This window comes from Mauremys reevesii, linkage group 6, assembly GCF_016161935.1.
Source record: "Mauremys reevesii isolate NIE-2019 linkage group 6, ASM1616193v1, whole genome shotgun sequence".
Classification (NCBI taxonomy): domain Eukaryota; kingdom Metazoa; phylum Chordata; order Testudines; family Geoemydidae; genus Mauremys; species Mauremys reevesii.
Genome location: NC_052628.1, coordinates 57072644 through 57579084, shown reverse-complemented (window position 1 = coordinate 57579084; position 506441 = coordinate 57072644). Strand labels below are relative to the sequence as shown.

Genomic DNA, 506441 nt, shown 5'->3' with positions numbered 1-506441 from the left:
GCTCTCGAGGACAGCGTTATATCGGGGTAGAGGTGTATATAATTTTTTTGTCTCTTCCTGTAGAAAAGAAAGAAAACTGTTCACATGGAATTCCATTTAGTTCATGTGTATAGAATGAACTAGCCCCTTAGGGGCAGGGGTAATTAGCTGTGGCAAGCATCTATGCTAAAATGTAACCTGTGTTGGGGAAAGCTAGTGCAAGACCTTCCACAACACTTAAATCCCAGGTTGGGACTATCTGTGGAGAAACTGATGGAGCATCCACTCCAGTGTGCCTCCAAGTTCTGTGTATGCTGCAGGAATGGTTTCTGTGATAGCTTCACCAAGGGCTGTGTTGAGCGTTGCATTAGGAGAAGGCCAAAGGCAATCTAGGGCAGAGGCCATGGGATCTCTCTGTGGCTCCACCATCATACTATGCAGACAACACAGAGAGACTGTAGCCAGTGCTCTACCCCTAGTTCCAAGACAGCAAGGGGAATGGGTTTTACCTCCCCAGCCCGACTGCCCTACACTTCACCTCCTTGGAGCCTGATGCTTTGGCTTCTCTGGCCTTAAAATCCATGGGACCACTGTGGTCATCTAGTGTGACTTTCTGCATAACAAGCCACTCACTAATTGTGGCAGTGGAGGGAATTATTCTTTTCTGCTATAGTAGCAAACACAACAATTTGTTATCTATATTTTAGAAAGACATTCAATTTCAAATGCAGGTGAATTGAACTTCACCTTTATGTAACTTTATCCTCTCCATATATAGTACGCTTCTGTCCCGAGTATCTCCATTGATGGCACTCAGCTGAAAGTAGTGGAGAACTTTAAATACCTGGGTAGTGTCATATCTAGTGATGGATCACTGGATAATGAGATCAACACACGAATATCCAAAGCAAGCCAGGCACTTGGCTGTCTGCGTGTCAAAGTTTTAAATCACCACAACATCACCACAAAGTTTTAAATCAACAAAAGTGCTTGTGTACAGAGCTGTTGTTCTTTCATCTCTTTTGTACGGGTGTGAAACATGGACACTATATAGGCGTCACATCAAGCAGCTCAAAGCTTTCCACATGCGCTGCCTCCGCAACATCATGAAGATCTGCTGGCAAGACAAAGTGCCCAATCTCGAGGTCCTTGAGAGAGCCCAGATGACAAGCATCAAAATGATGATCATGAAGTCACAGCTACGTTGGACCGGTCATGTCAGCCGCATGGATGCCAACAGAATCCCCCATCAGCTTCTGTATGGTGAGCTCTCCCAGGGCACCCGGCATATAGGTCGTCCACGGAAACGTTATAAGGACACCATCAAAGCCAATCTGCAGTACAGCAGTATCAAACCTAGAGACCTTGAGGACGCTGCCAGCGACAGAACACAGTGGCGTGTAACAGTCAGAAATACCTGCATAGCCTTTGAGGAAGACCGCTGCCGGCGTCTACGAGAGGCACGCGAACGATGTTACAGAGCATCAGCATCTGCAGTAAAATGTGCACCTCTAGAATTAGCTTGTATAGTCATCAGAGGGCACACCATGAGACCAACAATAGATGATCTGCACGGATTTGTCATCATCAGATAGATGGACTACCAAGGAAGGAAGGATATAGTATACACACACTGTAAGGCAGCAAAGAGACAAAGGAAAGAGCTCTCATGAGCAGATTTCAGACACATTGGAGTTGTGCTGAAAAACATGTACTTCTTGGTTTCCAGTCTTCAGGTTCTCAGTTTCTATGGCTGTCAATCCAGTATCTTTCACAAGCACTAGTACAGTAGAACCTCAGTTATGAACACCAGAGTTATGAACTGACTGGTCAACCACACAACTAATTTGGAACTGGAAGTATGCAATCAGGCAGCAGCAGAGACACACACAAAAAGCAAATACAGTACAGTACTGTGTTAAACATAAACTACAAAAAAGGGAAAGTTTTTTTTCTTTTTTAAAAAGGAAACCATTTCTGTGCTTGTTTCATTTAAATTAAGATGGTTAAAAGGAGCATGTTTCTTTTGCATAGTACAGTTTCAAAGTTGTATTAAGTCAATGTTCAGTTGTAAACTTTTGAAAGAACCATAACGTTTTGTTCAGAGTTACGAACAACCTCCATTTCTGAAGTGTTCACAACTCTGAGGTTCTGCTGTAGTCATTTTTAAAGAATACAAATGAAAAGGGTTGATTAAATATGGCAAAAGCAGAAAACCATTGGCTGACATGAACCAACACAGGTCATAGGGAAAAGAAAAGAGTAACCCAACTGGTGAAGATGCCTAGTAATAATTAAAATACGTGCACGCGTGTGCACACACACACACGGGGCAAATTCTGCTCTCAGTAAATCCAGATGCAATTTTATCACAGTCAATGAGATTGCACACACTGCAGCCCTGTCATCAGAGTCCCAGAACAGATGGATTCCCAAGAGTTATTTTGAATGCAAAACCCTTTTTCTAATGTTACTAGATATTAAATCATATTGTAGCAGATAGCTATATACCACATCTGCTTGTTTGCAGTTAATTGTTTGCACTGTCACCTTATTCACTGTGCTTATGACTTAATAGAAATGCTATGACTGTATGATGAGAAACAAGTTTTCACTAACGATTTCTGTAAGAAATAACTGAAATAGTACTGCATACATATAACCATAACACAGATAAGATAAATTCTCTTATAAGGAAGGAAAAATAATGTGAAAAAATATTAGCAGGATATTAGAATTGCATACTTTGACTTTGTTATAGACATTACACCAAGATAACCAAACAACTTTCTACCAGATGGACACTGAAAAACACTGTAATTGTCCTATTTGATGTTAGCTACTGTAAGCCTTTGGAGGGCCAGTGAGTCCAGCATTGAGAATACATTCTGTGTATATATCATACTTTACCTTGACGCTGACATTTTCTTTGTTCTTCTTTTAACTCTTTAAGTCGGTCCCATTAATTGTCTCAGTCCAGCTGTGCATGGGAGCCCCAAATGCCGTTGTCAAGGAAACAGCTAACCTTTCCCAAACACACATTCCCCATACCATCATCAGTCCATTTGCAAGTTGGCTGGGCAGCTCAGAAAAATGGCAAACTACTCAGGAATACCTGCTGGTAAACTCTCTACAATTCTGCACATTTCTTGGAGCAGACACAATATTTTGAAATGAAAATAAAATCAGAAAAGGCAGTTGGACTTGCAGAAGACACAGGAGTCACAAGTTCCCTGAGTCTCTTGGATCACTGTTGCTGAAACACTTGTGTTTACTCTTGTTTCTAGGTAACCAACATGCCTATTCAGATAAGGAAGTGTACAGGAAAATGATCTGTTGTATTTGTCTTATGCTGAAAGTCATTGATGAGGATTCTGCAGAATAATGTTAAAGGATCTCGCATGCCTTTTGTGGGAGGATGCCCTGGATTTGGGGAGAGAGCACAGGGAGCCTCCGTTCTCTTGCAGCGGTACAGGCGTCAGGCCAAGTAGTAACACAAGTGTTCAATGAGGATTGCAGCGGGGGCAGAGGGTGTCACATTGCTGTGGTGAAACAGGAGAGAAGTTGAACTGAGGTGCAGATCATGGAAGATTAGGGTTGGAAGAGACCTCAGGAGGTCATCTAGTCCAACCCCCTGCTCAAAGCAGGACCAACCCCAACTAAATTATCCCAGACAGGGCTTCGTCAAGGCTGACCTTAAAAACCTCTAAGGAAGGAGATTCCACCACTTCCCTAGGTAACCCATTCCAGTGCTTCACCACCCTCCCTGTGAAAGAAGTTTTTCCTAATATCCAACATAAACCTCCCCCACTGCAATTTGAGACCATTACTCCTTGTTCTGTAAAAGCAGCAAAGAATCCTGTGGCACCTTACAGACTAACAGACGTTTTGCAGCATGAGCTTTCGTGGGTGAATGCCCACTTCGTCGGATCCTTGTTCTGTCATCTGGTACCACTAAGAACAGTCTAGATCCATCCTCTATGGAAGTTGAAGGCTGCTATCAAATCCCCCCTCACTCTTCTCTTCTGCAAACTAAATAAGCCCTGTTCCCTTAGCCTCTCCTCATAAGCAGGGGTGACTGTAGCACGGCAGGCAGGTCGCCTTTGGATCCGGACCAGCGGACCTCCTGCAGGCAAGCTGCCGAAGGCTGCTTGACTGCTGCCTTCGCAGGGACCGGCAGGGTGCCCCCCATGGCTTGCCGCCCCAGGCGCTTGGAGCGCTGGTGCCTGGAGCCGCCGCTGCTCATAAGTCATGTGCCCCAGCCCTGTAATAATTTTTATTGCCCTCCGCTGGACTCTCTCCAATTTGTCCACATCCTTTCTGTAGTGGGGGATTCAAAACTGGACGCAGTACTCCAGATTTGGCCTCACTAGTGCTGAACAGAGGGGAATAATCACGTCCCTCGATCTGCTGGCAATGCTCCTATAATGGAGCCCAATATGCCATTAGCCTTCTTGGCAACAAGGGCACACTGACTCATATCCAGCTTCTCATCCACTGTAATCTCCGGGTCCTTTTCTGCAGAACTGCTGCTTAGCCAGTCGGTCTACAGCCTGTAGCAAAGCGTGGGATTCTTCCGTTGTAAGTGCAGGACTCTGCACTTGTTCTTGTTGAATCTCATCAGATTTCTTTTGGCCCAATCCTCCAATTTGTCTAGGTCACTCTACCCTCCAGCGTATCTACTTCTTGTCTCAGCTTAGTGTCATCTGTGAACTTGCTGAGGGTTCAATCCATCCCATCCTCCAGATCATTAATGAAGATGTTGAACAAAACCGGCCCCAGGACAGACCCTTTGGGCACTCTGCTTGATACTGGCTGCAAACTAGATATCAAGCCATTTGATCACTACCCGTTGAGTCTGACGCTCTAGCCAGCTTTCTATCTACCCTATAGTCCATTCATCCAATCCATACTTTTTAAACTTGCTGTCAAGAATACTGTGGGAGACGGTATCAAAAGCTTTCCTAAAGTTAAGGTATATCATGTTCACTGCTTTCCCCATATCCACAGAGCCAGTTATCTCATCATAGAAGGCAATCAGGTTGACCAGGCATGACTTGCCCTTGGTGAATCCACATTGACTGTTTCTGATCACCTTCCTCTCCTCCAAGTGCTTCAGAATGGATTCTTTGAGGACCTTCTCCATGATTTTTCCAGGGACTGAGCTGAGGCTGACCGGTCTGTAGTTCCACGGATTCTCCTTCTTCTCTTTTTAAAGATGGGCACTATATTTTCATTTTTTCCAGTCATTCAGGACCTCCCCTGATTGCCACAAGTTTTCAAAGATAATGGCCAATGGCTCTGCAATCACATCAGCCAACTCCCTCAGCAGCCTGGGATGCATTAGATCCAGACCCATGGACTTGTGCATGCTCAGCTTTTCTAAATAGTCCTTAACCTGTTCTTTCACCAGTGAGGGCTGCTCGCCTCCTCACCATACTGTGTTGCCCAGTGCAGCAGTCCAGGCGCTGACCTTGTCTGTGAAGACAGAGGCAAAAAGGCATTGAGTACTTCAGCTTTTTCCACATCATCTGTCACTAGGTTGCCTCCCCCATTCAGTAAGGGTCCCACACTTTCCCATACCACCTTCTTGTTGCTAACCTTCTTGTTACTGCACAAAACCCTTTTTGTTACCCTTCACATCCCTTGCTAGCTGCAACTCCAGTTGTGCTTTGGCCTTCCTGATTACACCCATGCATGCTAGAGCAATATTTTTATACTCCTCCATAGTCATCTGTCCAAGTTTCCACTTTTTGTAAGCTTCCTTTTTGTGTTTAAGCTCACCAAAGATTTTTCTGTTAAGCCAAGCCAGTCACCTGCCATATTTGTTATTCTTTCTGCACATCGGGATGGTTTGTTCCTGTGCCCTCAATAAGGCTTCTTTAAAATACAGCCAGCTCTCCTGGACTCCTTTCCCCATCATATTAGCCTCCCAGGGGATCCTGCCCATCATTTCCCTGAGGGAGTCAGTCTGCTTTTCTGAAGTCCAGAGTCCCTATTCTGTGGCTCTCTTTTCTTCCTGTTGTCAGGATCCTGAACTCGACCAACTCATAATCACTGCTGCCAAGGTTGCCACCCACTTCTGCTTCCCCTACTAATTCTTCCCTGTTTGTGAGCAGCAGGTCAAGAGGCGCACGGCCCTAGTTGGTTCCTCCAGCACTTGCACAGGAAGTTGTCCCCAACACTCTCCAAAAACTTCCTGGATTGTCTGTGCACTCCTGTATTGCTCTCCCAGCAGATGTCAGGGTGATTGAAGCCCCCTATGCAAACCAGGGCCTGTGATCTGGAAACTTGTTAGTTGTCCAAAAAAGCCTCATCTATCTCATCCTCCTGGTCTGGCGGTCTATAGCAGACGTCCACCATGACATCACCCTTGTTGCTCTCACCTCTAAACTTAACTCGAAGACTCTCAACAGGCTTTTCTCCAGTTTCATACTGGAACTCTGAGCAATCATACCACTCTCTTACATACAACGCAACTCCTCCACCTTTTCTCCCTCACTTGTCCTTCCTGAACAGTTTATACCCATCCATGACAGTGTTCCAGTCATGTGAGTTACCCCACCAAGTCTCTGTTATTCCAATCACATCAGAGTTCCTTGTCTGTGCCAGGACTTGCAGTTCTTAGTGCTTGTTTCCTAGGCTTCTTGCATTTGTGTACAGGCACCTAAAATAACTAGCCAATTGCCCCACTTCCTCAGTATGAATCAGGAGGCCTCCCCTGTTGCACCCTCCTCCTTGAGCTGAACGCACAAATCACCCTCTCCCAGTTGGGATTTATTGAAGGGGTTCTAGGTTAATCCAATTGAAATCAATTTGGAAAAAGTCTCCAGTTTTATTCTTTCCATTCAGCTTTATAAGCAGGTATCAGAGGGGTAGCCGTGTTAGTCTGGATCTGTAAAAGCAGCAAAGAGTCCTGTGGCACCTTATAGACTAACAGACGTTTTGGAGCATGAGCTTTCGTGGGTGAATACCCACTTCGTCGGATGCATGCATTCACCCACGAAAGCTCATGCTCCAAAACGTCTTAGTCTATAAGGTGCCACAGGACTCTTTGCTGCTTTATAAGCAGTGAATTCAAAAATACAAAAGAAGTAGTACAGAGCATTGAGGGTAGCTTTTCTTTCCTCACGGCTCTCTGCCCAGCTTTCTAGTCCACACCTCTCTCTCCTATGAGAGTTCCACTTTCAGACCTAGCAAGTGTAACACATCTTCTAGGGCACCCATGCATGCAGGCTGCTGCCCCTTATGGATACTCATGCAAACCCTGGGCCTGTAGGACTGGCCTGCAATTGCACCTTGTGATTGACAGACCGCTGCAATGCCTGCTCTGCAGGCTGTGAAGCTATGTCTGTCTCACTGCTTCCCCTTGCTGGATGGGAGAGGCGAAGTAGAGCTGGGAGGAGCAGGCAAGAGGTCCAAGGGACAGATAATGTAGAGGACCCAGTCCTGGCCCCAGACTCCCTGCTCACAACCAGCTGCCCCCTCATCAGACACTCCTCTCCACTTCCCAGAAAGCCCATCTTCTGTGCAGACACTCCCACAAATCTAGCTGCTCATGCTCAGGCACCCCAGTATAGCATGCTGCCAAGTTTCATGAAGCTCTGTGTTCTCCCTCCACTGATGCTTGGGGCAGGGTGGATTGACCTGAAAATGAAGTTTATGGCTGAATAATTAGCAAATGATGTAATATAATTAACATATTAGTACATAATTTGCATTAAATGTCACACATGTAGCTGCACAAAATTTAGCTGCTATACCTCCTCCTGGGCTTGAAGTCTCAGTTGCACATAATTATCTCCCAGCTGGCAGTAAAACCCTCAGATGTCTTTGAACACTCAATAACACCCCCCCCAATCCCTTTACTGGCTCAACGAGGTGTTCCTGAACAGACCCCACATCCCTTCCAGAGGGTTTCCAAAAGATGTACTCACCCATTCACAGAGGGCCTGGCTAAAATATACATGACTCTCCTCATCCCTAAGGAGGGAGCTCCATGTGGGTGTGAGAGTTGTCTAGCCATTTGCCCCACCCCTGGCATAGCTGCTGTGTCCTGAGGCAGGCACAAGGGGAGTGCATGCTGTTTCTTTCTGAAGGACCATCTGTAAGGAGCTCTGCTAAATGAATTATCTGTGGCCCACTGAGTCTCTTTGCGTGCATCTGCATTGCCCAGGGAGAATGGCTTGGGTCAGCTCTGCCTGAATACTACAGCTCTGTCCACCCGGCTTCCAATGTGTGTCTGGCAAACAAACAAACAAAAAAAGCCAGAATGTTGCCCTCTCTCTGTAGTCTCCATGGACAAGTTGAGTTATTCATTAATCACAGATGCCCATGTGGGATAGCTGTGGTATCTCACTTAATGTACTTCATTTCACTGAGTTTGTTTATAGCTAGAACAGACTGAAGTCAATAATTTAGCAGTGCTGCTGACAGCATGACAGTACTTAGAAAACAACACTAAGTGATCATGTGTTGAAGGGAGATGACAATGTGACCAGTCAGCTATTAAGATATGAGTAATATACATGTAAATATGGTAAAGGGATTCAACCCTGTATGCAGATATATGATTTAGGGTGGGTTCAGGGTAAATGCAGTCTCTTTTTGTTGGAGAGGAGGTAGCCCCTCCCTCTGAGAAAGTGAGAGGAGGTGACCCCTTCCCTCAAAGGGAGGGGAAGTGACACTTGGAAAAGAGGGAGATGATGGAGGAACAGAGGCAGGATGTGCAGCGCCGAAGGGAGAGGGAAAAAAGGCAGAGAGAAGGATGGAGGGAAACCAGTAAGTGGAGAGACTGAGGTTGAGCAGGACAGACAGATACGCAGAAGAGGGTCCCATTTACTTTAAAGCTGGCTGGTCAGGTCAGTCTGGGTTTGATGATTTGTTCCTGAACATCTGTTCCTGTTTGTTCCTGATCATCAGTTCCTGTTGTCTTCTATCATTGATCCACGTGGTCCTAGAGATCTGTCAGATCCCATTGGTCTGTTTTAATGTGTACCCCGACAAGCAAGAATCACTGGAATCAAGTCAATCTTCTCAGGAAGTCATGAGAGTCACTTGAGGTTCAAAGACTGACTTGAGCATTAGACAGAACCCAGTGAGCAGGGGTGGCTCTAGCCATTTTGCTGCCCCAAGCATGGCGGCATGCTGCGGGGGGTGCTCTGCCGGTCGCCAGTCCCGCGGCTCCGGTGGACCTCCCGCAGACGTGCCTGCGGATGCTCCACCGAAGCCGCGGGACCAGCTGACCCTCCGCAGGCACACCTGCGGGAGGTCCACTAGAGCCACCTACCGCCCTCCCGGCGACCGGCAGAGTGCCCCCCCCCCGGCATGCCACCCCAAGCATGCGCTTGGCGTGCTGGGGCCTGGAGCCACCCCTGCCAGTGAGATATTTGGGGAAAGGAGAACCTTGGACTAAAAAAATAAAAATAAAAGAATAACTTAAGATAATACCCTGTACATACAGAGATGGATATAGATAAGTTTCTTTATTTAGAGGGTTATATTTAGTTAAGTACACTTAGTAATAAGTTTAGAGTGTGTGTGTTTGAATCATTATACATTTTTATTATAGATATTCTTTGTCCATTTAATGTCCTTATAGGTAGGTGGAATCCAGTTCTGTTTGTTCTGGTTTAAATAAATCCCCATCATGTTATTTATTTTGACAACCCGTTATATTAGCTTGGCTAGCGTTAAATAACCTTTTATCATGGTGCAACATCCCTTGCCCCTCAGCCAGTGCCCCCTCCCCACAGGTCTCTCCTGCTGGGTTAACTATACTACCACTGTGTCAGACCATTACTAAATCTTGGTTGGTGGTTTTGGCATGGGGTGACCCTTGGATGTATTTCAAATTATAACACAATAGCCCTACTGTGAGAGGTCTGTTTACAGATAGCTATAAAATAAGAGAACCAAACTGACTATACCTCTCCACAGCAGTAAATTCATCTGGAGGATGTAGGTGTTTTGCTTGTGTTATGTAATATTCATAGACTTGACAATATCTGTTAAAGCAGAAGAAATGCAAAATGACAATTATGACTTTCTGGCTTTTTATTGTTGCTGCTGTAAATGGAGAATGACTATGGAATCTTTACAAACATATACAAAAAAGCAATAGCTGAATGTATAATAAAAATGAAATGCCCTTGTGGGGGGAGGGATATCTCAGTGGTTTGAGCATTGGCCTGCTAAACCTAGGGTTGAGAGTTCAATCCTTGAGGGGGCCGTTTAGGGATTAGAGCAAAAATCTACCTGGGGATTGGGCCTGCTTTGAGCTGGGGGTTGGACTAGATGACCTCATGAGGTCCCTTCTAACCCTGATATTCTATGATTCTGTAGCAGATGAGAAAAAACATCCCTGGGTGATAATAAACAATATTGTATCTTGATAAAAATTGAATAGATTAAAAAAGCTGTAAGTCATTCTGTGGCATTGTAAAAATAATATGAGTGGTAATTGGACAAAGCTGCCACAACAACAAAAATTGCACCAAAAATGAACACATGGGACCTGATTTTTCAGGTCTACTCTAGAACCTTTGCTTCAGTTGCACAAAAGGGGCCATAAAACAAGCTTAGCCAACTACCTAGAGGCTCCCCTAGCATAAGGGAGAATCTGAGAATGGCATAGAGGCCACATAGCACCATCTTTCTTGAAGCCTTCCAGCATATTGCCTGGAAAAGGATGTTGTGGCTGAGGCACATCTGCAGAACCCTGCACGGATACAAAATTTGTATCACTAAGGGTCAGGAGCATGTTGTGCAATGGTAGTAGAACCACTCTCTCACCAGCCCAACACTTTCTCCAGCCATTCCCCAAAAGACTTCTCCATAACTCAGGCTATGGAGCTGTACTTCACTAGCATGTGGTATAGCTCTTCTGTGAACCTTCCTGGTATCCTGATTGCCTTGTGCAGTAAAACCTAAACAGTTTTGCTATGTCCCTCTTTGCAGCATTCCATTCAGGGTCCTCCACACCCATAATTTTTTTTCCTTAGTGAAAAGCCTGCATAGTACTAGCAGTTTATGTCAAATGGCCTTATCATAACATACATGGAAGTGTTCAATCAATAATGAAAAACAGTAATTACAAGGGACATTCATTAATTTCCTGCTAATTCCACCATCTCCCCCCCCCAATTTTGAACCTCCCTTATCTCTGTACCTAGAAATTGTTTTGCTATATGTGGATAACTGTTCTAAGGTTATCATCCTTTCCATTATGGCGTAGAGATTCTAGTTATCATCTGTTAGTTCAGATGGTTCAATCAGAGCAGTAGTCCTTAGTTGATCTCTACGGTCTTGTCTGCACTGGAAAAAAATGAAACCTGTAACTCACTACCAGAGTCTGCTAGTGCAGTTCTAAAACAGTGAAAGCTGAAGTGTAAGTAAGGTGTTTTCTATCACCATATCATCTGACATCTGTGTCTGTTTATGCTAGATTTTCCATCATTGCTACTCTTAGTGGTGCTAAGGTCCCATTTTTTTCTCCATGTCGATGCAGCCCAGTAAACAGGAGAACTAGCTCTCCAGGAGATGTGAAAGGTCCTCCATACAGACTACACCACAATCGTTGAGGGCTTGATTTCTCTTTATACCCTGTCTCATTTCCAGATATCTCATGTCCATAATTTGAAATATGATGACTCTCAAGGACCAACTGAAGAGATATCCCAGATACTTCTCTCTCCAATACTCAGTATCAACTGCTGGTAGCAAGGGGACATTTTGGCGGTTAAGACACTAATCAGTTCTTCCTGATTGTCTGTCAATAAGGCACTGTTTAATCTATAAACTAAATTGAGGGTTCGATATGATCAGTAACTCATCCCCACATTCAGTCCCAAATCTTACAGGGGACATTTATAAAGAGAAAGATGATAGAACACTACATTCATCAACCTGTAAGGCAAAACAAAGGACAATCTTTTTTTTCTTAAATGTACATAATATATTTTTAGAGTTAAGCAATATTTTAAACAAAGTAGATACAACATTTTCTTCTTTTCCTAACTTCTCGAAACTTGAATTCAAGACTCTGTTTGCACTTCTACAGCTGGTGAAAGTCCCAATCATGCAATCCTTAGTCAGGAAAAACTTCCATTGAATTCCTTTAGCTGCAGCTGCATCCTATACAGACAACAATTGGGGGGCATGATCAGAGACAGGGGAGGAGTCAACTTTGGAGGCAATGATGATTGCCTTTCATTAGAGCAACTCTCTTAAAAATAAAGCATCAAAGCATAACTTTTTATTTATCACTATGAGAGCAAATACAGATTGAACTTCTTTCTTTGCCTGTCTGTAGGGAATGCATATGCTGCCTGTCCATGAGTCTGTCCCTCTCTGCCCATGTGGCACTTTCACTGTTGTAAGTTATACAAAGCTGCTTGTAAAACAGATTTTTTTAAAAAAGGAAAAAGAATCTGAATGTATTCCAAGCACTGAAGAATATAATTGCCCAGTTCTATGGTAAGTAAAACCCAGTGAGTAACAGTGAAGGCAATTTAAGAGCCAGTGGAAGGCTAACCTTTTGACCAATTGAGAGAACTCCATATTGAAGAATGACTACATTAGAAGATACTGTCATACTGTATTCTGGTCTGGCAGCAAGAAAGAACACTATGAACTGCAAGGGTACAGGCCTTCTGTGCAGATGGTCCTGGCTTCATACAGATCCTTATGTCCATCCAGCAGGTTTGGAAATATCTGTAACAACCTAACGAGAGAAATGCTGATTGGGCATTCCAAATTGGTCTGAACACAAGGAAAGACCAAAGAGAATTTTAGCAATAAAAATAATCTTATTTAAGGAACTGGATTTCCTTCAAGATCAAAAATCTTTATCATTCAAAGCAAGTGGCAGAAATTCCTTTCCCAGACAGAAGACGTAAGAGAAAAGGACTGAAGCTGCCTACATATTGCACCATAAAGTTTCAGATTGTGGTATGACTGCTCTTATGATTTTTATCATAAGTCTTATGATTTTTAATGTTTTATTCTGCAAGCCCCAGCTGCTGGACTCATGATGTTGGATTACAATTGATATCTTTTTTGATGAGATTACAAGCTTGGTTGATAGAGGTAATAGTGTTGATGTAATATATGTAGACTTCTAAAAGTTGTTTGACCAATGTACTTGCATGATATTTTGATGAAAAAACTAGAAATGATATAAAATTAACATGGCACACATTAAATGGATTAAAAACTGGATAACAATAAGTCTCAGTGTAACTGTAAATGAGAAATCATCACCAAGTGTGTGTGTGTTTGTAGTGGGGTCCTGCAGAGATTGGTTCTTGATCCTATGCTTTACATTTTTATCAGTGACATGGTATATAAAATCATCACTGGTTAGTTTGCAAATGACGCAAAAATTGAGGGAGTGGTAAATAATGAAGAGGAGAGGACACTGATTCAGAGATATCTGGATCACTGGTAAACTGGGCGCAAGCAAACAATATGCATTTTAGTATGGGCTAAAAGTAAATGGCTACATTTAGGAACAAAAATTATAGGTCACATTTACAGGATGGGGGACTCTAGCCTGGGAAGCAGTGACTCTGAAAAAGATTTGGGGATCATGGTGGATAATCAGTGTGATGCTGTGGCCAAAGCAGCTAATGCAATCCTTGGATTCATAAACAGGGGGAATGTTGAGTAGGAATGTTATTTTACCTGTATATTTGGCACTGGTCTGATTGCTGCTGGAATATTGTGTCCAGTTCTGTGGCCCACAATTCAAGAAGGATGTTGATAAATTGGAGAGGCTTCAGAGAAGAGCACGAGAATGATTAAAGGATTAATAAACATGCCTTATAGTGATAGACTCAAAGAGCTCAATTTATTTAGTTTAGCAAAGAGAAGGTTAAGGGGTGATTTGATTACAGTCTATGAATAACTACATAGTGGTCAGATATTTAACAATGGGCTCTTAATCTAGCAGAGAGGTTTAACACAATCTAATGGCTGGAAGGAGAAGCTAGACAATTCAGACTGGAGATAAAGCATAAATTTTTGACAGTGAGGGTAATTAATCATTGGAAAAATTTACAAAGAATCATAGTGGATTCAACATCACGGGAAATTTTAAGATCAAGATTAGATGCTTTTCTAAAAGATCTGCTCTAGGAATTATTTTGAGGAAGTTCTATGGTCAGTGTTATACAGGAGATCAGACTAGATCAGCAGTTATCAACCTGTTTACCATTGTGGGCTGCATATGCAGCTCTATTTGTTATGTGGGTTGTAGCCACACAATATATATACTACCTGTATGGCGCTGAGGATGTCACATGAGCTGCAGCTGTGTGCTGATTGGGCCATAAGCGGGACACGGGTCCCTTCTGGCCTCGGAATTAATGGGTACATCTACACTGCAATTAAAAACTTGCAGCTGGCCTGTTCCAGCTGACTTAGGCTAAGAGGCTGTTTAATTGTGGTGTAGACATTTGGACTTGGGCTGCAGCCTGGGTTCTTGGACCCTATGAGGTGGGAGGGTCCCAGAGCTCAGGCTGCAGCCTGAGCCCAAACATCTACACTGCAATTAAACAGTCCTGCAAGCATGAGTCAGTTGGCATGGGCCAGACACAGGTGTCTATTTGCAGTGTAGAGATACCCTATGAATCTCAACTTTCATTTTGAAAAGAGTACATTTCTAGGCCTCTTGGTTGCAGAGAAAAGCTAAAAGTGTGAAGCGAGTTCACCAAAAGGCTCAAACCAGAAAAGCAAATAAAAAGAAATCAATATTTTTTTTTAAACAAACACACACACACTCATGGTTTTGGAAGGCTAGACTTACTATTTTTGAACGTTTGGGACTGGCAATACTGCCTCCCTGTTACTGATAAAGTCTCTGTGGGTATTGTACTTTATAAACATAGATCCAAAATACTGTACTGGATTTGTAACTAGATAATCAGAACAATTTAGAACATCCTCCTCCTTTAAAAATAAACACACAGAAATACCTACCTTAAGCAAAACTTTCTATAACCTAAAAAGGTAAAAAGCCATAGACTCTAAGAAGTCTGGTAGGGACTTTGCTTTTGCTAATAATTTTAATTGAAAGATGCTACAACAATGGGTTATATTATAAAGGTTGCTAAGGTAGATAAATAACTAGAATATTTTGGTTTCTGTGATGCTTATATGCATCATTATTTGATAAAGATTTTCAGCTGCAAATAAAAACTATTGCAGAAATTAGATCTTCAGTGGTTTTGGAGAAAAAAAGCAACAGGTATATTAACATTCTAAAAGATATACTAACCTTGAGAGAACATATATTTGCCAGTTGCCCTTAAAGTTGGGATTGAACTAGAGACTGCATCCTTTCTCTGTATCTCAGAGAAGCAGCACTTCTTCCCACCACTCATATGTTATAAAAGCAAGGAGAAAGGGAAGAGGCCATATACACGCTGGGCTATACGTGTAAATTTGGAGTAAATCTATTGGGTTCAACAGTGTTACCTCAGCGCAAAACCAATGGAGTTAGTTCCCCAATGTAATTGAGAACAATTGGCTCACTGTTTCTGACACAGGTGTGCATTTAGGGATGCCATGTGCTTTTCAAAGGTTGTGAGTTCCCATGAAATGAGTCCCATTCTGGCTTTTACAAAACTATATGCTCAGGAAGGCTGAAGTGATTCTGAGGAGCAGTCCCGAGGGATGCATTGGAAACTCATGGATTTCCTATGTTTCTATTTGCAAAGTGATATAAAGTCTCAAGTGCCAGTGGATCACCACTTTCTCTACTGATGGTTTGTTTGATTTAATATTTTTGCCCATAACAATGATACTGGGTGACTGGATGGTTAACAGGACTGGCTCGAGGTTGTTAGTTCAAATTTGATCCAGGTTGAAAGGGATCAACAGTTTTTACTATCTGATGGCTATTCAGTGGCCTGTGTGAATGAGGATGGCGGTGTCTGTTAATTTCCTAGAGTACAATCCATTTCCTCAGTCCATTTCATATCATAAATACCACTATCACCGTTAGAATTCTTGTTGGGTATCATAACAGAGAAGATAGCTTAAATAGGTACAGACTGCTAACCTTTTACAGTGGTCTTTTTAGGTCAGGGTTAGGTATATTCTTAGGGCAGAGTGGGGAAGCCTGGCTTGTCACTGACCATGCCTATCTATTTTGTGGCCTGAGACTTTCATCTCTCAGGCTGCCAGCCAAGACCTTTCACAACTCTACAGTCACTTTTTTTAAATGACAATAAAATAAAGCATGGTACATTTGACAAGAGATATTTTTAGACAGATGGACTCTACATCTCTTGTACCTCAGAAAACTCTCTAGGGCTTGGCATAGCTTTGAAATAACCATGTGTTTCTTGAGCAAGTTCCTCTTGAGCACTGTACTTTAGATTCCTGTGTGATATATTTAGTCTGGGGATGAACAGATGGACCGTTCAGATTGGGCTTCTGTACACTAGATTCCCGCAATATTAAAATGATGTATGCATCTCAGAATGGTTTAAATGGTGATTGGGTATACTCTTGGGGAAAAGTAGTTTGTTTTTTATCATTCTGGGTTTCATTAATATAGTTTCACCAGAATGCCCTTACATCATTCATATCATGAATCATACAACAACCATATCATGATTCTGTGATATTCCCTTTTTGTCACAGGACATTATCACTGTGCCTCATTTCATCAGGGTAAGTAGCATCTAGTAGTGTGTGTATGTGTGCAGTCCTGTATTTATATTTGTGTTTCTAGTATCTCTATTTATGTGTATTTAAACTTTTTATGAGTTTTTTAATGCCTCCAGGAGCCATTCATTTTAACTTCTTCAGGTAATTCAAACCATGATTAGTGGAAATGTTACAAGTAGTTCAGATTTCATGCTATTTTAGCCCTGTAAATGACTCCATGGACCCTCAGTCACTGAAAAAGCCAGTGAAAACTAAAAGTACAAGTACATTTTTTTTATATTTATTTGGGTAGTAACTGATGTGAGCTTCCTAATCAGTTAATCACATAATCAAGAAGACAACGTGGATGAGGCTTTTTTTTAAACTACTAACAAAATCATCCAAAGCACAGGACATCTGTTGGGAAAATAACACAGCAAGGCACAGATTATCCAATAAGTTCTTGGAATGTATTGGAAACAATTTTTAATTTCAGAAAGTAGAGACAGCTACCAGGGGAGAGGTGGTTCTAGATTTGATTTTGACAAATAGGGAGGAACTGGTTGAGAATTTGAAAGTGGAAGGCAGCTTGGGTGAAAGTGAGCATGAAATGATAGAGTTCATAATTCTAAGGAATGGTAGGAGGGAGAACAGCAAAATAAAGACAATGGATTTCAAGAAGGCAGACTTTAGCAAACTCAGGGAGTTGGTAGGTAAGATTCCATGGGAAGCAAGTCTAAGGGGAAAAACAATTGAAGACAGTTGGCAGTTTTTCAAAGAGACATTAAGAGCAAACTATCCCACTGTGTAGGAAAGATAGGTAGTATGACAAGAGACCACACTGGCTTAACCAGGAGATCTTCAATGATCTAAAAATCAAGAGTCCTACAAAAAGAAAAATTAGGTCTGTGATAAATGAGATTGGGGGGATAGCTCCCTTTTGTTGATACCCAGCCAGACAGTTGGCTGTGGAATCCCTCTTGGTGGTTGTTCTCTACTTGCCTTACCTGTAAAGGGTTAACAAGCCCACAGGTAAAAGGAAAGGAGTAGGCACCTGACCAAAATAGCCAATGGAAGGCCTAGAACTTTTTAAAATTGGGGGAAAAAACTTCCCTTTGTCTGTGTGTTGTGGTTCTCCAGGAAAGAGGGAGCAGTTATGCTGTGAGAAGCTTAAACCAGATATGAAAAACCATCAAATCATACCTAGAGATTGCTTATCTGAAACCCCAGATATGTAAGTAAATTAGGGATTTCATCCAAGCTGCCTTCCACTTCCAAATTCTCAACCAGTTCCTCCCTATTTGTCAAAAGAGGATAGAAAAAAAGGGGATAGAGAATAAGAAGGAGAATATATTATTGTCCTTATATAAATCGATGGTATGCCCACATCTTGAATACTGTGTATAGATGTAAAAAAAAACAAAACAGGAGTACTTGTGGCACCTTAAAGACTAACACATTTATTTAAGCATGAGCTTTCGTGAGCTACAGCTCACTTCTTCGGATGCATAGAATGGAACACACAGACAGGGGATATTTATACATACAGAGAACATGAAAAGGTGGAAGTATGCATACCAACAGGCAGAGTCTAATCAATTGAGATGAGCTATCGTTAGCAGGAGGAAAAAAACTTTTTGAAGTGATAATTAAGATGGCCCATAGAAGGTGTGAGGAGAACATAACATAGGGGAATAGACACCTTCTATGGGCCATCTTAATTATCACTTCAAAAAGTTTTTTTCCTCCTGCTAACGATAGCTCATCTCAATTGATTAGACTCTGCCTGTTGGTATGCATACTTCCACCTTTTCATGTTCTCTGTATGTATAAATATCTCCTGTCTGTGTGTTCCATTCTATGCATCCGAAGAAGTGAGCTGTAGCTCACGAAAGCTCATGCTTAAATAAATGTGTTAGTCTTTAAGGTGCCACAAGTACTCCTGTTTTTTTTGCGGATACAGACTAACACGGCTGCTACTCTGAAACCTGTGTATAGATGTGGTCTCCTCATCTCAAAAAAGATATACTGGCACTAGAAAAGGTTCAGAGAAGGGCAACTAAAATGATTAGGGGTTTGGAACAGGTCCCATATGAGGAGAGATTAAAGAGGCTAGGACTTTTCAGCTTGGAAAAGAGGAGACTAAGGGGGATATGATAGAGGTATATAAAATCATGAGTGATGTGGAGAAAGTAGATAAGGAAAAGTCACTTGATGTTAACTCCTCCTTGTGGCAAAGATTGCACCATAACACTGATACTTCTATACACAGGAGTACTCGGTCAAGTACAAAGGTGTGCAATGCTGCTTACATTTTTGAGTAATTCATTATATGATTAGAGTTGTTCCAGTTCATTTTCATGGTCACCTCGATGTAGGGTATTAGTTCCCTACAAATGAGAATTTTTTTTTGCCATAATCTTAGCCATGCACATGGCACTAATATTTTTCAATGATGGTGTAGATCAGGGATCTCAAACTCAAATGACCCCGAGGGCCGCATGAGGACTAGTGCATTGGCCCGAGGGCCGCATCACTGACACGCCCCCTTGCTGCCCCTGGCCCCACTCCCAATCCACCCCTTCCATGAGGCCCCGCCCCTGCCCTGTCTCTTCTCCACCTCCTCCCCTAAGCGCGCGGCTCCCCGCTCCTCCCCCCTCCCTCCTGGAAAGTGCTAAGCGCCCTTCCCCCCCCGCCCACGGCCCGGCCCCGGCCCCGGCGGGTCCCGCTTCCCACCCATGCCCCGGCCCGGCCCCGGCGGCTCCCGCTTTCCCCCCCCCCACCCGAGCGCGTCTCCGGTGAGCCCTGAGCTTCGTCCCACTCAGAGCCGCGTGGTAAGGGGGCGGGGCTGTGAGCTCCACGCCGAGCGCAGCGCTCAGCCCAGAGCTCCCAGCCCCGCCCCCTCCCCATGTGGCTCGGATCGGGGCGGGGCTCAGGCGCTCGGACGGAGACTCGGAGCTCTATGTGCTGAGGCTCCAGGAGAGGGGCGGAGGCGGGAGCCTCCGCTTTTCTCTTGGGGGCCCCTGCGGAGCCCGGGGCAAATTGCCCCCTTTGCACCCCCCTCTGGGTGGCCCTGCCCCGCCGCGGGTCTTTGGGGCACTTAGGCGGCGGGTCCCGGAACGGAAGGGGCCCCCCGCCGCCGAAGACCGGGCTGCACTTCGGCGGCGGCGGGTCCCTCTTTTCCCCATCCCGGCCGGTCCCGCTTCCCACCCCGGCCCCGGCGGGTCTCACTTCCCTCCCCCACCCCCCAGCCCGGCCCGGCCCCGGCGGGTCTCGCTTCCCTTCCCCCGGCCCGGCCCGGCCCCGGTGGGTCCCGCTTCCCTTCCCCCGGCCCGGCCCCGGCGGGTCCCGCTTCCCTCCCCCACCCACCCGGCCCGGCCCGGCGGGTCTCGCTTCCCTTCCCCTCCCCCACGGCCTGGCCCCGGCGGGTCCCGCTTCCCACCCAGGCCCCGGCCCGGCCCCGGCGGCTCCCGCTTCCCCCCCCCCTTACCCGAGCGCGTCTCCGGCGAGGCCTGAGCTTCGTCCCGCTCAGAGCCGCGTGGTGAGGGGGCGGGGCTGTGAGCTCCACGCCGAGCGCAGCGCTCAGCCCAGAGCTCCCAGCCCCGCCCCCTCCCCACGCGGCTCGGATCGGGGCGGGGCTCAGGCGCTCGGACGGAGACTCGGCGCTCTATGCGCCGAGGCTCCAGGAGAGGGGCGGAGGCGGGAGCCTCCGCTTTTCTCTTGGGGGCCCCTGCGGAGCCCGGGGCCCGGGGCAAATTGCCCCCTTTGCCCCCCCCTCTGGGCGGCCCTGGGGAGCTCCGCGGGCCGCAGGGAAGAGCTCCGCGGGCTGCATGTTTGAGACCCCTGGTGTAGATGGGTCAGACTCACCCCTGCGGCGCCTCCTGCTGGTGACTCCAGGAATTAGCACAGTCCAGCACTGGAGCACCCTCTGCAGGCTGGTGATCCACCTGTCCTCAGGCCCCTGTGTCCCTCCCTGGACCCGGTGCCCTCTTACATGGGGTGCTTCCCCCTAGCAGTAACCCCTTTCTCTCTGGGTTTCCCCTCCCCAGGGAATCCCCACCTTCTATCCCCACCTCGCCTCAGTATATGGCTACTGCCAGTCAATGTCTAGCCCCACACCCTGGGGCAGACTGCAGTATCAGCCTACTCATCACTGGCAAGGAGGGTTTGGACCTGCTGCTTTGGCCTACCCCTGGGCTGCCCTCTGCAACCCCCAGTACCTATTAGCCCAATGCTAGGCTGCAGCCTGGGGCTTTCCAGGCTGGAGCTCCCCAGCTCCTCAGCCTTTCCCCAGCCCTGCTTCACTCAGGTATCCAGTCTCAAGCTCCCTGCAGCTAAGCCCTTCTCTCTCTGAAGGCAGAGAGAGACTCTCTTTCCTTCTGGCTTCCCTGGCCTTTTTATAAGGCCTGTGGCTCAGTTTGGGGCATGGCCCCAGCTGCAGCCACTTCCTCAATCAGCCCAGCCTTGAGAGCAGCCACTCTCAAGCCCTGCCAGGCCACTTTTAAACCCCTTTAAACCCAGAGAGGAGGGAGGGCAGGGCCAGAAATGCCTGCGCACTCAGGTCCACGTCTTCCACCTCCAGGCACTGCAGAGGCTCCTTTATGGTGCGGGTAGTCCGGCGTGGAGAACCCTGGCGCACACCTTCCTGCGCCGCTTCCGAGGGCTCCGATACGACCGGCAGCTCCTTTATCTAGATCTGAGGGGCCTCCCGTGAGACCTCTCCGGGCTGCCGGTCTTCTACCAGGACCTCCTCCGGACCTGGAAGCTGTTCTCCGTGACCAGGTCCATGGCGGCCACCGAGGGGGCAGATCTCCTCGCGGAGCCCCTGCTACACAACCCCCAGCTCCGTGTGCAGGTAGCGGAGTCCCCCGCGGTGCGCCAGAGGTTGGTCCTGGCGGAAGCCACGAGGGTCGGAGACCTCCTGGACTACGACCGGGGAGACTGGCTGGATCCCCTGACGCTCGCTCGGCGGATGGGGCTCTCCAGACCTTGTACTCCCCGGCTCATACTACAGGAGGCGAAGGCCGCTTTGCCGCCCGCTGCTCGGGCCTACCTCGACCGGGTCCTGCCCCCTACCCCGAGCCCTCCGGACCTCTTCATCGGGCCCCTGCCCCGTGGACCTGACCGGCCCCCCCGCCCCTTCTCCACCAGCCGGCTGCACGATCTGCAGCTAGTCCGTTTCCAAACCGCGCCAAGGAAGCATCTCTACGCGCTCGTGCTCCACACCCTTCACTTCCTCACCCTCGTGTCCTGCCCCGACACCAAGTGGCGGGACCTCTTGCCACCTCTGGAGGGTGAGGAGCCCCGGTGGGCCAGCCTGTACTCCACCCTGGTCCCGAGGCCCGTCGGGGACATCAGTTGGCGGCTCCTCCATGGGGTCGTGAGCACGGGCATGTACTTGGCGCGGTTTACCCCTGTCCCAGACACCTGCCCCTTCTGCGGTGTGAGGGAGACCCTGGCACACGTTTACGTAGAGTGCGCCAGGCTGCAGCCCCTATACCGGCTCCTCACTAATATCCTCTTGCGTTTCTGGCTGCACTTTTCCCCCCACCTATTTCTCCACGCACTCCCTATCCATGGCCCCACGAAGTCGCGGGACCTCCTGGTCAACCTCCTCCTCGCCCTGGCAAAAATGGCCATCTACGTGACCAGGGAGAGGCGGTTGGCTAATGGAGACTCCTGCGACTGTGAGGCTTGTTTCCGATCCTTAGTCCGTTCACGTCTCCGGGCGGAGTTCCTCTGGGCAGCGTCCGCTGGCTCCCTTGACGCCTTCGAGGAGCAGTGGGCGCTGTCCGGGGTTCTCTGCTTGGTGTCCCCGTCAGGCTCCCTTCTTATGACCCTTTGACCGCACTCCTGTCCCTGTTCTTTTATTAGTTGTCCCCCGCAATTAGTGGGTTTCTGAGGCCCTGTGGAACCTCCCCTTAGGCTGGGGGGGGAATCCGTTAACATGGGGCGGGCTTTGCCCGCCCCGTTTCCTGGAAACCCAATGGATACAGATGGGCACCATATAAATGTTTAAATTAAATACCTGAGTGCACATTGTACTCCTCTGATTGTTAAACTGTACTTTCAGAAAGCGAAGCTAAGTGAAATATTGAATCCTGACTCCACTGAAGTCAGTGGAAGCTTTGCCATTAAGTTCAATAAGGCTAGGATTTCAGCCCCCTATCCCTCAGGTGGTCTTATTTTGCAGCGACCTCTTAACTGTGAATTCAAAGCTATTAGAATTAGGAGATACCTATATCTGACTGCACAGTATACTTTGTGCATATGCTTTGGGGCATGATGTCACTTCTGTCTTCAAGTAAACAGGCCTGGCTAAGGAAAAGAATGAAGTATATGCCTAAACATGTTTTTTCAGTTGCAATCCAAAATGTATGACCCAAGAATAGTGATTTAAAACTTCCACCACTGGCATAAGGTCTAAGGATCAGGCATGGTGGAGCTCCACTCCAGCAGGTTCCCTCTCACCCCCCTGAATGCTCCTGACATATTCCTCCTTTTCTTTATACCAGGAACAAGAGGCAGTCGCCATAGGGAGCTGTGGAGGTGTCTCCTTCAGCTTTCCACCCATAGAGAGTCCCTCTGCACAAGGTGCAGGGGCAGCTCTAGGCACCAGCAAAACAAGCTGGTGCCTAGGGCGGCAAAATCTAGGGGGCGTTCCCTGCGGCCGGGGGGGGGCGGCAGGCTGGGCCGGCGGACCTGCCGCAGTCATGCCTGCGGGAGGTCCACCGGAGCCCCGGGACGACTGGACCTGCCGCAGGCATGACTGCGGAGGGGGCGCTCGTCCCGCGGCTCGGCTGGACCTCCCGCAGGAATGACTGCGGCAGCTCCAGCGGAGCCGCCGGACCCGCGAACCGTCCGCAGCCGCGGGAGGTCCAGCCGAGCTCTGCAGTCATGCCCGCGGGAGGTCCGCTGCTCCCGCGGCTCCGGGGCGCCTCCCGCGCATGACTGCTTGGGGCGGCCAAAAACGTAGAGCCGCCCCTGACAAGGTGAATTCTCTACTTGCTATCTTTTGACATTTTAAGGCCACTTTGTACCATATACCAGAACTGGAGAGTCCCACCCTAGAAATTTTTGCTGGATATTTGTGCCTCTGTAGCTTATTAAAGGGATATTGTGTTGCTGCAAGTGCATTATATGTGGTACTGGAAGAGAAACCAAGTCAGTGGTAAGAGAGATCCGCTTTAATTTAAATTAATATACAGGAATGCACTTGTTTACATTAGAACTGAATCTAAACTACTATCTCTTGCATATCTTACTGATTTCTTCCACCCTCTTTCTGTGTACCTCTTTACCTTCTGTTAACAAGAGCAGAACTTTGTACCACTATGATCTGTTATAATTTCCTCCTAGAAGTCATAAGGCATATGAGTAAGGTTTATTTTAGAATAGAATGAGAGTGGAAGAAAAGGTTTATAAGACTTGCAGGAAATAGAAAAAATAGTATTTGAATTAATCTTAAGGTTGATGCAGACTATTCTACATTTAAACCTCAGTTTATACATCTTTTTTTACTTTTCAGTCTATCAATAGGATGTTCTTTAAGATACATAATGCTGAGTCATAGAGAATGAACTGAAGACAGGGAAAATTAATTTACCAGTATGTGTCTAGTTGTTGGTATAGTGTATAAGCTAAATAACTAACCCTTTTTTGCCCTCCCTGAGCTATATAATTGAGTCTGGACTAGACGGGCTGGAAAATAGATTTTGCACTATGTACTCTCAGAAATAAATCCCAAGAGCCTCTGCAAAATAATAATAATAATAATAGAATAAGAGGTTGGGAACGTTTTATTTTGTGAGATGGAAAGGAATTTATTCACAATTGTATCTCTACCTAACAAGCCTTATTTTCTCACTTTATTTAGTGCAGGCACTATATGAATTTGGTCCTTTTGGCATTGCATACCACTGTCTCCACTTTTCTCATAGAAATCAGGGTGCACTTTTTCAGCTTTAAGAACAGGAGTACTTGTGGCACCTTAGAGACTAACAAATTTGTTTGAGCATAAGCTTTCGTGGGCTACAGCCCACTTCTTCGGATGCATCCAAAGCTTATGCTCAAACAAATTTGTTAGTCTCTAAAATGCCACAAGTACTCCTGTTCTTTTTGCGGATACAGACTAACACGGCTGCTACTCTGAAACCAATTTTTCAGCTTTGTGTATTGTTTCAAACAACACATTTGGAAAGGCTTATTGTTATAGCCATAATGTTGATGAAAAACAAAGAACATGAATTCCAAAATAGGTTAATCCTAAAAAGATGAGAAGAACATTTTTTTGCAATTACTGAGATTATATATGTGCATTAGTGGGAGATATGTATGGTACAATACTCACAATAGACCTCACAATAGAATAATCTTAATACTGTCAGTAAAAGTACTTTATGTACCCATGAGTGAGTCACAAAAATATGAGGCACGTACTGTGGATAAAGACGCACTGTTACTGACAGCAGTGTCAAAAGAACAGATTGTTTTCCAATACAAGAAAGTATACACTACTTCATATCTGTTATAGTGTTTGTGTAATAAATGATTTTGCACATATTTATGCCATGTATCTATCTCTGCATGCATGTTTGTAAATATATTATGCACAAAAAAGCCTACATTAAAAGAACATTATTAAGGTTACAAAATCAAGCACTCAGAAGTTAGGAAATGCTGAATTAAGGTTGCCTGCGTAATTTTACTTTGGCCCCCTTGAGAGTATGCAGCCTGATAGCATTTCATTATACATTCACATACTTTTTTTTTACACCGGACCCCTGCCTCCTTCAGTGTATAGGATGGAGGGTGCTAACTTAGTAAGCAGCTATTTGACATTTAGTTTTATCCTCATTGTTCAGTGTATGGTCCTGGGCCTGCCTTACTTCATGCTGTTCACATCTTTTTTTAAGACAGAATTAGTAATTTCCTCATGGGCTTGTCTGTGACATTCATTCTAAACATTAATTTATCTTCATGACACCCGTATGACATGAGAGGTGGTAGTATCCCCATTTTACAGAGGGGGAACTGAGACACAGAGAGATTAGTCAATAGTATCCACTAATTTGGGGTGACCAATTTGAGACATCTAGGACCTTCAGAGTTCATAGTATTATACAGAACTTCATGTATTCAAGCACATCCTTCATTGATTTCACTTGCAATTGTGAGTTCTCAGCACTTTTGTGACTTAGACCCCAGGGTATCAAGTTGAACACCCAAAAAGTGAAGAACACACAATTAGTGCACTTGTGAAAAAAGTTGTTTTAAATGACTTGTCCAGTATCACATAGAAACTCTGTGACAGAGTCAGGAACAGAATCCAGTTCTATAGGACATCATTCAACTGACTTAACCATGAGACCTTCCTTTCTCTTCCTGCAATCCCCAGCCTCATCCGTTTACTTCTGCGACAAATGAAGCAGGGATTGTAAAGACAATTCCTTCACTACATAATTGTGATTCACCTCCAGAACAGTACTGTCCTATGCACTGAATGAGGCAGGGGACCTGTGGAAAAAATAGTATGTGATCATCTAATTAAAGACTGTATCAAAATGCATATGCACAAGGAGGCCTAATTAAGGTTGCTCAGACGGCCTTAATTCTGGTGTTTTGTATTCTTGACTTTGCAAACTTAATAATGTTCTTTTAACATAGTTTTTATATGAATAATTTCCTAAATTTAAAAAGAACCAAACTTAAAATCCCCCAGAAATTCAATCATGTGGCATCATATTAACAAATACATGGTTCACCAAGAGGGTTGGAATCTGTAGATAAGTTAATGGAGTAACCTGATGACAGTAGCAAGTTGTCATCCTCTATATGGATCAGGAATAGAAGGGGATGGAACAGTTTGCCAATGGGTTTCACAGATATTTGCAGTCAGCAGAAGGGAATTTTGGGTTCCATTCCAGGCCCTGGAGGGGAGGGTTCTCTAGTGCTGCTCCAGGCCAATGGGAGCTGCTGGAAGCGGTGTGGGCCGAGGGACTTACTGGCTGCTGCTTTCAGCAGCTCCCATTGTCCCAGAGCATCAATCCATGGCCAGTGGGAGCCGCGATTGGCCAGACCTGCGGACGGGGCAGGTAAACACACCGGCCCGGCCCGCCAGGGGCTTTCCCTATACAAGCGGCGTCCCAAGTTTGAGAAACCCTGCTCTAGTGGATACAGACTCTTCTGCCCATCCCCTTAAGTCTGACCTCTTTTTGCCTTGTTCCCTCCCTCCAATCTGTCCCTGTCTCAGTCTTGTCTCTTTCCCCATCCCACCCACCCACCCACCGTGACTCCCAGTCCCAGTCTCCTTGCCGAACCGGTACTAGCCTCCTGAGAGGCTTCCAGTCCCAGCCTCCCCACCCAAGCACTCTCAAGCCTCCTGTCCCCTAGTCTCAGCCCATATCTTTGCCCAGCCAGTCCCAGTTTTCCTCTCCACCTTCAGTCCCAATCTCACCAGACTTTGTCCCAGTCTATTCAGTTCCCTCCCCCTGGTCTGGCGTTTGGCCCCTGTGCATATGAATCAGATCACTTTCTTCTCCATGCTGCCTGGCCAGCAGCATGGGCATCACTGAGTGCACAGGAGAGACAGGATCCCTGCTTTCAGTTTCAGTGGCCAGTCCCATCTGTCCTAGAGCAGCTGGGAGCAGCCATTACAAATACAAGCTGGTTTTGCCCCTTGGTAGTCCTGGGCTGGAGTGAGCATGTTCAGTCACTCTGTGGGGAAGGTGTATGCGCAATGTGGTCACAAAAGGAGCTGTGAGGATCTGGAACATGCTTTGTGAGGCTGGATTTCTCAGAGTCTTTAGCAGCTAAATCAAAGAAATCTCTACTGAGCATATGCAAACTATGATTTGTCAAACACATATTGCTTGGCTAAATTTGGCCATATTTTCACGGGAATTGGAAAAAGGCACATATCTGATACACAGGCCACCCATTCACAATCACTTGTTATTCCTGTGATGCGTGCACATGGAAAAGTGTTTATGTATTCTTAGCTGGCTTCAGTGCAATAAGTGTTTTGTTCTTTTTGAAAAGAGGTCATTATTTATCTCTGCTTCCTGCCTTTTCTGATTCTCTGTGCTGGGACAAGCTGAGTCAACATCATGTGACCAGACAGTTCACCACATACTATCAGTAAGTATCTACAGATCATCAACGGTCCACAGATCACAGTTTGGGAACCACTGTGTTCTCTCTTTCTCTTATATACATATATAAATTGTGCATAGAAGGAGAGATGGTCTTCTGATTGCATGTCGGAGGGGAGTTGTTCGAGAGATAATCTCTCTGTTAACATGTCATCAACACTCTATTTAATTATATTATTATGTTGTTTACTTTCAATATGGGCCGATTATAACTTTAGCTTCTTTTGTAAGGATGATGTAACATATTTTACATATTTTCTTATGGGATTCAGGCAGAGATCAGTATTGGGATGTTTTCTTAGGGTACGTCTACACTTCTAGTTGGGGGCGTGATTACCAGCTTGAGGAGACATACGTGTGCTAGCTGTCATCGAATTAGCATGCTAAAAATAGAATGCAGCTGCAGTGGTGCAAGCCTTGGGATGGGCTAACTGACCTGAATACATTTCTAGGGTGTCAGATGGGTACATACTCAGGGTGGCTAGCCCCATCCGCTGCTTATGGTACTGCTGTTACTGCTACACTCTATTTTTAGCACACTAGCTTGATGAGAGCTAGCACAAGTATGTTTCTTTGAGCTGGGAATCACACCTCCAGCTGCAAGTGTAGACACACCCTAAGTTTCATACTGCTGCCTTTTTTGTTTGTATTTGTATCCCCAAAGAAAGGGGGTGTTTGAGAGATTTGGTAAAAGCCTGGTTAATTTACTGATCTATTGGAATAGCATTGAACAAACAGTTTCACAGCTACATTCTATATAGATTGTAACCTATGAGTGGACTCTGTTGATAGCCTGGTAGAAAGAGAATTACAGTAGTTTAAATTTAAAATAATAAAGGTATGAAATAGTCTCCATGTCAGTTTGAGAGAGAGCAGTACACTCTGGAAGTGTTCCTAATGTGGCAGAAAGAACATTTGGAGATAGATTTAATATGTTCCTACACACACAACTCTGTCAAGGACTTTTGACTGATGAAACTGAAGTAACACTGCAGCTGTTAAGTGACTGTGGCAGAACAAAGAAAGAAAAAAGGAGTTGATAAATGTTCAGGGCCAAAAATTATTTGATTTTTTTTTTAAATTTCAGTCATCTAAATATCAAGTTTTGAGACACACATATGATTCACATTTAATGAAGCTAAGTGATTTTGTTATCAAAAGCTGAAAAAGTAAACCACAATAAAATAAACCAAAATGTTTGAATAGCATTAAAAAGAACCATGTAGACACTAAGTAATATCATACCAAAACTGGAACCTTGGGAAATACTACCTATTTTAGGTATTTATAAGGCTCCTTTTGCTATAGTTTCTGAGCACCTTATAATCCTCAGTGTATTTATCTTCACCTTAAAAAGCTCTAAGGATGGAGATTCCATCACCTCCCTAGGTAACCCATTCCAGTGCTTTACCACCCTCCTAGTTAAATAGTGTTTCCTAATATCCAATCTAAACCTCCCCCACTGCAACTTGAGACCATTACTTCTTGTTCTGTCATCTGCTACCACTGAGAACAGTCTAGATCCATCCTCTTTGGAACCACCTTTCAGGTAGTTGAAAGCAGCTATTAAATCCCCTCTCATTCTTCTCTTCTGCAGACTAAAGAATCCCAGTTCCCCCAGCCTCTCCTCATAAGTCATGTGCTCCAGCCCCCTAATCATTTTTGTTGCCCTCTGCTGGACTCTTTCCAATTTTTCCACATCCTTCTTGTAGTGTGGGGCCCAAATCTGGACACAGTACTCCAGATGAGGCCTCACGAATGTCGAATAGAGGGGAATGATCATGTCCCTCAATCTGCTGGCAATGCCTACTTATACAGCCCAAAATGCCATTGGCTTTCTTGGCAACAAGGGCACACTGACTCATATCCAGCTTCTCATCCACTGTAACCCCATGGTCCTTTTCTGCAAAACTGCTGCCTAGCCATTCTGTCCCTAGTCTGTAGCAGTTCATGGGATTCTTCCGTCCTAAGTGCAGGACTCTGCACTTGTTCTTGTTTGAACCTCATTAGATTTCTTTTGGTACACATCCAGTCACTGTCACCATATACCAAAAATTGTGTTGTTAGATGCCATTTTACTCAGAAATTTATTTCTAAAATATAAGAACACTCTTGTTATAATTGAGGATCTTTTCATTTTTTCCAGAAGCAAAAGATAATTAATTAAGTCTGATTTGCATTATGTTTTGTAAACAAATAGACCTGGGAATAAACTACAGAGCAGATTTTGTTGGTGAGGCTCTGTCACCTCATATTTGATTTTTTTTAAATTTTCTTTTTACTTTTTAATATATTTCTGCAGAGAAATGCTTCAAAATATCCATAAAACTCAATGAAAGCTGTGTAGCCTGGAGCTCAGTGCATCTCACTTTCTATTCTGAAGGTAGTGGATCAAATTCAGAAAAGGGTTTGCCAGTTTAAGAATTTGCTTTAAGCTGGTATAATTTATATCTTCTTTTGACTCCTTGTCTTGCTTGTCACATCCACTTTAAGTCTCTCATGCTTACTTACTGTGACTTACTGACTTAGCCTACACCCATTTACCAATGCATAACTCACACTCCATTTTATACTTTTGTCTGAGTTTGGCCATGTGAGTTTAAGGTACTATAAGTAACTCACGTGCTAAGGATCTGAACTGAGCAGTAAACACAAAGGAAGTATAAAAAGATGTTAGTTAAAGTATGCCATTTCCAACATTAACAGCCATGTAATTCCAATTTCTTAGTATATAATTACCTTTATAAATGATCCCTTTAAACTTTCTGTGCACAGAATGACATTTAGAACCTGTGAACCCAGCCTCTCCCACTTCCGTTCGCTCACTTATTCCATCTACCCTTTGATTCACTCATTCCTAACTCTCACACTCTTCTCATTCAAGCCCTACCCCATGCTTATTATCTTCTTTCGCTTTGTGAGTATGTGAAAGGGAGAGAGGAGGGGCAGAAAGAAATGTGATAGAGAAGGGGAAGAAAGGGATGGGGAGAGAGAGAGAGAGAAAAGGAAGAAAAGAGATGGGAAGGGGGCCTTGGAATGCTCTCATTCCCCTTCCCTTCTTCCCTCTACCACCAAAGGGCAGTGGAAGCAGCCAGAGGAAAAGGGAGCCACTGAGCTCCACTTTGCTATCTTGCCAGGAGAATAAATGCTAAAAGGTCCAGCTCCTAGAAGTACAAGAGACCTGGGATTTTGCTGGTGGACCTTGTGCCTACTACAGGAGAAGGGGAGACCTCAAGTCTTTGCAGACTGAGGTGCCCCTTTGGTACCCTCTGGAGGGGAGGGAGAGAAGATTCAGAACAGTGCGATGAGTCCTAGGGATAGGCTGAAAGGCGAGACCAGCCAGTTATGGGTTACATGGTGGGACTTCCAATAACTCCCACATTGGACCCACTTAAATGGTATGTGAGAGTCAGGGGAGGTGGAGTGGCTAGTGCCCCTCACTGGTGTTAAGTTAATAAAGTTGTGACCTGCTGCTTAAATCCATTTCTGTGTCTGTCCTCATTGCCTGCAAGTCCTGATCAAGGAGAGCCACTGAGTCCCTTTTTGCCTTCTGGCCAGTGCAATGGAAGCAGGCAGAGGAAAGCAGAACCGTTGAGACCTTTCCCCCCGTCCTACTAGAAGAGACAAACAAAACTTAGCCAATGGAACAGAAAATAGAAAGAACTCCATCCAGCCATTTTAGCAGCCTTTTCCCAACTTGAAATTGAGAGTTTAAATCTTTTTGGAGACATGTCTAACTGCATTAGTATTGATTTTTTTTTGTTGTACTACACTTATAGTTCTAGTGTGTAATTTCTATGCTATATTTGTTGGCTGAACATCATGAAGTTTTTCAAGAATTATGTAATGTTACCTGGAAGAGAAATTAGGTATGATAATCATGTGAAGTTTTGCTGATTTAAACCATTTACTTTGAAACCAAATTGCTTTGGAAGAATGTCTCCACATTTTTAAAATATAGATTTTTATTTAAAGGTAATGAAACACTATATTTTAAAAATGTGGAGACATTCTTCCAAAGCAACACACAAGGTAGTAATATAAGAAAGAGTCAGGTGGGGAAATCCATTGTTGCTCAGATAATATCTACAAACTTCCCAAAAGTATTTTGATGTGTATGTGTATTTGTCATAGGTGAAATCTGAAAATAAATTGGTGTTAATGTCACGTGGTTTAGCTGGGATAGGCTACGGCCTAGTGGACTAGGCATGCATGTCCCAGTACGAACACCTAGGTTCTAACACTGATTTCTGAGGGACTTTGGTTAAAATATATAACCTTTCTGAGCCTCAGTTTCTATAAAATGGAGATCATGATAGTTACCAATTTTGTAACTTAATTCAGATATGCAGCATCTGCTTATTATCTGCTTATGAAGGTCGGATTGGGTAGAGGTACAAAAAAAACTTGCCTCAAAGGTTATTGAATTAGAGCAATTGTTAGTAATCCTTCTTGATTTTTGTTAGGCACTAACAAGGAAATATGACTACTTTACCAACACATTTCCTCTAAAATTTAGACTATTTAATCTCTTTAGGAAAAAAAATTGGAACTAAACTGTACCAACTTTTCAGTGAAATGATGACATTACAGAAGATTTATGCTTGATCTTAGAAGACCAATGGAGTCCACTGATCTGGAAGTCTCCGCATAGTTGGTTTCACTCTGAATAACGTGGAATGTAGAGCAGTCTGTCTGTTGGAATGACTGTCATTCTCTTGAATGTATCTGTTCTGAACCTGTCACCCTTTTCTGTCCTTTTTTTCTTTCACAAAACTTTGGATACCACCTGTAGGCATTGGCACTTTACTGCATGGGGTAGTGTAGGCTCGAACTCCCCTCCTCAGCAACCAGGCAAACAAAAAGAGAATTCAGTTATCCATGTAACCACAGATATTGGAGCAGATCCCCTTCTTAGCTCCAGCTGCTTTGTGCCACTCTGGCGGTGTAAAGGAGCCATAAAGGTGGCAGACACAGCCCCATGAAGATTTCCTGGCATTGGAAATTCCTTGAGTGACAAAGGTCTGCTAAAAACAACAGCCTGTTTGCTGCTGATTTCTGAACAGAAGAAAGAGCTAAATTAATTAGTTTTCCCAATTGTATTTCTAAAAAAGCCTGCCTGATATTTATCATTCATTTTGGTATCTGGTATCTCACCTATGGACTGAGATGGATGAACAGAGAGAGTCGGTACTAACAGATAATAAAAATGTTATGGGTAAGAAAGAATGCAAAAGTGGAATGAGAAATAGATAATTCCTTATGCAGCCAGTGGCTGTTCCCACCTTTGCATAGACCCTATATTGTAACAATTCCATAAATGATTGTTACCGAAGTGACTGTTGATTAACTGCATTTCCAGCATTCTTTCCCTTTGCCTGACAATTAGTATAAGCAACTATCCTGATGGATGAAAGACTAATGTTCTATAAGTTGATCCCAGGACAAATAAAAATGTCAGTGGTAAAGACTGCAGAAAATACAGTTGCCCAAGCAGAGGGAAGCCGTTATAAAGCTAGACTGCTCCTGACATACTGTAGTGAACCAACAATCAGAAATTCTTCTAGTTTTAGGTCAGAGAATAGTTATCATAGAGAATCAACCCCCCTCAGTTCTCTCTGTAGAAAAATGAACAACTTTCTCCGGCACTGGCAGACATCTGTATTTTCAGTAACCTGGAACCTTCCATCTATTCTCAGTCCTCAGATCTTCAAACCACATTCTCCAGGTTGCTTTCATTCAATTGGGCTCTACCTGAGTTATGGAATAACCTGAGTCCCAATTCCTGTTCATTTGAGTGCACTCTTAGAGTTAAAGACCATTCCTAAGCCAACCTTCTCCAGAACAAATCCACCTCCAAGTTTTATTTTCCTGCCTCTCAACTAAACCATGCTCTAGAACTCATCTCTAGTGCATACAGCAATTAAGGGAGTTTTCTGACAGATTCTGCTTACAACTTCAGAAAGTATTGGCATTGAAGAGACCAACCTTTTTACAGGAACATATAAATCAACTCATGCTGTTTTACAGGGCTTGAATGCCATCAGTTAATGTAAAACCAGTTCATTCAGGACTAACATCAGCTCACCACTAGAACACACATTTACAATTTACAAACCTATTAAACACACTCGGGTAATAGGCTGTGCTTAGCCTGGTCTGTGATGTGAGAACAAATTTAGTCTGGTCGTGCTTAAACATATTATAGAAATAGCTTAAGGACCTTGACGTACTTTTAGCCTGTCAAGATATCCACAAGAGGAAGCCCAAGCTCAACAAGCAGTGTTTCAGCAAGACTCAGGGCCAAATTATTATTTGATCATTAATTATACCAACACAATCATTTTGGCTGCTTGATGTTGCTAACAATCTTTTGGCAGTAACTTTTGTTAAAATTCATTTCCATGTTCACTGAGTTTTCAGATGTTGAATAGAATGGATTACTTGCAGAAGCCCCCGCTGAAACCAGTCTTTGGTTGTCGTGCAAGATACCATTTCAAAGTATGTGGTGGCACAATCCCTGAAAGATGAAAGCAGTAAGTCAGTAACAGCTGCATTAATGAGACAGTTTTGTCAATATTAGCTACATTTCAGTGCATAAGGGGTACAATTTAAATCAAGGTAGCTGAATGAGATCTGGCAACAACTTCAAGAAACCAAACTGAAAACAAGGGTTGTCCTCTTCTGAGTAACAGCAAATGTGGAGAGAGTTAAGTGCACCATTTGTCCAGAGTGATGATCCCAAACTCAGCTTTTTCTTCATACCTAGCCTACTGAATTTTATGTCACTTGCCATAAACAGATAGTCAGGGCCGGCTCCAGGCACCAGCTGAGCAAGCTCGTGCTTGGGTGGCAGATTCTAGGGGGCGGCATGCCGCTCAATCCTAGGGCGGCACGGCCACTTTTTGTTTGGTTTTGTTTGCTGCTCCGGCCGCCCTGTAAGGGGTGGAGGAGGGGAGCGCCCTGCAGCAAACTCGGCAGGGCAGCCCGCGTCCTTCCCTCCCTGCCGACCGGAGCAGTGCGGAGCTCTCCCGGCAGGGGGCACGGCGATCGGGGCCGCGGGGTGAGCTCCCCGCTGAAGCGCAGGCCGCTCCCCTTCTCTCTCTCCCCCCTCTTTCCCCCCCACTAGACCGGGCGCGCACTCTATAGCACAGGGAGTCCTCCTGCACCCTGGGTCCGGCCGCCCTGTGGGGTTTTTTGTTTTGTTTTTTCCCCTGCTTTGCCAGCCGCGCCGTTGTCCCCCCCCCCGACCCCCCTTTTGCTGCTCCGGCCGCGCCGTGTTTTTGTTTTGTTCCCCCCCTCCCCTTGGCTTTGCCGCGCCGCAGGTTGTTGTTTTTTTTCCCACATGCTTTGCTGCTCCAGCCCTGCCGGTTTTTTGTTCCCCCCACCCTGCTTTGCCGCTCTGGCTGTGCTGTTTTTTTTTGTTTTGTTTTTCCCCTCTGCTTTACCACTCTGGCTGTGCTGCAGGGTTTTTTTTTTTACACCTGCTTTGCTGCTCCAGCCGCACTGTTTTTTTGTTTTTGTTCCCCCCCCCACCCCCTGCTTTACCGCTCCGGCCGCACCGTGTTTTTTTGTTGTTGTTTTCCCCCCCGCTTTGCAGTTTCAGCCGCGCCATTTTTTGTCCCCCCCCCCTTCTGGCCGCGCTGTGTGGTTTTTTTCCCCCTGCTTTGCCGCTCCGGCGCCCCCCCCCTTTTTTTTTGCTTGGGGCGGCAAAAAAGCCAGAGCCAGCCCTGCAGATAGTTAAGGGTTAATGCCTCTTTTACCTGTAAAGGGTTAAGAAGTTTACCTAGCCTAGCTGACACCTGACCAGAGGAAGCAATGGGGGAACAAAATGTTTCAAAAGGAAGGAGGGAAGTTTTCCTTTGTTTAGTCAGTTTCAGCTGGAGTGAAAAAGATCAAGGAACCAGCCTCTTATCAGAGTAGTAAATTTTAGAAAAGAATAGAGAGGTTTATGTTTATTTCTTTGTAACCTGTCTTGTGCAATTAGAGGAACAATCAAATTGGGTATTTGGGTATTTTTTGTGTAACTAAGTTTTTGCCCAGGGGAACATCCTCTGTGTTTTGAATCTGTTGTCTGTGAGAGTAGCTGGTACGCTAATCTCTCCCAGAGGGTTTTCTTTTACCTTTCTTTTCTTTAATTAAAAGACTTTTTCTTAATACCTGATTGATTTTTTCCTTGTTTTTAGATCCAAGGGGGTTGGATCTGGATCCACCAGGAGTTGGTGGGAGAAAGGAGGGGGGATGGTTAATTTCTCCTTGTTTTAAGATCCAAGGGGTTTGGATCTGTGTTCACCAGGAAATTGGTGAAGTCTCTCAAGGCTACCCAGGGAGGGGAAGGTTTTGGGGGAAAGAGGGTGTTCCAGACACTGAGAAATCTGGATGGTGGCAGCAAGACCAGACCTAAGCTGGTAGTTAAGCTTAGAGCTTCTCCTGCATCACTTTTGAAAACTGAGTTCTTGATAACAAAGGGGGTCCAATCCAAACCACATTGAAGTTGGTTGAAAGAATCCCATTGATTTCAGTGGGCTTTGACTTTGGCCCTAAGTGAACAGAAAAGATATCAAGCACAAGACACCATGAGTAAGGAGACCTACATTTCTAACCAGAAAAGGGTAAAGGTTTAGTTATACAAAGAGAAAAAACAGCCAGGAAGATTATAAAAAAAATTAACCACTTTTTGGCTCATACCCTGAGCTGTGTTAAGCACAACTCAGTGGGATGGTGGAGTTCAAAGGTGCCTTAACACTGCCTTTATCCCAACCCACTCACCCACCCAATCCTGGGGTAGCCAGTGGCCAGACCAGTTCCAAGTTTAAGCAGGTCAGCTCAGGGCTGCTTTTCTTTGTACTGTCTGCCAATAGCCATGAAGATGACAGATCAATAGCCAAATAAGAAACACAGAGAAATGCTGTTTAAAAGAAATACTGGGACTGGCACATCCCAGACATGCCACTATTCACAAGTTCTGTTTTTTTTCCTCCCTAAGGATCCAAACAGCCTGCTTTAGCAGTTCTATCCCACCTGAGGAATGCTTCACATTGGGGCGATTCTCAGAAGACTGGATCCATCAACTTTGACTGCTTTTCACTGTTTGGGCCAGCATGGGGATCAGCTTGTGGTTCACAGTTATACAGATATAGGCAAGGATACATTGTTCAATGTAAACAAGAAAGCAAGCACTGATGAATAGATTAATTGAAAGAAAGAGGACACTGAATGACAGAGGCCATATACCACACTATTGATTCTGACAAATGCTTGAAAATATCTTGGTAAGTTTCATTCATTGCTACTAACAAGCAGTTATGCTAAAAGTCACTGGAAAGCCTCAAGAGTTTTACTAGTTCACTATCCATGGGTCTAGTTTGAAGGCAATTAACCCTGCAATGGAGAATGACCTGAACTGAACTGAGAGAGATGTCACCTTGACTTAATCCAAGCAGACATCATCATCCCCATTCCCAGCATCTAAACAGGCAGAGCAGTCTGGAAATCTGTGTGGATGGCAGGTTAGTCAGATCCTTGTAAAAACGCAGAACTCGTGAATAGTCTTTCTTTGAACTTTAATTACATAAAATGGGAAATAGTGGTAATGAAAGATGCAGACAGCAGGCTTTCTCAGCATGTGATATTCTGCTTTTATTCAATAACTACAAACCTGTAGTCTAGTCTGTACATATCACTGTCAATCTGACAAGAAGGGTTGCCAGTAAAGGGGAGGGGAGTTTAGGGGAGCTTTTTGCCTGCATGTAGCAGTGACTTTCAGAGTCCTATGTGTACAGCATCCAGACAGTATCCTCTTACAGCTAGTGTACATTCATATACTGTACTGATTTCTTGTAAACACCTCTTGCTGTAATGATAGGCAAAGACTTAAGTTTTGCACCAACTCTAATTGTGGATAATGTTTTGCAATCATATAGTGCCTTCCATCCGAGAATCTCAAAGCACTTTAGAACACCCCTGTGAATTAAGTATTATACCCATATTATTAATGCTTACTATGGTGCTGTAAAGATTAATGGTACTTTGCAAATCACAGAGAAAGGCATGCTCCATGTCCCAATGAGTTTACATTTTGATAAAACAAAACAGAAGGCTGGGTTTGGAAGGATGAAGATGGTGCTGAAACCAAATTAGAAATAGATTTGAATATTTGTTAATTAAAATATTTTTGAATTATTAAAACAAAGTTAAAAGGTAGATAGACACTTTTTATTGGCTGCAGTCCATACAGTTGCTTCCATTGGAAATCCATACCACTAGCGAGCCATTAAAGGCAGTGATTGTATGCAGTTAAGATGCTGGAAAGACTCACTACAAACCTTTAGAATAAATGTGCAGAATATGGGCTTTTTATAATCTATTTTGTGCTCATCTTCTTGAAGGTGATCCAGGAGTCTGTATTTTCTCTACTCTTTTTTTACATGAAACCAAACTGATCCATTTAATGATATTCATGAATTTTACAGCACGTTTATCCTTTATGGTGCATATTTTTAAACATGAAGTTTTTCTGATAGTGGTTGGGATAGGTGGATTAAATATTTTTGGATAGTTAGTTGGATGGGACACTTGAAATTGTTAGGCAAAAGAAACTGATTGGTGGGCTGATTTTTATGTTGTGTGGCAAGGGTTGGACAGAAGTATTTTGGGATTGATATGGGGGTGGGAAGATCATTGGTCAAGACAGACTTTGCAGCTTGCCCTGGCTGTTCTTATTTGGGCATTCAACTGCAGCAACTACTTCCCATCAGTTACCACTTTAGGGAAGCTGAAAAGGTTGAAAAAGGATCCAGGTTCATGGAGGTTGTGTTTACGAGGGCTTGGGCTCCTCAGTCACTGTGGGAAGGGAAAGACAGAGTAAGAACATATTTTATTTGTACTGAGTTGAACCCAAAAGAGCTGTACAAATGCTTTTGGAAGACCTGGTCCCTCCCCAAAGAGTTTTCAACCCAATTTAACAATACGGTAAGTGAATTTGTCTCAAACAATTGGAAAGAGGCTAAGAGGTTGATACCAACAGCACCCCAGCAAAGAACACTTCATGCAGGTCCCTTATTGGGATGTTTTTGGTGGGGGGGGGCAATAGTTTTCAGAGTTTACAGCACTATAAGATGAACAGGGCAGTTCATGTCTGTCATAGCTGTTGGATTCAGGCTGTCTGCAGATACAGCTAGTCGACAGTGTACAAGGTACATTCAGGGCACGTTTTCAAGGTTTCCTTCAGAACCATTAGAGCTAGAAACATATCTTTTTAAAAACAAATCTGAGATTATGAAGGCATCACAGAACTTCAGGAGCTAGGGCCCTAGGCCCTGGACCTGAGTCAGACCTTCCACACACACACTCACCAAGGAGGCCCTTTCAACAACTATCCATGTCTTTTGTCACCTCAAGATCAGATTTAGATACTGCACTGTGTCTGGAGGCTGCACACTAACAACAGTGCTAGAAACTGAAGCTAGTGCAGAATAATAAGCACTTTCACTTTATTCCAGTACTCCGGAATCTGTGCTGGATTCCATAGCCTTCCAGGTGAAATTCAAAGTGCAGGTGTAAGCCAGGGCCCTAACTATTTAGGGCTTTATAGGTTATCTGACAGATCACCTCCCTTCTCAGGTACATGGTCACAGCTGAAATCAGTGGAGGCACTAAAGGTGGAGTCTCCTTATTTTAACTTGGAATGGCTACTAGCACCTTCCTGAGAAGTGCAAGATTTTGGAAATGAATTTCCCCTTCATCCCTTTTTGGTCCACCATAGCTGATATTGTTTAGCTTTCCAAGCAGACTTCAAAGAAGGGAGTGGGTTAAAGATTAAGAGAGGGGATTATTATATGGGTTATGGAGGGTGGGTATTTTTGCTCTATAAAAAAAGGGGGGAGGGATAGCTTGGTGGTTTGAGCATTGGCTTGCTAAACCCAGGATTATGAGTTCAATCCTTAAGGGGGCCACTTAGGGATCTAGGGCAAAAATCAGTACTTAGTCCTGCTAGTGAAGGCAGGGGGCTGGACTCAATGACCTTTCAAGGTCCCTTCCAGTTCTAGGAGATTAGGCATATCTCCAATTATTATTATTTTTTTAATATATATTTGTTGGTGGATGTATTTATGTATATTTCAAGGTGAGGTGATTAGGCCTTTGTATTATAATATACTGTGCTTCATGATTTTTTAAAATTGTATATTTTAATTTATGTAATGGGTACACAGAGTATCTGTCAAAGATCTTATAAATCTAAGTAAAATAAATATTGCAATAGTTGCATGATTCACTATGATATTGAAATTGTGTATATATGTTACCACTGGTCAAATATTCTAAATCTAATACATTTCTCATAAAATTTTGTTTGTATTTGATGAATACATTATATGTAAAATGATTTATTGTAGCATATAAGTATCTCCCAAACTTATGCAATTTGTTGATTTATTTGGTGAATAAATTCAAAATTATTTTTGAATAAACAAAAATCAGTACATTTGTTCAATGAATAATTATCCAGTTTTTGATCAGTGTTGTTTTTAAAAAATCTGTAACATTGATTACAAAAGAGAAATTATTAATAACAATAATTCCTCCACTCACCAATACAAAATTTTTCTCACAGATACTTTGAAGATTGGAAAATAACTAACTAATTGTGGCTAGGAACAAATCTATCCAACCACAAGTAACAACTGAAATATCTTTTACAAAAAATATCTTTAAATATGCATGTATGTCAAGCAACAATAGATCATTTAATAATGTTTAACATTGCTTGTTTTTGAATTTATTTTTTACTTCATAATATTGCCTAAAGCATTGTGAAATGTTAAAGACTCTTAACTTAGTTCAACTCAAGATGGTAAGGTTAAAATGTATATTGCAACAAAGATAAAATAACCAAGACACAGTCTTAGTTTCTGGTCCGAAGCACTGTGAAACAATGAGAGAAAAGTGGAAAGACAAGGAGAATTCTAAGCAAGAGCAAAAAAAGAGGGTATACAAGTCATAAGAAGAGTGAGACAGAGAGACCAAATAATTTAGGGGGAATGTAGGCAGAAGGGAAAAGCATGTAGGCAGAATATGAACATGAACTTGAAAAGAGAAGTAAAAAAGAAGACTCGCGGACAGTTAGAGTACCTGTAACTTGGAGGAGGAGGCTGCATCAGATGAGAAATTATTTGTAAGATTTTGGTGTTAGTAAAATATACACATTGCTTTCTATATCATCAGGCTTACCATCCAACAGTCATTATTTTGGATTGTTAGAGAGAGGTATAATATAATGTAGTAAGATAACAAAGGCACAACTAGAATAAGAGCATGATACTTAGGAATACTGATAAGAGATTTCTTGTTATTTCCTGGCCCCAGTCACATGACATGGATAGCATTACAAATGGCTGTAATATTGTCACATAGTAGGTATCAGTAGAACTGAATTCCTGTAATTGATTCTATCAATATATCACTACCAAACCCACAATACAACAAAAGACAGAAGAAGAAGGCAACAGTTTAGTCTCTGGAAGGCTTAAACTCCTTGGGTACCAACTGTAAGATAAGGAAAGATGAATTTCCAAGTGAAACAACCTTAGCTCATCTCCTGTTAACAGCTGATGTAAAGAGACATAAAGGAAGCCGTTTGCAGTGCACAAATCTCATTGGACCTACAAAACACAGAATCTGTGCTGTATATGTTTGAGCACTAGCTGCTACTAACTAGATATTTACATATATACAGATATAGAGCTCTCCCATAACATCTCCTATGATTAGGGTAGCTATATTCAGGGGAAAAAATTACTTGCCTTTCAACTTGTGAAGTTCCCACTGCAGTACAGGGCAGGATGGATCCTTCATAACTAGCCATCAAGTTAGTTGTTCCTCTGTTTAGTTAAGCTCACTATAACAATTTTGTGTTCAGAAACACAACACAAAGAGGAGGAAACACAATTGAAGCCTTCCCTTCCCTGAGCTCTCCTCCACATATATGTAATAAAACATACAGTAAAGAAAGTCTCTCCTTTGCACCTTATCTCTTTTAAGTCTCAGTTCTTTATTTTAAAATAAAGGTGACATTTTCAGTTGGGCAACACTTGTTATGCGCCAGGGCCTACGTACCTGCAGCATAAATCCAGCTGTGTTGTGCTTCGTAGTGGAGATTTAAGCAGAAGTGAGGTGTCCAGAAAACAATAATCATAGGTAAGGCTAAGTTTTTGTCATGGATATTTTTAGTAAAAGTCATGGGAAATAAACAAAAATTCACAGCAGCCCCTGACCTGTCCCTGACTTTCACTAAAAATATCTCTGACAAAAGGGGAAGGTGAGTTCAGCACTCGCTGCTGCTGGGGCTCCAGAACTGCAGCTGCCCAGCCACCGCAGGCAGGCGGACTCCCCACAGCTGCAGCCACAGCCAGCAGCTGGGAGATCCTGCAGCTATCAGCTGCACGGGGCGATGGGACCCAGCAGCAGTCCAGCCCCATGGGCAAGGGGACCCTGGACCTCCCCGTCACTGCATCGGTTGGGGACCCAGGAGCCTCAGCAGCAGTTGGGACTTTTAGTGAAAGTCAGAGACAGATCATGGGCTGCCATGAATTTTTGTTTATTTTCCGTGACCTGTCCCTGACTTTTACTAAAAATATCCATGACAAAAACTTAGCCTTAAGCATAGGTACTGCTGTTTGAGGTATTGTGGTATTCCATAACATGGAAGGTTGTTTTAACACAGAGGTTGTCCAATTTTTGTAGCTCTAACCAAATTCCTAATGAAGAGACAGTCTCCATTCCCAGGAAGAATTGCACAGACTTCCTGCCCTCCCATTTGAAAATGTATAATACACCTGTAGTAACTAGACTGCTGCTTATGGGTAAAGGAAAGGAAAGCATTTGTATCTTTTTATTGGAATTACACTGGTGGAGACAAGGAACCAACACTATATGACTGTTAGCTTTCTGTGGACCACCAACAAGCACTCCACAGACCAGTTTGAGAACCTCTGCCTTAGCATTTCTTCAGATGCATGTGCAATAAGAAGGTTCAAAATCTCTACTAAAGTTTTAATTATTTCTGATGTAAAGAAAAGTGGGTGCTGAAGACTTGTAAATAAAATGTAACCTTATGGCTGTGAACTACAAGTAGTTATCAGTGGGGAATGGAGACAGCAAATAACCACCCCAAAAAGTGTAAAATACTTCATAAAACATTTAAGGTAAACAATATCACCTGAGAGTGTACATTTTTCAGGCAAGCAACACACACCTTGGGTACACACCAGGGGCTTAAACACATAAGAGGTGTGTATAAATTGTACACCTTTGACAATTTAGATTTAACGACACAGTTGTTGCACTTCTTGTAAACCATTTACAACATAGCATGTTACAAATGAGTTTCCTGACTGTTGAAAAAAGTCCAACAGAGGCTTGCCTGATCTCAGTAAGAAGGTAATGCAAATTTGATGAATAATGTAATTGCATTTTAAGACATGCAGTTGTTTGTGGTGAGCAGAGGAAATAAGTTGTGTTATTGCTACAATTTTTAAGGACTTTAATGCTCCCTTTATTTTATCATTGTTAGAACAACATATACTGGCATTGTGAAGTGTGATGTTCACACACTAATAAAATTTTTTTAGGGGATGTTGCTGAAAAAATATTATTTTGCTATCATAAGGATACTGGTTCTTCACAATGTATAGGATGTTAAATGGATAATCAATATAGAAATCATGCTTAGCATACAGAGATATTAAATGCCAGAAAAACATAGTTAGGGTCAGATTTAATAAACAATCTCTCTTTACATGGCTAATGGGATTAATAATGGTTTATAGGAAGACTTCTTCCAACATTAGGTTACTGGCTTGAAAACAATTCTGGTGAAAATTTCATGGGCTGAAGTCCTCTTTGGTGACATAAGTGGAATTAATTTGTGGCAATGGTACTGGTACATTTTATACTGACAAATTTAACACCACAATTGGCACCATTGTTGGCAACCTTTTGAGACAAGGAGCTGAATGGGATTTTTAAAGAAACCTAGTAGCTGAAAGCCCATGCTAGTGCATAGGTCTAATCTGTACAAGCATGTGTCTGTGTGTTTATAAAAAGCCAAAAATGCTAAAAACTTCAAAACTGGACAGCAGCAGATAGTGAATCCCAGTGATGCCTGAACCTGGTGATATTGTGAACAAAAAGAGTTCTCAATCATGCATGTTGCTGTTTCCATCACTTCATACTAACTCAATGGACATTCTAGGCTTCACAGTGAAGTTTGGGGTTATTGTGTGTGCTGATTGTGTTTTGCGACTGGGGGGTTGTTCTGGGAGATTTGTTGCAAGTGGCAAATATGCGGTGGATGCTGTGGTGAGGGGTGTGACAGGTTGGATCACAGAAACCCCCTGGGGGCTGCCAACTGATGTGCCAAGAGTACTACTGCCCCTGCTTTCCCTGCCAGCTTGGGACTCCAGCACCCCGTCTTGTTGAGCCAGACATGCCAGTCTGCTCCAGCACAGACCCAGGGTCTGAACCACATGCCCCAAAGCTGCAGACTTAACTGAAAGCAACTTAAGAAGTGTTCCTGTCTTTAACACTCAGATACCCCACTCCCAATGGGGTCCAAACCCCAAATAAATCCGTTTTACCTTGTATAAAATTAATACAGGGTAAATCATAAATTGTATGCCCTCTATAACACTGATAGAGAGCTATGCACAGCTGTTTGCCCCCCACCCGGTATTAATACATATTCTGGGTAAATTAATAAGTAAAAAGTGATTTTTATTAAATACAGAAAGTAGGATTTAAGTGGTTCCAAGTAATAGCAGACAGAACAAAGTGAATTACCAAGCAAAATAAAATGGAACAGGCAAGTCTATCTCTAATACAGTAAGAAAACTGAATACAGATAAAAACCTCACCCTCAGAGGAATTCCATCAAGCTTCCTTTTACAGACTAGTCTCCTTCTAGTCTGGGTCCAGCAGTCACTCACATCCCCTGTAGTTACTGTCTTTTGTTCCAGTTTCTTCCAGGTATCCTTGGGGGTGGAGAGGCTCTCTCTTTAGCCAGCAGAAGACAAAATGGAGGGGTCTCCCAGGGGTTTAAATAGACTTTCTCTTGTGGATGGAGACCTAGGGTGACCAGATCACCCAGGTCAAATATCGGGATGTGGGGGGGTGGGGCGGGGGCAGAGGGGAAAAAAATGGCAGCAAAAAAAAAAATCCCCCACCCCCAATTCCTCCTCCTTCCGCAAGTGCTGGAGGGAGGCCCAGGAGACTCAGGGGAGCACGGGGCTGAGATGAGTGTGAGTCCGGCCTGGCCCCGAGCAGGCAGGACTCGGGCGCGGTACCTGGAGGGAGAGTAGGGGGTGGCCTGCGGGGCCAGGCAGCAGCTGTTCTCCCCACCTGGGCAGTGGGACTCGGGAGCAGCCGCTGCTACAGCTCCCACTGCCGTGGGGGGAGGAAGCGACCGCTGGCCAAGCTCGGCGGCTGTGGCTCTGGCGCCCACGAACCCCTCGAGCCTGGGCCTGCTGCGGGGACCCAGCGTAAATGCTGCACGCGCGCAGCCCCTCGCCAGTCGCGTCCGGGCTGGCTGCCCATCTGATGCAATCCCACGGGCGGCCCCGTAGTGGGGGCAGCAGGCCCCAGCCTGCTCGGGTCCCGCAAGGGAATGAATGGGGCTGGGCTGCCGATGCCTCTGCCGCGGGATTGCACCAGCTGGGCAGCCATATGGCATATGTAGCTGTAGCAAGGTGGTGGGATATCCCACTGGGGGACGAGCCTCTCCTAGCACCAATGTGGGCGGATCCAGTGGGTCCTGCGCCCGCCCCCCAGAGGTCACGGCATAGGACAGGAAGTAGAAAAGCCCCGTTGCAAAGCTCAGTTGAAAGCCAGCTGCCGGAGAGGCTAGATACTTGTGGCCTACCTCCGGGTTGGGGAACGCCGGCAGGCCGCGGCTGACCCGAGGAGCAGCCGAGTCTACCCTTCTCTAGTTACCCAGAGGAAACTGCTGGGGACACCAGCCAAACCCAGATACCTTATGAGGGGGAGTCTGGAAGTAGCCTGGGGGCAGCCGACCAGCGGGTTGAGGTCAGGATCCCCACTGACACAGCAGTGAGTCTTCTACCGCTGCTAGGGCCCCGGGCTGGGACACAGTGGAGTGGGTGTGCCTGCATCCCCCCTGCCACTCCACTCATGGGTGGCAGTCTCCCCTTCACACCAGATGCTCAGAAGCCTGAGCTCCTGACTGTGTGTTTGCTGCCCTGCCCCAGGGCCAGGGCTCATATTGAACTATTGGCTCAGCCCCGGCTTAAGGGCCTGAGCTCCTGACTGTGTGTTTACTGGCCAGCCCTGACCCAGGGTTTGGGCCCAGAGCGAACTAGTGTGAGGCAGTGGGATACACCACAGCCTCACTGGAGGACGAGCCTCGTCCGAGCCCTTCTACAGTAGCATAAAACATATTCCTGTTATGTCATATATACATTCATAAGCATATTTCCATAAAGTCTTATGGGGTGCACTGTCACAAGGGGCTGTGTGCATTTGGGCTAATTGTGAGTGCTGGTTATATTGTGTATGGGTTGTTGTGCTGGGAGACTTGTGCTTGTAGCTGTTTCCATCACTTCGCACTAATTCAACAGAGATTCTATGCATCAGCATGACACACAGATGACACACAGGTGACAACCCTGAAATCTTATTATATAGCTAAATATGTACCTTCTATGGCAAGACACTGTAACTGAAATGTTTTATTGTTAACTGTGACAAAGTACTGGGAATTAGCAACTAAGCCAACACTGTGCACTTTAAAGCAGTTAGCCCCCCCCCTTCCCTTCCTGATGAAGGAGAGGAGTTCCTAATTACCAGATCAGATTAGGGCTGGGAATATAATAAGATAATTACTCATTAACAAGGAAACTGAATAAAAGAGCACAGAAAAGGGGTGGGGAGGAGAAGTGGGGTGGGAGAAGGCTAGTGGGGCCTGACAAAAGGGAGTTCTCTGGGAGAAGACACCTTTCTCCCACTCCCACCCCTTTTTTGTAGACAGGGTAGTAAAGCTGAATAGCATTGTAAATACTGAGACTGCACTAGTATGTAAAAGGTGGTTGAGAGAAACACTAAATAAACTATAAAATGGTATCTTCAAAAGGGAGAATCTCTGAGTCATTTGTGTGAAGCAAAGAGGCGGGGAGCAGGGGAACCCATCACATAAATGACCTGAAATATCAATACAGATGCCCCCCCCCGAGGTCCCTTCCAACCCTGATACTCAGCAATGATCTGGAAGAAAGAGTAATCAAAATGAGTAAAGGATGTTAGGTTATATTAAAAAATCAATAGAAAATACTACTAACATGTCTTATCTCTTCCTACTAGAGCAAACTGTAGTGCAGAGTGAGAGAGGAAGTAACGAAAACCCTCAAGAACTGTGACATTTTTAAAGAAGAATATCCCACCAGAATGTTTTAGCAAAAATGTTTCAGCCATTTCCAAGAAAGAGATTAGGAAAGTGCTCTCTGAAGACTTGATCCAAATCCCATTTCAGTAAGTAGAAGTCTCCTGAGTGCCAAGTTAAAATGCCACTGTGGTGTAAAGTTCTGCCTTCCCATATTCACATGCAATTTCAATATGAGTTGAGTATACACATGAAAGAGCAGAATTATTTCTTAGCTAACAATTTGTGCCATATGAAGTCCACAGAAGTTCTGCCACCCACCTGAACTCTATAGCTAGAGAGGCTACTGGATCCTAAGGGGATCCCTCCTCTGCCACCTCCCAGCATAGCTATGTATCTGGCTACCTAATTCCCTCCTTTACCAGGAGCATATTTTATTACACCGTTCCAGCAGATTGTCAGATGTGTCAGTCAGGTTCTGGAGAATGATATCGGGGTTTTACTCATTGGTACCTTGGCATCCCACCAAGAGGCAGCTTCCTTCAATAATCAGCCAGCAAAGAGACTTAAAGGTGTTGCATGGCCAAAAGACATCTCCTTGGCTGACAGCTCCAAAACAGAGCTTAGCTAGAGAGACAAAACAGGCTGAAGTTATCAGCAAGGGAGGAGGAGGAAGCCCTCTGTGAATCCAAACCCTTCAAGCACACTACATTTTGTATAGTTCCTATTCACAGTTAGGAATCCTTCTTGATCGTTTCTTGCCGCACTGGAGCCCTAGGGTTGTAACTCCTGATTCCTACCTAACTCCAGCCAGAGGGTGAGAAAAGGTTAGGGATATGAACGGGTCTGCTTAGAGCTGAGGGGAATCTCATTGTCATCCCAAATGGACCTCTACCCCAGGCAGCAAGAAATGGTCCCCTCCTCCACTTTGTGCACTATTCCGTTCAGGTACGCAGCCAACTCCTTCAGGGAGACAAAAGACTACAGAACTTGTATCCACTATTAGGCTCTGAGGCCAAAGTGGTTTAGACTTGGGCACCTAAAATTAGGCACCCAAATCCATATTTAGTCAAATACATGGTTTGATTTTTACAGTATCCCTTAATAAAGGGGAGAGGGAGAGCTTAGTGGTTTGCGCATTGGCCTGCTAAACCCAGAGTTATGTGTTCAATCCTTGAGGAGGTCACTTAGGAATGTATGGCAAAATCAGTACTTGGTCCTGCTAGTGAAGGCAGGGGGTTGGACTCAATGACCTTTCAGGTCCCCTACAGTTCTATGAGATAGGTATATCTCCATATATTATTTAAAATTAGGGGGAGGGATCACTCAGTGGTTTGAGCATTGGCCTGCTAAACTTAGCATTGTGAGTTCAATCCTTGAGGGGGCCATTTAGGGATGTGGGGCAAAACTCTGTCTGAGGATTGGTCCTGCTTTGAGCAGGGGGTTGGACTAGATGACCTCCAGAGGTCCCTTCCAACCCTGATACTCAGCAATGATCTGGAAGAAAGAGTAATCAAAATGAGTAAAGAATGTTAGGTTATATTAAAAAAACCAATAGAAAATACTACTGAAAATGTTATATTACCATTATGCAAACTGCTCATACACACTTACCTTGGCTCTCATTCTCCACTGCTTTGTGCAGACATTTATACCTCTGCAAAGTTGATGTAAAATGCTAACACATGAGAATGCTAGGGTTTTGCACTCACTTTGCACAGCTGTAAACAATGACACAGAATGCAATGGATGAAGAAAAGGTTCAGAGAAAGGCAGTACATGTGATCTTATTTTGCTTTGTGATGTTGAAATTTGAAAACTCCACAACAGAGAAAAGAAGAAGTCCACAACATAGTCATTATCTTCAAAAACTAACATGTCTTATCTCTTCCTACTAGAGCAAACTGTAGTGCAGAGTGAGAGGAAGTAACGAAAACCCTCAAGAACTGTGGCATTTTTAAAGAAGAATATCCCACCAGAAAAAAAAAGGTGTGTGTGGGGGGGGAACAAATTCAGGATAGTCCAGACCAAAGTAATATTGGGAGTAGAAAGAGGATGAAACTGTAACACCAGTTTTGAACATGTACAAATTTTGGGAAAATGTGTTCTAATCTTTGCTATTGGCTTCTATTGCTACAGTACCTGAAACAAAAATCCCAGATCATGGGAAATACCCTTTAACATGGGAAAGGTCAAATCTATATCCAAATTATGTAGCCTGAACTAACCAGAAGGTAAAATATTTTTTGCCCAACACTAATCTATGTATATTTCAAATTTTTCCTAATGTAGCTGGATTTTGGGGGTTGAGGGAGAGATATCAGAATTAGAAATTTCAGATCTATATGAACCTAAGAATAGGGAGAAATAGCAAATAGCAAATAGCAAATCTATAATGACTTGACAGTTACAATTGTTAGAGAAAACTGCTAACTATATTAAAAACAAATCAATCTAAGGGATTGATTAAAATCTTATAGAAGTGGAAAGATTCTTATTGACTTCTGTGGGCTTTCTAAGTGTGTTAGAAAATAAATGTATGCCATGCAAGTACATAGCATGTCAAAAAGAGCATTACAGTTTCCAAGTCACTGATAACTCAGAAGAAAATTATCTTGTGGCCTTCAATGTGCAGGATATCAGACTAGATGATCATGATGGTCCCTTCTGACCTTAAAGTCTATGAGTCTTGAATGCTTATGGATCAGTGTCCTAACAGGTAAAGCACAAGATGGTATACTAGTTGGTGACTCCTACAGATCACCAAATCACACCAGGAACAGTATGACTGCCTCCTTATGCACCTATCTATAATGTGTAGGGGAAAAAAAGCTGTGTTATCATTAGGGATTTCAATTTATGTGACATATACGGGAGATATCATGCTACCAGTACTAAACATTCTTGGAATTTCTAACATTATACATGACAATTTCTTAACTCCAAAAGTACTGCACCCAAAATGGGGGAATTCTTTTTTGGACCTTGTCTTAAATGAAAGAAGAATTGATCTCAGAACTAAAAAATAATGGTAGTTTAGGTACACGTGATCATGACTGGATTACATTTAAAATGTCCAAACAGAATAAAACCCAGACCAGTAATATATGTACTTCGTGCTTCAATAAAACTAATTTCACAAAGCTGAAAACAATTATGAGCGAAATTAACTGAGAGGAAGAACTTAATCAAAAAAATGTGACTGATAATTGGCAACCACTTGTTAGATGCCCAAAAAGTCATAATGCCACTATGAAGGAAAAATGAAGTACTAGTTAAAAAACTGACCTTATTTAGAGGGAAAGTGAAGGCAGCTATAAAAATACAAAAATAATATATAACAAATGGAAAACAGGGAAAGTTGATAGTAATGAATATAATTCAGAATATAGAAATAGTAGAAAATTGATAAGGGATGCAAAGGGACACAAGGAGAAACCTATAGCTGGCAGGATAATAAGAAGGGTTTTAAAAAATATATTAGGAACAAAAAGAATCATGACAATGGTATTGGTCCATTACTAGATGGAAATGGTAGAATTATTAATAATAATTCCGAAAAGACAGAAGTGTTCAATAAATATTTCTGTTCTGTATTTGGGGGAAAAACGTGATATAGTTTCATCATATGGTGATGATAACACTCTTTCCATTCCACTAGTATCTCGGGAAGATGTTAAACAGAAGGTACTAAAGTCAGACATTTTTAAATCAGGTCCGGGCCCAGATAACTTGCATTCAAGAGTTTTAAAAGAGCTGGTTAAGAAGCTCATTGGACTGCTAATGTTGATTTTCAACAACTTCTGGAGCACTGGGGAAGTTCCAGAAGACTGGAAGAAAGCTAATTTTATGCCAGTTTATTAAAAGGGTAAACAGGATGACCTCGATAATTATAGGCGTTTCAGCCTGACATCAATGCTGGGCAAGATAATGGAGTATGTGATATGGGATTCAATTAATAAAGAATTAAAAGAGGATAATGTAATTAATGCAAATCAACATTTTATGGAAAATAGATCCTGTCAAATTAATATATTTGATGAGATTACTAGTTTGATGGATAAAAGTAATAGTGTTGACATAATATACTGAGACTATAGTAAGATGTTTGACTAGGTTACTGCACAAAATTTTGATTAAAACACTAGAATGATAAAAACTAACATGGAACTCATTAAATTGATTTAAAATGGATAAATGATAGGTCTCAAAATGTAACTGTAAATGGGAAATCATCATCGAACAGGTGTGTTTCCAGTGTGGTTCCACAGGGATCGATTCTTGGCCCTACATTATTTAACATTTTTATCAATCACTTGAACAAAAAAATAAAGTCATCATTGATAAAATGTACAGATGACACAAAAATTAGGGGAGTGGTATATAAGGAAGAGGACAGATTAACTGATACAGAGTGATCTGGATCACTTGGTAAGCTGGGCATAAGCAAACAATATGCATTTTAATATGGCTAAATGTAAATGTATACATCTAGGAAAAAAAAAGATGTAGGCCATATTTACAGGATGGGAGCAGTGATTTGGAAAAAGATTTTGAGGTTATGATGGATATCAGCTGAACATGAGCTCCCAGTGTGATGCTGTGGCCAAAAGAGCCAATGTGATCCTGGGATGCATAAAAAGGGGAATTTTGAGTAGGAGTAGAGAGGTTATTTTACCTCTATATTTGGCACTGGGGTGACCACTGTGGCAATATTGTGTCTAGTTTTGGAGCCCACAATTCAAGAAAGAGATTGATAAACTGGAGAGAGTTCAAAGAAGAGCCACAAGACATGTTAAAGGATTAAAAAATATGCCTTTTAGTGATAGACTCATAGATCACAATCCATTTAGCTTAACAAAGAGAATGTTAAGGGGTGACTTGACAACAGACATTAAGTATCTAAAATAGGGAACAAATATTTAACAGGCTTTTCAGTTTTGCAGAGCAAGGTATAATAGGATCCACTGGCTGGAAGCTGAAGCTAGACAAATTCAAACTGAAAATAAGGCATACAGTTTTAACAGTGAAAGTAATTAACCATTAGAACAATTTGCCAAGGGTTGTGGTGGATTCTCCATCATTGACAATTTTTAAATCAAGATTAGATTTTTTTTTTAAATAGCTATTTTGGGGAAGTTCTGTGGTCTGCGTTATGTACAGGAGGTCAGACTAGATGTTAACAATGGTCCCTTGTGGCCTTGGAATATATGAATCTATAAAAATTTCATTTTTATTTTTCAACTTGAAACAGGCTTGAGTTAGCCTTGTGTGACTTACAGCAAGAACTAGGAAACACCTCAAAGAGTACTAAAGACTGCTTTTGTCTCACAAGATTTTTCTTCCTTTCTGACAGTAACAGTGAAAACAAAAAAAGTAGTTATCTACTCTGTATTCTCTCTGCCTCTTGCTTGAATTACCAAGTCACTCTGTATTTGTCTCAATTTTAATCTATAGAAACATAGAGCAGGCACAGCAACTAATGACAAAACATGGAAAAATATTTTTTCCAAATATGAATTATATATTTGCATTGTATAAAACCTTATTTGCACATTGTGAAAATATTATTTATTTTTGGTGTGAAGTCCCATATGCCATTGCATGCTCACTCTTGTCTCATTCAAACTAGAAATTTTAAAATTAATGTGACTTCTGGTTTTACAATGGCATGAGCCTTCTTGCTATGATCCTTCTTCCAGATTTAGAATAAGGTTTCAAAAGGTAATTTAGCTCAGAAAATTCAACATGTACAATAGCTACCTTTCTTATGGACCTGTTTATGATGAGTTGCTTCTGATTAATGTCAGATTATGCCATCATGACTTCTTGCAATTTTGCCATGGATCATTAGACTGCCTTCCAGTCTTGGACCTGATTAACTCCGAGGATGGTGTAAATTGCTGTCATTAAACAGCCTGACTCACAAGATCTTTCACTACACACCTTCCAACTTCTGCAAAAAATGAGACATGGCCCTTCAGACAAGAGTCTTCTTCACTGTACAACCTTCACAGATTCCTCCCCATAGCAGGTCCATCCTGTACACTGAATGAGGCAGGGGTCCTGTAGAAAAAAGTAATATGTGATCATGTAATTAACAACTGTTAATGCATAGGCAGCCAAATTTATGATGCCCAGGCAACCTTAGTTCTAGTATTTCCTAACTTTTGAGTGCTTGACTCTGCAATAATGTTCTTTTAACATTTTTTAGGTATAATTTCATAGGTTTTTAAAAAAAGCAAACTGAAAAAGCAAAAATTACATCATGTGGAATCCATCATAGTCACACCTACATGGTTCATCAGCAGGGTTGGAACCTTTTGATCAGTGGTGGGCAGCCTGCGGGCTGCACGTGACCCATCAGGGTAATCCGCTGGCGGGCCACCAGACAGTTTGTTTACATTTGCAGGGCTGCCTGCAACTCCCAGTGGCCGTGGTTCGCCGTTCCCAGCCAATGGGAGCTGTGGGAAGCGGCAGCCAGCACGTCCTTGCTTTTCATGTGCTATAATATATATTCTGCTTACTGTATTTTTCACTCCATGCATCTGATGAAATGAGTTTTAGCCTATGCAAGCTTATGCCCGAATACATTTTTAGTCTCTACAGTGCCACAAGGACTCCTTGTTGTTTTTGCTGATACAGACTAAAATGGCTACCACTCTTCTACCACATGAGTTTGCATGATTATATTACTCCAAAGTGGTGATCAACTCTGCTCTGACTGAATTTAATGGGAATCTAGGCAATGGCTTCAAAGAAAGCAAGATTACTAGGGAGCAGTCCAGTTTAGTCACTGGTCAACTCCTGTTCTGTAAATATGGTTTTGGAAAGACAGCAAAGCACGTTTAATTCATTCTAGGCAGATGAATGATCTACTTGTAATTTAGGGCTGGCCTGGAATTGTAGCAGTTCAGTAGCCAGTTACCTAACCAGGAGTTCAGACAGTGAAAAGTAAGGGCAAAAATAAATTTATTTCTTGCCATTTGTCTTTTTGGATGTTAGTTTGAATCCTTATGTTAAATATTCCTGGCTTTGTACTCTGGCTATTGTGGTTAAATAATTAAGTTTGTCTTGGTTGCTAGGTTTTTAGCATTAACTCTGTCTTTTTGTTTTCTCCTTCTCTTGGGAATTTTGACATGTGTCAAGAGTGATTTTAGTGGCCAGATTTTCAGAGGTGCTGAAGACAATTTGCAAAATATGTTTTCATATGCACACTGGAAGCTACATTTGCAAAACATGTACAGGTATTTGCATATGCAATTTTGCACCTTGTCATTATGTATTTTGCAAGTGCAGCTGTTTGCACCTGTATATTCTGTAGGCAAAACATTACTGAAAACCTGGTCCTATATGACGTTTCCTTGTGTATAATTGCTTTCTTTTATTCTGACAGGACATCTTCTCTTTCTCATTTTCTGGGATGCAACAAGTTGAGTTTCTGGCCTTATCATTTTGCTGAGTACTATAAACCACCATTTCCACGTGTTGGATTTACATCAACAAAACTTTCTTATGTACTACATTAGCAACATACTCATTAGACTTACTGTTTAATGTAAAAAGTAGAAGGAATTTCAGCAAGTGTCCTTAATACTCAGGGCCAGATTCTCAGCTAGTGTACATTAGTGATGTCAATAAAGCTACACTGAGGCACATGAGGTGAGGATCTGGCCTTTTATGTACTTCCTTACTTTAGCTTTGCTGGTGATGGTGGAACGCAGTTCTAAAATGCACCATTTGACTCTCTCAACTTTTTAAATAAACAAACAACAAAGCTTCAGAGAGATCCAAAATTGTATTGAGAGCTAATCCCTGATTGTTGTTCTATTATTTACCTACATTCCTATTCTGTTGCAATAGGAACAGACAATTCAATGTAATAAGAGACAAGATGGGAGAGGTAATATCTTTTATAGGACCAACTTCTGTTGTTGAAAGAGACAAGCTTTCTAGCTGCACAGGGCTCTCAGAGCACCTTGTCTCTCTTACAGCCTAGGACCAACGGGGCTTCAGAAACACTGCCTAATTAAGTGTAATGTAATGTATTTGTTTGTGGTTTTTACAGCTCTATTCTTGTTGTAAAGACATTTTTTACTGGTTGTTTTTCTGAAAATGGAGCCCACTAGATGATTTTTCTTATACCTTCAAAACAGTAAGACTGGATATGGAGATAGCCACAAACCAGAAGATGTATCCCTGGATAAATTGTGTACTTAGGTCAATGTTTTCTGTGATGTCTGGGATTGTTACTGCATCAGTCATTTTAAATAATTATTGCTCCAACATCACTTCCATAGTGTCACTTTCAACAGTGACATTTCTGTGAATGTATTTAGAGAAAATACTATTGGGAGAATAGGTCAGGTATTCATAATGATCCATGTTGAAAAGTCCAGAACCTGAAGCAGGTCAAACGAGGTGAAGTCTGTCTCTATTTACGGTCTCTATTCTCTTCCTCCCTGAAGCGATCCGTTTGGTGATTTACTTTGATACCACGTGGGATCATGAGAGTAGAGGCAGCTGTAATATTCCTCTTTCATTTTATTACTAACATTTGCCTTCAGGAACTCACAATTTCTATTAGGAATAGAGTGTTACGGTAAAATATTGCCGAAGGCATAGAGAATTAAAGACTCATCCCCAAGGAAGTGTGCCTGGCACAAAAATAATCTGTTTCATCCTTTCCATCAAATGAGATTTGCCAGACATCGCTTGCCTATCATTTCAGATTAATTTCCTCCGTCCGAGTCCCCATATGCAAAAGCCCAGTTCCCGTCGTGAGCAAACTAACCTTTGCACGCGTGAGGCCAATGCAGGACAGTCAGAGAGATCTGGAAGGAAAACCTTTGGCAGTGCAGCAGCTCAAGTTTAATCGTGCGGAACAGGTCCCAGACCTCAGATCTAGCCCGGTCCTACCTGCACATCGCGGTGTGGGTGTGTGTGGGAAATAGGGAGCAAGTAGCAGACATTCATGCTATAAATGGAAATCCTAACCCCCAAACGCTATTTTAGTCTACATATAGATGCTATACCTTTAATTCCCCCCACTTCCCGGAACTAGCCTACAAGGAATCACAGGATTGCAGTCATTTTTATAGTTGCCATACCTACTGGTTAAATGGTAGTATCTGCTAATTGTTATAATCTCTCTCTCTCATACAGACTTGTGACAAATGCAAATACAGTCAGGTGGGGAAAGGGCAGCAGGAGGCAGGGAGATCCCGCTTATATTACAACTTTGGATGCGTACGGTGACAAACCACTCACGCATCATCCCCTGCGACTGTGACTGACTACAGTGAGCCAATTAATCAACATCCCTCACTAAACTTTTAACTTTCACGGTTGGCGTCGTGATAAAAGCGTTTGCAGGATCACCTGGGAGGGAGCTCATCCCCAATCCGCGCAGCTGCAGCAGGGCTGTCTGAGTTCATAGTCCCCTGGCGGTTACGGGCTGCTATCTGCGGATTTGTCGTTACAAACTTTCCATCCTGATCTGAAGCGATGATTTTTTTTTCTGTTTTGGGTTTGCCCCATGACCGCACACGTGTTTGTTAACCCCCCGCCCCAACCAGCTCCCGCGGGCAGTGAAAACCGCCCACAGCCACAAGAAGGGAATTAGGGTAAGGGAGGCAGGTAAACTTTGGTGCTACCCGTTTGGCCGATCAAGCTGCTCGCTTGCTGGCAACCAGCCGGTGGAAAGAGCCGGGGCTGCTGCAGCAGCACCAGGAGACGGCAGCCCCCGTGCGCATCCCGCAGCGGCGGCGGCGGGCGCAGCTTCGTCGCCAGCCGGGGCTGGACTGAAGCAGCCGGGCCCCAGCGGGCTCTGCTGCTGTTGCTGCCGCAGCCTCCGCCGCAGTAGGAGTCGCGGCCCGCGGGGGAGTGGAGGCGAGAGGAAGAGGATGGAGCCGCGGGCTGCTGCTGCTGGAGACAAGCCCAGCGAGCCCGAGCCTGCGGCTTCCTTCCAGGCCCGGCTCTGGAAGAACCTGCAGCTGGGCAGCAAAGCCAGGAGCGGCCGGTCCGGCGCGGAGCGCCGCACTGCAGAGCCCCAGCCCTCGGCCGCGCCTCCTCCGGGCGGCAGCAAGGGAGACCCGCTGCCCGGCGCCAGGTGGAGCGGCTTCAAGAGGCGGAAGCAGGTGCTGGACCGCGTCTTCTCCTCCTCCCAGCCCAACCTGTGCTGCTCCTCGGCCGAGCCGCTGGAGCCGGGCGGCGAGTCCGCCTCCACCCTGCGCCGCCTCCGCGAGCACCTGCTCCACCAGGGCAAGGGGCAACAGCCGCCCGGCCGCCCTGACGGCTCTCCCGCCGCCTCCTCCTCCGCCGCCTCCTCGCTCTGCTCCTCGCCGCTGCCCGCCGCTGCCCCCGCCCGCGCGGACAAGGCAGGCGGGGAGGAGGGACGCCGGCCCGCGGCACACCTGTCCCACCAGAAGAGCTCCTCTCTGCCCGGCACCACCTGCCTGGAGCAGTTACTGCAGGACGAGCCCAGCGCCGAGCGGAGCGAGGACGAGGGAGCCGAGGGTAGCGCGGTGAGTTCCTCCCCGCACCACGGTACCACTGACAGCTCCGGCTGAGGGGGCGGGAGAGGGTCCTGTGGTCTCCAGCCCGGGGCCACGCTCAGGGCTTCAGTCCCTACTGCCCCGCAGCTTGGCCGAAGTGTGGGCGGGAAACAGGCGCCTCTTGGGTCGGTAGCATTCCCCTTCCCCCCGCTCTGAAAAGGTGTTAATGGGAGAGCAGGTGCAAGGCAGAGGAAAGTCAGGCCCCTCGCTCCACGGGAGGTGTAGGAAAACCCAGCTCACTTAAAACGCCCTAGAAAGAGAGGCAAACTTGCTTGAGAGAGAAGAGGTGCAAGCTTCACTCTTGTCAGCTGTGTGTCTTGCACCTGCACACACGAGGGAGAGCCTCAGGCTGTGGGAGGAGTGTGTGTTTGCACCACTGTTTAAATTGAATGTATAGTGGGCACTGTGTATTTAAGAGGAAAAGTGAGTGTAGAGGTGATTGTCAAAGATATCAGGTGGGGGCAAAGTAATCAGCACCATCATCTGGTGCACTGAATGGTCTTCTCTCTTCACAGTACAAATGATTTGAATATCATTGTGATTTCCTGGCTTGTGTTGTGACAGATTTGTTACCAATCTGCCTGAGATGTCAGGTGATCAGGCTGAGGCCACAGGATTGTTAGGGGAAGAGATGAGGGAGGACACCAAGTGTCTAAGTTTTAAAGTTTTATTAATAAAATAACAGCAGAGAGTGCTGGGGGTTCCCCATGTCACTCAGAGGAAGGAAGAAAGCATTAGTGCCCCAAGCCCTAACCCACTTTCATACTTACACCTGCACTACCTGAGGCTGGCCAAGCCTGGGTGTAATGTAGGAAGGGCGGGGGAAGGGTGGACGGGAGTTCTTATCCCATGCATGGGTCATCCAGGGTCCACTGTTGATCTCGGACTTGCTTTCGCTCTCAGCAGTGTTTTTAAGTCCTGGGTTCTTTTGGCATTTCATTCAGGGACCTCTGTTCCTTGTGCTCTTTGTACCAGTCCAGACTGGCTTTTTGCGGTGTCCTCAGCTTTCCCAAAACACACCAGCTTCAGGGATGCAAGACTCTGTTTTCCTCCTCTCTGGCCTTCACTGTCTCACCAGTTTTGCAATCCCCTGCCCAGCTGACCTCCCCTCCTCCCCACCCCTTTTCCTACAGTTGGTTGGGTAAGATGTAGATGTGGCTGCATGTTTCTTGGCTGCAACAGCATTAGCGACATACATTGCTGATCTGCCTCCCATGGGGACCCCCGGAAGGAGGGGGCCATTGGGGTGTGACATTATAAGGAAATAATTAAAAGCAAAATGCGCCCCCCCCATACTGTGGGCCACCTTCTGCTCTGTGTAAATCTGAAGTCCTTTATTCAGGCCAAATTACCATTAACAAAAATTGAAGTTTTGTGTGTGTATTTGGGGATTGTGCCTTGTATAATGCTAACTGTACATCTTCTAGGCTTCGATCCTGTCACATGAAATGTGTAGGCATAGGGTTCCATGTTCATAGGTTGGCTTGCAGCTTTTGGAGTCTTAGAAAAGTTGTGACTGGGGAACACAAACTCTGGCTCTGATCCTACAACCACTTAATAAGAACATAAAAATGGCCATATTGGATCAGACTAATGGTCCATTTAGCCTAGTATGCTGTCTTCCCACAGCAGCCAATGCCAGGTGCTTCAGAGGGAATGAATAGAACAGGTAGTCATCAAGTGATCCATCTCATGTCACCTGTTCTGAGGTTCTGGCAAATAGAGCATGGTTTTCCATCCCTGCCCATCCTGGCTAATAGCCATTGATGGATTTATCCTTTATGAACATTTCTAGTTCTTTTTTTGAGCCCTGTTATGGTCTTGGCCTTCACAACATCCTTTGACAAAGAGTTCCACAGGTTGACTGCATTGTGTGTAATTTCATGCATGTAAGTAGTCCTATTTAATTACATAGGTTCATAAAAAACTTTTAATTCAAAGTTAAACACCTGTAAGTGGTTGTAGGATCTGGGCCTTTTCAGGAGTAATCTGTTAATCAAACATACTGGTGATATCAGGCCATGTCATGACAGTAACTCTGCTAAAATAATTCTGTATGCCTTACTATGGGCTTGTCTACACAGGAAACTTTTCCAGTTGCACTGATATAACTATACCAGTATAGTTAAATTGCTATAATCATACTGGTGTAACTCCACCATGTTGATGCTCTTGTTCTGGAATAAGAATGGAATTGGTTTAAACTACACCACAAAAAGGCAGTGACATAAGCTAAATCAGAAAAGCATTCTCATACCCTCATAAGAGCATTCACAGGGAGTTATACCAGTATAATTCAAGTGGTTTAAATTCACACCCTATCTTATACTTGTGTAATTTTCCCATGTAGGAAAGCCCTGTGTCTGTTCCAGCCTGATGTGCCCCATTTACTTTAATTTATTGGCATTGCTTTTGTTGGGTAACTTCTTTTCTCGCATAATATAGAAAAGTGAACCTGTTTTGTGCATATGTACAAATACCAGCAGCACAAATAGCATCTGTGATACAAGTTATTTCTAAATATATATATGAACTTGCAGAATATTTGTCAGACACTACTAGCAAATATTTCACGCATACTGCAGTAATTTCAGGCTGAAATAGTCATTTTTCTCATGATTGGAGAAGGTGTTGTTCAAACTGACAGCCATAAGAGTGATTGCTTTGAAGTTAAGTGATGATGCTTGTTGATAGGTCTGTCAACTCCTACAATGGATTCTCTAGTACAAAAGTTCAGGATATGTGAGTCAATCTGGAGTTAGTATATGTCTAAGCAATCAAATACTTTTGCAGAAATAATTATGTGACAATATGGTACAAGAATATATAATTCTTCTTTGATCTTTAGCTATGGAAGAAATGAGTAACTGAATTAAAAGGTGCACTTTAATTTTTGAGTGTCAGGAAGAATCTAGTGTGTGTGTGTGTGTGTGTGTGTGTGTGTGTAAAATATATTTGTTTTAGTCAGCACTGAACAAATTCTGGCCCTGATTCTGCAAAGACTTGTGTGTTCTGAACTTTATGCCATTGAAGTCAATGGGACTCCTTATGTGTAAAAGTTCATTATTTGCAAAAATCTGTGCAGAATCAAAGCCTAAGCTTAACTTTAACCATATGTCTCAGTCCCATTGACTTCATTGAGTTGTAAGTGCTCTGCTGAATCAAGGCCTTTATATAGCTTCCCAGTGTTTGAGAGAGATCAGGAAACTTAAGTTACTTTGGCTTCTTGCTATCAGAATCAAAATCACTTCTAAGCAAGAGTTTATAAAATGGATATTTCTCTTTAGTGACTTTCATCATTGAAGATCATTACAAGGACTAACTTTTAAAAAAGTTAACTCTTTGGAATGAGTGGAAATTTTCTTGAATTGGGTGATAATTTTAGTGTGATTGGGAAAATTTAGGGAGGAAGACATAGGTATCATACCTAGACTTGTCAAAACAGGACAAAATTGCAGATAATGAATGAGTGGTTATTGCGTAAAAAGCTGAATTTCATGAGGAAGTTCTATAAAATGCAATACAATTTATTTAATTTTAAATACAACTATAGGTGTCCCTCCACTGCTCTGGATTACATGAGTTGTATAATTACAACAGCTGGAGTATATTTTACCCTTTTACAGTCTACTGTATTTGGCAATTTAAAAACATTCTCATGATAAGCATGAAAATATTTCTCAACATAGTTCTGCTTAATTTGATGTTTTGGCAAGGGAACTATATACATCTTTCATATGTTTTGCAATATTAAGTCTGCTCAAGAGGGAGAGCCTCACTTTAAGAGGCTGGGTCATAACATTTGTAAAACAGTGCCATGTAAGCAAAGTAGACTGGTGCCCAGGAGTGGATTCACTATGAAACAAACCATGTGGTGACATGGGGCCCCCAACAACAGAGGGGCCTCCAAAATGCAGGACAAATGTCTGACAACCTGTCCCTGAGTCACGGCCGGCAACGCAGCAGGGCTCAGGCAGGCTGCCTGCATGCTGTGGCCAGTGGCCCCACGCTGCTCCCGGAAGTAGCCAGCTGCTGGCACGTGTCTGCGTGCCCCTAGTGGGGAGAGGAGGCGGGTCCATGTGCTACCCAGACCTGCTTGCCTCCTCCCTTCAAGGGGAGTGCAGAGACAAGCCAGCAGCAGGGTTAAGATGGCCCCCTGTGTGTGTGTGTGTGTGTGTCTCCCCGCATGCTGCCCCCGCCCTGAGCGCTGACACCGCAGCTCCCATTGGCCGGGAACTGCAGACAATAGGAGCTGCAGGGGCGGTGCCTATGGGCAGGGCCGGTGCAAGGATGTTTCACGCCCTAGGCGAAACTTCCACCTTGCGCCCGTGCCCCAGCCCTGAGGCGCCTTGCTGCCGCCCCCCCCACGGCAGCTCCCTCCCTCCGCCCTGAGGCGCCCCCCCCCGCCCCAGCTCACCCCTGCTCCAAGCACGAGCACCCTGTCTCTGCTTCACTTCTCCCGCCTCCCAGGCTTGCGGTGCCTAAGTTGATTGGCGCCGCAAGCCTGGGAGGCAGGAGAAGTGAAGCAGCTCACCCCTGCCCCGCCTCCTCCCTGAGCACGCCGTGGCTGCTTCACTTCTCCCGCCTCCCAGGCTTGCAGCGCCAATCAGCTTAGGTGCTGCAAGCCTGGGCGGTGGGAGAAGTGAAGCAGCCATGGCATGCTTGGGGAGGAGGCGGGGCAGGGGTGAGCTGAGGCGGGGAGTTCCCCTGCATACCGCCCCCCTCTTACTTGCTGCAGGCGGCCCTCCCTGTGCTCCCCTGCCCCAGCTCCCTCTGCCTAAATGCAGGCGGTGACCAGGGTGGCCGAAGATCCGGCTGCCGTGGTTGCTGCCAAAGAAAATGGTGCCCCCCAAATCCTAGTGCCCTAGGCAACCGCCTAGGTTGCCTAAATGGTTGCACCGGCCCTGACTACGGGCAGTGGCGTGTGGAGAGCCTCTGCACCCCGTCTCCCCCCAACACACCTGGAAGCCGCTGCCAGAGAGAGATATGTGCCGGTCGCTTTGGGAGCTGCCTGAGGTAAGCACTGTCCCCCTCCAGTACCCCAACCCCCTGCCCCAATCATGGTACCTCACTTTATTTTCATTAACTTCCCATTACTTAATATAGGAGGAGAATGAAGGAAAAAAGAATGAGAAACAAGGGGAGATAAGAGAGAGAGTGTTCTTTTTCTTGGCTGGATCTCGAAGGGGGGACCTGAAAATGAAGCTGTGCTGGTGCCCTCAACTGAGTTAGTGGCTTCTTTCTAACTTTGGCCTCATTAATGAAATATAGGGTTTTTTAATAAGTCTAGATGCATTCTCTAGCTTCTAGGATTCACTCAGGCTGTTCTTGCACTGCAAGGACATAATTTATTATTGCTTGTTTGTTCTAATGTTTGTGGCAATAAAAATCAATACAGTAGTTGTGGCACTGCTCATAATTTTTTAGTTAGATAGCTGAATAAATACTGAATAAATAAAAACTCCCTAAAACACTGTGTTTGGGTACTTTGTAGGACATTCAGTCAAGACGATAACCTTTCAAAGAAATGGAAGCTGAATTTCAAATAGCAGATTTCTCACATTTCTAAAATAGCAAAGCCAAAAAAGCAAACCTTAAGGGCATAATCCTACTGTCACATACACCAATTTAATTTTACTGGCTTCAGTGGAGTTATACAACAGAGAGTAATAACAGAGTCAACCTATAAAACAGAATCAAGCCATAAACTCGGTCAATGAAAGAATGCCCATTTATATCAGATGGTCTCTGATTAATGGGTCTGATACAGAGCATATGAGTCCCATCAAAGTTGATCAGAGTTCTGTGTGTGGAATAACTTCAGGATTGATTTCCCACCCCTCCACCCCCTGCCTTTAAAGTATTAATTAATATAACCATGTATAATTTAGGGAGAAAAAACAAAAGTACTTTTTCTTTTTTTAATACTGTTTTAAGGACAAATTTTGTTCAGTACCTTGTATCACTGGGCCCTTTACTTGTAGAAGTTGTCATAGTTCTACAGTAAAAACCAGGAATATAGAAATATGACTCCTCAAAAAAAAAAAAGTACAAGTATTGCATCTTTATAATTAGAGGACATGGTCTTGGGCACGTTTCATCTTTAATTAGCAAAAACAGTTTGTTTTTTATCTTTTAGACAATCTATTATTAATTATTTACTCTGTCTATACTATCAGTGTGCATGACACCTCACCAGGAGAATAAAGATGCAGTCCATGACCTGAGGAGTTAAAATCTAATGCCCTGAACCTGCACAAAGAGCTGCATTGGTGTAGGGGGGTGTACCTGGTGGGCTCTCTTTGCAGGATCGTGGCTTAGGTAAGTGGTGTCATATCTTTTCAGCATAAGGAATGAATGTGATATTATTTCACAAGGTCAAGAGGCCACAGTCAATACTTCATGCCTATTCTTTGCCCTGTTCCACTTCCTCTGCTTGACCTAAGTTCCAGCAATTTTAGCTAGCTGGTGTAAGATCGTGAGCTGCGGAGGTTAAAGTAAGTAAAGGGAGCACAACTACTTCTTCGCTGCTAAAAGCGGAGGGAGGGTTCCCTCCTTGCCCTGGCTTGGGTAATTAGCGCTCTCTATCCAGTGCTCTCTTGTCTAGTGTAGTAATCAGCCCCCTCCTGTTTCAATCCTGTTTAACGACCGGGGAGCTGTAACTGGTCATTTGTTCTCAGCTTCCTTTTTTTTTTTCCTTCCATCTTCTGGGCTGTGGTGGATGGCTGTTAGAGGAAGAGGAGCCAATTTTTACAGTAGTGTTCTAAGTTCAGGTGGACCCAACTGAGTTCCTATACTGTCCTCCCTGTGGCTCCCCAGCCAGGCATGGCAACAGGCAACAATTTACTTTTTGGGATACCAGAGAAAAACCAGAGGGCATGAGTTTGTGCCAACAGAACCTCCTATCAGTTAACAGACAAGTGTAAGATAAAGGAGTGGGGAATTCCTCTCTTCAGAAAGCGGTTGCAATTTCTGAAGGCTCTCTCTTTCCCTAGGACTTTAATGTTACCAGTGGATGAGTCTAGATTCTGGAATCTCCTCCAGTTATGCAGTTCTGACAGAAGATGTTCCCTTTAGCAGCGTGAGCTGTATTTGTCTGTTTCTCATCTTTTAGGCTGTCTTTGATCTGTGTCTGTCTTCACAATACTTTAACTGTATGCACTTATAATTTATCTTAAAATCAAAAGACAGTACAGCACAACCGTATTTAATCAAGTACAAGTTCACTTGTGCTTATAATTAACTAAAGCTGGTTCCTGGAGTTTTCAAAGCGGATCACTTGCAAAATTGGCTGGCTAGCATTTAAATTTCTTCCCCATCCTCTGGGGTGGGGTAACCAGAGCAGAGATATTTCAAAGCCAGCTAGCAACTCTTCTTGTCCTCCATAACCTCATTTATTTGGAACTTTCATTTCTCCCCCACCCTTGAAATCTTTGTAGTTATGGGGTTGTAATTTACCTGCCCCCCCCAATGCATTTGGGGGAATGAATGGCTCATTAGAAAGTCAGGATTGGAACACAGTGTGGGGTAAACAGGTTACTTCTATCTTTAGATATTGCAATCCTATATCTTTTACTTTTCCTGTTTTTGGCAAAATTACAGTAGTACTTGTGAAAGATGAATTGAATACAATTGTATTTACAAAAAAGCCTTATGCAGTGTTTTACCGCAATTGTTACATCATGGTAGTTAACAACCAAGTTCTTCAGTGATCATTGCTGAATCTCTTATTTTCTATAGTAGTAGCATCTATAAGGAAACATTTTTTAACAAGGGGATTAACTCCTTTGGCCAGCAAGGCATGGAAAAGAATAAGGTTTGTTACTGTAGAACTGTTCCATGTGTGCTCTGTAGGTACTGAGTTTTTTTTTTTTAAATTCATGCTTGATCTACAATTTAAAGTGAAAGGTCTAAAGCAATATGCTACTATGGTAGAATTTTAGGATTTTTTTTCTCTGAGCTTCATCTTGCCTATGATGGAGTCATCTGCCTCTTTAAGGGTCAGTGGCCAGTCAGCTGTATAAGGACAGCTGTTTGGCCTTGGTAGAGGGCATTATCAGTCCCAACTGGGAAGGGTCTAGGTGATTACTATAAAGGCTGAAAAAAGAAAAGAGATACAGGAAGCATGCTGGCTTTTGGGATAAGTCCTGGAATGTATAAGTCCTTAAATAGCAGGTGTCCCAGTATGTTGCCTGTGGGAGAACTGGGGAAACCTGCCAGGAGTAGAGAGGGTCCAACAAGGAAGATGTGTGCCAGTGAAATGGTTTAGCTATTGAACTGTTTTTTGTTGTGGGTTTTTTTTGTTTGTTTGTTTTTTGCTGAAGACTGTTAATGGCACCCATAAATGAAGCCCTGAGGAAAAGGGCCTCATCCAGACTCAGGTTGTGGTGCCAGTCCTTCCTGGGCTGGGAGAGACAAGGCAGCAGCCTACACTGCCATTTCGTTGAAGTGCATATAGAAAAGTTGTTAGAACTCTAAGTAGGAATCGTCTCTGGCTATCATTTCATTGCAAAGAAAAGTGCTTTTTAGCACTTAAAAATATCAGCACACTCAGTTTTTAAAACTGACTGTGTCTCTAGTGGCGTCCTGCAGTGATTGGTTCTTGGCTCTACTCTCAAACACTTTATCAATGACCTGTAAGAAAACATAAAATTATCACTGATAAAGTTTGCAGATGACACAATGATTGGAATGGTAAATCAGGAAGAAAAGTCAACTGATAGTGATCTGGATCACCTGAAAGTGGGGCGGAAGCAAACTGTGTATTTTTAATACATCTGGGAACAAAGAATGTAGGCCATACTTACTCTTTCACAGGATAGACTCTCCCATCTTGTGACTCTGAAAAAGATTTAGGGATAAAAGTATATATTAGCTGAATATGAGCTCTGTGTGATGCTGGCCAAAAGATTCAATATACTCTTTGGATGCATAAACAAGGGATTCTTGAGTAGGAGTAGAGAAGTTTTTACCTCTCTATTTGGCACACTCCAATGTGCTGCTGGAATATTGTGTCCAGTTCTGGTGCTCACAATTGAAGAAGGATGTTGATAAATTGGAGAGAGTTTGGAAAAGAGCCATGAAAATGATTAAAAGATAGATTCAAAGAGCTCAATCTATTTAGTTTAACAAAGAGAGGGTTAAGGGGAGAGTTGATTAGTCTATAAGTACCTACATGGGGAACAAATATTTAATTATGGGGTCTTCAGTCTATCAGAGAGAGGTGCGACAGTGCCCACTGGCTGGAAGCTGAAACTAGACAAATTTGGGCTGAAAATAAAGTGTAAATATTTAACTGAGTAATCGACCATTAGAACAAATTACCAAGGGTCCTGGTGGATTCTGCTTCACTGACAATTAAGTCAAGACTGGAGGCTTTTCTAAAAGATCTTATCTAGGAATTATTTTGGGGAAATTCTGTGGCCTGTGTTATGTACAGGAGTCAGACTATTGATCACAATGGTCCCTTCTATCCATGGAATCTATGAATCATACAGCTTCATTAAGTACTCCTAAATTAACTATTTTGTTTTGTGGTATGGCACAGTATACTAACAAATGCTAGATTTTGCCCTGGGATGCATTTCTGTGGAGCTCCACAAGGCTTCAGTGAGATATCTATGCAGGGCCGGCTCCAGGCACCAGCGCAGCAAGCTGGTGCTTGGGGCAGCCCATGGAAGGGGGCATCACGGCCAGGTCTTCGACGGCAGTTCCCTCAGTCCCAAATTGCCAAAGTGCCGCTGATTGTGGCTTTTTTTTTTTCTCTTCATCGCTTGGGGTGGCAAAAAAGCTGGAGCTGGCCCTGCCTCTATCTGCACATCTGAGGACAGAATTTGTCTTTCAGTCTCTAATTTTGTTACTGATTTCAGACCTCAGTGATTATATAATGTTATGAATTAGGCTATTTTAATTAAATAATAGTAAGTCCCCAATGTTATAAGCTTTAAAAATAAAAGTAGTTATTTGCATTCTCTATAAAGAGAGAAGGAAATCTAGCTGTGACTAGGGATGCTAGAACAATTTTTATAGTGGGTTGTGTGTGCTGAGAGCTATTGAATCAAACTGTAAACCCTTTATATAATGGAAACCACTTCAAGCCAGGGGGTGTGACAGCACCCATAGTTCCAGTACTTATAGCTGTGACAGACTTATGACTACACAAATTATAATTATTCCCCAATTCACTTCTGCATAGTGTTTTGTGTTGGAGTTCTTTTAGAAAAGGGTGTTACATTTACATGCATCATGTATTTATGAAATGGATAGAAATTGTGAAAGATATAGTCTGTGGATAGAATCATCTTGGTGGAATATGTTTGGTTTGGGAGCCCAAATTAAACCAGTGAAAACTTTAAATTCTTAAAACCTGGGCTGGGGTGATAGGATAAGATTTTTAGGAGGTGGCTTGAGCCAGTCACTTTATTTTAAACAAAACCTTTGAACTGGCCTTATAACAGCTAATGATGCCTGGCAGGGACTTGCATAACTCTTTGCAAATACTTTACTATGCATCGTGGTGTAAATTCAGTAACAGTGCTGCTAGAAAAATGTATTACAAAAACTTTTTTTGGAGTACTGTTTTTAACCTCAGACTGCAAGTTAAATAGCAAAATATACTGAAAGGGTAATAGTCTAATTTGTATTCCACTTGTACTTTTCATCCAGGGATCTTATAGTACTTTACAAATGTTAATCGATAGTCTCATCGCCTTGGGAAATACATAAAAGGATCACTTCACCTGCCACAGAAATGCATTCTGCTATGAGTTGGAACACAGCCAGGGGTCTGATTCTCCTCTCTCTCTCATATCAATGTAAAACAGGAGTTGGAGTTGCACTAATTTCACATAGCTGGGAGAGAAGAATCAGTCTCAAATAGTTTAGAAGCATACAATATCCAAATTAAAATGTAGGGTGAATTCTAGACAGGCCAAATGCAATTACTTGATTTGGCATTTAGTCAGGACAGGGGTAACACCCTATCTCTTATGAAGTCAGAAGGATCTTTAAACAAGTAAGATTACAAATGGTCTGGTTTGTTTACATTTTAGCCAGAAAATGGCACTGCCAGCTGCACAGTACCTTGTAATAGTACAAAACCACTTCAGTATGGAAAGTCAAGGGGAAGAGTGTCACCTACTAAATCACATCACTTCCTGCAGCAAGTAGGTATTTATTAGCAGTTTCCCAATACCATCCAAGTACCCTAACCATTATGTAAAAGCAGCAAAGAGTCTTGTGGCACCTTATAGACTAACAGACTTTTGGAGCATAAGCTTTCGTGGGTGAATACCCACTTCGTCGGATGCATGCTTCTCATAGCCCATCAGATCGCTCAAACTAATAACACAAAGTGGTATGGGTGCAGATTTCTTTATCTAGATTATATACCGTATGTTACTGAGTATGCACACGCTGTTTGTTTATTCAGACTTTGAGTGATTCTTCAAAAACCCAATTTTGTAGATTCCTTTAGGTAAGAACTAAGGGTAGAATCCATAGAGCAATTTAGGTTCCTAACTTCTTTGTAGAGTCCACCCTTAAGACTAGCTGAGTACCATGTTAGGATGTAACTTAGGTCTGCTGACAGTGATTGTGTCCTTTTCGATCCTTTGTTTAAAAACAACTTTTTGCTTTGCTATGACAGGAAATACTGCAGTTAACAAAAAGACATATCTTCATGCAAAATATAGTAAGGCTTGTTTTTTTAAAAAACTATTTACAAGCATTTTCAATGCATTTATACACATCCATGATACTACACTTTTTAGCTACTTTTCATCACAATAGTAAAAATGCTTGGCTCAAAGGAGTACACAACAAAGTCTGAAGGGTTTTTTGCTCATTATCTTACAGGCTTTCACTGCTCAAACATCGTCTGTGTGTGTGCCTTAAAACAAGAATTCATTATTAGTTGCCTCCTAATATTTTGAAATTTTCTGGAGAAGCATTGGTTATGTGATTCTTCTAAAACAACATAATGAATATTTAGCTTTCATGTAAGGCTCCCATTAGGAATGACTAATCCTAAAACTTAACAGCACCTGAGAATTAAGTGTCCTGTTGATCCACAGCGTGATAGAATAGCAGTGCAAACTTTCCAACACTACCTCACCAATGTGCCTTCAGCATAAGCTAAGGAACAATCTCCTTGCCCCACTTAGTTTTGGTTACTACTTAGCTGGGCCAGTTTAGCAAATCTGTTAAAAAAGTGAAAGGCTCTCTGGTCCAGTCCAATCCTTTAACCCATTCATAATGTTACCAGCTCTCATGACTTCATCCCCATCAATGTGACTTTGTCCCCTGCTTGGGCCAGTCTCCCGGTCAGGTGAGCAGCTCCAGCCAACTCCTCCCGCTTTCTCACCTCCCCCAGTTTCCAGCCCATCACAGGGGAAAGCCCCTTGTGATTCGATGCCTTCTCCACTTCCACAGCTCCTGGGAAGAGCAGCCATCTGCTGCAGAGGACACACAATTTTCTCTCTTGGGAGTTGGCAGGAGTTTTTGGGTAGGGGCCAGAGGGTAGAGAGCAGCTTGTACCATTCTGACATGAGGAGAGAGCAGGAAAGCCCAGCAGCTCTGCTCCCTCCTTACCCACACCCCTCCTGTGCATAATGGGCTAGTCTGTTCTTTCCTTCTTTCCCAGGCCTGGTGTTTCAGGGACAGAGAAGGGAGAGGGTGTGGAGCCCCTGTAACTGTCCCCCTCCAAACCTGAGAAGGGATGCTGCTGCAACTGCCCCGTGAGCCTGGGAGAAGGAGCAAAGAATCCTCGTAGGAGCAAGGACAGATGTGGGATGGAAGGAGGCAAAGTTGATGGGGGGGGTGGGGGGGGAGTGGAGGGCTCAATGAAATGCATAATTAAGTGATGGGCTAGGAAATAGGTAGATCTGGGGCTGGGGCCAGAATTAATTAGAAGTTTTGGGTTTGGGGAGAAGCTGGAGGCTCCACACCTTAAGGGAATCAGTGAGCATGCCTGTGACTGGCCAAAAGTGCCCCAGATGCCTGCCCTGCCCTCCCCCATGCATGCACACGCATGGTCACAAAAGGGATTCAAAAACCAAAGGACAAACCAAAATAACACAATATAACCTGTCTGTTAAAATCTGAGGACTTTTGGGCCAATATCATAATCTTTTTGGAGTCCAATTTATGATTTTTAAACTTTTGGGGTTGATAATATTGCATCCCATCCAACAGATTTGATTCTTTTAAATTAGCTTTGCAGATATTTTGTTTGTTAAATTTAAAATACATACAGACTTTTGTTCATTTCATTGTGCTCCAATATTTGTTCTTGACATGTGTCGTTAAAACAGTTTGTATCAGAAGCCTTTGATTTGTTCAAAGATGGTTCCTTCACCCACACTAATGCTATCCTATAGAATTTTGTAATACAAAATTGGATTTGGGAGCACTCGGAATATCCATTATAATATGATTTTCAGTGTTATTTTTTACAGTGGTACTAAATCCACACTGTGCTTTTTAAAATTAATGCACCATTCATTCATCACTCTTCCTGGGAAAATTAACAGCTGCAGTAAAGGAGGAGAAATTGTCCTGAATCTTCCAGTCAGTTGAAATGATGATTGGATCTGAAGAAGAGCTCTGTGTAGCTTGAAAGCTTGTCACTTTCACCAATAGAAGTTGTTCCAATAAGATATTACACCACCCACCTTGTCCGTCTGGCTGGCTGGCAATCATTTGGTGCTTTATACTTAGATTGTTTAGAACCACTGTTTTGAACTTGTAATTGAATTCTTGCTCTGATGTCTTTAAGATTAGCATGATTTATACTTGAAATGGTATTCTCATTTGATAGCTGCTGGGCATTCCATGATGTCTTGTTTTTTCACACTGTTCCTGGCTTTCTCATAAGTGGAAGCCTTTATCTGCTAAATTGATTACAATGTATAATAGCTGGGTGTCTAGTGGTGGTGACTGCTGAATGTTTAGCATAGCAATGAGCTGTCCCTTATACCAGCCAGTTAGATGTAGCTCTAAGCTACTCTTTTGCATTATAACTATTAGAATTGCATGTTTAAGAAATAGAGCTCCCCCAAAGCTGCCATCAACAAAGGAATGTAGGAATTGCTAAAGTGGATCAAACCCAATGTCCAGTATTCTGTTTAACAGTGGCCAGTACCAGATGCTTCAGAGGAAGGTGTAAGAACTCTACAGTAAGCAGATATTGGATAATCTACCCCCACCCCTCCAATAGGTATCATCCTTATTGATGATAGTTAAGCAATGTTTACCATCCCTTCCAAATTTTTTATAATTAATTATGACTAGGGGGTTGCATGCTCTGTTGCTTCTGTAGGCTGAACTCATTGCTTGCACCAGGGGCTCCTTGAACCCTTCCATTCTCCTCTCTCAAACTCCCTGTGCACCACCTTCCCTCTGTTTCAGGCACTCTGGATGCTCTCCTATTGCCCCATTATCCCCCTTTCCCTCCATTATTTTTTGTCTAGGAGATAAGGAATTCAGTGTGTTAAACTGAGATGACATGGGGGATAATGTGTTGGAAGGTGTTAATGGCTACACAAACAGGTTATTTTGTCTATAGACAATTTGAGTATGTCTACACAGCAGCTTGGAGTGTGCTTCCCAGCCCAGACTTAAGATAGAACACTAAAAACAGCACCACGGATGTTAAGGTATGGACTGTGGCTTGGGATAGCCCCTACAGCTCAGATCCAAGTGGTTAGATAAGTTTGGACTCTGGTGGCTAGCCTGAGCTGCTGCCCCCAGGCTGCAACATCCACACTGCTATTTTTTTAGCATGCTTGCTCAAGTGGAACCAGTGCAAGTCTGTCTACTGGTGCTCAGTCACATTTCCAACTGCCGTGTAGACACACCTTTTATAGATGCAGTTGAAGCTGCTGGGACTGCTAACTAAAAGCCAGAGGCTGCACATGTCCCCCGTTTTCCTTTTCTGGTTTTCCAATTTTCACCAAAACCAGTTGGGTTCTTCTCACTGATGCCTACCATATTCCCTGAAAATTTGAAATCTATTGGATAGGGCATCCAAAAGTTATTGATTTTACTTTGCCACAGACAGTTGTTGAAGCTATGAGTCTAACTACTTGTTGTGTGTTACCCTTATCAATTTTGAACTTGCTACCTTTTAAAATTTGACTGTCCCCTTGTTTTCGTGTTGATGAGAATGAGAACAGAAATTCCCAGTCTGCCTGTTCTATACCATTAATTATTTTATATACCGGTACTTTTATCATGTCACCTTTTTTATTAATTTCTTTCTCTGAACCTCCTCTAGTTGTGCAGTATCATTTGTGCGTTGACCAGTACTGCCCATTATTATAGATGACATTTCACCATTGAATTGATCTGATATGCAATCAGATGAGGTATAAAAGTTAATATTAAAAAATAAATACCCCCCCCACTCTGCACTTGGTATGCTAATACTCTTCTAATAAAATGCATGCTTTTAATATTCTGTTGAATCTAAATATTCTTGGAAGCAGTATTAAATGTAAAAATACTATCTCAATCCTATGTCAGAGAAAATAATGTGTTTGGATTCACAAACAAAATGCTAGCTCAGAAAGAGTGACTTTCCCTGTCCTGCTCTGTATCTACCTGGTCCTTTGCGACCTATTTCCATGCCTTCTATGCCCTTCCTCCCAACTTTGTGACCAACTTAGTACCCTGAACACTCTTGTTCATCATGCCCCTCTGGTCCCCTGCATCCCTGCCATTCCGATCACATTTCCCTGAAACTGCTTGGAGCCTCTTGAGCTCCTTCTTTTGGGCTCATCAAACATCCACACCAGCTTCATGCCGTGTCAGGTGACCATCCCTTCCATGCATCCTCTCCCTGACCATTCCTCCCATTCTAAGATCAGAGAATACAACTTTATGTTCACCTCCTTCCTTCCCTTTAGTAAATGTTCTTCCTGGTCCTCTGCCCTCCTCATTATATGCCCTACCCCTCCCTTTTTTTTTTTTTTTTTTTTTAGAATTCAGGCCCTCCATACTTCCCCATTTCTTACATCACCTACCTAGGGCTCAGACTAGCTGCTGCTATAACAAAGCCTGGAGGCAGCAGAAGCAGTAGGTCCTTATTTATGAGAACTTATATTGTTAATGTTCTAAACTTTGCTTCAGGTACATGTAAAACCAAATCTTCATGTCTTTGTAACTTTCCCATTAACATCTTCTCCCTGTTAAAGAAAACAAGACTAAATTTTCCTGAGCAAGGCCCACAAAATGAATTTGGAGTTTGGTTTAATGAGCTATGTATGATTAGGATATTTTTATACAGCAGGGATGCTTTTGATACACTGGAACTTGAAAAATCTTTTTGATGTCTTTTCTCCCCCCCCCCCCCCCCCCAAAAAAAAAAAGAAAAGAAAAGAAAAAGAAAAAAAATAGTGGTATCCTGGGATGAGACATGAGATGTGACATGTACAATTTCTGGGGGATTGGTTGGTTGATTGGAGAAATTCAAAGGAGGGTTGAACATTTGGCATATAATGCAAAGATGGCTTCAGCCTTAACTATAGAGCAGGACAGGGAACTCCTGCTCCATAATCAGTATAATCAATTTGTTATTTTACCAACCTATAACTCCATCAGAGATTCTGTTAGATTTTTTTCCCCACCAGTTTGATTTTTTTTGATTCAGAAAAAGATTAAGTGTTTTGGAACCTTAAACTACACAAAAATACTTGCTTAAACTCATAGTACAGTATATCCAACTACAGGGACAAAGTGGGTGAGTTAATATCTTTTATTGGACCAATGTGTGGTGGTGAGAGGGACAAGCTTTCAAGTTCCAAAGAGCTTTTCTTTAGGTCACCCAGCTTGTGTCTTTAATATCCTTGTACCAACATGGCTACAACACTGTATCCAATTAAGACATTCAGCACAAAACTAAATTAGTCTTCCTTATGTTTTTCTATAAAAGTATTATCCTAAGGCCACAGTTCTCAAACTGTGGGTCAGAACCCCAAACTGGGTCATGACTGTGTTTTAATAGGATCACTGGGGCTGGAATTAGACTTGCTGAAGCCTGAGCCCCACCGCCTGGGGCCAAAGCCCCAGGCACTGGGGCTCAGGTTATAGGCCCCCCCCACCTGGGACTGAAGCCCTTGGGTTTTGGCTTTGCCCCCTCTCCCTGGGGTGGTGAGGCTCTGGCTTTGCTCCCCCCTGCCTGGGGCAGCAAGGCTCAGGAGGGCTCAGGCTTTGGTCCCCCTTCCTGGGGTTGTGTAGTAATGTTTGTCAGAAGGGGGTTACGGTGCAATGGAGTTTGAGAACCGCTGCCATAAAGCACTAGTTTTCTGGCTATCTCCAGCTTCTGTGAGCATGTCTGAATCACCAGCTGTTTCATAAATCAAACTGCTTGAATCGTGATTCTAGTATGGATTGGTCGTGTTCACATAAGCACCCGGGCGCTGGGCTTGGAGACCCACGGCTGGGCTCTGGGGGTGGAGGAGGGTGTGAGTGTCTGACCCCTCTCCAGTTGGGCTCTGGAGGGGAGGGGGCAGAGAAACAGGAAATGGGTTGTTGTAGGGCAGTGGTTCTAAAACTTTTTTTTTTCTGCAGACCACTTGAAACTTGCTGCGGGTCTCAGCGGACCACTTAATGATCTTTCCAAATGTTGTTTGTACCATTTGCAACTATTGTAAAGCACTTTGGATAAAAGACCTATATAAAAAAAACTTTGCTTTTATTTGTAGAACAAAGAGAGTTATTACTTCCTGTTTTAATATCAGTAGTCTTAACTTTCTAATTCTTACCTTTTCTCCTGCTGCGGCAGCCCCTGAGCTGAGACTGGGAAGGAGGTGGGTCTTCCCCACTGCAGCAGCCCCCGAGCTGGGGCTGGGAAGGAGGGCCCTTATCTCCCTGGCAGCTGCAGACCTGGAGCTGGGGAGAGTCGCCTCTTTCTCTGGCTGCTGCAGCCCTGCATGTCCCAAATTCCCCCCCACCCCCCTTTTCACCCCACTACCCTCTCCCACCTACCTCCTATTCCCCACCCTCCCCTCAAGGCAACCACCTCACCTTACATGTGCATCTTCTTCAGAGTCCAGGCACCTAATTAATGCGTGGCTCCACTAATTAGGTGGGGCGTGTGCGGCTGCCCAGGCACACACCTTAGAGGGAACTATCAGCGGACCACCTGAATGGAGCTCGTGGACCACTGGTGATCTGTGGACCACAGTTTGAGAACCTCTGTTATAGGGTGTCTTTAACTCTCTTCACCTGGGAGAATGTTAATGTGTGCCCGTATTGTTTCACACATACTTGCTGACAGGTATTCTGAAATAAATTTCCAAAATAATTGAAACTGCTATGATTATATAGTATTTTGACACAATTTGCTGAATTCCCTCAGGAATATTTTCTGCATCATTCAGTAATAAGTCCTTTTAAGGGATTCCTAGATTGCTTTTTATCCCAGAAGTTTGGAATTCTATTCATACTGTAATTTGAGCACTGGCTAAGGAGTTTTATGTGATTCTACCAAGGAAACAGCTCTAAATTCTCAAGGGCCAAACAAACGACTTTCTAGGCAGGAAAAAATGAAGGATGGCTTTCTACTTTGTCTGGGGTCAGAAAAATGGAACAATATAGTAATTTAGAATGTGGACAGGGAAAGAAAGGAAGTTAGTCAATTAGACTTTATCAATACCAATACAAACACAGCAGAAAAGGAGCCCACAGCAGGAGAGCCTATGGAAATTAAAGGGGATGATCCTCAGAATCTGGCAGCAGGAGGAAGAAATGGCACTTCTTCCTTCTGCTTTCTGCTATTTCTGTACCAGCGTGGAATTTGTTCTCCCTCTTTTACTTGGCTGAGAACTTCCTCTGCAAGAAATGTGTGATTACAATTTAATTACTTTTATTAAAATTAAAGAGCTATGAACATTTGATCCTTGTTTTGCTTCTCTTGTTTTGTACCCAGTTGATATTAAAATAAACACTATTTGAGTCTCAAGATGTCATGGGGTGAGCTCTGCTTCTTGAGTATTACACTGTGTGTTTATGAAAATAACATTGGTATACCATGGAAATTTGCAGGTGTGAAGAGAATGGATATGCATGATGTTGCATCTTTCTAGAGCATACAAAACTCACTAAGAATTGTGGAAACACTATCTTAGAACTATAATCTTGATGAAGACATCAAGTCTAAGAAGGGTGTGTGTGGTATGTGGGTTGTGGCTTTGTTAATTAAAAAAAAAAAAGTTCCAGCTGCATGGTAGCAGATAGTCTCTTGAAATTGTCACACTGCTAATGTTAGAGATTCAGGTACTGTAGTATAGCTTCATGAGATTACTTAATGCAGAATAACAGTGGGAACATTCTAATAATGTAGATGTGTGTAGACACAAAAATATTGTTCTGATGCAAGTTCTCACAATGCCAGTAGTTTCCTTGTAAGATTTGTACAGCTATGCAAATTGTGATTCATATCAGTTTTAAATGCTTGTTTTGCCTGGCATGTAGACTGGGAACATATGGTGGCTGGCTACACAGTTCTTTTGTGCAGATGATACATTTGGTGTGAAGATGGCGGGGGGGGGGGGGGCATGCTAGTGCATCAGCCCTCCATGCAGAACTGCAGATAACACATCAGGTGTAAATGCCTTTGACAGGAAGGTCTGCTATCTTTTCAAAACTTCCAATGTGTTCTCTGGATTCAGAAAATTGTAGAATTCATTCTTTAGTAGGTCATTTAGTCTACAGTTACTATATACTTCAGCTATTGTGAGCTTTCTTTTTAATGTAATGTGTCTGTTAGTCACATAAGACCAAAGAAGAGCTTACTTACGGTTTTGCTCTCAGACAGCAATGTTAATATTTGATCAAGATTGGAAAAATGAAAAGTGTCATGTGGAAACTCTGATGGCTTAAATAGAATACATACCATTTTGCAGTGGCATAATGCACCATATTTACATGTCTCTTCCAACTCTTTTTGTTCCTTTTTCATGCGACCCCCTACACTTATTGTGGTATAGCAAATGCTTGCTCTCTTCTTTCTAATCACTCCTTAAAACTCGGACATTCCCAAAAGCCCACAAATGCTGAACCTTGTCAATAAGAAATCTTGTCACTGAAGTGTGCTAACAACAATTATTTACTAAAATAATTAAAATATATAAAAACATTTCAGGGGACAAATGAAAATCATCCAGGTGGCCCATAAAAGGGCACAGGAATATCTGTCTAAAAAGGTGGTTATATGCTCTCAAATTATTAGAGGCCAAAATCTGCCCTGGAATGTAGAGTCCTGATTCTGTAAGAAAAGCTTAAGTAAAATGGCTTTGACCTCTATTTGTCCTGGTGTCAATGACTTGTGACACCTTTTTTTACTAGGGTTGGGATTCTGCCACACTACAGACCTATTAGTAGTAATAGACTACATAATGCAGCCTGCAGTTCTGTACTCCCAGAATCCACTGTTTGGCTACAGAATCACCCAGTAACAATGAATGTATTTAAAGCTTTTTGGCTAGTACACTTGAATGCAGGGCCACCGAGAGCAGGTTTGGGCCCTGGTGAAAAAATTTTTTTGGGGCCCCCCAGCAAGGGCGGACCGGCTAAAAATCTTTACATGGGATTTGTATTAATGTGCACAAAAAACCCACAAATATGCCCTTCCTGGTATACAAATGAAACCTGGAACAGGAAAAGAAAACATTTATTCTTAAAGAACATATACAAATACATTTAAAGAACATAAACTTAAATCAAAATCACATAATATCACATTATTATAATTCACATTGCAGTAAATACTCGCAAAATGCAACCTCGTGAATTGCAGCACTTGTATAATGCAACATTTAAAATTAACTACTCGCAAAACGCAACTGCTTTGTTTTCACTAGAATGATAAAATTTAACATTTTTATAATTTTGACTTGAGATCTTCTTCGTTTGAAAACTAAGAAAATACAGTTTAGAAATATTTTTAAATTGTATTTTTTGTAAAATACATATATAGGCCATTGAGACAGAGCTGCTCTGGGGACGAGAAAGTGGAATAAGTGCACCATCCTATCTATGGTGTCTTCAGAATATGTTAGCAAGTGTGTTCATATATGGGATTTGCTTTGACTGTACAACAAGTGTAATTGGTCTGCAGTGGGAATGGGCCATGATTAGGCAAAACCTTCAGAGGCTGTTAGGCAGTATGCCCTGTTTCTCCCAGAGCCTGCAGCCAAATTGTCTTCCCTTTGCACGGTGCTTTTGGGAAGGAGGGAGGAGAAAGGAAGGGTGTCATCTCTACCAGGGGCGGCTCTAGGCACCAGCGGGCCAAGCGCCCGCTTGGGGCGGCATCCTGGGGAGGGCGTCATTTGGCTCCGGTTGAGCTCCCGCCGGTATGCCTGCGGCAGGTCCACCGGAGCCCGGGACAAGCGGACCTGCCGCAGTCATGCCTGCGGCGGGTCCCGTCTTCCCGCGGCTCCGGTTGAGCTCCCGGCGGGAGCTCAACCGGAGCCAAATGCCGCCCTCCCCAGGATGCCGGAGCCGTGGGAAGAGGGGACCCGCCGCGGGACTGGGGAAGGGCGGCGCAGCGCTCCGCGCTGCTTGGGGCAGCCTACTTTGTAGAGCCGCCCCTGGAATCTCTACCCATTAGGGCATTCATGCTGAGTTAGCCTTAATTTGGCTTTAAGAATTCATCAGAGAAGGAAATGGTTTGTAGCTATAATTTTAGTGCATGATTAAATATTTAGCACTTTGAGGTGTGGCAGAGAAAAGGACAGACACTGGTGTTGACTGAGTTGGTTAGTAGAAGGTCAGTATTATGACCTGTGAGTTTATTTGAAAAATATGAAGTTTTTATTAGCTGTTTGTTAAAAGTATTTGTTGTTGTTGTTGTTGTTTTGTTGTTGTTATTATTATTTATTATTAGGCTTAAGATTGGGGGGGGGGTCATGCCTTTTCAAAGCAAATACTATTAGACCTCATGCATGGCCTCAGTACTCAGTGTGAAAACTGGAAATTGAGTAACCAACAGTTTATTGCAAACTGAGTCTTGGGCCAGTGGTTGTGAATTATGAAACATGTTTTATTTTTAATGTGCAAAATGATGCCTCAAGCTGTAATTTCTTATTGTAATTATAATTTACAGTCTTGATCTTGAATACTCAGCCTTCATCTGAAGCTTTTGATAATTAGAAACTAGCTTGGCCCATCTTCAGTGTTGCTGGTTATTGTGCTATGCCTGCATGAATAAATGTGACTGCTGGCAGTCACCCTTCTTTAAAAGTAGTGCCACTCCATGTATCGGCTACTAAGAGGCTAGAATCACAGGATGCTTATCTTCACAAAGGTCAGGACCATTCTTTACATCTCATTAACTCACTCTATTTGCTGCTATTTATTGATATGGCGTTGGGTGGCTAGATGATTGGATGTGGAATTCCAGGTAAGGGTTATTTGTTGCATAATATTAATGAACTAGAATTTGTTGGGTTGTCTTCATATCCAGTGGGTGCATGGGAATCTGCAGTTGTGCTTACCCAGTTTACCATTACCAAATATTTTGTCTATAAAGACTGGGGGTATCTGATAAAAAGAATTGCAAAGATGCTACATTGACAGTGTTGAGGATATGCATACACCTGCTCAAATTGCTGAACACACACAGCCAGTGTATGGCTTTCTAGGTATTTATTTTGTTGGTGCATAAGTAATGCAAACATTGTAATTAAGCTCTTGTTCTACTGTGTGCTGTCTCAGAGAAATTGCTTTTCCAAATGGATCTTAGTTTTGTGAGACTGGCATCCAGGTTAACACAAACTTAATTGCCACCCAGATGGAAAAAGCCCAATAGAGTTTCCCTTCCCATTCTAGTTTGATGAAAAATGATCATGACACCCCATTAGATGTGCAGGAACTGTGTAGTATTCCTGTTAATCCACAGGGGATAAATACACAAGTTTTTCTTTCTACATTAGAAAGGACCAATCTGTTGTAAGTAATATTTGTTTTTTGTATGTGCTGTTCCATTGACTATAATGGAAGAAATGCCTAAAAGCTAAAATACATTTAAGTATTGCATTTGTGCTTCAATGCTGCTGAGGTGTCTAACAAATCATTTAATAAAACTAAATGCTTCCTCTAACTTTTTCCACATGGAAAAAATGATGCATCACTTTATTGGTAGTTTGTGTAGCTTATGATTTTGTGAAAGGCAAGGTTATTAGGCAAATTATGATGACAATAAGCATGAAGATATCTCATGTTTAACAAACATAGTAGTGACTTGTAATTATTAAATAGTCAATCAGTTCTTCACCTTTTTAGTGACTTGGAACTAGACTCTCTCAATTCAAATAACATATATTACCCCTACATTCTAATATCTGTATCAAAGCAGTAAGCATTTAGAAAAACTATAGCTTTTATTTCACTATTTGAAAAATAAATAACCCCACCTTTTAAGGCATGGCTATAGTCTTCTCCCTTTTCTCGTCTGGGGTATGGCTCCTGGGTACACCTATAAGGGTGCCTGGTGCCTCCATCCAAGGAAGTCCTGCCTAATGCAGAGAAGACAGGGAAAATATCTAACATCCAATCTGTTACAGACGAGTATCAGTCAGAGCACACACAAAAGCTATCATTCCCACAGTAATAAAACAGTAACTGGGACTTTATTAGGTATGGGGAACTAAGGATGGGGGGTGAGTATCTGCGTGCAGGACTGACCCCTGTGGCGCCTCCTGCTGGTCATCTTGGGAATTAGCTCTTCCAGCCTCTGGAGCTCCCTCTGCAGGCCAGTGTCGTGCTGCCGCTGGCCTCCATGTCCCTCCCAGGACCTGTTGCCCCTTGTGTTTTGGGGTGCTGCCCCCTGGCAATACCCCTGCAGTCTCAGGGTCTCCCCACTCAGGGGAACCCCCACCCCCTATCCCTACCTTGCCTCAGTCATAGGCTACTGCCAGTTACCAACTTGCCTCTGCAGCCCTGGGGCAGACTGCAGTATAAGCCACTCATCATAGGCAAGGTTGGGTCTGGACCTGCTGCCTCTCTCTGCAACCCAGTGCCTCTATGGGGCCTTGGACAAGGCCCTGCAGCCTGGGGAGTTGCCAGCCCTTCTGGCTTTTCCCCAGCCCTGCCTCACTCTAGGCACCCTGAGCTTCCCAGCAGCCAAGCCCCCCCCCCCCCCTCTCTCTCTCTCTCTCTCTCTCTCTCTCACTCAAGGCAGAGAGAGACTCTATGCTCCTGGCTCAAAGCCTTTTTATAGGGGACGGCTGTGGTCTGCTTGAGGCATGGCTCCCAGCTGCGCCTACTTCCCCAATCAGCCTGGGAGCTGCTTGCCCTGGGCTGCTCTAAGCCCCTCAGGGCAGGAGCGGGTGACCACCCCGCTACGGGGCGGTGGGGGGAAGGATCAGGCTAGCCAAAACCAACAATATGTGAACTATACACCTCCCAACACGTATAGCCAGTACAAACCACTCTGTGCTTTCTCCCAGTGCCTTCCTAGGAAAACAGTAAATAGATTAGGGTCAGTCCTCAATGGGTGGTGCAGCTCTGAAGGCAGGCTTAAAGCAAAACAGCAAATAAGGATATTTTTTTTTACAGTGTAGCTACACCAAGGATGGTCAGACTGTCTTTGTGACTCTCTGGTCTGGAGTCCACTGTGCAGTTATGCTGTTTTCTTGATTGCCTGACTTTTGAATCTCTGCTCAGTTTCTTGGGTTTCTGGTCTCTGCTGAGATGACATCGTTCAATATCTTCAAAATCCCCAAAGGACTCAGTCTTCCCTTGGTAGGAATGTGGAGGGTAGAAAAGTCGTCCTGGGCTGTGACACTTCTCTCCCTTTTAGGAACCAAACACAGCCAAAACCGAAAGTAAAACCAAACTCTGGTTCTGGTAATGTTGCCAATCAGTTCTCTGTGCTGAGGAGTTGTGAACCTCAAACACATTATTTCTGTAGTCTGGGGGAGTCCCCTAGAGGTCTGGTATTTCAGGAGCATCCTTTCCAACAGTATGACACAAATAATACACTTTTTTTTTCCTTTAAAAAAAAAAAAGTTAGGTTTTGGTATTGGTAATGGACACTAGGGCCACTCAACTATTCCAATTATCTTTAACTGTAAAATGTGTATTGTTAGTGGATGTCTGCACTACTCATGACCATTGACTTCACTTTTGTAATAAACATGCTGGCTGAGCTGACAATTTTTGTTTTTTAAATTGATTTTCATAAAACAACAAAAATACTAAAAAGTGAATGACTTACAGCTTGCTATGAACACGAGCCTTATGAATTGACCGGTCAAGCACACGCCTCATTTGGAATTGGAAGTATGCAATCAGGCAGCAGTAGAGATTAAAAACAAACAAAAAACAAAAAAAACCCTCAATACAGTACTGTTAAATGTAGAGTTTTTTTGTTTTATTTTTGTTTTTTTTTCTCCTGGGGGTGGTGGTGATGGGGAGTTGTCTTTTTTTTAAAAAAAAAAAGGGAAATTTGTTTCTGTGCTTGTTTCATTTTAAATTAAGATGGTTAAAAGCAGCATTTTTCTTCAAAGCAGTATTAAGTCAATGTTAAATTGTAAACTTTTGAAAGAACAACCATAATGTTTTGCTCTGTTAAAAACTTTTCAGAGTTACAAACAACCACCATTCTGAGGTGCTCATAACTCCGAAGTTCTACTGTATATATTTCCAAATATTGCACGCTTCATAGAATTGCTAATAAAATTTTACAATTTGTAAAAACTGCAAGACGAGACAATACAAAACCTGAAAAAAGCATACATAAATGGGAAAAGAAGGGAAGTAGGGGAATGGGGAGAGAAGGAGGAGACATTAGGTGGACTGACGGTGTGGCATTATTTGAGCAGGTGGTTTTTTTAATCCAAATGTATCTAGAAATGGGGGTCCAAATTTTGTCAGATCCACATAACTAATCTCTATGTTGGTCATCTATTCTTTGGCTGTTAAATCAGACAGGTCTGAGTACCACTGCTCTGTTGTGGGCATAAGCCTACTCTTCCATTTTTGTAAAATCATGTTCTTGGTGATTATTGAAGATCTCAAGAGCCAGTCTTTGTGTTACGGTTAAATGCAACTCAGGGTAAATGAATTTGGCTTATGGATACAAGATTCTGCTACAGTCAGGAATCTCTGAACTCATCAAAATACAGATGATCCATATTGTAATAATATCCCCATTTTAATAGGAACGGCCAGATTTATGGATCCTTTTACAAAAAAAATAAAGAAAAAGTTCATAACCAAACAAGTTTCCTGTTCTTGTGAACTTCCAGGTTAGCGGATGGTTTAAGGAGGCTTTGTCAGAAATGTGTCAAAGAGGAAGTAACTGGAATAATCAATTATTTTATTATTGTGACAGAACCTGCAAGCTAAAATGCTATTTTAGTAGGTGCTGTGTACACCAAAAAGATGGTCACTGCCCAAAGGTGTTCATCCAAATTTGCAGGTGGAGGCAACAGGTGGGTCTGACAGATTGGGAAGTATGAGAGCAGTGAGATAGTTATGAACAGCGGAATGAAGACTAAGCAACAATTCTACTTGATTAGATAAGATAGTCAACTCTTTTAGAAGGCAGTTATGGAGGAATTGCCACGTATAACTTTTCCCGCCAAACATTGGGTTGGATGAGGATATATATTGTGTGGGGGGCAGGGGTGAGTGTTTCGTTTTTGCTTTTTTGCTTTGTGAAGGAGTCCAATGATGATCAATTTGCTGCCTTATCAGTTTCTTAATGTGGTATACATTTTCTCTCAGGCCATGAGTCTGCCACTGCTTTGAGAGAGCAAGTCCTTTTTAGAAAGCTTAATAGTGCTATGGATGTCTAAAGTATGCTGCAATTTTCCTTGTAGGTGGGAGGGGTCTTGCCTTAGAGATGGTAGAAGTATTTGTTGAAAAAGTATGAAAAGCTAGGAAACTGGCTTTGACACCAGTATCACTTCTAAGTAGAAGGAACAGAAATGAGTTTCCACTGACAGCTTTTCACATCTCATTTTGAAGCTAAGGACTGTCAGAAATATCACTTGATAAACAGTAATATGAAAATGTTTGTAATACGTTGTCTTTTATTCAAAACAATGCTTGCTCTAGAGGTGCACAAATAGTGAATTCTTTTTAGGTCTATTACTTTTTATGGCAAGTATATGTTTGATATTAGTCTGAATCGCTGGGTAGAAAGTGCAAGAACAGCAAAAATATCCAGCCTTCCAATAGCCCTCCAAAGAGTGATACTACCAGGTTTTAAGGTAGATGAAGATTACCAACCTCCTATTTAATAAATTTCTCCCTATATCATCCTGCAGTGAATCTGCAGGATGAACTATTTCCATTCTTATCACTTCTGTGGACAGACCTGAATTACACAGCGGTCTCTGTGGAATTCTCTGTGAGTCATTCAAATGGTTGACCCAGACAGAGAAGGAGCAAAGATGAGATGGAGCAGTTGAATGAAAGCTAACTTTTCTTTGTTTTGGAATTTTAAGTAACGACCTCTTCCTATTCACTCTAGGTTAAAGAACTCCCTGGAACTCATCTGACCTGATTACGTTAATTATTACTGTTGATAACTGCTTTTATTACTGGGAATTAAATTAATCAGTAGATCAGATCCTCAACTGGCTTAAATATGCATAGCTCCATTAAAGTTAAGGAACCTAAATCAGTTTACACAAGCTGTGGATCTGGCCTGACTGTAGCATGTTTCTATCAAATTTACTTCTCTTAGTGAGCCAGTTGAATAATGGGAGCTAGCTCAGGAGTCTTTTACAATGAAAATGTAGGTGCTAAGACATTTTAGGTGCCTCCAGAATTGGGCAGTGATCATGTTATTGCCATGTTGGTCTCAGGATATTTAGATAGATATGGTGGGTGAGGTAAGGTCTTCCTTTCTCCAACAGAAGCTGTTACAATAAAGGTATGGTTACACTATGAAATTATGTTGATTTTTATAGAAGTTGATTTTTTTAAATTGATTTTATACAGTTGATTGTGTGTGTCCCCAGTAAGTGCATTACGTCGGAGGAGGGCGTCCACAGTACCGAGGCTAGCGTCGACTTTCGGAGCGTTGCACTGTGGGTAGCTATCCCACAGTTCCTGCAGTCTCCACCGCCCATTGGATTTCTGGGTTGAGCTCCCAATGCCTGATGGGGGCAAAAACATTGTTGTGGGTGGTTTTGGGTACATGTTGTCAGGCCCCCTCCCTCCGTCCCTCTGTGAAAGCAAGGGCAAACGTTTCTCGCCTTTTTTCCTGGGTTACCCGTGCAGACGACGTACCATGGCAAGCATGGAGCCCACTCAGCTCACAGTCACCATACGTCTCCTGGGTGCTGCTGACAGATGCGGTACTGTGTTGCTACACAGCAGCAGCTCCTTGCCTTCGTGGCAGCAGACGGTGCAGTACGACTGCTAGCCGTTGTTGTTGTCTCCTGGGTGTTCCTGGTCGTCCTTGGAAATGAAATTCAAAAGTTCGCGAGGCTTTTCCTGTCTACCTGGCCAGTGCATCTGAGTTGAATGCTGTCCAGAGCAGTCACAATGGAGGACTCTGGGATAGCTTCTGGAGACCAATACTGTCGACTTGCGTCCACGCTACCCCAAATTCGACCCAGCAAAGTCTATTTCAGCACTAATCCCCTCATCGGGGAGGAGTACAGAAATCGATTTTAAGAGCCCTTTAAGCTGACAAAAATGGCTTCGTCATGTGGATGGGTGCAGGATTAAATCGATCTAACACTGCTAAATTTGACCCAAACTCATAGTGTAGACCAGGGCTAAAACTGCCTTTTGAGCTTACACAGCTCTTCTTCAGGTCTGGGAAAGGTACTCCCTGTCACAGCTAAATACAAGGTGGAACAGATTGTTTAGCATAAGTAGCTAACACACATTGTAAGAGGCCACTCCATGGTGAAGTGGCCAGTTAACACCTGTGCAGGGGGCGGGTTTAATAGGTTATGAAAAGTGTTCACCCACAGGTGCTAAAGTGTTTTTTGTCTTATCATTTTTCTGTGAGTTCATTTTAGAGAACAGTGATTAATCTGTCTTGTTTCACCCACATAGTTGTTTTGGGGGCGTTTAGTGCACTGGATGAGGTACAACACTTGTTGTGACAGGCATGTGTAGGCCCATGGACCTTGAAAGTATGTCATGGGGAGGGTGCTGATCATCACAGCAATGAGCTGTCTACAGGATTTTTATCTGTTCTGGCAGGGTGTGATGCTGCTTTGAGTTGATGTGTGCTGGTCTGTGGGGTGCATGCTTCTGATGACGAGCTTGGAGAGTCTTTGATGGTATTAAAGATAACTGTTCTTTTGAGAGAAGTTTTTAGAGGTGGGCTGGAGCTGTCGTTGAACTCCTATCCTATTCCCTCGAAGACAAAATAAGGGAGACATACTCAAGAGGAATAAAAAGAACAGTAAAGGTAGAAAATGCAGCCTCTGACTTTCACTTGCAGCCTTGCTGTTGGGGGAAAAACACAGGCACAGTACAGTGTCTTATCAGCACGCCAAGATCCGGCAAACTTGTATTAGCATTGGACTGTTTGGGATACTGCATTTAGCTGCCTTTTTGATCACCCAGGCTTACAGCAGTGTTGCAAAAATATGTAGTCTTGGTTGGACAAAAGGAGATAGCAAAGGAAAAGAACACATGGGATGGGGAGAGAGTCTCATACCCTGGTGGTATTTGGGATTAGTTGCTGGAGGTGAAGATGTCATCTGGGTCCCTCCAGTGGCATTGGAACAATTTTTTTTTTATTGTGTGTGGGTTGGTGAGGTGCTGACAGCCATTCAATAAAACTGTAAACCCTCTCTATAATAGTAACCATGTCAAGCAGGGATGCTGCCGGACCCCTAGTATGCATAGTTCCAGCACCTCTGGCTCTCTCTTTCTCTCTGGCCAGGTCTTATCAGGATTAGGATGAAGAAGGTTTGGAGACCCAGGAGACAGTGGGGATGGTAGCCATGGTGAAGCTCACTGCTGCTGCTTCTTTCAGACAGCCAGTGATCGTCTATTTCCCCCAAAGTCTCTTTGAGGACCCCAAAAGAGGAGTGATGGCAGAACAGCCTGTTTCATTATTTTGGCCACCAGTTAAGCCTAAAATCTGATACACACCACTCCTGGTTCATTGATTTTTTTTTATTTATTTATTTTTTATTTGGGTTAAGTACTTATTTACTTGGCATGATCTTAACACAATTCTTGAGTTATATCAGTAGGCCTCTATTGTTTTGGTTTAACTTAGTCAGTCTGTCTTGCTCTTGCACCTTTTCAACATTTGTCATGGGTTATTGTGACACTTCATAAACTTTCGCTCACTTCTTACTACTTGAGCTTGCAATTAGGTTAAAATGTAGGCCTAATTATTACAACACACATGGCAATCAGAATTTGACCGGAAGAAATTGGCCTTATGTAGTTGATCAATTTAGAAAAAAATCTTAATGGGGGAAAAGAATTGCCATGCACTCCTTGAGAGCCTTATCACTGGTGTTAATGTATAAGAAGGACAGAACCCAGCTTGAAACACATATAGTATGAGGTTGTTTTGTATAGCTGGTAGTTAGGGGAAAAAATACAACTTTATAGTTGAAAACTGAGCACGTCTGATGTGGAAGACATTGAGGAACAATAATCAAACAGTCCCACCATGACATTTTTACACAATCAGAGCAGAATTACACTTTATGACAAGTTCTGCTATAATTAAATGATTGGGCAAATTACTGTAGCCTGCTTCCTAACTCTTGATTGATGCCGAAGGTGACTGAATTATGGTACTTTTACCTTTTTTTGTTTTTCAAGTTAAAAGAAAAAAATGATCAAAAAGAATTAGAGACCACTGGCAGTCAGAAATCAGATATACAGAATAGACTGACAGACTGTCCATTACATATCTTAGGGCCTGTGAGGATCTGTTCTGAGGGGTTGCATGCTTCAACTATCTCTCACACACAAAAATCGTTGTTGTTTATTAGGTCAACTTCCTCACTTTATTCCTCTGCGAATATACTTTTTCATTAAAAATCCTCTAGAAAAAGAGCTCTGATTTATAAGGAATCCTTAATATTAAAGTACAAAAAATTGTTAAACATCTTGTTGGTATCTAGGACTGAATGCTATATTCAGTTGCCTTGTATAATCATAACATATCAAAAACTGCATTAAAACATTATTAAGGTTGCAAAGTCAAACACTCAAAAGCTAGGGAATGTCAGAATTATGGTGTGCCTCTGTGTATGTATTATGCGGTCTAACTCTAGGATTCCATACTATTTTCTTCAAGACCCATGCCTCATTCAATGCATTGAATGTATGCTACTCATTTAATGAGCAACTATTCAACATTTTGTTTTTCTCCTTGTTGTTCAGTGGGTGGCCCTAGGCCTTTTTAATTGCACACTATTCAAACCCTGCTCTAAAAGCAGATTTATTAATTTCCTCACGGGCTTTTATATGGCACTCATCACTATAGTATCCAAATGTTTTTCCAACACACACATGTATTTCCCCAACAGCCCTGTGACACGAGAGATTGTTATCCCCATTTTACAGATGGAGAACTGAGGCATAGAAAGATCAAGGTAAAATGTGTTCACTCATTTTGGGTGCCCAAAGAGAGCTCTAGGACCTGATTTTTCAGCGTTCATGGCATTATTTAGCACTTCGTATGTTCAGAGCACAGCTCCCATTGACTTCATTTGAGCACTCAGCACTTCTGCAAATCAGACCCCAGGGTATCAAACCAGGCATCCAGAAAATGAGGCGCACACACAATTAGAGACCACCTGTGAAAAGTTTGGTTTAAATAACCTATCTAACATTACACAGGATCTCTATGGCAGATGCAGGTATAGAATCCAGTTCTCCAGGGCTTTCAAGCTTTCCCAGACCTAAAGAAGAGCTCAGTGGGAGACAAGCTTTCAAGCTTACACAAACAGAAGTTGGGCGAATAAAAGACATTACCTCCCCCACCTTGTGTGTCTCATGTTGGTCCCAACATGTCTACAACACTGCATACGGTGCTTTTTGAAGTCATTGGAGTTTTGCCATTGATTTTAAACAGGCAGAGGATTAAGCCAATTTCTGTTTTGTTCTTGTTTATTGTTAAAAGTGCAAGTAGGCTTATTTATGCCATAACGCTACAGAGATGAGTATATTTACATGCAAATAAAAAAAATCTCTTGCAATGATGTCACATTTCTACAGTGCCAAGCAACTAACTAAGGTATCTAAGCTTCAGTTGGATGGGAAAGAAGGAAAGAACACCTACTTTTTTTGTCTCTTGTAACACCTGTAAAATCATATATTCTGAAAAGATAAAAGGAAATGATTTTTCTATAGTAACATGACAATAGGAATATTCTGAAGCCTAAGTAATTTGTGTACAACTGGGAAAATAGCATTATTGTAGGTGGGACTGGTTGTCTCACCTGCTAAGACCCCGTTTTAAGTTGCTTACAACCTTGCCAAACTAACTGTTCAGACTAAACTTTTCCATGTTGAGTGTGTGCTTCAGGTTGAACTTCTTGGGAAATTTTCAGTCAAAACAGTTCAGTTCAGACAACTTCTGAGAATGAGGGTTGGAGGAAAATGTTTTTTCAGTGTTTAAAAAAAAATTCTGCCAAACTTTTCCTCGGAAAGCTCTAGCATCTCATGTTTTCGAGAAGGGACTTGAAATTTGTCTGAGGCCGGCTCTTGTGTCAAGGATGTGCCTTTTGCCATCCCCATGAAAAACTTTTTGAAGAAGTTATAAGCCTTTGGGGAAAAAATGGCAGTTCACATAGTCTCAGTTGAGATTTGCTAGCGCTAAAACAGCTAAAATCTACACAGATTCTGTCCTCACTGGGCATTTTAAAGCTTGAAAGCGTTTCTCTCTCACCAACAGAAGTTCCTCCAATAAAAGATATCCACTTGCCTGTCTTGTTTCTTCAAAATCACTGTTGTATGTAGAAATCAAGAGGTTAACTGTACTCGCAATTTATATTGCCAAAAATAAAAATTTGCTAGTTAAAATGATTCTCATTAAATGGTATAATTTAGTTAGCCATGGTAACAGTAAAGAGCAACAACTGGGTCCTGTGTATTGTAGAATTATAAAGTGCTGATGATGTTAAATTTGTTTTACACTGCAGAGTACAAAAATGAAATTAGTTTTTTAGATTCTTTTGTTAGGTGAAGAAGGTGTGGGTTTTGCTACATTTTATTTTTCTGATTTTAAATGGTTTTTGTTATTTAATTAAACTGATTATAATTTGACATTGCAGTTCTGAGAAGTTTCTTTGCTATGTGTCACCAAGAGGAAATCAAAGGCCAAAGACACCATGTAAATAACATTTTTTTTCAGATTTCCTGAATTGAATAAGATGCAAATGGCAGCATTCTCAGTATACACACACTATATTAAAACAAAGGATAAATATCCAAAATGTATTCACATTGTCCTAAAATTGTATTGCATTTCCCTAGGTAACTGAATTGTTGATGTGTATATATCAAAATGTAGGAAGAAAATACTCTCCTAGGAGAATCTTACTTTAAAAAAATGTTCCTCCTTTAAGGGAAGAGCTCTCAAATTCTTCACATCCACGACTCCAAATTGCACTCCCCCTCTGCCCCTCCAGTGACCATATACATCAGAATTGTTTGTACCCTAGCCCAGAATATTTCTCTATTGTCTGGTCTTTTGGCAGAACTAATGTAATACATAGTAAATTTGTTTGTCATTCATGGTCAGAGTGAGCATACTGTCTGGCAGTGGATCGTCAGTGAATATGAATTTTGATTTTAAATATATACCAGATAAAACAACAGGATGGATTTGATTTAACTCAAATTGATTTAAATCACTAGTCAGGAAAACTTAATTTAATCATGGATTTCTACATAAAAGTGCATTCTTGTTGGTTGGTGTAACCTTAATACATATTCTTCACAACTCAGAGATGTAGGTTTCATTTTTAGAAGGTACGCCCTATACATTTTTAAGTTATTTTATTTTGGAAACTTTTCAGATTAGTTTTACAGCTATGTCAGAAAATGAATGATGATTTGGTTATTTCAATTACTAAAGGTAATTGAAGCAGATAGTTCATCTCCCAGTGACTTCATGAATATCTCCAATTCAACAGGTTAATCATTAATATATGGAGGATTTTTTTGCCATGCTGTATTAGGAGGCGAGCATCACCAGACACATACTTAAATTGTTTTATTCTGGATTTTTTTCTTCAATAGAAAACACAGACTATTTTAACAAAACAGGCATATGAATTTTTGAATTTAGTTAAACGTTCTAATTTTTTTAAATCAAGTTTGTTTTTTGTTAAAATTGTTTAACTAAAATAGTTAAATGAAATATTAAAAAAAAAAGTAAATCAACTATGTCAGCCAGATCAACATGAGAGACACAAAATATTGGCTTCTGCAGTTAACTCGGTCATCTTCACATTCATTTTCCTGTTTGTTCATAATCTGGAAAAGAAAAACTAGCTTTCCTGCCTTTTCAGGTCTCAAACGATTTCTCAATTTGGAATGAATTAATCCAAAAGAAGAAGAAATTTTTGCTCAAACCTGAGAATTCAAGAATAGTCCAGAAGGAAGACCGGCAGTCCTTAAGAAAGAAGTATGAAATAAAAAAGTTTACCAACCTGAAGATCCTGCATGTTCAGACATGTTCCTTTGATCATCTTCAATGCAGCTTCCTCCTGAGAAGGAACACTTCTCATGATGTTGTTTCATTTGGGCTAGCAGGCCTTCCATTTCTTTGTTGCACTGTTTGCATTTTGCATGCATGCCTGTCTTACCCACAGGTAGAGGAACTTCATTAAAATATTCCCAAACTGGGTCTCTTTTACGGCCTGCTGCCATTATAATTTTTCCCTTCTAGTGAGAGAATGGTATGGTAGATCTCAAATCAATGAAGGCTACATTCAAAAGACCTCAAGACTTCTGGAATATGCTACTCAAACAGTTCCACTTTTGTTTCTACTGCCTGTCCCTCTCTTCTCACATCTCCTCATCCAGATCTATTCCGCCCCCAGCAATCTTCTGTTCATTGAACTTTTTGAAACTTTGCACTTTTAGAGAGAGGTAAGGAATTGACTCTGTGTACACAAATTTGCAGACACACAATAGGGTTGAGGTCTGTTATTTCTCACCTCCTAGATATTATGATTTAAGAACATTTTTGTTGTTAACAAGGATGTTATCTCTGAAGACACAAGTCCACAGTTTGAGAACTGCAAAACTAAGCATCTCTGATCATATCTTCAGTAGACAGCAAGATTAACCTAAGTCTATACAGAAGCCCCTGGAACACCATAAGATTGGCTTCCTAATCCATGAACTATTGGAACTCATTTACAAAACTTTTCTTAAACATTACATGAATATATTGTCTCATACTATAGAATTTATAATCCAGATTCCATGATGAGATCTTTGAGCTATAATATATCTTTAAATTGGATTTTTTTGGTAAATGCTTTTTGAGGGGGGGACCCTATTTTTTTTAAATCACTTTTATCCACCCTGTAGAACAAGTTCTTTTCTCAACATTATAAAGTTGCACACTGTTGGTTTTTACAGTAATAGTCTTTGTAATCATAGCATAGATATAGCTATGCAAACATTTCCAAAAGTGGGTACCTGAAATTGGTCTCAAATCCACATTAGGACACTTGAGAAAAATCAGGCTTCTTTAAGTGCTCAGCACGCAGCAGGTTTCACTGACATCACTAAGAGCCCCAGGGCTGCCCGGGGGGGCAAGTGGGGCAATTTGCCCCGGGCCCCACAGGGGCCCCCACAATAGTTTTTTGGGGTGGAAGGACCCCCCCGCCGCTGCCGAATTACCGCTGAAGCGGGACTTGCTGCCGAAGTGCCGGGTCTTTGGGGGTAATTCGGTGGCAGGGGGCTCCCGCCGCAGGTCTTTGGGGTACTTGGACAGCGGCAGGGGCGGCTCCAGGCCCCAGCACACCAAGCGCGTGCTTCGGGCAGCATGCTGCGGGGGGCATTCTGCCTGTCCCCGAGAGTTTGGCGGCGGGCTCCTGCGTCGGGGGGGCCCCTCCGCCGCGGCCAGCGCTCCCGCAGCTCACTTGCCGGGCATCCTCCTGCTGGTCCGCTGGGGAGACCAGCTGCGGGGCAGCCGCATGCCTGCCCGCACCGGCCCACGCCAGCGGGCGGCGGGTCCCCCGACCGCGGGCTGGTCCCCCGTGCATTGCCGCGTGGCATGGGGTGGCTTGCTGTCAGCGTCAGCGCCCCGCCCAGGGAGCCCCCCCCCCGCCGAAGCAGAAGCCGCCACCCAGCTACCCCCCCCTCCCCCCCACCCCCTCCTCCCCTCCTCCCCCTGGCCCTCCCTGATGGGTGGCCCAAACATACTACAGATATACATAGATATATATATCTAAAGGAAATTTTTTTTTTTTTTTTAAGGATGCTATATAAGGAAGCTGAAGAGAAGGTGGTGTGGGTGGTGTGAGTGCCCCCTCCTGCCCCATGGAAAAAGTCCTCCTGACTGAGAGATGGCTAGGAAGTTCTCTCTCTGCCCTCTTTTACAGGGACCCAGAGGTAATGCACAGCATGATGATGACTGTCTCCAACCAAAAGTGGGGAACTGCTGCTGCTCTGCTCTGCTCTCTGTATATATGTAGACCATGTCGAGAAATGCCATAAGTATATAACAGCTGCTTGATGGGATGATGATATATAACTATACCTTGGAAGAATGGGGAACTTCTCCCCTGTCTGTAATTGCCTGATGATCTGCTCACCTTGACTCAGTGTTTGGTGTGGCCCCCCCAAGTGAGGGGATGGATAAAAATCTTCTCTCTCTCTCTCAGAGTTGAGATCAGATCAGAGGGTCCCCCCCCCCCCTGACAGAGGAGAGGGGCAGGAGAGAGAGGAATTTGGTTATAGGGGAGAGAGAAATCCCTTACCGGACTCCTTTGCTGTTTAAAAACAGTGTGTGGTTAAGAGCTGCTTCTCTGGGAGTCAGCCCTGCCTTTTTCTCCCTTTTGTCCAAAAAGTTTCTCCCTAGAATATATCAAAGAGGAGTGGGGAATCTCCACCCACCACGAGGACAAATGGTGCCTTGAGGCACAAAGGGACAGCCTAGGCACACTCTTTGAGACCTGATCTCCTGCCTCCCAACTGGTTCCTAAGTTCACATGCAAAGATTTTGGGGTGATATGTGAGAGAGGCTATGAGAGCTCTCCTTACAAATATGCCCCAGGGGTTCTAAAGAGAGAAATTGTGTAGGGGGGTTGTCAAATGATGCTGTATGGATTTATGAATATGTGCTGGCTTGTTAGCAGAATGTTTATTATATGAATAGTTGAAATGTGAAATTTATGAAAAGTAGTGGCAGAAACACCATCCAGGGAATAAGTTGAGGATTCCCCTAGGATACTAGTCAGGTCCCTCAGGTACACTACTACTTTTGTGGGGAGATGAAATGGATATTGCCACTGTGTGTGGTATCTTTGGGGAAACATATGGTATTAAGTTTATGCATCGCTGTGGGCCAGGGATTGTATGCCTGATTGTGTTCTTCTCGTGGGGATGGTTACCACAGCTCCTCTAGGAACTAAAACAGTAGGGGTGATTGAGATGAAAGACTCCACATTGTAAACATTTCCAGAGAGGTACCCTGGGAAGGTTCACACAGAAAACAAAGAAAGGGCTATTGGTATAAAAGGATGAGCTTGTACTGGCTTGTGGCCTTCTTTCTGATCCAGCAAATGGATAGGACCTTCTGCCCAACTCCTCAGCCCTTGAGGAAAAGTGGGAAAGACATAGCTATCAGGCCCTAGTGAGCCTAACTCCCGGTATGTCGTGTGTGTGTTTAAATCTGTTGTTTTGTGTTCTCTGTAACACTTCTAAATTAAAAATAAATCTGTATGCTTAGAAAGAGCTGTCTGGTAACTTGTAACTTCTGACAATACTGTTCATGGCCCTTACAGAAAGCATAGGTGCTGGCCCTTGGGCAGACTATCTTCCTGGGGATATTACAGTGTAAAACAGGGAGCTGTACTGCCTTAAAACCTTGGATCAGAAGGGAGTGGGGCAGGGGTCCATGCCTAGAGACAAGTGAGCGTTAAAGACCTGAGACCTGATTGGGAACTGTTGAAGCGGACCTTAGTGGGGGGGGCGGGGTTCGAGGAGGATGGGATTCAGGTGCAGTTACCTTGAAACTGTGACAAGAGGTGTGGGAGCACCTGTCAGAGGTAAGGCCTCTGAGTTGGGGACAAAGAATAGCCCTAGCTAGGCTCCCAATTAGGGGCTAACAGTACAGCTATAGCTTCTCCCAGCTGATCTCAGGAAACAGCCAAATCTCTCTCCCCAGTTCAAGGCCAGCATTAATTAGTAGCCGAACCACAGCAGAGCATTCCAGGGCCAGAGACCCAAGCCAGCAGCCCAAATTGTGAGCCTGGGGCTGTGCCAGCAGAAGAATATTTTTCTTTTAATATAGTATTCTTATCCTCCTGTTTCACAGCATAATGTAGCCAATAACTGATAGGGATTAAGAAGATATTTTGCCTACAGGTAGGCAGGTATTTGATAATTATCCACTGTGGAGTTTCTTGCACCTTCTTTTGAAATACCTGGTTCTGCCCACTGTCAGGGATGGGATATTGGACTAGATGAACCACTGGATTCAGTTAGTATGGCAATCACTGGGTTCCTAAAGCTTGTTCTATGCTGCTGTCTTTTCAGGCCTTATCCTCTGGGAATCAAAACAGTTGCTGCCTTTTATATAAATGAAGTGCTGCATGTCCACGAGAGATGCAAATTAGGGTATTATGTCATTTGTAGAAATCTTACAGATTTCTGGACCTTCTGCCTTAACAATAACACAGACTAGGTAAGAAGGGGGCAAATTTTTGTAAGGGCTTAAAGGTGGCAACTGTTGCATGTTCAGATTTAATAAGTCATGATGTCAAATAACTACTTCAGTTGAAGTTTATTTAAGTAAAACAATCAAGCAATACTTAATACAGCACTATTTAGAAAGAGGAACATACGTACCAAATCTGAGGCTGTAGAAGTGAGGCAGCCTACTTGAATTCACTTCTGACTAACTCCTTAAAACTCACCTTTTATGTATTGTTCAGAATGATGAAAAATGCTTTCTCATGCTTTCTTGTTTTGAATCAATAAGCCAATGATATTTGTAACTAATTTATTGCTACTGGGATAAATTCTGTGACCACAATTATCTATTAATATTTAGACATCAATGCATCAGCAAAATATTAATGGATTAATTTTTTTATAATGTATCTGCTATACCACATGTACCTTGTCCAGTTTATCAATTACAGAGCATTTCTGAGTATCCCTTATCAATAGGATCCTACCAAGTTCACGTTCCATTTTGGTCAATTTCATGGTTATGGGATTTTAAAAATTGTAAATTTCATAATTTCAGCTATTTAAATCTGAAATTTCATGGTGTAGTAATCATAGGGTCCGGACCCAAAAAGGAGTTGGGGGTTGAGTCTCAAGGTTATTGTAGGGGGAGTTGTGGTACTGCAATCCTTACTTCTGTGCTGCTGTTGGTGGCAGCGCTGCCTTGAAAGCTAGGCAGCTGGAGGGTGGTGGCTGCTGGCCAGGAACCCAGCTCTGAAGGCAGAGCCACCACCAGCAGCAGCACAGAAGTAACGATGTCAAGGTATAGTATTGCCACCCTTACTTCTGTGCTGCTGCTGGAGGGGCGCTGCCTTCAGAACTGGGTGCCCAGCTAACAGTGGCCATGAATTTGGTAGGGCCCTACTTATCAGTTACACCATTTTGTCCATTACAACATACAACTGTAATAACACAGAGACAAAGAAATGAACTATTAACTATGGATTTCTTTTCATGGTATCAGGCTTACATATTTGATGAGGAAAGACATCTGTTCAACCATCCACTATTATCTATTAGAAAAGATATCTATAACCCAGTCATTATGACAGAAATCATCTTTGATTTAGTCTCTGAATAGTTGTCCTGGAAACCAATTGCCTTAGTTTTTGCACATAGTTTTTAATCATTTCTGGTCTTCTGTTGATGTTTACAGGGTTCAGGGAGTTCATGTTTTCTCTTCTCATTTCTTCTTATGTGATGTAGGTTCTTTCAGGAGGGAAAAGTGTATAGGAGCAACAGAAAAGTTGGACCAGGAGGCAGGACAGTCTGTTAGAATGAATCGCTGAAAAGGAATAGAGGGTAGCAGTGGGAAGTGTGTTCCCATCCCTATTACATTACCTAGAAAAATTGTTTTACTGGGTCTGTGTTTACCCATTCAGACTAAAAATTGTCTAGGGTTCTGCTAGAGTCTAGACTGTAGAAAACCTACATGTCCAATGAGTGAAATTTGATTTATTCACTTGTGGAAACTGTACCTTGCATGATCTAGCTGTTCATGATCAGCTGACAGTCTGCTCCACCAGAGAGCAAAGAGACATAGGGCTTGGCTACACTTACAAATTTGCAGCGCTGCAGCAGGGTGTGAAAACACACCCTCTGCAGCGCTGCAAATTGCGGCGCTACAAAGTGCCAGTGTAGTCAGCGCTGTCCGTTATTCCCCACAGGGAGGTGGAGTACGGACAGCGCTGGGAGAGTTTTCTCCCAGTGCTGGCGCTTTGACTACACTTAGCGCTTCAAAGCGCTGCCGCGGCAGCGCTTTGAAATGCAAGTGTAGCCAAAGCCTAAGACTGAATGAATATGGGTTTGATTTAGGGATTCATGCCCCCCAGCTTGCAACCATGGAGTATCTGAGTTTTCTTTCTAGGCGGAATATCCCTTTTCCCCTGGACCATATAAAGTCCTTTTGTGAACTTGGAGGGGGCTCCAAAACCTGCAGGGGATTATGTTAACTTGTGCTGTGGAATCCCATGAAGCAGCTGCAGTTAAAAGCGCCTGGTAGCATGGTTTCTACAGAAACTGTGCTCTTTCTCAGCCAGTGAGAACTGGTGATGTCAGGCCTTAGAGCAACAGCTGTGGATGTTCACATAATATCCATTGTTTCTTGCACCACCTCAAAAGTGCAGGAGAAAGGAGTAGAAACCCAGCTTCTTACATGAAGGGGAATTCCACCCTATCCCTAACATAAGAATGAGTAGGAATCTGAGTGGAAACTCATTTTTTCTCCTGCTGTGTGAATTATTCCCATGTTAAGAATAGGGTCCTTTATATTTTTGCTCTGGAAGTGGTGATTAGGTTTAAGGACACATGTTGTACCTAGCTAGGTGCTGATAACCACCCTAGTTTGCGTTTGTAAGTTTGTTCCTAGCTGGTTCCTGTAGCTTTAAGTCCAGGCATTACAATTCCCAGAATGTACTGGGTAGGAGAAGAAGGAAACAAAGAATGTAAGCACAATGAAAATGTGAGGGGAATAAACCTCTTGCTTTTACCTTTTGCTGTTATCAAGCTTTCCTGAAGTCTTACTCAAAGGGGTGCAGACACAAAAGCACAGTTAGAACTTATCATTTGACTACCTGTGGGAGATTGAGAGTTTATAAGACTTCAGTGTGGAATATTTCTCTAGCAACATTCATGAACACTTTGTTTAAAATTACCTTTCATACTGGTTTGCTAGGAAACCTATTTCTATAGAAATTTCAATTTGTTTATATGGTAGTGATGGAAGTAAGAATCAAAGCTAACTCTGAATATGCTATCTTGATGAAGCACAGAAACTAAATCATCACTCCTCTGGCTGAAAAAATGATTAAAATTATTTAAAAAAAATTATTTTAACAAGAGTAGTAAAATAAATCAGTTTAGTAATTGGAATTTCTCTACAAAGCATTTTCAATTTTAAAATGCATACAGAAACTACAGCTTGCTATTGTGTTCTGTAAATGGATTCAAATATGAGGTTGAGCATCCATAACAGTATCTGAAAGATGAAACTTGAGGTTTTTTTAGGAAGGTGATCACAGGAGGCCATTGGTCTCAAAAGTCCTCACATTGCTGCATGATGTAATGCAGAATACTATCTATGTAAAAGGAATCCATTGTCAAGGGAATCAAAGTTTCTATCCTTTGTTAGTTGTCCAGGTGCTTAAAATAATTATCTCTGTAATGGTCAGTAACAATAAAATGTATGCAGTGTTGTTGGAGCCATGTTGGTCTCTGGATATTAGAGCGACAAGATGGGTGAAGTAATGGGATTATTTTTGCTGGTGTGAGACACAATTTTTTTGAGTTTACACAGAACTCTTCTTCACATCTGGAAAATGTACTCCGTGTCACAGATAAAGACAAATTGGAACAGATGGTTTAGCATAAAGACTTAACAGATCTCTCAAGGGACCATTCAAGGTGAAGTGGCCCATTAACACCTGTCTAGTATTGGAGGCAGGGAGTGGGGGGATAGTGGGTTTTAGATTGTTGTAATAAGCCAATACAGTGTGTTTAAGTCCATGATTTTGTAATGTCTAGCAAAGTTATGAATTTAAGCTCCTAGGCTCATCTTTTGAAGGTTTTGGATGAGTTTCATTTGAGGACTGAGAAGTCACATATAGAGTGTTCACTTTGAAAAGTGTTCACCCACAGGTGATATGGAGTGTTTGTCTCTCCCTGCCCTTCCTCCCCACCCTATGTCAGTTCATTTGAAAGTGTAGTAATTGTCTGGTTTCACCCACATAATCATTGGGGCATTTAGTACACTGGATGAGGTACATCACATGTTGTGATAGGCATGTGCAAGATGCAGTGGATCTTAAAAGGTGTTAAGAGGGGTTTTGATCATTGTAGCAGTGGAAATACATCTACAGGTTTTGCATATGTTGTTTTGACAGGGTCTGGTACCACAATCAATTGATGGGTCCTAGTCTGTGGGGAGCTTACTTCTGATGATGAGGTAAGGGACTGGTTTGAAGGCCGGAAGAGGGTGGTTTAGGAAAGATTTCTTTCAGGATGTGGTCCCAGTTGAGTATGGGTTGTAATTTTTGATACCCATATGGGTTCCAGAGTGGGGTGGTAGGTGACAAGTAAGGGTGTGACCAGGATGGTGATAGCAACTGCAAAATGCTCAGGGAGATTAGAGAGGCTATACAATAAACTCAATAATAATGGGAGATGTAAACTATCCCCATATTGACTGGGTACATGTCTTCTCAGGACGGGATACAGAGAGAGAGTTTCTTGACACCTTAAATGACTGCTTCTTGGAGCAGCTAGCCCTGAAACCCACAAGAGGTGAGGCAATTATTGAGTTAGTCCTAAGTGGAGCACAGGATCTGGTCCAAGAGGTGAATATAGCTGGATTGCTTGGTAATAGTGACCATAGTATAATTAAATTTAACATCCCTGTGGCAGCAAAAACACCACAGCAGCCTATCACAGTACCATTTAATTTCAGAAAGGGAAACTACACAAAAATGGGGAAGTTATTTAAACAGAAATTAAAAGATGCAGCACAAAAAGTGAAATCTCTGCAAGCTGCATGGAAACTTTTTAAAAACACTATAATAGAGGCTCAACTTAAATGTGTACCGCAAATTAAAAAACAGAGAGCCAAAAAATGCCACCATGTCTAAACAACAAAGTAAAAGAAGCAATGAAAGGGAAAAAGGCATCCTTTTAAAAAGTGGCAGTTAAATCCTAGTGAGGAAAACAGAAAGGAGCATAAACTCTGACAAGTGAAGTGTTAAAATATAATTAGGAAAGCCAAAAAAGAATTTGAACAGCTAGCCAAAGAGTCCAAGTAATAGCAAAAATTTTTCAAGTACATCAGAAGCAGAAAGCCTGCTAAACAACCAGTGGTGGCCACTGGACAGTTGAGATGCTAAAGGAGCACTCAAGGATGATAAGGCCATTGTGGAAAACCTAAATGAATTCTTTGCATTGGTCTTCATGGCTGAGGATGTGAGGGAGATTTCCAAGCCTGAGCCATTCTTTTTAGGTGACAAATCTGAGGAACCTGTCCCAGATTGAGGTGTCATTAGAGGAGGTTTTGGAACAAATGGGTAAATTAAACCGTAATAATTCACCAGGACCAGATGATATTCACCTAAGCGTTCTAAAGGAACTCAAATGTGAAACTGCAGAACTACTAACTCCTTTCTGTAAACTATAATTTTAAATCAGTTTCTGTATCAAATGACTGGAGGATAGCTAATGTGAAGCAATTTTAAAAAAGGGCTCCAGAGGTGATCCTGGCAATTACAGGCCAGTAAGCCTGACTTCAGCCAATTTGCCTGGTACTGAAACTATAGTAAAGAACAAATTGTCAGACACATAGATGAACATAATTTGTTGGGGATGAGTCATGTTTTTTGTTTTTTAAAGGGAAATCATGCCTCACCAATCTACTAGAATTCTCTGAGGGAGTCAACAAGCATGTGGACCAGAGGGATCTAGTGGATATACTCAGTGGTGAGCTGCAGCCGGTTCGCACCGGTTCGCGTGAACCGGTTGTTAAATTTAGAAACCCTTTTAGAACCGGTTGTAAAGGGCTTTTAAATTTAACAAAGGCTCCGCCTGCAGCAGCTCCCTGCCCTGCCCCCGGCCCCAGCTCACCTGGCTCCAGTTATGCCTCCTCCTCTGAAGGCTCCCCGCCAATCAGCTGTTAGCGCGGGAAGCCTGGGAGGGCTGAGAAGGAAGCAGCAGCTTCCTGCAGGTGAGCTGGAGAGGGGAGGCATAAGGAGGGCTCTAGGCGCCGGGCATCCCCGGCCCCCTCCGGGCCGGCCACCAACCCCGACTCTGGCCGGGCGGGCGGCGCGGCTCCGGGCCGGCTCCTGGCCCCGACTCTGGGCGGCGCAGCTCTGGGCCGGCCCCCGGCTCTGACCCGGACGGCACGGCTCTGGGCCGGACCCCGGCTCTGACCCCCTCCGGCCGGGCGGCACGGCTCTGGGCCGGCCCCCGGCTCTGGGCCAGACCCGGACCCTGGCTCCAGCCAGGCGGCGCGGCTCTGGGCCAGCCCCCGGCTCTGGGCCAGACCCGGCCCCGGCGCCCGGCCGGGCGCGGCGCTGGGCCAGGGGCCGGCCCCCTCCTGGGGTGAGGAGGAGGGAACCGGTTGTTAATATTTTGGCAGCTCATCACTGGATATAGTGTACTTAGAGTTTCAGGAATCCTTTGACAAGGTCCCTCACCAAAGGCTCTTAAGAACAGTAAGCAGTCATGGGATAAGAGGGAAGGTCCTCTCATGGATTGGTAACTGGTTAAAAGATAGGAAACAAAGGGTAGGAATAAATGGTCAGTTTTCAGACTGGAGAGAGGTAAATAGTGGTGTCCTCCATGGATCTGTACTGGGAGCAGTACTATTCAGTATATTCATAAATGATCTTGGAAAAAGGGGTAAACATTGAGGTGGCAAAATTTGCAGATGATACAAAACTACTAAAGATAGTTAAGACCCAGGCAGACTGCGAAGAGCTACAAAGGGATCTCTCAAAACTGGATGACTGGGCAACAAAATGGCAGATGAAATTTTATGTTGATAAATGCAAAGTAATGCACATGGGAGAAATAATCTCAACTATACGCATAAAATGATGGGGTCTAAATTATCTGTTAACACTTGAGAAATCTTGGCATTATTGTGGATAGTGGAAAACATCCACTCAATGTGCAGCAGCAGTCAAAAAGGTGAACAGAATGTTGGGAATCATTAAGGAAGTGATAAGACAGAAAATATCATATTGCCTCTATATAAATCCATGGTATGTCCACATCTTAAATACTGCATGCAGATGTAGTTGCCCCATCTCAAAAAAGATACATTGAAATTGGGAAAAAGTTCAGAAAAAGGCAACAAAAATATTAGGGGTATGGAAAGCCTGCCATATAAGGAGCGATTAAGACTGGGACTTTTCAGCTTGAAAAAGAGACGATTAAGGGGGGGATATGATAGAGGTCTATAAAATCATGACTGGTGTGGAAAAAGTAAATAAGGAAGTATTATTTACTCCTCATAACACAAGAACTAGGGCTCACCAAATGAAATTAATAGGCAGCAGGTTTAAAACAAGCAAAAGGAAGTATTTCTTCACACAAGGCACAGTCAACCTGTGGAACTCTTTGCCAGATGATGTTGTGAAGACCAAGACAATACCAGGGTTCAAAAAAGAACTAGATAAGTTCATGGAAGATAGGACCATCAATGGCTACTAGCCAGGATGGGCAGGGATGGTGTCCCTAGCTTCTGTTTGCCAGAAGGTGGGAATGGGCGACAGGGGATGGATCACTTGATGACTAACTGTTGTGTTCATTCCCTCTGGGGCACTTGGCATTGGCCACTGTTGGAAGACAGGCTTCTGGGCTAGATGGACCTTTGGTCTGACCCAGCATGGCTGTTCTTATGTTCTTATTTTGTAAGGAGTCTTATTTCTGTATTGAAGCAGGTACTCTTGGGGTATTTGAGTGGCCAGTTCCACAATGCAGTCCACTTCTCTGGTGAAGTGTTCTTGTTTGATGAAAACACACTTAAAACTGCCAAGGTTTATATCCCAGGCTTTCTCCTTGAGCATATTCTGTGGTATCTGAGTGCCTGACTGTATGTTACACATTGCTTGGTGTGTCGCAGGTGGTTACTGGATCTGTGGAGGGAAGTGTGGTGATCTGTGGGTTTCTTGTATATAGTTGTCTTTAAATATAAATGATGTGTTTTTTTTTAAATCTTTGAATTTTTCTTTAGGATTAAAGACAGATAGGAAAATATGGGCTCAGTTCTGCCCTTGAAGTTCTGTGCGGGGTGTCAGGTCCTATAATAATTACATTCATATTTCTCTGACAATAAAGGATTTGGGTTGATATTCACTTCCCCCACCCTGCCTTAAATCAGTGGATTACTCACCCTTCCTCCCCTTCAAGCCCCACAAAGTATAATACATAATCATTTTGATGTCTGCTAGGGGATGGGCCTTGTTGGGGAAGAAAAGATCCTAATATCTTTCTAATTGCTCATTCCCTAGAGTGTACTTGTGCTACCCATATAATACATGTATGTGTAAACAAAATGCTGTTTTTAAGTAATTTTGTCTCGGTAGCTTATGGTAGCAAAGTAGTTGTACAGTTGAAGAAATTACAAACTATTGATCCTAATCTACTTTATTTTAAAAAAAATTGCAAATTTAATAAGTTACAAAACACATCAGAGCTCATTTGACAGGCTGCTGGGAAAAGTCCCCTGAACCTGACAGCATGAAATCTAAAATAGAAAATGCAGACACTCGCATAAATCAGGCAGAATACATCAGGGCAGTGTTTATGGACGCAGATGAAAGAAAAGTAAGTCGGAAATCAAATCAAAATGGCTTCAAAATCAATGTCTTGAAGGGAACTAATTCTGTGACAAAGAAAAATAGTTGAAAGATTGAGCTTAGTACTTCAATGATGAGAAGTATACTTATCTCCAGTAAATTGTACTGGACAACTCAGATCCCACCCAATATAAGGTTTAGAGCTACTCTAGAATGGTTTTCTCCTTTTTTTCAAAATGAGCCCTTCCTCTATCTCCTTAACTCCTTTTTTGATCACTTGAGGCCCTATCTCCACACTGAGTAGACAGTCAGTTCTCCGTGTACTTATCTTCATTATGGACACACTCTGGGCTTTGTGCCAAGAAGTTTTCGCCCTCTTGTCTCTGCTGCAAGCACATGCCTTCCCCCCTGTTGCTTTCTGAGCTGAGAAGGCTCTCGATGAGAGAGCGCTACCTGAAAAGGTAGGAAGCTAATCTGGTTGGGTCATCTTGTAGGCAGGAATTGCAATCCATCTCCTCTTCTCTGTAGCACAGATTGTCCCTCTTCTGTCATGGTACTTCCTAGTGTCATTTCCGAAAAACCTGGGACCCAGGAAATCAACCAGTCCATAGTTTCTAGGGAACCAGCCAGTTTCCTAAAGATAGATGATGTACTCTGCCATATAGAAGAGTTGGTTTCAACTACTGATAACTTTCACCAGTCTCAAGATGCTGTAGAGGCAATGCACTCATTCTTCAGCAACTTCTCCAGACATTTAGGCTGTTTTACTGAAAAGTGCTATTATAATCTAATCTCCCACTGTTGCATTATCACCAGCATAGCTCCACTAGTGGTAGCAATAGTGAAGTGCTAGTTTAAACTGTCCACCAGCCACCATGTTTAATATTGTTCAGGGAAGTTGAGGAAAAAGTAGTGGCAAAAAATGTGTAAGCTTTGCTAGACTAGTGCTCCCACCATTGTTACAATGTGGTAGTGCAATGGTAGGAGACTTTTGAAAAATATTAGTCTAGACCAGATTTTGGTGAGCAACATTGATTAACTTCAGTGGAATACAGGCAGTGATTGGTGGCTACCATGTAAGGTCTTGAGGATGGGATGTATAAAGGAAGTGGATTGGGGAGCGGGGCTAAAAGAGTGGTGATAGTCCTCTGATCTTTCATGAGGATGGACAGATACGGACACTTTGAAAAGCTTCTGTGGAGGCTTCTGGTTAAAAGTCCCCAAACATCTTCCAACCAAAAGAAATTTTAGTCTGAATAAAGCAAACAATTTAAACTTAAAAAAAAAAAAAAATCCGATTACAGACTTTTATCCTTTCTGCTGGATGGCACATTGACTGAGCAGCAAAAAACAGATATATGAACGGGGGACCACAGAATATGTGAACTCAAACAATCTATTGAAAGTACAGACACAACAATTAAAATTTAAGCAGAATGAGTACAAGAACTTGAAGACTGTATCACAGGGACAACAGGAAGTGACTTTCAACTAAAGTAAAACCGTGTAATGTTTGAAAATGGTCAAAATGATAGATTTTTTTTTCCAGCTCTTCAGAACAATCCTATTTAATTATTAGATTTTCTGGAAGAAGCAGAGAATAAAGACATGATCTGATTTACAATGAATGCCTAAAAATAACAGTGGGAGATATCTTTATTTCACATACCCACCTGAGGATGATAGAGCTCACGGAATCGTATGCCCTACAGAACACACTTCAAGCAATTATCGTGAAACGACTCCACTTATAAAACCAAAAGGAATTACTACAGCATACCCATAAAAATGGTAAACTGTTTGAATGGTATTAACTTTTTCCTTGTACATTTTCAGAGTTAAATTGTAAAGCCAGCTATAAAAGAAGAGAACAGAGAGATGTTATAAATGTATTTAAAAACAGATTGCAAACATGCCTCACTTTTTCCTGCCAATCTTTATTGTATGCATTCTTTCTTGTCTTTTTTTAAAATTAAAAATATACTGTCATAATTCTTAGCTTTACTTGATGAAGACTGATGCATAAGCATAACCCTTCCCCCCTGCCCCCCCCCCAAAAAAGCCTTAGCCTCAGGCCCCCGATGTGCCACTGACCAGACTTTTGACGGCCCACTCGGTGGTGCCAACCAGAGCTGCCAGGGTCCCTTTTCAACCAGGTGTTCCAGTTAAAAAATGGACACCTGGCAATTCTACTCCTCCATGTACTATTTGGGACCATCGTGTGGCTGAGAGTAAATTTCAAAATTCACAGTCCCTCATGGAGAATGCGACATCTGCAGTCACTGAATGTGGCTGAGCTATAACCCTATTGGTTTAAAAAACAAAGAAGCTGCTAGCAGAGCAATGTGGTATAGGAGAAGCAGTATCTCAAATAAGCAGGTTCCAAGCCAGTTTTATAGATCAAAAGCAACACCTTTTGGTACTCCATTCATAATCCAGCTCCTAGTGCATATCACACAACATAGGTCTCATACATTCACAGTCAGAAACTCCTAATTAGAAGGCTGCCTTATTTTACATATGTAACCCCTCTTTCCTATTCGGGAGCAGACAACACTCACCTATGTGCCTGGGCACCTAATGTTGTTGACATTAAAAGAGATCCTGAGTATCCCGGTGGTGATGTTGGGAATCCTCTGTCCACCCCTCTGCTGAAGTCCCTTTACTCCTAAAGGAATTTAAAATTGGAAGTGCCTCCACCTGGTTGACCCCTTTACATGCTTAGTGGTGTGCCTTGGGAACCTCCAGGAATAAAACTATTCTAATAATAATCTGTGGCATGGGTTTAACTCAAAAATACCAATTATAAATAATATACATCCAATATACTTAAATTAGAGTTAATGCACCTTTACTTAACAACTTAAAGGGGTATAACAGACTAAGATTAAATGTTACTACTGATTTAAATGCATGGGGGCGGTTGAGTAAAATCAATTAATAGGTAAGTTTTATTTATTATTGTATACTATATTTAACTGGCATCTACACTGCCACCATTTACCCCACCCAGGAGTGTATGCTCCTTTGGATTTCAGAGTTTTAGACATTTGTTTGGGTGCGCTTGAAGATCTGAAACTGGAGACAGCACTCTGTTGGTTCTGTCTATCAGTCCAGCCAAGGCAACAACATAAAAAAATGACCTTAATATCTAAATGTTCTTACGGCGTGTTTAGGAGCATGACCGGCTCCAATGTTTTTGCCGCCACAAGCGCTCCCCACCCCCAAAAAAACCCTTCTCTATTGGCGGCAATTCTGCAGCAGCTCTGCCGCCGCTGCTTCTTCGGCGGCAATTTGGCGGCAGGTCCTTCCCTCTGAAAGGGACTAGGGGACCCGCAGCCGGACATGCTGCCCCTTTCCATTGGCTGCCCCAAGCACCTGCTTCCTGCGCTGATGCCTGGAGCCTGCCCTGTTTAGGAGTATTTGAGGGAGTGGAACATGAGTTTGAGTGCCTATAAACTTGATACTTAAGCAACGTTGATTTTGCTGTTGTGATCATTATTGTATACTCAGCAGAAACCTTCCTTGACTATTCAGTGATGCTCAAGTTTTTTTCCTCCTGCGTTTAGAATCCACTCAAGTGTGCGTATGTGTGGTTCAAATTATTCATATCTGTTTGTTCTGCTGGGGTATGTGAAGAAAGAATACTATAGCTACAAGTTTGTGAAAATACACTGGAAACTGTACTCATCAGACACAGAAATACAGCAAGCTAGTGAATGCAGACGAGTTGACTCAGTCGGTGTGTCTTAACCTTTTGACTGTTCGGGAGCCTCCTTGGCTTTTGGTCAGCTCTCTCTTTTCTCCTGATTCTCCTCTATTAATACCTGTCTCCATACCCCACTGTATGGTTACCAGTTGGTTGTGCTGAGTCCCAACTGGGTCTGGGTGGAGTCTAGTTACTGTTTCTGGCTCTGGGATTACAGGGCATGCTTCCAGGTCAGACCTCTTGTCTGACGCCCTTCTTTGGGCTGTGGGACATTACCACACTTGCCTAGACCCTGAAATCTGTGTCTGAGACCTCAGAGTACTTCTCCGCCCCCCAGTCATTTACACATTCTCTCTCAGAACTCCAGCTGTGCTGTGAGAATGCCTGGTTTCTAGTTCAATCTCTTCAGGGACAGTGTGGCAGGAAGGCAGGGAATACCATCTTAGCAAAGGAATTTCTTATTTACAGTAACTCTACTATTAAAACACTTCAAAGTTACAGATGTCTAAAAACAAAAATCCTGAGATGCACCTTCTCATGGTCTGATCTCTCCCCTTCTTGTGAGTCCGAGGTTTGTCAGAATTTCAGGCTATGTAGAGTTGCTGTTGTTCTTGTTCTCCTGCAGGTCCTTTTGGTTGTGTGTCTGAATGTGTGTAGTGATGTTGCTCCCTTTCCCCTAGTCCCACCACCCAGAGCAGCATGCTGCTTTTACGTAGACCTCTACCTCTTTGCCATGTTCTTCACTGGGATCTTCAGCCCGCTCCCTGAGTCAAGCTTGCCTCCACCTTGTGTAGAACCATCATTGTTCCATGGGGGTGGGAGTAGGCTAGTAGTTTGGAGCCACTGACTTTGAAGAACTTGTGACTGTAGTCTCGGTGGTTCTTAAAGCTATTAACTCCCTGTTAATTTTGTAAAAAGAACAGGAGTACTTGTGGCACCTTAAAGACTAACAAATTTATTTTAGCATGAGCTTTCGTGAGCTACAGCTCACTTCTTCGGATGCATAGAATGGAACACACAGACAGGAGATATTTATACATACAGAGAACATGAAAAGGTGGAAGTATGCATAACAACAGGAAAAGTCTAATCAATTGAGATAAGCTATCATCAGCAGGAGGGAAAAAAAAACTTTTTGAAGTGACACCATCATAGGACCTAATCACATCAGACATGCCATCAGGGGCTCGTACACTTGCACATCTACCAACGTGATATATGCCATCATGTGCCAGCAATGCCCCTCTGCCATGTACATTGGCCAAACCGGACAGTCTCTACGCAAAAGAATAAATGGACACAAATCTGACATCAGGAATCATAACATTCAAAAACCAGTGGGAGAACACTTCAATCTCTCTAACCACTCAGTGACAGACTTGAAGGTGGCAATTTTGCAACAAAAAAACTTCAAAAACAGACTCCAAAGAGAAACTGCTGAACTCGAATTAATATGAAAATTAGATACAATTAACTCTGGCCTAAACAGAGACTGGGAATGGTTGGGTCATTACACTAATTGAATCTATTTCCCTATGTTAAGTTCTCCTCACACCTTCTATGGGCCATCTTAATTATCACTTCAAAAAGTTTTTTTTTTTCCCCCTCCTGCTGATGATAGCTCATCTCAATTGATTAGACTTTTCCTGTTGGTATGCATACTTCCACCTTTTCATGTTCTCAGTATGTATAAATATCTCCTGTCTGTGTGTTCCATTCTATGCATCCGAAGAAGTGAGCTGTAGCTCACGAAAGCTCATGCTAAAATAAATTTGTTAGTCTTTAAGGTGCCACAAGTACTCCTGTTCTTTTTGCGGATACAGACTAACACGGCTGCTACTCTGAAACCTGTTAATTTTGTGTTGGTTCTTCAATGAGCTGTCAAAGCCTTTCTTAGGTAGAGCAGCTGTTTGAATGTAGAACAGTAGGTTGTCTTTGGGTATGCCCAGATACATGTTCAACACAACACAAAATGGAATTCATAATTGGATACAGATGTATCCCACTCTTACACCCTCTACCAAGCCTCTTAACATTTTTATTATTAGATAGCCAATAATATTTTCTTAAATACATTTGACATTTTCTGTATATTACTCCTAGGGAATTCTGCACCAAAAAAATAAAAAATTCTGCACACTATTTTAAAATTCTGCAAATTTTATTTGTCAAAATAACACCACATAATCATGCCAGTTTCAATTATTTTGGTAATAGGTTTTTTGAACTAAATCGGCAAGTATGTCTGTAACAATACAGTCACACACAAACATTCCCCTAGGAGTAGAGTTAAAGGAAACCCCTATGACAACCCAGTTCCTGTTTCTCTGCCCCCTCCCCCACCCAGAGCCTAGCCACAGGCCCCCCCCTTAGCCCAGACACCTGCCCCTCTCTCCCTGCCCTGTGCCCAGAGATCCAGGGAGAAACATCCTGATGCTTGGTCCTAGTTTTGCACAGAGTTTCCTGCATGCTGCCATCTCCTTCAGGTTGTGCCTAGAACTGCAGCTGCTGGTAACCCTCTAGCTCAGGGGTGGCCAACCCGAGCCTGAGAAGGAGCCAGAATTTACCAATGTACATTGCCAAAGAGCCACAGTAATACATAAGCAGCCCCCTATGAGGTCTCCCCACAACCAGCAGCCCTGCCGATCAGCGCCATCTCCTCCATCCCCACACCTCCTGATCAGCTGTTTCGTGGCATGCAGGAGGCTCTGGGGAGAGTGGGGGGAGGAGCAAGGGCATAGCAGGCTCAGGAGAGGGGGTGGGAAAGGGTGGAGTGGGGGCAGGGCCTGCGGCAGAGCCAGGGGTTGAGCAGTGAGCACCTCCCAGCACACTGGAAAGTTGGTCCCGGTAGCTCCAGTTCCGGAGTCGGTGCCTATACAAGGAGCTGCATGTGGCTCTGGAGCTACAGGTTGGCCATCCCTGCTCCCTCTCCCTCTCCCCAGCAATGTCTTTTATGGGCTCTGCCAGGTCCAGTGTCCCCTAGTGGCAGCCAACAGCACTGCAGCCCATTTATGTGGGAGAAAGGAAATTCTGTGTGTACAACATGAATTTCTGCAAAATTGTACATTGTGCAGATTTCCCCCAACAGTTACATAAGGGCTGTTTCTTATTTAAATAAAAATCGCCTGTTGCTTACTAAATCAGTTTGAGATACTTTGTATCCTGTATTTTTTCTGCTATTCCTGCCCTTTTTGCAGGCACCTCTACACATGCTGAAGGATGAAGCAGTCAGAGTTGAATTTAGTTAAATTCAACTCTAAATTAAAAATTATTAAAACTGGAGGACATTCTTCATTGATAGCAAGTGTCTAATCTGGGCCCTGAATAAGTATTCATTTGCCTTTTAAAATGTTAATTTGTTTATATGGATTGGGTTTTTTTGTTTTGTTTTTTAGTTACCCTGTCACTGACATGTTTGAAAAGAAATTGCACCTGGGAATGATCGTTTGAAGACCTACACCTCCCTTTTCACTAACAACATGACATGGCATTTGACTGGTTTATTCTCTGCTTAGATGAATAAGTCAGTAAATGGATAACATTCAATTTATGTACACAAGGTCAGAATTACTCTGTAGAACATAACAATTTCCTCTGTACTTCAGACAAAATAGAGATGTTAATAATAACTGTTATTCACATGATGTTCATGTTGTAGGAGCTTGTGGAAATAGCACCCACAACTGTGAATGACTTTCGTGAGTATTGAGGGGTTTCAACAGTCTTCTGGATATGCTCAGCACCTTTCAGGATCACACTTTAAATTGATGGCTTTTTTTATGTATATAACTGCATTAACTTATAAATTTGCATGCATGACTCTGATTAATTTTCTTGCATATCATGTTTTCTTAACACTCAGTAGCTAATTGAAATAAAGGTGGGGTTAAAAGCTTTCACGTATCTATGCAAAACAGTAGGAAGAGGGGGAGATTGTCACTTTTTTTTGAGTAAGCATGTAATGCCCTAACTAGTGATAAGAGGTTGGAAGAGAAGCTGTTTAAACACAGAACCAATCCATGTACAGTTCATCTAAGACTGGTAGACAGGCCCACCGATTGGGGGGAGGGGCAAAGGGGGCAATTGCCCAGGGGCCCTGGTGATTAAAAAAGGGCCTGGGGGCCCCCAGCTGCCGCTGCCGGCAGCACAGTGGGGCTAAGGCAGGCTTCCTGCCCACCCTTGCTCCACGCCGCTCCTGGAAGCAGCCGGCACGTCCCTGCGGCTCTCGCCTAGGAGCCACTGCCAGAGGGGTGTGTTGGTCACTTTAGGGAGCTGCCCAAGGTAAGCGCCGACCCCTGATTTCCCCCTGCACTCCAACCCTCTGCCCCAGCCTAGAGCCCACACCCAAACTTCATCCCAGAGCCTGCACCCTGCTCCCCCTCCTGCACCCCACCCCCCTGGCCTAGACTTGTGAAAGTGAGTGAGGGTGGGGGAAGGGCGCAGGGGTCTTGGAGAAGGAGTGGGGCAGGGGCATGGTCTCAGGGAAGGAGCAGGGCAGGGAGCGGGGCAAGGATCTTTGGGTTTGCGCGATTAGACAGTTGTCAACCCTACTGGGTGGGCATGTGGAAGCCTTGGCTGTCCTGGAAGAGTGCACCCAGCGGTGCAGCTGGCAGCTCGTTGGGCACCAGCCAGCACAGACGTAGCACGGCCCAAATGTCAGGCAGACCGTGTCTGTGGTTTACGTGTGGGCCCACTGACTGTTCTGCTCTGGGGCTCTGAATTGCTGTCGGTGGGCCTGCTGGTAGAGGAAATAGGACAGAAATTGTGTAAGCTTTGGCATAGTTTTACTGTTTGCAAAATTCAGAAGAATCTCAAGGTCAGATAATACTGTGACTTTTAACTTTATTTACCAACAAAACAAAAACAAACCAACAAAAAAACCTACAGCTGGAAGTGTATTTTAGGCTATAAAAGAGTGTTTTGTAAAGAAAGTGGGCATGAAAATGATAAAGAAAAAAGAAGTAGATTGTCTTGTTCACAGTAAATGAAACAATCTTCTTACACTTCATTGTGTTGTGTTTGTGCCTGGGAACCAGTGTCACTGACCACTAGGCACAAAACAACAACAAAATGGTTTCTGCACCAAGAAGTGTATAAGTAACTAAGATGCATCTTAAAAATATATATATATTTTTTATTTATCTTCATTCAGACACTTTCAGTTTTGCTTGCAGAGTTTTAGCACTTTTTGGTGGTACAGTTGCCAATATTTCATATTATTTATGTTTGCTTATATAGGCCTCAATTCCACAATGCGAAGTGGGTGGGCTTTAATAGGGCTCCACATAAGCCTGGTCTACACTAGGCGTTTAAATCGGTTTTAGGAGCGTAAAACCGATTTAACGCCACAACCGTCCACACTAGGAGGCACCTTATATCGATTTTAATGGCTCTTTAAATCGGTTTCTGTACTCCTCCCCGACGAGAGGAGTAGCGCATAAACCGGTTTTGTAAAACAGATTTTATAAAATCGAGTGCGCGCGGCCACACTAAACACATTAAATCGGTGGTGTGCGTCCATGGTCCGAGGCTAGCGTCGATTTCTGGAGTGTTGCACTGTGGGTAGCTATCCCGTAGCTATCCCATAGTTCCCGCAGCCTCCCCCGCCCCTTGGCATTTCTGGGTTGAGATCCCAGTGCCTGATGGGGCAAAAATCATTTTCGCGGGTGGTTCTGGGTACAGCCTCACCCCTCCCTCCCTCCCTGAAAGCGGCAGACAACCGTTTCGCGCCTTTTTTGCTTGGTGAACTGTGCAGACGCCATAGCACAGCAAGCATGGACCGTGCTCAGCTCAATACCGCAATCGTGGATGTTTTAAACACCTCGCGCACTCTCGTGCAGTATATGCTGAACCAGGACCTTCGAACCGAGGCGAGTAAGAGGCGGATACGGCAGCGCGGCGATGACAGTGATGAGGACGTAGACACAGAATTCTCTCAAACCGCGGGCCCCAGCGCTTTGGAGATCCTGATGGTAATGGGGCAGATTCTATCCATTGAACGCCGATTTTGGGCCCGGAAAACAAGCACTGACTGGTGGGACCGCATTGTGTTGCAGGTGTGGGACGATTCCCAGTGGCTGCGAAACTTTCGCATGCGTAAGGGCACTTTCATGGAACTTTGTGACTTGCTTGCCCCTGCCCTGAAACGCCATAATACCAAGATGAGAGCAGCCCTCACAGTAGAGAAGCGAGTGGCGATAGCCCTGTGGAAGCTTGCAACGCCAGACAGCTACCGGTCAGTCGGGAATCAATTTGGAGTTGGAAAATCTACTGTGGGGGCTGCTGTGATGCAAGTAGCCAAAGCAATCACTAAGCTGCTGCTACGAAAGGTTGTGACTCTGGGAAACGTGCAGGCCATAGTGGATGGCTTTGCTGCACTGGGATTCCCTAACTGTGGGGGGGCGATAGATGGAACCCATATCCCTATCTTGGCACCGCAGCACCAGGGCACCCAGTACGTAAACCGGAAGGGGTACTTTTCAATGGTGCTGCAAGCACTGGTGGATCACAAGGGACGTTTCACAAACATCCACGTGGGATGGCCAGGGAGGGTTCATGACGCTCGCGTATTCAGAAGCACTACTCTGTTTAAACGGCTGCAGCAAGGGAATTACTTCCCAGACCAGAAAATAACAGTTGGGGATGTTGAAATGCCTGTCGTTATCCTGGGGGACCCAGCCTACCCCTTGATGCCATGGCTCATGAAGCCATACACAGGCAGCCTGGACAGTGGTCAGGATCTGTTCAATTACAGGCTGAGCAAGTGCAGAATGGTGGTGGAATGTGCATTTGGCCGTTTAAAGGCGCGCTGGCGCACATTACTGACTCGCTCAGACCTCAGCCAAACCAATGTCCCCTATGTTATTGCTGCTTGCTGTATTCTCCACAATCTCTGTGAGAATAAGGGGGAGACCTTTATGGCGGGGTGGGAGGCTGAGGCAAATCACCTGGCCGCTGATTACGCGCAGCCAGACACCAGGGAGATTAGAAGAACACACCAGGAAGTGGTGCGCATCAGAGAAGCTTTGAAAAGGAGCTTCATCAATGGCCAGGGTACAGTGTGACTGCTGTGTTTGTTGATGAACACCCAACCCCCTTGATTGACTCAGTCCCTGTAAGCAACTCCCCCTCCCCCTTCGAGTACAGCTTACTTATGCAAATAAAGTCACTCTCATTTAAAAAGCATGAATTCTTTATTGATTCATTATAAAAAGAGGGAGAGAAGTAAGGGTGTGCTTTGGGAGGAGGATAGGAGGGATGGAGAAGGCCATTAAAAAAAAAATCAGAGTAACGACATCCTTCTGGGCTGTCCACGGGGGTGGAGTGGGCGGGTGCACGGAGCCTCCCCCCACGCGTTCTTACATGTCTGGGTGAGGAGGCTAAGGAACATGGTGAGGGGGGAGGGTGGTTATACAGGGGCTGCAGCAGCACTCTGTGATCCTGCTGCCGTTCCTGAAGCTCCACAAGACGCCGGAGCATGTCAGTTTGATCACGCAGCAGCCCCAGAGTTGCATCCCGCCACCGCTGATCTTCCTGCCGCAACCGCTGATTTTCCTGCCGGTCTTCCTGCCGCCACCTCTCATCTCAGTTGTCCCTCCTGTCCTCACGTACACTGGCCTCTTTCCTGTAATTTGAAACCACGTCCTTCCACTCATTCAGATGAGCTCTTTCATTGCGTGTAACTTCCATAATATCCGAGAACATCTCATCTCGCGTCTTCTTTTTCCTCCGCCTTATCTGTGCTAGCCTTTGGGATGGAGGAGGGATGGTTGAAAAATTTGCAGCTGCATGAGGGAGATAAATATTTAGAAAGATACATTTTACAGAACAATGGTTATACTCTTTCACAGTGAACAGCACTATTCACCTAGCACATGTGATTTCCCTACAAGGTCGCATTTTTCATCTTAATAGTGAGTGCTTGCAGCTCTGGAGTTACAGATCTCACAGACACAGGTCCAGGCATCAGAATTCAGCTTGCATGCGGCCATGGTAAGCCACTGTCTCAGTGATTTACCCCTCCCCCCCAACGCATGGCTAATACCACGCTAGCTCCCTGCTAATCAACAACCTTCACCCTCCCCCCCCACCCACTGCGTGTCTGGTAGCTTGGGGAAGATCGCCGGTGACCAAACAGAAAAGATCATCGGCATTTCACTTCTCCCCTCCCCCCGCGTCGCTACGTGCAGGAAAGTGTTTTTAAGCTGCATTCCACGAACCCAGTAGAAAAATGGCCACCCCCCTTACTTAAATTCCTGATTTTTAACCAGGTTATCCTGAACGATATCACTTTGCTGAGGATAACAGAACAAGATAAAGAGCGGATGCTTCTTGAATGCCAGCAGTCACCGGGACCATACGCTGCTATGCTTTGCCACGCAATGATACCTGATTACTTGCTACATGCATGGCATGGTAAAGTGTCTTACCATGGTGGGCGGAACAAGGATGCCTTGCCCAGAAACCTTCTGCAAAGGCTTCTGGAGTACCTACAGGAGCGCTTCATCGAGATGTCCCTGGAGGATTTCCTCTCAATCCCCGGACATGTTAACAAACTTTTCTAAGTAACTATACTGTCTGCGAATGCATCCCAAGTCCTCAGGGCAAATCAATCATTAAAAAAGGCTTGCTTAAAAAACAATATTTGCTATTTGCAAAGGTACACTCACCAGAGCTCCCTTCCATGGCGTCATTGTCTGGAATAGTTGCTTGTGAGGGCTGGGAGCAGGGTAATTCCGTCAGGGTGATAAAAAGCTCCTGGCTGCTGGGGGTCACGGAGTGCTGTGTGCTCTCTGCTAGGTCTTCCTCTTCTTCTTCATCTTCATCTTCCCCGTCTGCATAATCCTCAGACATGGCAGAGATTACAACCCCCACCTCGGAATCCACGGTCAGGGGTGGGGTACTTGTGGCACAGCCCCCTAAAATTGCATGCAGCTCAGCATAGAAGCGGCATGTTTTTCGACCTGCCCCGGACCTTCCGTTTGCTTCTTTGGTTTTCTGGTAGGCTTGTCTGAGCTCCTTAACTTTCACTCTGCACTGCACTGAGTCCCTGCAGTGGCCTTTATCCGTCATAGCCTTAGAAATTCTTTCAAATACTTTTTCATTTCGTCTTTTGGAACGCAGTTCTGTTAGCACTGAATCCTCTCCCCATATAGTGATCAGATCCAGTACCTCCTGAGCGGTCCATGCTGGGGCTCTTTTTCGATTCTCAGGAGACTGCATTGTTAACTGTGCTGATGAGCTGTGCGTGGTCACCTGTGATGATGAGCTGGGGAAGCAGGAAATGAATTTCAAAAGTTCGCGGGGCTTTTCCTGTCTACCTGGCCAGTGCATCCGAGTTGAGAATGCTGTCCAGAGCGGTCAGTGGTGCACTGTGGGATACCGCCCGGAGGCCAATACCGTCGATTTGCGGCCACACTAACCCTATTCCGATATGTTAATCCCGATATTAGCGCTACTCCTCTCGTCGGGGAGGAGTACAGAAACCGATTTAAAGAGCCATTAAAGAGCCATCTTATGACTGGTCACCCTTTTTGTCCTGCTCCACCCCTTTTTATAGCTTTGGCACAAGGCAGGAATCTTTTGTCTGTGCTTGTCCCCATCCCGGTTTCATCAATGGAAAAGTACAAGGATAAAGATGAATTCCAGTATCATGTGACATTGTCACATGTCTCTGTAAGACCCCCCCTAGTCTCCATTCTTCCTGGGTTGGCCCACATGTACACAGGAAAGTGTGCAGGTAAATAACTAGGACAATCAGTTTTAAATGGTTTAATGGCAGCCATCAAGCTTCTAAACCACCATTAATGACCTACACTTTGCATAATTACAATAGGACCTCCGAGTTATACTTCATATTTCTAGCTTCAGATACAAGAATGATACATGAATACAAATTGGAGGGATATATTCAGTAGGTTATAACCTTTGTTGTGATACCTTATAAGAGACCTTTTGAATAAAGCATATTCCCGTTGCATCATATTCACACTCATAAGCATATTTCCATAAAACCTATGGTGTGCAACATCACAAAGACCGTATCCAGTCAATTCCAAAATTTCAGGGAACATTCTAGGCATCAGTGGGGATAAAAACCCCTATTGATTTTGAGAACGCTCTGGAAAACCAGAGAAATCTGATATCCATAGGGTACCCATTTGATGCTCCAGGAGAAGGAGCATTATAATGTCAGAGGTAACTCAGCCACTCATCACTTTCTCCCTCAAGTTCAATTGCATGCTTAAATTCCATTGGGTGAAATAAGTCGGCAAATGAAACTGCAGTTTAGGACTGAGGTGCTTTGACAAAGTTCAGGGGACACAGAGGTTCAGAACTGAAATAACCCCACCATCCTGAGTCTGTCCATGCACACTAGGAAGCTTACTCTGAAATGCTGTGTAAACATACCCACAGATGCTACAGAACACTCTGGAACAACTTGGGTTAGGCCAGGCATAGTGAACAGGAGTGGCAAAGGATGGCCCTGACTGGAGTGCCCTCTTGTGGCAGGCCAAGGTCCTACTGTTGCATCTGCCTCGGTTTCCCATCTCAGATAACCCAAGGATCCCACTTCAGGATCTCTTGCCTCAATGATATCCTTCATTGGGGCTGGTTTATTATCAAAACCACAGTGCAAATCCATCATAACAAAAGTCCTCAACATATAGCCCTTTTATTATTACCGCAGTGCAAGTAGTCATTAAAATCCCAAGACATCTCATTCCTCAACACCTCACATATCACAGTGCAATTGGGAGGTGTGTGATTGCAGCGTGTGTCGCCGTACCTGAGCTAGCTTTGTTTTGAGGTAGTTCAAGGGTTGCTGTTGTCTGTTTCACAGGGCAAAGTTCAGTTTCTGTTGTGGTGTATATCTTAACACTGTTTCCTGTTCACAGAGGTTTGAGTTTAGGTTTCTTCCACGTTATAGAAGGACATGAGGCACTACTCTGCAACCTTAATTCTGAATTAAATCCTCCTTCCCCTTTTATAAAAAAAAATTCAGTATCCCCATGTACTGTGACCCAACTGTCCCCCGTCACTGCTTCTGGAGCCTTGACAACAATTAACCTGGCCTCCGAAAACACTGACTCTACATTAGACCCTTCACATCCTCCCAACATTCTGCCTGTCCAGCATTGCCCAGTTCTCCCTCCTTAGCCCACTTCCCCATCGAGAAAAAGGTTGAGGGACTGGGCAGAGGATGCAGAAACAGTGCAAGGACTAGCAGTGAGCCAGTGGGGATATTGTTTTGAAGGGGGAGAATGGATGTGGGGGATTTGGAGAGAACAGTTAAAACTCCTCCATTTCACAGCTCTGTTCCCTTCTTTTCCACCCCACTCTTCCCTGCACTGCTTCAATGCTCCTTCATTTCCCCCTGATTTCTCAGACTCCCCTCATCCATTCAGACTCCCTTACCTCTGCTCAGACACTACCCAGACTTTTCCAACATTTCCTCCATCACATCAATTACTCTGACCACACCCTCACACCTGCAGCTCCATCCTTCTTGCCATCCCTTGCCCCTGATAAACTTGAATGAGGGGAGGTGGGAAAGTGGTTTGGGCTGTGAAGAGTCCATGCACCATCTGGAGGCAGAAAGGGTCAGGAGAATGGAGATCCGGAGTCCTTACCTCAACTCTGGGCCTAGTGTTTTGGGAAGGGGCACTGCATACCTGTCTGCAGGATAGGAGGCTCAGAGAGGTGTGAAGTAGCTTGTTCCTCACAATGTGATGTTCTCAGCTGAATGAGACTGCCCCACGGAGATGAATAGAACCAGAAACAATAGCTCTGAGAGAAGATGAATGGGCAATTCACTCAATAGGTGTTCTTGTTCTCCCAGCACTTGTGGGCCTGTGCCATGCACCAAGAATGTCCGTTCTCAGCTCATCATTGCGTTGTCTGCATTGTGTGCCTGTGCCAACTTAGGGTTGGGCATTGGACTGGTCCAAAAAAATTGGTCAATTGACTTGTCAAATATTGTGCAATATGGTCAAATATTTTAAAGCGCTAATTTATTAGAACAAGGAGTAAGACTTTATCATCTCCAATAGGCTTAGCCGTAGGCACTTATACCTAATTATATACAAGTTATTTAACTGAATTATTTTAACTTGAGGGAAAATATAAAACAATGAAATTCTAAAAGAAGAAAAATAAATTTTTTAGCAATATTAAGTTCACATTTAAATGTGAATGATAGTCAAGACTAAACAGTTAAAGAGAAATGAAATTAAACAAAAATAAAAATGAATAGTAACTATTTAAAGTAATTTTTAAATGCGCTTATACTGTAGGCAGAAGGCTAGCTCTTCAAGCATCTTACATTTTATTCTCTTTATCAGCTTCAACTGCTTTATCTATATCTTTGTCTTCATAGTCAAATTCAACAGTATCTCCTCTTCATCTGATGAATGTTGAGTCAACTTTTCATCTGCCATTTTGTTCTCTGATCTTATTTTGTGATGCCTGGTGATCAGCTAGCTTCCCAGCAGTGGAGGTCTTCAGTCTATTTTTTGGTTTTGGAGTTTTCCCAAACTGACCAATTTTGGTTTGCACACACAGTAGTATATGGAAGTGTTAATATAATTTCTGTCCCTGTAACTAGAGTGCAAGGGGGACACCCCACTTTCCAGCTTGATCGAGTAAGCTTTTTTGATTCAATTACTGGGGTTGCACTCCACATTGTCTTATGACTGAACAGGATGGTTCTCACTTTATAATTTGCTACCTCTGTCAGAATTGTTTGTATCTCTTTAAAATGTGTAAGCCTTTAAAATTTCCATCAGACACTAGAGACATAAGCAGCTTGCACAACAAGAACACCCACTCTTTTTCACATTATCCACTTTGGCCTTCAGAAGGCTTCCCACAAACCATTTCCATGCAGGTACTTGTAAATTGGACTCAACTTATGAAAAAAAGTATAGCATCTAAGGATTTTCAACTATATAAAATGGTTTACTCCTGGTATAAATACCTCTAGCAAATGTACGATCAAGTTTGTTTTTCTAGGCCTGGGATATTCTGTCAGAAAACCTCCTTAATACCAATTTGATGAACATCTGAAGACTTTCTGGGAGTTGAGATTCTTGATGCAGAAGCAGCTGGAATAGATGAAGAAACACAATTAGCTTGACTTTTGCTGTCACTCATATCACTGTCTTCATCAAAAAAACTCCTTGCTCTGTGGTGATGCTGCTGAAGACTAAGTAGAAGGAGAATGCAGAGAAGAAAGCAAATTTTGGTGCAGACCAGTTTTCCTTTTCTTGGTGTTTGACTGCTATAATTTAGCTTTGACAGTATTTAGACAAAAATTCAACCAGTTTCTCCATTCTATCTACATGTCACGTCCAAGAAGTAAAGAACTTGCACTTGGCTTGAACAGTTTTTCCATGTTCGTATCTAGTAATTTTTTTTCAATACAATTGACTTTGGCTTTCCATGACTCTGCATAATGCATTATGTCACTGCTACTAATGTCACACTACGTCTGGAATGCTCCCTAGGTTGTGAAGTGTGTCTTGTATTTCAGTCAACCAGGAGCCGTTCGATAGCATGTCTACCTGCTGTTCAGCCACTCAAAATCTCTTTGGACATGCTGCCGTCTCCCCTACAGACTCCTAGATCACATACTTTGGGGGGGGGGGGGAGCATGCAAGGAGGAGCCTGTACAGAGATATGATGTCACACTCCTCGTTAGCATAGAACTTTTCATGTTATCAACAAGGTTTGGCTGGGGTGTGTATTGGGGGAGGAGTAAGGAGGTTTATTTACATTATCATTTAATGTGAATTGTTTGATTTGTTGAGGACAAGGTAGATGTTGGAGGTATCATAGCGGTGATACTTTTGTTCAAAGGAGAGGCTATGATTGCATCTTTTCTTTTTGTGTTGGGGGAGGAAGCATAATGACTATTAACCTTTCTGTCACTCCCCCCACTCCCACCTGAGTTAATTTCTATATGTTCATCTAATTAGTTTACACCGTAAACTCACTGGGGCAGGACTGTCTTAATTTAGGCCATGTCTATATGTACAGCATTGCAGCAGCGCCTCTGTACCAATGCAGTTGTGCTGTTGCAGCATATATGGTAAAGACGCTGTATCCTGACGGGAGAGAGCTCTCTTGTCGGCATAATAAAACCACCTCTGCTAGTGACAGAAGCTGTGCTCCCACCAACATGGTGCTGTGCACATGAGCCCTTATTTTGGTGTAACTTATGTCGCTCTGAGGGGTGGCTTTTTCACACCCCTGAGTGACATAAGTTATGCTGACATAGGTGGTAGTGTAGACATAGCCTTATTTAATGTGCTTTGGAAACCGCCATGTACATTGATGGCCTGGTATACAAATAAAGATATGCATATGATGTTTGTTCTAAAAGATACCAGCCAATCAAGATGCCCAATTTTCCGTTATTTCACCTTTTTCTCAACAGGTGGTATTAGCATGTAGTAAAGTGTGTGATCAAGACATTTAAGTAGGGTTGTTAATAGTTGGCACCACCATGATGAAAGGTAGCCCACCACCTACATCAGGGTATTTGACTGTGATCAAATAATAGGTGGTCAATAGGATCAGTCAATGCTATTTGACTGGTCAGTTGACCGGCCTCCAAATCTATGGGGCATACATAAAACATATTCATCCCCCAGCTCCTTATCCTAGCTTGAACACTGTGGGGCATGTTTTGAAACAGGTGGACAGAAATGGGGCCATATTCATGTGGGGAGGTTTTGGGGATGGGCAGAGCTGAAGACTTCCCTACATGCCCCACTGCACATCTGACCCCACTTATTTCTTCCCCATGCTCTCCTGAATTGCTCTCACTGCCCCTTTCTTTCTAGACACAGCAGAAAGATGGGTTGGGGGGGAAAGTAGGCTGACCTTGGTATACCTTCCCAACTCAGGCAGCATTGGGTTCATTCCCCTGATCAGGAAGCAGTGGAGGGAATGGAGCATTGGAGCCCCCTCCCTTGGCCTGATGGAGCAGACATGGGGAGAGATTGTGGGGAATGAGGGATATTTTTAGGAGAGAGGGGAGTGAGGGAAGAGGGTACCAAAGGCTCCACTTCCCTTCCCTGCATGTATGTCATTGGTGGGGAAGGTTCCAAACTTTTCCCCCTTATAGTTCGGCTCCATCAGTGCTTCTGAACAGAGCAAAGGCTCTCTTTGAGGATGATCTCTCAAAATTCATTGAGGATTCATAGAAAGTGTCCTTAATGGAACCCATTTCTTTGTCAGATCTCTAGTCAATTGAACTGGGTTTTCAAAAAACAACATTGTTGAAAAATTCCCTTACACTGATAAGGGTTTTTGTCTAGGGATTTTGCTGGCCCCTCAGATGCTGTGGAATAGCAGTGGCCACATTTCCCGCAGGCATCTGGCAAGGAAAATGTTCTCAGATGATATTAGCTGAAGAGTTTGTTTGATGATGTAATTGTTGTAAACTAGTATTCTGGTTCCTGGGTCTGTTATGATTTCTGCTCTAGATGATGTATCTTGAACTGTCTGAGAAGGCACATATTTTAACTTGATTGTATGAAATTTTTGCATGGACTTGGGGCTAGTGCACTAATATGCTCATGAGGCTGTTTAGTACTTCCACCCGCTCTGTCCCCATCAGCAAGACAGGGCCACAGCTGCTGCCATTACCGGTCCCCTCATAGTAGATCGTGAAAGAATATCCACCCAAAGATAGGTACCGCTCCAGCAACTTTGGACACAGAAACATGAACTTTGAAAACTGTTTATAAAAATATTTATTTCATGTTTGGCATTACACACATTTGCATTGATGTAATAAAACACTTTTTAAAATTTTACAAGTAATCATTTTATCTTTGATGGTACCCTATTTGTTGTGCACATGGAGAATTACCTAAGCCAAAATATTCCTGTGTTACTGTGTATCTTAGCCCTGGTCTACACTATGAATTTAGGTTGCATTTAGCAGCGTTAGATCAATTTAATATGGAGAGTTCATTTTAAGTATAGTATCAAGGAATAGTCTCTGGCTTAGTGAATTAATCATATTCTTACACAAAGATGTCAATTACAGTGGTGATTTTAATCACTTCAGGAAAAATATTCCTTTGAATTGAACTCTCTTTAAATCAATTTGAGTAAGCATTGGAAAAGTCTAGATCAGCATCTAACATAATTAGTTCTTCTTTTATGAAGTTAAGCAGTTAATAATAGGAGTATTTAAAAAAATCCTAAAAAAGCATAAAATGAATCTGAGGGTGTCCTCCACTACTTTCTTCCATCTCTACTACGCTCCCACAATTGCCATCTAGGTCCAGGATTTTATTTAGGGCTTGGCTACACTTGCAAGTTGCAGCGCTGGTAGAGGCTTTCCAGCGCTGCAATTAGTAACCGTCCACACCTGCAAGGCACATCCAGCGCTGCAACTCCCTGGCTGCAGCGCTGGCTGTACACCTGGCCGGGTTGGGGTGTAGCGATTGCAGCGCTGGTGATCCAGCGCTGCTCATCAAGTGTGGACACACACCAGCGCTTTTATTGGCCTCCAGGGAATAAGGAGATATCCCAGAATGCTTTTAACTAAATTACTCCCTTTGTTTTTGTTATGCAGCCTGTCTTTGTTTTGTTGTGAACCTCCGGAGCTCCGTTTCGCTCCGTTTCTACCGAAACCGGAGCTGCTTATCAGCTCCTGTTTGCTGTGATCAATCTGTGAAAAATCAAATGAGATCCTCCTCCCTGTTGTGAACGAGCTCTGTGGAGCTCCTCCGTTGCCGCTGCTGCTATCTAAAAAACAAACAAAGCTCCTGTTTGCTGTGATCATCTGTACCTGGCTGTAAACAATCAAATGAGAGGCAGGCAGGGAAACAGTGGGGAGTCGTGTTGCCTGCAGGCTGTTTGCAATTAAGAGTTAAGACTAAGGGGTCGGAAAAATGTTCTGATTTTTCAAGTCAGGAAGCTAACACACAGTGTTGGCTCCAAAAATCCACTCTCTCTCTCCCCCCGCTCCCTGTCACACTAGACCCCACTCCACCCCCCTCTTTTGAAAAGCACGTTGCGGCCACTTGAATGCTGGGATAGCTGCCCATAATGCATCACTCCCAACAGCGCTGGAAATGCTGCAAATGTGGCCACACACCAGCGCTGGTAGCTGTGAGTGTGGCCACACACCAGCGCTGCTCCTACACAGCTGGATGACCAGCGCTGCAAACTACCAGCGCTGCAAACCGTAAGTGTAGCCAAGCCCTTAGTGTCAAAAAATGTATCCAGCTAAGATGATGATTCAGCCTGGTGATTAGAGATGGATGGGAATTTTCCACTGAAATGTGTTTTGATGGAAAATGTAACTTCCATAAAGGAAGATTTTTAATTTTTCTTTTTTGCCAAAATACTTCGATTTTTCTATTTGGAAAAATCAGGACAGTCTAAATATTGCCCTTTAGCTAAGCCAAATCACCAATTTATCCTCTTCTAATGTAACAAAAGCCAAGCAAACAAAAGATTCTTCTGCCCCTCCTGAGCTACTCTTCAGCCTACCTTCCTGTCTCAGTCCTCAGCCTCTTCTGATCTACCTGCTTGTCTTTCCTGCTCCATTATAGAGAGCTGACTCCTAGACTGCTTTGCCTGGAGTCCAGTTCACACAGTCTACCACTCAGTGCAATTCCCTGCTTCCTGCAGACCCTACTTTATGGCCTTCCACAAGAGTCTAACCTGATTCCTGTAGTTCCTCTGAGTTCTCCTAGCCCTTTTTATGAGGTCCAGGTGTTCATCAGGCTATCCCTTGATCCCCTTAATCCCACCCACTCTGCTAATTATAGCACAGGCAGGACTGGCCCTTTTCTCTATAAAGGGGCCACTCACCATGTGACAGTGAAATACAGGGGGAAATGGAGTGGATGAGAGTGGTTACGTGCATGGATACACTGAAAGAGTTTCTATTGGCAAAGAAGCATAAGATAAAGGAAAGAAAAATACAATTTAGAAAAATAATCTTAAAAGAATAACGTAAGAATACTGAAAGAGAGAAGACTGGCCATTAAGTGTTTAACCTGCAAAATAGCTCACTTCCAAGTCATTGGCATAAGAAGTCTATTTATATAGTAGTCAGTTATCAAATACCCTCAGAGAATGATAGTCTCTCAACAAGTCTATTTTAATCAATAATGTAGTTGCCTGGATTTATATAATCAAATTTGGGTTTGAAAAATTATTTAGGCTATATTGTATATCACTGTCCAAATGAAACTAACATCTGTGTGAATGTACAGTAGTTATTTGAGTGATGTAGCAATTGTAAAGGGAAGAAAAATTTGTTCCTGACAACATTGTTGGATTCCAATCTTGTGTTATTTCTTAACCATGAAGGATATACAGCACAGTATATTTTTCTTGGAATTTGGTATAATGTAAATTGAAAACTCAGATTTATTTCTTGTGTTTATCTTTAGCACTTTTAAAGGCTTGATATTTTTGGAAAATATATATTAAAAGTCCCCCATCCCAAATTAGTATACAATGACTTATAACATTTAGCCAGAGCCCGTCAAACTGATTTTTGTCATATTTCACAAATTAAACCAGGGAAAAAAGTTTGATCAGAACCTGAATGATAAGGAACATTCTCTTCTGGTCTAATCCCACAGATGTCAATGAAGTTACACTGGCAGAGATTTCAGCCCTAAATCTCTAAAGAGACCATAGGTGATGCAGAAAGACTTGTCTGAGCTTCTGAATCACCCTCTTTCTTTTTGAATCAGTACATGAGCGAATACCCTAGCATGAGAATGAAGGAGATGCTGTGGTGCTGAGGTGACATCTTTTAGTTGTGTTGCGTAAGTTCTGTCTGCTTATGCCTAATACCAAGTTCCTGATAGTTTTTGTGTTGCTATTTATTTTATTTGTTTCTTTGGAAGAGCAGGGATGTTTGCCCTAGTGCCCTATTAAAATTTCTATTTAGGTAATTCCTTACCTATCATTTCTCCTCCATAGTTTCAGTTGGATAAGATTCTTTGCTCTCTTATCTTGTTCAGTGCTGCTGTTGTAGTGCTGGCTGCATTTCGTTAGTGGCTCAGGTGATTCCTATATATTGACCTGTAAAGTCTTTTGGGATATTTCTGGATGAAAAATGCAATATAAAATTAAGCCATTAGTCTTTAATCAGTTCCTTTACTAGTACACTAATCAGACATGCCAAACTGACACTAAAGACTGTTACACTTTTTGACTTTCAAAAAAGTGTCTACCCTTATCTTGAAACACCCAACCCATAGCTTTTTAGGTTTATGGGGAAAGTATTGTGATGGGTTGGATCACAGAAACCCTCTTGGGAGCTGCCACCTGATGTGCCAAGACTACTACTACCCCTGCTTTCCCTGCCAGCTCGGGACCCCAGCACCCTGTCTTGCTGAGCCAGACACTCCCGTCTCCTCCAACACAGACCCAGGGTCTGAATTACTTGCCCCAAAGCTGCAGGTTTACCTGAAAGCAGCTAACAGAAGTGTTCCTGTTTTTAACACTCAGATGCCCAACTCCCAATGGGGTCTAAACCCAAATAAATCCGTTTTACACTGTATAAAGCTTATACAGGGTAAACTCATAAATTGTTCACCCTCTGTAACACTGATAGAGAGACATGCACAGTTGTTTGCTCCCCCAGGTATTAATACATACTCTGAGTTAATTAATAAGTAAAAAGTGATTTTATTAAATACAAAAAGTAGGATTTAAGTGGTTCCAAGTAGTAACAGACAGAACAAAGTAAGTCACCAAGCAAAATAAAATAAAATGCGCAAATCTATGTCTAATCAAACTGAATAGAGATAATCTCACCCTCAGAGCTACTTCAGTATTTTTTTTCCCCTCATATTGGACACCTTCCAGACCTGGGCACAATTCTTTCCCCTGGTACAGCTCTTGTTCCAGCTCAGCTAGGGGTAGGTAACTAGGGGATTCTTCATGATGGCTCCTCCCCTTTTTGTTCTGTGCCACTCCTTTATATATTTTTTGCATAGGGCAGGAATCCTTTGTCTCTCGCTGGGATCCCACTCTCTCCTTCTCAATGGAAAGACACCAGGTTAAAGATGGATTCCAGTTCAGGTGACATGATCACTGCCACTGCAAGACTTCATTGCCCACTTGCTAGCGCACACGTATACAGGAAGACTTGCAGGTAAATACAGCCATCTGCAGACAATTGTCCTGGTTAATGGGAGTCATTAAGATTTCAAACCACCGTTAATGGCCCACAGTTTGCATAATTACAATAGGCCCTCGGAGTTATATTTCATATTTCTAGTTTCAGATACAAGAGTGGTACATTTATACAAATAGGATGATCACACTCAGTAGATTATAAGCATTGTAACGATACCTTGCAAGAGGCATCATATCTTTTTCATGAAGCATATTCCAGTTACATTATATTCACTCATTAGCATATTTTTATAAAACCATATAGACTTCAATGTCACAAGTATATTGGCTTATTATAGATCTTGGAGCTCAGTGGCCTGATCCTCCTCTCTATTACTTATGTTTTATACCATTGCAACTCCAAAGGAGTCTCACTGGCAAAAAATTGCTTTAACATAATGGTAAACCAGGCCACACAACCCCAAATTTTTCTAAATCAGTGTGATTTATTAGATGGCATCCTTTCCCCCTTTTCTTATTGTTTGTGGAAATGTGATCCTATTCAGCTGTTTCTAGAAATGTGGTGGTGCCAACTCATAATTAACTGACTTAGATGGAGGACATTTTAAATTATCAGATAGAGGGCAATACAATAAGAACAAACCTAGTATCTTCATTTGCTCATTATTATAGAAGCTTGTGTGATTTCTAATCCAATCTTTATGTACACCTCATGACAAAAATGTAGTTAAAATATACTTAGGGTTTTACATAGATACATAGCAACTTAAAATATCAGATTTATACTACTGCATTATTATTATTATTATTATTAATTAGCCATATATTTGAAAGTCAGGAAATGTACCTACAGGTTAAAAAAGACTAACTAAATGTAGTAAGCTAAAAATTGCAGATAAGTCTCCAGCATGACCATTACCTTGACTGTGTGCTCACCCTTACTCTTAGAATCATAGAATCATAGAATTCAAGATCAGAAGGGACCATTATGATCATCTAGTCTGACCTCCTGCAAGATGCAGGCCACATAAGCCGATCCACCCACTCCTTAGCAAGCGACCCCTGCCCCATGCTTCGGAGGAAGGCGAAAAACCTCCAGGGCCATCGCCAATCTTCCCCGGAGGAAAATTCCTTCCCGACCCCAAATATGGCGGTCAGCTGAACCCCGAGCATGCGGGCAAGACTCTCCAGCCAAACCCTCTGGAAAAGGTTATATCATACCATTGACCCATTGTACTATTTACCAGTGTGGCACTTAATTGACCTATTGACTAAGCCCGTTATCCTATCATACCATCCCCTCCATAAACTTATCTAGCTTAATCTTAAAGTCATGGAGGTCCTTCGCCCCCACTGTTTCCCTCGGTAGGCTGTTCCAGTATTGCACTCCCCTGATGGTTAGAAACCTTCGTCTAATTTCAAGCCTGAATTTCCTGACTGACAATTTATATCCGTTTGTCCTCGTGTCCACATTAGCACTGAGCTGAAATAATTCCTCTCCTTCCTGGTATTTATCCTCTGATATATTTAAAGAGTGTAATCATATCTCCTCTTATCCTTCTTTTGGTTAAGGAAAACAAACCGAGTTCCTCAAGTCTCCTTTCATACGAAAGGCCTTCCATTCCTCGGATCATTCTAGTGGCCCTTCTTTGTACCCGTTCCAGTTTGAATTCATCCTTCTTAAACATGGGAGACCAAAACTGCACACAATACTCCAAATGAGGTCTCACCAATGCCTTATATAACGGGACTAGCACCTCCTTATCCCTACTAGAAATACCTCGCCTAATGCAACCCAAGACCGCATTAGCTTTTAACGGCCACATCACATTGCCTACTCATAGTCATCCTACGATCAACCAGGACTCCTAGGTCCTTCTCCTCCTCCGTTACTTCCAACTGGTGCGTCCCCAGCTTATAACTAAAGTTCTTGTTAGACATCCCTAAATGCATAACCTTACACTTCTCACTATTGAATTTCATCCTGTTACTAATACTCCAGTTTACAAGGTCATCTAAATCCCCCTGGAGAATATCCCGATCCTCTTCCGAATTGGCAATACCCCCCAACTTGGTGTCATCCGCAAACTTTATCAGCCCACTCCTACTCTTGGTTCCCAGGTCAGCAATAAATAGATTGAATAAAATCGGACCCAAAACCGAGCCTTGAGGAACTCCACTGGTAACCCCCCTCCAACCGGACAGTTCCCCCTTCAATACTACCCTCTGCAGTCTCCCCTTTAACCAGCTCCTTATCCACCTCTGGATTTTCATTTCGATCCCCATCTTTTCCAATTTAACCAGTAATTCTTCCTGCGGTACCGTATCAAACGCCTTCCTGCCCAGTGAAAGAAATTAAGTTCATGATGATCCCTTTTGTACCTCTGGTGCAAAGTGACTGGGAAACTAGTCTAACTGGCCTTGCTTCAGGGGAATCCCAGGATGGATACCAGAAGAATCAGAGAGAGGCATAAAGCCACCTTTGCATGTGCATACTCCCTTCTGCACTAAGTTGGTGTGGCCCATTGTATGGCTCTGTCTTCTCTTTTTTTTTGTGTATGTAAAAAAGAATAATATCATACTTTGTTGTAATGTGTTATAATGTCTGGCCTATATCATTGTTTGGAACACACAAAGTGTGACGAGTTGTGGGATATGTACATTATCTCTGGGAGATTGTGAACCCTATGTATCCGTGCCAGACTGCCAACTCCATTTTGAATGTGCAGTCTTACCTTCTCTGTTGGTCTGCTTGCCTTCTTGCAGGGTCATCCCCAGGGGGGTGCCGGGCCCGGAATATAGGTGCCGATTTTCTAATCTGCTGGAGGGTGCTCCCCCCAGCTCTGCCCAGACCCTGTCCCCACTTCACCCCTTCCCCCAAGGGTCCACCCCTGCCCTGCTTTTTCATGCCCCACCTCTTCCACACCCAGTTCCAACCCCCTCCCCCTGAGCGTGCTGCGCCTCGCTCCTCTGCCCCAGTGCCTCCTGACACCATGGGCGAAACATCTGAGCTATGGTAGGCGCTGAGAGGGAGGGGGAGGCGGTGATCAGCAGGGTCTGTTGGCAGGCAGGAGGTGCTTGGGGGAGGTTCTGGCAGGGGGGCTCCTTGCCCTCCCAACTTGCCGCCCTGCCACTCACCTCCCCATTCACCTCTTCACTCTGCTCACCCACTCTCCACCTCACCTCCCTGCCCGCCTCCTGTGGGGGCCCCCAAAGCGCAAGACCTGGGGCGGTTTCCCCGATTCGCCACCCCTTAGGGAGGGCTCTGCCTCCATGTTGGGTTGAGTTTGCAGAGTCTGGTGGCAAAAGAATAACAGAAGTGTTCAAGTTAAGTGGTTTGACTACTGAAATGTATGGACTCCCTATCCAGAAGAACTAATTTAGCAGGGGGGAGGTTGTCATGGTAGCAATGAAGTCACTTGGCAGAGGTTTTGTGCTTAAGTGGGTAAGCTGGCAAGAGTGTTACTTGACACAGGGGGCTGAAGATTTTAAAAAGGCAAATGCTGGTCTGTTCAGTCCACTTTCTTCAGTCCATGAAGGAGAGACCACTCACAATATAATGGCTTGCATGAGGCAGGGGACATCCTGCCTGCCTTTCTGGACACCATTGGTCTCTAAGGACTCCCAAGGGGAGGATGAGATCGAAAGGGACGGGCGTCATGTTTGTTTTATATGATCTGTACTCACTGGTGCTTTACATGATTAAGTATAATAGAACATAAAGGTGTTAGACTGTGCAAAGTATGTGTATTGATTGCTTTACAACTGCTGTGGTGCCCCCGAGAGTGCTATATTTATAAACCAGAAGCTTCACACATTTGGGTTGAGTTCTAGGAGGAGGGTGTGTTGAAGTACCAGGGAGTCCAAAAGTTTAGGGTTAAGAAGTTAGACAGCAGGTTCCAGTTCTCAGGGGAGGGTGCCAAATAGAAGGTCTGCTTCCTGAGAATGTGCCTAGGCACCCTGGGACTGGGGCAATGGCTGGACTCAGTTCAGGCTACAGGAGCTTAAACTACTTGGAGATCCAGAGCAACATAGGCTTGAATTCCCCTCACAGCTATCTTCGTGGGTGGCCAGGAGGGGCTGATCACTAGGATCTGTGACAAAAGGGCTGTTTTGAAAAAATACAAAATGTATTTCTATTTGTTTACCAGTATATTCAGGGTGGGTGTGGAAAACACTGATATGCAATCTTTAATTAGTGAGTAGGTTTACAGTTTACAGGCTAGGATGTAGGGTTTTATTCCTTGGGAAAGTCTGTGTGGAGAGGGAGGCAGGAGAAGGGGCTGTGCCAAGAATAAAAATAGCTAATTTTACTGCTCCTGTTAGGGGTCTGGGAAATGGAGCATGCCAGGGAGAGTTTTTCAAGTATGAGGACGAGGGCAGATGAATCAAGCAGTTGAGTAGGTTTCAGTGGTGAAGTGTGGGTTTTTTTGTTTTTTTTTTTTTTTAGATGATGATATGGTACTTATTGAATATATTTAGATGTTCAATTTGAACACAATGAGCAGGGAATTAGGCAATGAATCTTCCGTTATTGCTAACAGGAGTTTATTTAGTGTTGAGTTCTGTTGTATTAATTTAGATGGAATAAATGGGCCCAAAGGGTCAAGAGTGTTAACATGACCCTGTTGCTGTCCCGGGCTGAGTATGCAAAGATCTCAGCTTGCCTAGTACCACAGCAAACACACCTTTAAAAATCCTTTTACCCTTTAATAAAGATATGCTGGGGAGGGGGAGGAAAAACAGTTAAAGCTTCTGAAATTTAAAGTATTCAGTAAAACTTTTATTTTAACATCTCTTGTTCCCTTTCATTGGAGAGAGGTTTTAGAAAGAAACCTCATTTGCCAGACAGTCTCTTAGATGGTCTTAAAGATGGTAATAAGTGTCCTTTGGGAGAAAAGAGAAAAAGTTAGTTGAGATGGGCTCGAGCTTTTTTTTTTTTGTTAAAGTCCGGTCCCGTTTCCTGGAAGACAAAACAGGAGAGAAAAGAACAGCAAATATAGAAAATGCAGCTTCTGTCTCACTTGCAACTTCACTGCTGGAAAAACATAGGTACAGCACACTGTTTTATAAGTCCCTACAAAACCTTGCAAACTTGTACCAGCATTGGGCTATTTAAGACTCTGCCTTCAGTTGCCTTTCTGATTACACAGGCTTACACCAATGTTGCAAAATATACAGTCTTGGTCAGCCTAGCCAAGCTCTTATTAGACAGAAGGAAAAAGGCGAGAGAGGGGAAAGCGAAGAAATAAGGTAGGGAAGGAAAGGACACACTGAGGGATGTGTGTCGTGTGGAGGGAGAGACATTCCAGGTGGTGTGTGTGATTTAGTTGGAGGTGGCAATGTCATCTGGGTTCTTCTCTCTGTGGCCCAGTCTGGTCAGGATATCTCCTAATCAGGGCCGGCTCTAGGTTTTTTGCCACCCCAAGCAAAACATTTTTTGGCTGCCCCCCCCGCCCCCAGACATGAGCCCCCCCCGCCCACCAGTGCCCCCCACTCACACCCCCTGTTGCCCCAGCACTGGGCTCCCCCCCAAATGTGGGATCCGCTACCAGCACACTGCAGCCGAGCCCTGGCCCAGCTGCGACTCTGTCCCCATGCGGGTGGAGCTGCTGGGCGGCGCGGAGCGGGAGTACTTCCAGGTGGCGGCGCGGCTACGGGGTGGCGCAAAGAACACGGCCCCCTCCCTGGGCTTCGCAGCACTGCTGGTGGCCAAGGTGGATCAGTTCGCGCTCACCGCCCTCACCCCTGACATGCTGGCGGCCGAGGACCTGGAGAGCCCCCTGGACCTGCTGCTCTTCAGCCTCACGGTGCCCTGGCCCAGCCCCGGCAGGAGGGAAGGCAAGGATCTCCAGCTGTGGGGCTACCTGCTCAGCACCGACGAACCCAGCTGGCCGCTCACCTCCTCACACACTCCAGGAGCCCCTCGCCACCATCGCAGCCCGGGCTCGGCTCCAGGAGACCCCGTTTCCCTCCCTCCCCGGCTCCTCACACACACTGGGTAGGGCCACCCAGAGGATTCAGGGGGCCTGGGGCAAAGCAATTTTGGGGGCCCCTTCCATAAAAAAAAGTTGCAATACTATAGTAACATGTATTTGGAAATGTAAAAAATAACTAGTGAAAATTAATTTGTAATAATTTGAAAATACACCAAATACATTATTTAAAAACATTAAATGCTTTACTGGTCTGTATACATTTGCAATTACATAATGGGCTGTTGCTGGGTGATGGTGATGGTTGATGCCAATGGGCTGTCACTGCCTGGAGGTGGTGCTGCTGTTGCCCAGGGCTGGGTGGGGAGCTGGGCTCAGGACTGTGGGGAGATGGGGTCGGAGGTTGTCTGGCTCAGAGGGGCTCGCTTCAGAGCTGGGGGTCTGGGGTGGGGGGGATGGGGTCGGAGGGTGCCCAGCTCAAAGGGGCTGGGCTTGGAGATGAGGGTCAGGGCTGTGGGGGATGGGGTCAGGGGGTGCCTGGCTCACCGGGGCGGGGCTCGGAGCTGGGGGTCTGGGGTGAGGGAGATGGTGTCGGGGGGTGCCCACCTCAGAGCAGCTGGGCTCAGAGCTGGGGGTCAGGGCTGTGGGGGATGGGGTCGGGGGTGCCCAGCTCAGAGGGGCTGGGCTCAGAGCTGGGGGTCAGGGCTGTGGGGTGAATGGGGTCAGGGGGGTGTCCGGATCAGAGGGGCTGGGCTCAGAGCTGGGGGTCAGGGCTGTGAGGGGGATGGGGCCGGGGGGGTGCCCAGGTCCGAGGGGCTGGGCTTGGAGCTGGGAGTCAGGGCTGGGTGGGGAGGATGGATTTGGGGGGGTGCCCACCTCAGAGGGGCTGGGCTTGGAGCTGGGGGTCAGGGCTGGGCCTGGGGGGTAATGGGGTCAGGGGGTGCCTGACAACCACCTCCCTGAGACCCCCCCCAATCCAACTCCCCCCTTCCCTGGCCCCTGACCGCCCCGCACACAGAACCTGTGCCCCCTGAGTGTCCCCGGGACTCCCTGCCCCTTAGCCGCCACCCCCCCGGCCCCGGCCCCGGCCCCGGCTGCTTACCCCCGGCTCACTGCGCGCCTCGAGAAGCGGCCCTGCCCAGCGAGGCAGCCGTGTGGCTCCGGAGGGGGCTGAGCTCTTCCCCGCTCAGAGCCGCGTGGTGAGGGGGCGGGGCTGTGAGCTCCAGGCTGAGCTCAGCTGCCCCCGCTCGGCATGGAGCTCGCAGCCCCGCCCCCTCCCCACATGGCTCTGAGCGGGGCGGAGCTCTGCCCCACCCCCCCAGCCAAGCTGCTGCTGCGCTGTTTAGGACCCGGGCGCGAACAAGCGGAGGAGGAGCAGCCCGTCTTCTGCAGCCAGGCGGGGCCGCGCTACCGGTAAGGGGCCATCCCTCTCCCCCAAGCGGAGCCGGGAGCGCGGCCCTGCCCGGGCTTCAGGGGACGGGCCGCTCCTCGGCTCGCAGCGGCAGGATGAGCTGGGGCCCCAGCCTTTTGCCGCCCCCTATATTTTGCCGCCCTAGGCACCAGCTTGTTTTGCTGGTGCCTAGAGCCGCCCCTGCTCCTAATCCTGAGAGAAGTCACAGTGGCATCACACTGGACCTCAGGGTCCCAGGAGACATTGGAGGTGGCAGCCATGATTAAGTTGGCTTCTTCCCCTTCTCTTGCCTTTTAGTCAGCCAGTATCACAGTAGCTGGCTTTTCCCTACAAACTTTTTTTTGAGGACCCCAAAAGGTGAATCCCAATATGAGCACCCTTCAACTGCCTCTGTGACTTGCTCTTTATATCTGCTCCCCTAAAAGGCATGACAGTCTCCCAGGCTGGTTGATCTATAACTCTCCCCAACTGGAGAAGTACATCAGATTCACCACATTGCTCTCTCTAGCCCATCACTGCCCATCAGATTAATGACATACCCACATAACACATAAATGTATGGTGTTTACATGTGCGAATACATCAAGATAGAGTATCACATGTTGGGATCTGTAGTTAAGAAACATCTCAAGATGCATTGTAGATCTCTAAGGCTGTATATTGGCCACTTGCTTCTCCCTGAGATTGCTACTCTTTTAATAGTGTTTGCTTTTCTTAAAAAAAAAAATTAACTATGCCTTTTTTTGTTTTGTGGTTTTGAGTTTTCAGTCTGAAAAAAGTAATTTGAAAAATAGTGGTGTTCATGACAGATGTCCAGCTAAAAGACTGAGATTTGGATGGTTACAGATTATTTCTAATCAGGCTGTAATGTTCCCTTGTGTCCAATGTTCCATTGCTATGGAATAAACCTGTCAAGTCCCAAAGAAATGTTACATTTCAGTAAGTAACAATCTAGCCAAGAAGAAAAAACCTTTTAGATATATTTTTCATGGTATTTTTCAAACATTTCTACTCCTTCACAAAAGGCTCTGTCCTGCAGAATGTATTCTTCTCAGAATGTTATATTTGTCTATCAAGTATAGATGTTTGTCAGGCATCACCTTGCTGCCAAATTAATCCAAGTTAATGCTAGCAACTTAATTTGTCATGGTCTCACTCAAATATTCCCATTGTATTTTGTGTAGGAGAGCACAAAAACGCATCCTATATGCAACAGAATGCTGCAATCCTTGGGGTTTTTTAAAAAAATGCAAGTTAGAGACCAAGAAACTTCAATCCATCACAGGAGATACATAGAATCATAGGACTGGAAGGAACCTTGAGAGGTTATCTAATCCAGTCCTATCATTGCACTCATGGCAAGACTAAGTATTATCTAGGTCATTCCTGACAGGTGTTTGTCTAACCTGCTCTTAAAAATCTCCAGTGATGGAGATTCCACAGCCTCCCTAGGCAATTTATTCCAGTGCTTAACCACCCTGATAGTTAGGAAGTTTTCCATAATGTCCAACCTAAACCTCCTGTTAGGGTTCCCCCCCGACTTTGAACTCTGGAGTGCAGATGTGGGGACCTGCATGAAAGACCCCCTAAGCTTATATTTTACCAGTTTAGGTTAAAACTTCCCCAAGGCACAAATTGCTTTCCTTGTCCTTGGATGGTATTGCTGTCATCACCAAGTGATTTACATGAAAGGATGGGGGTTGCTTTACCAAGTATGAGGTCAGCCTAACGATAAAATGATTTACACAAAAATTCAGGGAAGGGTTACTTGGACTAATTGTGCCATGGCTCAACAAAGCAATAATTTCTTGAGTGGCTGTATTTTTTTGCTCCAGAAGTTGAGCATTTTAACACACATTACCTAGCTCTTATGGTTGCAAAGATAACTTTCAGAATGTGGATCAGAAGTAAACCAGTGCAGTGGTATCTGTCTGAATCTGTTAATATGCCTGAAACAATACCCCAAGAGAGAATGGTACTGATCCTAGTCATTTCAGGGGGTATTTGCTATGTCTGATATCTTAAATATGAACACAGTTAATTATTCTACTGCTGAATAAACTATGCCGGAATGGAGAGGGATAATCATGTTTTGAAGATCTTGACAGTATATTAGAGGGCATCTCATTTTGCGGTCTCAAGTGGATGGAGCTTTGGTTCTAGGTGAAGTTCAAAGGAGAAAAAATTCAGGCTGACCACTGGGAGCAAAAATGTGCAGGTTCATTCAGCTCATTCCCCAGCCATGTGCTTTACCTGAAGAGGGTTCAACATGGCTTATAGAATCTCTGTTGGGCCCAGATGCTGCCCCTTTTAAATCTGCTCCTCTCGGGCTTTCTTTGAGTCAGGCCCTAAAGTGCACACTGTGATTCAGAAGCCTTGGAAAAAAATCAAATCTTGTGCAGTGTGAGCTCCCTTTCAAGATGTACAGTGCATTCTGGGGCAAACAGCATAGCAATGTAGTTAAGTATAGCAGCAGGTGCCAACTGAGAGAATGCAGGGCCTTGTAGCCAGGCTAGTTGCTGTAAATAAAGAGGGCTATAGGAAGAGGCTGAAGAGCTGCCACCAAAAGGACGAGTTTACTCCATCATTTGCCAAAGATCATGCAGCTGAAGAAATGAGTGGATCATAGATCATGAGGAACCAAGGCCATTTGAGGAGGGAATATTTTGGAAGGTTGTAGGAGGATGTTTATCTCAAAACTCCTCATTCCTCTATTAGGTACTGCTTTCACTTTGATTGTAGAGTTGTGTATATTATTGGGGGGCGGGGAATGGTCTAAATGGTAAAGAAGGTAGATGAGATAAGTGCTAGTGATATGCTATTTTTTCCTTAATTATAAATGTTTGGTAGGGCTTCCAGGCGTCCGGTTTTGGACCAGAATGCCCGGTCAAAAAGGGATCCTGGCGGCTCTGATCAGCACCGCTGACCAGACCATTAAAAGTCTGGTCGGCAACTCATTGGGGCTAAGGCAGGCTCCCTGCCTATCATGGCGCTGTGCAGCTCCCAAAGGCAGCCGTCATATCCCTGCAGCCCCTAGGTGGAGGGATGATCAGGGAAGCTCCATGTGCTGCCCCCACCACCAGTGCCAGCTCTGCAGCTCCCATTGGCTGGGAACCGTGGCTGCGGGGGTGGCACTTTTGTGGGTGCGGTCAGCATGCAGAGCCCCCTGGCCCCACCACCTAGAGGCCTAAGGGACTTGCCAGACACTTCCGGGAGCTGCGCGGAGCCACGACAGGCAGGGATCCTGCCTTAGCCCTGCTGTGCTGCTGACCAGGAGCTGTCTGAGGTAAGCGCTGCCTAGCTGGAGCCTGCACCCTGATCCTCCTCCCACACCCCAGCCCTGCATCCTCTCCCACCATAACTCCCTCCCAGAGCCCGCACCTCTGCCCCAAGCTTCAGCCCCCTCCCAGAGTCTGTACCCCACACCCAACCCACCAGCCCTGAGCTCCCTGCTGCACCCCAAACTCCTCATCTCTGGGCCCCAGCTGGAGACCGCACCCCCCTACCACACCCCAACCCTCTGCCCCAACCCACTGAAAGTGAGTGAGGGTGGAGGAGAGCTAGTGACAGCAGAAGGGGGAATGGAGTGAGTGGGGGCAGGAACTCTGAGAAGGGGTGTGGCAGAGCCTCGGAGAAAGGGTGGGGCAAGGGTGTTCGTATTTTTGTGATTAGAAAGTTGGCAACTCTAATGTTTGGGCGTCCAGGACTTAAATGTTTGAGAGGTTTTTAGACTGTCATCTGATCCTCTGAGTTTAAATCAGGTTTAGGTTAAAAATGGGGCAGGGAGGGAGGGGGAATTACTCATCTTAACCTGGTAACTATAGTAGTTCACATTTGTCCATATTACAAAGAAAGTGGGGTGGGGGAGGGAAAAATCCAACCACATCATGACGTTACACCCCACATTCTTCATAGAAATATGGTTATGATATGAATATGTCCTAAGATATATTTTATCAAGATGTGTCTTGTAAGGTATCATTGGAAAGGTTGATTTACTGAATGTGATAATCCAATTTGTATGCATGTATCATTTCTGTATCTAAAGTTAGGAATATTGACTATGTAACAATTACAACTGTGTGTATTTTGAGACACACCCACCAGACAACAGGCCATCAGCTTTGATGGGCCATTAGGAAGAAACAACCAGACTAATTTCTCTCCTTTCTGAGAGGCATCCTCGGACATAGCTGTGACACTACTAGGTAAGGTGGTCTTGTCAACTGGTACTAAACACTATCATGGACTTCTAGTAATTTTCCACTAAAAGGTGGGAAACAAAAGATTCTTGACTTATGTAAAGTTTATTTAAGGCTGTGGAGGAAGGCAAACAGGACTCTCTTCCATTGCCTACCCAAGAAGGAAGACTGCTGAAAGAACCTGAAGAGAGAAAGGAACTAATAAGAGGGAGAAGGCAGGGCTGAATCCAGATTGAGACAGGGGTCCAGTCTGTAAAAAGAGATAACTGGAACTCTAAGACACAGAAACTCAGCAACTTGCCTAAAACAACATTTAGGGTGAGAAATTATTTCATGAAACAGTCTCTTTAAGATCTTAAGCTTAATATGCATGTTTTGTTTTATTTGCTTATTAATCTGCTTTGCTCTGTTTTCTATCCCTTATAATCATGTAAAATCTGTCTTTTGTAGTTCATAAACTCATTTCTTGTTTATAACATAACCCAGTTTGTGCAATCCATATCTTGGGGAGGGGGGGCAAGAATCTGTGCATATCTCACTTTGCATTGAGGGAGAGAGCACATTTTTATGAGCTTGCACTGTGCAGATCTTGCTATACAGCACAAGACAATATTATCTGGGGTTTACCTCTCCACAGTGGGTGTGCATGTGAATGCTGGGTGAATCCTCTCACACAGATCTGACTGCAGTTTATGTCTGCAGCTGGGTGTGGTCTTACCTGAATGTGTTCTGGAAAGGGGCTTTAGAGCCTGGCACAGCAACCCAGTGCAAGGGAAACCCAGCCTAGCAGGGCCAGAGGGCTGAGTGGGACCCTAGCCCATCAGGAGGCATTCCAGAAGGGGGGTCCAACCTATCACAGATATGATCTGAAATGATTGGTAGTTTTTTAAATTTTGTTTTTCTAAAACACAGCTTCAGTGCAAGAGAGGAGATGAATCTGCAAATAGTGAGAATGCAGTAAAGTTAAAAATTGTACTTAGACAACTCCTTTTTGTTAAAAGAATCAAGAACTTTAAGGCTACAGATTGATTTGTGAAGTAAGGAATAGCTAGTGTTTGGAGAGAAGGGCAAAGAGATGGGGAAAGGACATGACTTGTTGCTGGCAAAATAATACATGAACATATTTCTAAATCAAAGCTAATTTTTGAGAGAATTAAGGTTGCTCAAATGCGTTTCCTATTCATACAATCACTAGAAATCAAGGAAATCACTAGTTAATATGATCTTAGCATTCAGACTAACCTCATATTGCATACCTCTCCACCCTAACATCAGAGGTGAAAGTAAGCCGGTACAAGCCGGTACGGCGTACCAGCAAGAGCCAGTATGCCGTGCGGGACTGCACCGGCTTTCGCTGTGGGGATTTAAAGGGCTCTGGGCTGCCGCGGCGGCAGTCAGCCCAGAGCCCTTTTAACCCCCCCGGCTCCAGCGGGCGGGCTGGGGCTGGATTTAAAGGGCTCTGGGCTGCCGTGACGGCAGTCAGCCCAGAGCCCTTTTAAATCCCCCGCCCGCGGCTCCGCGGCAGGAGCTCTTGGCCCTTTAAATACCTGCCCCAGCCCCGCAAAGCTCAGGATTCCCCGCGGCAGCCGGAGCCCTGGGCCCTTTAATTTGCCCCTGAGCTCTGGGGGCCTCCCAGCTACCTCTGCAGCTGGGAGGCCCTGGTTGATTTAAAGGCCCTGGGTCTCCCAGCCACAGCTGGTGCCCCAGGGCCTTTAAATCTTGAGGCCACGCCCCTTCCGGATGAGGCCACGCCCCCTCAGGACTCCGACAGTACCGGTAAGTCCTGTAAGTCAGCCCTGCCTAACATCTAAATACCCAGAAACATTCAGACTACTCAGCTCCACAGAGAGCTCCATTTCAAATCCAAAATATAACCAACTACGGTGCACACCTGTTGTTCCTCATAATTGCACTCAAATCCTCACATTTAACTGTGACTTCAATAGTTTAAGATCTGTTCCTTACAGACATGTGTGCAATGGGTCTGTAATGTGTTAGTTACTTTTACATGTAAAAGTAACTATCTTCAAAGTCCATCTTTTCTTTAGGGCATTTGTGGAATGCTTGGAGGAGACTAAATTGGAGGGGTTAGTATGAAATGTTTACATGCCTCTTGGAGGGGAATTTTCATTCTTCTTCGAGTGCTGACCCTGTGGGTGCTCCACTCTAGGTGACGGTGCGTTCCAGCGCTGTTGATCGGAGATCATTGGTGGTAGTGCCTGGTTGGGGGACACATGCTCAGCTGCTGTCTCGCGGTCTCGTTAGTCTGCCTGAGCGCATGTGTCCCATGCCCCCCTCAGTTCCTTCTCAACCATCCTCAGCTGAAGACGGGACTCAGGGCAGTGTTAACACTCTTCCCTGGTCTCTGAAGGGAAACAATCACAAACATATAGAAACAGTTAGTAACATCCCAGTTGTTTCCCTTCCTTTAGAATAGTTCCTTTTTTGAAACTAACTTTTTTTCCCTCAAGCCCGCGGAGATACTCTCCCCCAGCACTCCAAATTCAATAAAGCCAGGGGCTTCAGGATTTAAGAAATGTGTCTCTTGTCAGGACTCTATGCCAAAGTCCAATAGACATTCACGCTGCGTGAAGTGCCTAGGCAAGCCACACATCCCTGCTAAGTGCCTCCATTGCACAAGCCTCAAAACCAGGGCTCATGGTGGCAGGGACCTGCGGCTGAAAATGATTCCGATGCAGAAATCCCTGCAGCCACCTCCAAAGAAGGGCACTGTTAAACCCTTTCCTTCATGCTCCCTGGCCAGGTCTGAACCTATTGGAAGCATGGCTTCACCCTCTCAGGCAGAGAGGCAAGAAGCCCAACTGTCTCCAAGTGGAGGGAGACTTTCACAAGGGTAAAGGGTCTCCTGTGATTTCCTTACCCTCAGTGCTGTTAGCGCTGAAGGCAGGAGCCTCTGACCGTCCCAGCACTTCAGCAGCTTTGGCGGAGCGCAGAGGCAGGGACCCGACTTCCCGTGGAGGGAAGTTCTCCTCGGCACTGGTCCCTTCGGCACCAAAAATAGACCCAGTGCCGACCATGTGCTCTACCCCGGTGCTGACAAGAACGTCGGCACTGAGCCTCCCTGCCACTCATGCAGCAGCAGCGGACCTCCCGCAAGGCACACACAAAAGACCCGCCAGCACTGGGGAAAGCTAAACAAAAGTTTGTGCATGCCTCTGAGCACAGACCGTGCACAGTGCACTCAGACCCTAGGGAACAGCAACAACAGTTCCTGAGTCAGGACAACCTTTCACTGACACCTGAGCCTAACTCTCCGCTCCTGGACACACAGTACTCACTCTTTGAACAGCCGCTCTCCCCACCTGACCTGACCACCTTTACTGACAGCGAGCCTGATATGCAACAGCAGCAGTAGTTCTCCCCACCTGCCTCTCCTCTTGCACCGGAACCTTTTATACCTCAGACCATGGTGAACAACCACCAGCCTCAGTTTCCCTACTTTGTCCCCCACCCCGTGGGCTGCACTTAACTTCTCATATCCAATGCCTTGGCCTCATTGGTACCCTTGGCCAGATCCTACTGCCACTCGCCCTCATGCTTCTTCCACCAGACCACAAGCTCCTTCTGTGCCTCCATCTCCAGCTCCATCTACTTCTAGAGTGCCTGAAGCCCCCTCTGAAGATGTGGGCCAGGGACCGTACCCTGATTTGCCAAACCCGAACTCTCCATCAACTCCAGATGGAGCCCTCATGCCTCCACCTCCACAGAATGTGGGCAATCTGAAACAGTTCCAAGAACTTTTCAGGAGGGTGGCACTCAGCCAAGACATCCTTTTAGAAGACGACCAGGAGAGACAACACAAACTCCTCAAAATCCTTCAACCCTCTGCACCCTCAAAGATCGCGCTTCCCATAATGACACACTTCTAGAACCAGCTGAACACAAATATTATGTTCCTGCTAAGGACAGAGACTTTTTATTCTCTCACCCACAACCAAATTCTCTTGTTGTGGATGCAGTGACTCACAGGACAAAACAGCCACACTACCGGCCCACCCGCAAGACAAGGACCTCAAACGTCTTGACATCTTGGGCTGCAAGGTTTATACCTCCTCCACTCTGCAATTCAGAATTGCAAACTACGCCACCCTACTTGCAAGCTATGACTTTGATAACTACAGTAAACTCTTTGACGTTACCTCCCATATTCCAGAGGACAGGAGAGCAGACTTTAAGTCAGTCCTTGTTGAAGGCCAATTTGTTTCCAGAACGGCTCTACAAGATTCCCTAGACATGGCGGATACAGCTGCCCGTACTACTGCAACTGCTGTGGTTATGCGCAGAGCTTCCTGGCTCTCTGCATCAGGTATCCCCAAAGACCTGCAGACCAAAATGGAGGACCTCTCCTTAGATAAAGAAAAACTTTTTTCCAAAAAAATGGATGAGGTCCTTCACATCACGAAAGACTCTAGAGAAACCCTACGCACCCTGGGTATCTACCCATCAATTCCCAGGAGACAACGGTATCAACCTTACCAGAGGCCACGTACAATATGCCTAGGAATTGCCCTAGACCTCCTAGGTGCAGACAAAACCAAGCACAAACAGCTACTTCCCACCCTCTGGGAAATAAACAACAAATTTGAAGCATTGGTTGAGGGTCTGCAGGACCACTCCTTGACTCCACTGCCTACTTGCCCATTTGGCCACCGCCTCCAGGCTTTCCACCATGCTTGGCAGCAGATTACACAGGACCGTTGGGTCCTAGAAATAGTTCAGTCTGGCTACTCCATCCCTTTTATATCCCACCTGCCTACCCTTCCCTCTTCCCTGTCCCTCCTCAGGAACCCCTCTCATGAGCACCTACTTCGCATAGAAGTGGATCATGTTCTACAGATAGGTGCAGTGGAACCTGTGCTGACACAACATCGAGGAAAAGGGTTCTATTCGCACTACTTTCTGACCCAGAAAAAGATCGGGGGGTGGAGGCCTATACTAGACCTATGCTGACTGAACAAATTCTTAAGAGTACAAAAATTCAAGATGGTCACACTGGGCATAATAATACCTGTGCTGGAACAAGGGGACTGGTTCACAGACCTCGACCTACAGGATGCCTATTTTCACATATCCATTTATCCAACCCACAGACTCTCTTCCTGCACTTCACAATTGGACACAACCATTTCCAATACAGTGTACTCCCTTTTGGACTCTCCACAGCATGGAGAGTATACTCCAAACCCTAGCCATAGTCATGGCCCACCTCCGCAGACACGGGATCATACTTTTCCCTTACCTAGATGATTGCCTCATCAAGGACAACTCATACAACGAGACACTTCAAGTTACCCATTTCACCATCTCACTCCTCCACAGCTTGGGCCTACATGTCCCAAAAATGCACCCTGATGCCTATACAGCAGATCGAATTCATTGGAGCTCACCTGGACTCAGTTCAAACCAGAGCCTCACTACCACACAACAGGTTTCCAGACATCAGAGGAGTGAAGTTCTGGAACAGCCTTCCAAGGGGAGTAGTGTGGGCAAAAGGCACATCTGGCTTCAAGACTAAGCTTGATAAGCTTATGGAGGGGATGGTATGATGAGATGGGTCTTTGACTATTAGTGGTAAATATGCCCAATGGCTTGTGATGGGATGTTAGATGGGGTGGGATCTGAGTTACTACAGAGAATCCTTTCCTGGGTGTCTGGCTGGTGAGTCTTGCCCACATACTCATGGTTTAGCTGATTGTCATATTTGGGGTCGGGAAGGAATTTTCCTCAGGGCAGATTGGCAGAGGCCCTGGGGGTTTGTTGCCTTCCTCTGCAGCATGGAGCACGGGTCACTTGCTGGAAGATTCTCTGCACCTTGACATTTTTAAACCATGATTTGAGGACTTCAATAACCCAGACACAGGTTTGATACAGGAGTGGGTGGGTGAGATTCTGTGGCCTGCGTTGTGCACGAGGTCAGACTAGATGATCATACTGGTCCCTTCTGACCTGAAAGTCTATGATTCTATGATTCCTCACTAGCTTACACCTTGTACTTGCGCTCTTGGTTCGTCCCAGGACACAGGCAAGAATTTGCCTACAGCTCCTTAGACACATGGCAGCCACCACCTTCGTGGTCAAGTACGGCAGGCTGCACATGAGATATCTTCAGAGTTAGCTCAACTCAAATTACACGCTGCTGACTCCTCCAGGGAACGTACTAGCTTCCCTGCAATGGTGGACAAGACCAGAGAATCTTTGCATAGGTGTTCCCTTCCAACAACAATCTCCCACGCTCATGCTCGCCACGGACACTTCCCTGATCGGTTGGGAAGAGCGTCTGGAGGGACACATGGCACAAGGCCGCTGGCCTGTGCCAGAGACGCGTCTACACATAAACCTCCTAGAGCTCAGAGCTGTAAGACAATCCTGCCTCCACTTTCTTCCCCTCATAAAGAACAAATCTATCTGGGTCCTAATGGACAATATAGCATGTAATACATCTACAGACAAGGGGGAGCACGATTGCACTCCCTATACATGGAGGCCATGTATAGTGGAATTGGTGCATACAGCACCATATACAAATTGTTGTTTCGTACCTACCTGGCTGCCACAACACTACCTCCGATACACTCAGCAGGAACTTCTCCAAAGAACATGAATGGGAATTGCACCCCACGATACTGCAACAGCTCTTCTCCCAATGGGGCACCCTGTCAATAAACCTCTTTGCCACAACCCAGAATTGCAAATGCCACCTCTTTTGCTCCAGGGAGGGATTCGGGACTGCATCCGTAGGAGACGCAGTCCTCATCCCGTGGAACAACTCTCTCCTGTATGCCTTTCCACCAAACCCTCTGATACACAGGGTCCGATGCAAGATCAAAGACGGCAAGGCCCAGGTCATACTCATTGTCCCGTCGTGGCCAAGACAGACATGGTATCCTTACCTGCTCCACATATCCGTCTGTCCTCCACGGACTCTCCCCAACAGACCAGATCTCCTTTCCCAGGACAATGGATGAATTCTTCACACCCCAGCTCTAGAAACTCCATCTGACAGCAATGGTTCCCCTCTACTTTGGACTTCTACTTCTGACTTCTCCATGGTAGAGAAGGAACTGAGGGGGGCGTGGGACGCGCACGCTCAGGCAGATTCTAACAAGACCGTGAGACAGCAGTTGAGCACCTGTGTCCCAACCAGGCACTGCTACCGAAGATCTCTGATCAACAGCGCCGGGATGCACCGTCACCTGGAGTGGAGCACCCACCTGGGGACACATCTCGAAGAACCTCAGTTACTGCAAGGTGAGTAACTTTCTATTATGTGTGGGGTGATTTATGGTTAGAATGTTGTCAAGTGGGTATTATCTTTCTGTGTGGGAAGAGGAGTCTTTTTAATTAACTAAGTTATGGGAGGAAATCCAGGTGTAGATCATTTATTATTTATTTCTATTTATTAAATTAACCAATAATGATAAGCAAACTATGTGGTTGTAATCCAGCTAGTAGGCAGCAGCACTGATAGTTAGTTATAGAGTTCCGATTTTAAAAAAAATAAAATAAAATAAATTGTGGATGCGTTCAGAATTGTCTAGCTGACTTCTCAAAACAGTTTATTTTTATAGGAGGCCCAAAACTGGAATAGCAGGTGCATTATAGGTCCAGATTTGTGGGTGGGTGTGTTTTTTTGTGTTTTTTGTTTGTTTGGTTTTTTTTTTGGTTTTTTTTTTTGTTTTTGTTTTTTTTTGGTATAAGCTGTACATAGAAGCTTTCAAAGCAGTTTTTTTAATTGTTTGGCTTTCTCTATAGCTGTCAGTTTGTCACTCATAAGCATTAAAATTCACTAATTTCACTCCTACAGCCACCTGAAACCTAGGTAGAGGAAAAAATGAATTATGATTGTTCTCTTTGAATGTGTCAAATGATATTGTGCTTAACACATTAAATAAGTTGTCAGGACCACAAAAAGAACCTATTCTACATTAATGAAAAATAATGAACTGAGAAAAGCATGGTTAGTTTAAAGCTTTTCACAGTGTGGTGAGTTCTTTAAAGTGTGTGACTCTTTTTGACTTGACTTTGTCGTTCTAGTTAACACTTAATTAATAAAATACCCCCTTACTGGACTCTTCATAACTCGTGAACTTCTGTGTTGCAGTATTCTGACCTCACAATTAATTTATTTCTTGCTGTTTATTTCTTAAAGCCTCAGCTATTTAACTTGTGATTATGTAAGAATCTCAGCTTTATAATTAGAAAGAAAAGGCAAGTTTCTAGCCTTCATGTTTGTGGAGGTGACTGAAAACATAACCTTAGTGCTCAAAAGGCAAACAGTCCTGCCCCACAATTTATGATTTTATTTTAAAGTCAGTCTTGTGATTTTCAGGTTCGGCTGAGTCATGATTTTTGAATATTTTGAGTTGGCAATATTGATTTTATACTAATATGCTTGCTTCACAAGCAGATTTGTTATGGAAATTGAGAACAGGAGGCCAATAGAGGACTGGCCTGCTAAAAAATGGGCAGAAGTGAGAAATACAATAAGGTGCAGGAGACATGGTACCTACCTACCATGAGATCAACCGGCAAAGAGAGATCATCAGTAGAGCTGGCTGGGAAACAAAATTTCATTTCCATGAAAAATTTAGAATTTTTATCAGTAACTTCTGTAGCCTGAATTGGGATAAAAGCCAAAACCTTTTTATTTTTATTTTTCACAATTTTTCTTGGAAATGAAATTCCATAATTTTGTTTTGGAAACACCAAAACATTCTCACAGCAGAAATGGGTTGGTGTTTCCCAAAAATATACTATCTGGGGAGCCTTAGCTCTGTACTGAGGAGCAGGGGCTGGGCAGAAAGTGGTGTTTCAAGTTAAGAGCCAAGTAATTTTATTTAAAAAATACTAAAAATGTATAGTCTACACTAGAGAGAGAAGAAAGGGTGGACCAAATGTTAATAACTCTCTCTCCATGCCATTTCAGAGATATGACTCCCCCTATTTTAGTCACATGTGGTTCTTTGCCTGCCTTGGGAATGCTATGCATTAAAAACAAGGAAAATAATTAGTTACAATTACTATGACTAGATTTTTGTTTTTTTTCCTTAACAGAACACAAACAATGGTTACTTCAGTTACAGTCTCTTCTGTATACATCTCTGTAGGAAGCATTCAACAGAGATTACATATATTTTTAGAAAAATATCCAATAAATTGCTAGATGGAGACTCCACCACCACACTTTGGTAAATTATTCCAAGAGTTAATTACCCTCACTTAAAAATTTACACCTTATTCCATACTGAATTTTTCTAGCTTTCACTTCCTGTTGTTTGGATGGTGTTATATCTTTCTTTGCTAGACTGAAAAGAGGGTCTGTCAAGGTAATCAAAATACCTTATTCCGAAAACTAGCAGAGAGGCTTGTTTTAGTGTATCATAAATTAAATTCTCTTGCCATTGTGGGATTGGTGAATCTTGTTTGGTAAATCATGGATAACCTAGACAGTTTATAAATGGGCAAAGATGAGTAATCTTAACTAAATCCTATGAAATAGAAGAGGGTTTTTTTGTTTGTTTGTTTTTAAATCAGTTATTTAAAAGAAGCCATTGAAGGGAATGGTCCTGAAACAAGCAGTTAATGACTATTGGGAATCCTAAATCCCAGTTAAATTCCACTATTTCTTGGTTCATCAAGGCTAGCTGATGGTTTCTCTTCAGGAATACACGGTCTAATCACTTTAATGTTCAACAGTTTCTCCTGTTCGTATCTAATAACATTTTAATATCCCAATAAAATATTACAAGAATCATTTAAATCTAATTCTTTGGTAGTGCTTTGACGAACTTCAGCATCATGGCTGAGATGAAGAAACAGTGCTGAGCTGGAAGGTTGCTGCTTCTTGATACTATTCTTTGCCTCTTTTTGTTCTGTCTGATTACTGCTGTTAGTTGCTTGCTTGCAGTGATGAACAGGGCAAGCAATGATGAGTGCTATAAAGTTGAGGGGTGGAAGCAATGTGTGCTGTATGCTCAATCCAGAGAGCGATTTTTACAACCAGGTCTTTCCATAACTTCACTGAAGGAGGAAAGCTTACCTCTTTCAGGGATTTGGGTAGATTGAAAATGAACTGCTGTCATCCTTTCATTGGCTCAGCTGCTGCTAAGACAATGCCACAAAGTTTCAGCTCATGAATAGGCCATCTGCTACTACATGTGCAGTAGGATTGTAATTGTTCCTCAACTTTATGGCCATACTGTCTTTGTGGCAGGAAATTCTCATAACCTATTTACAGCTAGAGTTCTGTCTGTCTTCTATTCAGGCCATTTTCTGAGAGATTTTTAGTTCCATCAGAGTTTAATAGGAATTGAAATTCTGTTTCAAATGGGTCTAAACACCTTACTTTTGGTAGCTGACTGCATAACCATTAGCGCCCCCCAGAAGAGCTACTACATATTCTTTCCCACCAGTGCACAGAAACTCTGTAACCTACAGCATAAATGAGGAACTCTGAAGTAACGTTCAAAGCTTTGACTTACACAAAATGCCATTTGTGAATATCAAAAATGGTAAATGCCCATCAGTGTAATGAACTTTATGTATGAAACCATATGAACTTCTGAATTTCTTTAGATTCTTTGCTGTATATCACAGAATATTTAATATTGATTAACTCTAGCCTCAAGTAAAGTATTTTTGTTGCATGTATGGTTTGAGCATTGGCCTGCTAAACCCAGGGTTGTGAGTTCAATCCTTGAGAGGGCCATTTGGGGATTGGTCCTGCTTTGTGCAGGGGGTTGGACTAGATGTTCTACTGAGGTCCGTTCCAACCCTAATAATCTAGGATTCTATGTTTATTATAGATGTATTGTAGCAACATACCATATTCCTTTTATGTGCCTTTGTCACCAAAAGAAAATGATGCTTTTTAAAAATGTGCAGTCCTTTAATCTATACATGTTAAATTTAAAATAAACAAGAGCATAAATATTCTGATCTTGTTATATTCCAATCATAGATAACACAAGGGACAGAAAAGACTTCCTGGAGCATCCAAATACAGACTAATCTTAGGCCTGGTCCACCTAGCTATGTTGCTCAGGGCTGTGAAAAAATTGTTCCCTGAGAACCATAGTTGTGTCTACACCGGGGATTAGGTTTACCTAACTAGGTTGACAGAAGAATTCTTCCATAAACCTAGCTACTGCCTCTGAGATTAACTATATTGACACACAATCCCCTTCTGTTGACATAGGAAGCCTTTACACCACAGCACTAAGTGGCACAGCTGCAGCACACCGTAGCTGTGCTGTTGTAGCGAAGATGTGGCCTTCGCCATTATGTGTTTGCAGATTAGTGTATAACACCAGAACAATACCGTATTTACATTGAAATATCAAATAAAAAAATTGCAAGTCATTGTTTAAAAGTAGTAAGGATGTTCATTTTGTTTCAGCACTTAAGAATGGTTTTAATAGTTTAACAGTGTGTGTGAATTTACTGTCAGTCTGGCCTTCCAGCTTTGTGAGATGCTGAAAAGGTATTTCTGAGGCTCTTGTTTGATTTATTATGCACTGCAATTTTGTGGAGGAGTTATTTTATATTCCATTAAAGTTATTGCCTCATGAGTTGCTTATTGGCTGTATGGCTGCTTTAGTCAAGCAGAAAGGTCACATTAGAATGAATAATTGAAATAGAATAAATAAATATACATTTTATTAAAATGTCAAATTACTCAAACCACACAGATTAATGCCTACCAGACTTGGGAAAAAGAAGGCTGGCTAACTTTCTGAGTGCTGATATCAAGGGAGAGAAATGTGTGGTGATTATGACAGCTGGCATTGTGATGTTTAGGTATCAATCACATTGTGGAAGGGTTTTGCCAAGTAGCCATGCTGGTGACTCCTCACCCATCTCCATCTGTTACTTGGCCTTCTCACTTTTCTGCTTTACCCTACCCCTCTGACATAGAATCGTAGAAATATAGGACTGGAAGGGACCTTAGTAGGTCATCTAGTCCGGTTCCCTCCATTGAGTCAAGACTAAGTATCATGTAGACCGTCTCTGACAGGTGTTTGTCTCTGCACGTTAAATTGAAGTATGGGTGGCATAGTGAAAGGACAGCTAGCTAATTGATATCAAATCAGGTACAAAATCTAACTTCATAATGAACCAGCCTAGATATCAGGGTTTTTCTGCAAACTAGGACATCTGATCACTCTGTATAATTTTCTTCAATATGTGGCTGTTGATTTTTTTTTTCTTCTCTACTATTAGGGTGGTTGGGGAGGGCAGGGATTAATTTTTTTCCCTCTTCAAGCCTTCACCCATCGATGTATGCTGGCCATTATCTTTCTATCTTATGATACTTGAAACAATTCTCTCTTTGAACCCATTATTATTGCTATTCAAAAGAGTCACAGTTGAGATGCATAGGTCACTAGGGACTTAAATATATTTAGGCACCTAACTCCTGTCCTGGAAAACTGGATTCTTTCTCTGCCTCTGTCACAGAGTTCCTATGTAATGCTAGGCAAGTCACTAAATCCAGTCTTTTCAGAGGTAGTTGCTAAATTTGTATTCCTAATTTTCCGGGTGCCCAACTAGAGATACCTGGATTCTGATTTGCAGAAATACTGAGTACTTACAGCTGCAACTGAAGTCAGTTGGAGCTGGGCTTTGGCCGTGTAACGTGTTGTAAAAATGCAAAGTATTCTAACAAGTTGGCCCCCAAAAGTAGTGGACAGTTTTGGCAATTTGGCCTTAATCTCTCTGTTTTAGTTCTCCACCCGCAAAATGGGGATAATGATGCCTTGCTATATCACAGATGTATTGTGAAAATAAATCTGTGACACATGGCCAGAAAGAGTCAAGCAGTGTTACCAGATGGTTCCTGTCTACGCTGTATTCTACTAATTCAGAGATCAAAAGGAGATCTTAACATTTAAATGAACTATAAGTATAGTGATACTACTGTATTGATCTCTCTTTGAAATGTATAGCAAATCACCTGCGAAAACAGGCAGTTGCCTTATATTAATACATGTAGCTAATTACTTGTGATTCTTAGGCAAACAATAGGCAATCATCAAGATTTGCCGTAGACCCATTTGCTAAGGACTCTGTGCTGTCAAGAGAAGGTTTGGAACTGTATAAAAGTCTCTTGGTTCCTGATCCTTTTAATTTCAGATCTGCTTGATGCTTCATGCAGGGGAAGCTTAAGTTGTAGGACTGATCTCCAAAGCTCACCATTCTCCCTTGGATCCCAGTCACAAAATTAATCAATGTTTGTGAACCACTTGGCTATTATGGTGACGCCTAGGAAGAGATTATTAATTCTATATTCAGCACCAGATTTGGATGTTTAGTAAAACAGATCTGGGTCCACACACTGAATGATGGGAATAAATAGGGATATCAAATAACTACCCATTCAGGAAAAATTCCTTATGAATATGTGAAGTAAGACAACTGTGCAATTAAAAACGAAGAGACTAATCCTGCAACCATTTTTACATGTGATTAAAGTCAGTGGGACTGTTCATGTGAGCAAAGCTACTTCTCTACATTGGTGTTTGCAGTGTATAAGTACGTGCTTTAAGTTAGCATAACTTGTAATTGTAAACATTATACTGTAAGGAGGAGCAAATGTAATTTAGATTATTATTATACAAACTGAGTTTTCAGTCCAGTAAATACTTACTTTCGTGGTTACCTTAATGCACTTGAATAGTCCCAGTTGGATTACTTGTGTGCATAAAGGTAAGCATGCATGTGTTTGCAGGACTGGGGCCTGAAAACGTTAGAATAATTGTTCAATATTCCATTTTATTAAAAAAACAAACAAACTCACACTTTCAAAAATTAACACCAAGAATGTGATTTATTTCAAATTACTTATTCAAATATGGAGTTCTTTGAGTGGTCTTTGAATAAATTTTTAAAGCAAATTTATGACTCATCCACAGCTGGTGAGTGCACATCCAGTGCACCTGTGCCTGAGAACTTTCTAGTATGCATGCATCCATCGGGGCAGCACAAGAACCATTCCTGTCCTTGTGCATTCTGCTGAGAGTCTACAGGGTAGCACCCCAGTTCCTTCTCTACCACCTGTGACATGTCTTGGAACAACTGTTTTTGGATTAAGTTCCACTCCAGTGCTTTATAGCTAGTTAGCAGTGTTAGTTAGATAGGGTAGCTTAGGAGGCACCACAGGGAAAAGGGCTCCTGATCACCGGGGTACAAGTTGCCATGGCTGAGGATGGCAGGAACTACCCATCTTGCAAGGCAGTTATGCTTTTTTAACAATGGAAACACAAGGTGTTGGTTCTGCCTCGGTGAGGGGCATGCCTTGGAGAGCTATGAAATCTTCTGGTCCTACTCAAAGTTGACCCAGTGCTTGAGAGAGGCATGCTTGAGGATCTTCTCAGAGAAGTTAATGTTGCCAGGCTCCAACCCTTTGTTTCAGGTGTCTAAGCCTTTGGGAGTATGGAGGTTGTCAAAATCTGCCCTGGCATTGACTCTGAAACTGGCTGAAAGGTCACTCAGGCCTATGACTGCCTCATCTGGGAAGCACAGAGACCAATTTGATTTGGAGCCCAAGTCTTCAAAGGAGAAGAGGTGGATATTGCCATCCCCTGATGTAACTTTTGAGGCTGCATAAGACCATGAGGCTGTCAGACATTAAGGATGTCTCAAAATGCAGGAAAAGTTCCCTGAGCATTGGTGCCATTACCAGCTGAATGGATCTGGCAGAGATAGAGGACATCATGTCAGTACTGGTGTCCTTGGTACTGAGGCAGATGGAACTAGCATCTACTCGTGCAGTACCTGGTGGAAGTCTGACTTTGGTACCGGCCATCCTGTTGCCTTTTGCACTGGTAACCTGAACAGTTGCTGCTGCACTGACTGGTAGGGGCTCTGACACTCTGGGCTGCTTCACCAAGACTGGTGCCTTCACAGCTATTGGAGCTGCATTGACCTCCTGATGCCTTCCAGATTCCTGGATCTGGCAATGTCGATGTTTCTGGCACCCAGTCAGAACTTTCTTAGCCCCATGAATTGAGCATCACCCCTCTTGGAGGACTGTGCTCTCTCATCCTCTGATGCTCAGGAGAACCAGCAGCTGTCCCCAGTCAGGTCTTAAGGTGGTTGTATAATTCCATATCTATGAGGATATGCACCCACCTACATTCTTCACAAAGCCTCATGCTGGGAAAGCATAGCAGAGGTTGCTCACACTGGATGTCTGCAGAGCCATGTTGTTCTACCTTGATATGACAAAATCCTTTGGGAAGTCTCCTAGGCTGTTTCTGGCTTACATGGAGAGACTCAAGAGGCAGACTATATCTACACAGGATATCAAATTGGATCACTCAAAAAATCAAGACTTGTTACCAACTAGTGACCAAACAGGCGCCTGGCAGTATATTGGCCCACTCCACTAGGGTGCAGTCTACCTCAGCAGCCTTGCTAGCCAACCTGCCATGCAGAACTTTTACAAGGTCTTCTCCTAGTAATGGCATCTTCTGAGGACTAACCTATCATTTGGAGGTGTCTTAGGAAAAACATAAGGTGGCTATGTTACCAGGTTACCAAAACAAAACATTCATCCAAGTAGTAGGATTCAGGACTTCAGTAATGACCAAAGTGTGTGTTTTTACATGTTGACAGTAGAATGATTAGTGTGTGTCTGCTCATTGCTGTCCCATGGGCAGGTCCTCTGTTACGCCGAGACATTGTGCTGCCTGAAGCCAGTGATCTTTTATCTGCCAGTTATAGCTCTTCCATCATTTTCTACATTCCCCTAAAGGATAAAGCAATGTTAATTCCCTTTATTTGTTCCAAACCCCATCTTCTGCCCCTATTGTATATTCTGTGGAAACAACAGTAGCACACAGAAAAGACGTGTCTGTATGCTTAACTGCTACATTCTGGTAAAAGTGATTTGCAGGGGGACATGCATACACAATGAATGTTACTGTGGTACAGAACTTGGATATTCCTTCTATACAATATAATCCCATCATTTCTTTTACTTCATCAAAAAGGTCAAAAGTCTTACTGACTTAGGCTTTGTTCTTGCCAAAAGTCTGTTAGAGGAAGAACTCCTAAGTTATGAGTACTTTTTTTGCACATCGGTCCCTCAGTGTCATTCCACGAAGCCAGACTGCCATGTCAGGGGCAGACTCAATCCCAGATTGTGACCCTGGGAAAATAGCCTTAAGCAGGTGTGGAGGGTAAAACTGCCATTTATATAGATGCTTCTGAAAAGGAAGTACACATCTGCATAAGGTTTAACTACTTCATCTGTGTAACTTAAGGATCATCTGCAATATAACAGTCACAGAGGCAAATATGAGTTGGATAGAGCCATAAGTAAAGAAAAGGGAGACGTTGGTTGGGTATGATATAACTCTTTACAAAAAAACAAATCAGATTTAAACGTTTGTTAGTTATTTTCTTTGTTTATCAGAGTTTGGTGATATACGTTTGATTGAAAAATTAATTTCTGACTTAGCACATTTTGAGGAAATTCATGGATATGTACAAATTCACTTCTACCCAGGAGTGTCAGTGCTGCTCTTTAGTTGTGGGGCTGGGAGGTTGGTCGTGAGTAATGTAGAGTGCTTCCCTTTGGAGCTGAGTGGTCTGCCTCCTCATCTCCTTCAGGAGCAAGTCAGATGATTCCTCTTTTGCCCTTGTCCTGCCAGCTCTGAGAATGTCACTGCAAGTGAATACATTTCCTACATTGCAATGTCCCATAAGGCCAGTATTTTTGCCAGAGTACTTCAGACATTTCTGTTTTACATGGTCCTCATCACTGTAGCATCTGAGTACCCCACAATCATAAATAGATTTATGCTCCCAACACTTTTGTGAGGTGGGGAGGTGTTATGCCCATTTTACTGATGGGAACTGAGTCACAGGGTATATTAAATTACTAATTCAAGGTCACACAGGATGTCTGTGACTGAGATAATAAATGAAAACTCAGGTCTTCTGAATCCAAGTTCAGTGCCCTACCCACTACACCACACTTTCTCCGTATGGGAAACTGATGGGGAAACCTTTTGAATTTGAATTAGATTGGTCTAAGAATTCAGTTTGGGTTTGCAGTAAATAACCCATGTTCACATTAAACAGGTGCATTTTTTGTGTGCATGTTTTGTACTACACTATTCAAAGCAAGCTTTATCACAGGAAGGTTAACTTGACACTAATTAATCATGCCAGGTGGTACATTCGTACAAGAAATCATTGGCTTTACCAAGCTTTCAGTCAGCACTGATGAATGAAATTAGTCTAGCAGGATAAAGGGTATCTCTCTCTCTCTCTCTCTCTCTCTTTTATTTTTAAATAACAATTATTTTAGAACAATTAATGTTTTCATTGCCTTTGGTGAACTAGAATTTATTGATGCTTCCTAGTAGACTTGATGTGCAATAGGGATCTGCAGGTATTGAATACATTTGCACAAATACATCAGAAAGGAAAGCTGTGAAAATTAGCCTTCCCTAAAGTTAGTGAATGAAGTTACAGTGACAAGCTGTTAATTGCCTCTTTCCTGTCCATTTTCAGAAAATGGATCTCACTTGGAAATTCATTTTTCTATGCACTGAAATACGCAAGGTCTAGGGTAGTGGGAAGTAGGTGGTGTGATTTAGAATGGGGTAGGGAAGAGTGGGGCAGCCTGGAGGTGGAAAGGTGCAGATTTATATCTGAAAGGGAAAAGAGTCAAATGGGGGACACAGCTTGGATGCTGTTGGGAAAGTAAGGTGGAAGTAAGTGTGTGTTGTGTTTCTAGGTGACTAGTTGGATGAATATGGATTGAGGCAGAATAGAAAAGGGAACTTGGGAGGTCTCTGTAATGATCTTAGGGTTCATTAAATAACAAACCAGTGAATTAGGAAGGAATAAAACAAATGGGAGAGTATCCCTAGTGAACTGCGGCACATAGCCATTTGGTGTTCCCAACCTCCATCTCAGGGCCGGTGCAAGGAAGTTTCGCGCCCCAGGCGAAACTTCTACCTTGCGCCCCCCCCCCAGCCCTGCGGCAGGTCCCCGCCCCCTCCCTCCGCCCTGAGGAGCCCCCCCTCATGGCAGCTCCTCCCCTGCCCTGAGGCACCCCCCACCCCCCGGGGAGCTGTGCGGCACCTCCCGACCCCTGCTCTGCCTCCTACTCTAATTCTCCTCCCAGGCTTGCGGCGCCAAACAGCTGATTGGTGCTGCAAGCCTGGGAGGTGGGAAAAGTGGAGCAGCGACCGCACGCTCAGGGAGGAATGCTGTAAAAAAAATGGGGGGCACCGCTTTTTGGCACCCCCAAATCTTGGCGTCCTAGGCAACCGCCTAGTTCACCTTAATGGTAGCACCAGCCCTGCTCCAACTCCAGGACACATCTCCAAATTCCCACACTCACAACACAGTCCCTTATGAGGGAGCGCCTCCAAATCACAATCTCTCTCTAGGCTGCCTCTGAGATCAGGCAATTAGGAGAAAGGGTTGAGGAGCTAAAATGTGGTGGTAGGAGATGGAATCTACTGAATGCCAGGAGTGACTGCCATAAAAGGGTTGCAGCACTGATGGGGTACTATATCACTTTGATTTGAGACCTTGACTGGTGTCACTCTAATAGTTTATGTAATAAAAATGCAGTTTTGGCTGACCCGAAACTATTCGCGAATTTGATGTGAATAATTTCAGTTATTCACAAAATAGCCAGATAAGGAGGAAGAGGTAGGTGCTGGTGACGCTGTTGCCCCTTCTCTACCCTTTCCCTTTTGCAACCTTTAGTCCAGTGGTTAGGGATGTGGGAGAACCAGGTTCAAATCTTTACTCTGGAACAGACTCAGAATGGACTTTTTCAGTTCCAGTGAAAATTAAAAAAATTCACATTTGGTTCAACCCAAACACAAAACACCCCCTTTTTTTTTTAAACTGCCACTGAACCAAAAAATCAGTTATTCACCCAGCTCTAGTCGGGAGCACTGGGAACGTTTGCCCTTTGAGTAGTCCTTGCTTCTAATGTGAAATTAAAAGATTAATGGTCTCTTTGACTATTGTAGCTGATACAAGAGTCCGTTAATAAGGTTTTCTAGCATCCTTAGATAGCAGTTTTAATTCCGCTGACTCTTCTGCAGGAAACTTAGTTTCAGTTGGGTGGTGAAATGTATGTTGTTTTTTTCATATGTTACATCAGGTAGAGGGAAGAGTGAAATATATATCTGTCACTGTCCCCAGTATGATATGCAAATATTGCCAAAGGTAACTTTTGATTCATACTAGTAATGTGGTGATCAGAAGAATGTCTGGCCTGGGGAAAAAATAGTGCTTCTCCCTAGGATGTAAGAGTCTTTATTTTCAGAATACTGAAGGTGGTCCTCTTTTATGTCATTTTATGGTTGCTTTGCCAATATGATGGTGTTTTATGTTAATAACTTTGCCTGGTCCAGCATATTGTACATATTTTCTTCCTGAGAGGTGGATTCTCGTTGATAAATATGTGGGTATAGAACAGGTGCTACATCAGTTATTTACATTGTGTTTGTAGTACAGATACAAGGAAATCAGAGGCATTTGAAACTCAGCTATTTTACTTCACTGTGGTTTGCCAGCCTTTTTTTTTAATGTTTAGATCCACACAAGTACGGTAACCCCTCACTTAACATGGTAGTTATGTTCCTGAAAAATGCGACTTTGGATTCACTTAACATCGTTTCGCTTAATTTCCCCATAAGAATTAATGTAAATGTGGAGGTTAGGTTCCAGGGAATTTTTTTTCACCAGACAAAAGACCACACACACAAACAGACAGTATAAGTTTTAAACAATTTAATACTGGTACACAGTGATGATGATTGTGAAGCTTGGTTGAGGTGGAGGAGTCAGAGGGTGGGATATTTTCCAGGGAATGCCTTACTGCTAAATGATGAACTAACAATTGGCTGGGCCCTCAAGGGTTAACTCTCTCACTCTACAAGGCAGCAGGAATGGAGGGAGGGGAGAGAACATTGCAGACAGAGAGACACGGGTGCGTGTGTGTGTGAGAGAGAGAGAGAGAGAGAGCTGTGCATTTCCCCTTTAAGTACACTGCCTTGTTAATTAGATCAGTTTGCTGAGACTGCAGCTGCTGCTGCCAGCAAGCTCCCTCTGCCCTGAGCCCTGTCGTGTGTCTCTGCCCCCCCTCGCTCTACGGAAGATGGGGTAAGTGGGGTGCAGGGGGAGAGGGACACCCTGACATTAGCCCTCTCTTCCTCCCCTCTCCACCCGTCCCCCCCACCGCAAGCAGGAGTCTCGGAGCAGCTCCAAGAAGAGGGCAGGAGCAGCACATGGCAGTGAGGGGAGGGACAGCTGCAATTGCTAGCCTGCTGGGCAGTTGCTGTACAGGGACCTTAGGGAAGTGGGGAGCAGATAAGGGGGCTGCCAGTCCACCCTGATTCCAAGCCTCCAGCAGCTAGCTGCAATGGGCTGCTTTTCCTGCAAGCAGTGGACAAAGCAGGCGGCTGCCAAACAACAGAAGGGAGCATTGCACAACTTTAAACGAACATGTTCCCTAATTGATAAGCAACATAACAACGAAATGACATTAACCGGGACAACTTTAAGTGAGGAGTTACTGTACTCGCCTCCCAACTTTTACCCTGATATTGGAATTTGATGGTCCCAAGTCTCAAAGCAAAAGTTGGTCAGAATTGCTGAATCGTCTTGAAATCATGTAAATCTACTAATTTCACTTGATTTTTGATGCAAACCATAAATCAGTATGGAGACATTAAAGAGCATCACTTCCTGAAGCATCTAGGTTATAATTGGAATTTTCCCATTGAATTACTGACCAGGTAAAAATATGAAAATTATCAAACCTTTTGACTGCATATTGCAGCCAAATCCTGTGCTTGATTATACACAGGAAGCTCTATTGACTTGTGAAGGATTTAGCGAGGATAAGTGGCAACAGAATTTGGTTCCAAGGTGTTTAGTGTAGCAAATGGTATTATAAATCCATAATGTTGCAATTTGAAGCCCAAAATAGTAGAGGAACTTGTTTTCATTTAAATAAATCTACCATTATCATTATAACAATATTTGAGTTTAGTGATATGCTTGATCCTTTGATGTGCTGAATACCCTTAGCTCACATAAATGGGGGTTGAGGGCACTCAGTATCTTCCAGAATCAGGCCCTTTAAAGTCTGTTCCCACTGCTTTGTCTCTATTTCACCTCATGTGACTTTGATTAGGAGACAGTATCTTTGAATGGTGCAACTGAGATAATGGGCACTGACACCAACCAAATATAGAGGAAAGAAAAACAGATCAATATCTACAAGAGCTGATATTCACAAATTAGTCTCCATCAAGACATCAGTAACAAGAAGCAATGTTCTCATTGCACTTTTGTGTAACTGAAGTGCTGCTAGTGATAGAACAAGACAAAATAAGCTCCAGTAGGTTAAACTGAAATAATTGGTCTCTCTCTAAAGCGTTTGGTGATATAGTAGATCCTTTTTCATTCACATAAACAGCTGGGAAAGCCATTGTGGTTTACAATACTTTGTAACTTAAGAAGTGAAGGAGAAATTGTGAATACCAACCTGAGTTAATGGGAGGAGCTCTAGAAAGGTGCATGGGGTGGAATGGATTTTCCTCTTCCTGCAGATTGTGGAGCACTCATGGAACCACTCAACAGCTACTGCAGCTAAAAGACTTCAGTAGGCCCTGTGGTTGCTGTATATTTTACTTTGGAAAAGTAATGAGTCTTGATTGGTAATGCAAGGACTCATTGCTATTAGATTTTTAATAAAGTGGGGAGCCACCACCGGTTTTTGTGAATTTTGAAGGGATTAATAAATTACTATTGTATTTCATGGGATGGATGCTATAGAAATATTAGATTTGTTCTGTCATATTGCACTAGAGTTGTTTACAGGGGAAAGAAAAGCATTCAGCTATTCCTGACGAGGAGTGACGCTAGAATATCTTTATTGTATAGGACCAATCAATCTTTAAGATCCTAAGCAAACAAAAAACTGCTTGTTTATACACTCAAAAATATCCATGGTGGCTATATTCATTATACTGGAGAATCACGCAAACAATAGTATCCCCTTTCTGAAATTCTCATAAGTATCAGTTATGCTACAGATGTTCTATAAAACCCTCTTAATTAAGTAATGATCACCTCTGCTGCAGCAAGATGTCAGCCAACTAATGATGGCTAGGTTGAGGGGCAGAATGGGCTAGTTGGAACTCATTCTGTTTAACAATAGGGAGAAAGTTGAAAATATATATTTGTATATAAAATAAAAATATTTGATGGTTGTTGTTTTATCCTTCATCTGCCACTTGTCTTTTTGTCCCATTCCTGCAATGAGCTGCATATAGGTGGATCTCCATTAACTTCAGTTGGAGTTCCTCCAGGATTCAGGGTCTGCCAGTGCAGAGCTCATTGCAGGATTGGGGCCTTAGGATCTGTGGGGGTGCTTATGTGATCAGAGCCTTATAAGTACTTAGAAGTATACCAGAGTAATTTGCAATGGAGCTGATCCTGACAACCCTTACTCATGTAGGCAATGTGGCAGACTGGGACTTGGGAGACCTGGATTCTAGTCCTGGCTCTGGTCTTCTGGGTGACCTTGGGCAAGTCACTTCCCCTTTTATGTATCTCAGTTCCCCCTCTGTAAATTGGACACATTGTCACTGACCTCCTTTGTAAAGTTCTTTGAGACCTATGGATGAAAAGTGCTATATAAGAGCTAGGTGAGTCCCTTCGAACTCTGTGGGACTCTCAGTGTACAGGGGACTGCCTACATGGATCAAATTTTTGGAACCTTAGTAATTTTACCTTTTGTGGTACATTGTTTTTTTTAAAGTGTTTTAATGTATACTAGGTGGTGTTGGTGTTGTGTGAGTTGTTCTATTGAAGTTAATAGAACTGCATGCATGTATTTATGAGAATTACTTGCGAGAGTAAGGGTTATAGTTATGGACACACTTTAAATAAATTTCAATAATCAATTCTTTTATAAGGTAAATAATTATAACTGACTGCTTTTCCTTATGCAGTAAGATAAAATGAAGTGCTATTAATGTATTCCTAATACATTTAAAGTGTGCTGCAGTTCTTCTGAACTTGTATTTTTGCTCTTTAGTGTTCAACTATTTTATTTGAGATTTGTTGTATCTTGGTGATACCCATCACGTTTGTCCCAAATTCTGCTTCCAGTTTAAACTAGGGTAAGTTGAAATGTCTCCCTTTAGAAGAAAACAAACATTTTATATGAGTTAAAGTTCTGTGGATATGTATGATAAGAGAATGAAATTTCATATTGCACTTAACTAGACTTCTGATTTTTAACTGATTTATAAAAAGCCCATGGTGAGAAATGAAAATGAGAGAGCAGACTAGAAGCTAAAGGAGCAAAACAACACTGTAATAAGTAAACAAAAATTTAAAGAAAATTATGTAGTCCCTATTACACATGAAGTTTCCATTAGGAGGTAATTTACACCTTTGTAACATCAAGCTTATGAAAGAAATGCATTTTAGAGGACAAATGATGAGAAAGTTCAAGCAGCCACTAAAAATGTGTAAGATCAAAGTCATGGTCCTAAAGGACTAGCAAAATTATCACTACAAATAGAGATCCCTTTAAACTGACTGTCAAACAAGGAAATCAATTTATACTCTTAGAAGTAGTCCCATTGTTCTGAAAGCAGGGATGAAACTTGATACAAATGTCAACAATGCACTGTATAGATGTGATGCAGAGTTAGCCTACCCAGGGGTGGACCCACAATGGTGATGCACCGGATTCTAATGTGGCACTCACTGATTGGCAGCTATGAGTAATACCAAACCCAAGAGTTCAAAAATCAGAAGACCACCCAAAATAAACTATTAAGTTATTTTTAACCAGAACAGTACACACACATCAGCCCCATTACCTGTCCTGCAGCAAGCAGGAAACTTATTGGAAAATACACTAAAGGCCAACTTATTTTTGCCCAGTATGTAATCTCTACTCACTTTTTATTATTGACCTCAGTGAGAGTTCTGCTGGTTTTGCTGCCATTTGCAGACTGGTGAGTAATACTTTAGATGTTGCCATGTTATTCCCCTGTTGCTAGTGACTGATCCCTTTTGATACTGACTTCATTCCTGAAATCTGATCCACACTAATTGCCCTAATGCAGGCATGGAGTCCCTTCGAACTCTGTGGGACTCTGAGTGTACAGGGGACTGCCTACATGGATCAAATTTTTCAGGCTTGGAACCTTAGTAATTTTACCTTTTGTGGTACATTGGTTTTTTTAAGTGTTATAATGTATACTTGTGAAGGTACCAGTAATACAGAAGATTTAACTCATGTGCTCATTGAATGCTACTACAGTGGAATCTGGTATTGCTGATAATGTTGCCATTGATCAACTTAAATACAGCTAGACACTCTTGAAGCCAGCTTTGGCTGTGTAAACTGTACTAGGATATGCTTGACTGAATGCATGATATTGGTACAACATGAGTGTCCTTCTAGTCTTTTGTTTCACTGCCAGTGCTCTTCACAGCCTATTTGCACTTCTCTAGTTATGATTCACTTTTTATTTAAGCTTCATCCTGTACTGCTGATCAGAAAGTATAAACAATGCCAAATTGTCTTGTCAGTATTGTATGTTAATCCCTCGCAAATACAAAACCCTAAGTACTGTCTGTACTGGTACGAATTTGTTGGATTAACAGCATAATTTACGAAGTGTGATTGTTGCTGAAGAAACAAAGTATGTTACTGTGCACGATAAATCAAAAGAGAAAAACCTAAGTTTTCATTGCCAGTGTGAATTTTTTTGTATGACTTTAGGTTATGCTTTTAAGGTTATTAGCTGGCAACATAAGAGATAATCAGATACTATTGTAGAAAATAACACCTCTGGCTTTTAAAAATTGAATAAAATTGACAGTTTATTTTACTGTGTAATAAAATAAATATTCTTAAATAGTTAACTGAAATATAACTGAAAAATTAACCAAACCCAGCAAGTATTTAAAAAAACCAACTCTAATACTTACAAAACATATGTGTGTGACCTTTGTATGTTTAAATGTTGATTCACTAACTGTTGACTTTAGTCCAAAATACATGAGCAATAGGGACCTGTTTCTTGCAGTTTTACAGAATTACCTATTGCAATAATCTATCAATACCTCTAATTGAACACCAAGGCTAGTTTTAAGTTTTTGAACATCCTCTATCCAACTATAGTTCTTTCCAGAGGCAAAATTTTCTGCGTTCTGCAACATTTGTTCAGTAAAAGATTACAGTGTGGGTGGGAAAACAAATTAAGAACGGTTCATGAGTATCCCTTTAGAGCTGTGAGTGACCACAGCACAGCGCTTTAATCGAGCCACAGCGTCAATGCTGGTTACAATGTATAATAACATGCCACATTCAGATTAACACAAAGCTGTTACCTGATTGTACATACACTTAAGATCTAAGTCAATACTTTCGATAAAAGCAAGTTGGAAGTTTAAACCACAGTTTCATTAGCTTCCACGCCAAATTCTATTATATCAGAAATACTGAAGTACAGAATCACTAGAGCTACATTTAAAAAAAAACAACAAAAAACCCCCATGAAATAAAGCTCTGCATTGGGCTCTATTCTCCTGTTGAATAAGACCTCCTATTACATTTTCAGTAAGTTCATGGTTGTTATTGAAACCCTTCCTCACATGTTACATTTGTATTTGTACTGGTATCTAATCAGGAGAAGTGAAAATTTCAGCCTTGATGCTTAGCGTGGTAATTATGCTCTACTGTCTTATGTTGTTTTAATTTTGTTAGTCACGTATTTGGATGATTAAACAATAATTAGTGGTTTTTGCCAAAGCTGGGGCTGCCTTTGGTGACAGTGACTGTTCAGCTTTTAAAAGCTAAGTGCCACTATGCTAGAAGTTGGTGTTGCTGATAGTATTGGCATTGAAGAATTTAAGGACAGTCTAGGTGTATTTAAGGTTGCTTTGGACGTATAAACAATTCTGTGTTGGGCTGGATGCACTTGTCTGACCAAACTGCACCAGTACAGGACTGGTGGAGGAGGGATGGCAGGAAGGTGAGGGGGCAGCAGGGAAAAAGGTAGCTTACTGTCAACTTTGCAGCTTCCTTATCCTGTTGCTAATCATTGGCAGGGTAGGGCAGCCCTTGCTGCAACATAGAACAGCCTTAGGTTTGGCTGTTCTTGGCCCAAGGAGGCCATTCTCACAGCCCGGAATCTGTAAAACACAGATATATTCCAGCTTTTCCCCCACTCATGAAGTTCCCTGGTGCTCCTGGGTAGCAGGGCTGACTCTATGCCACCTGGGGATTCCCTCATGCTTGGGAATCCTTAGATGGGAAGTTCTCAAGTTTTTGGTTGCTTTGTGCCCTGCAGCATTGTAAATCAGGCTGAATAGGGCCAAGGATCTGGATCACAAAGATTTACTAGAATCAGACCTTAACTGTTGACTAGAAAATTCATACTAACTCTAACTTTATAGCAGACCGCATTCTATAATGGTTTTTGGAGCCAGGAGCTTGAGGCCAGGAGAACAGTTCCTGACTACCACAGACTGACTCAGTATCTCTTTTGGCTAGCCATATAATCTTCTACCTCAGTGCTCTCACCTGTAAAATTGGGACAACAATATCTAGTTCCTTATGGTTCTTTGAGATCCTTAGATAAAATGTCAACTGTTTATGAGTTAGAATATGCTAATATAGATTACTAATATTTTATGTAATTTAAGTTTATCATATGTGCCTAAAAGTAATTTAATCCAAATTTACAATTTTTTTTGCAGTTTACACAGCTATCTAATATACGTAAAATCGTTCATATATTCTTAAAAGCAAATATTTTTTAAAATACTTGATAAAATTCATGATTCTACTCTACTTATTTTTAGCAAATTAATATCTGTTCTAAAGTGTTTCACAGTTCCTAACCAACAAGCCATTCCTGCTTATTTCAGAAGTCCATTTCAACAGCTTTGTTTCCTCCCCCGACTCAATTTTTTTGACTGTAAGAAATGATGGAAATGTAATTTGCCAGTATTTACGATTATATTTATTCTACATAGTCACACAGCTTGCTAAAGGCTGTGTGGAGTGAATTTAGGTTAATCCATGAAACATTTTCTGTGATTGAAAAAAGAATATGAAATCAGAAACAGCTATATTTAAAATGAATAAGTAATATACAAGGAAATATCTGGAATAACGATTTCTGATTAACACCATGTTTATACACTCTTATTGTGGAGTGCCTTGTTTCATTTCCATTTACTTTGAAAGTGGACTAGTCTAAACAGGAACAAGGAACTATTATTTGGGGAGGGGAGGGGAGGGATAGCTCAGTGGTTTGAGCATTGGCCTGCTAAACCCAGCACTGTGAGTCCAGTCCTTGAGGGGGCCATTTAGGGATCTGGGGCAAAAATCTGTCTGGGGATTGGTCCTGCTTTGAGCATGGGGTTGGACTAGATGACCTCCTGAGGTCCCTTCCAACCCTGATATTATATTATTCTGGAATAAGTGTGCCCACATGTGCAGTTTTTCTGGAAAAGCTATTGTGCTTTAAATTCACACCCTACCTTAATCCAAATTCATAGATTCCAAAGTCAGTAGGGGCCATTACGATCATCCCCAAAATAATTCCTAGAGCAGGTCCTTTAAGAAAATATCCAATCTTGATTCAAAAATTATCAGTGATGGAGAATCCACTACAACCCTTGGTAAATTGTTCCAGTGGTTAATTACTCTCACTGTTAAAAATGTATACCTTATTTCCAGACAGAATTTGTCTAGCTTAGTTAACTTTCAAGTGTAGACAAGCCCTAAAACAAGACTATTTTTAGATACTTTGCCACAGTGTAACCGCCTATATGAGGATTCTCTGGAATAATGCTTTTTTAATTTATTTGTGTGTGTGTGTGTATGTAAGATTAGACTATACAGCTAAATAAAGGAAACAAACCTAGTTAAAGAAATAACACAAGATCAATATCTGAAATGTTTATATCCTTTCCCTTACAATATAATTGATTCCTTCTTTCCCTTCATGGCTGGTATCAAGGGAGTGTTTTGTTTAAGACTGTCCTCTTTCCATTTAAGTCTTTTATAGAAGAAGAGTCAAGGAATCATTTCTGTCAACAAGAACAAAGCAGGAAATACTGTAATAGGGTAGGAACTATTGGCGTTTAGAAATATCAACATTCTTATTATACATCTTCATTTTTTAGATAACAGCAAGAAAAAGAAATATAGGAGTATTTACCAAGAAATTACAGAATTACAAACCTGATTGGAACCATCACCTTTGCTGTACATGATCGGGCTGGCTGAAAGGGGAACTGCCGTTTTTTGTTTTTTTTTTAATTCTTAAAACTCTTTTGCATAGTGGCTAAAAATGGAGAAAATATATAGACATGATTTAAAAATATAATTTAATAGTACATTTTAACACAATTCAAATGCCTCCTTCCTTAGCTCTTCAGCTACAGATTTCCTCTTTTTCTTGCCAGGTCAAATGATAGCATAAGTACCATAAATAAAACTTTGGAAAGAAACATTCCATTCTAAGGACTTGGTCCTTTTTTATTAAAATCAATGGCAAATCTCCCATTGACTAAAGTAGGATCAGAAGTAAGCCCTAAATCCTGTTTTCATCATTTTTCTTTTTCTCTTTCTTTCTGTCATAGTATTTGTGATGTCATTTTGGCAATGAAACCAAAAAGTCAGCTCAGGTTTCATGCAGAGGTGAGGTAAAATACAGAGCTCATTACATTTTTAAACTACTATATGTAGTTTCATCTATTGGAATCTTACCTGTAGTTTTTAACTTTTGGCAAAACTTTTTCAGTTCTCCTTTAAGTAGAGATTGCCAAAGGATGCTTTAATTGTTGATGTTTCTAAAAAAATGAATTAAAAAACAAACAAGAACAATGAGCCAGATTCTGATTTCCGTCACTGTAACTGAGATCAGTATGGTCACAAACTATTCCCATACATACCAGTCCTCCTTATATGCCTTTCCTATCCCAACATCAGAGTAATTATTTAAAAAAGCAAAACAAAACAGAACACAAATCTGACTCCTACCTCTGGTTTTCAGAGTACATCTTGTTTTCCCTGTGCTTGCCTTTTTTTATATTACAAACTCTTTCAAGGTAGGAAATATCTCCATATTAGCATCTCCTACAGTACTGAACATAGTGGTGCTTAATAATAAATATCTAATAAAAAGAACACCTATGTATTGGATGTTCAATCCTAAACTCATAATCTTCTTTTACACATAGCTCTGTTTTTATATAATTATACTATTGATGTTAATTGAATGCATTTAAACAGTGGTGAAGTTTCCTCACCTACATTTGGAAAGATTACTCTTTTTTTCTGCTTTGTCTACTTCTTTTTTTTTCATTGCTATAATGTCTGAAACTCTGACAAACCATTCTGTTGCAGAAATCTGTTCCAAACTGTGATGTAAAGTTTTAATTAAAACATTTTGATATATAGACTCAATAAAACATTGAAGAGAAAAAAAAATCCTTCAGCAATTTTGATGTATTAGATCCCGTACCAGCCAATCCTAACACACTCAAAGTTACTATGAGGCAGTTGGTGATTTCAGACGATCCTAATTTTTTAAGGTCTAGATTGATCCTTTGACTTGACTCAGTAACAATTCCTTCCCAAACTAAAAGGAGAGCAAATTGAGCTCTTTTCAGAGTGCACTTTAACACTCCCTTCTCATGCCTGGCCAGCTATGCCTGCTGGGGCATGTGGGTGGTGGAGGCATGACTTTGCCCATTACTCACCCCTTACTACCCTTCCCTGCCCACTTGCTCACAGAAGGGAGTATTGGGGACCTTTGCATCTCTGAGTTCCACAACCTCCCTTGGCAATTTATTCCAGTGTTTAACCACCCTGACAGTTAGGAATTTTTTCCTGATGTCCAACCTAAACCTCCCTTGCTGCAATTTAAACCCACTGCTTCTTATCCTACCTCAGAGGTTAAGTAAAACAATTCTTCTCCCTCCTCCTTGTAACAACCTTTTACATACTTGAAAATTGTTGTCATGTCCTCTCCCAGTCTTCTCTTCTCCAGACTAAACAAACCCAATATTTTCAATCTTCCCTCATAGGTCATGTTTTCTAGACCTTTAATCATTTTTGTTGCTCTTCTCTGGACTTTCTCCAATGTGTCCACATCTTTCCTGAAATGTGACACCCAGAACTGGACACAATTCTCCAGTTGAGGTTATATCAGTGCTAGTAGAGCGGAAGAATTACTCCTTTTGTCTTTCTTACAACACTCCTGCTGATGCATCCCAGAATGATGTTTGCTTTAAAAAAAATAATAATAATTTATTTATTTTGGAAACAGTACTCCTTCCTAAGCAGTCATTTCCCATTTTGTATGTGTGCAACTGATTGGTCTTTCCTAAGTGTGTCCAGATCACTTTAAATTCTCATTTTATCCTCCAAAGCACTTGCAACCAACTACTCTCAGCTTGGTATCATCCACAAACTTTATAAGGGTACTCTCTATGCCATTATCTAAATCACTGATGATTTATATTGATGAATATATTGAACAGAACTGGACCCGGAACTGATACAGTGGGAGCCCATTCGATATGCCCTTCCAGCTTGACAATGAACCACTGATTATTACTCTCTGGGAATAGTTTTCAACCAGTTATGCACCCACCTTATAATAGCTCCATCTAAGTTTTATTTCCCTAATTGTTTATGAGAAGGTCATGTGAGACAATATCAAAAGGCTTACTAAAGCCAAGATATACCACATCTACCGGATGAACCATAAGAAGAGACCATATTTTTGCATTAATGAGAAGTTGTACTATATTTTCAGTGGAAGAAAGTTCTATTATTTCAGGGTCTCCAAAAGTTGCAATCTGTAGTGTAATGAATATCAGTTGATCCATCCTTTCGGATGCAGGATTAAGGGCTTGCATGAAACACCATTCTAGAGGGATTAGGAAATAGGTCACAGGGTATGTCTATGCTGCACTGTAAACCTGGTTCTTTGTTTCCAAGTCCATGCTTGAGTCCACACTGTATCGTAAACCTGAATGTATGAATGCTGGACCTGGGTCTCACAGGTGTGCTAATGCGTCCATCCTGCACTATGCAGACCTTCTGAGTCAGGTCTGCAGCATGAGATGCATCCACGCTGCAAAATGACAGGTCTTGGCTCTGAGTCCCAGCAGGGCTCAGGCTCTGACCTACCCCTCTAGTAGGGTCCTAGGACTGCAACCTGAGTGCTTGCTTACTTAACTCAGACTGAGTTTTTTGTGGATGGAAAGGGGGCTTGAGCTGAAACCTGAGGCAGAGCCTGGACTTAGTGGACAAATGTAGACATACCCACATAGGCCAAGAAGTTAAATGTAAAAACCTTGAAATTTATTTTTACCCAGATTATATATTTTCCAGAACAAGGCTATATGGACTCAGTTCACTCAGCTTTATGGCTAGCCTTCCATAGTGCAAGGTTCAGTAGGCAGATAAGAGGCTTGAGATAACAAGATGCTGAATGCTCTGGTCCTAATCCTACATAGCACTTAAGCACATGCTTAACTTTAAATATGAGTAGTCCTACTGATGTCAGTGCCTCTCAAAATTAAGATGTACTTAAGTGCTTTGCTAGCTTGGGGCTGGGTGGTCAGCATTTTGCAGTATGAAACCAGCATAGAATATTTCCAGGCTGTGATTCAGATCTAGCTCTGAGATGACTGCAGGTGGACCCCTTCCTCCACACACAGAATCCAGAGTCTGCCTATGATAAATTTATTGCAGGACTGAGGCCTGTATTTAGAGGAGATAGTGAATCTCTCCAAGGAAAGATTCATTATCCTTACCACCCCAGCATATGACTAACAGAGAACGACTACTGGAGAACCTTCCTTCATGCTAGCTCAGTTCACCCCATAAAAATTGAAATATAGAGTAGAATATAGTCTCCACTGTGACAGACCCAGACCATTGGGGTACAGGAGTCTGGTAGAAGGCAAATATACTGGCCACTGGATGAATAATTTTCTGTTCCTTGAGTGACCAGAGCAGGGGCTGCCTTAGAGCAATCAGGAACCTGCTAGAACCAATTAAGACAGACAAGCTAGTTAAGACACCTGGAGCCAATTAAGAACTTACTAGAATCAATTATGGCAGGCAGGCTAATCAGGACACCTGGTTTAAAAAGGACCTCCCATCAGTTGGGGGTGGGCAGGAGGAGGTGCGCAAGGAGTGAGAAGGCGTGCTGCCGGAGGACTGAAGAGTACAAGCGTGATCAGGCTTCAGGAGGAAGATCCTGCGGTGAGGATAAAGAAGGTGCTGTGGGAAGGCCATGGAGAAGTAGCCCAGGGAATTGTAGCTGTCAAGCAGCTGATACAGGGGACATTGTAGACAGCTGCTATCCACAGGGCCCTGGGCTGGAACCCGGTATAGAGGGTGGGCCTGGGTTCTCCATGTCCCCCCAACTACCTATCTGACAAAGGAGGAGCTGACCTGGTCTCTGAGAAACACCAGAAGGGAAGATCTAATTTGGAAAGGGATCTGGCCTGTCCCCAACCCACTAGGTGGAACACAGAGACTGCGGAGATTGTTCTCCGTTTCCCCCATGCTGGCCAGTGATGAGGTTAGCTGAGTGAATGGCAGGTTTGAACCTCTAGCAAAAGCGGCCAAACTGAGGGCTACCGTGAACCTCTGAGGCGAGCAAATCTGCCGAAAAGCACAGGACACACCACTTAAATTGCTTTCCAGGGAGTCTCATTTTTTGTCATGTTTCAAGCTGTGCATACTGTTCAAAATTTCTAGTACTGGAAGTCTAAGTACTGGGCTGCTGTGGCTTGTAACTGATCATCTCCTCTAATGCATTTATAACTATTCTTCACTTTTATCTCACAATGAGCTAAAAATACATAGCTGCTAAATGGACACCATTAATGTTTTGGGCCCAAAGTCTGATCTATGTTTAAAATTTATGTGATTTGATGAAAACGTTATGTGGTTTCACTATATTTAAAAAAATTCAAATATCACTCATTCACTTGCAGACAATATAACAAACAAAATCCCTAAAGTAGCTACTTTTTGTATGAGCTACAAAACTAGTAATGTTTTGTGCTGATCTTGATGGTCCTGGAGCAGCTACTAACCAATGTCATTTCATTTTTAGAGCACTATTAACTTAATTATGTTAGCTCACAAAAAGATACTTAGCCGTCATAAAGTAACATATACAGGGAAGGTAGTAGCACTATTTATAAATCTGCATCATACTGTGTATTAATTTCAGGCCATTAGTAGGAAAAATATTAGTGTTTCCCATGAAAAGAGACATATTATGTTCAGAAAATGAGGCAGTCATTTTGAACAATGAAAAACCTTTAAAATAAAATACATATTTTCTGTTTTGAAAGAGAAAAATCTCAGAATTTCTGTAAAAATAAAGTGTTATTTGATATGATTTATTAGTGTGTGCATTCTGATTTCTAAGTCACAATAATATTTGTGTTTACATTTGAATATGAGTTCCAAATTTCATCCTCAGCTGATGTAAATAGCAGTGAAACAATTTGTTCTTTGAAACAGGCTCTCTCTGTTGAAGAGCCCAAACTATTATTGACACTGGGGAAAAATATTTTAAAAAGACATTTAATTACAAATCTTGTAATCCTTGATCAAGTATAGTAGATTTTTATGCCAAGGACGCAAAAAGCAGACTATTTAAACATGTCATTTAGGAGACTAAATGGGAAGCAGAATTGGCAATCTCTTTAGATGTTTCAAAGTCTTTCATCTGAACAGAGTAGGATTATTTAGTTTATGTGTAAAAGAGATTTTGCTTTTGGCGATAAATATGTACTTCTAAAGTTAACCATGTATTTACATCTGAGTTCACTGACAAAGTTAATCAAGTTTCTCCTTTTCTACTGCACAATAGAGCAATGCAAAGATGCCCATAATTGCTTGCTATCTCTATAAGCACACCTACCTATAGCATTAGCAATTAGATACAAGGAGAATCTCTAAAACATTGAAAAATAGCCAAGGAATTAATAAAATGTTTTGCAGTATGCAGGATCCCATGGCTGCTCCTAACTAGGTCTACCATATCATTTGCCCCCAAAACACTAAACGTTCTTATTTCTGGTAATATTGCAGAGTGTAAAAATCAACTGTGAAACAGAAGTTTCACAATGGGCCTTATTTACATTCACATTGGTTTTGTGATTCCAGTACTTTGGCCCTAAAATCACTGTGTTTTGTGCATTCAGCAAGAATTCATCCATGATAATAGCATTGGCTCCAATATTACTAAATACTGCCCTCATGTTCCTAACCCAAAATACAGGCTGCAGATAATATACCACTAAAACTTAAGCCAAATATATCTGAAAATAAATGGGGATCTGACTTTTCACCCTATTATTTAAAATGCCTATTACAGTATGACATAGCTACTGCTAGTCTTGTTCCTTAACATGCTTATATTGAGGGATTGGAAGAATAGTTATACTGTCATGAACACTAGTATCCTAGTACCTGATGTATAGTACATGGCAGGTAGTTGTTGTGCTGGTAGAGCTATGTGATACTAACTCCAGTATTTGTATCATGGTTCCATTTCGCTGACCAAGTTATATCGATCAACTCTTTTTTACTTCATGGAATTTGAAATGAAAAATCAAAACATGACTTAATTAAAAAAATTAGTTGAACACTATTCTACATAATGTAGTAAAAAGTAATTACTGATCAGTAATTACCAATATACAATACATAATTGAGGATTTGGAGAGGGTGGTACTTATTGAATCTTGACTTATGGGGAAGACTAATCACAAGGAAAGTGATCTCAACTCAGCAATTCAGTGATCCAGTTCTGGTGTTAGGCATGTCCCTACCACTATACTTGTTTCCCCACATTGAAGATTGTTCATTTATATGCAGATTTATACAAAGGAAAGTTACTGCTATTGAACATTATAAATGTTAACTTTCATGTGATTTGGCTCAGATAAACTTGTCATGCCTTGTCAGACTGAATCTTCTACCTAGAGTATGGAACAATATATTTCTAACATATTATTTTGAAATCCAGAGTATATGCCAAATAGTGCTGTACTGAAAATGTCTATGATGTTTAGTGGTTGATAATTCCACTTTTCAGACTTAACATGTTATTTAATGGAGGCTTAATAGTTTTGCCTTCCAGTAATAAAGGGTATGTTTACATTGCAATTAGATACCTGCAGCTGGTCTGAGCCAAGCTGGTCAAGCTTGCAGGGCTCAGGCTAAGGGGCTGTTTAATTGCTATGTAGACATTCTGGTTCAGCCTGGAGCTTGGGCTCTAGGACTCTGTGAAGTGGGAGGATCCCAGAGCTTGGGCTGATGCCTGAGCCTGAACATCTACACTGCAGTTAAAGAGCCCCTTGGCATGAGCCCTCTGAGCCCAAGTCATATGGCATTGGACAGCTGCAGGTTTTTAAATGCAGTGTAGACATACCCTAGATGTCTAACAGATGTTAACACTGCTGCTACTACTATTGAGATGTTGGAGTGAAGGAGTTACTGCTGTTGCATTTGGGTCTCCTTAATTCAGATATGAGTAGTAGAATTTGAGCAGGGGGTTGGACTAGATGACCTCCTGAGGTCCCTTCCAACCCTGAGATTCTATGATTCTGTGAATTTAGTCTGCACAGACTAAAAAGGAACTTGTAAGTAAAGTGTCTGATCTGTGGCTGGTATATGCACCATTAATGTTTAATGAAGGGAACTGCTGAGGTTTTCCAAAGAAGTAATTTAATTACTACCTGGCTTTGCACAAGTACTGGACTTTTTTTGAAATTTAGATTAAAGTCCTTTTTTGCAGCTTGATTAATTCAGTTAGGCACCACTCAGATTGCTTCAGAAGAGCCTATGATGCACTGTGTCAAGTATCAGGGGGTAGCTGTATTAGTCTGTATGCACAAAAACAACAAGGAGTCTGGTGGCACCTTATGCCCAAATAAATCTGTTTAGCCTTTAAGGTGCCACCGTACTCCTTGTTGTTTTCATGATGCACTGTTTCCCTTTGAGAACTATTTTGGTCTAGGAGTGATATGAGCCTGTTGAGTGACTATCAGTGGGAAGTTAAATAGTACTTGAACTATACTGTTGAAACTTCTTTTAGGGAAAGACACTTTGCCTTGCCTAGGCATTTACTGTGTGACCTAAATTTACCAGCTTGTATTGCTGGTGGGCGGGTTGTCATCTGTGCTCCGAATAAAGAATTCAGCTATATCAGAGAATCACTCATCTTTCTATTATGCTGAGGTGAACAAAAAAATTCTCTAATATACTTGGGTATATGCAATCAAAGTGAGTACCACTTTGTCAGATTCATGGAGTGAAAATGACAGATACAAGCATAAATATACTGGCACATGAAGAGAAGAGAGTTATCTTACAGTTAAGAACCAGTGTTGACAAGGCCAGTTCAGTCAGGATGGATGTGGTCCAGTCCCAATAACTGATGAATCGGTATCAATACCAAGAGAGGGGAAATTGCTTTTGTAGTGAGCCAGCCACTCTCAGTCCTTATTCAAGCCCAAATTAATGGTGTTAAGTTGGCAAATGAATTGTAGCTCTGCAGTTTCTCTTTGAAGTCTGTTTTCGAAGTTTTTTTGTGTATTTTCAAGCCCAAATACAGTACTCTGCTAGTGACCTTAACAGTAATATACCTTCACTATTAATTTTTTTCTAAAGGTATTTGCATTTAAGTAAGGAAAATATGCAAAGGTCTGCAAATCCTGTAACTCTGTTTATTTAGGTACATCTGAAAATCCTCTTGAACCTCAAGATCATTGTAGCTGTATTTTTACGTAGCTATGATCAACAAGAATATAAAGGATCTGTAGATTGGTTTGCTAATTCTACAATATTTGGGGAAGTGTACAAGTCAAAATTAGGATTCAGATGTTTGGATTGATTTTAAAAACAGCATGTTTTTAAGTGTACACCAAAATCTGTGAAGAAAGTAAAAAGGATAATAAGGACAACGTTGAGGCTAAATTGGTCATGTGAATTATCAATTTCCATTGGTACATTTAGGTTAATTGTATTTTTCACTAGAGATGTGGACAGGCCAGTTAAAGCATAAAGGAAAGGACATGGAGATCTTTTCTGTTTGGAACAAATGAGAAATAGAAGCATCTGATGTATGACTGGGTTGGCTGATGTTGCCAGTGGTACTAGTAAGGACTTGTTTACACAGAGAGTTACTCTGGAATATCTATTCCTAATTAACTCCACGTGTGGAGGCTCTTATTTTGCAGTAAGGGTGCTTTATTCAAATTACCTTAATCCACTCTGTTATCTTAATCCTTTTTGTTGGATTAAGGTATCTACGTAGGAATAAAGCAGTTTTATTCCAGAATAAGAGCCTCCACACACAGTGTTAATTAGGAATGGTTAATCCACTTTAAATTCACACCCTACCTTATTTTGGATTAATTTTCATGTGTAGACACTCCCTAAGTAGTTTGCTGGGTCTGGCACTTCTAGTTGGTCAAGCTAGTCAAGAGTTCCCATAAAATATTCTAAAGAAATATATGTTCTTCAATAAACAACTGCTTGTACATAAATCTTGACTTTACTTCTCTTGTAAAACAAAGACAGAAAATGCGTAAGCTATATAGACATGTTATTGAATGAGTTTACTTTTAACATAGGAAGTTAACTTTTACAAAAAATACTGTTCTTGTTCATCGTTGTGCCTGGAATAATGTAGAACCGTCGTATTCCTGGTGTATTAAAGAATCCTCTGTAATATTGCTGAGCTCATTGTTTATTCAATATCCCATTGCTCAGTCCACTTTGTTTAAAATTTTTTATCTTCCCCATGTTCCTTAGCAGTAATGAGATAAATGCTTAGGAGGTGATTTCTGTGTAAATACCGAATACAAGTTCCAAGTTAAAATAGCTACAAGAGCCACCTCACAGGCTGCAACCCTTTCTCTCCTCCTCACTCATTTCCAACCATGATACCTATCCCCTGAGATCTCTCACCTCTTATGCTGGGCTCACCCTTATGCCCTAGTTTCCTCTTCCTCTGCTGTTGTTATGCTTCCTGCACCTTTGTCCATGTGCTAGTGCCCATATTTAGAAGGGGGCCATCTTCTGCATGTTCTTCCTGACTTCCTCTAACAGCAACAGGAGATTGTGCCATCACAGCACCACTGTTCCTACTACTACTTGCATTGTGCAGAGTTCAGAATAAAAACGGTCATCCCTGTATCTCTGCTTCCCTCTAAGACCATCCTCCTCCCACCTCCCCGCCGGCTTGGTGTGCCCTCTTGTCACATGCCTCTTCCCCCATGATCTGAATTCTTACATCATCCACATCTGGTGCAACTTGTATACAAGGCTGCTAAATGACCAAACTTCCCCCATGGTAACATTGTATCAGATGGCAAGACACAGCAAAATGGTCAGAACCCCCTCACTTGTGACAGGTGTGGGGCTGTCCCACAAAATAACATACCCCACATTGTTCGAAAAACATGAGAGGGTGATACAAGGAGCTGGGCAAACACACCATGAACATATATTTTCCCATCCAAATTGCAAGTCCACTCAGGGTGTCTTGCTTGGGCTCAACACAGGTTCCTATCTGCTTAGCCAGTCCAATGTCAACTCATAAAAGCACTAGATGATTATGGAACATTATGGTGACCTTAATATCCGGTCTCATCAGGGGAACTGCCACCACCTGCTGTCAGTCCCCCTTACGTCACACCCTTGTGTATGCCCTCTAGAGGGCTTCCATTAACTCATTTGATGAAAGCTCCAATTAATTTTCCTGGACACAGATAGCTGTATTACTGCTAAAAGTCCAGTGGAGAGAAATATATCCCCTTCGATATCGGAGTACTCACCAGCACATCCCTCTCCAGCAGGCAGTTAACCCTAGCTAGGTATCATAACTCAACCACATATATTTCTTCACCCACTTCCATTCTGTGACTCCCTCACATTCATTCATAACTGCCTCCCTTGACTCCCCCTCCAGCCACAGCAATCACAAACTCCACACCTCCTGGGCCACCTCATCCCCTCATATTGCCTCCCACAACAGCAACATACGAGTCCAAAGGTTGTTTGCTAGCCAGCAATGGCTCGTGCTGTAAACCTGGAAGGTACTGGCTCTTTCTTCCCATGTGGCTGTGCAGCCAGAAGGCTTGCTCTTTGTGCTGCTGCTGAGGTTTTTGTTTGGGCAGAGTCTCTGCTTTGCCCATGATGCCTGGGACTGTTTCACTGTCAATTTCTGTAGCTGTTTGGCCTGTGACTCTGTGGATTCTTGGTTGGGAATGCAGGAAAGCAGAGTCTGACTGCTCCCGTCTTCTTTTTTTTCACCTTCCTCATCCAGTTCTCCTCTTGCACGTCTCAAGCCATCTGCTGTACTCTACCATAGCCATTTCCTCTTGGGCAGAAAAGAGAGAGGGCAAAGTAGAACTGCCCTGAGATCTGGGTTCCCACTCAATCATTAGTCCTATCCTCCACTCCTCCAATATCATTTCTGGTGTCTCCATTGCCAGGGCTTGCAAAGGAGAGGTCACTACAGTCTTCTCTTGCTCCTCTGGCCCACCAAAACTCCAGGGTGAGACTGTACAAGCCTCTTTTTAGCCTATTCCTGTATTGCCAAATGCTCTCCACTACCAGCCTCAGGAGCTTGAACTGGGAGCCCCAAAAGACAGCTTGTTCCACCTGCCTCATATCAGAGGCAGCTGGGTTCTGAACCCTTGTCACCCACCTCTTTACCTTGCACTTGAATTAGTGGTTCTGCTACCCCAAGCAACTGACTCGGTAGCATGTTACTGTGTTCAGCTGTCTCTCTGTCACTGCCACTAGTGTCTCCATCAGTCCAATGGTGGGACTCCCCTTCTCCTGGGGTATGCCCAACTGAGATATTGTTGCTGCCCACTTTGGACATCAGCCACCACCAGAAAAGCCATGATTCCAGCTGCTTCTTCCCTGGCAGCAGTTCCCACAGCCACTGGTGCCCACCCCACCCTTGCCTGTTGGTTCCCTGCTTGTTCTCTATTTGGCAATCTAAGGTCTGGATGACTTGCAGTCACCACTTCAATCTGACTGCAGCCACAGATGCTCCTGCTGCAACTGCTCCCAATTCTATTCCTCTAGTAGTCACTGCTGGAGCTCACATTGGCTGCTCAGCACCCTCCATTGGATACTGCCCCAGTGATAGTCTCAATCCCCTGCTAAAGGCTTTACCTCCCATGTCCTAATTCCAGCAGCCATTGTTCTAGCAGCCTCCTCTCTTACTCCCCAGGCCATTCTCCCACAACTGCAGCCCTTGTCAGGGCTCAGAGACACTCCAGGGTCCCCATTATACCCTCCTGCTCCAAATCACAGCAGGGCTCCCAAAGGGGCAGGCCACTCCCTTCTCCAATTCCTTTGGGCTTCCTCCATCCCTCTGCTCTCAGTGGCCTCTCTGAGCTCTCTGACCGACATCTGGCCAAAGCATAGATCTCACCAGCAAAGCAGGAAGTGCAGTGCAGGTTGCCAAGTGCCTGACTGCTGAGACAGCAGCCTCCTCAGTCATCAACTTCCTATGGGAATAGGGGGTCAGGAGATAATTTGAAACTGAAGGCCTGCAAGAGCTCAGGTTTCAGAGTAGCAGCCGTGTTAGTCTGTATCCGCAAAAAGAACAGGAGTACTTGTGGCACCTTAGAGACTAACACATTTATTTCAGCATAAGCTTTCGTGGGCTACAGCAGGGAAAGCTTATGCTGAAATAAATGTGTTAGTCTCTAAGGTGCCACAAGTACTCTTGTTCTTTTTGCAAGAGCTCAGTCCAGCTGTAGACCTGAAGGAGACAGGGAAAGAACCCAATTACATGACTCCCAGGCAGATGGCTTGGGGAGAGAACTGCAGGGAGTATAAAGGCTCTTGTAGGAAGAGACCTTGGATCAGAGGAGAGGAGAGGAGAAGGGCTATAGTTCCCAAAGGCTATGTCATGCAGAAGAACTTCTTAATTTTGGTGGTATTCCTAAATTTTCTGCTTAACCAACAAATTGTGCCCTGAGACAAAGACCTGAGACAGACTCTGGTGTGGCATCACTCCTTCCTGATGAGATAGGAATATTGCAAGCTAGAGGGCTTTCTCAAAATGTATATTTACATACAGGTCTATCAATTTAAACTTTAGTTAACTAAACTTGTTTTAAAAATTTAGCAGGTTTACAGCTACCTGAATATCTTTTACAAAATGCAGTGTATACATGTAAAATTAAAGAATATGGTAATTTTATATGTGCTGCCTCTGAACCTAGATATTCTCTAAAACCAAGAGGCAAGTCCTGCCCCAAGCTTGTCTATGGGGCTATAAGGTCTGATAAGCAGCAGACCCAATACAGCTCTACTTTGCGAGATGGGTGCCCAGTTTGTGGTGAGCTCACACAGGGTGTTTGTATCCTCTATGAGTCTGCCTTCTGGGGACTCGATCTGCTTTTGTTTGGAGAGTTGTTTTGAGGACAGGCCAGAGCACGTGCAACTATGCAAATACATTTGAATAGAGGAGTGGGGTGCTGCATGGTTAGAGATGTCTTTTTTTGCGATGAGGTATTAAACTGTCATCCTTTTGACTTGTTTATGATGGGTGTTTAAATGAAAGATGAAGTTCCTGTGGCACTAACCTAAATGAGTAAACAATAACTTAAATCTCATAGCCAGAGTTCCTTCACTGAGCAAAACAGGTTTTTAATTATCCAGGCTCTGTGATCTGTTGCAGAGGACTTACTGGCCAGCACATTTACCTACATGTTCTCCAAACTGCAAAGTGCAACATCTGTTGTATTTTAAATTGCTTTTTAAAAAAGCAAATAGCTGTCTTTATAGTGGGAAACATCAAATATTTTCCCTTTTCCTCAAGATTTCTAAATTTAAAGATATAGTTTGTATTTTTTCAAATGTAAATTTATAAATAAGCATTAAAATATGATAAAAAGGCAACAGATTAGATTGATGTCAGGCAATGTGTTATGCAGTTTGGGGTAAGTTCTGACGTGTCCTGCATTCCTGTGTAAAGTGGTTACGAAGGAAGTTGTGTGTGAAAGGAATGTACTTCCATCTTATAGAGATGCGATTCTGGATGTTGTATTACTGTTCTCATTTCACAGAAGGGAAAACTGAGACAAGAATGTTAATGTTTGCCCAAGGCTACCCAATATTAATCAGTTGCAGAGTCATGTCTAGAATTGAACAGCTTTTGGCTTCTAGACCAGTGCTCAGTCTGTTAGAATCTTAAATAGAGGCAAATTAAATCCAGTGACCAGCTAGACTGTAATTGGTGTAAGAACCAGCCTCTTCAAGACTTTTTGCTCCAACTGTGGCAACTTACCCCACTGTGGACTGTGGCTTTTCCTCATTTTCCCTTCAGGTATGGCTGAAATTTACCTTTGTACTGATCCTCTGCACAGGGGTAAAGGTCACCTGATTGTGTCTACCACCTTCCTTCCAGTTTATATCTGTGTCTTGGGAATTTCTTTTCCAACACCTATGTGGTGCTTTGGGAAATCTTTCTATGTACAGCTTATGAATTCTGTATGATATTGGGAGCTCTGACCTGTATCTGTGTCAGATTGCATACCCCCTTTTGAGTGTGGAGTTTGTTTGCCTTCCCTGTTGTCCTTTTACTTCCCTGTTGAACCGGCATTCCACGAGGTAGTAGCTCAGGGCTAACAATAAAGGGTTGTTAAGTTAAGCATGCTCTCATTGAAACGGAACCACCCTAGACAATAGGTCTCCTCTAACCCAGAAGAATCTGTCTGCCCAGGTGGGCTGGCAATTAAGCAACAAATCACCTGGTAGGGGATTTTGAGTATTTGATGAGGGATAGCTCAGTGGTTTGAGCATTGGCCTGCTAAACTCAGGGTTGTGAGTTCAATCCTTAAGGGGGCCATTTAGGGATCTGGGGCAAAAATCTGTCTGGGGACTAGGTCTTGCTTTGAGCAGGGGGTTGGACTAGATGACCTCCTGAGGTCCCTTCAAACCCTGATATTCTATGATTCTATGGGGCCAGTGCGAGCAGCACCAGCCAGCAGTGGCAGAGCATAGCGCACAGAGCAGAGCCAGAGCACCATTTCCCAGCTGATTGTGGTGCAGGGAAGGAAGGGTGTGGGAAGTGTGTGCTCCCTGTGTAACTGTGTGTCCGCCATCACATCCAGCAGCTCCAGTTTTCGCGCTGCGTGGCATTGTGTTGCTTTTTGTGTCTTTCTTCTTTTCTGTGTGAATGATTTCTGTGTGTCCTGAGTTGCCCGCTGCTGTGCCCGAGCTGCTGAGGACTGTGCTGTGGCACAGGCTGTTTCGCAGCCACAGTGTGTTCCTTCAGCTTCAGTGCAGGATGAGACGTGAGAGACGATATGGATTGGAAGTATGAGTGCTGCCTTCGACTGCACTGTTGGTGCTTGTGGCCGCTGGCTCACCGCAAGCCGTTTGCTAAGCACCGCTTGAATGCCGGAAACAAGCACTGACTGGATCACGGCTGGGGGAAGTCAGCACTGACTGGTCGGACTACAGAAAAGAGGCAGAACTGGATGACGAGCAAAGCCACCACCAGGCTCACGTGCGGCCACTTCATGGCCCCACTCTGCTTCTGAGGACACAAGATTGGGTGGCAAAGACGTCTTGAAAGCTGGCTGGCCAGACAAGAGTGGCTGTCGGACGCCAACCAGTTTGGAGGAGTGGGACCTGTGGACGAGTGGGAATGCAATGGAAGGGCATCGTGTTGATGCAGATCCTGGAAAGAAAGACCGTGACTCTGGGAAGAAAGCAGGAGGACAGGGATGGCTTGCACAACAAATGGGTTAACTTTGTGGGGGCGATAGATGGCTATGGATATCTATTATCTGGCCCCCCACCACCTGGCATCAGAGTACACTTTAATCATAAGGTTCTTTCTCATGGTGCAGGCGGTGGTGGATCACCGTGCGTGTGGGTGTTTCATTGTGGTTTACTGGGCAGGGTGGATCACACCCATGAAGGTCGCATGGTTTTGTCAGTGATGGCCTGAGAGGTTTGGCAGCAGGTTTTTTTTTCAGGAGACTTTTTCAGTAAGTAGGGGGCAGACATGCAGATCAGCGTCGATTGAGACCCAAGGACCTCTTTGGACCTACTCATGAAACCCCCTATACAGGAAGCTTTGACAGGAGCAAGGACCGTTCACTCACAGGCAGAGCTGTGCCGACCGCTGACTGTGGAGTGTTGGGCGTGGTTTTAAAGCTGCTGAGATCCTCTTGTATGGGGAAGGGGACTTGGGGGAATCAAGCATCCCCTGGGTTATGAACTGCTCCCTCCAGCATAATGATGGTAAAGTGAAAAGGAAAATAGATCACTCTATCAGGGAGAACAAGTTCTGAAGCAGGAGGGGCTGAAGCAGCATCCCCACAGGAGGGCTAGGCTGGGCTTCCAGCACAGGGGCTTAGGGAGGAGGGAAGGGGCAGAGGGCTTCAAGGATTGAAAGCCAAAGAGGGAAAAATTTGAGGCTGAATTGCAACAGTAATGTTTGCACGTTTTATTATGTTATTCTAATATCCCCAAAATGGATTTTCTTTTCTTCTTTAATTAATTAAGGTATCTACTATCTGCATTATTATAGCTGCAAATTCCTTATGCATTGAAAAAAAAATGAAAAAAAAAGAAAGCCTTTGAAGACAGACACACAGAACAACAAACAATGAACACAGACAAGTGGTTGTGTGTGTGAACACAAGAACTGCACAGTCACATCTGTCTGGAGTGGAGTGCTGTTGCATGAATCCTTCCTGGTGGTTGGTGGGTATATACTGCATGGTGATGGGGGGAGTGGCAGGGGGGGTGTTTAGGGTTGGTTGGTGGTTGGGGAACGTAGTAGTGTTGTTGGGGTGTGGTGGGTGAACCTGGAGGCAGGATGGGGAAAGAAGCTGGGACGGGACAAGGCAAAGCAAGGCAGGGGGTGGGGGGGGGTGTGGGGCAGCGGGCGCTCTGCCTGCATGGCTACGATAGCCTGAGAGAGATGGGCAGGAGCGACAGGGCGTCTGGCAGTAGGTTTGGCTTTGTGCTTTTCCTCTTTGTTTTCTATCCTCTTTCAGGATCATGCTTTCCTTTTCTTTTCTCTCTCTTTCTCTCCACTCCTCTCTGGTTTTACTCTTCTAGCAGAGTCAGCAATTTTCTCTTCAGCTTTGTCTTTTTTTTTTTTTCTTCTTTTTTTTTGAATTCTGCAGTTCTTGTGCTGTGGTCCAGTCCAGCAGTCACAGTCAAAAGGCAAAGTCCAGACAGAAGGTCAAACAACATAAGCAGAAGGGATTCATTAGAAGACTGAAATTCACTTCACTGTTCTACATCTGAAATCTGTTCTGAGTTTCTTTTCACTTTACATAACAACACACACACAACCACACACATGAGGAGTGAGAAAGTGCTTATAGAGGAGTGATAGAGGGGGGCTAGAGGGAGCTTGGGCTGAAGTGTGCTGGCTGTGAGCAGAGATGCAGCTGCAAGAGTGAGGGGTGATCTGAGTGGGGTGCTCTCAGAGGGAGTCTCACTCATCACTCTCTTCACTCTCATGCCTTCACCAACATTTTTCACATAGGTATCTCCTTCACAGGAGTCTGAAGGGAGCAGGGCTTCCCAACAGCAATCTAGGATTTGCCCTGGACCTAGCCCCCCTGCCCCGCCTCGCCTCACGCGGTGTCGGCACCCACTCGCACTGACGCGCTAGGGCGACGCTGAGGTGGACACTGGTGGCTCTCCAACTGTGCCTATAAAGGACTGGCAGGCGCTCTGGCATAAACTTTGCTGATTTTTGGCCCGCCCTGGCTGCCGACGTGGCGCGCGGATAGACCACATCAATGCACCATTCTCACATCCTGCATGCATGCATGCAGCCCTAACTCCCAGCCTCTCCCATTTCCACAAAGAAAAAAAAGAAAGCCGAAAACCCTGCGCTGCTCTGCTTGTGCTGCTGCTCTGCGCTGCTGCTGCTCTCCTTCTGCTCCTGGCTTGGCCTGAAGAGAGGAGAGCTCTTGGCCTCCTCTTCCTCTGGGTCTCCTCCCGCTCCCCATCGCTCCGCTCACTCTCTTCTCCTCTTCCTCCTCCCCGCCTCCTCCTCCTCCTCCTGTCCCCACCTGGTCCTCCCGTCGTCGTCCGTGGGGGTCCTGGGCATGGGGTGGCCCCAAGCGGCGCCCTCCCCCCATCTCCCTGGGGCAGGGGGCCCGCGGGGCGGGCGACACTTCTCACGGGCTTTGCAATCTGCCTAACTTAACTTTAACTTTCCACCCTGTGCACTAGTGCCCCCATTCCAGGCCTCCATCCAGCATGGCTATTGGACCCTCGACCCCTACGTCAAGAGTACGTAATTCCCGGGCAGGAGACAGCTGGACTGACAGCCCCTCCCAAACACTAATGAGGTCCCTGCCTGCCGCCAGTGCTCCTGCTGAGGGGCGCGCGTGGAGCATGATCATCATGAAAGACTATCAGACTTGCACCACACACACCTGGCTGCAGCAGAAAGGAAGGAGATTTTTAAAATTCCGGGGCGGGGCAAAGGGCTGGTCTGAGGAGGAGAGAGCAAAGTGATGAGCAGAGAGGCTGAACAGGAATTCTGGGATAACTCCTTATTCCCTGGAGCCTGATAAGCGCTGGTGAGTGTGAGGTTGCTGACCAGCAGAGCAGCGCTGGAGCGCGCACTGCTTATACCCCAACCCGACGGGAGGGTTTCAGCGCTGCAGCCCCAACCAGGGCAACCAGGAGTTAGCAGCTGTGTGTACCTCTGCAAGTGTGGTGTGGGTGTATTGCAGCGCCTGGAAAGCCTCCACCCACCAGCACTGCTGTGTGGTAGCCAAGCCCTATGACCAGGGAGTCAGGGGCGGAAAAAAGAAAAAATGAGAATTAAATGGGGGGGGTTCAGCCTCCAGACAAATATCTTTTTATTGCATTGCAACTGCTTGTTTCCAAACCTTAAAAAGGTTAAGTAAAATATAATTATGGATGCTTACATTTTTCTTCTGTCTTTAGAAAGTCTTTATTTAATGTGCTGGTTCTTGTATTTTTGGATTAGTTAATGTTTGTACACTGCTTTGAACATGTAATACTCAATATAAGCGTAAACTTTTTTTTTATTAAAGAACTAGAAGTATATAGCTGTAATGTTAATACTTCTCATTTTATGCTTTTAAGGGAGTCATGGAGTGCTCTCCCCTCAATATAATTCTCATTACTCAGTATTTTAGGAGGGTGATATTTTATTATGTAGCACTTAGTTTTAGTCTGTTGCATAGCATACTGAGTGCATTAATCGTTGTTAGTACTATTTTATTTGTTAATGCTGATGAAAGCAATGACAGAGACTGTGCCCTTGTGACATGTCAAGAGTGTTAGAATGAGTTTGGTGCATCAAAAGTCATTGTTAGTATTTATTGCATAATAAATACCCCAACAGTTTAGGTCCACATAGAGTTTCTTTAATAGTAGTTGGGCCTCGCCTGGCCTGGGCCAGTAGCTCTAGTTCCCCTGCACAGCTGCCTCAATCTGAGAATGAACATTCCAAAATTATATAATTAAATATAGTGCTATATTATGTAGATGAGGCAGAGTTCAAACTGAGGGGATGTTTGGAGTGATTTCTCTGCTGCTGGTAGATTTTATGCTCTTTCCTTGATACTGCTAAATTATCCCAGACAGGTTGATAAATTGTTTGTTGTTCGGATATATTTTTAACACAGATGATTTGCCCCAAATGACCTGTATTTTCACAAGAAACATGGGTAGTGAAGTCCACACACTCCTGCAAGGGCTTTCTTTTCCCTTCTGACAATTACTCAGTATTTTCTGAGCTGCTCTAAGAATATAGCTTGGGCTGCTGGCAAGTACCAGTCCAAACTTGTCATTAATACAAGATAAACATTAGCAAAAGAAGAATAGAAAGGGACTTTTCAGAAGCAAGATAATTTTGTTAAAATTATTTTTTTCCCACACGAGATCATTTTCAAGAGCCTTTTCTAACTGTTGAATCATGCTGTGTTACAATAGTTGGGGTTAAATTAATCCCACATAATCCCTCTTGAGCTTTCTCTTGCAAGGTGTTGTTACCCCCTATGTGGTGAGCTGTCAACACTCACTGGCTTCAGTGGGAGTTGAGGGCCTCGTTCATGATTCAGTCCTTTATTTTGCCTCACCCACTGACAAAACTGTGTCGGGTTAGCAATGATTCTGTGTGAGCTCCTGCTCTTGCCCAACAGTGCTCTCCTGGTAGTACTGGCAGAAGTCTGCACTGGTATTCGTGCACATCCCAAAGTCTCATTGACTTCAGGGTCAGTTTTGGGTGCAAGGAATTCAGGATTGGCCTCCAAAACATCAACAAAGTTGTCAATTTCATGGCTCACCGGGGGGGCTACTGGGGCTTCTCACCCCAGCTCTCCAAGAGAGAGAGGGGCAGCTGGGCTGTAGCTTCCTGGCTTTCATGTCAATTTCACAGCTTCTGCCTTGAACTTGACAAAACAGCCAACAGCCCATGTAAGGGACACAATGTCTACACAGACACTGCATTGCCCTAACTAAACCGATATAAGCCCTGCACCTCTTGTGAAGGTGGAGTTATGATGTTGATGTAGTGGGGCACTTGCATAGTCAGAAGGAACGCTGTAGTGTAGACAATGACATAATTAGGTTGACATAAGCTGCCTTATGACAACCTAACTGTGTAGTGTAGACCAACCCATTGTCTTTTTACAATTTGCTGCCTGTATGGCAAGCCTAAACAGTCCCACAACCATTGCTGAACGTTAGAGGGTTCAGTCTAGATCAGTGTCTAAAAGTTTGGAAATTTATCTGAACTTTACCTGAACTACCCAATCTTCTTGAGTCTGCAAAATTTGGTGAAAACCAGCATAATAAAGAGGCGTGCCTTACATTTATTTCTGAAGAGGGCGATATCTCTAGTTATTGTCGCATTGGTCAAAAGTAAGTCCTAGAGAAAGCCTATTCCCCTGGGAACTGGTCATATTACTGTCTTATTCTTCTTGAAATTGAGATGAACATGTATCCTTTACTAGAAATGAGGTAGCTGACACCTCCATTTTATAGGGGCTTCTCAAAGAGATTATCATATGATAAATTCTGTCCATATTAGCTTAGATTGGGCAAAGCTAGGTATGGGGAAGAAGATCCTTCAATTGGGAAGTTTAAAATTTGATGTAAAATTGATTTGAAACATCTGTCTCTCTGAATTTTAAATTAGTTATTTTAAAGCTTTTAGATGCTGTTCCTGTGCAATGCCAAGATCCTGGCTTTCATCCTCTATTACTACAGATATAATGAAAGGAAAGTCTTGAAGGTTAACTATAACATTCTCACTGAAGTGATGTCTTTGATGTACTGAAGAAGACAAAAAACAAAATAGAATGTAGATGGAAAAACAAGGCTCCAGATGGGGGTCCTATATTTCTGAGAAACTTGTTTTCCTTGGAGTGTATGTTTAACTCTCCATGTAGTGGGCTTTTTATTTTTTCAGCAGTATGCAAAACGGAGTGGACGAATATTATCTGTAAAGCTATCCAAAATCATTTGTAATCTAACCATCCTGGGCTAGATTGAGTCTTTAGGATCAAACAAATTTATTTGAGCATAAGCTTTCGTGGGCTACAGCCCACTTCATCAGCTGTAGCCCACTAAAGCTTATGCTCAAATAAATTTGTTAGTCTCTAAGGTGCCACAAGTACTCCTGTTCTTTTTGCGGATACAGACTAACGTGGCTGCTACTCTGAAACCTATCTTTAGGACCAATCATTAGTACAGGACAGCACATATCTGCCCTGCCTCAGAACAAGGTTTGTGAATGAATTGTGAATTTCTTAAAGGGTCATAATTTCTTTCATGCTCCTCTACTGCTCTGGGGCACAGAAGTTATTTCACACCTTTTTAGCATGCAGCTTGGTTTCCCTCCTTTTCACTCAGTTAGCTCTCCTGGCTGACAAGGGAGAGAGAGAGGCACAACCATGGTTCTGCCCATTCTGTCCCCCGGCTCCATGCAGAAGGGTGGGAGATCCTACTTCCCCTGACTGCCCTGTGTGACTGCCATGCGGGCAGGGGGTCGCTGGTCGCGGTGCTCAGCTGGACCTCTCCGCCCCACTGCGGGGCGGTTAAGCTGGTCGGCGGCTCGGTTGAGCCTGTCGGAGCAGCCAGCCGAGCAGCCAGACAACCCCGCGTGGTCATGCCTGCGGCAGGTCCGGTCGTCCCCGGGCTCCGGTAGACCTCCCGCAGGCCCAGCCTGCCGCCCCCCTGGGAAAGGGCCGCCCCAGGCAGGTGCTTGCCCCGCTGGGCTCTAGAGCCGCCCCTGGTGACTGCATTATGGCTAATCAAAATTGGTCTCCTCTGTATTTTTTGTTCTGGAAGTGACAAAATTTACTCTGTTGTGTCTTATTGATCTGGTATTTTCAAATTGTCTAATTGTTTTCCTTACTTTTCTTTACTGAAAAACAGTAGCATTCACCTTAATCAAATGATTGAGTCCAGTCCTGCAATCTATGGCCAAAAGATTTGGGTGTAGAAGAGATGAAGGATTGTGCCATTAATTCTTATGTCTCATAGCTCTTGTTCATCAAGGACTATTGAAACTGAAGCACAAAGGGAAGCAAATGAAAATCTCAGGGTTCTCTACTCACTGACAGGACTATTTGAATGCTGTGGCAATTCAAGACCACGTTGTATGGCAGGGGTAGGAAACCTATGGCACAAGTGCCGGAGGCGGCATGCAAACTGATTTTCATTGGCACTCACACTGCCTGGGTCCTGGCCACCGGTCCGGGGGGCTCTGCATTTTAATTTAATTTTAAATGAAGCTTCTTAAACATTTAAAAAACCTTATTTACTTTACATACAACAATAGTTTAGTTACAGATTTATAGAAATAGACCATCTCAAAAGCATTAAAATGTATTACTGGCATGTGAAACCTTAAATCAGAGTGAATAAATGAAGACTCAGCACACCACTTCTGAAAGGTTGTCAACCTCTGTTGTATGGCAAGGCTAAAAGAATTCTATGACACTCCCGTGGAAGTGGCAACATATAACTGTTTGTGTTCCTTCACATAGTGGAATAATAGCAGGAGTTCTAGCCTCTCTGTTTTGTAGCTAGCTGCATGTAGAGACTTGAAAAATCTCATTTCCCTTCTCCCTCTCCCCAGTCAGCTGTACCGCAGAACAAAAATGGATATGATAGTTGTGACTGCTGTCACATTTCAACTATAAATGGAAAAGAAAGAAAATGTATGGCCAGTGTACTTAAAATCACCATTGACATAATTTAAAATCCTATTCTGTACTCAATCTAATTCATTTAAAATAAAATTTTGCATTGAAAAGCCTTAATGCTTTTAAATTTTTAAAATTATTTTGGCTAATTTCATTAGTTCGTTTAAAAGTACTAACTAGTAGCTGCAACTAACATGAGTAAGTGTATATAAGTCCCCCTACACAGGTCTGTCAACTCACCTGACTTCCTGTTCACAATGAACCCATGATATTCCAGTTTTAAGCCTTTCTTGAGTGGACTGCCAGTGATAGCCTAGCTGTGGTAAACCTGTCATGAGCCTTTGCTGTGTGCTAGCACTAACCCCCATACATTGTATGAGGTACTCCTATGACAGAAGCCTCTGTGATCTGGAGACCACTGAACTAGTTGGACCTTTTATTTTCATCTCCAGACTCCATTTTGTTGTAATTTTCCACAATAAGAACAAAGAGGTGTTCTTACACCTGGAAAAGACTATAAAAGGCTGATGCCTCATCTCCATCTTGTCTTCAATCCTGCTTCTTACCTCTGGAGGGACTTTGCTACAAACTGAAGCTCTGAACAAAGGACTAAGGACCCATCCCAGCTATGGATATACTCCAGAGACTTGATTTGAACCTGCAGTTTTTACTATCACTGCTACAAGCCTGAACTAAGAACTTTGCCATTACTGTATGTAATCGATTCCATTTAACCAATTCTAGCTCTCATCTATATCTTTTTCCTTTTATGAATAAACCTTTAGATTTTAGATTCTAAAGGATTGGCAACAGCGTGATTTGTGGGTAAGATCTGATTTATATATTGACCTAGGTCTGGGGCTTGATCCTTTGGGATTGAGAGAACCTTTTTTCTTTTACTGGGGTATTGGTTTTCATAACCATTTGTCCCCATAATGAGTGGCACTGGTGGTGATACTGGGAAACTGGAGTGTCTAAGGGAATTGCTTGTGTGACTTGTGGTTAGCCAGTGGGGTGAAACCAAAGTCCTCTTGGTCTGGCTGGTTTGGTTTGCTTTAGAGGTGGAAAAACCCCAGCCTTGGACTGTGACTGCCCTGTTTTAAGCAATTTGTCCTGAATTGGCACTCTCAGTTGGGTCCCTCCAGAACCAGCATCGTTACACCCCATAAAAACAAAGGAACATTTATGTTAATTTTTGTTTAGTAGAAGGCTATAAAAAGCTGTTATTTCAGATAATGAGATTGCAATGGTTAAAAATGCCACCCATCTGGATCACTGGGTGGGGGATATTGTGGGTTAAGGTAAACAAGCTGAGGTACTGGGGTGGAGTTCTTTATTCGTCACAACTTGTAGCCAGTTTCCAGTGTGGTTAAGAAAATAAAATGAACTGTTCCCAGAGCTAAAAGACCTGGGATTTTGGTGATGGGCTGTGGGCTCATGTGATAGGGTGAGATCTTGTTGCCCTCATGGACCAAGGTCAGACCTTGTGGTCCTTGCGGGCCAAGGCCTCCACGCTGCTCCACCCTCTGTCCCTCTTGGATGGGGGCGGGGGCGAGGGTGCTAGGACTCAGAGAGAGCTGAGTCCGGGGGGTGGGGGGGTGGGTGGAGAGCCACTCTGAATTATGGGTTATATGTAGGGCCCTACCAAATTCATGGGCCATTTTGGCCAGTTTCACGGTCATAGTTTTCATGTTTCGTCTGAAATTTCATGGAGTTGTAACTGTAGGGGTCCTGACCCAAAACGGGGTTGTGGTGTGTCGCAAAGCTGTTGTCAGGGGGTCGTGGGAATATCACCCTAATTTTTGCGCTGCCTTCAGAGCTGAGCGGAGGGTCCCATAGGAGGTGGGTCTGATCTCCCCTGTTCTGCTGGAAGCGTCCTAGTCAGGGGCTCTTAGCTGCTAGTTCTGACTAGGCTGGGGAGGGACTGGACTTGCTCTTTCCCTGCATGGCTGCTCTTGCGGGGGAGCTCAGACCCACCTCTGGGTACCTCCCACGATTGCAGGAAGCTCTGGGACTGGGCAACAGCCCCAGAGCTTCCTGGAAATGGGTCTGATCTCTCCTGTGCTGCTAGGAGAGCCCCAGCCAGGGGCTCCTAGCTGCCAGTCCTGGCAGGATTGGGCAAGGATGGGACTTCCTCTTCCCCTGCATGGTCACTCTTGGGGTGAGGAGAATCAGACCCACCTTCCTGGTACCTCCCCCAGTTGCAGCTCTGCAGCTGTCTGAATGCAACACAGAACTGAAGGCAGCAGCCATGGAGCTTCCTGCAGCTGTGGGGTGAAGGGGGTGGTATCTAGAGGCAGGTCTGATCTCCTTACCTAGACCCGCTGTGTGGGGGGAGAAAAGTTCCGTCCCTCCCCATCCTGGCCAGGACTAGCAGCTAGGATGACCATGTCCTCTGAAGGCAGTGCAGCCACAGAACTTTCTGCAGCTAGGGGTGGTACTTGGAGGGTGGGTCTGATCTCCCTCTGAGAGCAGCCATGCAGGGGAATCTGGGGCATGATAGGGGTCTCTTGCCCTGCCCTTTCCTTCCTGTAACCTTTCTGCCCATCTGAGTTGGCAGCAGCAAGGGCTGGGTTCAGTATCTAGGGGTTCTGTTTCAATAACACAATGCAAAACCAGCTCGAGCCCCCACCCAGTGACCTGGGACAAGTACATACCACCCCCTGGGTGGCTCTAAGAGGCAATACTTCCCCTCTCGCAAGCACAGAGTCTGAGTGGAGCAAAATCCTTTTAATAAAGGAGGGAAACAATGCATCATTATGTTGGGGAAACACCACAAACAGGATTCATAACACAAACCATGAGCAAAAGAGCCACTCCCCCAAGTAAGTTTGGCAGTATCCCTTCCCCTCAGGGTCTTAAGTCCAGCAATCCAAAAAAATCACCCAAAGTCTCAAAAGTGTCTGTCCCTGGTCAGTGCAGCCCCAGAGTTCAAAAGTTTATCTGCAGAGTTTTACCTCCCAGCCCAAGGGGCGGGGGGGGGGGGGAGGGCGCCATTACGGGGCACCTTACGTGGTCCAAGGCTGATGGCCCGCCTCTCCATGGGGTTCTGCTGCAGCCTTCACCACGAACCACTCTGCCAGCTGCTCCACTCCTCCAGCCGTCCCGTGAGCCGCTCCGCCAGCTGTCCCGCAAACTGCTCTGCTCCGCCAGCTGCTCAGCAACATATCTTCAGGCCCCCCCACAGCACTCAGTGATTTCAGTGCTCAGTAATTTTGGCTCTTTAGTGATTTCAACTTGTAGTTGGGGAGCGTCAGTGCTGGTGTACTATTGGCCCAAAATGAATTCAGCTCAGCAGCCTGTAACTAGATTTCTAATGGAATTTAAAATTAGCTCTGATATTCTACAGTAGAGAGAAGAGGAGGTGCAATTGGTATTTCAGGTCCTCCAAAGTGGCCCATACTATCAGGTACAAATACTTGTTCCCAGCCTCTCTCAATTCACTGGGTTTTGGAACCCATGTCCCTTGTCTAGCAAGTGCTACTTAGTTGATGGCGAGTCCCTCTGTCATAAAACAGTTTCATTGTCCTCGATTCACATAATCAGGGTAACAACACTTTATTCTTCCTGCCCTAATAACAGAGAAACTGTGGATCCCACAGCAGCCAAAGTGACCATTTGGGCTCATGCTAGGCGGGCTGGGTGTGCCTATGCAAACAAGATCAGCCCCTAAAGTTCTTTTCCACAGCTCACCTCAATTCACCACCAGATGTCAGGGTAGAGCTCATCCTGACTCTGCTTACATTCCAATAGCTAGATTTCACAGGGGAGGTCTGATTTCATGGTCCGTGACATGTTTTCACTGCCGTGAATTTGGTAGGCCCCTAGTTATATGGTAAAAGGTCTACAAGCCCTGCTCTGGAACCAATTAAATGCTTGGTATAGGAGAGTATCAGTGATGGGCAGGTAGCACCCTCCTTATGTTAAAGTTTAATAAAAACTTACTGCTTAATTCCATGAATGCATCTGTCCCATTTTGCCCATCTGTCCACATTGATTAATGGTGCACACTTGTTCTATCGGACACCACAACAGAGGCCATTTACTAGCCATTCCTAGCTCCTCCGTGTCACTCGATAGCTCACATTTTGTAGGTATGTTCAGTGAGCTCCCAGAGTCTGTTTTACTTTTTTCTGAGTTTTACAGATTTTTATACAAAGACTTTCTTTGTTCTTGATAGAGTGAAGTGTCAGCTTCCATTTGCATTTGGGGAGATAATGTCTCCCTTAATACATAATTACATTTTTACAAATAAAGAATCTGTCATTTGCCTTCTGCGTATGTTCACTTCAAAACTCTTTCCTCTAATTTTAAAGATGCTTTTTTGAAGCTGTGTAAAATGTGAGGCATTTTAAAGGATTTCTCCCTCTTCCTCCATGACGTCTTCAGTAGATGTTCTGGTAGGGAATCGTTTTTAGAGAAAGTTAATTAGGAGGCTCTTCCTGTGCAAGATTCTCTTGCTCCAGAGCACAGGTATGGTTACTATTCATCTGGATTTTCCCATACATGACCTTTTGGTTTGTTTGTTTTTGGGTCCTCTGATCTCCATCTGGGAAGATATTTTTAAATATGACATCATGTCTGTGGTATTACCACCCTTCAGTGCTTCCTTCAGAGCTGGGTAGCCAGAGAGCAGCGATGGCTAGCCGAGTGCTGAGCTCTGAAGGCAGTGCTGCTGCCAGCAAAAGTGCAGAAATAAAGGTGGGATGGTATGGTATTGCCACCCTTACTTCTGAGCTATCTTTGGAGCTGGATATCAGAGGGGTAGCTGTGTTAGTCTGGATCTGTAAAAGCAGCAAAGAGTCCTCTGGCACCTTATAGACTAACAGACATTTTGGAGCATGAGCTTTCGTGGGTGAATTTGACACCATCAGCTCAGGATTAAACAAAGACTGTGAATGGCTTGCCAACTACAAAACCAGTTTCTCCTCCCTTGGTTTTCACACCTCAGCTGCTAGAAGAGGGCCTCATCCTCCCTGATTGAACTAACCTCGTTATCTTTAGCCTGCTTCTTGCTTGCATATATATACCTGCCCCTGGAAATTTCCACTACATGCATCCGACGAAGTGGGTATTCACCCACGAAAGCTCATGCTCCAAAACGTCTGTTAGTCTATAAGATGCCACAGGACTCTTTGCTACTTTGGAGCTGGGTGGTTGGAGAGTGGAGGCTGCTGTACTCCCCTCCAGTTCCCCCTTCCCCCAGCAGTGTTCTCTATTTAGGAACGTGAAATATAGTAACCCTAAGCATGAGGACTAATATGTCAGATGTGAACTCATGTTAAGCTACTATTATACTTTTTCTTGTGACTTGAGCTTTCCCCCTACAATGAGGGTTGCCTTGAATAGCTATCTAAAGCTTCTTTTTACAAATATAGTACCAAATATGGAGACTGTCCAGAGAAGTTCTGGCAGAGATACACATTCTCTCGAGGGACTAATGGAAAAACAAAATACTAAGAAGTGGTGGTGATTTTGTCTACTAGATAGAATAGGGTAGTTCCAACATACATAAACAACTTTTTGTATAGAACTGAGTGACTGACTCACAATTTCAATAGTGCATGGAAACTTTTTTTATATCCTGACTTGCTGATGTCTGAATTTGAGGTTGCACCCATCTGGGAGTATGTGGTGTGTACAAATCTTAAACATACATGCATGCATTGGACATTGTGCATGTGCAAGTTAGAAGCACGCAAAAATGCACAGAGGGTTTAGTTCACATAAGATTGAAAATATGGAACTGTATGCCTACTGCTAATGAAACAAAGACCAGTGTGTCAGATGCATACTATCCTCTTGGCCTCTTGTAATTTGGCCATCTATAATTTTACAACATTGATAGACTTTTTCAAGGACACTAGAACATATAGAATTATCAGTCTGTAAGGGTACAATAAGCATTCATGATATGGATAAATGTACTACAGTAACTCCTCCCTTAGTCGTCCCAGTTAACGTTGTTTCGTTGTTGATCAATTAGGGAACATGCTCATTTAAAGTTGTGTAATGCTCCCTTCTAATGTTGTTTGGCAGCCGCCTGCTTTGTCTACTGCTTCCAGGAAGAGTAGCCCGTTGCAGCTAGCTGCTGGGGGCTTGGAACCAGGGTGGACCGGCAGCCCCATCAGCCCCCCCCATCAGCTCCCCTAAGTTCCCTGTGCAGCAGCTGCCTGCAGTTTAGCTGTGTCCCTCCCCCACTGCCATGTGCTGCTCCTGCCCTCTGCCTTGGAGCTGCTCCCTGAGACTCCTGCTTGCTGTGCTGGGGGTGGGGGAGAAGGAAAAGAAGAGGGGGGCTAATGTCAGGGTGTCTCCCTCCCCCTGCACCCTGCTTACCCCATCTTCCATACGGAGGGAGCTTGCAGCAAGCTGATCTAATTAACAAGGCAGTGTACTTCAGGGAAATGTGCATACCTCCCTCCATTCCTGCTCCTTGCAGAGTGAGAGTTAACCCTTGAAGGCTCAGCCAATTGCTAGTTCATCATTTACTAGTAAGGGAAATATCCCACCCTCTGACTCCTCCACCTCAACCAAGCTTCACAATCATCATCACTGTGTACCAGTATTAAATTATTTGTTTAAAACTTATACTCTGTGTGTGTGTGTGTGTGTGTGTGATATAATATAATATAGTCTTTTGTCTGGTGAAAAATATTTCCCTGGAACCTAACCTCCTCATTTACATTAATTCTTATGGGGAAATTGGATTCGCTTCACATTGTTTTGCTTAAAGTCGCATTTTTCAGGAACATAATTACAACGTTAAGTGAGTAGTTACTGTACTAAAAGGAGTGGTTTCTAGGCAGAGAGACTGAAATAGGAACCAAATGAGATATAATATTTTTCTGCTCAAGATTACTCCTAGATAATTGAACAGTTTTAATATCCTGTTATTTTAAATTAAATGATCCTAGCCCAAGTCTGAAGTATTATTGACTAACTGTTATATGTTGTTAAACAAGAATTGCATCTCATGTTCCCCTTGAGAGTATTCAGAAATACCATATATAATAAATGACCATTATCCATAATACTTCATTTGTATAGATTTTAGGAAACCGATTCTACCAATCCTGTTCTGATATCCTATGTTAAGCCTCAGACCAGTGCCTTAATTACAAGTTCATGTTTCCTTTTATTTACTAGAACAAGGCACTGGAGTGTGACTTATTTATTATTTATATTACTGTAGTGCCTAGAAGCATTAGTTAGGACTAGGACCCTATCATGCTTGGGTGCTGTACAAACACAGAACAAAAGACACCTCTCCGTCCGAAGGAGGTTACAGTCTAACTATAAGATGGTAGATAACAGATGGGTACAGCCAGATAGGGAGTACAAGGAAACAGTGAAATAATATTGGTTAGCAGGTCAAGACGGATGAGGATGGAGTACTGGTTCTGAGCTTTAGCTAAGAAGAGGTCATTAAAGACTTTAGCAAGAGCGGTTCAATGGAGCGCAAGGAGCAGAAGCAGAATTGGAGAGGGTATAGGATGGAATTGGAGTAGAGACATTCCAGACAGCCATTGTAAACAGCATATTCAATTAGCTTAGAGGTGAAAGTGAGAAGGGTCAATAGTTGGAGAGACATGTGGGGTCAAAGATGGGTTTTTTTAAGGTGGGAGAGACTAGACGATGCTTGTATTGTGAAGGGAAAAGAGCCAGAAGAGAGCAAGAGGGTCAGGAGAAGAGTAAGGTAGGGGATGAGAGTGGGTCCTAGGGAGGCTGGGAGCTGGAATGGGATTTGGTCACTGGGGCAATTGGAGGAGTTAGAGGAGGAGAGCATATGAGACACTTTTGTCTCTGACAGAAGAAGGCAGAGTTATAGGAGGGGAAGGGGAGGCAAGCTGAGGGGAGGAGGAATTTTATCATATTCTGTCAATTGTCTCTTGGAAGAAATCAGTGAGATCTTGTGCAGAGAGAGGAGTGGAGGCAGGAGGGAATGCCTCAAAGGGTTTGATGTATTGGTTTGACCTCAGTTTGATTATTGGTTCTGCCAAAGACTTTGTGCGGGAATTTGGGCAACCTGCTCATTCTCTGTGCCTCAGTTCCCCATTTCCTTGTCTTTAAATTGGGGATAATACTTCTATGAGTAGCCTCTGCCTGGTTTTTAACCATTTATTCTAGCCTGGTTAAACCCATTCTCTGGACTGGCAATTTCTGAGAAAGCAGACCTGTTATACCACCTGCATCCTGAGGGTTTCTTGTTCCTGCAGACTTATCCATTGTTGGTGGTAGCTGCCATTCAAAGCGCTAAAAGGTGTCAAGTCCACTGTAGCCCTTCAGATAGATAGGGTCAAAAGCTAGATGCTCTAGGTAGAAAGATATACTCCTGTCTGACACTAGGTGAGTCTGTGAGTGGCAAACTACCAGTCAGTAATGTTCAGATATCAATATGACTTATGAAATAAGATTGTACTCTTTGCCCAGTCTGTGCTGGAAGTTCAGAGAGAACTGGTCAAAATCTTACTTACCAAAGGACAGTTAATAATTAAGATTTAGGTCTTCTAACAGTGCTTTCATTGGTAGATCTCAAAGCACATTATAAAGGAAGACAATATTGTTATCCCTATTTTCAGGAAGGGGAAACTGAGTCAGTGACTTAACCAAGGTCACCCAGTGGGCCAGTGACAGAACTGGGAATAGAATCCGGGTCTTCTGTCCCAGTCCAGTGATCTATCCAATGGGCCACATTGTCTTTCACTTAGTTGCTAAGCATTTCCTGAGCATGTCCTTCAATACCTTCTATGTGGCTTCTATGTGGAGCTGTAGCATCCGTCATTCCTTTGAGGCACTACTCATGGCTATGTTTGTCTGGACTTCCTCTGGAAACAAGAACCTTGATAGAAGACTTCCCATCTGATGGTGAAGGGCTGTTTAGCTCTACAACAGATGATGTTCTAGAGAAACTGAAAGACACCAGGTCTCCTGCAAGGCTTCCGGGGATTTTTAGTACCTTGCAAAAAGGATTTGTTACCAGCCATACCATTGGCATCTACATTGTATTCTTTTCAAACCAAACAATTCTAACAAACAGCGGAGAAGTTCAGAAGTTTGTTTGCTATTAGAGTTGGATGTCACAGAGGTGGTTCCCCAGGAATTTCAGGGGAAGGGATTTTATTCTAGGTGCTTTTCTGATCCCATCTCTGATCCATTCTAAATATTGAGAAGTTCAACTCTTTCACCATAAAGTTCTAACTCAGCGCAGTTAGCATAGCTCCATTATCTCCTCTTTTTATCTACAGAAAAACAAAAGTCTGGGGCTCTCAGTTGGCAGGATGCCTATTGTCACATCTCACTCACACCTTGGCATTGAAAATACCTATGGCTTTTGTGGAAGAGAGATCATTACCATTACAAACAATCCATTTAGCCCATCTTCTGCACTTTGTGAATACTCAAAGTTCCTTTCAGTGATAGCTGCACATCTGAGATTTTAGGGTATCCATGTCTACCTTTATTTAAATGATTGGTTCATCTGGGCATCCTCATGGGAGGGCCTAGACAAAACTATGTCACAAATACAGCTATGTTTATGAAATTGATACACTTCTACCCCGATATAATGTGACCCGATATAACACGAATTCTAATAATAATGCAGTAAAGCAGCACTCTGGGGCGGGCTGGGCAGGGCTGCGCGCTCCAGTGGATCAAAGCAAGTTGAGGCAATTTTTGTTTGGACTCAACTCACCTGAGGAGAATTTTGTTTGGTTGTAGAAGTAATCATTTACTCCATCAGCATTTACTCCATGTTTGTTCCAAGAGATCACATTTATGGAGCCTGAACAAACAAGGCCTGATTTTCAGAAGTGCTGATCACCTGCATTTTCCATTGATTAATTGAGGTTGTTAGTGCTCAGCACCTCTGGAAAACTAGACCTATAACTTACAATTATTCTTCTGCTACCAGGAGACCAACTCTGTAATCTCCATATTTTTGCTATAAAGAAGTGAGTCTTCAGTTGTATGCCTATATAAGTGTGTTTTCAGATACAAGTATTATCAACTCAAGGAAAATAACTTTGAACAAATTAAGGAAAGGAAGCCCAAAAGGATAACTCCTTTTTCAGTTTAAAACCACACAGACTACCCATTTAGTTTGATTCTTATTGCATTACAGAAATACACTGTCAACTGTACATTGATGTGGGTTTTAAATTGTTTGTGTTTTGGTTACTCACTCTTTTCCTTTCCTTGGCCTGAGAAATATTTTCTGTACATACCTGCACTAGCAGCCGCACAATTTGCTTGTGACAGTGGTTCATTTATAGGGAAATTGGGATGTGAGGTTACAACAGTCCTGCAGAACACACAGGTTTTCTTTATGAACGGCACAGTAAGTCCTTGAAAAACTGATGCTCAAAGGAAGCTGTAAACTTTTTTCAAGGCAAACAGAACCATGCTCTTCTATCTGCTTAGCTCAAGGAAGTTATTCCACTATCTCAGGTTAAGATAACACTGTTACTACAGTGATTTACTAAACTCTCTAATCTATTTGCTTGAATGAAGCAAAGTTGATTACTTATTTATGCCTTTAACTCTGACTGAAGATTCTTATTGGCTTAAATGCTGATTTCAAAAGCAAAATAATCTGAAATACACAAATATGTACTTTAGCACACAATCTGTTTTGGTCTAAATATGTACATGTAGTGAAGATTGTACATTTAAAAAACAACTTGCTATATTATATCTTTTATCTGTTGTTTGCTGTCTCGTGGAAGTTATTACTTTTTAAACATGCTAGGGGCCTGATTTAGCTTGCAGAATAAGTAAGATTTCAAATCTTTTATATACCATATATAGGATTTAAAATAAATATTGGAAAAAGCTTTAAATACAAAAACATAGAGTAACTACATCTATCTTTAGATAGGTACATTCTAAAAAATGAGAAATATATGGAACATAATATGACTTCCCACATTATTCTATTTGCATACTGCCCCATTATAATGATAGGGAGTCACAGAGCGAAAGTTGAATAATGTGGTTACTAAAGAAAAAACTAAACAATTTTTCATTCATATCTCTACAGTATACTTTTCATGAGTCAAAATACTTTTATTTTGTTAAATGTTTCAAAAATATTGTTTTGCAAATATTGTGCCACATCATGTTGCTAAAAATAATTGCTTTAATTTAATATGAAAATTCAGTGCACTGAAGAGATGCGTTCATCAAATCTGCAATACCAATCTATAGTAATTTCTCATTTTAAAATTCATACTGTTTCTAAGATACAATTTACTAAATTAGACCCTAAACTTCAGTGCTATTATATTAAATTCACCAGGAAAAGTTAAGCTTTGTTAAACAATTTTCTGAGCTGTTTGGACCATATTTTTCAATGTAGTGTGATCATTTTGTGCCACACTGTCATTGTAAACTGGGCTTAAAACTGATGTTAGCTGACTCAAGGAGGATCACATCAGTGCAAGAGCTCTTATGATCAACCTCTGGTGAGGGGAGTAGTGCTAAAATCGAGTTTGCTGGATCGAATTTGGGGTAGTGCGGACGCAAATCGATGGTATAGACCTCCGGGAGCTATCCCAGAGTGCTCCATTGTGACCGCTCTGAACAGCACTTTGAACTCCGATGCACTAGCCAGGTACCCAGGAAAAGCCCCGGGAACTTTTGAATTTCATTTTCTGTCTGGTTAGTGTAGCGAACTCAGCAGCACAGGTGACCATGCAGTCCCCCCAGAATCCTAGAGCGTAAAATGTTTCTGTGCTCCCCATCATCTCCATCCCTGAGGTTATCACAGATTAGAAGGTGAAAAAACACACTTGCGATGACATGTTTTCTGAGCTCATGCAGTCCTCCCGCACTGATAGGGCACAGCTTAATGCATGGAGGCATTCAGTGGTAGAGGCCAGGAAAGAATTAAGTGAGCGTGAAGAGCGGAGTCAGGATGTAATGCTGAAGCTAATGGGGGGCCAAATGGACATGATGAAGCAACTGTTGGAGCTTCAGGAAAGCCAACAAGAGCACAGACCACTGCATCCACTGTATAACCGCATGCCCTCCTCCCCATGTTCCATAGCCGCCTCACCTAGATGCCCAAGAATGCGTGGGGGCAGGAATGCTCCGGGCACCCAGCCACTCCACTCCAGAGGATGGCCCAAGCAACAGAAGGCTGTCAGTCAAACAGTTTGATTTTTATTGTGGCTCCAATAAGCAATGTGGCCTTGTCCTTCTCTCCTCCCCGACCCCACTGAGGCTACCTTGTCTGTTCTTTTTTTTTTTTTTTAATTAATAAAGAATGAATGCATGGTTTCAAAACAGTAGTTACTTTATTTTGAAGTGGTGAGGGTGGTTGGCTCACAGGGAATTAAAATCAACAAAGGGGGTGGGTTTGCATCAAGGAGAAAAACACACAACTGTTACACCAAAGCCTGGCCAGTCATGAAACTGGTTTTCAAAGCCTCTCTGATGTGCAGCGTGCCTTGCTGTGCTCTTCTAATCGCCCTGGTGTCTGGCGCAAAACGATTGTCTGCCGTTGCTTTCACGCAGGGAGGGGCGACTGACAACATGTACCCAAAACCACCTGTGACAGTGTTTTTACCCCATCAGGCATTGGGCGCTTAACCCAGAATTCCAATGGGTGGCGGAGACTGCGGGAAAGCTATGTCTATGCTAGCCATGGTAGTGAGGACGCACTCCACCGACTTAATGTGCTTAGTGTGGACATACACAATCGACTATATAAAATCCATTTCTAAAAATCAACTTCTATAAAATCGACCTAATTTTGTAGTGTAGACATACCCTCAGTATCTAGCAAACTAGAAGAGATGTGTTTTCCTGCCTTAGAGTTTTGAGTAGCAGGCAACAGTAGTAAATGGTATTGCTCCAATTTTTTATATCTTCAGACTGCTTTCCTCCCTCTATATTGTAGTTTTCATCCAGTACCTGTTTTCTACTCTCAAGTATAGAAAGATTCTTTGTAAAATTCTTCGAGGTGAGAATAGTAAGAGGAGTGTTTTGGTACTTAAGATGAACTGATCGCACCTGTGAGCTCTAGTCATGTTCGGCAACATTTTGGCTGTATCTTATGTAAATAGAGGGAGAAAAAGTAAATCTTGTCTGTGTAGATACTTATGTTGGTCCCATCACAGTAGTATCTGCGTGCATCACAAAAAATGAATTTATGCTCATGACATCCTTATGAGGTAGAGGAGTATTATTGTTGTTCTCCATTTATGGTTGGATACCTGAGGCACAGAGGGATTAAGTGGCATGCCCAAAATCACACAGTAGAATTAATAGAAACTGAATCCAGAGCTCCTGAGTATGTCCTCTCCTGCATCTGTGGAATTATTCCTGCAGTTTCTGTCAATGGGGAGAGAAATCTCCTGCCAGGGATGGCAAATGTCCTATGCCATGCTAGTCAGTGCTCCTAGTGAATGAGTCTAAATTGCTGTTATATGCTAATAGACAAAAGGGCCTGCTCAAAGGGAAATATTTCCCCCAACTTTCTGCATGAAGAGTTCAGTCTACTTCAGCTGATCCAGGCATGCAAGAGAGCTCTAAGCACCATCTTGTTTTCTGGAGAAGTGCAGTGCATATGCTCTTTCTCCTCACTGTTTTTTTCTGGAAAATAGAGATCTCCATTTATGGTATGACCAAGTCAGGGGACCTGGTTATGATCCAATTGTTACAAAACTTTCATTGGGTTCCTCCGGAGACATATCTAAGGCTTTAGCCTGGTGAGGAAACCTGGGTAAGACCTTATCTATGCTACATACAGAAACTATGTACAACCATGTCAAGGGACTACTGTGGTGTTACTAGATCGCCTGGTTTGATGAGCATTTGATGAGCCTAGGAGAACATGAGTCTAAGCTTGCAATGTACAGGTTGATCTGGGTTATTGAAATTTTGGTTTAGATGACTTCCTCCTACTTCCAGTGTTTCCATATTTTTAGCTGAGGGCCCTTCAACTACCCAAAACTCCATATATTACTCTAATGGGACAGTCTGCAAAGGGAGACAGCAGTAAAGTTCTCTTCTTACAAAATGTGTCTATATTCTAACCCAGAAGAAGACAGTTCTTGATGGATGTTCATTGTGTCTTCAGGTGCTTCCTTTTAGTTCTATCTGTCAAAGACTCAAGTGCTCCATCTGTTTGACTAGTTGTTTAGGTAAGTCCTAAGAAAATTTTATTGGTGACTACCTTTGTCAGGTGTATCAGACAACGTATCTCAAAAGCCCTTGAGGTAGAGAGGACTAATGTCCAGGGGAGTGGGAGTTTGGGGTGGGGGGAGAAGAGTATCACCCTTGTCATCTTGTTGGGTGGAAAATAATGAGGCCGTGGTGAGACTTAAAAATTATATTTTGTTTTTTTGCCTACTAGAGTTACTAGTCCTGTTTTGGCAGATGTGAAATTCAAGGTAAGATTGTAGGGTTGTTGTTTGTATTGTTAGGAATTGTTATACAGATTCTGTTAGTGAAGTATTGATGAGGGGTTTAGAAAAATGCATTTTTACCTGCAAGAGGAATTCTTGCATCCCAAAATAACAGTTATGTAATATCTTTCTCATGTTGTTTGGTGTGTTCATTTTTAAAGTTCTTAGGAACACATGGTAGGAATTAATTGCCATCAGACTGATACATTTAATCTGGTATCTTGTGTCCAGTAATGGTCAGTACAAGATGCTTCTGAGGCCTGGTCTACACTAGGACTTTAAATCGAATTTAGCAGCGTTAATTCGAATTAACCGTGCACCCGTCCACACCAGGAAGTCATTTAATTCGACCTAGAGGGCTCTTTAGTTCGAATTCGGTACTCCACCCCGACGAGTGGAGTAGCGCTAAATTCGACATGGCTATGTCGAATTAGGCTAGGTGTGGATGCAAATCGAACTTACTAGCTCCGGGAGCTATCCCACACTGCACCACTCTGTTGACGCTCTGCACAGCAGTCCAAGCTTGGATTCTCTGACCAGCCACACAGGAAACGACCCGGGAAAATTTGAATTCCTTTTCCTGTCTGGCCAGTTTGAATCTCAATTCCTGGTTGGACATCGGGGCGAGCTCAGCAGCACCTGCAACGATGCAGAGCTCTCCAGCAGAGGAGTCCATGCAATCCCAGAATAGAAAGAGGTCCCCAGCATGGACAGACCGGGAAGTCCTGGATCTGATCGCTGTGTGGGGCGATGAGTCTGTGCTTTCGGAGCTGCGCTCCAACAAACGGAATGCAAAGACCTACCAGAAGGTCTCCAAAGCCATGGCACTCAGAGGATACAGCCGGGATACAACGCAGTGCCGCGTGAAAATCAAGGACCTGAGACAAGGCTACCAAAAAGTCAGAGCGGCAAACGGACGCTCTGGAGCCCAGCCCCAGACATGCCGCTTCTACGAGGCACTGCATGCTATTCTAGGTGGGTCTGCCACCACTGCCCCACCAGTGACCGTGGACTCTGAGGATGGGATAGTGTCGAGGGGCAGTTCCTCGGCGATGTTCGCTGATGGGGAAGATGAGGAAGGGTTTGTGGAGGACGACGCAGGCGACAGCGCTTACAATACCACTTTCCCCGACAGCCAGGATCTCTTCATCACCCTCACAGAGATCCCCTACCAACCCTCCCCGGCCGTTAACACGGACTCAGAATCAGGGGAAGGATCAGTCGGTAAGTGTTATAAACATGGAAACATTTATTTCTTAAAAAACAGGAATATATACTATATAAAAACTAGCTAAAAAGTTGTCCATATAAAACTATATAAAAAGAAGGTCCACACATATAGGGATTGAATAGAAATCCTCTTCGGTCACTTCCACGAAGGTCTCGTAGAGGTGCTCGAAAAGCCTCCGCAGGAGGTTCCTGGGGAGAGGCGCCTTATTTGGTGCCCCGTGGAAGCACACTCTTCCGCGCCAGGCCATCCTCACATAAAGCGGAACCATTGCCTCCACCAGCATGGCTGCATACGGTCCTGGTCTGTGCAGGGATTCCCGCAGCATCCTCTCTCTCTCTCTCCGAGTGACCCGCCTCAGGGTAATGTCGTTCGGCGACTGCTGCATCTAAGTAGGGCAATTAGTGTACTGTTACGATTGTGAATGCTTGACATTTACTTTGCATAGCAAAGACCTTCGTTCAACAGGCACGTGTTGGAGGCCGCAGAGGAAAAGCATACAGTGATCTTTCCCGGCCCAGCCGCGAGGGGCTGGAACAGGGTCGGACTTTATGCTTTCCAGATTGCCTTCTGCGGAGGGCACAGCTACCCATTAACTGTTAAGCAGCCTATAGTGTAGGGCTTACCAGGCCTGGCTGATAAACGGATTCAGCTGTACCGCCCGCTTGTCCGATCTCGGTGCAAGACCGCAGCCACTGAAAGCGTCTTCCAAATCTCGAACTTGTCCTGAGAGCTCGTGAGACTAGGTTCCTGTATGGTCTTGTTCACAGAAACTGAGTAGACTGTGTTCACTGTTCGCAAACATGTATCTTTTCAAGGAAATCACTTCCTTTTTCCCATCACACAGCTGCGGCTCTTTCCCGAACTGCCCGGCATCCCCTCACAGAGGCTGGCAGATTAGGCGGCGAAAGAAAAGACTAGGGACGACATGTTCTCGGAACTGATGGCCTGCTCCAGAGCCGAGGCGGCCGAGCAGAGACAGTGGAGGGAGACCCTATGTCAGCACCAGCGCTCACACATCGAACGGGAGGACAGGTGGCGGCAGGAAGACCAGCAGGCGACTCAAACGCTGCTTGGGCTAATGAGGGAGCAAACGGACACGCTCCGGCGCCTTGTAGATGTTCTGCAGGACCGCAGGCAGGAGGAGAGAGCCCCCCTGCACTGTATCTGCAACCGCAATCCCCCGCCACAAAGTCCTGTCCCCCCCTCACCCAAAATAACAAGAAGGAGGGGCGCTAGGGGCCGTGAAAACTGGCACAGCACCCCAGCAGAGCGCTCATGTACCACACAGCTCTGATGCCATAAACTTTGAGAAGTGCTTCCCTTCCTGCATCACCCAGTCCCAAATCCAAGTTTCATCCCCCCACTGTGTAGTTGAGTATTAAAAGTAGTTTGTTGTTATTCACTGTTTCTGTCCCGTTTTTCTTGTCAGAAGACTTTGTCTGAAGGGGGGGGAGGGGTTTTTTAATCGCATAGGACAGCCTCCATTACCAGGGTACAGACTTGGGGGCAGGATAAACAGCAGGACACACACAGACTGCAGTCACTAGGCACCAGGGTCAGTCTGTGAGGTGTATGCTGCCCCGGGTCAGTCTGTGAGGTGTATGCTGCCCCAGGGTCCTAGCGCCTGCCATCCACAAATGGCAAGGCAGGCTGCCCTTACCATGCCCTTCCACCCTAGCCACGAGCCTCTCCGATGCCCTGAGCCCCAGCAAGAGCCCTCATCCACGGACACATACTCACCCTTCCCACACACCCCTCACGCCTTACTATGCCCCAACCCCCAGCCCAGAGCCTGCATCCAAACTCCGTCCCAAAGACGGCACCCCTCACCCCTTCCTGCAAACCCACCCCTTCCTGCACACCCACCCGCAACCGTCCTCCCCCCAGAGACCGCTGTAGGAGCAGGAGCCTGTCATTCCTCTAGTGTAGAAGCGGTCTGTACATCAGTGCACACCGTACCCACCACAGTCTGCGTCCATGTTTCAACCCTAGAACAGGAATTCATAATTAAAGAAAACTTTGTTAATAATCAGTGTTCAATTAACTTTATTTTAAAACGTGTGTTAGAAGGGGGGAAACCTGGAGAACGGGGTATGTAACCGCAGATCGAAGTCAACAGTCACTGAAACAGGCTCAGGTTCAGCTTCTCTGTAAGTCAAGTGGACAGTCATAGGTTACCCTGCTTTCCGAGGAACCTAGCTTTCAAAGCCTCCCGGATGCACAGCGCTTCCCGCTGGGATCTTCTATCGGCACGGCTGTCTGGCTGAGCGTAATCAGCAGCCAGGCGATTTGCCTCAACCTCCCATCCCGCCATAAAGGTCTCCCCCTTGCTCTCACAGAGATTGTGGAGCACACAGCAAGCTGCAATAACAACGGGGATATTTTTTTCGCTGAGGTCCGAGCGAGTGAGTAAGCTCCGCCATCTCCCCTGGAGACGTCCGAAAGCATGCTCCACCACCATTCTGCACTTGCTCAGTCGGTAGTTGAAGAGTTCCTTCTCACTGTCAAAGGCGCCTGTATAGGGCTTCATGAGCCAGGGCATTAGCGGGTAGGCTGGGTCCCCGAGGATCACTGTAGGCATCTGCACATCCCCAACCGTTATTTTGTGGTCCGGGAAGAAACTACCTGCCTGGAGGCGTCTAAACAGACCAGAGTTCCTGAACACATGCGCGTCATGAACCTTGCCCGGCCACCCGACGTAGATGTTGGTAAAACGTCCCCTATGGTCCACCAGTGCTTGCAGCACCATAGAAAAGTAGCCCTTTCGGTTAATGTAGTGGCTGGCCTGGTGGGCTGGTCCCAGGATAGGGATGTGAGTCCCATCTATAGCCCCACCGCAGTTTGGGAATCCCATCGTGGCGAAGCCATCTCTGATGACCTCGACGTTTCCTAGAGTCACTACCTTTGAGAGCAGTTGCTCAACGATTGCGTGGGCTACTTGAATCACAGCAAGCCCTACGGTAGATTTGCCGACGCCAAAGTGGTTCGCTACTGACCGGTAGCTGTCTGGCGTTGCAAGTTTCCAGAGGGCTATGGCCACTCGCTTCTGCACAGTCAGGGCTGCTCGCATCCGGGTGTCCTGGCGCTTCAGGGCAGGGGCCAGCAAGTCACAGAGTTCAAGGAAAGTGCCCTTACGCATCCCGAAGTTTCGCAGCCACTGTGATTCATCCCAGACCTGCAGCACTATGCGGTCCCACCAGTCCGTGCTTGTTTCCCGGGCCCAGAATCGCCGTTCCACACCATGAACTTGACCCATTGCCACCATGATCTCCACTGCGCGGCGTACCCTGCTTTGTGAGAGGTCTGTGCCACTCTCCTCACCGTGCTGCCGGAGCCTCCTCGCCTGATTTCTCAGCAGCTGACTGTGGAAGAGGTGGACGATAAGGTGCGAGGAGTTGACAACGGCCATAAGTGCAGCGATGATCGCAGCGGGCTCCATGCTCGCAGTGCTGTGGCGTCTGCGCTGTAACCGACCAGAGAAGGGCGCGAACAGATTTCCCGCCGGCGCTTTCAGGGAGGGAGGGCGTGATTGACGGTTCAATGACGACAGTTACCCAAAACCACCCTCGATACATTTTTTTCCCCAGCAGGCATTGGGGGCTCTACCCAGCATTCCAATGGGCAGCGGGGACTGCGGGAACTGTGGGATAGCTTCCCACAGTGCAACGCTTCCAAAGTCGACGCGGGCCCCGTTAGTGTGGACTCACAAAGTCGAATTAGTGTCCTTAGTGTGGATACACAAATTCGACTTCATAAGGTCGATTCCACAAATTCGAATTAAGTTAATTCGAAATAGTCTTGTAGTGTAGACGTACCCTGAGAAAGTAACATTGTAGCATGATTGGTGGTAGGGAAACTCTCACTTTTATCTGCCAAGATGATGACTGACTTATGCCCTAAAGCAGTCTCAGATATAGAAATGTCTTTAGAATTTTTGCTCCCTTAGGCAAATTGGAAAATGTGCGCGCCTCACAGTCATAACTGGAAGACCAAGTTTAAAATCCACCTTGAGATGAAGTTAATGCTGGAGGGATACTTTATTTTTCTTTCTTTCTGAAGTGATAAGACAAAACTAAGTGAGAAAAAGATGGGGTGATTTGAATGGTGGAAAAGCTTTTCATAATTGCAGAAGTTGGATGCTTTAGGGTTTGATACCAAATATTCTTCTGCCTTAGGCAGTTGGCTATTCCACTGATCTCGTGCCAGCTGTAGTGGAGGAGCAGAGGAGAAATTTGGATGTTTTGTTAGACTGTCTATTTAAAATTATCATAGATGTCCCTTGACTATCAATGAGTTTTCAGGGAGATGAACTTTAGAGAGCAGGAAAACTAAAAGTTTGAAGTAGTTTAGTTGTTTTTTGTGCTGCTTGTGACTTGAGGAATAGAAGATGCAATTTATAAAATTAACTTGTTTTTGAATGTCACTTATTATACGCTTAATTAACTGAGAAATTAGTGTGGCATTTCTTTTACCATTGAGATTGGGACAAAAGATGTGCTGAGGGATTCCAGAGTCAGAATGGTGTTTATTTTTGGCCAGAGTCTAAAATAAATTTTACAAATTTTCTGTGTATCCATATTGCAGAAGAGATAATATTTTACATTTTACCTGTGGTCATTGTGCTTTCAGATACAAATATCTTGTATGAGATCACTCAAGAATTATGCCAAGCAAGTAAAAAAGCAAGGACTTCACGTTTATTGAGCCTGATTCTCCTTGCACTTTTTATATCAGTTCAGATTCATCAACTTCAGTGGAGTCATTCCTCATTTAGACAAGTGTAAGCAAGTGGAGAATCAGGCTCTTTATCAATAATACATATAATGGAAATACTTTAAAGTAAAAGGCATCTCTCTTTCCTCCACTTCCTCTGCATGCAAGTATGGTCACACTCATACTGTAAGTTTCACAGTGTTGTTTTATGTGCTGCAGTTTCCCCTGAGCAAAATAAGGATAGCAATACATTTTAAGAGTCAGAATTATTTGATACAGTGTTCTCTCTAGGCAGTACACTAAGATACAAACACACAATTTTCATTTTGTTTAAAAGATAAATGTAAACCAAATGGTAAATCATAAATGACCTGTTTTAATAAAACAAAAACAAAACACTTCCTCGCTCACCAAACTAAACTGAAACAAAAGTATAATCTTTCCAGAGCGAAGATTAAGAAATCAGTGAAATAATCTACCAATAGTATAAAAAACTGGACAGGCTCTAGGAATGTGCAGATAATGATATCCAGCAGTGGAATGCTTGTGTTAATGTGACTATATGACATCATATTCAACCAAAAATCCATGTTTGCTTTCTTTCTTTTTCCTTCAGGATTTTTCCTCAACCCTTTCTTTTCCACCCTCTTATGCCCCTATACTCAGCAGAAAATCCATCTTTTTTCTCCCTGGTAGAAAGATTTCATTTATGTTGTTAATCTTCTAAATGGTATTTTAATTTGTTTTCAATGTTAACTTTTTAACTCTGAAATTACTTTAATGTAGAAAATTAGAGAGGCAAGGTGGGTGAGGTGATATCTTTTACTGGACCTCACCACTTTCTCTCTCATATCCTAAGACCAACACAGCTACAGCAGCGCTGTATATAACAAGTGTAGAAATACTGACAAAGTTGAAAAAATAAATAGCCCTGACTCAGAGGAGACAACTGTTTTACTGTCACGAGATGATGACAATGCAATTCAGGATATATTAAGGAAAAATATGTTTACAGTCTGGGATATTTTTAAAAAGACATTTTTCAAAGTACTTAGTTTTCATTAACAGTTTTAGTGTATTTGACTTCTACCTTTTTATACTGGACTGGAACTATTCACATTGCAAGCTTGTAACCACATGTCTGGTCAACATTATAGTACATATCTTTTTTTTCTACAGATTCTTTTGCTATGTGAGTATATGTGATCACACACATGAATTCTGTGTGGGGAAACATGCTAAATAGTAAAATGAATGTTTTAACAGGTAAATGTTTGGATCATGTTTATTTTTATGTATATATAAAACCCATACACCCTACTCATTTTCTGTACACTCTGTATTCAGCATTTAGAGTTGGAGGAAAAGGCAGTTCTTAATGTCTTTTGAGGTGGGGAGATAGCTTCAAAGGATATGACTCAACTATAAAGCAACAGTATTCACAGATCACATTTTCCCCTTACTTTCATTCTGAGTAGCTGCAGTTCATAGAAGCAAGCAAGTGGTATTTGCAAAGAGGCTGTTGCTGCCAGCTGGAGGTGAACAGTATTGCTTAGCTGTTGTCATCTCAGAAGGGCTAGTTGTGGATGTGCAGGTACCTTTTGTAAAGCAAAAGATGTTCTGTTCTTTCCTGTTCCACTATGCTAGATAGTTGCAAGCTGAAAACTGGAGAAACTTTGCCATTTGGGTACAATAAGGTAAGAATGTTTTTGGCTTATCTTTGTGAAGTGTAACGTGCTCTAGTGACTCGCACTAGATCACATCTTGTTTTAAATCAATTCTGTATAATATTATATATCAAGTAATAGTATGTTCTTTTTCTTACACAAATAGCAAAGGCTCTCTCATCTGTTTTATTGAAATCCAAGTACTTTTACAGATACTTTTTTCTGGAAAATGGTTAAATGGATTTTTGTATGTGTGTGAAAACTATACATTCCCTTAAATATGCGCATATTGTAGAGTCAGAAAAATGAATGTATTTCTCAAGTTCAGAATGCTGAAGGTGGGAAGGAATAGCACTCATTATCTATATTAACAAATACATCACTTTAACGTGCATTGTTTCTCCCTTTCAAGCATCATGTTTGTTTATGGATTAGGAACTATGAAACTGAGATTTTTTGTTGTTGTCATCCTACAGTGTGTGTTTGTGATCATGCAATTAGAGATCTAATCAGAAAATAAGACAGTGGTGAAATTTCACCTTTGGTATGCTCATATTAAGATCTCCATATTAAGAGGAACTCTTGTTTATCTAGTTACCAATTGAGTTATTTATTTTTAAAATATAGTTAAGATAATTAGTTCACTTCCTCAGTTGCTGAATATACTTGCATACTGCTGAGTACTATATTGATTTTGTAAGGAAACTGCCTTTAGAATAGCCACTCTTATTTAGATTTTTTTAGTAGCTGTAAACTTCAGGCATATATTTACTGAGTTGATTTGATTATACCATAGTAGAGTACTTGACTAAAAGAAAACTAAATATATTTATATCTTCCATTTTAAAGAAGCAGTGCTAAAATATTATTCTCTTATATATCATTAGAATCTAAATTTAAAAGTAGTAAATAATTATGGGTAATCTCTATTAATTAAAATAAGATGACAATTTTAGTAGTATGGAGATTCAGCTATTCAAACTATGATTATTTTTTCTAAATCATGGCTATTCAAGGTGAACTTGAAAAAATGATGTGCTACATTTACTATTTTATATATATAGATATAGATATAGATATAGATATAGATATATAGATATATATAATATTTGTCACCTTTGAAATGGAGGAAGTTTCTTGGTTTTGGATCTTTCACGGGCATAAACATGACATCTGTCTATGGATATTGATCGAGTTATGCTTTGTATGCAGTGCTTATGATACAACTAGCAATGTGTAATCCTGCACTCTTCAGGCTAATCAGAGGCCTTTTGTGTTTTAAGTTTGTTCTAATTTGTTTAGAATTCTAGTTACCGCAGAAATTGATTAGCACTAAACATGTCTGGCACTATGCTTTTCAGATTACTGAACAGTGATGAGGAAATGCACATATGATTTTTGTATTTAACTGGCACATGAAGGTAATTATAGGATCTCAAACTTCATTTTGGAGAAAAGTGTATTTAAAAAAAAATCATATGCTTTTTCATGGACTTTGAAGCCCTTAGATATTTGTTTTACATAAGAGCACTGCAGCTTTTGGCTTGGAAGTCTATAAGATCTGTTAGCTAGTTCCTTGCAGCCCATCTGCTCCCTCTCACACACCTATAACTTCCCAATAATCTTTTTAGCCAAAACGGCAGGGAAGCCCATACTGTTCAGCTATACTGAAAACTGAATACTTTTACACATGTGAAAGGGTCAACTAATTTATTTCATGTGTCTTTTTTCATTAATTCTGCTTAAAGAAGTAGATTCTTCCACTAGTAGTAATGATGGTACTTGTGGGATTTTTTGAATTCAAGTGTGATTGGAGATTTTTTTTGATTCTGTGGAAGACTTTGAGCATCGTATTTTTTCCTGTGTAACTCTGACTTGGAGTTACACCAGCAATATATTTGGCCTCATGAGACCCCAGAGAATCCTTCTCACCTAACAATTCCACAGAAAAAAAAACATTTGTTTCTCTAGTGTTGAATTTCACCTTGAGACTTGTTTTGAAGACACCATCTCTTGGATATATGAGTTATATGCGATACTGTGTATGAAAGTCTGGAGTCAGGCTTTCATGGTGTATGATGTACATTAAAACCATACTAGTCTTTTTCTGAGGAAAGTGGAACATGAACACTGATCATGTTTTATGTTCAGATGTATTTTCTCACTTGTATTCTTTGAACTTATTGGCAGTACTATAGCTCAAATGAATCCTGATTTGTTTTGTTGAACGTGCTTGGTAGAAACTAATATTCCCACAGTGCTTATTTTATTGATGAAATCAGCAGTGTTGAAACATACAGTGACCATTCTGTTAGTTTTGCTAAAAACTGAAGCTCTTGGCTGTTTAACTACTTGCTTTTTGCCTGAAGACATGTGACATGCTGAACATCTATCAAGCTTATACATGGCTGTATAAACGTATGAAATATGTCTTGCTGTACCACTAAAAAGAATGTATCTGCCTTCAGAAAGAGTGGCCTTGGGCACTGGTGAACACTGACAACATCGGGGCTGGAGGAGGGGGTTAAATTAACAGCATGCACAGACACTACAATATAGGCTTTCTCTAGCTCGTTCAAAAATGTTCAGCATTTATGCATATCTTGAGCACACTATAGTATTATACAGGGGAAAAAAAAGCAGACAAACTACTTTTGAATCATTAGTTGCAATAGTGTTCTACCAGAGCCAGCCAGAACTAGCAGACTGGCGACAAGAGAATAGATTTAACCATATGCCAGCTTTTATAATAAAGTTATTGTTTATTCTGAGCTTCAAAAGAAACAGAAAACAGCTTTATGACCTCTCCTTGTCTACTCTTGCCTATGCCTGTGTCAGAGTGTAGGAAACATGCAGCTAGGCGCTGCCATGAAAGGCAAGCTGTGTCTGTACTCACTGCGGTGTGTAACTACAGGCAGTGGTGAAAGGCTCCAGTAGGAGGTTAGGGGGTAGCAGGGAAAGGCTCTGGCAGCTCCTTGCCTCCTGCTGCCAGCGTCTTTCACTGTGGTGGAGAAAGGCTCCGGCAGCAGGCCAATACACTGCTAAAAATAACACTGCAAACGTGGGAGGCACTACTTGGGTGTGTAGGCCTATCCGATCCTGAATCCTATCCCCTAGGATTTAGGCCTGTAGGACACTCTACACTACTCACCTAAGCACTGATTCAGTACACTGCTGTTTGTACCAGTGCTAGCTGGGTGTGCAGTGTCTATACTCCACATGCCAGGGAGGGATAGCTCAGTGGTTTGAGCATTGGCCTGCTAAACCCAGGGTTCTGAGTTCAATCCTTGAGGGAGCCATTTGGGGAACTGGGGTAAAAATCTGGGGATTGATTCTGCTTTGAGCAGGGGGTTGGACTAGATGACCTTCTGAGGTCCCTTCCAACTCTAATATTCTATGATTCTAAGATAAACATGAGAGAAACAAACAGGGGTCAGGAAACTCTTAGAACCAAACATCATTGTTTAGCTTTTGTATCTGTAATATATTTTAAATTGTTAGCCTCCAAGAGGGTTCTCATGATTTGCTACCATGTTGAATATTTACTGTCTGTCTTGTGATAACATATGAACTTCTGTAAGTCTTTAAAAAAAGTTGCTTAATTTATAAGTAGCTAATGGATATTTAGATTAACAGAAAGGACCATAATGCCAGCACTCTGCACAACATTCATATGGGATGAATAAGCCTACTAACAATTTGTACAACAAGCTGAATAATCTGATAAAAAAAATTGCCTCAGGAATATTTTGTAGAATGTTTGTTGATTTGCTAATAAAGGGTGGGGCCACTCTTTCTAATTTTATTTTTAGAAGGGATAAAACTATCAGAAAACCAATAATAGTTGCCCAAAATTTGTTTGAGGGAGGAGTTTGGGGGCCTAATTGCATCATCCTTTCTTCTCTCTGACCCCACTAAAAGGGTATCTTATGAACAATGTTTGCTCAGCTTTCTCCTGTTAAATGGACATGACAGGGTAGGTGGGGGAATTAAGCTGCAGAGACATGGACTCAGCAACCTGTGGCAGACTAGCAGGGAAATACCCATAGGATTTAATAATGACCTGTTTGCTGCTATTCCCATTCTGCTTTAACAGTTTTCTTTTAAAGGGGTTTGACCTATGTGGGGAAGCTGTTATGAAAGCCATGCTGCTGTGAGAAATGAGGTAACTCTGGACACAGGGCAGAGAGATGATCCGCTCATTAGGAATGCCTGGTCGAAAAGGGACCCTGGCAGCTGTGCTGACCGGGCTGCTAAAAGTCCGATTGGCCACAGCGGTTGGCTCCACATGGCTCCCAGAAGTGGCAAGCCTGTCCCTCTGGCTCCTAGGTGCAGAGGCGGCCAGGGGTGCTCCACACATTGCACCTACCTGCAGCGCAAGCTCTGTCCTGAGCACCAACTCCATAACTCCCATTGGCCAGGAACCATGGCCAATGGGAGCTGTGGGAGCGGAGCCTCCTGGCCACTCCTGCACCTAGGAGCCAGAGGGACATGCCAGCCATTTCTGGGAGCTGCCTGAGATAAGCGCTGCTCAGAGCCCTCACCCCCGCCCAAACACTCCAAATCCCTGCCCCAGCCCAGAGCCCCTTTCTGTATCCCAAACCCCTCATCCCTGGCTGCACCCCAGAGCCCACAGCTAGAGCCCTCACCCCTCCCACACAATAACCCGCTGCCCTAGCCCAGAGCCCCAGCCCAAAGCCCCGTCCAGCACCCCAAACCTCTCATCCTTGGCCCTACCCCAGATCCTGCACCCCCAGCCAGAGCCCTCATCCCTCTCCCGCACCGCAACCCCCTGCCCTAGCCCAGTGAAAATGAGCAAGGGTGGGGGAGAGGGAGCAACTGAAGGAGGGGGGATGGAGTGAGTGGGGACAGGGCCTTGGAGAAGAGATGAGGCAGGAGGCGGGGCACGGGTGTTTGGTGTTCTGCAAGCAGAAAGTTGGCAATCTTACTGCTCATCTGTGTGAACACCCTGAAATCTATAGAATTTCTCAGAATATCTTGGAGCATGCACTGAGTTTTCTGTCTATCTGCCCATGGAGAAGGAATAATTAACTTATTTATGATTCTGGAAGTTGATATTCAGGTTAAGTGGCTAATGGCCCCTTAATTCCTCTGGCAGGCACTTTGGTGAGGTCTGACAAAGCAGTCATGAAAGCCTTCTCTAATGAGATTCTTCTTCGTATAATCAACCTAGAGATCCTTTTTGTAGTTTTCATCTGTCAAGATACAGAAAGCCTTGGATATCATTTTTTACAGGTAGTTGAAATAGACGGAGGAGAGAGATCCAGGGCAGACTTCACTTTCAGAAATTCTCCATGACTCCTGATGCCTCTTGCAAACGAAACAAACAAAAAGGAAACACCAGAATTTTATGTTCACTTGTGTGTGCACACCATATTAGCCAGGCAGATCCTGGAAATAATTTGCCACAGATATTGGATGGCAGTGAAATATCTTTCCAAGGGCAGATTCCTTCACTCTCCTGCTTCTTAAAGACCACGATCCAGAAAAGCACAAAGTATATGCTTAAACTCAAAGCATATGAGGTAGGTCCAGTGACTTGAAGGGGACTACTTATCAGCTTAAAATTAAGCACACACTGGTGTGTTTTGTTAGAGTGGGCTCAAAGAGACCGATTTTTCAAGGATATTTAGACACCTATAGATACAGATGGGCTTCTACTGGCACCTAAATCCCTCCTGGCTTACGTGCTCTTGAAAATTCCAGTAAGTTCCTATCAGCATCTTTAAATACTTAAATGCCTTTAAAATCTGGCCCCAAATTTCCTGAGACATACAGAGTCACCAACAGTTTGCAGAGATTGGAGCCAAATACTGATACCTCAGTTGGAGTTAAACCATAATGTTTAACTCATCTGCTGTTTACCACTAAGTGTACAGTAACTATAAATTCAAAATATAAACTTTCCAGATTAAGCTTCTGTATCTTTGATAGACCTCAAAGAAGCTTGCTTCCATAAACCTACCTTTGCATAACAGCAACAATACAATACAAATCTCTTCCTTATAAGTTTGCAATTTTCCCCTGAGAGTTTTTCAAAGTTGTAATTTTTCTGATTTCAGTTTTCAGATAAAAATAAATTTGCATCTGTTCTTTTTGGAAAACTTATTGGTCAGGATCCTTTGGAGAACCAAGCAGTTCAGGACATGGAAATGACAATGATTTTTTGTTGCGTCTTTGCAAGTTTTAGAACTCTGCCTTCATCCTTGTGTTGGATGTACCAGAATCACAACTCAGACCCTTTTGGGTCTTGCTGAGTAATGTAATTAGCAGGTTTGTTCTCATTAGTTGCTTAGGCATCCTGCAAACATGCACATGCTTAATTATATGCATGTGAGTAGCTTCACTGGCTTCAGTTGAGTTACCCACATCTGTCAATTTAAGCACATGCATAACTGTGAAGCCCACCATTCAGTCTATATGACATGAGCTCCTATGTGCCTAATCCACATAGTAAGCAACTGCTATTTTTACTTCTTTAAAAAGTCCTTTAGCTTGAGCTATAGAAGCTTATGCTCTGAACCCTGAGGTTTCAGGTTCAATTCCTTGTGATGATCAAGGGAATGATTATTACATTTGCAGGATCATGACCACAATTTGCCATCTTTATGTGAGCTTGTATAAATTGTAATAGATGAAAAATAATGTAGTATAAAGGGAAAGCCGGTGTAAACAGAAATAGATATGTAAATTGAAGCCAGGCTTTGAAAAAATGCGTGTCAAAATCGTGCATAATTTTATCATGATATAGATATGAAATATGGTGCATTTAAATAGAGATATTAGTATATAAAAGAAAAACATTCCTTAGGTTGTCGGGAATAGCCAAGAAAATAAAGATGTAAGGCACCTACTTGAAATATGGGTGTAGAACAGGCTGTTCCAATACATCTGTCAGGGCCAGCAGATAAAAAGATACATGTTAACTTTGGCCTACCCTCTTGAAATAAATAGCTAAACTTAATTTGCTATAGAGTTTTGAAAGAGCAGTAATTTACTTTCTGTTCAAGACAAGATGGTGTGACACAGATTATTACATTGTTGTTATCCCAAATGATTAAGGTTGACAAGCAGATAGAATATTTAAATATGAATCTCACTAGTTTGTCGAACTCATCCAAACAGATATAGCTTAATTGCTGAAAGTGGAAAGCTGCCCTTCTGATGATAGACCCATAGGAGGTCTAAAGATAACACAAAAGGAAGCTATATTAAAAAGAATAAGGAAGGTTGAAATCTCTTATGTAAGAGACATTGCACATGCCTGGAGTTGAGAAAGTAAATGTTCTGTATAGCTGAGTGTAGAAGTGACTTGAATATGGCTAGGGGAACATTAATTTCTGAATATTGAAGGTCTCCCATTAATCTCAACAATTTTCAACACTGAAGATGTTTCTATCAAAACAGTGGAAGAAAAATTACCCACATTGAAAAAATGCTGATACTTTACAATTAATTTTCTGTTGGGTTAAACATATTACTTAATATGACAGCTGTTGGTCTCTGTAACTATCCTCTGCCCACTTGCTGGACTGCATGGAACAGCATATAAGTAGTTATAATGGGCTGTTTATAGGTAGTGAAGAAATCAGTTTATGTATTAAACTGTCTGCACGTCAGGAGAGCTGCAGTTTCAGCCACGGGCCATCTATGCCTATCTCAAGAAGTGTTTGGTTTTAAAAGCTAGATATAATAGAGATTTGGGGCCTACTCATGCTCCCCTTTGCTCCTTCATCTTCCAAATCAGGCTTTTGTTATATTAGATGACTGTGCAAAAGGAAAACTACCTCTGTGTGTGTAAACAGCTGAAATAGCTGTCTGCACTGTAGAAAAATGAAATTAGATTACATTCTTTTATAATAAATATTTGAATTTTGTAGCGTCAGAAGGAAAAAGAATTGAGAAATTGAATTGAGAGAGAGATGGGGTATATTATTCATGTAGTTCTCATTGATTTTGGAAGTTGCAAGCATATTTGAGAGTAAAACTTTCTTCTTTCCTTCCTTATGCTAATGTAAAGCAACAGTTATAAATATTAATATTTTAGGAAAATTAAAATTACTGATAAGCTAATCTTGCAAAAGCTTTCAGTCAGAGTACCTTCCAACAGCTGTTCATGTTGACATGTGTAAACATTTGCAGAATCAGGACCCTAATTTAAGTTATACTTTTATCTTTGTTTAAATATCCAGCCAAATGTACAGTTTAAAAATGTAAAGATTTTGTGATAAAATGTGGTGGCTCCCCCCCCCCCCCCATTTTAAACTTGGTAGGTGTCCCTCCATGCTCTTCCCTACCCTCCAACGCTAACCCTGCATCACAAAGAATGATTTGGAAAATGTGTAATGGATAGTAAAACTGTAGCCAATATTTTCATTTTAGGTTTTAACTAAAAGTGCAAAATTGTAAACAGTGCCAGACTGAAAGTGCATTGATTCATTATAAGAACCTTGGGTAGTGAATTTATTTCTTGTTTTGTCTGTAATAATGGAACTGTAGGGTCATGATTTAGAGGTGATTTAAGCAAAACATATATTGAAAATCAAGTCAGTCCATTAAAATTATTCCCTTGATCTGGAGATAAATTGACTAAAAATATAAAAACTTGTCCTTAAGGGAAGGCTTCAGTTTACATTTTGTCAATATGGCTTTAAACGCCTGTTAAAATTCAAATTTGCCAAGTCAACATCTCTGGTAATTGTTTTTGCTTTGTTTCTTTATATTCATGCCAGTTTTAGCAAGCTTCGAGGTCAGGAAGTGTGCTCACTGGTCCCAGAAGCTTGATGCTGTGGGTGTTTTGTCTGGCTGGCTAGAAGAAAAGGGATTATTTATTGCCCCTTTTAAGGGGTTGCCCTATAATGGGGGAAGCGGAGTAGGAGAGGGAAGGTTTTTAGGGATAGCACAGGGAAGAGCAAGAAGCAGCTGAACCAGGTCAGGTGGAGGGGACAGGAAGGCACGGCCCTTCCTGCTCACCAGAAGAGGGAGGTATTTGTACCCCATACAGCCCTGAAGAAATCCCTCTTTGACATGGAGAAGGCTGGTGGAAGAACACACCTACCCATGGCATCGAAATAAGGATTGGGATTCCTCATGATCTGCTGAGGGCAACACACTAGTAGCGCCTTTTCCCTGGGGAGCTGGGAAGGAATTTTTCCCTTGCTGACAGATTGGCTGAAGAGGATCTCTCCCTCACCTTCTGGGACCCAGTGAGGTGGTGCATGGGGGTTAGGTTCTAATGTTGCAATTTAGTATGTAAAACTCATGGCAGATGCCCAGTGCAGATATGCATTATGGAAGGGATATGTTTACAAAAGAATATTTGATTAAAATGCATTTGAAAGAAATAATCTCTTAAAGGAGCTGAGGAAGTGTGGAGGGGGTTGAGCACCTACATCTGGGGCAGTAGGGATGTGACACCCCTCCCCCCTTCTTTTTTGAGCTGCCCATTAAGGGAGCTGAGGAAGGGGGAATTATGTGGAGGTGATTAAGGAAATGTTGATGACCTGCACAGTACAATTTATTGCCAGATACACCCAGTATTTTAAGAGAATGACACAACCTCACTAAACCACATGCATTGTCATTTGTTTTTTCTTCTCTGGTCATTGTTTTGAACTTGGCTGCAGGCATGCAGATATCCCCTTTCAAAGCTCCGTTTCTGACAGCCTGCATGCTTATCTGCTCTGGGACACAAAGTAAACCATTACTGTGGAATGCTCCTGCTGCAGAGGCAGGTGTGTGTGTGTGTGTGTGTGTGTGAGGGGGGGCGCAGGGGGTGGTGGCTGATGTCAAGTTTCCCCCTTCCTCCTGCCATTGTCTGAACTTACAAGACAGCATGCTGACACACTGCCCCTCAAAACACACGGTCTCTCCCCCCATATACACACAACACATAGTCCGTCACACTCCCCACTCCCTCATTTGAAAAGCAGCTGGCAATCTAATAGATGCCCATGGAACAATGGGATTGGGAAACCTGCATCATATGACGCTGTGCCTGTCCCATTAGGCATTGCAAAACCTTTCCAAAGCATGCCACTCGCACACTGCAATAACTACCACAATGCACTGCTCTCTGTGGTGTTGCAAGAGCTGCTAATGTGGACATGCTTCACAGTCATGAGCCCAATGTGCACACACGGCAGCACTTTCCCTGCTGCTGACTCCGAGGGCTTGTTTAACTCCTGGCGCTCTACATCTTCAAGTGTAGCCATGCCCTTAGTCTCTGGTAGCTCCTCCAGGCACAGTAGCGGCAGGCCAGACACTCAGTTCAGTTCAGTCTCTCCCTTTTGGCAGGGTCTCTTCCTTCAAACCTCTAGGGCCCAGAAGGGCTGTACCCCTGTTGTGCAGGGTTTCCCCCGCTCTTCACCTCTGTACCTGTGAGGTCTCCCTCCTGGCATTTGTCAGCATCTGCACCATCCGGCTCACCAATAGCATGCCTGCTCCCCTACAGCTCCTATTGCGTGCACCTATCTGACTGGAGGGAAGGCTTTTAACAGGTTCTGGCAGGCCCTTGATTGGCCCCAGGTGTCTTAATTAACCTGGAGTAACCCCTGTTCAATTACCAGGGGAAAAGGGACTTTCTTACCTGCCTTTGACCATCTTTCATTCAGGATGAATGCTAAAAGTGACTGTTCGCAAACCTCAGTGATGTGAGCTTTGTTGCTCAAGAGTGACAAGTTGCTAATATGCAGAAGGGATGGGTGATTTTGTATGTTTCTCATGCATGTTTCTGTATGTTAATGACTTGTTGGGTAGCTAAAATTGTAAGGTACTAGAATTGATATAAATGTGTACAGGATCCTTTTGCAATAAAACTGGTTATGACTTGATCCAAGTGTTTTAACAATTGGGGTGTTAAGTCTGACCATACATCACTGTGATAGAATGTGGACTTTCAGAGAGTGAAACTGCAAGTATTAACCACGGTGTAACTTACAGTTTCCTAAAAACATAAACCTGGCAGCTATAAAATACACTATGTGCATCTATAATAGCTATTTTATATATTGTAGTGTCAACATTTTTAAATTAAATGTTTTACATTCAAAAAAATAAATCCCTCTCTTGTAGCTGTCTGGCCTGACCCCGTCACACTACCCATATGTTTTTAAGGGTTGAATTTGAGTCATTTGTCCTGCAGGATACTTAACCCTTTCTGGTTATGTGTCACACCAATATACATCCAGATCAGGTGGGATTGGCTATAGGCCGCATGACTTGGATAACTTACGGCTGTTAGTAGTTATAATAGTGGCTTTTAGCCTTGGATGTGGAAAAGATAGGGAACTGTGAATACATTATATATACAGTCCAGAGTTTTGGTTTGGAGCTCGGTTTTAGTGAATGGGTTAACTTCTAGATAAGGGCCCTATGTCTTGAATCTTAGCCAATGGCATCATTTCAGACTCATTTAACCTCCACAGAGGTACCCAGACAGTGTTGCCCATTGTCTCCTTTCGTGTTCAGTCTGGCTCTAATGCCTGCAGAGATCATCATACGTTCTCACCCAAATATTCAGAGTATTAAAAATGGTCCATTGGCATATAATTTGATGCTATAGACCAGGGGTTGGCAGCTTTTCAGAAGTGGTATGCTGAGTCTTCATTTATTGACTCTAATTTAAGGTTTTGCGTGCCAGTAATACATGTTAACATTTTTAGAAGGTCTCTTTCTATAAGTCTATAATATATAACTAAATGATTGTTGTATGTAAAGTAAATAAGCTTAATTTAAAATTAAATTAAAATGCAGAGCCCCCCTGACTGGTGGCCAGGACCTGGGCAATGCGAGTGCCACTGAAAACCAGCTCGCATGCTGCCTTCGGCACCTGTGCCATAGGTTGCCTACCCCTGCTATGGACAGATTATGCTCTTTTGTTGATAACAAATCACAGTCTCCACTCTTTTAGCATTAATCCAAAATTTTTCTCTCACTTTCAGACTATAGATTTAACTTAGAGAAGTTGCATCTACCTGTGATCTCACAGCTGCCTTTTAGCAGAGTTTTCTCTCAGTGAGCCCTTCATAGATGGTCAGAGTGTTATGCTATACAAAGCACACGGGATCTTTATAGAGGAGAAGGCAAAAACACTGCATTTATTGAAAATACAACAGTTAGCATATGCTTTTTAGACACACACACTCACTCACTCACTCCTGCCAGTTGATGTTTATAGTTACCAGTCTGTTGTAGCTTGAGTCAATCTAATGGCCAGTTAGATTGAGCATGAGTGAGGAGCTGGGCTCTTGTTGGTCATGATCCGAGGCTTTGCAGGACTGAACCCAGAGTTCCATGGCAAAACATCCCAGCTTTATGGTTGTAAATTCCCATTTGAGTCCATGCATTTGCAACGTCATCCTGTAATCATTAGTCCTTAAGTGGTGTTATCATTTGATGGTTATTCTCCGGCTTCCCATCATTATCTCCTATTTGTTGTCGGGGGCGGGGGGTGCCTGCCTCACCTCTCAGGTCCTCAATGCTGCTAACATGTTTAGCATCGGATACAATGGATATTTTCTGATTGTCTCCTGGTCTTTCCAAGTCTCTCACTTTTTCTTGACCATCTGGACATTTCTGATGGCTTTCACACCTTATCTTTTCCTGATGCATGCAGTCCTCATTCACACAAACAATCTCTTACAGAAACCTTCAAAGGAATACAGACAGCAGTATTTTATATTCAGCAGAATACATTGAAGCCTTGCTAAATCTTATAACTAAAACAATTTACATTGGAGCTTCAGGCACTCAATATTCCTCTAATCTCCTTAACATAGATACAGTACAAGATCCTGTCTCTTACTTACTAAAACCTTAAAACAAAGAAATGTCTATTTAACTTAACTAGTGTGCCTAATTTGCAATACATATAGGAAACCATAGTAGACATTATAACTTATCCTAAAACAAAAGGGTGACAATAATCAGTCAAAAGGATTGTTCTGGTCTGTCATTCCTTTCTGCTATTCAAAGAGGGTGGCTGACAGGATAAAATCAAATCATACATTAATTCTCATAGTACAATTATAAAATCCTGCTCCTACAAGAGGCAATTACACATCTAGGGATAAAATATAAAGAAATTTTGGAAAACTTGCAAAAATGAATTCAGAACCCGCCCTTCTATAGCTAGCAGAAGATAACAGGTAGTGACAAGCACTTTCTCTAAGCTTGGAGGATGGAGGGAGGAATTAACAATGCCTAGATGAGCTTCATTTTGAGTGAGCTACTTATTAAATCTTTTAATATAGGATAGCTAAATGACAAGATGATTAAGATCTGTATATGAGCCTGGGGCATAGTAAACAATGGCTACCCTGAAGATACAAAAACAAACAAACAAAAAACCCCTTGTGTCAGTAACCAGTGTAGCAGAGAAACTGATCAGACAGCTACAGAAAAAGAAACAATCTTTTTACATCAAGTAGAACATATGCACACATGGGTTATGACTTCCTGGATTACCTAGTAGAACTGAAAGTTAAGTAGAAAACACCAGTGAGTGGGCTGCCAGGGCAAAATGCCACCCCACATCCGTAAGCTAGGGAAGGGATCATAGTTAAAATAATTTGTGCTTTTTTATTAGTATTTCATATCAGAGTTGCAGTGAGTTAGAAAAAATGTGATAACCACTTAGGTTTTATTCTCTATAAAATACTTGTTTGGAAATAGTGTATGTTTATGTAAGACGGGATTGTTAAATATAGTTCTGATAGCCACCAAGTGCTATTTGATAGCTGACATTAATGCCTACTCAAAAGTTTCCAGGCAGCATATATTACCCCCTTCTTTCCTCCCCCGCAAAAAAGTGAAATGGGGCAAGCCAGGGTATAAGGGCCTGGGTGTACAGATAAGCCCAGATAGTTGGCAGTTTCTTTGTTTCATCCCAAAGGATGAAAACCAGCAAAGGAGACATACAAATTTACATAAGAGTTTGCATCTATCCAAATTTCATCTGTTGATAACTCCAACTTTTGGAAGTGTGAGGGTATATAGATAATTCTAGAAGTCCCTCATGTTTCTACTTTTTTAAATCTGTGTTTCAAGAGGGTTTTTTGCCCTAAATTCAATTCTAACTGATTCTAGCTCATTTTCTTTCCTTTTGGACAGCTGTATTTTGAACTAATAGAAACTGATGCCAAATACCTTGATGGCTTCTGTACTTTATACCGCCTTACTAAGGATGATATTGTCAAACACTCCATTTTGCTTCATTTGAAATCATTCCTGCATTGTTTGTTTTTTCAGCTCAGAAAATCATACTAACATGATGGAACTAAAACAAGCTACACTGAGAAAATCTAGGATGAAATCCTGGCCCCACTAAAGTTCAGAGGTAAAACTTCCATTGACTTCAGTGGAGTCAGGACTTCACCCTGATCATCTAAGATCTGAGATTTTAGTTTACTAGAAGAGCTCAAAATTCTTCATAGGTTTTTGGTGAAACAGAACAGATTCAGAATGCGTGCTCCTACCTCCTCAGATAAAAACCTAAGTAATGTCTGGTGCTCATTGTTTATTATTATTGTGTTGAAGTGTCTTACTTCTTACTTACATTTCTCCCAAATGTCTCAGTATGAAGCTGTTAGCACTTAGAATGCTACCCGAACCTTTTAAAGAATGTTCAAGGGGTCCTTTCAATTGATAGCGATGAAACTTCATTGTTATGTAGTGTCTAAATAATGGGATCTCTTAAGCGCTGTGACTATGATACAGATATTTTCCTGTTAGTGGCAGATCTCTCATTCACTGAGACAAATGGACACAAACTAGGTATTTTGCCTTTTAGCGCTGCACTGTGGGCTGGTCTAGCCAGGGTTGTGGTGGTTTTTTTGTTTTTTTTGTACCTATTTAACTATCTGTTTGGAAACTGATGTCATTAAATTGTTGCAGCCTTTTTAATGTGGATGCAGTCATATTAGCACCTGTATACCATTGTAACTGTATTTTGATATAACTGTCAGTTTCTAAAAAGATATACTTTAATCAGTACAATATCTGTTTTAGATCACATCAGAAGAGAATAAATCCCTCTAAGAACTGTTCAGTCAGTGAGGTTTATTGTGACTTTCACTGGTAAAGGAGTCTATAATCAGGGCCGCACTTATTCTGTGATTCTGCGATTCTGCATTTGTGGAACTGGCTGCAGAATCCACCTTTTGCTGCAGAAAGTGCAGCAAAATCTAAGCTTTCATTTTTTTAAAGAGGTTTTCTGCAAAACATAATTTCTTTTTCAAATTTAAAACTAGTATAATCTGATACAGAATGGTCTTTCTGAAACACGAATAGATGTGTGAATTGCCCTCATTAACCTAAGTGTTAACTATGAAACTTAATGATAACCTTAACTATTTATTATCCAACTATTTAACTGTTGATCGTTTTAGTAAAACTTTCAGCAAATGTGTTTTTCTGTTGTCCTTGAGTACAGTGGAAGATATTGGGACAGTGAGCTGTGGGGCTGCTTTTTGCTCTCTGTGGTTTCTGGGACTGGGAAGTAAGTGCAAGCTTCCTACACAATGTTTTTCTAAGTCATTTGTTTCTGTTTTCTAAAACAATAAAGATTGTTGTAGCACAGCTTCTTAGAATAAGAGCTGTTGATTGGTATTGTTAGAGGGATAGGGCATCATCTGCTGAAACAATGTGACTTTGTTATACATAAATTATAAAAGATTTTCGTGATAATTGAAACAGAAGATGATGGAAATTTGAGGGAGGATAACATATATGACTGCTTTCTGGCTGTGGGATTCATTAAAGAAACTAATTGTGTTATGAAGTTGTTTTTGTTGGCACAGAGAGAGAAGTGCATTATCTTGTTTGAGGCAGTTTTTCGTAAATCTAGTTGGCAGGTGAAGAAGAATTTTCAAAGGTACATCCATCAGGAGTTTCCAGAGTACAGTATGTTTAAAATGGCATAACATGTAAATCCCTTCCTCCTAAAATGACAATCATTAGCCCATAAAGACATGGCTGCCCTGAAAAGTTTACAGTCTAAGGCAGGGATGGGCAAACTATGGCCCGCGGGCCGGATCCGGCCCTCAGGGCTTTGGATCCGGCCCGCGGGATTACCCCTGGTGGTGCTGCGGGCCCGGCGCTGCTCTCAGAAGCAGCCCCCAGGCCGGGAGGCAAAGGGCTCCATGTGCGCACGCAGAGCCCTCTGCCCCCCCCCCAGGGGCCCCAGCACTTCCTGGAGTGGCGTGGGGCCAGGGCAGGCATGCAGGGAGCCTGCCTTGGCCCTGGTGTGCGCCACTGCCACCCCGGAGCCACTTTAGGTAAGCGGCACCGGGCTGGAGCTCAAATCCCTCCTGCCCCCCGCCCCCCAACTTCCTGCCCTAAGCCCTCTGCCTGTACCTCGCACCCTTCCTGCACCCAACTCCCTGCCCTGAGCCCCTTTCTGCACTCCGCACCCCTCCTGTACCCCAACCCCCTTCCCTGAGCCCCCTCTTACACTCTGCACCCCTTCTCTGCCCCAATCCCTTGTCCTGAGCCCCTTCCTCCACATCCCGCACTCCACGCCCCCTGCCCTGGCCCTGCATACAATTTCCTCACCCAGATGTGGCCCTTGCCCCAAAAAGTTTGCCCTCCCCTGGTCTAAGGCCCCAGTCCTGCAATTTGTTGAGCATGGGTGGACTGCTATGCCCATGAAGACTCTCACTGACTTCAGTGGGGCTTTGCACGATTGCAACACCTGATTTTTATGCAACAGATTTCAGATGTGGGGCTTAAATTCTGGCATGACACAGCAAGTGAGAATAGGAAACAAAATATGGGAAAGGAGAGAGGTAGGACAAGAGTTGAAATACTAGGATTTTGTGGTGACAAAGTGTGTTCCTTGTTGGTTCTTTCTTTTTTAATTTTCTTTTTATACATTTTATTAATTCACTCTGTATAGGTCATGTTGAAGGAGTGGGGTTTTAGAAGGGGTTTGAATGAGAAAAGGGTGGTGGCTTGGTAAACTGTTTCTAGTTTTAGAGGGCATTCCAGGAATGGGGCATGTGGCTGAGCCTTATCCGGTTGCAGTAGTAATGTTGCTGTTGACTTGGTTTCCCTTGCTGGTAAGTTGGGTTAGCACTTCAGCTGAAACAAAAAATAAAATAAAATGGAGCACTGCTGAAATGTCTCACATACCAATTACAATTGTTAATATAATCCATACATCAGAGTATTTGGGTTGCAGGAGGAAGTTCTGGTAGGGGATCAAAAGTGATTAGTGTAATGTGGAAAGTAAACACTTTTGAAGCTCTTTTCAATCAAAAATAGAAACTAATCTTTACTACAGACACCCAGGTTTTCTCAAGAGTTAACCATCAGTTATATTTTAATTTTGATGGTTTGTTTTTAAGACTTTTTTAAAACATTGTTTTACACCGTTATTTTAATTCTTTCTTAACCACAACATCCTTTCTGAAAATGTTAACAAAACAAAGTCCCACTCAGTGTTGTATATTGACAGAGAGAGCCTGATTCTCTGTGCACTCAGATTTAGACTGTGACTCTTTTGCATGTAAAGGTTTAGGCCTATTTGACAATTACCTTCTCTAATTGGACTACACTTTGTTCTGCTGGGTCAGCCCACTCCCTGGGGTTAATTGAGCTTTCTCAAGGAATCCAGGGAAGCTATTTGTCAGTTTAGGTAGCTTTAACTGAGCCTTCATAGCACAACATAATAACTCTTGCAGATTCTTTCTTCCAAGTCGGTGCAAGAATAGCAATCCTTCCCCCAAATTAGTCTCTTACACCTGTAGTTCCAGTAACCAGATTTCCTGGCTTTTGCCTCAGCCTCAGCAATACAGAGCTCCCAGCCAGTCTCCCCTTTTTGTCTATTTGGTTTTCTGGAGCAATTTTTCTCAACGGTAACTTCAGTAGCAGTCCATTGAGACACTGCCTCTGACCCCTCAATTTCCTGGAGGGTATTGCATTTCCTCCTCACTCAGCCATTCCTTGCTGATCTATCTATATAAGGGTCTGCTAATTAAGGTCCACCTCTTTCGCAGGTGCCATGGGTTGTGGCTAATCAGACAGCCAGGCCAGCTCCCAGGCCTCTGACTTTAAGAGAGGGGTATCACTTATTCTTTCACAGTGCCACAGACCTGCATCTGAGCCTGCTTCAATGGAGCTGTGCTGACTTGCACCAGCTGAGGACCTGGCCCACTATGTCAGCTACTACTGATACATACATGTAGATATGTGTATGCATGGCAACTTTATACTTGATTTCATTTTTCTCCAAATGAGCTTGTAAATATCCTATTAACTTCTTTAAAGACACATTCCTCTGACATGTAAGCACTTTTTCAAGTATAGGAGCCCTTTGTTTTGGAAGGAATTCATTTTTGGAGGTCAGATGTAGGTTGCAGCAGATTAACTACGTTACTCAAGTTCTTTAGATGGGCAAATATTTGAAATATTAAGAACATAAGAATGGCCATATTGGGTCAGACCAAAAGTCCATCCAGCCCAGTATCCTGTCTTCTGACAGTGGCCAATACCAGGTGCCCCAGAGGGAGTGAACCTAACAGGTAATAATCAAGTGATCTCTCTCGTGCTATCCATCTCCACCCTCTGACAAACAGAGGCTAGGGACATCAAGGCAAGGGCCTTGAAGAAGAATGCCTGTGTTCATGGCCACATAAAGAGGGACAGAAATGTTGGTGGACAGAACAATAAAGATCCTGTGGGCCATTAAACCAATGTGTGGTCTTGGCACCGCTCTCAAATGGGTTGTAAGGAGCTACCCCACACTACAAGAAGGATGTGGAAAAATTGGAAAGAGTCCAGCGGAGGGCAACAAAAATGATTAGGGGGCTGGAGCACATGACTTATGAGGAGAGGCTGAGGGAACTGGGATTGTTTAGTCTGCAGAAGAGAAGAATGAGGGGGGATTTGATAGCTGCTTTCAACTACCTGAAAGGAGGTTCCAAAGAGGATGGTTCTAGACTGTTCTCAGTGGTAGCAGATGACAGAACAAGGAGAAATGGTCTCAAGTTGCAGTGGGGGAGGTTTAGGTTGGATATTAGGAAAAACTTTTTCACTCAGAGAGTGGTGAAGCACTGGAATGGATTACCTAGGGTGGGGGTGGAATCTCCTTCCTTAGAGGTTTTTAAGGTCAGGTTTGACAAAGCCCTGGCTGGGATGATTTAGTTGGGAATTGGTCCTGCTTTGAGCAGGGGGTTGGACTAGATGACCTCCTGAGGTCCCTTCCAACCCTGATATTCTATGATTCTATGATTAATGGTCTGAATTCTGATTTTGCTGTACTTTGGTATAATTCCATCAGTATCAACAGATGTAACTCCTAACTTCAGTGGTGTAATTGAGCTCAGAGTCAGACTGTGTTTTGATCTTCCTTAACACGCTTTTTAAATGATGACATAGTTTGCGTGTAGCAGCAATTTTAGTTGTCTGCTTCAAAATTTGAAAAGTACATTTCCCCCCTGTGTTTCAGTTTAACAGCATTTTGTCTAGTGAATACATGGCATGTTGGAAGTAGGATATTGTGTTTTCTCGAATGTGAAATGGCCCTAAAAGCTGTTTGACTGTATTATTGAAGCAAGCTCTTTGCTGCTAGGATAAGACTAACAGTCCACTAGCTTATTCTTTTTATTTACTTCACATCCTTTATTTGTAATAAAAAAACATTTTAGCGTATTGTTGTTATAGTAAAGGCATTGAATTGTTAAAGGCATGTCATCCAGTTGCTCATTGGGTGGCACAATATGTTGCAAATTTGGAGATCTGGGCAAAACACTCTAAACTCAGGAGGTGAAACTTCCATCCTTTGCTTCACCTGGATGAATATCACAGGCTCTGGTAGAGGAGAGAGAGAGAGAACCTCCCTGAGCAACAAAGTACGTACTATGGTATAAACTGCCGCCTGAGTCCGGCAGTTTCTCTAGAAATTCTTTAGGATAAATAAATGAGTTTTCTATCATATATAAGCAAAAAGGGAGCAATTCCCTATCTGTAAAAGCTCAAATGTGGTGTAACACTTAGATATGGATCAGAATTCACAAGCTGAAATAGATTAAACTGTGTCAGCTGCATTAACAGAAACTCCTCAGCAGATCAAATGACATCAGTGATTGTCATGACCAAGAACACACTAGGATTCTTGAAAACAAACATTTTGTACATACATGCGTCTGCAAATCAGCCTTTTTTGTGGTAAGGTCCACAGGTTTGTTACAGGGGTGGTACTGCAAACTGTACGCAGCGTGGGGGTAAAAAATGTCATTCACTGGCACCAAGCAAATTCCCTACTTCCTGAAGTTCCTTTCCTTTTTTTTTTTTTTCTTTCTTCCTTCTGCCTTTGCAGCAGCTGGTGGCTCAGCCAGTCCTCCCTGGCTGCAGAGCTTTTTGAAGAAAAGTCCAAACTTTGTTATTTCAGATTTTTAGACTAACAGTTTTGGTTCATTAATGTGTTTGTCTAATACCCAGCCAGTGCCCTCTGCAAGATTCACTGAGAGAAACAGGCTGAGAAAAGTTAAAGGCAAAAGGAAGGGAAGAGGAAAATTCACTTATCTCATCTTGACAGTTTTTGTGACCAGGGCTCTACAGAGATGTAAAGATGAGGAAAACACACAGAGTGATACGAATTCTGGAGTATCTTGGATTCAGTGCAGTCAGACACTTGGTGCCAGGGAAGTCAGTATTCATCCTCAGCAATGGCCTCCAACTATCAAGAACAATTTTTTTCACCTGAATGAATGTTTTTCTGTTGAAAAATGCCCTTTTCACAAAACTGAAATTTTAAATTTTGGCCCAAATTTTGACTTTTCATCAGGAAACTTGAGTTTACAGTTCCCCGACTGTCCACATGTGAAGTGAAACTGACAGAAGCTTTCCTAGAGGATTGGTGAGGCTGATTGCCCAGGCACTCTGCCACCCACTCCCTTCCCAGTCCCGTTCTGCCTCCCCCCGCCAGCTCTGGGAGCTGGACTGGGAGAGATCCCTAGGCACAATTCTGCTTCCCCTCCAGCTCCAGGGGAGACAGAGAAACCCCTGCCTTCCTTTTCTTCCCACTGCCTTCCCAGATGCAGATCTTCCAGTGGTAGGAGGCTGAGTGTGCAAGTTCCCTGACTCTCTGGCAGCCAGGTTAGAAAACCTTTCAGGCAGGGAGCCAGGAAGACAACCGTTCCCCCTACCACCACCTTTTTTTGTTTGTTTGTTTGTTCGTTTGTTTTCCACAAATGGAATTTTTCTTAAACTCTTTCCATGAAAATGTTTGCATTTTTTTTTAAAGTTTTGTCCTGGGTCAGGATGACTTTCCCCCATCCTCAAAAACGATACATTTTTCATGAAAAGAAATTTCATTTTCTAGCCAGCTCTAGATTCAAGATTTTACCTCAGAAGGATGATGTTTGAAGATAGCTATAATTGAAAAGAAGTGGTATTGAAACAAAAAAAACAACCCTATTTTTTATTTTTAAAAAAGGTTAGGTTAGAAAAATTTCAACTAGCTCTAGTGATGGATGAAGTACGTGGATATATACATAAATAAATAAATAAAAAAAACAGGGCATCATTTCTTCCATAACTAGAGGTGAGAAGGGGTAATTTTTTTCAAATTTTATATAAGAACAGTCATACTGGGTCAGATCAATAGTCCATCTAGCCCAGTATTCTGTCTATGACAGTGGCTGGTGCCAGATGCTTCAGAAGGAATGAACACAAGAGGGCAATTTTGTCATTCAGTCCAAGCTTCTGGCAGTCAGAGGTTTAGGGTCACCCGGAGCATGGGGGTGTTTCCCTGACCATCAGGGCCGGTGTAACCACTAGGCAGCTGCCTAGGGCGCCAAGATTTAGGGGCAGCAAAAAATGGTGCCCCACATTTTTTTTTTACACTGTTGCTGGAAAACGAATGAATAAAGAAAAGAGAAACGTTGTTGAACTTGCATTTTAACTTGTCATTCTCTCGTACATTACAGCTATAGCCTACACCAGCTCTCCATTGCGGGCACAAGCGTACTGCTTCACTACAGTACAAAGTGGCAATGATGTCATTTTTCTTGTCATGCGCAGCCATTACCCGTTCTGACAGGCAGTTCATAATGCTAAGTTTACTAGTTTTCGGAGGTTGTTGACTGAGGCTAACAATTTTTGTTGAGTTGTTTCAGATCTAAGACTCTGGCAATTGCTGCTGCATCATTTCACTAATACTTTGTGTCAATTGTGTGTGTATGTTAAGTATTTGAGTGTATATGTTTATCATGTGCGAATATGCATGTGTAGGTTGTTGAAATTTGTCATATTGATATTGTCAGTTGTTGTTGTATGATGGACTATCCGCCATTCTAATTTTATAAATTTTATTAATAACAATAATTGGATATTCTAAAGGTAAAATAAAATGTAGTAGATTTTGATATGAAAGAATGAAGGAAGGAAGTATACATGAACAATGCCATATTATGCAGTATTCATTTTTGAAAGTTTATAATGAGCGATGCTCCAGGGGGAGGGGTGGGGGGGAAAGGGGGCGCAAGGTGGAAGTTTCGCCTAGGGTGCAAAATATCCTTGCACCGGCCCTGCTGACCATCTTGACTAATAGCCATTTGTACTGGAATAAGTTGGGTGTTTCTCTTCAAAGAGTAGTTGTTTATCTTCAAAAGGACCCCGCTTCATTCAGCGCACAGGGCAGATCTACTCAGCATTGTGGTAGTGAAGTAAGCTGTTGTCTATAGGAACCTTGGCTCACCTGAAGTTTGAAGATTTGTAGTGAAAGAGGCAGGGGGTTGCAGTGAGAGAAAGGAGTATCAATCTTATGGTTAAGGCAGTTGAATGCCCCTATGGAGACGCAGTCTATCTGTCTCTCTGCCACTGAGTTCCTATGTGATGCCGGGCAAGTCACTTACACCAAACTTTTCAGATAGTCACTTCTGCATGTAATTAAAGGCTGTATCATAATGAGGGCTGAATTAAGGTTGTGTGGGCAACATCATTCTGGCATATCCTAACTTAAGAGTGCTTGATTTTGAAACCTTTTAATACTTTTTAATCTTAATTTTGTATTTCCCATTTTTTTATGGTTCAGTTTATTGATCATAGCAACCTTAACTAACACTAACTAAAGATTTTTGCTTGTGAATTTAGACAAAACTCACTGAAATTATGCATTTTTTAGGACATGTAAGAAAATCCATTTAAAAATGTCACGACTCAGTAACAAGTTATAACCGAAGATCCATTTATTTTAAATTTAGACTATTGAAAAATGTACTGCTGGTTTAGACCTTTAACAGAAAATTAAAGCAGCACTCTCACTGATTTGATAAAAGCACTGATCAGGAGAGTTTAATGCAATGTCTACTAAACATAAAATGTGGTTATAATTGATCTCTCTCTCCTGATCTTTTTAATCAGACATCATCTTTTCATCATGCTCATGTTTCTGTACAATTTGTATTCTATTTCAGAGTTCTGTGGCAGTGATGGTTGTATTAGCTAAGTAAACTGTTTTCTTTTGAGAGAAAAATTCATCCATATTTTCATTGTGAATTAAGTTGGATCCAAGAACTGTAATATCATTTAGCTAACAAGATTATTCCTAAATAGAATGAGACAAACTACCAACATAACAAAGTAATTTCAAAGTGCAGCATACAGCTGAAAAGTATCAGAGTGGTAGCCATGTTAGTCTGGATCTGTAAAAGCAGCAAAGAGTCCTGTGGCACCTTATAGACTAACAATACGTCTGTTAGTCTATAAGATGTTAGTCTATAAGGTGCCACAGGACTCTTTGCAGCTGAAAAGTAATTGTTCAAGCATTGTTTCCCTTAGAGGATTTCTAGTTGTCTGAGAGCTTAAACACTTAATGATTACACATTCTATGAAACAGAAGATATTAAAGGCCTTCTGCTATCTGCCATTCCAATGTTTTTATTTGACTTCATAGTGAAGATAATATATTTCAAGACTCTCAATACATTCTAGGATGCTAGAGAAGAAGACAAAATTTTCCTTCAGACTCTCTGCTTCTTCAGATGTCTTAGGTTTATCTTTCAGTGCTAACTTAAAGGAATGGCAGATATCACAATAAAGATATAGGTCTGGTTCTGGGGTGTCTATTCTGGATACTTATGTGTGGAAGAAAATACTTCTCGCTTCAAGTGACAAGGTGGAGTGTGGGAGTTTTAAGAAAGTATTGTTGATGATATTAACCAGTAGATTCAGAGAAGCTTCTAGTCTCTGAAGGACACTTCCCAGGTTCCTTCTTGCAAATTGACACTGCCTGATTTGTGTTTTTTTTAATGTATGCAACAGATGGCACGAGGTCTGAAAGCTGCCTTTCAACCATTGAATGCTGACTTTCATTTTGGCTAGTATTATAGGCTATGATGGTCCTAAGTACATAAGGAGCAACTTATTTGGACATAAATTTCAGTAAGACCCAAGACGTAAAATAGTGGATTAAAACAAATCCCTAAATGTAAATTTAAAATCCTTGTAAAACACGTCAATAGCAAGATTTTTAATCCCTGGGTGGTATTTCCAATTTTGTCTGGAACGCTTATTCTATGAAGTGTTTGGTAATCTGTTGGTCATAAAGTTTGTCTTAACATTTTTTTCCAAAGGAGACAGCAGCCTTTCAGTGATCCCTATGTACTAACAGTCATTTTCTGACTGCTATTTTTTGTTATGTTTGTTAAAGATAATTGGAAAGGTGGTTCATTTGCTAGTCATATCTATAGTTTGTTTCCATTTTTAATCATTTAGTTGAATAAGCACCACTCCTAATGCAGAGATAGTGGCTCAACTTTCTACCACTTACTATTTGCAGTTTTGTTGTAGCCGTGTGGGTCCCAGGGTATTAGAGACACAAGGTGGATGAGGTAATATATTTTACTGAACCAGCTTCTGTTGGTGAAAGAGACAAGCTTTTGAGCTCACACAGAGCTCTTCTTCAGGTGAGACCTGAACAAATGAGTTGCCAAATTCTGCACCAGCTTTGGTTTCTAGATGTGCTGTGTAGTGTCTCCTATTTAACCTGGGAGGCTCCTGATTTTGTTTGTTCTCACACAGGCTCTTCATTGCCAGGGGAAGCATTGCTAGTCTATATGGTCTTGGCTAGGTTACTCAAGTCTATGGTAGAGTGTCTCGCCTCCACATCCTATTAGGCCTCAGGGTGTAGCAGTTATGCCTCACACCCTCTTTTTGGCCCTAGGTGGGGCTTTCATACTGGATTGTTTTAGTTTTGGAAAATAATCTTATTCCTGAAGAAAGGCACTGGAATTCTGCTGCTGGGAGCTTTGTGACTCAATGGCTCCCCGACCAGAAAAGTTGGTATTATCTTCACCAGCCTTCCATTTGTTTCCCCTAACCAACTAACATCACCATCTCTATATTGAGTCTGTCCATTAATTCTTATCCATGTCCCATTCGTATCCAAATACTGGGCAAGGCAATTGACTGTCTTGGCTGGATCAAGTGCTAGTGAAGAGATGGGAGCTGAGGTGCTTTAAGCATGTTGATGACACCCAGCTCTGTCTTCCTAATACCCTCAGTGGCTCCATATGCATTTGAAAGGAAGAGTTGTTTCAGAATCAAATGGTTACAAATGAGTTTCACTTTGTTTTGCTTTGCAAATTTATAGTGTTTACTGGACTGTGTAGTTAGGTCAAACTTTATTTTTATTTGCTTTATTCATTTGAATTTTCTAATCAATGTCAAAAGTTTTACTGGCAAATTATCAACATGGTACAAGTATAACATTTTTTAACTTTGGTGTAAAAAATCCCATAAGAACTTATAGTAGAGCTTTGATGCTAAAATCTAACCCTCAGCTACCAGCCAAGAGAGTTCTGCAGAAACAACACCATTTTTATCCATTAACTACTTCATTGGATCCATAAAATATAAAAGGTCAAGATTAAGGCTTTAATATATGTGGGAATTTACTAGTTCTTGAAATAATCAGGAACTTTCAGGAACTGAGCTGTAGCTATTCGCCTGAATAACAAAAGAAAAATAACAAGAAGTCTGGTGGCATCTTAAAGACTAACAGATTTATTTGAGCATAATGCATCTGAAGAAGTGGGTTTTTTACCTACAAAAGCTTATGCCCAAATAAATCTGTTAGTCTTTGAGGTGCCACTGGACTCCTTGTTGTTTTTGTGGATACAGACTAACACGGCTACCCCCTGATAAAAGAAAAATAGCCTTTCCTGTATCTATCAGAACAAAACAAATTATGAAAAAATGAACAGAATAAAATAAACTTTAAAGTAACAATGGGAAAAGAAGGAAAAATATTATTTATTTCAAAGGCTGATTACACAGAGGGCTAGATTGCTACCAGTGACTTTGGAGGATTAATCATCCCAAAGAAGGCAAAAATAAGGTGGGCTATAATCTTGCTCTCCCTGGCTAGTCATAGAGAGAGGACTATGCTGCACCATCCTCAAGGATTTTAGTTTTCCCAGGTGTGGAAGCTCCTGTTGTAAGGAGCAGATGTTGGCATCTGAGGAACTTACGTTGGTTTCTTTTTGGTTTGGTTTGTTCTCTAAGTAGCAGAAATCCAGTGCAAGTGGGAATATTCTAAAGTGAAAGTGGGATCCACTTTTTTTTTTGAGGGGTTAGCAGTTTTTAATTGTTAAGGTAATTTTTCTATGAACCAACTTCTGATCCCATACCAGTGTAACACCATAGGCTTCAGTGTAGTTATTTCTGATTTACACCAGACAAAGTGAAATTGGAATTATGCTCCATTAATTTTATTATACAACAGTTATGACATATCACTATTAGACAGCTGTAAATAAAAGGAAATTTGCAAAAGCTATGAAAATATATCCAGGGTCTCTGCTTTCAGAATGATTGTATATTTTCTGGGAAGCTGTCCCCTGGATTGTGTAACTAGAGAGAACTTGTTGGAATTCAGACAAGGTGAAGACAGAATGGCATGGAGAACACCTGCAGTTCCTATACTGATATTTCTAGAAAGAGTCTATTTGTTGAAATGCCATGGACATCAATGGTGTTATATAAATAATACTAAAAGTTTGGTCAGAGTGTTCCTTCAATACTTTGTGTATGAATGCTTCCATTTCTTTTCTGTCCTCTTATTCCCTTCAGATTCCCCTTTCTTATTTTGGCAAACCTGCCACTCTGGTACATAGCCATGGTAGCACTGGCAGTGATAGGATACATGCCAAGGATGTTTCCACCAAGATTAAGCTGGGCCACCACTGCCTGTGCTACTGTGGCTGCACTGCTACTTATATACTAGTTCAATGAGAGCTAGTATGACTATATGTATGCAAGATGGGAATCTCACCCCTGGCTAGTAGAGTAGACATAAGCTAAGAGTTAGCCAGCTGGGCTTCCACTAACAATGATTAGGTCGAGCATTTTGTAGTCATCACTATTGTGACATACATTACTTGTTCTGCACCAGTGTAGATTGGGCGGGAAGTTCAGAGCTCTCTTCGTGAATGCATGTGCCTGGCTCCACTCCATTAGACCACAAACCTGTAATTGACTCCATGTGAGTGGATATTGGTGTCCCTGTGAGGAGTTCCAGTGAAGTCAGAGGGACTTTGTGTGGGCTTGGGGTTCTGCAGGATTTTGGGCTTGGGGTTTTGCAGCCTTACTTCTAGGATGTATTTTTTGTTCTTTATTCTGCCATATGTATTATATAGTTATTTTGTTGGTTTTTTTGCCTTTCAGAGAACAAATACAATTGGAACTAGTAATGCAGATTTTCCCTTGGCTGATTCCGGAATGTACCAGTTGGACATTACATTAAAAAGGGGTCAAAATTTAGCAGCACGGGATCGTGGAGGTAAGAATATGCTGATAAATGTGGTTTTATGTGTGTCGTGTAAGTTATGTTTTTGGTAGTTGAATGAAATACAGTACTAATACTTCTAATGGCTTATTGGCCTGAAAAATGTCTTTAAGGGCTTGTCTGTATGGGAACACTTAGGAAAGTTAACCCAAATGAACTAAAGGTGTGAATTTAAAGTGCATTAGTTAAACCATATTGATCCTCTGTGTGGATGATTTCATTCAGAAGCCACAGCTAAAGTGAACTGTGGACGCTTTACTTCTGAATGAGAGCATCCACACAGGAGATTCAGTTAACTGGGTTAACTTTCCCAAGTGTCCCCATGTAGGCAAGCCCTAAGTGTTAGGTTGTAATGTTTGGCTAAGAACAAATATGCCCAAATGTGTTTCCCTGAGATAAATAATGCACATGCATTAAAAAACTCTACTTGATCCATTTTTTTGGTCATAGTCTTGCAAATACAGTGTGTCTGCAGCTGCCGGCTACATATTAGTGCTTCACAAGTTGCATTTGGGTCATGCACTGGGCACCCTAGTTTAGAAAAAAAGGAAACATTCTTACAGGGCAAATTGACCTATAGGAATACACGGTTTAATATATTTTTTTCTTCCAGTGGTGCGGAACCTGCATCTGCAGCTCCCATTGAAAACCAGACCATCTGAACAAAGCATATTCAGACTTTTATGAGGAGCCAGTCTGATGTGAAAATCTGACTAAAAAATACTTTGAATCTGTTGTGAAATAGATACCGAGGAGCTGTGTGGGAAATATAATAGCAACAGTAATATTGTCAAGAATCTTTCCAAGAAAGACTTATTGGTCACATCACATGATCAGTCTAAATTTGCCTGGCTAGATTCAGATCTCAGCTACAGTGGTGTAAATCTGGAGTAATTCAATTTAAATCAATGGTGTTACTTCAGATTTACACCAGTGTAACAGATCTGAATATGGCTCTCTGTTTCAAGAATAACTTATCACTCTATTCTTCCTCGTGGTATATAGGTACATTAGCAAAGTGTGCTTGATGTTCATAAAACAAGATATTATGATGTTCTATGAGGTAGAAAGATGCCCATATAATTGACTCAGTCTCTGAATCAAATGCATTAGAATAAAAACATAACTTATTTTATTTAAACTTGAAATTAAAATATGAGTACAAATGTCTTGCGTTTTGTGAGAGCAAGATTTTTATAACTAATTAGCATAATTACATTTTGTTATTATTTTTCTTCTATAATTTAGAAGTTTAATTCTTTTGGTAGGCCTTTAGAAATTTGGGGGCGTTAATCAAGCAACCATGCTAGAGAGCATCTGAACTCCCTGCACACTGCAGAGATGCTCTGCATTAGCCTTGTGTAGGCCAGGACAGAAGATGGTGGGGTGACCAGATGTCTCGATTTTGACTCCTTGATCTGGAGCAATGTTACAGACATCGCTCTTGTGACATTCTATACCTTGGAGGAGCACCCTGTAATCCCTATATTCCTTATTTATATATAATTGTGATCTTGCATATAAAGCATGCCATGTGAGGTATCGGGAGAAAGGTTATGATCTGCCGAAAGTCATTGTTCTATATAAATATGCATATCTTTAGTGCATATGAAGTTATGTGATTGTGTTGTATGGTTGTCACTAAAACATGCTGTAAGATGGAGAATAGTCAGTAGCTCTCCAGCAGCAACAAGGAAAGTAACCAATGGCTGGGCGGGTGTTGAACAGCCATCAACAGCCATTGTCCAGAAACAGAACTACAATGCAATGACACGCTTGGACAAGGCCACACCAGTGCAATTGCTCAACTTTGCCTGGGGACTCAGCAATGTCCGCCAGACATGGACTTGTGTTCTCCAAGCACAGGGACTAAGGGTATAAAAGAGAACACAGTGGCCCCAGCTTGGCCTTTTCGCTTCCTCCCCACTTATGCTGCAAGCAACAAGGACACTCAAAAGACTGAAGACTCCAACAGAGGAGACTGGACAGGTTTCAAGGGTGAAACCTGTGTACTATGAATTGCAATATCCAGTTGGGTGAGAAAACTTTGGTTCCCACTCAGCATATCAAGTTCATTGGAGCCCCATAAGATTCTACAAGCTTGCCGACCGGCTATTTTAAAACGATTCACCACCTTTGTCTCGGTCTGCAGTCTGAGCCTTACACAACAGTTTGGATGTGCTTGAGGTTCTTGGGCCACGTCTGCTTGCATGCAAGTGGTCCAGTTTTCAAGGTTGCCTTTTAGCCCTCTTCAAATGTGGCTCAGGACAGTTTACTGTCTAACTCTTCACTCTTTGCATGGATTGGTCCATGTCCCACCACTGGTCCTGGATTCCTTACAGTGGTGGACACTTCCAGAGAATGTTTATTAGCCTGTTTCCTTCATCTGGCCCTTATAAACTAGGTCTGTTGTCAGATCTTTTGGGGAAGGAATCTTATCCCAGTGAAAAAAACAGATTCTTTGAGCCAGTTTTGCTCCTGAAGGTAATTAGTATTTGGAAGGGGGCTTCTCAAAATCAGGATGTCTAAAGGTAGTTCTTCCTTTTCAGTGCATCCTTCTTTCCATTATCCATGCTTCCTCTCCAAGAGTTCCTCACCTGAAAATAGTGATTTGAAAGTATTATCCCCCAAGATAATTTAAAAAAAAAGAGTCTGGCACACCACTTTGGTGCCTCCCACCTCAACAGGGAGTCTATCACAGCTTAGTGAGGTAACCTTCCTGATTAAGTTTAATAAAAACTAAGAACAGAGAAATCAGCAGTATTATTCAGATACACAATGAAAACGATACATAAATACTATATATGACAGGAAACACTTTCTCAGTTAAACTAGATAGAAAATTCTTTGCACTTACATCAGAGGAAAAAGTCATATCTAATAAACATTACTATTAGTAGTTGAGTGATCCAAGGCCTATAACAGCCATCCTGTTAGAGCGGAGCTGCTGTTGTAACTTGCATCCTCGTCCAATTGGCTGCCCACCTAACTAACTTAAAACCAGGAAACAAAACACTCAAGATCACCAGGGTACAGAGAAGATCAAGTTTGTGCTGCAGTGTTGAGAGGAATCCAGCAGCAGACTATTTGGGTGGGTCAAACAATGTTTTGCCCAATTCCTGTTTGAAATGCCCTATTGTTATTTTTATTAATTATTTATATTACAGTAGTGCCTGGAAGTCCCATTCAAGGTTGGGCCCCATTGTGCTCACCCCTCCCTAAAAAGATTGCAGTCTAAATAGTTGATACACACAAGTATGGGGAAGGGAAATTGATGGACAGAGAGATGAATTGGCTTGCCTAAAGTCCTAAATCAGTGCCCTGTCTGCAGTATCATATTACTATCTCGTCCCATGGGGACACTTAGACCTGGGTGCAGTCATGTTTAAGTCTTCTTGATAAGGAGTTGGGTCTTTTCCTTAGCAGTCTCAGGAGAAAACAGGGCTAGATTTACTTCTCTTTTAATCTCCTCCTAATCATATCAGTGATGAGCATAGCAGGTGGCTGCATCAGTTGTGGGAGGAAAATACTAAGGGCTTGTCTACACTACAGGACTATTTCGAATCTACTTAAGTCGAATTTGTGGATTAATTTGTGTATCCATACTAAATACACAAATTCGACTTCTGAGTCCACATTCTGCCCATTGGATTGTGGGATTTCACCCCAATGCATGCTGGAAAGTCCCCTCCCCCTCCTCCTCTCCCTTGCGCCGCGGCGGGATCTGTTCGCGCCCTTTCTCTGGTGGTTACACACACGACGCACAGCACAGCGAGCATGGAGAGCCCCGCGACGATCATCGCTGCACTATGGCCGTTGTCAACCACCTCTTCCACAGTCAGATGCTCAGTGGAGATCATGGTGGCAATGGGTCAAGTTCATGGTGAAACAAGCACAGACTGGTGGGACCGCATAGTGCTGCAGGTCTGGGATGACACAGTGGCGAAACCAGGGATGCGTGGGAGGGCTGCGAAACTTCAGGATGCGTAAGGACACTTTCCTTGAACTGTGTGACTTGCTGTCCCCTGCCCTGAAGCGCCAGGACACAAGGATGCGAGCAGCCCTGACTGTGCAGTGTGGCCATGGCAGCCTGGAAAAACTGAAACGCCAGACAGCTACCCGTCATAGCGAACACTTTGGGGCGTGGGCAAATCTACCGTGGGGATTGCTGTCATTATCCTGGCACCAGCCCACCAGGCCTTTACCAACGTTTAGCGCCTCCAGGCAGGCACTTTCTTCCCGGACCACAAAATAACGGTTGGGGATGTGCAGATGCCTACAGTGATCCTCGGGGACCCGGCTACCCGCTAAATGCCTGGCTCAATGAAGCCCCTACAGGCGCCTTGGACACTGAAAAAAACTCTTCAACTACCGGCTGAGCAAGTGCAGAATGGTGGTGGCTGCTGTACGATCAGCCAGACACCCGTGCTGAGAGAATATCCCAGCGGAGCTGATCATAAACCAAGTTTCCCCACTTCCCAAGGACGTTTTAAAACTAAGGACATGTTTTAGTAATTAATAATAAATCTTTCTATTTTGGGGGGGGGGGCGGGAGATCGTCGACTACGGTCCAAATGCATATGTGAAGGAAGCCTGCCTTTACATTCGGGGATGTCAGGCACCAGGACCCTGCACAAGCATACACCTCAAGGAAAGACCCAGTCAGTAACACAAAAAACGCTTTTAAAATAAATACACAGGGGTTTGAACTTGGAGTTGGACTGGTTGATGCTGTAAAAGAAAGAGCTTGTACAAATTTAGGGGACTTCTTAGCGTTGGAGGCGGTTGCAGATGCACTGCAGAGGGCTCTCTCCTCCTGACTGCGGTCTTGCAGAACATCAGCGTTTGAGTCGCCTGCTGGTCTTCTGCCGCCACCTCTCCTCGTCCAGGTGTGTGTGTGCGCTGCTGCTGACACTCTCTCCTCGACTCTCTCTCTGCTGCCTCTCCCTCTGGAGCTGGCCCATCAGTTCCTGGAACATGTCGTCCCTTGTCTAGTCAGTTTCAGTGAACAAGACCAAAGAGGAACCAAGTCTCCTGAAAGTCCAGTAAGCCTTACAGTACAGAGTGCTTATCAGTTATTAGTGCTGTGTGCTCTCTCTCCTGGGTCTTGCACAAAGCAGGACCCCTGTATGCTTTTCCTCTGAGGCCTGCCACAAAAAAGTCTACATGCACAATAGTAACAGTACACTAATTCCACTAATTAGATGCAGCACTTCCTATGTTAAGAAGAAGCCCTGCACACCCAGGACCCTACGCTGCCATGCCTTTCCCAGCTGCTCTCTGAGCTTTTTTGAAATATCCCCAGTTTTTATATAAATCCCTGTTTCTAAAAAATAAATGTTTCCCTGTTTGGAGTCCTTACCTGTCTTAGGTCCTTCACTTCCTAGTGTAGACCAGGCCTAAGAAGCTCTTAACACCGAATTAACAATATCTATCCTTCAAATTACTGTTGTTCTAGGCTCTTTCTCATGTTGCTTATCTGACCCATTTCAAGCTAAGAAGTCTAAATTTCTAGGTGGGATTCAGGGCAAAGTGCTGCATCCTGGCAGGATCGGGAGGCTGTCAGACGAAAATTATTGGACTTGTAGTCCATCTCAGCAGAGGAGTATTATTTGCTTTTGACTACTAGTCGAGACAGAAGCTCATTTGTTTCCTGAGTCTCCTTACAGGCCTGCCCACTGGTGGTTTGTCTCGTTGCTTTTTATAATCTGGGCATCTTGCATTGAGATCTGCTACCTAGGACCCCCCTGATCTGTTTGTAGTCCTATTGACTTCCTTGAGATTTTTGCACAGGTGCAGGATTCTGTGTTTCAAGGTTTTGACAAAGTACTGGCACCTAAATCTAAGACTTTTTTAAATATACATTTCTGTGCCGATATAACGTATTGCAGTGAAAATATTGCATTAATAAGAGTAAGTAGTAGAACAAATGGAAATTTTGTCCTATTTAACATTTTATAATTATTTAAACTGTAACATACCTCTGTGGTGCACAGTGTATAGCTGGCATGCTTTTCAGTGTTCGTAGATGGCTTCTGTTGCTCACTGTCCCTGCTCAGAATTGGATGGAAATCTGCCCTTTCACAGTTATTTATTCAATTAAAGCAGTTCTAGAATAAAATCTGGTCCTGTGGATTTGCTACATTCCTGTAACACATCTTAGGGGAGAATCCATATGGGTATTTAGATATCCAGATCAGTGGCCTGATTTAAAAAAAAAAATTTTTTTTGAGCTGCAGATTATTCAGTGCTCATGCTCACTACTTCTAAAATATCAACCTATTTATTGTAATTAGTGTCTACCTTAACCTTAGGCACTCAAGTTTGAAAAATTTGGCCATTGTCCACAGGAAATTTTTGATCCTTCCTGTCTCTGGCCTTCCTCCACTCAAAGAAAAAAATATAGTAACTTCTGGTGATAATGGAGACAAAGGCAAGTTTCCATCTAGATGAATGGATATATGGCTGGATACATAAGGAAAAAATATATTTTTAAATGAACACAGTATTGAAACATACAATTAAAGACTTTTTATCCTTTTAAAAAATGTATTTGAGTGGCTGATTTTAGTGCCTGATTAGATTTAGTGCCTGATTTCACCCACAATATGTTTATCGCATTCAGATGCTACAGATATAGGGGTCATATGAGTACCTAAATTGACAATATGCCAAAACAGAATAATTACAAATCTGAAAATTACTTGCCATATTAAATGCTTATGAACTGTTTATAGAATAAAAGGTAGAAGGTGTTTCCATTTTTTCATGAGTATTTCAGTTTCATGGTAGGTGTTACATTTATTCCATCAGAGCATCAGTAAAAATTTTGAGTGTCAATTTCTAACACCCTTAATTACATTGAATACTATATTACTGTACGAGAAGCTCCATTATTCTCAAGTAGCTCCGCTATTCTCAGTGCCAGTATGTGCTTACACATAATACATTATTACTTGATGTGAGTCAGAGTAAGAGTCTGGCTCTCTGATAACACTTTCTCCAATAATATAATTGTTATTTTGTGAAAGGGCGGGACAAGGGTGTTGGTTTTTTGCTATTAGAAAGTAGGCAACCCTAGTGAAGGGGCTCAGTGTGATTGATTCAGCTGTGTGTGTCAGAAAAAGAAAGCATTCAGAAATCTATAATAAAAACAGATAAATCAGCTGGTAGCATAGCCCTGAGAAGGAGCAGAGATAAAACTCCATGGAGCACAGGACTGGCTGGAAAACAGACTTGGATTTACAAACAAGGACACATGTTGTTGTACCTACTGTGTTCAGAGAAACGGAACCTGTGTAAAATTCTTTGTAAAGAAATAGGATTGCATCAAAGAAATAACTGACGTCATCAGTTATTCACTCGTGGCCGGGCTAATTATCTGGACCATTCCTGACAGGTGTTTGTCTAATGTGCTCTATATAATCTCCAGTGATGGATTCCACAACCTCCCTAGGAAATTTATTCCAATGCTTAACCACCTTGACAGTGGGAAGTTTTTCCTAATGTCCAACCTAAACCGTCCTTGCTGCAATTTAAGCCCATTGCTGCTTGTCCTATCCTCAGGCCTGGTCTACATTAGTCTGTTATTTCAGAATTAGCCGAGTTAATTCGAAACCCCCCCCCCAATGATTCCATCCACATGACCAAACCGTTTTTTTCGATTTAAAGGTCTCTTTAATCCAATTTCTGTACTCCTCGGCAAGTGGAGTAGCGCTTAAATCGAGATTGCAATCCCGGGTTAATTTGTCCTGAAGACTTGGGATGCATTCACGGTCAGTATAGCTACTGGAAAAGTCTGTTAACATGTCTGGGGATTGAGTGGAAATCCTTCAGGGACATCTTCATGAAGCTCTCCTGGAGGTACTCTGAAAGCCTTTGCCACGCTGTGGATGGAGGCCCGTTCATGCTGAGCTGTTCACGTTTGGCTGAGAGGTGGGGCGGTGGTGGGGGCAGAGGGGGGTGAAGCACATGTACTATGTAATGTGAATTGCTTGATTCAGTGTGAAATAGTCTTACATTTTAGAGAACAAAGGGATCTTTTTAAATACTACTCTCCCTTTTTTTTCCCTCCCGCAGCTGCAAATGTTTCTTCGCTCCCCCTATCCTCTCCATCCCAGGGGCTAATGAGCCTAATGTGGGAGCAAACTGACATGCTCAGGCATCTGGTGGAACTGCAGGAAAGGCAGCAGGAGCACAGACCACCGCTGCAGCCCCTGTATAACCGCCTGCTTTCCTCCCCAAGTTCCATGTCTTCCTCACCCAGATGCCCAAGAATGCAGAGGGGAGGCTATGGGCACCCAGCCACTCCACCCCAGAGGATTGCCCAAGCAACAGAAGGCTGGCATTCAATAAGTTTTGAACTGTAGTGTGGCATTGTCCTTCCCTCCTCCATCACCCTACCTGGTGCTTCTCTCCTCACCCGCCCCTCTCGGGCTACCTTGCGAGTTTCCCCCTATTTGTCTGATGAAATAACAAAGAATGCATGATTTTGAAACAATAATGACTTTATTGCCTCTGAAAGCGGTGTTTGAATGGGGGAGGTTGGTTGGCTTACAGGGAAGTAGTCAACCAAGTGGGCGGGTTTTCATCAAGGAGAAACAAACAGAATTGTCACACCGTAATCTGCCTCCAGGCGATTTGCCTCAACCTCCCACCACGCCATAAACGTCTCCTCCTTACTCTCACAGATATTGTGGATCACACAGCAAGCAGCAATAACAATGGGAATATTGGTTCGCTGTGGTCTAACCTAGTCAGTAAACTGCGCCAGCGAGCTTTTAAACATCCAAATGCACATTCTACCACCATTCTGCACTTGCTCAGCCTATAGTTGAACTGCTCCTTACTACTATCCAGGGTGCCTGTGTATGGCTTCATTAGCCACGGCATTAAGGGGTAGTCTGGGTCCTCAAGGATAACTATAGGCATTTCAACACCCCCAATGGTAATTCAACTGTGAGGGCTGCTCTTATCTTGATATTCTTGCGCTTCAGGGCAGGGGAAAGCAAGTCACAAAGTTCCATGAAAGTGCCCTTACGCATGCAAAAGTTTTGAAGCCACTGGGAATCATCCCAGACCCGCAACACTATGCAGTCCCACCAGTCTGTGCTTGTTTCCCAGGCCCAGAATTGGTGTTCCACGGAATGAACCTGTCCCATTACCACCATGATTTCCAAATTGCCAGGGCCCATGCTTTGAGAGAAGTCTGTGTTCATGCCCTCATCACTATCATGATCGCGCTGCCGTTGCCTCCTCGCCTACTTTTGCAGGCTCTGCACATACTGCAGGATAATGCGCGAGGTGTTTACAATGCTCACAACAGCAACGGTGAGCTGAGCGGGCTCCATGCTTGCCGTGGTATGGCGTCAGCAGGCGAGCAGAGTTGCAGCAGAAGCGGTGGATGATGATGGTCGGCACCGCACACATTTCCCGATGAAGAACACACATTCCTGGGAGCCAATGACAGACAACCTGGAGAAATTCGCTATCAAGGCAAGAGCAGGCGAGCAGAGTTGCAGCAGAAGACGTGGATGATGACGGGATGCCACGAGAATAGATATTTATAAAGAACGACGAGAGGACCTGTGAGGTGGATTCACAGCACCAGGAGACCAGAGTTGCAGCAGAAGCGGTGGTTGGATGATGACGGTTATCAGTCCTACTGCACCGTCTGCTGAAAGCAGTATGGCATTTGCATGGAAAAAAGGCGCAAAACAATTGCTTTCACGGAGGGAGGGGCGACTGACGACATGCACCCAAAACCACCCGCGACAATGTTTTTTGCTCTATCAGGCATTGGGAGCTCAACCCAGAATTCCAATGGGCAGCGGAGACTGTGGGAACTGTGGGATAGCTACCCACAGTGCAACGCTCTGAAAGTCGACACTAGCTACGGTACTTAGTGGGGATACACACAATCGACTATATAAAATTGCTTCCTAAAAATGGACTTCTATAAATTCGACCTAATTTCGTAGTGTAAACATACCCTAATCATTCACATTTATCCTGCTCCTCTCAACAGACTAGTTATTCTCAAATTGGTTTCTCCTGCATTGCAAATGGAAACCTTCTTCAAACGTTCTCTCTGGTAATTCATAAAATCACTAAAAAGCATATAATGAAATACTCTTTGTATTTGTAAACGGAAACTTTTCAAATTCACAATGCTTTTCTTTTGGTATATTAATTCAGCTGAAACAGTAACATGAATTATACGTCTGCATCTGTTCAATAATATTTTAAAGGTGGCTAGCTATAAATTACTCCATTTCTAGTTTTCAATTTGTTATATTAGGAGATTGCTGTCACAGATGTAAAGGAAACTCGATTTTTGCCATATAGTGGGAATTTTTTGTGGCTTTTAGACACAAACTTGTGATGGAGGCAGTGCAGACCCTCAGTGGCGCAGTAGGGCACCAGGAGACCTTTTAGGCTATGTCTACAAAGCAGCTGATTCCCAGCTCAGGTAGACAATACATATTAGCTCTTCTAGAGCTTACACACTAAAAATAGAAGTGTGGCTGTACAGTCATGGGCAGTGGCAAGTGCAACCTTGTCCAAATTCCCAGGTGCATGCTCAGGCAGCTGTCCTTACCACTTTAGCTCAAGCAAAGCAAGGGCACATGTATCTACGTAAGCTAGAAATCATACTTCCTAGCTGCCCTTAGGTTATGTCTACACTACAAATTACAGCGTGATTCTAATTTTAATGTAGGATGGATTATCTGGTTAAAATTAACTTTTTCTTTCTCTAGATGTGCATTTTCTGTGGAGCTTAACGTAATGATGGCTGTACTACAAAATTTATGTATGTATTAGCGCTATGCACAGAGACTAATGTTTTACTCCTTTTCAGAAGTTTGTTGCCCAGCTTTGATAGACAAATATCACCCATTCAAGGGATTAAAAAAAAAGCCATATGAGTCCTTAGTTATAGATGTAGATTTACACCTCGCGCTTCTAGGCACAGCATCTAATCCCCTCGCCCTCACCTACAGCTGACCTTTGTGTTGCATGTGGTTTTAGAGTGGTAAGGCACACCTAGGCACATGTCTACTGTGCCTAATAGGAAATCCAGCCCTGGGTATAGTTGTAGATCTTTCTAACTTACTGAAATTTGTATCTGTTGGGGCTGTGTGTCATGCAGTCCTCTGAATATAAAATACTGCCCTGTCTAGGACTTACTTCAAGAGCTAAAGGCTTCTGATGACCAGGACTCTCTCTTTATGGTTCATGTTTAAAGCAAGTTCAGTGTTTAAGAAGTCTATCACTGTCCATGACTCAGTCAAGAATGAGGCAGCTGAATTTTACTAGGACCTGGCTGGATTTTGCCCCAAAGGCAATATTTGCCCAGTTGTCTCCAGGCAAGTATTCAGTTCAGCAAGAGCATTTAATTTATTTTGGAGGAACTATGCTAGTTGAATTTGATATTGAATATAGGATGTGTCCCACTGGATTAGTTTAAGGGTGTCTATCTTGTGAGTGTGGGTGGGGGTGGGGAGAGGGTTGTATTATAGGTTTAAAGTGGGTATTAGAGTAGTGTGTTGGTCACACTGCTGTACTTTAGATTCCCTGGTGAAATGGGCTTGTGCTAGTCTTTATTTCATTTATAAAGTGGCTCTGTGTCTTCAGTGGCAGGAGCGTTCTTCCTCTGCAGTCTGTATGGATGTCCTCAATGCTTAGCCCAATGTAGATTGTGCATGAAAATCAAGTTTTTGGTCTTTTGGTTGTGGTCTATCACTTTAGGAGCTCCAGACTCCTGATTTTGATGAACAAATTATGCTTGATATTTTATTACTATTATTTATATAGCACCATAAACATGCATGGCACTTCACAGACAGATAAAAGAGAACGAGATGAAATTCTAGCCTTACTGAATGAAATGACAAAACTCCTGTTGACTTCACTGGGTTCCGGATTTCATCCACTGTCCCTGATGAAGAGTTTACAGTGGAAGTTAAGACAAGGTGTTGTAACAGATGTCATAAAACATTGGGGAAATTAGTGTGGGGAAGGGTGGACAAAGACTATAGCAACATCATGCAGATTTTTAAGTTCATAAGACGAGTATGTTTTTTTTTCTCCCAAATATTTACTTGAAGGGAATAGGGAAATATTAGCATTTATACAGATCTCCTGGACAAAGTATGTTCTAAGAGCTGTTGATATCCCCTTTGTATCAGATTTGTTTCTGAAAATCACTCATGGTGAATTAAGGTCTTTTTACATTTTAGTATTCCAATGGTCCACTGATAGAATTTAAAATGAGAAAATCAAATGCAATAAATGTGAAGTGTGTGCATCCACAGAGGTGGTATTGATTTGTCATTTGATTTGACAAACACATAAATATATAAATATATCACATGCATTTCTTATGCAGTTTTCTGCTCAAAACATTCATTAATCATCTGGATGTTAATACTTACGGCCTTTGGTATTGTCATTAGACAGCACATTTGGTGTTTTGTTGGGGGAGCAGGGAGTTGTGGAAAATGTTTGTTTGGCTTGATTTAAGATTAATGAATTTCCATTCTAAGAAATCTTCATTTCATTTGTGTTTAGGTGGGGGGAGTGGGAGGATCAGGGAACATGAATAATTACTAGAGTGGTGGTGGTGTTGCAAGGACATTTTATTTTTTGTGCTTGTGTTTGTTGATGATAGCAAAATAGGTATTAATGTGTTGGTATTAAACCAAGCCACAAATTGTGCATGAGACTTGATTATAAACCCACCATGAAGCCACTAATGATCTTATAACTGTTTTATAGATCTCATGGTAGGCAGAGCTGGTAGCACTGCCCGTAGTTAAGGTTGCCCCACACTTTCCATTATAAGGCCCTGATTTCAGTTGCTTTAATAGTTTTGCCAGATTGGATTAAAATTTCCCATGCTAGGTGTCTGCATCAGGCTCAACTTTTTTTGGAAAGTTTCAGCCAAAATATATTGCTCTACCAGCGTTTAAAAAAATCAGACAACCATTTTGTTGTGAAGCTCTAACCTCCATTTTTGGAACAAAGGCTTAAGATTTGGCAGGGGTGCCCTGGTGTCAAGGACATGTCTTTCGCCAGCCTTCTGAAAATTTACCCAAATATAATCAGGTTATAAATCTCTGGAAAAAATCTCAATTCACACATGCTTAGTAGAGACTTGTTAAAGTTTACCAGCCAAATTCTTTGGGCATTCACTGGGTATTCTGCAGTCCAGGGACATGGGGCTGAACAGTACATTTCCTGCAATTGTTCTTTCCATGTGCTTGGGGCTGCTGTGGTGTCAGAAGAAACTGAGAATAGAGAGATGGTCTCTGCTGCCCTCTCAATTAGGGTTGACAAGCGTCTGGTTTTTGACCGGAACACCCAGTCAAAAAGGGATCTTGGTGGCTCCGGTCAGCACCTCTGACCGGGCTGTTAAAAGTCTGCTTGGCGGTGCAGCGGGGCTAAGGTAGGCTCCCTGCCAGCCCTGGCTCCACGCAGCTCCCAGAAGTGGCTGGCATGTCCCTACGGCCTCTAGGTGGAGGAGTGATCGGAGAAGCTCCATGCACTGCCCCTGCCCCCAGAGCCAGCTCCGCAACTCCCATTATCCAGGAACTGTGGCCAATGGGAGCTGTGGGGGTGGCACTTGTGGGTGCGGGCAGTGTGCAGAGCCCCCTCGCCCCTCTGCCTAGGGGCTGTAGGGACATGCTGGCTGCTTCCAGGAGCTGCACGGAGCCGGGGCAGGCAGGGAGCCTACCTTAGCCCCACTGAACTGCTGACCAGGAGCTGCCCAGCTGGAGCCTGTGTCCCAATCCCCCTCCCACACCCTAACTCCCTTCTAGAGCCCACAGCCCTGCCCTAGCCCTGAGCCATGTCCCGGAACCTGCATCCAATATCCCCTCCTGCACCCCAACCTGCTGCCCAAGCCCAGAGCCCCCTCTTGCACCCCAAGCCCCTCATCCCCAACCCTGCTCCAGAGCCTGCACCCCCAGCCGGAGGCCTTACCCCCTCCTGCACCCCAACTTCCTGCCTCAGCCTGGAGCCCCCTCCTGCACCCTGAACCCTCATTTCTGGCTTCACCTCCTCCCACACCCCAACCCTCTGCCCCAGCACAGTGAAAGTGAGTGAGGGAGAGTGAGCAATGGTGGGAGGGGGGAATGCAGTGAGTGGGGGATGGGGCCTCTGAGAAGGGTCTGGGTAGGGGCGGCGCCTTGGGGCAGGGCAGGGGTGTTTAGTTTTATGACACTAAAAAGTTGGCAACCCTACTCTCAATGTGTCTGTTGCAGGCATTCAGACAGCCTGATTGGAATGCAGAGGGGTGAGAAATGGAGGGAGGGGGGCAGGGATACATGGGGTTCCACTAAAACATAGTAGAAGACAATGGGCCAGATTTACTCAGATTGAAAAGTGGGCAACACTTGCATGAGAGAGCATGGCATAGGTGTTGAGGGGATGCACTGCCTCAGCATATCTCTGCTGCTGCCTCATTGTCAGGGTTCCTCAGAAAGAGAGATGGAGATTAAAGCTGCCTTCCCCTGGGGGAGTCTCTGGTTCATGGTAGCAGTGCAAATGCTGCCTGGCCTCCCATAAAGGTGAATTTCTATCTCCAAGCACAGCAGCCATCCTTAGTACAAGGGTGTGCAGTCTGCATCTCCCTCACTCCGTGCATTAGCTGGGGAAGAAGCTAACCTAAGATATTTACTGTGCTGTCACATCCACCAGTCAGGACTGTTGGATTCACTCATTATTTCTACTTGCAGTCAGGCAGCTGTAGCCAGATGGCAAACTGCTTTTTCCAGTCTGCATCTTGTTTTCCTGATGACTGGAGCTTCAGTCTTTGTTCAGGCATGCTTACATAGTGGTCCAAATCTTTACAGCTCTGCCATTTCCTACAAATGTATTGAAAAAGAATAAATGCAGGAAGTGTTGAGTACATCTTAATTTCAGTGCTTCACTTTACGTTGACCTTTTTTAGGGCTTGTCTACGCTGGCACTTTACAGCGCTGCAACTGTCTCGCTCAGGGGTGTGAAAAAACACCTCCCTGAGCACTGCAAGTTTAGTGCTGTAAAGTGGCAGGGTAGACAGTGCACCAGCACTGGAAGCTGCTCCCTTCATGGAGGTGGGTTTTTTAGAGTGCTGGGAGAGCGCTACCGTGACTACACAAGCCACGTTAAAGCGCTGCTGTGTTGCCAGTGAAGACGTGTCCTTAGGGTAGTACTGTATTGTGTTAGGTATATAGATGGCAATGCTAAACTAACATTTTACTGTATATATTATCTCTGAAGAAGCTATTTGTTACCTTACAAATATTTCTCAAAAATTAAATTCTCAAAAATTAAGTTTGCTGTTTTTATAATAAAAGAATAAGTAATGTTACAATAACAGATGAGGACTATACAATAAAAATGTTAGCAGGGTGATGCTGCACCACTGATGTAGCTGACTGTGAACGCAGCATGGTGACTTTTAAAATATCTCTTGTTGTCTTTGAAGCACAAAAGCAAGAAGCATTTTTGTTCATTTTATTGCTCTCTCCCAGTGGTAGACTTCAGTCGCCCCATTACTACTGAACTGAAGTTCTGAGAGACTTAACTGCTTTAATCTTGGAGAGATGATCGTTTAAAGTACATCAAATGAATCATACCACAAATGTTTTCCCAGTGAGGCATTCCAAGTTGTGGAGGGACATGTATCTCTTCAGGGGAAGTCTGGTACAAATGGAGGGAATTATGATAGCAGGGCTTCATATGTAATGTGATTGTGGCTGTGTAAATTACAATATAATTGTCCTTTTCTGAATTTGCTTCATAATTGTGTTCCAGAATCTAAGGTTTAAATTGGGAAAAAAAAAAAAGAAAAGAAAGAAAGTCTAGTTTTTATGATTGCAAAGAAAATCTTCCAAATGAGAATAGATTGTAAACTGTTGCAGTGTTGTCTTACTGAGTCTGCAGTAGGCCTGAAACAATAGCTCTAAGACGTTTGAACTTTCCTGTTTCTCTCAACACTGTTACATTTGAAGCCTAATAATTTACTTTAAATGTCAACATTGTGAAGTACTTTACTAGTGTTATTCCAGCAGATACATTAATATAATTGTCTGTTGTATGTAGGGGCAGATGGTGGGATGTCGCATAGTGAGGCAGCCAGTTGTCAGAGCTTGCTGGAGCGAGGCATAAAGAATTCATCCCCTGTTCTCCACCAAATTAAGTCATCACCACCCCTGCCGAGAAGGAAGAATGAAAAGAAGATGTGTTCCCCACCCAATACAAAAAGCTTAAATGGCCTACTAGGGTTAAAAGCCAAAGAAACATCCCAAACTCTGGCCTTGATAGGTGCCAAAAATCCCACCTGAACACTGTACGGGGGTTCCCTGCTTTCCCACATCAAGTCCTTAAGCAAAAATTGGTGTTTTCAATGTATCGCCGCTGCTCCCTTCCTCTCCCAACCCCCCAAAATACACTGGAAATTTATGGGCACTGTATAATAGGTGGTGGAGATGGTGGTGGATATACTAATGATTGTAATATACTTGAACAGCAGGAACGACAGGGAGAGGGCTTGTCGTGGGGGGAGGCTTTAAAATCCTAGGCATAATGTTATATAATTTGTCTAATGTTTCAACTAGAAAACAAGACTTATTATATTTTTCATGGTAGCCCTACAAATTATCTTACACCATTATAAAAGATTCTCCTGTTGACTGAAATTTCCCATGCTTTGCTTCAGTCTAAAGAAGATTATTTTTTTAAATAAGCAAAATTTATTTTACTGTATCTGAGTTGGGAAAGCAAGAAAAGGATTTACTCATTTTTTAAGCAATTTTTTTGTTTTGTTACATATCTCTGCTGCATGGTCTTTAACAGCTTGATTCACCTCTCACTCTGATAAATCTGTTGAAGTCAGTGGAATTACATAGGCATAAGTGAGATCAGAATCAGGCCAGAAAACTTTAGATTTCAAGTATAAATGTGAAATATTATATTATGGTTTATGCAAGGACATTAGTCATCAATTAATCCTCACAACACCCTTGCGAGTTAAGTAGATAAATAGTGTTATTCTCATTTTACAAATGGGGAAATTGAGGTACAGGGTTGAAATGATTTGCCTGAGATCATACAGTAGGTCAGTGACAGAGCCAGAATTAGGTCTCTGAACCTGCCGACATGCAATCCTGTGCTCACGTCTCTAAACAATGCTGGTGTGGTCTCACGAGATTTAGGAGGTCTCTTTTGGATGTAGTAATTCTTCTGTGGTAAGAAAAAATTAACAATGTGGAATGTACCTAAAGTGGAGAACAGACATAACTGACAATGAATTTAAATAAAAAGGCACATTTTCGTGGAAAAATATTTAATAGTGAAGTTTTAAGCAATTGAGGATCTGTTCTGTGCTATGGCATAGCCAATAAGCCATGTACTAATTGTGGCTGTGCTGCACATAAAGTAAAATACTTTACATTTTTGTCTAGTCGTGTTAGTATTTGTGTTTTGATTATTGTACCTTACCAGTAGATTTGGGTGAGTTTTTTAAAACGAATAATTTATTCACCCAAAAGTGTTATTTTGGCTTACCTGAAACTATTAATAAATTTGACATGAATTTGCTGAATAATTTTATCCAGAAAATTTGTTTTTGGGAGTAAGGAGCCATTCAGAAAATGAGGGGAATAGCCACTTCATAGGGCACCCACGTGAGATGTGCAAGACCTGTGTTCAGTTCCCACTCTGCCTGATGCAGAGATGGATTTGAATTTGAGTCTCCCATATTGCAGGAGAGTGCCTTGACCTCTGGATTGTAGGATGTTCCAGGTTGGGTCTTGCTCAACCTCTCCTGTCAAAGCTGTTCCACTATGATTAAAATAATTGAATAGTCACTGTGCCAGAGGGAGTGAATGAAAATGACTCTCTAGCCTGGTGGTTAGGACACACGTGGGAGAGGAGATCCACGTTCATGTCCCTGCTCAAATGAGTTTTTGATGATTTAGACACAATGGCACAGCTTCAATAGGAGAGACTAACATCTAACACTGCTAATTTGCAATCTTTCAAGTTGGGTTAGGTGCTGAGTGCTCTTTCCTGTGTTAGATGGAGTCAGACCCTGTTCTTGTGAAGAAATCCTTCTAAATGTGACCCAGTGTTTTGCTTTTTAGCCTGAAATAATAGTTCTGAAAGGAATGAACCACCACAAACATCACAATGGGTGTTTAAATCTGAAGCCAAACTATGCCAATTTGAATGCCAACATTAACCATTTCACTGCTGATAATTTTAGCAGAAACACCAAGATAATCTGTTTGATCAATGTACCATCACTTTTCTTCCAATTCTGTCCCCAGGGTAAGTAAACACAAACCTTATTAAGCATCTGAGTTGTGGCTACTAAGTAGATAGCTATGTGATAAATATAGTATGCTTAATGGTTAATTTTTAGGCATTCATGTATTGCAGTATTCAAATTTTACCAGAGCCAAATGGCTAGGAATGAGCTTCATCATATATATTGTGAACATATGGTCTATTAGAGTGTGAACTTTCATTTCTTTGAGGTGCTCAGAAATCTATTTCACTGTTTAGGTGATTAATCTGGAGCAAAAGACAAACCACCACATATTGGAAGGTGTTTTCAGTATGCAAGGGAATAATGAATATAGGGAATACATAGCGTACATACTTCATTACTTTCCATTATGGCTTTCTAGTATCTCTGTTTCTTGATAACTCGTATCATCTCCACAGAGTGCTTTTTATAGGCAATTATAGTTATCTGGAGATTAATTTATACAGCAGATGTGATTTCAGCTTGATTTTTTTTTTGTAAGGTGGACCATTAAAACTAGTGAAGATGCATTTAACTGTTCAGAGGTTTGGGTGACATGAGCATCTACAGATTTGGCCCTTAATCTGAATCTTATAACCAGTTTTCTCACAAGTCTTCTAGTACTCTTTGATTCCATGGGCCATCAATAGCCAGTAAAAATAGCTTTACTTATATTATTTTAGTTCTGAAACATGGAAGTGCAGAATTAGGCAAATATTAAAAGAAAAACACCAAAAATCATACAACTGTCAAAAAAGGTTCACGTTTAAATTCTAGACTATGATTTGGTTGTTTTATCCAAACTAGTTTATCTGCTCTGATAAAAGCTTTGATCACACTTCGAAAGTTTGTAATAGAATTGCTCATTGTTACTCTGCCCTGTGATCCCACTAAAATAAGAGTGCGCCTCTGTGGTTTGTGTTTAAATGAACGAAGGCGGTTGAGTGTATGCAAACAATGTTTACTGAATTGTTTTGCATCATGGTTTTAATGTAGTGCAAGGTACAGAATCTTTGTGAGGAAGGTGAGAATCTAAGCATGAAATAACTGCATCTTAGGCATTCAGATTTCAGACTTACTAGTACATGAAGCAAGTTTCTGTAACCTGCCTGGCTGTTACTTGTTTCCTTAATAGTTTGCATTTTTTATTGAGCCTTAATTTTAGGCTCATTAAACAGCACTAATCCCTGTTGTTATCTATAGAACACCACAGATTCATGTAATCCCCACAATGCGTACTGCCTACCATGAAAGTGTAAAATCATGCTATGTGGATGCGAAATTGCCATTTTTGCTTGTGATGTAGCTGTTTGCTTACTTCTGATGATACTTGTGCATACTCAGCACTAATGGGCATTGAGAAGTAATAAGCAAGAATGAGTTTAGTTAGTTGTACATACAGGCTCCGAGATGCACAGATTAATCTGAATAATTTCACAGTGAATTTTACTTGCTCTCACACTGGTCATTATAGTTTCAGAGCTGTATATTGTGAACTACCAGTAAATGGGTACTTAAAGGTACTAATACATAAAAAGATTCCATCATGGATATTTAGTGGGGTGGGGGGTTTACACATTGCAGTCATATTCTATGCTAATTCTGTGTAGCTGTTTGGAGATAAAATCATGAAGTATAGAAAATGTTTTGTGTATTTCTTTTGCGTTTCTTCTTCACCAGAAGATTTAGTATTTTAAAAAGTAAGAGTTTATTAACCTAAGTTATATTAGGGAGGGCCATAGTAAAATTTGGGTGTTTAAGTCAAATGACATTCTTCACATCAGGGTGTTCTTTAAAAGAAAAGAAGTTGTGAGAGGTATAACCAACTTGTCCAATTTTTCACCTTTTCAAAACTGGCATGGAACATTTTTTTTAAATTTTGTATTTCTTGTTGATTTTTAAGCAAAAGGAACTACTCTTCCTATTACATGCGTGGATTCCATGTGAACTTGTAATTGGCATGCTCATCTTTGGGATACTAACTAATCCTGTATCATTTAGACTAATTAGTGCCCTGTGAAGACTGTAGAGGAGTCTCTGGGAAGGACAAAGTCTGGGGCATGGGTAGGAATGGATTGTGTGGACAAGCTGCTGTAGCTTGAGTGGGAAGAAACAGTAGGGTTAGGATTCCTGGGCAGACCAACCATGCTGTCTCCCGCTTTTGGCTGTGAAATGCCTATAGAAAGTAGGAATGTATGAAAGTATAAAAAATGATGGATGTCTTTCTTACCTGAGGTATTCATTTGACACAACCCTAAGTGGCCTTCTTTTCTGGTAGTTGTGATTTTTGTAATTATTTTACAAGAAAAATAAAACAAGATTTCTGCTTGGAGGAGCTTATGAAGGTAAATTGGTCTAAAAATCAACAGCAGAGAAGTGTGTGGGCCGGAGGGAGAGTTTTGGTGGTGATAGAAAGTATGTGCAAGCAAAAAGAAGAGTATGCCAAAACTTGCAGGGGTGAAGATAATAGGAGGAGCTAGAGTTAAAATAATAGCTTTTGAATATTGTTTTAATAAATAATTTTGTATTGACTGAATTTGTCCACTTTTAATAAGGTGAGATAAATGAGCTTCCAAATTTAGTGTTTCCTTTGTGTGCAGTCTTTTATTGAATGTGGTTCATTAATATGTGAAAAACAATACTTTAGCATTTTTATCCAGAGCTTTTTATCTAAAGATTCTAAATCAGATTTTGAAAGAATCCTTAAACATCTGTATTTATAGTTTAAAGGGCCAAATTTTGATCCCATCGAAGTTAAGAGATGTTTTGTCATTAATTTAGGTGGGACTAATATTTGTCCTAAACTAATATTAAATTTCAGCTTAATTTTTGGAGGGAATTCCAACCCCTTTTCCCCCCACAGTTGCGCCCCCCACAAAAACTATCTATATGATGTTTGGATTTTCCAACTTCCTCCAAAATCCAAATGTGTCTTCTCCACAACAAACTATCTTTCATATAATACCTTCATTCGGAAGGATCCCTAAATGCCTCACAAACTTCTTAGTAAAGTGTCACTCAGGCTGTGTCTGCACTGGTATGAAAACTCAGTTAACTGACCATGTACATGCTCATGCATGTTCCCCACATCTGTGGCAAGCATCCAGAGATGCTCCCCTGGAGGCGCATATAGCGTGTACAAACATATACCTATGTACACACTGCCTCTGTTGTTATGTAACGTTAGCGCTACCATTTCAAGGGCTGTATCCAGAGTTCTGTGCCTCACAGGAGACACTCTAGGAGCTGCTTTGCTGTGTGGTGTTTGGTACTATCTCCCGCCTTCACACATTTGTTGATGGCATTTTCTGCTCACTTCTGCCTCCTGCCAAACTGGATGGGAGACATGGAGTAACTGGATGTTGATCTGGTTCTTCTCCCACTCCTTATTGAGGGACAAATGTTTATGCAGTGGAGTAGATAATTGTCAAGATGCAGGATGGAACCTGGGTAGACTTTCTGACATGCCAAAGACAATTGACCATGTGGATGAATGACAGTCCTTTCTGGTCTCATGGAACAGATATGGTAAATGCCAGTATTGCCACAGTATGCCCCGGGTGGATTGTTGCTTCTGATACAGGAGATCAGGCACCATGTGGTGGAGTCACATCAGTTTGGAAATCTGGGATGACCAGAAGTGGCTTCAGAACTTCCAAATGATGAAACAGACTTTCATGGAGCTCTGTGATGATCTTACCATATATCTCCATCACCAGGACACTCAATTCAGGAAAGCCATACTGGTGCAGAAATGGGTGTCTATTGCCCTGTGTTAATTGGCGACAGCAGATCATTAACCATCAGTTGCAGACCACTGTCAGCATTATGGTTGTGCAGGTTTACAGGGCAGTTAACACTGCAATCTACCCACATGTGGTTGCCATAAGAAAAGTTCCAGAAATAACAGATGTATTTGAGGTTGGGGTTTTTGAACTGTGCAAGGGCATCGATGGCACCGTGTCCCAATACTTTGCCCACCAAAAGGGGTGAGTGAGTATGTGAACTAAAAATGTTACTATTCATTCATTTTGCAAGGTTTTTGCACCACACAGACAGATTTATGATTAGGAAACACTGGAAAGGTCCATGAAACCAGGGTGTTGAGGAGATCAGGATTGTACTTTAAGAGAAGAAGGGACTTTATTCCCCAGAAATTATGTGGTTCTTTATGGCATATCTATGCCAATGGTTATTTTGGGGGACCCTGCATACCTGCTCCTAGCTTGACAGGAAACCATACGCTGAACAATGGGAATTCAGGTCTGGATGCCAGTATGGCAAATGCCATTCACATCACCATCACTTGCTGTGCATCATATAACATTTATAAGAGTAAATTGGAGTGGGCACAGAACAGGTCTGGTTTACAAACTCTATACAGACAGCTGGATCCAAGCCACATGCACAGTGGTCCTGGTTTCCAGGGACAAGGGAAATCCGGGATGCCATATATGCACACATTTTGGAACAGCAGGGAGGCAGAAGGTGCTGGTGCCAAGGGACATCTTCATGCCCTGTGCACCTGCTGGAAATGCAGGTGGGAACATTGGCATTTACTTGTAGGGCTACGTAACTGAGGGTTTTGTTCCCCTGTCATTAGCCATTTGTTCCTTTGACTATTTGTCCATTACAGACTATTATAATAGGATAATAGGATGCATTAACTGAGTTAACACCTTACATTTGAGCTGTGGAGGGTGGCAGCTGAGTCGTAATGTGGTCATTGTGCAGTGCTTTTGTCTTAAATGTTCACACTTGTTTACAAACCTCTGTTTTTGGGAGCACTCAATTTGTCTTAATGACCTTATCAACATTTGGTTTGGGTCATGGAGGGGTTCACTTCCCCTTCCCCAATTCATTGTCAATGGTGCTAAGCACACGTAACAGCTTTTCTGGAGCAAGTAATTGAGGGGTAGCCGTGTTAGTCTGTATCCACAAAAACAACGAGGAGTCCAGTGGCACCTTAAAGACTAACAGATTTATTTGGGCATAAGCTTTCATGGGTAAAAAACCCACTTCTTCAGACACATGGAGTGAAAATTACAGATGCAGGCATTATATACTGACACATGAAGAGAAGGGAGTTACCTTACAAGTCGAGAACCGGTGTTGACAGGGCTAATTTAGTCAGGGTGGATGTGGTCCACTCCCAATAATTGATGAGGAGGTGTCAATACCAAGAGAGGGAAAATTGCTTTTGTAGTGAGCCAGCCACTCCCAGTCCATATTCAAACCCAAATTATCAGTGTTAAATTTGCAAATGAATTGTTGCTCTGCAGTTTCTCTTTGAAGTCTGGAGCACTGACCCAAAGATTGAAACTGGTGAAGGTTTTGGGTTGGAGGGGAGTGGGAAGGATGAGCTGTTTAAACAATGGGTAGTGGCAGATACCTGTATTATTACTTTAATTGTGTTTCATTGTTCTGCATGCAAACTAAGCCACAAAGATGTTAATCTACCCATTTTCTGTGTTGAGTTCTGCTGCTTTTAAAACTATCTGTGCTTTGTAAGCACATAACAATGTACTTTTCCTCATCCCGTTCATGTATCCTTAGGACTTCAGATATTTCTTGACCATGGGGTTGGGTGGGAGGAAGTTAATGGGTGTGGGATGAATAGAAAAGTGTTTGCAGTGTGATGGTACCAGATAGTTACACTATTCCAATTCATGTGCTGTGAATTGTGGGGCCCCCACACCTGAAAACATTTCATATTCTTCATACTTAAGAATGAGGGTCCATACACAAATCAAGGAAACTGACATTTGTTAAAATAATATATATAATGTGTAATGGAAACTTTTTTTGTCAAAGGAGAAGTAAATCAAAACACAACAGGATTGAATCTATGAAAAACGGCCAAATGCCAATGTCTCTGAACCCATCTCCTCATCCTTGCCTTTCCCCTCTCTCTGATAAGAAAAGAAAATTGTCTTGAGATCAGCCGGGATGTTTCCTATGTGGGATTTAGGGGGCAGGCACTTGGTGAGCTTCAGGGACTCCAGTGAGCTAATCATTCCCCTCCTTGATGCTCAGGGGATTTCTGGTGAGAGGTTTTCAGGCCATTCTGGATTATTTATGGAATTGGGTCCTCTGCCACCACAGCACCCTGGGTGACAGCTGGAGGAGAGTGAGGAAAAAGGAGGTGTTGCCAGTTCCCGGAGAGGCATAGTAGCCAGGGTAGCAGGCATACCCCAAATTCATTCAGCCGCCAGTTCTATGAGCCTCTCCATTAGGGCATCTTCTGTTTTCTATGCCATGCTGAGACAAGAGCCAGTTCATCAATGTGTGTTCCTGCTGAAGAGCCTAATTCTCTCATACCCTAGGAACTCAGAAACCTGGTTCCTCCTGTCCATGCCAATAAGCAGCTCCTGCAAGATCTTCTGTCTGTCTGGTGTGCTTCTACTGCCCCATCCCCATCCCCAGTGGAATGGTTTCCCTCTCAGGAACCAAAAGTCCTGCCAATTCAAAAGATGAGGATAGTATTATAATTTTTTCCCTTTGATGAAGTCGAGAAATCCCCCCCATATTACATGACTTTGTTGTGGGAGGCCACAATATTGATATTTTTCAGCATTCCAGGAATGCAACTTGTTAGCCTGTCTTTGGTTCTCAAACAATTTTAACAGACCCCAAGGAAGGAGCAGAAGCTAATAATGGTGAGATATATGTACAAATATTTTTTTAAAATATTGTTTATATTTTCTCAGAAGGGTGAAGTGGGGGTGGGAGATGCAGTTACTTCCAGAAGGCTATGTTACCAGTTTGCAATTTCTTCTTTAAAAGTTGAACATTTGGAGAACATAGCTGTTTTCAGGATACCATAATGGAAAAGAGAGGTGGCTTTCCAGTCCTGTAGAGGAGGTCCAGCCATCTATGCCAGAGAGATGTTTCTGCTAATGGTCACCCCTCTACATTTTGCTGAATGAAGGGGTTTGGTCAGCTCTGAAAGTGAACCAAGCAAATTTGTAGTGCAATTGAACCTTAAGACCCAGTTAGAGTTTTTGATATACCAGAAATTTGCTGAAATATGTGTAGCCTTTAATTTAATTTAAAGTGAATTTAGTGATGTTTTATTATACCACCATGGGTTTGGCTCTGGTTGCTACAGTTTCAGGCTCAATACAGTGAAATTGCCTCTGGTGCTTTTCTCAAATTTGGAGGCTCTAAGAACACACAAAGACCAAGGGTAATAATCACAGACATAGTCAAAGTACAAAGTCTTATCTGTACTACAAATTCCATTAAAGCAATAAATAAAGTTACAATTACTCATGAATCTAGAAATCCTACAAAAACCTATGCAATACTGGTAATTATAACTGTAGTCATACTTACATCCTCAAAGGTATTCTAGGATATGGTGGACCTCTCAATAGACTATCATCAGTAGAGGGATAGTTCCTGTTGGGTCATCCTTTGGGTCTTCCCACTTATACCAAATCAGGGGACCAACTCTCTTTTATATTGTAATTCTGAATACACTTAAGGTTTTATTCATATGCATGAAGATGTCAACCTTCTTTTCCTTATCTGTACTTTTGCATCCCATGAATACTGAACTGCCCTGTTTTTCATAGGTTGTTCATTGTTTCTCTTATTCTCATTAGCATTTATGCATGCCATCTACCCACAGGGTCAAACAGACATTCAAAGATGTTACAATCAGGTGCCTTGTGCTCTTGGAAAATACATAGCAGTCTATTGCAATCCATTTTTCCATAACCTCACCTACTGGCACATCTTATGCAGTAAACTTGTGACCTTGCTGGGATAGGGTTATTCCTTGGTCATTCACTCATGTCAAGCATTCTTAAGCCTATGGCCTAGCCTGGCTAAGCTAAAACCTTACATGTCTCTGCCTGTCAACCTTTCGTTTCAGCCATGCTTTACTAATACCTAATTCACACTCATCATTCCTAAATATTTATCAATCCTATATTTCAATAATCCTACAATTTAAATCTATTTAGCATGCATGGATTATTTATGAAATAGCATATGAGTTGACCATAACATCACATAATACAATGATAAGTGGATGATAAAATGAACTAATTGGCTACATATGCTTACAGGACTGGGATGCAGTTTGACTGGAAATAGACTATATTCTCGGCTAGCATATGGAGTTTCCATGGCACAAGCAAAGCGAACCATGAACACCACTATTCCCCCTCAGCTTCACTAGAAAATCCTGCCCCTGTGCCCACCTAACAGTGGTGAAATGGACAGGGAAAGAGACAAGCCACAACTTTATTTTGTTCCCCAAAGTTTCAGATCAACACCACAACTATCTCACCTTTCTATAGTGAAATGACACCGCACTGTATTTGTCCGACTGCCACACTGGTTCCTTGTCCTATCCCCGTTTTTCCCAGCTTGTTTGGCAGCTTGGGTGGAGGAAGAAGCATGAAACTGTGTAATCTTCCAAGGAACAAAGATGGCTGTTACTAACTTTAGACAACCAACTATACATTTCTAGCCCCTCCTTTCCTGTGCTCAGCGTGGCCCCCACACCTTTGCTGCCTGTGAATTGGCCGAGAAATGCAGACACAGGGGCACAGTGATTATTATCGAACAACCTGTTTTATAGCTTCTGGCAAATGCATAATAGTGATTCATGGGAAATCAATACAATCATTGATTTATAGCCGCGTCTTGCTTGGGGACCATATAAGGGTTGAAACAGAACAGGGTTTGGGCATAAAATCAGGAGAGTAGCATCTGAACAAGAGGAGATATTGGTGTGAGTCCATTGTAACTTACCTGCCTTGAGGTCTGGTTCCTGCTGTAGCTTGCGGGTCCTCCTCTGGTTCATACACAGGGGGCTCCTCCAGCTAGCAATGCCGAATCATGTGCTCCTCATCTTCCAGGGCATCCTCTGTGCTCTCTGCTGCTTCCTCACTCTGGCCTTCATCAGCATCCCGTTGGACAGTGAGGCCAGCAGGGTTGAGGAGGCAGTTATGAGCCACTTCAGGCTCTATATTGGGAGCACTTGACGGCACCAAGTCCAGCTCATTGTAAAAGGGGGCATCTATGATGATTCCTCCAAAGTGACTGTTGGAGTCATTTGCCCTTCTGTAAAGGAGCCTCGGGTTCCTGGCACTGGGCCAGAATCTGCTGAGCTGCCCACCTACTCCAGCCTTTGTGAAATTTCCAGGTAGAGGTGAATATTCGTGCTACCCCAGGTGGATGATGGTGTACTCTGACTGTACATTGATCAGCACATGGTGTGGTTGGTAGACCAGGCATCTGCTCTCTGAGCAGGATGCATGTTCACCTGCATTGATCTGCAAAAAGTGTAGTGGAAAGGTATTCTGAGGTGATCAACTCACTACTACCAATGAAAATGGAAGGGGTGGGGGGAGGGACAGGGACCCTTATAGACTGAGTAAGGGTCAGGCAAAAATGGGTACAGTGCATTGTAGGACTGGCGGGTGGAGGACTATTGAAATGCATGCTCTGGTGCACACCCCTTTGCCCTGTCCACACTGCAAACTGGCACAGGTAGAAAGCTGTGCCACAGCCAAAGACATATACTTACCCATGCCCCTCAGGGGTGCTCGCTTATTCACCTTCAGTCACAAATGTCTGGAGTTTAGATGGATGCATGGACACATGTATGGTCGCTAGTGTAGATGTATCGTGAAATGCAGCATGAAAGGCAACAGCTAAGCAGACAGCTGGTACACTTAACAGTGAAGGGATGGGGGAAACGTTATGTTTGGGCATGAGGCCAAACTGTTTTAACTATTATTACTATCGTTTATTTTGTTACATACACCCAAAATTTTCTAGATGCTTTACAGAACAAATGCAAAAAGACATGATCTTTACCCTGAAGAGCTTCATCATCAGTAGAAGAGTGAAGGAATTGGTTGACTCACTATTTCTTATCATTGAACCATACATTGTGTTGCCAATGAAACTAAGATCCTATTATAATAAATGAACTAGACTTAAACCTGCTTGAAATAGACCCACCGCTATGGTTTTGAATAGAGTGTATAGTTTTTAGGTAAATAACAGTGCCATCTAGTGGCTAGATAAAATACTGCAAACAGCAGTGTAAAAAGTCTTATTTTTGTTTAGCGGTATAAAGTAGTTTCACAAAATTCATTTATTAAATTTTTGTGGATATGATTATAAACTTTTTGCAGTTCTTATTTATACAAAAATATAAATAAGAAAATTTGGAAAAGTTCTACATTCTGTGTTAGCGGTTTCTTCTCGCATCTTCTAATTGTGGTGTCATTGAAGGTATTGCATTTATTTTAAAATGGTCTTAGATGAAATGTTTTGTTGCAGACAGTTAACTGATGGAGAATCAGCAAAATTGCAGTCAATTCAGCACCCTTTATGAAATTTAAATGTAATTTTACAAAAGTAGGTTAAAATTGATTGGCGTCTTGGGAGTGTTTACCCAATTTTAATGTTTCCAAGATTTTTACAAAATTGTAAAATTAAATTTTATATTTAAAAAGTACAGGGAAAGAGCTGTAGTCTTTTTGCACTTTACCAGTTTGATTCTGTCAGGGCACCATCAAACCAGGAACTTAGAACAGCACAATTGCAACTAAACAGAAATGTAGGTCATACGCTAAACTGTATTTATGATATAAAAGCCTTTGAAAATTGCCATTCCTAATGCTTTCTTAGTGTAGGCATTGAAGTCCTTCCTTGACAGTGTAGAGAGTACAACTTTGGAAGAAACCGCACGAGAGCTGGTGCCAGAATGATTTAATTACAATTAACAAGGGTTGGAGCCTCTCTTAGATGGGCAGTGGGGATGACTGCAGGAAGGGAGTGAGTTTAGAAACTAAACCTGTGTGGATGTGGATGTGGGGGTGTGGTGTTGAGAGTGGGGTGGGGGAATTTACTTATTCATGGTAGTGGAAGAAAAGCTTCCCAAATTAAAGGTAAAATCCTGGACACAATAAAATCAATTGGAGTTCTGCTAGTGACTTCAATAGGACCAGAATTTCACCCTTCATATTTTCCCATTGTTCTACCGATTGTATAAAATAAAATCCTAAAGTAACAAAACAAAGTTAGTTTTTCCTCTATCAACTCTATTTTCTTCTCTCCAAAGTTCATATTGTCAGTGAAATTATATTTGATTCTTTTTAGGGTGATTTAAATTTCTAATGTACACAGAAGTTATGTAATTAAATTGCATCAGTGTCTCTCTCTCTAACAGGGACCAGTGATCCATATGTCAAGTTTAAAATTGGAGGAAAAGAAGTGTTTAGAAGTAAAACTATACACAAGAACCTCAATCCTGTGTGGGAGGAAAAAACTTGCATTCTTATTGATCACCCTAGGGAACCATTGTATATAAAGGTGAGCCATTCATTTATTTTACTTCTGTAGAAGTTTTACTAAACAATTCAAGATACTGTTCTTTATCCCTGAAAAAATTATCATGTAATTCTACATTTCATAAAGAGACACGGTCAGCTAATTTTTATGCACTCAAGTATTTTTTTAGCAAAACAGTGGTAATGACTTTCATTATATTTTTATCAAATCAAGTAAATCAAATTTTTAAATTTAAATACATCTTTTTCATGTCATTTTAAACAATAGTGTGCTAGTGCAGAAAGTGAAACTGATTAAAAAGAAGACGTCTGTCTTTCTTATTCAAGTTGAGTGAAGTGCAAAATTAAGAAATAAAAAATGTAAATTGGGCTTACAAAACTCTTCAGTTTTAATAGTCTATTGTTATTAGTAAAGAAAAGGGGAAAAAATTAAATGTTTTTTATAGATAATGTTTTTAATTTATATTTATGGGAATACCACTATACGTAGGATAATTTTTACATGAAAAACATTTCTGGCATATTAAAAAACTGTTCTTTGCTGAAGGATATTTTGAGCCTGATCCTGCCAGGTGCTGAGTTCTCAGCTTCCATTGTTTTTGATATTCATAAATAAACAAGGTGTCTTTTTTTTACATATGCTTTGCATTGCTTTATATTGTTTTCCTTGGGTGTGAGTGTGCTCAGCGCCTTGCAGGATTGCAGTATACCTTGAACCAGTCAATCATTAAAAAGAGAGCGGTTATTTAAAAAAAAAAAAGGACTTAATCCAAAGTTGAAGGGAAACTGGGATCTGAGGTACCATTTTTGTATTTGTATTGAGATCGTGTCAAAGAGCCCCAGGGATGGACCAGGACTCTGTTGTGCTAGGTGCAGTACAAACACAGAGCAAAAAGTCCCTGTCCAAAAGAGCTTACAATGTCTTCCTGGCAATAGGGTCCTTAAGTTTATGTAAGATGCTGGATAAAAACTCCATCACCTCTGGGCAGGAGGAAAATCATTTATAAAACCTGCAGTATTGTACCTGCACCAGCACAAACCTAGATCAGTAATACTTAAGATCTCACAGAGATTTAATTAAAAAATAACAATATTTAGACTTCTATAATTGATTTGAAACAACGTGATGTTTAATCTCATCATTCTGAATTGAGGACAGTGTACCTTAGCTTGTGTTTTGTTCCCCACTGAAAGAGTTGGAAATTGATAAGAGTGAAAGTAACTGAACACTTGAGAGACAAGGACCACTCAAACCTTCTTTGAATTTGGCTCTGCACTGGCAGATTCCTTCAGTAATGTGCTGTGTTTTACTCTGATAAAGAAGTGCATCAGTATCAAGCACTGTTGAAATTAATTGTAATTCATTGATGCTCCATTACCACTCTTATTTAGAGACTTGAATGAGCGATCAGGTTTACAGGGTGAAAGAGAGGGAAACAATATAAGTGGGAAACATTTATATAAACTACTGCTTGTTTTGGCCAGTTGTGTGTCAAGAATAACTGCAGTCCCCCCCCTAAGGTATCAAATTACTACAGAGGCTCAAAGGAACAGTAAAAAGCATTTTGAGCATTCAGGGGAGGCTGTACTGCTTCATACAATGATGTGTTTGTACTCTGAACAAAACAGCTGAATTTCAAATACTATATCTCACAGAAAATGATACACAGCTGCAAAAGTTGATTTTAAAACAAGTTTTCATCTTGATATGTGAGTTAAGAACTCATCTTCATCTTCAAGATCTGTATTTTAAGATGTGTGTAAAAGTCAGTTGGAATTGAATGTAGATAAGCATCCAAGAAATGCATTTTTCTCCAATTTTTTTAAACTCATCCTTTGCCTGTATCTTCATTAGCAGAGTAAATAAACCCATTGTCTTTGTTTTTATAGAGTATATATTGTGGGAAAGGGGAACACTGAGGCTCTTGGTGTTCACATAGGTATGGTTGTTAGCTTTTTCATATTTACTTACCTGTGAGATTTAATTGGAATGCATCTGATTAAGAATAACTTTCTCTCTCACTATCCAGGTAATGATTTGTTAGTGAATCAGACAGAGATCATGCAGTTTGTTGCATGTCCTTTACACTGTTCTATATTATCTGATATAATGTTAGTGTTGTGATATTTCAAAGCCTGATTTATGCCATCTTCAGTAGCGGTTCTATTGGAGTTAACATGAGTAAAAGTGGCATCACTGGACCCTTACTTTTCTAGATTTTTGTTTGTGTAACTTGTAACAGTTGTGTTTTCTTTGTTTCGTTTCTTTTCTTTTCTTATTCATATCCTCAACAAGGTCCTTTCCCCGGCTTTTAACATGAGAGAGGATAATTATCCCCACACCATTGGCACTAATATGTACAATGGCCACAGACTCCTCTCCAGGTTTCTGTAAGAGGTTTGTCTAGATCAGGAGTGGCCAAACTTACTCATCCTCTGAGCCACATACAACAATCTTCAGAAGTTTGAGAGAAGGGGCGCAGTTGCCGGGCTCAGGGTTTCATCCCCGCAGGAGGTGCCTGACAGGCCTCAGGGCTTCAGCCTTGCTCTGCTGAAGCTCTGAGTCCCAGCAGGTGCACCCCACAAGGCTGAAGCCCCGAGGCCCCCCTCCCCACTGGGCAGAAGCCCCTACCCCACCACCTCATTGCGAGGCAGAAGTCCTGATCTTCACCTGTGACTGGAGTCCCAGGGGAGCCAGCTGAGATCACTCAATTAGGGTGAACTGCAAATAAAGGGGCAGGCAATCTCGAAAGCTGGTGGATATTCCAATACTTAGATTTACCAAGTCAGCACAAAACAGCTTCTATAATACCTCACTGGTTACCCAGAAGCCAACAACACAGTTCCCTTAAAACAATGCGGCCTTGGGCCTCCACCCAGACACCCAAGTCAAATATGAGGAGGATTACTGAAAATCTTATTCATCATATAAAAAAGTTCTACCAATCCCAAAGGATCGGACACATTACCTCCCAGGTTAATGAATATTCCAGATCTTACCCAAATACACGCTTACAGGCAATTCTTATTAACTAAACTAAAATTTATTAAAAAAGAAAAGAGAGAGTGTATTGGTTAAAAGATCAATATACATACAGACATAAGTACAATTCTTGAGATTCAGTGTAACTTGTAATGGTTTTGAGATCCAGATTCATAGCAGAGATGGTGAGCTTTGTAGGTTCAAAGAGTTCTTTCAGAATTGGTTCATAGGTTATAGTCCAATGTTTATATTCCGGGTGTTCCAATTTGGGATTGGAGATCTCAATCTTGGGCTTAAACTTCCACTGCCTGAAGCATTAAGTAGATCTGAGATAAAAAGAATTGGGACCCAAGGCATCTTTATACAGTCAGGAGTCCTTAGGCCAGGCCTGCACAACTCGTAAAGCGGCGAGGGCCACATTCCTCCAAAGAAAACAGGTGAGGGCCGAAACCTCCCTGCCCCGCAGAAACACCCCACCCCAGGGCCACCCAGCCCTGCGGAAACAAACCCTCCTTCCCTAGCGCCGCCCCACCAAAACAGTTGTGGGCCAAAAAGGAAGGTTGGGGGTGGGGAGGTGATACTTTATTTTAAATCAACCAGGGGCTCCCAGTTGAAGAGGTGGCTGGGAGCCTTCAGGGGCAAATTAAAGGGCCCGGTGCTCCGGCGGCTGGGCCGGCTCTAGGTTTTTTGCTGCCCCAAGCAAAAAAAATTTGTCTGCCCCCTGTCCCAGCCCTGGGCTCCTCCCTGTTACCCCCCTGCTGCCCCAGTCCTGGGCTCTCCCCCCACCCACAGCCGCCCCAGCGCTGGGCTTCCCCCTTTCCTCCCCACCAGTGCCCTCTCCCCACCCCACTGCTGCCCCAGCCCTGGGCTCCCCCCACCAATGTCCCCCACACACCTCCTGCCACCCCAGCCCTGGGTCACTGGTAACTCGCTCCCAGGGTGGGTCATTCAGCAGGAATTTTGGATGTGCACAAAACACAGACAGGATTGGTTCCCATATGGTTACAGAGCTGAAGTAAAGTGGAACAATTTTCAGCTTGTGTGATTGGAGGATATCTGGATGCATATTATAAGCCTGTCCTCCATAAATGAGGAAAAGTTGAGGTGCCTTTATTATTCTTTTGTTCCACTCTTTCTTTCTATGGGGAATTTGCCAATGCAATATCACTGTCTTCCTTTTAAACAAACAAAAAGGCAATGGCTGTTGAAAATAGCAATTCCAGTCCTAATAAGCATTTCTTGCTCAATTTTATCCTACTTTTTCTACAGCAAGTTACAGTGGATCAGTATATTTGATTTGGGAAAAATGAAGTAACAGCTGCCCAAACTGAGCTTGAGCACTCCTGAATTTTGAGGTGTTCAAATCTGGAAGGCAGGTGCTGGGGGAGGGGGGGTGGGCTGTGGGCTCCATGGGGGAGCATGGCAGCAATGTGTTTGGAGGTGCATGGAGCCAGACATGCTGGTCTGAGTGGCACGGTAAGGGGGCTGGGGGTTGGAGAAGGGGTAGGGGGTTCCGGGGGGAAGTCAAGGGACAGGGAGCAGTGGGGGTTGGATGGGGCGGAGGTTCGGGGGGGCAGTCGGGACAGGCAGCAGTTGGATAGGCATGGGAGTCTCAGGGGTTCATCAGGGGACAGGTGGGGGTGAGGTCCTGAGGGGAAGTTGGGGGGATCTCAGGAGGGGGCAGTTGGGGACAAGGAGAAGGGAGGCTTAGATAGGGGCTGGGGTCCCAAGGGGCAGTTAGGGGCAGGGGTCTCAGGAGGGAGCAATCGGGGGACAAGGAGCAGCGGCATTTAGATGGGGGTGGGGTCCTGGGAGAGGGGTATCAGGGGACAAGGACCAGCAGTGTTAGATAGGGGGTGGGATTCCTGGGGGGCAGTTAGGGCAGGGGTCCGTGGAGGGGGCAATCAGCGGCCGCGGGCCAGGATTCAAAAGGCGCTGGACTGCCCTCTGCTGCAGGCAGCGCAAAGCCCTTTGATTCCCCGCCGCAGCTGGGATTTAAAGGGCTCTGGGCTCCCCGCCGCTGCGGGCAACCCAGAGCCCTTTGATTACCTGCTGCCGCTGTGGGCAGCGCAGAGCCCTTTGATTCCCTGCCGCGGCTGGGATTCAAAGGGCTCTGGGGTGCCCGCAGAGCGCCATGTGCGGGGGATTCAGAATCCCCCCACGGGCCGCACAGTGAGGGTCTGCAGGCTGCATGTGGCCCCCGAGCCGTATGTTGTGCAGGCCTGCCTTAGGCAAACAATAGGCAATCATGGATACTTTGATGTAGAGCTATTTCCTAAGTGTCACTGGTAATTAGCTACCCAAATTAACACAAGGCAATTCATCCATTAGGCAGTCTAAACTTTAAAGAGACCTATAGACAGTGACATTATTTCACCCAAGATTCATCTAGATGTTAATATTCCCTTTTGATCTTTAAATCAACAGCTATCGTGACAGACAGGAACAGTGTGTTTACATGGCTAACATTTGACAAGATATGGGTACACATACAATTAGTATCGCCTCCAATTTCTAACAATATAGCTTTGCATTTCAAAGTTCTAGCCTATCTACCATGGAATGGTCCTAATTACTGGTTACATACTCTTCTAAACACGTCTCTAATGGTTGGCTTTGGGTCATTTAGCCTGTAAGCTGCTTAACCATTTCTGGCCATGTGTCACACTTTGTATAAGATTTGTTGCTTTTATATAACAGTGATAGCAACAATGGTTTGCATGGTCATACTTAAATCAGATAACGTCAACCTCCCCCACCCTCGCCCCCCGTCTGGTAGGTGGAGAATGGAGAGGGGAGGTCTGCGAGCTGCACTTTAACTGTAAAAGAGCTGCATATGGCTCATGAGCCACAGTTTGGCCACCCTGGTTTAGATGCTTCATGAGATCTGTCATCCTCTCGTGGTAGACAAGTCAGCTAACAGCCACCGCATACTGATTTATTAATTTTTCCAGTGATAAAAATCCCCATATGTAAATTTCCTAATTGCTTCATTTAGATTATAATTCCTTTTTAAAGAAAATTCTATAAAGCACCTTGCAAAATTATACTGCTAGCGGTGTATTATCAGTACTAATACTTCCACCACAGTCCATTTGCTTCTGACAACTATATCTCAGCCCTCCAGCCTGTGCTTTATAGAATTACTCAATGCAACAATTTAGGTATAATTCATAACCTGGATGCTGAATCTGTGTTGTTGTTTTTTTTATCTCTTGCATCTGTTTTTCCTCTTCAGTCTCAATGGATTTGTTATAAAATGGCTTGTTCTGTCATAGAAGGCTGATATTATTAATTTTATGCAGTCCAGATCTGATAGTTCCTTGGTCATTTCCAGAAGTAGGCACATTGAACTTTAAATGAGCAGCTTCAAATTTTAATTTACTTACCTCAGATAGGCATGAACCCTATGGTAATCCTGCTTTAACAGGATGAAAATCCACTCTGAGAAATGGACACTTAAGAAACATTTATTAATTAAGGAAGTTTCAAAAAAAGTTTTCTAATACTGGAAATACTTTCTTCTCTTGTATGTCTTAGGTCTTCGATTATGATTTTGGATTTCAGGATGACTTTATTGGCTCAGCTTTTATGGATCTCACGTCACTAGAATTAAACAGGTATGATGTAGGTGTGAAAGTCCATGGAGTCATATATGCACAGTCCTTGAGGTGTCAACTAATCTCATCCATGTGGCATTGCAAATAGAATTTTCAAGATGCTTAAAAATAACTAGCCTCTGCCAATTCAGCTAACAGTGAAAGGACACGTAGCCTTGGAGCATTGCTGTAACATTAATGTTAATAATACTGTGTTAAGTCATCATACATAACACTTGCTGCAGTATCTACAGATGGCTTAGGAGACAGCCATTTTATTTCTGTTCCCATGGTTTTTGTTGTTCTGAGCTGTACCGCATCTTGTTCTTAAATTTAGTTTTCTTCTGATTGAATTGCTTCAGTATATACAAGCTGCTTGGAAAGTGTGAAATTGTCAGGATCCCAAAAAGGGCAGTTGGCACCAAGGGTTTGAGCAAGGTCAAACCTGAGGCTGAGAGTAGCAGAGGAATTCATAATCAAGTTCCAGTCTGGGGTTGATACCAAGGATCAGAGTCTGAGTCAGGTTTCAACGGCTGGGTCAGGAGGAAAGGTCCAAATGAAGCTGAGGTTGAAGCCAGGACTTCAAGAGCATGAATGGAATGATTGTGGCAGCTACAGGAGATGTGTGCTGTTGCCAGGACACTTCCTGGAACAGCTCTTGGATTTATATACAGCAGGGAGCTAATCAGTAGCTGTGAGGCTGCTGCCTTGCAGACCTCTTGAGGCAGGACTTCCCATGATCTGTGTCCATAGCAAGTCATGGATAGTGGTGCATGAGCTGGTTATAGCTGCTGCAGGGTGGCAGTATGGAGATGTTCACTGCCTGGCAGCTCAGCAGATCTAGGTTTGAGACATGCTGGCTCTTACAAAAATGTATTTAGATGTCTGTCCTTAAGAACAGAAATAAACTAAAACTCATTAAAGTAATTGATTTTTAAAAAATTATTTTCTAAGTTGTTTCATATAAAATGTGGATTCTGTTGAGCCTGATGCTTCAGAATCATCATTAAACTGGTGCTCGAAATTCAGAATAAATGTTTGTCTTTTGGTCTTCTAGGCCAACAGATATTACCTTGTCTTTGAAGGATCCTCACTACCCTGACCATGATCTGGGATCTATATTATTATCAGTTCTACTGGCTCCCAAAGAAGGACAGAGGGAAGTGGTAAGTTTAAAAGTTTCAACAAGTAAGTGTTAATCTGTTTTCGCTTACAGAACATAGATAATGTGATCCTTCCATGGTCATATGATTAGTAGCATAAGAAGAAGAGACTGCAATCTTGAAACAAATTTGTTATAAGTAGACACTATTGATCAGTGTTTATCATGCGTTTGAGCAAAAGTGTCATCCTTCATATCAGATCCTCTTGTGAAAACAGTGAGGGATCCGGGTGGAACATAAATGTACAACAGTCTCAAACAAAATTCCAGGTGAATATTAGTAATTAATATGGAAGTGCACTGATGAACCATTTTCTTGTTAAAGAATTTTGGACCTAGTGCTGCAGTGTCAACATTTCAGACATATTCCAGTGTTGGAATGAAGAGGGAAACTTGTAATAATTAGAATTTCTGCTTCTTGGCATTTAATTGTGAAAACACTGGATATTTTTTGATGTCTTAGTAAAGTGCCATAAATAAAATAACCCTTTCTTTTCTACACTTAGTGTAATTTACTTATCCATCATGCCATGTAAAAGACAAGGGCATGGCACAAAAATGATGGTCAAGAACAAGGATTCAGAGATTGGGAGCAGCACAAAAATAAATACATTAAATAACTTAAATAAGCATTTTTTTGGTCAGGATGGATTTTCATTGTCAAGCTTTTACCAGGTAGCTATTTGCTTCAAGAAAGAATCTGTGAAATTTGCAACATATTAAACCTGATTCACAACTTCATAAACTAGTTCTCTCTCATTTTCAGTTAAAATATATAAGGAGAAATAATTTTATTTAGTTTCCAGTACAGAACATGGATGTAACTATAGCTTTTAAAAATATGAGAGTTAAGTAATGAAAAATTAATGTGTATAATGTGTCAGTTTTTATTCCTGAGCATATTTGCTTTTATTTATTTATGCTGACTGCAAAGCTATCACTTTTCATTCAAAGGATGACATTTCATAGAATCCGAGAGGATACAGCAGTAAGAACAAAATGGGCACTTTAAAACACTGGAAAATGTTGACATTATGGACAGGGGCTCTGCAGGGCGCTTGGGCGAAGAAGCAGCCGCCCGCCCGCCGCCCCTTCCCCGTCCGAGGGGGTCCCTCTCCGGCATCCGGATCCCCGGGGAGGGTGGGGAGAGGCGGGCTTTGCGCATGCATGCGGCCCGCCGGCGGCGGCCAGCCCGGACGCCGCGCCGCGACTGCCTGCGGGGAGCGCGGAGCTCAGAGCGGCCGAGGAAGGGGGACCCGCCGCAGGCATGCATGCGCGCGCAGGTCCGTCGCCGTCGGCTCCACCTGCCCGCAGGCATGCGGGCCGAGCTCGGAGGAGCCAAAAGCCGCCCCCCCCCCCCAGGGCCGCGCCTGCGCGGCGGGCCCGCTGGTGCCTAGAGCCGCCCCTGATTATGGACATTTTGGCCATTAGATGCGGAAAACTTGAGCTTTCCTACAGGATTTGCCAATTTTATATTTTTTGTGGACCCCTTTATTATTACCTCTGTCATTAAATTTGATCTTTTGTGTAAAATTTCTGAAAGTGTATGTCCTATTGAGTTTCGAGTCTAAGACACGTAGGTGATTTTGAAAATGTTATCCTTTGGTTTTTCCAAATGCCAATATAATGTAAATTTAGCATTTAGTTGGGATCTTTTCTCCTGTTGACTTTTGAGTTACAAGCGCTGCTGGCCAATTTACATTAGAAATTTAACTAAATTAGAAATGTAGAAATTAACTACAGTTTGAACAGTGCCTGTAAAATAACATGGATTCTCTTTCCTATAACACACATTTTTACTCCCACAGGGGCAGAAAATTGTTGTAATCTCATGAAGGACTCCTCTATTCAAATTAATGGGAAACCTTAGTCTACCCCCTAGAATTTCACAAAGGAAGTGGAGAGAATCCTTTCTGGAAAGCGGCATCAGCCCCTTCACAAGTTATATAGTGAGATGAGTTTTGAGGCCCACTGTATGATGGTAAATCCTCCCCACTGCCTTTTCCATTCGCCACATAAGAACATATCCAGTGGTTCATGGAATTTGGGTTGACATATTTGTCTTTGTTCTGAATTATAAATATATTTTATGTGAAATAGATTTCAAGAAATATTTAGTACTCATTCCTAAACACCAAAATTGAAACAATCCTTTTAATCTTCTGGGTGTTCAATAGGGAGTGTAAAATCCGCCCACCACAGCCAACAATCAAACATAAAAAGTCTTACTACCTGAAGCAACCATCAAAGGTCAAGTAAACCAAGCTAAGTGATTAAGTAGGTAGGAGAACAGAAAAAAAAGGTTGTCTCCATGGTCTTCCGCAGGCTGTATTTTACCCTGTTTAATACAGGACTGTAGTAAGTAGTACATAGTAGTTGTATGACACTCCAACAAGACTATCTGCTTACAAGATGAGGAAGGCTGTGGAGGACTAAAACACTGTTTTTCATTTTTCCTCCAGCTATAGTTAAACCACCAATACATGAATGTGTATGCCTGGTACTTGGAATGCTGTAGAGTTAGAATTCTGAAAACAATTCTCTCACCATTAAGCACCCTCATGATATTATGTAAGAGTTGTCTGAAAAAAAGACACACCTATTGTGTGCATATTCAAAAAATGAAAATGCATTGTCTCTTTTAAACAATTGCTTCATCCATTTTGCTCAGCACAATATCCTACACATTTGCATCATGACAAGTATTTCTGATAAATTGTAAAACATATCTGAGATTAAAATTTGTCATTAAAGCAGGTATTACTGAGCTATTTGGCAACAACCCTGTTGCTCAAAGTTTAACAGTCAGAAGAAGGAAAACTTCTGATGTAGAAAGTAACATTCTACAGATTTTTTTTATTTTTACACACATACTCAAACACAGATATATATTGTGCTAGTCACTATTCAGGAAGAATAACTATCCATTACACAGTGAAATCTAAATATTCTGAATATCATCTCATAACAGCATGGCTTCTTCATTCCTGCCCCTCAACAGGATCTTTACCTTATGGGATAGAAATTGAATGTGAGAAGGGACAGGAGTGCATAGGTTGGCTGGCTAGCAGCCTCTTCCAGATTCAGTGGATTATGATGGTAGCAGCAGGAAGACATGCTGTTATATTAGATCTTCAACTCCATTTACTTTCTATATATTATTTTAGCAAAAGGGACAATATTATTCTTCCATTCAAACTGATCGTTCGATACCTCCCATTTTGAAGAGGTCTGCGACCTTCATTATTCTATTTCATCATTCACTATTCTATAATATGAGGATGGAATTTCTTTTTAAAAAATAGCATGCCAAGCTATGTATATTGGAGTAAAGTTCTAGCAAAGTTACATTAAAAGAGTTTGTGTCACCGTGAGGGAAAGAGGACTTACCAACTTAACGCTGAGTTGGTTCATAGGAATGCATCAATTATTTAAAGATTCAAGATGCAATGTATCTTGTGTTCAGCTTCCCTGTTATTTACTTATTTATTTTATTTATACATAGAGATTTAAAAAATTTATTTCTTTCTAATTAAATCATCATCCTAAGGTGTTCTTTTAAAAGGTCTTGTAATAATGAGGGTAGTTTTCAGGGAATTAAATTTAGATGAGATTCACGAGACAATTAATTATATTAGAGATATAAAGTAAAACCTTTCCCTTAGTTACTCCTATGCATCTTCATAGGCAAGATGTGGTCCTTGTAAAATAATTATTCAAATAACATATATGGTCCCAGAGTAAGTAATGAGAGCAGATGGTCTGTAGTGTTTGAATAAATAATTTTCCTTTATACTCTGCCATCTGTATTGGTACAGTATACTTATTAAACTGTACTTTGGAATAGGACTGAAATCTTTGGAGCATCTCCAAACATGGTTTAATAGTTCTAAATACTGGAGTTAGAAATATTGTGTTTTAGAAACATGTTCAGAAACATCCTTAGGTTCCATGGGTAGGGTACCCCTATGCTACTGACTTGAAGGATAGTGCACTAGGAGCTCTGCAACTTTTACATCATCATTTGGCAGTGGAGATTAGTCTTGGTACTCTTGTCTCCTGCATGGATTCTGTTCCTCTCTTCAGCCTCTCCCGAACAAACATTGCCAGTAATTATGAACCTTTGAACTATAATGTTGTTTGATGCATTTGTGATGCAGATTACAAAGCCTGATATGATCTTTTGCTCCCCAAACCAGAAGGATTTGGAGTATCGTGGCGGCTAAATATTTAACCATAGTGTGTTGAAAGAAGGTAAGGCTTCAAGTGTTAACTTTTGATGGTCTATCAAGAGTAATGTGACTGAGTAGTGGATGGAGCCACATCCTTTTATTCCATTTGTGAAATGTTGAGGTGTTTTGGTTCTATGTTGTAGGGAAACACAGTCGGTTTAGAGTTAGTCCTGGAGGTGGTAAAAATATTTGTAAGCATGTTGTATATTCTTATCTGTGCAAACAGATGTGTGATACAAATGTGGAACACTGAAAACATCAAACAGTATTGATTCAAGAATAGTAGGTGTTTGATTTTAGGGTGCCCAGCCTTTGTAGCTTAGAAATACCCAAAAGAGAGGTGAGCGACACCCAGTCTTGCACGCACTCGCTCTCCTCTCCAGTGCTATGGAGCACTTTCTCTGGTTTATCTGCCTGAGAGAAGTTCTAATGGGATGGAATGTCAAAAATACTGGTTGATGAGAGGATCTTCCTTCAGATCTGCAGCTGATGTATCCAGTTTCCTCACATAAAAAATTGTCACTTTCGAAAATACAGAAAATCTGCGAAAGCATATTAGGTACTGGGAAGTGTGAGATGGTATAAACTGTGTAAAATTATGCTAAATATTCTACATTTCCAATATTTCTTCTAGGAGAAAAAAGAGACCTTGGCTTAAAAGAAATTCAGTACAATATTGGTATAAGTACATTCACAATGTATTATTAAAATATCATGAATAAAAATGGTAGTTCTATAGTTTTAGGGCCATTTTAACTATAAAAGCTATTTTTCTTGTGTTGCTTTCCAGAAATGGATCCTAAATATATATTAGTTGCAGTAGCACTAGTTCCAACAATTCTAAATCAGAAAATCTTGTGTATTTACTGTGTGGTGCTAACACTGTCCTTTGCTTACATGAATAATGCAGTTTGAATCATTTGTCATTGTGTAGACTGGCAGTTTGGATAATCAATTAAAGCAAAAGAAGAGTTGAGAAAAATAAAATATGATAAGCACTAGAAAAATGCTATTTCTAATTACAAAAATTAAGCAGTACTGTATGAATGATTTTAGATTTTAAAAAATCTAATTGGAAAAAATGAGGCCTGAAATTAGCTTTAAAATTATCTGAGTCATGTAAGAATAAAGCTTGTTTGGTTTTTTAACTCACTGCATTTGTTTATGATAAATATTTGTTTTGTAAAGTGTAATGTAAAGCATGGCATATATATAATTTACAACTGCATGGATACTGATCTGAAAAGCATATTGGTGTGCCTCTTGTAAACTTGTGTCTGTATCATGGTCATTTGTGCTATTATGCAAGCATGAGATTTTTTCTAGCTCTTTTTCTAGCAAAGTTCAATGCCCAGATTTCATCACTGGAGAACTTACAAAGTAACTGTAAGTTTGTTTGAGCTGCATGTTCCTTTATGTCTTCTAGAACTATAAACTGCTTGGCTAATGTTAGAAGATTAAAAATAAAATAAAAGCTAAAAATTCTCAAATATACGAATGTTAAAAGGATGTTACTGATGAATGCAAATAAAATCTGTGGTACTGATTTGTTTCTGAAGTGGTTTATCCCAAACGATGCATAATCTTAGTTTGATTTTAGAAAAAATATACCCATTGTTAAAATGCAGCTGATTTGTTTGTTCCCTTGAATTCTATTATGTTTTACCTCTGTAATATTTATGTATCTGCCTAAAGGTTAATAATATCACAGAAAAAGAAAATGAAAGAGTGGAATGGATTCAGGTCATGGAATGTTTTCAAATGATACCATTTCCTGCAGCTCATCTATCAATCTGTTTTGTTTTATGCATTTATTTTATTGACTTCTAAGGAAAGTTGATCAGATTGTTATTACTACAACTTTAAACTTGTACTGCAAAAGCCTATGTTTTAATATTGATAAGCTCCAACGTACAATCATGCGTTTCTGTAGCTAGAATATAAAGTACATTTCTCAGAGACTAAATAGTATTAGATTTCTATCTGATTTAGACTTGGGGCCCAATTCTCTCCTCACTTAGGATATGATCCAAAACACACTGTATTGAGTGTGTGGCAGTGTGGAACACTGAATAGGAGTCAGGAAATCTGAGTTCTAGTCTTGGCTCTGCAATTGACTCAGAGTGTGACCTTAGTCAAGTTACTTAACTTCTCTATGCCTCAGTTTTCCTGTTTGTAAAAATAAAGATAATAATACTTACCCAACATTGCCCTTTGACATCTGTGGATGAAAAGTACTTGCTAAGATTTGAGTATTATTTATTGAGGACAGAATTTGGCCCTTTAGGTTTAACCTTCCTTAGCAGCTTAAATAAATACACATGGGTTAACCAGTTTTCTTCCAATTTTCCAGTTAAACAAGGTTTTATTTTTGGTATGGAAAAGTCTCATCATTTATTTTAAGAGTATCAATAACATGCATCTTTCTTCCCCTCCACTTTTTTTCCTCCATGCAGTATTTTTATTTCCTGGCAGTGAAATCTCATATTTTAAATCTCTTTTCTGGCCACCTGAAAAAGAAAGTGACTAAAATTAAGCATAGTGCACAATTTGCTTATTTTGCAAGGGACAACGAGAGTTTCAGTGAAGTTAATGCCATTTTCTTTGTTCACACTAAATGAAAACTTACATTGCTAAAATAACATTAACCTTTTTGTGAATATAAGGTACACAACTTAATTGCTCAAATAAAATGCTTGATGTGGCTGTTGGAACTCAGCTAAATTGTCCCCCTGCATCCTGACCAGTAGAATCTATCCTTTTCAGTGATTAAGAATTTGTGTCCATGCTAGTTCCGCCCTCAGAAACGATAGCGAATGATTTCTGGGATTGCTAAATTTTGACAAATTATTCAGGGAATATCATGTGGGCCCATTTGTTTAAAAACGAGTCAGAACAAATATCATAATTTTGTAAGATTAATGCCAGAAAGTGTAGTGTGCCAATAATAAAAGGTTATTAGAGATCTTCAATTCTTTAGCAGTTTTAGTATATGATATCCTAGCTAGACACTTGAAACCTTAGGAAACCTATTGCTTCTCAGCACTGTGGATAAAATTTAATTATAGAAAAGGCAGAACATGATCAGTGCTTCATAGCACAGCAACTAAATTTTGAGAATGTTTTAATTTCTTACCAGCTGAAAATAAAATCCAGAAAAATTTTAATTGGCCAAAGTCTCTTGAGCAGCCAAGGAGTGCTTGGTGCAAGTCTGGAGATGGGCAGAGAACAACTTCTTTAAGCAGCCTTTGTGTTCACCTGATCCTAGGATTAGCAGGCACTAGCCTGGACTCTGGAGCAAGGAAGATCAAACTAAAGGCTGCACTGGTGGCCAGGGATTGTCCAGACACATGGGAGCCCCAGTCACACACCTTTTCCCTGACCCTATCCCCAGCACCACTAACTAATAGGAGGGTCGTATTAAAGATTCTATAGTGGCTGCACACCACCCAAGGATGCCATTATGCAGAAGGTATCCACCTGTGGCTGTATCTGCTATGAAAAAGGAACTAGACTACTCTAAAGTATTGGAGCACGTGTTCCTAAAATTCAAAGCTTATTACTCAAGTGATCAGTCAAAAATTGCAATTGCTTTTAAAATAATTGATTTTTTTTCATTGCTTTATCCACATCCCTACTGTTTTTTTATTTTAGACATTCTTCGCATTCATTATCCTAATTTCTCCAAAAATATTAGGAGAACCAAATCCATCTGAAGGGTTTGCTTGAGTATGAGAGATGGTTCTAGTTGCTTTGATTTCAGTCTTGTGTAATTGTCACTGGAAAATATCTGTTGTCACAACAGAAGCTGTGGTTAAATGTGGATGTCCCTTTGGAAGACAGTTAGCCTCCTTTTTTCTATATCTGTCAGAGTAAAAGGTAATTAAAATGCTTTATTTCATTTTCAGACCATGCTAATGAGGAAGAGTTGGAAAAGATCAAGTAAGGTAATTCTTAGCATGTGGTCTTTTAGCATTATTTTTAGAAGAATGAGACTTCATACTAAATATCTCTCTTAGCATTGCAAGCAATGGCACAGGATTTATTCTCTATGCAGTTATATTTTTATATAATTTTGGGGACAACTTAGTGAGCCTTTTCAGTAATAATGAAACTACTCAAATGTGTTTTTACAACCTTTTAACTTGTCTCAAATTCATCCAAACACTTCCAGTTATTTATGTAACTGGCAAACATGGCAATGTTTTCCCTAACATTGGAAACCTATCATGTATGGTATTTTTTCTTGTACACAACAGGGCCTAAAAATAAAAGTTCATGTGCTAAGCTGAAAGATATGTGGGGGTCTTTGTGTCCCAATATCACTTTAACTATTTTTCTGAATTTGATTTTAATTGACTGAAATTATGCTTGCAAATGTTTCTAGCTTGATAGTTCTAAGGAATTAAATCCTCTAACCACAGGACAGACACAGGAGAAACAAGAATAGTCAAGTTTTCCTACTGTACCCCCACTCCAACAATGTGACTCAACCATTATTTTGAGGGACCAGGTCAGGGAGTAACAAGTGGTAACTGAATAGGCCTATCTCCAACCCAGTTCAGATGTTGGCCTTTCTGCTAACACTCTCCACCATAGTGTAAGCAGTTATGGTTGTGTATGCAATGTACATATCTGGCTACTAAGACTTTGACTGAGATCACCAATACCAAACAAAGTTAAGTTTTACATATTTTCTGTGCATATTTCTGTAAAGTTAGTGCATACTTTAAAAGTTTGTGTTGCCTTTTTTAGGAACTGATACCACAGAAGTACAGTGTGCTTTCTGATGAAGTATATACTGTGTATAGTATAGGTACTGTTCTTGAGTTGTATTCATTTTTATTTATGTATCTTAAAAAAAAAAAAAAAAAAAGTAGGAAAACATCTCCAAGATTTGAAATTGACTGCCAAGTCTGATTTTGAGAATACACCTCTACTTCGATATAACGCTGTCCTTGGGAGCCAAAAAATCTTACCGCGTTAAAGGTGAAACCGCATTATATCAAACTTGCTTTGATTCACTGGAGTGTGAAGCCCCGCCCCCCTGGAGCACTGCTTTACCGTGTTATATCAGAATTCATGTTATATCGGGTCGTGTTATATCAGGGTAGAGGTGTAGCTGTTTATCCTGTAAATTCCTTAAAACATATTAGCCATCCAAGGCCAAGTCTTATTTTTTTTTAAATCATGGTTTACTTTTCTAGTATATAACAAACTTAACTGCACTGTCATTGCAGAAAGCAATTCTATATTACATACTCAATGGAAAATGCTTAAATCAATATATTTATCATTGAATCATTTAAAGTACAGAACTAGGGTTGCAAGTTCCTGGATTCCGTTCCTGGCACTCACATAAACTTCCTAGGTAAGATTAAGCAGGCCACTTATCCTCTCTTTTCTTTTCCAAATCTGTAAAATGATGATGGTAGGTAATTATTTCACAGTAGTGTGATGAACAATAATTCATTGACATTTGTACAAAAGTTGAGCGTCTTAGATGGAAGATGCTATGGAAGTATGATTTAAGCATTTTCCAACCATTTCCATAATACACAGGGAACTCAGATTGGAGTTCTTCTGAAGTGCTAATGAAATGTTGTGGGGCTGGTGAATCACATTGGTTTACATATCCTGCAAATGAAGCTTTAACTTCTGATGTTGTATACCTTCATTTAAGTGGGACTTCCCTAGTTTGAAAAGCAATTTCTCATGTTTTATCTGCATCTGATGATGGGCAGTTAGCAGCCTTGATAATTCAAAATGCTTGATGATATCATAGTTAAGAATTCTCCAAAATGTCCTACCTATATGATTTATTTTATATTCACTTTCATGTTAGCTATTTAACAGCAATTCATTTAACAGTTGCGGCTCTCACTGATAGGCATATAAAAAGGTTTGGTACATACAGAATGTATTAATTTAAATATTGTATTCATGTATCTATAATTCACTGAAGCCAGATTCACTGGAGTTAATATACATACATGTTTCTACCATATATATGATGGTGATAGTCAGGTTATAAATTGCATAGCCCTGTAATAAACTGCATTTATTATGCATCTTAGGCCATTTCAGTTGCACTCTGCCCATTAGTCCATCTTCACCGGTACTATTTTTACAATTGCAAACCTCTGAGAAACTTCAAACAGCTGCCTTTTTAAATTAAAGAAAGCAATCTGTAATAAAGATGTTTTCTTGTCTTCACAAACATAGAATTTCTTTCCAAAATTGCAATAATCTGAGATGCAGGATGGATCAATATTAAATGAAGTATCACTGAGGTTTAAGGAATGTCTGGAAAAAAGTACTTTATATTATTGTGTAGGAGGGAAATCTGCTCCACCCACTCTTCAGTAGGACACAGTATTTATGTGTGGACGTAGGAGCTAGAGATATCAGACCCTAAAATCATGATATGATTTATTAGAAAAGCTAATATAGATAACTTTTTGGGGTATCTAAAATAAAGTACATTTTTAACCCTCCAAGGTCTTTACAGTTGCACCTATAGTAAGGGAATCTGGCTTTACAGATTGTGGGGTATGAATTGCTTTTATAAACTCCCTAAAACATTCTAAAAATAGTTTTCAGTAATTAATTGTTGTAATTGGTACTTATGAGAGTCAGCACTATGTCTATGCGGTGAAACCCACAGTACTAGCTTTCCAAGTTGTTTCCAGCACACAATACTGTGATACAACTATTAATATAATTAGAGCTTTCATGAACAAAGAACATCAACTTGAATTGGTTGGTTATGAAAATGTATTGGAAAAATAGATTCATTTCCAGTCCTTCTCCATTCAAAGGGAAGATGATGTCTGAGCCCCTTTGTAAAATGTTGGCCAACTATCAATGAGTAAGAGAGGCAAATGAGACAATGTTTTGCCTTTATAACTTTTTATACTCCTATACAGTGCAATGAACATAAGAACATAACATAAGAACATAAGAAAGGCCGTACTGGGTCAGACCAAAGGTCCATCTAGCCCAGTATCTGTCTACCGACAGTGGCCAATGCCAGGTGCCCCTGAGGGAGTGAACCTAACAGGCAATGATCAAGTGATCTCTCTCCTGCCATCCATCTCCATCCTCTGACGAACAGAGGCTAGGAACACCATTCTTACCCATCCTGGCTAATAGCCATTTATGGACTTAGCCACCATGAATTTATCCAGTCCCCTTTTAAACATTGTTATAGTCCTAGCCTTCACAACCTCCTCAGGTAAGGAGTTCCACAAGTTGACTGTGCGCTGCGTGAAGAAGAACTTCCTTTTATTTGTTTTAAACCTGCTGCCTATTAATTTCATTTGGTGACCCCTAGTTCTTGTATTATGGGAATAAGTAAATAACTTTTCCTTATCCACTTTCTCAACATCACTCATGATTTTATATACCTCTATCATGTCCCCCCTTAGTCTTCTCTTTTCCAAACTGAAGAGTCCTAGCCTCTTTAATCTTTCCTCATATGGGACCCTCTCTAAACCCCTAAAATGCTATCTGGAAAGGGTTAAACATATCTCCTCTGTATTATTGAGCCTGAAGGAAGTAGTAATCACAGAGAGAAACGTGTAGCATTGTTTTTTTTTTAATGTAGTATTTATCCTTTTGTACAAGATGACGGCATTCCTATCACTTAAGTACTCACTCAGTATTTTCCTTGTCTTGACTTCCGTTAATGAGGTTTCTTTCTTTCTCACTCATACTGCCAATAATAGGATTTTTTTCCAGATGAAATCTTATTACTTTTGGCACTCACCTAATGTGAGATTGGGTTGTGTTTAGTGTTGAAATCAAAAGGATAAATAGTAAGCTTGTGGCCAGTGAAATAGTAAATGAACTTCAGTATTGATTTATTTGTCAGCAAGAGCAAATGTGTTATCCACCCAAAACCAAACATCATCTGACCATAATAAGAAACAAGAAGGGGATAAAAATCTGCAAAACAAAAATGTGTTTCTGTTGAAAAATTTTAGATTATTAGTGTTTATTCACACTAGTAGTTGCTAACTTTACAGACACTACTCCCACTGCGAGATGTAATGTATACCTTTAAGATCCAAGTCTGTTATTAAAAAACAGATGGAGTTGATACATAATTTTACCCGCATTCAGCAATCAGTTGGGTTGCCTGTAATATTTTATGAATATGTTCCTTCCATTTGTTTGATATGGTAGTTTTTGCTATATGAATACAAGGGGTTAATTCAAGCTGAAGTTGCTTGTATCTGTTCAAGAAGGGGGTTGAGAGCTTCAAAAAGCCTGTTTACCAGCCCTTAAAGGACAATGCAATTGTAATTTGCTTTTGAAGTTTTACCTCTGACCAGATGGAGTCCAGCAGTCTGGCTTGTAATCACAGGTGGGAGAATTAGAAGTGGGAAAAAGTGTAAAAATGATCTTTGGATTGTAAAATGACAATTTCTTAAGGACAGGCAGAGAGTGAGGCAGGGACTGATGAGGAGATGGGGACAGACTGAAAGCCTGTGTTGCTTTTTCATTAGATAGGTTTACACTTTGTGTTCCTGAGCACCTCTCACATAAAGGGCCCCCTAAACGTAAAAGTAGATCGACTCAGTTGGAAAGCATCTATCAGTGGGATGATCTCTGAACCAGGCAGTTTTTCAAGAGATTGCTTGAAAGTTCCACCCAGGGGCGGCTCTAGGATTTCCGCCGCCCCAGGCAGGGACCACTGGAGCCGCGGGACCAGCGGCCCCTCCGCAGACATGTCTGCGGGAGGTCTACCGGAGCCGCGGTCCCACCGGATCTGCCTGCCGCCCTCCCACTGGGACGCCGCCCCAAGCGCGCGCTTGGCGCACTGGGGTCTATAGCCGGCCCTGGTTCCACCATCTGAATATAGATTTTTTCAGCAATATTATCAAATTGCAAGATATCACTATTCTTTTACAGAGAGACAGACTAAAAAACAGTAATGAATGTGCTATCTTGAGTGGCCTCCTCTGCTATTTTATGCATTTTACCAATTCCCTGATTTTGATAGAAAGTGATGTGAATGTGCTTTTGGGGTGAAATCCTTTGTCACTGACTTCAGTGCAGCCAGGATACTTGAGCAATATATAAAACTTTTGAATTTACTGATGTTCTGGAAAAATGTGGACCACAAGATAGTGCTCCACCTTTTCCTACAAGAAGTTTTCTCCCTTGGTGTTAGAGCCAGTACCCTCAGGGGACATATATCTTCTTGTATCAAACTTTTGCAGTCCAGGGGAGTAATCTCTCATCATTCAGCTTCAAATTCCTTAAACTGCAGAATAGGTTAATCCACCCAGGAAACTCAGTGCTATACTGCAGGCATTCACAGGCCGACTAATCATTTAATCATTGAGACTCTAGTGCAGGCTATGTACAGTGTCACTTAATTTTCTTACTGTTATGCTAGAGGTCCTAGCAGCAGTTGTGTCCACACATAGTCTCAGAGCTGGGAGCAATCTAGTTGGGAACTTACTGCTCCATTTTTCATGGCATTGATGACATAATGGAGTCAATTTATAAGGACATTTTCCATTTCACAATATTGTATTCTTGCCATTTTGTCCTTTAAACAGAATTCAAGAAGTCAAAACTGATTTTTCTCTACTTTCATCTCTGACAGAGGTCAAAAGATCATTTCTACCGGATATAAAATTCAGTGCATTCAATTTACAAAATCAGGGATTTAATCCCACTTTAAGGACCCAAAGCCCAGTCCTAGATTGATGGCCACATTCTTAGTAGAGAAGACCAGCATGTCCAGCAAAGATACTATGCAAAGTGGCAACATGGACCAACATCCAAACCTGGAAGTTGACCCTACTAGCTTCCCTCCACAGAATTGTTCAGGAATATGCTGTTCCAAGCCATGGTTCTGCCTTAATCCTGCCAATATAGTCTCTTTTTTTTGTCTGTTAGTATTCATATACTGTTTTCTCTTGTATTTTTACTACTGGCTGCACCAAATAATTTAGTCAGTTTAGTCACCAACTCAATAGAGCAGGGGTCGGCAACCTTTCAGAAGTGGTGTGCTGAGTCTTTATTTATTCACTCTAATTTAAGGTTTCGCGTGCCAGTAATACATTTTAACATTTTTAGAAGGTCTCTTTCTATAAGTCTATAATATATAACCAAACTATTGTTGTATGTAAAGTAAATAAGGTTTTTAAAATGTTTAAGAAGCTTTATTTAAAATTAAATTAAAATGCAGAGACCCCCGGACCGGTGGCCAGGACCCGGGCAGCGTGAGTGGCACTGAAAATCAGCTCGAGTGCCGCCTTCGGCACGCGTGCCATAGGTTGCCTACCCCTGCAATAGAGAATGGAAAATTTTGACTGATCTGCCGATTTCTCTTCTCTGCGAAAGTCATGTCCAGTGATCTGTCCCTCCTTGTTCCTTTGTATATGAATGTTTTCTACAGTTGGATTTACAGTATTGTAAAGTAAATCCAAAAATGTCCAATCAGCTTCTCAACTGAGAATATATCTGACATAAAGCTGTTCCATTTATTCTTGCTGAAGTTAACCAATTACTAGTCATAGAATGCTTTGAAAAACTCTCTGAAAGGGACCTTCAGGTTGGGCGCATATATGACTCTTCAGATATATTTTATTCTTTCTGACTCTGGCATGACCAGAGGGGGACCCTATCTCATATGCAGGTTACAGATCCAAAATGATTAGACCAGTGTTAGGATAAAGCACATAAATCAGCATAAGAATACCTGTTAGACAAACATCTGTCAGGGTTGGTCTACATAATACTTAGTCCTGCCATGAGTGCAGGAGACTGAACTAGATGACTTCTTGAGGTCCCTTCCAGTCCTATGATTCTATTATTCTAATTTCCATATCCACTATGGTTAACTGATAGTTCATGGAATTCAAATAATGGACTGTGTGCAAGGTGTTGTAATGGTTTAGAAATAGGCAAAATAGTCATCCTAGATGTTGGAAGTGAGAGAGAAGTGCAATGAATTGCTATTGGAACTGTGGTCTAAATCCTCTTATGCTGGAGACAGAAAATGGGCTGGTTTTATGCAAATACAGTATGTCCACCCTTTTTGCTAGTTTCGCTTATGAAGTAGTGGTATAGGAATGATTAACACTAGGGTCTAAAGTAAGCCTCCTAACAAGCAACTGAGAAGGTCTCAGTTTAATTCTGGCATATGATAGTGTTGCCTTACAGGCAGTGTGCAATGTCTGCACCAGGTCACATATCCAGATTTGGAGCTGGGTAAACTAGAACATTGGTTTATCTACAATCATTATAGACGCCAACCTTGTATTTACCATTTAAAAAAAAAGTCTGAATCTTCCATCACTAACCACACAATGTTATGCGATTGCCACAGCTTTTCCTTAAGCTTAGAATAGGATATGTCTGTGGTAACGTATAACAGTTGCCATATGTTGACTTGATAATGGCTTCTACTTTAGAATATTATAAACATTCTTAAAGACCCTGACTAAGGACTTGGTACGCACCTAAAACTTAAGCTGACCTGATTATGTCACCGAGGACTGTGAAAAATGTTGTGCCCTCTGCAATGCAGTTAGGTCAACCTAACTCACACAGTGGATGCAGCTACTGTAGAATTCTTCTATCAACCTGGCTACTGCCTCTCAAGAGGATGGATTTGCTACAGAGATGGAGAAACCCTTTCCATCTCTATAGCAAGCATCTAACTATAGTGCTATGGAGGTGTAGCTGCAGTGCCTCTTGTGTAGTGTAGATATACCCTCAGGTGATTAAGCAAGTGCCTAACTTTGAGCACGTGAGTAGTTTCTGGTAATATTCTTGATGAGTCCACTGCAGGTATTGGCTGTTCAATATGATGATTAGAGCTGGCTGGAAAAAAATATAATTCCTATGGGGGGAAAAATTGAATTTTTTGGGAAAAAATTAATTGCAAATCAGAAGAAAAATTCAAAAAATTTAAAATAAAATTTGTTTTGGGAGAGCCAAAACAGATTTTTTCATCCTGCTCCTAGGGGCTACCCAACTCTCCAGGGAGAGTCATACTGCCTAGGTAGTTGGGGCGCTAAGAAGCCTGGACTCTCTGGTAACCTGCATGTAGGCCACCAAAGAGCTGAGGGTTTGCAAGCCCTGGGACCTTGACTCCCCAGCAACCTGTTAGACAGGCTGCTGAGGAGTTGGGGAGTCCAAGGAGGCAGGCAGACAAACAGGCAGAACACCTGCCTATCTGCCTGGTTTCTGTTAAGTTTTGACTGAATCTGCACATTCCCATGGAAAGTTTTGATTTCATCGAATCAGCATTTCTGATGGAAAACCAACCAAAGCGTGCTGTGATCAGTGACATAATTCTGTCTTTACATAAACAGCTTTATTTTACATCTATAAATACCACTTGCACTTTGCACTCTCATGAGTGTCTAATTAACATGCTAAGTGCACTTAAGCACAGTTTCCATGCCAAGAAACGAATCCAGCTGCAGACACTTTTTTATGTAAGACTCTTATTATCATCAGTTTGGCAGAGGAATTTTAATGCAAGATAATGCCTTATAGCAAAAGCTTGCCAAAATAAGGCCCTGGAAGGGAATATTGTTCATTTAAACTGAAAATTATTTTCAGCTCAGTAATCGTCTGCTCTTGCTCCCATTGAAATTAAGAGCAGAATTCCCATTGACGTCAACTGAAGCAGGATTGGTCCTTAAATCTGGAGGACATAGTTAAATTTGATACATTAATGACACATTAAAACACATCAGTAAAACCCTCTAAGTGCCTTAATTTAAGGAAAGGTGCAGTAACAGATTATCTTGCACCTTTAATCAAACATAATGGAAAAAAGTAGTCATTTAACAATTATCAGCTTTTCTCTGTCATGTCATAGTGTACTGGTAAAATTTAGGGGGGAAATGTGAAGATAAGAAATTGTCTTCTAAAATAAGGCTTTTGCTCTTAATTAGGTCTGTAGTCAGTATAATTTTTTAGTTCCAATCTGTAGTTTGAAGTAGCAAACTTTATGGGTTCAGAAAAAAAGCCTCTTCCCTCCTCCACCTTCAGTTGCCAAGGAAAAGTTGTTGTGAGCTCTGGTAGTGTTCCATTAAGAATGTTATCTACCATGTTAGTACTACAGTATACAAAGCTGGTATAATCAAAAAAAGACTGAAGTCCATTCTCCATTGCTTCAGCTAGAAATAGTCTGAATTATAGCAAGTTTTTATTTTAATTAACAGCATCCCAGTAAAAATATTTTGGCATCCTTCAGTGTGTATTTGGAAATTACTTTTGATTCACCAGACCTACAAATTGTTGTAAAATAGTTATGACATTTATTGACAAAAGAAGGATGAATATTTAAGAATGTTGTTCCTAAATATTTATTTTCCTTTCCATTTACAACATTAAATTATGCACTTAATTTTAACTTGCATTACAGCCACAGTTTTTGTCAGAACTCCATGATTAGACTTGTGTATGTTGTCTAAAATATACATTTTCATGTATTATAATTTATAAAAAGGATTTGCAGTAACAGTGCAACATTTGCTTTACCCATCTCACTGATTTTTTTTTTTTAAATGTTGTGTGCACTTCCGGAACAAGTCTGAGTTTGTACAAAGTGAAATGCTGAAAGTGGTGTCTGTATTATATAATGATTTTGTGCCTGATTCAAGATGTTTAAGTGTGTAGTCACTGATTTCCCTCCCCCCCCCCCGGTGTTGGCAGCATTATCAAATGGTTTCCCTTATTAGCATTGAGGGCACAGCCTCCAGTGTTGCATGAGGCTTCATGAGCTGAGAAAAAAAATGGGAAATGGCACATTATATTATAAAGATTATGGCAGCAAACAAAAATACTGATTTGTGTGATATTTCTTAATTCAGAAAATGATTAATATGTTGCAATAATCATTTAGTATAATTTGGAAATGGGAGGAGAAATATAATTTTAAAAAATATTTTAATCTATAAAGTATGAGAATTTTCACTTTCATAAAATATCCACATCTAGATGTCAATTTGTCAGCAATAAATGATGTTTACAGAAAAATTACTGGGATGATAGAAGCTAAGAATCAATAGCAGAGCAAAACACTTGAGAATAGTGGCTACCACACTAATATTTGAAAAGACAACCAGAGATTCAGTAGGGTTTACATTTGTGTTAAATGTGAGTGGAAGAAGAGAGCCTATCTGCTTAATTATCAAAACAGGTAAGTAATATTTGTGTAAATGTCAGCGTTTTCAGTGTTCACTCTCTGTTACGATGGATTTAAGTACAAGTTTCCACATGGTTTCGATAATCACTTTAGTCCAGTCGTGGACTTCTTGAACAGAAGAAAACTCTTGATATTACCAAAATGCACAAATATATGTTGAAGTTTAATTCCATTTTCCTTTGCAGAGATTGAACGTACACTAAACTTAGTCAGCAGACCCACTTTGATGAAAACATACTAACTTTCTGCAATGTTTGTAACATGTAGGAAAAGAGCAGTTACATCACTAACTGAAATATTCAAACACAGCTAATTTATCTCTGACATTTACACATTGTACTGGATAGAAGACAAAAACTATATAATGAGTCTCCTTTATTGTCGACCCTAATTCTAGAACTACTTGGTGTGGTGATGTGCTTTGTAAATGAGAATGGGAATTATCATTAAGATGGTAGAGAAGTCTTCAGAATTATATAATATTACAAATAGGAGGGAATACTGACAATAGAAATATTTCCTTTGATGCATGTACACTTCATGGCATGCTTCTTTTACTGAATATTGAAATGTCCGGTTACATTATGGATAGCCAATCATATCAAACTACTGCAAATAAGGACTCTTCATCTGTGTCAGAATTTCTGAGAGAAAACAAAAGATATCTGTTTTTACAGAACAAATTTGAGAGAACATTTTGTAATCAGGAGATATGTTTTCAAAAGAATACAAGGATTTTTCCACAACCAGTGAGGCTGTTCTCTAAATTCCCTTTTGGGACATGTGGCTAGTAGATCAACTAGTAGTTGTACTTAAAAGTTCAATTAAGCTTTTCATTTTTGGTTTTGTTTTTAAATATCAGTGGTCAAATTAGGAAGTGGCCTACACAGACATCAGCAAAACTGAACGGATGACTGCTGAGATTCTAAAATGGTACCTCTGTAAGATTGGCCCTCCTCTGGTGTTTTTCCATAATAGTCAAGTATTTGTGGGTCTAAGAGTAATTTTAGTGACTGCAGATCGTTGTCATTTACACAGTCATTCTGAACTTTATTTCCCTCCTCTTCTGTAGCCCTCTTTCTCTCCCCCCCATGCCTGCTTCTCATAGTGCTTTGCATTATTTTAATCAAGGTTTCATCTCCCATAATATTTTGACATTCCTTTTTCAGGTTCACTCATTCATAAAATGCCTCTTCATCAGATCTTAAAATATTTATTTGTAGCATGATTATTCCTGTGGGCCGGGGGAGGAGATTATGTCCTGGAAAGCAGTGACTCTGGAAAAGATTTGTGGGTAATGGTGGCTAATCAGTTGAACACAAGTTCCCGATTTGATGCTGTGGCCAAAAGAGCTAATGCGATCTTTAGACAGGGGGATCTTGAGTAGGGATAGAGAGGTTATTTTACTTGTGTATTTGGCACTGTATTTGATTTGTAAAAAAAACCAAAAATCTACACATAAGGGAAACAAACTTTTCAGCCTATGTTTCAATAAATGCCTGAAGAATAAATTACAAAAGAAATGTTTGCATATTTTAACTAAATCTGTTTTTTCTTTAACCTGAAGTTTCAGCCCCAGAGTTTACGCCTGTCAGACATGCACAGAAAATCTCAGCTCTGGAGAGGAATAGTCAGTATCACTTTGATAGAGGGATGTGAACTGAAGCCCATGGATGCAAATGGATTGAGTGATCCCTATGTGAAGTTCCGGCTGGGCCATCAGAAGTACAAGAGTAAGGTAACTCCTTTTAACTGTGTTTGTACTTAACATTTGGGATCTTCTGCTTGAATGACTATTTTAATACTTCTGGAATTTTGTTGTATTACTGTTTAGGTATTTTTCAATATGCCAAATACAGCAATATTGTGGTAACATGCCCAGGAGTTCAGGTTTACTACCAATATTCTCATCTAGGGATTCAGCAAGTGCCGAGCTCTCTTATGCCTGCATGCAGGGGTTTGTGCCTGTGACAGTGATTTCCATCTGCATGGGACTTAAGCACCTGCAGATCAAACCAATCTGGTTTGTGTGTTTGGGTTTACTGCAAGCACTGGTCACCCACTTATGACTTCTATCCTTACAGGACACTGACTGCAAGTAACAGCACAGTTTTGGGGTTTTTAATTTATTTTTCCTTTCCTTTTTCATTGTCCTAATTAATTGGTCAGATTTCCAGGCTGCTGTGGGGAAGGATTAAAACTAGGGCTGTCAAGTGATTAAAAATAATCTTTATTAATTGCAGTTTTAATAGCACTGCAAAATAATAAAAATACCATTATAAATAAATAAATAATTTTGTATGTTTGCTACCTTTTCAAAGATAATGATTTCAATTACAACAGAATATAAAGTATACAGTGCACTTTATTACAAATATTTGCCTTGTAAAAAAGAAACAAAAGAAATAGTATTTCAATTCACCTCATACAAATACTGTAGTGCAATCTCTTCATCATGAAAGTTGAACTTACAAATATAGAATTATTATTTTTGTATAACTTCACTCAAAAATAAAACAATGTATAACTTTAGAGCCTACAAGTCCACTCAGTCCTACTTCTTACTCCTCCTTTAGAGGAGTTGTCTTGGCTTATTGAAGAGGTAAGATATTTTATCTCAGAAAGTCAGTATTCTGGAGATGGGAAGGGTGAGAGTTGTGCAGGAGAAGGGTGAATTCTTAATGCTGCTCCTATTGGGTTGGATTTCTGGGCTTGCCTGTCTCCTGTCCGAAGACACCTAGTGATAAATCCAGTGGAATTTGTGGTCTTTGTTGAAGGTAGTAGTTGTCCCATAAAGAAGACTTTGGGCCAATTTCCACTCCTGCTCAATATAGAAGTTACTGCTGCTGTTAAGCTATGATGGAGTAGATTGCTTCTTTTTCTCTAGAGAGGGCTTGGTTTATAGAATATATGTTTCTTCTTTGATTAGCATCCCTCTGGTCCCAGTGCACATGTGCTTTTGATCTGAGATTTTCAGTAACAGAGCCCATTCAGTTCACACATCTACTTTAGACATCCTCATATCTTGGACTGAGGATATCTAGAGTGGATGTGTGAGTTTCACAGACAGACCACCCTCAGTTCCTTCTCAACAGCCTGGTGGCCTAAGACTGAACCTTTATTTTACCTGGTCCCAATTTTTTTCCTGGAGTTCACCTTTACTATAACTTAGTATAGTATAGTTTAGTCTAGTCTAGTAATTTATTTGTAATTATTAGTTGAATAAGCCCCCCTTCTATTTCTGTTGGGCTTTTTCCAAATAACACCTCTTCCCTCTTTTTTTTTTTTTTGAAGGGCATCTATCCGGGATCGTTATCACTTGTTATGCCAAGTTCCCCAGGCTTCAAGCACTGCCTTTCCAGCTGGGGTCCACCCCGGTTAGCAAAGGTGATTCTCCATGCCTGCACTGTTTAGGGGACACCTATATACTATCCAAGTGTAAGATCTGTACTATTTTTAATAGCAAATCTGAAAATTGAAACAGAGAAATTGAATTTTGGCTTCTTATGATAGAGGAAGCCCTGATACCAGCTTCAGACCTGGGTTTGGAGGACCTTCTTGTACACCAGCCTTCAAGTGCACTTAGTGCCCTGTCAACCTCTGTATCAAAGTGACAGAGACCTTTGCAGTATAAGGGTGAAGGTACCGACAAGGCTCCATGGAAGAGAAGTTCTGAGTCTCTCACCAGAGATCCTTCTTTGAAGAAATCTCAGTCACCCCAGGAGACCTCAGGTCCTGGAATAGATACTATTGAGGCTCCTAGCAGTTCTGGTACTGGGAGCTCATCAAGGCTTTGAGTTCTTCTGACAACCATGGTACCAAGCATGCTTCAGTACCAATGAAAGATTATCTGAGCAGAAAGCCCAAGAAATCGGCTTCTTAGAAACCAGTATCATCTGCAGACCCCAAGCATTCTGACTGTAGAAGGCTAATAACATCCACCTTCGTAGCCAAACTGGTATCCCAGTCTGCTACACCGATGCACCAGAAGACATTAGAATCTTTGGTATTGTCACCTTTTGCTTTGGAGATGCGTGTCTAACAATCAGCACCCTCAGATTGAGACAGACACCAGCGAAGCAATCAACAACATTAGTATTGACCATGGCTGTTGTGGAGCCTCACTTAATCTCTGATCAGATACATTCAGCACCACAAGATTTCAGATTCTCCAAGGGTCTTTTTGTTTCTAAAGAACTGGAGTTCCCATTGCTAATGGATACCAAGCACTTGTCAACAGTGTTCCCTCTAATTTTTCCCATGCATGTGCGGAATGAATTCTGTTATGTGCACCAATATGGAGGTGATGTGTAACATAATTCACGTGGTGGGAGTGAGGCCGAGGGGTTCGGAGTTTGGGAGCGGGGCTTGGCTGTGGCGGAGCGTTGGGGTGCGGTGGGGTGAGGGCTCCAACTGGTGGTGCGGGCTCTGGGGTGGGGCTGGGGTTGAGAGGTTTGGGGTGCAGGCTGCCCAGAGCCTACAACAGGGAGAGAGGACTCTCCCCAACTCTCTCTCCCCACAGCAGCACCTAGGCTCGGGGGCGGGAGAAGCACCTCTCTCCCGGCGGTGGCAGGTCCGTGCCGGGGCTGGGTTGGGGCCAGAGGAAGGGTGCCTCTCCCCAGGTCACGCAAGTCCGGGGCAGGTCTGTGTTGGGGCCGGTAGGGAAAGGCGCTTCTCCCTGCCACGGCAGGACCGTGTTGGGGCCAGCCGGGAGAGGCACCTCTCCCCACCGCAGCTCTGAGCCCCTGCGCGGGGCTTAATAGGCAGCTGCGTGACCGCACAGGTTAGAGGGAACTTAGCTTGTCAGTATCAAGATCTTCTGGGTCACTGAGATCTTATCTTTCCCTGATGACTCTGACTTCTCCAATACCTGCTGCACATGGTAGACAACTACCTTCATCTTTAGTTCTGCCTCGCTGTTGGACTATATTAAGAATGATTTTTCTTATGCCCAGATCTCTGTCGAGGTGTCTCCTATATACTATGGAGAGAACATTTCCTGGGTCACCCAACATGAGAGGAACGTGCATAAGGACCAATAACCTTATGGCCCTTCTCATTAGTGTGATCAACACTGGATGTCTGCTCCTCTACCGTATGGTCTCCCTCACTAGCCATATTGGGCTCTCTATCGCCAGCAGTTCTTGAAAGCTCCTAGCTACTCCCATGGGGAGCATAGAAAAATCTCCTGTACCATATCTTCCTCCTCAGCCTCAAGAGGAAACTTTCAAGGAGCAAGAGGCTAGAGGTGAAACCCCGCCCTCCACCCCAATACAAACATCTCTGTCATCTCCAGAAGCTGTAATGCCTCAACCACCTTCTTTGGTGGATGATTTTGAACAGTTCCAGGCACTGATTAAACATGTTGCTGACTCACTCCAGTTTCCTTAGAGGAGATCCAAGAGTCAGAACATAAACTTTTGGACATTATACATTTGACAGTCTCTGGCCAAATTGCATTGCCAGTCTATAAGGCTCTTATGGAACCTGCTAAAACCATCTGGCAGACCTCTGTCATGGCATGGCCTATCTGTAAATGGGCAGACAAAAATATTACATGCCAGCCAAAAATTCTGAGGTTTTTGTTCTCCCACCCACAAACAAATAATTTAATCAATGAATGTGGCACACAGCACAATGCAAAAAATGAGCCTTACAACAAAGACCAAAAGTGACTTGATCTATTTGGTCACAACAGCTACTCTGCAGTGACTCTGCAATTCAGGATCACAAATTACCAAGTTCTGATGGCAAAATACAACCACACCAGTTATGGTAAATTCAACAGCTTTATTGAATTTCTCGCTGAGGAACACCCGAGAACAGTTCAGAGCCATCATAACAGAAGGTCAGTTCTTAGCAAAGACCTCATTGCAAGCCTTCCTAGATGCAGCTGACTGTGGCTCAATCCATCTCCTCCACCGTCATGCATTGAGCATCCTGATTACAATTATCTGGTTTTCCTAAGGAGGTCCAAGACTGTGGAAGGGTCTGCCTTTTGATGGACTCATGGTCTTTTCAGAGTCCACGGATGAATCCTTACATACCTTAAAAGACTCAGAGCACACTTGCGTCTCTCGGAATACATATGCCTGCATTCAAAGAAAATATAGTAGATTTCAAACCACACAGAGATCCCAAATGGTCTAGTTTTCAAAGTATCATGGTTCTGTAGAGCCACCAAGAAAGAGATCAAGATACCAAAATAGAGGCACCCTAATGGAACTGTTACCACTACCCAACTGTCGTCCTCAGCCATGATGATGGTCTAGTTGAAGGTCCGGGAATATTCTCCTTTTGAGAATACCCACTTCTAACCCTTTGGAGATCAGTTTTCCCATTTTCAACCTGCCTGGGAACAGATTATTTCCAACAAATGGGTTTTAGAGGTTATAACAATGGGTTACTCCAACCATCTTATCTCCAACCCTTTTCAGGGGCCCATCTCACAAACTGTTGTTGAGACGGGAAGTCATCTCTCTTCTACTCATAGTGGCCATAGAACCAGTTCTAATCCAGCACAAGGGGAAGCGCTTCTATTCCAAGTTATTTTTGGTTCCAAAAAAGGTATGGGAAATGGAGACCAATATTAGATCTTAGGCTCCTGTATGCCTTTGTGAAATCACAGAATTTCAGGATGGTGTCTCATGCAGCTACAATTCCATCATTAGATTTCAGGGATTGATTTGCAACCCTCAACCTTCAGGATATATATTTTCATGTTGCTATTCATGCCTCTCGCAAGAGATTAGTCGGTCAGGATCACTTCCAATATCAAGTGCTTCCCTTTGGCCTCTCCTCTGCCCCAAGGGCATTCTCAAAGATCACAAAGGTGGTAGCTGCTCATTGATATGAACTGACAATCTTTTTCCCTTACCCCAATGATTCGCTGCTCAAGGGCTGTTTTTCTTTGCAGTGCAGTCAATAATGTCCTTATTCCTCAGGCTAGGATTTCAACTCAACATTGAAAAGTCCACTTTGACCTCAGTACAATAAATATACTTCAGAGGGACTTCTCTGGATGCTGTTAACAATCAGATCTTACCTTCCTGTGGACAGGTTTATGACTTTAACAAGACTCAAATGATCCTCCAAACATTGGCAAGAAATTCCACCCAACTGCTGACACTCCAGGAGTCTCTTCTCCCATTAACCTCCTCAATCTGAGAGCTGTCAGAAACACCTGTATCCACTTCCTTCCATTAATCAGGGGCACATCTGTCAAGGCCAAGATAACATGGTTTGAATATTCTACAGCATTAGTCAAGGAGTGGGGCAAGATCCCCCTGTCTTTGTGTTAAAGAAAGAAAGCTATAGCACTGGTGAATAGCCAATCATATCTTCATCTCAGACTCCTATGAGTAAAAAGGATCATGGCCAACAATCTCAACAGGCATTGCTCCCAAGATTGAGTGGGAACTGGACTTGTGGGTTCTCAGATGCATTTTTCTGACCTGGTGGTTCACAGAAGTGGACCTCTTTCCCAACACCACCAACAGGAAGTGCGTAAGATTTTGTTCCAGAGGAGGAATGGGTCCTCAGTCCCTGGTGGATGCCTTCCTTATTGCTTGGATGAAAAGCCTTCTCTGTGTATATCCTATAACACCATTTGTCTTGAGAGTGTTGAATGAGATCAAACAACAAAGCCAGTACCCTTATATGAATTGTCTCACTTCTTGTGTGGCATCAAAATGTCCATCAATTTCTCACCTGTTTTCTTAGGACTCCTGTCACCTCTTCATCTGAACCTGGGAATTCTTCACCTTAGAGCTTGTTTACTTAATGGTTTTCAGGGTCTCAGGCTTTCTGTTCTGCAGAAGTACAACAGGTATTGTTAAACAGCAGGAAGATATCTACGTGAAACACTTACCTTCAGAAATGGAAAAGATTTCACCACTTGTGTACCTGATGACAGTTTTCACCTGTTCCTCCTTCATTCTCCACTGTTCTTGACTATCTGTTGGAACTGATAAAGTCAGGTCTGTACACGATTTCCATCAAGGTTCACTCTGGAGCTGCATTTCATTCCTTTGTGGAGGGATTCTCAGTGTTTGCTCACCCCACAATGGCAAGATTAATCAAGGAGTTGATGAAACTTTCCTCACAGATTAGAGTGTACACTGTTGTATGGGATTTAAATTTGGTCCTTAATTGTCTCATGAAAACTCCCTTTGAGCCTACGACAACTTGTTTCTTTCTTCACCTGTCCATGAAAATGGTTTTTTTTCATGGCCATAAGCCTTGCCCAATGAGTTGGGGAAATGGGTGGTTTAATGGAAGACCATCTCTTTTTCAGTATTCTTCAGGGAGAAAATTTTGTTACAACCACCTCTGAAGTTTCTACCAAAGGTATCTTTTGAATTCCATATCAACCAGGTTGTTTATCTTCCAGTCTTTTTTCCAAAACCACACCAGACCACAGAGGAAGTCATCCTCCATGCTCTGGATGTCAGAAGGGCATTAGCCATCTATCTGGACAGAACCAAGACTTTTAGAAAGTCTCCACGTTTTGTTTAATTTACAGACAAATCTGGAGTCTCCACTCAGAGACTCTCAAAGTGGATCTCTGGGTGAGGCCGCCAACATTCAACTTCTTGTAGGGCGTTAGCCCATTGTACAAGATTCCAGTCTGCTTCCATGGCACTCTTGAGAGAGGCCATCTGGTCTTCAATATATACTTTCTCCAAACTCTATGCCATGGTTCACGATGCCAGATCACATGCTGTGCTTGGTAATACAGTACTATCTTTAGTGTTGGACTCGACTCTGAAGCTCCCTCCATCTTCCAGTGATACTGCTTGGGAGTCATCTGAAGTGGAGCACTCATAGGAACACTACTTGAAGAAGGAGAGTTTACTCATCTTATGCAGAAACTGGATTTTCAAGATGTGTATCCCTATGGATGCTCCACTGTCTGCCCTCCTTGCCTGTGCTTCAGAGTTGTCTCAAGGAAATTCATGGCGGAGAAGGAACTGAGGACAGTTTGCCTGTGCCGCTCTATGTATCCTTAGTGCGAGGCATAAGGATGGTCTGGAGCCCATGTGTGGGCCGAACGGGCACGGCTAATTAAAATTTCTGCTCAAAGGTGAATGGGGCGCAGGCATACTTGAAGTTGAACACCCACAGGGACACGCATCTTGAAGAACAGCAGTTACTGCACAATAACCTCTTCTCTGAGATAAATAGAGTAAAAATCACTATTGAAGCTGTCTACTTCAACCTGAATTCATTTACATCTGCTCCTGTAATTAAAAATAAACAACAAATTAGCTTGGTAAATTAATTTTCCCTACCCCTACAGCCTCAAACATTATAATGGCAAGAAAAAGAGGAGATCATGCAAAGCTGGTTAACTGCAGTTGCTGGTTAAATGCTTTCAGTTTCAGTCTATTTGTCATTTTCAGGTAGCCTTTTTGGTTTTGCTTTAGAAAGACAACTTTGTCACTTTCCTGTCATTCAAGATGAGGAATCATTACTCTAGAGAAAAATGGTTCAGATCCCAGGGCAAATTCATTGTTTTACAGACTTTCAGTGGTGATGAACTGAGAGATTCTGGAGGTTGGTACTATGTCCAACAGGGGCATGAGGTTGTTCAGTAGCCTTATATTTTTTCCTTTAAAAAATCACCACTAAACCATTAATTATGTGAATAAGACTTTCTGGGCAGCATCTAAAGATTAATTTCACTGTTCAGGAAGAACATGGCTGCACAGTGCAATAATGACTTTCTTTACTTTCCTTTCAGATTGTGCCAAAAACTTTAAATCCTCAGTGGAGAGAGCAATTTGACTTTCATCTCTATGAAGAGCGTGGTGGAATTATAGATATTACTGTGTGGGACAAAGATGCTGGCAAAAGGGATGATTTTATTGGCAGGTGTGTGCAATTACAACCTACTAGTACTATGGGAGATAAGAGCATATGATTACAATGAGTCTTGTTGTTAAAACTATTCCTTATAACCATTTGTCCTTGTAAAGAAAATACTGAGCTTTTACAAAGTATAAGTACATTTTCCTGCATTTATGACAGTCCTTGCTGTAATGCTGATGAAATAATTATTTGCTTGACCAGTAGGTGGCAGATTTTACCTATTCATAGATGTAGATTTTCAAACATGGACATATTGTATTAAGAAGTATAATCAAGATGCAGGAGGTTCCATGCGGCAACGTTTTCAGGGTTGAGGTTAGAGGTGAAAGAAATATCATGAATTACAAAAAGCTTGTAAGACTAAAACACACCCTCATTTTTAATCTACTGTGTGGGTGAAATGAAAATCTTAAAGCACTGCACAACCTTTTTTTCAATAAAATATGATCAATGACGTAATTAATTCTCAAGGGACTCGGTATTTGGGATCTTTCTCAGAGTTCAGGAAATGATATAAATCTGAATCACCAAGCTCAAACTGTTTTACTGTGGTAGGTCATGGTAAATATAGCCCATTTGTATCAGCTCGTAATAGAAAAAAAGTCTCAAAACTATTAAATGTGTGTAGCTACTGTGAAAACTTAGCCTTATTGGGAAGTTCAAATATTCAGTTACATCATATGAAGTTACAGCACATTCTGGTAAATTGTATTAATCCTATTTCTTCTGTCAGAGTAGAATATTAAAAACTTGTAGATAATATGACTAGTACATTGATGCTTTGTAATCAGTAGAATTAGTCATTGATGAAAGTACATATTCATGAATGGAATTCCTATGAACTAAGCCATATATTTTCCATGTCAATGTGTTAATCTTTCCCCCTCTATGCTTGTGTTTAGAGTAGCACCTTTGTTTACCGTACTAGATGATGGGGCAGATTGGTCATAATATTACATTTTACCTTCTCCTGGAGACAGCCTTTTATAGAATGTGAAGAATCAGAATAGATTTAAATTTTTTGGTGTATAAGAGCCTTAATGTCAGTTTTTTAAAATATATATTCATTGGAATTGTATTTTATACAATGATACCCTATTATCTGGGATTATTATTTGTGTACGTTTTGTCCCTCTCTCATCTGCAGTGAGTGGATATAATAATAACTTTAGTTTGGCAAAGTAGCTGAATGGGTCTGTCCTACGTGAGTACCTGCTATGCCTTCCACCCACTTCTCAAATTTTCAGTCATGTACTTAGTGCTTACTGCCATGCTGCCACTCATGTTTGGGAGGAGTTTCCTATTAACATCTGCAGAGCTCCCTCACAATCCCTTCAAAATCCTCCTTAAAACTCTCCTTTGCTGTGATGTCCACAAAAAATTTTGACAACTGTTAGGTCACGGGTACACTGATACCCCTGCCTATCATACCGATCAATGCTTTATCATTTTTTCCTTGTACTCTCCTGTTTGTCTCTATCCAGCTGTCATCTCTTGTCTTATGCTTAGATTGTAAACTCTTTGGGAGGGGAATACTGTCTTTTTGTTTTTTGTTTATACAACATCCAGCACAGAGGGGTTCTGGTCCATGACTGGGGCTCCTGGGCACTTTGTTAATATAAATAATAAGAGTGACATGAGATCTTTTGCTTCCAGTATCAGAAGAGTTGATATGCTTAGGATCTAGAAGGGAAATTGAAAACTGTTTCCTGCTTAGCTGGGTGATTGGGCATCTTTCCTTTTATCTTAAATAAGGACCTCTTGCCACCTTGAATAATTCTCAAGCAGTAGCAATTCTCTTCTAGAGGTAAATTTGTATATAATGCAAATCTAAGACTCCATCTTGAATGATTGCCATATCTGACTAAAGTTTGGTGAGGAAGAAACCATGTTTTATGATAAAGAACGAGTTTCCACTAATGGAAAAAAATGGAACAAATAGAGGAGAGAAATAGAAAAAAAGGTATTCCTTCATTATTTAGGGAACAAGTTTCATCTTTGATCCACAGAGCAGTTCTCTATTGCACATTTTGCATTAATTCTGCTTGCAGAGCACTCATGAATGTCAGCAGAAATTGTGAGGAATAAATGCAGAATATGCGCCAAAAAAAAAGTGTTGCTTTGTGGACCTCAAAAAAGATATTTGCCTTTAGAATAGTGTATGTTAGTGTCACAAATCCAGCTGGTGTCTCCTGTCCAGCTACCCACTGGACTGCTGAGAGGGGAATCCAACCCTGTGGATCCCCAGGTATTTAAGCTTCCCTGTGTCTCAGCAGGCTGCCCGCACTGTTTCCTCCCTAGGCCTCTCTGGCACATGTCCTGAACACTGACTCTGTCTGCTATGTCTTCATAGAAATGGAGCTCCTTAGCTCCCAGGACTGATGCTGACTCCCCCACCATGATGCCCCAGTTGCTTACACACCCTGCTACAGAATCCCATTCAAGTTGTGAAGCTTCTGGTTTACAATTTAACTCTCTCCTGAGACACACAGCAGTTGTAAAGCATTTAACGTGCAGAAACACTGCCCAGAGTCTAGCCCCTTATTGCTCTTCTACTGACTCATATAAAACACAAATAAGTACAGATCATTCAAACAATAAGCATCTTACAATGTCCCTCATTAGCACACCTTTCCCCTGTGAGTTCTTGCGGGGACCATATGTGTCCAGGGAGGCAAGCAGGCTCCCTTCCCTCTCACTGACTGTTACTTGCTGGGTCTTTTCTCCCTCATATACTGGAGAAAATGCTCCCTGAGTAGAATAACTTCTCTTTTAAAACTTTCAAATACTTTGTTCAGTCTCTTGCTGGGTCAGAGGCCCCCTGCCAGGTGACTTTGTTGACAAGGCGAGCTCCCTCCTGCTAAATCAGTTGTTCTGAGAAGGGACCAGTCCTTTGTCCAGAGTGAATAGATTTCCAGTGACTGGGTACTTAGTCAACTATCCTCTGTTGTCAACACCGTATCGCTACATCTTGGGACTACAGCCCAACATGGAGGCAAAGGATAACAGATAAGGCTACCAAAAACATGCTCAAAATGGACAGTGGAGCTTGGGGTGTTTTATTTTTCTCTCTCTGTGTGTCTCCATCAACACAGTATATTCTTGATTTTTTGGAAACCCTGTTCTCCAGACCTCAACATTACTTGAATCCTGTCCTTGTCACCCAGCATGGGACTAGAATAATAGAATATCAGGGTTGGAAGGGACGTCAGGAGGTCATCTAGTCCAACCCCCTGCTCAAAGCAGGACCGATCCCCAACTAAATCATCCCAGCCAGGGCTTTGTTAAGCCTGACCATAAAAACCTCTAAGGAAGGAGATTCCACCACCAGCCCAGTTAACCCATTCCAGTGCTTCACCACCCTCCTAGTGAAAAAGTTGTTCCTAATATCCATCAAGGATGAGATTTGGATAATCGAGCAGAGATCCCTGGGCTACAGAGGAGGCCACTCTGCTGCTGAAGATTCCTGCGTGGCAGCGAAGGTAGACCTTGGCAGCCCTGCTGTCACAGGAGTGAACGAGCGGAGCGCTGACAGTGGAGCTGCAGAGGGTTCCTGTGCTGCCGCAAGGCTTATGAATCCTGGCCAGGGATCGGGTGTCTACTCTGCCCTGCCAGGACTGCTGTCTCCTGGTGGTGCTAGAGTCTTGTCTGCACAAGTTGTACCAGTTTAGCTTATATCACTGTACCTTGTGCCTGCAATAATTGAAATGGCAGGTGTGGCAGGGCACTGCCTTCTTGATTATCCAAATAAAATCTCTGTCTGGCATGCTACTCAGCTAACCAGGAGAGAGAGAGAGAGAGAGAGTGTGTGTTTACAGCCTCTCTTGGTTACCTGAGTAACATGCCAGATACAGATTTTATTCGGATATCTATAGATATAGATATTCGAGTGTGTGTGTGTAAAATCCCTCTCTCTCTCTCTGTGTATGTGTATATATATGTATGTACTCCCATAGAATTTATAAATTGTACAGACATAGTCCCAAATTATCGCAGTTCACACACAAGATTCCCCCCATCCCCAAAGCTTTATTCTAGAATTTTTCCCTCTGATTTAATCAATGAACTGCCACATCACTGTCATTTTCTTCCTGATAAAACAAAATTGGACCAGAACCCCTTCACAAAGGGACAGTAGGGGGAAATTAATATTGGGGAAATTAGGTTTAGGTTTTGTAATGACCCAACCATTCCCAGTCTTCATTCAGGCCTAATCTGATGGTGTCCTGTTTGCAAATTCCCTCCTACTGTTACTCTCACCTTCTTGTCAACTGTCTGAAATGGGCCACTCTCATTACCACTTCAAAAGTTATTTTTCCTCCCTTGGTATCCTGCTGTTAATTGAATTGTCTTGTTAGACTGATCTCACACTTGGTAAGGCAACTCCCATCCTTTCATGTATTTATACCTGTTCCTGTATTTTCCACTCCATGCATCTGGTGAAGTGGGTTCTAGCCCATGAAAGTTTATGCACAAATAAATGTTAATCTCTAAGGTGCCACAAGGACTACTCATTGTTTTTGCTGATAAACATAATTGGAATGTCCAGATCATGCAGTTGGTGAATAAATTAGTCACAGATTTACCATAACTGGGAGTAAATGTTTTCTATTTCCTTGTTGAGTCAGAAAATAGACTAGTTTGATTAAAAACCATATACTGTAGAAAGTTTAGGCAGCTAATATTAAGCAGCTACTATTAAGATTAAAAAAAATCAAACTAAGGTGAAATGATTTTAATCTCCATGTAATTATTTAGCTTTCTTATCACCTGCATTTTTGAAGGCGATCCTGACTCTGTCACCTTCACAATAATCAGCTAATAAATCCTTATGATTGTTATACCTTTATGCATATCAGTAATTGGAACAAATTGGCTGCTGACAGCTGCCATGAATTGCCAAGAATGAGTGCTGTCAGAGAACAAGTTATTTCTGTGAACATGCAGGATAAGTAAATCCCATGTCATGCAATTTTATTCAGCTGAAGTTATTTGCAATCCAATACAGCAGGACTTATAACATTATTTATTAATGGGAAAATGCATGTTTATCTTCAAAATGACATTGATTTTTGCTCACATTTTATGCTAGGGGATTACTCTTGACTATCTATATCTATCTATCTAGTTAATAGTAAGAGCATGTTTGCGTATTTTCATCAGTATCTGTGAGTCTTCTCTACCTTCCAAAATTGATGCAAGCTGAGAGTGGAACACCTTGTCTTGTACATTCATTACACTACATATTGTTTATATTTGTTGGGAGAAGTTTCCTTTTTCATATTTTTGTCTCTGAATATCATTAAAATTTTATGTGTGTATTCTACATATTTCTTTTACTTCACTTCTTGCTAAAATGAATGTCATGAAAACATAAGGTTAAAAACATTGGAAAACTAGTTATTTAATTTTCAATTGTTGACACCGTCTGTTATGGTTTGTTTACATAATCTTTTTCACAGTAAGTAAGCTATAGAGGTTCTGTTAGCACACACATGAATAAAAGCAGAATGAGAACTGTACTGTTGCATTATTACTCTGAAAGCACAATGGTATACTAGTTAAGGAGCTCTAAACTGAAGAGGTGGGATTTTGTATATAAAATATTTATATCTCAGTTTTCTTTTTTTTTAATTGAATGGTGCTACTAATCTTTGCATCAGTTCTCTAAGGTGCACTTACATCTCCCATTGTTTTCATGTACTCAGCAGCTCTCAGGATTTGGCCTTCAAGTTATTCCAAATCATATACATAGTTATACTGTGAAAGCTAAAGAGCCACTAAAGTTGTAAGACAAAAAATAGTGAACTAGATTATATTTTGGCTCACAAATCTGCAACAGTAACTATTCATTAAATTTGTAGAGCCAGCTTCTTTTGTGCCTTTCTCTACCAACTTTTTTTAGGGGGATGGGGTCAAAATTACTCCACTGCATTAAGCTAAGGGGAGTAAAAATGAAAAGACTAGCATAGGTGTCAGGAACACAACAGCGAGTGGGGGAAATGAGAGCAGAGATATTAGGTGGAAGAAGATTATGAAGAGTTATGTGAGGATGAGGTTCCTTTGTGAGGAAATTAGGCTCGGGCTCATACAGGGAAGATGGACTTTGAGAACCAGGGTGAGGCAGACTGGGATACGCATTCTTTGAGAAGCAAACTGAGTCCAGGCTGGGTCCCAAGGGCTCCTGGGCTTGCTAAAAGAATGTAAGCAGGGTCAGTTCTTTTCCTGTAGCTCAAGAGGGAAGTCGATCCATGGGAATTTACCAGCTTTACTATACTGATAAAATCTAAACCAAAAAAAGGGACACACTTACTACGAATGAGTGTCTACACAAGGATTTATACTGGTATAGTAATGCTGGTAAATTGTAAAATCATTTTCTCTAATGTTTGGTTCCACTTGTGAAATGAACCTTCTTGTTTTAAGAAGGATGTTTGTCACTGTATGGTGCTAGTCATAGGCTCCCCAAGGAAAGAGATGCAGGTGTCCAGTTGGATCGGCACCGTAACAAGCAGTGGGCATAGATAGGGCGCTGGACCCAGATCCTGAACTAGAGTGGGAGAATTGCAAAATTCAACCCCTAACAGGTAAGGGGAGGCCTAACACCTAAGGGGGCACATCCAGAGAGCAGAAAGGGGACAGATGTACAAGCAGCACTGTAACCATGAGCACAGCTCTAGTGGTTTTATGCTCTAATGCTCCCTGTCCTTCCCCAAGCCTGTCTGTATCCTCCTCTCTTCCTATCCTCCCCCACTTCCAGGCTCCTGCCCCTTTCCTCCTATCCTTCCCCTCCTCAGCTGCATCAATATACCCACCAGGATTTGCACACCTCTGCTGATATCCAACCCTGCCTGCCCTTGTATCCCTCCCCGTATGCTGCCACCCTCCCAGCTTCTGTCTCTCACTACTTCCCACTCTCTCCACCCCCACGCCACATCCTCATCCAGTTACTGTCCCACCTCCCCTTCTCCTTCTCACCCATTTGCATTCTAAGTCAGGCTACTTACTTCTTGCTGCTTGGTTCACAGTAAGGGGAGCATAGAAAGAACAGTCTCCCTGCTCTTAGTTATTCTGCCTGATACCACAGCAGCCTGGAGCAGCAACTGAAGGGACAGTCCTGTTCAGCCTCTGCAGCCTCAGAACAGAACATTCTCAATCACTTTGTGGGGATGGTGCATGTGTAGTCCAATCAGTACTTAAGAACTGTGAGGAAAAAAATGGAGAGGTGCAGTAAGGAACTGCAGAAATGATTTTGGGGCTGGAGAAAATGTCTTACAGTGAGAGAACACTCTATTTAACCTATCAAAAAAGTAAATGTAGTTGTGAGTCGATTGTGGTGTATAAACACCTTCATGGGCCGACAATTCTAGGGTACTAAAGGGCTCTTTTAACCTATCAGAGAAAAACATAGGGTGTAACGCTGCACCCCATGTACTTCATAGTGTAGTATTATGATATAATTATGATGCATTTTGTACAAGATACGTCGTGTCTGGTGCCTATGGAAAAGTTATGATTTGCTGAATATGATTATCCCAGTTGTATACATGTATCATTTTTGTATCTGAACTTATGAATATTTACGAGGTATCTGTATTTCAAATGTGCTTACTCTGGGAACACCCACAGCTAGCCTTTCAAGTACAGCAATGAAGAAGCTAAACATTGATGATGGCCCATCAGCAAAGAACATGATCTATGGACAGGGGCGGCTCTAGGAATTTGGCCGCCCCAAGCAGGGCGGCATGCAGCAGGGGGCGCGCTGCCGGTCCCGCGGCTCCGGGGGACCTCTTGCAGATGCGCCTGCGGAGGGTGCGCTGGGAGGGCGGCAGGCGGCTCCGGCAGACCTTCCACAGTCATGCCTGCGGGAGGTCCACCTGAGCCGCGGGACCAGCGAACTCTCCACAGTCATGCCTGTGGGAGGTCCGCTGGTCCCGCGGCTCCGGTGGACCTCCCACAGGCATGACTGCGGAAGGTCCGCCGGAGCCACCTGCCGGCAAAATGCCGCCCCAAGCACGCGCTTGGCACGCTGGGGTCTGGAACCGGCCCTGTCTATGGAAGAGCTTAGCCTTGCTGTAAACATTTCAGCCAGCTTGTAAGTAATGGCTGCTATGACTCAGCAAGGGCATGTGACCAGACCACATGATACTGAACTTCAGTTTGGTACCTGTATTTTTCCACAAACTGGGCTTGGAACTGAGTTTGGAGCAAAGGGTTCCTGCCATATGGTAAAGCTATATAAAGTGGGGTGTGACATCATCACTCCTCACACAAGGAAACTCCTGGAAACAACTGAGGAACAAAGATTGAACTTGGGGAAGTTCTGGTCCCAGGCTAAAGGGATTTCTAGCCTGTATAAGGAAACCTGGTAACCTGCTTGTATCATCAGACCGGGTGATAAATTGCTAATTCATATCTAATCTACCTAGTATGTTAGGCTTAGTTTGCATTTTGTTTATTTGCTAGGTAATCTGCTTTGATCTGTTTACTATCACTTATAATTAAGGCTGCAAATTTGTCAAGGAGGTCTCAGAATTCACGGATTCCATGAATTTCTGGGACTTTTGTGACTTCTGCAGTAGCTGGTGCGGCTGGCCTTAGGGGGCTGCCTGAGTAGCTCAGGCATCCCCAGTGCCAGCCACACTGGCTGCTGCTGGGACAGTCTCAAGCCTCTGTGCCCTCCTCCCCCCCAGTAGCAGCAGGAGTTTGGGTGTGGGAAGGGCCTCAGGGCTGGGGGTTGGGGCAGAGGTAGTGCACAGAGCTGCCTGGCTGCGCCTCCCACTAGGAGCTGGGGGAGAGACATATTGCTGTTTCCTGGGAGCCATGCGGCACCAGGTAGGCAGCCTACCAGCCCCACCAACCCCCCACCCCCAGCAGCGGGGGTCCTAGGCTATGCACTACTGCCGGCCCTCCTCCCCATCACTAGCAGGGGTCCCAGTCCACCCCCACAGAGCACCAGTGGTGCCCCTCTTAAAATCTGTCTTTTGTAGTTAATAAACTTGTTTTTGCTTTATCTAAGCCAGCGTGCCTTTGAGTGAAGCATCTGGGGAAAAATCTCAGCTTGGTTAACACAGGCTTGTTTCATATCCTTCCCACATTGAGAGGAAGGTGAACTTTATTAATGAGCTTACCTTGTACAGATCCCTGTGCAGTGTAAGACTCTATAATTCTGGGTTTATACTCCAGCATGCAAACAAGGTGGAGGAGCTGAGAAATTGGCTGTTGTCTCCTGCCTGTCTTTGGCCTGGTCTACACTAGGCGTTTAAATCGGTTTTAGGAGCGTAAAACCGATTTAAAGCCAAAACCGTCCACACTAGGAGGCACCTTATATCGATTTTAATGGCTCTTTAAACCGGTTTCTGTACTCCTCCCTAACGAGAGGAGTAACGCTAGTATCGGTATTAACATATCGGATTAGGGTTAGTGTGGACGCTGATCGACGGTATTGGCCTCCGGGAGCTATCCCACAGTGCACCAGTGACCGCTCTGGACCGCAATCTGAACTCGGATGCAGTGGTCAGGTAAACAGGAAAAGCCCCGCGAACTTTTGAATATTTCCTGTTTGCCCAGCGTGGAGCTCCGATCAGCACGGGTGGTGATGCAGTCCGAAATCAAAATAAAAAAAGAGCTCCCGCATGGACCATGCGGATGTGATCGCTGTAAGGGCAGGCAAATCCGTTCTATCAGCGCTCTGTTACAGAAGATGAAATTCAGAATCCTTTTTTAAAAATCTCCAGACAGACGCCATAGCAGGGACTCAGCGCACTGCAGCGTGACAAGCGTAACGGAAAGCCAAAGAATCAAATGGATGCTCGAGGACTGAAGCTATCCCACAGTTCCTGCAGCCTCCGAAAAGTATTTGCATTCTTGGCTGAGCTCCAAATGCTTCTAGGGTCAAACACAGTGTCCGCGGGTCAGGGCATAGCTTGGCAATCTACTCACCCATCCCCCACCCACCCCCAGAAGCGAAAGGTAAAACAATCCTCTGACTCTTTTACATGTCACCCTATCTTTACTGAATGCTGCAGATAGACGCGATAGTGCAGCACTCAACACCAACATCCTTGCTCCCCCCCCGCCATGGGCGGCTGATGGTACAATATGATGGAAATCCATCCTCATCATCAGCCTCAGCTGATGGTACAATAAGCTGGAAATCCATCCTCATCATCAGCCTATTGGCCCTAATTTTTTCTGGTGGATGGATGGTGCAATATGGCTGGTAACCATCCTCATCATAGCAACAGGGGGCTGAGCTCCATCAGCCCCCACCCTTCATGTGTAAAGAAAAGATTCAGTTGCCCCTGGACTAGCAGTGGGATGCTGGGCTTCTCTCCTACACACTGCTTAATGTCCTGTCTGGACTATCATAGCAGCTGGAGGCTGCCTTCCACTCATTTCTCACTAACAAGTCAGTGTGTCTTATTCCTGCATTCTTTATTAATTCATCACACAAGTGGGGACAATGCTACGGTAGCCAAGAAAGGCTGGGGAAGAACGGAATCAACAGGTGGGGTTGTTACAGGAGCACCCCCTGTGAATAGCATACAGATCATAATTTCTGCAGGCTCTGACACAGAGCAGCTGTGCTCTCTGGTTCTATGATACGGTGGTTCTCTAGTACACTTGCCTATATTAGGCAGCACTGATTCTATTTTTAGATACCAAAAAGGAGGGATTGACTCAGGGAGTCATTCCCAATTTTTGCTTTTGCGCCCCTGGCTGATCAGCCAGGGGCACTTATGACAGCAGCTAATGGTACAAAACGATGGAAGGTGCAATATGGCTAGTAACCAATCTTGGCTTTTGCGCCCCTGGCTGATCGGCCAGGGGCACTAGCAGCAAATGGTACAAAAGGACTGGTAGCCATGATCATCTTCAGTTCCAATTTATGGAAGGGTTTGGATGGTGCAATATGGCTAGTAACCATCTCTGCTGTCATGCAAAAGCAAAAGCATGCTTCTGTGTAGCGCTGCTGAATTGCCTCTGTGAGCGGCATCTAGTACACATACGGTGAGAGTCACAAACGGCAAAACAAGCTCCATGATTGCCATGCTATGGCATCTGCCAGGGCAATCCAGGGGAAAAAGGCACAAAATGCTTGTCTGCCGTTGCTTTCCCAGACGAAGGAGTGACTGACGACATTTACCCAGAACCACCCGCGACAATGATTTTTGCCCCATCAGGCACTGGGATCTCAACCCGGAAGTTCCAAGGGGCGGGGGAGGCTGCGGGAACTATGGGATAGCTAGGGAATAGCTACCCACAGTGCAACGCTCCAGAAATCGACGCTAGCCACGGACCATGGACGCACACCACCGATTTAATGTGCTTAGTATGGCCGCGCTCCACCCGATTTTATAAATTCTGTTTTACAAAACCGGTTTATGCAAATTCGGAATAATCCCGTAGTGTAGACGTACCCTTTGAGTGGCTTAGGTACAGCACTCAGGTAGCTCAGTTTGGGTGTGTGGCACCACCTGCTGTTGTGTTGGGTGATAACAGGGCCTGGAGAGGCTGAATCATCAGCAAAGCAGTGTGGGCAGGGCCAGCCCAGCTGGGTGGTTAGAGGGGCATAGCAGTTCCACAGTTCCCAGACTGCACCCCGAGTATGACAACTTGTCACAATAGGAACTAATAATTGGAAATTAAAGCCAGACAACTTCCAGTTAAGAATAAAGTAGGATGCAGATTTTTAGGCATGAAGATGATTAGCCATTGGAAAAAATTATCAGGGGACATAGTGGATTTTCCATCTCTTAAAATCTTCAGATCAAAACTGGATGCCTTTGTGGAAGATGTGCCTTAATTCAACACACATTTATTGGGCTGGCTAGAGGAGTACCTGGATGAAATTCTATGGCCTGTGTCATACTGGGAAAAAGACGATGATTTGATGATCCCTTCTGGCTTTAAAATCTATGAATCTTTAAGTACTTGTGTAGGGAGCAGATTTCTCTTCCCTCAAATTATAGCACTTAGTCTTTGAGTTTTCTGAGAATTCAGTTCTGTGCTCAAAGTATACCAATTGATTTATGAGTTCAAATTAAGTTTAAAAAAAATCATTTAAGAAATGTAGCACCTGGTGTTGGACCTTTTTGTTCTTGAATGATCTCAGTAATAGAATAACAGACTCTTCAAACTTCCCATATAGTTAAAACTCACTAAAATCTTGTGTATAGGCTACATTTGAATATGTACATATGTTAGGATCAATGGTAATTTTTGTCATAATTCTTCATAACTGAAATTTTTCTTCTCCAGAGAATTCCATGAAGAACAGCCCTCATTTGAAATGTCTTCCATCTCCTGTTCCCAGAGGCATTAAAGGTCAGAGGCAGTGCTCTGTTAAAATGCAGTTCTCAAAATGGCTACCATTTATAATTGTTCTCAACCTGATTATGGCCAAATGTTACCCTAAGCAAAGACTCCCCCCACCATTTACCTGCTCCTCTCTGCTTCCCGACAACATCAGGGTTCACTTTCCTTCCTGGGAATGGCTTGTCTTCACTCCTGTTGGGGGCAATGAGAGGTGGGTGGACATTTTGAAAGAGGGCTTCTTAACTGATGACACTCTGTGGTCTCAGTCCTATTCAGAACTACAGGAGATGGCAGCCTTTTTGAAAGAGGGCAGTTCTTAACAAATTTCTTCTAAAGCAGAAAATTTTATGTGCTGGCATCTGCTGACAGATAAACTACTTCTTTGATCGATTATCCTCACCTAGTCCATTCTTGGTGTGCATGCACTCCATGAGCACAAGATGAGATTCTTTTGAATAGCAGTATCTATTGTGGCTGTGCCTCCACCCCTCATCTCCCACACCCACCAGAATCAAAGTTCCTTCCTACCATCTGTGGTGTGAGGTGGGACACCAGCTATTCCTAACATAGCTATTCCTCTTGTTTCGCTTCATGGACTTGTTATAGTTTTGCTTAATATTAGTTTAGTTTTTATTTTCACCTGTTGGCTAATTTAAAAAAATTGTTTAAGAGGTATCAGAATTCTGCCACCTCCTCTCCCCCATACAAAGGAGTAATCCCACATAATGTGGACCATGTGTTTCCTGGCTTCAAGACCCCTCCATTGTGTGACTCCACCATACCCATTAATGGGAGGCACTCCAGATGTCTCATTATCTGTCTTAGAGAGGAGCACATACCAGAGTATTGTTCTATATGCCACTCTTTTCCCAAGAGGACCCTAAAGAATAGAGGGGCAAGCTGAAGTTATTTTTGCTTGAGAGATCTATGTAATCCCTGGCTCCTGCCCCCCAGGAATTGTCCCCCACCTCAGAATCACAGTCAGAATCACGGTCCTGCTTTTACCTCACAAATGGCCTCCTCCCACTGATTACACTGAGAAACTGTGTCTGTATCTCTGGAGAAAGGGAGGAAGAAGCACTGCTTCATTGGGAGTCCGAGCACAGATCACCCTCTCCAACTCTGAGTAAGAGACCTAAAATTTCTCCTTGGATTTCCTCCACTAACACCCACAATGCAATGTCTTTCCATGGTGCCCTGGCACCAAAGAGAAACCTGCCATTGATGGCTCCTTCATCCCAAAAGGACTGTGCTGCCTCCAGTACCACACCAGCACCAGGCACTCTGGCACCAATCCTGGCAATGAGACCTTTGATTACTACCAATTTTGCCTCCAGTACGAAGTATCAACTACTTGGCATTAACCCTCACTCTGGTACTGGATTTCTTGGCACTGGAGGTCCTGGTGCCAGTGTCTTTCATGGTATCAGCCAACTTATCCAGAGTCTCCTGTCCTAGACCTCTTGTAAGATGCCATCTTGAAGCAACCATCTGTTTTGCTTCACTTTATCTCATACCATGCAGACTCAGTACTCCAAATAAGACTCCTAGAGGAGACTTACTCCTCCTTGTTGTCCTCACCAGAACACCCCACCCTCTACACCCTGGGTGACCCATTGGGAAGTCCAGTAGGGGGTTCAAAGAGCATTAAACTGAGCAACAGAGGAGACTGGTGGTCTCCAGAGAGCATCCTTTGTCGTGCCCTCCTGTATCTCTGCCATCACAGTTTGCCTACCAGCTGTGACCATACTGGTCTCCCTGGTGCACGAATCTTTATTGCAGGAGAGCCACCTCTATTGTGTCTCTTCCAGGATTTCCTTCACCTAGGAAGCAATTGCAGCCTCCTTCAACTACCCAAATTCCTCAGCCCCAACTTGTAGAGGATGAGAAGTATTTCAATGGGGGAGACTATCACCTCCCCATATCAGGAGCCTCTGGCCTCTTATTGGGCTTCCTTTTTGTCACCTAATATGGTGGTTAATTCACCTTCTTTGATCTCTCAAGACAAGTTCCAAACCTTCTAAGACCTCTTGAAGAGAATCACAGACATCTTTGACATTCCTCCTGAGATCATACAGTAGAAACACCATCGACTTTTGGAATTCTCCACACAGTAACATGGGGCAGAATAACTATGCCCATTAATGAGAATCTTCTCAAGTCTGCCCAGGTGATCTGGCATATTTCCACTTCCATTTCACCCACCTCAGAGAGCGGACAGAAAGTAGCAATTCCCTGAGAAGTGATATGAGTACTTTTTCCTAGCACCCTACTGCTGGCTTTCTAGTGGTCGAAGCAGCTTAGTGTAAGTCCAAACAGCAGGGAAACCCTAGAAGCAGTCCTCATAACAAGGATCCAAAAAGATTGGTCTCTTTCAAGGTCTGTTTCTCCACCAGCCTCCATATGAGGGTGGAAGATTATCAAGCTTTGCTTTCCAAATATGACTTTCTACTTTTGGAGACTCTCCAGCATATCACAGATTACCACAGAAGCAACAGGAACATCTGAAGACTCTGATGGTGGAAGAACACCTGACCACCAGGACCTCCTTGTAAGCCACTCTTGCCACCTCTGATACAGAGGACCATCCACTATTGCTCTGAGATGTGCTTCCTGCCTCTAGGTATCTGTGATCCTGTGGGAAGTCCAAATTGCTATAGAGGACGTCCCATTTGAAGGAACTACCATATGCACCAGTATTACAGGCAAAGCGCTCCACACTTTTAAGAACACTAGGGTGACACTTTAGTCATGGGATCTGTGACGGTGCTCCCCATAAGGCTTTATGGCAGGGTGTAGCAGGGTGGATCCTGCTCCTGCTGAGAAGGGGTTTAAAAAATGGCCTGACAGGGCTTGAGAGCGGTGGCTCTCAAGGCTGAGCTGATTAGGGAAGTGGCTGCAGCTGGGGGCCACGCCCCAAACAGAGCAACAGGGCCTTATAAGAAGGCAGGGAAGCCAGAAGCACAGACAGTCTTTCTCTGGCTATAGAGAGAGATGGGCCTGGCTGCTTAGGAGCTTGAGATTGGATACCTGAGTGCAGCAGGGCTGGGGAAGGCTGAGGAGCTGGGGAGCTCCAGCCTAGAAAGCCCCAGGCTGCGGCCTAGCAGTGGGCCAACAGGTACTGTGGGTTGCAGAGGGCAACCTAGGGGTAGGCCAAGGCAGCAGGTCCAAACCCAACTTTGCCTGTGATGAGTAGGCTGATACTGCAGTCTGCCCCAGAGTGTGGGGCTAGACAATGACTGGCAGTAGCCAAATACTGAGGCAAGGTAGGGATAGAGGGTGGGGGTTCCCTGAGACAGAAAGGGAGACCCAGAGAGAAAGGGGTTACTGCTAGGGGGCAGCACCCCATGTAAAAGGGCACCGGGTCCAGGGAGGGACACGGGGGCCTGAAGACAGGTGGATCACCAGCCTGCAGAGGGCGCTCAGGGCTGGACTGAGCTAACTTCGGAGAGCAACCAGTAGGAGGCGCTGCAGGGGTGAGTCGACCCGTTTACACAGGGGTAGGCAACCTATGGCACGTGTGCCGAAGGCGGCACGCAAGCTGATTTTCAGTGGCACTCACGCTGCCTGGGTCCTGGCCACCAGTTCGGGAGCTCTGCATTTTAATTTAATTTTAAATTAAGTTTCTTAAACATTTTAAAAACCTTATTTACTTTACATACAACAATAGTTTAGATATATATTATAGACTTATAGAAAGAGACCTTCTAAAAATGTTAAAATGTATTACTGGCACGCAAAACCTTAAATTAGAGTGAATAAATGAAGACTCGGCACACCACTGCTGAAAGGTTGCTGACCCTTGTTTTATGGAAATATGGTTATGAATGTATATATGATATAACTGGAATATGTTTCATGCTACAAATGTCATATAACATATCTATGTAAAGGTTATCATCTACTGAATACATTCCTCCTGTTTGTATGTATGTATCATTTTTGTACTTGAAGTTAGGAATATTGGCTGTATACTTGCTTGATTTCTATTGAGAAAGGAATGTGCAAATTAAATGCCCAATCAAGAACCACTTAAGACAACAATGACCTATAAGACACCAATCCACATTGAAGCTTTCCCGGGAATGTGGCTTGGCTGGTAAGAAACTCAGTTATGCATGGACATGTGACTTTCCCATGTGACTCCAAAACTCCATCTTGGAGCTGGACTTTGCATAGGAGAGAGGAGGGGGTCTCCCATCCCCACAAGGGAAAGTCTATTAAAGCCTGTGGGAGACCCCTCCATTTTGTCTTCAGCTGGCTAAAAAGATAGCTTCTCCACCCCCAAGGATACCTGAAAGAAACTGGAACAAAGAACAGTAACTACAGGAGGGTGAGTGATTGCTGGACCCAGACTAGGAGACTAGTCTCTAAAAGGAAGCTTACTGGAACTGGTGAGGCTTTATCTGTATTCAGTTTTCTTAGACATAGACTTGCGTGTTCTATTTTATTTTACTTGGTAATTCACTTTGGTCTGTCTGTTACTACTTGGAACCACTTAAATCCTACTTTCTGTATTTAATAAAATCAGTTTTTAGTTATTAATTAACCCAGAGTATGTATTAATACCTGGGAGTGGGCAAACAGCTGTGCATATCTCTCTATCAGTGTTACAGAGTGTGAACAAAATGGATTTTTGGGCGGTTTAGACCCCATTGGGAGTTGGGCATCTGAGTGTTAAAGACAGGAACACTTCTGTAAATTGCTTTCAGTTAAGTCTGTAGCATTGGGGCACGTGGTTCAGACTCTGGGTCCATGTTAGAACAGACTGGCATGTCTGGTTCAGCAAGACAGGGTGCTGGATTCCCAGGCTGGCAGGAAAAGCAGGGGCAGAATTAGTCTTGGCACATCAGTTGGCAGTTCTCAAGGAGGGTTCCTGTGATCCAACCCGTCACAGGATCTATATGTTTCTTCATCAGAGCGAAAATGAGCTTCTGAGACAGCAACCCTCCTTCAAGCCCAAACCTCAACCACAGACATTGTTCAAATTCAGGGAGCAAACAAGTGCCCCTATCACAAATAGAAGTGCTTGTGAGTTACCCAACCCCACCAGCTCTGAATTTTAAAATATATTTTCTTTTTTAAAAGACTTGGGATATTAAATAAAAAAGCCAACATTAATGCATTTTTAAAAATTGAAATACTAGGCACTCAAAAGCCAGGAAATTCCATATTATTCCATACCACTAACTCTGCCAAACTGCATATAGTCTACTATACACCACCAGAACAGGAAGAAAAGGTGGATGAGGCATTTCATATAACAATATGAACAAATAACAAAAATATTCAGAACACAAGACCTGGTAGTAATGGGGGACTTTAAGTACCTAGTTGTATGGCAAAACACAAAATTTCCAGTAAGTTATTGGAATTTATTGGGGGAGTGTTTTAGTTTATAAAGTGCAGGAAGTAACCGGGGGACAGCAATTTTAGACTTGATTCTTACCAACAAGGAGGAGTTGGTAGCAAATCTGAAGGTTGAAGGCAATTTGGGTGAAAGTGATCATGAAAGAATAATTTATATGGTCCTAAGGAAAGGAAGGAGTGAGAACAACAGAATAAGGACAATGCACTTAAAAAGAAGCAGACTTTAACAAACTCAGAGAATTAATAGTCAAGGTCCTAAGGGAAGAAAATCTAAGGGAAAAAGGAGTTCAGGAGAGCTGGCAGTTTCTCAAGGAGACAATATTAAAGGCACAACTGCAAACTATCTAGATGCAAAGGAAAGCTAGAAATAATAGTAAGAGGCTAATATGGCTCCATCAGGAGCCCTTTAATTACCTGAAAATCCAAACTGGAAATATGGACAAAGAATAACACAAGCATGTAGGGGAAAAAATCAGAAAGGCTAAGCACAAAATGAGTTATACCTAGCAAGAGATATAAAAGGCAATTAAAAAGAGGTTCTTTAAATATATTAAGAATAACGGAAAGATGAAACAAAGTGTATGCCCTCTACTTAGTGGGGAAGGAAAGCTAATAACTGATGATATCAAGAAGGCAGAGGTGTTTGATGCCTATTTTGCTTCAGTCTTCACTAAAACGGTTAATTTTGACCAGATGTTCAACACAGTATTAGCAACAAAGGGGAAGGAAAGTAAGCCAGAATAGGAAATGAATAGGTGAAAAGATATTTACATAAGATAAATGTATTCAGGTTGGTCAGGGCCTGATGAAATTCGTGCTAGGCTACTTAAGGAACTAGGTGAAGCAATCTTGGAACTGTTAGTAATTATCTCTGAGAAATCATGGAGGACAGGTAAAGTCTGAGAGGATTGGAGAATGGCATACATTGTATCTGTCTTTAAAAAGGGGAACAAAGAGGACCCAGGGAATTATAGACCACTCAGCCTAACTTAGATGCCTGGAAAGATACTGGAACACATTACTAACAATCAATTTGTAAGCACCTAGAGGATAGTAAGGTTATAAGGAATAGACAGCTCTCATCCTTGATGTCAAAAACAAAATTTACCAACCCAACCTAATTTCCTTCTTTGATGGGATTACAGGCCTAGTGGATGGGAGTAAGGAGGCGGGAAGCAGCAGATGTGATATATCTTGATTTTGACCCAAGCCCACATGACATTCTCCTAAGCAAACGAGGGAAATGCAGTCTAGATGCACAACTAGTTGACAGACCATACTCAGAGTACATATCAATGGTTCACTGTCAGATGGAGAGGGCATATCTAGTGGGGTCCTACAGGAGTCTGTCCTGGGTTCGATGCTATTCAATATTTTCATTAATGACTTGGATAATGGAGTGGAGAGTATAGTTATAAAATCTGCAGTTGACACCAAGCTGGAAGGGGTTGCATGCACTTTAGAGGAGCGGGTTACAATTCAAATGACCTGGACAAATTCGAGAATTGGTCTCAATTCAGCAAGATGGAATGCAATAAAAATAAGTGCAAAGTATTTCATTTAGGAAGGAAAAACCAAATGCACAACTACAAAATGGGGAAAAACTGGTGAGGTGGTAGTACTGCTGAAAAGGATCTAGATCACAAACTGAACATGAGTCTACAATGTGATGCAGTTGTAAAAAAAGCTAATATCATTCTTGGCTGTATTAACAGGAGTGTCGTATGTAAATCACATGAAATCATGTTCCCACTTTATTCGGAACTGGTGAAGCCTCAACTAGAGTAGTGTGCCCAATTCTGGGCACCACACTTTAGAAAAGCTGTGGACAAATTGGAGAGAATCCAGAGGAGAGCAACAAAATGATAAAAGGTTTAGAAAACCTGGCCTATGATGGAGATTTAAAAAAAAAAGTCTGGACATTGTAGAGAGATGTTTATGAAAGATTTGTGATTTGGAGACACTCCCTCATACGGAACAGTGTTCTGAGTGTGGGAATTTGGAGATGTGCTCTGGAAGCAGGGGTTGGGAACACCACTTGGCTGTGTGCAGCAGCAAACTACAGAAGCTCTCCAGTTTGTTTTATTAAAAGGTTTTATTTCTTTCTCATTCACTGGTTTGTTATTTAATCAACCCCAAGATCATTACATGATGTCAGAAGTACTGAATGAGAAGGAAACTGTAGTCATTTTGAAGTTAACTTCTGAGTTTGCAACTGAAAATAGAGACAAAGGGAGGCACCGGAGAAGCAGGTGGGGCACCAGACACAGAGGCTTTGCATGTATTTGGTAAGCACAATAGTAGCTTGACTATCTTAAGAAGGGAAAAAAGCCAAGAATGGATGAGTTTCAACCTCTATCCCATCTGCAATTGTCAGGCAATGTTGCAGAGAACTGGAAAAAATTGACAGATTTGAATTGTATTTAGCAGCTATGGGGCAGAGGTGAGAAACTCAATCTGGTAAAATTGATGCTCCCACTACAAGATCATATTGAACCTGGCTATGAAGCATTCTTTCAGGAATATCATGACTTGTTTCAGGGGTTGTGTTGCTTGAAGGTCCAGATAAACAAGTAGGTCCCTCTAGTTATCCATCCATGTAAAAAGGTGCTCTGTGATAAACTCAAGGCTGAGCTTGCAAGGATGGAATCAGTGCAATTAATACACAAAATTGAGGAGCCAACAGAATGGGTGAACTCCCTAGTCATTGTGGAGAAAAGTAATGGCCAGCTACGCATATGCTTAGATCCCAGACGGGGCGGCTCTGTTTTTTGCCACCCCAAGCACGGCAGTCAGTGAGCCTTCGGCGGTGTTTCTGCGGGAGGTCCGTTGGTCACTCAGATTTGGCGGTTCTCAACCTGACTATGGGACCGGCAGACCTCCCGCACAAACTCCGCTGAAGGCTCCCTGACTTCCGCCCTCATGACGACCATCCACTGTCCCCCCCAGCTTGCCGCCCCAGGCATGTGCTTGCTGCGCTGGTGCCTGGAGCCACCCTTGATCCCAGAGACTTCAACAAGGCTATAAAAAGAGAATGTTTCAAACTACCAGCCAGAGAACAGATTATGGCTCAAACTAAACAAGGAGACATGTTTTAGGGGTTACAGAACTGACTTTTGTTGGGGACATTATTTCCAATAAAGGTGTAAAACCTGATAAAAAGAAGATTTCAGCCATTGAAATGATGCCACATCCCCAGTCAAAGAAAGCTGTCCAATGGTTCCTGGGAATGGTTAATCTATCTACCAAAGCAGCAACTTTGAGAAAACTCCTAGAGAATAAAAATGGATGATATTGGGATGAATCATGGGAAGGTTTAAAACAACAACTGATACAAGAACCAGTGTTGAAGTTTTATGCCCCAGGAAGGCCTATTAAAATCTCAGCAGATGCTTCACCGTCTGGGTTAGGTGCAGTGATTTTAGAGAAGCATGAGCGTGGTTGGTAACCAGTGGCTTATGCATGATACATCCAAATCACTGACTGAGGCAGAGACCAGATGCCGGCAGATTTAAAAGGAGTTTTTGGGAATATTGTTTGCCTGTGAGAGATTCAATCAGTATATTTATGGATAGACAGTGGAAGTTGAAATGTCCCACAAGCCCCTAATAATGTTATTTAACAAATGATAAAGCTGAAAAAGTATGATTTGGTTGTGACCTACATGCCTGGTAAATTTCATATTTCAGCAGATGCACTTTCCAGAGAAGTGGCTCCCACAAAACTAGGGAAGACTTCAGAGATAGAGATGCAAGCCTATGTAGGTCTGATTGTCAAGTCAATTCCTATAACTAAAAGGAAATTGCAACAAATAAGAGAGGAAACGAAGAAAGATGAATCATTAGGAATCCTTAAAGAAGTGATAATTAAAGGCTGGCCTGAAGAAATAAACAGTTGCTATCCAAGTATAAGAGAGTATTGGACTGCAGACATGAACTTACTGTGATGGATGGGGTGATTTTCAAGGGCAGTAGGGTGGTAATTCCAATGAGCCTCTGAAAAGGAATGCTACAGAAGATCCACAAGGGTCATTTAGGAATTGAGAAGTGCAAACAATGAGCACAAGAGGTGCTATGTTGACCATGGATCAATCACATCATTAATGTGGTAGGAAACTGCTTTTCCTACTTGAAATACAAGCCATGCCACCAAGCAGAGCCACTGAGACCTCATCCACTTCCATTAAGGCCTTATGGGAAGGTAGGCACTGACTTATTTACCTGGCAATCAAAGGTTTATTTAATAGACACAGATTATTCTTCTCTGTATCCAGGAATTAGCGCACTGCACAGTACTAATAGTAAGTCAGTGATAGCTGGCAGGAAGGGACTCTTCTCCAGACATGGAATTCCAGATGAAGTCTTCAGCGATAATAGGCCGCAATTTTCCAGTGCCAATTTTCCAATTTGCCATATATTGGGACTTTCATCACAAAACATTAAGTCCAAATTACCCCCAATCAAATGGACTTGTGGAAAGGTCTATACGGACAGTAAAGAACCTTATGAAAAAGACTTTTGACAGTGGGGGGTGATTTATACAAATCTTCATTAATTTTACCAAAGTACACCGCTGGAGTATGGCTTTTCTCCAGCTCAGCTGTTAATAGGAAGAAGGATCAGATCTAATTTACCAATTACTGATAACCTGCTGAAATCTCATAACAATGCACCCATACGGAAGATTAAAGAAAATCAGAAATATTATTTTGACAAAGGGCCCATGATCTCACATCTCTTAACACACCTCTAATATTTGGGGCCAATTAGGTACTATTAAAGAACAGCTGCATCCAAGGTCTTGTGTAGTCCAGACAGACCGGGGGACACATTTCAACGTAATCAAAGGGATGTATGAGTTATTCCAGAAAGTTCCAACACATTGACAACTGAGGTGGACTCTGGCATTTTCCATCTGACTGATCCTTTATCATCAACACACACGGGAGAAACTGTCAAGGAACAAGAGAACAACTCAGACTCTAATGAAAGACTGATACTGAGATCATCAGAGTGGGACATTGAACATCCTGAAAGACTCAGAGACTTGCTAACCTGCCTGGAGAAAGGGATATTTGAGGAAAGTGAGTGGTAAAGACTCACTCGAGAGTGATGTTCTGGTAACCTCTCCTCTCTAGGTAATTGACCCATTGGGTTTATGGAAATGTACTAGATGGGTTGAGAATGTAATGTATGTGTTGTTAGCTGTTTTGTGTGTGTGTGTGTGTGTGTGTAATTCATTTTTTTAAGAGGGAAGATGTAGAGATATGTTTATGAAAGATTGTGATTTGCAGATGCTCTCTCATAAGGCACGATATTGTGAGTGTGGGAATTTGGAGATGTGCCCTGGAGATGGGTTGGGAACACCACATGGCTGTGTGCAGCAACTCACTACAGAAACTCTCCAGTTTGTTTTATTAAAGTTATATTCCTTTCTCATTCACTGGTTTGTTATTTAATGAACCCCAAGGTTGTTACAGACATGTTTAGTCTTGAGGAAAAAAGTCTTGAGGTGAGACCTGATAGGTCTTCAAATATGTTTAGAGGATTGTGATCAATTGTTCTCATTGTCCACTGAAGGCTGAATAAGTAAAAAGTTTAATCTGCAAGAAGGGAGATTTAGAGATAAGGGAGATATGAGGCTTCCAGGGGAAGTTGTGGAATCCCTAGCACTGGAGGTTTAAGAAAAGGTTGGACAAACATCTGTCAGGGATGGTCTATGTTTACTTGATCCTGCCTTAGCACAGAGAGCTGGACTCAGTGGCTTCTCAAAGTCCCTTTTAGCCCTACATTTCTATGATTCTATATGGATAGTATTTTCTATGTCTGGTTTCCTTTTAAATAAGAATTTTAAGGTAATATTTATTAAAGGGTGCTGTCAACTTGAACTCTTTGAGATAGATTAAACCGCATGTCATTAATTTGTTTTTATTAAATTCTTTAAAAATTTATAAGAGTTTTTATAGCTTCCCTACTGATGTTTATAAAGGATATTTCAGCAATAGCATTAGCACTTAAGTAAGACCTTCCAGCTTCTAAACGCCTCACTGGAACCAGCAGTGGCATTCTAAGGAACGAAGAACCCCACCTCCTCTTACCCTCTCTTAGGCTTTTGTTCATCCCTGCTCCCATGCAAGGATCTGATGAGGGAAAGAAGTAGCGTGCTTGAAAATTTTCATTCAAAATGTTTTTAATGTAAAATGTGATTTGTGACTAAACAGTTTTCCATAAAGTGTCTAATTTCCGTGACAAATTATTTTTTTATTGAAAAAACTAATGCCTGTAAACTGAAATATTTTGGACAAACCCCCAAATATTTCAATAGAATATGCCCCTACAGTGCCTCATCGGAATTGTAGTTTGATTTCCTCATGTCCCTAGTCTCCTCTGTGGGCTGGGCTTTCCAGATAGACTACATCACCCATAATGTACTGCCTTGCCTCAGAAAGAGGAGAGACCATAGTGCATGATGAGAAATGTAGTTTCCTTAGTGAACGTAACCAATAGAAAAGAATGGGAGAATGAGGCACCCAAACTACAACTCCCATAAGGCACCATGATGGCATTTTCAAAACAAAATATTTCATTTTTGGCCACTATATTTCAGTTTTCATATTTTGCCCCCAAAATTGAAATTTTCCTCAGAAAAAGTCCCCTATTTCTGACTATCTGTAGAAAGAAAGAAAGAAAAAGCTCCCATGGATCATCTCTCTGCTCCAGCCCACAGGTAACAAACAATCCCTAGCCCTTCATGTGATTCCTGAGAGGAAAGAGGATTCATCTGATGCGCACCCCTTGCTGCTGTTGCTCTATGCAAGGGGTCCTAGGAGCTTCAAAAATAGAGACATACTCTGCGCCCCAGAACTCAGAAAGAGCAGTAGCTCTGCTGCTATGTTGGTGGAAAGCACCCCCTTACAGGTCCTGACAAGGAGTGTGCATATACATTTTGCCCAGAGTGGTGGTGATAATCTATGACACATCAAGTGAAACTGGCTACCAAAAAAAACATTGACTGTTTATGCACTGCTGTTGAATGTGTAGAATAAACCAGCTGAAGTAGAGAAATGTTTTCCAGTTGACTTCTTTTAGTTACAGTAATATTAGATGTTGTGTGTAACTGTAGAATTGTGCATACAGCATTTGTATAGAGTTTTGATGTTCAGGTTGATGGTGTCCCTTTTAACATATACCAAAAATAGCAATTGATATGTGGAATGGCATGTTAATGTTGGAGGAGAAGAATATAACTTTTGGTATTGATATTTCAACTTTAACATTCCACAAAGGTTCTTTATTTGCATTTATAACACAGACAGACTAGTGGATGAATAGATCTGTATGTGTGTGTATACCAAAACTCATCAATTTCTCCTTTTTCTTCTGGCTAAGACTCTAAAATGACTAGTCTATTTTGGATTACAGTTGGATTACTGATATCATTAAGTCCTAGTGACTCTCTCTTACTGACCCTGTTGGCAGAATTTAAACTATTCAAATTAAAGACCATGTTTATAGTAATACTGTCCATGACAACACTGCTGTGTTGATTACTGGAGACATTTTTAAGGATACTTTAGGGTGTATGCTGCTTATTTTGGAGGAGGGGCGTTGGGGGTGCAAAATAACTACATGGGAATATATAATACCAGATTTTAATACTAGAAGCAATCCAAATCATAATAAACCTGTTACCTTTAATTGTAAAGTAATGATCATTTGACGTTATATTAGATCTCTGCATACTTAATTACCAATATTCATTATAGTAAAGAAGGATTTGTTCTTTATTGCAGCCAGAATTGTAACTTTATAGCACAGGAAGATGTATAGCATTTATACTGACCAGGGTAGTTTTAATCTTTTCCATATTCCTATTTCTCTCACTTCCTTCCACTGCTTGCTAGTCTTCATACAAAAATCCAAAATGAAAGATAAATGCCAAGCTCCGAAAGCTCTTTTACTCGGTTATAAAATTTTTCATTGTAAAATAATACATTTAATCTAATAAGTATATCAACTTTGGAGAGGTTTAATTTTAACAGCTAAACAATATACAGTAAATGGGAGGGAGGGGAGGTATATCCTTGTAACAAATTTAATCTGTCCATGATAGCAGAGTGCCCATTTTATGGGGCCACATTTATTCTCATAATTGGCTATTTCCTGTCTTTAAATGCCTATTTATTCATGTCTGCCACCTGTCTCTCAGTTTATTGGCCCTGTGGTCACCACATTATCTTTCTCTTCAAAATCAGTTCACCTTTTTATGAAAAGAATTTGTGAGATGTTTAGCTTAGTCAGAGTGCCAGATAGAACATGGACCTGTCAGATTAAATAATTGCTTTTAAAACTACATTATAAAACGGCAAAACTATAAGTAGAATGTATCCATTTATTTTATCTGGCTTTTATTTTCATAGATTGTTAATTTATTGCCATAACTTTAAGAAAAAAAGTTATGGATATAAATAGTTGAAGTAATACTTTTAATGAATCCTATTCATTGTAATGTGTCAGTTCTATAAGTTTTCAGAATGAACATAATATGAAATTCATAGCTACATTCTAGGAAAGATTAAATATATGAAAATACACTAATATATTAAAAATACCAGACAGTTTTAATTACAAGAGGCCTAGCATATATATGTAGAATATTTATTGACTGTATTATTCTCTTTTAAGGCTTGATTAAGCATTTAGGTGCGGCCCTGTGTGAGTAGTGGTGCACAACTCTTTCCTTGTTTCTCTCTGGCTTTTAAGGATGAACCATATTTCAGTTGTGCCCAGACATTGTTGGCTGGCTCATGTAGAGGCTACTCCTGTCCACTTGCTCACAGTGGGAAGTATCGTGTGTGCAGCTCCTGCTCTGTCTCTTGTACCCAGAACCACCATAAGAGGTTTAATGCAGCCATTGGAGGGATTCCTCCTTCCCCTTACTCCCGTGTCCAGCCATGTTATCTGCTGTCATAGTCAATCCCTTAATGAAGATTTTTTTTTTAAAAAAAGCATGACTGGTATTAGTTTTAGTGTTCAAAGATTTAAAAAGGCACACTTAATTCTTTTATTTTATTTGTATATACGAGACTGACAAAAGCTTCACAATTTGGATCTGAACCTGGATTTCTAGCACCCTAATTTGGTGGTAGATTTTCTTTCTGACCCCTCTCTAGTGTATATATTTAAAATAAGTGTACAGTGCTTCTGCAATATAATGAGTTGAAGCTAAAAATAGGCAAGAGATATGGCTGAAACTGAAGATAAATCCTTCCACAGACTGGGAAGGAATTTCCACTTATTTATTTTTTGCATAGTGGAGTGCAGGTCTGCCCATATGGCTCTTGTTTGATCTTGTGAAGAAAGCTACTCACTGATTCAAAACGTTTGTTTTTAGGTGTCAGGTTGACCTGTCGGTCCTGAGTAGAGAACAAACTCACAAGCTGGAGTTGCAGCTGGAGGAAGGAGAAGGATGGTTGGTACTGCTGGTCACCCTGACAGCATCAGCTGCCGTCAGTATCTCTGACCTCTCTGTCAACTCCTTGGAGGACCAGAAAGAGCGAGAGGAAATACTAAAGAGATATGTATGTAGCACCTATCTCTTATCCTTTTTAACATAATGTTGCAAATAATTAACTAACTACTATGAGAAAAAAATTCTGAACATATCTACTATGTAATCAGTGGTGCTGATTTAATCTAATAATTAGTACTAGTAGTAATTGACTTAAATATCTAGATAACATCATAAGAGCCCTAAAATTTACCTTTCTATAAATGTTGTGTACATGAATATTCAGCTACTGTATTTGACCACGTGTCATTTAAGTAGTTAATTTAACTACTTTATGTAATTTTGATTAGTTTTGTTTCCAAGTGCAGTATAATTTAAGATGTTATTTAGCAGTTGTACAGTTTTTCAGAGAATCTTTACAACAGCAACTATTCATTTCAGCACCCATATCCTTTTCAAAGGTTTTGCAGTTCTTATACAGCATACTAGAAAGCAAGATGACTTCTTATTTTTTGACTGTGTTAGAATTTTGAGCAGTGGTTTGTGTCATTAAAATAATGATATTAAACCATCTTTCCATTTCAGAATATTCTGAAACAAATTATTTTATTTCCCAGCATCCTCACATGGTGCAGAATCTGTGTAGTTTTATCAAAGCAACAGAGAGGGGAGCTCTTACTCCAGCACTTATTAATACCTAAATCCCTAAAAGTAACTGCCTTTCTACATATGAAGAATTAAAAAAAAAAGCTATTTCCACTTAAAATTACAAAGCTTTTATTGTACAATGCTGCCAGGTGTTTAGAAGGCTTCTCTAGACACTCAGCCATTAAACCAAGCTCTGAGTAACAAAGAGCCGCTTAATTTTTTTTTTTTTTTTTTAGATTTTAAAATATTCCTATTCCCTGACTGACATCCTTTCAATAACTGAATTTAATAAAGATGTACCTTATCAGGCTGTGCAGATAACATGAAGTGCTAGTACTAATGCTGTACAATATTCTTCAAACAGATTAGCAGGATGTGCGCTTCAGCAAATTTATTCTGGCTATCTCCACTGAATCAGCTGTCTGCTAATGCTTGTACAACTCATACACCAATAGTGTTATCATAAACACAGTTTAATAGAGGTGACTTAGCAAGGCTAAACATTATATTTTCTAACCCAGCTAAGAGCTAAGGTATTGTGCACCATCTCTGAAAAATAATTACAATTATGAGAATTATTTCAGATTTTGGTATCCACCAATACAGAGTCTGTTGTCAGAATAGATCTTTATAAATATAATGCATTCTGATAGATTAATTTTATAGTTACATACATTTTGATATCAAGTGTAAAAATACCATATTTTTGTGGATTATTGTGGTAGTATGATACAAGTTAAGTGATACTAATAGTTTTCATAGTTTAGCAGCAGTATAGAAAAATATTATTGCTTCATATTTTTACATAGCTTTCTTAAATTTCCTTTTTGCTTCATAAATTAAACACATAGCATTATTTATGTGGTAAAAGAATGCTCAAATGATTTCTTATTCTGACATGTTCTTACATACAAAATATCATTTTTCAAAATGTAAATGTTTTCCATATGCACAATCTTGTGCATATGAAACTTAAGCAAACAAATAAGCATTGATTGAAGGATGTATTTTATTTGATATGTGGTAGAAAAATAAGGTTTACAATTACATGTATTCTATATTTTAACATTGGAATGCCTGCTGAGAAATTGCAATACTTTGTTCACTAAAGTGACCCATAAATAGCAGCAGAAATAGAGGACAAAGACTTACAATACAGTATTTACAGAAATCAAATTTTCTTTCCTTAGCTGTCTGCTTATCTTCAGTCTTTGTGTCTGCCTTAAAGGACAGAGATTTAATAAAACAGTACTATGCAATTAGTGAGATACACTATATCATTTGGTGTCTTTATTTTAGGTTTTTTTATTTTTTGCTTTCTAAAAGAATCTAGTTGCCATCTGAAATGTATTTTGCACCCATTCTTGCGGCCAAAAGCAGTCCATGAACTGACCCTGGCATCAGATCAAGTAGCCTTGGAAAATGACTCTATTACTGTCATTTAACCATTTGTAGCTGAACATCAGAGCCCTACAAATTAAACAGACATTACTGTTTGAACCGTTATTTTACCACAATTGTCTGAGAAGATTAATTCCTTTTGGGTTCGGGGGAGGAGTGCAGTAATGGGTACAGACCAAGAGAGATTGTATGACCTTTTCAGAACGGGTGTGCTGAACCCCTGGTCCCCCTTGTCACAGTTTAAAAACCAGAGGAGCTAGTTTAGAGAAGAAGTTGTTAGCATTCCATTTTTATTATGACATTTCACAGTCATCCGATTTAATGTCCCTTGACCGGATTGTCCACCGCGAGACGATGGGCTTGAAATGTTATTTAGAGCATTGATAAAAGGTGAGCGGTTCTAAGATGACAGCGAGTCATAAGGCTGGTGGTGTGACATTAATTTTCTCCATAACAGAGATGGAATAAGACGTCACGGTGACAAGCTGTCAATCAGTACTGGCCCCTCAGTGTATCTCGATGCCATAGGGTGGGGTATTGCTTCTCCCATAATAGAGCTGAACTGAGATGCTCTCCCTGACAGCTGCTGCAGCCATACAGAAAATATATTATACAGCCTTTCATTAAAAAAATAAAGAGGACTCATCTCCAGAGCATTTCAATCTTTTCCCATCTATTGAGGGCTGAAAGGATTCACAGCAAATCATAGATTCCTCTCCTATGGAAATTTCAGGCTTCAGAAACCATCCAGGTTTTGAGGCCTTCAACAATAATCATAAATAAGAAGACAGAATATCTTTTGATAAGCCATTACTTAAAGTTACATATTTAAAGTAATGTGTTAAAATAATTCATATTTCATAGAGTCCCTACAATAATATTGTACCATATGTCAGGGGCCCAGTCTGTCAGAATATGCAATAAATGACTCTAAATCAGCTGACTTGCTGAAACTAAAATTTCAAACAATAATTATTCTGCAGAGTCTGAAGATGGGTATCAGGTATTGAGAGTGAAATATAGCAATGTTGCCTTTTTTGCAGAATGAGCTTACCAATGTTGTATGTGTCTTGGGGGGTTTGGGAGGGTTTATTGTTTTTTGTTTGTTTTAGCCGCCATGAAACTTGGGTTAAGTAGCTTCAAAAAAACATGGTGCAGAAACCATTTTGTAAATCTCTTCCCTTTTCCACACTGAATTAGAAGAGGGAAATTATTTGTGTTATGGTACCAGCCCTGATAAGAAGCTTCCAAAACTCAATCATTATTGTAATAAATGACAGACTGTGCCAACAAACATTTGAATTATAACATCACTATCTGTAACACCACCTCCACCACCCTCAATTTGCAAGCACATAAATAGAGGGTGAAGTATATTTTGATTAAAGTTTGTCATCTGTCTATTTTAAACAGATTTCTGAAGATAAACAAATGTTTGAAAAGATTAAAACATAATCCTTGTGATAAACACTCTTCATATATGAAAAAAGTAAAGCATATGAGATTACATATAACGGCATTTCCTCAGCTCAGTATACCCTGGTCAAACCTTCACTGTAAACAATAAACAGTCAGATGGGACTTATAAAATTAATGTCAGAGTATGATTTGACTGTCAAAATTTTCTTATTAATAAAAGACAAGGATGCATTTTATACTCTTAACATTTTAATGGCTATGTTTGGTATGCATAAATATAATATATTTTTCAAGCAGCCTAATATTTAAGATTATATGCAAACAGCACCTTTAACATGTAGAATAGCAATGTTAGTTTACTCACATCAAACTCTAATTTTCCATAATAGTCAGTTTTACCCATGTAATAGAATTCAAAATCCTTGACTTAGTGTCTCTGTTGATGCTTGCATGACCTACAAACCAAAACATTGTTATAAACATTCAGACATAAGTAAGAGGTTTCACATTCTTTATCTGTGTCACAATAATAGAATAAGGCCATGGGCATAAAACCTATTAGGCCTTAAAAAAATGGCTCCAAGTGTTGTGTTGATGAGTGACTTTGTGCACAAATTATAACCTTTATGGCCAATATTTTCAAACACTTCTGAAAATCAGACCACATCCCTAGGTGTCTAAATCTGGACTTGGAAGCCTAATTTTAGTTTCCCAGTTTTGAAGATCCTGATTTAGATGTATAACATAAATGCTAGCAGTGTTCCTCTCAATTAACTGTGGGGTTAAAACTGCAACTGTGGAACTGGCCACTGCATTCAGGCTGTATAAAAAATGTTTCTTGCCTATTGCACTCAGTTACTGTAATACCATGCTGTTACTTAGTATTTTGTTGTGTTTTTAAATAACAGTTTCTAAATAGTTGTCTAACAGAGAATTCGAAAAAGATTGCTTATCATGAATAAAGGCTAATACTCTATTCCAATTTTTTCTTCTTCGTTTTATAAAATGTGTCTAAATTATACATAAACCTTGGTGGTGGGGAAAAGAGATTTATTATGAGAGTTCCTTGTAATGTACTGAGAGCCATCTTTCAGTCTCTTATTCTCTCTTTACATGTGTCACTCCTGTTAAGCACAGTGGTAGTTGCATATATTCCTCAAGGGAAAAAAAAATTGGCCCTTAATCACACATGAAACTGTCTTGCGCAAGCTATAACAAGGAAAGCATAAGTATGATTCTCATGTGCAAGAGGAGCTGTTGTATATTGAATCATTTTTACTTTTTATATTTTGTTATTCTAAATAGAATATCAAAATTTAAAACTTTGTAGTTAATAGCTCAAATATCTAATATTAGGATAGTAATATAGTAGCATTAATTTCTTATTAATATATTTTATCCTGACATACTCTTCCATTTTTATCTTATAATGATTGGGGAATGGAATGAATTGAAACAGACTGATAACAGTAAGTTCCTATTGAAATTAAAAATTAAGAAGGCAATCATTTGAAACATAGCATTGTATTTAATGAATTTTGGATTGGGGAGGGAAAATCATTAACCTCTTTCCTCTCCACACAGCCCATCATAACTTTTTATTATTATTGTTTAGAGCACAATGAGGATGTTTCACAACATGAAGGATGTAGGATTTCTACAGGTGAAGGTCATCAGAGCAGAAGCATTGATGGCAGCTGATGTCACAGGCAAGGACTGATTCAGTTTCTGTGATAGTAGATAGAATAATTAAAGAGTCTTGGATTTGGTCATTTTAAAAAAATCTATCAGTTTCCACAAGATGTGAAGTTTAAGGAAGGTAAGTGTGTCAGAATTTCATTGCCCAGTTTGCAAATAATCCCATCTTCTATTGCCAGAAAATCCCCAGACAAACAAACAAAACTTTTTATATGCTGGGCTATGAGCCCTTGTAATACCAGTGAATAGAATCCTATCTAGAGTATCTATGGGAAGGGAGAAATACACCTTTTCTCCATCAGAGGTCCTGCAAAGACATTTCATGAGCTACAAATACAGGACTTTATTCTTTAATGGATACAAATATACAAAATTCTCAGAATCAAAACTGCAATGAATTAACAGTTCAAAATATGATAGGCTCAAATATTTCTCTAAAGCTGTCAACAAAATAATATTTTGGTACTGGCTAAAGAGCTTGCCACACTGTTTGTAGTTTAAAATAAAAAAATAAAACATCTTCCAAAGAAATAGTTTCCTGCAATCAGCATTACAAATGTAAATGACGCATTCTAGGTAAAAGACTGGACCTTGAATAACAGCTTCCAAAATAGTCAGAAGAAAATACATTTTTGAAATCATTCTGTTTTTAAATCTCCTTGTTTTGTCCTTGTCCTAAAAATTAGCTGATTGGATAATTTTGCCTTCTGCTTTTTGGAAATTATTTAAGAATAATCATTGCAGTCATAGTAACCATTTTTCTTCAGAAATATGTTATCTCTTAAAAGTACACCCACCTACACACTGCACATGCTGAATGGAACAAGATGAAATTGTCCTCTTTCAGAGAGTAGCCATTGCGGCTGTAAGAATTCATGAATATGCTAACTAAATTAACCTAGTTGGCTTAGCTGCCACTTGGGAACTTGAAGTACAAGTTCTGTCACAGGTATAAATATAGATATATGGTAGAGAATTCCTTTCTTAATAGTTCTGTGTAAATTAACATGAATATCAATAGTTTGTTATCTTAGATGATCTAACAGGACAAAAAATTTATTGCTGAAACAGGTCATCCAGTTGGTGGAACACAAAATAACAGATTCTTTCTTTGGCAGAGATTGGAGAAACACTTCTAAAGGTTCCTCACTCTGCTTTGACCTTATAATCCAATATGGTCTGAACAGAGAGGGAGATTAAGTTATTCAGGGGAAATGGGATAATTCAGTCTCTGACCTTGTTCAGTCTTGAATTTTTCCTGATTAACATGTCATTTGTGCCAGTTGCAGAAGTTTTTGGAAATACATTTGATTCAATTAGAGATGTGCATAACTACCAAAACTATTTTCAGACTCTGTACATTCAGAATGACTGTCGGTTAGCAAGTGGAAGGAATATTTGATATCCTCCCCATTTCTATGTGTCCTAAATATTTTGTTCACCAGGAATAGCCAGAACAATTATTTATATAATATAGGTGTTTGTAAAGAGCTATGTCTTTCAAACTTTATACAAATTATTGCACCTTTTGAGGGAAAAAAAATGCCATCGGTTTGAAAAGCAACCAAAAGGTTTATTAAGAAATGCTGTAATTTACACCTGTTTTGTGTAATGTCCTTTAGAATTATGTGACTGATCTACCTTCAGATTAAATTTTGAATTTGAATAATGTATGTTTAGAAATAACTGATGATTTATTTGCTGATTGTTTGGACTTTAATTATTCATTGTAAGTTCATCCCACGTATACCTCCAGTAAAGTGTCTTGTAAATAGCATTTAGGACCTTATCCTCCAACTCTTACTTAAGTGAGTAATCCTTACTGATGTGAGTAGACCAGCTGACATCAACAACGCTACATGTGTGATTAAGAATTGCTCATATGAATATGGATCAGGATGCTAATCTGCATTTTTATCTATAATAATACAAATAATAATAATACATCCTTTTTTTCTGATTTAATCTTATGGATTTTTCTCCTGAGTCTAAGCAGCAATACAGACACTCCTGTACAGTACCTGTTTGATTTGCTCCCTTTCTGTAGACTGAAAATATCCCATTTCATTTACCGGCCTTTTTTAATATAAAGTAATAAGTCAAAATTCATTAGTTTAGGCTGAATAGTTAAAAAAAATCATAATATTCCATCATTAAGCATATGCACAGAGTGGGAAAGATTTCTGTAATCTTTTAAGTAGTCATCAATCTTACTACAGTAAGAAAGAATTTTTTCCTTTCAAAATGTAAAATTTTTCTTTTGTTACTATACATTCATTGAGAAGCACTGTAATACTGTATTAACTGTGTGTGAATAAAGAGCAATTGAGAGTCCCATTGAATGAGGGAGTAAAAAGCACAAATTACTTTTTAATGAAACCCTCAATTCTTTTCCTTTCCACAAAAAGCCCATAGCCTTGTTCAGCTGAATACTACTACAGTAGGTCACTTCAGTTAAGCCCCTAATAAACTGTTGATAGTAGAGGGTAGTTTTTTCTTTAGGCTCAATAGCCTTGTGTTGGACAGTGCACTTCAAATCATTAAGGTTAATACAGATTAAAAAAAGAGATTAACTGGGTGGTTAAGGCCTCCGTTTACAACTCCCACACATACACATGCATTGAACAAGACACGAGAGTGGATTGAAATTTCAGTCAAGTTGTGGGCAGGCTTTCACAGCCTGAGAAACTGGGTGCTACAGTTTTGAAAATTGGTCACTGTTAAGTGTGCTATAACTAGGCTTGAGACGTATTGAAAAGTACTATTCGGTGAACCCATTTACAGGAACACACGAAAAGGGGATAATCCTCTGAGGTGTTGAGTGCTCAGCACTCCAGCTTGATTTCAATGGGAATGGAGAGTGCTGAGCATGTTGTAGGATTGGTCTCTAAAGGAACTGACCTACTGTAAGAATATATTTTCCTTGCACTGGACAAAAATACAGAGCAGTATATCTCAAATGTGGTCATGGAATTCCTGCCTGAGCCTAAAAATATTAGGGCCTTCACCAATGTCAACTTTTATTAAGTTGGGAAATGTGGTGGAGCAAAGGGCTTTCACTGGGAAATTATTACATAATAGATTTTTGGAATTCTAATTTGACCAAATGGAATAGAACAAAATACTCTGTTTGGTTTTTCTTTTCTGCCTTAGACATTTTCATTTAAATTCCCTACTGAACATTACCTATTCAGTGCTTGGGGGCGGGTTATTGCAGGGTTGCGATTGATTTTTCTCCCCCAAGTCCTCAACAAAAAAAGAAAAAGTTATCTCATCCCTTTCCCCCATTTTACCTTCAGCTAGCTTGCGATTCCCCAGAAAGAATCAAAGTCTCCTCGGAGAGGCAAGCCATTTGTGGTATCTACAATTAAGTCCTTGTAAATGAAGGTATATACTGGCAATATAGTGAAAGGTAAAGCATAATGGAATCATCATGTAAGTTGATCTCTCAAATTAATATATTTTATGTGCACCTAACCCAAATATATTTCAGAAAGCAATAGGCACTTTTTAAAATGAAATACAATATCAGTTAAAGCAATAGTCACGTAAATGATATTCTCCTTTCTGCAACAAGGTTACATATATAGAAGGCTTAGCCCTCTGGAGTGAAAAACCTACTGGTTTAATAAGATGGTGTTTGCTACTCCTTTATTAAGGTAGACCTGTTAGTGCTTTTCTTTTGAAGAAAGCTGCCTTATTATCGATGGCAGATTATTTAAGGAAGAAAACAGAGGAAAAAGATATGCCCCCATTTTTATCAGCTTCTCTGAGACTCTTATTATCTTAAGAAATAAGAGTTAGCAACTCAGATTCATTAGTAGTGCTAAATCTAAGCTCCATTTGACAGCCTGCCTAGAAAACAGTTTGTTTTGCTGTCTGTGGGCTTTAATTAAGATGTGTTCAATTCCAGTCTCCTAGCTCCCCCAACCCTACTCGCTGTGACACAGACTGGTGATCAGACGCTTTCAGATGGTCCAGCCCATGACTTTGACCTTCTGCTCAGTCCAGCGTTCCCTGGGGAACCGTTCAGCTCATGAGGTCTGATTTCACACTTCCAGGATGCCTCGGCTCTCTTAACAATGACAGGGAGACAAAGCCCTTTAGAGCAGGCCGCATGGGGACTTGTTTAAATTGGAAACTAGAGAGGAGTCAAGGAACAAGGTTATGGGCTACAGAATAGTGCTTTTAATAAAGAGCTCACAGCTCTGGTTCAGCTCAAAGAGGGCTACCTCTGTACAATTAATTGAGCCATTTATCTGGAGCATCTTAGACCTCTACTTTCTCACAGTATTATGTGATAAATATCAGCTAAGAGGCAAATGAGAAATGCATGAAATGAATTTTTAACACTTTGATTACTGTGTCTCCAGACTTCATTAGAAGTAAATTTACTTGTATTTCTGACCTCATTATCAGTTGATTGTTAGTGTGTTTTAGGTTCTGAGATTTATAGATAGAGCTTGGTATAAAAGATATATTTTATTAAAGCCTTTACAATAGTTGGATTTACTGTCATAGATAGCACTGAGCTTCTTCAGAGAACAGAAAGAAAAATGCAGTTCGAGTGAACTATTTTTTATATTTTTTTCAAACTTTTATATAAGACACTTAATCCTGTTCCTGGTAAATTCAATGTTTAAAATTTTGATTGAAAGTAGGATCAGAATCAAGATGATAAAATTTCAAGAATGTAGAGTGCAGATGGTCTTTTTTTAACTGTAAATTTTTAAGGACATGTTTTAAAAAAAAAAACACATCATTTGAATTTATTCCTGAAATGTTTGCAAAATTTTGCAAATCAGATGTCAAATTTATGTGCACAAATGGTAATTTGAGTACAGATATGGAAGGCTCTACACAAAAAAATGGCTGGAGCAAATTTAGTAACCCTTTGAGATCATGGCTCCAAATATAATTTGCACTATCTAGTAGCAGCATATCCAGTGTCTATATAAGTTTTTAAATTAGTCTTTATGAAAGTAACTACCAATCATGCAAAATATACAATATTGTAAGGTAAATAAAAACTTAAACTGACCCTAATATTTTATGTACTCAAAGGCTTTAGTTCACACTTGTAATTAACTGTCTTAACTTATGAAAGGAAAAACTTATGAAAGGAAAAACCGAGTAACAAAACTATTTTCTGTTCCTTGATTGGATGAGCAGAGCTCTCAGAATCAGGTTTTTGGTGCAAATATTTGTGATTACTAACCTGAAATTTGCTTTATGCAAATATTCTGCAACATTTGTTTAAATGTGGTTGTTGAACTGAATGTCTTTGTCAGATATCCTGAATATTCATGACACTCAAACACATAATTAATCAATAACAATATCAATGTGAGGTAGATATTATCATCATTTCTGTTTTATAGATGGAAAACTAAGAAAGGTTAAGTGACTCAACTAAGGCCACAGACTGAGTCATTGTCAAAGCTGCCATTAAAACACAGGAGTCTCTTGGTCTTGTCCTGTGCTTAATCTATTAGCTAAGGCAGCCTCTCATAGATTTAGCTTCACAGATTTTAAGACCAGAAGGGACCATTATGGTTATCTAGTCTGACATCTGGTATAGCACAGACCATAAACACGCTGTTGAGCTATCGTTCCTTGTGGCCAGAGGTCATACTAGCTGCTCAGTTGCAGGCAGGTGGCTGGTAGGGAGCTTGCAGCAACCTTTGTGACGTTAGAGGCCACCTCAATGGCACTGACCGCCACCGTCATAAACTGCCTCGCAGTTTTTCCAAAAATGAACAGACTTTTGGCAATGGGTTTCATAGATCGCAATGGCCAGCCATGGGCAATTGCATGATGATTTGTGATATTTTCAAACAATAAATGACAAATGTTCAATTCTAGCAAATGAATTTCCTTCTGAGGAGAAGGCCTATGAACTTATTTTTGATAAGTGGAATTGAAATGACTTCTGACATTTCTAAGTCTTCAAAATAAAGTCGTCACTGTTGCAGGTCTCAAAGGAAAGGTCTGCTCAGGGCCAGGAGGAGGCAGGAAGGGAATGACTGTGAGTATAATATGAACAGTGCAAAAAATAATTCAGATTATGTTTATCTTGGGAACAGAACTGATATTCAATTTCTAGCCTAATTACAATCTAGCAAACTCTATACTAGAATTTGCTTGAGTAATATAAACTATCACAGTTGTATATAGCTTTATGGTCTATTGGAGCCCACACAAATTTAGGTTCTAGGCTACATTCATTCCTGGTTTATGCTGGTACGTGGTCCTTCTTAGAAAAAAAAAATTGCCAAAGGAACAATGTAACCATGGTCTTGGAAAGAGGCATGGCCAGGACCACATGTTGATTCAGTGCATCCTTACTGTACCCATCTGTGTAGCTTAGTGGAGCTGGTGGGGGCGCTGCAAATGAATCTTCACTAGGCACAGTGGGCTTTTTGGGGCATATAGAGGTGCATTGTACACTTCTTGTGTCTGCTGAAATGAATTTAGCTCTGTGAAGGTTAGCAGCTCTAGGGAGAAAATAGATCAATGGCAGCTCTGATTAAGAACATACAAATTACCCTTTTGGAGAGACCACCCGTCCTTTAAGTCTGTTATGCTCTGCTCTCTCCAACAGTTATTAACAATGGATTTTTAAGAGAAATATGAAAAAAAGAAATACAAAAAACATGATGCACGTAATTCTATAAAGGAAACATTCTACCTGATCCTAGTTGGAAGTCATCTTATTTCCTGTAGTATGAATATTGGTGACTGTCATTTTAATCCAAATGAATGTATCTGCAAATGCTAGTCATACTCATTTGAAGTCTCACTTTTTTAAATTTCTAACCTACTTAACCCAATAATATTATGCAGGAGAGAGTTCTATACATTAAAATTTTCACATTGCTTATAATTAATACCACTTTATAATGAAAATGTTTTTGCATGTAACCTATGTAAAATATAGCCAGTGAGAAATTTAAATCAAGGGCCAAATTTGATGGCCTTTAATCAGGGAAAACTCCCATATATTACTTTGCATTGCTAAAGTGGTTGGGATTAAAGAAAAGGGGAATCAAGAGCATTGAAATACAGTAGCTAAATCCATTCCATCCTCTCAAATGCCTTTTTCATCATTGGCCCATGAAGTTAAACAGAAAAGGCCAAAAGTACAGTGCACCAGATGAGAAAACTGAGATGAAATCTAAAATTGTGTGATTCTTTAAAATATTTTCTATTACATACCTTTTTCTTCTTTTGGGGGATTATTATTGGACAGTTTTGTGGAAGAAGTGTATTTTTAAAGGAGGATTTGAGGTAGTCAAAATAGGTAGGTTAGTAGATCCCAAGTTGTCATATAAGATTCAGTGGGAGCATTATGGACCTTTTCCAAAGCCCACTGAAGTCAGTGAGAAAAAGACTGCAATTGACTTCAGTTGGTTTTGAATTAGGCCCTAATATAATGAGAGGATAAAAAAGAGGATGAGATTAGAGACTTTGGAAAAGTGTCACCAGTGGTTTCATTGTTGTTGTTCATTCAGATACCATATAGGGAGGCAAAGATTACTGAATGGTATGGTGGCTATTTCCTGCTAATATTTAAAATGAGTAGATGAGAAGACATTAGTATGGGTGAGCATATCTTGAAAAATGATTGCCCATGTTTGGCTTTTTAGCATCATAGAGTTTAAGGCCAGAAGGGAACACTCGATTGTCTAATTGGTCTTTCTGTATGTCACAGACCATCAACAACCTTCAGCACCCACACACTAACCCAATACTGTAATTCTTATAGTTTATTCTTATTATATCTTAATTATCTGTGCAGTGCCTTAGTGACTTGGCAGGGTTGGAAAGAGAGTACAAAAATGCAACTACATTGCTTGAAGAATTACCTGAAATAAAATGAGATTTGCCCTGAAATAAAGAATTTTCACTTGGAAGAAGAGGTGCTAAGAATAAAAGGTTTCCTCTGGCTTCTGAACCCTACAACAGGTTTGGAGCTTTGGTGGAAGGGATAGGTTAGGGCCATGCCCACATGACTTGCTCAGGAGAACAAGGGGCTGAGGCAGTTGAGAGTTCTATCACTGTGGCTAACGTTAATTTGATGTTGCTTTGTGTAAGGCATTTAGATGCCATGAAGGAGCCACCAATTAATGTGCCTGTGTTTTGAAGACAAGATAGAAAAAATAGATGATGTCCAGGAAGGAAACAAGATGAGTTAATGTGTCAGTTAGGCTCTTCATACTACAGAATCAGAGAAGGAAAAATGTGTTAGCAGGAATTATTAAAAATACTTCTGGAAAAATCTGATTTGGAACAGTGTCCCCTGGGTTAGGAGTTTTCCCTTTTTATGGTCTGATTAGGGGAGACAGTACAACAAAGGTAAATTGTAAATTATCCAAGGAGATTCATTTGGCAGGAAGCTGTTGCAAAAGTGGAAGTAAAAAGGGGAAGCATCCTGGGTTCAAACGGAAGTTGGAATGTCACAAAAGTAATCATAGAAGCAAGTCAAGTTCTTGGTTTTTTTAATTAATTTTATTGTGATGGTGCTGAGTGGAATTTATGAGCCTAGACTTCTAAGTGCCCCTTCCTCCTGATATAGTTACTGTTATTTATTAATATTTTGAGGCAGCCCAGAGGTCTTAACCTGGTCTAGTCCCATTTGTGCTAAATACTTAAACAGACACATGGGAAATGATAGCCCTTTGGGAAAGGGACTACAGCATATAGTTATTTTGTCAGGTGTCCAGAGCCAGTGAGATGAAGGGTAAGATTTCTCTAGATTTGTCTTTGTGGTTGATGTCCATTTATTCAAGATGAGACATGTTGATTTCCAACTTGGAGTAAGGTTTGCTGTGCTTATACTTCCAGAGACCACACAATGGAAGATGATGTATGAGTTTCAATTTGGATGCTTCAAGGAGAAATGCTAATATGGAGAAGAGTAGCAAGGCCCCTCTGAACCTAGTGTCAGATCCTGCCTCTGCCTCAGTTTTTCTTCAGTTTCAGTCATTCACTAGTTCCTAGAATTCCTGATCCCCAGTGTCATCAGGTGGCTGCAGTGATCTAGCCCTGTAGCTCAAAACAAACACAAATCTTCCAGTGCTGCCCTTCTTCTGAGCTCAGCTTCTACCTCTTTGGGGCTTTAGTTGGCCCCTCCATCCACACCTTGTTTCCAGGGGTCGCTTCTCCTCCTCACCAAGTGGCAGCATATGGGGAGTCGCTATCCACTGTGGTTTACCAGGGTTGGAACAATGAGGCTATTTGCCCTCTATAGTCCAAAACTGCCTTGTCATCTTCCTGGTGTCTCTTCCTGTATCCCCAGCCCTCCTGGCTGCTCTCTGTCTCTTTATAAAGAATCAGTTCCCAGGTCTCCTGTCCTTGGAGTCCCTCTCCCTTTGAACCCCCATCCCACTCCTACCCCTCCCTCACTGAACCACAGGCTCCTCTTCTTCTCACCACAGGCCAACTCTTAGCCACTTGATCTTTTGTCACTTATTTCTTCTACCTGGGGCAAGCTAACACTGGCACAGATGTAGCCCAAAAGCCCCTTAAAGGGCCAGTTTACCTTGTGACAAGGTGCTTTGTCATACAGCTGCTTAACTCAGATATGAGGGCTTTAGTATATGGAAAAATATGCTCATGGACAAAGACTGATTAATCTTTGTCTTCCCATGTGAGATCCCTTCCCTCTTTTTAGAATAAGATGTTATTCCTTGATGGAGATGGCAATGGTGACAAAATTTCTTTTGGGGTAGTAAAGAGTATATGGGATACCTCATGTAAAGTGTCATGATATTCCCTTATGTCCTAAAGCTAGGTCAACATTATTCCTTCATTTGTTTCAGGTAAACTGAAAAAAGTTGAACTTATGCGTACTGGGGGGTTGTTTTCTTTCCAATAATGATGGAGAAATTAGATTCAGTCTAGAGGAGTAGGAGCATGTGATCAAATGTCCACCATGATTCTTGTCACTTATTATTTGGCCTTCTTGACTGGACTGGTATTAATATAACTTAGTAAGAAGAGAGTTATGGAAAAAAGTGATACATCAAAGTATTCAGTAAATAAGTGTTGTCATAATTTCATTTTTGTAATTAATTTATTGTATCAGATACTTTGTCTTTATTTACAGAAAAGGGCATTTAGACACTGCAGTGAAAGGAAACTTTTAACCATATTCCTGTTTCTGTGTACAATGAATTAACACAAATCATGTTCTACAATCATATGCAGATATAAGTGAACAAAGGAGATGATACAATAACAGTTTACTCTGGTTAGCTAGTACATTTATTCTGCTTTGTAATTGTGATCATCTCTTTTCTTTTGAAATATTGTAACATAGAAACCCTAAGAAATGAGAGAAATCAGTGTCTAATTTCCTTTTAGAGTTGGTATGTGGCAAGTAAACGTCCTGAGATGCAAGATTGTATCCATCTCTTTTTTCAAGTTTAAAAGATTCAGTGATATTCAGCTTTCTATAGAATGTAAATGTCCACTGTGACTGTAATTCACATTGTATTTAAAACAATTATTCTTTATCATTAAAGTTAATAATATCCACATTAACCTCTGTTGTAATCTGAATCAATATTGCAGTTTGGAAGACCTCTGGAGAGCTTTGTCTAAATATTGATTTCATTGTCATTTGTAAAAGGTATGAACAAATTACATGCCTTACTAATACCATTAATGTAGCACCATTGAGCCACTGAATTTATGTGTTCTTATAATACATGACATCGCATTACAGGAATATTGAAGACGTGAAATATAATTGCTTAGTATGCTAGATTTGATTGTAAAGAGCTAATGCCAACACTCAATAACTTTCAAACAGTTTGCTCTCTATGGACAGACCAGAGACAAGGATGAGCCACTCTGTAATATGCAGTTTTGTTGTTGATGTTAATTTGCATGAGGGAGACACATAGTTCCCTCAACGTATAGGAGTATGAGTTATTTTGAGGCTTGGCACTAATGTATTGGTACCCTTAATAATGATTCACAGCCCTATATGCAACTTCTGTACACATGTGCACCCTATGTTAAACATATTGACTTAAATAGGATGCTCGTGCATATGAATAAGCATAGAATTTGGCTATGTTGGAATTTACGTGTAATGTTCTTGTTGAGCCAAATGCTACCTCATTTTATTAATGAATCAGATGGGAGAGGGAAAATGATGCAACAAAGTGAAGTGGTTGTCTTCTACAACTAATCATTATGGAAATAAAAATAGACATAGAGCCGGACACATACTCTCTTCCTCCCATGAATTAGTTTGAGTTTTTATTATTATTTGAGGGGAAATATCTAACTTGAAGTATCAGCTGAATAATTTGCTTCACGTTATGCCTCTTTCTTAATTTCCTGTGTGTCAGGATGATATAATTATCTGATCAGTACAGCTAACTATACGGTTGATCATGCAGGGTGCTGAGACACTTCGAAGCCTCCTGGTTGTGCTCAGCACCTTGAAGGATCATGCCATTTGTGATCAGAAGAGCAGTACATATGAATTTATCTTTACATTCACTGCTTTTTTTTTTTAATCCAAGTTGAGAGGCGGTTCTGTGAGTTGTAGGTGCAGAATATTCATGGATTTTGTTCCATGTGTTCATTTTCTCTCTCTCTCTCTCTCTCTCTCTAGGTAAAAGTGACCCATTTTGTGTAGTTGAGTTGAACAATGACAGACTGCTGACACATACAGTCTACAAGAATCTCAACCCTGAATGGAACAAAGTCTTCACATTGTAAGTTTTTTAAAATCAGAGCTACCTACTGCTAAACTAGGAAGATAGAGTTAGAACACGGTTATTTTTTAAACCAAATAATTCATTGAAAAGTAATTCAGTTGAGATAACAAAATATGTTTTCAAATAAATGAAGATTAAATCACTTTGATGGTGAGAAAAGAAGTCCCATTCCTATGAGGTGCTAAGGGTTAAGTGCTATGCGTTCTAAATTCCCACTAGTTTTAGTGATAGTTGATGTCACAGGACTAGGGCCTAGAGTTTGGAAATGAGGAAATAGATTGATGCTCATGAACTTTATAAAATGTAATTATAAAACATTAGTTAACTGTGTGAAGAAATGTAAAACACACTTATTTTTCCTCTCATTTTGTCAAATGACCGTGTCACAATAGTATTCTATATCATACTCGTGCAGTGCTGCTGTTGGATAAAATGCAGTATCTGAAACATTCATTTTGTGGAGGAAATGGTGCACATTGTTTTTATTTCTCCATGGTTTTGAAAACAATAAAAAGTTTTGACAAATTCAGAGCAGAATTTTTCTTCCAAGAATGAAGTGTTACCTTGTTTATTTCTTTTTTGAATACTTTGTTTCCTCGAGTGCAGCAGGGCACCAATGAGGAGAAAATGGGTCAGAAAACTGAAATCCGCAAACAATCCACTCTAAAGCCCACTAGAAACTTTAGCTTTTTGTGTGTTTGCCATAAATGAGAATATTAAGTATTGCTCTTGATCCCAAAACAACCTCTAATTTAATTTTCCCTTTGTTCTTAAAATTTGTCAGTCGTCTCTTTACAACCTATGCTACAGGATCTATAGATCGCTGCTCCCCTTCCTCTGTGATGGGACCTCACTAATGAACACAGAACAAAAGAAAAATCTCACAATTGTACTTCTCGGTAGCTTCCTCACAAGTTCTCATTTATAGATCTGTAAAAATGTGCTAAATTCTTCATTAAATTTTGTAATTAATGCTAAGAGAATCAGTAACTATCAACCTCCACTGCCTGACTGTGTCCTCTGAATGAGGAATCAGACGTTTTTGTAAAGGACAAAAGACTGGTCAGAAATCAAATAGAAAAACTCATACAGTCGTCACAGGATCTTCTGTAATATGTATAATTGTATCAATTGTTTGGGATAGTCTCAAATTTGATGATTAATTTTGCCTTTAAAAAGAAATTTCCTCTGTGTGTGTGTGTTTTACTCAAGTTGAATTATTTTCCTTTGATCAAATTGCTTACCGAGAAAACATGAATTAAAGAACAAACAACTTTTGTTTCTTTTTCCAAACCAAAAATCTGAATAACTCGCATAAGATTTTACAACATACAGTGCCATCTGCTATGCATGGTAATGGACTATTTAATATCTAGTAGCTGAAATGATATAAAATGCTGAATAATGTTATATGCTTTGTATACATCTTTCCAAATTTCTTTTTAGTGTGGCTATTGCATAGTTTTGATTAAACTGGAATTATGGAAGTAGAGGTCTCATTCTGAGCCCAAAGATCTGCTCAGCTAGTTCATTATTATTTATTTTCATTTAGAGAGCTACAGATATCAAAGAGGTTGCCATTTGAAATTATCTCAAGGACAGTAATATTTTAAGGATTGTCTTTTATGGCGATCAGATCTGCTGTCTGCATCTGTAAATCCCTTAGTGCTACTCAGCACTGCCTTTCATTGTAACTCTTGCAGTACACACACCAGATAGAAGATTTAAAGACTCACGTCTAATGGCGTAAGGTCGTGCAAATAGCAGAACTGCCATGCTGCCTATGAAGTGACCAAAACTGGGGTTTTCCTGCATTCAGGGGCTTTTCATTTACCTAAGTTTTGTTCTCTGGATACTTTTTAAAAATATACATATTACTTGCTTTTTGCTAACTTTATTATGTTTTTGTCCTTGGTAACCATTAATATCGGTGACATTTCTCTCCCCCTCCTGTCCCCTCCTCTGTGTGTATTTTTTCCTGAATAGCAATATTAAAGATATCCACTCAGTTCTTGAAGTGACAGTTTATGACGAAGATAGAGATCGGAGTGCTGACTTTCTGGGCAAAGTTGCTATACCGTTGCTGTCTGTAAGTTTCATTCACCTGACATATTGCTCTGTATTTCTTTTGCTCAAGGAAAACATAAAAAATCTCAGCTCTGTCTGTCATTTCTCAACCAAGGTCTGTAATAAGAACACTAAAATTTTTAACATACTCAATTCACGGCCATGTTGAATCCCATGATAGTTAATTTTTCCTGACAGACTTGGTCCTGGTAATGAACAGGTACTTGTCAGAATTGCCACAGTTGTTTTGGGTTCTCTGTCAGTTTCAGCAGCTGGGGGTCAAAGGTTACTGAGGAAGTGTATTCAGTGGAGACCGCGAGACAGACGGCTGTCATGTCCTTTTCCCGCAGATTCAAAATGGTGAACAGAAAGCCTACGTCTTGAAAAACAAGCAGCTGACAGGGCCAACAAAGGGGGTCATCTATCTTGAAATAGATGTGATTTTTAATGCTGTAAGTCTTAACTTTGGCTTTTTTGTACTGCTAAAGAGTTCAGTTTCATGAAAGCTTTTGTTCCTGATTTGTGGAGAATTTCTGTCATTCCTCATTTTCTCTAAACCTTGATGTATGCTACAGAATACTCTTCTGCCACTGGCTGGCACACCCACTCTTTTTGTTACTGTGCTGCTGCTGCTGCTATTGCTGCTAATGTAAGAAACAGAAACTTGTGCCTGTGTATACATTTATATTTTATGGGCTTGGCAGCTATGACTTTGAAACTTAATAATTATTGCAAATTGAAGTCTGTATTATTAGTGAGTATTAAGTAAGCCCATAACATTGACACGTATTTTGATGTATAGGTGAAAGCCAGCATACGAACATTAATGCCCAAAGAACAGAAGTACATTGAAGAGGAAAACAGACTGTCTAAACAGGTAAAGCATGAGAAAAGTCTTTTGCAAAGACTTAATATCAGGTGTAAGCTTCTAGACACCTCGTGTCAAACTTCAGTGGGGGGAAAAGAATAACATTTCCATTATCTGTTTACAAAACTAAATTATGAGATTCAAGAAGAGAGAAAAACAAATATATAATTATTATATCAGTTCATTGTAAATTGCAATTCAATTTCTGTGAAATGTGTGCGTGAGAATACAATTGAAATCATCAGTGTGTTCACATGTATCAGGTTATAGCACAGGTGGATGTAAGCCAAGTCTAGCACAAATTTATGCTGTTAACTTTGATCTGAAAGAAATCCATTTTGTTTGGGGGTAAGGAATGTGTTAACATTCTCTTAGTTAGGTTTGAAATGTTGTGCTCTATTAGAATCTCAAATGAGACTACCAAAATCAAATAATCTATAACTTTTCAGGGCCATCTGATTGGGAAAACTGTGTCCCCTTTTCCTTTTCAAATATTTTTACCTCCTAGGGTTACAATATTTTCTGGTAATAATTATTTTAAAGGCACATCTTATGTTTTTCTCCTAAGTTATATTTGATATATATATTTTACTTTCCACAGTACTGTATTTTAGTTATGGGGTATTGGGTATTTGTTTGGGCTGTGAGGAGTAGAGGGTTTTTTATAGTGGGAAAAGGGAACATTTTAAACAATTTTATTTTGTCAGATCCTAGTCTATTCAAGTACTAATGAGCCTTCATAAACATTAATATGATTTGCAATATCTGCCACATGAATTATATATGCATTGTCCATTGTATTTCACTGAAGAAATTGTAAAGGGCAAAATACTGTCTTTCTTCACTATTTTAAGGAAAGCAGTTTCTAGAGCTGCATTTTTTCCCCATTATTACAGCAAACAAACAAGAAGGCCTTTTATTCAAGATTCGCTGTTCTCCCCACTTTCATAACAGAAAATGATGGTTATTGTACTTGCTTGCAGTTGGCAATAAACTTTAAATACCCTCTTTTAGTTTTAGGATATTAGCTTATAATATAATACATCATATAAAAGAAAAGGACTATTCAAAAATTACAAAAGGAAATATTGAATTAATGGTAGATACAGTAGGATTTTAAAATGTCTAAATTTCCTGATGAACAGTGGGATTTTACTTTCACAGATGAATTTAATGTGTTAATCCTAAACTTAAATTAAATGATGCATTACTACATTCAGCGCTCTTATAAATTAGGTCTCATTATCATTTTAGGTAATTTAAAGAGTTTTCTCCCTGAATTGAAACTGTATCTCCTTATGAATCAGTTTTGTGCAGATAAGAATAAGACCTCTTATGGTTAAGATTACAGTGATAAATGCTATAAAATACATGATGACTGCAAAAGCAACTATAGCAAGATATTATAAAGCAAACGGGAAAAAATTGGATGCACTGAATATAGGGGTAATCTGTTTGATAAGAGCTATAATTTTGCACAGTTTGTGCACAATGGCCCACAACACAAATTTTAAAACAAAGGCCAAGATTTTCAAAACATTGAACTCATTGGGAGCTACTGGATGCTCAGCACTTTTGAAAACTCATGCTATTTACTTGGATGTCTAAATATAGACTGCAGAACCTAATTTTAGGTACCCAATTTTGAAAATTTTTGTCAACATATTTAATAGAACTCTCAAATTTCATTGACCAAATAATGCTTGAATTTTTGCAAATTATGTTTCATGTTCTTGTTTATTATATTTTTTAAAACACAATATCTAAAATGCCTGGGAGAAACAGAGACGTTTATATGTCATTCAAAATTATAAACATTAGAATTAAGTTCAACAGGTGATAAACTGTCTTGTATAACTGTCTAGATTCACTTCCCCTTCCCATTCTTCAGTAAATACTGATATTATTCTAAATGTCAAGTTGTAAACTAAACAACTTGACATATTCTTTCAACTTTACTAACTTGCTTTAATGAGAATGAGCTTGAAGATGTTGTAAGCTCTCTTGATAGTTTGAAGTCTTGTTTTTTCTGAATATGTTTTCATCTTTCCCACAGCTGCTGTTAAGGAACTTTATCCGCATGAAGCGTTGTGTCATGGTGCTTATAAATGCTGCCTATTACGTTAACAGTTGCTTTGACTGGGATTCACCCCAAAGGAGTCTGGCTGCTTTTGTGGTATGATCATCCTGTAACACTTCATATAATTATTAATTACCTTTAGTAATCATAGTTGTGTATTTGTGTAACTACAGTTAAAGTTAATGGCAAAGTTGCCATGTTAAAATCAAGACCTCAGAATGGCTGTACGCATTTACTTCTGGCTGAAATTGGACCTACTGTACCCAGGTGTCTCAGTCATGGAACATTTTTTTAAATTTACATTTCAAAAACAATTTAATTTTAAAATTCCATAGGTGCAAAGAAGGAAAAGCTTACATAGTTTATACTAAAATTTGCACTACTCTAAATAAAACTAGTTTGTGATATAACAAAAACACAGTTTGGTAAACTGTGGACCGGACCCTAGTCATCTTACCCTCACAAATAGCCCCATTGACTTCAATTTGCTGAATATGGCACAATTAGTCTATAAATAGTTTTTAATGCTTTTGGTACTTTGAAATAAAAATGGATCAAAACAGTGAGGTGGCAAAGCTTTCATGAGAATTTTTAGTACACCTCACCAATATGAAATATACATTAACAATGGGATCAGCTCCTTCATTTTTTAACAAAAATTATACTTGTAAAATTTGTTTTTTTTAAAAGTGAGCATCCCTAAACACCAATAACACCTATTTAGATAAAATGTAATCAGCCAGTTAAATTGCAATTTGTAAAAATCACTGGATATCAAATTCTGGCCACAGTTCTGCATCTTGTTATCCCATGAAACTTACTCAGGTTTGTTAAAACTGGAAAATACAAAGTTAAAACTCAACATTTATTAATGGGACACAATTTATGTGCCTTTTTTGTTTGTTTTCATTTTACAGTACATGAGCTACCAATAGGTGGCCAGATTCACTGATTGGGTTCTGCTGGTGGGAAGACCAGCTGTAGCAATAGTCCTGTGTGCTCTCACACTTTTTTGAGGGTCTTGGAGCCATGTGTTGCAACTCACAAAGTGGGAAGAGCTGGCTGTGGCATCTTGGAGCTGCACTGAATGAATGTATGTTCCAGGGAGCATCTGCTAGCAGGGCTCCTTTCATACGATGGCTAAAATGTAAAGTTATTTCCTGGCAGAGGACAGCAGCAGTACCACTACACTGGAAGGTGAATTATTCCTTGGTTGCAGCTTCTACCAGAGGTGGAGGGCACTTCAGCTGTGCCCCAAGATGTGATTGTAGCACAAATGGTCAGACTGACTTTGAACTCCTTGGCTGTTTTTGGCTTATCCTTCTATCTAAAATAATTTAAATGTTCTTTTTAGTACTTCATTGTTTCAGAGTCCAGAATGATAAAACTTTATTAGGATAATGCACATTTCTCCATAAGGCTCTGTCCTATCCAATATAAGTTCTTATACCCCACTTGTTGTCATAGTAACTGAGCCCTCTCCAGTAGTCCGTTAAGTATCATGATCACATCTGTCATGTGTTGGTCTCATCCTCTCCTCAAAGGGAGGTGTGTGCAGTGGAGTGTCTTGTGTTGATACAAGTTTTTGTTGTTTTTATTCATTCATTCATTCATTCATTAAATAAGTATGCCTGCTGCTATGGGTTTACATTAGAGATGTCAAGGTCAAATAAACATGTCTTGCAGTTGGAGCAAAAGCAGGTTTATGATGATTCTTAATTCCTGGGGTTGTTGGTTACATAATCTCAGACCTACCTCTGTTCTGAGGTCCTGTCTCCTGCACAGATAAGCTTTACTCCTACTGTTGAGAGTTCCATTGTGCCACAGAAGCAAAGTTGTTGACTACTGTCTTTGTCCTTTAGACAGTCTGTTAGGTACCCTCAGCACAGGAAATGGAGCGCTTTGAAGATAAGGACCGAGACCTTGAACTTGATTTGCAATTCTATGGAAAGTCAGTGTAGAGAATGGAGGACAGGTTTGATATGCTCACAGTAGCTTGTGTTGCAGAGGAGCCGTGCTGCAGCATTTTGTACTAGTTGTATTGCTATTAGGATTAATCCATACACATTTGTTCAGTTCTCCTTTTGACATGGAACTCCCTTTTAATATCAGTAGAAGACAGGAAAGTGGAGTGTTATCCTGCTTTGTGGGTCATTGCTAGAGTCTACTTCACTTGCCAGTCTTTCTCATGGTGCACTGCCGTCACCATTAAATCTTAACAGAACAAATTCTGTATGACAGAAGAAATCTTAACAAGCAGCTGAGAATAGATAAATACAGATATTTTATTTTAGTGCCATAATAAATATACTTTTTAACACTAGCTATTGTAAATTACAGTAAAAATAAATATCTGGTTATATAGCAATATACTTCCTTTTCTATTCACCAACACGACTCTTTCTTCTGCACAGAAGAGAATTGGTTCATAATTAGATTGAATTTAGGAACAGATGTTGATAAGCTGTACCAATTTCAGTGTTGGCAGCAAAGAATCCTGTGGCACCTTAAAGACTAACAGACGTTTTGCAGCATGAGCTTTCGTGGGTGAATACCCACTTCTTCGGATGCAATAATTTCAGTGTTGTGACTTTAAATGTGTTGTGGTCCTGCCCTGCAGAAAAGGAGATCAGCTATGGCTGCTATTTTGGAGTCTCTCTTTCTGAGGAGCAAGTCCCTATGGGTGTTTGTGAAGCATTTAAAACTTTTTTTCTCCCTCGGTTTCAAAAAGCATTTGTAATGTTGCCTATCATAAAATAGACATTTGTTACTTAAACCAAATCTGTAAGAACTTCAAAAAGGGATTGCAGGGCTGTGGAGTTTTCATTTCAAGATGGTGGCTGGGATTTTCACAGCTTCCTTGGGTCCCTGCAAAATCTTGCACAGCCTTGTGAAAGCATGACTTATTACAGTTGGTGGTATTGTGTTGTCTTGTGCTAAGGTTGTGCCAGAATTCAACATTCTCTTTGGAAATCAGTTTTATAATAATTCTTACCTGATATATATCACTTTGCAGCTTCAAAATCCTTTACAAACCATAGCCCTTAGAGGACTTCCAAAGATCATAGAATGAGTCAGTATCACAACAGGGATTAAAAATAGGGTTTTCCCAGTTCCCAGCTCCATGTTTTATAATAAAAGTTTAAAATTAACATTCAGCCTTCCCCATAAAGCCAACAGCAAAAACCCAACATGGAGTTTCTGGACCAAGCTGTGTTTGATAGATAGGGTTAAAATAAAGATTCAGAACGATTTTACAAAAGTGAAATTCTGTAGGTATAATTTTTCACATCATAATCCAGAAACATCTTGTCTGAATAACCAAAAGTTTAAAAAAAATCACAAATACCCATTCTTTCCACCTTCTCCTCTTCCTTCCCCCAACACTCCCTCTCTCTCTTGCTCGCAGAGGACTAGCTTAGCTTTCACAAATTTAGAAATGGAGTCAGAACTTTAACTATGAAGTTAAAGGTACACCACTGAGAAATAGACTTTAGAATGGAAACACATACAGACTCTTAATTAATATTATGATACTATAATAAGCTACAGGTATTCACTCTGGGCTTTTTGCACATTGAAGTATTCACTGGGGCACTTTTCAAAGTCAGTAGGTTTAATAGTAAACACTTAAAATTTTATCAGCCATAATGCTCATTTCAGAGAATTCAAAAGTTTTCAGTGGATGCTTTCTGATTGCTATTGCTCCACATCCAATAATATTTGCTCAGTTTGTAAGTAAGAATACATTTTGTCTAACTCCCAGTTTTACAAATTCAGTCCGGGATCTGAAAGTCAAGCTTGAGGCATTCTGGCTCATGCAACACCTATACTAAATATTTTCCAGGTCTCTGTTTCGCTTTTGAGTACCATTATTTTCAATGGGAGTCCAGGGATTTAGCTCACTCTTTTTTTTTTTAGCTGTGCCGCCTCAATATGTCACAATAAATATAACAGTACTGGAGGAACACTTTATTTTTGAACAGACAATACAAGCTCTTATTCAAAAATGTAGCATTTAAATTAATAAGGCAGTGCCTCTGAATATCCCATTTATGTATAAGCAACTCATACAAAAATAAATTTCTTCAAGTGCTTGCTCAAGTCCATTCCTTGTTAGGTGTGTGTGTGTGTGCCAAGTGCACTGTTGCCAGAAATATTTCTCTCAGTGGTATCTGTTGGGCCAGCCCTAGCTCCCTCTAGAGCCGCATGCTCATGTGCTGGTATAAGGGGTGCTGCTGGCCAAACACCCTCTCAGTTCCTTCTTACCGCCTGTGATGGTTGCTGGAACGACCCTTCTTGCTTCGGCAAGACTTCTTCCCAGTGGTTTTTGGACTCTCTTAGTTTATCATAGTTTAGTCTATATTGTTGCTGTAGTTAGTGTTGGTCTACATATTTAGTGTAAATATCACTATCATCAAGGGACATCTTCACCCCAGGAGGAGAGCATGCCTTGGTCTCTGGGCTTCAAACTTCATGCCTCCTCTGGCAAACCTATGCCTATGAGCGACACACACTCTAGCTGCTAGAAGTGTTCAGATGAGGGACAAGTGCCAGATCTATATGGACTTTAGACACACACTAAAAAAGATTGAGACGTCAGGTTGAAGGCTATCCTCATGGAAGCCACCATCAGACTCACCTCAGCCGAGCTGCTCCGATTCGGCACCAAGCACTTCAGCGTTGATGTGAAGTGCTCCTCCGGCACCGAGGTCTTCTGGAAACTATTCACCATCTCTGGTGCTGAGGAAGAAACACAAAAAGCAGTGCACCTGTTACCCAGGGTTCTTTCAACCCAAAGCTCTTGGCAACTTTTACTCTGTGTGAGGTGGTGTCAGGAAATAAATCAAGGGACACACAGCCGTCCGACTGATGAATGGCTGGCACAAACAGGACAGCATAAGAGTGCTTTCACTTAAAGCTAAACTTTACTTAGTCTCCAGCACTTACTAACCTGTTGTAGATGTGTGTAAAACACCCCCAACCCTTGATAATTACCAAAGCTGAGTGTGGCTCTCGAGTGACACAGCAGCAGGCTTCAGGTGGCCAAATCTTCCGTCTGCCGGTGGGGACCACAAGATGTATCTAGAGGGAGAGTCCAAACGAGTCCCAAAAGAGTCCAACTACCTCAAACTGTTTCCCCTTATTTATACATTAGTAATAGAATGACATGTCCCTTAAAGAAAACTTGTTAAGTAAGCAGTTTCAATGGTCAAGCAAGAGGTTCCTTCTGATTATTGATTAACCAGGTGTGGATTTTTCCAGAGTTTGCAGCCTTGAGACCCCAATAGACATTCCTGGGGCACATCCTGCTCTTCTAAAATGCATGTATCAGCAACTTCAACACAATTCTTATCAGGAAGGACACGGGGTCAAGCTGCCCTTTCTGTGGCACCCAAAACCCCCTACCCTCCTGCCTTGGTCAAGCTGAGACTGTGGTTTCAGGCACTTTACTGGTTTGCCAAAATCACTTTATTGGTTTGCCAAAATCTCCCTGTACACACCAACAGAGGGTACTCGCTGGTGCACCAAAAGGACAAGCTGGGGGAAAGCAATGCAGTGAGACCCATGCTGAGCCACTCTTCCACTCCCGGCCCCATGATGGCACCGTCGACTCCGCCTAGAGCATTGAGTTCAGTGCAGTGCCTTCCCCAACATCTGTAAGTCACTGTGGCACCAGCAATCTGACTATCCCATTGACCCTGGAGCCTTTTCAAGCATCCAGGGTTTTACTATCTCTCCTGATCCCCCCCCCACCCCAACTCCAATGCCAGCTGTGATTACCAGAAACAGAAAGGAACAAGGAGCTTTGAGCAACTTTGTGGTACCTTTGGAGTTGGTCAGAATGATGTGAGTAGGGCCTGCTTGCCTCTCAGTCTGCCGCCAGTCCCCATACCACTGGCACCACATAGAAGAAGAGGTGGGTATCGCTCCACTGTGGTCTTCAAGAGAGGGCTCCTCTTCTGAGTCTGAAGGGGAATTCTATGCATAACCTAAGGGTCACCTCCAGTTCCCACCCTATTCACCACGGGATTTTGGTGCCGGTCCCCGCACCAGCACTGGCCAGCAGGTCACTGGCGAATACAGTGGCTTTATTGGAACCTCTGGGGTTTCTCCCAGTACTGGATCTTCCTCCCATCGTTCTCACTCAGTGGTTTCCGAGAAGTGGGTTACTGCTCCTTCCCACTCGGCACCAGACCCTGACTCCAGTACTGACGTAAAGGATATGGCTCCTGTGGACATTGTTGAGGCTGAGGAAGAGGAAGGAGCCCCTCCTCTGGTGTAAGCCTCCTTCTCCTCCTCCTCAGATGAGGCTATAGCAGGAACCTGTAGCCTGCTTCTGCAGGATAACTTCAGGGCCCATCAGGACCTCCTCAAATGGATAGCAGTAAACCTGGTGCCACCTTCTAAGCACTGGGTCTGCTGATAAACACTCAGAATGTATTGGGGAAATGCTTGACTCAATCCAGGCCAGAGCCTTCCTTCTGAAGGCCCAATTTCAGACTATGTCAGACCTGATATCCAAGGTCATGGTACACCCAATTACAACTGCTCAAGTTTGCCTCAAGCTACTGGGGCACATGACTGCATGTACTTTCATGATCCAGCATGCAAGGCTGAATCTCAGGCCCCTACAGGTGTGGCTGGCATCAGTTTACCCCACAAACAGACACCACTTAGACTCTGTGCTCACTATTCCTCCCCCTGGTCCTTCGTTCCATGGACGTATGAACAGACCTGAGATCGGTAATGATGGGGGTGCCCTCTGTTGCCCCTCAAGTGTCAGTGTCCTTAGTTTCAGATTAGTCAGACGTAGGTTGGGGAGCCCATCTTGACTGCTTCAGAGCCTGTGGTCCCAAGAACTCTCCCTGCACATAAATGTCAGGGAACTCAGAGTGTAGCTTGCCAAGCATTCCTCCCCTAGGTTTCAGGCAAGGCAGTGCAAATTCTGACACACAATACCCAGCTGTGTTCTATATCAACAAACAGGGAGATGCTTTATCCTCAGCTTTGTATCAGGAGGCCATCCTTCTGTGGGAATTCTGTGTGGAGCACTCCATCCACCTGGAGGTGTCACATTTTCCAGGAGCCCTGCATGCACTGATGGATTACCTCAGCAGTTCCTTTCCTCTCACCACGAGTGGTCTCTTTACTTGGAGATAGCTAGGTTCATCTTCCAAAGGTGGGGGTCTCCCCACGTAGACTGTTTGCAACCAAGCAGAACCAGAACTGCCATCAGTTTTGCTCACTGCGCAGGCACAGTCCAGGCTCCGTCTCTGATGCCTTCTGCAGAGGCTTTATGCTTTTCCCCGATCTCTCCGGTTCACAAGGTCCTCCTGAATATCAAGCGGGACAAGGTGAGAGTTATTCGTATAGACCCGGCATGGCTGCGGCAACACTGGTTTGGCACACTGCTGGCCCTTTCAGTAGCACCCCTTCTTCCGCTCCCACTCTGTCCGGATCTGATCTCGGAAGACCATGACAGGTTGCCTCCCTTCACCTAATGGCGTGGATGCTACATGGCTGAATCTGGAGGAGTAGGCCTGTGCAAAGCAAGTTCGTTGGGTCTTGCTAGGCAGTATGAAATAGTCCACTAGGGCTATCTACCTGGCCAAATGAAAATGCTTCTTGATGTGGGCGTTCTAGCGAGGGCTCTCTCCAGTTCATTTCTCCCTGTAGGCTATCTTGGACTACTAGCTCCATCTAAAGCAGCAGTGATCTCATCCTTCCACCCACCAGTGAACGACAGGTCAATATTCTCCCATGAGATGACGGTCTGATTTCACAAGGATCTGGAGAGGCTTGACCTGCAGATCTGTGAGGATTTAAACCTGATCCCTCCATGGGATTTAAACCTGGTCCTGTCAAGGCTAATGGGTCCTCCGTTCAAACCGCTAACATCATGCCCTCTGCTACTTATCTTTTGGAAGGTTGCCTTTCAGTGGTGGTCACGTCAGCCAGAAGGGTCTCTAAAATCAAGGCCAGTATGTCAGAACCACCATACACTGTGTTCTTCAAGGACAAGGTCCAATTGTGCTCCCACCCAGCTTTCTTGCCAAAGGTGTTTCAAAATTCCATAGTGCTATTTTCCTGCATGTCTTCTTCTCAAAGCCTCACAAGAACTCTGAGAAGCAGTGGCTTCGCTCATTATACATTAGATGTTCCCTTGCCTTTCATATTGAGAGGACTAAATCCTTTCACAAATCCACGCAACTCTTTGTAGCAGTAGCAGAAAGGCTGAAAGGGCTTCCAGTATCAGCTCAGAGGATCTCCTCCTCCTCCTCCACCTGTATTCAGACTTGGTATGAGCAGGCGAATGTCACACCTCTGACCCTCCTAACCACTTACTCCACAAGAGCTCAGGCCTCTTCAGCAGCACTCCTTGCACAAGTCCCAGTCCAAGACATCCACAGGGCAGCAACTTAGTCATTGTTGCGTACCTTTGCTTCCCAGTATGCCATCACTCAACAGGTTTGAGATGAGACCAGGTTCAGAAGAGCAGTGTTGCAGTCAGTATGTCCATGAACTCTGAGCCAACCTCCTGGAGTACTGCTTGTGAGTCACTTAACATGGAATGGACATGAGCAACACAACTTGAAGAACAGCAGTTACAGAAGGTTAGTAATAATTTTTTGTCTGGTTACAATGATATGCCTTTGGATCTGAAATATCAGTAGATTTGAAATTGATAAAGTTCTCCCACTCTTCTACCAATATTTGTGCTTTTCCAACTGTTAAAGGCAAAACACAAAAATAATGTCAAATTAATGTTACAGTTCTAAAATGGCCCTGTTGTGCCTAGGTACTGGACCTAGAATGTATGATCTCTTTCTGTACTTGTTCTTCCTTTTTGCCTGGTTTGAGAAGTAAGCATAATACAGAGTAGGAGCCTTCACTTTAAATTTCCTTGCTTTTCTATATTTAAGTCAGACCTTTAGCATTATTTCAACAGATTTCTTAAGTTCAGTAATTAATACGTTATGTTTTATGCATAAGAATTCTACTACAGTCATATACTATGCAAAAGTGGCAAGGTTTCTCTTTGGAGTAATCTACTGTAGGCAATGAAATGTCTACTAAATTGGGCCTAATTTCCATCAGCCTCTTGACCAGACATTTGTGTTCTTGTGGATGTCAGTGGGTGCAATATGGGAAGGGGGGAGTGTACACCGTCTCTTCCCAGTACTGTCATTTCTCACTGTAATGAGCACAAAAATAATTGGACAACTGAGCTATCAGTAAAAGGACACACTTCAGCATGAGTCAATGAATTATTTTACAGGACAAACTTTAATCTTTAAATGTGATTGTAGATAATTTGTGCTACCATCTGTCCATTTTGAATTGTTTTAGCCTTTTCAGTCGTTATGCAGTAAGCGCTGCTGTGTTTAACATTAACATTTGATATTTTACACATTTAATTTCTGTACTGCTACGTCGTCCTTCGGGAACTGAGCTCTAGTGCTACATGAGAGAGACAAAGTATTGATCAGTTAACATTTCAGCTACATTTATGTATGTCGCAAAATTAATGAAAATGCCAGACAAAAATGTCAGAGTGCACAAAAAGGTAGAATTTAAATTTGGTAGTTTAATGAAAAGTTTAAGATGTGCATTATCAAAAATGTCCCCTTGCCTTTAAAGTAAAATTCATAACAGAGTAACTAAAGGGAACCACATATTATACTTAGAGGAACATTGAACATGAAATATTATGGAATATCTGATCCTCTAAGTATTTGGTGTCCCAGAATGGCCTGAATAAAGCACTTTAATTGCCAGTTTGAATGTTTTACTCTTACTCATAAAATAAACTTGTTTCCTTTCTCATTTGGAAGACTAGAGCCACCATCACCCTAAGAAAGATGTAGACAAATCTGGAGAGTCCAGAGGAGAGCGATAAAAAGATTGAAAACCTGACATATGAGGAAAGGTTTAAAAAAAACACTGAGCATGATTAGTCTTGAGAAAAGAAGACAAAGTATGAGACCTGATAAGTCTTTGAGGGCTGTTATAAAGTTCTGCATGGCCATTGAAAATAGGACCAGAATTAATGGGCTTGATCTGCAGCAAGGGAGATTTTAGGTTAGATATTATAAAGTTTTTTCTAACTATAAGGATAGTTAAGCACTGGAACAGGCTTCCAAGGGAGGTTGTGGAACCCCATCACTGGAGGGTTTTTAAGAACAGGTTAGACAAACACCTGTCAGGGATGGTCTAAGGTATACTTAGTCCTGCCTCAGTCTCTCAAGGTCCCTTCTAGTTCTACATTTCTATGATTCCATGATCACCTCCACTTTCCAGTGCACAGTGAAAGGAAGGTTTTCTATGCACTTATCCTCCTCTTTCTATTCTGATTTCCCCATACCTTTGTATATGTCAGACAGGGGGAATTGTTCTTTCTTGAACTTTTAAACTGCGATTAAATGTTACCTTCGATTTACGTCATTGTTCAGATCTATTTCACCTTTCCTTTTTCTTCCAACATCACACAGTTGGTCAGTTGATGTTTCCATTATCAATCCAATTTTTGAAGGCCTATTATATAAATAAGTTCAAATCACATTGGCTAAATCTGTGTGTAGAAGTCTGCAAAATTGGAAGGAAATTATTTGTACAAAAATATTTTTTTTACACACTTTGATTTAGAGATTGGATCCTCACTCCTATCCCCCACCCCCAAAAAAACAGATTCCCTCTTGCAAGCCTCCTGTCCAAAAATTGATTGGAAGGGGCACTGTCAAGGTGGTTGATAATGCATCCTACTGTAGCCTGAAAATAACTTCTTTTAAAAAAAAGTTCCTGTTGATGACCAGACTGTCAGCTTTCAAAAGAGAATTCTGCAAAAGCAGAGTCATACAGTGGTGACAGATCCAGGTGATCGATTCATTTATGACAGCATGCACATGCATGTCCAGTGGTGTCTCAGCTCTGCCAGCTTCATCCTTATCATAAGGAAAGGAAGGAAATCACAAGAATCAGCTTCTTCCTTTTTTAAAGCAGATAGAACCCACAGTCATCTCAATCCTGTTCATGGCTTCAGAAGACTCTGCAAAATTGATGTGGTCCTGCAGAATTTTAGGCAGAATTTGAGGTGTTTGCAGCACAGCTGACTGAAAGTTGTGACTTTCAGTTTCAGAGAAGTTTTGACTTTTCAAAGTTTGGTTTGGTTTTGAATCAATCAAAACCACTTGTTTCCGAATTTATTTTAAACTAGAAATTCCAACACATGTTTTTTCCAAAACAAAATGTGCTGCCCTGGACCAGGAACTGCTGTGTGAAATGGACATTCATATCCGTTTAACTGCTGCTGTGGCATGTTGAAGGTCAATTTCATTCAGCAGTTGCCAAGGCTCCCAGAGGCTGTTGCTCCTGGGCAGCCCTGCTATGTGATCCCATGGCTTCCAGACTCCTGGGCCAGGTTGAATTTGGAGAACTTGTCTGTGCACCACTCTACGTTTGGGGGAGAAGAACTTACAGGGCTGGTAGATCCTGGTGGATCTGTGACTGAGGATCCATCAGCCATTCTCACCTCCAAAAAGGAAGCATAGCAACAGGAGTAGCTGTTGTAACCCCGAGTCTTCAAGTGCAACTGTGGAAGGTTTCTGCTGCCATTCCTTGGCAGAGGGGAGGATTCCTTCACTCCAGTTCACTCTAATCTCTAGCTCACAGACTATCCACTCAGGCTCTGTGTTGCGTCCCAGCCTTTGGCCCATTGTGCATGTACATGGCCATAATACAAACCAAACTAAAACAGTATTTGTAAGCTTAGGCCTGTTGGCTTTAATTAATTTTTATATATTTATTAATATTACCTCTCCCCCCCCTTAATTTGTTTACAGTCATTACAAAACCAGTTTTATGCTAAACTAATGGAAATTATATACAGAAACAGGATTTAGAAGCTTTTAAACTTTTGATATACCAGAAAATCATAAAAATAGGATGTTCAGAATTAAGGTTACAATTCTATTACTAATGCACCTCATTGTAGCTTATATCTCCATAGTCACCTTGTATCGGGGGCTGCAGAATAGTGGGTGATATTATTAGCTACAATACCTGAACATAATGGGAAGAATTAAGGACAGAATAGCTGGTTTCATTCTGAATATACTAAGATTTGATGGTTTTTAAAACATTTTGTATTATAATGTATTTTACATAATAATAATTAAACATGTTTTCTCATGGTCACTTTTTCCCTACTAATCCATAACATCATTATTTCAGCACATACAGTATGACTAACTGTACTGGTTTTCATTTGCTTTTATTTATATTGCTAAATAAAGCCAACATGAATATCTTAGGTAACTATTGTTACAGTCTACATGATATGGCACATGCACCAGGTGTTTTTGGGGAGAGGCCAATGGTATATGCTCCTTATCCAAAGGTGACACGATTGGGGCAGACAGTTTGACAATTCACTTCCCACTTTGGAGACAGCAAGATGATGACCTTTTGGTGGCCTCTCTTTTAAAAAAAATAGCAGAACTGTCATGGAGAAGGTATGGTCCATTCTCTGTACCTCTAAAGACAGCAGGATATTGGAGAGAAGGCAGATGCAGCCCATCCATCCCCCTTCTCATCTCTCCCCCTGTCTGCTTTGGAACCTGCGGATTATTAAGTGTGCAGTTAGATGATAGGCTGTGGGTGGCTTGTTCTACCCTAGAGATGGCTGGTTCTCTCTGATTGACAAGCTTTCCCTTATCTCTTGACAACTTTGCTTTCTTCTGCATAAGATGGACTTTCTATCATTAAAAGTTTAATTTTTATTTCAGTTGGAATAAGCTCAAAATAAAATAGCTTTATGCAGTTAAAAACATTTTATGTATCAGCATGCCAGATTTGACTACAGATAGAAAAATATTGCTCCATTTGTTTGTTTTAATCAGAGGGACTTTCTCATAAAAGGAAAACACTAGTATAGGAAGAATTCCTTTGATTAGTACAAGATAGATATAATATTGATGTGTTAAGAGTATTACAAAGGCTCTGTTTTAGTATCATATGGACAAGATAATAATGTGTATAGTAAAGCTAAGGAACACCTGAGAAATTTATAGCTCATACAGCCCAAAGAGAACCACTGTGATCATCTATTCTGACCTCCTGTATAACACAGGCCATGGGACTTCCCTGGATTAATTCCTGTTTGAACTATAACACTTGAACTATATTTTGTTGTTTGAACTATAACATCTTTGAGGAAAGCATCCAATCTTGATTTAAAAAATTACCAGCAATAAAGAATCTACCACAAACCTGGTAAATTACTCCAATACTTAATTACCCTCACTGTTAAAAATGTGTTCCTTATTTCTAGACTGAATTTATCTAGCTTCAGTTTCCAACCATTGGATCTTGTTATACCTGTGTCTGCTAGATTATGTATATCAGTTTCATTTCGTTTTTAAAATGTAAGCAGACTTTTGCTGGCACATTACTAGCATAATCCTTATTGTACATTTTAGTAATGTTAAGATGGGATTTTTTGTTGTTTTCAAGAGCAGGCTGTTTTCCATATTTAAAGGACTAGGATTATTCCTCTTTCATGAGTAAAATGGTTACCTTGATGCTTCTCTGAGCTATCCATCCACATTGTTCCCCCTCCCCACCCCCCACCTTTCAGATCTTCAAGAGCTGCCTTGTGTGGACCCAGACAGCAGCTGCAATTCTTATTGACAAGGCTTCATTAAACAGATTGCAGTCTAGGCAGGGTATTTACTTAAATTCCTTAATTACGAGCCAAACTGGTGGTCTGGCAAAGTCATACAGGAGAGTGCTAACACAAACTTTGTGTTCCCTGTCTGTAGTCAGTGGTGAAGGCCGAGTACACACTGTGCCCAGTCTTAGAGACTAACATCTTATACTGGTTAGAGCATTGTAAAGAGCAATAAAGAGTGCCTTTAAACTCCTTTTTGTTTAGTAGGATTACAGCAAACCATATCACCTATACAGTTTTTCAATACATGGAACTAGTTTTATTAGACAGCTACAGATGTGTTGAATATGTACTGAGTGTCAAGCTTAAGTGATTCACCTTCCATAAGAGCAAAACATTGCAATTGACCTTGAAGTAAAATGTCTCTATTCAGCAAGTGGTTACAAGTCTAACAAGAAATCATTTCATTAGTTTAAAATGAAAACTGAGTTACATTGAGAACTATTTTGAAGTCTGTCTCTGATATGGTACTACAGTTTCTGTTTGGAACTAGGAATGTACAATTTATTTCTAGTCCATTTTTAGATTTTTACTTATTTTGACTGACATAGTTCTGGAATAACTATCAATTATGCAGTGGAGATAACTCAGTTTAGTGATCAGTAATGTGATCTTAGATAAAGAATGTAAGAACGGCCTTACTGAGTCAGACCAATGGTCTATCTAGCCCAGTATCCTGTCTTCCGACAGATGCTTCAGAGGGAATGAACAGAATAAGACAATTTATCAAGTGATCCCATCCCCTGTCGTCCAGTCTCAGCTTCTGACACAGAGTTAGAGACATTCTGAGCAATGGGGTTGCATCCCTGCATCCCAAAGAAGGATTAATAAGTGTAAGGCAAGTTACTGCATGTGATACAGAATGGATTTTCTTCTTACTAGATTTTTCTGTTGCTTTACAAATCTTTAAAATTTATATATTTCCATGAATAACATCAGAATTACCACAATGCTAAAGTTACAGGATGTGCACTGCTTTCCTAGAAATAGGCACAATAAAGTTTATTACCTATTCCGCAAAAGCAAAAATTTAGTCTTGTTTATATGAGATAAAACACCCCATCCCCCCAATATCTATCATTATCTCTGCAAAGTTGAATGTTGTTAACTGGTATTATGCACTTGGAACTTCTTGGGTAATTAGTACAGAGCACTGACTGTATAGTAGACGTGATTTTCTCTCCATAACCATATAGCAGTCATGATTAGGCATGCCTGTATTCTGATTCTAATTGACTAGCCTCTTTAACTAGACACTGTTCATTAATGGCAGACATAGACATTTCTTTACTCCATTAAAAAAAAACTAGTAAAGAAAAAATTCTAAAGTGAATGAAACCAATTATATTTGGTTACACTGCATATATTTTTGCATCTGTCACTATAACAAATGATATAGCATGTTGAGGAAATCCATTTGAGTCACTGTTAACATATACCACTGTGATCCTCAACATGCAATAAACTTTTGAAGGCTCATCATAACTTCAGAAGTAAAAGTGTAAAGCTGAAGGCAAATCTGTAGTGTAACAACAGTTATATTGAATGAACCTGGGCTTCTTTCTTAATAGTTTTTGTCATGCCCCACATTTATATTCTTATGAAGCATATCTTCTATCTTCTTCTGCTATGAGATTCTCACTTCACTGTTATTCTCCTCTTAATATCAGCTTGTGTTAACATTTCTGTCTTCTCTCTCTTGGGGGCTCCACTCTTTCATGTGTATTGACCTTTATAAGGGAGGGAGAATCTCCTTTTTCTCACTCTTTCACTTTCTGTAAGGTTTGTTCAGTGGCTCGCTCCTTCTTACCTCTAACAGGTTACAGGATAATTTAGGTAGCAGTATTCTATAAACCTCATTTTCTCCCTCTCTTCTAAGGAAGTTGAGCAGCTCCCATTCCACCATCCCTCATCATTAAGTCCACTTCTGATGCCCTTATTGCTTGTGCTCTTCCATTTGCTGTGCCTAAGACCCGGTGGAGTGAACACCAAATGGAACAGTATAGAACAGCATGAGCATCGGTCACAAACCAGAAGACAGAGGCTTACTCAGGCCCATTTTGAACCCCATTTCTAAGAACCACAAACCTTTAAATCGCCAGGGTAGACACATTTATTGTAATTTAAAATAAGCAATTCCCTTAACAGATGTAAAGGATGGTATAATGCATACCAGTAATTATTATTTAAGCCTCCTTGGTAAAGTATATATTATCGGTTTCTGCTTGAGATATAATATTAAGTTTAATTGTTTGTCCTTAAAGAAGCGCTAGTGCTAGAAGACTCTGTATCCCTTTAAGATGACTGAAGGATTAAAAGTAGGCATTTTTAATATTCGCTGCCCTCTTAATTATTACTTGCTTAATGCACCACTGTTAGCAAAGGGATTATGAGTTAATAAAAATGTCATAGTATTAGTGTATGAAACACAGTATAATTTTCCCAAGATAATGATTAACAGCATAAGGCCATATTAACAACACTCTTTGCATTCAGTCCCTAAATGCCTCTGATTTTCATCTTTTAGAAAGTACTTTTACAACAGAAATTTTAAATATTTTAGAGAATTTAGTTTTTTTTAAAAACGGCTAATTAATGTAACCATTTTAGATTTCTAAATTTTATATTTTAAATGTTTTCTATTGTGTTTCTATGTATAATTGATTTAAAATTATAATTCGATCTAAATATGGCTTTTAAAAAAATATATTAAAGCAAAGTTACAATAAAACATTAACATATTACATTGTACATTACTTATTACTTGTTTAGAATTGGATTAATATTAAAAAAAAACTGGCTAAAGGTTCTGGCTTGCTGGCTAAAGAGCTCTCCTCTGAGTATGCTAAAAAGGGTGACCACATTTCTAAATACCTATCCTATTTTTGGTGCTTCCCTTGTGTACCTACTGCATGTGAAATGGCTATTAAAATTGCATAAAGCAACTTCAGTAAAACACAGAAAGTCTGTTTGTCATCTCACACTATTAGAGTAGTTGGAAAATGAAATTAAGAAGCTATTAGATAATTGTTACGTAATCGTTCTGCTCACACAGGAGGATGGTTTATTTTCCTCTCTTACAACATCTCTTGCTTTGTTCCAAAGCTGCAGCTAGCTGTTGGTATGTATCTTTATATCATCAGAATGAAAGAGATATATATGATTGATTCACTTGAACATAACTTACTAATTCAGAGCTGAAAACCCTGGCAGCCCCATCTAATAGAATGCTATAACTGAACAGAATGAAGTTACCTACCACAGCAACAATTGCCCACTGCGGGTCAAATGCCTTCTTGCCTTTCTACCTGAACACCTGCAAATTGAGCTGTATCCCATTCAGAGTTTTAAGAACAGCTCCATTGTCACAGGAAGTAGAGTTTGTTTCGGAGAGAAAATTATGCCAGTTCTACTTCTGAATGAATGACAAGTCTGTTATTACTCAAGGGATATTAGGCCTCACTGCTTTTTTGAGAAAACAAATTTGCTGTAACTTTATCTGTAATTTAGTACTGAATGGGTGCAAATAGACTCTACATTGTATGGATAGAAGAAAAAAATAGAGGTTTGTTAAAGCCATAAAAGGGATGTGTAACCATTATATTTCCGAAGGAGGCCTTATCAGAGTCATAGGTTATAAGGGGAAATATTTTGGTTACAGCCTTAGCATTAAACACCTGTTTTGAATTTAACTTAAAAGTAGGTTGAAGAAGGAAGGTTTTTGTCTAAATTGTGCATATGGTGAACTTACAGGTTTCCTGAAAGTAAATATGCAAGTTGTCTTTGACTTAGAGCTTAGCCAGTCAAGGATTAAAATAAAGACCATATTTAAGTAATTCTTCATGAGGCTAAGCTTAGATATGGACCTAGTTACTTTTTTTCTTTTCCCCAATAAATAAATAAAGTTCATGGGTTGTTCTTATAGTCTACGCTTTTGCAGAATAAATAAACGGTTACATTGCTTGAGTAAAGTTTTCCCTTTATGGGTTGGCACTAGTTAACCATTTGATATGAAATAGTAACATTAGTTGTCCATAAGCTTTGTCTTGTTTTATTATTGGAAAAGTACAGCACTTGCAAAACAGTGCCTGAGTCATTGTACAAGCTGGTCAACTTCAGTCAACACAGTGTTTTTATTACAGCACAACTCATTTTTTATGATTGTGTAGTTGATCAGTGCCTTGAATTCTGATTAGATAATAAGAAATCCACAGGCCATGTTCACTTGTTCAAGCCATTTGCACAAGTTTGACCTTAGTAATTTGCAAAGTTTAAAGTTAAGAGCTTAGTTAATGTGGTTCCTGATCAGCCAGCAGCTGTCATTATTGAGTGACAATGTGGTTAATCCCCTGTCCCTCTCGCCACTCTTAAGTGCAGAATACGTCACCTACAGGCATGCTCCCAATCCCAGTTGAGAGCAGGGATTGAGAATCTGACCCTAGGATTTGAACCTGAATCTGTTGCTTATTTAATGTGTCTCACTATGTCTAGATAACTGAGCTGCCCTTCTGTTGCTTTATTCAAATATCATATATCTTCATTTATCCCCCAATTGTAAGACAGATGGAATTTGTTTTGAAAATTGGGACTATCCCTCACAATGAAAGAGAGTTAAAGATCATATGTAAAAATACTAATTTAAAATCAGATATCTAAACTTAATGGGACCAAGGCTTAAGATAATGTGGGTCACTCAAGGTCATAGATTCAAACAAAATCAGTAGCAAGCTCTGAGTTGGGTAAAAGGGGGAAGTGATAGAGGATTGTTTCTGAAATAGGAATCCAAAAGGAGTGGAACTACAGTGCACATACAAGGCAAAAAGGGTACATGAAATGGATGAGGGATTTCTCTGCATTTCGGGGTGGAAATAAATCCCATAATCTTATTTTGGTTTATCTTCTGATGATTTTTTTTTAACTCATTACTTTGGCGGTACTGTCATTTGCCAGTTGGGAAGGGTTATGTCACTCTCTTTGTTGGGGAGGGTTATGTGAGGTCCTTTCCCAGATATCCTCTCAGCAGGCTGGTGACATTATGCTGCACGGCTCCTTGGTTGGCATTCATACCATGTTACCCAGACATCCACTCCACTTCTACTTTCTAGAATTAAAAAAAAAAAGAAAGAAAAAGAAAAAAAAACATTGTCCAACTCAAAAGAAGGATCAGAAATGCCTTTAAACAAGCTCTCTGAGCTCTAAAATGTAGTTATGAACTAATGAAATTCTGTTGTCTGGCAATGACAGACTTGGCACATCTCTGAGAGTATTTTAAGGCCTGTATGGTTGAACTAACACCCTCACCCATCTCTAAAGTACAGTACTGTATGGTTGTTCATGATGCATCTAGCCCCGGGTGACTTAATCTCTGTTTTTTAGAGCTAATAGTTGAATACAAACTATAAATTGTTTCAAGAATGACAGATTATGTCGGGGGTTGGAAGGAGGGGGTTCAGTGTTCACCTTTATGACAGTTGCATTTTTTTAAGATAATGTGGTTTAAAAATCATTTTAAGTTACCCAGCCCGAATAGTAGAAATGAGATATTGAATTCACAAACAAAAGCTTTATTGGTTTATGACAAGTAATCCATCTTTTTGCATTAGTGCAGCAATTCTGCACCAGATTATTTTTCACGATTGATAATTTGTGAGTCATATATTTGTTATCTATTCTTTTATGGGTTTTTAAATAGTGAATCATGCCAAAGGTCAGAGAGCTTTCATAAAGAAAATGCTTTTATTTATTTATTTTATGCTGGTTTTCTAAAAAAGTCTGTGAGTGTTCCAGAAAACGTAACAAAAGAAAGAATGATACTATTGTTCCTGCTAGAGAGAAACTATGTGTGGGAGATAATGTTATAACAGTACAAAATGGGAAAGAATTTTTAGTCAGAGTGCACCTCGAGTGCCAGGACAATGGGGAAGCATAAGTAGAATCCTACTATATTTAAAAAAAAAAAAAGGGCAATAGCAGATTTAGAGAAATACTGTTTTATCTTTAAAATGTATATATTTTCAACATATTTTTCACTGAATTAGGAATTAATACTTTTAAAACTAGTTTTGCTGTTTTTATTTTTTTCTTACTGGAAGCATTATTTTAGCCAATTTTGGATGATATAACCATGTGCCATTATACACAGGTGGGACCCCCACCCCACCCTTTTAGGGAAATTCAGTTTTGCTTATAAAATCTGATCAGGAAAAAAATCTCAATACCTCACTTATTGTATGTGCTAAAATAAGGCTCAATATTTGTATGTTTGTTGGCTCCACACAAGTAATTGATAAAACTTGGACATACGATTTAAAATTTAATTTGCCTGATCAGACAGGTGGTAACTTTTTTCCTTGTTCATGTTTCTCTATAACCCATGAACACAGACACTAACTATCTGTGATGCCATTTCAAATTTTGTTAAATGAATAAAATATGAAAATACGTTAATTCAGTGGGAAAGGTAACTTAAAATAATTTGCAGACTGCTTTATAGGAGGTATAAGGTATTTTTAAAGAAATTAAATATTAATTTCGGGGCGAATTTGTTATGAACATACTTTCACAGTTTATATGGTTCTCTCTTCAACATCTATTAAAATGTTCTCTGTACAATTTAATTATAGTGAGACATTTCTAATAAAAATGATTCATGATTATCTCCTTAATTAAAATTTAATTGAGCTCATTTAATTGTGATGTAATTATATTATTTTATACAGTTAAATCTCATAAAAATAAAATCAACAATTGCACTTTTTCAATTTTAAAAAGGGAGAAGGAATAGTTATTTGATAATTTTCAGATAGTGAACAGATTATTCAAATTTTCATCAGAAAATTGTGACTAGTTCAGGAGTTAATTTTGTCAAACTGCTGTTGTTTCAGTAGTTCATTTTTAAATCTGTTACAATATTCAGTAATATCAATAGAATTGATCTTCAGTCGTCTATAATTAAAGCAATAAAGTTATGCATTTTCTTTTAATAGTTTAACTTTCATCCGTACTGACCTTTTTCTCTGATTAACACATTATTTCTTATTTTGTTCAAATTAATATAGCTTATAATTAATGTTAGTATAAATAATAATTCATCCTGACTTCATTTCAGAAATTCAGTTTAACCAGTGTGCTTAGTCTTACATGATATTTCAAATAAAGGGTTTGGTTGTTCTCTGCTGGGCAAGTAGTTATGAAGTTTGAAATTAATATATATAAGTGAAGGTGTCTTAATATTTATACCTAAATAGTTATGCAACAGTTTGGAGAGAAAAACAAAATATTACTTATTTTCAAATAATCCTATTTATGACACTTGTAATTATATTAAAATATATTTAATTGTACTTGTGACAAGTTGATGTGCTCTAGTCACTGTGGATATAAAAATGTATCCTCAAATACAAAAGTACTGAATTATAGTGGTCTCTATCTTTTGTCCATTTTATACTACTTTGGAAAATGTAGCCGACGGTAAAAGGGAATGGGGAGTCCAATGTCACAAAGTCATTTTGCCTTTTGAAAAAGTCACAACATTCTTGTATTAAAATCCCTGGCTTGTCTGAATATTAATTAATTTAATGAAAAAAATACTATCTATTGCTTTTTTATTCTTGTAGTGTCCACAGCGTGTTAAGCACATACACATAGAAAGATGTGATTCTTGTCCTGAAGAGTTCGTAATCTGAGAGCCTGATCCTGCAAATACACTTTATTCTGTTAAAATTAATAAGACTTTTTCCATAAATAAAGCTACTCACATGTGCAAATATTTGCAGGATCAGGCCTTCATAAGACAAGCTAGCAGGATACAAAGGAAATAGAAATTAAAATATGTATTTAAAATAAATTACAATTCTCAAATATTTTTTAATAATCTTAAACAAATCTGTTGGGAAAAGATGAATGTTTAAGCTTTTTATAAATAATTTCTCATATGATGATACCTGCTGATTTAAGGGACCTATTTTATTATTTATTTTATACTGGTGGTATAGTTTCAAGAAATATTTAATATGATACATATATTTCTTGTCTAGATGCTTGTTAGTGGCTTGGGAGACCAAAACCACGACTGTGACTTTTCAATAGTTGTTAATGTCAAAATAATTTAAAATAATTCAATTTCTGAAATACAGCAGAAGGATTTAGCTGGTATTTACCTTTATGGTAGCAGAAAAAGTTAACACTAGAAAACAATTCTATATAGATAGAAAGAAAAATATTAGCATCATTGTAGGAATTGGATGTTCTCAAAAACTGGTTAGCTGTGAAAATCTCAATAAGAATTTGAATATAATGTTTTTTCTGTATAATGTATATTGCTTATCTTACAAATAACTAAGCTTTTATTTTGTCTGTAGATAAAATAAACGCTGCAGTTGTTTGTAGGTGCATCATGATCTTATATCCCAGTTGAATGTCATTCTCCACTCAAGCCTGTAGGTAGCACCCTTGCACCACAAAACAATCAGTCTTTTTAGAGACATTTATTTAGGTTGGGAAGCCTTTACCAGTGCAGACCTAAATGTAGCTAGTATTATTTGCATAATTTCCAGACTTTGATAACAATCTGGGTTCTTAAAACAGAAGCCTAAAGATTGTGTATTAAGTTGTTTGGCCATATGATTCACTTTTTCTTGGTGATGAATTGTCTTTTCTTTGTGACCAGCTGGACATAGAGCACAGCAGAATAGTCCAGTGTGTAACTTGGAATCTTGAAGATATGACTTTTTGTCTAAAAAGTAATAATTTGTTTAATTTGTTGCCACTGAGATATTGATAAATCTGTGGAATTCTTCTAAAAACTCTAGATAACGTTTTCTTCCCTATGTTATCAGTTATGTGGCACTTGCTTTATTTTTAACTCACTAATGAGGCAAACAAACTGTCTGATCAGTGTGTATAATCTTTTAATCTTGCTTCTCTTCATCCTCTTCACTATGGGCTTGATCCAACGCCTGTTCAAGTCAACAGGTTTCTTTCCATTGGCTTGAATGGGAGCTGGATTAGTCCCTATGAGCCTGGTCCTGTGACTTGCTATTTCCTGTGTGGTGGTCGAGAGCCCTTAGTTCCCATTGAAATCAGCATCTTACAGGTTCAGGCTTTCCGTGAGTGACTACTGCTGATATGGTGGATAAGTAGCCATTAGTGTTTCTGTTTTAATAAATGCAGTGAAACTTCAAAACACTTGTTTGTTCAATACTTTAAAGTAAACAATGTAAGAAAATATAAAAATTATAATTTTTAAATCCTCTATTGTTAAATACACCACATATTATCTTCAGAGTTTGTGGCCCAGATGGTAAACTGTGTTGAAGTGAGCTGTTGCTACTACCTGTTCCTCCATTTTCTACATCCTTATTAAGTAGCACTCTGCTTCCCAAAATGATAGCTGCTTGTTCCTTCCTGAGATCTTGTTGCATTATGCCCCTCATTAATATATGCATCAGAGAATATTTTATCATACTAATCAGTAATCATGACTTACGGGATAAAAATGTTGATCTTTGTTCTACTTTATTAATAATTATAAAGCATTGAGAAAAATATGTTTTGAAGTTTTATTGTATTTATTGTAACTTGCCACTAAGAAAGGTGGGCTTTAATGATTACATTAGTTTCCTTTTATTTATTTAGTTTTTGGCTAACTTATGACAGCTGTGAATGTAAAATTCATTGAAATTCACTAACTGAGGTTCAAAAAACATAAAAAGTCCTTATTAATGTGTATTTTTATTATTCCTTTGTCAGTGTTCTGCACCATGGGATATTTGAGAAAGGAACACTGCACATTTGAGAGAGCCTTGTATGAACAAGCTGTTTTCTAATCCTATTATCTGCACATTTGTGCGTATACTAGAACATGCAAAGTCAGATGCAGGTGGGAGGGAGCTAACCTTTGACTCACTGCAGCAGCAAAAATATTTAAGACTGTCAGCATGGGAGTTTTCAGCCTTTCATTGTCTCTCTAGAATAGACTGTATCTTTATCATGAAGGAAAGACACACAGATAGCCTCTTCACGCACACTGCACCACTGTGTGCATGGATTTTTATAAAACGCGAACCTTCTAATTTTCTAAATTGTAAAGGGAATCCAGCCACAAAAGAAACTGAGAAGAATGCTTTTTTGATTAAATCTTGTTCCTGTGTGAATGCAGTAAGGCTAACAAGAAGAGCTTACTGGGTCTTGAAGACCCTGCTTCAATTTGCAGTGTCAGTAGCCAAGTTAGAACTGCAGCTGGTATTCACAGCAAATGTTCCTATCTTGACTAGTTAGACAAGGGAGTCATTTTCCAACATGGTGGTCCCCAGGGAAAGAAAGAAGCCCCAAAAGAGGGATTCTTAATGATTGAGCTCTGTCAACAGAAACACAAACTGTGAAGAGTAGAGGAAAATAAATTTAGTGTGTGGAAAGGAGGCTTTTATATCTATAGATCATGAAATCTGGTTTTTTTTAGCGGCACTTGCTTTTCTTTTCGAAAGCTCCCCTATTCATGCCATCACAATAATGCATATTTCTTTTTTTGTGTCTGCTGTTTTACATGCAAGTCATACATAGATCTTAATTTGCATAATGACAAATGGCTAAACAAGTACAGAGATAATTCGTTGTTTTTTTTCCTTACACATATTTATTTTGTTCTCTTCAAGAACATTTCTGCTTGTTGCAAGTGCTGACTAAAATAAGGCAACTCTAAATGTAACAGGCTAGATCTGCTTTGTAGAATTGTTTTGCTGTTCGAGTTGAAGGAGGGTGGTTGTGGAAAAACAGGTACCTAAAGAGACTTTTTGAGTGATCTTTTGCTACTTTTCCTAGTTGCGGTTATAATAATGGGAAAACTCTGTGGCAGAGAGCAAACAGTGAATTGACCAGGACATGCACATGAATGAGGACAGACCTGGGTAAAAATGCTAAAAATTGGGCAAGAGGCCTGAGAAACCCAGGGCATGGTTTAAATAAATGATTTTGGGAAGTAACAGATAATTGGCTTGCATCTCTCTTGTTGACCAATGGGTAGCATATCACCCAGGGAGAGGAGGACCTATTAATTTATACGTTACCCCTTTTATTCTAAAGCTGTCTGGCTCCTTGCAGATCCAATGAAGTTTCCCAGCCATTAAATTGGTGGTGGCAATGACATCATGTGCTAATACTGGTTATCATGATGGGCTCTACGGTTAGAAGTTGTAAGAAAGGAAACTGGCAAAATAATGTCTGATGGAACATTTAGGATAAAACTGGTACATATCAATTTTATTTTTAAACCCTGTTTTCTTCCTCAGCAAAATAAATTTTGAAATGAACTAATTATATTCAAGGATTAGTCAGTATATTAATAGTCGATGGCCCTCACCATGAGTGAGCAGTTACAATATATAAAACTTTTTCAAGTTGTTTTTCAAGTGTTCTCAGCCATTTAAAATTTACATGGTAATCCATTTAAAGAGTTTCTTTCCTTTTATGTCATTCAGGCAATTAAATCAAACTCTTTTTCAGTAAAGGACAGGCTCAGTCCATATGAATGGGTTTACCTGAAATATTCCCTCACTTATGGAGGAATATCTTTTATCAGGAAGGCCCACTGAGCAAAAGAACCATTGTTTTGTTACTGTCAAGCTACAAGATCAAATTTGGAAAGGAAAAACTGGAATGCAATCATAAGCTTTCAAGAATGAAAACAGACACTGGGAATCGTGGCCTTCCTCTTAATGTATTTTTCTGTCTGAAATATGACATGAATAAACATTATTAATGCAGAGTATTCACTGCCTTGAAGGTTTAGTGTTGATGCCTTGTAGTATAATGTGGAAATCTGATTCTATTCTTGTTTAGACCAGTTTTACACTGGGGTTTAACTTATTGAAGTTACTCCTGACTTTACACCATTTTTGAGATCAGACTAGGCCCCAGATATCTTATTCCTAAGGCTTGTGGGCTGGGAGGCACAATGAAGGAAATGCATGTAGGCCCGACTTTTTAAAGGCATTTAGGTGGTGCTGTTGTCAGCCTTGCAATGCATAACTGATTTAGGAGACTAAATCTCATTTTCAAAAGGGAGGTAGGCACCTAGTAGTCTAAATCCCATTGACTGACCTAAATGACTTTAAAAACCTGGGCCTAAGCATGTTGGGAGAGGAGACGTTAGCTCAGGGGTCAGCAGCCTTTCAGAAGTAGTGTGCCAAGTCTTCATTTATTCACTCTAATTTAAGGTTTTGCGTGCCAGTAATACAATTTAACGTTTTTAGAGGGTCTCTTTCTATAAGTCTATAATATATAACTAAACTATTGTTGTATGTAAAGTAAATAAGGTTTTTAAAATATTTAAGAAGCCTAATTTAAAATTAAATTAAAATGCAGAGCCCCCCAGACCAGTGGCCAGGCCCCGGGCAGTGTGAGTGCCACTGAAAATCAGCTTGCGTGCCGCCTTCGGCTCACGTGCCATAGGTTGCCTACCCCTGCGTTAGCTCAACAGTGACCCCACTAACCATTTTAGAGCTAGTTCAAATGGGACTTAGAATGAAGTTTCATCCAGGCTTCATCTATAAGGACAGAGGCTGAATTAGAGCCTCTATTTGTGTGTCTTTTTATCTCTAGGCTCTTATATTGGCATCTTTCATCTTCATATTTTGGTGCTTCCCAACAATATGAATGAGAACAATATCTCTCTGTGAGCAAGTCAGGTGTATGGGTCAAGGTATTTTATGTTGTTTTATTTTTATTTAATATAGGCGTATGAGTGTTTTTGCGGATGATGATGGTACTATTGCAGGAAAGATTTTAATTAGAGATATGGGTTTTGAATTTATCTCTGAATTCGGTGAGGTTAGCGATCATTCTTTTTTCGTCTAGCAGTAAGTTCTGTAGTCTTGATCCTGCTCTTGTAAAGACCTTGCTAAGGTCACGAGCCTCTCTCTGTTGATTAAGTTTCATTTTCCAGTAGCATGAAGCTGTTGTGTGATGTAATAATCACATTGAGACACACTATCAGGTAGCTCAAACCAATTCCATACAAAGTTTTCATTATCCTTGAACTGAATACCTGGACTCAGTGGAGAATCAGTGTAGAGCGGTGTATCAGGGTGATATGTTTCTGAGCAGGTGGGCTACAGCATTCTGAACTAGTCAGAGCTTTTTCAGGGCCTTCTTACCTGACACCAGAAAAAACAGTTTGACTTAGTTTCACTGTCATAAATAAACAGATCAGGGTTAAGGTCTCTTTTACCTGTAAAGGGTTAACAAGCAGTACCTGATGACCACCTGACCAGAGGACCAATCAGGAACAAAATATGTTCAAATCTCTGTGGAGGGAAGGCTTTGTCTGTGTTCTTTGTTTAAGTTGTGTTCTCTCTTTGGATCTAAGAGAGGCCAGACATGTCTCCAAGTTCTCCTGGAGTAGTTCCTACTATCCAATAGTGAATATTAATTAGAAAGGCGGATTAGTCTTATAATTTAATTTCTACATTTGCAATTGTGTGTTTTGCTATAGAATTTCTTTAATTCTGTACTGTTACTGCTTTTACTGAGAAAGAAGGGAGGGGGAATTCTCTCCAGAGATTGATAAGTTTAGACCCTGTGTATTGTTCCATCTTGGTATTACAGAGATAGTGTACTTTCTTTTTTTGTTCTTTTTAATAAATTCTTTTCTTTTCTTTGGACTTGGTTAATTCTTTCTCTTGTGGAGATTCAAGGGAAGGGGAGTGGGGAAGAGTGAGTTCCTCCTAAGGTTGATTCACAGAGTTGAATCGGTGTGTATCTCTCCAGAGTGGCTAGGAGAGAGGGAGGGGGGAAGTGGGCTGCTTCCCTGTGTGAAGAGATTCAAGAAGTTTGAATCAAGGTATTTTTCCCAAGGACTAGGAAAGGGGAGGAGGGAGGAGGAAGGCATCCCTCTGTAGTTGGATCCCGGTATCTCTCCTATGAAAAGGGAGAGGGGAGGAAGCAGGGGGAATGGTTTATTTCTCCTAGGTGTAAGAACTCCATGGATTTGGGGCTCTTGGGATCCCCAAGGATTTTGGGGAAGGACTGTGTCCCAATACACGTACATTATTGGGTGGTGGCAGCTTTTACCAGATCCAAACTAGGATTTTAGTTTAGGGGAGTCCATGCAGGTCCCCATCTTGTGAACCCAACAGCTCTAAGTGGGGGTGAGACCTATGACATTCACAAACACCAGTTCATAAAAGGTCTGGTGACAGTTCCCTGATAAAAGGCATTCAACCACCTAAAAAACACATTGGTGTTCCAAACCACCCCAAGATTTCCCATAAATAAATACACACAACTCAGTCAAAACTCTTATTTTTATCTAAACAGATACTCATTCCCACTCTCCACTTAAAAGGACTCCTCATTCCAACACTCCTTGTATTTATGCTCAAAAGTTAGAATCAACCACCAAAATCATAATTCTAACAAAACAAATCCTCAAATGGTTCTTTCCCTTTTTTCTCAGAATGGGTTCTTCATACATATAAATTATTTCCATTTTGAAAATCTATTGCCATTAACCTTCTTGGGGCTATTTCTGACATCAGAGGCATCAGTTCAAAAGAGAAAGCAAACAAAATTCTTACCACGTTGTAACTATTATACCCCCTGCATCCAGACCAGCATGACTGTTGCATTGAGATGGGGCCATATTAATTTCTGCTATCATTCATACTCTTCTCCTGCACTATTAAAATGTGTGCTTCTAACTCTGCAGAAACCACCAGCTTCAGGCCTTTCTTGCTTTAAGGTTAGTGAATTGGAGCAGCCATACTGACAATACTGCTTTACCTAGGGCACATGAGAACTTTACTTTCCGTATATATTATTACATTTCTCTGTTCTTTTGTATATTTCATCTTTCCTCTGTTCCAAATCTTGTTTCCCTTTCCATATTAGATGATGAGACACCCCCCTCTTATTTTACCTCTGCCTTATTTAGGCCTCCCATTCTACCTTTGCTTCAGTTTTCCCTCTTTCACTAGACATAAGACTGCTTTCCCTCTTCTTCCCCCTCTTCCTTTTCTTTATCCGTAACAAACCTGGTCTTGTCCACCGTTGTCATCTGCACTTCCCATTACCAATGGCAAGAGTCATATACTGCCCGCCCTGTATTCTCATTCTTCTCATATCTCACTCTCTCCCCCCATCCCACTTTCTACATTTTGCGGAAAAATGGGAGGGGGGGCCCAGAAATTTCCACCAGAAAGAAAAAGGGGAAAAGACAATACCTAGACACCAGAGGAGGCATTTTTGGAAAACATATAAAGCCTGCGCAAGTGAAACAGTAACCAGATCTTTAAGTTCAATACAAGTTAGAGCCTGCGCAAGTGAGGGAGTTGAGTACAAGTGAGAGACAGAATGATGGAATTATCTTATGATTTTTGACACTGCACGGGGGCTCAGGAGATCTGGGTTCATTGGGCAAATCACTTAATCTCTGTGTGTGTCAATTTTCCATCTGTAAAACGGGGACAAGACAGAAATGTTATGAGAAAAATTGCTTGTTTGAAATGCTCAGTTATGATGATAGTTTTGGTAGATAGTCAGTGCAACAGGAAACAAACACACTCTCGCCAACCTCATCCCTGCACCCACAAACTCCCTCTGTTAACCTTAAACTAGTGGCCTTGTCCACTGCAATCCATAGGTCTCTCTTTTTTCCTTCTGATGGTGTCCCTTCCGCATCACTATTTTCTTGGGGATTATTACTTCACTCTTAGATCTTTTATAGCATTGCTAATGAGTGTGCTCCCATACTGGCAATATTTCAAGAGGATGTGGGGAGTTTCTTCTTCTGCCCCCCACACTCCAATCTACTTCTCTCTCTTATTTTCCTCTTGCGACTTCATTATTACATTAGCAAAGGTACTTTTGATCCTTTATTCTTATCTTTCTGAGGGTCTCTGCCCCCGAGATTTCATATCTTCCACCTTCTCCTCGTGTCTCCCCATATCTTTCTCTGTCCTTAACTCATTCTCTTTTGTCATCCTCTTTCTTGTTCTATTTCTAATGCAGCCCCACAAGCTACTCATTAAGTGTCTCATTCTTTTCTTCAACATACTTAGGCACAAAAATCCTGTGATTAAGTGCTTAAGTCACTTAGACACAGAAAATTTTACTCCCAGTGACCATATGGCCCACACCAAAAATCTGAAAGAACAAAGCAATACTTTATGGCCAAAAGCCCACAGTGGTAACACTTTTTATCAAATTGCTCAGTAGACTTCATTTTTTATGTCTGAGGTGTCCTGCATACAAAATGAATCTGTTCTTTTTAATTTAGAAAGGAATTGGGTAAATGAGGCCTGCTCTCCCTAAACTAATAGAGGATTACATATTTCCCCCTGACCATGGCACATGAGAATCTATTTTAGTTTCCCTGATAGCTAAAATATTTTGTTTCCCCTTCCAATCATTAATCAAACCTTATGGTGCCAATTTATTTCTAAATAACACCATCTTTCTCTTACCGTTAGGGTTAATGAGAGAGATGGGGAAAATTCTTCTACTGATCTACTCGCCCTTGCCTAACCTCTTCAATTCTTTTCCATAAATTTATATTCCTGGTGGAAAGTTTTAATGTTTCACCTTACTGGACTTTGAAAATTGACCATCATTTGTCATGCTGGATATATAGCAATAGCTTGCAATTCTGGTGTTGGACGCCTGTGTTTGTAGCTGTTAAACTTTTTTTTTTATTGTTTTTGTAACCTATGGATATGTATTTTTCTGTTAGATCCATTTCTCATTCTCATACTGTATCCTTGCTTAAACACTTAAATTTGTTCAGATGTTTGAGAAGATCCCTTGAATTAATTAGTCTGGTAAATAAAACACTAAAGATACTTGAAATCATTACTGTGCCTGTTTACAAGAAGTATAGGTATTTACATGTGACATGTCACTATGAGTTTTTTTAAACATGTTTTCATGTCCTTTAGTTCTGTGGTGTTCTATTATTTCTCTCAATTCGATATGTGTGGCATGATATTATGAAATTGCATCAGGTATGTTCTCTCACTCCCAGCAAAGAGGCTGGTGTACACACTCTTTGAATCCAGGGAACTGTTGGTAGTTTTTAAATGTATTGTTGGTAAGATTTGTTTAAAATAAGATATGTATTATATAGATTGCTTCCTCCTTAGATCCCAAAAGAGGTCATTACCATTTCAGTGGCCAAAATACATGAGTAGTTCTTGTTACAGAATTTTTACAAAGTGTAGTGTTATAAACTTTTTTTTTATATTTTTGAAGCTACAGGTCTAGGGTGCTATGTATTTGTTTTGACTTAACAGAAAGCAGAGTTAAAATTAAGGAAGGTACTGTTCATTTTTATTTATTTTATATCATAATAGTGTTATAACACTGAGCTGATACCTTCTGGAAAAGTAAATAATACATCCAAAGAATCTCAACCTGTTTATTTCTCAGCTATTTTACTTTTTTTTTCCTCATTCCCTTCACATTTGTAAAGAACCTTTTCTTCCCAAGTTTATTTAAGCAATACGAGACCTAAATCAGTCCTAAGTGGCAACCACTTCTAACAATGTTGTGTATGTGTGTTAATTAGCTGAAATAGATTATCCCCTGGTGTGTGGCTTAGTGTTTGTGGTAACTTTTAGTGTGCATAGTTTCCTGACGATTTCATGTTTATTTTCATGTATTGAGGCAAATTCTCAGTCTGTCTTCAAATTATCTCCTTGGGGTGTTTTTTCCTGAGCTAATCCTGACAGAATCTTCCTGCCAGATATGCCCATCATCAAGAACAGTAGAACACTACATATACAGGAACCTCTGTGCTTGGGGCTGTATGCAAATTTTATGCCCAGCTCATTGCTGTTTCCTTTACATGAATGACAGACATTTTAACAATAACTTCCCCTTTTCCCTATGGGAATCTCATTGAATTACTGTATGTATATGAGTGCACATATACATTTGTTCTGTATGTGTGTTTGTGTATCAGGAACATATATACATACAAATGTGTGTTTATAGTTTTGTTTACATACATTTATATAGAGATAAAATGCATATATGAATGTGTGTGTCAAGAATTCAGCAGTCAAGCAGCTCTTTATCAGAGCTGTATCTAGATCCCAGGGAGACTTATCAGTTACTAAAAAATAGATAGGGTGGAAAAAGTGATAAACAAGAAATTGACATTGAAAATAATTCTACAACATAGGTTTCTTGCCTTCATAAGGCAGTGAGAAGCAACAGCATAGAAAATGAGCCTTCTTTTTTTTTTTTTTTTTTGGTATGTTTGAAGCAGGCACAGTGAGAGCAAATGATATTCCAACAATTGCAAATAGAGCTTTCTCCACATATGCCATATTCTTCATGACTGACCCAAAATTTGTGATTGAAATGAACACTCTCAGGTGATGCAGGTTTTGGAAGGATAAGAAGTAGTGGAAGAGCTGCTAAATTAATTCTTCCTGAATCTTAAAATCTGATACCAATATTTTTTAATTTGGGTGCTTAAAGTTAGGCATCTAAATAAAAAGTGGCCTGATTGTCAGAGGCCCTGAGCAACCACAGCTCTCTTACTCCTCCTTTACTCTCCTTCCAATAAACTCTTTTTGTGAAGGGAACAGTGTAGAGGTTGGAAAGATTTAAATGCTCTATCCAAGCTGCTGGCCGGACACACAACTGTTTCTCAGCTTCCCTCTGGCCAAGATTCTGACATTATTATTTGTTAATGTTACCACAGGACCTAGGAGCCCTAGTCATGGACCAGGACCCTATTGTGCTAGGTGCTGTACAAACACAGAACAAAAAGATGTTCCCTGTCCCAAGGATTATACAATATAAATATAACTTGAGACTGATGGACACACATAGATGGGGTAGTGCAAAGAAACAGATGCAGTATTGATCAGCATGCCAGCTGCCTAATCATAGCCACATTTTTTGTAGACATCACAGCAAAGGAGAGTTTTGAGGGTGGGATTTGAAGATGAATAACGAGGTAGCTTTGCAGATGTTTACAGATGTTTGTGTCTGCTCCTCCCAGACACAAGTGGCAGCACATGTCAGAAAGCATGAAACTATTGAGTGAACACTTAACTGGGTGGGAGGCTAGCATTATTCATAGAATCATAAGATTGGAAGGGACCTCGAGAGGTCATCCAGTTCAGTCCCCCTGCATTCATGGCAGGACTAAGTATTATCTAGACCATCCCTGACAGATGTTTGTCTAAACTGATCTTAAAAATCTTCAATGAGGGATATTCCACAACCTCCCTAGGCAATTTATTCCAGTGCCTAACTACCCTGAATGTTAGGAAGCTTTTTCTAATGTCCAACCTAAACCTCCCTTGCTGCAATTTAAGCCCATTGCTTCTTGTCCTATCCTCAGAGGTTAAGAAGAACAATTTTTCTCACTCCTCCTTGTAACAACCTTTTATGTACTTGAAAACTGTTATCATGTCCCCTCTGTCTTCTCTTTTCCAGACTAAACAAATCAAACTTGTTCAGTCTTCCCTCATAGGTCATGTTTTCTAGACTGTCAGACATTTTTGTTGCTCTTCTCTGGACTTTCTCCAATTTGTCCACATCTGTCCTGAAATGTGGTGCCCAGGACTGGACACAATACTCCATTTGAGGCCTAATCGGCGTGGAGTAAAGCAGAGGAATTATTTCCTGTGTCTTGCTTATAACAGTCCTGCTAATACATCCCAGAATGATGTTTGCTTTTTTTTCAACAGCATTACACTGTTGACTCATATTTAGCTTGTGATCCACTCTGACCCCTGGATCCCTTTCTGCAGTACTCCTTCCGAGGCAGTCATTTCCCATTTGGTATGTGTGCAACTGATTGTTCCTTCCTAAATGTAGTACTTTGCATTTGTCCTTATAGAATTTCATCGTGTTTTCTTCAGACCATTTCTCCAGTTTGTCCAGATCATTTTGAATTTTAATCCTATCCTCCAAAGTACTCACAACCCTGCCCAGCTTGGTATTGATTGATTTGGAGGTAAGAATTGACATTTCAATACTGAATGACAAGTGGGGTTGAGATAGGCCATGAAGGATTATGAAAGTGTATGTTTTGATGAGCTGGAGAAGGAGGGGCCAGTGGAGGGAGTGAAAGTGAGGGATGATATGGTCAAAGTGAAGGGCTAGGAGAATGATCTTTTTAGCAGCATTCTGAGTGGATGTGAACAGGTCAAGATTGCATTTGTTAAGGCTAGAGAGAAGCATATTGCAGTAATTGAGATGTGAGATGATGAGAGCCTAGATGAGACTTTTAGCAGTGTGGATGGTTAGGAAAGGACATATGTTAAAGGTGTTATGTGGAAAGAATCAGCAAAGTTCTTCAAGTGCTGGTCCCTATGTGTATGTATGTACACCACGTGCCTGGGACCAGAAAATCTTGCAAGAAATACAGTTGATCTGCATCTGCACCCTGGATCAGCAATGAGGCATAAGGGGAGGTGCAATCAGAATGCCTCTTCAGTTCCTCCTTACTTTTGTGTGGCCTGAATTGGAATCCTTTGTATCTGAAGTTATCTTTGCACTTTCACCCTGATCTGTACATATTATTGAATATATATTTTTTGCGTTCTCTTTATAGCTAGCTTAGATCAATTTTCCAAGCTTTGGGACCCTCCCTGTTTTTCCCCCTCTCAGGAGAAGGACAATGCCCAGAGTTCCAGGTGAGCCTGCATAGATAAGATGAAATGGCTTCACTGTCCCTGGATGATTGGTTTCTAACAGGTAGATCCAGTTGGGAAGTTCCCTTATTCTGTGTTCACCAGACAAATGCATGCCAGATTCTCATTCCACACACAATGTGACCATTATCACAGACACATCCCTCATAGATTGGGGAGCCCACATGGTTGATCGTATGACACAAATAGGTGTATACCTTGGGAGGCCAGGATGCTGTATATCAATATTCCGGAGCCAAGAGCAGTCCAGCTGACCTGAAATCATTCCTCCCACTTATACAGTCCCCACATGTCCAGATAATGTCAGAGAACATGATGAGCATCTTCCATATAAACAAACAAGGAGGACTGAAACCCGTTCCTGAGTGCATAGAAGCAGTATGCTTATGGAACTGTGTATCCGGAACCACATCAGACACTCAGCGACATACCTCCCAGGTGTGCAAAACTCTCTGTCAGACAATCTCAGCAGGCATTTCTCCACCAAGCACAAGTGGGAGGTACGTAATTCAGTATTCAGCAAAATCTTCACTCAATGGGGAACTAGCCTGAGACCTGATGAACAAAAATTTCAATGTATATTGCTCCAGAGCAGCATGAGGTTGGGACTGCCAGGGTGATGCCCTTCTGCTATCCTGGTCAGACCGCCTGTGGTACTCCTTTCCTCCTATTCCACTCTTACCATAAGGTCTGCAGAAGATTTGCCGCAAGGAAGTGTGTCTCAGGCAATTCTGGCTTCCGAACCTCCTGCGAATGTCAACCCACCCTCCCATCGGTATCTAACTCCAGAACTGCTAACTCAGGAGAATGGCAGAATCAGACATCACAACCTGGATTATCTTCACCTCAGGACCTGCCGTATGGATGGGCGTCAGACCTACAGCATTCATGTTTAGAGGCAGGTCAAACTATTCTCAATCACAGTAGAAAAGACTACCAGAAAACATTATCTAGCTAAATGGGGGCATATCTCTGGCGGGGTGCAACAAAACCTGTTGTCTACAGAGACATTGGATATTCCTGCTATTCTAGAGTACCTCCACTCTCTCAAGACATTGGACCTGTCTGTTAGCTTGCTGCTGGTCCACCTATCCCCAGATAGTGCCTTCCACCCTCGGGTTGAGGGCTATTCTGTTTCTGCTTACCCAATAATAACTATATTCCTGAGGGTCTCACTAGGTAATTTCTGATTTTTATATAAATCAATTCACTTACCAATATTTTTCCTGAAACCTTGTGCCTCCAGTGTGGAGTGGAGTCTTCACTCTCTCGATGTCAGATTAACTTTGCTGTTCTACCTGCAAAGTATTAAACCAATTAGGAAAATGCTTAAAACTTCTTGTTGCTGTGGCAGAATGACCATGGGGTCAAGCAATATCTGCTCAGATACTCTCTAATTCAGTGGTTCTCCAAAATTTTTCTCGTGGACCACTTGAAAATTGCTGAGGGTCTGGGCAGACCATTTAATGATCTTTCCAAATGTTGTTTGTACTGTTAGCTAGCTATTGTAAAGTGCTTTGGATAAAAGCACTATACAAAAAAACTTAATAATAATTAACGGGTTTTGTTCAACAAATAAAAGCACACAACTTGTATTTTAATATCAGTAGTCTGACTTTTCTAATGCAATGGATGTGCCCTCACTCCCTGCCATGGCAGCCCCTGAGTTGGGGCTAGGAAGGAGCGGGGTCTCTCCCCCCGTCATAGCAGCCACAGAGCTTAGGCTGGGGAAGGAGGGCCACCTCTCCCTGGCAGCCACAGCCCTGGAGCTGGGGAAAGTTGCCCCTTTGTCTGGCTGCCACAGACCTGCAAGTCCCAAATTCTCCCCACCCCCTCTTCTCACCTCTCCTACCTATCCACTATTCCCCCCCCAAGGCCACCACCACCTCACCTTACATGTGCATCTTCTCCAGGGTCCAGGCACCTAATTAATTGGAGCCACACCTGCGCAACTCCACTAATTAGGTGGGTGGGCCTTCATTCTCTCGTGCGCAGCTGCCCAGGTGCACACCTTAGAGGCAACTATCTGCGGACCACCTGAACGGAGCTCACGGACCACCCGAACGGAGCTCACGGACCACTGGTGGTCCATGGACCACAGTTTGAGAATCTCTGCTCTAATTGGATTTCTGGCTGTATCTTCCTTTGCTATCCATTAGTATATCTCCCTCCCGCAGGTGGGCTGAGGGTCCATTCCACTAGATTACAGGCAACCTCAGTAAAATCTCTTGGAGAAGTGCTTATGCTGGACATTTTTAAGGCAGCAACATGGATCTCCATCCCTGCCTTCACAAAGTGTTATGCTTTAATTCAAGCCTCTTCTGTGGATGCTGTCTTTGGAATGGCAGTATTACAGATATCTATACAGTCTCCATCCTTGCACCCTGCTCCTACTTGACTACTGCTTACCAGTGACCAATGTGTGGAATACAGATAGGGACCAGCACTCAAAGAAGAGATGGGGGTTACTTCCCTGAAACTGGAGGTTCTTTGAGGTATGTGGTCCCTATCTATATACCACTAGTCACCCTCCTAGCCCGGTGCATCAGTTTATGTCTGGATTCATGGTAGAGAAAGAAATGGAGAGATGGTTGCTCCGCACCACACCTTATACCCTTGATGTTGAGCACAAGAAGCTCAGGCACAGGCATGGACCAATGGACTCTACTCAGAAGATTTTCCAGTCTCAAGTACATGGTGTGCATGTGTACCTATATATGCAATACACATAGGGACCACACACCTTAAAGAACTTCCAGTTACAGGTAAGTAACCTCCATATCTAGATACAGTTTGGATGTGAGGACTGAGAAGAAGGTCCAAGGCATCATCTTTGACCAGATTATGGTCCTGAGTGACAGGCAAGATAGTAGTGTTGTCAGCTGTGATCGAGAAAGGAGATACAAGGAAGGGCTTGAGAGGGGGAGGAAAATGAGGAGCTATTCATGTGCCTAAAGTTAGGCAGCACAGCAGAAGTGGGTCTTAAAAAAAAGGACTTAAACATGGAAACAGTGTGGGTCTTGCAGATAATCCAAATATGTATGAGGGGTTCATGAAAGAGGGAATGGAAGTGATAAATATTGGTTCTTGATTAATTTGAATTTTAATTAGAAAAGTTTTCTCCACATTTTTGTCAATTTATATGATATATTTGTGTTTTAATAAATGTTTTCCCCCTCTAACTTTCCCCAATTTATTCTACTTTTGCAGTACGCAGCTTCAATAATCCTCATTGCTACCTCCACCTATTTTTACTTTTTACTGTGGCACTTGATCTATTTTGTTTTGATTCTTAAGATTAGAATAGAATTGTACTGCTGAAAAGAAGAAAACCCATTTGTTACAGTAGTCTAAGGCTGCTCTCACAGCTCCATAGAGAAAGTTTTTACAAAACTAATAAATATCATTCAGAAATAAGAACGTATTATGCAGATAATTTAACAGCTAATTCTTTCTTTTCATTGTTTAAAATATAAATTTGGCTCCATCTCCCAACACTGCCTGCATTAAAATTATACAAATAATTTAATTAAAGAAAGTGTTTCATAATTGGGGCATGTTAGACATAATTTATTATACCTAGTCAATTTTGGAATAAGAGTTATTTACACAAATAAAACTCCAGTAGTGTGGTGATGAATAATATATTGCTACAATGCCTAGGATGAAAGAAGTGATGTGATTAGATGATGAGGTTTTGCCATTGCCCTTATTTTATTATAACTACATGGGTTGATTAGCATCATAACATAAGAATACATTTACATATGATTAAAATAAAAATATTTTTAAAAGACTTCAAAAATTCTGGTATTTCAATACATTTTTACACCAATTAATTTTTCTTCTTTTTTGATTTGTTCATTATTGTGGTGGTCTCTTTTCTTTGGTTGTATTTCTTTGACTGCTTTCTTCACCTTTTCTGAAAGCTGTTTATAACCCTCTCGGTGTGCAGTCATACTGAGATAACTAAGTATCTTGGAATATGGAAGTAAGAGGCGACCAACTCAGTTAATATGTGTTACCACATCACCACACACCCTGCTTTATAGTCAGTGTAGTCCTTCATCCTTCTGAGGCAGATAAATAAGAGGCTATACTGCTTATTGTGTATTTGTGTTTTGGATATGGCCTTTAAGAATGTGGTCTCAGCTGTTCTGTGTTTCGGTTTACACTAGATTCTTTTCTTTAAAATTCCTAGAATTGCTTTCACTTACATAGTTCCACTGATACTAGCAATGATGGGAACACAAGTGTAAACTGGCCACCAATTTTGAAAAAAAAAACACCCTATCCTTGCCAATCTAGTGGTGAGGGAAAAATTAGTGCTCAGTCCGTGAACCAGCAACTAGCACAATGTCCACAACAGATCAAAAAAGCTGATCCTACTCTGATTTTGAGTGTGGCAGTGGTTAATTCAGGGCTGAGAAGGGGTTCAGGTTGGAGGTGTGGTGTTTATGTACCCTCCTCCAGGTGCACATGGTAGATGGGTTACCTGAGCCCCAAGAGCTCAGGAATGTCATCTTGTCCATGTAGCCATCTCCCTTCTGAGGGAAGAGGGGACATCTGAAGAGGCCGCCTTCTACCCTTTATTCCTGCCAGTCCAGATAAAGCCCCGCCCCACCCACTGCCTAGAGGTTGCAAGGGGTTGCATTTTGTCCTGGACGCATGGGGGAAAAAGACAAGATGCAAGGGATGTGTTCTAATTAGGATGCAGTTTTATATGAATTTAACTCATCTGAGAGCTATCCACTGTAATTCATAAAATGCCTTAATTCCTTCCTTAATTGTTTCCACCTGGTGGATGGCTGCCATCAGCTTTCCACTCATCCACAGCGGATCTCAGCCTGTTGCTGAGACCCCACCACCCTCCCCCTGTATGAGGATTAAGAGGCAGGACAAAGTGTGTGGGGGTTCTCCCTGTTGTACCAGAAATTAGGAACCCTACCCCCTTCCCCACCTCTGTTAGGGGATGCCTTCCCCTAAATCCACTTCCAATTCCAATTTATCAGAGATCTTATGTACCTTATAGAATGAGTACCTGCACTGGGCACCTACCACAAGGAGGCACCATCAATTAGCTGGGTTGCCCCCCCCTTCAGATTCAGCCAGGTTTCCAGATATTTAACAATTCCCTCCATAATGTCAGCTAAAAATATATCTGTTGCCCAGTCAGAGAGGTGTACACCCATCTTTCAGTAACTCAGGTATCAGATCTGATGGGTTTTATGGGATGGGCCTTGTCCACTTGTAGTAGCCTGGTGGCTTCCCACTGTATCACCTACTTTATCATTTCAGACCAGTTGACAGTCATCCTCTGGGAAAAGGTCTAGATCCTCTGATACTAGCAATGATGGGAGCACTGGTATGAACTGCCTGCCAATGTTTTAACTATCATGTTGTCTAGATATGGTACAATGGCTTACCTACTTAAAGCTTCCACCATTGTTACCACTGGCAAATCTGCACTGGTGGGACGTTTTAAGGAGAAAAGTCTAATGCAGACAAGGTCTATGTGGACATTAAAAATCCCATGACTGGTCTGTAAGCTTAGTTTTCTAAAATATTTAACATTCCTGCACTGTTGTGCAGCTTGGTTGCCTGCCACCTTCAACCCAAGTGTCAGCTGCATTTCAGTGGTGCTGAATTATATATAGGTTGAGATGAAAGGAGGTATATAAATAGAAAATTGGTATTTATTGCTAATATTTCTTGTGTTATAATGAACTTTTTCCCTACTAACAAACTATAGCAAAAAAAGAGTCTCTTTGCATCTTACACTGCTGTTTTATTCTATTTTGAGGAACTTCTATAGGTTGAGAGCCTTAATGTGCCAGCAGAACCTCTAGGTAGACTGAGCATAATGAAGATGTCCAAAAATATATCAGTACCAAAGTAAATTCAAATACTACACATAGAAGAGCCAACTAGGCAGCAAAAATGTATGGTAACCTTGTCAAACTCATTCCTAAATGCTGTGTACATTTTTTCAAAGCATCTAAGTGAATTAGGATCCTAAGTCCCAGATCCTCAAAGGTTATATAGGCACCTAACTCCCACTGATGGCAGTTGGTATCAATGGGCGTTAGGTACTCCCTAATTCCCATCGAGGATGTGGGACATAGTCATTTTTGAAAATGGGACTCGGGCTTTAAGTCATATCAGCACCGTTGAAAATTTACTAGCTATTTCTTTTGCTGGTGATGATGCCTATGTGATGACTGGAGAAGTGGCTGGATGAGGGCTGTGAAAGGGAGAGAATGAAAAAAAAATCACAGCTACATGCCTTTCCCACAGAAAATGAGTAAAGAGGAAAACTGAAATGGTTTATTGTGTTTAAAAAAGCTCTGTAGGTATTGTATCTGCTCAAAAGATCTTCATCAAACAGAAAAAAGCTTTGAACAATTGTGAAGTGGCTACGAGGTCTCCTGCCTCTCCCACAGGGAATTGACTATGGTGGCAGTGTTCATATTTGATCAATTAAAAGTTCGATTTGTTTGTTTGAATCATGGATGCTAGAGATGAGAAAAGGCCTATTAGGTCATTTTCTCTATCGGAACCTCTGCTGGTGCAGGGTTGATTCCTATAAAATCTTTTCTGGTGCTTTGTACAGTCTACCTGAAATGCCTTAAGCACTCTGCCTCTTCTCCAGCTAACAATGCTCAAAGAAGCTTTTCACACAAATATTTTATATTTTCCAAAATGTTGATGGGAAAGTAAATACATTTGACAGACATTTCCCAATTTTGGAAGGCTGAGATTCCATGATGATGGGCACAGTATAAAAACCTGAATAGAATGAGACACTGAAATCCGTATCTGCAATTAGGGTTCACCTGCTTCAGCAGAAAACCAGGATCTTAGATTTTACCTCAGGAAGTTGTCACATTTTTCAGATGGTGCCATTAAGTCAAAAAATCAAATACCTGTTCATCCATTAGAAGAGCATGTCATATGCCAGTATGAGAGAGCTGGTTAGGATGGGGCTCACTAACAAGATACTCTGTAGCATAATTATGAAACAGATATTTTTCTTGCTTTCTTTCTTTTTATTTCCCTTTTGTAGTACTCCATTGCCTTTCACTGAATTCTCTTGAAGATTGCAAATCTGGAGACATTTGTGCCAAAAGAATATATGCTTTATTTTGTGTGAAGAGTATTCTCCTAGTTTCAGCCTCGTTTAATTATTGGTGATCGATTTAAAAAAAAAAACAAAACCTGCAGCATATCTTAGCCAATATGTCACCTGACACAATATATTTTTGTATAACATCTTTAATATATAGCTATAACTAAATCCTTCATACTAATTTAAATTTGTTCTTTAAAACATATAGACTGTATGCACTACCGGAAGCCTTATTGGTGGTCTAGTGATATGTAGTCCTGGTATACATTCCCAACAGTTTACCTCCCTCTGCATAGAAATCTCAAAAAATATTTGGTTCATGTCACTTGATTATAGTAAGTATGCTGTAGCAGAGTTTGATGTAAGGTACACTGAGTGATTTATGCAAAACCTTAAGAATATTCCCAAATATCATTGAACTGTTAGCTATCTTACTGGCTAGTAAAATGAGATAGTGCCTTAATATATGACACTGAGGTAGTACACACACATACATAGTTTTACATAATCTCTGTGGAAAAAGATTGCTCAACCAAGTTTTCAACAAGATTGTTTGCTTGTAGCCTGACAAAACTCTTATAGCACAGAGAAGACAATGAAACACTGAATTTGTTGTCAATAAACTGGGAATTTCATCTGTGTTCACACATTTCTTTGTGGTATTTTCCTGAACTGTTTATATTATGTTCCAAAAGTAACCACATATTGATTAGCTGGGAACGAAGCCATAACAACAAAAATTAAAAATCTTGGCTTTTTTAATAGTTTTTTTTCACTATGAAACCATCCATCATTAGAAAAAACACATCTATTTAGAGGCTTCTAGAGGACAAAGGCCCTTCTAATAAAGTGGTATGATTTTTTTAACGTAAACCTTCCTTTAAAGTTGAAGGAGGAGATTACAGAAAGATGTCTTGTAAAGTTGCTCTAAAATATCCTCAAACGAAAGCCCTAGGCTTTTTCAACTTCGATATTTCCCACTGTTCTCAACTGATATTTTGGGCAGGCTTTTAACTGCCTGCCAGTTCCTGATTCTGTTCATTTATTCTTTAACATAATCCCTCTGCGTGTGAGGAAGGTAGTAAGGAAAAACAGATTAATCAAATGTTATAAAATACAGTTGGCTCTATTGAAGACACGGTTGTCTGGAGCCATACAACGATATGACATAAATAATGTTGTGAGTTGAGCAGAAAGTGCTGGGATAAGTGTCAGACTTTGGGTCAAAGTATAGCCTCCAAAGAAAATGTGTAGGTAACTCAGGGGTCAAAGTTAACTGCCCAGAAACCTTATATCACATCAGTGGTTAACCCATATAACACACCTGTTCCATTCTGTCCTTATGTTGCATTACAGATGGTTCTAAGGGAATGAATCATAGATTCTCTCCTGCAGTGCAACCACATTGCACTGCTTACTCAGTACAAAGTGGCCCTAAAGCAACATAGCTGGCCATGGGAAGATCACCCCAGCATGGGGGATGCCCTAGTGGTGCAGAGCCAGTCTAGTTGTTCGTGCATCATCCTTTTTCCCCTCTGAGGGTGTAGAGGTCATGACAAGTGAAAAGGGATATAGCTGAGGCTTGTGTACACCCCATCCATCCCAAGTTGCCATGTTGGCTCAATGGGGTCATTAACAGTCAACAAAGCTCATGTGCTGAGAGATAGGGGCTTGAAAAAGTCCTCTTTACCCTTCACTCCTGAGCTACAATGTGTGCTCTTCAGAAGTGTATGCAAGGATCTGGGCCAGACTTTTCCACTGACTTGCACTTTGTGTAGTCATTTAAACCTGTCTAGAGGGAGCTTGCCATGGGTGTGAGACACTTTATGATTTCTGGCACTTTGCAATCACTTTTCACAACTGTAAATGATTACACAAGTTGCAAAGCAATGGAGACTCAGTCCCAGACAGGTGAAACTGAGAACAATATTTAACCCATAATATATGTGTCAAAGATGCATAATAGAGATCGGAAAATATAACTCTATTTGTATATTATTTCTATTCTAGAGAAAGAGAGGCAGGAAAGATGACTGTTATTTATATGTATTCATTAAGACTCATTCACTGCTCCCTATGATGGGGTGTATGTGTGGTTGGTGCCCCTGGCTGCTCTCTTGAATTTCTTGATGCACCCCAAATGAGTAGTGCTCCTAAGAGGAGGCTTTGTGGAGCCAGAGCTCAGACAATGAGATGCCGCTGAGCCTTGTTAGACTAAAGCCTTGGAAGGAGAGCAGGAAAGAGTTTTGATTACCAGAAGATGGTGAGCTCTGAAGAGATGAGCTTGGCATGTTTGTTTGTTTTTGGAGTTCGAACACTGAAGATATATGAAGGGACTATGAAAAGGGACATTGCTGGTTTGTATTTTTTGATAGAATAGGAGATCTATAAAAACTGGAAACTAGAGAAAGGTATCTTTGATTAATGTTGACCTCCTGTGAACTTATTTTCCAACCCTTCAAATCTCAAGTCATTATTTGTGTCTAATATTTATTACAGATGGTGAAGGTAGTGCTGCCTGTGGTTAAGGTTGCTTAACACTTTGCATTATAAGACCCTGTTTTCATTTGCTTATAACTTTTGACAAATTTTAACTGTTTGCTCTGAAATATTCCATACTGAGTGTCCAACATTTTGGGGATAATTCAGCTAAAACAATTTAGTTGTTTCAGAAAACAAGGTTAGGGAAAAATACATTGTGTTGCCCATGTTAAAATACTTACAACCATTTCATTGAGAAGCTCTAGCACCTCCAACATTTGGAGTAGGAACTGTAAAGTTGGCAGAGGGTTTATCCTGTGCCTTTTGCCAGATCCATGAAAATTTGCACAGAGTTGGCCAGCTTATGAGCCTTTTTAAAAAAAATTACACATTAGGCTATGCTCAGTACAGACTAGTTAGAGCATTATATTCCCAAAATATTCCATATTCACTGGCCAGAGTGACTGAGCATTCCCCAGCATAGGGCTACAAGCACTGGGCAAGACTATCCATGCAGTTGATCCTCCCAGTTACTGAGGGCTGCCATGTCTCTGGCCACAGCAACTGAGGGCAGGGAGCTGTCTTTTCTGCATTCTGTGGTTCACCTGCTGGTGCCCCACAACAATGAGGGGAAGAAGGAAGCACCCTGACTTGAATGTGGAGGTGAGAGGGAGAAGTGATGCAGGCTGTGGGGGGGAAGGAGCAGAGGCACATGAAGAAGAATGGGGAAAAGGGCAGCAGCAGGGGAAAGGGATAGGAGTGTGGGGGATAGGTCATAGGCAACAGCTAGGGGACAGGAGCAAAAGAAAGGAAATGAGGAGAGGGACCAAGAGGAGGAACAAAGAGCACAAACAAGGATGAGAGGCAGGGAGTGGGGAAAGATAGGAGCAGCGAGTGAAGGAGGAGAATATGAGCAGGGATGAAGTACAGGGTCAGGAGCGAAGGAGTGGCGGAACAGGCAGAAGCTGGAGGGAGAGCAGCAGGGGATTACAGGGTCAAGAACTGGTGAGGGAGGATAGGAGTAAAACAGGACAGAGATATGTGGCAAAGAGTCTATAACCACTAGAGAACATACTCCAGCAGGATCAGGAATTGAATTGTTGAGTCTCAACATTTCTCTGCTGTCTAGCAAATAGCTGTGAAACACACTGGCAAAGTGTATCTCATTGCCCTCTAGCAGCAGGTCTACAAGAAAATAACAGTCTACTATTGTGATGAGTTACTCCATTAGCTCAAATGGTAGAGGATGGTGCTATGGAGCTAGAGATTCCAAACCTGCTCATGACCCATCAGTCTGCTTCAATGTTTTGGAATTTCAGGTTTTTTTCAGTTTGCTTTTTAAAATGTTAGGAAATTCTATCAGAAAACAAAAACAAACAAAACTATGATAAGAGAACATTGAGGTGGCAAAGTCAAGCACTCAGAATTTAGGAAATGCTAGAATGAAGGTTTCCTGTGCAACCTTAATTCAGCCCCATGTGCATATGCATTATGATGCAGTGTTCAATCATGTGATCTCATAATTTTTTCCACAGGATTGCCACATTATTTATCTGCTCCATGGGTTTCCAGTGCATTGTCTTCTGCTGCTGCTCCTTTGATAGTGGTATGGATTCAGGCTTAGACTAGCATGTTCATATTCAACTATTATTTTGGCATGAATCAAAGCATCTTGAGAGAATGGAAGTGGTAATATTAAACAGTTTATAACTCAACTAAATCTGACTGGAATTTAATGGGAAAAAAGAAAAAGTACTCCACTGTCCGCTCACTTTACTTTCTGCTAAATTTCAAAAGCCTGCTTCAAACAGTGAAGGGGCTAAAGTTTCTGGAAAAAAAAATTGCAAGCATCTTTTATAATGGCAAATGTTAGGCAACCTGCATATAAGGGGCACTGCCATGTACCTTATCCGGATGTCCTGGTTTGGCTGAAATAATCTTGATATTGAATGAAAATTCTTGTATATAAGCAAAACAAAACCTCCAATTTTAGGCTCTGCTTGCTTAACCTTCTGAGATGTCCAACTTCCTGAGAGAACTACTTCTAAAGATAACAATCTTCTTTCCCTATTTGACTATGTATAATATGTTAGAAAGGTGCTGTTCTTGTTTTGAAGTTGGAAAATCTGGCACACTACAAAGTCAATGGCTAACAAGAAAGGGTGCATTATATTTTGTAGGCAGCTGCTTACAAGACCATACTGTGCATTCTATTCCCCACCTTTCTAAGATTTGCTTTAAAATGAGCAGATCTAAAATGCAATATTCATCTTTATTGGATTAGTAAATGTTATTGATGGTGTAGCTGGTTTGGTAAATGCATATATAATAATTAGAGTAAGAAGAAGCCTTTGAACATTTCTATGCTCAAGTATGGCTAAACATGTCAGGAATGCAACAGTATAAATAAATGAAGTATAATGTAGCTGAAACAGTGAACTATTGAAAGGTGAGCTGGATTCTGCAAAGTGTCATACTTAGAGCACAAAGCCACACCTGTCTCCCTGTGAGCTAATGTAGCAGAGAAAGCTGACTGTAAAGAGGGAGCCAGCTTAGATTGCAGCACTTGATGGCTGGAAAAATGACTATAAAAACAATGGGAAATCTGCCAGCGCACACCTGTCTTTTCCATACTTGATTTAATTTAGTTCATGTAAAAACACATTGATAAGTTTCATTATGAAGAAACAATTGGAATGGCAAGATTATTATTTTGTAATTGTACAAAGATACAGGATTTTTCTGCAGTACCTTAAGTGCTTGAACAAAAACAGTGGGAAGCAGTTTCCAGCTTTATTTCACTCTTCCTGCTGTGATCATCAGTTTTCATTTCTGCTTCCTTGATGTAATATACTGAGGAAAACAAACCCAACAAAACAAAGAGAGTCCGTCTCAGTGACCAGCATTTACCAATAAACTATTGCTGGTCTCTTTCAAAGAGTTTTCCTGCTGTGTTTGTGGCATGAATGGAGAGAGAATTTATTTCTCAGTACAATGGGTAGGACTATAGATAAGCTGATGAGAGCGAACATTAACAAACTGAAATGAAAACATGTAAAATCTCATGCCAAAATTAAGTTAGTCAGCATGATTATAATACAACTATATTTTTACTTTCATGACATGCTGTTTTCTTCCAAATTCTCTCCTACCCAGTTCGCCTGACTCCACAGAGCTTTCTGCCTGTTTTGTTCACTCATGGTTGTTCTCCATCTTTGCTTTTCATTCAGTCCCCACCTGTCATAAATTTTTATAGCATCCACTTCTTGTGATCGTGTCTTAACTCTCCCCAAAATTTCATGTTCTTCCTTTAGTTATAAGCCAAAAGCAGATACTTTATTGCCTTCTACTTGGGTTTTGCTAAGTAAACCCCTTCTATTTTGTCTGTACATAACACTTCCGTTATCAGATGGACGTATTTCATTTCAGAAGTCCAGGTGCTTCTCATCTCCAGCTTTCCCAGTAAGCTAAATTGGTATGTGCACCAGTTATGTGGGCACTGATGCAGCCTTTTCACAAGAGATAAATGTGTCACAGCCATCATCAAATGTATGTAACTGGAATAGTCCCCATCCTCATGTACACAAGGCCCAATTCTCCATTGCTTGCTAATCCTCATCAGTTCAGAATGTAAAAGCAACAAAGAATCCTGTGGCACCTTATAGACTAACAGACGTTCTGCAGCATGAGCTATCGTGGGTGAATACCCACTTCTTCAGATGCAAGACTTGCATCTGAAGAAGTGGGTATTCACCCACGATAGCTCATGCTGCAGAACGTCTGTTAGTCTATAAGGTGCCACAGGATTCTTTGTTGCTTTTACAGATCCAGACTAACACGGCTACCCCTCTGATACCAGTTCAGAATGTGACTCTCTCTCTAGTCACAAGAAGTGCCATTGGGTTCCTGATGGTATAGAGCTTAACACTCAGATGCAGCTGATCTGACCTTAATACATCTAAGAAGAGAGGAGTGTAAGTTGTGTTATACTCCCTCTGCCACTCCCAGCCCCCCAATCCTGGGACCAGCCTCAGGAATTCTCTAATTTATACCCATAACAGGCTGACTTGCCTTATGGGTTGGATAGCTGGGGCAAAGCTGCTGTGATTGCAGAATGAGCCCAGAATGAGAGGAATCAGGTGATTCCAGTATAAAAGTAGCAGAAAACTGCACTGAAGGGGGGAAGCCCAGGACACCAGAGCTATGTCTGTAGACACAGCAGGAAGTAAGAATGCTCTTGCAGGGCCTTGAATGAGTATGGGGAGGGTACCAGCTGAGACAGCCTGAGGAGAAGAGCAAACTCCAAGCAGGAGGAGCTGGGAAGCAGAAAGACAGTCCCTTGGAGGAGGGGCTGTATCCAGCTGAAACTTGGGATAAAGACTGTGTGAGTATGTCTTTGTTATTTTGGCCTGCCAGGAGAGAAACACTGAACTAGGATTGGGGTCTAGAGGGCCAGTATGTACTGGAGGACTCAACAAATTTATACCCCACAAGGGGATTGTTTGAACTACCTTGGAACCGAGTGAGTTCTTAAGGTGCCTGAAGAGGGAGAAAATAGAGACAGGCTGCATATAGTGTGATCCTTGCCTCTGAGGGGATGCACAGGAGGCAGCTTACAATACCAGCAGGAAGAGTTCCAGATCACTGGAATGAACTGTGTTCTGGCCCTTCCTTTCTTGGCTCTGAACACATACCCTACTTCCAAAGTGGTGTGTATGGGCTACACAAGCTGTGGATTCTCCCACTGCATAGGGCAATTTTAAGTCCCCTTCTGCTGCTGAATCTGTGCAAAGGGGACTAAGTCTAGTGAAGGCACATGGAAATAAAATTAACTCATAGTTAATACCTAATATCTTAGTTGCACTGAGCAAGTTGAAGATGTGCCCTCTGTGCCTCTGGAGTGGAAAATAAATACCAACAAAATTCTTTGTTTTCCATCCCTTTTCTGGGACGCTGTGCAGTGGTAAATGTGTTTTATGACAAGGACATTGTTTCCACTGTTTATGTTAATAACAGATATCTATATTTTGTTGATAGCACAGGTGTGTTTTTAATTCTACCTGAATGTACTTTAGCTTCCTCAAAAATCAGTGCATTTTCCTAAAGAAAACCAAGCTTAGAAGGAGCTTAAAGAATTATGTTTTGTTGCATTTTGTTTAAAGAAAGTATTGTAGAATTGTATTAGAGTAATCTAGGTATCTAAAAATACCTGCCTGTCTCAGTGGCCTTGGCCTAGGGCCTTTCTTTTTACCTTTTTCCTTTTTACCACAGAATTCAGGCTGTTTGAACAGTTGGAGCTTGATTTGCTTTGCTGTCGAAACAGTATTCTCTGTTGACTTCCTATTACTGCAGCCTTTTCGATACAAGAGTGTTTAGAGGTTTGGTAAATATAGAAGAGAAATATATACCTAGTATACAAATATATAGCGCTTTCCAGAATTAAATAACTAGCAGATCAATCAAGAAAAAAAATCCTTTTTTCCCCTTAGGCATCATATAGCAAGAGTAAAATACTGTAAAGAGAAGAGAAGTATCTTAAATCAGCTTAAGATTAATACATGAATTGCAAAGAGAAACATGCAGACATTGCTAGAGATGCTAACCATAACTCGTGAAGTTTTTTTCCAGAACTGAGGAAAAAAGATTTGAAATCAGTGAAGGAGAAAATTAGAAAATTAGAAGACAGACTGGGAGATGAAGTTACAAAGGGTGGTAAGATAGCTGAAATATATTATTATTCCTTAAAATGTATTTACATGGAGTATAGCTATTTTTTTAACTAACATCAGCGGAATGACTTTCCAATTGAGACACAGATATTAGGTATTTTGGGAGAATGAAAAGTCAACAAATCTTTAGCACTGTTCGTTTATTTAGCAGTTACTCCTAGCCAGTGTTCTAGGCATCCCATAACCATAAAATGGAGCAGGTCATCAGTTAGGAGCCTGATGAAAATCATCATGTAAAGCTCACTAAGGTAGGATGCTGATCTTAAAAAATGAAAATAAATCCACATGATTCCAAATGACTTTAAGCCAAATGAGAGTTAATGGCAATCAGCACCTAGCAGGATGGGCCTAATATTGAAAATAAAATAAAAAATCACAGGGAAATTTAAACAAATCCACATATAGTAAAATTTGAATAAAGAGATACTCTTGTGGGTTTAAAAAAAAAATAGTTTCCTACTTGACTTCTCTTTGGGAGGAGGAGGTAGACGGAGGAGGAAGGTTAATGATACAAAGTTTGGGGTCTGAATGAATAGCCAGATTTGGAAAAGCAGTACTTTGTAGAAACAATTAAAGTCCCCTGGAGATCAAAGTAACCAATTTGTATATACAACCAGGTACTTACATGTCCAACTGACCTAACACCACCAACAAATATTTGTGGGAGCAAAACTGCAGGTTAAGTCTAATCTGAAAATTTGGCCTTGAATATTTCCCAGAAGAGCTCTGTTTAAGGGCAAATCAAATCTGATCTGTGAAATTGGATTTTAGGACATATTGCATACTTTTCTATAGTCTCTTCTTAGAAAATATCTTAGTGTACAGACCGACTGAAACAAAACTACAAAACCCGCTTTCCTCTTAACCAGGTGACTTTGAATCCTAATTACTACTGCTTAAATGTCAACATTGACTGTACAGCCAGCAAAGTATACTTTTACCTGTTTACCAAATACAACCACAAAATTTGCTTGTACAGGCAGCTAGACTTACCTTGAATATCCTGATGCTCTGTACATTTGAATGGAAATTCTTTACATTAGAACATGTGCCTTTTCTAGTAATAATAAAGGTGTTTAATAAATTTAAATGTATGCAGCTGTTAACTTTTAGAAGTAGAAAATTCAATTTTTTTTTTCTGGGAAAAAGGAAATATCTTGGGAGGTATTTCATTTATTTCCATATTTGGATAGTCACTGGCTATTTCAGATACAGGAAGAGAAGTTGAGCAGTATCCCTCAAGAGTCAACGTGAAAGTTTCCATAATTGTACAGTTTCTTCATTTCCTGTCTTGAAATGCCATGTAGTTTTGCTGTGTCCTTAATGATGGGTTTTGGGATAAAGGCCCACTGGGCAAATGAGTGGGGACGGTGAGGAATTCTATGGTAGGATACAATTTGGGGCTTGGTGGAAAAGCCAGTGAAGATGAAGAGGCAGATGGAAACTGACTAGGCAGAAGGAATGGAGTAGCTAGCATGGGTGAGAAGATACAGATCCTCTTCTAGTTGGGACTATGGTTGAGTTGAAAAAAAAACTTTTCTTCAACAGTCTGAAGAAGGAGCTCACCAAGATTCCTCCAATCTATATTGCTGGAATAATGGCCACAGAAGTGTAATATTGCATTTCTACAGCTTGCCCGAAGTTTTAAGTCAGCCCCCATAGTGTTTCCACACAGGGTACGTCTACACTACAGGATTATTCCGATTTTACAGAAACCGGTTTTGTAAAACAGATTGTATAAAGTCAAGTGCACGCGGTCACACAAGGCACATTAATTCGGCGGTGTGCGTCCATGGTCCAAGGCTAGCGTCGATTTCCGGAGCGTTGCACTGTGGGTAGCTATCCCGTAGCTATCCCATAGTTCCTGCAGTCTCCCCCATCCCTTGGAATTCTGGGTTGAGGTACCAGTGCAGGATGGGGCAAAAATCATTGTCGCGGGTGGTTCTGGGTACAGCCTCACCCCTCCCTCCGTGAAAGCAGCAGACAACTGTTTTGTGCCTTTTTTCCTGGGTGAACTGTGCAGACGCCATAGCACAGCAAGCATGGACCCTGCTCAGCTCAATACCGCAATCGTGGACGTTTTAAACACCTCGCGCATTCTCGTGCAGTCTATGCTGAACCAGGACCTGCAAAGCCAGGCGAGGAGGAGGCAGCTACGGCAGCGCGGCGATGAGAGTGATGAGGACATGGACACAGAATTCTCTCAAACTGTGGGCCCCTGCGCTTTGGAGATCCTGATGGTAATGGGGCAGGTTCTAGCCATTGAACACTGATTTTGGGCCCGGGAAACAAGCACAGACTGGTGGGACCGCATAGTTTTGCAGGTGTGGGATGATTTGCAGTGGCTGCGAAACTTTCGCATGTGGAAGGGCACTTTCATGGAACTTTGTGGCTTGCTTTCCCCTGCCCTGAAACGCCATAATACCAAGATGAGAGCAGCCCTCACAGTGAAGAAGCGAGTGGCAATAGCCCTCTGGAAGCTTGCAACGCCAGACAGCTACCGGTCAGTCGGGAATCAATTTGGAGTTGGAAAATCTACTGTGGGGGCTTCTGTGATGCAAGTAGCCAAAGCAATCATTAAGCTGCTGCTACGAAAGGTTGTGACTCTGGGAAACGTGCAGGCCAGAGTGGATGGCTTTGCTGCAATGGGATTCCCTAACTGTGGTGAGACGATAGATGGAACCCATATCCCTATCTTGGCACCGGAGCACCAGGGCACCCAGTACGTAAACCGCAAGGGGTACTTTTCAATGGTGCTGCAAGCACTGGTGGATCACAAGGGATGTTTCACCAACATCCATGTGGGATGGCCGGGAAGGGTTCATGACGCTCGCATCTTCAAAAGCACTGCTCTGTTTAAACGGCTGCAGCAAGGGAATTACTTCCCAGACCAGAAAATAACAGTTGGGGATGTTGAAATGCCTGTCGTTATCCTGGGGGACCCAGCCTACCCCTTGATGCCATGGCTCATGAAGCCATACACAGGCAGCCTGGACAGTGGTCAGGATCTGTTCAACTACAGGCTGAGCAAGTGCAGAATGGTGGTAGAATGTGCCTTTGGCTGTTTAAAGGCGCGCTGGCGCACATTATTGACTCGCTCAGACCTCAGCCAAACCATTGTCCCCTTTGTTATTGCTGCTTGCTGTGTTCTCCACAATCTCTGTGAGAGTAAGGGGGAGACCTTTATGGCGGGGTGGGAGGCTGAGGCAAATCACCTGGCCGCTGATTACGCGCAGCCAGACACCAGGGAGATTAGAAGAGCACACCAGGAAGTGGTGCGCATCAGAGAAGCTTTGAAAACGAGCTTCATCACTGGCCAGGGTAGGGTGTGACTGCTGTGTTTGTTTCCCCTTGATGAACCCCCACCCCCCTTGATTGACTCATTCCCTGTAAGCAACCCACCCTCCCCCTTCGATTACAACTTGCTTAAGGAAATAGTCAGTATCGTTTAAAAATCATGTATTCTTTATTAATTCACTATAAAAAGAGGGAGAGAACTGAGAAGGTAGCCCAGGTGTGGTTTGGGAGGAGGGAAGGAAAAGACCACTAAAAAAATTTCACAGTAATGACAGCCTTCTGGTTGGGCTGTCCACGGCGGTGGAGTGGGCGGGTGCATGGAGCCTCCCCCCACGCGTTCTTACACGTCTGGGTGAGGAGGATGTGGAACATGGTGAGGGATGATGGTGGTTATACAGGGGCTGCAGCGGCACTCTGTGATCCTGCTGCCGTTCCTGAAGCTCCACCAGACGCCGGAGCATGTCAGTTTGATCACGCAGCAGCCCCAGAGTTGCATCCCACCACCGCTGATCTTCCTACCGCCACCTCTCATCTCGGGCGTCCCTCCTGTCCTCACGTTCACTGGCATCTTTCCTGTAATGTGATACCACCTCCTTCCACTCATTCAGATGAGCTCTTTCCTTGCGGGTTACTTCCATGATATCCGAGAACATTTCATCTTGCGTCTTCTTTTTCCTCTGCCTTATCTGAGCTAGCCTTTGGGATGGAGTAGGGAGGCTTGAAAAATTTGCAGCTGCATGAGGGAGGGAAAAAAGGGAGAGAAGTATTTAAAAAGATACATTTTACAGAACAATGGTTATACTCTTTCACAGTGAACAGTACTATTCACCTTACATAGCACATGTGATTTCACTACACAGGTCCAGGCATCAGAATTCAGCTTGCATGCGGCCATGGTAAGCCACTGTCTTTCGACTTCTGCAGTGCTTTACCCCTCCCCCCACCGCATGGCTGGTACCATGAAAGCTCACTGCTAATCACCCCCTTCCCCCCCCCCCCACCGCGTGGCTGTTAGCTGGGAAGATCCCTGCTAACCAAACGCGAAAAAGCTCATCGCTATTTCACTCCGCCCCTCTCCCCGCTTGGCTACGTGCAAGGAAGGATTTTTTTTTAAGCAGCAGGCCACGAACCCAGTAGGAAAATGGACATCTCTTTCCCCTTAATTAAATTCCTGATTTTCAACCAGGTTACTCTGAACGATATCACTCTGCTGAGGATAACACAGCAAGATAAAGAACGGATGTTTCTTGAATGCCAGCAATCACCGGGACCATACACAGCTATGCTTTGCCATGCAATGATACCCGATTACTTGCTACACGCATGGCGTGGTAAAGTGTCCTACCATGGTGGACGGAACAAGGCTGCCTTGCCCAGAAACCCTCTGCAAAGGCTTTTGGAGTACCTCCAGGAGTGCTTCATGGAGATGTCCCTGGAGGATTTCCGCTCAATCCCCGGACATGTTAACAAACTTTTCTAAGTAATTTTACTGGCTGCAAATGCATCCCAAGTCCTCAGGGCAAATCAATCATTAAAAAACGCTTGCTTTTAAACCATGTTATTTATTTACAAAGGTACACTCACCAGAGGTCCCTTCCATGGCTTCATTGTGTGGGATAGTGGCTTGGGAGGGCTGGGAGGGTAATTCCGTCTGGGTTAGAAAAAGCTCCTGGCTGTTGGGGCTAACGGAGTGCTGTGTGCTCTCTGCAAGTTCATCCTCCTCTTCCTTCTCCTCATCTTCCCGTCCGCATAATCCTCAGCCGTGGCAGAGATTACAACCCCCACCTCGGAATCCACGGACAGGGGTAGGGTAGTTGTGGCGCAGCCCCCTAAAATTGCATGCAGCTCAGCGTAGAAGCGGCATGTTTTTGGCCCTGCACCGGACCTTCCGTTTACTTCTTTGGTTTTCTGGTAGGCTTGTCTGAGCTCCTTAACTTTCACTCTGCACTGCACTGAGACCCTGCTATGGCCTTTTTCCATCATAGCCTTGGAAATTCTTTCAAATACTTTTTCATTTCGTCTTTTGGAACGCAGTTCTGTTAGCACTGAATCCTCTCCCCATATAGCAATCAGATCCAGTACCTCCCGTGCAGTCCATGCTGGAGCTCTTCTTCGATTCTCAGGAGACTGCATTGTTACCTGTGCTGATGGGCTCTGCGTGGTCACCTGTGCTGATGAGCTCTCCACGCTGGGCAAGCAGGAAATGAATTTCAAAAGTTCGCGGGGCTTTTCCTGTGTACCTGGCCAGTGCATCCGAGTTCAGATTGCTGTCCAGAGCGGTCACAGTGGTGCACTGTGGGATACCGCCCGGAGGCCAATACCGTCGATTTGCGGCCACACTAACCCTAATCCGATATGGTAATACTGATATTAGCGCTACTCCTCTCATTGGGGAGGAGTACAGAAACCAGTTTAAAGAGCCCTTTATATCGATATAAAGGGCCTCGTAGTGTGGACGGGTGCGGCGTTAAATCGGTTTAATGCTGCTAAAATCGGTTTAAACGCGTAGTGTAGACCAGGCCACAATTACAAAAGCCTTATGAGAAAAGAGTGAACTTCACCCAACATTATGTCAAACCTTGTCTACGCTAGAAGGGTTTTGCTGGCTATACCAGTATAGTTGACCCAGCAAAACCCTCTGGTGTGGATGCAGTTAAATGATATAAGAACAGTCAGATTGGTATAAATGTATCTATACTAGGGCTTTTCCAAACATAGGTATATTAAGTGTAGACCAGGCCTAAGGAGTTACAACAATAAGATGAGACAAACCCAAGCCTGGACTACATACAGATGATGTACCGGCATAATTGTGTTGGTTAGGCGTGTGATTGTATAATAGTTAACAGGTACAACCCTTAGTGTGGGCACAGTTATACTTGTATAAAGGTGCCTTATACTGATTATTCCCTTTCCATGCTGGGTTGGAGGGGAGTTTAGCCATATCAGTATAGTTAAAGCAGCACAAAGTGATGCAACTTTTGTGTGTAGCTAAGTTCTAAATTGGTTATATTTGCTGATCATGTATATTTGATTATTGCAGTGAGCACATAGAGATAGGTAAATAATTCAAAAGGATTTTCACCTGGGTTATTATGGGAAAAGAAACTTTAATCTTTGCAGGTGTAGTAAAGTCATACACATTTAGCCGTTTCCACATTCAATACCTCCTCCTATCAGTGAGAAACTACAGAAGAACCTGCTGAAATTGTAAAGCAGTAAATTCCTATGTAAAAATATAGAGACAATGTTGTAAAATAGATTTAAGTGTTTAGAAAATGTGTCTAAAATGTAAAGTGTATTGTACAGAAATGATACCTTTTGTATCAAGGCACTTTGAAATGAAATAGCATGTTCAGTCTGTAATTGTGTTAAACAGTCATTGAGGAAGTTTAAGAGGCAAGAAGAATTAGATTGATCTCAAACCTAGAAGGCATGAGCAATGAGGGAAGGCTTAAAAAGCTGCATTTTATATAGCCTAGAGAAAAATCAGACACTTAACAGGGATATAACTGATTTATATAATGCCTTGAATCTTTTAGACAGTGATTACCCCTGCATCAGTGCTGCACTGAAAACAGTAACTACTTAAGATGCACATGGAAAAGCAAAACAAAAACAAATTGAGGAGCGACATTAAAAGCACTTTTTCACTTAAAAATAATTAATGTATAGAATGATTTGCTAGATAATGTTGCAGAGACAAAGACATGGGTCATTCAAGAAAAAAAAATTGAGATTTTGTTGGGGAAATGGAGTACTAAAAAGGGACAAGCTTTGATGAACCTAATAGTCTTATTCTGAGGCATTTCTTTGATCTAGTCACTAATGTATCTTTGTAGGGCAGTCGTTACTTGATACCAGTGTATTTGTTACAGGCAGAGTAATACCAATTTATCTTAATTGTGTGTTTGTAAATCTGAGAGAACAAATATGTATTGAACTTCAGTCCAGAATGGCAGTAGACCTGCATGCGCTGATCTTTTCAGTGAACAGGTTTAAGAATTTCTGAGCTGTATTAGTGATAGTAGCCAGGTAGAAAATCTAAAGTGAAAAAGAGAGTGACCCAAGATTCAGAGTGGTAGCCATGTTAGTCTGTATCAGCAAAAACAATGAGGAGTCCTTGTGGCAACTTAGAGACTAACAAATTTATTTGGGCATAAGCTTTCGTGGGCTAGAACCCACTTGGATGCATGGAATGAAAAATTCAGGAGCAGGTATAAATACATGAAAGGATGGAGGTTGTTTTTCCAAGTGTGAGGTCAGTCTAATACAATAAATCCATTAACAGCAGGATACCAAGGGAGGAAAAATAACTTTTGAAGTGGTAAGAGAGTGGCCCATTACAGACAGTGACAAGAAGGTGTGAGTAACAGTAGGGAGAAATTAAGTTCTGCAACTTCACGTTGAAGTTTTTGTTGTTGTTGAAGAATTGCCACTTTTAGGTCTGTTGTTGAGTGACCAGAGAGACTGAAGCTACTGGTTTTTGAATGTTTCTGATATCAGGAAACATAACATTCAAAAACCAGTAGGAGAACCTGCAACATGAAGTTGCAGAACTGGAATTAATTTGCAATCTGGATGCCATCAGATTAGGCCTGAATAAAGACTGGGAGTGGTTGGGTCATTACAAAACCTAAACTTAATTTCCCCAATACTAATTTCTCCCTACTGTTACTCACACCCCCATCCTTTCATGTATTTATACCTGCTCCTGTATTTTTCACTCCATGCATCTGATGAAGTGAGTTCTAGCCCATGAAAGCTTATGCCCAAATAAATTTGTTAGTCTCTAAGGTGCCACAAGGACTCCTCGTTGTTTTTAGTGAGAGAGTCAACATTTTGTGAATATTTACAGATTCCTTTGTAAATATGTCATTTTTATTTCCACCTAACTTTTGCTATATGAAAGTCATAAGTGGTATGAATTTTACATCTGTAATTCACGTGCTGTTAATGTGATGCTTGTATTCAGAGACTCTGGGGCTTGCTTTTTTTGGAATTGTCAGTATCCTCAAAGCAAAGTCATAGCACTTTCTTCTTTGACTTCTATAAAATGATGTGAAATGTCAGTACAAGTTGTAAGTGGGGGGGGGGAAATCTAAATTTAAATAAAAATCTTTCAAGCCTCTAGCTGGCAGGTTTTATTGGTGCTGACAAACTTGTCAAGACACAGGTAACCTACATTATGTTATGATTGGATGATAGCATCGTCTTTGAGGTTGTTCAGGTGAAATAAGTCTATTTAGCTATAGAGATGTTTCAAAAGAAGATTGGGTGGGTTGAAACACATCAAATGAGTCACATGTAATTCTCATACTTGCTTCTTTAATAGCTGGAGTCAAACCATGCTTACATGAAAGAATTTAAATGTAATATAACTATTGACTTATAATACAAACTATCAGCATGCAAAAACCAAGACCAGAACTATCCTGTCTGTTAAGAAATGTGAACTTTGATTTCAACTGTTTTTCTTTATACTGCACCAAAGTATTCTAACTAGAGAGGCAACATAATTTTTAATATGCCAAAGGGCTCATCAGGGCTGGGATTAAAATAAGAATTGACCTGAAACTTCACTTAAAGCTTGAACTGAACTTCAACTTAATGCTTCTTTATGTTAAAATAAAAGGTTACTTAACATTTTATGAAATTATTTTTCATCTTGGAAGCCTCTGCATTTCCTGGTTCTAGGCGGGATGAAAGGGGAAAAAATCCAGATCGCAGTGAAATGGCGTGTTCAGTACATTTCCACAGTACTGAAAGGCGAAAATATAGAAAATCTCACAATAGTTTGTTCCTGTAAGTGTTAATTCTTACTGTATTTATAGCTCCTCAAAGGATTTAGAACACTCTCAGGGCTCCAAAGAGGCATTTTTAAATGGGGGAAACTGAGGTAAGAGGTTAAGTGACTTATCCAAGGTCACATTGCAAATTTGAGAATGGGATGGCTCCTGATGCTTTTCTTTAACTATCACACCATGCTTTCACTCTTTTTTCCAGGCTACTTTTGCATACATTAGTTGTAGATAGATAGGCTAAGATTCAGACCTTTTGAATTTCACCTAGACCTCGTGATCAGGTAATCAGCCTGAAAAACGTAGGAGTATTTTAATATTTGCTTATGAAGCTCATTTTCTCCATGCCCATCTGAATGTGCATGTTCTGACTCAAATATAATGTTTACATTTACACTTGCAGGATGCATGGGATCCAGTGAAGTGGAAGAAAATGCTTTTTTAAAAATAAAAATATCACCGAGGGGTGAGGTGGGAATTGATCACCAAAGGCAGTACTTACATTCTTTGAGTGTGAGGTTTTTGTTTTTGTTTTTTAATGGAACAGGCAACAGACTACAGGCCAAGTTCAACTAAAACAATTATTTCAGTGTTTTACAGTGCAGAGAACATACACTATTTCATTGAAGCCTCAAAACCTACAGCATGTAGGTAGAGACCCAAGCAATACATTATGTAGGTTTTCTTTCAATTTTTTGATAAAACATCCAAGAGTCCAAAAACATGAGAAAAGAATAATACCCACAAGAACACTTTTAAGCTTAAAGGGGGAAGGGTAATGTTATGATTAAAGCACAGGACTCAGAGTCACAAGCATAGGCTCTGTTCCTGTCTGTGGCAAAGACTCTGTATGAAGTTTCCCTCCATGCACCTTCAGCTGTAGCTGAAGATATATGGGCGATAGTATCTAGGACTTACTTGACTATTTCTCACAGTTTCCTTTCCTAGTGGTAAAATGTCTGAAACATGTTTAATTATAGTAAAAAATAGAGGTAATATAATAGGGGCAGGTTTAGGTGACAAATAGGTAAATGCTGCGAAGGCTTGGGTGCAAATGTGGGTTCAATTTAAAAAAAAGAAATCAAATTAGAAGAGAGTAGATAAAGACATCTGAAATAATTGTTCTGTAGGATATGGCCTTTCCACATTGGCAGAAAGCTTTCTCTTTACTTCTGTCTGAAGAGAGAGTCAAATAGAGAATCTCATCTCTTAATTAGAAAGAAAAATACTCATCAAACACACCTCATCACTGGAAAGCTAATGATCCACAACTGCTAGCCTGAAAGGGCAGGCTTTTTTTTCCCCCCGAACAGTAGGAAGTGTTAATCATTTTGGATGAGATTTCTTTTAAAAATACTATAGTTTGCAAAAGAATAGGATATTCAATATTCCAACTTAAATTATTTTTTGAAGTGTGGTACACTAGGGTAGTATCACGTGTCTCACTGAATAATCATTTTATGCATATATATCTCACTAAGGGTATCAACTGATGTGATGTTGTAAATGACCGGTTCATGCCTATGCTCTTGAAATCCTTGTCTGCAGGAGGAAAGGAAGGAAAAAAAATGTATGGTAGTAATGTAGAAAAAAATAAAATATTATATTATATTAACCTTTTTGGGATACCCCTTTAAAATAAAAAAAATGTTTTTGTAGTAGTAGTTTTTTTTTTTTTTTTTTTTTATTTGTTTTTTTTTTTTTTTTTTTCTTTAAAAGAGATCATAGCAGATATAGTCCATGTTCAATTGGCATATTTACAGTAGGGGGTTCCTAGGAATCTAATTTTTTTTTTTTCTCTTTTTTTTTTTTTTTTTTTTTTTATATTATCTGTATCTGTATGGAATTAAAATGTTTTTTCCCCTTTTTCCTTCCTTTGAAATGAAAAAAAAGGAAAAAAAATATATACACATTTTTTTTTTTTTTTTTAAATAGTTGTAAGATGCCTTGTCTGAGGGAACTGAAAAAAATTTTTTTTTTTTTTTTTTTTTTTATCTTTTTATATATGTATGTATATTAGTCTCTCTTCTATTTTGAGTTTTAGTTTTTTGTTTGTTATATGTGCATTTTTTTGCATTTTTGGGGGGGGGGGGGGGTGAGATAGTGAAGCAGATTGAGCTGCAGTCCTATCACTATGCTGATTTCCCATAGCTATTCATTTCATTTTCATAGCAAATGTGGTGTCCTTGCTTTACTAGTGTCTGACTGAGACAGGTGTTTTAATGAGAAAATTGGTTGAAGCTCATTCCAGACAAGATGGAAATAAAGCTGGTAGGTCAGGAAAATCATCTAGATGACATGGCAATGTATATCTACTCTTTGTATTCATTGGAAATGTCTGTGTATTGTTAAAGGTTTCTAGCCTAAGAATTCTTTGTTTTCATGCATGGATTGCAGCAGTAACCAATAATGCTTTCTTTCATTTGCTTCAAATTAGAGCTTACACCCTTTCCCTCCGGATGTGGGCTTTGCCATAGTTAACTATGCCTGTCTTCTTACTAGAGAGCATTATTATACTGAACTCTGCTTGGGACTACCCTTGAAGACCAGGAGCAGGTTACACCTGTATTCCATAGACGGAACTGGTCACCAATTTGTTTCAGGGTGTTGTTTTTATTCTACAAAGCCATCTGCAGTTGGGTCTTTCTGTAGAAATTACTTCTCTCCATCACCAGCTTTAAAATTAAGACTAGGGACATCTGCAGGCAGGGGCAGTTCACAACAGGCAGTCTCTGGAATTTGTTTTCCCCTGTCTGTCAGAGTTTACTTCCAGAGCTCCTATTGAAGCCTACAAAAATGATTAGAGGTATGGAACAGCTTCCATATGAAAAGAGATTCATAAGATTGGGACTTTTCAACTTGGAAAAGAGAGGACTAAGGGGTGGGTATGATAGAGGTCTATAAAATCATGACTGGTTTGGAGAAAGCAAATAAGGAAGTGTTATTGTTTAAAACAAACAAAAGGAAGTATTTTTTCACACAACGCAGAGTCAACCTGTGGAACTCCTTGCCAGAGGATATTGTGAAGGCCAATACTATAACAGGGTTCAAAAAAGAACTAGATAAGTTCAGGGAGGATAGGTCCATCAATGGTTATTATCCAGGATGGGCAGGGATGGTGTCTCTAGCCTCTGTTTGCCAGAAGATGGGAACAGACGATGGGATGGATCACTTGATGATAACCTGTTCTGTTAATTCCCTCTGGGGCACCTGGCATTGGCCACTGTTGGAAGACAGAATACTTGGCTAGATGGACCTTTGGGCTGACCCAGTATGGCCGCTCTTATGTTCTTACCTATTCACTCAAGCCTTTTTCTGAGCGAATAGAGGTGAGTTTCTTTTCTGAGCTGGAGATTCCTGTTTTAAGCTGACTTGAGTTGATCTTGCTAAATCACACTCCTGTAAATGTTCCTCTCAAAATATATGTTAGTAAATCCTTAGAGGAATTCTCTCATAAGTAATTTTTACAGATCTCTGGAATTCTCTTAAAACTTTTCTTACTCAACACTACTTCTAATAGGTTTCCTTTTAAACTAAATAACCTGAACAACATACAGATTTCCCAAATGTAGTAATGAGTATCAAAAATGCCAGTACCCCTTTAATTGTATGATACCACATAACACCTTTCCGTTGCAAAAAATGTAATAGCTATCAAGCTTGTCCTGCAGTCTCCCAAGACATTCATATACAGGCCATTTGGTGGCTGTAGCACGGAAGAAGGCAAGTTAATTGATCTGGTACTGTGTATTTCTTAAAAATGTAGGTTTTTACACTGGTATTTGCATTAGTCTTTTATGATCCAATGTTCTGTTTTGGCTCTATTAAACATAATCCTCAATTTTAAGGGATTATTAAAATCCCTTTTTAGTTCTTGATCAAACCAAAATGTACCTAAAGTATAGGGATAGAAAAAGGAGCCATTTTTAGTTTGTTAGTACAGCAGTTCTCAAACTGTGGGTCAGGACCCCAAAGTGGTTCGTGACTCAATTTTAATGGGGTCACCAGGACTGGTATTAGACTTGCTGGTCCCCAGGGCTGAAGCCCGAGCCTTACCGCCTGGGACAAATCAAAGCCAGAGGGCTTCAGCCCTGGGTGGCAGGGCTCAGGTTACAGGCCCCCCGCCTGAGGTAGAAGCCCTTGGGCTTTGACTTTGGCCCACCTGCATGGGGCGGGGCTCGGGCAGCCTCAGGCTTCGGTCCCCCCTCCGGGGGTCATGTAGTAATTGTTGTTGTCAGAAGGGGGTCACGGTGCAATGATATTTGAGAACCTCTGCTCTAGGAGCTATGTTTTGGTTTGGGTTTGCCGTAGTTCTGGGACACTGCACTTGATTAATTTTAGAAAGCAGAAGAAATGTAAGGAAGTGCAAGGCTTGAATATAGTATTTGGAAGAAAAGCATGTAGTGTTACCAATACATGATGCTGAAGACTGAGGGCAGGTTCAGCAATAGTATTGTTTACCATAGTATTTTCAGCTATCATTTGTGTCACCTGAGAGGAAATCAAGCAAGTAATTTTAGATTGTTTAATTCTAGAGTTTTAAAAATGTTAGTTGTGAGATCTGGAAGTCTATTACAAGAAGAGAAAAATCTCAACAAATATGTGTATAAGTGCCATCTTGTTCACCTTTTCTTTAGTATTTTTAGCTGAAAGCTGTGCCCCAAGAAGTCTCTCTCTCTCTCTCTCTCTCTCAATAATCCCTCAGATTTTTTTTTAAAAACAAAACAAAATCTTTACTAAAGTATTTCTGATCCTTTAAACATTGTTATTGCTGTTTATTCAAATATTTTCACACTTTTGGAATGTTTTATATTTTCTTTTGTATATTTTCTTTTGTCTTTTAGTTTGATGCTTTATCTCAGATTTGTCATGTCACCACTGATTTTTCAGAGGTGTAGCTGCTTTCAAACTGGTGGTTTCAGTTGCGCATTCAGCCACATTAACCCATCATTCCTGGTCTCTGTTCAGAAAGAAAGAGTGTTGTTTTGTTTAGATTTGTTTGTTTAATGTACTGCTCCTTACTTTGAATAAATTCAGAGTTTAATCATTTATCTCTCCTCTGTCTTTTAGCTTTTTCTTTTTGTGGTTTGGAACTTTGAGCTCTACATGATTCCGCTTGCTTTTTTGTTACTGTTGGCATGGAACTATTTCTTGATCCTATCAGGGAAAGATAACACGCAACATGATACAGTAAGTATTTACTTTTTTAAGCAAATACTTGTACTTGTTTTTTTAACTTATACTAAGACAAGATTTTAAAACTGAGTTTGTTTCAGAAACTGAATTTCTCTAGTTAAATACAAAGTCCTTTCAAAAACATTTCAGTTCTTGCTGCTTGGACAGTTCTTCGTAGCCATGATTGAACTTTTTTTTCCAGCTGTTCAATAAATGTTTCTACTTTTGTTGAAACTAATTTTAAAAATGCATTAGAGCATACTCCATCCTCAAAGCTGGTGTGTATGTTTGGTTATTTTACTGGTTAGGAAAGGGCAAACAAATCTTTTGAAAACTGTTTTGTGTATGTGTAGCCCTGTTGAAAGCTTATAAAAACTATAGTCTGACATTTTTTTTTAGTTACTGAAATTAAAAGAAGTGCTGATTCTGCCAAAATTCCTCTCTTCCACTAAGAACTGCAGACTTGTCAGATGGCTTTCAAGATAGGTCACAAATCTTTACGTGATGGTCTTAGATGAGCTCACTAACATGTATCATGGAAATTTTACAAAGTTTCATCAAGAATATTTCTGCCTTCTAAATTACTACACAATGAAAAAAATAACTGATTAGTGAAGCAATGTGCTCTCTTGGATAGAGAATATCCTGGAAATCGGAAGATCTGGGTTTTATTTCTGGCTCTCACAGTGACTTGTTGTGTGCCCTCAGTCAAGTCACTTAGTACTTATCTGTAAATTAAGCATATCCCTCCCCTTTGTAAATTGCTTTGAGATTGTCAAGCTAAAGGTTCTGTAAATTATAAGAGCAAAGTATATTTATTATTAATTAGTGTTTTTAAATGCTCAACTCCCAGCACATGAATTTATACTCATTAATAAAGAACTGTTTTTAAACTTGTCTAATATGAATGAAAAATAATCAGACATATTGGGAATCTCGAAAGGAGAACTTCTGGAGAGTTCTTTGCGATTTTTAATACCCCTACTACATGCCAATCTCAATTATCTAACCAACTGAAGCATAAGAGACTGTACTCTGCTGCTGATCAATGAAATAATTTGCTGAGTCAATATATGGATATGAGAGATGAACCAACCTTAAGTCATCCTTCTTAGAATATTTTTACAGCACAGGAATCATTTTCTCTGCCCTCATAGAGAGAGGGCAACCCTTTTGTAGCACATTGGTGCTTATTCTGTTGTGACATAATCCTTCCTTCTCTTGTCAGATGATCTGAAGAATTTTGTTACAACACAAGTCACACCCAGATCATTTGTGTGTGAGCTAGGTTAACCTGTCACTTAGTCTGGCTTTTGATAAATTGTAAACACAATGAGTTTGGGAGGTTAAATTCTAGTTCCTACATCATTCTTTGGCATATGATACTGGTCAGTTTCTGCTCAAAAGACCCACAGATTAGTATATACAAACATTGCAAACCTGCTGCGAACTAAAATGCCAAGGGGGTAGGCAGGCTAATATGTCCAATCATAAATGGAGGCTGACTCGCTTCCATTTCATGCACGCATACACAACACCTTTATGGTTGCTGGTTCACTTGAGAGTACTGCCTGTCTTGTCATTGTCTCCAACTCTACCCTCTGCTTCCCCTAACACCTTGTTTCATTACTTTCCTATCACATAGCAGTGGTCAATTATCACAGAGTTGCTATGTTCCAACACTGAAGAAGGTCTTCAGTGGACAGGGCTGGAACTAGATGTTTTGGTGTCCTTGGCAAAATTACATATACACACCCCAATTTTAATTCATTATCACCTACCCTAAACGCCATCTGACTTGCATAGGTTTTCTTTAATAATTATTTTCCCACTAATCCCCACAAAAGTGCCCTTATACTCCTTTGTTCTTGTTCTCCAGATGATGACACTGCTTGCATCCCTCCTCTTTTCCTATGATGAAAGATAGGGGAGGCAGGGCTTCAGCTTTTTCCTTGAGTCTTGCATGGTAGCAGATTGACAATTTTACTTCAGGAGTCCTAAGCACTTCTGCAGGTGCAGGAGCCCAGAGCAGAGTAGTAATCTTGGTGGGACTGGGTGTGCAGAGAAGACAGCAAAGGATCCCAGAGTAAAGTTGCAGCAGGAGAAGTAGCCTGCTGGAAAATTGGAACTGCTTCCCCATTATATGGGCTCCTGTCTGAAGGGCACTGTCACTCTGGGGGCCTCTCACTGGTTACTGGCCAAAGGCCCACTTGCTTCATAGATTCTCTGATCACGACTCTCACCCTCTGTCCAGGTGCTCTACAGTGACTACCCCATGTTTATGCCCTAACAGCAGCTCATGCTGCCCTAGGATCACCGCAGCAGACAGACATCCCCCTGGTTGCCCTATTGGCCTCCACTGGCTGTGTCACCAACACCTGTGCCAGCTTTGGCTAGGATTGTCCTCCATGGTGGCACTTACCATTGTCCTACCCAATGGCAATGACCACTCTGACATTTTCATCTAACCCCAGAAGCTGCCACCAACATACAGCAAGTGAGACCAAAGCAAAAATGCATCAGGAAGGGAGAAAGACTGAGGGAGGAAGAACTGCCCCCACTCAGAGTCAAGGACTCACAGCAGTAGCAACACTTCTTTGACCCCATCAGTATGACAGCCGTACTCCTGTGTTTACTCAGGGTAGTGGGCTGAGGCTGCTGCAGATCCTGCAAGGAGCAAGGAACTTTTTTCCAAAAGAATACACATAATTGCACCACCACAAATTCAGCATGTTAGGTAGCCACCTTTGTGGCCCACAGCTAAGGTTAGCCCTATCACTGTAGAGCTTCCACAGATTTAAGGAAACATGATGTTCTCCCATCTTTCTAAACAATCTTTCCACTTTTTAAACAATCCTGTTTAACTATTGTTAAGCAGTCTTTAACACTACACACATTTTTGCACCATTTTGATCCACATAAAGAAGAATGAATATTAAATAAGTTATAGATGCAGATGAATCACATGAGCTTCACCATTTGTCCAGGTCATCTGCTTTAAGAGGATTTTGTCCAGCTGATTCACTTGAATTAATAAAAATAAAAGGTGTAGACTTCTGTTCATTAGCTTTAGGTCTCATATAAATGTGACTGTTTCCTTTTGATAAGGTTGTGGTCCGAGTACTAGGTTCTCACAGCAATACGTGTGGTTCAAACTAAGTAAACTTTTTACATCATGTCATGATAATTGTAAAGTATCACAGAAAAAATCACTTTCTTTTAACACTGAATGAGGAACTTTAGCAGAATAAGTAAAATAGTATTATCCTTAGTGCTTTTCTTTCTCTCTTTCACTGCAAAGGTTCTGTCTGAAACCCTTCCTAGCTGCCTCTTCCTTGTTTTTCTTGCTTTATTTAAAGAAACACTACACATAGGCTCACATTTTCTCCTGTCAATAAGCATGCCTTTGAATATCTCCCCCACTAAAATCATTTCTTTTCAACTTAGCAATTCTCCTCCTAGAACATCTTTATGAAAATGAATGCACACGCAAGATGAAGGCTCACTGTTAGAAAACCAGAGAGAGACTGGACAAAAGAGAAGAAATACTTTTGTCAGGTTATTTTTAAGTTGCAAAAGATTTTGGAATGGAAGCAGAATGAAAAGGAGCCCAGGTGGCAACATTAAAGGATGAATGATGTTGAATCTTGGGACAGTATGAAACAAAGTGGTATCTATTTCTGGTACACTTTCTACCTTGCTGTCCACCCCTTCTAGTCAGCTTCACTGAATCTGTATTTTTGGAAGCAACACTTCCTGTCAGTCAATCATTGATAGGAAGTGTTGCCAGCTCAGGTAGTTCATGTCAAGTGTAATATTGTAAGTATTTTTGTTATGCTTATTGCCACCATGTGGCCAATGTGAGAATAACCATTTACTGTTAGAAGCCCTAAGGCTATAGTGAGCATGCTCCAGGGGGTTGTGGGTGGATGCAAGGAAGTTTTTTCCAAGATGCAGCCTGATTAATTTTCTATGTGAAACTTTACTGCAATAAAAGGTCTCCTTTTTACTTCTAATCTGTTTTGGGCCTCCATATACTACATACAGAGTAGCAGAGCATGACACAATGACAGACCACTTGGCCTATTGAAGGAGAACAAAGAGAGAGAGAAAGCAAAGAACTGATATTTTTACTGCCTTGGCAAACAGGCAACATATCTAGTGCTTTTCATTATTGTGCTTCACAAACATTAGCTAATTTAATTCTCACAACAAACCTATGAAGATGATAAATAGTATTGTCTCTATTAATAGATGGAGAAACACTGGGGTTATGTTGTTTGCCCCAGGTATCATCAGGGGTGGCTCTAGGCATTTTGCCCCCCCAAGCACGGCAGGCAGGCTGCCTTCGGCGGCTTGCCTGCAGAGGGTCCGCTGAAGCCGCGGGACCAGCGGACCCTCCACAGGCAAGCCGCTGAAGGCAGCCTGCCTGCCGCCCTCGCGGCGCCAGCAGAGCGCCCCCCGCGGCTTGCTGCCCCAAGCACGCGCTTGGCGTGCTGGGGCCTGGAGCCACCCCTGGGTATCATCAAGAGTTGCTGATAGTTCTGGGATTAGCACTTGAGAGTTCATTATTTCATTAGGAAAAGCCGCCTTGTATTTAAAAAAGCATAAATGGTAGTGGTAGCCAGAGAATAAAAATCTTCAGGTTCACATATAAATATGTATATATAAGCTAGCTTCTGTTTTGTAATCCCATAAAGGTAAGGGAAATGCAGAGTTGCTTTCACTGTACAATACTGTTTCAGATTGCACAGCAACAGTTGTGCAGCATATTCACCAAACAATAGCTTGCTATCTCACAATACAATGCTCTAGTTCTTCTGTATACAGTAAGATGGGCTGCAATGCTAATCCTGACATTGGTTCTGCTTGAGACACATGGCATTCCAAACTCTTTCATCAGTGCAGGAAAGTACACAAAGGTTATTTTACAAAATTAGTCTTCTATAACTTGTCTCCTTGGTTGCTGACTTCTACAAAAATACAAACTGTTCTCATCTTATACTCTCAACAGCACAGTGATTGGCTAAGAAAAGCCTTTATAGATGGGTGACAACCTGTATACTCACTTTGGGCTCCTTCAGAACATAGAGACCACAGGTAGCATGAGAACCGTTCTGCTGAGAACCATTCCTCTTTTTATTTATTCCTTAGATACTACATATATAGTAAAGAAGAAAAGTAAACTATCTTACCCAACCAGACCAGGGGACAGGGGCTCATTTTAATAAATCACAACTGAAACATGAAAATGTCAGCTTAATCAAGCATTTAAATTTTATTAATCAAGCCTAATTTTTATGAATGCAAATAATCACTGAAGCTGGACAAATTTGTTCTAGATTGCATCAGAAACATAATTTTAATATTTAATGGCCTGATGAATTTAAATGGAGAATTATCTTTATGAAACAGACTCTTCATAATCTGCCATTAAATGAGAAATGAAAAAATCAACATAAATCTTACATAAACGTTATTTAACTAAATGTTAGTACTATAAATATTACAAATACATTATGCAGTAATTTAGCAATCACACAGTACACTACATAAAGAAAAAATTAGGTTGGTTATGCAGCATTTCTCGTCTACAATGAAGAGGAATGTATTATTAAAGTTGGCTATTCATGCCACTATAGTTAAGAAGGCTGTCTAAGCTTCCATTATAATTCTCTGCCTTCGAGGTTTTATATTGTATCTCTGCTATAGAAACTCACTAACAGGGCATACAAGGTCTCAGCCCAATAGCACTTTTTAAAAAACTTCTCCAACCCTAGCTTATTTTCAGTTGCTTTTGCTTACAGAAAGGGAAACAAATCCCAGAAATGTTCATTTTAGAAAGATTTTTACCCTTTTTTCCTCAAAACAGAGTCATTTTTAAAGTGAAATTTTGCAAAACTTTTTTTCCCCTGAAGCCTTAGACTATTGTATGGAAAATGCATAGGCATTCTTTTGTACAGAATTTCTTAATGATATTTTTTCATTTGTGTCCAGACTTATGTAACTACTGGATTGACATAATACTGTAGCAGCTCCAACATGTCTTGGTCAATATTCTTTAAACTAAGAACAATTTAGTGTTGGAGTAAAAAATCCCATTATATGAGGTATTTTTAAGCATATGGATGTTAATTCAGACTAGATCTCAGTAATTTTCAAGTTGTTTTCCAAAATTAGTGTGTTTCTCCAAATATATAATTACCTAAAAGGAGTTGTCATAATCACCTGGGCTAATGTTACAATGACATGTATAATATGGATATACAAGTCCACATATGTGACAAGGCAAAAATGCTGCTCCAACTTTAAGTATCCTAACTTTTGGTACCACTCAGAAACTCAGTTATTTAAACAAATGTACATGTTGTGGTGTAAGTATATATGTAGATGAGTGGTGGTTTGTCCTCCTGGAATCCTAGTGCTGGCTGAAAAGTTAATGATCAAATTTAAGACAAACAATTACATTTTAATTCTGTTGACAAGAAATATAATAAACTACTTTATTGTCAATGTTTCATTTAAACTCCATGGTGACAAAATATTTTAAAATGTTATTGTTTAAAAGTTTGTTGTGTAATAAATTAACAACTTATATTTAGCCAAATGTCGAATATTTTTTCTGCTTCACTGGTTTAAAAAATGTCATAAAGCCAGACAGATCGTATTTTGTCTACAAGACAAACATACAGTACATTCTGAAGCCTTTAGATGGAGACATACTTCAAATAAAAACCTAGTATTCTGTTCACAATGCTTTGTGTAAATATCAGCTAGAATTCCTGAAAGCATTGAGTTCCAAATATTTAAAGAAATGCATTGAAAAACTACTTCTGATGCCATATTTTATATGAAAATTGTTTAGTCTTAACTACTTTAGCAGCTAAATAGTGGGTGCATCTTAAGCTGATATCAAGCAAAAAGTTATATGTTCTTGTGCAATAAAGTATATTGCAGAGAAACTTCTTATACTGCAAGTAAAAAATTCCTTTGTTGATATTACCAGACTGTATGTAATCAGTGACATGCATCAAAAGGCATCTGATAGCCACGTTAAAGTCACATTTCCTATTAAGCATTAGACTAAATTACATCATGAGCACTTCCCAGAATGAGCCAAAGAAATGTATTCTGTAAGAAGAAATAATTGTATCTGTAAAAATCAGAAAGTCTTTTAGCAGTAAAGTACTAATGCCTTTCTTTTTAGTCTCCTCTTTTGTACTGCAATATATTCAGCCTTACTGGCAAGCTTATCACACTAATTATTATTACATCTAGTAGTTCAGTTATCTTGATGACTCCTGTCGATGAAATACTTCAAGGTCAAATCTTTAATGGTGTGAATCAAACTCAGGAGCTACCATAAGTTCAATTGTATTTCAAATATACTACATTGTTAAATTAAAATCTGTTAGTGAGTTTTATTGTCTCTATAAATATGATGTAAAATAGATGGATATTTTAATTAAGCTAGGTCTTTTGAAAAATTCCTCCTCAACAACCCTATGAGAAAAGCAGATGTCCTTTTGTGACTATGACCACATAAACACAGTAATAACAAGCTTATTGATTGTGAACATTTTCAGTTTGACCTCAGGTACTTTCAAGATGCCTGAAATAGCCTGAACAATTTTGGGAATCCTTCTCAATCCATACACATTCAATAATTTTATATTACATTTACACAGAAGTGTTGTAAATCCACTGACATACCAACACATGTTGTAGTCAGTTTACACGGAGACAAAATTATCTAAAAGAACTCCAGACTGTGCTGAAGAATACAGCTAACCAGCTGTAGGGTGGAAATGTTCATTTGGGACCCAATCCTGTTTTCTTTGATTTCAATGGGAGCAGGAGCAGGCTCCTGATTTGTGATAGGTTATATCAAAATATTAGTGTCTGCAGGCATTTGGACATTTTAACAAAATAAATTAGAATATTACATGTTTTTCATTTGAAACTAGTGTTTTAAAGCCCAATCCATTGAGGTGCTGAGCAAATCAGAAGTGCTGAACACTTGAACTACCAGTTCAGGGCACCTCCCTACTCCTTTTTAGGAATTGCTGAGCACTTCACAGGATTTGTCCTTTAAATTATATTAAGATTTCATTCATTAAACACATCTGGATGACTATGGTGGTTCTTCCTTTTGAATTCTCTTACATTGCGTATTAGAGTAAAAGAGTATTGTGGTACTACTCACTTGGAAATTTATCAAAATACCCCTTTACCCACACAGTTGTTTCCATTGGAATAGCTATAGAAAAGTTGGTGGTAGAAGAATGTACTTAATCACTGTGCATTTGCTGTGATTATGTAGTAACTTTTCTTCTAGAAACTGCAAGAGTGTTCTAAAGTAAGAAACAATTTTGTTAGCATTATACATGCAGTTAATATACTTCCTTTGTGTGAAAATTTTTAATTTCAGTAGATTTTGTTAAGGATCTTTGGAATTGAGTTATTCTTCACTCTTATTCTGACCTAAAATGGTTGTAAATAATTGGAATCTGACTGTACTACTGTTTTATTGATGTTGCTATTAGATGTTACATTGAACAGTCCCACTACTCCCAAATCCCATCTTTTAATGAATTAATAATAAATAGTTTGATTTTTTAAAACTCTAGAAGAAGAATAACTAAAAGAAGTAATTAATTGCCAACTAAATTCTACATGTACATGCTAGTCCAATTTTCTTCTCTTGCAAAGCATAAAGAGGGTAGTGAAGCTTCTTCTGTATATTTCTGAATGTAACTAACTTACTGTATAAAGTGGCTTCTGTTACAAGTGCTCCAGTAACACACTGTGAATTATGCAGCATTTGCAGACAGAATTCTGTTACATTGTAGAAAGTGGGAATGGGGCAAGAGTGATCTCCTATCATTATATACAAATTATTCTGCATGTGTTTTTCTGTAAAGTATTTGCTGTGCAAAACTATTTAGTACAGGAAAGGCTTTGTTTCGCAACATTTTAATATAATCTGCTTAGTGTTTGGCCATACAGTAGCTGATATTCCATATTTAAGGCTGTCTACGTGTGTTTTTTAAAATGTCATCTGTATTAGTCTTATATTCAAGGAACAGTACCAAGAATCAGGTTCTTTCAAGACCTTCTACCAGTGTGTGGCATATAAGGCTGTGACAAGTGACATTACAGAAGGTCATGTCACTTTTAACTGCTTGCATTAGATCTTTCTGATTTCCCCAGTGCCCTTCCTTTGTTTGATTAATACTACCTTGATTTCAAGCAAGGTATCGGAAAGCATAATTTAGAGTGAGTATTCTAGGGCTGATCTAAGATTTTTTTTCTTAAAACTTTTTATAAAATAACTGATATTTTGTTAACTGATATGTTTTTCCCTTTAATATTTTTTCTCATTGAAAAAACATGATATTGTTATAGATGTCTGGATTAATGTACTGTGTTGCTGAAGACCAAAGTAGCACCTATAAGGTTTATTTGAAAAGCAGCCAGCTAGAGTCAAAGAAAAAAATCCTTTTTCTTACTGTTGGTTTGATCCTAAGTATGGTGTTAAACTCAAAAGCTGGAATCTGTTGAATTTGCATTTGCTGTAATGATCTTATAAATCCTTGCTTTATGTGCCTGTGGAAATAGGTTGTTCTTAATTGTATTTTAAAAAAAAGACTTCAGCTTGCAGATTCTTTCTGTATCATGTGGTTATAAGGATTCTGTTTTCATTGTTTCAATTTTGGGTAGCAACCAGTCTTAAGAAACTTGAGGATCTGAATTTCATCTGATCCACTGTATCATTGTAGTGATATGCTTTTGCTCTGCATCTTTTTTTCTAACTCTTCTTTCAAAGTTTCATTATGAGTGAAAACATGGGTCAATGCTTCATATGCCATAAAGAATAATTTATGCTGCCGAGAGATTGAAGTACTTTTATTATGTTTTATTTTGATACAATAACTGAGTTAAATCATTTTTCATTTCCAGACAATTTGACACTCCTAAAGCTTAGTTTAATTGATGATGTGACTAACATGGAATGAGAAAATAGGATGGCATAACATGGGAGAAGGGGGAAAATCATCTGGCTAAACAGCAGGAGTTGGGAACTGGAGATCTGGGTTCGATTTTTGGCTGTCACAGACTTTTTGTATGACTTTGGGCAAGTCAAACTTCTCAGCTATAATAATAATAATAATACTCTATAGGTCATAGCAGTATTGTGAGGCTTAGTTTATTAATGTCTGTAATTCTGTTTTAGATCCTTGGATGAAAATCACAGTACAGGTGTGAAATATTATCCTGATTATTTAGAATAAGAGTGTTTGTGATCTAAACAAAGTGTCATTATTTGCAATGACAGCTAAGGTGGTGTCAGTATTTCCATTGCAAACCCTGATTTGTAGGGGTTTACAGTTCAGTTAAATGACTCCATGCAACCTTGGGCCCTGGTTTAATTAAACTGAATATGTATCATATTTTTAGTTACACTGGTGGAACTTTGCATGTAACCATCCCTAAGGGAAAAAGTAGGTGTAACAGTGGAGTGTCTTAGCTCCATTTTTCAGAACTTAGCTCTTTGGGTGAAATTCACCAAGGTGCAGAAGTCCCAGGCAAGGCCCTCCACACCAAGCCCCATGGTGGGGATGTAGGAGGATAGAGGGATGCAACTGAAATGGTCACACATCATTCCTCAGGGACTGTTCTCCACACCTGTCTGTTCGGGATCACTGTGGTCAGCGCCCTCATTGTGAGCCACAGGAGCTAAACTTATGAGACCAAAGACTGAAAAAGGAAAAGTGAGATTCTCACCCCCAGCTCAACCTCCTTTGTGCTGTGTCAAAGAGCCATAGTGGTGTAAAGGTGCCCTAAAAGCCCCATAACTTCCCAAAGGAGGATTCTCCAAGGGCAGGTAGTGAAGAAAGACTGCCTCTTGCACACCCTCTCTTAAGCCCTGGTGTAGGGGGTGTTCCAGGAGCAGGGCCACAGTATGCAAGATTGTAGCCCTTAGAGCAACTCTACGGAGGCTGCTGTAACTTAGATAACGCTGAAAAATCTGTCTGTTACAGTGCGGGTCTCTCCAACCCCAGGACAGCCTAGGAGCATGAAGGAACAAAGGTGGCTGAAAGCCACGTTGTGTGCACCCCCTCTTCCTCCCACCCCCGTTCCTCACTGGGTTGCAAGTTCTGTGCTGAAACTTCTGAGAGGTGCAGCATAGAATCTCACCTGAAGAGTTTTGAGGGAATGGCCCACCAAATGAAATAGAGGCCATGGAGGAACTGTGTTACAGCACTGAGGACTGGCCACTTGTTGGAAAGGGTGAATTCCATTCCCAACACCTGTAAAGTTCCTGCACTAAGACTTACTCTGTTTGGGCTTTGTTCAGGATGGGATAAACGTCATCCTTAATGGCCATTCTCAATAAATATTCATATTTATCTCCAAAGGAGCCATTCTGGTCTTACAAGTAGTAAGGGATAACAAGGGTTCTATAAATGCTTTTAAACACATTTAAGCAATTAACTTAGATAACAAGCATTTGTTTCAAAGGATGGATTTGATTTTTTTTGAGGGAATTAATCACAAAAATCCCTCCATAGATTAAATAATGTTTAAAGTTACAGTAAGAACCAGTAAATAGCTACAATTCAGAGTTGAGGCTGACACTTTGTCCTTAGTGGCTTTTTTGTTTGTTTGTTTTCCTTCCCCCCAAGGTAAGGCTTTTAGTGTTTTTTTCCCAGCAATGCAAGTTAATTTCTTTACTTTTGTCAGCTTATAAGAACATTAGAATGGCTGTACTGGGTCAGACCAATGGTCCATGTAGCCCAGTATCCTGTCTACCAACAGTGGCCAATGCCAGGTGCCCCAGAGGGAGTGAACCTAACAGGCAATGATCAAGTGATCTCTCTCCTGCCATCCATCCCCACCCTCTGACAAACAGAGGCTAGGGACACCATTCCTTACCCATCCTGGCTAATAGCCATTAATGGACTTAACAGCCATGAATTTATCCAGTTCTCTTTTAAACGCTGTTATAGTCCTAGCCTTCCCAACCTCCTCAGGCAAGGAGTTCCACAAGTTGAGTGTATGAAGAAGAACTTCCTTTTATTTGTTTTAAACCTGCTGCCCATTAATTTCATTTGGTGGCCCCTAGTTCTTGTATTATGGGAACAAGTAAATAACTTTTTCTTATCTACTTTCTCCACATCACTCATGATTTTATACACTTCTATCATTTCCCCCCTTAGTCTCCTCTTTTCCAAGCTGAAAAGTCCTAGCCTCTTTAATCTCTCCTCATACAGGACCCGTTCCAACCCCCCTAATCATTTTAGGTGTCCTTCTCTGATCCTTTTCTAGTGCCAGTATATCTTTTTTGAGATGAGGAGACCACATCTGTACACAGTATTCAAGATGTGGGCGTACCATCAATTTTTATAAGGGCAATAATATATTCTTTGTCTTAGTCTCTATCCCCTTTTTAATGATTCCTAACATCTTGTTTGCTTTTTTGACCGCCTCTGCACACTGCATGGACATCTTCAGAGAACTATCCACAATGACTCCAATATCTTTTTCCTGATTTGTTGTAGCTAAATTAGCCCCCATCATATTGTATGTATAGTTGGGGTTATTTTTTCCAATATGCATTACTTTACATTTATCCACATTAAATTTCATTTGCCATTTTGTTGCCCAATCACTTAATTTTGTGAGATCTTTTTGAAGTTCTTCACAGTCTGCTTTGGTCCTAACTATCTTGAGCAGTTTAGTATCATATTCAAACTTTGCTACCTCACTTTTTACCCCTTTCTTCAGATCATTTATGAATAAATTGAATAGGATTGGTCCTAGGACTGACCTTTGGGGGACACCACTTGTTACCCCTCTCCATTCTGAGAATTTGCCATTTATTCCTACCCTTTGTTCCCTGTCTTTTAATCAGTTCTCAATCCATAAAAGGACCTTCCCTTTTATCCCATGACAACTTAATTTATGTAAGAGCCTTTGGTGAGGGACCTTGTCAAAGGCCTTCTGGAAATCTAAGTACACTATGTCCACTGGATCCCCCTTGTCCACATGTTTGTTGATCCCTTCAAAGAACTCTAATCGATTAGTAAGACATGATTTCCCTTTAGAGAAACCATGTTGACTTTTGCCCAACAATTTATGTTCTTCTAGGTGTCTGACAATTTTATTCTTTACTACTGTTTCAACTCATTTGCCTGGTACTTAAGTTAGACTTACTGGTCTGTAATTGATGGGATCACCTCTAGAGCCCTTTTTAAATATTGGCGTTACATTAGCTAACTTCCAGTCATTGGGTACAGAAGCCGATTTAAAGGACAGGTTACAAACCCTAGTTAATAGTTCCGCAACTTCACATTTGAGTTCTTTCAGAACTCCTAGGTGAATGCCATCTGGTCCTGGTGACTTGTTAATGTTAAGTTTATCAATTAATTCCAAAACCACCTCTAGTGACACTTCAATCTGTGACAGTTCCTCAGATTTGTCACCTACAAAAGCCGGCTCAGGTTTGGGAATCTCTTGAACATCCTCAGCCGTGAAGACTGAAGCAAAGAATTTGTTTAGTTTCTCCACAATGACTTTATCATCTCTAAGTGCTCCTTTTGTATCTCGATCATCCAGGGGCCCCCACAGGTTGTTTAGCAGGCTTTCTGCTTCTGATGTACTTAAAAAAAACATTTTATTACCTTTTGATTTTTTGGCTAGCTGTTCTTCAAACTCCTCTTTGGCTTTTCTTATTATATTTTTACACTTAATTTGGCAGTGTTTATGCTCCTTTCTATTTACCTCACTAGGATTTGACTTCCACTTTTTAAAATATGCCTTTTTATCTCTCACTGCTTCTTTTACATGGTTGTTAAGCCATAGTGGCTCTTTTTCAGTTCTTTTGGCTGTGTTTCTTAATTTGGGGCATACATTTAAGTTGGGCCTCTATTATGTTGTCTTTAAAAAGCATCCATGCAGCTTGCAGGGATTTCACTTTAGTCACTGTACCTTTTAATTTCTGTTTAGCTAACCCCCTCATCTTTGCATAGTCCCCCTTTTTAAAAATTAAATACCACAGTGTTGGGCTGCTGATATGTTCTTCCCACCACAGGGATGTTAAATGTTGTTATATTATGGTCACTATTTCCAAGCGGTCCTGTTATAGTTACTTCTTGGACCAGCTCATGCGCTCCATTCAGGACTAAGTCGAGAGTTGCCTCTCCCCTTGCGGGTTCCCGTACCAGCTGCTCCAAGAAGAAGTCATTTAAAGTATTGAAAAATTTTGTCTCTGCATTTCATCCTGAGGTGACATGTTCCCAGTCAATATGGGGATAATTGAAATCCCCCACTATTATTGAGTCCTTAATTTTGATAGCTTCTCTAATTTCCCTTAGCATTTCATCATCACTATCACTATCCTGATCAGGTGGTCGATAATAGATCCCTAATGTTATATTCTTATTAGAGCATGAAATTACTATTCATAGAGATTCTATGGAACATGTGGATTCACTTAAGATTTTTACTTCATTTGATTCTACATTTTCTTTCACATATAGTGCCCCCCCCCAGCACGACCTGTTCTGTCCTTCCGATATATTTTGTACCCTGGAATGATTGTGTCCCATTGATTGTCCTCAGTCCACTAGGTTTCTGTGATGCCTATTATATCAATATCCTCCTTTATCACAAGGCACTCTAGTTCACCAATCTTATTATTTAGACTTCTAGCATTTGTGTACAAGCACTTTAAAAACTTGTCACTGTTTATTTGTCTGCCCTTTTCTGATGTGTCCAGTTTTTTTATGTGAATGTTTCTCGTCTGATCTGGCCCCTAGATTCTCCTCTTCCATTCTCCGCTCCTGACTATAACCTGGAGATTCTCTATCAATAGACTCTCCTCTCAGAGAAGTCTCTGTCTGATCCACGTGCTCCTCTGCAGCAGTCGGCTTTCCCCCATCTCCTAGTTTAAAAACTTTTTAATGTTAAGTGCCAGCAGTCTGATTCCACTTTGGTTTAGGTGGAGCCCATCTCTCCTGTATAGGATCCCACCATCCCAAAAGTTTCCCCAGTTCCTAATGAATCTGAACCCCTCCTCTCTACACCATCGTCTTATCTACGCATTGAGACTCTGAAGCTCTGCCTGCCTACCTGGCCCTGCGCGTGGAACTGGGAGCATTTCTGAGAATGCCACCATAGAGGTCCTGGATTTCAGTCTCTTCCCTAGCAGCCTAAATTTGGCCTCCAGGATGTCTTTCCTACCCTTCCCTGTGTCATTGGTACCTACATGTGCTGCGCCTCAGTACTACTATCCAGATGTCTTGAGAGATCCGCAACCTTCGCACCAGGCAGGCAAGTCACCATACGGTTGTCCTGGTCATCACAAACCCAGCTATCTATGTTTCTAATGATCAAATCTCCCATTACTAACACCTGCCTTTTCCTAGTGACTGGAGTTCCCTCCCCTGGAGAGGTAACCTCAGTGCGAGAGGATACCCTAACACCATCTGGAAGGAGGGTCCCAACTATGGGAAGGTTTCCCTCTGCTTCCGTTGACTGCTCTCCTTCTCTGGGCCTTTCATCCTCCTCAACAGCGCAGGGGCTGTTTGACCAGAGGTGGGACAATTCTACAGTGTCCTGGAAAGCCTCATCAACATACCTCTCTGCCTCCCTTAGCTCCTCCAGTTCCGCCACCCTGGCCTCCAAAGCCCGTACGCGGTCTCTGACAGCCCAGAAGCTCCTTGCACCGAATGCACACATATGACACGTGCTCACAGGTAAAGCTTGTATTTCAACTTTACATTTTAAATGAAATTTTCATACATATAATATAGGGCTTCTGCAATCCCTCAGTACTCTCACTTTCATTTCTGGTCTGATACTCTAGCTACTTGGATTCTGTTCCCAGGTCTGCCAAGGACTTGTAGTTAGGATGACCAGATATCCCAATTTTATAGGGACAGTCCTGATTTTTGGGTCTTTTTCTTATATAGGCTCCTATTACCTCCTACCCCATCCCGATTTTTCACACTTGGTGTCCGGTCACCCTACTTGTAGTATGACCTAGGGTAAGTTGTTTGACCTCTTTATGCCTCAATTTCCCTATCAGGATAAAAAATTTTACCTTCCTTTGATAAGTGATTTGAGATCTATGGCTAGAAAGCACTGTATGAGTTTACTTATTGTTTTAGTAATAGCCCACAAACTACTAGAGTTAGTTTAATACTTTATATCATCAGACAACTTGGATTTCCTGCTGCTTCTAGTGGCATAAAATATTGTTTCTAGGTCCAGAGCATCACAAGATAGTGGTCACTCAGATCAGGCCAGAGTGATATGTGTCCATGGTCCATTTTTTTGTGATCTACAATATCTAAAAGTAAATACTACATACCACAGGGAGGCTGTGGATCTCAGCCGTCCGGTGTCATACCACATTCATTTCTACTCTGGTGGTTCATCAGATATCAGTCACTGGATCAATGGCTTATCCCTTGGATTAGCAGTGTTTGTTTTAGTACTGGCCAAGGACTTAATATAGCATGTCTCAGAACTCAAACTAACGTACCTTTAGGTCTCTGGATAGGACATCTTGCAGATACATTAGTATTTATATTGTAGACAACTGGAAAAGAAAGAACTTTGTAGGTTGTCTAGCACATCTCCCTGCACTAATTCAGGATCACTATTCACACTAAGCCATAAATAGCTTATCCAGTCAATTATTGTTGGCTCTTTGGACTAAGATTCAAAAAGAAATAGTCTAAACATATTATTTTAAATGGCACGTGTGACAAATTTAGAGTGTTCTTGTGCTTTAAGGCATTGAGTGGGGGTGGGATGGCTCTGTATGGCTGCAGTTGGAATCTCCAATAGGCACTATGCCTCCTTTAGGCACGCTCGCTATCAGAGATCCTTGATATAAAGGGGAAGCTCACTCACTGCTACACCCCCTGAGAAGGTGCGGAGTGAGTTCCCTTTCATGGCCAGCCTACTCACTGCAAGAGGTGTGTGCAGATGTGTGAGATTGCAGTTTTGTCCTGCCGCTGCATGGAGAGCTGAAAGGGTAGAAGGCTTCTTGTGCCTTCTTTTCACCGTCTGTACCCACGCAGGATATGGTCACCATCTGGTCTTTACATTATTAAATTCTTAGGGCAAGAACTTACTTTTTTGTCTCTACATTATTATTATAGTGGTAATTTATTGCCTGAAAATATAGAATCCTCTTGTAAATTTCATATCTTGGACAACATTTTACATCACTTCCTGGTTTTAATATGCTTTATATACTTGACATACAAATTAAGGGCTAGCTTTTAGTCTGTGTTAGAGGCTGTTTTGTACCTCTGCAGCACTGCAGGTCAAAATTGGAATCTTGCTTCAATATACGATAGCAACTGAAACTCTGGTGAGCGAACATATGTAGTTTTCTTTAGGGCTGATGGGAGTATCTGTGTCCTCCTGCAGAGCAAAGAATATGTTCCTTAAGTTTCTAATGTGACATCCTCTTTTGTCATTATACTTTATAATATAGAATTATGGTTTAACTTCTTCCTCTGTAATGATGTATGCTATGATTTTAGTTTACAACTCACAGTAAAATAGACCAGAATTTTCACCTTTTGTATCTACAGCTGTGTCTTGACTTTTGCATCTATACAGATATAGAGACAAATTATTTTTTGGTATAAAGAGGTACAACTCTACTTCCATTTACACCAGCAGAGAATTTGGCCCATAGTTTGGACGTTTGATCATGGGGTTATTAAGCAGGAATTTCTGAGTTCTACGTCTGGTTCTGCCATTAACTCTCCAAGCGCCTAGAGAAAGTCACTCTCTCTCTCTTGGTGTGTAAAATGGGTATAATATTTACTTATCTCACAACAATACAATGAAGATTAATTATTAATGTGAGTACAGTGCCTTGAACACATAAAACCTTAAGTGGTAGGTATCCTCTCTTTCTCTCACATATTAATCTACCTGTCCACAATATATTTAAATGGACAGATATGGGCACACATGTAGTACAGTTATACATAATGAGAGAGAGATGCATGTGCAGTATGTTAGATATACTAATAGTTCAAAATCACTATTAGGAAACGCTATGCTGATGATAATACAGCATGCACCCTGGGTCACTCCCATAGGCCATTGCCATAAAGAAGCAAGCTGGCATGAATTTGTTCTTGGGATTGAAAGCTTCTTAACCCTCCTGATGAGCAATGTAAATTAAGTTCAAAATGTTGTATGTTTCTCAGGTTAGCTGTAAATCCAAAGTAAGCACTTGTACTGTATTTAATAGCCACCACTAGAGCTGGTAAAAAGGATTCCTTAGTTAAAAATATCCTAGAGTGAATTTTGAATTACCTTTTAAATACTTAAATTGTCAAGATAGCATTTTATACAGGTAGAGGTTTTTAGTATCTTATTCCCTAATGTAGGTCAATTAAAATTATAACACTTTATTAAATTTGAATCTCTAGATCAAATGATCTTATAGTTGTACATTTTCCTTCTGTGCATTTATTTCAAATGTTAATAAAGTTTTCATCTACAAAAGGTTTACTATTGACAGAACAAAACTCTTCCTTTTTAAATTATGACAACTACTACTGTTTCTGTCGGTAGGTAGTGGAGGACATGCTAGAGGACGAGGAAGAAGAGGATGACAGAGATGACAAGGTAATTATCTTTCCTAGCACTTGGGTACCTGGGGATGGGAGAATTTAGACATGACACTGTTTTTACAGACAGTTAAAAAAGGAGTTGAAGTGTTTTAGTCCAGAAAATTGGACAGAGCTGTTTATCATCCTAACAATGCTACTGTATGTTGTAGGAAGGGATAGAGGACTATAAATCCTCTTCTTTTTTTGTCCAGAGCTGGGTAGAATATTTTTCTGCCAGGAACAAAAATAATTCAGCTTGTCTGGAACTTGATAGCTCTTGTGAAGATAACTGCAGTGACAACTGTTTCTGAAGGACAAACATTTGTCCTGTCTTGGGTATTATAAATAGGGCTGTACTTTAGGGGGGGAAATGGTGTAAAAATAATAACTCCACACTGGTTGAAAATGGGATATTGCCATCTGTAATTTTCAGTGAATTACTTGGTAGAAGAATAGCTGATATGTTCTGCACTCTGTATGATATTTAAATAATTACAATTCTCATAGACGTCTGCTTGATTTGGAGCTGGCATTGTGGCCCAGCAAGCTAGGAGACTGTTGTGGATCTTTCAGCCTTTGAGAATACATGGTTCAATTCCTGGCCTGCTGGTTGAGTTGAGGATTGCAACCACAGTAAATAACAACTCGTTTCCACATCTTACTGAGCCAAGCTTGGATTGGTTGTCCCCTGGGGAGAGGGAAAAACCAGAGGGAGGAAATTAGAATGACCTCACTGAAACAATGGAGTGATGGAGAGACAAGTGCGGTGAAAACAGCCTTGTTGTTGCCTTTGGGATTTGCATACCAAAAAATGAGACATGAAAGAGAAAAAATACAGATTTTAAAACAGCTTTGCATTAAATACAGACAATTTTGACCTTCACAAATGTTCTCCCTAGTTCTGTTATAATAGAGCAATGAATTCTTTTTTTTAAGAGAGGAGAAAAACAGTGTATCTTAATTTATGCCCTTGACCTTTGTTTCTAGTAGAGATGTACAGTTATATACCATTGTAAGAATTCGTATGCTGGCAGCAAGTATTTGAAATGTCAGAAAATTCACTGTGATTAGTTAATCCCCTGAATGATTATTTTTCTGTTAGCTAACCCAAGATTTGAGGGAGGATAAAAAAAAGAGTATTTCCCTCATTCTATTGCTAGTTCAAACATTTTAGAATTGACAGAAAGATATATGAAATTCTTCTGTACATCATTTAAATCATTAGCTACATAATTTTGGAATAATCAAACACTGTAATAACATTCTCCTTTTTACAAAACACGTGCTAGTTTTTAGCACTAAATGATATGAGCATACACTTCTGGCAATAAAATACATGATTTATTGCAAAGGTCAATCATGTAGGTGTAGAGAGCTTGTATTTTAACTCAACATGCAAGCTCTGAATCATCATTTCTCTTCTGATAAACACTGATCTGCCATCCATTTATGGCCATTTTCCCCTGCTTGTTGCTGCTTTATTATTAAAGCAACTATAAGAGCTTCATCCTAGTAGTACAGTATGCGTATTCCTGGAAATGTTAATAAATCTGATCAATTCAAAAAGTACAGTAATTTAATAATTTGGTAGATGCCAAACAGAACATACCAGGTTAGAAATAACACCAAATCTCTGGAGCTGTATCAATTGTAATCTAGTGTTTAGCTGTCTGAAACTGACACCAGAGTTCTAACACACTTACAGATATAGTTACCAACGTTGACTGAAGGTGAGTGCTTAAATTACTGTGTGAATTCAGTGGTAGTCTTTATTTAATGCCTAAGAGCAGTGCATTTCTTATATGAAAGGCATGTAGGTTGATTTCTATAAATTCAAAGTCTTGTTTCATTAATATATAAGTTTTATTTGAGCTCTTATAATTCACTATGCTATCATGAAAATCACATCTTGAATGGAAAAGAAAATGACATACATATTTTTTATTTAAAAAAATGCTTGTACTGTACAGTGTAAACAGTTATTCTTAGAATGGACATTTTATCTCAGATACTAAACTATAAATCAGATAACAAGCTTTTTTTTTTGCCAGTTTCCTCCTTTAAGTTGTATCATGTAGTGTTTGCGGATGAAGATGATGATGAAGATTTTTAATATTGGTGTGTCTGAATTGAAGGAGCACAGTGCTATACTCCTTTTTTAAATTCATAGATTCCTAATCTTAAAGTTTTGTGCATCATGAAATTTGGTGAGAAAACAAATGCATGTTTTGCAGTACTGGCAGGTACTGACCTCCAGCTGTCATTACTTCTGTTTTCTCATATGGTATAATAGTAAAGTCAGGTCAATGGGTCCTCTTATGGGATAAAAGTAAAAAGATTAATAAATGTGCCAAAGCCTCACTTTAATTGAACCTGAAGCATATGTTGCAAGTATGTAAAATATGACCCAGATGTTTAACCATGGCCAGTGTCTTTGCTTTCCCTGATTACCACAAGGCAGCTATTAGTCCTATAACCTTTGGACTTGCGGGTAAATGGGGTATTACATGGCACAAAAATAAAGCACCTGTTTTCCATTCAATAAAGACCCCTGGCAGGCTTTGCCTAAGCCTATCCATATGTTTTCATTTAGCAGATTGTTGTGCGATTATGAAAAGTGTCTTTCTTTAGAGCCAGTATAGATATTAGTCACTTACTCACAATGAAAGGGCAACTCATTGGCTACTTGATGAGGTCCGTGTGGGCACACACTGAAATAGGTTATTGGAAGTATGGTGGAGGGCTGTTTTTAACATCCCTATATAAATTGCAGAATCACAGAAGTGATAAATTGAGACTGATAACTATCCAAATGTTTATGATTAGCTAAAATAATAGTTTGTAAAATATTTTTATTAATAATGACCTTAAGTACCTGTGTGGAGTTTAATTAAGGTTGGCAGGGTACAGTTGTAATTAGGTTGTTGCTTGTTTCCTCAAACCTTATTTTGGTTTTGTTCCAGATTTACCATTTTACATTTTTATTTCACCTTGCAGTACAAATAATCGGACAGGCAAGATTAAAGATTTAAGGTTGTGTGATGCCTAACACTCTTTTAACTAGAGGACATTAACATTTGTTTTCAATTGAAATATGATTAATACTTAAAAACGTCAAGTATACTTAATGTTATATCAGTTACAATCTGCTGTTCAACAGTGGGACACCACTTTCTTAATAGTATTACTTACTAGTGTGCTTTTAAGAAGTGAAATGCTGTTGCAGTTTACTGTTTGGTTCAGACGTTTGTCATAAATTTAATACTCATATTTCAATAAGATAACACTGCATTCTGCATTCCATATGTTCTGTACTTTTCAATAAACCTGTGCCAACCACAAATTTACAGTTTGATCTTTTTTTTTTTTTACCCTGTTCCAAACTCTGACTCTGTGGTTAATACAGTATCTTTGCAAATAACGGTTAGTTAAATTACTTGGTGTCAAGTTACCAACAAACCATAAAATGGCTTTTTACAGTGTTATGTAGTAATAATATTGTGGTTAATGTGCGTAATCTAGTCATCTAAGTAATGAAGTTAAGATTTCTTTCTGTGGCTTAAGAAGTTTTTAGACATGCTTTTCATATAGCTTCTTACGCTTTTAACCAGGTCCAGGCAGTCACAGGGACTGATGGGTGAGGTGATGAGCATCTAGCTCAGCATTTAGCGGGAGGCACTCAGCACTTTGCAGAATCACACCCCCAAATAGTAGTAATAATTCAGATTTGTAAGAGGAAAAAATATGTGAACTCTGGATTTTAACTATATTAGTTAAAAGGCTTTATTAAAATATTCAGGTCATTTGCACCTTCAGCTTCTTTCTCTAACCATTTGTACTTTGTTTGGAAAAATCTCTGTAGTTCTACGTCAATGTTATCATATATGGAGATAACTTGATGCTATTATAATGAAACATAATTGGGTTAAAATATATTTTTAAGCTTTTAATCATAGCTGCCTGGACATACCAACTTTGTTTTCAAGCCCAAACATGTTTGTAACCTGCCTCAGAAGAATGTCTGTGCATCCTGAGTAGATCAGGGGGGTGGGGGGTGGGAAGGGAGAGAACTGTGATATGATATAAAAGAAAAAGATTCTAATCTGTCAAAATGGCAGTTATTTTCTATAAAAATAAATGCTCTGTAGGAAAAAAAATAGGGGAGGAGATGGAAAGGGGATTTTTTTAAAAAAAATTGAATGGAAAAATCTTCAGACACACTTATGGTTTGATACTGATCTTAGATTCTGTACATGTATACCACCTAAACAAGAAACAATATATGCGTTTGAGCATATTGAGTGTTTGAGCCTCTAACCAAAATTGTAGCTGTATATGATATTGCTGTCCTCTGAAAAGTTAGTTAGGACACATACACTTATTTAATAGATGTGATTGAATAATCTGAATAAATATGTGGCTAGAATAAAACTGAAACTTTTTATTGCTCTCTGCCAATTATTCATTTAGGGTGATATTCAAAAATCACCATAAATTGGGCAAGTAAATGGGCTTTATATAGTTTTCCTACATCGGGGAAGGGATGATGAAAGCCACTACCTCTAACAAAGAGTCCAGTATGGCAAAACCAGGGTTCCTTTGCCTCTGCTGCTTCAGCCTATAGGCTGAAATAGCAACTCATGTCCTTCCCTGGCCCCTGCGCAGGGGTTTTGTGGCCACTGCATCCACACTGAACCACAATCCTGGAGTTTGCCTCTCTGGCACTCCAGTCCATGTGTCCTTTCTCTCTCCGGTCCCCAGAACTACCCCAAGGCATGTGGAGCTTTGCATGAGCACCTCCCAAAAAGGCAAATTTCAGCCATGCCTCTGTCGGGTATTGGTGCCCCCTCTGGTATTGTGTATCCTGGACATATTTCATAAACGCAATATATTCTTTGTGTGATATTATGTGCATGTGTGATAGTCTCTGGGGGACTTTGGGTCCATAAACTATTGAAAGGATCACACTCATCCATATATGTAGTTTTTTCACCTGTGACTAATATAATATGGGCAATATTCTTCATTTATTAAGTAATCCAAGTAATTAAATAAGCTATTATATCAAATGAAGACCATCTCTAAATTATGCTAGCTGTTACAAAATGTGACATAATTTTACCCCTGCAAGTTTTTTTATTTTTTAATATTATTTCCTATGATAACTAAGCAGATTAAAAATCCTTTTTGTCTAGGGAAGGATTTATTTTTGTACTGACTACTCATGGAAAGAAGTATAAGAGATGTGCCTCTAGTACCCCTATTGTGACTCAAAAGAAGGGAAATATTTATTTGCCTCATCCTTCGGACCTTAATGTGAATGTAGGCCTAATAATTGTTTGACTCCTAAATTACAAAGAGGGCATTCATTCATTATAGCATTTTAGAAACCAAGGGGAAGAGCCATTTCTGACCCTCAGAGAAACTTTTGAGACTGTGTTTAGGTTGAAGCACAGGAATGAGAGTCTGGAGATGTGGGTTCTATTCCAGCCCCTGCCGCATACCTCCTGTGTAGCTGCAGGCAAGTCACATAAACACCAAAGTTTGAACATTTTGACATAAAGTTAGACAGACATCTACATCTCTACTTAAGCTCTTTTATGGTTCTCCACCATAGCATTTCCAAGAGCTTATTGGGCACAGTGGTGGATTTAGCCTGATATATCCGACTCGGATGGAATCTTCTGAGCTGAGCACCCAGAAAAAAAGTAATTTTCAAATATAGGCCCAGAGCATAAAATAACCTTTTATCTAATTCTATGACAAATCAGAAACATTGTAAAACTGAGGCACAACTTTGTGGGACTATGATTGGGTGGGGAGTATACCAGGTCTTTGGGGGGCCCCCCTGCGGGAGGCACACTAACCTGCTGCACCCAGCCCCAGGAAATATTTCTCTGAGAACAAAAGAGCAGTGAGTATTAGACCTCCAGGCTTGTCTAGAGAGGCATTCTGGAAACCATTGAGATCTGGTCCTCAAGTAGGTAGAAGGGCTGGGAACCAGGAACAGCCAATCAAGGCCCAGCAGACTGAAATAAAAGGAGCTGCTTAGCCAGAGAGTTCCTGGCTGGAGCCAATGGCATAAGGAAGGATGAGCCCTTGGCCACAGCCAAAGGAACCAAGCCAGGCCCAGTTTCTGGCCACAACCAAGGGCAGGCAGCAGGACCCCTACTGAGTTAATTTTGGAAAGGGAATTAAGCCCAGACCATTTTAGTTATAATTGATCCTGAAGGGCATGGAATGTTTTCTAATTGCGTTTGTTGTACCAGGGAAGGTGTTTGGACTGTGTGACTCAGCCACAGGGCCAAGCCACAGAAGACCCACAGGGGCCACCTGATAGCTTTAGGGAGTGAAGAAAATGGCAGCACCATGCCCAGATACCAGGAGGCACTCAAAGAAATTAGTGCAACACATCACAGGTCCTTTTGAACTTTCTAATCAGGGGTGAGACATGCTAGCCTAGGGGTGAGTGCTTTATGGACACAGTATTAAGAGAAGTGGGAGAGAAACCTGCAACTCACATGGAATGGAGCGGATTCTGGCATATCCCAGCAGAATGGTTCTCTGTGAAATGGAAGGCATGTCATGCTCGTTTTTCAACTGAGGCATGCCAATAAGGGTTATGGCATATCACAAGTTAAAATCTAGCTTGTAAAGCTGTGATGTGCTTTTCTTTTCACTGAGAGGCATGTAACAAAAAGCTGCAATCCTAACTACAAAACTTTGCGGCACAGCTGATCAAACGTTGCTGTGCTTTATGCAGTAGCCGTTAATAAGATGTATGAGAATGTGAACAAATATTGTGCAAATTGTATTTTGTGCTCACAATTTGTATATGTTTTATACGCTGTTTGGACTCTGCAGTATCAGGATAAAAATGTTTGTTATTTACATAATGCTAATAGCTGTTACTAGCTGTTTTACATGCAAAGAAGTAGTTAGAGAGATCAGCTAAACAAGATACAATCCTAACAAAATAAAACAAAAGAACATAAGTGAAAAATCACCTAGAGACTAATGTGGTTTGAAAAGACAAATTTACCATTGTATAGTTGTCTCCATGAGGACAGAACTCCCCACAATAGAGAGCAGCCTCAGGAGCTGCTGAGCTTCCATGGATTAGCAGGCAGAGAGGCAAATTTGTCATAAATGGAGTTCCTAAATAAATAGTACATATAATCAGCTCTAGGCTGCTTCCTTTTCATTGTATGGATATATATGAACCGTAAGAGCCCTGTCATCCCCTAGGAAACTGCATGAGACTGCATTTATAGTTTTCTTCATAAAAGAAGAGGTGTGGTTTGCTCCATCCACCCCAGCAGAAGTTACAGCTTCTAAACCTGACACATCACCTGTCTGGAGACCTTGTGCCTCCTTCAGGAGCCATGTTTCCAGGGTTGGTTTCAATAGCCTCTGCCCCACATAACCAGCTTTCACCCCCAGGTGTCTGTGTTCCATATAAGGGAGGGGAGAAGCATGTTAAAGCACAGAGTTGAAGAGGGTACAGTGCTGCCAAGAGCAGCCAAATCCCAGGCCCATCCCTCTCCTACTCCATGGAGCCCAGTATCCAGTGGCAAAGGGGATGATATGGCTCTTAATTGCTAATTTTTTATGGATTTTCTGTTTGTCATTTTGGTGCCATTTAACATCTGATACACACAAAACATATTTAACATCCTAGTTTGCTAGTATTCACAGTCAAAACCAATGAAACCAGCGGTGTATTATCACCTAGGCCACAAGGCCTAGGCCTAGGGCAGCAAATTTGCAGGGGCAGCAAATTTATAATAGCATTTTTGTAATCGCGGCATCAGTGACGCTGCGATTCTACCAATCATAGCGTGTATTGAAACCACCAATGATGGCGTGACGCCATTTAGTAAACATATTCGTGAGAATCCTAAACGTTAATAATATGACCAAAAGGAAGAAATAAAGGGTTCTCAGTTTTGGATCCATGTGTGGTCCCTCGCTATAAGCGAAATCGTTCTATTCAAGCAAGGGTCTGCTGTACTTGTAATTTTATTTATAATGAAACTTGTAAATGTTCAATTATTTTAATGATATTTAGATTCATTTTAGTTCAAACGAATTTGTAAAAAAACTAAAACAAGTTCATATGGGGTTGAGGGCGGCAATTATTTCAGGGCCTAGGGATGGCAAAATCATTAATCTGCCACTGAATGAAACTGAAGGCTAAATTCTTTAAAGAATAACACTTCCATAGTTGTGCACAATAGATATCCATTCCCCTGATCTACCTATATATATATACCTACACTTACATAACTTTAAAATTAGAATTCATCATGTTACAATATATAGAAAAACATATAAATGCTCACTAATTTCCTTACAGCACTCTTCTTTTAAATATTAGGTGCAACACAGGCATTGGGGTGGTATCTGTTATCTGAATGATCAAGTAAATGCATGTTTGAGCATTTTAGGAACAGACAAGGTAATATGATAGGCTAACATACAGCTGCGGCAGTCTGATAATGTAATGTTTTTATTGATTGTCTAACTGAGTAACTACCATGGGTATTAGGTTTGCTTGTCACAGCGTTTAGTGCCTGGGGTAGTCGAACAAGTTACTTTTCCATTGAGTTGACCTCAAAGTCCCCCAGTCTTTGAATCAGACGCCTCAGATTTCATACACTGGCAATTTCTTTCCTTTTCAAATGGGCTATATTAGAGAAAATGTGTCACCTTTTGCACCATGTAATACCAAATCAGATCAGAATTCCTGCACAATTGTGTCAGTGGAAATCTAATATTACAGACCTGCTTATCTCTAGATAGCACATGGAAAAATAAACTTACACAACTGACAGATTTACTTGATTTACAGATAAGTTATTTGTAAGTAATCAAGGTAAAGAATGTAACTGGATTATTTTCATACTTTTCAAAAACAACATCAGTAAAATGGCTGTTAAAGAAACAGAGCTTAAATATTTATTTCCCCCCCTTTTTTTTTAAGTTTGTCCAAGTCATTAAGTAATAAAGTCTGGGATGGGGGGAGGAATATTTTGCATTAGTGAACTATTGTTCGAAAGGCTAATGTGTTTGAAAAAACAAAATTTACATAATCCGTTTATATAAAAGTAACTCTAACAGATATGTAATGGCCTCTAAATAACATGAAGTTATAAGAAAAAGTCTGCTTGGAAGCTGATGTTACTCTCTAAACATGATTCATTTTTATTTTTCTCTAATAATCTGAAAAAGTCAAAACATGAGCTACTCAGCAAATATGCTTTTTAAGTATTTTAGACAGGATTTCTTATGAATGTTGTAACCCTTTTAACTTGCTATATGTTACTACCACATGTATTCTGTTATACCTTTAGTGCACCATATTAGCTGTCATTCGAAATTAAGTGCAGGCATGTTCTTTGTTGACCTTGAAATATTTCTTGATTAAAACTTTAAATAATGGTAACCGTATGAGAAGAGAGATGGCAGTCCCAGGGGACACTTCCTTCTCTGGTTTGTGGCTGTATTATTTAATTTTTTGGGATAGTCTAACATATATAATGACATAAAAATGTTGTGGAGTTGATTCTGTGGAGTTCCAGCACTCTTGTGCTGTCCCTTCTTGGTAAACAAATCACATTGGTATACTTCAGATCAACATACAGCATATAGGAAATAGCTCAGTCAGCTATTTTCCCAAGTTTAACATACACTCATGCATTTTGATAGTGGCATGGTTTGCATAGTATTCTAGTAAAAACAAGGGTTTTCTAAGTCTAATAACTCAGCTATGAAAATTTGCCCTGAATTGAAATGTAGCACATAGGATATTAGCCCAAGAATTAAGTTCCTTTAAATAAAATTTTGAAGATACTTGTTACACTGTTTTTTTATAGAAGAAGGAGAAGGGGAAGAAAAGAAATATATCTGTTTTAGAACAAAGTATGTTCCCCTATCTTGAAAACTGTTGTTATTCTGAATTTTGTAGGTTTAGTCCATAAATATGGAATTATTTCCTATAACTGTTCTGAAGTGAGGCTTTTTCCCCAAATTACATTTCATAAGGATTTTTAGAACGTAGATTCAGACCGTATGAATGGCAGCTGATCAATAATCTGTGAGCTAAGGAGAGGTACTGCAATGCCTCAGTAAAAACTATAATTTTCAAGCAGGTTTAAAGTGCTTTTTGAAAGGGCCTAATTAGGAATTTTCTCAATAGACCATTATGGGCATGAACAGTCTCAGACAAATATTACTTAAATTTTTATATCTTCAGAACCAAAATGGGTAAATTAATTATTTGTAAGTCCATTTTTCAGAAGACATCTTGCAGGATTCTAGGTCTCGCCTCCTTAACTGAGACCAGCAGAAACCCCAAGCTCTTAAAATTATTTGGCTCCTAAAGGCCAGGATGGCATGTTGGAGCAGTTGTCCTATCATCCTGTGAGCTTAAGAACAGCCCTTAGAACTGTCCAGTCAATTTCTTCTTGACCATGGTCAGTAACTTAAACTGCGGCCAGACCTCCTTGTATCTGGCCAGCTTCGGCCGTCTTGAGTGAATCTTGGCTGTAGCCAAGGATTCTAGCCCTTAATCTCTAACATTAGTGATTTATGAAATTTTGGTTACTAAAATCATGCCATGATTAAAATTCAGGGGACAGTAAAAATGGTAATCAGATTGACATGATTGTCCAGGACTTTCCTTAGACTTTGGAACAAAGTCTGATGTATGTTCTGTGTAACCACATCAGATCATTGTAACTCTTCTTAAGCATGAAACAGTAATTTTTGAATACTGGAGTTTTCTGCACTGAATTCTGATATTTTTTTCCCATCCAATACATGTTTACTACTTCGGAAGACTGAAATAAGCTTCATTTCTTGTTCTATCTCTCTCTCCCCCAGCCCCACAGGCACAGAGGGCAAAATCCTGCAGTCCTCCTTCAAGCAAAACTCCTATTGAATTCAATAAGATTTTTGCTCCTGTAAAGAATGCAGGATGTGATGCTTACTCTTCAGATACTTTGACTAGAGTAGAATAGTAGATAATGCTTCCTTTGAATTTTGATGTGTATCAGTGACATTTTAATACTGTCCTCCTAAGCCTATATGAAACATTAGTGGTGGTGGTGGTGGGGTGTGTGTGTATATATATGTGTGTGTGTGTGTGTGTATGTGTGTATGTATTATGAAGGTTCCCCCCCTTTGGACTTTTTTCTTTTGTTCTCATTTTAACATTAAATATTACTATATAACATACAGTACTAATATGTTTTGTTCTCATACTTCCATTCAAAAGCCTGTACATGAATACAGGAAGAACAGGGCCAAATTTTGCATCCACATACTGGCTTGGCACAAGATTGAGAGCAAAAGGGGCCATTCACCTCTCTTCTTTCCCCTTTCTACCCCTTCTCCTCCACCCCATATAGTGGGCAGGCATAATTCCAGTCCCTAATAAATAAAAAGTCAAGGAGTGGTGTCATATGCCAAAGTTATTAATAGCTCTTGGAAATGACAATTTGAAAACTAGTATGGTGAAGAAATTATTTAGGAAAGTAAGAAAACAAAGGAGAAAATGACACTAGTTATTTACTATAGTTCACCTGGAGAGCTATATAGAGAAAATGAACAATTCCCAGACCAGCTCTCAAAATTCTATAATCTGAAAGATGGTGTACTTATAGGGAATTTCAACTGTCCAGATATCAGTTGGACAACAACTACAGCAGAAATTGTAAACTCAGAGATTATTAAAATATGCAGAAGACAATGACCCAGATTGTGGAGATTTCTATCAGAAAATAAGCCATCCCAGATCTACTTATTGTTAGAACTGATTCAGAATGAGAGAAAAATGAAAAAAAAACCTTGGAATTAGCTATCTGAGTCCAGCAAATTAAAAAATGTACAGAATGTGGCAGATGAAGGATATTAGATTTCAGGAAAGCAAAGTGCAGTACAGCAGTCTACAATTCCTCTGGAAAACAAAGAATGTGAGAAATAAAAGTTAGTCAGTGTAACTTCATAAGAGAGAGCACAAATAACTGAGGTTAAAACAAACCTGAAATGGAAAAAGATTTGACCAAATAAGATTACTCAGTCAGTTAAGGCTTTTAGGGCAAAGATAAGGGAAGCAAAGAAGTAGAATGCATTTGTTAGCCAAAGGGATTAAGGGGAATAAGAAGGGCTCTAACAAGTATAAAGTGAAAAGGGAAGTGCTAAGGAGAAATTAGGTCCAGTAATACATGAAGAGAGGCATAAAAATTATTTTAAATAGCTGGTACTGAGCACCTGTGATATGACATACCCCATATTCGTTATGGAAATATGCTTATTATAGCGATACGGCATAACTGAGCTATATTTTATGCAAGGTGAGTCTTGTAAGGTATCATTAAAAAGTTATGATTTACTGACTGTGATTATCCAATTTGTATGCATGTATCATTTCTGTATCTAAAGTTAAGAATATTGACTATGTAACAATTACAACTGGGTGTGTGTTTTGGGAGACACCCACCAGACAACAGGCCATCAGCTTTGATGGGCCATTAGGAAGAAACAACATGACCATGAAGATACTAATATCTCTCCTTCCTGAGAGGCGTCCCCTAGCTGTAACATTACTAGGTCAGGTGGTCCTGTCACCTGGTAATAAACACCATCTTGGACTTCTAGTAATTTTCCCGTAAAGGGGGCGGAGAGGGTCAAGACTGGGAAACAAAAGATTCCTACCTTATGTAAATCTTATTTAAGGCTGGGGAGTAAGGCAATCAGGACTCTTTTCCTTTGCCTTCCTGCCCAAGAAGAAAGACTGCTGAAAGTACCTGAAGAGACAAAGGAAGTGAGCAGTGGAAAAGGCAAGGACTGAGACCAGACTAAGAGTACGTCTACACTATGTGCCAGATCAGCAGGTAGTGATCGATCTATTGAGGATTGATTTATCATGTCTAGTGTAGATGTGATAAATCGATCCCCGATAGCTCTGCTGTTGACTCCTGTACTCCATTGCCGTGAGAGGCGGAAGCGGAGTCGACGGGAGAGCGGCGGCAGTTGATCCCACGCTGTGAGGACACGAGGTAAGTCAACCTAAGATATGTCGAGTTCAGCTATGCTAGGTCGATTTCCACACACACACACACACACCCCCCGCCGTGTAGACCAGGCCTAAGACAGGAGTCTAGTCTGTAAACAGAAATAACTGGAACTCTAAGCTACAGAAACTCTGCAATTTGCCTAAAACAACGTTTAAGGTGAGAAATTACTACTTGAAACCTAGAGCCCTAGCCAGGGGAATCTGCTATCTGCTACCCAAGATCCATAAACCTGGAAATCCTGGATGCCCCATCATCTCAGGCATTGGCACTGTTACAGCAGGATTATCTGGATATTTGGACTCTCTCCTCAGACCCTTCACTATCTCCTAGCTATCTTCGAGACACCACCCACTTCCTGAAGAAACTACAATGCATTGGTGATCTTCCTGAAAACACCATTCTGGCCACCATGGATGTAGAAGCTCTTTACACCAATATTCCACACAAGGATGGATTACAAGCTGTCAGGAACAGTATCACTGATGAGGCCATGGCACACCTAGTGGCTGAGCTTTGTGACTTTGTCCTCACCCACAACCATTTCAGATTTGGGGACAACTTACACCTTCAAGTCAGTGGCATTGCTATGGGTGCCCATAGAACAATGCTTGCTCAGCTCTCATCCCCTAAAACCCCTCCTCTACTTCCACTACATTGATGACATCTTCATCATATGGACCCATGGGAAGGAGGCCCTTGAAGAATTCCACCTGGATTTCAACAATTTCCACCCCACCATCACCCTCAGCTTGGACCAGTCCACATAAAAGATCCACTTCCTGGACACTACAGTGCAAATAAGTGATGGTCACATAAACACCACCCTATACCGGAAACCTGCTGACCACTATACTTACCTACATGCCTCCAGCTTCCATCCAGGACATATCATATGATCCATTGTCTACAGTCAAGCCCTAAGATACAACCACATTTGCTCCAATTCCTCAGACAGAGACAAACCCCCTACAAGATCTTCATCAAGCATCAAGTCCGTGCTTACAGACAGCCCCCAAAACTGAAGCAAATACTCACCAGCAATTACACAGCACACCACAGAAACACTAACCCAGGAACCAATCCCTGTAACAAACCCTGTAGCCTGCTGTATCCCCATATCTACTCTAGCGACACCATCATAGGACCCAACCACATCAGCCACACCATCAGGGGCTCGTTTACCTGCACATCTACTAATGTGATATATGCCATCATGTGCCAGCAATGCCCCTCTGCCATGAACATTGGTCAAACCCAACAGTCTGTACATAAAAGAATAAATGGACACAAATCAGACCTCAGGAATGGTAACATACAAAAGCCAGTAGGAGATCACTTCAATCTCTCTGGACATTCAATAACAGATTTTAAAGTAGCCATCCTTCAACAAAAAATTTTCAAAAACAAACTTCAAAGAGAAACTACAGAGCTACAATTCATTTGCAGATTTAACACCATTAATTTGGTCTTGAATAGGGACGGGGCATGGCTGGCTCACTACATAAGCAATTGGTATTGACACCTCCTCATCAATTATTGAGAGTGGACCACATCTACCCTGACTGAATTGGCCTTGTCAACACTGGTTCTCCACTTGTAAGGTAACTCCCTTCTCTTCATGTGTCAATATATTTATGCCTGCCTTTGTAAATTTCACTCCATGCATCTGAAGAAGTGGGTTTTTTACCCACAAAAGTTTATGCCCAAATAAATCTGTTAGTCTTTAAGGTGCCACCGGACTCCTCGTTGCTTTTGTGGATACAGACTAAAAACGGCTACCCCTCTGATTCTTGAAACCAGTCTCTTTAAGATCTTAAGCTTAGTATGCATGTTTTGTTTTATTTGCTTAGTAATCTGCCTTGTTCTGTTTATCCCTTCTAATCACTTAAAATCTGCCTTTTATAGTTAATAAACTTGTTTTTGTTTATTTTTAAACTCAGTTTGTGCAATTTCTAAATGGGCAGGGGCAAGAAGTTGTGCATATCTTTCTCCACATTGAGGGAGGGAGCGAATTTATGAGCTTACATTGTATAGATTTCACTACAGCACAAGACAATATTAATTTGGGTACTTTCCAGAGGGGAGCTGCACTTGAGTGCTGGCCGATTTCCTAGCTGAGTCTTCTCATAGAGAGCTGCATGCAGACTCTGTCCGATTCTACAGCTGGTGCTCCCTACCTGTGGGTGGGTGTGTGCTGCCAGAGGCTGGAGAGCCTAAGGCTACGTCTATACTACCCGCCCGGGTCGGCGGGTAGTGTTCGACTTCTCGGAGTTCGATATATCGCGTCTCATCTAGACGCGATATATCGAACTCCGAACGTGCTCCCGTCGACTCCGGAACTCCACCACCGCGAACGGCGGTGGCGGAGTCGACGGGGGAGCCACGGACTTCGATTCCGCGGCGTCTGGACGGGTGAGTAGTTCGAACTAAGGTAGTTCGAGTTCAGCTATGCTATTCGCGTAGCTGAACTTGCGTACCTTCGTTCGACCCCCCCCCCCAGTGTAGACCAGGCCTAATTCAGCAAAACAAGGAGAGGGAGCCCAGGCTAGTGGAGCAGGCAGGCTCAGTACAACAGGTGGCATCCCAGAAGGGAGGTCCAACCTGTCACAGCTCTCTTTTAAAAAAGGTTTTTAATGCAAACCATATAGAATTGTAAGCAAAAAGAAAGAAAGACTTGTTATTAAAGATTATGTAAGGGAAAATTTGGAAAATATGTAAATAAAATGATTAGGAATGACATACCTTTTACGTTATTAATGGCATTATCTAAGAATCTTACTGTACTACTGACATTTGCATTTGGAAAGTCATGGATAACAGAGAAGGTATCGAATAATTGGAGAAGAACAAATTATAGTACCAGTTTTCAAAAGTGAAAGGAGAATCTTCCTCGCAATTAATGTTTGTCTTTTGTTCTTAGTAAAAGAACAAAACAAATTTTAAGAGGAAAAAATGGCTAAATATCTAGGGTCAACCACAGGACAATCCTTTTGACCCTATTTCTCTCCAGGACCCCACATAGCTCCATAAAGAGGCTTCTATAGGTTTGGAGTTAGAAGGAATGAAATGTTGAGGAACCTCCAGATTCTGGATACTCAAGGGGCACAAAGCATGATATGGCACATATCATTTAAAATAACGTCTGTGTATACACTCTGACATAAAATGCATTTATTTTGTTTAAAAGCCTACAAAATGGTCACTAGAAATTAGATTTACCATACATTAAAATGATCTTATCAGTCCATCAAGTATTCCAATTTACAGCCCATATAGGCTTCCATTTGAGAGCATTGGCCATTATTTTTTAATCAAAATGCACTCCAAAAATCAGTGTCAGGAGTTGGAAATTTGACAGATTCTCGTATTTTTTTTCTTTTTTACCCATCTCCCCATTCCAAAGACTGTGTGTTTCCATACTTCTTGTCGATTTCACAGCAAGGTGAAAGAAGGTTGAAGAGATGAGTCTTCATGATTCCTAGCTGAAAAATACCTAGAGAATGTAATGTAACCATTTTCAAAAGAGAATCATGAAATATAAAAGCTTGCCATCTTTGGAACTTTAGTCTGCTGAAAATCAAAGTCCTCATGTACTTCTAACATCTCTGTCTCTTCCATCATGTGTGCCTAAATTATAGGTCCTGCCTTAGATGAGTTTTGGATAAATGTCAAGAGGCCATTTACAAGAAAGAGGTTTGTAATGGTTGCCAGGGAATCAAAGGTAGTGTATTTTCTCAAGGATGAAACTAAACAGGGGAAAGATTGTTACAATTATATTCTTGCAATATCCTTCTTTGCCCTCTTTCCCTCATTCATTGTTGAGCACACTCAAGGACACATGCTATTCAAACTCACCACCTCTACCTTGACATTCTTAGTGTCATTCTTTCCTTTTAGAGATGTCAGTACTATGCATACTTTATACATTTCTTCTAGGCACTATGTCCCTAGGTTGATATATCCAGAAGTATATCCTAACAAAAGCCCGGAAAGACAATTGTGCTTCAGAGGATAATATCTATAGACCTCACATGTTTATAAAGTACGGACTATAGTAGGCAGGTTACTTTTTATTAGTACTTTCAGGGACTTATGTATGGCTTCTGTTTTTCAGTGGTTATTATTTTCATTTTGGGGAGTAATTTTTAGCAATGTTTAGCAATGTTTTAGGTTTATGTAGCTGTCTAAAAATCGGTTTGTGGCTTTCTTTTTCGATGTACTATACTATATGCATTACTTATTTAGTCTGTATTAGAGTAATCTCTTTGTAATGTGCCCTAATGTGCTTTAACATAGTACTGTTTAGACCAGCACTACAGTGAAGCGCACTAGGGAACCGTTAGTGCACACCAGCAGGGTCTACGTGGACTAATTAATGTACAATATGTTAATGCACTTTAGAAATTACAGTCCTGTAGTCCACATTACTCTGTGTAGATAAGCCCTTAGATACAAGTAGCCATTTTTTGTGTGTTGGGGGTGTTTTATCATTGTATCAGTTAAAACCTAAAATCAGAAGCCTTACTTATAAATTTGTCTTTTGGTTTTCTTCTTCCCCCTTCTTTTCTCAAGTACAATCTTTCTTGCTTTTGCTCTGTAGAAGGAAATTAGAATTGTGATTTGATATGATAAATTACCTGTACTAAAAACTATAATTTGCAATATTAAGTCATCACTGTCATTTCATAGATTTAAATTTCTTTCTCTTTAAACCACTAAATCGTGGCTTACAAATGATTTATCATTTTAAAAAATGTTCATAGTAGCAATAAGGCAAACTAAATGTGTAAATAAAGTTAAAATATACTGTTTCCTAATAATAATTTCAAACAAATAATTCTGTTTTTATATTAAAATTCCATAGCTCCATTCTTTTGTTTCTTTCCATAACTTGTGTGAGAGTGGATTTGGTCATATAATTTTATGGTGCATAGGTGGAAAATCATGAACTTGGAAAGACATGAACACATACAGAAAAGCTTACTGAATAAAAGCCACTAGGGTTAGATTGTGTAGTTTTTAAACCCTTTGGAGCAGGAACTATCTTTTTGGTCTGCTTGTAGAGTGCTTAGCATGTTGGTAGTTGAATCCTGAAAGGGGCCTCTAGCCATTGCTTTAACACAAATGATAAATATTAGTAATAACTTGGTGAGATGCATAAAGGCTATGTGTACAAAGAAAATGTTAATAATGACCACCAGTCAGCAATAAATTCAGCTTCTTGCTTCACTTTGGCTTTGTGGGCATAGTTACCCCTGTAACTCTATACTGTTTAAAGATACTTGCTAACTTAATCTCTAACGTCCTTTCACTTCCTTCACCCACCTTCTTTGATCTAGCTAGCTGTTTTTCTTTTCCATTCCCTGATTCAGTACCCAAGTTAGGCTAAGCCTCTGGGGCTACCTGTGTCTACCCAGAATCCCATTCCTGGCACAGTCAGGAAAGAGAGCAAAAAATTCCTCTGTGTGTGTGTCTGTCTTTCTGTGTGTGTGTGTCTCTCTCTCTCAGAAACAAAACCTCTTAATAATAATATTAATAATCCTCCCTGCAGTGAGGAGCAATTTCAAACAAAACACTTGGACTGCATCCAATCAGGACTTGCCATCTCTGGTTGCCAAGGGAACTTTCTTATATTCACCTCACATTAGCATAATACAATGGGAGTATTTCCCAGTTGCTTGCAGGTACTTGGGAGAAATGTTCTGCATACTAGATACTTCTGTAGTCTTTTTGCTCCAGTGTTTTGAATAAGCCTTGCTATTGAATTCCCCCCACAGACATATATTAATATTTTCTTCTGCACAGGAATCAAAAACACTAACATCAATATACAAAGAATAAAATTGCTGGGTTGATTCAGTGATTTGGCTGTAGCAATATAATGGGATACTGTGCAGAAGATACAAGCTCAGGAGAACCATGAGCTTCCCCATAAGTTTTGATGCCTTGTGAAGGTGACACTCGCTATTTCTGAATGGTAAGGAGCAATTTTTGCCATCCTCATTTCACTTTGAAGCAGGAACACTGGCCTATGCACTGGTTTTTTTTTAAGCTCCCTCATCAGAAAAACAAAACAAACTCACAAATTTCAAAACAAAACAGAAAACAAACCACCACCAAGGAAATCCCTGCACCTTTTTAAAAAAAAATCTTCAGGTGGTTTTTATATTTGGCTATGACTCTGGTCAGGTGTTCACATTCATCCATGTAACATGGAGATTAGTGTGTGTATGTGGGGGGGTGACTTTCAAATAGAAATGAAGTGAGGATGCTCTGACTGTATTCTTCTTCTCATGAATTGGAGGAATTTGTCTTTTAAATTGTTTTTGTTCTTAACGAATCTTAATAAAAATGTAATCTGTTTCAAAGCAGGAAGTGACAAATTTCAAAGGGGTCGGGGAACATGGCCTAATGGTTAGGAGATAGGACTAAGAGTCAGGAATCTTGGGTACTACTCCTGGTTGTGTCAGTGACTAAAGCTGTGACCTTGAGCAAGTCACTAAATCTCTTATCCCCAGTTTCCTATCTGTAAAAAGAAATACTGCTTGCCATACCTATGGTAGATAGATCTGGTGTCCCCTCTGGTCTTAAACTCTATGACTCTGTCTTACAGAGGAGTTGTGAGGCTTATTCATTTAGAATGAAATTCACCCTCTCCATATCCTTAAGTCAAAATAAGGCTATGTCAGAGCTGAGAGGTGGAAGAGAGTGCTATGCCGGCTTTATATCAGCTAAGAGTTCTCCTGCAGGACCTTCCAGCTATGCTGCAGTGTTGTGGTTTCAGCCCCTTCACGCCTCTCAGGTGGCATGGAAGGGCTCCAAGCAGTGGAAAGCATCCTTCCAAGGTTTATTTAGTAGCTATAGATGGTGAAGAGAAGTTGCAAAAGAAAGCTAAAATATAGTTTTTTCCTCATTTCCAGTGAAAGGAAAGCATAGTTGTTTGTAAATGTAAATATAATTGGCACAGTAATTGCTAATCACATAGTGCTTTCTTGGGGCCTGATATAGCTCCCATTAAAATCAGTGGGAATTGGATCGGCCCCCTGGTGAATAATATATCCCTCTTCTGGCTGCACAACAAAAAGGGAAAAATATTATTTCATTTATGATGCATAGTTTTGTTTTCTTTTTTTCCCCAAAAAAATGTGAAAATGTGTTCATAATCCAATCATTCTCGGTAAAACCCACTGTGACAAAGTGATAGGAGCTAGCAGGTGAGCCAGCACTCTGATCACGTAGGCACCAATCAGTTCCTCTGGAGAAGGCTGATTGGGCAATATACGGCTAATTGGCTGATCAGGCTGGGAGGGCTGATGAACCAGTTAGCCATCAGCTGAGGGTAAAAGACAATAAGAGGGGTATAAAAGAAACAATGTGGGAGGACTTGGGATAGCTGAGCCCTGTATGCTCTGAGAGCTCAAGGAAGGGAGATATCTATTCCTCCCTGGCCTATGGGAAATGGCTAAAGGGCAAGGAACACTGGAAATACTTTGTTGCATGAGACTATTGGTAATGGGGATAGAAATACACTCCCCTGAAACTACCACTTATTGGACAGAATCTGTAAGGTTTCTGGGGCATTAGGGGACGGGGACAGAGCATGTCCCATTATACCTACATTAATGCTTTAAAAATGATCATCTTTCATATTGTGTATTTCTGTAGTGAAGTAGTCCAGGCATGTATATGTTGTTTTGTTTAAATAAATAATATTTTGAGCAGGTTTGGTGACCCAGTAACACTTACTTGCTTCTAAAGATCACTCCTGTATTGCTAGTATTGTGTCGAGCAGAAGTTTCTGTAGTTTAACTATGCTGGAATTTACAATTGGAATAGAAGAATGACAAAAAATTCTATAGCTCTGATTTCCTATCGGAAAGCAGTCATCTGTAGAAACCTTTGGGTAGATTCCTGCAGGAAATAAGACATGGTTCTTCATAGCAGTTTTAAGGAAATGGCTTTATGTGCTTGTAAAAGCATAGTTTGTAATTTGAAGAGGAAATTTTGACTATTTGTGATTCACTCAAGAAGCAGTGAGAGAGTGGAATTTCAGAATCTGACTCTTTTCATTTGTATTTCTGAATGTTAGATGAAACATTTTAATGAGAAAAAAAACCATAGGAAATGAAAGAAAAACCCTTATAGTAATCAGTTACAAGGAACAGAATAAATTCATACAGCACTTCAATTAACTTTCCCTTCCTGAAAGACTGGGAAACCTAATTTAATAGACAATAACAATTTATATAGTGTTTTGAAAAGAAAATAAATGTGGTATCCTATTGATAGCTGTAAAAGAAAGAGGCTAAAGAGAGTAGTGCTATGCATATGCTGAGAAATTGTAATGAATTAACCCTGTAAATCAGTGTGCATATAAGAGATGTATACATTATAGAAGAGTGAACTCAAGAATAAAAAAGGGGAAAAAAGATAAAATGCCACTTAATAATAGGAAATATACCTATCTCCTAAAACTGGAAGGGACCTTGAAAGGTCATCAAGGTCCAGCCTCCTGCCTTCACTAGCAGGACTAAGTACTGATTTTTGCCCCAGACCTCTAAGTGGACCCCTTAAGGATTGAACTCACAACGCTGGGTTTAGCAGGCCAATGCTCAAACCACTGAGCTACCTCTCCCTGCTTTCTGAAATCTCATTGAAAAATGCTGACTTGTACACACAAACACAGTGGTCAAACATAAAAAATGTAATTTTAACTGGCTTGAGAGAGAATTCTTATACATAGAATAGAGTAGGTACTATTGTGTATATGTACACGTATATAAATATTCATAATGTGTCTTAATAAAGTTCAGATATTATTATCTGATTTGTGAAATTTCAAACCTGTCAATGTGGCACAAGCAATCAAAATTTGTCACAAATGATCATAATGCACAACACCTGAATTTGGTTGCATGTTTCACCATAATGGACATTAATAAATGTTTTTAAACTATAAAATCTGCTTTAAAAGATGGTTTAATTCACACAGTGAGAAACCATTTTAAGAAGGAAACTGGAAAAATACATGTTCTGTCACATGCATCCAAGAGATTCTCCCACATAGGTCATCAACAGGATATGAATACTCTGAACTTTCACATTCCATCACAAGGGCTGTACTACTTGGGCTACAGGAGTCATCGTTGTTCTCCCTCTGGATTAGTCACTGGAGGGGGACTTGACACACATTTTGGAAATGGGCTAAACATCTGTTTGCTAGGCTGCAGTAGCATATTAACAATCAGGAATCCTGGGTTGTATCCCTGTCTTTGGAAGGGGAGTGTGGCTATAGTTGTGGTTAGATATCGCCCTAACCAAAGCACCTAGATTTAACTCAGGCAGTCTGAAAGGCTGTGTGGCCAAGGGATGAAGGCTTAAGCTTAGGTCTGCTATATAAGAGACTGGTTTCTGTTCCCAGCTCTGCCTAAAGTGACATGCAATTTCTCTTTTAATTTATTTATAAAATCGAAGAGCTACTCCTGGACTGATTTCTATGGCTGGGGTATGATGCTTTGATCTGAAATTTGGTCTGTAAAGTGTACGGAAATAGAATTGGTTGTCAGCTGAGGTGAAACCAGAACTCATGGTCTAATGGCTCCCCAGTCCAATGCACGTCTCTGATGCCACAAGATATTTAGAGGGCATTTTGTCTCATATTGCCATCTTCGTGGCAGAAGAACAGGTAGCTGGATTAAGCTCTCAATGCAGAATGTTCTTGGATCGTTACTTCACAGTCTTTTTTTTTAAATCATCCCAAACCTTTTTGTGGCCCTAATCATGATAAGGAACGAGCACCCACAGTTCACATGGATATGTCAAGATGTGAATTTGAGTAAATAAGTAAAAAACAGCAGCAACAATTTCTACCATGGGGGGAAAAAATACTTGCAAATTTGGTCATAGTTTTCTGCCATCTCAGAACAACAACATGTTTAGCACTTAAAAGCATAGGAATTGTCATACTGGACAAGATTAGTGGTCTGTCTGGTCCAGTATCCTGTCTCTGTCCGTGGCCAGTATTAGATACTTTAACCTTCTATAGAGAAAACCGATACTTGGACAGTCAGGGAATAACCTTCCAAAAGTGAGTACGTCTTCCTAACTCCTGTCAGTCAGTGGTTATTTTAGGAAGCATATGGGTTTATAACCATTCTGGTAAAAAGACTATCTAATTCAACAGTGGATGCTCTTATTTACTAATATAAATATTTAATAATTTTTTGAATCTTACGAAGTTCTTGGCCTCTGCTATCTTAGCAGTGAGTTCCACAGGTTAATTACACATTGTGTGAAAAATGTCTTTTATCAGCCTTCAGTTTCATTGAGAGTTTTTTTTACTGTATTATTGGAGTAATTAGGAGTGCCTTTCACAAAATTATTCATTATTTTGTATATCTTGATTGTGTCCTTCATTCATCTCCTCTCTAAACTAAAATGTCCCAATGTTCTTCTTTGAGTGCTTGCTCAGGTCCATTCCATATTAGGTGTGTCTGCTCGCCACATGCACCAATGCCAGAAGCTTTTCCCTCAGCAGTATCTGTAGAGGACCGGTTTGGCACCCTGTGGAGTGGCGCCCACATAGTGCGATATAAGGGGCGCCGCTGGCTCCCACCACCCTCACTTTCTTTTTGCCGCCGATGACAGTGTTGGAACATCTGCTGCTTCGTCTGGTGTTGATTCGTTTTCTGTTCTTGTGAACTTTGAAAATCTGTAATATAGTTGTATATAGTTAGTAGTTTCTTAGTTACCCTTAGTAAGTAGTTCTCAAACTCTTCACTAGTCCCAGACAGGACTCAGCGGGGGGATGGGTCATGCCCCGGTCCCCGGCTTTAAACCCTGTGATCGCTGCAAATGGCCTATGCCCATCAGTGATCCACATACCAGCTGCCTAAGGTGCTTAGGTGAAGGGCACATAAGTGACAAGTGATGTATCTGCAAGTCCTTTAAACCTAGGACGAAGAAGGGGCGTGATATCCATCTGAAAGCACTCCTAATAGAGTCGGCACTCCCTCCGGCACCAGAGCAGAGGTCCGACTCTGCACTGAGCACCATGGCCTCTCTGTGCAGTGCTCCACTGGCGCTGTCCATGAGCCAGCAGCAGTCCCCCTCCATGGCTATGGGGAAGAAGCCGAAAAAGACTGAGGGGAAGATCTCCTACCACCTGTAAGGGACAGGAGGGGCCTGGGGTGAGCCACGACCTGTGCTGGGCAGCTCCACACCCCCTTTGGGAAGTCGGGCCCCCGCTCAAGTCGAGCAGTGCAGCCCAATCTACACTTTGCCTGTGACCCCGGATAGTGGTACAGGCCCTAGCCAGCTTCAGGTGCTGTCAATGCCCAAAGCTCTTTGAGGGGCTCAAGAGATCCTGACACTCCTGGTACTGCCCACACTGGCTCCCATGGTACCCCCAGTCTCAGAGAAAACACGCATAGGGACCTATGGGTATGTCCCTGCCTCAGTGGTACTGATTCCCATTGAGAGGGACGTTCCACCAGTGTTCGCCTGTCTGAAGCTGCCATGCCTTAGGCCTGGAGAGGCAGGCTCAGCGGAGCCCTCTTCAATCCCCAAACCGGGGGCACCAATCGAAGAACTCGAGGCATACCTCGTTGGTAGATTGGCGCAGACCCTCTGAGGCATGCGCCAACTGGCAAGAACTCCGGGACCAGCCCCAGCCATCTCCAATGAACCGGTACCGATCCTGGGACTGATTGGACATCAGAGACCGCCCATCGCTGGGCTGTCATCATCTGTTTCTGAGAAGGAGGTCACCCTACTAGGACAGTCATCCTGGCAACTGGCCTGTAGCAGCTCCCGGTCCTGTTCGAAGTCCTGGTATCGGTCGAGAAGCGTGAGGTGTGAATCGCAAGGTATCCAAAGCAGATCTGCCGAATGCCGTCAGTCTCTGAGAGCCCGACCAAGACAGTCTCACCTGGACAGGTCAACTTTGGGACACAGCAACTGGGCACCAGTTGCACAAGAGCCACCGCTCAGCCTGATCCTGGTCACCTGGTACCGACTGCTCTGCTGGTAGCTCTGGCTTGGAGTGAGGTTCCTTGCGTGTGTCAAGTCCCAGTACCAGCGGTGCCGACTACATTATCAGCGCGGAAGCCTGTCCCATGGCCCCAAGTGCAGTGGCCGGCCCATGGTTCCCGTGGAAACCTTGGGAGTTTACCCAACCTTCCCAGGCTGCCCGATCAGTGTCAGGAGCCTCAGAGAGGCCAGAAGCCTCGGTATGCTGTCCCCCTCCAGTGCTTGAGGCTTCGGGGGGTAAGATCCCAAAGGTCCAGGAGGACCCAGGGGAGCAAGCTGCTGGACCACCAATGGCGGTGGAGGTTCCTGCAATGTCAGCATCTTCCTTGTCTTCACTGGACAAGGCTATAACGGGGCCCCTCACCCAGTTCCTCAGGATGAAACCAAAGCGCACCAGGAACTTTTGAAGAGGGTTGTTTCTAACCTGGGGCTTCAGGCAGAGGAATTGGAAGAGCCCTCGGACTCTCTGTTTGATGTCCTCAGCTCCTGCCAGGGTGGCTCTACCCCTTCATGAAGGGGTTTCCAAAATCACTAATGCCCTGCGGCAGACCCCCTCTTCCCTGGCCCCTATCTCTAAAAGGGCCAAAAGCAAGTACTTCGTGCCGACCAAAGGGCATGAGTACTTATACTCCCACCCATCCCCTAATTTCCTTGTGGTTGAGGTGGTTAACCACAAGGAGAGGCAAGGACAAGCTGGGACCATGCCCAAAAGTAAAGCCTTGAGGCAGCCTGATATCTTTTCACATAAGGTTTATTTGTCTTCCAGCCTTCAGCTAAGAGTGGCCAACCACCAATCCCTCTTTGGCCAATATGACTTTAATATGTGGCAAGCCATGGCCAAGTTTGAAGGGTTGCTCCCCAAGGCTTTCAAGAAGGAGTTCCAGGTGATCTTTGATGAGGGCACGACTGCAGCCAGGGTAGACCTTCAGGCAGCATCAGATACTGTGGATGCTGCTGCATGCACCATGGCTTCTGCTATCTCCATGTAGCGAGCCTCTTGGCTGGTCCTCTCTGGATTATCCACCGAGCCCCAGCAGTCATTGTAGGACCTGCCCTTCAGTGGCAGAGCTCTATTTGTGGAGCAAACAGACAGCAAGTTGCATGGCCTAAGGGACTCCTGCACCACCCTGAAAATCCTGGGTTTTTTTGCATGGGTGAAAGTGGGCCAGTACAGGCCGGTACAGCGTACCAGTAAGAAGCCAGTACCCGCCCCTGTGCAACCCACATTAAAGCGCTGCCCCTTTTGCCTCCCCTGTCAGCGGCCCTGCTGATAAGAACCCTACCGACAGGGCTGCCGACGGCATTTTAACGTCATTGCCTCTTTTGCCCTGACCCCCTCAACCCACCTGCCTCCACTCTCGGCCCAGTCAGGTTTGATCTGTAATAAGCAGGGGGCCAAACAGTCATTCGAGGGTGTGCCCAAGGGCGATCTACCAGACTATTCCCCGGATCTATCTTTTCCAGTGTTCTCCGACCTCCTTCCCTCCTGGTGTGGACCGCTATAACTTTGGACCACTGGGTCCTCAGTACTCTCCAGTTCCTTTTTACCCCCTCTCACCCACAAAAACCTGCCTCCCCTGTCTCTCTTCAGGGACCTTTCTCACGAGAGTCTCCTCACACAGGAGTTAAAGGGGTTACTACAGCTGGGTGCGGTGGAAGAGGATCCTCTCGAGTACAGGAACAAGGGGTTCTATTCCCGGTACTTTTTAATTCCAAAGGCCAAGGGCGGTCTACAGCCTAGCCTGGACCTGCGAGACCTCAACAAGTACCTAAAGAAGCTAAAGATCCGCATGATCTCTCTGGCTTCTATTATCCCCTCCCTGGATCCGGGAGACTGGTATGCCAACCTCGACTTGAAGGATGCGTACTTCCACATTGCAATCTTTCAAGGGCATAGACACTTCCTCTGGTTTATGGTGGGGCCCCACCACCACCAGTTTATGGTCCTCTCATTCGGCCTGGTGACATCACCGAGAGTGTTTACCAAGTGCATGTCGGTGGTAGCGGCTTATCTCAGAGGCCGGGGGTATCCAGATCTACCCGTAACTCAACGACTGGCTCGTCAAGAGCAGCTACAGATCTCAAGTTCAAAGAGATGTTGCAATGCTTCAAGCTACGTGCTGCACTCTGGGCCTACTGATAAATGACAAAAAATCAATGTTACTGCCAGTGCAGAGGATAGAGTTCATCGGAGTGGTCCTTGACTCGACCTGCACCAGGGCATTCCTGGAAATGATAGAAACGTTCCACATGTTGACAAACCTCATTGCAGAAGTCTCTGCATTCCTTCTGATTACTGTCAGGCTCTGTCTGCGCCTGCTGGGCCACATGGCAGTGTGCACTCACGTGGTCTGCCATGCCAGGCTCCGGATGTGGCCCCTGCAACAATGGCTGGTGACGATCTATTCCCAGTTCCAAGATCCCCTGTGGACCAACCACAAAACAGTCCTGGAAGGGGTTCCATTCAACAACCCTTCCTCCTCCATCAAGTTGGTATTGGACGCCTCAGACCTTGGCTGAGGGTGCATGTCGGTATCCTCCAGGCTCAGGGGATGTGGTCCCCAGACAAAGCACGGTTGCAAATAAACATCAAGGAGCGCCGAGTAGTCCAGCTGGCATGCGGAGTCTTCTTGTCCCACCTGTCGGGCAAGGGAGTACGAGTCCTGATGGACAACACAGCCTTGATGTTCTACATCAACAGGCAAGGAGGGGTGCGCTCATCGGCTCTCTGTCAGGAGGTTCTCCATCTATGGGACTTCTGCATCAGCCATGAAATCCATCTGGTAGCTTGTCATCTTCCCAGCGTCAGGAATACACAGGCAGACCAGCTCAGCAGGGACTTCTCTCACCACAAGTGGTCACTCCATCCAGAGGTAGCCTGCATGATCTTCCAAAAGTGGGGAACTCCCCAAGTGGACCTGTTCGCTACCAAACAGAACCAGAAATGCCACCAGTTTTGTTCTTGACAGGGTCTGAGCAAGGACTCCCTTTCTGATGCCTTCCTCCTGTCATAGTCAAGGAGCCTGATGTATACCTTCCCTCTGATTCCACTCATCAGCAGGGCCCTGGCAAAGATCAAGAGAGACCAGGCGCAGGTTATCATGATCGCCCCTCTGTGGCCTCACCAGCACTGGTTCAGCATGCTCATGAGCCTGTTGGTGGCCCCTCCCTGGCCCCTGTCCAACTGACCAGACCTGCTGTCACAGGACTACAGTCAGCTCTTACGCCCCAAACTTCGGGTCCTTCCACCTCTCAGCAAGGATGCTGCGTGGCTGAACCCGGAGAAGTGGACCTGTTCAGAAGGAGTCCTGGAAAATAGGAAGCCCTCAACTAGACTGACTTACTTGGCCAAGTGGATGAGGTTCTCCCACTGGGTGTCTGAATGGGGCATCTCTCCCTCGCATTCCTCCATACAGTGTGTCCTGGACTACCTGCTCCATTTGAGGAATCAGGGCCTGGCACACTCTTCCATTAGAATGCATCTTATGGTCATCTCTGCTTTTCACCCGCCGATCCAAGGACAGACGGTATTCTCCCATGACATGACAGTCAGAATCTTGAGAGGGCTGGAGAGATTCTTCCCACAGGTGCGGGCTCTCATCCCACAGTCTGATCTTAACTTGGTCCTCTCTAAGCTCACTGCCCTGCCCTTTGAACCGCTGTGGTCCTGCTCCCTTTCCCATCTATCATGGAAGGTCGCGTTCCTGGTGGCGGTGATGTTAGCGAGATTGGTCTTGGAAATTAAAGCCTTGACCTCAGAACCACTGTACACAGTCTTCTACAAAGATAAGGTTCAGTTGCAGCCCCACCCAGCCTTCTTGCCAAAGATGGTCTATACCTTCCATCTGAACCAGGACATCTTCCTCCCAGAGTTCTGTCCCAAACCGCACAAGACCAGTGAAGAGAGGCGTCTTCATGCCCTGGACGTCCAGAGGGCCTTGGCTTTCTACTTAGAATGTACCAAGCCTTTCTGTAAATCAACTCAACTCTTCCTTGCAACAGTTGATAGGATGAAGGGTCACCCAGTGTCCTTGCATAGGATTTCCAATTGGATCACCTCGTGCATAAGAACCTGTTATGACATGGCTGAGGTTCCGCTGCCACCGATTATCAGAGCCCTCTTGACGAGAGCTCAGGTGTCTTCTGCGGCCTTCCTGGTGCACATTCCTATCCAGGACATCTGTAGAGCCGTAACGTGGTCCTCTGTCCATACGTTTACCACTCAGCAGGCCAGGGACAACACTGGGTTCGGCAAAGCTGTGTTACAATCTACACATTCGTGAACTCCTATCCACTTCCAAGGGTACCGCTTTGGAGTCACCTAATATGGAATGGACATGTGCAAGCACTCAAAGAAGAACAGACAGTTACCTTTTCCGTAACTGGTATTCTTTGAGATGTGTTGCTCATGTCCATTCCATGACCTATCCTCCTTCCCCACTGTTGGTGTTTCCGGCAAGAAGGAACTGAGAGTGTGGGGAGCCGGTGGTGCCCCTTACACTGCGCCATGCAGGTGCTACTCCAGGGGGTGCTAGAGCCAGCCTCCTACGGATACTGCTGAGGGAAAAAGTTCCAGCACCAGTGCATGTGGCGAGCACACACACTTAATATGGAATGGACATGTTCTTCAAGATGTGTTGCTCACCAGTTATGGAAAAGGAAACTGTCTTTTTTCAGTCTCTCCTCCATGCTTTTAATCGTTTCCATTGCCCGTGTCTGCACCCTTTCTGTTTCTGCCCTTTTTAAAGATGAACTTGAACACAGTATTCCAGGTGAGGGCATATAATTGATTTATATAATTTTATAATAATACCTGATTATAATTTGATTTGTCAACAATGAAATTAATCTGCCACCATGCTTTATATTAGATGTTAGGTCCCTCAGAGTGTTCTCTGGTATTGACTAGCTTAAATAATTCTGTCATCTGCAAATTTTGCTACCTCAATCTTCATTTCTTTTCCAGCACATTAATAAATGTATTAATAACAATTAGTCATAGAGAATCTTGTGGCACTCTGTTGTTAACCTTATAAAATGTTAGAAATTGACCACATATTCCTACTCTCTTTTTGTCTCTTAGCCAGTTTCCAATCCAAGTAAGCATTTTACGTCTCACTCCTGACTCCTTAGTTACTTTAATACCCGTTTGTCAGGGACTACATGAAGGCTTTTTAAAAGGCCAAATAAATTGTCAATTGTTTTTCCTTTTCCCTTTCTTTTCTTTACGCTCTAAGAACTGCAGTAAATTATATCGTCAGTTTTCCTTTAAAAATCATACTATTTGTCCCTAATCTATCATGCCCATCTAGGGTTGTTTGTTTTTTTTAAATAATTCTGTATTTAATTGTTTTATCTTGTTTACCAGGTCTTGATGTAAGGTTTATTGAGCTGTAATTCCAAGGACCACTTAATTTTTTTTTTTTTTAAGACCAGGTACTTTTGCTACCTTCCATCCTTTTGATATACTAACTGATTTAAGTGAGGAAAAAGCTTGCCCATTTCCTAATGAATTTAAACCTTTTTTCTTTGCACCATCTTGTCCTCCATACATTAAGACTGCCTAATAGCCCTGCACATGGAACTAGAAGCATTTCAAAGAGAGCTTCCACAAGGTACATCTACACTGCGCCAAAAAAAAAAGGCCCAAAACAAAAAAACCCATGACAGCGAGTCTCAGAGCCTTGCTGAGTTTGGCTTGCTGTCCTTGTGCTATACAGGGCTCAAAATAGCAGCACAGATATTCCTGAAAAAGGTGGGAGCCCGGGCTCTGCAACCATCCCCGGGTTTTGGAGCCTGGACTCCAGCCCAAGCAGGAAAGTCTATACTGCTATTTTTAGCCCCATACCAAGAGCCCCACAAGCCTGAGTCAGTTGACCTGAGCTCTAAGACTTGCAGTCTTGTTGTTGTTTTTCTATGTAGAAGTAACCATAGAGGTACTGGATTTAAGCCCTTTTCTGTTAATCTAAATGTAGAGTGAAATCCTGGCTCCATTGAAGTCAATGGCAGAAGTCCCATTGACTGAAATTGGCCAGAATGTCCCTCAGACATAGAACCTCTCTCCTACACTGCCCTGTTACTGGTCAAGTTGTATGCTACAACCGCAGGTTTCTCATTAGCACTTGCTTGTCTTGCACATTCTTTGCATAGAAAACCAACAAAAGATTTGCAGTCATCAGATACCTAGCTATCAATATTTCTAACCATCAAATCTTCCAGCACCACCTTCTGGCTCACAATTGTGCCCCCAACATACTGCATGAGTGTTGTATGGCAGGCCATCTCCCCAGTACCCCTTTGTGGCCTGGGGCTGCTCTGCAGCAGCCCTGCCTCAGTTTCCCCCATAATGGGCTTCCTTAAATAAACTATACACAGGCTTTTTTGATCAATAATGCCCCATTTCCCAGGATCTAATTTATTGGCATTAAACACCAAAGTCCTGGGGGCTTCTCTTCTTCCCTCCAAGTCTGCTCTTTGCAGCTCTTCCCTGCTTTGGCAGGCCACTCACAGTGCTGCCTGACTGGGGTCTTTTTCTACTCATGTGGAGTCTACTCTCCCTGGCCCTCAGCCATCGCTAGCTCTCTGACTTCCAGGCCCAAACCTTACCCCTGATTAAGGGTCCCCTGCTCACTGCAGCTCTTCCGAAGTCTCTGCCACAGCTTCTTCTGGTTCTCTCCCAAAGCTCCCCCCCACACCCGCCATCCCCCACTGGCTGAAGCTTTCTACTGCTCTTATAGGGGAAACACCTGATCCCATTCATATGTGCCTACTTAGTTACTAAGGTTGGCTTACTCCAGGCCTCTAGTGCTTAAAAGGGACCAGTCACCTTGTTACAACAAGGAATAATCAATACATTTTCAACAGCAATCAACTTAGAGCTGTTCTGTATATGACTAAAATCATGTAATATAAATCTGGCCCTTTTAAAAAGCTATTTTAATCCTGACCGGGTTGCTTTCAGCAGTCTGTTCCTAACCATTTTGCAGTGAAGTATAAACATCTCAGAGGTGTTTGTGCATTTAATCTCAAACTGTCAGACTAGAGAAGTGCAGATCATTTTCTGGAGGAATAGCACCTGCTCTCTTCCTGATTTTGTTCTCTTTGGGAAAGGTTGAATACAGTATATCCTCCCAACCAGTTGTTTCAATGATGATAAAAATTTCACATCTCTCCTCCCTGTTTACTTAGTACTGCTGTGCCCTAGATATGACAACGTGTGCAGATCCAGTAGTAATAATGAAATCTATGGAAAAGAGGCACACAGAGGAGAAAAAAGACATTAGATGATGACAGCTTTTATTCCCTGCTGTTGTTGGACTGCAAACGGGTAGATAGTTTGCAACCAAGGCTGAAAAACATTTAAACTTTATTTACTAGACAATAAATAATACAAAACCTGCTTGCCAAATGTTGAAGACGAGAGCTGTCATTGAATTCATACTGTGGCTGGTGATGTTTTCTTTTTGTTAGTCTCACTAAAATAAGCCAGGATTTTTCTGTTTTGGAAAAAAAAGGAGCCCAATCATCCCCTCCACTGACAAAATCCAGGGGGATTTAAATAAAAAAGCATTGTAAAAATACTGCATCTTGTTACAGTTTGTGTATTGTGTCATTCTCTCAGTTCCACAGGGATGGCAACCTTGCAGAAGGGGCGGGGGAAGGCACTTGCCAAGGTCAAGGATAATTGGGAAACACTACAAATCCCCATCCAGGCCTTCAGAGCCAGGGCCGCCCAGAGCAGGGGCAAGTGGGGCAATTTGCCCCAGGCCCTGGGCCCCACAGGGGCCCCCATGAGAATCTAGTATTTTATAGTATTGCAACTTTTTTTTTTATGGAAGGGGCCCCTGAAATTGCTTTCACCAGGCCCCCTGAATCCTCTGGGTGGCCCTGTTCAGAGCGGATCCCCACCCCCCACCCCCCGTGGAATCCTGGGCCAAAATAAGATTGTACAGGCACTTCTAGAAATAAAAGAGAAGATTAGGATTTAACTTTTTAGATGACATCGTTACATGTAGCGGGCTGGAGATCTTTCTGCTGGTCTTCCTCCACCCTTGAAAGTGACACTGCATGCAAAGGCCTGTGGGCCCACTTGGTGTATAATGTGATCCAAATATGAGATTTTTCATCAACTGTCAAATTCTTTTAATTTACCCCTTCTTCCACTGTTTCACTCATGCCTGCAGTTCATCTGCCAAACCCTCCAGAATCGTCCCCTGTGTGATAAACTCAAAACCCTAAACTGTAGGAATCCTCTGATTGCCCTTCCTTCTGCTGCTGTCAGGCCCACCAGTCCTCACAACTTTCAGAAACCCTTCAAACATCCATATCTCCATGTTCAAATTTCAGTATGTAATCAGAGAGAGTTCTGGAAAGGGGATGGTGGACTTGTCACAGAGGTCAGGAGAGTGGGCAGCTAGAGGTGATGGGGAACCAGAGTAGTGCCGATTATTTCTTATTTTCTTTTCAATAAAGAAAATAAAATATAAACACATACAACTCTGTTCCAGTATACTGGATTTCTGCTTATGTTGCTGACTGTATGCCTTAGTACAGTGGTTCTCAACCACTGGGGGACTGCGAGCAGGTTTCAGGGGGGTCCTCCAAGCATGGTCAGCATTAGACTTACTGGGACCCAGGGCAGAAAGCTGAAGCCCCACCGCATGGGGCTGAAGCCCAGGGCCATGAGCTCTGTTACCTGGGGCTGAAGCCGAAGTCTGAGCAATGTAGCTTCTCAGGGGGGGGCCTGTGGCATGGGGCCTCAGGCAATTGCCCTGCTTGCTACCCCCTAACACCAGCCCTGACTTTTATATGCAGAAAAACAGTTGTTGTGGCACAGGTGGGCTGTAGAAATTTTATAGCATGTTGGGGAGGGCTCAGAAAGGAAATGGTTGAGAGCCCCTGCTTTAGTATATTATATCATCATCAGTGATCCAAAATGCTTCATAAGTAGCAAGTTAACATTATCAAGAGTAGCCTAACATTTTGTGTGATTTTTGCCATTTGTGTTCTTCAGTTATCATTCTTAATGCTGCACTAATCATGTGGAGTTTGCATGTAATTCTAGCAGTTTTTGTGCTGCCATCTGAAACATTCACATTCATTATCCCTTCAACTGAGAGAGTTTCATTATTCATTTCTCAAAAGCAAATTCACCTAAGGTGACTGAAAACAACCTAGCAGGTTTTTCTACAAGGTTTTGTATTGTAATTTAATAAGTGTATACACACTGTACACACTCAAAGCTTTGGCAAGTCATAATGGCTTAATGTTTGTTTATTTGAAGAAGCAAATAGATGTTTGTGTAAATATTTGCTTGTAAGCACCATTTAAAAACATTTAATGTAACGTGTACTCCAAATCCTAAAGACCTTAATCAGTTTTTACTCAGACTTTAATTCATTGGGGCCCTGTATGAATATGGAAAAATTGGTGCATATTTTTCTGATGAAGCCTGAGAAGGATATAATGTATGTAGAAAATACTCTGGAAATAGTTACACATTAACATCATGTTGTGACAGGAGAGCCTGCACCTCAAGATTGTGGATTCAGTGGGCCTGATAATTCTAAACTGATGGTTGAAACAGCAGCTAGTCCAAAAATGTTAAATTTCAAAGTTTTCCAGCTAAACAAAGGGGATAATTTTTTCATGAAAATTCACCCCATTTTTCTATCAGCTCTTGCTGGATCCTTCAACTGACCGTGAATTGTCAGAGATTGTCAGTCGCTTAATACAGGGGAAGGGCTCCGCTTTATCTTCAGAATATTCTCATCTGCCTTAAACTTATTCCTTTCCATGTCTGCTATCTCCTTCCTTTTCTGTCCCCTGCTTCCTTCCTTACGGCAGATTAGCCTTACCTGTCCCCAGGACCTTAAAGTAGACAAACTCAGCAGTGTGAAGCAGCAGGAACAAAAGGATTATGTATCCTGTTGCAAGTGCAGGGCCTCCTTTGTAGAAGAGGGCTGCTTGCTTTATTCCCAAGAAAGATTATCCCAAGGGGCTTCTCTGACCTGGAGGAGTGTCCTATAGAATCACCAGGCAGACCAGTATGGAGCATCCGTGGGTCTCACTGAGAAAGCAAGTAGCCTTTCTGACCCCCTTGCAGATAGGCAGGCAGCTCTAGGATGGAGTCTCAACACCGTGGAAGCTGTAGCCTAGCAAACCTTTGAAGTCCTGCAGCCTTCAGTGGGATCAGGCAGTAACTCTTTAGTGCCCCATGCCTAGCACAAACAGTCCAATAAGCAGAAGGGGAAGTGCCTTAAGAAGATAGCCCTTATAGCAGCCTTTCACTCAAGTAGCTTCAACCTGCTCCTTAACTGGCCCCTCAGTCTGCTGGTATAGTGGATAATAAGCAGGCAGTGTGCCTCCTAAAAGCCCTCTCTGGAACACTTCCTTCCATCATGGAATTTTAGTCTGGTCCAGGCATCCAGCTCCTTGCTGAAAGTGCCCCGAGATTAGAGATCAACTTTACCCAAAAGAGCCATAGTAATAGTATGATTCCATTGTTTCATTTATTGTAGTATTATATATTCAATCACACGGTGTTTTAATATGTGCTACAAAGAGCTGCATGAGACACATTAAAGAGCCACTGTGGCTTGAAAGCCTCAGTCTGAGTATCAATGAGATAGATTCTGCTAACGATGGACAGATTGATGGATTTCTTTACTCCACCCTCCAATGTCTCACAACTCGTTCACCTTTCCCCTTGGTGTAACTGGGGATAAAAATATATTTTAGCCAAACTTAAACCTTATCAGGAGAACTCATAGAAGCAGTAGTGCTTTTTCTGAAATTCCTTCTTTAGTTACATTAATCTTCAACAGTGTGCTTGAATTATTTAACTATTCTTTGAAATGAATATATTCAACACACTCAAACGTCACTTAGTTAATCATCTTTGCTCTAGAAATAAGATCTCTGTGAGGTGGTAACTGAAGAGATGATCATAGTGGTACATCTTGCACTTCAGCGTCTAAGCTCACCTCTTTATTTACCATCACCTCTTGAACTTCTAGTAAAAATGTTGTAGGCTCTGTAAAGATCAATTTGCTGCTTTGAAATTCAGTCTCAAAACTTCTCCCAAGATGTTTTTGCCACCATTAGAACTTTCATTATGAGCTAGGAAGCCCAGAACTCCCAAGTTACTACTTTTAATACTGTTTTTATAGAATCCTAGTTAGAATGAATGGTTTCAATTAATCTATACTGATTTGCACCAGTTAAGAATCAAGCCAATATCTTTAATCCCTGTATTTAATACTATATGCAAAGAATCAGTGTTAGCAGCGAGTACTTGAGACTGATCTTTTCAGTTTAAAATTTTAGGGCTTGATCTTCATCATAGCAGTCTTGGCTTCAGTGCAGCTACACTGATACATATCAGCTGAGGGTCTGGTCTGTAGTGTTAAACTGAACTGTTGATCCATATAAATAATTCTCCCAGGAATGTAGTCTTTTTTCCCCTTCTGGTTTTTCATGATAAGTCACATTAAATTAAATCAATAAACTGAAAAAAGTGGCCAAAATATTTTGGTTGGTCAGCAACAAAAGATTCTTGTTTGGGGGAATAGATTAATTGTAAACATCTAGTCTGACCTCCTGTATAACACAGGCCATAGAATGACCCCAAAATAATTCCTAGAGCAGATCTTTTAGAAAAACAGCCGTTACAGATTTCAAATTGTCATTGATGGAGAATCTACCACTACCCTTGGTAAATTGTTCCAATAGTTAATTACTATCACTATTACAAATTTACACCGTATTTTCAGTCTGAATTTGTCTAACTTCAGCTTCCAGCCATTGGATTATGTTATACCTTTTTCTGCTAGACTAAAAAGCCCATTATTAAACATTTGTTCCCCATTTAGATACTTACACCCTTAACCTTCTCTTTAAGCTAAACATATTGAACTGTTTGAGTCTACCACCATAACACAGGTTTTCTAATCTTTTAATAATTCTTGTGGCTCTTCTCTGAGCCCTCTCTAATTTATCAATAGCCTTCTTAAATTGTGAGCACTAGAACTTGCACCAGTATTCCAGCTGTGGTTGCATCAGTGCCCAAGTACTCCTAGTCAAGATTCCCCTGTTTATGCATCCCAGGATCACATTGGCTCTTTTGGCCACAGAGTCACTCAGGGAGCTTATGTTCAGCTGATATCCACCATGACTGCAAATCTTTTTCAGAATCACTGCTTCCCAGGATAGAATCCCCTATCTTCTAAGTATGGCCTATGTTCTTTTCCCTCAGATACTGTATATACAATAGATAACCTGGTCTCTGTAGGGGAGATGTTTTTAGAGCCCTCGAGTACAGTATGCTCACTGTGACCACATCCAGGTACAATTAAAATCTGGGGGGGGGGGGAATTCCCTGTCACTTAGTATTTTTAGGAATCAAAAGGTCGAAGCAAATAATTTCAGCAGCTAAGGATCAAAACATCATTGACTTCGAAACCCCTGATCCAATAAAAAAGGTGGTGTGTATGGGTGGGTGGGTGGAAATAACTGTGAAACAACCATAGCAGTGAGGCACTTGGAGCAATAGGGTCTAGACACTGATTAGAAAGGAGCCAGGATTTATAGGCTCCTTTCTCTGGTATCTGTTGTTGAGCAAGTAAGTCTCTATCTGGGTGACACCTGTTGTAGCAGTGGTAGCATCTTTTAAGCTTTCCTCTCTCTGGTGCATCCTTCCTGGAGCTGCAGCTCTGAGACAGCAGCAGCATTTACAGCAGCTCTCTATTAGATGCTCCTCTCTTGGGTGTGCAGGTCTAGCCATAATTTAGCCTAAAATCTTCATCTTTGTTTGTTTAGTTGGACTCGAGAGAGAGTTATAAAATCATAATATTTTATTGACAAGGACTTTCAAAACAAAATAAATTTTCAAAGCATAGTCTGACACTGAGTTAAAATGTCATAAATCTGTATGATGAAGATGATCTTGACTATTTAGGTTCTATAGTCTGTGAACTTGTTTATCCTAATGTTTTCAAAGAGAAAATAAAAGTTACATTCCATGGTCTAAACTGAAACATAGGTGTAACTTTTACATCTGCTATATTTGAGCCAATGTACTTCATAATTATGATTAAAATGATAAATTAACTACATAATCAGCCCTTTTTATAGAGCAGAGCACTGTAGAGATGTACATTGAAAAATGACTCTTATGAATAAAGAAGTTATTGAAAATTATTTTAAATTTTCAATATCAAACAGTTCATTATTTTTTTTTATTGAGTAGTATTGTTAATGAAGGTTGAATCTCAAAAGTCTTGGAGGTCTGGTTTGGATAAGCATCCAAAAGTTCATATGCTTATCTAACCCTCAATCTTCTTTGAGTTTCCCTTTCTGGCTTCTCAACGCTCTTCCAATCCCTTTATCTTCATAAGAAATTTTCAGGGAGAATTTCTGTGCTTTTTCTTCTCCCATTCCTTCTAGCCTGTCCAACATCAAGGGCCTTTCCCAGAGGAAGTAGATGTCTTTCCAAAAACATTGGCAAGATCTGTTGTTGCCTATTTTAAATTGTGACTCCTTTGTGGTTTTACTTTTACAGTTTGTCTTTACTAAAAATTTACATCACACTAGAACAAAACCTTGAGGAGTTATGTTAACTGACACAATGTTAACTGAAACTTAGTAATCAGTGTAGATGGGGACAAGTCACATTCATTAATGCAGTTCCTCAAGGCTGGGTTCTAACTCAATGTAAATAAGTATTGAAGACAATCCATTAGTGATCTGTGCACTAATATCTGTAGATGCAACTGGTAGAATTGGCATATACAGAATTATGTTAGCAAATGGAATTTGCAGGTGAAACATTTGGCATTTTTGCATACAGGTGTCAGTACACCAGAAGTGCAGTCATTGATGTGATTGTGAAAAGTTGTAATACACAAGTGGAGGCCAGAATCTGAAAATCAAGCTCTGATTATCAAATGTAAAGTTTGTCCCATGGTTCATTTTCATGATAGGTATGACTATTGTAAGGTTCTGCTTTTTCATATTTCTTGGCTGAGTTAGACAACCTGTGATTCAGGACCTTCCCATTCCATAACATCAGTAGACCTTGGCGTTTCATATAACAGTAGACTCCAAAGGGCTGGCTTGGGAAGTCCAGAATGTTGCTTCATGATATAAGTCTCTTTCAGAATGACTATAATGTATTATGTAATACGTAAAATAAATTACAATACAAGAAGTTCCCTCCTCCCCCCAGTATCTTCATTCCCTTTACATGATTAAGATTAGGAAGCTACGAGATTTGCTCAAAATGGGGAGCACATACTGGTACCCCATCTCTCTCTTCAGGATCCAACCAGCTGCTGTGAAAAAGGACCAGGACATGGGATATCACTAGCTAGGAAATTAAGGACTGGATTCTGCAAATTGTTAAACACCTTCAACTGCCATTGAAAGAATCTCACAATCTCTTCACATACTTGTTAAATAAGAGGGATGACAAAATTGTACCATTATGGTACTCCCCAGGTGACAAGTGTAAGGAAGAAGAGCAACTAAAACATCCTAAGCCTCTGAGATCACTACAAAAATAATGAATGAAACCAGTTCCAGATCATTTATGAGCCCCATCAGGTCCCAGGGACAAATCAGCAGCACCCACAGCATCAAAGCCTTTTTAGATCTAGTAGTATCATTGTGGATGTCTGACTTCTCATTTCCCCAAGGAAATGATACACTAATGAATCATCTGTGTGCCATGCCCAGGTCTGAAGCCCAACTGATACTGGTTTAGAAAAACTGGAGAAGATCAAATACTATTGGGGTTGGCCTGCTATCACCTTCTCAGTGATCTTCCCCAGAAATCAGGGGTTGCAGTCTGGCAGGTAATTGTGAGGTTGTTAATACCTAGTGACAGTTTTTATGAGCCAGGGCCAGGCCATAGCATAGTGTTTAACAATAGCTGCCAGTTTGACCTCCCTAAGGGAGGCATTAACAATTCCTGCCAATAAAGGACTAAGGCATTCCCAACTGACATGGGTCTAATTCACAGGTGCCTGAATGGACATTGCCCAGTGCATTTCAACTGTGAGACTTGTTGAAACTTAGGGGAGGCACTGCATGTGATTCCTTCTGTTTTGATGTTGCATCTACTCTACTACTGAGACTGACCCAAATCTAATCACTCTTATCTGCAGAGAAGATGAGGAAATCCTCATAGGGAGAAGCAGTTGACTCTGAAACCTTGTAAAGGCAGCATATATTGATGGGGAGATGCATGACTTGGAATGGGGCTGCTGGGTAGGATTTTTCAGATGGTATTCCTACTGCTAAAGTAGTTCTTCCTCATCTCAAGTTATTGAGACCTTTGGTTTTAGTGCTGAAGGTCACAGGTTGAGTCCCTACTGATGTGCAGTAACTGGTAATTCACTGGGACAGAGGTGAAGAATTAAATGTTTGTCTTTACCACAACCCTAGGATAGGTTTAGAAAAAACTCCCTATGGCACAATGAGGGGATTCATATCTGGTCTTCTACCATTGATAGCTTAGTTTCCTGTTCTCCTGCTTTATGTATTACAGGCCAGTCAGCTTCAGCCTTTGTACAAATAACCACCCAACTCCCTATCCTGAGGGAGCAGGTGTGAAGAAAGGCTCAGGAAATGAGGGATGTTCTGTCTTCCTGCTCCCCACCACGGCACTGCCTAAAAACTTAGAAACTACCTACTTGTGATTCTTCCCCCTGCCCTCCAACTTCACCCATCTCTGTCTTGTTTCCAAAACTGCCCCACTCCTTCCAGTTAATCAAGTTATGTCTATGTCTAGGGCATTTATCCACCGTAACCTATTTAGAGCTTTGATTTCCACCTTTAAAATTTTCTCTCACTTAAAACCAGTTCTTCACATGTTTGAGTTAATTAACTTCAGTAGAGTTACTCCTGATTTACAGCACCATGAGTGAAGAATCCTTTTTATTTTTGCCCCTTTTCCTTTTTTAAAATACAGGCTTCAGGGTTGCCCTTTAACTCCTCAAAAAATGGTGCTAGAGCAGTTATTCTTTTCTTAAATCACCAGAAGTATGGTCCAGCGGTAGGGCATGGGATGCAGATGAGCTGGGTTATATTCTGTTTGTGTCTAATAAGGATCATCAATGTGATCTGGGAGAAATCATTTAACTTTCTTCTTCAGATTCAGTATATCTAAAATAGAGAGAGAGTTGAAAATCACTGTATCAATGCCAAGTGGTTTTATTTGTCAGGCAGTATATCCACTGTAAACCACAATATATGAGAAGACCATCTCAATCCTTACTCTGAATTCCCTTCCTTTTGCAAATTCAAGTCAGACCAATATTAATTTGACATTTTTTGTAGTTTATTCTTAAACCCATCCCTCGCCAAACATCTTGCTTTTTGAGTTACCTTAAGCCTACTGCAAACAAACAAATCATAGAAATTAAATAGTAATAAAACTGTTGTTGGCTTCATATCATAAATTTTATCCAGTATTTAAATGGCAATTATTTCCAGAAATGTGGCAATTGTAGCCAACAAATGATCAAATTGATTCTCGTCACAGTCCATCTTTGTCTGGAAAGGAAATGCCAGTAGTATTTGAAAAATGGATTATTAAGGACCTTGGTTCTCTGAAGGTGGCTCATATGTTCTATTTGCTAACACAGCATCTTACTGGAAAAAAAAATAAGTGCAGCTTTTCCCTATCCCAGATTATTTTCTCTACAAATCTTTGGAGCAGGGCATGTGGAATTAGTTTAAGCAAAGCCAAACCCTGATCCTTCTGACCGCCTCGTCTTTCCTGTGCTGTTTTGTCTATGCCTGCCTCAGAATATGTCAATAAATTTCCTCTAAGCTCAGAAGGTGGGGGGAAGGAACGGTGATTCTCTGTCTCTCTCTCTTTTTTTTTTTTAAAGGGAATAATTTAGGACAGACGTGCTTTCAAAAATGGTACAAGTTTGTCTTCTAAAATATTTGTAAAGAAAAATAGCCTCGGGATCTCCTAAAGTAATCCCTGTTGAGTTTTGGAGACGTCACAAAGGGCATTGTTTTTATTACATAGCTATAATTCTTTTCTCACACAATTTGGTTATAAATCAAGATACATTTATAATGAAAGCAGCATCTGAGAATGTAAACTGAAGAAGCAAAGCTATATATAGTATAAAGAGCAGAAAGCTGAAGTGTGGTTTATTTGTTTCCTACTATATTAAAAAACAGATTTCTTTTCATGCATCTGAGGTAGCCGTGTTAAGTCTGTATCCACAAAAACAATGAGGAGTCTGGTGGCACCTTAAAGACTAGCAGATTTATTTGGGCATAAGCTTTCATGTGTAAAAAAACCACTTCTTCGAATGTATGGAGTGAAAATTACAGATACAGGCATAAATATATTGGCACATGAAGAGAAGGGAGTTACCTTACAAGTGGAGAACCAGCGTTGACGAGGCCAATTCAGTCAGGTTGGATGTGGTCCACGCCCAATAACTGATGAGGCGGCATCAATACCAAGAGAGTGAAAATTGCTTTTGTAGTGAGCCAGCCACTCCCAGTCCCTATCCAAGCCCAAATTAATGGTGTTAAATCTGCAAATGAATTTTAGTTCTGCAGTTTCTTTTTGAAGTCTGTTTTTGAAGGGTTTTTTTTTTTTTTGAAGGATGGCTAGTTTTTAAATCTGTTATTGAATGTCCAGGGAGACTGAAGTGTTCTCCTACTGGCTTTTGTATGTTACCATTCCTGATGTCTGATTTGTGTCCATTTATTCTTTTACGTAGAGACTGTCCAGTTTGGCCAATGCACATGGCAGAGGGGCATTGCTGGCACATAATGGCATATATCACATTAGTAGATGTGTAGGTGAATGAGTTCCTGATGGTGTGGTAGATGTGGTTGGGTCCTCTGATGGTGTCGCTAGAGTAGATATGGGGACAGAGTAGGCAACGGGGTTTGGCCATGTACATTGGCCAGACTGGACAGTTTCTATGTAAAAGAATAAATGGACACAAATCAGACATCAGGAATGGTAACATAGAAAAGCCAGTAGGAGAACACTTCAGTCTCCCCCGACATTCTATAACTGATTTAAAGAAGGCATACTTCAACAACAAAAACTTCAAAAACAGACTTCAGTATTGTTGGATGGGCTAAGGGTACCACTGTTTCATTTTTGCTTGATCAATACATTATTTGAACTAACAGCAATACGGTTATTAACCTCACAAATGAATTGAGGATACAATCTGACTCTTATAAGTGGGTTCAAAATGACTTGCATGTTTTGCATCCCCTGGTATTTACAACTTTTGCAGTATACTGAATCATTAGAAATAGTTTTGTCATATATATCCCTCATATGATTGCTGCATTACAGCCAACCCATTTTTTGTGCCTCAATTCTTTTAACATCTTCAGAAGAAATCTTGACAGTGCAGTTTTTGAACCAGTGTCACTAGAGAACCTTTGGATGTTTAAACGCTAGATGATAGTTCCCTCATCCAAGCTGGTTTATAAGGAAAAAAGCAAAAAAATGACACTATAAGAAATATACCAATGCATTTTCTACTCATAAACTATTGAACATTAGTGGAAAAAGTAAGAAATATTAGAATGCAACACAGAGCAATTCCATTACCTACTGTGGTTTTGGGTCAGATACAATATATAAAGACTAATTACTTCATTCATAGGGGACCATGTTAGTATGTACTTTGTAACGGAAGAAGTTTTAAAGTAAAAAATTTCTATCCAAACATTTTGCTTTTCAAAAGTTTGCTAACCCTGAAAAGCATCTTTTTAAACAGAACGCTTCTAAGAAAATACATTATAGGCAGCATGACAGTGAATCAATCCATTAGTAAATTTTTGGCCTATTTATCAAACCTCCAAATCATGTATGTTCTGAGAAAGGCCAGGAGAAAATGACTTTTAGCCACTGTAGTGGTAGAGTTATTACATGCAGCATTTTTCAGTGGTAGAATCTGACTCCATATGGATCTGATGCTATGTGGCTACTGGATGAGGATTCTTGGGAAGGTCTCCTGGGGGAAGAGAACAGAGTATCAACATGGGACATACCTTGTCTCTCTAATATCCTGGGACCAACGTGGCTACAACACAGACGTTCTAGGCTTCAAAGTGACAACACAGAGTGACAATGCTGGAATCTTCTTATGTAGATAAAGTAATGGCTCTATGACTCAAAATCCAGTACAGCTTGGAAACCTGGCTAAGGAAGTAACCAAACTACCATACAGAATGCCACCTCTCCTGGGAAGAGGATGTATGCTCATTGGCTAAATTCAGTGGAATGATTGCTGAGGTCACTGATATGTCTGACAATTTAAACACACATCTGTCTGCTGCTAAATAGTGCACACAGGTTTTTCTGGGGAGACTGCACCTGCTGTGCTATGGGTGTACCAGGATGTCCTAACAGGCTATACATTTAATTGGAATGTTAAAAATGATAGCAGCATAGTGGGTGCAGCAGAGGACCAGCAGTGCAAGGGTTTCTTTTTGTATGTCTATAATACAAGCCTTCCTATCACATTCAATTTAATTAATTTGGCATTTCCCAATAGCATCTCAGTCAAATTTAAAGTAATCCCTGCCCAACGGTGAGAGGAGGGGGAGAAAAATCATATACAGAAACTTGACAAGTCATTTTCTAAGGTCAGCAGCCTATCCTTAGGACCTGAAGTGTGTCTAGTTTCTTACTCCCTGTACTTCCAAAGGAGCTTTTATCATCTTGAAATGTGGATACCCACATCAACTGAAGAAAGTACAGTTCTGAAATCTGAGATGTAATATAGTTGCCTGACTCTTATCACTGACCAGAGTTCATAGGATATGAAATTGGCATCCTCAATAAGCCAGAGAGCTGAATTTTTGAAATGTATTTAGGAAACTGTTACAGTGACAGATGAAACTATGCTCCATTATGTACCTGGTTTATACAATGTCTGTACACAATATTCAAAGTAGAGGGAAATAATTGTGGTATCTAAGATACTGACATGTGGTAAGTGTTTCTAAATGCTGACTTTTTACTGATGAGCATTGTGTATGTCTGCAATATGTATGATTTTGAAATTTACTTCAGAAATATATAGGACAATGAGTATGGTCAAAGTTTTCACATAGTTATTGCTGCTACATCCTTCTTATTTTTTTAGGATAGTGAAAGAAAAGGATTTATGAATAAACTCTATGCCATCCAGGAGGTGTGTGTCAGTGTCCAGAATGTCCTTGATGAAGTGGCTTCCTTTGGAGAAAGGATAAAGAAGTGAGTGCTGACACATTGGTTTTGGATTGCTCTGATGGTGCTCACATTTTTCCCTCCAACCAAGCTGCAAAACGTTATATTCTTTTGGCAGGGACGACAGTTTTGGATGACATATTGCTAAATCTCATCATTATTTACTTTGCTTTATGCTGGCCCTTGGATGCATGAAAGTCCTGTCATTTTAATTCTGGAATTTAGAAATATATGAATTGGAAAAGAATCAGAACTGTGGCTTTGAAGTAAGAAATAAGACTGTGTTTCTGATGAGAGACATAACACTCTTTTTAACCCAGACATTTTTAAAAAAATCAATACAAAGTCATGATAATAGAAATAAGCAGACCTAAATAAGGATTTCAGAGATTTTAAAGATACACATGTATTCTTTTACTAGGAAGGTTTTATTTAGATCAGGTTACCTTGAAAACAATTTCTCATCCTATTTTATGTGTAATTTATAGTCTTTGTGCATAAAATATATGACTTACCAACATACTTAGCCACTGCTTATTTTTTAAGATTTAAAACTATACAGCATATGTATAGATTGTTTTTTAAAACAAAATTATGCAGTGTTTGCTTTTGATTGATGCTGGCCCATTACGGGAAGTTTGGTATGTGTTTGACATGTTAAATGAATGAGTAATTTAATGTTTATTATTTGAGACCAGAAACATTCCATAAAGATTCTCTCAACTAAAAGACAGGACTAAATTCAACCTGGACTTTTGCCAACATAAAGTCAGGTACATGTCCCCCCTAAGATGGAATGTTTGGTGCAAAGCATTCACAACCTCCATTCTGCTATGTCAGTGCAGCTAAAAAGGTAGGGAGCTGCACTGATTCAGAGCATCCCCTCAACAGCCTCTACCAGCAAGGTTCCTCTGATACACTCAATGGACTCTAAAGCTGAGTGACAGTGAAAGCATTGTTTTCCTGCCTCATTTTGAATACTGTCCAGGGTCCAGGCTTCACATCTCTGTACTAGATTTGGTGAATCTGGCCTAGGTGATCATTTATATTCCATGCTTATGAGATTGCAATATGTGCACAGTGATAGAGCCACAAAAGAAATACTCCCAGTGGAAGTGAATCAGAAGAAAAGGGCATATTGGCAAGTGGCCAGTTCACAAGACATATGAGGCTTATCATGCTCTCAAATGCAGCTTTCCTTCACCTCTTAATAGGCTAGTAGAAAGTGTTTTAGAATCAAGATGTTCTGGGTTTAAGGTGTGGGGTTTGGGTGGTGTTGGTGACCTGTGATAAACAGGAGGTCAGACTAGGTGATCTGATGGTCCCTTCTGGCCTTAAACTCTGTGACTCTATGAGAATGGTGTTACAGGAAGTTGTAGTCTATGAATTTCAGAACAAAGGCTTTAAAAGGAAAACCTGAGAGCTTTTCCAGTGGGAGTATGTGTGTAAAATAGTGCATTATGCAACTTTAAACCAGGCCAGATGCACACCAGCAGAGGTAGGCACCGACACTTTATATTGTGCAAACTCTAAAAACAAGCCTCCTTTTGAAAGAAATCTTTCATTAAAAGGCTGCACAAGGAAGTCATCTTGATTATTTTGTTAAATTGTGCATTTTGGAATTAGATATTTTTGCTCCATTGTATAAGAAAGCAACATAACTTGCTAAACAAGTGAGATTAATGACACTTCCAATAAATCTTTGTAATTTGTTCCTAAAAATGTAAAAGGAAAATTGTACTGAATACAGTGCTAACACAGCACATACGGAGGTTTGCTAAGTGAGGAGCCAGTGTTCCCACACATGGGGTGTCTGTGATCCACAGCACCCAAGGCGAGTCGCAAGAATGTGAGCAGACCCTCAACCTTCTGTTCCCCCCAAATACATGCAGAAGAAGGGAAAAGAGCAGGTGTCCCCCAGGATTTAGGGAGTGATCCTACGGCAATTGACACTTACATACTGTTCACTCTGGAGATATGTCAAAATTGCTGGGAAGGAAAAAGACAAACACAACCAAAAGAAGCCAGAGATCATTATGAAAAATTATAGCTAGCAACTCAGACAACAGTAATTATTTAACCACAGAAGCCAGAATAATTTAGCCAAAATGATCCAGATACATATCTATTAATAATAATTTAAAGGGCCACTGTCAACCTTTTTAGAGCCAAAAGCATTCTATTCTTATGGGAAAACAAATGCCAGGGAGCATCCTTGGAGTTGTGGTGATTTTTATATAACAATCCCTTTTAACCAAACTCCATTTAACAAAAGCTCCATCTGGCCTTCATCTCTTCACTGCACTTCAGGGTGGGAGACTCACAACTTATCTGTTTCCAGACTCAGGCTCTACAAAACTGGCTGCTCAGCAGATCTTTATTACACTTTGAGATCTGGGACACACACTTAGGGTTTTTTTAAGCTGAAGGTTTGATGTGACAACCCATTTCCCTGAAACTTCTGTTGGAGCCCAATCCCTCTGTTTTTCCTTTGTCTTTGAACGAATAATGCCCTTCCCATTTTTTTGAGATTGGTAAAGCTTGTTTCCTTATTGTAATTTCCTTTCTCTTTGTCCACTCCCTTCTTTTGTTTTCCCCACCCCTTTTTTCCTTTCCTTTCCTTTGCTGCCCTGCTTCTGTCTTTTTTCCTTCCCTTTCCTCCCTATATTGTCCCTCACCTTCATCAAAACCCATTGTACCTACCTTTCCCTAACCCCCTAACAGTAGTGTGAAAAGGTTGCCTACCTTGCACGTAGGCACACTTTTCACTCAGTCCTCCCCCACTGTGATTGAACAATCACTGACAGGGAGTGCTGGCACATGTTAAACAGAGAAAGACGTGCCCTCTGATCAGCTTTTAATTTCTCTCTCTGACCAGGTATTTCAGACAGAGTACAGGGGAGAATCAGATCAGATGACCGAAGCAGCACTGTATAATACTCTCATTCCAGTTAAGAGTGGAGGGATGCCTCGGACTCTATTTGAGCAAGTGAACAGAGGACAGGGATCTGGGGCTAAAATAGGGGAAAGTATTGGAACTCCTAAGGCCATAAGCATTGCTTTTCAGCTTCCGTGCAGGCACTTATAGGTGTCATCCTGCGTGGGATAGAGAGTCTAAGCCCCAGTTTCATCTTCTCAGGGGGTGGGATCAAACCCAAGATCTCCAACATATTTAGCATCCATGCATTCACATGCAGTTTCAGTCCTCTCACTGCTGAAGACTGACTGTTCCATTTACAGAGTTGTAGTCTGCCTGCCCATTGTTTGTTCTCTTATGAGTTTTGTGAAGTGATTAGACTTCTGACTTATGTTAATTTTTCATTCAGTACATTCAACTGGACTGTCCCATTCTTAAGCTGGCTGGCAATTGTTGCCCTCTGTGTGTTCACAGTCATCCTGTATTTCATTCCACTGAGATACATTGTCCTTGTCTGGGGTAAGTAAAGCCTTTTTTTAACTGTCTGTGCCACTTAGAACAAACTGTTTTTTAAGGGATGAGTTATACTGTCAGTAGTTTTCAGTATTTATGGTCATGAAGCTATTCCATGATGGAAACAGACAGGTTAGTTAAAAATCACAACTGTGTAAAGATTTAGGCCCACCTGCAAAATGCATTTTTCTTGTCTGGCATTCTAGACTTCATCATACTATAAACATGTAGCCATGAGGATTTTTCATATATCAAAGTGTAGCTTTGTCTAGATATTACTCTGATTTATTTTCACCACTTATACACAAACGGGCATTTCAATCTATATAGTGCATTTAGGACAATATGTTTTTGCTGCAGCACTTTATCTTGTGTAAGTATATGTAAACACAGTGCTTAGACACCTGCTTAAAGGGTCACCTTTAGACTAACAAAAACAAATATGCTATTTTACTGGTGGATAATGAACAAAAGTGGGTTGGCTTTTTTTTTTTTAAAGGAGACAGCTTAACCTCTCATATAGGCTTGTGTATTTTCTTTATACTGATTTAGAAAAGCTACCGTACAGTATACCAGTTATAAAGATTGTTCAATGTTTTCGATCATATATTTTTAACACCCCCCCACCTCTGTAGCGGCTGTACCTGCATTCTGTAAGTACACACCCTGTACAGAGAAAATTCTCATTTAAGTCTATGGGAGTGACTACCTTTTCTTTTCTGGAAAAACTCATGCCTCGGAGAATTCAATGTTCAGACTCCATGGACAACATATAAAATCAGTAAAATGACTTCAAATAGTTTATTTTCTTGTATCTAAATCAGGATTAGGAAACTTGAAGCAAACTAGGTGGAGGCAGAATATTCTGAGTCCTTACACATAAATGAAATGACACCAAAATTGATTATACAGTTCAGAAAACTTGTATTTGATGAGCGATGAACACAGAAGAAACAGGGAGCAGTTAACAAGTTTTAGGGAAAAAAAATCTATACAAATGAAAGAGGCAGGTATGAGGTGTTTCATGTTCAAGGATTTCATCTTACTTTTTACTTTTCTACTGCTAACCTACCCTTGCTATGAGGCACAGTCTTTTAGTTTGTTTCCAAAATTGCATTTTTCCCCACATAGACCAGGTGATAGACCATTTGTGACAGAGGTTTAAAGTGTTGACTTAAGTCCAGAAAACTGCTCTTGAAATGGAACCCAGCAAACACACACACATTTTCACTTTATTTGGAATTTCTACCCTCATTGTGTATATTCAACTCCTCTTCTCATTCATTTTTTCTGCATTTAAAAGCAAATGCTTATTTTTATTTGGTTTTAGTGAAAGAAAGGTGGTCACCTCCAAGAAAGTAGTTTCTGAGCTGCTTTGCAAATTCATATGGCCATGCTGCTATTTAGTGAGACAACCCTTCTCCTTAAGAAATTTCCTCCAGGCAATGTCAGATAGCATCTGCATTGCTACATTTTCCTCTTTTGCACCCACTGAAGACTTTTTCTCTTAGACTCTTCATTCCAAAGGATTCTTTGCTCTTCCTCTGAATGAACTAAGAATTCTCAAACTTGTCCAGTGTCTTTTCTGGACCATCTGCAATCTAATTCTGTTAAAAATTGTGCAGCATCCCTGTGGCTAACACAGCTGCTTATATGGAAAAATGATGTTAGAAAGTATTGATGTATTTTTAGCTCTTATCAAAATGCTTCATCTTAAATGTTTTGAAAAGGCTTAATCACATCATTTCCTCTTGCTCGCCATTTCAGCTTCCCTCCCATCCATTTTGTTTTTCTTCTTTTCTCCTTCCCCTTACACGGTCTCATTGCTGTACAGTCCTCTGCTTCACCCACTCCTTTTCACATGGTGCCTGGTTCCCTTCTTCCTGAACACATCTCTCCTAATGGTGGCTCTTGTCTGGCTGCAGTCTCCAGTCATAGTGGCTCCTGTCTCTTACTCCTCCTGTGTGATAAAGCTAACAGGAGAATCCTAGGTTTGTTCCTCCTTATTTATAGCTATTTTTACAGATATCTAGACTCTTCTGGTGCTACCAAGAAGCAGCTGATTCCATGTGGTCTGCCAGCTCTTCCTTACCAACAGGTAGTCCAAGATCAGTTTGAGAAGGTCTGGGATAGACAATTGATTTCTCAGTGCCTCTATGCTGAATTGGGTCCCCTCAAATGGATGTGACTGGGTCTCAGATACCCTATTCACCAATTTTAGTAAGGGCTGGAATTTCAAAACGTACACCAATTACCAAATTCTTCCCCCCAGGGTGCAACTTTCTCCTCTCCTCACATTCTGCACTGCAGGGCAGTTGTGTAGGATTGTGGATTCACTCTGTGGAAGGCCAGTGGTGTTACCACTACTGCTCTGCTATACACATTCTGCCAAGGGCATAAAGCTTCATAACCTGGCTAGAGTTTCATAGATGATCTGCCAGCAAAGGCTGCCTGAATGAGAAACTGAATCAGCTTATGTCCCAGCTAGCTTGGTCCCAAAACCCACAGAGCAGGCCCAGTTCATTTTGGGTGCTGTCCCAGCTTGCTCTGGCTGATGTGGGATTCTGGGAGGCTTGTGCCACTGTGGGCCCTGCTTTGGACATATTTTGTTTCCACAGCCCACAAACTAGGCCTTGCCAGGCTATAACCCAGGGAGCCCTCCGTGGTGATTCAGATCCAGTGTCTAATATGCAATAGCAATTGTAATTTAGAAATGCTGTTTTAGCTTAGTTTTGGTAAGATGGGCGTGGTGCCTTTGAACTTCGGTTGCTGATTTGAATAACCCAGTACAGTTTTTCTTTTTGTGGAAAAATAAACTATGAAACCTTCCATTCTAATAATATTCCTAAGTCAAAATACAGTATATATTTAAAAAACCCACAACAAAACTGTGACAGGAGCTTGAATCTGACAGTATAGCCTGAGAGTTCTGAAGCAGAGGAGTAAAGATCATTACCTTGATTGACTGCAAAGTGCCAGAAGGTAAAAACACAAGTTGCCACTAGAGTTGACCAGGAAATCAAATTTTCATTCTTCAGTAATGGAAAAGTTTGAGAAAATTTGTCCCAATCAGGCCAAAGAGTCTAAATTTTTCATGAACTGAAGTTCTGCAATATTTAATTTCAGAAATACCAAAACATATTTCTGGAGTGAAATATGCTCCCCGGGACCCTTGGTGGTTGCTGACTGAAACTGACATGCAGTTTTGTAATCAGAAGCTGCTAGGGCTTCCAGGATACCCAGCTCCATGACAGTTCCTGAATGTTCAGAGTTGAGGGTGCCATGGAGCCTGCCAGCCCCAGCAACATATTGCATACTTCAGAAACATCATGTTTTAGTGTTTCTGGGATGAAATATTGTGGGATGTCAGGACTCCCCAGCTCTCTGGACAGCTTGCTCCCCAGACTCCAGAAGTTGGGCAGCCAGCTGGCCCAAGAGTCTGATACCATGGCAGAGCTTCCCTGGAGCTGTCGACTCTGGAAGCCCTGGGGTTCCAACTCTGAAGCAATTCTTCAGGCCACCTGCCAGGGAGCTGGGCAGGCAAGCTGGCAGGAAACCAAGCAGGTTTTTCACTGAAACGTGCCTAGCAGGCAGGTTTTGAAACATGACTAGCAAGGTAGGGTTCCATCGGAACCCTTCTCAAAATCTACATGTTACCACAAAATGTTTTGCTTTTGACAAATTGGCATTTTCTAACAGAAAAATGTTCCATCTGAAAACTTCCAATCCCCTTTCAGTGTTACTGCCAAGATGAAAATTTAAGGAGGGGATAGTCGGGGGAAAAATACTCCATGAGCACATTTAGAGACAGATACAATGTCTACACTACAAAGTCTCATCAGTGCAAGTTGTATCGGGAAACAGTCGCTAACTTTTGTATATCACTTGGGTACTTGCACACTTGGGTGCTTTTGCTGGTGCTACACATACCCAACATAAGTGTTGCGTCAGTGTAAAATCTGGCACACCGTGGATAGGTATCCCAGTGTGTCCTGTGCCACTGCCCAGCCCACTGTCTTTTGAGACATTTTTGCAGTGCTTTATGGGATATCAGTGATTTGCCTAGGGATTTCTGAGAGCGAGATCAAGTTACCACCATGCTGCGTTCTCCATCCTAAAATAATGTCCACATCCTGTAATTTTCACACCATTTAAAAAAAATCCCCACAGCCCATGCACTGCATTTTTGTCTCTGCCATCTCTCTGGCAGAAGCATGAATCCTTCACAGCTCAGCACCATTCTCATGAGTTGCTAATAGAAGATGCAAAATTCGCCTGTATTTGCAGAACTTGAACCAGTACTGCTACAACCAAGATTGTGATGAGATGTTCAAGCACAATAACCAGATACTCATGGGGATGATGAAAAAAATGCCAGGTTGCTGCTGGTGATTGCGGAGCCATTCCACATGGTGGATCACTGCTTATGGGCCTGAGAAACGAGGTCTGATTAACAGGATCTCATTGTAATGCAGGTTTGGGATGATTAGCAGTGGCTTCAAACCCTTGGATGTGACAGGCCACACTCCAGTATCTGTGTGCTGAGCTTGCCTCAGACCTCCAGTACAGGGACATCAAAATGAGCTATACTAACAGTGGAGAAGCAAGTGGCAATCATGATGTGGAAACTTGCAACGCCAGATTGCTATCAGCTGGCAATCAGTTTGGAATTGGAAAATCCACAGTGGAGGCAGTTGTCATCAAGTGTGTAAGGCCACTAAGCATCTCCTGCTACACAAGACTGTGATGCTGGGTAATGTACAGGAAATAGTGGCTGGATTTGCAGCAGTCGGGTTGTCAGACTATACTGGGGTGATACACAACATGCATATCCCTAGTCTGGCACTAATCCACCTTGTCACTGAGTATATCAGCAGAAAGGGATACTCTTCCATGGTCATGCAAGTGCTAGTGGATCACGAGGGGCACTTAATTGATAGCAATATGATACTCTCATCTTTAAGAACACAGAACCTCTCAAAAAGCTGCAAGCAGGAACGTACTTCCATGACCACTGGATTACCATTGGTGATGTTGAAATGCTAACAGGGATTCTGGGGGACCCGGTCCACCCATTGCTAGCCTGGCTCTTGAAGCTGTACACTGGCTACCTGAACAGCACCAAAAAAAAGATTCAGCTATTAGCTCAGCAGGTAAAGACCCTTGAATGTGCTCTTGGTAGATAGAAAGGGTGCTGGTGCTGTTTATTCACTAGCTAGGATCTCAGCAAGGCCAACATCTCCGTCGTTATAGCTGTTCATTGTGTATTACATAATATCTGTGAGGATGAAGGGGAAAAAGCTACTGTCAGGGTGGACTGGGTGTCTGCTGAATTTGAACAGCCAGACACTAATAGAAGAGCCAACTGGAGATATATGGCTAAAGGAGGCATTAAAGAAAGACTCTTTTAACAGTCAACCACAATCATATTGTCTGATGGTATTATGAAAGTGACTGTTGTGTGTACGAAGATTAAATATCAGTGGGTGTTTGCTTCCTGCTGTGAATTCTGTAATGCTTGGTGTAAACTAATAAAGATACTGAGTCTCCAAAAAAAAAAAAACTGTGCAAAGAAACAGACAACAAAATTAAAGAGCCAACAAACAGACAAAGTTAAGTCTTCTACCATCACTGTAAAAGGGTGAATCATACTTGAAAATGCCAAGTAAAAAGGAAGAAATGAGTGATCATTAATATTCATATATGTAAAACCTACTACAGTATAATAGGTTGTGGCTACACATGCACCGTGGTTTTCACAGTTCTGTATATGTGTAGCTATGATTATTCTTCTTGTCCCGCCTGTGTGCAGTGGTAGGGATAAGGATGTAGACTAGGCTGCCATCTGGTATGTTGGGGCATGTAGCAAGCTGTGACTGTGGAGTTCTCCAATAACTGGAAAGGCTGCTGAGTCCAGGACCTTGGGAATGTAGGTCAACACTGCTCTGCAACATCTGAGTTTGCTGCCTTAGCAAATTCATGATGTCCTGGTGTGCTTCCCGATGCACCTCTGTCTTTTTCCCTCTCCTGCACAACAGCTCTCTCCATTCTCAGTCTTTCATGGTCATATGGCTCCTCCCAAGCCCTATGTTCACAGACTTGAGGCAGTAGAAGATGGGAGGGTGTCAGAGAGCAAGTCCTTCTGAATCCTATTCTTTCTCCTCCTGATCAGGGTCAGACATTCAGGGGCATCTTTCAAGGCCACCTTGCTAGAAGTTGCTGATTAAAACAGGCAGAAACAGCACTGATATACAGTCACAATGGAAAGGGAAAGATAAGTCTCAAAACTGTCTTACATTATCCCCCTACATACCTTTAATGTGAAATGTTCATTGTCACTTTAGCTTTGGAGCACCTCACTACAGCACCACTCAGCAGCTCAAACCATGGCGAGTGTTCTGTTGCACTGAAGCCTTGATTATTTGGCACCCCTCTCTGGATACGGGTATAAGAGAAGTGCAGTGAATAATGGCACTATTTTCACAGATGGTGGTGATTTTTTTGGCTCACTGCTCAGGGTGACAAAGGCACAGAGAACCCAGCTGCAACTGACATCCCAAAGCCACCTGGTCCTGTATGCTGCTAGCCTGTTTATTGCAGCAGTGCCAGCCAAATTTCTTGCAGAGTGGTGGGGGAAGGTCTCCTATTGTGGGGTAAGAAACAAGGATGTGCTCCCTAGGAATCTTCGGAAGAGGATTGCAGAATATTTCCATGCAAGTTTCATTGACAGCTCTCATGAGGATAGACGAGACATCCCTATTCAGATTAACAATTTATTCTGCATGGCCCCCTCCTGCCTGCTTCAACAAGCAAAAAAATTGAAAAGCAGACCTGAGCACAGGAACTGATCTGATGTGAATTGTGTAATCGGAGTACCATACCACCTTACCTGAGCTCCCGTCTCCTTCATCAGCACATCTTCACTCACCTGGTTGAAGTGGCTTTGACTCCAGCAGAGTTTCAAACAGATTCTGCCTCACAGTAGGGTCCCTGCCACATCTCATCCCCACCCCTTTCTTGTGGAGGAAGAATCTCAATATTGATGCAAAAATTACATTAATAAAATTAGTTCGACTTAATTTCTTAAGTAATCACAAACTTGTTTGCACCTTTATTGAATATTAAGATATAGCTTTAACAAGGTTATAGTCAGGATGGTTGGAAATACATATGTTTGGCTAGTTTGATTAGGTTTAACATTTCCTAACATAAGAAATTCCAGGTTTCTGTTTTTATTTCCCATGGACAAGCAAATATCAAGAAATAAAGCATGTAAACACTGATGTTTTAGGAAGAAACATGATTGTGAAAGGAATGTAGGGTGTGTTATCAGAGCAATAAGTTTAGGTAAGGTGGGCTCTACCAAGGCCCACTCTTGTGAGAAAATCTGCTTGTGTTCTTAAACACTTTAGAGAAAAACATGTTTAGTTGGAGATGTTTTAAACTTTTATTTATTTCTTAAATGTTGAAATGGCAAAGACCTCTGTGAAATGCAGACTTCCAAATATGTTAGCTAAATGAAAACTTCCGAATATAGCTCCTGATGTCATTGCTGTGTAAATGTTAAAATGCCTTATGGACCAACATGGAATCTAATGACCTTGGTCAACTAGTGTGAGAAGCCATTTAAGTATAGGATATTCATATTAATGGGAAATTAATTTCTGGCAGTGCACAAGCAAACCCTCAACCAACTCCAGAATAGAAGAATCAAATCTCCAAAGTCGTCAACACTTAATTATTTAAGCTCAAGACTATTTGAATTATTTAATTAAAAAAAAACAGTTTCAAGAACAGAACTTTTGTATAAAGACAGGAATGTTTTGGACTATTGGAAAAAGATTAAAAGATAAAACTGAAAAATATCTTAGAAAATGGACTGGACAAAAAGAAAAAGGTTTAATTTTAAAAGATATCTAGATCTTTCCATCCCCAAGAACAAAGGCAGTTAAGAAATACTGCATATTCATTAAACGGACTTTATATTCAAGAGCTGAAAGTGTCACCTAAGCCAACCCTGAAAGGATGACAGCAAGCAACTTTCAGTCTAAAAATTTTAAATCTAAAAACCTCAAAAGGGTGTGTGTTTCTATAATTTCTTGAAAATAGGAAGGAGACAGATGTAAAAACTCTGAAGTGAGCACCTCACACATGCATACAGCTCCTTGCCCCTAGTGCCCCTGGCTACGCTTCTTAGACAGCAAGCACCTCACAACCCATCCTATCCATCCAGTAAGCTGCCACAGACAGATGGGAAAAACACAGAACACTCGAGAAACCAAGGAAGCCTCCCCAAAATGTCAACCTGGTTTGGTGAGAGAAAGTTAACTAAGACACTGCCAAGACCCTTGTAATGATTTTATTGGGATATTATTATGCTTTTGTAACTTAAAATATTAACTTTCTCCTGTTAATCATTAGATGGTTAAACCATGTCTTCCTGGAGAGGAGATGGGCTAAACATTGGCAAACAGAAATAGTGGATTTTAATTGGATTTAGGATTCTTAGTATTGGTTAATTGGCTTGAAATGGCTTCTACTAGGTAACTAATTTAAACATTTTCTTCAATTTCATAGGATTAGTTAAGATTGTTTACTTTCTCCAATTATAAACTGTCTGGTTATTTAAGCTTAAGCTGTTTATGTAGAAGCAACAATAATTTGCTGCAGTGTCTAATACGATGCTAAACTGCATTCACAATAATTCTAGGAAACAATACACTTCGGTCTTAACTTACTAAGAGAAAAGCACCCCCTGGACTTGTTCAATCTCCAGGGTGTAATCTCTTTTAAAAGCTCTCCACAGAGACAGAGAGAGACGAGATTGTACTGGAAGTCACCAGTGATTTACTTGTTGTTTTCTTTTCTTTATTTAATAATAAAATGATTAATAATTGTGATTATTTTTCTTTGTCTTAATCATGGCATCCCCTAAAGTATGTAAAAGACCCACCCCCCCCATGACTAAATAGTGGGAGCTACACCCTTGGGTTGGCAGCCAGAGAAACAATTAGTAAGAGTTGGCCTACCGCTTCGTGTTTCTCTCAGCTAGTTTTAGTAATGTTTAAAATAAAATTATGTTGTGTCCAACAATTTAAAATTACCCCTTTCCAGTCCACATCCACCCCCTCATCACTGTTCACAGCTGGGATCTCCTCCTCAGGCTCCAGCAAAGCATTCACAGTGCTCTGTAGAGTGTCGTGGAGTCACCACCAAGAATGGCATGGTTTGTTGTAAAACTGCGGGTCTGGGGACACCACCAGATTTTTTGTTGCCCTCCCTTGCCTTCTGGTATCCCAGGCAAAGTTCCTTTGCTGTCAGGTGCCACTACTGTTCATCCCTCTCAGGCCCCTGTTTCAGCATCCCCTGTGCAATCTGCACATAGCTGTCAATATTTCTGTGGCTGTTCCATAGCACAGCCTCTTCTCCCCACACAAGTAGACCCAGAATGTCTTGCCTGCTCTCAGCAAGAGTGCTTCTAGTGCCTCTGGAGCTGGCAAGGTCTGATGCACACAACAAAGGTGAGCTGGTAGGTGTGTTCCTCAAGGAGGAGGCAGTTAGGAAAAGGAATTTCAAAAACACACAGGGGATTTTAAAGGAGGGGTGAGGAGGTGGTGGGCAGCTTTGGGTCTCTGTGACCTCTTGGCTCTGGAGTTTGTGACCAGGCAGGCCACTGTTGCAGGAATTAGGGGCACTGTGGGCCAGCTGCTGGAGAGCAGTTAGAGTTGACATAGGAAATGCAGTGTTTACACTTGCACTGTGTCACTTGGGGAGATGATGTCATTGTGTCACTGTAATGGTGTGCATATGTTGGCAGGAGACAAATTTTGATGTAGACACATGCCACAACTAGGTCGATGCAAGTCAACATACGGTGCCCTAACTTTTTAGCATAGACCAGGCCTGAGTACACAGTGCACTGTTAATGCTAAAAATCAGACTATGAAATGTATCTTAAAATCTTTGTCAGATGATATAAAAACTCGAGATTTTAATAACGTTTGAATTATCACTTTTCCAGGCATCAATAAATTTACAAAGAAACTGCGCAGTCCATATGCAATTGATAACAATGAGCTACTTGACTTCCTTTCCAGAGTTCCCTCAGATGTACAAGTGGTGTGTATATATTTTTTTAATTCTTATATGGTTGTCAATTTAACATTAGATTAATAATTCTATGGCTTTGTTTTTTTATAATTTAAAAAACTGTATTATTTTGTTTTGACTTTATATTCTCTGGCCCATAGAAATTGAAACTCAAACAGGCTGGTGAGTCTTCTGCACTTTTTCTAGTTAGGGAATTAGTTTTTGCCTTGGTTGTGTCTTTAGGGAGCCTCAGGGGCAATCAGTAAAAAAGGTTTGGGAAATGGTAGTGGGTGACGGAGTTGCTATTAACCAACTGCCAGGGACTGTTGTAAATATCACTGGAGTAATGTAGTGCTGGGGTTTGTTGTAGGAAGTGCTGCTGCCTGAAGCCATCAGCCCCTGAAAAGAGGAAATAGGGATATCAGATAATGAAAGGAAATTCAATAGTGCAGTCAATGGCAGGCTGTTTTGCCCAGTATCTTGTGGTAACACTGTGAATTTGGGTTGTTGTTGCCACTTATTTTTCTAAGGTGAAAATTGTTGTTTTATTTACCATAGGGGATGAGGTTGCCCTTAAAAAAAAAAAGTGTTATGAAGTTCATGCACTTACAGTGGGGTGTGGGATCTTACGTGAACTGTTAAGTGTTACAGCATGTTGTTCTCATAAATCATTAGGTAGATCAAGAGGATAGGCTTTAACATTTTCAGATGCTGGGTTAAATTCATACTTGGTATTACACTTGCATACATTATGTCTGAATCTGCCCCTCTACATGGTGTGGGCTTTGCATTACCGGAGAATGTATTAAATAACAGATTGTAAGGAATTTGTATTGATCTCTTTCAACTGGATACTGTTTTATTTTCAGTGTAATAATTTGTGAGGAAAACAAAAAGACTTCATTAAATCAATACCCTATTTTATTTCCTGGCAGGATTTTCCTAATTCTGATTTTTCTTCTCACTCCAGATCTATCATTCTATTGTTTTTGCAGCCCAGCTGCAGATCCCATACAGTTTGAAGCAGGATAGCACTTTCTTCCCCCCAAGGAAAAAAAAAAAAACTTATTCCTTTGGTGCTTTTTTTTTTCCTGCTGGTGAGTGGCCACCTGACCAGTTTCTTTCTGAATGTTGTGTTTAAACAGGTGCACTACCAAGAACTGAAACAAGATCCCAGTCACAGCCCAAATAAGAGGAAGAGAAACAATCCTGGCTAGCCAACTTCATCTCCTGAGGAGTCTAGCATCTGCTGAGGGAAGATAAAAGGAAAAGCCCAAAGCCTAGGCAGCATTTCCTTTCTCTAAGCTTTTTATTTATTTTGCCTTTTTATCACAGTGGAGAGAATTTGTAAATATTGTTCAAAGGCATTTATCATTCAAAATATACTTAGCATTGTACAGACAAATTTGATGAAGCCTTCAAATATGGGTTATACTGTGGGGAAAGCCTGTGATTCATAACATAACACAATAAAAATACCTAATGTAAAATAAGTGGTAGATCTGTAATATTTTTTTATAGTAGAAGGCACATAAAACTAAATTAAATATTCAAGTCATGCTGATTAAATCTGATTTGAAAATGCAAGTGCAGTTTTATTTGAACGTTAATATTTTTATCCAATAAGTTTCCATTACAGTTTTTTATACATTTAAACAGAAATACAATGTAATGGAACCTACTGCATTTAAGTTTTATCAAAGCTTTAGGCACTCGTTAACTTCTGGTGCAGTGTATCCAGACTGACTTGGGCTACTTGTAAGCTAATGAGAAATACAAGTGCAAATCTCTTACTAGAGCTCCATTAATTAAAAAGATTCCTGCCTTTTTTATCATTCCATCACGAGACTTTAAAATACATACATATATCTAAAAATACTGCCAGGTTTGTAACTGACTACATCTCTTTTTATATGTACCACTAATATTAATTTGTACTAACTAGTTTAGTGAATGAAATACATACTTCAGTAAAAAAAATACTATCAAACTAAATCCATATTGCTTCAGGTTATGAACACCATTTGTGCACATAAAGACTTAATACTAAACTGTTACAGAAAATGTTTTTGCTTTCTAATTACAAAGTCATATTAAAATGCTTTATGGCATATCATATTACCTGTTACTGGTGTGACACAGTGTAAGGGAAAAATGCAGTGGTAAAAGTGATATACCAGTTTTATTTCTTTATTTCATAAAGTAATCAGTCCTCCTGATACAGACGTGCCCCACTGCCTGAAAGTCTATTTTGTAAATTAAATGGCATGCACACAAAAATGATTTATATTTCAAATGTTTTAATAGCCATTGTATAAATCATGCAGAGATATGAGAATATATCTCTATGTATTAAGAGTTCTACATCTAAAGTAACTCCACACATAGGAGTGTACTATCCATTACTAAGGGCCTACTTATTTGACTCTTAGGCAAAATTCTATGTAACATTACTAGGAGTATTGACTGAGTAGGAACTGCAGGATTGTGGCCATGAGAAATTCTCTGTGCCCTACTTTGTGGGGCACCTCGCTTGTGTTGTGATTGCTGGGAAAGTTGTATTGCACTACGTATTTGAAAAAGATATTTAGAAATAGCGTGTGCAGGGAAATGTGTATATATGTGTCTAGCTCTCATGAGCAGTGCAGTTAATTATTTAATTTGGAAACTTATTTTTGTTGTAAAGATATGTTGCTAATTGCTGCTTCTTATAATAGAGCTATTTTGATCTTTTCTGTTTGTATAACATGCCTGAGCATGCCACTCCTATTACCTTTCTGTTAAAAGCCTTTGGCCTAAATGTGCTCCAGTTAGAGCGATCTATTTTAATGCACCCATACCTATCCTGTCACTGTTGGTTGCTGAAGAACAATACACCATTAATGAACAACTCAACCTTACTAAAGCATCATTATTGTGGGACTCTTATTTGAAATAACTTTCAATTTGATAAAGTGTAAAACTTTGTCCCCTGTTGGTGTCCAGACTTTCTCTGCTGTACTGAAAGCCTTGTCCATCCATTGTTGTACAATTTCCTATACTGAATTTCTAATATTTAGTTCAATCGTAATGTCTACCTTATGAACATATACAGCATTGTCCAGCTACACTGGAAGGAGGACAGTAGATATGCTGTGGTTTAATGAGCTGCCAACTTTACTCTTAAATGTCTGGGTGTACCCCGCAGATGAAAGTGCAGGTAATTCCATAAACCTATAGGGAGGGGGCTTCTGTCACTCTCTTCCTTACATATTCTGGTCCCCTCACTATCCTCCCACCCTCTCAAATGTGTTTTTAGGGAGGGAGAGAGACTATTTACTTTCTCTACATCACTCATGATTTTATATACCTCTATCCTATCCCCCCTTAGTCTCCTCTTTTCCAAGCTGAAAAGTCCTAGCCTCTTTAATCTCTCCTCATATGGGACCCGTTCCAACCCCCTAATCATTTTAGTTGCCCTTCTCTGAACCTTTTCTAATGCCAGTATATCTTTTTTGAGATGAGACCACATCTGTATGCAGTATAAGATGTGGGCATAACACCGCTTTATAGAAGGGCACTAAGCTACTCTCGGTCTTATTGTCTATCCCCTTTTAAATGATTCCTAACATCCTATTTGCTTTTTTGACCGCCTCTGCACACTGCATGGCCGTCTTCAGAGAACTATCCATGGTGACTCCAGGATCTTTTTCCTGATTCATTGTAGCTAAATTAGCCCCCATCATATTGTATGTATAATTGGGGTTATTTTTTCCAATGTGCATTACTTTACATTTATCAACATTACATTTCATTTGCCATTTTGTTGCTCAATCACTTAGTTTTGTGAGATCTTTTTGAAGTTCTTCAGTCTGCTTTGGTCCTAACTATCTTGAGCAGTTTAGTATCATCTTCAAACTTTGCCACCTCACTTTTTACCCCTTTCTCCAGATCATTTATGAATAAGTTGAATAGGATTGGTCCTAGGACTGACCCTTGGGGGACACCACTTGTTACCCCTCTCCATTCTGAGAATTTGCCATTTATTCCTACCCTTTGTTCCCTGCCTTTTAACCAGTTCTCAATCCATGAAATGACCTTCCCTCTTAGCCCATGACAACTTAATTTATATAAGAACCTTTGGTGAGGGACCGTGTCAAAGGCTTTCTGGAAATCTAAGTACACTATGTCCACTGGATCCTCCTTGTCTATATGAACTCTAATAGATTAGTAAGACACTATTTCCCTTTACAGAAACTATGTTGACTTTTGCCCAACAATTTTATTCTTTACTATTGTTTCAACTAATTTGCCCAGTATTGATGTTAGACTTACTGGTCTGTAATTGCTGAGATCACCTTTAGAGCCCTTTTTAAATATTGGCATTACATTGGCTATCTTCCAGTTATTGGGTACAGAAGCCAATTTAAAGGACAGGTTACAAACCCTAGTTAATAGTTCCACAGCTTCACCTTTGAGTTCTTTCAGAACTCTTGGGTGAATGCCATCAGGTCCCGGTGACTTGGTGCTGTTAAGTTTATCATTTAATTCCAAAAATCTCATTGCAACTACAGCAATGCCCACAGTGTATTCTGCCAGTATCTGGTATTTCTCCACAGGTGGGAAAGTGGGTGCTGCTCCACCCAAAAGAGGGCTTTTGTTGCACTGGCATGGACTTGTATAGTCCCTCCCCTCTCTTCTGGTCAGCAGGAGGTGGGGAGGAATGGGTCAGCCTCCCCAGTTGACCTAGTCTGTAGCAGAAAGTCACTCCCTGGCTTACTAGCCCTTAAAGGGCATACACCTTTTCCAACAATCTAGACAACAGCCTCCACTGCTTAATGTACGGTGAGATCATTAAACAAGAAGAAGCTGTCAGTATTAGGTAGATAGGTATGTTTGATATTTGGCAGCATTTTTCTTTGGTAACCTGTACTCTTGTTTTCTTGTGAATTATATGCTGGAAGAAGCATGGGCTGGAGCAGAATGAAAACTTCATTTTTTCAGTATACAGCAGTAAATTTTTCAAGATTAAAATCAAAAGTAGAGAGTTATCCCTTAATATTTTAGTGCTTCACCCACCTACAGTGCATCTCATTGTGCAAATGAAATTTACATAAGCGACACCGATTAAAAATGCAACCTCATTATATAGGCTGGGCCTGCAGCAGTTAAAGTCGGTGCTCCACCATGGTTTCTCACTGATTTGTCTATGGCTCCATTTTTGCTCTCTGAGGGTTGTCAGAGAGCAAGTATAGGACGCCACTTTGGAGACTAGTGCCTCATGTTAGTAGATTAATTCTAGAGGTAATTTCTACAGCTGTTTAGACACTTAATGTGAAATTATCTCATGGCATTTCTGAGAAATGACATTTTTTGTACAGCAACATTTTACTACCTTTATAAAAGTTAATTTCTTGGAATGTATACATTCACAGAAAACCCCCACAGGGTTAGTCTAAACCCTTTTTTTCCCCTCCCTTGTGGCAGAAATGAGAAGGTATAATCACTCATTTAGTAATTTTTCCAAGAAAGGGATGCTGCATTATAACTTAGGTCAAACAGAGGGGTTTTCACAAAATAAATATGTAGGGTGGAGTGTCCTCTAGGATCACATATGGCAAGGGACTAGCAGTCAGGAGGCCTTTATTCTCAGTTCAGGGGTGAGACTCAGGGCGTGTCCACATTACCAATGGGCAGCGATCGATCCATTGCGTCTAGTCTAGCTGTGACAAATCGACTGCCGAGCACTCTTCCATCAACTCCGTTACTCCACTGGAGCGAGAGGCGCAGGCAGAGTCCACAGGGGAGTGTCAGCTGTCAACTCAGCGCAGTGAGTAGATTTAAGTTATTCACATAGATGAAGTTGCGCAACTTCCCTACACTGGTGTAGATCAGATCTCAGTGACTCAGGCTGATAGTACCTTAGTTGTGCTTTAAGTAGTTCTCACACTCGTGAGAAGCTTAACTGAAAAGTGCTACCCTGTACTTGCTATAGAACAGGTAAGAGTTAAAATATTAATATAAGCACAGTAATTAAGAAGGTTGCATGTTATAACATACTTTTTTTTACTATGCTATTGGGCAGTAAGACTGTGGCAAGCAGTACTTTTAGAGGGAAGAGGGAGAGTTAAAACTACCAACAGCTATCTAATATGAAGGTAATAGAAAATCACATTTCTTCTAATATAGACAGCACAAAATAAGGGAGGGAGAAGAGACACCCCCTAAGAAAACAGCCACCACACTACTTTACCCTTTCTACCATTTAACAAATGACAGAAAGCTAAGATAGCTCATATGAACCTTTAGAGCTCTTTCCCAAGCAGCAATACGCTCGCTGGCTCTAAATAGGTACACTAGCCTCCTAGTTCTCCTTGTTCTATTCTGCTATGAGAGGCTATGTTTACAGGAGAAACAGACTCATTTTCCAGCATGCCACAGTCTTGGTGGGGTGATTTCCAGATTGCTTTGCAAGAAACAGCTGTTTGAAGCAGAGGCCACTCCTTTTTTAAAATGGTGATTGTTAGGTTCTAGGAAGAGGCCTTCTCTCCCATTCTTCCACCACAGATTACTCCTCTGACCTGAAACCTTCCTTTTCCAGAGGCTTTGGAGAACAGGACTGCAATTACAGGTATTGGGCAGTAGAAACATTTGGAACATTTTATATTAACTTCAGCTTAAGATAACTAAAGCATAAAAGAAACTAATCTTCAAATCCTTTACTAGGGAACTCTGCTCTCAGAAAGAACTGTGAGATACTTAGGTTATCAATGGGCTTGATGTAAACATGGTATCTTTACAAAAAGCCACTATTATCTTTTCAAGAGCACTTAGAGAACTAGGTGGGAGATGACCAAGGTTGGGAGCATGAAGCAGCTAGTCAAGTGGCTGGGGGTAGAGCAAAAGGAGTGATGACTGGAAAGTAGAGAAGTACAGGAACTAGAGCATGTAAGTCCCTAAAGGCAAAAAATAAAAATAAGGAGCATGTAACACTGTTGCTAGTAGACCTAAGGAATTTGAAAAGGACAAGGTCAGAGCATCAGGCAAGGTAGATTATTTTTGCAGCACAATTCACTGTAAATGCAATATATCCCTTACATTCCCTGGATTTATTACTGTAATGTAAGTTTTACTTATAAATTAAGATTTTTAGATCAATAAAATATTCATTTAAAAACTGACACGCACATTTCATGAACTGTTACGGTATTAATATCCAAAGAAGTAAGAATCTCTGAGCAATAAGTATCTATTAGAGAGAGTGTGTGTCATACTTCTACAGAATTTCATTTTGGTGTGTAAGAATTTATTACCTAACGAATTAAGCCATAGCCATATTTTTAAATCAGTTAAATTAAATCTGGATATTTAATATAAAAATCCTAAAAAGACAAACTGAGCCCCAGTAAGATGTTAAGTAAATATAAACATTTCCCAGATCAATTGTAATACAACAAAAAAAAATCCAATTATGTCAAAAATGCTTTTTTATATTTGTCAGATTATTCAGTAGAAAAGCCTAAATAGTTTAGCCTCTACTGGTGTAGCAATAAGTAAACACAAATGTTTCTTTTAACATAAAAGATCAATAGAAAACCAAGTCAAAACTGTTTCTCAGTCAAATTGCAAATAAATTAGAACAGGTCCAGAAAGTCCACAAAATTATTTGCTTATTGATATCAAGCTGATTGAAGAGCATTCAAATAGGCTGACATTTGCTTACCTTCTTTATCCTGCTGGGATGATTCAATACTAAAGGTAAGGCAATAGTACAATTGTATCACTAGTGAGTAGCTTTTCATAATTTTATAGACTTTGCTTTTAAAAAGTGCTTTTAGGCTGAAAGTTGATAAAGAAAAACTTTTAGGAGCAAAAAAATCACAAAAACAAATAGGCAAACATTACTTCCAGTACATGTAACTTTGTGGTTGCATTTGTGTACAATGATATGCATTGACCAGTGGCAAAGGAGGGACAGTCAGCTGGAAGTCTTATTAAATAAAGGGGAACCTTGAATATCAGCATGATTAAGCTTCACAACTCTCAGTTTAGAAAAGAAATTAAATGTCTTAAACAACTGTTTTACAATATGATGTATGTAACAAATTGTTCTGGACACTGCAGGAACACAGACAATACATCAGGATTTTGGTTTTAATATATTACACACATCTGGCAATAACTCATTAGGTGCAGGCCATTTTTGCCCCCGGTAACCTGCATCACCAGGGTGAAGCTACTCCCAGCCCTCCTTTCCACACCTTTAACTTGATCTCAGTACTATTGCTGGGACCCCTTTTGTTCCTAAGATGTTTAAAAATATATGAAGAATAGGGAATGATTCCTTGCTGTACCACATATTAGGAGCCTCAGTCCCATCCCCTGCAACCTCTTCAAAGATGCATTCTTCTAATCTTGCTTCCAACTGTAGTTTGTCATGGAACCAGACTCCCTAGTGAATGATGACTGGCACTGAGCACCTTCCAAGATGCAACATCATCATCTTTGCAACCTAACCTATTCAACAGGGGCTGGGCTGCTAAGGGGAAGCCAAGAAAATCCCATACTGCCCAGGCCAATTGGTCAGTGAGGGAAAAATTCCTTCTGAGCCTCAACCCCTCCTCCAAAACAAAGGCCTTTTCCTCTTTCCAGGGTGCCAATTAATCCTCCCCT

The 506441-nt window shown here is 41.4% G+C and overlaps 1 protein-coding gene and 1 long non-coding RNA gene across 16 annotated transcripts; one reads left to right on the top strand and one right to left on the bottom strand.

The window, feature by feature from the left end:
• The first annotated feature begins 56560 nt into the window (after nt 1–56560).
• Nucleotides 56561–500706, top strand: MCTP1 (multiple C2 and transmembrane domain containing 1). Of its 15 annotated transcripts, XM_039545047.1 has the most exons (23): nt 57592–57707; nt 112007–112171; nt 112270–112309; nt 241336–241450; nt 270943–271103; nt 277605–277684; nt 278721–278829; nt 286966–287004; nt 298816–298986; nt 306994–307124; nt 334206–334392; nt 339406–339499; nt 351124–351226; nt 353216–353318; nt 353647–353748; nt 354099–354173; nt 356221–356340; nt 420156–420275; nt 438882–438935; nt 484188–484297; nt 487597–487706; nt 497722–497819; nt 498935–500706. In XM_039545047.1, the coding sequence occupies exons 3-23, from the start codon at nt 112301–112303 to the stop codon at nt 499004–499006; spliced, it is 2163 nt and encodes a 720-aa protein (XP_039400981.1). In that variant the 5' UTR covers nt 57592–57707; nt 112007–112171; nt 112270–112300; the 3' UTR covers nt 499007–500706. The 15 variants fall into 15 exon arrangements, with proteins under 15 accessions (XP_039400982.1, XP_039400977.1, XP_039400969.1 ...); XM_039545048.1 differs by lacking the exons at nt 57592–57707; nt 112007–112171; nt 112270–112309 and adding an exon at nt 56561–56807; XM_039545043.1 differs by lacking the exons at nt 57592–57707; nt 112007–112171; nt 112270–112309 and adding an exon at nt 56934–57320.
• LOC120408296 lies at nt 133509–135893 on the bottom strand. Its single transcript, XR_005600592.1, has 2 exons — nt 135786–135893; nt 133509–133634 (listed from the first exon to the last, which is right to left on the bottom strand). It is a non-coding gene; the product is annotated as an uncharacterized LOC120408296 (long non-coding RNA).
• Nucleotides 500707–506441: the final 5735 nt, after the last annotated feature.

Bases quoted from the DNA above. Each gene is read 5' to 3' on its own strand.
- MCTP1 (XM_039545034.1), top strand. From the start codon at position 57,087: ATGGAGCCGCGGGCTGCTGCTGCTGGAGACAAGCCCAGCGAGCCCGAG. The intron at 334,393-339,405 runs GTATGTAGCACC...ATTATTGTTTAG, and splicing joins AGGAAATACTAAAGAGATAT to AGCACAATGAGGATGTTTCA. The intron at 484,298-487,596 runs GTGAGTGCTGAC...TTTTTCATTCAG, and splicing joins TTTGGAGAAAGGATAAAGAA to TACATTCAACTGGACTGTCC.